At 38.4% G+C, this 425867-nt stretch overlaps 3 protein-coding genes, 1 long non-coding RNA gene and 1 pseudogene across 10 annotated transcripts; 3 read left to right on the top strand and 2 right to left on the bottom strand.

The window, feature by feature from the left end:
* Positions 1 to 9555: 9555 nt before the first annotated feature.
* LOC132099008 (neuron navigator 3-like) lies at positions 9556 to 343071 on the bottom strand. Of its 6 annotated transcripts, XM_059505367.1 has the most exons (43): positions 342818 to 343071; positions 274995 to 275424; positions 133942 to 134059; positions 133273 to 133325; positions 121277 to 121349; positions 109098 to 109281; positions 100294 to 100362; positions 96182 to 96330; positions 89469 to 90492; positions 82657 to 82769; positions 69630 to 69738; positions 62225 to 62593; positions 60804 to 60935; positions 40085 to 40205; positions 39509 to 39776; positions 38326 to 39055; positions 34286 to 34720; positions 34045 to 34086; positions 32573 to 32724; positions 32260 to 32448; positions 32069 to 32121; positions 31455 to 31475; positions 31076 to 31099; positions 30485 to 30508; positions 30188 to 30265; positions 26408 to 26491; positions 25469 to 25580; positions 24672 to 24793; positions 21729 to 21749; positions 20732 to 20755; positions 19745 to 19920; positions 18353 to 18506; positions 17219 to 17405; positions 15563 to 15660; positions 15358 to 15453; positions 15102 to 15270; positions 14787 to 15022; positions 14400 to 14554; positions 13732 to 13803; positions 13308 to 13504; positions 13105 to 13223; positions 12803 to 13006; positions 9556 to 9783 (listed from the first exon to the last, which is right to left on the bottom strand). In XM_059505367.1, the coding sequence occupies exons 2-43, from the start codon at positions 275064 to 275066 to the stop codon at positions 9664 to 9666; spliced, it is 6948 nt and encodes a 2315-aa protein (XP_059361350.1). In that variant the 5' UTR covers positions 275067 to 275424; positions 342818 to 343071; the 3' UTR covers positions 9556 to 9663. The 6 variants fall into 6 exon arrangements, with proteins under 6 accessions (XP_059361350.1, XP_059361346.1, XP_059361351.1 ...); XM_059505363.1 differs by lacking the exons at positions 274995 to 275424; positions 342818 to 343071 and adding an exon at positions 177208 to 177782; XM_059505368.1 differs by lacking the exons at positions 274995 to 275424; positions 342818 to 343071 and adding an exon at positions 138414 to 138527.
* On the top strand, positions 194131 to 194191 carry LOC132099307 (U5 spliceosomal RNA; annotated as a pseudogene).
* Positions 343072 to 349301: 6230 nt separating the features above from the next.
* On the bottom strand, positions 349302 to 357851 carry LOC132099012 (sialic acid-binding Ig-like lectin 13). Of its 2 annotated transcripts, XM_059505373.1 has the most exons (8): positions 357755 to 357851; positions 356894 to 357262; positions 356555 to 356628; positions 351693 to 351954; positions 351325 to 351612; positions 350777 to 350861; positions 349944 to 350013; positions 349302 to 349748 (listed from the first exon to the last, which is right to left on the bottom strand). In XM_059505373.1, the coding sequence occupies exons 1-8, from the start codon at positions 357798 to 357800 to the stop codon at positions 349395 to 349397; spliced, it is 1548 nt and encodes a 515-aa protein (XP_059361356.1). In that variant the 5' UTR covers positions 357801 to 357851; the 3' UTR covers positions 349302 to 349394. The 2 variants fall into 2 exon arrangements, with proteins under 2 accessions (XP_059361356.1, XP_059361357.1); XM_059505374.1 differs by lacking the exons at positions 349302 to 349748; positions 349944 to 350013; positions 350777 to 350861; positions 351325 to 351612; positions 351693 to 351954 and adding exons at positions 354265 to 354705; positions 354791 to 354809; positions 355573 to 355696; positions 355934 to 356221 and having other exon boundaries at positions 356302 to 356628.
* A 3836-nt stretch (positions 357852 to 361687) lies between these two features.
* On the top strand, positions 361688 to 363002 carry LOC132098395 (uncharacterized). Its single transcript, XR_009422905.1, has 4 exons — positions 361688 to 361820; positions 361964 to 362048; positions 362616 to 362743; positions 362864 to 363002. It is a non-coding gene; the product is annotated as an uncharacterized LOC132098395 (long non-coding RNA).
* An 8280-nt stretch (positions 363003 to 371282) lies between these two features.
* Positions 371283 to 372123, top strand: LOC132098579 (uncharacterized). Its single transcript, XM_059504644.1, has 2 exons — positions 371283 to 371865; positions 371958 to 372123. The coding sequence occupies exons 1-2, from the start codon at positions 371423 to 371425 to the stop codon at positions 372121 to 372123; spliced, it is 609 nt and encodes a 202-aa protein (XP_059360627.1). The 5' UTR covers positions 371283 to 371422.
* The last annotated feature ends 53744 nt before the right edge of the window (positions 372124 to 425867 follow it).

The raw sequence follows: 425867 nt of genomic DNA, 5'->3' as shown, positions 1-425867 counted from the left end.
ATGCAGTTTATTGCATATTGATGGAGTTGCAATTTTTTTACATTTTATACTTTTGACATATTTCTTCACACACTCTTCATAGTGCTGTTGATACACTGGACAGTTGTGGCAATGAGTATAATTACATTTGTTTATTTCTTAATTGTATTTATTTATTCAGCCTCATGTTATCTGACACCTGCTAAAGGGTTAATTCACCCAAAAATGAAAATTATGTAATTAATAACTTAATAACCCTCATGTCGTTCCAAACCCGTAAGACCTCCGTTCATCTTCGGAACACAGTTTAAGATATTTTAGATTTAGTCTGAGAGCTCTCAGTCCCTCCATTGAAGCTGTGTGTACGGTATACTGTCCATGTCCAGAAAGGTAATAAAGAAATCTTCAAAGTACTCCATGTGACATCAGAGGGTCAGTTAGAATTTTTTGAAGCATCGGAAATACATTTTGGTCCAAAAATAGCAAAAACTACGACTTTATTTAGCATTGTCTTCTCTTCCATGTCTGTTGTAAAATAAACGGAGGTCTTACGGGTTTGAACAACATGAAGGTAAGTTATTAATGACATAATTTTGCAAATTGGGTGAACTAACCCTTTAATGGCTGAGGAGACAAATATAATGTGGGCAACTAAAACTAGACACTGAGAACATTCACTAAGAACAGACACTGCAAATTGCAAATCGACACATTTTAAATGCAACTTGTCCAGTTACTTGAAAAAGATGGGGCAAGAGTCACGTTTAAATGGACAGATAATAATAATAATATTATGTAGCTACAAATTTCCATGAACTGTTTAATTTTCTCATTTTACACATCACATGGGATCCTCATCACAAAAGTATTGTACTTTTAGTTGACATCCCTATTAGGTGTCAACAACCTCTTAAGATGACTTTGGTTTTTGTCAAATTTAAACTTGCAATGAAATGTAAGGGGTATCATTTCTCATGTATTACAAAACGGAAGTATCTTTTTCTTACGTCAGAATGAAATGGACTATTGAATTTTGAGCGGCCCCAGAAGTCAAAGCTGGTCTGCATAGATAGACCCTGAAAGAATAGTTTTGAATTTAAGAATGCAGTACATGCCTGACATGTTCAGTATGATTATTCGAAACCTACTGACACATTCACACATCAGTGACACTTACTGGGTCTATTTAGTAATGCTGAGGCAGAAATATCAATAAAGATAGATGCCATTATTCCTAATAACCCCAGAAAAGCTAAAGGGTATAAGTGAAAAGCAGTTCCTGGATGTGTGCAATACCTAACTCTCTGCATATCCGTCTAAAGGATCCCGGCATTAGTAATGAGTGGCTTAACAAGACCCCTGATTACCTATGAGCAGAAAAAAGCACTGCTGAATCATTTCAAATGCGAAGGGTAATTTTATAAAAGCAAAGCACCAAAAATGGCTTATTACTCCTTAGGGTCAGACAAAAAATGGTCAGTAAAAACTAAATTATTCTTGCCACAAAAACCTTGATGAGATTTATATAAGGAGCACTCAATGTAAAAATATGATTCTTCTAAACAAAAGCTAATGTAATATTTATGAGAAAGACAGAGTAGAAAGGTCAAGAAAATTCAGTGGTCAATAACTCTTTTCCCAAATGCTAGCATTTTGTGAAATCTTCTCACTGCTGTGAACTACCATATTTCCTACCTCTTATTCTTATTTCAATGCTAATTATTATAAAATGAATGAATGTATAAATAAAATCTCTTATAAATAAATGCTAACAAACACTGAGCCTACCAAACAAGATGTATTTCTGTTCAGCTGTTCAGATAAGCCTCAGGTGGTTGGATACCTCTGATTTTGACTATAATTGAGTGTCATTCAGTCTGGCACCTCCAGGTGCCCACAGAAGAGACAAGAATTGTATTTAAAAAGGTGCCTGAGTCATGACTAATGCATTTACATGCATAAAGCCTTAAAAGGCAACAAAAGAAAGACAGGGAGAAAAATGGAAGATGAAAACATGGTCAAGTAAAACTAATGTATGACTGTTTTTGCCGCAATAAACCTTGACTAACTTAATGGCCCATTCAAGCACTTTGCAGGTCATGGAGATTTTTCATGTACAGAGACATGCCACTGCATTTACACTGGCCTGGGTGCAATTATTTCAAATGATGATTACATGACATGAATTCCTCTGTGATTTTCTCTTGGTTGCTGATTTCTTCAGGATGTGTGATTGGAGAGCAAACTATGCCAAATCCTCCTTAAGCTGCCTGTGTTTTTCTACCCAAGTGATAAAAGCACTGTTTAAGGTGACCTTTAGGCTGTGTGATATTACATCACATTCCCAGAAGCACTGTATTAACATGGCAGATGTCAAATATAGTAATAAACTTTATGGCACTATGTGAGAAATAAAAATGCCTTTTTTATGTAAATTTGCGTAAATGCAGAAATCTGAAATGCTGATCTTATGGACAACATGGAGCTGATGCCACTTCAGCACTCTCACCCCGAGATTTCTGTTGCAGATGGGCCCAGGTGACTCTCATCCCCTTCAATCTATGAAGGTGACCTGAGCCAGACCTCCAGTCGTTCCTCTCTCTGCACACACTTAAACTTGCTAATTCTTCTTCCTTGTCAGCACTGCACCCTGTGTAGGTTCTAGGCTCTAATAGTTTCTTTTGTGCATTGGAAATGGATCTCAGGCTCAGGCAGATAAGTATGGGGTGGGAGGCCATTCGGTTCATCTCTACAGCACATCTCATTGGCTGAAAATGGAGGCGAGATGATAGCTAAGACACTGGCTTACAGGCAAGAGAGCATGATGGATATAGAGAAACCGTTAAGCCTTTAGTCAATAAGGCTACAAGGTATTGCGTGGCGATTCCCATGGGTTGGTTTGGAAATGGGTGCTTATAGCTAGGAGGATTCAAAAGTATGTGGGACTCACTGGTTATGTTTGATTTCTAACTGGCATATGTGATAAAGCACTAACATTCAGATATAATGGGATGTCATGTCAAATGTTGATGAATATTACCTTTAAAAGTTACCTGCAAACTGTAAGTGCAGACAAATTTGTTAATTATAATGAGAGCAAATAAGTGTTGCAATCCAAAGCTGTATATATATATGTGTTTTTTTTTTTTTTTTGCAGTTTAACACCCACTCTGAATCAACCACTAAGAAAAAAAAAAGTGTCAAATTATTTTCAATTGTTGGTCCACATAAAGTGCTAAAAATACACATTGGTCACGTGAATTTGCTCAATTAATGCACATTTTTGAAAGATATGACAACAGATAGCCTATTCTGAAATGACTAAGATGATGCAAGGCAATTTAAAGCAAGTGGTACCAAGTTAAACTAACTTTAACTGTAAAAGTATAGTGTAAATATTGAAAAATATAAAAGCATACAGCAACATAACATGTTTGCTTATTCGTGACACATTTATAGCGAATTTTTCCTTTAAAAAAGGCCCACAGGTGCTAATGTACAGTTACATTGTATTGTGACTGTAGAGGTCAAACGGTAACGATGACACTTTTATTTATACTAACAATTATTTCTATAATCCTGCACTATAAAATGTATGGGACTCGGGTAACTTACTTCGAAGAATACCATGATATTACCATGGCACAAGTAATGTCAAGGTAGCTAACTTTTTGGCATTTTACAGGTTTTAACGTATACTTGTTTACCTGAGGTCGTTCATAAGCTGCAGGTGCAGGTGTTGAACTTCATAAACGCCTTTTTCATCGCCAACAAACGACATGATGCTTTTCCATGTTGGGTTTCGAAAGATTCTAGTTGAATTTCCACTTTATCAATCACGTTTCGTGTTTTTTGTCTTTTAAAGTCGTTCTTTAACGTGTAAATTAGGCTACTTAGAGAACCCGTTGAAAAGATAAAACGCCCAAGTGAACTGTCAGAATGATTCAAACTGAATCGCGAACTGATTCAGACTCGTTCGACCGATTTATTAAAAAGAATTGACACAACAGAGTCATTCGTGAATCGTTCTGATTAAAAACCAACCAACCAAACAAACAAACAAAAAAACAACAACACCAGGGGTTCCCTTGCTCTCAAATATTATTTATTTTTAGTTTCGTTTTTGATTTTGGCCAGCGGTTATGAAAACATCAATGATCACATGTCGTAGTCTTGGGGCTTATTGCTTTAGTTGATTTCCAGGTAAAAAAATAATACAAAGAAAATAACCCCTTTTTTATGTCCGTTAACCATTGTTATTTGTAAGTTACTGTATAAGATTACAATTGTCATGAATGTGAATTTGTATGTTTATGTGAGATCTCTTTTTCTGCCTCTGCCGTATCTTTCCATCCAGATTCTCACCCATCTTTTATCTCTCTCTTAAGCTTGGAGCTCCTCTGAGACCATCAGAAGGTATACTAGAGGAAAGTCAGAGATCACTTGCAGCCTAAGCATGGAGAGCTGGATTTGCCTGTTTGAGGCCTGTTCACCACTCTAGTGTATGTACTTTGCACTCTCAAAGTATTGTTGGAAGAAGAAATGACACCTTTACCTTAGCCTAAGATCGTAGAAATAGTCATATGATTTTTTTTTAGTTAAATAATTAGAAATGATGGGCCTGAAATAGAGACTCTTTAGTGTAGAAAAGCATCCCTCAACTCAGGATGGGACTACAGATCCCGAACTTCTGAAGTCAGCTGTTTTCCCTGAAAAGTTTTAACACTGTACTAAATTTCCATTGAAACATTGAAGTCACTAAGCAGGATTCTCAGACACCCACTTGATAAAAGCTTGACTGATGTGAAGCTGATATAATTGATGTGGGTGTTCAAGAGCAACTCACACAAATGACTGACACCCTGTAATTTTCGCCAACTGCTCAAGCTATAATTTACCTCATTATGCCACACAAAGGCACTTTTTATTATTTCTGAAAAGTATATATATATATATATATATGTATATATATATATATATATATATATATATATATATATATATATATATATATGTGTGTGTGTGTGTGTGTGTGTGTAATGGGGAAGGCCTGGTCAACCACTGCAATTCTGCATGGCGTTTTTCATTTTAGATTATCTCATGGGTCTTTGTAGATTATAATTATGAGCAACTGACCTCTATGGCTCACAGCCCACTGAAAATGAGGGATTTCAAATGTTCTTGATTTATTTTGAATTGATATGCTCAACACACAGGAAAGTCGTGATCATGAACATTTTTCTTTTATTATTATTATTATTATTTGTAGGCTCGGCACTGCCCCCAAAGTTCTGTAGATCACTGATTCACTGGGACTGAAAACTTTCTGCAAATAATTTTTAAAAGAACATGTCCACAAATATCGGAGATGATCACTAGTATCAACTATGTATGCATTTTTAAGCTAACCTTATTACTATGTCCTGATGTCCTGAAATAAAAGGTTAATTTTATTTCAGTTATGTAATGGATTACAAATACACTCTTTTATCAAGTTTCATGGTTGTGTTCTTACTTTTGTCAACATTATCAGTCTTCATACTGAAGGTTTCCTTTCCATATTTCTTTTTTTTTTCATTATTTAAAATTATTTATTATATTGTAATCACATTTAATACATGCATGATATTATTATAACATATGGTAATTTTATCAGCACTGCAGTTTTTTTTTTCTTTTTTGTTTGTATGGCTGCGGTGAAAGTTCAATCGTTTATAAAAAAAACTGTAATTTTTGTATCTGATGGTTTGTTATTCCCTTGATGCATACATTTTCTTTCTTAAGCTTATTTTGATCTAGTACCACACAGAAATTACTTTACCAAAAACAGGTGTTTTGTGTTTAGCTGATGGGAATTGCTCTTCAGCGCACTGTGTAGCCTATTTGAGGTAAGCAGGTAAAATCTTGACACTAATCAAATCACTTCATCATCAACATAGCAAGAGTTTGAATCTACTGCAAATTCTTCATCTGCCGGAGGGCACGAATCTACTGACGTCTTTTGTGAACCAGAGAGAATGATTCAGTGTGAGGTTGTCTCTTTTCTTAGCACTCAACACACAATGTTCCAGCCTCCTTTCAATTACACTGCCAGCTCATGCAGATCAATAATTAGCTATTATGGAATTAGACACCGATAAGCCATTTATTTATCTGACAAGTGGAAGCCCAGAGAGAGACTGAAGCTAAGCATCACATCACTTGCTCACCAATGGTTCTTCTACAGTGAATGGGTGCCGTCATCATGAGAGTCCAAACAGCTGATTAAAACCTCCACAGGACTCCAGTAAATCAATTTACATCTCGGGAAGTGAAAAGCTGTGAAATAATGAATCTTAATGATTTACATTACAAGCTATCAAAATCATCTTACGGTTTGGTCATATGAAGAAACAGCTGCACCAGACTGCATCTGTTTGGTGCTCTAATGTGTGTGAGCTACATATTCCCATTATATTATTCATAAAAGGCTATTTTATCTAATATGATACAAACCATAAAACACATATTCAGTCTTATTTGATCAAAATGTTGGTTCAGTTAACCAATTTGTGGCTATTTCTACATTGCACAGAAGCTGCATTTAAGCTGTAAATATACAGTGACTCTTAAATGGGCTATATACATGTCATAGTTTAGTTTTATAAGGCCATTTTTCACTCCTCCTTGACCATGAGACATTATCATTACAATTTATGACTGATTTGTTTTTGCAGCTTAATTTTACCACAGGTGTGACACTATACTTCCAGAACCACAAGAGGGCACACTCAGGAGTGAATCATTTATTGGTAAAACTGAACTGAACTGCACTTTGCAAGACAAAATATGACACAGATAAAACATAAAAAAAGACAAAAAATAATTCTAAAATCATTTTCATAGATATATAAATAACGAATCAACGCTCAATGCTCAGGTGACACCAAATACCATTTATTAGGGCTTTACAAAGACTACAAAATCCCCCAGATGAATTAAATTGTGGTCTCTTTCTATTTACATGATATGCTACTTACAAATGTACAAAATATAAAACATCTACCACCAAATGTTCCACCTGAAAAGAAACGTTTTCAAAATCGTCCGATGTTATGCGAGAGATGTGTTTGCAGTGAAGAAAACGAAAAGAAGATTTCTGATGTACCATGGGCAATCACTATTTGTGTTTGAGGTTAAGGGACCATTAGACAGTTTGAAACCTTTACTGCACTTCTTATAAATGTTTCTCTTAAGTAGTCCTACACTGAACAATGGTTGACAAGCAAAGGATCAGGCACAGAGTCACAGAGTTTGGAGGTTAATACGTAGCACCGCTGTAGTGCCGAAGAATTATAAAGAAGCAGTTTCCTGAATCAACAAAAAGGTAGATTGGAAAGACCCAAAGGTTAAAGCCTGTAAAAATGAGTTACTTTGTGACAAGCAGTTTGAATCAGAAGGTGAAGATGGATGTGAATACTGTAAGACAGAGATCTTTTCAATGATTCACCTATAGCACCTTGTATGAAACACCTTGTATCTCTTGACCATGTGCATCAAACAAACAGAGATTCATTCACTGTAAACATGTGCAAACTCTTAAAATATAATCCAATGAAAAGTCTTTCACAGTTAATTGGGTAATAATCTGTTTAAAAGTTTTGCTAAACCGTAAGTGATTTACAGTGGCCCTAAGAAGTACTCAGGCACACTTTAGTCAAACTTGAATATCATTGTATTACATAGCAAAACACCAAACCAAGTTGCATTTCATAAATAATATTACACCTTCAACTAACTTTTTTGCAATAAATTTTGCCTCATGTTAATTTTGTAGTGGAGTCCCAAAAAAGTCCTAGCAAAGTAACCACTTGTGTAGTTTATTTGCAATCAGAAAGTGACCTCATATAATTTTTGTCTTCATTTTGAAAACTGTAATGTTTCATTGTTTAAAAATGTAACTAAAATATATGCCACTCTTTAATTTTTTATCATCTAAGGCAACGATACTCATGAATAAAAAATAAAAATAAATAAATAAATGTAAATAGTTTTGTGGCTTTTTGTCTTTCATAAACATTTGAATCAGACAAAAACAGACTTATCCTGCATTTAAGGGTGAATATACATTTTTGTCCAATCAAATGCTCTTTAGAATGGCTATTTTCGGCAGTCAGGTTCTACATTAACTTGCGGTTGTCAGAAAACATTCATGGGGTCTTTAGGTGTAGCTTACATCCAAAGGGACCAGTGTTTCTGAAAGCTGCAGGACAGGAAGTTTAACAGTGTGATGCAAGTTAGAGATGGTTGGGCTCTGATGCATTGCGAAGATTAAAAAGTGAATCGTTTTGAATGATTTTACGCCCTTGAACAGTAAACTGACACTAAAGTTTTTTGAAATTGAAAAACACTTCACCCTTCACTGTACAGTTTAGAGCTCTGTATAATAACCAGTCATTACAAGACATATACGGTTTGGACAGGTTGCTGGTTTGCTTTTTTTTCTCTGTAAATCACAAGAGCGTAATGCTAAACTAGAAGAACAGAAACGCATACCGACCGGGCAGAGTGCATCTTTAAGAGGCTGTGCAAGACTTGGATATTTACGATCACCTTATCAACTGTGCAAAACCCACATAGCAAATAAAAGAAAGGATGAATGAACTTCGACTACAAGAGCACTGGCACACAGTAGTGAAAAAACTTTTCCGCGTGCACGTACACACATATAGCAAAGTAAAAACAGCATGCTAGCGAAGCGACACGTCGGATTTGTGCTCTCGATTCAAGTGATCCCAGCTCAGCTGGGATTACATAAAAATCTTTTTTACTTTTATACATTTGGACCGTTTATAATGGCACACACACATCAATTGTAACAAAAATAAAATATATGGACGTGGCATCTTTAAAATGTTTGATCAGTTTTGGTTCTGTCCTACGCCATCATTTCTGCGAAAAAGGACAGTGGCAACACTTTTAAATGTCTTCAGAGTTCAGCACATTTAAGGCAGCAAGAAAGCACCATTTTCTGGTCTTTTTCACAAAGCTGTTACACTCTCCTACATGCAGTTGACTTGTGCCTGTTGAGAAGAGAAAGAACTACGCACACGGCCGTGGGGTCCAACGAAAGACTACTGCATGGAACGGTGTGTAAGCTGCAGTCAGTGGTGCAGGGATGCAGTAGGTCACTATACGCTTGGCAGTGGAACAAGTGGAGTGATTTGCGAATTTGCGTATGATTTCACAGTAGCGGTAATGACACATTGCACATTTGTGCTTGTTGGCTAGACGTGTTTCCTGAATGGTGCTGGCAAGATGAGTGTAAACCACATGTTGGTTTTGGCACCACGGCAGCACCAGTTTATTAACTGAGGTCAGAATTCAGAATGTTGCCCTTTATGTTTTTACACCTCAGTGAATTTAAAAGAAACTCTCGCCTCTGTAAACATTTTTAACTAATGTATCGCCTCCAACAAATTGAAATTCCAGTTGTTTCTTTTTATTATGTGGGCACACATGCTTTATCGCCAGTGTCGTGTGCGCCACCAGTACCTTTTCATTCAACATATCCTGGACTCTGCTTCATTTTCCCACCCGAGGCGTCAGGCGTTTCATAAGCCTGTTTCATAAGCACAAGTCCTCTGGGCCCTTTGCTCTGTTTTTAAACCAATCAGAAGGTTTCTTCTTCTAATGGGGCGGGGCTTAGAGGGCAGACTCCAATGAGGAGTCCAGCAGGTCGTCGTGGTGACTGGCGCTGTCGCTGTCACAGCTCTGGGCGCTGGAGTAGTTAGCAGCTTCCTGAAGCCTCATCAGCATATTCATCTAATGGACAGAGAAGGAAAAATATGTGTTTGCAATGTGGAAGATGTTACTCAACAGAGCATGCTGAGGTAACAGTCAGTGTCAGGGTTACAAGTAACAAATAGTTGCCGACTATTTAAGAAAGAAATAATAGCCAAGACTTGTTCTGTTGTTCTGGAAAAAAAAAACAGTCAGTCAGTGACGGTGAAAATAAACAGAAACACATTTAGCCAAAATGTTTAGAAGTAGTCACACTGCAATGTAATAAGTTACTTTGAAATGTAACATTCCCCCACGCTAGTCTGTGCTAAACAAACAACACACTACTTCAATAGTACAGCACATGAACTCACACAAACACACTAGTGATGTTCAAAAACACTCACAAAGCTTGAAACTAATGGTGTTTACAAAAAAACTCATTCACAAATTCACATCAATGGCCATTTAAACACTGTAGTTTAACACACAGACAAAGACAGACCAAACACACAAACATGGATCAAACACAAACAGACAAAATGTTTGTACCTTAGCGCTCACACAAAGAGACAATAGACAGAAACAATACGACATTCAAATCCTTTAATCTATAAACACAAGCGCTATGAGACTAAACTAGAACAAAGTAATCGCTGATATTTAAACAAACAACAGCAGTTCTGTCACCTTATAATCTCTGAACGTCTGTTCTCAGAAAAAAAAGAAATGAGAGGAGATAGCAAGATGAGACAGCGCAATAATATTTGTTTAAAAGCCTGTTGGCAAAGCACACCATTGACCTCAGGGAGCCAAAGTCATTATTAAGATATTACTCTAATGAAATGAGCACTAAAATATATTTGTACAACAACAAAAAAATAAAATAAAATGTGTTAAAAATTTATTTTTGACACTGGGCCTTATTCATGAAAAGCTAGCAGAACACATTTCTGTGTAAAAGTCTATTCTCACGTAAACTGTTCAATTTCACTTAATACAACAAGTTACACACAAATGGTTTTCTGTATGATTTAAGACATTTGTTCTGCGTTAGTGTCATGATTCATAAATCCCACTTCTTGTGCTAAATCTATATTTAATATCTAAGTGGTGCCACCTAGAGGACATTGATATCATAGCATTCATATTCTGATTCTTATGTTACAGTGATGTCCAGTGATGTAGGAGAGGGAGGGCTGAATCTGTTTTGACTCTCTCTTTCTCTCTCTCTCTCTCTCTCTCTCACACACACACACACACACACACACACGCACACACACACACACACACACACACACGCACACGCACACGCACACACACACGCACACGCACACGCACACACACACGCACACACACACGCACACAGACACACACACTTTTTAATTCCCCATATCCTGGACTCTGCATCCTATCACCACTGGAGGCGTCAGGCGAATCATAAGCCTGTTTCATAAGCACAAGTCCTGTGGGCCCTTTGCTCCGTTTTTAAACTATTCGGAAGTTTTCTTCGGTAACACTTTCAATGAAGCCCGTATTGATAATACATTATAATGGTATTCTTAAGGCATTATAATAAATGCATAATGCATTATAAAAATCCTTATAATTTGTTGTATTCTCTCATGAATATTCATAAGAACAGTTAACCAAATATATTGGTTAATGGTTATAGCTTTTAAGAATATGTTGATGTAAAACACAATGAACACATTGCATACACTTTTACAATGGATTATACTTCTTATAGTTATAATGTATTATACGTCTCATATATTGCCATTTTTCATATGCTACTTTACTTAAAGCAAAGACCACTTATAAGTAGTAGTAGTAATAATAATAATTATAATAAATCTCTCAAACAGCCATAAGATCAGATATCAGATGACTTTGTAATATGACATATTTACTTTGAACTATTTTTTATTGTTATATCAGTTTGATTATTTTAATGGTACCCTTTAGACAGCTGTTGATAAGTAACCCTGAAACTACATGTCAACTAGCGGTCATTTGGCGTATTAGTATGTCTGCTACTGTAAATATATGCTAAAACTCTATATTGATGGTCAACCATCAGATAAACTGACTATAAGTATCATTGCAACTTATTCTACCATTCTAGATTCTACCATTCTTGAACATACTAATACTCTAATGAGAGTTAGTTGTCATGTTCTTGCAAAGTTGCTTATAGTCGATTGATTAAAGCGACCATCTTAATAAAATGTAACCATATAAAACATTGAATTTTTTTTCAGTTGGAGTATTAAACTCACATCAATTAATTAACATTAGCTCCACAGGAAACACTCAAATAACAACTCAACATCTTAACCACTCACAAGCTGTAGTAAGATACCGTGCAGATCTTAAATAATCAATGTCAAGATATGATACTGTCCATTATACTGTAAATGAAGTATATTTAATATGGTGTTCAATGTGTGTTATAAATAATCATACTCTTAAACGTATAACCACAAATGCATAAGTATTATGATGTATTATAATTGTTGTTATGATTATTTATGAGTTGATACAACATATTATACAGTACGTTTTTTTTATAATGCATCATTCATTTATTAAAATGCCTCAAGAATACCCTTATAATGCATTATAAATACAGGCTTCATAGAAACTGTTACCGTATAAACTATTTCTGCCCTCTAGTTTTAGTCTATTTAGAAAAAGAGTTAGCATTTAGCAAGACTTTATCTCTTGGCATATTATAACGTACAGTACAGTATACACTACCATTGAAAGATTGGGGTAAGAAATCAGTGCTTTTATTTACCAAGGACACATTTAATGTATCAAACGTAATAGTAAAGACATTGTATAATATTACACATTTTCAATTTTTGTTTTAATACTTAACATAATAATACATGTTTTCTGAGACGAAAATCAGCATATTGAAATGATTTCTGAAGGATCATGTGACACTGAAGACTGCAGTGATGGAGTAATATTTCACAATATTGCTATTTCCCAAATTTTTGAACGGTAGTGTATTACCTTAATGAACTAAGTTTTATGAAGCTATGTTTACCAGTGGGTCTCCCTCAGTGTCGCTCTGAGACACTTGTTTGGAGGCGGCTCCGTCTTTAGAGGAGCTGTAGCCATCATAGCCCACATCCTCCGGCCGCAGCTGCAGCAGTGACTGGCCTTCATGCTGCAGGGAGGCGGAGCTCCAGGGGTAGGTGTCAATCACCCACTTGGACGGGTCCTCCCATGCTGCCCGCTTTCCATACAGCTGGAACAATGAGTCAAGTAGATAGCAAAAAGTTTTAGCTACAAACTGTGAGAAAAAACAAAAACATAATACATGATTGTGTGTGATTGCATGTATACCTGCAGTCCTTCTCGTACTGCTTCCAGCAGATATGGCACTACAGAATAGTTCCACAGGTCGGTAAACCACACACGTGAACCGTCTGCATCCATCGGACAGGACAAGAACAGCCGAGGACCTAGAAGTGACAGGAACAAATAACTCACCTCTGTTCTGTGCAGAAAAACCATATCAAATGTGGCTTGTGTGTTGTGTGTATTACCGATAGTGACGTCTGAGGAGCTGTGAGCCTCTAGGAAGGAATTGAGGTGTTGCCAGGTTTTAGGGATCCAGTCGATGATTTTGATGAGGTCGTTACTGCGCATGTTTTTATCGATCTCAGTTTCAATCAGCTTCCTTCTCAGGAATCGGCCCAGGAAGCCCTTCACTGGCTCAGTATGATTAGCACAGAGCACCCACCTGAAGGGATGATGGTCTGATATTACACTGGAGAACATCACTGGAAAGTTCAGTGTGTGTTTGTTTTTGTACTGTGCATGTATGTATGCTTGTTAAGTGACAAATGTAAAATATGATCACTTATGGCCCCCATGTGGCGAGAGGCTGTAATAACAATCATCACATGCTGTTTTGTCTTGTTCACAACCATGTGCTACATCCACATGTAAAATATCTGACTAAAGTACCTGAAGTTATGATGCAACTCCAAGTTTGGAGAAGAGGAAACACCCTGGTTCATAGTTCCTATGACGTACGGGCTGTGGAAGGGACAGTTGCACAGAATCAGATGTAATTTATGTATAATCAATCAGTTTGATACACAAGAAAAATCAACAAAACTGGATGGCATACTGTGGTTCCAGTATTGGATGCTGAATGGTCAATAAAGCTTAAATACATGGTTAAAACAAGCTATGATGCAATGCAGTTCTCGTATATGACAAATTAAGCTAAAACTAATAAAATAATCTTTTTTCATTTCAAATCAATTTTAAATTGTTAAAAATGCGTGTCCATTTTATTTTTATAAGGTAGTAGCTGTTGTCTAAAACCTTGCTATATGCTAATATGAATGTTAATTTGGTGCTTTAGAAACATTTAGATAATTATCAATGTTGCAAACAGTTGTAATGCTTAATATTTTTGTGGAAACCATGCTACATTTCAAACAGTTCAAAACAGCAGCATTTATTTGAAATAGAAATCTCTTATCTTTCGAAACATTATAAATGTCTTCTTAAAATGTTTTATTTAAATTGACCACAGAGTTTTGAATGTTGACAATACAGCAGGTCCCTCGTACCTGATTGAATTAAGCCAAATAAAAAAAAGTTCTCAAAATTGGCATAATCACCATTTGTGATATTTGCAGTTGAGGAATCCATTAAAGATGTCACTAAGGGAGCCAATATGATGGAGATTATCCAGAATAACTACAGAGGGCAGCTCGATCTCACACTCTTCTGTGTTGCATTGCTCAGCCAGGCTTGAGAGGTATTGCCGAAGATCCTGCTTACAGCAAACACAAAGCACATGAAGTGTTACACATCTACTGAAGACCTACTTAATTCCTATTAAATAACTAACATATCAGCAACATTGATCGATTGTGTTAGTTTGAGGTGGGATTATATGTTGGTTCAACCAATGGCAGATAAGGGAAATGTATAGAAAACCTTCATTAAAGCAGCACACCTTAAAATTATTTATTTAGACCCCTCCCCGGACTTGAAATATGTACCTTGCTGGATTTCTGGTCCACATTGAAGCGAGCCAGGTTAGTGTCTGTCACTACTTGACCAGTCTTGGAGATGATGTAGTAAGCTAGTTTAGTGGCTAGGTAGGATTTACCGGTTCCACTAGGACCAGACAAGATAATTCTACGGTGCTCCATCAGCAGGTTTAAGTAGCGTTGAATGATGGGTTTAGGAATCAGTGTGTCAAACACCAAGTCATCAATGCTACCCTCCTTCACACCTTCATAAACAAAAAGACATTTTCAAATCTTTGCCGCACATTTGACCTCTGTTATGGACTCTACAAAAACCTTCCTCACCTTTGAGACTGACTGTGATGACATTGTTGTCACCCACCAAATACCCACAAGGCAACAGTTCAGGAACCTCGGAGGCATGAGATCGGACCACATCCCCCATCCTATAGCACACTATACTATCCGAATTCAGGCCCAAACTGGTCAATGGGTCCACCCGGAACACATACTCCTAAATGCAAGCAAAAATGAATCTGTTAGACCATGAAATATGGCAACTGAAACATGCGTCTTATTTTGCAAGAGGCTAAACTGGCACCTTTAACAAGCGTCTTATTACACCGTCCAACACATCCCACTTAGTCTTGCCGCTGACGCCAATGGAGCCAATCAGATACGCCTTCTTCTGCACAGCCTAAGATGATGAGAAGATATGATATGATGCATGTAAGGTACTGTTTACTAGTAGTTTCACTTCAAAACAGCTGATGGAATTCAAAAGACTAGTTAAAATCTCTGTATACCTTGGTTTTGTTGGAGTCGCTGTTGATGGTGACCACTATACGGACACTCCTGCCCTCTTTGCGTAGATTGCCCTCATAGCCATCATCGAGCAGAATATCTGTGCACACAAACGCAAACTTCAAACTCACTTCGTGACAAAAAATATCAAAGCCTGAACAACTCAAAAGACTTATCGCCAAACGAGTCATTAACTGTGGGGGAGCAGAACTTTTTCAGCGCTGACAAATTCGGTATGCGACAACACTAATGTTCAGCTTTGACTGTAGTTAAACACAAAATGCTTTAAGCTTTGCTTTCTGTGGGGCTGAGCTGTTTGGTTGTAACAAGGCTTTGAATACAGGAAGAAGACTGTGAGTGGAGGAGTGCGGCTTTGATGGGCCGAGTGCGAAAGGGTTGGTGAATGGGCGGGAGGGAGGCATTTTGTATTCGTCTGGCACGCTGTTCTGCAGAGGGGTGATAACGTCCTTCCACTGCACGTCCGTCCACACTCTAGTGCTCCTCCACACATCTCTCCATCAATTAAGCAGCCCAAAGTCCTGAGAGAGCACAAAAGTCACTATTTTTAATTAGTCGGAGCGCAAGCGAGTATTCGCCAACGCATCCCGAGACGTGGCCATAGGCTCGGCGTTCAAATCCTCGCTTACAGAAAAGAGGCCATTTCACTCTTCGCTGCGTTCATTCTCTTCCTGCACAGCTGTGTAATGGTCTTCCACATGCCAGGGGGTTTTCATCATCGCCACACTAGAATCATCAATAATACAGCCATATGCAAATCTACACTGCACACTGGTGGAAAACTAAATCATCAGTTCAAAAAATATCTACACGGACAGTCACAACGAGAAGATTATATATATGAGGTTTGCATGTAATGCTTTTAAATGTGACCTTATATGCCAAATAGAAGCATGTCTCACAAGAGAACACTAATGCAGCACTCTTTTATCATGTATCACCAAAACGCTGAGGCATAAAAAACAGCCCATTTATAGTAATAAAGTCTAATCTGGCTTCTACACTAGATTTTGACAGTTTTTTAAATACGAGTTGTACTTGCACTTATAAAAAGTCACTGCCTTGATGCTGCCTTGGGAGTGGCAGATGGTTGTGATGCCATTGCTATGTGTTTTCTAAAGTATTCTGGTTGAATTTATGTTTTTTTTTGTTTAAGCACTGCTATGCGGTTATAGGGTGTTTTTGAAGGTTGAAAGGTGGTTGCTTGCTAGCCAAAGTGCAAAGAGTCCATCCCTAAGTCTCTATAATATTTTGATTCCTAGATATGGCTCCATTAATGTGACCCATTTGGATTCTGTCAACGATTTTATCATCCACTACTAATAATACGATTAGTGTCAATCTGAAACCTGTTATATCGTACTTTTGTTGCATTATATGAGGTATATTAGCTTGTATACTGTAAATATCCATGTTGGATAATGTATATACTTTTATATTTGACCATGCTAAGTATAAAACTAATGTAATTGTTGCTATCATACTGGCATTCTCGTTACTTTCATAACAGAATAACATTAAAAGGACATCCAAAGGCTTTACAGAATCATCCAAAACAAGGCTAGAACGAAACTTCGATGGTGCATACACATTGTTAGACCTAAATAGCGCCACACTGAAATCACGAAGCAAATTCTGACCTGACATAATGGTGTCTGTGATGTTGAGGTTGTTCAGCGACAGCCCCAGAGATTGCCGTGAGGATGAGGAGGACGTGCTGGAGGTTTCTGAAGGGGGACGGGCTGTTTTAACAGGCGTGGCAGCGGGTGTGGTGTTGCCGCTAGACTTCAGTCTGTCGTTCTCTGCCTTCAGCAGCTCAATTTCATTCTGCATGTAAAAACAAAACAAAACCGATAACACTACAATGATGGTTTTGACCAATTTATGTACATTGGCCTTACTGAACAGAAACACTCATGCAATTCACACACAATATTGTGACTAAAATTCACAAATCCACATCTGGTAAGGTTAAGAAGGGTAATAAGTACAAAAAAACAACTAATTTCCCTTTTCAAAACTGAGTGAAACACGCTTCTGTGAAATGGTAAGTAGATTAAGACTTGGTGTCTGTTGTCGAAGTTTCTAAACGATTTTTCAGTAAACTGATGCAAAGGAGAAGCTCAGACACATACTTCAAGAATATGAACAACTCCGTCTTGGAATTAGAGCAATTTAGCCCTTTTATCAACCATTTCTCTGATCTTAGTCATTCAAACACTCTGTTACCGCTTTAATTTATGTACATATTGTAACATAAGTGTTCCCCAGCAAACAGTTTCTTAAACAAATCAACTCTCTCTGGCTCTTTCAAAAAAGTATGCAGGACACCACAAACTTCTTAACAATCTCTGCTACTGTTTGACTGTTTTGTGTGGATCCCAAGAGTATACTTTTCCAGAATATATATATATATATATATATATATATATATATATATATATTTTTTTTTTTTTTTTATATACACTACTGTTCAATCTCTTGAGGTCAGTAAGATTTTTGTTAAAGAAACTAATACCTTTATTCAGCAATGACACATTAAATATATCTATCATTTTATCAAGATATATATATATATATATTTTTTTTTTACTTTCTATTTGTGAAAGAATCCTTCTTTTAAAAACATTACAAAATCTCACTCAGATTTTTATAGATCACTGCATTGCACAAAAACACTGTATAAGAATTCATAAGGCATGTATATTATGTTGCAGCACTCTGGAGTGAGTCAGCATGTATACGTGTGTGTGTGCGTGTGTGTGTGTGCGTACCTGCATGCGGTTCATGGCTTCTCGTATCTGGTCAAGGTGGTGGGCGGAGCTTAACGCCTCCAGTCTGATATCAGTCAGCTTCAGCTCCTTCTCTCTCAGCTCGTTCTTCAGCTGGAGGATAATCTCTGCCTCGGCCTCTGTACATTCACACAATCTGCACAAACACACACCATACAGGGAGGAGGGAGTCACAACACTGTTACATTTCCAAGAGAGCTACAAAACTCAGGCGGGTTTAATACACAACAAACTCCTGGAGAATTAGACGTGGTCAGAATATTTACATAAACACTTGATGCACATATATTCACACTCTAGGCTTTATATATTTATGGGGAGTGTTTACTGCATTCCATTCAATGTTGGACAGATTTTTGTTCTTGATATCTCTGAAACATGGTTGTATGTTTGAAAAATGATTTATAAGTAAGAACATGCTTAAAAGTAAATTTGTAGCATTATCTTTCTAAATCTCTTTGGGTGTCAGCATGTTCGACTGACATCATACATCTTCACACTTTGATGGAATAAGAGTTGTGAATTTCTGCATTTTTGCAATCTAGACTTTTACAGGTTGGAAATTCCAATATTTTGAGTTGAATGGAATCTAGCTTTAGAAATCACGCACATGGCACAGGCAAATTATGAAGTTAAAGCAACATATATGTAAAATAATAATAATAATAATGTATTAACTTTTCAAACACAGGCAATCTTGGATTTTAGTTCTAAAATATTACACCTGAGTTTGACTATATTTATTTAGTTTTTACAAAAATGTTTTTAACAAAAGTTCCATTATTTAGTACTCCCACTACAATTAGTTTGTGTTCTAAAATGCTCATGTGAAATGTGACTGAAATATGGTGGAGGGGACATCTTTTGTTAACTAGCTTTGGTGGTTTTAGTCACTCCACACTCTCAACCCTTCCCAGCATGCCACACTGTGCCTGTTACCGAGATCTGTGCTTGTAGACCACATGACCGTTTGACTTTTTCTTTGGCATCCAAATAGGGGAGGACTTGCTATCGCAAAAACACTTTCTAAAGACACATGGATTTGAGGAACAGGGACATAATACAGATATGATTAAGAGAAAGGATGAAATATAAAAAGGATTGTCAAAAAAAGAAAGAAAGCAAAAGATCATGTAAAAAAGAAAAAGAAAAAAGAATCTTAACAAAATATTCAATAGATTCACTAAACAATACAGTAAGTGGAAGTTACTGATGAAAAATAATGATTTATTTTTTGGATGTTTTGTGGTCCATTATGAGGTTTGTGATTGAAATAAAAACAGAGTATATAAAAACATAAGTATGCAAATGTTTATGCATGTCCCTCATTTCATAGAGGTGTCTAATACTGTATATATGCGTCTCTTTACTCACTCTGTGGAGGACGGTGATGTGCGCGGTGGTTGGGTGGTGCTGGTCTGTCTGTCGGTGTGTTGTAGTTTGGGTGAAGAAGGGAGAGAGGAGTCAGTCATCTCTTCAAACTCATCATGAGGTGATTGGGGCTTGTTGGTCTTTTTCTTGCTGAAGGCCTGCTTAAAGGAGCTCCGCAACTGTAAGTAAACAACACAAATCAATATAATTAATATAGCCAGACAACAATCATTTCAAATTATTCTGTGGTCAGGCAGAAGAAATGGATTAATAAGATTCATAGCCTGGGAGAATTATGTATTTGTACTAACTCCAGATATTCCAGTAACAATTATAACAAATTTCATTAATTTCTGTTTAAATTCTATCAATTACCACAGAAAATAATTTACCTTCCAAGGAAAAAGTACAAGGTAAAATCAAGGAAAAAAAGTGTGTACAGAAATGCACTTACAATGACAGTCTATACAATATACAACAAGATTTCCAAGGTAAGGGCATTTCTGTCACCATTTATTTTTTCACAAACTTTTCAGGATAAGTTATCTTCTGCGGTAACCAATTACATGTTTTATGTAGCCCGAAATATTCCTTATGTCATTTCCTTTTGTGTATATATATATATATATATATATATATATATATATATATATACACACAGAATCCATACAATCCAGAATTAAATACTAAATTATATTAAATAGTGACAGTTTTATAAAGTGTTATTATTTAGATAAAGACGCCATATGGATGATTTTTGGTAAGCTAAAGATAAAGGTTAAAAATATGGTTGATTGTAAAATTTTGGGAGGCTTGCTCGTATAATTGCGAAGCAGAAATAATTAAGCAGCAGAAACATACTGTCAGTCAGAGTGACTTGGGGTGTGTTGGTGGCATGCAAACGTTTCTATGGAAATGCTTCGGATTTAAGGGGGAAGAGGGGTTGAAGTTATGGGGGTAAGGTTATCAGAGGCAAAAGGCCACACTGACCTGGGCGGGGATGGAATCAGCCACCTATGGACAAAACACACTTACTGTTACCATTGACTGAAACGTATACCGCTGGACCAGAATATTCAGACACAGCGGCATCATTTATTCATTGTTCATTTTATTAGCTCTGAATGATTCATGGAGGCTGTGTCTGTCAGTATGGAACTAGATAATTCCACATAACAGGAAGTCTATGTTTATGTCTATGCCTACTTCATTCGAGATCAGTGTGCTCAAAAATAAGGGTTTTTGATTTAATTTTTTAGCTCTGACTCTTGTAGCTAATATCACTATATCATATATATATATATATTTCATAGGATAACTCTCTCATGATGTATCCTTATTGTTAAGCCCTGCTATGAATATATTGTTTCACAACCTTGTCTCACTCACTTTCTTTTTTAGTTTGCTTTCTCACTGTCTTTCATCTTTAAGCTGCATTTTCAGACTGCTTGGATCTAGAGACCACACTGCCTCAATTATGCAGATGAATAATTAATGGGCGCATAAATAAAGAGGTGATTTGTATTTATGAATACTCTCATTACAAGAGTCCAGGGCAGCTCGAGGAAAAGTAGCCATAACTGCTGCACAAAATACCAGTGTTATTTTTCAAACAGCTGTTTACCTCAAGTGCTCTTGACTTAACGCACACCCTAAATGAGAATAAACAACAGCCCGCTAGTGTTAGGAGGTAATAAATCTGTAAAATAACTGTGAACTAGAACAGCTGACTAAGAGTAAAACATGCACAATTGCATCTTTATAACATGAATACATCACCAGTAATGACTGCAACTTGAGCAAAAAGATGTTCTTAATTTGTGTGCATCCTCAAAAGAAGATATAAAGATTTGTTTTCTAAAGGGTAAGCACCAAAGGATGAGGAAGTTTAGGGTTTCAAAGGGCCACCGATGGGAAAAAAGTGGGACAAGCATGTCGGATCCTCCATAAGGACATGCAGGAGAGTTTGAGGGTGTGTTATAGTCACCTTGTATTCTTTATCCTTGCCCTGGAGGTGTGGTGAGGAAGTGAGAGACAGAAAAAGTGTGAGAGAGGGTGTAAAAGAGGGAGAGACAGCTGGAGGGGTGAAATGACAGAAATGTTTGTGCTACGTGTACTTAATGTTCCCAAAGTCGAAACTGAGTGAGAGCAGATGCCACTACTAGAATGATGACTGAATTAACATCACTTCATAGTAAAAAAAAAAAAACATGACAAAAGCTTTAAACTATGTGATAAAGACTCTTTTGTTTCATCAATGTGAGTCAGGATTTCAAAAACAGTTGCTAAATACCTAAAATGCATTAGTATGTAGACGTAGGTCACAACATCATAACTGTGATGGTTTTTCATCAATTTGGTCTGGGTGGGGCCATTTATGGAGTATTTGCCCTAAAAAGTATTTGGTTACTTAAGTCACACTTAAAAAAAGCATGAACATCATTACATAATACCAAAATATATGAATGATTACATAAATATATATTTAAAAATAGTGATTATTTTACAGGTAAGAAAATTACATCTCACCTTTATGTAAAACAACTCACAAAAGTGTGTCAGAAAATATTTGTATAATAAATTATATTTAATATTTAAGGCAAAAACACTGCGGTGTGATGATTCAATATAAATCATTAAAGGGATAGCTCACCTAAAATAGAAAATAAGCCCATGATTTACTCACCCTCAATACATCCTAGATGTTTGTGAATTTCTTTTTTCAGACGGATCCATTCGGAGTAATATAAAAAAATTGTTCTGGCTCTCCAAAGCTTTATAATGGCAGTGGGTCCTAACGTCATCTGCCAGGAACAGTTTCCGCGTTCAACAGTTAGCGCAAGCTATAGAAAAGTGGTTATAATGTTTTAAATATGGATATGTTTCTTACAAGAACGCAAAGATTCGCAACATGAGGCCTTTATTCACCCCCCAGAGGCACTTTTTTTTTATTATGGATGGATGCACTTTATTGGACTTCTTTTGAACTGTTGAAAAGAAACACCCAGTCACTGCAATTATAAGGCTTGAAAGAGCCAGGCCAATAAACTGGACCCGTCTGAAAGAAGAATGTCATATACAGAGGTGGGTAGAGTACCCAAAAACTGTACTCAAGTAAAAGTACTTCTAGAAATATTTACTCAAGTAAAAGTAAAAGTACTAGTCTTGAATAGTTACTTGAGTAAGAGTAAAAGAGTATCGGATAAAAAATCTACTCAAGTAGTTAGTTACTAGTTACTTTGGGTCATATATACTGAGCCTATTTTTATTTAGATATATAGATAAAATGTATGTAATGTATGTGTGCGTGTATAAATGTATATATTTCATCAGCCTTTACTCCAATTTATGTAATTTATTATAAAACCCTGTCTGTTTACTTAAGTAACAGATATAGGTGTCATGCCATAACATATTTTTAATACGACTGACTTTATATTAAATGTGAATTTAACATTGAAAGTTAATGTGATATAAATATTGCTACTAATCTTTCATTGTTCAGAAAGAGAGCAAATAACATTTACATTATTAAAGATAATTTTCACAGACAGTCTAGATTTCAATCACTCTCAGAAACTCCCATTAAAATCACTGAAACTGTTAACACTGTGAAATCAATATCTTAATTAACGATTCGTACACACATCTGCACTTTGTTGTTTCTGACGAAAGAATTTGCCAGAAAGAGGTATTCAGTCAGTGAGCGAGTGAAGGAAGAACCGGAATTTTAGCAATGACTCATCGGAACACCTCTGATTGGCCAATGCTTTAATAAGCTCAAAAGAATCATGTGTGATTGGTTATAATGCGCAGCGCTGTATAAACGCATCTATCTCTGGCTCAGCGCCAGCAAGCGATCACGGATCTGAATTTAGCAGCTGATTATATGACTTGCTGAACGTACTCACGCCGGTGTGATTGTATTAAAATTAATAAAATCTTAATCGGCTATTTTTTGTCTTTTGGAAGCTGCATTCAACTTGACTCCCCTCTGTTATAAGCCACACACGTACAACAAACTAATGTCAGTGGTATCGTGTACTGTAATCGAATGTAGCCCAAGTTATTACCTGTTAAACAGTAGACAGCACACGCGGTGTTCATCTAATAAAGGATCTCCATCGCTAGCAAATAATAGCCTTTGCAGATTTCAATTCAGTGCAGTTCCAGCCACGTTTTCAACGCTCTTTCTGTTCTTAAACGTTACAACTCCGAGTGAACCACTTCAGACGCTCAGCGCGTGCGGCAGGGAACTGAACGACTCATTCAAACTGATTCATGAACCAATTCACTCGTTTGCCAATTGGTTAGATCAAGCCTTTGAACAGAATTGACTCAAAAGAATGAATCATTCGCGAAAGGGCATCGCTCATTGCCCAGAGAAAAGTAGACGGCGCGTTTGGAATAAACTGAAGCACCTAACATTTATTGCATTAAGATAAAGTAACGAGAGGAGCGTCGCCCAAAGTAACGAAGTAAAAGTACAGATTTTCCCCCAAAAATTTACTCAAGTAAGAGTATAAAGTACCCATCTTTAAATATACTCCGAAAAGTATTAGTTACCCCAAAAAATTACTCAAGTAAATGTAACGAAGTAAATGTAACTCGTTACTACCCACCTCTGGTCATATACACCTAGGATGCCTTGAGGGTGAGTAAATTATGGGCCAATTTTCATTTTTGGGTGAACTATCCTTATCTGTGCAAAATTAATTTATAATTTCTGCTTATAAAACCTTAAGGTAACGAAAATAACCTTGACATCAGTTCATTGCAAAAATGATGCTGGAAATTTAGTTTTGAGTAAAGATCTAGCAAAATTTGAATGCAGATGTTACTAAGCTTAATATTCATCACAGTTGCAGTCATCATTCTAAATGTGGATGAGCCTTGTGGTGTGAAGATGAAGCTTTGTGCAGTGACTCACCCAGCTTTTCTTCTTTTTCTTCTTGTCGTCTACATCTTTAGCGCTACCCATACTGGAGTGGCTGGCTGCACTGTTAATACTGGACATACTTTCTGACGAGTGCTGTCGACGGAGCCTCAGTTCTGCTACACACACACACACACACACACACACACACACACACACACACACACACACACACACACACACACTGATCAATTACAGAGTTACAGTAAAGCACTTGCAATGAAAGTGAATTTTAAGAGCATAAAAGAAGATTATAATTTTACAAAAGCACTTACTGTAGATTTATTCTTTTGCTAAAACTTGTATTATTGTATTATTTATCTGTGAAGTTTAAATTGTCTATTTTATAGTTGTTTTTTTTAGTTATTTTACAGGGCTTCATGCGTTACTACTGTATGTCATGGAAACAAAGAAAAATTGATAATTTACCATTACACAGAAAATATTATTAAGTAATTTTACATCACATTTAATTTAAGTGGTCATTAATATTATACCACAAGTGTTGCCGAATGGTGTGGTCAGACTGAATAAATTTTGTGGGTAAAAAAGGTTCATTATCTATTCAATAGTGTAGCGATGTATGAAGCATAGCTAAAACAATCACAAGTCACTTTCAAGCTAAGCAGCTATATAGCAAAATCTGAGTGGGAAGATCCACATGAAATGTCTGGACTTTGCTAAAATTCACTGAACAGCAGTAAATGTGACCACACCTTAACTTGCAGTGAATCCAAAATATTCATTTAATAATTGTAAAACATACAAATTGTTATGGACACAAGCAGCACCTTTATGAACGTGATCGGGGCCATTGAGGGCAACTTGAATGGCTGTCTGAGCATCTGTATTTTGAGTTTTCAATGCCTCGATGGTCTCTCTTAACTCTGCAAGCTCGGACTCCTACAACACAATCACACAAACAGTTCTATAAAAAAAAGAAAAAAAAAACACAAACCACTTCCCTTAATTGCTTAGAAAAGAAAAGGCATGCCTCACTCCATCAAGCCACATGATTATGATTAATGTATGGTACTGAAATGGTGCAAGGCGAGTTGTGCACAGAACTTGAACGCTTATGGTAAGCAGTTTGTTCAAATCCCAAACTGTAAGTATGCACAATAATATTTGTGATGCTAGCAAACATTTCAAATTAAAATTTCACATCAGCCTTACTTCAGAATCACTAGAGATGAAGTGAGCCACATGGCACTTTCAGTTTTTAACCATACACATACTCATTTGTATACAAAACGCACACTCCCCCTTGTACCACCAGCTGTCTTATTCCTCTATCAGATGTTTCCTGCCAAAAAAGCACATGTGGAGATAAACGCCCTGCTGATCTGAGGATCTGTGCATGTGTTGGGGGATCTCAACCATCCTATTTCACAGCCACACGGTCTCTGTACATGCAGAGCTCAGGATTGTAGAGCTTGCGAAAGGGTTTCTGCTTAAATTGAAAGTCAGGCTGCCTTGACAAAGATGTCCCTCTGTTATCTCTGATGGTTTATTCAAGAGGGATTAACATCAGCAGGAACTCATTCAGTCGATGAGGGTGCTTTGTGTAAATTAAGGGAGCAGTTTGACATTTTAACCTGAAGGTTACATTTGGGTGCTTGGAAGAACTGCTTGGACTTAATATCATCTGATTGGTAGAATACTATATGTGCTGAACACAGAAAACATTTAAATGTTTAAGTTATTTGTGTGTGTGGGACCATTCCTACCTTTTGCTCTGCTGTCATGGTTAGACTCTGCAGTCGACAGGTCATGTTTGCCAGACTTTTCTCAAACGCCGCCACCAGGTGTGCCTGTCAAAACACACACACACACACACACACACACACACACACACACACACACACACACACACACACACACACACACACACACACACACTGTAGTGAAACTTGCAACTAGGTTCAAGTTCATCAAGGTTCAGTCACTGATTATCTAGAGGTTGTTGAAAAATGATTGTTGTGTTGATTTGGAGTTTGGAGTACGGTAAGATTTTTTTTCCATAGGTTTTGAAAGAATTCTCTCATAATCAGAAATGCTAAAAGTCTATTTGATGCAGTTAAAAAAGTAAATCCTGTTACAGTTTAAAATAAGTGTTTTCTTTTGCAATACATTTTAAAATGTAATTTATTACTGTTTTGGCAAATATATATATATATATATACTATATATAAAGGTTTGCCTATACATAAACTAAAAAAAATACACACTATACGAATGCTTCACATAAAAACTGTACATGTGCAAAGAGAAACATCATATGTCAAGTAAGTTTCTAATATATCTCAGTGATCCTAAACCTTAAAGAGTTTGAAATTGTATGTTTGCAAAGTATATCTGTCTGACCTTCTACATACTCTTGACTTGACATTTCATTTCTAGCATTATGTATAAAACTAGAATGAAAATTTTACATTATAAAACTTTATCTCCTTCTTGACTGATTATCTGACAAAACTGTCCATAATTAAGACATTTCTACACAAAACAGAATAACATTTTTTACAGTTGTCAATATTTGCTGATTTAAATGACTTACATTGCATGCTGCAGTTTCAAATATGAATCACCAGATAATGAAATCTGTTTCCAACATAATATATTTTAAATAGTATGCAGTATACAGTTTATGATGAGCAGTATGCTTGTATTTCATTCCAAACATAGCAATCAACTCACATTGCCTGCTTTCCTTTCAGCTATACAAACTGATGACGCCAGTGGTGTGAATGCAGTGGGTGTAAAACAAGTACACAGTGAGACCCACATTATAGATCCACAGGTCTATTAAGTTTACTTCCTTGTATAAAAACTTGAAGCCCACTCTGGGCATCTGAGCACAAAAAAGTATTATGTATCTTTGTATACACCTAGTCTGAGCCTCCAGAGAGTTCCTCCTGGGTAATTCAGATCTATACTGCACCAGCTAGCTGAATAGTGCTGTGAACTACTCAACAGTCGCCATGGGCTTTGAAGCATGTTTCAGATTTAAGCTACTAAGATGGAGTTCAAAAGATCCACAATGTCTAAGGCTTGTCTGAACATAAGGCCCCAGGGCTTTGATGGAGGAGACGTCTCTAAAGCTACACTGAAAAGACTTCTGATGTCAGTGAATGCAAAGGAGAACATACGAATATTCACATAACGAAATATAACAGTCTTAGATTTAATACATCAAGAAAAAAAACACACACAAAAAAAACATTTTCAGCAATAGAAATTACCCAGGTTATCATCTGACCTTTGACTCTGAACAAAACAAAACAAAACAACAAAAACAAACAAAACTGACTTTGTTAACAATGCATACCATAGTCAGAGTTGGCGTAAAACTAGCAATAAAATAAAATAAAACAAAAGTACATGCATGTTTGAACATATGTTGTCCTTCTCGATTATTTCTTGTTATATCTACTACTATACTATAAAAATGACACTATAATCAAAGGTATAAAGTACAACACAACTTACAGTAACACAAAAAAAAGTTCAAAAAAAGTCTAAATTTTAAATGAAACATCACTGTGTTTTATTATATTTTAGCAGTAGGCAGAGCTGTATTCAAAAGGTTCTTGGTAAATACTATTTAAAATGCCTGCCAGGAAGTGAAGGCAAGTGAACACTGAGAGGCACAATGCCAAATGCTTGAGTGACTCTAATGGGAGAGTGCTTCTATAAACACACTTTTACGTCGTGCCCTGCCCTGACCTGTTTGTACATCCATTTATATTCCCTCAACTATCTGTCCACACTGAGGCTCTCAGCCCAGTCAATCACACCTGAAACAAACAGCATTTCCAAAATCTTTACACAAAGGTGCCTGACGCATGAATCCCACTAAACAAACTCACCTGTCTACAATTTCAAGGTGGACATTTTGAAATTAAAGTTATTTTCAAATATGATATTCAACAAAAATGAAAGCTACATATTAAGAATATGACACAGCAACATAAAACTGCATCTCTTCTTGTCACCCTACCTACTTGGTGTGTTGTGATGAAATCCAGATGTTTTGGAGCCATAATGATAACGTCTGAACAAACTGATCTGGGCTCTCTTTGCCTGGATAATGTTTCAGCTGTGGCCAACATGGTGAAGTAACTAAAGCACTACCACTGTTAGCCACAGCAATCCTTAAGCTCTCTCACACCTTAAAACACTATAGAACTGCACAGACTCTCTGTCACAAATGGGATTATCCAAGGGGTGGACACAAACTTATGGATGGAAGAAATCGAGAACCCTAACTTGGACACTTAACATACACTTAAAAGCAAATAATGGACCTTTTGAATTTGTAGGTGACTTTTAGTGAAAGTTTCCCTTAAGTTCAAACAGAAAAATGTGCTTATGCTAATTTTAAAATTAACATTTTTTTTATATATTGGTTTGATATCTAATAGAATGGCAATCAGGCATGTTTAACTGTGTTATTAGTGTACAAATAATGATTTTGTCCAAATGTAACAACATTTTTTATTTATTTTTTTAGAAAGTGCAATATAATCTTCATACGATGTGTTTCTGTGTTGTTCATTCATCATTTATTTTATACACCATCTTGCTATGGAACATTAGGATTCAACAGAAAGAAACAAATATGCTCTTTTGAATCCCTGAACACTGAACACCAACTTTCAGAAGTTGTTCTGACACTGAGAAGTTCAAAAAAAATCTGGCAGGAGAGCAGACATATCAATCCACTCAACTACTGTACAACTTGAGGAGATGTAATTCAGAGCTGTTCTCCCTTACACGAATCCTGTCAAACACAAATCACAGAGGAGGTCGAGCGGAGAGACAGTAGCTGTCTCATGCTCTGACACACTTCTCACTAAACTGTCAGAGAGCAAAGCCCTGAATCACACTTGTCTTCATCACTCCAGAGACAGGAAAGTGAATTCGAGCACAGTCCAGTCCAAACTTTGCTCTCTTCTTGCAATGCATTCACATAGAAATGTAATAAGACGCTGGGAAACACTGTGTCCTACTTTGACAATGTAGGGAAACAAAGTAATACTACAGTCTAAAATTAAATATTTGAGAATTCAAATTCCCAAACATACTGACTATGAACAGTTTATCTTTTAAAGTCACCACAGTGCATTTAAAATAAAAGATTTTTCTTCTATAACCTTTAGTATTATATATCATATTATATTATATTATAATTTTCTTTTCCCATTTCAAAATATTCATTATTATTATTGTTATTATAGCACATTTCTAATTTGTTTGCACCTGAAAGTGATTTATTTTAATTTTTTTTTTTTGTATATATTTTTTAATATATTAAAATCTATTATTTCAAAGTAAATATTATTCATTCTTCTGGGATTTTGGAATTACGGAGAATTTTACCACAGAACAGGCATGTATTATGTGTTCTAAATAATAATAAAAATAAAAAATAAACACTAGACAAAGGGTTTTTGTATGACTTTTGACTGCTTTTCTTAGATTTTTTTTTTTTCCATCAAACTCACATTGGCCGCCAGCTGAGAGGTCAGGGTCGCCACTTTCTCCTGAGAAGCGTCCAGCTCTCTTCGCAGTTTTCTGATTTGCTGTAGGAAAAGAAATGGTTTCTCATTACAATGCTCTATGAGCTGTGCACTCAAGCAATGGAGAATAAACTGCTTTCATTTTCTTTGCTCAGCAGTAACAAAATAACCTAGATATCAATCAGTGGCCTCTGGTAAACACTCTAGCAAGACTCTGAAACACTTTCCAATGCTTTCTTTTGTATTATACTATAAGAGAGTGTATGTAAAATGGGAAATTACCGTTGTATTTTGGACTGTTTGGCCCTTGATTGAGAAAAGAAAAGAACAATTAACTCTATGTTGCATGTTCGTACAAAATGCAGGTTTAACCATGAAATAAGAATACATTAGTTTTTTAGCACTTCTAGGGAAAAGTTAGCTGTTCGTTGCATGTGAAGCATTATATGACAGCATATGCAAAAGTCTTGGACAAATGTTAGCAGGAGAGAGAACAGTAATGGCACACAAACATGAAAGGAAGTGAAATCAAAGGAAAATCAGTGATCAAATGAAGAGTCCAAATCAAAGTGAACCCGGGAAATTATGGATGTTAGTGTTAAAGATGTTTGTCCATGACTGTATGTGTGCCAGTGAAAAAGTGAATAAAAGATATTGATAGCATAAGAGTGTCTCATAAAATAATGCAACATAGGTTTGCATTTTAAATTTTGAAAAATCTTAAATATATTGGTTTGTTTGTCCGATTCATTCAACCACCTTTGGTTGAATGTTGGACTTCGTGAAAGTGCATCACTGATGGACCTTTTATTGCTTTTACATATTTGATTCTACCAAAATCACAAATATAAGTAGGAAACAAGATATTCTTACCTCAGAGTGGGCCTTCTCCTCAGTCTGTGGAAGAAAACAACAGTTAAAGGACATGAAAATGACTCAAATACAATATTACCAACATTTACCAATATTTTTTTTTTATCCACACATAACCTTAAAATCACTTTCTAAATAGATCCAATAAGAAGAAAGAATTAAAAAGCCAAAATCCACACCAGCTTTTTCCAAACAATTAAAGGTAAGTCACAAAGCCATACAAAATAACCAATGATCAGAATTTTGCCATTTGGATCAGACTTTTGGTTATCCGTTAGTAGTAGCTGATTTAAAGCCAAAAGTTAGACTGTTAGGGTTTGCATGTAATTAAAAATGGAAAGGTGAAAACAAGCAGGCTTTCTGCATGACAAATTATTACCTTGTCTAAAAATGCCAGCACCTGAAAGTGAGAAAATGTGTGTTCAAACAGTGGCAAAGTCACAATACTGAGCCACCATGAGCCATCTTTCTAAATCTCTTCACAAGTCTTTATTCATAGCCTTGAGGTATAGTGAATATAACAGGAAGTGTTCAACTTGCCTTCTCAAATAAATGACTCCGTAAAGTTATTCGTTTTTCAAGCTCAGGCAAATCGAAACAGCATGTAAGCACAAATGAGTTTAAGTCTCTCTCAAAATAATATTAATGATCATCATTTGTTTTAATAAAAACATTAAATATTAGATAAATGTAATGCAGAATTGACTTTGCATTGCTGTAGCATGCATAGTGAAACATGGATGTTAAGAAAACTTATTTTTTTTTCCATCTAGTGGTTAAGGGGAAACTATCCTAGATATTTTTGAAAATTCCTGTTGATTTATTTATGTGAACTTTTAAATTAGTAAACAAGAGGTAACATGATTATTCACAGATATATAAAATCCCAAAGAAAGCTACAGCCAAGACTTCCTATTTCTTTCGCAAAATGTAATTTTGACAGATTAGTCAGTCTATGGCAACCTCTTATAAGAACACTGTAAGGTCACTCACCGCAGAATACAAAGATGATGTACTCGAGACCAAAGATAGAGAAGAACCATGAACTGCAGACAGAACAGAACAACACAAGAGTGCAAAAATATTTCAGGAAACACACAGTTGCACAAACAGAAATGTTACAGTTGTACATGCACAGATGTAAATAAATAAATTCTTCTAGAGGAAGTAACTGCAATGCTAACCTTCATCTGTGCTGTCCCGGAAGGAGCCGGACCGACTTATCCCACGTGGCCGTTCCTCCAGCGAGGTGGCACTGCCACCTAAATTGTTTCCCTCCCCATACAGCTCGAACGAGTCCTGTGCTGGAATACTGTTGGAGCGGCTCATACTAGTGCTGGGAAGATTGTACTGCGACATACTGGTGGGGCTCACTGCAGCACAAATGTCAGGATAAATGTCATTTATTTCTCCATAGAATAATGCGAAATCAAGATATTTCTTGGGCTCTATTATTAAAAAGCAATCAGTAATCAGATACGATACATGGCAACATACGCAGGTTTGAGTAGTGGTATTTGCCAGTGCTTATACTGGTTGTGCCCGGTGGTGAAAGTGGACTTCCTGTGTCCTGCAGTCCTCCAGTGGAGTGAGAACGCAACCACTCCTTTCCTTCCTCATGTGATGTCTGTCTGGAGGACGGAGGGTACCTGATTGAGGGCAAACAGACTATTTTAGTCATTCCATGAGGGAATATTTCCCCAAAATGCTTTTTCAATTAGTTTTTTTTTTTAAATACAATCTGTTTCAAATGTTTGGATAGGGTGTAAAAATGATTTATGCAGTAAAGTTTGATGATAATAACTGCCCACACATTCTCACATCCATTGTTCTGCAGTAATAGCTTAAGGTATTGGGCAGTCTTAACAGCATGCTTGAAAGACAGTTTCCATAAAACTAATGGAGATCACATGGATCTTCCTGACTGGACACATCACTGCTGACCTGAGCTGAGCCTTTAGTATTAATATACCATATTGTGACCTAACATACTATAACTGATTTGCTCACATTGCGATTTACCTGCACATGGAAGCTCACACACATGCAGCATTAAGGCAGTTTATCTTTCATCATGACTGCAGATTGATGGCTCATTGATATTGGTTTTAACACAATAGTCGGATTTTATTCAGATGCTGTGCTTATCTTTATGAACACTTAATTGCTTCTTAAAAACATGTGATGTTTTCCTGCTGTGGTTTCTGTGGTCGACTCTTGCTAAAAGCATTAATAAATGGAAGACTGGTGAGTCACACAGTTTGACAATCACTGTGGATACAGTATGCAAAACATTTCGCCAACACTGCCAGCTTTGTGATTCATTGTCATAATGTTGCTATGCAGTTACTAAGGTGTTCTAAGTGGTTGTTTGGTAGAGAATTAATTAATAATCAAAAGAGATCATCCCCAAGTCTCTTGATATTCTAGTCTATAGACATTTTAAAAAAAAAGTCTCTTTCTGCATAAATCGTCTTCAGGTGTGTATTTTTTTTTTTATGGAAGCATTTTTTTCCCCAGGATTCTTTGATTAATATGATTAACAGCATTTATTTGAAATATAAATCTTTTGTTACACTGCACATGTCTTGAATGTCACTTTAATGCGTCCATGCTGAATAAAAGTATATTTCTTTTCACCAATTTTACCATCCACCAGGTGAAAAAAAAGTAGGCTTATTCACTTTGAAAAGTAATAACACAAGTCCCCTCAAAAAGTCTCAGGATTCGGGGTAGTTGGTATAGGTTGAGGTGCAAAAGTTTAGTATTAAGGGTTAGGGGTTTGTTCAAATCACTAACTTGGTATAATAATAGTGATGCTTACTTTAGCAAACACCACTAATGCATAAAAAAACACATGTAGTGGGTAAGTGACACAAAAGCCAATACTAATGCTAGGTACTTGATAAAGGTGAGAACATAAAACATACGTATAAAGACAATTTAATATATAGTGGTTATATTAGTACCTTAATCCCTTTTTGGGAAGAGTGTTTCTGTCAAGAGGCATGCTATTAAAACAGAAGAAAAACAGTAGTGTTATCTACGACAAACAGGCAGTTTGACAGTTTAATCATGAATAATATATTTTAACATCAAACTAATGCTCCTTTATTTTATTAGCATATGTAATATGCCTTTTTTATGAAGTAATATATTATGTCATCTAATCATTCAACGAGTACCATTTGCTGGATATACTCCACTTACCCCTCAGAGAGGGTGGACTTGACGCTGCCCGTGCGGGTGACTTTTGGCCCATGGTGGTGTGGGAGCAGCAGGTCTATGGACTCTGAGCTTGTGTGTAAACTGGTCATACTTTGGCAGCTGAGTGTATCTTTACTGCCCGCAGATGAACTGCTGAGGTTTGGTGGCCAAGGCCGGGTGTTAGAGGGCAGAGAGAGGCCTGACGCCGGACTAGAAGCCGGGGAGTCAATACACAGATCGGGTGTTTTGCCATATAGAGGGCTGCTGCCTCCGCTCTGCCCACCCATGCTGCCCAGACTACCTGTTCCTGAGGAGGGTGAATCCAGGCTGGCCTGCCGTGCCATTGTCCCATGGGGGCTGCCCAGTGCTGCCGGGCATTTACCAGAGTCAGGGGTGCCAGGGGAACTGGGTTTACTGCTGGCTTTACTGCCAAACAACCTGGGCAAAGTGATAAGACAAACAATTGCTCATCAAATCATGCTCATGTACACTGTTGCATTGAATTGAGTTGATGAAAATGTGTTCATTCATGACAAAATGTACATTTAACCATGCAATTTCACTTAAAAACAAACTCAGTAGCCTGCATAATTTAATTGGCCAGCTTTCACTCCTTGCAAATGATCAAATCAGCTTTCAGTGGTAGATCTGCCCATGGTTATCTCTGTAAGGCTCCAGCAATAACAGTTAACAGCCTGAGGTGAGGCAAGCAAATCTAGTTATACACTTCAGCTTCACAGAGCAGTGCAGAGCTCCACATAGACCTGTGTTTAAATGGACACAACTAATAATACAGAAATCAGTGCACTTGAAACACGCTTACACGTCTACTTTAATCAGCCCTGAACTGAGTCTGTTCTGAATGGCAAATCACGGTCCCTGAGGAGTGTTTCTATATATGCACTTATACACTATAACCACCAGGTGGCAATCTGCCCCTCCACCTTATTGTGTGCAACTGTCCTCTGATGTGGGAGAGAGGCGCTGAGAAAGACTGCTAAAGCTGCAGTGTGATTAAGATTCTTAGGTTGCAGGTCTAATATGAGAGTCACAGATAGCCGAGGCACAGACTACAGGGAGATACAATGCTAATTGCATAAAATATATAATAAAATTAAAAATGCATAATTGTGTAAAGTAAACAATTTTAACTTTTTGAAGGCATCTTGGGAGAGTGGGGTGATTTGTGCCAGGGGGGAAGTAGTTCCACCCCTTGTTTCTGGAAAACCATTGAAGAAATTGGTCACGTGACCACATAATTTTAAAAAGCCATCCATTTTACTCATCCTCCAAAGAAGAGAGACACATGGCATGAGAGGTAATCACATTTTAGCTAAAAAAAATGTTTTTTTTCCTTTAAAAGTAAAATTTCTATTATCAAGGTTTTTTGATTGTAGCGTCTGATCAATTCTAGAAAAGTTTGAAAACATTTCACACATGTTTTAGTGCTTTACCAGGCTACACAATGAGTCAGTTAGCATGATGTTAGCTCTTAACTGCTGGATCATGCTAGTTTTTCAAATTTGTGGGTATGGGGTGATTTGTGCCAAAGGGCCAGTGGCACAACTCACCCCCGCTTATGATTATTTTCAACACATTATTAATTTGTAATTGTACATGGCACTATTGCATTTTAGCACTTAAACTATGTGGCATTCTTAATTTTAGACAAAAACCCATTATGCCACGCACTTATAAACGGAAGACCGACAGGGCATCAACTGCTCTTGTGGAGTTGGACACAGCAGTGAAAGAGATGCAACAGGGAAAAACCATACGTCAGGTGGCAAGGGAGATGAATATCTGCAGGATGACCTTGAAAAGATTCAGGGAGAAGAAAAAGGGTTGCCATGATTTTGCCAAGTAAGACATGTTCCTGGATCAACATCTTCTGATGATCCTGGATCAACATTATTGTCCAAAAATATAGACTTAACCCAATCCCTACCCCTAAACCTAACCCTACCCATAATTTAGTCCTAAAAATAGGGGAAATGATCGCTGTGAGTAGAATCTCCTAATCCTGATTGTAAGCCTAAAACAGATATTTCTTGAAAAGTTATATCTCACTTCTGATTGGTTGATTGGAATGTTGTTCCTGGATCAACAAGGATGTTGATCCAGTAACATGTTTTACTTGGTGAAATCATGCTCGCCAAGAAAAAGATAGGAGATGTAACAAAGAAAGGGTATAAGAGAACATCTCTAAAGTGATGGACAGGTAATCATCAATCATAGGATAACATATTCTCTCTCTCTCTCTCTTTCTTTCTCTCTCTCTCTCTCTCTCTCTCGCACACACACACACACACACACACACACACACACACACACACACACACACACACACACACACACACACATATTTAAAGAAAATAATGAAGGGGTTATCCCTGAAGGTGATGTGCTCAAGAAACTACCCACACCCCAGTTTATATTCCCCTGAAGCATTGACAAGTGGGATGTTAAGTAGTATGCCAAATCCAGACCACCTAGACCTGCGTACCGATGGGATAATCTGTAGAAGTGAGGAGATGGCCATGCCTCATCAGTGTTTGACTTACCTGCCATTTGTTTAATTTAGCTAACACTGATTTTAGTTTTGAGTTTGCACTATGTTATTAAAGAGAAGTTTTATTCAGTTTTTAAGTCGCCTAAGTCACAATAGGATTTAAAAAAATTAGCCTACTAACTTTATTCTTATATGTCACATAATTGACCGACAGCGTTCTATGTATGTCAGGCATATATTACCAAAGCCTTTTTGCCTGAAATGATTCACAAATATCATATATTGTGTATTTAAACTACAAAACTACAAAATGTCTTATTCCAACAGTTTAATAGGATGACAATGTCTGAATAAACCTTAAATTTGTAATTTTGTATTGAATTTGTCTTGCTTTCATATAGCATTACAGTTCATAACATTAAAATGTTATGTTTTACTTCAGAAGTCACTGGCACTATTTACCCCAACGTATTCCAACGAGACCACTTTTTTCCTAAAAGCTATATTTTTGAAACAATTTATTTCAGATCCAAAGTTATTGTTCTCAGGGATGGACCACATCCTGAAATATATGTACATTCTAAAGTGAAAGAGATAACTGTCATGGCCTCACTTTAAAGTCACTTTGAGTAAAAACTGGCACAACTCACCCCACTTTCCCCTATTGATATGAAGGCTGCGTTCAATCAAACTTCACAGTGTTTTGGCACAAAATCATTTTCGAAGTAGAAGCTAACCAAGTTAGCTGGTCAACATGGACAAGTTGCATAACAAGACCTCATTCTCAAAAACAATGAACAAAACTACAAAAAATAAAAGAAAATGAGCAAGACTACGTGCAGAGGATGGACATGGTTTGTTCTGACCACAATTTTGTTTTGTGCAGTAAATCACCGCCTGTCATGAAACAATCAATATTAGAAACCCAAATTCCCATTTTTTCTATTTAGCTTATGTCATGGATAAGAAATCTGCATATGGCTAGGCCTATCTCAGCCCTATCTTTATTATCTACACTTCTGATACTGCACTGGGTTATCCCTTAATGTAGACAGGGAAATCTGATCCTGAAGATAAACCAGTTAAGAACCACATTACTTCCTGGTCTATTCATCAGAGCTTTTGTGGGCTGCTTACAAGATTTGAGACAGTGAGACTTAAGACTATAGACATGACTAAAACAATGAGCTCTGTAATTCATCACAACATTTCCTGGATTTCCAAGGTAAGCCTTAACTCATTGGAGAACCAATTACAGTAGTACAGCGCAGCCTGAGGCAGCTCACACACATGCTGGAACGCTTCCTCAGCTCTGGCCAAGAGGTCACAACATCACAGGAGTGAGCCAAACCACAAAAAGCAATTGTTCTTTCTTACTGTCTGCTTGTGTCCATTTGTCTCAAGCTAACTGCCTACTTTGCTGTCATATTTTAGTCTTATCTCTGCTTATGTCTGCCTCGTGTCATCTTTGTCTAACTTTTCTTGTCCTCCCATTACCCCAGTAATTTTATTTAGAAAGAAAGTCAGTTACCTGCGGAATGTGGGGGATGCAATGTCTGGGTATTTGGAGCCTGGCTGTCTGAGTCCAGATTGGGTGGAAGTGGGACTGGATTTTGGCGAGGTGGACAACCCTGTTCCCTCCTGATCTGACCCTGCCACTTTCTCCTTATCCGTCTGGTTGATGGTGACTGGACTTGAGCATCCTGATCCTACTTTCCCAGGGTCTCTTCTCTTTGTGCTGGTTGGGGTTCCTACCACTCCTCCACTCCCTCCTGTAGACTTTCCGCTGACATTCGAATCAATGCTGCTAGAGCTAGAACGATGGCCACTCCGGCCCACCACGCTGCTTCCCCCACTAGATGACTTTGCCGGTCTAGGTAGGGAGCGATACTGGAGTGGAACCTTTGAGCCTCCACAACCTAACAAAACAGCGTCGTCCTGGTGTTGAGCACCATCAAGACTTGTTTTCCGCCCATTACCAATTCCTGTGCCCTTCCCGATGCCTGCAGACTTGGGTACCTTGCCTAGAGTAGCGGAACCACTGGCCAGAGTGGCTCCACTGGCTGTGACGAGGGCCCCGGCAGGACCCGGAATCTTCTTAAAGCCAAAAGAGCTTGTTGTAGGTGGCCGACCAATGCCTGAGGGTGGCTTCTTCCCTTCATCTCCGCTACTCTTGCCCGCATCTGATGGTGAGCGCTGGATACTGGGGCTCTTAGATGGGGCCTTGCCTTTCTCAGATGCCTTTGCATCATCTGTTTTACCTGTCAGCACAAATATGTTTGTTATGGCACTGGTTCCTCCTGCTTAATCATGGCCATTTTTTTCAACATTTTTGCAAATAATTTCACAACAAAAATATACAAACACCCAACAGTCCCTTAATGTTACCAAAAAGCCTCTTCTCTTTTGATTTCACCTTCTCTGTGAAGCTACAGTAAGCAATTTTCTGGAATACCATGCATAAAAGGTCCACTACTGACAGATATCATTGAAATTGTACAGCCTTTAGTTTTGTAACAAGCTAAAAGGAATAATTTTCTTTCATGCTTCCTTGCAGAAACTTGTGGATTCCATTTTAAAAAGTTCTTCAGAGAACTGACATTTTGAAAGGGTACCTAAAGGTTTTCTAAAGTTCCAATGTGTCACTCTGAGGAACTATTGCTTCAAGTATCTTTTAATTTTTTACATCACACAACTGTATGAGAGTTTGATACCTGGTGTTTTGAGAGAGGTTGACGTGCCTTTGGTCCGTGATGGTGTGATGCCAACCTGGGCACTCATGCCCCTCCTCCAGGAGCCTGTTTGAGACATGGACAAACCTGTCTTCTGGCCAACATCCTCACCCTGACAAGAGGATGAAGGGGATGAAGTCTTCCACTTGTCCATTCCTGGCTCCATCTCTTCATCAACCGTCTTCAGATCCTCAGCACCAGCCCAGCTGCTAGCATCCGGCTCGGTATGCCTGTGTGTATCTTTATTTGACTGTGAATCACACAGACACACAGAATATAGTTCACACACACACACACACACACACACACACACACACACACACACACACAAACACACAAACACACACACACACACACACACACACACATACACACACATAGAGAAATTTCACTTTGGCAATCCATCTGACAGATGGCCTAACTTTTCTTAGTAGCCAAAGCAAAATGTTTAAAACTCTCAAACAGTTCAATCTGCTGTTGCCCACTAACAGATTGTTGATCCAAAGCTAACTATAAAAATGAGGAGAAAGAATACATAAGACTAGAGTGTATGCACACCTGTGCTGCTTTGCTTTTGCGAGATGGGATGCCAGAATACGTGGGTGGATTCAGGTCGTCAGTGCCGATGTTATCTATAGTATCACTCAAACCACTGCTGACTGAACTACTGTCATCCCAACTGTAAAGACAAAAAGAGAAAAGTGTTAAAAAATAAAACCTTATGAGCAGAAACAAAAACAGCCAAAATTCTTATTCTTATCCACATCCCAAAAGTATCACTAAATTCGTACTCAATTTAAGCTGATAGACCAACATACATTCGTTGACAAACTATGATTATGTCAAATCATTCAGCACTATTGCTTTTACTGTATAAATAATTATTATTAAAGAAAATTACTCATTAATATCAAGAAATATGAATGCACATTTTCTATTAGGACATTATTTGTCTGATTTCTTAGCATTTTTCCCCCTTTTGGACATGTCCCATTCATTCCTTTTTTTTTTTTTTTAAGGGTTTTATCTGCTGGAAACCCACAAGGGTTGTCTTCGATTAGAACTTTACAATTGAACATTTCTGGACTGAAAATATGATTCCAATGCATGTTCATTCATATTTCAAAGCCCACTATTGTTGACTCACTGTCACCATCTCATTCATATTCATTTGCTTAATTAGACCACTCTGAGGCTTCGCCACTTCAATTCTCATTAACAGTTGACAATATTTTTTCTTCCCCTCAGTCTTTACGTTCTCATTCCTCCTAATTTACCAGACCGTGTCTAATTAATGAAGAATATCAAACAGTAGCTTTGACATCCTTGATTTTGTTGACCCAGTTGAAAATCCCATAGTAAAAGCTGGGTGTGAATACATATGAAGTTATTACTAATCCCAAAGTGGAATTGTGCAGACTTGCGTAACATGTCCCAGTCAATTGCAAGTTGCTAAGAGAACTCCGTTTAATCATGTGTGTCCACACGTATGTCCTCACATTTAATGAATCTGATCATAGAGATATTGTGTTAAATTCTCTGATGACTGTTTGCTGCCCGGATCTACAAACAAAACTGATAGCTATACCGACATGAAATCCATTTAGACAAGACAAAGAGAAACATCCTGGCATTTACTGACATCTTCTGACATAAAAAGATATCTCTGAAATATTCAAACCACTTTCCTGATGTCAGTATAGTTTAATTATTCATATCGATTCTAGGATTCTGAGTAATTCTTACAGAACAATTTTGGCATTGAAAATTCAATATATGTACGTCTACCCAGGATGTTTTGTCTTCTTCTTGAAATGTTTGATGAGCTAGTAAAGATTCTCTCAACTTTTATAATATATGCAGGACAAGAGCAAGCAAGAAAGAAAAGTCTGAGAGGCTGAAAGCGACTGGATAATAATTGTGAGAGACCTCGCAGGGCTCTAAACACCAGAGTGTGGGTGTTTCTGAAGACTCCAGCATTAGAAAGAGGCTCGGTGGGAGTGAGTATGTGCGCAATCACTCTAAAAATATCATTATTGATTTTTCAACATCCTTGTTTCTCCCTTATTTAACTCCAGGAGCACTTGACACATTTAGCTTGAGATCTGATACCGTTACACAATAACGAAAATTAAAGATTAGAAATGCCAAATATTAAAGACTATTATACAACAGACCGGTTTCTTAAATCTGATTAGATGGACATTTGAAGCCAAGCTGATATATGCATACATCTGACTGCAGAAATTCTACATAAATGGAACATGCTGCTACAAACCATTAAACAGTCTACAGTTAAATAAATTAACTATATTACTTGGCAGATAGCCTTATTTGTGATCCTCCCCATCAATTGGGATTTAAAGCATAAGCTGCATTAAAAATCAACGATGATTGTGCCTAAAACTAGTGTCTAAACTATGCATTAGTTGGAACTTTTCAAGAGTGAAATGACATCAGTATCTAGTGGCTTGACACACATTAGCAGCTAATGCTTTAACACCTGGGTTGAGTTACTGACTTGTTGGTGCTATGTTGTGCTGGCAGACCTGAGTTCAGATGAATGTTAAATCAAGCTTAATACTGCAAGTGGAAGTGCAAAGTGTTGCAGGTAAGCACCCACACAAATCAATAACCACCAAATGCTCCACTCCGGTTGGCAATTTCCTAATAGGCACTCTGCTGAAAGCTTACCCTGCCTGAGAGATTTCGAGGGCTTTCTGCCGTTTCTTCATTTGCCCTCCCTCTATGCAACAGTAAACATCTAAAACTGTGGTACTCAAGCTTAGGTGGACATCCTTTGCCAGCCGGACACTTTTTGGCAAGGGCTCACTGGTTAAGGTCACCTTGACAGTCTTGTTTCCACACACCCTTGTCCCCGCTGAGTGTGCCCACTGCTTCGAGAGAATGACATCAGCAGGAAAGGAGCACAGTCACTGTTATGCAGCCAGAATGGTGACTTAAGCACTACTTTAAAAACTCGACTTCACAGGAAGCTGCAAGTAGGAAACAGATTATCTCATTTTGGGTGTTCATGTTAAAAATGTCTTTCTTGGTTTGACTGTTTCATATTATTTCATAATATATTAATTTTTGGAAACTAATACTTATGGCCATGGGTAACATTTCAAATATATGTTCCTGGTAATTGAACATGAGAAATGCACTGTGACAAATGTTAAATATTGAAGCACATTGTCAATGAAGGCCAAATGAGCTGCAAATGAGTTCCCTATAGTGCAGTTTAAGATAACAATACATGGCTCTCCATTAAGCACATGACTAGGATTTGAACAGTTTGACTGTATAAAAGTATTAGCAATTTTTTCTTTCTTTTCTTTTTTTTTTTTTTTTTACACATAGCAATTGCTTCCTTCTTATGCTAATTCAGCAAAATATAATAGTTTGTTCTCCTGAACACATTGACATTATCTTAAATATCAATTAATCAATTAATGTTTTAATGAAATAAGTGATTAATTAGTAAATAATTATCTCAGCTTTTGGCTACTTAGACTAAAATTTGTCACAGGAAATTCAGCAGAACAACTGTGTCTTGGCAACTCTCAGTGAATATCTCTAGGGTATATTATTTTTGAGAAATTAGATGCCCTACAGACAGCAATATATGATAAGAAGTCTGTTAGGGTGGCAACGTTCTATGAGATGGCAGGAAGCTCTGTCACCACATACAGTGAGACAAACAGCCCATATTTGGGTTATCCGCTGCCGTTTTACAGGAACATGCATGCTGTCTGTTCCAGTCATTCTTAATTAAAATGAATTGTGATGTAGCAGATATGTTTTTTCGAGCCTTGCCACAAACATTCCTTCACTATCTACTCTCACTAATTGAAGGCTGCTATGCATAAAATTGCCCATGAAAAAATGCTTTAAATGCTAAAAGGCAACACATATCAAGTTAATACAATCTAAGCACTAAGCTGTGGAAGTAGCAGCTGACTACCACAATCTGGTATGCTTTACTGGGACTATACAACCTGATCTCACTGTGATTCAGTTTTTTCAGAAAGTTTTTTTTAACAACAGTCAGACCTAATGCTGCTAGCGAGATAAAGACCTTAGAGAGCTGCCATAGAAGCTTGCCTATATGAGTTGAATATTTTATTCTTTCATGTGCTGTTGTATTTATGACAGGACTGACAGTCACCGGTCCATTCATGACAGCAATTCCAGCCTGAGAAAACACACTCAAACTGCCTGCAATGTTTGCCTCCACTTGTGTCTTATTAAAGATGTTTTGTATAGTTAAAATCCATCCATAATTCAGCCACATCAGCCAAGTTGCCAAAAATGTGTTTCTGACTGTTTTTGACCCATGCACCTGTGTTTGGTTGGATGAATATTTTCCACAGATTGTTTTTTATTATTATTTAAATGCCCCACAGTATGAATGTCGGCATTCACTTTACTTTCGTTGAGTGTAAGGTGCAAATGTCCATTCATGCATGCAGTAATACTCTCATGCAATATTCAGTGATGAAAGAACCATTAAACTCAGCAACAATAAAACTCAATAAACCTTGATTTGCATCCTATGTGGTTTAAAACAAATCAATTTCTCGATCACTAGCTGTGTCCATTGGTCTATAAAATATGTTTCATGCAGCAGCATAATTATGGCAAAGGAACATATTTCAGATGAAATTAACTATTGTCTGTATGGTTGCATAACAGTCTATCTATCTATCTATCTATCTATCTATCTATCTATCTATCTATCTATCTATCTATCTATCTATCTATCTATCTATCTATCTATCTATCTATGTGTGTGTGTGTAAAGAACAAATGCTGTATTTTAAGTGCATGCAGCCATCAGCCAGTAATTTTCACTTATATAAATCAAATTGAATCAAGATAAAAAACAAGGTGCGCTGTCTGCAGCCTTTGTCTGCGCTGATCTTCTTTTACAAACACGTCATTTAAATGAACTGTAACTCCGTGAATACTCAACGAAAATACATGAGAGAGATATCTATAGAAAGCTTGACATGTCTATTTTTAAACTAAACAAGTGCCGCCGAAAACAGATATTCTGTGATAAAGTAATCCATATGAAAACAACGCGATGTCTGTTTTTCATGTCTCCCTTCATTATATCTAATGTGACCACGCCCCCGCGCCGAACGCGCTATTCAGATTGAAACTGAAGCGCGTGGCTTGAATACGCCCATAACAGAAGAAAAAGCAGCGAGACTGTTCAAGGTTTTTTTTATTTTAGTGTTTGCTTCGCGATGAGAGGAATAACACATAATTGACCCCAAAAAGATGTGATGTGGTTGAGGATTTGAGAAATGGATTTCCTCAGAAAAAAAGAATGAAGCACTTTATTCAGCAGAGATCATAAACATGAGTAAGTCTCTTTTTATTTATTTATATACTTGTACTAGTTTTCACATAACGTGTAAACGTTTTACTAGTTAGACTTTTTCCAAATTATAATTCCTGACTAAATGTATAATCAAGTGAAACATTATGAAGTTTCAATAACAATATACAACACTATACCCTTCGAAAGCTTGATGTAAATAATATAAATGTAACAAATAGATAACTGTAACAAATGTAAAAACAATGCTTTTCTTTCCATTTATTCCCCCTAAAAACCCAGAAAAATATTCTCAGCTCTTTTCAACATTAATAATAATGATGATAATAATAACAACAAACGTTTTTTTTTTTTTTTTAGAAAATAAGATTGTTAAAAGGATTTCTGAAGGATTGTGTAACTGGAGTAAGCATGCCAAACAATTTGTTTGAAAGTCAGCTTTGATTGTTTCTAATAAACTGTTTAACTGCTCCCCCAAGTGGATATTAAATTATGTTGTGGGATAATTAAATATATATTCTTAATAAACTACAAACATAAAATTATATAGATTTATTTTGTTCTCACATTCTCTCTTGTAACTCCTCACTCACAGTGGCACAGATGACTGAATGGCTCATTATGCAGCTCATTATGCGGCCCTTTGTCTTCTCAGGTGTAAATCACAATGATATTCATGGTAGTTGACGCCTACTCGCATATGACTTTTACCAACAAAAAGTGTCTTAGAAAATTTAAATCAATATATTGTTTTCTGTGAGTGAGTAAACAAGATGATTTTCACATCATTTAGAAAGAAAAATTCTAGGCTACAAGCTCCAGTTCTCAAAAATCCCGGGAACCAATGTTCTTTATGTGTTTTTTTGCCTTATTCAAGCGTTTTAACATTTTTAGTTTTTCACTAACCACGCATAATATTTTTTTTCTCAAAAACACAATCATGTACATACATGCATTTCACATATTATTACAGCCCAGTTTGTGCTGATTACAGTGAGATGAGTCTTTAACCATTTAGATATTTATAAGAAACTGAAAAAAGCACAAATGTCAAGGCATGACAAAACTTCTCCAGGCCCCAAAAATACCCTTAGACTCCAGAGGGTTAAACAAGACATACAAGAATTCAAAGAAATTCAAAGTCTTAAGGACATAATGCCATGTTAATTATTTTTAATTCTTCACGATAACATGGAAATTCATTTCAAAGAAACTCATTTACAGAAACAATTTCTGCTATCAAATGATCCCCAAAGGGAAAATGTACAACATTTAGCAGTCTTTCAATGTTGACGCTGATATACAGTAACGAAACACTAAATATTCTTTTCAAATGTGCAACACAAAATATAATCTAATTTAACAGAGTAAATATTGTCAATATAAATCAAAACGAAAACAAAGTATTTCATGCTAGACTGAAACTACATTAAACCAAACAGTGACAGGCCTGTTAGAGTCACCAACATACCAAACTATGTCTCAAAACCAGTGACCACTACTGAGTGAGGCAAACGGGTGAACACTAACTCACCGCCCTGCGATTGATGCTGTCTAGCTGTCTGCAAGCCACCCATGTCATGCTGTAGCTCCAGGGGAGGAGAAATCAAGAGAATAGAAGCTAAGGAGAGGGAAAAAAGGATGGGAAGAAGATAGAGGAAGAATTCAACCCACCTGCTTGGCTGCAAAACACGGGCTGGAGGGAAGAGAGCAACTCGCCACTTCTTACAGCTCCACTCCGCCCCCCACACCTCACCCCTCCCCTGGGCCCATCATGCACTCTGAGAAATGCTTCAGACATCCCCAACCAACTGGGGCGTTGCCAGAAGAGACAGACTCCAAATCAAAGTCAGAGTCAGGGTCAAACTTGAAGTTGAATGCTGGGTAACACAAGGGAAAGGATGCGCAATGACCTTTAGCCACTGAAACTTTGGGAACTGGAAAAATCCATCTCTTATTTATAAATTCTTAATGGTCCTGATTAAATAAATGCATACTTGCCTTAAAAAGATGCGTCATTCGAAGTAAAAAAAAAGAAGTGAAATGTTCTTCGGCAGTTGTATTTGTACAGCTTAATCAAATCAGTTTGAATGAAATGACCTTGTGGAGGCAGAGTATGACAATGTCTTTTATGAAATCAGGGACAGTCAAAAGTCACTCCACTGGCTTGAGTGAAAAATTTACTTGACTTCTGCATTGCAGAGGAAAACGACAACCAGCCACCACCGAAACACTAAATCTGCAGACCTGAGCTTCAGATACACTGCATTACTTCTGCAAATCAATACACTGGCACCACTCAGGGATGTAGAAGCTCTAGTTTTCAAACAGACAAACCTCTAATCACAGAACCAGGGAACTGCATTTTAGATTAGTGATTGTATTTCATGAAACTCTGTCCCATTTGTTTCTGCTGAAGAAAAGGCAGTTCAGGGCCATTTAAATGGGCTCTGGACCACACTCTTAATCATGAAGTCCTGGAATCATAGCTATTTATTTCACACTACTTAAAACTTGTATTTACTTTAGTTATCATGCATTTGGCGTGATGTTCTGATGAAGTCGGAAGGTAAAGGGGTGATTAAGTTACGTAATTTAATTACAAAATTATTGTAACTGTAATTAGTTACAGTTACTAAGAAAAAATGAGTAATTAAATTACAGTTACTTATGAATTTTTTTACGATTACAAAGGGGATTACATTTGAATATTTACACACATCCACATACAGATTTAACTGATTTCTTTCCCAAATTGCACTGACTATTCTGAGACATACAGCCCTAATAATTTCCGGGATGCGGAAATACAGTCTGGTTCGTAGAATCCAGTCATAAAAACGGAATGCCTAACACGTACGGAATATGCCACATTTTGGATGACTAAATCAAAAGTAGGTCAGTACACTTGAATCAAAACATGACATCGACTAGTGTCTGTGAATATAAAGCCCCAAAAATGCAATATATGACTTGCACATTCTGCGTGTCTGTGGAAATCAGGCAAGGACTGGACACCGGGAGAACCGGGACAATTCCCAGTGGCCTGGCAGCCGATTTTGCCCCATTATTTAATATCATTATTGTATAATTGCCTGCAGAATGTACTAAAGCGATCATTTGCGAATCCGCCATTTGATAATTAAATCTCTAATAAGTCATGAATTGTTCATGACTCGCGCGCTCTCCGTGCCTTCGCCAAACGGTTTGGATCAGACTCAGAGTAATCAATGCGAGAGAGAGAGAGAATAGAGTGCACTGCTGGAGCAGAGAAGCAGAACTACTGTTCAGGGTTTTAGGTCAGTTTCATCTGTAAAGATGCTTTTTTGTAGGGGTGCACCGAAATTTCGGCTGCCGAAAATTTTCAGCCGAAATGGCATTATCGGTTTCGGGCCGAAATAAAAAAAACAGCCGAAAACGTAAACCGAAAATGAATGTCACCCGCCCCTCCCATCTAAACCTAACCTAAGCAAGCCCTTAGGTTTCACTCACGGTCGAGCTGTTATCACGCGTCTGCCTATCAAAGATTAAGCATGTCAAAGGGCTGTCACAATCAAAAAAAGCTTGTCACAAAAGCTGCACAATCGATCGGACCAAACAACACAGGTTTCGAAAACGAAAACAGGGAATCGATTTTAACGGCCTTCTCTCGGAGCGCGTCCAGCTCGTCACTATACGCTCGCAGCGAACGCGCGTCACACAGCAACTGCAGGTTCTGACACACACACACACAGAGCCTATTAGTGCATAATATCAATGTAGCCTTCAGTAATGTTTTTCATTGATGTTATGGCAGTCCACATTGCTGACTTGTGCGCGTCTCAAGCGCCCTCTTTACATTCGCCCTAATGCCTGTTTAGTTGTCGGTGGATTTGCCTATATTTTGCGTTGAAAAACGGATCAACGCCAAATAAAGGCAATTTACTAACGACTCAATGAACACTTTGCCTATGTCTCAAAAATCGAACAGGATTTTTTTTTCACAAAAGTGACAGCCCTATATGAGAGACACCAAAGTTGCAATATGTAACATTTGTTCTGCAAAAATCTCCAAAATTGTGGATTTTTTTTGCACAATTTTTTAAAAACTATTTTATTTGATGGAACATAAAACTTGAAGAATAATTATTATTTATATTTATTGTAAAAAATATTTTATGTTTTGTTATGTAACTGTTAATAAAAGTTTGATTATTATATTGTGATTTTTCAATTCAGATCCATTAAATCCAAGCAATATATATATACGTTTTTAAAAGAAGCCATTTTCGGCTTCAGTTTCGGTTTTCGGCCAAGTGCATCCTAAATTTTTGGTTTCGGTTTCGGCGCAGAATTTTCATTTCGGTGCATCACTACTTTTTTGTCTTTGTTTTTTTATTTATTTAATCAAGCAGCAGCACGTTGCTCATCAGTCATCACTCAAAATACTATATAAAGGACATCATTATTATCAGTTGTAATGTTACAGAAGTAATTTAGCTGAATTTTTTTTTTTTTTTTTTATAGGTTTAGGGGGAGCTATGACAGACAACAACACAACCCTTACGAAAATTAACATTTTAACTATAAATCCAGAGAAAATGGTTACTATTGTTTAACTGTGATAACAAAAAATGTAAAATTATTTTTCAAATGTATTTATTTAAAAATAAAAACAAATCCATTTGCAAAAAAAAAAGGTTATTTTACTTTTATATAGGCTAATAAAAGCATGGTTAATTTTTGTAAGGGAAAAACATGACTCGTGTACAGTATTAGGATTTTTCTATAAACATTGTAGTATTGTAGAGTATTGTATTGTAAAGTATAGTTTTGTTCAATCTTGAGTATTAAAGTCATGAGAGAGATGGATAACAGGGCAAAATAAAGAGACTGAAGAGAAAAATGGAAGTGAAGGTGCAGTTCAGGAGAGAACTTTTAATTATTTTGCATGTCCCCAAATTAAAGATTTAAACCTTTTTTATGTCAGGTCCATACAAAAAATAGTTTTGTCCATGAATTTGTTTGTATGAGTTTGAATTTTCCAGTGCGAATTTTTTTCCCAGTCCGCCCCTCCTGTAAATTAATGGCAAAGACATGGTTTCATTTACTACACAGAGGCCTACTGAAGCTCGCAGTGTTTTCAACCTCTGCCATCTCAATATAGGAGTAAACGAGCACATAAACAAAATTTCTAGAACTGCTCTGTGTCACTTCATGTGCATTTTACTTATTTTGAGAAAACTATCATCATATACAGAGACAGCAGTTTCAAAAAAACACCAATGTTTCAGGAGTTTATTACACAGAATACGTCACATGCTTATTAGATAAATGTATTTAAGTTGATGTATATGCTTTTATTTATTATTCTTTTATTTTCACAAATTTAGAAAAGTAATCAAAAAGTACTCAAAAGTAAATAGTTACATTACTTTAATAAAGTAATTGAAAAAGTTACACTACTATTACATTTTAAACAGGGTAAGTTGGAATCTGTAACCTATTACATTTCCAAAGTAAACTTCCCAACACTGCCTAAGAGAAGATACATTTTATAAAATATTAAGAACATTTATATATATATAGTAATTTACTTCTTTTAATGAGTCAAAAATGCATAGCTAACATTATACTTTAGAAATTAATTTCTTTGCAAGGGGGTTCTTATTTTGAGGTCTTCGGGATTAAAACGTTTGAAAACCTATTATATAGTAGTAATGTATGCCAGGTTTTTCTGTCTGGGCACTAATGAAACCTGTTGTTTGTTTATGTGGACAGTGTTTCTGTTTACATCCTCAGGGCAATGATCAATCCAAATGTTCTATTACTTACTGACTTTAAACAGTGTTTGCCACTAGCAGAGTATCCCCATTTAATCCATTATCTAAACAGATGCACACTGTCTGCGTGAAAAATTGAGTATGAATCCCAAAACCAGACAGTGCAAGCAGAGAAAGAACTTGATTTTTGTATCATACATTCTAGAAAAATTTGCCAAAAGCTGTGACATAGAGAAATATTGGCTCAATCATGGCCCTTTATTGATCAGGACCAGAACACCAGAACACCATTGCTGTTAGCATGTTTGCTAAGCTAATGACACAATGCACTAAGCAGCAATAAATAAGTAAATAATACTGTGACGAGTGGGGCGGGGCCGAGAGCCGTGGGAACAGGAGCGAGGCCGGTGGAGTGATTGGAGATGAACGACACCTGTTCGACCCACCGGTCTCGAGTCCCACGGAGGAGATGGAAGGATATAAAACAGGAGCGACGACAGTGAAGGACGAGAGAGGACCAGGCCTGGGTTTTAGTTTGTGTTTTGCTTTTTATTTGTGCGCGTCAGTCGTCCGCGAGGGGCTGACGCGCTGTTTTGTATTTATTTTCTCATTATTAAATATCAGTTGATTGTCCACCGGTTCCCGCCTCCTTCTTCCCAATGAATATGAAGTTTTTATTATTACAGTGGTGCCGAAGCCTGGGAGAAGGAGGGACGTGCTGCTGAAGATCCCTCGCCGCTGTGGTGAATCCGCGGTGCCATCGAGCAGGCGAGGGAGTGTGCCGCCATGGACGCTCGAGGCGGTGGGCTGGAGTGAGTTGCCGGGGACGGGCGAGCTCGCTACCAGCAGGCCGCGATGTGGAGGGGCGGCTGCCGTCCGTGAGGGAGCGGAGGAGTCGGAGCCGTTCGCCAGGGGGCCGGAGCCTGCTGCCTCCGTGAAGGAATCCGGAGGAGCAGGGAACGGGGGACTCCTGCCGGCTGCCCAAAACCGGAGGAGCCATCGCCGTCCACCGGGCGGCGGAGGAGTGTCGTGCCGTCCGCCGAGGGCCGTCCAGTGCCACCGCCAGGCACCGCGGAGGAGATCACCCAGCTGGTGGAGGGCCGAGCAGCAGTGCATCTTGAACCGGAATTTCTTTTTTTCTCCTCTCTCCCCTCTGTCGCTCCTCCTTCCATCTCCTTTTCTCTCGCCTCGTCTGTCCTACCCCCAGGTTCCCGCAGGTCCCCGTGAGTGGTCCACCCGGAGGGAGGGGTGGGGTGGGGTGGGAGTAGAGCGCAGTCTCGGGAGTACCCCCCGGCCTGCGAAGGGCGATGGGGGTATGTGACGAGTGGGCGGGGCCGAGAGCCATGGGAACAGGAGCGAGGCCGGTGGAGTGATTGGAGATGGACGACACCTGTTTGACCCACCGGTCTCGAGTCCCACGGAAGGAGATGTAAGGATATAAAACAGGAGCGACGACAGTGAAGGACGAGAGAGGACCAGGCCTGGGTTTTAGTTTGTGTTTTGCTTTTTATTTGTGCGCGTCAGTCGTCCGCGAGGGGCTGACGCGCTGTTTTGTATTTATTTTCTCATTATTAAATATCAGTTGATTGTCCACCGGTTCCCGCCTCCTTCTTCCCGATGAATATGAAGTTTTTATCATTACAAATACACAGCATGCACAAATATTGGGCAAAATAGTCATTTTGCAAAAACAATGAACTATTTTTATCGTCACATTTCAGTACTCCGTAAGTTTTTTTGTAATCAGCATTGGATTACAAATTTTTGAATGCAGCATAATTATGTTGCCTATAATTATTCTGTTGTTCTGTAAATTCTGTAAAAAGTGCTGACCAACAACATTCTGAGTAGCTTTCTCTATTTAGTTACTACTTTACATCCTGAGGGAGTTAGAATAGATTTACACTGACATACCAACAAAGTTTGTATACTGAAAATGAGGAGGAATTATGTAGAAAAGGCTCAAGAGAAAAGAAAATGTTATTAACATGAAACTGTTTACAGTGTGGGTTGACCTTAAACTGTCTAGAGCCAGGCTCAGGTTGATTTGTTGTTTGATGGATGGTCTTGAATGCAAAAGGAAGGAAACACAAACCAAGAGGCTGGCAGGGGGTCTCAGGATCGGGAGTCATGGGAAACATGGTCAGATATAAAGTAAAATACAGAGAAAACATAGTCCTTGAAATATGGTGTCAAAAGCACCTCTCAACGTTGTAATCAACAATTTATCTCTCAGAAATTTCTGTGCACTTTATCTAGCTTATGTATTGTGTAAATAAACTGACATTGTATCATACATATCCTGATTGTGAAATACATAACATTTTGGAGACAAAACAATAGAAGTAAAAAAATCTATATATTCATGACTGTTTTAAAATATAAACTATTTGAAGTACTTTGGGGAGCAGAGTAAGAAGATTCATTCATTTATGAAGCGGGCACATGAATCTCAATTAGTGAGTTATTTCCTGCACCAAATGAGATGGTACGGTGACCATCTATAACCTGAAAGAACTCCGTGACTCCATTTCAATGTGATGAATGAAGTTGCAGGAATCATTTTCAGTTTAGAACAATTATTCATCCTGTCAGACTGGTGCATAAAAATCCTGAATCCATCACAAAACCACATTGGTCTAATAGGAATCTTTGTCAATGACTGTAAAATCACATCACTACAAAATCCTCCTGCTGTTTACCACAGAATAACAAAACCACGGCTCATTTTAACATCAGTCCTTCAAACACAAACTAACTCTCATATCTTCATTCGCTCTCACTCCCTTCTCAGGAATAAACACAAACCAATCCCATAAGCTTTCCTTTCAAGTACAAAAATGCCGAGCAAGCTGTCATAAGCAGCCAACCTCTTTATCTGCATCTGAAAGCGAAGGGTTTTACTTATTCATGTCGGCGTGCTGTCATAAGGGTCCTGCTTTCTCAGACTCAGAGCTGCCGCTAGCCATGCCTCATCTATGTTGCATGATGGGAGTATTTATAGCTAAAGTCTTTCAGCCATCATTGGTCTAATCTTATGGTAACTGATTTCCAGACATCATCACAATGATGCATATATAACTTTTTTATCAGACAGACACTGAATTCCCATTACGTTCAGTCTGAAATGGCTTCATCGCAGTAAAATGACCTGTTTCATGCAAGTCAACACTGTCTTTTTAATAAATATTATTACAGGATTACTAAAAACAACACTGTGAGATTACAGTAAGATTAACAAGCAGCAGTCCAGTTTTGCACTTTTGGCCAGATTTCTACGAGGCAAAATTATTGCCATTATACGGGAGACGTGTTGTTGTTGGCCAGGCCTCATTTCTGCTTATTCAGCAGTCAAGAGTTTTAAAAGGGCAACAGCAGATTGAAATAATCTAATTTCCCCCAGCCTGAGGGATTCAAACTGAGCTGCACACCACAGCAGGAGAGAAAGGGAGTAAGCTTTGTTTAAATGCCCAAATCTCAGCAGTCACACTCTTTGAGGTTCTTCATACAGATGGCCACTCAAAGCATATGACAGCCACAATTACACTACTACACACTGCCAATATGCAAACACACTACTGACTGGCTTTCTGATTCAAACAGATAAAAGTTAGCCAGACTCCAGCATGTTGAGCAATGATAAGAGTTGCTAACATCAGCCGCGTGTGTCGACAGTTCAACCTTTGCCTTGATGCTCATGTAGGCAATGCTAGTTTGAGTCTGGCTCACATTATTTACTGATTCTCTCTCACTGTTGCCTATGCTCTCAATATTGTAAAATAAGAACAAAAACACATTTGGTGGAAATGTAACTTTTGAAATCATAAACTTTAAAATTCATTGTCTAATATCAATGAGATTTTAAATAATTAACACATAATAATTAGAAAATAACATACATTATAACAATATTACATATAACAATAGTATATATAAATGTATTATATTATATATATTAAACAATATTATCTAACATAAAAACGTAGGCATCTGTTTAAATCCCTTTAACCCTTAAGCTTTAGTATAAACACTACAATATATTGAGTAAATTAACAATTTAATATAATATAATATAATATAATATAATATAATATAATACAATATAATATAATATAATATAATATAATATAATATAATATAATATAATATAATATAATATAATATAATATAATATAATATAATATAATATAATATAATAGCATATTATGACATAGCTTAGTAAAGTTTTATTAATTTACAGTATTATTCAGATTTCTGCAGCAGAGCCAAAGTGATGACTTCAGCTGTAGATTATAAGTGCATTGCAGGAAAGAGTCAGAATCGGATTTGGAACAGCATTAAGCAGCGACTGTAATGAGTCCCTGTGGAACCTTCTGCTTTTTCCACCCTAACATCACATCGCACAGAGAACAAATGCACAGGGATCATGTTTATCTCGCCAATTAGAGCAGGCGATTGGTCAGGGAGTCAGAGATTAGTGAAATGTTAACCATAAAATACACAGGTTCGGACTACTAAACATTCCGTAATCATTTATAGAAATATGAGAGAAAGCTATCAGAATTGGAGAGAAAGAGAGAGAAAAATTTCTCAATCCCAATCTAAAGTCGCAGGGGATGTGAGCTGACAGTTTTCCTCAATCACATCCCCTCTGGACAGGTAGGGTTTATTAGTCTAGGGACTGAGGTTCAGTCTGGGGATTTTCAGCACAGCTGATCCTTATCCACAGAAATACTGTTACCGGAGGCAAGACCAAAATACATTTCTCCCCTAGGCTCGCGATTCTGCCAGTTTACTGGATTTTTGATTGTGAAAAACACTTGACACCGATGGGAAATGGAAACAGCTTGAAACCCAAGAATCCCAAATGAAGAAGCAGGTAGTCCAAAGACAGAACTGCCTAATGCAAACTGTACACAGAAATGGCTAGTGTTGTCAAAATCATAAGCTCCAGGATTTATCATTGCATCAGCATGCACTTCAATGAAATGGGCTACATGGATCATATCATATTAATACCGTAGTAGTAACAATAATAATAATAATAGTTGGTTTTGTTATGATCAGGGTTATTATTAGTTTAGTTCCCTTTCGAAAGGGAACTCCACCCTGCGTCCTCTAGAGGGTCCTTTGGGAATGCTGTCAGCATAACCGGGGCCTGAAGCATGAATGAAATAACGACAATGAACTTGACACTGGCAGGCGGAAGCTTATGACGTAAGCAAATGAGCGACTGCGGATATAAAAGGGCACTTGTAGAACACATCATCCTCTTTTTTGTCTTGAAGCCTTGTGTATGAAGCTCATATGAGTTTGACTCACGAGAGAGTAGGATGCGCTCACTGTGGAACTCGCGGAACTAGAGGTCTGTACTCCAGTTTGTGCCAGCGTTTGCACGAACGTGTTCGCCTCTCGGGGGAGTTGAACAAAATTGCCACGCTGCGAGATGTGATTCCATTGAGAATGCCTGATTCTTTTTGGAGAATTTAGCACCTCTCACCCATGTTTCGGGTGTCGCGGCTGCCGACGCAGTTAATCAGGCTGATCACGGGGATTGTAGGCAGGGCATGGAAGGAATCTGACGAGGAATGCATTTTCTTCCATAATTCCTTATATATATATATATATATATATATATATATATATATATATATATATATATATATATATATATATATATATATATATATATAGCATAGGAACTGTGTATAATGTGGGTTATCTACATTATTGGTGAAGGAGGCTCCTGACTTGCTGAAAAAAAAAAAAAAAAGTTGTTAGGCACTTGTTTGAGCCTCCTCATTCTCTCAGCCCAGGTTGTGAGGCTCTCTGTCAGCCTCCCTGATCAGTTGTCCTGGGGGATTGCTAGGCTGAGATCACAGTTCCAGGTGCTCTCAACAAAGCTCTGTGGAGCTGCTTAGACAGAACTATTAGTATGGAGGAGATTCACTACTGTGTCTAGCGTTTAGTAGTCAGGTCTCCTCTCATTTTAGAGAGACGTTATGTTGAGACATCCACTCTTAACTTGATTGACAGCCTGTATGTTGAGTCGGTTTGGCCTCCTCTCACTTGAGAGAGTCATTCTGCTGAGGCCTCCATTCATCAGAGCTAGTTAGATAGCGTTAGCAAGTGTTCGGCCTTTCGAGGCTGCATTGATAAACCGCTACAAGGCTTCCTCTTATTAAGAGGGTTTTCTGGTGAAGCCTCCACTCCACAGAGCTCCACCTAGGCAGTAGAAGGAGTGTAGGCTCTTTTATTTGAGCCTCGCTAACTGCCTCTGGCATTAAATGTAGCTAGGTCTCCTCTCAGTTTAGAGAGTCATTATGCTGAGACCTCCACTCTTAGAGCTCCAGACTTTGGCGGGTGAGTTAGTCTATGATGTTTGGAGCTTGAGCCTGCCGTAAAGCCTAGCGGTTTTGCTGGTAGGGATGCTGTTCCTCAAGTCCTGCCTTGGGGAAACAGTAACCTAGGCACTTATCCCTCAGCATGGCGGCGTTGGTATACCGTTCCCAAAGCGCCCTCTAGAGGACGCAGCGTGGGGTTCCATATTCTCAGGGAACCATGGTTACATGCGTAACCTGAGACGTTTTTAGTTTAGTTAAAGGCAGGGTAGGTAAAAAAAAAAATGTATAAAAAACTTTTTTTCCAAATTTGTTTAAACTTTATTTATATACCAATACATAATTAAAATGTAAGTACTCTGAAAAAGAAAGTATAAAAATCGAGTGTCTGTAGACCTCTCACGACTGTTTTAAAGACAGCTCATTATTTCGATTCACTCCACCCCCTCCCTTCTGGGCTCCTTCCAAAGCTTCTACTACGGCTCGCTAAGTAATGTTATGTTAGCTATATTACGCAGCTACGTGTGCTAATGACACATGCTTCATGAAAAAAATATGTATGATCAAAATACAAAAAGAAAGATTTACCTGTCCAGAAGAAAAAAAGCCATCAAGGAGTCACTTTTCAGCCCCTTGAGTTCCCTCAGTTCTCGCCATCGCTGGAAAGCCACGCCGATATTAACTCACGTTTTATTTATTTGTTTATCCAAAGACTTTTTGTTCATTGCCTTTTCTTGTACTGTTACGGTCTTCCTTTTTTTGCCTGGTTTGCCTTCACTAACTGCATAGGCTGGTACTGTGAATTTTGCTTGCTGTTTCTCTGCCATTGTTTTGGTATTCCTAGGATCCGTGCCTGTTGAATTCCTCAAATCAAACGTGCACGCGCAAGTGGGCAGGTCATGTGTGGCAAAAGGGTGGTTGCCATGGTTGCGAGAGAGTGACAGTCGCCTAAGCCAATCCTATGTTTCGTCCCGAAATGGAAATAATGAGCTGCATTTAATACAGATTAAACGGATTAGAGTCACTCGATTTTTATACTCTTTTTATCAGAGTACTTACATTTTAATTATGCATTGATATATATATAGAAAGTTTAAACAAATTTGGAAGAAAGTTGTTTATACATGTATTACCTACCCTGCCTTTAAATTTTTTTTTTTTTTTTTTTATAAATGTTAACTAAATTCAATGACTTGCCAATGTCAATCATGTTGCTATGGGACATTTCTGAATTTTATTTAGATTTATGTACTAACTAAAACTGTAATAAAAATGTATGAAAATAGACATTAAGTGTATAGACAAACATAAAATAACTACTAAAAATGAATATATATTACAAATACTTTAACTAAAATACATACAATTATAAACAAGACCTATATTTCATTTAGTTCTCAGAATTACATCAAATATTATATGTACAACCCTTAACGTCTTGTAAACACTGTTGGTTGGTCACTATGGATGTGAGCAGGGCCGGATTAACCATAAGGGCAACTGGGCAATTGCCCAGGGGCCCAAGACCTCTAAGGGCCCAGGGCAGCAAGGGCACGAGCAAAATACTGTATCTGGTAATCTCCCGCTTTATATTAAACAAACTGTCAACACGGGCTTTTGCGCTGCACAGAGAGATGCTGCGCTGCCTATGACTTTGAACGTGAGTTGAGAGCGGTTGAGAGTCAGTCTCATGCGGAATGACCAATGAAGAGAGGGCCTCAAGTTAAGACCCTCTCCTCATTGGTCAGTCCGCATGAGGTGTGTCAAATGTTACGCCGAGCGGGTTACGTCAGGCGTTGCTACCACAGATAAAAATCTGACATGGAGAAGCTAAGTGGGAGCGCGAAGCGGAAATTAAAAAAGGAAAAGGACATCAGAAACGCAGAAAATTTTAAGTATATACCTAAAATAGGTCATTTCTTCACTCCTGTTAATGTTGCCGAGAGTTCTGTTAAGTCAGCTTCCGTCAACGACGAGGACAACTCAGCTAGCCAGGACTTTTCTTCAAGATGCCAAATGAAAGCAAACATGCACTCCCTAATTATTTAGGATTAAAATTGTGTGTTTTGCCAGGTTTTGAAGTATTTATTTTTATCTTTCTATTTTAGCTATTGGACATGAACTTGTTAGTGGCCTTGATTTGGAAGATGTTATACACCAGTTTGCACAGTCAAAGTCCAGAAAAAAGCAATTGTAAGATGTGTTTGCCAAATGAAGGCATTTCAAATTCAAACATGCACTTCCTCATTATTTAGGACTAAAATTGTGTGTTTTGCCAGATTATGTAGCATTTATTTCTGTCTTGTCCTCTTCAGAGAAATTGACAGATTTCTAAATGTTTATGTAGCACTACAATGTTTAACTGGTTAATTGTGCTGTGATATGTTGTTGTTCTATTTTAAAACAAGTTAAAATGAGCTTAGGATAAAAATGTTTATGAGCAGATAATAGTGATACTGCATTTTATTTATTTATTTTTTTCGATGAGGTGTCAGCTTTATTAAAATGCTGTATATTGTTGTGGAGGGAAAACTGGCAGATTTCAAATTGTTTGTGTTGGACTAATAACTTGATTGCCTTGTTGAATTCTGAGGAGACAGGGTCACCCTGTCAGGGTGATTTCTGCTTAAAATGAGCTGAGGACCAATATTTTCCTTGATGTGTTGTCTGTGGTCTTCTGTTATAGCTCTATCAATTCAATACATTTATATTGGGAATAAATGTTGTTAAATAAACAATGGTTTGAAAGTGGTTGCTTATTTATTCATTTTTGTGAAAATGGAGGATATTTCCCTCCCTCTCAATGTAGTGGGTCAATTTTACCAGATTATACAGATGCTGATGTGTTTTGTTTTCATAGCATTATATGTGAGTGAATGTCTTTGATAGGGGACATAGTAGTGCATTTGTAGTTCTATGAGCATTTAAATATTTGTAAATCAAAATACACCTGATGACAGTTAGAACTTGAAGTATTGAGTATATTTACTGTATATTACAGTAATATATTCTGTATATGACCATATTATGGTGATCCTGGGGTCGTGATGATGGGGCCCTTGAATATTGTTGCCCAGGGTACAACAAAGTGTTAATCTGGCCCTGGATGTGAGTCAAAAGGCTTGATATATAACTGAGTAGTTCCTTGTCCAGTTAACCTCTAAAGTGAACCAGACATTATGCTAAACTGCAACACTTATGTGAAACTAACCAATAGGTGAAACCTGTCAAAATATGCTTTGCATTTGAGTCTCAAAATATAAGATTTGTTTATATACAGATACTAAAAAGACGTTCTTATCTTCTAGTTTGACAGTAGACAAGATGCAGGTTACATGTAACTGACAGGCTGCTATGATACCGTCTGGACCTCATCAGTTACAGTCACATCCCAGTCATTAATCTCTGCTCTCAAACAGCACAGACAAAAGCAGGAAGAAACTGATCACAGAATGGTGATATAAGGTCCTTAAAACGCTGAATCTCATTCATCACCTGATCTGAACTCTGTTAAAGCCCTCAAAGTGGTGTCAGAAATGGTGTCACATTGATATAAATCACTTGGATTAGAGTTTCTGCTAAAAAATTCATGGTTCCCATAATCAAATGACACAGTGAAGGAGACCAGCAATGAAATGAGCTTCATTTTCTAACATTTTGCCAATATCCCAGAGTTATGGAAAATGTCACATATTCATTTAAATCTTGTCAGAGCTTCTTACTTTCTTAAATGAGATTTTCTCTCAACCTGTCAACACTTGGCTGTTTCATAGCCTGCCAGAGACCTAAAATGAGTGGAAATCCATGACAGGAAGTCTTACCTGTCTTCCCCTTGCATCTCTTTGACCCCTTTCTGAATGACCTCTCGTGCAGGTGTCATCTCTGGTGGGCGTCCAACATTTCGAGAGTAGAGGTCGACATTCCGAGAGTAAAGACCCCCATCTGTGTGGTACCTTAAAGATTAAATAACAAATTTTATAGTGAACTATTATCTGGGAGAATTTATATAAGTGTGGTTAAAAAAATGAGGTTACATATGCATAAATATAATACTATATATGTATTGAAAACAAAGTTCACAATATTTTTTCATCATTTACTCAAATTTGTTTCCAGTTTTGACAATGTTTGTCAATGTTGGCAAATGCTATTGGTTCTTACAGTACATGTGTTGTAAGTTCATTCAGAAGCATAAATGATTTTTGAGAGCTATGACAATTCAGTCTGTTTCACACAAAAAATTTGTTGTACGATAAAAAATAAAATAAAATAAAATAAACTTTGAATGTCGTACATGAGCTTTCCACAGAAATATAAATGTAATTCCAATTTTTAATGGCAAGAGGGTGAAGAAATTCATTTATTTATGTAATAATTTAAATAAATTAATAAATTAATTAATTATCATTGTGTCCGCATTCTTATTGTAATAAAACGAAAACTATTCAAATTATTATTATTATTATTATTTTTAACCGATATAAAGCTGAAATATAAATAAAAGATAAAAAAATGTTTTAAACAACTGACAAAATAAGTTTTAGTATTAAAATTACTAGAACTGAAATTAAAAAATAAAGCTAAAAAGAAATATTAAACTAATAACAAAACTTAAACTAAAATTAAAATAAAAACCTCAAAATATAAAAATAAAAGTTAATACAAAATATAAACATGATACTAAAACAACACTGCTTTATGTGTATATATGAGAATAATTTTTAACTTACAGATGAGAGAGCACCAAAAACACAAATGTTCTGATAATTAGCATCTTACATCAGCTAATCGCTGTTTTAATCAGATGTACTGCCTGCAGGAGCTTTATTGTATTCATTAACATTCTCAAATCCATCACTTTCATGCAAGTTTCTTCAGGTTCAAGTATCAATACTTCTGTTCCCGTGTGAGTCAGTCTTTCATAGACTTCATTTCTAGTGCCATTTTTCTTTCTCTGTCAATTCATCAGCGTAGAGACGGCAAGTGCAGAAGCAATAGTGCATCAAACACTGATGTATATGTGACCCTGAGCTATTCCTCCAAACACAGACACATGACGGCGTATGATTGTTTCTCACCCACATATGGATACTGTTATTAATCAATCATCATTTTTTTTCAAAAAGCCAACAGAAAAAAAAGTGCTTGATAATTCGATTGACATGCTTAAACTAACTTATTTTAGTGTAGTTTCTTTATGGTTTGTTAACCAACGTGGTTTTGTAATTTCATAGTTTCTTACCCACTGATATCATCTGTGTGTACATTCTTGAGGAGTATGTCACCATCGCTACCGTATCCGGTCACGTCCACCTCTGGCCCCGCCTCCGAAATCCCACCTTTCTCTCCCGGCTCTGACCCTCGAGCCCCTGAGGCGGCCGCTCTCCTCAGGGGGGCAGTGTATAACAACCTTGAGGGGTCACAATAGCGACCAGTGGTGCCGGCACTGGATCTGGGAGGTGTGTAGCTAGGAGCATCGCCGGCCTGAAGACGGGGGTTCGGCGCTTGGTTGAGACGCCAAGACATTGGGGAGGAGCGGCTCGAGAGGGCAGGGAGGCCACGACCATTCACTTCTGTAGTTACAGTGGTGTCGAATGTCGTCTCAAGGGTACTACAAAGAAAAAAAAAGAGGAAGAGGAAATTAGAGGAGAGAATTTGGCGGATTTAGGTTATTAGATCAATATTCTGCTTCCGAAAGAGCCGACTTGCGATTTAAAGTAATATATATCCAACACCTGTGCCAAGGTGTGGAGTTTGCTCGACAGTTTTGAGGACCATTCTGTACCCTGCAATGCAGAACTGTTTTTAAAGTAAAGTTTAGAGTTTAAAATATCCACCTACTGGCTTGAATATTTGTGCTGACTTATATGTTGAATACACAAATATAGTTGACAACTGAGTTGATTTGCTACAAAACAATTGTGCCCATGAGCAAAGAATTACTGTTCACTACTGTTCAAAAGTTTGGGGTCTGGACTTTTTAAATGCTTTAGAAATAAGTCTCTTATGTTCTCACAAGTTGCATTTATTTAGGCAAAAAAAAAAAAAATTATATATATATAAATATATAAATATTTATTTTAAATCTTAATTATATATATATATATATATATATATATATATATATATATATATATATATATATATAATTAAGATTTAAAATAAATATTTTCTATTTGAACATACTTTAAAATGTAATTTCTTCATGTTTTTTTTTCACTTGTAAATTGTAGTACATTGAAGAGCGAATGCGACTGACATAAATAGGAATGCTAATCGACACAATTATATTGTAATGTTTTCAAACTGTATAACCCACCTTTGACGGAACATATCACTAGATAATGCTACACATATCACTGGTATGAGACGGCCCTTAGAAATGTAAAGCAACTATTTAAATTACTTATTTTATATTTGTTAACTAAAATAAATAAAAGACGATTCTAATAAAAAAGACAAAGGAATAAAATGGTAAAGATACAAATAACCTAAAAAAAACACTCATATTTAAAACTATAATAACTATGCTTTTTGACTGATGCATACAGTAGCGTCTTTGCAAGATCCTGCCCACAACAGATCCTTGATATGTCCATATTAGACCGAGTCTCGCTCCACAGCAGGTCTTCTATCTGTAGGTTGTGAATGTTTAGCGTGGTGTGAAGGACCCAGCTGAAGCAGAAAGGTTGCCAATGTGCCTGTGTTTGATTGCTTCTCTCCGTAAAATGGAAGCTATTCTCATCGTGTCATGTCTAATACACTTCAACTAGCAGCAGCCCATCAACAAGCATGTTAGCACGGGCACCACTTCAGTTTAACCTCCTGACCTTTGTTAAGTGCTGACCTTTGACTGCGTGACTATAAATGTGTGAACTGATATGTGCATAGGTGTCTCCACACATCACAAACTTGTTGATGCATGAACGTGTGAGAAAACAGCATACAGACAGATGCTTAATAATGACACATCCAAGATGACTGTCCAGCAACAGCTCTCTCTAGTGGTGAGATTACAAGGTCACATTACAAGGATATTTTTAATGAGTAGGCTTCATTTTGAATATTCAGCATTAAATATACTGTACAAATTCATAAATTTGAAATAGTCTGTTTAAACAATATCTACAAGCATAAAAAAGTCCCTATGACAGTCAGTTATTTTCATGAATATTATTGTCACTTAACAAATAAGTCATCAGCACCAAGGCAATGTTGTCATATATTGATATCTTCACCATCAAAGTCCATTCAGAATGAATCTCATTAGTGGTTTGCTAGCATGTAAGCTGGTTAACAAGGTCCTATGGAAGAAATACATTATCAAATACTGTGAAAATGTGAGCTACAGCAGTTGTAGACAAAAAATACATGTAATGAATTGTACTGAACGATCCAAGGGTCTCATTTACAGAAACAGCTTTCGTGCCTATTGTTATTCTGCTGCGCTAGGTATATTTGAAAGGGTGGCCACCAGTGCTAAGTGTGGCTATTAAAGCTTGTTCTGTTAGTGTATGAATGCTCCTATTATGAAATACACCAGAGACTTGTGACTCAGCTGCAGTGGAGGTTGAATAACAACCCAGTAATGGTCGCACACATGGCTGACCAGTGTTTTTGTATAGATAGGCCACAAACACAAATATCTAAGCAGTAATGTTGAATTTTGCAGTCTGAACACAACACAGTTTATTTTTGGAATTTGAGTTATTTATTAAATGGTGCCAATATGTAGACAAGACAAATAAGAATGAAAAGCATGCATGCATATACGATTAAACAAAAGAAAAGAAGAAGGGGGCTTTGGTTGCACTGTAAAAAAAAAATATATATTTTGCATGATTTGTAAATAAAAATTTATGTAGTATGTTTTAAGAAAACACTCTCAGTTTTTCAACGGTTTGCAAAAATTAATTGTTATTTCAACGTCAACGCACTTCATACGTTTCAAAGGCTTTTATCGACAATTACATGACATTTATGCAAAGAGTCAGTATTTGCAGTGTTGGCCCTTCTTTTTCAGGACCTCTGCAATTCGACTGGGCATGCTCTCAATCAACTTCTGGGCCAAATCCTGACTGATAGTGACAAAAAAAAGTGACGTGACATTCAGCCAAGTATGGTGACCCATACTCAGAATTCATGCTCTGCATTTAACCCATCCAAAGTGCACACACACAGAGCAGTGAACACACACACACACACACACACACTGTGAACATACACCCGGAGCAGTGGGCAGCCATTTATGCTGCGGTGCCCGGGGAGCAGTTGGGGGTTCGATGCCTTGCTCAAGGGCACCTAAGTCGTGGTATTAAGGGTGGAGAGAGAACTGTACATGCACTCTCCCCACCTACAATTCCTGCCGGCCCGAGACTCGAACTCACAACCTTTCGATTTCGATTGACTCTCTAACCATTAGGCCACGACTTCCACAAATCGACTTACACAAGACTAGCAACCCATTCTTTCATAATCACTTCTTGGAGTTTGTCAGAATTAGTGGGTTTTTGTTTGTCCACCCGCCTCTTGAGGATTGACCACAAGTTCTTAATGGGATTAAGATCTGGGGAGTTTCCAGGCCATGAACCCAAAATGTCAACATTCTGGTCCCCGAGCCACTTAGTTATCACTTTTGCCTTATGGCACGGTGCTCCTTCGTGCTGGAAAATGCATTGTTCTTCACCAAACTGTTGTTGGATTGTTGGAAGAAGTTGCTGTTGAAGGGTGTTTTGGTACCATTCTTTATTCATGGCTGTGTTTTTGGGCAGAATTGTGAGTGAGCCCACTCCCTTGGATGAGAAGCAACCCCACACATGAATGGTGTCAGGATGCTTTACTGTTACTGACAAGCCTTTTTCCAGATGCCCCCAACAATCGGAAAGGGGCTTCATCGGAGAATATGACTTTGCCCCAGTCCTCAGCAGTCCATTCACTATACTTTCTGCAGAAGATCAATCTGTCCCTGATGTTTTTTTTTGGAGAGAAGTGGCTTCTTTGCTGCCCTTCTTGACACCAAGACATCTTCCAAAAGTCTTGGACTCACTGTGCGTGCAGATGCGCTCACACCTGCCTGCTGCCATTCCTGAGCAAGCTCTGCACTGGTGGCACTCCGATCCCGCAGCTGAATCCTCTTTAAGAGAGGATTCTGGCGCTTGCTGGACTTTCTTGGACACCCTGAAGCCTTCTTTACAAGAATTGAACCTCTTGCCTTGAAGTTCTTGATGATCCTATAAATTGTTGATTTAGGTGCAATCTTAGTAGCCACAATATCCTTGCCTGTGAAGCCATTTTTATGCAACGCAATGATGGCTGCACGCGTTTCTTTGCAGGTCACCATGGTTAACAATGGAAGAACAATGATTTCAAGCATCACCCTCCTTTTAACATGTCAAGTCTGCCATTCTAACCCAATCAGCCTGACATAATGATCTCCAGCCTTGTGCTCGTCAACATTCTCACCTGAGTTAACAAGACGATTACTGAAATGATCTCAGCAGGTCCTTTAATGACAGCAATGAAATGCAGTGTAAAGGTTTTTTTGGGATTAAGTTAATTTTCATGGCAAAGAAGGACTATGCAATTCATCTGATCACTCTTCATAACATTCTGGAGTATATGCAAATTGCTATTATAAAAACTTAAGCAGCAACTTTTCCAATTTCCAATATTTATGTAATTCTCAAAACTTTTGGCCTCGACTGTACTTACAATTTCTGACAAAACTTTTTTTTTGTGTAGTACAGACAGAAATGGATTTAATGGATTCATGCAAGAAGATGAATAAAGTTTGTACAGTAATACATCTTTAACATTAACTTATGCATTAAATATCATGCATTAATGCATTATGCATTAAATATCATGAACTTACAATTAATATTTTTTTACAGCACTATTCTGGGCCATTATTTATTCATAAATATACTATTGTTTGTTGTACAGTAAATTCATGTTCATTCAAAATACATCATATAGTGTTGTAATCATTAACTTAAATGAAAACTTGCTAATTAATAAAATAAAATATGATTATAGGAAAAAACAAAAAAAAAAATATAGATATATAAAACATAAATTTCAAAACTAGTCTTGGCTACTAACTGAAAGTGTAAATGTAAGTACTTAAAATAACAATCTAAAACAAACAACAAAAAACTTAATAGACATGTTAAAAAATAATACAAATCATCAAAGCATATGTAATCACTTAAACTAAAATTACAACTGAAAATATTAAAAAGCTAATTCTAAATATTAATAAATGCTATCATAGTACATAAATAATACTAGAAAGAACACTGATTTATAGAATTTGAAATATTATAAAATAAATTCATACATATTATCAAAGTACTTGTTAGTTCATCACACCTAAATAATGTTAATTTAAAATGCATTAAACTCAAGAAGCAAAATAATCACCAACATAATTAATAGGTGTGTATTAACAGGCCTTTGAACTGTGTGAATTGTATTTAGAAGCAAAAATTTGGTCAGGTTTAAAGTCACTGTATTCACTGCCCTCTGGTCACCCAGCATTTCCTAAAAGTGGCTCAGGAACTGTGTAATTCGAGCATACCTGCAGTACTATATTATATACTGCTCCCAGTAGTGTTGAACAAAGAACCCTGAACAACTAAGAAACAATGACTTCCCTTTTCATCTACAAATCAAAGTCAACAAGAAGCGTATGAGCTGAGGTTTATGGCTTGCTAATAAGATAAATCATGTATCTAGAGTTAGTTAACGTCACTGGATGCAGGACATTTGGGGTAAGTTGCTCTGACTAATCTATTGATCTCCCGGATCACCCTGTGGCCCAGTCACCAGTGTTTATCTCTCTCTCTAATGTCACTCCTCGTGACAGCTGACAGTTCCACTATATATATTCCTGATGTCTCGTCTTCTCGACAACACCCGTCTCTTAGCAACATGCTAGTGCTATTGGGAAATGGTATTTTTCTGAATCTGCCATCCTCCACTGCTATCCCTTGAATGGACACACAACAAGGAACACAACAGAACACTTACAGAAGCCACTGGTGGAAAAGAGCTAGAGCTTATTTCAACATCCTATTAGAAAGACCTTCTACAGGAAGTATTGCAGGAAGAAAGGGGGGTGCTGATTGGTACATATGTAATCAATTATGGCTTATGATAGTTTGTAATCTTCTACAGTATTTTTGAGATACACATGTACAGTACATATAATGGGACATGTAACAAGCTCTAGCTGGATAAATCTGCCAACATTTCAAACAGTTTGACTCACCCAATTTTATTATTATTATTATTATTTTTTTGTCAATTTATAGTGCATAAATATTTTAATGAATTTTGTAAAATAAGTGTTTAGTTAATTTTATCAATTTCATACACATCTTATTCGTCATCACTGGACTGCATTACAACGGATCTTTTTCTTTTAAATCTGGAAATAAATAAAAATATATTTTTGTTAAAGTCATGGGGTACAATAAAGAAGAAATGTATTTATAGTAGAGTGCTGGAGATAATATATTTTGGAATACAAATGAATAATAAGTATATTAATAATATGTATGATATTATTAATATAATATGATAATATGTAATTAATCAAAAAAATATAAAAAACGAAAAATATTTAACTTAAGCTGCCTTTATGGTAACTACTTTCATTGAGTCAACATTTGATAAATTCCCTTGACATTCTTGACTTTAATTCTAGAGGGATTTGTATTTTATTTGAGATGCTGTGTTGACCTTGAAGAATATATATATATATATATATTCTAACAATCAATACAAAATGTAATCTCTGAGAACCTTCAAAATATGAAAACAGACTCAGATCAATAGAGCTGTGTGGTGTTCCCAACACAGCACTGAATATGTGTGGGAAGAAGATTCTGAAAGGACACTTACACTCTATAATATTTCAGATAATATACAATATGGTATGTTTGGAGATGAATGGAAGTCAATTAAAAAAAAAAAGCCCAAGCATTAATTTCCAAAGAAGATGCTCCCCCTGAGGGAAAGAGAGAGAGAGAGAGGGCCGACACCATCTGTCATGTCAGAGCGCTGCCTCTGAACCACTATCCTGTGAAATTATGTTCACATTGTGAGTGAGATAAAGAGAGAGGTGCCGAAATAGGCCATTCCAGAGCTGGACAAATGTGGTTACGCTTATGTATTTTCTGCAGTAATTGGGTGTTTGGGAATTTGGGTTGATAAATTCAACAAAAATGAAAGCATTTTTCATTTCACAATTAGATTGGTGAGAGTCTTTGTTAGCAAAGATGTTGGCACAGTGAGGGTTTGCATTGTTTGTGAGTGCCAAACTGAGCTCTGTCTTTAAAAAAATTAAATTGGCAAAAGACACCAAATTTTTAGAAAGTGCAGCTGTCACTGTTTTGGAGCTAATTAACTTTCTTTTCATGATGTTTTACTCAACTACTATATATATATATGGATAAGACAATCCCAGAACACATTGCAACAACTCATTGCAAAAAGCTTCACAAGTAAGATCATGCTTCACTATCTAAATTTTGATGGTCCATCAGATAAACTAGAAATAAACCAGCTCTAACTTGCCTGGATATTTGTTTTTGCTGGGGTTTTTTTCCTTCTGTGCATTACAATGACCCAACACTCACCTGTGGCTAATCTGTGTCCCACGTAAACTAGACATGGTTTCTTCAAGATTCTGTCTCAGATCTGCAATGTTCTTCACTGTACGCATCCGTCTTGTTTCTGGATCCTCCCCTGATGGACAGAGAGAAGAAAACATAGGTTACTGACCCTGTTACAGGTGCCAAGTCACTTGCTAGTAAATAGTCTGGAAGACTGGGCATTTGATCCAGTCAAACATGCTGCGACCAGTGGTTATGGAGGGTGTCTGCTCTTTCATGTAAGCTCAGACGCTGAAGTTACAGCTTGCTGTGCAGCTGATGGGATAAAGCGACAGATTTCACAGTCATAATTTTTTCTGTGAAGCACAGAGTAATCCATGCGCTATGACACCACTTCCTAACCCCTAAGCCTGGCTCAAAGTTTGGCTGGAGCAAGATTTGCTCATAAAGCAGAAATATGTCAAATTTAAACAGACTTAATCTAATAGAGTTGTTTTCTAAACAAAAGCAGAGGTATGAACTCATATTATATTCATCAATATAATATTATTTGGATCTGTTCCCCCATAATATGGAAGCATATGGGTAGCAATATTCAATTTGGAATGTAATATGCAAAAGGACAATGCAATATGTAAAATGGCAATGCATTTCTGTATTTACATTTACATTTTCCAATACATTTGTGCAACGTTTGGTGCAAAATGAAAATGAAAATTAAACGACATAATTTTCATTTGCCATTTCATACACCAGTTTTAATATGTTAAATTAATACTAACTTTAACGCTTTATAAGTTGCAAAATGAAAATGAAAATGTATTACAGAAATGATTAGATATGTATAACATGTTCAAGCAAAAACTGTGGCAAAATTATCATTCAAATGCTATTTTTCTTAATTGCATTGACACTCACAGTCAAGACACTTTCATTCAATGTCCCGCAATGAATGTAGCTCCCTCCCGCCATTTCAATCACTGCGTGAACAAGGCGGGGCTTGCAGAAGGTTAAGAGACTCAATACTCAAGAGGATTCAAGTGAGAGAACATGGACAAGACATTTGGTCCGTGTACGTTTCGATCATTTCGGTTTATGGCTTCAATATTTCATTCGCACTTTTTTGGGCGGAGCTGAAACGCTGCTTTCATCTGATTGGTCGAATCGCTCCACCTTCAGCTCGGTCTTTTCATTCTTTCAGACAGAATAAGAGTCAGTGCGAGTGCAGCACTGTAATATCTGAAACCACCACTCACTGTTGATTAGCATAATATTTGAATCAGATGTAGCTGGGCACATAATTCGTGCTGCTGAGACCTGCAAATTATTTCTAGGTTGTAGTATTGTATGAATATTGTCCCACTGATAAATACAGTGCAAATAGTTATGTCTCTTTGGATAACAGTGAAGTGGAAATAAATATAGTTACATTTATGAAATAAAATTAAATAGGATTTTTTGGGAAGGTAAGTCTGGCCAGTTATACAACAATGCGAGTCAGATGAATCTGAAGATCTGAGCTGAATTTGGTGAAACATTAAATTTCTAGTCTCTGTCAATTACTCTCATAATAAATAATAATAATAATGTTACCAGTATTTTTCGGACTATAAGTCGCAGCTAAGTATAAGTCGCATCAGTCTAAAAATACGTCATGACGAGGAAAAAAACCTATATAAGTCGCACTGGACTAAGTCGCATTTATTCAGAACCAAGAGAAAACATTACCGTCTACAGCCGCGAGAGGGCGCTCTGGGGTAGGCTACAGGAGCACTGAGCAGCATAGAGCTAATTTTACTATTTTTATTTCAGAAATGTAACTATATTAATTTTTACAATTATTTATTAAAGGCAGGGTAGGTAAAAAAAATGTATAAAAAAAGTTTTTTCCAAATTTGTTTAAACTTTATTTATATATCAATACATAATTAAAATGTAAGTACTCTGAAAAAGAAAGTATAAAAATCGAGTGACTGTAGACCTCTCACGACTGTTTTAAAGACAGCTCATTATTTCCATTCACTCCACCCCCTCCCTTCTGGGCTCCTTCCAAAGCCTCTACTACGGCTCGCTAAGTAATGTTATGTTAGCTATATTACGCAGCTACGTGTGCTAATGACACATGCTTCATGAAAAAAATATGTATGATCAAAATACAAAAAGAAAGATTTACCTGTCCAGCAGAAATAAAGCCATCAAGGAGTCACTTTTCAGCCCCTTGAGTTCCCTCAGTTCTCGCCATCACTGGAAAGCCACGCAGATATAAACTCGCGTTTTATTTCTTTGTTTATCCAAAGACTTTTTGTTCATTGCCTTTTCTTGTACTGTTACTGTCTTCCTTTTTTGCCTGGTTTGCCTTCACTAACTGCGTAGGCTGGTACTGTGAAATTTGCTTGCTGTTTCTCTCCCATTGTTTTGGTAGTATTCCTAGGATCCGTGCCTGTTGAATTCCTCAAATCAAACGTGCACGCGCAAGTGGGCAGGTCATGTGTGGCAAAAGGGTGGTTGCCATGGTTGCGAGAGAGTGACAGTCGCCTAAGCCAATCCTATGTTTCGTCCCGAAATGGAAATAATGAGCTGTGTTTAATACAGAATAAACGGTCTAGAGTCACTCGATTTTTATACTCTTTTTATCAGAGTACTTACATTTTAATTATGCATTGATATATATAGAAAGTTTAAACAAATTTTGAAGAAAGTTATTTATACATGTATTGCCTACCCTGCCTTTAATGTCACACACACATACCTAGTGCCTTATGACTTAAAAGATGAGAGTGGTAAATGTTACAGACATGGAACTGTTCAGTCTATTATTGATTTTTATTTCCACTTCACTGTTATTCAAAGAGACTGAACTATTTGCACTGTATTTATCAGTGGGACAATATTCATACAATACTACAACCTAGAAATAGTTTGCAGGTCTCAGCAGCACGAATTATGTGCCCAGCTACATCTGATTCAAATATTATGCTAATTAACAGTGAGTGTAGTTTCATACATTACAGTGCTTCACTCGCACTGACTCTTATTCTGCCTGAAAGAATGAAAAGACCGAGCTGAAGGTGGAGCGATTCGACCAATCAGATGAAAGCAGCGTTTCAGCTCCGCCCATAAGTGCGAATGAAATATTGAAGCCATAAACCAAAATGATCAAAACGTACACGGGCCAACTGTCTTGTCCATGTTCTCTCACTTGAATCCTCTTCTTGAGAATTGAGTCTCTTGATCTTCTGCAAGCCCCGCCTTGTTCACGCAGTGATTGACATGGCAGGGGGGGGCAGACACGTGATTGGCTCGGAATGCATTTTCAATGTGCACATTGAATTTTGCTACATTCATTGCGGGACATTGAATGGAAATGCAATCGTAAGTGTCTTGACTGTGAGTGTTAATGCATTTAAGAAAAATTGCATTTAAATGATAATTTTGCCACAGTTTTTGCTTGAACATGTTATACATATCTAATCATTTCTGTAATACATTTTCATTTTAATTTTGCAACTTATAAAGTGTTAAAATTAGTATTCATTTTACAACCCGAATTCCGGAAAAGTTGGGACGTTTTTTACATTTTAATAAAATGAAAACTAAAAGACTTTCAAATCACATGAGCCAATATTTTATTCACAATAGAACATAGATAACGTAGCAAATGTTTAAACTGAGAAAGTTTACAATTTTATGCACAAAATGAGCTCATTTCAATTTTGATTTCTGCTACAGGTCTCAAAATAGTTGGGACGGGGCATGTTTACCATGGTGTAGCATCTCCTTTTCTTTTCAAAACAGTTTGAAGACGTCTGGGCATTGAGGCTATGAGTTGCTGGAGTTTTGCTGTTGGAATTTGGTCCCATTCTTGCCTTATATAGATTTCCAGCTGCTGAAGAGTTCGTGGTCGTCTTTGACGTATTTTTCGTTTAATGATGCGCCAAATGTTCTCTATAGGTGAAAGATCTGGTCTGCAGGCAGGCCAGGTTAGCACCCGGACTCTTCTACGACGAAGCCATGCTGTTGTTATAGCTGCAGTATGTGGTTTTGCATTGTCCTGCTGAAATAAACAAGGCCTTCCCTGAAATAGACGTTGTTTGGAGGGAAGCATATGTTGCTCTAAAACCTTTATATACCTTTCAGCATTCACAGAGCCTTCCAAAACATGCAAGCTGCCCATACCGTATGCACTTATGCACCCCCATACCATCAGAGATGCTGGCTTTTGAACTGAACGCTGATAACATGCTGGAAGGTCTCCCTCCTCTTTAGCCCGGAGGACACGGCGTCCGTGATTTCCAACAAGAATGTCAAATTTGGACTCGTCTGACCATAAAACACTATTCCACTTTGAAATAGTCCATTTTAAATGAGCCTTGGCCCACAGGACACGACGGCACACTGGACCATGTTCACATATTGCTTCCTTTTTGCATGATAGAGCTTTAGTTGGCATCTTCTGATGGCACGGCGGATTGTGTTTACCGACAGTGGTTTCTGAAAGTATTCCTGGGCCCATTTAGTAATGTCATTGACACAATCATGCCGATGAGTGATGCAGTGTCGTCTGAGAGCCCGAAGACCACGGGCATCCAATAAAGGTCTCCGGCCTTGTCCCTTACGCACAGAGATTTCTCCAGTTTCTCTGAATCTTTTGATGATGTTATGCACTGTAGATGATGAGATTTGCAAAGCCTTTGCAATTTGATGTTGAGGAACATTGTTTTTAAAGTTTTTCACAAATTGGAGAGCCTCTGCCCATCTTTACTTCTGAGAGACTCTGCTTCTCTAAGACAAAGCTTTTATAGCTAATCATGTTACAGACCTGATATCAATTAACTTAATTAATCACTAGATGTTCTCCCAGCTGAATCTTTTCAAAACTGCTTGCTTTTTTAGCCATTTGTTGCCCCCCGTGCCAACTTTTTTGAGACCTGTAGCAGGCATTAAATTTTAAATGAGCTAATTAAGTGGATAAAAGTGTAAAATTTCTCAGTTTAAACATTTGCTATGTTATCTATGTTCTATTGTGAATAAAATATTGGCTCATGTGATTTGAAAGTCTTTTAGTTTTCATTTTATTAAAATTTAAAAAACGTCCCAACTTTTCCGGAATTCGGGTTGTACATATTAAAACTGGTGTATGAAATGGCAAATGAAAATTATGTAATTTAATTTTCATTTTCATTTTGCACCATACGTTGCACAAATGTATTGGAAAATCTAAATGTAAATACAGAAATGCATTGCCATTTTACATACTGCATTGTCATTTTGCATATTACATCCCAAATTGAATATTGCTACCCATATGCTTCCATACCATAAAGATTACTTAAGAGAACCTTTTCTTCAGCATTATTGTTAGTGACTAATGAGCGCCTTTTTGTGTGAGACATTGAGTCATTAATTTAATTGATTCATTTAAACATCTACTTTGAGATGCAAAGTAGACACCAGAAATGCTGTTTCCCCACAAATGACAACAATATATATATATTTTTCTATAATTTATTTAAAAATAAATACAATCAATAAATAAATTAAAATAAATTGTAAAAACACCTTTACAAAGCCAAATAAATAAATAAATAATAATAATAATAACAAAATGATGTCAATAATGTGCTTTACAAAGCAAGAAACTTGATTTGAATATGATTTGTTCGCTTAAAAGAGTTGTTCATGAAAACAACACTAGAACACAGGCTCTAGATCTGCAGAGGTTCAGTAAAGTGCTTTCTTTACATTGAACTCAATGAATAAAGACACTCATAGAGACACTCATACAGGCTGATGATGGCAGTAGTGTGTGGTCTAACAGCAGGTTTGCAGGTTTCTCACATCCCATTAGAGACCTACTTATTTGATCCAATCATATCTGGTATTACAGACTCCCCCTTAATATATAACACCATGTTAATGGCATGGCCTATGATGTAAAACACTAATTATTAGTGTTTAATAGAAAATAGAAAAATTAATAGAAAAAAAATCTATCACGTAGTATATTTGTACACTGATCTTAAGTGTGTTGCAGTAAAGCTCTCATATGTGGCCATTAATTTCTTTGTATTTTTCTATGTACTTTTTTCATATTTACTTTCACAGTACACATTAATTTTAAAATACATTTTAAATGTGTCCTTTTTGAACATTTTAATGAAATAGATAGAAGGCTTCAGCAAAGAAAAAAGAAAAGAAAGAAAAAAAAGAGAAATATAATATATAAAAATATATAGGTGATTCCCATCTGAATCATGATGAATCACATTAAGCTTTACACCTAGAACTATTTCCAACAGCGCGTCTCACTTGTCAAATACTTCAAGGTCAAAGCTTATTTTTCTTTTGTGTAAGTAAACACTTCCTCATATTGAGTGATAGCATGTCTGTGCTGCTGCTGAAAGAACTGGACAAGTCAGAGTCAAATCAATGTTTTTATTTATTTATTTATTTTTTTTTTTTTAAAGAAAACTGTCTGACAAACAGAAGCAATTATGCAATTAAGCCTGTCTAAAGGCGTCTGAGTGGAAGATGTGTCTGAGAGTGCATAAGATTGATGAAGAGCACAATCAAGTGTGAGAGTGTCATGATGACTAACCACCAATCCAAGGCCAGAATGAGAGGGAGAAAAAAAGTTGAGAAATGTGTCTTGAGGCCGTTTTATATTCTTATCAGACACAATTTGCAATGGATGCATGATTATATCCAGTTTTAGATGGCTAAACTGCAATCTAAAGAAGTTCATGGTATAAAACAGTACACAATGTCTGTTTTCATATGTATATAGAGCATTATATTCCTCACAGCAGATGATTTAATTTGTTACAAAATTTGACTGCAGGAGGGAGTAACATAAACGACTTAGCAACATAAGATCTCAAAAATGACTTTTTCAGCTACCATGCCAAAATCCTCAAAATCAAAATCAAAATCTCAAAATCATACCGCATCAAATATTAAAGATGAAATGTCAACCTAACAGAAAAACAAAAACAAAAAACATTTAAACTCACAATTTAACTATTTGACCGTCCTGATCCCTACAGCACAGAATAGCACGACCCTGGAGCACAAACAAACACATATGGAGTCACTATGAATGTATCAGGGCCTCTGTTACCCAGAAGGCTTTGTTTTATAGGCTTATAATGGACCATTCAGCCAAACTGTGTAAGGCAAGTCATTTCTCTCCCCTAAATCTCACATATAGAGCTACAGAGCCATTTAAACATAGCAGGTGCATGGCTATTCTCACTGCATGTGAATGCTGGATACAAACAAAAAATACATTGAATGAATTGAAAATCAAGAGATCTCTGGGTATCATAATGTGCACTTTTTGCCCTCTGGGTGAGCAGACACATTTCTGCAAGCACCACTTGAGCCTGTCAACAGCAAAGGAGGGTGTGAGGACACACCGCTGGCTATGTCTGATCAGATGGTAGCTGAGAGTTTCCACTGATTTAACCTCATTGTGGCAGTGTGAAAACTAACCTCAGAGTCTACAGCTTCAAACCGGAATCTGTGTCGAATGCGTTGTGAAGTTAGTGTTTTGCACAATTCAGTGCTGTGTTGTACTGTATCACTCATTTCAAATGGAGATTCAAATGTGTGACACAGCAGGTTTGTGCGCCCTCATAGCAAAGAGCTTAGTCATTTACATAAAGTGTTAAAAGGTACAGTAGCAAAAACCTGCTTAATTCTAAGGGTTAGAGAGAGGGTGGAATATGGTCAAGCAAAAGTAAATAATGACTCATTTTGTGAGTCTTGAATTTTAATATAAGCTGAAAGAGAAAAAATGCTGTACAAAATTGACCGTTATCATGCTAGGATGCTCTAGTTGGTTGATAGGGTGGCTAGAGTTCTCAATATGTTATGAGTGGGTGTTAAAGTGTTGCTAAGTGGTAGTTAAGGTGCTCTGAGTGGTTCTTAGTGGTTATTTGCTATTCATATTCTGGTCACTATGATTGGTTTTTACCTCAATGTTTTGTAAATTGTTTGTCGCTATTTTTGATATTATCTTTTTTTATTTTATTTTTTATTTTTTTTTTTTTTTTTTTCGTTAAAATGCTGTGTGAAAATGCTGTGTGAAAGAATGCTGCTACAGGGAACTGAATTACTTCAATAAGATGAGGTGGTGGGCTTGTGAACAAATAGCCCCCTGGTTGACGGTTAACACTAGATGGACTGAGAATATAAGCATTGATCACACCGACGGGAGGGTAAATAGAGCTATTGATCAGAGCAGCAGACAGCATGGCAGCACCTCAATAGTCTGCAGGTGAATCTGGCTTCTAAATGTTCTCCTATAGCACAATTAGAGCACCATAATTCAACCAACACCCCCAGAAACCTTTCTAACGCAATTACACACACACTCGACCCAGAGTTCAAGAATAAAAATTATCACGACAATGGCAAGGCACAATCACAGACTCTTACAATAAGCTACTGATGCGTTGGAGTGACACTTACGGCCTGCCTGTGGGTTCAAAACCTGCTCCAGGTCTCCCAACATAGTGAGTATAACCTCTTTATCCAGCTGTGCCTGCTCCTCCCTGGCACTCTCAAGCTCCCAGTCTCCTCCAGTGCCCGCAGGACCTGCGCCGGGGTCCTCATCCAATTTTCTACAGCTGTCCGCTTTCTCCACCAGCTCGGGCCGCTGGTGCTGATGTGCAGGTGCCATCCGGTTGGACTTACAACCCCAGGGCAGAGGTATAAGGGAGTGTTCGGATTGGGAAAGCACCTTGGTGAGGGACAGCGAGAGTGACCGAGCTCGGGTGCTGCTGTCGGGATGTCTACGGGCGCTACCTCTGCCATGTTGGGGCGAGGGCGACGAAGACGATGTCCCGGAGGCTGACGAAGGTGGGCATGGTGGTTCATCCAAGTCAAAGGCATAAACCCTCTGCTCCCCATCGCTAAGCAGCACGAGATTGCCAAGAGAACGTTGCTTGCGGAGGTTTAAGTTGTCATGGAGAGGCAGTGGTGACTTGCAAGGCGGGTTACCGCCCTGGAACACAGAAAACTCGGCTCCTCGCTTCATATTTTCACACGTTCTTTAGGATCCCTCAACACTTTTTCTTCCTTACCTTGAAGCTAGTTCCTACTCACATGATCTGTGAGCTTCAGGTGGCTGCTGGCACACATGCTCAGTCGCAAAGCTGCCCCTTGCTCCAGGGAGCTTCAAATATCATCCTGCCCACACACATGCTCGCTCTGCGCAGCCAATAACCAGCATCCAGGTGAATGCACTGAGAGCATACTCCTCCTGTCTTCCTCCTCTCTTTCTCTTCTAACACTTCTTTCTTTCAGTTCAGCACGGAGGATCATGCGAAGCAGATCTGCACCAGATCACGATTATATTGTGCTACACGCCCTTCACATCATCTCCCCCTCTTCCTGTTTCTCTTTCAGCGACCGAAGACTCTTCACACACTCTGTCTATTAATTACCGGCTAAAGCAAGCGTATGTGGTTCGCTCCAAGGGACAGCAGCAGAGACTGAGTGTGTGTGTGTGCACTCTCAGACACAAGCTCAGGGTCCGCCTGCTCCTTTTAACATGCTGTCAGCTGCTTCATTCTCTTCATCTATTGCCCTCTTTCTTCTCTGTTTCTCTTTGCAGCAATGATGGCTAGTTTCCCGTTGCTGTTAGCTACCGATTCAGCACACACCTTGTGTGTGTGTGTGTGTGTATGAGAGAAAGAGAGAGAGAGAGAGAGAGAGAGAGAAAGAGAGAAAAAGAGAGAGAGGTGGTAATAATGTAAGACAAAACTGTCTGTGATCTCTTCTTTAGACTCTTCATACTGGAGAAAGGTGTTAAGATGATACATTTAAGTTATGCAAAAAAGCTAAATTATGATATATACTGTATTTTTCGGACTATAAGTCGCATCAGTCCAAAAATACATCATGATGAGGAAAAAAACATATATAAGTTGCACCGGACTATAAGTCGCATTTATTTAGACCCAAGAACCAAGAGAAAACATTACCGTCTACAGCCGCGAGAGGGCGCTGTATGCTGCTTAGTGTAGACTGCAGGAGCACTGAGCAACATAGAGCGCCCTCTCGCGGCTGTAGACAGTAATGTTTTCTGTTAGTTCATTTCTCTTGGTTCATGTCAAATTAATTTTGATAAATAAGTCGCACCTGACTATAAATCGCAGGACCAGCCAAACTATGAAAAAAAGTGCGACTTATAGTCCGGAAAATACGGTAATGTATAATAAGATATATCCCAAAATAAGTATTTTCAACCTTAAGCGATCAGGGGCCCTATTATACACCCGGCACAATGCGACGTAAGGCGTAGCGCAAGTGTGTTTGTTAGTTTCAGTCAGGCGCATTTTCCCATCCAGCGCCAGGTTGTTTAATTAGCAAATGCATTTGCTCTTATTTGTGCGTGCTGGTCTAAATAAGAGGTGTGTTCAGGCATTTGTTATTTTAAGGAGCTGAAAATAGACTGTGCCATAGACCAACTCAAACCTGGTCTAAAGTCTAAAGTCAATGGCGTAATATTTGTTTGTTATTTAAAGTACGCGTTGATAGAAAATACGTCTCTGGGCATGTCCACAGTGCGCGTTAACTTTGCTTATTACACACAGGGATGCGCATCACAAAAACATGCCAAATTTTAAAAACAAAAGGATTACAGTGTAAAATAATATTATTGTGTAGACTACATAAATAAAAAAAATTAATGATGGATAGTCATTGCGTGTATTATAATTAGGCTACCTATTTGCAATTCAGCCTATTACTACCTATAATGATGAATGAAATTGGCAAATTAATTAAACAATTGTGCCAATACACGCACACATATATATTAACAGACTTATTGTGTGGAGCTATTTGAAAGCCTGCATCCAACGCAGACGACTGGAAGATTGACTGGCCACTTAACAGGTAATTTCAGCAAAACATCACTCGCTGAACTCCTCAGTTTAATCAAGATGTTTAATAAGTCAGTGTATTTTATTATGTTACGTATTACATATTACAAGGACACAATCACTGCTACTTCATCCCACGCCTTCTTCACCTCGGGAAGCTTTGGTGGATTCCTGCTTGTCCCATAGATGATCTGCTCACGTGCTTTAACTTCGCGCACAAGCAGATCAGTTTCTTTGCTTGAGAAGCATTCAAGTTCCTTCATGTAAATAGTGATCCCCCATGGCGCGAGCAAATTTCGCTCTTAAAGGGAATGGGAGATGACACTCTGATTGGTTTATTGAACATTACGCCAATTACTTATTAAGAGAATAGGGACAACCCATTCCAAAAATGCGCTCCGGCCCTGAGTGCACCGTGCACTTTACAATGTGCGTTTAGATGGTTAAAATAGGGCCCCAGGATTTCAATCAAAACAAGGACCCCCAATATAAAAATCTAGATTTTAACATTTGAGACTTGAACAAATATTAGTATCATTACCTTATATTGCTGATAGACAGAAAGTCTATAATATAATATAATATAATATAATATAATATAATATAATATAATATAATATAATATAATATAATATAATATAATATAATATAATATAATATAATATAATATAATATAATATAATATAATATAATATATAATCTTTGTTTAAATATTGTATTTAATGTTATATATAATTATCTTGCATTTAAAAAAAAAGACACAAATGTCTATATTATATTATATTATATTATAAGGTTTTGTTTTTTGTCATTAAATGACTCCAGAGAAGCACCAAATTTATTGTGTAATATTTCAGAATTAAACAGATATTTTTCTGTTTTTGTAAAAATTCCAGCACTGAGCTAATAGGGTACACATAACAGAGATGCTTATCCAAACTAGATTCCAGACAATTCAGCAAATAAATGTCTAAATTTTAGGCAAAACTACCCCCACCAGCCAGCCTTCTAAATGTGCAAAAACAGAACAGGTGCATGCAGAGATTTGGTTTTTGTACTTGCTTGGAGTGGAACATATTTTACAACCGGGCGGACCCCACAATGCACTTCAACAGGAAGTGAGTTCTGAGGTTAACATCTATAAGCACTCCATATGAGTTTCCCTGACCGCATTACTGCCCAAACCACAGCATTTCAAACATGACCGGATGATCCCAAACTCTAAAAATGCAATGCAAAACACACAACAAATGTCTGACCATGAGTCATAATGTTATTGCTGTGTCTAGATCCACTTGCAGACAACAATGTCCCTCACCTTCAAAATGACCACAGCAGGGCTGCATTCTCATTGACGTGCAAACACTGACCACATTGTGTCTGCAGTTTATTCACTTTAATTTGACATTCCAGGCATTTTTGTGCAAGCTGGAACACTAATTTATATCTCATTAGAGAAGAGTTGGCTGGTTTGAGGAAAAATGCTTGTGTCAAATTTGTTTTTAGCTGTTTTAGATTGTTAATTATGAACAAAATGTATTAAAGTAACAAACAGGGAACCTCAGGGATACAACAAGATGATCAGATCCCAACCTGATTAAAACTAATATTAATGAATAAATGAAATAAACCAAGAGCATTTGCAGAGGGATATAACAAGAGTGTCTGTGCTGATAAATATGCACACAGGAAATGAACAACTAGGACTGCATGTCATAGTGCACCCTGCAATTACAGAAACTGCAGCACAGGTAAATGCAGTATTTGGGCACGATTTGCATTTATTTCTCACAGTTGCTCGCCGACTGGTTGTTAAGAGATGTGTGCAAGCAGAGCCTGATCCCCAGGCAACTATCTTCAGCTAATCAGCTGTCACATCACAGTCCCACACACAGAGAAATACACACAAGCACAAATAAACAACACATTCTGCAGCCTGGCCTCCCAAACAAGGTCAGCCTTTGTCCACCTGTCATATCTGACCTTTTCTTGCTGTGATAGCAACATGGAATTAGTGGCTTGCAGAGAGAATCTGTGCCTGTGTTTTGGCTTTTGTGTGTGTGTGTGTGTGTGTGTGTTAGGCTTTTGCCACTCTCTTATGTCTGACTGTGTGTAGGTGTACAAGTGTACATGTGGCAGTACTCATCCTACTGTACCTGAGATCTCCTCCAGGCACTGTTTGGCGGTCTTGCTGTAGACCAGGTCTTTTGTGGGACTGAGGCAAGGTTCAGGGGGGACCACAGTTGTGCAGTCGTTCTCTGAATATGTCCTGATCGAAGCAAAAGAAAAAATTACTCAGCATTTTACACAGAGTCAATTTTTTCTGCTTGCATACAGTCAACATTAATTTTGCATTAGATCAACCGAAGTTCCATTTATTTTAAAAGACAAAAAAATAAAGTATCTATGCACTTTTCATTTTAGTAACATTAATATACTATAGTAGATTTTGATTATAGTTTGAACTAGACTCTTTTTTATATTTTCTGTTTTCATTTTAAATTTTGTTAGTTTCATAATTTTGCTGTTTTTTTTGTTATTTCAATTAGATTTTTTTTAATATGCCTATACAGTTTATTTTAAGTATTTTTTTTGTTTATTTAGTTATGTTAATATTTCAATTTAAACAAAGCAACAACAACAAAAAAAGTATATATATATTATGGGTGCACAATAAATATCGGCCGATAATTAATGTGCATCTCGTCAGTAAATTCCATCAGGTGCATGATCTCACATAGAGCAGCTGTTACAACGTACACAGAGCCGTTGTTAACTGAGAAGCTATGCAAATCCACGCTGATAATGAACATGGATACTGGGAAAAACTGGGTATATGCATTACAACCACACCGACGAAAAAAAGCCATCCCAGGCAGTGGCGGATCTAGAAAATTTTGCATGGGGGGGCAAAGGGGTGGCAAGAGGTCTTGGCAGGGTGGCAGGGGTACATGGAATCCCTATATATGAATTGCTTTAAAAAAAAAACACAAAAACACTTTTAAACTACAGAAGTTATTGTTTAATCATGCCCTTACACACTACAACATTTTTTAATTCACAACACACACACCAGTTATGTTTAGACTACTTAATTCTATTGTATTTGTTATTTCCCCATTTGTAACCTGGTTTCATTGCTGTGATATCTGAGAGGAATTGGATTTAATAGGACTGCTTAGGCTTAGCTAATCAAATGATCGATCTCCTAACTGGCACTGTATTGTGTGTTGTAACGTAACAGCCCAAACTAAAATTGGGTATTTTTATTTAAAGTAATTAATTAATTATTAAAGCGATTTAAGGGAATAAAGAAAAAGAAAGGCTTGTTGTATTAGTGAAATAATTGTAACTATTTGCAACTAATATTTTATTTTTAATTTACATAAATGAATCAAGGAAATTATAGCATATTTTCAATTCAAAAAGGCAAAATTTAATAAATAGATAAAAAAAGTTGAACTTTTCTATTGTAAAACAGTCAAATACTAAATTATCTACTTACATTTTACCAGGCATTTGTTAACTTATTTAATAATTTTGACATTGATGAGCTAGACCGCTGAACTTTTAGTCTTCATAACAACAAACAGAGCGTTGCGTAATGTAGTGCATCAGAGCAGCATCAATAATAATATCAAGTGAATCTCTTATCTGCATCTTAAGTTTATTGGCAATAATAATGACAGGTTTGCGAACGTGAACTCGGTGAGCTCGCGCAAAACACATCTTCAGCACAGCGACTCATTTAAACGCCTCTGATTGGCCGATGTGATCAACAGACATGTCTATGATTGGCTACAATGCTCAACGTTGCAAAAGCACGTCAAAAGTACCTTTAATGCAAAGGGAAAAATATAAATAAAAATGTAATATGCACTGTTCATGATTAGTTAATCGCGGCCGCTGTAATCTTATTCACATTTGTTTTTCTGATGAATTGTTTTGCTCTGTGAGAAAGACAAGTTAACAAAATATTCGGGGCTTTACTAAAAACTTTCGGGGCTTAAGCCCCATTAGCCCAGCCCTAGCGCTGCCCCTCAATATTTTATATTTTTTATTAAGCTGTTCTTGTCTTTACTAAAATCAAAATCAGGCTAATCAAAGAGAAGAGTGCTCTTACAAATCACGAGGGAGCGATTTGACCGCTGATTTTGCCTAACGTAATAGACTCGCTGTTTTTGCTGATGCTGAATCGTCTTTAGCATACAATACATTCATTACAAATTTAACTTTAAGTTAAACGTGTGTTTAAACTACACCTGGGGAAACTCACTTCACCTTCAGAGGATCTGTCCGGGGCAGTTCAGTCTCTGGTTGCAGGGCCACCGCACCGAAGCAGACTCGCTGTGTGTATGAGCCAGACTGAGCGAACGCCGCTCTGCACGTTTGAATCAGGGACGTAACTAAGTATTTGAGGGGCAGGGGGAAGGGCGAATAATACATTTAAAATTAAAAATTAAATTGTTCACTTTTGGTAAATGTATTGGACATAGTGGTGGGTTGTTTTTGTAAGTACAGTTTTTGGATCATTAAAGTTAGGGGGGCAGCTGGGGGGGCAAGGCTCTAGAGTGGGGGGGCACCTGCCCCCCCTTGGCCCCCTGTAGATCCGCCCATGATCCCAGGACACCTGCACTCGACCAGATAAAATTCTCTCTTTCTCTCTCTCTCTCTCTCTCTCTCTCTCTCCCTCTCACTCTCACCTCTCAGATATTTCAGTGGCATGTCACACTGGTAGTTTCACCAAGTGTGACATTGCATTACCTGTGAAAACAAATACTCTCTCACACACTCATAATTCACACAAACTGCATGTAAATATGCAAATGATACAGAAAGGAAGAGGGCTTAAACTTTCAGGTAACTTCAGGGCTTGCTGAGCTGAATGAACTCATTAAGTGATGAAACTGCATAAAAGACTTATTCAAGAGAAGGTCAACTAAAACGATACGCTATGGGCAGCATTGTTTAGTCTTTTTAATATAATTTTCAAGCAACATCACTGAAGCTGAGAGTGCTGATGTGAGGAGGGGCAGTGGATGGGTGGTCAACCCACTGTTCTCCATGCCAGTGGAAGAAAAATACAAAAGTTCTCTTCCAAACCCACGTGAGCTAACCAACTAGACATCATTTTTTAGGAAACATCACTCCAAAAATAAAGGCTTAAACAGAAGCCTGCAAAATTAGACAGCAAGTAAATCCTAGAATTTATTGTGGACATTGAAAATATTAAAATGTTTAATGTATATAATATTTCATTTAACACAGAACAATACTGAATAACCTGATAAAGCTGTGTGCTGCTTTTTTGTGCACATTTAATTATATGCAATAAATAATACATAAAACTAATTTTTAAATAATGGCAGTGGCAAACACTACTATTGCAATTTATTTATCCATTTATTTGTATGTTTACTTTTATTCAGCAAAGACACATTAAATTGGTCAAAGCCAGTAAATACCTTTATAATATCACAAAAGATAAACTGCTGAAAGTTTGCCATCACATGAATAAATTAGATTTTAAAATATATTCAGATTGAAAATGGTTATTTTAAATTATAATAATAATATCACAATATTGTCATTTCTACTATATTTTTAATCAGATTTATGACCCTGGAGCACAAAACAAGTCTTAAGTTACTGGGGTTTATTTTTAGCAATAGCCAAAAACATTGTATAATAATAAAAATTCATTACATTTATATAGCGCTTTCTAGGTACTCAAAGCACTTTACATAGACAGGGGATATCTCCTCATCCACCACTAGTGTGCAGCATCCACCTGGATGATGCGACAGCAGCCATATTGCGCCAGAACGCCCACCACACACCAGCTTACTGGTGGAGAGGAGACAGAGTGATGAAGCCAATCAGCAGATATGGGGATTGTTAGGAGGCCATGATGGTCAGAGGCCAATGGGCGAATTTAGCCAGGATGCCGAGGTCACACCTCTACTCTTTTCGAAAGACATCCTGGGATTTTTAATGACCACAGAGGCTCAGGACCTCGGTTTAACGTCTCATCCGAAGGACGGTGCTTGTTGACAGTATAGTGTCCCCAACACTACACTGGGGCACTAGGACCCACACAGACCTCAGGGTGAGCACCCCCTGCTGGCCTCACTAGCACCTCTTCCAGCAGCAACCTAGTTTTCTCAGGAGGTCTCCCATCCAGGTACTGACCAGGCTCAGCCCTGCTTAGCTTCAGTGGGAAACCGGTCTTGGGCTCCAGGGTGATATGGCTGCCGGTATGGGTCAAAATTGTAATTTTTTCTTTTATGCCAAAAATCATTAGGATATTAAGTAAAGATCATGTTCCATTAAGATATTTTGTAAATTTCCTATTGTAAATATATCAAAACTTATTTTTTGATTAGTAATATGAACTTAAAAGGCGATTTGCTCAGTTTTGGTTGTTTTGCAGTCTTAAATTCCAGATTTTCAAATAGTTGTGTCTTAGCCAAATATTGTCCGATTCTAATAAACCATACAATAATGGAAAGCGTATTTACTCAGCTTTCAGATTATAAATCTAAATTTTGAAAAATTGACACATAAGACTGGTTTTGTGGTCCAGGGTCACATAGGTGCAGCCTTGATAAGAGACTTCTTTCGAAAACATAAAATAAATTTTCCCGACCCAAAACCTTTGAATAGTAGTGAATATATAATTAAAATGAAAAATTATACAGAAATACAGTTCTGAGGCTGGTAATGCAACATCCTCAACTCAACTGCCCTTGTCAAGCATGCCAAAAGATTTGACCCTAGGTGTAGTTCTAGGACCAAGATAACCATGTGGACTTGCAAAATGCTAGGGCTGCTCCGATCACGATCGGCTGATCGTAAATGCGCATCTCGTCAGTAAAGCCGGTTCTATAGTCAGCGGTAAATTCCATCAGGTGCGCGATTTCACATAGAGCAGCTACTACTACACAGAGCCATTGTTAACTGAGAAGATGCACAAATCCACGTTCATTTCAGCGTTTATTTGCGCATCTTCTCAGTTAACAACGGCTCTGTGTAGTAACAGCTGCTCTATGTGAAATCACGCACCTGAGGGAATTTACCGCTGATTAGAGAACCTTTACTGACGAGATGCGCATTAACGATCGGCCGATCGGATCGGAGCAGCCCTACAAAATGCAATGTATCATCTCTCAGCGGGCTGTCGCAGCCCTGTGGGTTTTACAGAGTCAAGCAAAGCTCTCGAGAGAAAGATCTGCACTAGTGGAGAGGAGTGTGATAAGAGCTCCAGTTTAAAATTCCATAAAGACTTAAGGTTATAATCCTTGTGAGACGGCATCGAGAATGCCAAACACAGCTTTAAGAAAACGCCATCTTCTTCCTGTGAATAATGAACCTGTGGCAGGCCGGTAAGGAGGTAAGTGTGTTTTTATGAGAACTGTTCAACTCTTAAGGTTCAGTTTGTGCAGGTATGTCAGAGGTAACTGGGTTTGAGAGCTCTATATTCAAGCAAAGGATTAAACCAGCTACTGAACGTACACAACCACTCAAGGACAAAACCCTTTGGCTCTCGTTTTCAACATTCTCATCTGTCTTTCATGTCATTATTTTTTTGTCTATCACAGGCCCATTAACACTCTCTTTCTCTTTAATAAGCTGACTCAAACTGTTATGAATGCCCTTTGCCAATCGATCACATATTCTCTTTTCCGTTCCAACCTTCTCTTCAACATATTCACCCTCATCAGTCTCTTTGTGAGGACTGAGAGAGACCATGCCCATTAAACGAGGCGGTCTGGCAAACAGCTCAGTGGTTCCCACTTGGGCTAATAATACCGTCAAGATGAAACATTTACCCGCTGCTTTTTTTTACAAAGCACTAGGTGATTGGATAGGTGATACAAGGGACAGATGATCAGTGGGTGGGTGTTTGTTCATCTAAAAGCTGGTTTGATAAACTATACATAGATTGCTAGTTAAACATATATTTGCCTGTAACTAAAGATGCTTTATGATGCTCTGTCAGCCTCTGTGTGTAAGCAGGGTCTCACTTTCCCTGGTCAAAAAAGGACTCTTGTCTAGACAGTATATACTGAAAAAAGATCAATTCTGTTAAAATCACCCCCCACACTCAGATTTAACAAGACATCCTCCAAATTTCTCACTCTGCCTTTAAAGTGACAGCAGAGTGAAGAAATGATTGACTGGAAAATGACTGAAAGCAGGGTTGCCTGCACAGAAACATCACTGTGGACTTCCCACCAGGCCACCACTAAACTTTCTAGATCTATCATGTATGAATGACTTTCCACTTTTCCAAAAGGTATATATATTTTTTTTTTTTCTGAATTTTCAACATTTTCTTGAATCTTATCATGAATTGTTACATTTGGTTACAGAGATTCTTTAAAATGTCTGCCTGGTTAGTGGTGTGCAAAATAAGTAAAAGATGAGGTAATTATTCTGGACCTCCTGGGGATGAGGATTTCATCTTTGCCTATCTATTGAGGGTATTTACAGAGACATGGTCCTGCTGTCTGATGGATAATGATAATGATTTTACAACCCAGAATAGAACTCAGGAACCCAGAACTGTCTGTTTGTCTGAGTCTTGCCCTTTTAAGTCTCTAAGGGTCATTGGATATCTAGACCCTAGTAGCACAGCTTAGGACTAGAAGTCAGCTGGGTCTATGATGAGGACATAATAAGGTTGAAGAATGACCAGCTGGAGGGATTTCTGTCCAACAACTTTAGCTCAGAAATAATTTTATCTAAAGGGACGACATCACAAGGAAAGCCCACCTGCCATTAATTATATTGCTAGGGTGCAATAATAAATTGTAAAGCAACAGAAGTGGTATCTTATATACTTTTCTGTGATTGAACATTACAGATCCAGATCTGTAATAATTAAACTGCCCCCCCCCCACAACTTAAGCAACCATCATTCACAATATGCAGGAATTATCATGTGCATTTAAGTATCACTCACCGATACATGAAGGGCGCGACAGTTGCCGTGTTGGGATGGTTGTGTTGTTGCTGCTGGGGAAGTTGTACTGTCCCATTACCTCCTAAAGCTCCTCCACCACCCAGCCCAGATGTGGCTGATCCAGAAAGTGCTGAGGTACTGGTTGATGACACCATGCTGGTCTTCCGATTCTCCAATCCTCCCAAGGATCTCTGCATATATATAGACTGACCACCTTTACTAAGTTTGGTTTTCTCACCACCTGTAGCAGGGACACTAGTTGCAGGCACACTGGATTGGCTTGCTGCAGGCTTGGCCGTTGCTGTTGGAGCCTTCAGACCAGGCTTGGGGATGCTGCTGGAGGAAGGGATTACACTTTCTTTCTTCACAGAGGCTGCAGAAGTTTTGCCTCCTTTGGGGATGAGGCTGGCAATCTTGGAGCCTTTCTTAGAGGGCTCCACTATCACTGGCTCCTCCTTGGGTGGCGTGCTTGCTTTGTTCTTGGTTTTGTTCTTGTCCTCTTTGTCTTTGGGCTGTGGCAAGGACTTGTTGTGGTTCTTGCAGTTGTTGGTCTTGTTTGGGGTTGCAAAGGAGGATGCAGGGGACTTCCCCTGCTGCTTTGAGATCCCGCAGGGTGGTGTAGGACTGCAGGTCCCCTCATCTCCAATCTCCGACAAGTCATCCTCCTCCTGGAGAGCCATTTCAGCCACTGAGGGTGATGTTCTGGATGCAGATCTAGGGTTGATGAGCCTGAATTTCTCCAACATGGAGCGCTGATTTCCGGGGGCTGATTTGGAGGAGTCTGTGATTGGGGGCCGGAGGTGATCGGATGACAAGGGAGGGGTTGGGGAAGCTGTTGGGCTGGGCGGCTTGGTGGCCAACATAGACGAGGTTGCACTGTGCTTCATGTTCATGGATTTGCTGCGCCAGGTCTTTCCAGAAGTTGGAGAGGGGATGGCAGAGGCCAGCTGCTGCCCACTGGTGCTGGAGGGCACCGAGCCACTGCCATTCATGCTGCCTGGCAGAGGAATGCCCTTCACCGACTCTGTCAAAGAAACAGACCAAACAGTGGACACATATGTTAGACTGATATAACTACACCCTAGAAGCTATACATACTTTGTCTTTGGCAAGGCGGAACATTATGACTACCACAATAATCAAATATTAGCATAAGTAGAAAGAGATCGTAAAAAGGCAAAGCTTCCCACAAACACATGAGGAATAGATGCTCCATCCAAATCTTTACTCTGCAATCCCAACGCATACTGAAATCCCAAGCAATGCGGTGAAGCATTCGGGCAGAAATTTGGATCCTAAATTGATTTTGTGGGATTTCAAATACTCTGTTGTTTCCATATACCCTCTTGTTCTTTGTAAATGCAGTAATATTTTGTGAGAAATCAACACGGCTCACAAGATAACATATATAAACATTAGGGGTGTAACGATACGCGTATTCGGTACGCGGTACGCATTATGGACCAAACGGTTCGTTGGACTAATTAATTATATTTGGACGCCCCTGACACCCCCGAAGAAGAAAAGAACACCAACTTATATGTTTATGTTAGGCTACTCAGTCAGGCGCTCGCTCACTCAGTAATACACACTGAAGGCTCGTTGCAAAATGGCCAATGCGTTTAACAGACCAGAAATAGAAGATCCTCCAATAACCAACAGGTCTGGTGTTTGGGTGCACTTTGGATTCCCTGTAAGCTATAATGGTGATGGCAAGAGAGTGGTGGATAAAAAAAACAACGATATGTCGCATCTAGGTTACACCAGCGGGAATACAAAAAAAAAAAAAAAAAAAAAAACCCACGGGAATACTTGAAACATGTCAACTCATTTACGCCGACATCACCTTAGTGTGTCAGTATCTGGGAAAAGACGGAAACATACACACAATAAACTATCCCCGCAGCATTTAGACAGACATTTCCAACGGATTCAAACAGGGCAAAAGACATCACCACGGCGATTGGTAGGCTGCATTTACGTTATAGCCGCGGATATGAGACCTTATTATTTACCATTCATTCTATCATCACCATTATAGCTGACAGGGAATCCAAAGTGCACCCAAACACCAGACCTGTTGGTTATTGGAGGATCTTCTATTTCTGGTCTGTTAAACGCATTAGCCATTTTGCAACGAGCCTTCAGCGCGTACTGAGTGAGCGAGCGCCTTACTCTGTAGTGGAAAACGTAGGTTTTAAGAACATGCTTAAATGTAATTGAGCCCCGTTACAATATTCCTTCACGAGCCCATTTCAGACAGACCGTAATTCCTGCTTTGTTCCAAAAAACATAAGCCCTATAGAGAACCAATTGAGTAAAAACACACTCAATATAAAGAGTTATAGAGTTCCATATAAAAAGTTACATCTTTGTATTTGTTCATAACTAATATAACATTTTCGTTTTTTTTATAAGGAGCTGTTTTTGTTTTATACATTATGCTGCTAAGAAAACACCAAGAAGATGGGTAAAGAATAGCTCCATCATTGTTCAATGTAAAAAAAAAACATACTTTGTTAGTTTTAATAAATAAAACATTTTTTAAAAATCAAGGAAATTTATCTGCCATTTTTTTCTTTTTGCTGTATCTAAACCGTACCGAACCGAACCGAACCGAACCGTGACACCAGTTTATTGTATCGAACCGAACCGTGAATTTTGTGAACCCTTACACCCCTAATAAACATACTTAATACTATATAAATAGATCATTTTAATGTGGGGGAAACAGATTTATCAAGCCATTGAGAGCATAACAATGCAGAAATGTAACATCCTTTAAATTTCAACTTGTCTGGGCCTTGACTATCAGTCCAGTGATGATTGCTACAGTGAATTGCTAAGCTTAGGGCCGAGACTCAAAATGCGTTACAATTTTAGTGTACATAAATTGAATTGCTTTGACTAGGTCTCAGTGGATTATACATTACTGTCAAAAAAGCTGTGTATAATATTGTTTTGAGTACCTTGTAAATACAATGCATATGAATACTGTAATCAAACAGTATTATGGTACATACCAAAAAAAACATGGTACTACTATCTAATTTCACCAATATACCATGGCACCAGTACTTCTTTGTAAGGGAAATGCTAATGCTCCGAACAGTTTAAGGGTGAATCTCATGCAAATAGCATAATCATTTATTTTTATTTAAAAAAAAATATATAAAAAAATAAACAAATTTGCAATGTGCCATTATATTGATGACAAAAATAATTTCTGCTCTAATTCTAAATACTATAATATATATATAAAATTGTTTATTGCGGTATTAAGTATTTAATGAGAATCCCAACTGAGAAATATGGAAATTCCAAAAAAATAAAACATTCAGACACAATAGAGCATCACAGTCCCGCCCACAGCCAGAGAGAGCTTTGGTGCCGGAAGTAAATTTCCCATTCATTTCTCCCATTGACTTTCGGAAAAATCCGTATCTAAAGAGTTTTACAGCATGTGTGAGGATAACCAGCTACGGCTGAACTCATAAGCATATAACATATCATTTTGAGTGAAAAAATTAAGAGAAAATACAAAAAAAGTCAAAGGTACAAGACTGTGTACATATTTTCATTTCGAGCGCAGGAACTACTCATCCCATAAACCACCGCGCCTCACTGAAGTCGACTGAAGCCACAACCGCGAACGAGCCTTTTGAGCGACTTCCAAATCTGATGACGGCCGCCCGCGCAAACTTTTTCCTCCAGTGAGTTTTATTTTATATAGTAAATGTGCAGTAATAGCAGTTCTTTCAGGATTAATCGTGTAAATAGTGTTTTATATAGGTATTGTGTATTGATGTTTATATTTATCATTGTGTATTTTATATTGTGTGTGAAAGTGGTTAACGATAACGTCAGCAACATGGTGGACAGACAGATAGATAGATAGATAGATAGATAGATAGATAGATAGATAGATAGATAGATAGATAGATAGATAGATAGATAGATAGATAGATAGATAGATAGATAGATAGATAGATAGATAGATAGATAAATCTTACAGCAATTCAGGCTGCCCATAACTTTGATTTGCACCCAGACATATCAAAGTTAAGCTGAAAAATTCTAAACACAAAGGAAGAAAGAAATAGATGGGATTTAATGGTTCCATTGAAAATCTAGTAGAGTGAACAGAGATTGGACTGTGAATGAGCACTGTGTGGATCGGTTTCAGTGCATGTGTCAGCTAAATTAACCCTGTCTTTGGAGATAACAGCAGCTTAAATAACAGCCACACACACACACACACACACACACACACACACACAAACACACACCAGACTATCGAAACACGGTTACCATAGCTACCCTTTTTTCCACACCACTTTATGTTGAAAGTGAAATACCACTTTGTTCTGGGAAGTCTGGAAAGGATGCCACACACATTTCAAAACAAACACATTGATAGATGTGATAACAGCAAGCATGGCATTGATGATTTTCCATCTTAATACACTCTTGTCTAATCATGAATTGACTGCAGGCATTAAGCATTTTCTTTGCCGCTGGCTCTCTGTTATCTCTGCTGCTCAGTTCTATATATTTACCATCTTCGTCACAGGTGCTACTATATTAAGTTATGCCAAAAGTTAAATGTACTAAACAACACTGATTTCCTTCAAACTAATCCAGGAACTGGACACAGTGCTTTTGAAAGCCTCCTGGACTGAGCTACTGCTAGCAAACATGATGATTCACTCCTGCAGCCGGTGTGAATTGTGAAATTAGCTTTGTTATACAAGACTATTTAACATGCAAGTGTTTGTGCCCAATACCTTGGCACAGGGCTTATAAACAGTATGAGATTTGCGTCCACAGAGAGGCTTTGTGCTGAAATACGTAGGTGATGGTAACGCAGGGTGTTGACCGATTTGAGGTTAAGGATTAAATCAGTTAAAGGTCAAACTCAGGATTATGAAATTTTTATTCAAGCCTGCCATGAAATTAAAGACTACATGCTAACTCTGTTCCAAAACCTAGTGAGATGCCTAGTGGGCTACAAAGGCAGCATCCTTACTGTCACGAAAGTCCAAAAGTGACTGAATCAAAAATCATATTATTGAAAATTGTCAGGATGATCCAGCTAATGCACGTTTTGTGGTGATTTGCTCTGCATGACGGGACTTCTGTTTCTACAGCTAACATTTTGAATGTTTAACTGTCTCTTTTAACTGTAAAGTGAAACAAAATTCACGATTTCGCCCATTAAAATATGTTCCAGACCATTTCTGAATGCATTTCAGAACTGCATTCTGGGATAGCCTCTCTTATGAATAATAAAGAACATGTGATACTGCATTCATTTGCAGTCACAATTTTTGTTGTTGTTCTTGTAGGCAAAACTGGTAGAAATCCACACAATTTCAGTTTTGAATGAGGGGGATGGATGTTCTTGAGCAGATTAGGTAATGGATTCAAGTTGGTCACACATTCTCCATGTTGACCATCAGGAAGATGATTGGTTTGAAAGCTACTGCTGTGTGAGTTTGCTTCATACATCGCTACTGACTTGTTTAGCCTGCAAAAGTTAACTGGGATCACACATTTACAATTTGGCTAAAACATTGCATCTCACACAAAATAATTTGTTCTGCCTACTGCTTGGAACAGCATTTGTGTCAACTGTAACACCTACGATGCCTTAAAATGCTAGGTAGGCAGCTCACTAGGTTTTGGAACAGAGCTCTATTCTCTCTCTACCAGCCCCTCCCATAGTTTCTCCAGTGCGGGAGACTTTTTGGACAGAGAAAAAAGGAAGATGAGGGAAAAAAAGGCAGATGGGAGTTTGCTTTTCTCATCTATGGAAGTACTAGTGCAGTAGCCCTGTAAATCAAGGTTTTGAGTAATGTTAGGCCTGATGGAAAAGGGCAGGAATAGGTTTCGAGAGAGAGACGTTGCCTATTAGGACTCTCTGATTCATCAAAGCTCCTGTCTGCCATGTAAGACCCTCTGTCTGGCTTTGTGTGTACTGTCTTGCCCTTTCCATAAATAGTGTCTGGGAACACCAGCCTCTGTGCTTAAGTCCGGTATAAATCTAACTGGGCAGTACAGCCAAAACAAAGAGTTTGGTCGGGAAATCAGTTACGTTTTGTTCAATGATCGCCTTGCAGTGAGGGGTGAACCAAGGGCGAAATACAGGTCACACGTCTGTGAACTCCCAACCCGGCTTCAATCGACACACTCCATCAGGTCTAGCGCAGATTTATGAAGTAACCAACTAGCCTGTGGAGATTTACACACTGGTGGCTAAATAGCCATGTGGTTTTATGAAGTCAACTTTGAATGATGGTTCGGCTCTGACAGGAAGATGAAATCTGAAGTGAACTCTGAATAGGCTGGTTATGTGGAAGAAGTAGAAATATTACATGAACGTCATCTCCAAATATATTGGAGGAGGACAGTGAATGCCAATGGCAGATCACCTTTTCAGATGTGAATAACACACCAGAGAAAACCACAGTGCAATATCATACTTTAATTTCCCAGGAAATTTTGTTTTTCCACAGATTTATATCATTATGAAAATATAACAATAAATGCATGAGGGAACCAACTCAAGGCAACCTGCCATGTGCCACAGCGCCATTGTTCATTGTGATAGTGGCACCATCTAGTGGATAACAAGATTTAGCTGTTGCTGTTTCATTTGAGTAATGTGCAGAAACCTTGATTTGAATATTAAGATTCTGTTCATTGCTCACCTCTGTCATTGCCACTAGCATATTGCAGTGGTTTGCTCTTGTCAATACTGTTGAAGCTCTGGCTCCTTCGGTTCAGGTTTGAGGATCCGTGGGCTTTACTACTGCTACTGCCGCTGCCTGCAGCGGGGACTTTGGAGGGACCTGGTAACCTGTAACACACATACTGTACTCATTAGTTTGGGTTTCAATCACAGGACTTTATTAAATAATGACTGTACAAGCTTACATTCTATTTCTGATAGCCATACATACAAACCACCTGGGTTATTATATTTAAATGAAGCTATGTCTAAACTATAACTCAAACTAAAACCGTAAAAATAATATATATTCAAATATCAAAAATTACATTGAGATATAAAAACCTAACAATAAAAATGACAAAACACAATACAATTACTAAAACTAAAAGAAAATATAAAAATAAAAACATTCAAAATATTATTAAAAAAAACTAGCATCTAAGCATTCATTCATTCATCCATTACTTCCTTCTGTGGACTCATTTGACCTTGCAGAAAGGATCAATGTATGTACTTATTGGAATTTATTCTTCATCAGCTGTAAAGACATAAAGTATTGTGAATATTTACTTAAAACATAGGGTAGTCATATATTCAGCTGCAAAAATTAGAGCTCTGCTAATGCCTCTCACTTGTTCGACAGTGTAACATACAAAACCAATAAATGAATAGCATTTAACGTAATAACTTGACTTGTGTCTTCTAAAACAGCTCATTTTTCAATATGACAACACAATAGACATCTCTTAATTGCTCTAAAATCTGCAATAAATATTGCATGGAGGGTGTGTGTGTGTGTGTGTGTGTTTCTTTGCATTGTCTCATGCTACATTCATAATATCGATGACTTACTCGCGAATAAAGCTTGTTAATGACTCACGAGTGCCAGTGTTTAATTGGGAAACACGACCCTGTGACACATCTGCCTAGCAACGGCTCATAAACATGTTGCAGGGTTACAAAACAGCAGCAAGATAACATTCTTTGACATTGACAGCTGTTTCACCTTACTTCAATCTGATTATGCCAATAGACAATTGATTTTAACAAACCAAACTGATGACCTAATAAAGACTTGGTTACAGTTTAATTTTAAAAACCAACTGAAACTCCCATCATCATTTGAAATTCTCATCACTGATCAAATGTTTTGAAAAGTCTTATCACACAGAATCAAAGCAAATAGCTTTCTTAGAAATGATGGACTGGAGAACGATGATTCAGGCAGTTCAGGTGCATGTCTCATCAAGCCTCTAATGACACTGCTTCATCACTTGCACATTTCCCATCAGGCACTTCTGCTTTTCCCCATTAACCTGTTGTGCAAACCACCATAATATGCAAGCTCTGATAAAGCATATCTCATGATATTTCTCAAACAGGTTATTTTGGTGAAAATTGGGACGGACATCAGTGTCTGAGTTGAGGTCTGAATGGAAGGCATTTAGAAGTTAGAAGTTTTAGCACACCCACACAGAATCTGTGTCCTTAGAGAGTGCAACAGAATCCTTCTGGGCTTTGTGTGTTTGTTTATTATACATTCTGACTAATTTCATCGTGCTTTTAACTATCAGTAAGACTGCGTTACTCTCAGCTGAACGTAACACATGTTATCATGTTAAAATCTGCAGAATTCTGCTGATTTTTCCGCTGAATTTACCGAGAAAAACATCAAAAGTGAGCAGATTCAGTTTGGCCTGATTCAAGGATGCAGGCAACATCTGACATCAGCATTTATTAGACATTTGGTTTTCTCCTTTGGTCTTGAAATGTTCCTTACGCAAAGATTTGCATAAATATGTATCATGCACACATTCACAAACACAAATATGCCTGTAGAGGATAAATTTAGTGCTTACCAGGCATCTCAAGACAGAGAACGATGCTAAAATAGACCTGAAATAAACCTGTGGTGTGTAATGTTTTTCTGTGCTAAAAGATTTTATTCTACCCAGACTTATATTCAGAGACAAGTATGACATTTATAGGTTGATTTTCCTGAAAAATCCATGACGCTTTCAATGCATTGCTTTTTTTGAGCATCCCAACCAAGCCAACACAGTGGCTTAACCAATTGCATGAGTTCGGGGTGGGACTATATGTTAGTTTGGCCAATGAAAGGGAAGCAGAAATATGTTGGTTTTTTTCTAACTGTTTGTTTGATGGCATTGGTGGCACAGACATATATATTCTGCTTTAAAGTCAGAATCTGAGGTGGTCAGCTGCAAGACCAGGTCTCTGGATCTGTTCTTGTTTATTTTAGGGTAAAAATTTACGCATCTCAACGTTTGAATAATCACTGAATTTTAATAACGCTTCACATCTTATCCAATCTCTATCCTGCATGCATAAAAGGGCCTTATGGAAGATAAAATCTTTTAAATTAAGCTTATTAAAATTTAGAGCAGGATGTTTAAGGATCAAATAAGAGTGCTTCTGTCATCTCCGTTGAATCTTAATACTATCTTTCCAATTGAAGTACACGGAATATAACTAAAAGTTTTGGATTCTAGAGGACAGCTAATATTATGCATTATTATCTATCCTGCTTTCCTTCCTTTAAGAAACAAGATTATAGGTTATTACAATGTTCTATATAACCCAAATTACTGCACAATAATAATGTGTTGAATTGAACAGACACAGAGTTTCATATGCATATCTCTGAAGAAACAAACAGGAGTGTGTATTTTTGTTTGTGTAAATGTATATGTGTATTAGTAACCTTTGAAGCCTCATGTCAATTCAGTTTAATGACATAAATACATGATATTGCTGAAATTAAATTAACACTAATAAAAAAAAAACTGATTTATTCATAAAGGATAAAACTGAATATAACACACTGCCTATCACTGGAATATATTAAATATTAATTAACTATAATTAAAAACGTGTCTCGAATTCATTAATTGGTGATCATTAATTTGTGAACCCACAGCCATGCAAGCATCAAAGCCATTACTCCGGTGTCACATGATCTTTCAGAAATCATTCCAATCTGCTGATTTGGTGCACAATAAACATTTACTTTTATTATTAATGTTGAAAACAGTTTTGCTGCCTTTTTTCAACAGAGCAAAAAAAAAAAAGAATTGTAATAGAAATCTTTTGAAACATTATAAATGTCTTTAATTTCACTTTCAGTCAATTTTATGCCTGCTTGCTGAATAAAAGTTTTAATTTCTGAACTGACCCCAACTTCTGAATGATAGTGTATAGTGATGTCATCTGGGAGAAACAAAATAAAAAAGCCTAAGAAATGCCATGAACATTTCATCCATTTTTACAGTTTACTCTTTGATTTTTGATATACGATCCATCTGTTTTCTGGTGACTCGAAACCCAGGCATTCTCACTTGCAATCACCATTAATCTAATTTCTGATCCAATTTAAAAAAAAAAAAAAAAAAAAAAAACTATGGCCAGTTGTGTAGTCCAATGATAATATTAGGTGTGAACGTCTCTCTGCATATTTATATACATTACATCTGAACTTCGGATTAGAGACCAGAGTCTAGTATGAAAAAACAAACCAAACATTGTTTATAATTGCTTTGAGAGAAGATACCAGATCTCAGATACTTCAAAGAAAACTGCAGGCACATGTTGTCTTTGAGCAAATAATGCCGTCAGTCGAACCCTACCCATCAGGCTGTCAGTTCAGAAAGCACCATATCATACAAGGTGTCCATCACATTTCTCAAATAGTTTGGCCAGGGGCTGCTTGAAATGCTTTGCCAGCACAAAGCTTCTCACCAGCTCTGAGATTGGAGCAAATGCTTTCAGGGCCAAACAACTGCTGCCGGAGACTGAAACGGCAAAAACCTCAGAAATAAACCGCATTCAAGATCTAGGGTACATCCAGCACTTTCTGCATCTGTTCATCTGGAATCAACCAAGCTATTCAGTTCAAAACCCTCAGAAAAGCTCCAGAAAGATTTTTTTTTTAATGATGAAAAAGCCAGACTAAAGTTGAGTTGAACTGCATAAGAAGATTGGCTTTCCCGGTCTCTAGCCTGAAGGTATGAGGAGAGTTTCAGGTGGCAGAACAGAGCAAGAGCAGGCAGATACAGATGAAGACTCTACCTTGTGTTTTTCTTCTGAGGGGCTGCTATTCCACTGTGACCAGGTGGACTTGTATATCGTGCGGTGAGACTGTAAAGAGGTAGTAGGAGAGAACGAGAGAAACGGGAGAAAGAAAGGGAGAGAGAGAGAGGAATGAAGTTAATGATTGGATTGATTTTTTTTTCAAACTGTGGCATCTTTCTCTCTAATGCAATAAGGGCGTCACTTAGCGAGGGCTTGGCGCACATGTGCAAACACAAACAGCATGGCCTCTGTCCGCACCTACTCAGATTCACATGACATGTCACTCGTCTCAAACCACAAGTATGTGTATTTCCTCCAACTGTCCTACTGTTCTTGTCGCTGTTGTATATTGTAGATCTGTACAAGTTCAAAGCCAAATCATAATCTTCATAAACCCATACTTTCAAATATGTGTTTGTGTGAATACAGTGAGAGCTTTATTCTCAATACTGGTGAATCACTGATCGGTTTAGATTGACCTCCACAACAACATATAACTCCGAGAAAGAAATCCCATTTGACAGAGAAGATATTCCTGAAGCTCCAGTCATAATATTTAAAAAATAGACTTATCCACACTTATCCACTCTCTTTCACACACACACACAAGCACACACCTCTTTTCATTTACTTGAAACTTGTATATACTGTGACCACTGTTTATACAGTTTTTTTTGTTTGTTTGTTATTTATGTAAAAATATGCACTGTTCAAAACTTTGGGTGAGTATGATTCTGCATATATATTATACATTTACTCAGCAAGGACACAGCAGAAACTATAGACCCTCTCTTTTCTAGCACTTCACAGAGGCTCCTTTATGCTTAAAGAAGATTAAAGAAAACAAGCGCATTTGCGTCCTAAAGAGAGCAGCTTGGAAAATGTAGCACAGCTGGAAGAAAACAAAAGTAGAGGTATTTCGTATTGCATGGAGGGAAATTATTCTACTTACAGAAAAGCTCTAAAAATGATGAGATCAGCTTACTTTTTCTCACTTAGAAGAAAACAAACACAACCCCCCAGGCATTTATTTAATACAGTGGCTAAATTAATGAAAAATAAGGCATCAACAGGCACATACATTTCCCAACATTACAACAGTATAGAAGTAATGCCTTCATGGACTTCTTTACTTCCAAGATCAATGCTATTAGGGAAAAAATTCTAGTCATGCAGCCGTCAGCTACAGTATTGCATCAATGCACTACAGATCCCCTGAAGAATAATTCCATTAATTCTCTGCTATAAGAGAGGAAATATTGTATAAACTTCTAAACCTACAACATGTATGTTAGACTCTATTCCATGTAAGCTACTAAAAGAGGTGCTTCCAGAAGTCATAGATCCTCTTCGGAATATTATTTATTCGTCATTGTTATTAGAATATGTCCCAAAATCCTTCAAAGACTGCACCAACTTGTCATTGGGACAAGATCATGGAAGCCAGACAAGTCCTCTGCACAATCTGACCTGTGTTGCAGCCTGGAATTAAACCACACCATGCAGATTTCGTCAGGCCAGAGGAGAACTGCACCTGGTTTCTCCCATTGTTTGTTTCTCCATTTCTGCCACCGATATAGTTTTGGTTCATTGCCCCTGTAACCTTTGGCTTGCTTAGTTGGGATGCTTATTTTCTGGTAATATTGTCACCTTGATTGCATAGAAGCTATTGGAAGGGAGATGAACTGATGACATCACTGATTCATCAATTGAATGACTTTAACTGAAAAAAAAAGACTTGCATTATTCACAAGCTATTTTCCTGTTTGACACTGTAAGGCTGCTTTGTAACACAATCTGTATTGTATAAAGCTCCATAACAATACAGGTGACTTGACAATATCAGCTATTTAATGGCTTCAAAAGTAGTTCAATCAGAAATTAGAGCTAAAAACACTTTCATACTTTATGTCATGAAAAACATGCACTGTATATGTTTTAAAGGTTTAACCTTTGAATATATAAGTAGCATGTGTAGAATACCTACAATTACTGTGAAAATACATACTGTAATGTACAAGGTATAAGACATATTCTGCCTTCAAGTGAAGTCTTCCTTATATGTTTGGTCATTAGTACCATATGTAACTGAGTTCATGTACAGCCTGGAGTTTGGAGTCACTTTCCTGCAACACTTGATACATTACTGTAATAAACTTCATCCAAAAATGTCTTTATAGCTGTTTAGGTTAAAAGGACTACATGTTTCTGAACCAATCTCTGTAAGAACAGAGATGACCCTTGCCTGAGGCTGGGAGGAATGAGTGCAATTTGTCAGATCGAAAATATGGTGGATGGAGGCCCTGCCAGTAGGACTTGTACTTACAACACACACACACACACACACACACACACACACACACACACACACACACACACACACACACACACACACACAGACACAGACACAGACACAGACACAGACACACACACACACAGACACACACACACACACACACACACACACACACACACACACACACACACACAGCACAAACACCACAGGCCAAAGCACAAAACACAGAACAGTTGGCTATCCAGGTCTCAAATCTCTTTATCTCAAGCCACTGATGGCTGATTGACACAGGCTTTGTTCGTTTTGGGTGTGCACTCGTGTTTGTCAATGTTTGGATATGCTGTGCTAAGCTGTAAATGTGCCTTGACAAGCTTTATAGCAGGTTTGTTAGCACTGCGTGATGGAACGAGAATGTCTGTGGATGGATGGAAGTTGATTAAAGTCAAAGTATGAGAGAGAATGAGAAAAAGGGGATGTCCAGTTTGCAATGGTTCAACAGTTACAATAGGAAGACTTACATATAAATTAAATCTAGGTGGTTTTACCTTCTGCCATGCTGAAAAAAAAAAAACATTTTTAGCTTAAGGTGATCAGTAATATTTGTTGCTAATCCAAAGTGGTTTACCACCAACAATCAGCCTGACCAAGATGGTTTACAAGGTCAAAACCAAGTCTAACAGCTGACAATCAAACTGATCAACCATCTACATTACTGTATCTGGGGCAGCTTAGACCAGCAGAAAACCATGGAACACTTGTTCAGTCATTTGATTTAAGTTTCTTTGGTGTTCCATGCTAGACAACCCCAACCACATTGAAATTCAAATCAATTCTGATTGGCTATGATTTTGTAATGTGACATCTAGTTAGGACATAAGATAAATAAAGCATCCATCTGTATTTCAACCAACAAGATTCTTCCAAAAATGTCCTTCCAAAAGCTTCCGATATTGAAATATAGGTGGGTGTGCATCCTCAGATGGAGATCATTATGACCACCATGAACGTTCACTTTAACAAGTAACTAGGAGCTGGCTTAAAATTACAGACTCCCTCAACAGAAAACCTGAGGTGCAACAAAGACTTCACCAGACTGGGAGAACGAGAGGGAAGACAGTAAAATAGGGAGGCAAGACAGCAGGTTAACAAGCATTGTAACCTAAGACAGCTCCAGTGAGACACTAACACTGTCTTTCACTCTCTCATTCTCTCTCTCTCTCTCTCTCTCATGAGAATGTGATCATGTCCACATGATTAACGAGGCCCATTGTTTCTCCTCCATTTTTTCTACAGTATGGTAGAAAAAAAACACTCCTAACTCTACAACTTTCTTTCATTTCCCCTTACAGTCTAGTAGCATAAATGTATGACAGTTGTAGGTCTTACAAACTCAAGAAAAAATTTTGCTTCAATGGGACATTTAGACACATTTCACAGTGAGAAATCACAGTAACTTTAAAGAATAATCATTTCAATCATAACCAGTAACTCTGCCAAGTCACTATTCAGAACATATTAAAATTCATCTAAACAATAAGGTTTAGTAAGGTTAGTTTGGGCAAGGGTGCCCAAACTAAGTCCTGGAGGGCCGGTGTCCAGCAGTTTAGCTTCAACCCCAATCAGACACACCTGAACCAGCTAATCAAGCTCTTACTAGGTATACTAAAAACGTCACAGCAGGTGTGTTGAGGCAAGTTGGATCTAAACTCTGCAGGACACCAGCCCTCCAGGACTGAATTTGGACACCCCTGCTTTAATGGAAATCAATAAATCTGAACATTACCCTACATGCTCAATCTAAAAACATCACAATGATAAAGAAAAGAAAAAAAAAACAGTTCACGGTCTCATGGGATGAATTTCCAGTCATTTAAACAACAGAGACCACTTTTTGTGTGTGGCTACAGTACATTCACAACAACAGATATCAGTATTAAATTCAAGACCACTGTCATATCAAACGGTAAACATAAGATGCATTACAAAAACAAATAATACAAATCAAATCTGTTAAAATTTACACAACAATGTAAACAACTGCATTTTTAACATTCGGACTACTCAGTGTCTGTTCTGAAAATACCTTAATTGCATTATAATATACAGTAAAGTACACTTGCTAATTATTCGTTTCTTATCTTTATCTAAGATTAAGTGTCATATGTGCTATGTATTGTGTACATGTGTATATACACACACGCACACACACACACACAAACAATCTTACCTTTAAAATAAAAATCTTTTCTTTAGCTGTACTTCACAAGTTCTGTTGAAATAATACTGTGATTCTGTATGACTTCCCACAGCAAAAGACAGCAAGCAAAAATGACCACCCTCCGAAGAAGTTTCAAAACTAAGAGAAGCTGAACAACCCATAAAATGAGTTTAAACTTACCTCCCGAGAGAGAAACATCTCATTTTCAAAGCAGAACAGACAACTTCCAAAAAAAGGAACTAAACACCTAAATATAAAATGTAACACTTTGGACAACTTTCTGGAGTGACACAATAGCCTCAATACACAGAAGAGCACAATCCAGAAACTTGTGCCATAAAGAAAAAAAAAAAAAAAAAAAACTAAACAATAACCATATGGTTTCCAGTCAAAGTTCCTGTTTAACCCAGATATGTAACACGGTCAATACTACTATACCTATAGCTGTCAGACTTTCTCTCATAGGACAATCGGCTCTTCCTGTCCCGTGAGTTGGGGGCAGGCAATCGTGAGCATGAGACCACCGAGTTGAGCCGTTCACCTCGGGACATGGTGCGCTGAGAGGATGATACTTCACCCCCCATATCTTTCCCAGACCTAAAGGCACCACAGTGTCCAGCTATCCCCCTCTCTCTCTTTCTCTCTCTCTGACCGTCACTCCAGCAGGTGTTGGCTATAGAAAGCTTGGATCTCTAAAACTGTAAATGGGAGCAGGGCCTATGGGTAAAACCAGCCAGTGTGTGTTATAAAAAGCTCACCCCTCATTCCCAGGGATCTCAGACGGTGTTGTATTATGGTATTTAGATCTTTAAAATGTAACAGATTCCCAGCTGACTGGGTGTCACAGTGCTAAAAGGGAATTTCTAATACCATGTTCTAAGTAGTGCTAAAGGTTATAGTAAATCTATGTATTTTCACTAATTGCAGCAGTCAAAGCAAAATAAATAAATAAATAGATAGAAATTGATGATAAAGACATTTACATTGTTACAAAATGATTTTTGTAACATCAGAATATTAGAATGATTTCTGAAGGATCATGTCACTGTACTGTATATACAGTATAAGTGTGGAATATCTTCTCTCTGGTTTTTGAATGGGATGTCAGAAAAACTGAAAAATTATTTAGCACCAGCAATTCGACATATTTTTCCAGAGTGCAGACCAAAGAAAGATTAAGTTTAACCCTAGTGACGCAAGTGAAACAAAATTAAAGCATGCTGAGATTGATTTAGATGGTAAAAGTATACAAATATGCCACAATTAAGCAGTCAGACCTTTTGACTCCATATATCTACACAAGTTGCGTTTATTGTAATATACACTGTCGTATATAAAAACACTAGATTGAACGATAAACAAGTGTTGTGTTGTGATATTTAATTTGAAAATAAAGGTATGTCTTTTATCTTATTTAACCATAATCATAATACTGTAACTGTTGTGTCTTGCTCACTTTCCCACGAACAACCGCACAAAAATCATTATTGGGACTAATGAAATTCAATAATTACGGTGGAGCCTCAACATCTTTTAACTCAGTTTATTTTAATAAATAAAAGCCAAAAACCAAAAGCCAAAAAGTCCAAAAGTCCAAAAGCCAAAACTAGCTATTTAGACTCATACTGCCCCATGCGTAATCGTGTTCACGCACTGTAGTCTGAAGACCATCAAAGATTTATATTTACAATTTGCTTTGCAGCGTTGTGCATTAGCCATTCGCACTGCAGCTGAAGTGAATGACAGCTTAGGAAATGCTTTTTGCTCGCTTTCTGTAGCCTATAACATTTTATCTTTAAAGCTTCTATAGCCTGACAAATGGCCATGTATACACTGCAGAGTTTAAGGAGAGAAAATGTAAAGGATTAAATTTAAATATGTTATTTTAATTTATTTCATAGTTTACAGAAAGGATGCATTTCATATATATATATATAGTTTCTGTTAATAAACCATGTTGCGCTGCTTTTCTAGGCTATTTTTCTCCAAAGCACACACTTAGAATGGCTAATGTTGGTTTGATTTCTTGTGCTACAGGAGAAAAAAAATAATTTAGTCTACCTGATGTAGTAGATTTGATGCAAGTGCGATTCGGGTTGTGGTCTTTATGTCAAACGGGTCGGGTACAGAATTAAATTAGTGCTGCTGTCAGATAATGGATCGAGTGGTCTGTTAAGTACTGTTGATGCAAGTTTACCAAACAGGCCCCGTGAAGGACCGTGCTTTGTGCCTCTCCGTCAGATAACCTCACATGCATGATGGGCCATTTACAGGGACCCATCACATGGCTCATATATTATTCCGCCATGGGGTGAGAAAGTAATGTTAATACGAATACGATTATTTATTTTTGATAATTATAATTATATTTCAGTTTGTTTTTCAATAACTGTTGTTCGTTTCATTTAGTTTTAGTTTTTCATTTATTTTGACCATTTTATTTCAGTTTCCAAGATTTTTTTCCGATCAATCATTTTCGTCTTAGCTTTCGTTTTCATTTACGAAAATAACCTTGCAAGCCAGTAAACATTTAAAGAAACACTTCCCAAATGCCATACAATAGCTTCCCTTTTACCCGACTGTCTGAAGCTGGACAGAGAACTGAGACTGTTATCTGAGAAGACTGTGTTTACTACATCCTCCAGGAGTGCGGCCAATCTACAGCCCTCCTGGCCCAATTCTGGTCGCTGATGTCATTTGGTGTGTGTGGAATGCTAAAGCGTGTGTGTGTCTGTTTCAAGCTGGCAGTTCAAGGCCCTCTGAACACCTGTTACTGCTGGATGTGAGTTGAGTGAGCTCCCACAGGCCCTGGACAAGAATGAGGGGCAGCTGTTGTCTTTCTCTCACTCTCTTTCTCTCTTTTCTTCGCACTTGTGAACGCTGACAGAACACAGAACTCAGCACTACAGAGCGTACACTCGTGCTTTTCTGCCTGTCCCACACACACACATGCGCAAATGCATTCTTGGTCAGGTAACGTGAGCCAGGCTGTGTTACGCCACTCATGTGTGGCATCTCCTCTTCAGAGCTGCTAAGAAAGATTACTCATCTATTTACATCATAGTCACGGCCTTCCTTTTTTTTTACCAACACACATACACACACTGTATACAGAGGCGTTTAGTGTTTAAATGAGAACGTTGCTGAGACTATCGTCTTATATAGAAATATTTATAAATACTGTAACCTAACCCTAACCCACACCCGAACAGAAAACTTTCTGCATTTATTTTTACAATTGAATGAATGAATGATTACTTTATTTTGATACCGTTATTACAAACAAGGGTGTGCCCAAATGGAAGTTTGTCCCAAATTTGTAAACAAACACAAACACTTTTATCTTGATCAAATCTAAAATTAATTAAATGCAATAGAATGACAAATGTTGTGTATAAAAAGTCCAGTGTGATAATGATAATTAAATACAGTAGTTATACAGTATGAATTGCACACTTATCTAGTATTAATAAATAAGCAATAATAATAATAAATTGTATTGCACACACACACACACACACACACACACACATATATATATATATACATACATATAATTAATTAATTTACTATATTAACTTTGTTTAGCTGATGAAAGAGAAAGCATGGACTATGACATGACATATGGCTTGGATGTTACAGTTTTTTAGGTGTTTTTTAGGTCCTCTTTTATTGTATATAGAATGATCATGCGATTCAAAAAACCTCAACACCTGAGTGTGGTTCCTAGATGGGAATCAGCTGTGATTTATATATTTGCATAACTGCAATAAGCTGTTTCTCATTAGCAATGGAATAAAGTACAGGGAATATATTTGTGTTTCAATTCACAATATGAACAGCTTTTCACTTTGACTTTAGCCTATAAGTTATGTTTAGAACATGATGTTATCTGTTTTGACATACAGTGTGAAAGCATTTGTAAATTTGACTGTAAAATTACATTTGTTTTGGTCTTGGTTGAGCTTGTGTGTAAAAGAAGTTCAAGCATTTTAAATTGGTGTTAACTGTATGCATTTTCTATTAAAGCAACAAGAAATGTTTTAATTGTATAGCCTACAAAGACGGATGTTGTGCTAACTGTGTTAAGAGTTTAGGAAACTTGTTAAAGGTATTGAAAAAACTGTCATAGCGATTGTAAAAAACTGTAAGACAATATGCTGCTTACAATGTCTTACAAAGTATTACAAGGTCTCTCTCTCTCTCTCTCTCACTCTCTTTTCATGATTAAAGATGCAGAAGTCAATGGAGAAGCAACAGCAATAGAGATTATAAGACATGTCCTACCTGGACTGCATGTCTTGTGTTTTGTGCTGGCTCGTTGGCACCGCCCCCGTGGTCTGATGCGTGACGTGCTGCTGAAGCTCCACTAACGACTGCAGGTACTGCTGCTGGTGCTGCTGTTGCTGTTTGTAGCGGGACAGGATGAAGAACAGGCCCAGGATGCTCTTCAGATTCCCATTACACACTTCTGAAGATCAAACACACCATATTTAAAGTACCACAGGAAGAGCACTTTAATCCTGCATTACTTTGATGCGCTAAACCTTCAGTACAGCATGTTTTTGGTACAGAATCAAGTGAGAAGAAACCGTTGTTATGACACATGGCAGTTAGCCTCATCATAGGGAAGTTCAAGTTTTGTTTACAAGAAGTTGAAAATATGGGGAAGATACGTTTGCTCTGAATGAGGAAGTGATATGCTGTATGACAATATGCGACTGTCTGGAGAATCCAAGTTTAGCACAGTCATTTGACTGTCTGGAGTCTTGTGCATCATAAATTAGATGTTAACATTTATAAATAGTCACTGAAACAACTGACTTCTAATTGAGATCTTTTAAAAGGATATGCCGATTCAATAAGTAAAACTCTGGAGTGACGGGTTGGAGTTTAGAAGCCCAAATGCTATTATCCTGATTCAGAGACGTGCAAATGAAGTGTCCTATGAGGAATGCTTTTCTGAAACTTTCTTCCAAAATTGCAGTTGTGAGTTTGAATAAGTGCCAACACATCGTTGCTCTGATCACGATTGGGGATGAAGGGAAAGGCATCGATTGTCTGCGCTCCGCCTGCCAGCGACGCTCTACTCTCTTGTGCCCATTTATGAAATGGCCTTCATTCATACTCACACACTGCTAATGGTTGGTGCTGAAAGCGACTGAAAGATGGGGGTAGTGAGGCAGCGCTTAAGAGAAGAATCTGGCTTCATACTGACAGACCGCCTGTTTGTTCTGCCCATCAGCAATCTTTGGGGTTATTAATCTCCCCCCGGTTCAGTTTGGGATCGTGCAGAGCTGTAATTTGTATTCTACATAATAAAGCAATCAGATGGTATGTATTTACAAATTAGCCTTCCAGAATAAACAGTTGAAAACATTATTGCGCCTTGCATTTTCCATATTGATCTAAAGTGCAATGACACCAAATATTGCCAGATTTCTGTTGCCTGACACAGAAAATATGTTCAGCTGAAACTATGTTTTGTATGTTTGCATTAATGGAAGGAATTTGTCTTTTTTTTCACAACTGCTCTGTGAAACAGCATACGGAGTGCATTTCTATTATGGCAAAGGCTATTTTGATTCACACTAATGGGATAATTTTATGTTTATCTGCTTATCCCCAGGATCCAAGATGTAGATTACTTTGTTTCTTCAGTAGAACACAAACAAAGATTTAGAACTCAAATCGTTGCAGTCTGTCAGTCATATATAATGCAAGTAGATGGGAATCGCGGCTTTGGGAGTCCAAAAACATACACAAACAAAACCAAATTAAATATTGCGGTTCGTGCAGCACAAAACCATCGTCTGTGCAAGAAACTGAACAGTATTTATAACATTTAATTTAATTTAATTTTCACCGCAATGTCCAAACTGTCTGTCCTGGGCATGTCTTCTTTTTCTTGCTTTACAGCAGATTGCAGACTTAAACGTGCATTACCGCCACCTATCTCTCAGGTGGACCATTCACACTCCTAACTGAGATTTTAGATAGCGTGTCAATAGTCCATTTGAGACATAGGTGGCGGTAATGCACTTATAAGCCCGGATCCGCCATAAAGCAAGAAGAAGAAGACGTGTCAGGCACCTGCTGTTGAAAAGAACACGCTCAGGACAGTTCGGAACTTGCTGTGAAAACAGATGTATAATTTATAAAACTATATAAATACTGTTCAGTTTCTTGCATAGAATGATGTTTTTGTTTCTTTACACATCAATGTATCGTCACGAGCCGTAGGGTTTAATTTGGTTTTGTTTGTCTATGTTTTTGGACTCCTAAAGCCGTGATTCCCATCAAAATCTTGTGAAATATTATTTAAATTGCAATAATATTTCACAATATTATTAATATAAATTATTAATAAATATAATAAGAAAGTGTTAAAAATAAATCTGTCAGTCTATCGACAGACAGACATAGTGAAAGTGAAATTCTATCACTTACATGAACCTGCAAATACTCTAGCTAACAGATCACGCCACATGTTTTGCAAACTAACACCTGAGCTAGGACTTAAATTGGAAACTTGAAGTAAAAGCTGTCAGCAAATCAACACACTTTTAACAGAAGTTTAAATGTGGAGTCTTTAGGCTTTGCTGTCACTAGCTGCAAAAGGTCAAAAGCGTATCTGTTCAGAAAGGCTCATGAAGGGAAGTGGGGACAGAGAGGTATGCATACATTATCTATTTACAGTGATGTGCCCTTGACCACTTCCACTGTATACTAGGGGTTGGATGACTTCTGATTTTTTAAAGTCGACTTTTATGTGATGAAAGTCGAGTCAAAGTCGACTAGCCACTGATGATGTCATTAATGAACATAAGCCTGGAGCTGTAAAAAAAGAAAACCTTGTGCACAGCTATAGAAACTGAGGAGAGCCAGAGCCCCGGCCCCCATCATGTACACCTTCTACAGAGGCACCATCGAGAGCATCCTGACAAGCTGCATCACTGTGTGGTATGGCGCATGCAATGCGTCCTGCCGAAAGACTCTGCAACGCATAGTGAGAGCAGCTGAGAAGATCATTGGTGTCTCTCTCCCCTCCCTCCAGGACATTTATGGAACACGTCTCACCCGCAAAGCCCTCTGCATCATAGGTGATCCCACCCACCCATCACACAGCTTCTTCAGCCTGCTGCCATCAGGGAGGAGACTGCGGAGTCTCCAGGCCAGGACCAGCAGACTGAAGGACAGCTTCATCCACCAGGCTGTCAGGAAGCTGAACTCACTCCCGAACTTGCCCCCCCCTCCCTCTTCTGCCCCAGGCACCACTATGAACGACTATGAACCCCCCCTCCCCCACACTAATTATATGATGGCATGCACTAGTCACTTTGTGCAGCATTAATCTGCTCACTACGTCATTCAGCATGGAACTGACGTCATTCCACTACCTCATCAGTCAGTTAAATAAAATAACTGCTCGAGCCCTTTGTCACTTGTCACTTTAATCAGACTTATTAAGATATTCTTAATAAGGGATTATTTTTGCACTAAAAATCTTTTATCTGCACTGTTGTTCACTTCATTGATTTGCACTCTATCTGTCATTTGCCTTGCGCTGCTTTATTTAACTTTATTTTAAATTTTATTATATGCCTTTTTTTACATTGCCTTATTGTATAGTTGTATCTACATTTTATATTTGATCTAGATTTTTTAGGCTTTAATGTTAATGTAATCTGTATGCACCGGGGTCTGAGAGTAACACAATTTCTATTCTCTGTATGTATGTACTGTACATGTGGAAATTGACAATAAAGCAGACTTGAACTTGAACTTGAACTATGGCATATGACACAGTGCTACCCACATGGTTATTGCTCCTATTAACAGCCATTTTTTTAATCAGTTCTTTTGTCTATGGGTCGTTATATTTCTCACAGATTTCTGCTCGTTCTAAATCAGATACAGATAAAGTAACATTGTATTTATGTATTTATTTGTAATTTTAACTGTTTGGAAACAGAGTGTAAATGTGGAAGTCTTTCAAAGATTTATTATCCTGTTGCACCCTCTATAGGACCAGTGACTAGTTGACGTCAAGCTTAAAGCGTCATGGCAGAACACTGAAGTCAACAAGATGACTACTCGATTAGTCGGTGTGTTACGACCTGTGGCTCCAAAAGGCCGTAACAAAGGAAAAGGGACACACAGAGCGGTTACTTTTAACACGAAATTTATTAACAACCAAAAGAACCGAAACTAAACCAAACAAGTGTAAAATGGCATCAGTCAGATCAGTAGTGTAAAGTACAATGTATGCATGAAATGGCATGGGACGTAATGCAATGTAAGCCAACGTGATGTATGTCTCCAGAAGTCACAACAACAAAACCAAAATAAACATGGAGCCCCGATGCACAAGCACGGGCTTCTTTTAAAGGACAGACTGATTAGAGCATCCAGGTGGAACCCCTCAGGAAATCAACGGGGCGTTTCATACTGGATCGTCACACCCCTCCCCTTAAGACAGGGATTCTGTCAAGATCCCTGTAAACAAAGAGCAAAACGATTAATCACCAACAGGGGCACGGGACAAAGCATCCGCCACCACATTTTCTACCCCTCGGATATGCCGGATGTCAAGACTGTATGACTGCAGAAACAACGACCACCGAATAAGCCTTTGATTCGGGCACTGGAGGGAGTTCAGAAAGGTCAACGGGTTATGATCCGTATAGACAACAATTGGTCTGCTTGAATTCAGATAGACAGCAAAATGGATCAAAGCCCAAACAAGTGCCAGGGCCTCCTTCTCCACCACAGAGTAGTTGAGTTGGTAAGTGGTAAATTTCCGCGAGAAATAACTAACAGGGTGTACCACACCTACCGAGTCAGACTGCTGTAAAACAGCTCCCGCCCCCACCTGACTAGCATCCACCTGCAGGGAAAACGGCTTGTCAAAGCCAGGTGCAGCCAGCACAGGTGAAGAACATAGCAAAGCTTTTACATTTTCAAATGCCGCAGCACAATGGGAAGACCAGACAAACTTTACCGGCCCTTTCAATAGGTTGGTAAGGGGAGCTACCACGGTAGAAAAATTACGACAAAAAGAGCGATAGTAGCCCATTAAACCCAAAAACCTCATCAATTCTTTTTTAGTGACAGGTACAGGAAACTTTTGAATGGCCTGAACTTTTGCTTGCACAGGTCGAACCTCCCCATTTCCTACCACTTTCCCAAGGTAGATCACGGTAGCCCGAGCAAACTCACATTTTGCCAGGTTAACAGTGAGCTTAGCCTCCGACAACCGCCTCAACACCGCACAAACTCGTTTAATATGAGTGTCCCAGCTATCACTAAAAACAACGAGATCATCCAAATAGACTGCACAACCCTCCAGTCCTGAAATTACCCGGTTCATAAGACGCTGAAACGTCGCAGGGGCATTTCTTAAACCAAAACTCATAACCTTGTAGGAGTATAAACCCGTGGGAGTAACGAATGAGGAAATATCCTGAGCCCGCTTACTTAAAGGCACCTGCCAGTAACCCTTAAGCAAGTCAAACTTGCTCACAAATCTGGCCGAGCCCACCTGATCCACACAGTCCTCAACCCGAGGAAGTGGAAAACAATCGGGTTTAGTCAAACTATTGACTTTCCGGAAATCCGTGCAAAACCTCACTGACCCATCAACTTTCCTAACAAGGAGAAAAGGGGATGCCCAATCTGAAAACGACTGTACCGCAATATCATTTTCCTGCATGTAGTTTATTTCTGCCTCCATAAGCTCTCGTTTATCTGGAGACACCCGATAAAAACGTTGCTTAATGGGTGTCGCCTCCCCAACGTCAATATCATGCTCTATCCAATCTGTACGTGAGGGGGTATCTCCAAACAAATCAGGAAAATTCTGCAATATTGAAACCAACTCTGCACGTTGAACCGGAGGTAAATGAGCAAGACCGGAGCTTAGTCTCTTCCAGGACTCAGAGTTATTTAACCGACCGCGCAACCTACCCTCATCAGGCTCAATATTCTCCTCACCCCCACCCACCAAGTTAGAGCTACCACGAAAAATTGATCCCACTGAAAGAATGGAATGAACCGGATCTACATCCACTACATGAGTCTCGCCAATTTGATTTTCATAAAAAGGTTTCAACAGATTAACATGACACAATTTAGTGGATTTCCTCCGCCCTGGGGTACCGATCACATAATTCTCTTCACTCACTTTCCGCTGCACCACGTACGGACCATCGAATTTGGCTTCAAACGGAGAGCACACCAAAGGACGCAGAACCAAAACTTGATCTCCAGGCTCAAAAACACGACGCTCAACGGTACGATCAAATAAGCGTTTCATAATTTTTTGTTGTTTTTCCAATCTCACTTTAGCCAACTCTCGCGCTTGAACCAATCGTTGTTTAAACCCGTAAACATAAGCCTCTAGATTTTTTGGAGAATCGGATATCTTAACCGGATTTTGGAGCACTGCCAAAAGTCCACGAACCTTATGACCAAACACAAGGTCATTGGGACTAAAGCCAGTGCTCTCCTGTACAACCTCTCGTGACGCCAGCATCAACCAGGGCAATCCCTCTTCCCAGTCTCGATCCAGCTGCACACAATACGCCCGAAGAAGAGACTTTAAAGTCTGATGGAACCTCTCCAGTGCGCCTTGGCTTTGAGCATGGTATGCAGTCGCAAGGTGATGTTTTACATGCAGCTGTTTTAAAACCTGCTGGAACAAATGGGAAGTAAGATTAGTTCCCTGATCACTCTGGATAACCCTAGGAACACCAAAGATAGACATAAACTGAGATAACGCCTTTACGATTGAGCGGGAAGTGATCGTACGCAGTGGGTAAGCAGCAGGAAAACGAGTATTCAAACACATTATAGTCAACAAGTATTTACTACCTGACTTGGAAGATGGCAACGGGCCCACACAGTCCACAATAAGATGCTCAAAAGGGTCACCCACTGCCAGAATAGGGTGTAATGGAGCCAGTTTTAGTTTCTGATTAGGTTTACCGATCAACTGGCAAGTGTGACACTGTTTTATATAAGATGAAATGTCGCTTTTTGCTCGAGGCCAAAAAAAATACTTCAACACACGATCATAGGTCTTTCGTACTCCAGAATGACCAGACAAATCATGCGCAACTTCCAACAATGCCCTTCGAAATTTTGTGGGAACCACTACTTGAATAATAGGGTCCCCAACAAAATCGTCCCCCTGAGGAACCCACTTCCGCAATAACATACCATCTTGTACGAAATAACCTCGAGCGATGTTAGACACATGATCGTCTCGAACAGCACTGTTAAATAGCTCAGCCAAGGATAAATCCGAACGTTGCTCTTCTCCCATCTCCTCTGCAGACACAGGAAAGGACACAGCAGATAAATCAGGCATAGACAGAGAACTACCCAGTTGATTCAACATCATTCTTGGACTATCCACTACTTCCTTCATCGTGCTTCGAGTCATTGCACGAGTTGTTACACCCACCGGATCTACATGTGAAGGGATCTGCGGAAACACATCATTGGATGAAACTATTGGTGACACAGGAGCATCCGGCCATACACGCCCCCCTGCTAACTCATTCCCCAAAATAAGATGAACGCCCTCAACCGGCAAAGCAGGACGCACTCCCAAAACAATATCACCATTCACCAAACTCGATGACAGTTTCACCCTATGAAGAGGAACGGTTAGTATACTCATACCCATCCCCCGGACTAACATGCTGTCACCCGTGTCAGACCGCGAAGAAAAAGGCAAAATAGACTCTAAAATGAATGAATCCATAGCTCCCGTGTCCCGCAAGATCTTGACCGGAACTTCCTCATTACTGCCCACAAGAGACACATAACCCTCTGTAAGGAAAGGAGAAAATACAGATAAACAGTCCGCATCCACTTTTTCCTTTACACACGTCTCAACGGTATTAGAAGCTAAAGCCACAAAAGCAGCTGGTTTAGGAACCTTAACTTCACGTTTAGCCTTCTCCTCCAGTAAAGGTCATTCAGCTTTCCAATGCCCTTTTTCACGACAATAATTACATGTCCTAAGCGGGTCAAATTTCCATGTAGGAAGGTAACTAGACCTAGGAGAAAAACTATTTAGAGATGTACTAGAACGAAGCATATTACCGTCTCCCCGCGAGCGCCCGTCAACAAAGCTACTTCTGTGAGAGAGTACATAATCGTCAGCCAACGCTGCCGCTTCCTCCGGTGAACTAACTTTACGCTCATTAATATAAGTGGCGATCATACCCGGGACAGACACTTTAAATTGTTCCAATATCATCAGTTGAACCAACTCATCAAAAGATGTAATATCAAGCGCAGTATACCAACGAGTAAAGTATTTTCTCAAATCCTGCACAAACTCCAAATGAGACTGCTTTTGTTCCCTCTTACATGTCCTGAACTGCTGACGATATGCTTCAGGCACACATTCATACGCCTTTAAGACCGCTGATTTAATTTGATCATAATCCTGACAATCTTCCTTACTCAACGCGGAAAAAACTAACTGTGCTTTTCCGGTCAACACACACTGCAACAATAACACTCGATTTTCCTCTGACCAGTCCTGTAGCTCAGCAATACGCTCAAAGAGAGTGAAAAATATATCAGGATCCTCCTCGTTGAATTTAGGAACAAGTTTCAAATTTGAATTCACTGCAAATGTAACTCGATCTTCCCTACCTTCCTTCAGAAGTCTTAACTTCATAACTTCAACCTCAATTTTCGCCTTCTCTAACTCCAACCTATCATGTTCAGAATGTTGTTTCAATCTTTCATGTTCCATTTGCAACAGCAACAATTCTTTTTGCTGCTCAAACGTCAATACAGATGGTGAATCGGACTGCATTTGTACCGACATAACTAAATCTTTATCCACACTCAGAATGTCCCTTTCACACAATTTTAACTTCAACTCAGCTTTAATACTTTCCTTGCGTTTTTTATCAACGACATCTATTTCATAATGGTCAGCAATTCTTAACAGCTGTTCCTTCGTACATTTTCCTAGCAATGTATACGAAGGAGATTCTAAAAATGCATTAATATCCGCCATCAGAAAAACAAACAGACCAATAAAAAGCCAGAAGTGCAATCAAATACTCGGAGTATTCCCCACTAACTTTCCTCAGCGCGAGAGAGAGAGGAGAGAAAAAAAAAACCTATCTATCCTTATCCCTGGTCTTCATGCGGTTACAGGCGGGGGGTATTTATGCACTTCAACCCAGTGGGTGAAAAATGCTACCGGTCAGACCAGCGACACCTTCAACACCCTGGATGTGCTCCCGAGTCAACTGCTACTACCCGCTTTCTCCGCAACACTACCAAAACAAAAAATAACCAACATGTCTCAAAGGAAACATGCTGCTATACCTCACCGGGGAAAACTCCAAACTAGAAGAACCATATTGCACTGTCAACTTACCAGTCGATGAGCTTCCACGCAACAACCAAACAATTCTCCACACGTGTGTCCCGTTCCGCGAAAATGACGTCACAAGTTCAAATGAGATTTCCTCTCCCAAACGCTAACCATTGATTACGCCAAATTCCGAAAGACGCTAGCACGAACAAATACCAAATGGACGAGCCCCCATTTGTTACGACCTGTGGCTCCAAAAGGCCGTAACAAAGGAAAAGGGACACACAGAGCGGTTACTTTTAACACGAAATTTATTAACAACCAAAAGAACCGAAACTAAACCAAACAAGTGTAAAATGGCATCAGTCAGATCAGTAGTGTAAAGTACAATGTATGCATGAAATGGCATGGGACGTAATGCAATGTAAGCCAACGTGATGTATGTCTCCAGAAGTCACAACAACAAAACCAAAATAAACATGGAGCCCCGATGCACAAGCACGGGCTTCTTTTAAAGGACAGACTGATTAGAGCATCCAGGTGGAACCCCTCAGGAAATCAACGGGGCGTTTCATACTGGATCGTCACACGGTGCAACCCCTACGGTATACAGTAGTGTTCTAGCATTCCCTGGCAAAAATAGGCAGTAAAAACTATCCTTTTAACATAGCTAAGATTAGGAGAAGTGATTTCTATGAAAACAGGCTTCCTGTAGTTTGTATATTAATGAGTGTCTTTCAATCTTAAAACCTCAGAAGGTCATGCTTGATCTCCTTCGATTTGTGAGGATTTTTATTTATTTTTTGAGCGAAAGGATTAAACAGCTCAGCAGCGGAAGTGCCTTTTCAGTTACGCTGAGTTAGCATGGACGACAGTTGCATGAGTATCTTCATACACGTGTGTGTTTCTTGTCCTGGTGGGTTTCATGGTCACATCACCGGAGAAGGTGCCCCCTTTTGACCCTGAAGTCTTTAAGACTGACCTGCTTTATAACAAACTGCACCTTTTCACCAGATCCTCACAGCCAGTGAGATCAAAGCTCACTCTGTGCAGAGTTCATGGTGTGCCCCGCACTTAAAAGCATTTAAAACCAGAGTCCCGCTGTGCATTCTGATACCCTACACACTGTGAACAGGGAGTCAAGGCCACCGCAGCAGGAAAAGGGATATTGAGAGTTTGCACCTATCTTTATTGGGGAAATAAGGCTAGGATAACACTCAGCAGGGGTCAAGAGCAAACTTTCCCGGAGGACGATTTTATTGCACAGATGATGTGCTTTTTTGTAGCGCAGGAGGTTAGGTTTCATTTAAGTATCAACTTTGTCTCAGATGTTTCTTAAAAATTCCTAGTAGAAATAGTATTAGAAACAAACAACTGTAAATATAAAGTAAGACTGTAAGCGTCATTCTACGAAACTAATGCGGTTTGGAAAAGTAATTTGTTTTAAAGTGCATTAAACATTCTAAGAATGGAATTAAGTGCTAATAAAATATGTCATTACTTACTCATTATCTGACATTTTTTTTATTTTATTTTTTATAATTACTTTTGAATTTATATATTTAAGCTTGTCTTATATTTCGATAACTTCTGAAGTTTATTCTGCTCTAAATTTAATAGGAGAAATCATTTCACAAGTTCAAAAATAAACAAATTCAACATTGACAGTAAAGAGAAAATTCTATATATGTGACATATTGTCTGTGGCTCAGACATCATTACTTTTATATTCCTTAGAAAACTCCTACACACTCAGGCACATCAAAAACAAAAAAAACTACTTCATTTATTAAGGCCTCGAGTCGGCATGCCTCATAAAAAATTAAACACAAGCGTATGCAAGCCTTCAAACCCCTAAAACTGAAACCCCAGCTAATTTAATTAAGACAGCTACTCACAGCTTTAGGAAAGATGCTCAACAAAAATACAAACACAGCTCTATGGAAGCAAAAGTGTGTGTGATAAAAGCTTTGAGAAACCAAATACACTGTACTGTATATTTATGGACAATGTGCACTCATGATGCTGAATTTAGCAAGAATACAGTATCCAAGCTGCTTTAGGTTAATGATATCATTCCAGACTGTATTTAGTACGCTTAAGCTCCTGCTTATGTTAAAAATAAAAATCAAGGATCTTTGCAGTTTGTCGATCTTTGCAGTTTGTCGATGCAGCATATCTAAGAAAAATGAAACGATCAGATTCAGATATCAACAGGTCTCCATGAGCTCAAATACTCTAATAACAATGATGTGATACTTATAAGTGTATGTATGGAATTGAATGAAAATGCTAAAATAATAATTATGCCCCCTTACCAGTACAATGCTAAGCCACTATAATGCGGTTTCTAACTTGTTCTGAGACGCTAATGTGTGGTTGCTTGGAAGTTTTGAATGGTTGCTATAGTGGTCCTAATTGGCTATTTATAAGCTTGAGTCAAAATAGTCGACCCCTCAAGTCTCTACAACATTACTTCTCACACTTTTGCCTCGAAGGGCCAATTCAACATTTGATATATTTCATTACAGCATTTCTGCTGTAATTATTATGTGTTTTTAAACTTTTTTATTAACAAAAACTGAGAATGGTAATATATTTAAGTAATTACATTTAATTTAATTAAACGATTTATTAAAAATTTGCTTCTATAACATTATTAGATTCTGATTATGTGTGTTTTTAAATAAAAAATAATGGTAACACTTAAGATTCCATTAGTAGTTTACTTAATGAAATAACTGCAATACTTAATAAGCAATACATTTATTACAGCATTCATTAATCTTTTTTAAATGTTAGTTAACAAAATGCACGTGTTCATTTTCAGTCCATCTTAGCTCAGGTCTGGTAAATAATATTAACATATACAACTTTTGATTTTAATAAATTACAAGTAACATTAACTAAGATATATAAGTGCTTTATATAAGTATTTTTTTTAGTTAATGTTAACTAGTGCACATTAGTTAATGTTAACAATTGGAACCTTATTGATACAGTATATACACAACCTTATGATGGTTTTGAAGTTAAAGTTGAACATGATAATACTGACACAAACACCATTGGTGTATATGAGGGCATTTAGCAGACAGAAGGGTCTTACCTTCAGCAGAGAGCCCTTGAACACCGACTCCTCTGGCCCCTAAGAAATTCAGACAAGCCTCCACATTCTCAATCTGAAAGAGAAAAACAAAAAAAAGATCAGCCATAGAGCAAAATTACCAGCACATGGTTTTGACAGTGAGGATGTGGACGGTGTGTGTGAGAGGGCAGTGATGTCAGAGAAGTGGCTACCTCCTGTCACATTCCTGTCAGCATTTAGAGTTCAACGGAGCCTTTGATGCAGAATGCAATGGTTTCTTCAGAAGATCGCCTTCAGCGTATTTCAGCATGTTTAACAACTCAACTGGTGGCTGACGCGCGCATGTCGACATTGTGTGTGGACACGTCCACGGCCTTATGCCCACAAAGGCTCTATTGTCATGAGTCAGATAGTGTCATGTCCCCTGGCTAACCTTTGTGGGTCAAACTCAGAGTGTGACACTGTGACGGCAGTGTGTCACACCAACACACAAGCTGACGGTCAGTCCAGGCATGACGTTGTGGCCCAATCGAGGGCTGTAATAATACAACACTTGGCTGAAAGTGTGGTAATATCCTGGCACTTCCACTCATGGGCACACAAAGAGACTTTAGCCATGTGATATTCATGGCTCACATATTTTGCATTAGTGTAGGGCAGAATGCTGGAGAAGTCGTACAGTAAGGTCAAGGCTGGTCAATGGGCCAGACCGCACTATATTATTATGCGACAAGCGCCGTACTGTGTGGAATGCTTTGTGCTGTGTGACAGAACCGAAGAGAGCTGACTCAGCTCATAAAGTACATGAGACCCTGAAGGACTGCTTCTGTGCACAATACTACACAGTATCACAAGGAAGATGTCTCTCTGGCCACAACTTCCAATGCTGTTTCAAAGGGTGATGTAAAGCCCCAGCTATCCCTTCAGATGATTGTGTAATATTAATATATAACATTCAGGTCACACTTTAGGTTGGGGGTCCAACTGTCCAATTCTATTAGCTAACTGTTAACTACAACTTTTGCATCAATGAACTCCTAATTTGCTGCTAAAAAATAGTAAGGTAGTTGTTAAGTTTAGGTATGGGTTAGGATTAAGCTATCTAAAATATTGTCATGCAGAATAATGCATTAATATGTGCATTATTAACATTATTCATATGTGCATAATATATGTAAACAGCTAATATGCTAGTAATATGTATGCCATGCTAATAAGCATGATTGGTTCTTAATATTATGTGTAAGCTTTATTCATATCTAATATAAACACAAAGTACAGCACAATAATATAGAATTTTATGTTTTATGTAATATTATTAGATTACCATTGGTGCATTTTTTTTTTTTGTAAAATCATATTCACTCAAAGCATCCTGAGTAAACAGCAAGTGAATAAACTTATCCATACAGTGCTTTCATTAAAAATATCTGATATTATAACACGGCTCTGTATTGTATAAAGTGCTCGAGAAATATAAGTGACTTGAATGTGACTCGAATACTTGATCCTGATTGGTCAGTCTTAGCTGTCAATAGTTTAAGACTGCTAAACTGTATAACTGATTGTATCAGTCACATAATTTCCTATGTTTGTAACCCATATCACTTCACATTATTTCCTGACATAAGGGATGATTTAAACTTATTTTAACAGGTTTAAACTAATTCTCACAGCTGTCCTAGTGCAGCACAAACATGTACAGTCTTCCAGACAACTCAATCTATCCAGTATCCTCTTGACCTCAGTGCCTTACAGCGTCCAGTATTAAGCCAGAAAGATCCACACAGATCACATACAGAATTAACTCCCACACACATTTGCAAACACACAGGATGACGAATGAATGAGCAATTGTTAAATGTGATCCATATCGACAGCATCTTGTTTCTTCTTACATCTGTCCCAACGACAAGTAGCTGCTTTTCAGATGACACACATCCCACATGCACAGAGCCTAATGCACTTTAAACATTTAATTTATCTTCTCTCATAAACCTCTTTTAAAGGCAACATGGTGCAGAACATGTGTGGTGCACCAGATATGGGCTGTTTTTCATTGCAGTCTCATTAGACGACAGCACCCGCGCAAATAGGCACCCGACAGCATGTCCCGACCAAAAACTGATTCAGACATTCTCAACGAAAATGAAATGTACTTCACACTAATGTGGTGGAACGCTAAACACTGGCCTGGCATTTCAACCGCATCATTTAATGCTTTTCTGGCGTGTTTAAGATATATGATAGCTGGTAATGTCTTGGCGATGGATTGAACATTTGTCGCCGAATCCAAAAGTGCGAGCAGACACTCTTGATTGTTGGACGTGTGCAAACAGAGGTAAGGATGGGCCTTGCGCTGTAAAAGCGAGATCATCATCATATTCGGTGTCCATACGGAGGGAAATTCCATCCTCGTTTTGATTAGCAGTCCCATCGCTCTGTTTATTTTTAGTCTGTCTCTCAGCCTACAGTGATGTACACAAACAAAATCTGAGAGTCTATATTCTAATGGTGAGCAGAGCTTGCTGAGCAGTTTTCTCAAACCATGTGGGATTTTAACAACACTCCGGGAAAGTCAGATCATCTGTTTTTTCGACATAAACTGACATTTTCCAGCACCAGATATGTCATTAAACAAAATTAGGGAGGAGAATGTTTTGATGAGGTATATTTTCACAAAATAATATTGAGAAATTTATAAGCGAGCAGTTTTCAGAGCTGACATGGATGCAAAAGGATGGAAAATTACCATGAGTTGGCTTATGTCCCTTCCTCCAAATGACAATGATGATGATGAATCGTTTAAGTTTACTGTCGCCGTGAGTGGCAAACATCATAAATATGTTTGTGTTTAATCTATACAAGACACTTATCAGAGCAAGGCTTTAATGCAGAGTAAATGTTTGTATTCGGGTCTGGCTGTGTGGATCCAGATGCTGAGAGGCCCAGCTAGTTGCACAGGGACTGGCTCCAAGCATATCGGATAACAGTACATTGAGCGCTGGATTTGGAAAGTGTTGCTGTTCCAACACTACTATGAAATACAAATGGTCTCAAGCCTCAATTATATGGGTTTCACTTAAAAACCACTCAGAGCTAAGAGAACAGATAAACGCTGTGTTTTCTCCAGTACTTTTGGTTTTACAGAGAGACAGCTGCAGTCATTTTTTGCAGCATTTCATTTCCTCTGACTGTAGTGACCACATGCACATGAATCTGATGAGCTGTCCATAAGTACACAGCAAAAACAGTCTGTACACACTGTCTAAAAGGCTAACGGTCACGCAGGGAAGTTTAAAAGGGTTATATCCAAATATTATAACTTTCATAATTTGAGTCAATTACCAAAAAAAATAAAATAAAAATAAGTTTTCTTATATATATATATATATATATATATATATATATATATATATATATATATATATATATATATATTATTAAAGAAAAAGTTAATATTTAGTTATAATTTAGGATAATTATATCATCCAAACTAACTTTTGCTTTTATAACCAACTGTCCAGTCTGTGCTGCCATCGCGGTTCCTGCGTCATTCTCCAACCTACCATCATCTCAAATATTATAATAAACTCTGTTAACTTGCTTTTGCCTCCTGTCCTTCATAATCCAGCGTCACACCAACATGCTTTGAGTTAAAAAGTTATTTTCCCCCTCAATTTTCTCATACCAGGTTTACTATTTCAATTATGGCATAACTATAACTATATATATATATATATATATATATATATATATATATATATATATATATATATAACTACTTTTTCATATATGCGATATAAAAAAATAAATAAAAATAATAATAATAATAATCCGACAACGTGTCCTTATAAGTGAATGTCCTTATAAGTAAATGTGTGTCATCTTTTTTATAGGGCAAAAATGTTGGAAATATTTAATACATATAATTTGCAAATACATACATGCATACATACATACATAAATTTGACTAGTAGCTGAAAAAAAATATTAAATGGAAAAGTAAAAAGTAGTCCCACTCCCTCTGCCTTTATTCAATTTATAATTTTTTTTTTTTTTTTACTGCAAAGTATGCTAAAGAATTGCCATTACACCTGTATAACAATACGTACAATCTAAATAAAAATAAAAATTGTGCATTTTGCTCTTCAGGACTTCTGTGATAAATTATTAATAACTTTTATTTATAGTTTCAATTCACAAATGCAACAAATAAAATTATTTCTGCCCTAATAGTGTTATAGTAATTCTTGGCAGTTCTCTTTGTTACAGCCATCCCAGTGCCAACTTCAGCATGCCATTCTATGTGCCCAGTGGGCACTGAGACAAACAACCGTAGCTGAGCCATTATAATGCCAGCCAATGATGACAGCTGTTAAATTCCTGTGGCCTCCTCTGTCTAATTAGCAACTAAATGGATCAGGCTGCAGCCGCTACCCAGCACAAGACTGGTGAAGGACCAATGGACGGCCTGCCTGCAACATGTGCTTTCAAGTGCCTGCTGTCTCAAAACACTTGAGAATGCCCAGATTCCATATTGCAGATCCACCATTTAGGATGAGGTAAAATGCCCACATTTTTTAAGAAAGCACTTACATTATTCCAAACCAGTATTATTATTATTTTTTTTTTGAAGTTTAAAAATGACCCAAAAGCACAACAAAATATCATAAAAGTGGCCCATGTAACTTTTGCATTACAATAACGTCCCTGATACAAGTATTTGGGTTAACCCAAGATCAATCTGATTTGTAACCAATGGTTATTAAGAGTCTTTTGTGAACCACATCACTGAAAAGACCTGACTCAAAGAATCTGATCTTTTACCCAAACAAACAACTACAGAAGATGGCAAGATCTACAGTAGATAATAACTTGGAAGATGGCACTTTTAAGTTTGCACAACTTTAATGATACAGTACTTGTAGAATGCTTTTGCAGGTTTTTTTTTTTTTTTTTGCTTACTATCTTTGGAAATGCATAGAAAGGAGTGACCAGCAGTCTTAAAATGTTCTCGTTTTTTTTGTGTTCCATGTAATGGATGTACAGGTTTGGAACTATATGAGGTTAAACCCATGGTGACAAATTTCATTTTGGGTTATACTATCCTTATAATGCCATCATCTCATAAATGAGGCTTGTGGATTTTTTAGTAATGTTCTGCGTGACAGATTTGCTCTTTTAGCCACATCACACATCTAGTTCTTCCATATTACCGTCTGAAACCATGACTCTATGCTGTGGATATCCTCGTCACTGTCTGTTTTATGGTTGGATCTTTGTAGATTTCTTAAAAGAAAAACAGAGTTGCTCTGGGATTTAACAGGCTCAGTTCTATAGTTTTCTCGGCGTGGTATTATTAAGCTTCTTATTGTTGCAGAGCAGAATTTGAATGAACCACAGAAAAGCATTCAAGTGAGATGTAATCAAAGGCTTAGACGTTCTGATTTTCACTCTGGGAGAGCGGATATTTGGAGCTCCATTAAAATGTCTGTCAAATATGTTTGTTGACGATATAATAAAGAAACATTTCCTTCATTGGTCTAACTGTAAAGATGTCTTCAAAGACAAGATTACAATAGGACACGGAAATTAGATTTTGAAAGCGTGTCAAACATGTCTAAGGAAAAAGACATCAGTACCTGCCAACTTCAAAGTAATTTCTAAAAGGATAGAAATCCCAACAATTACCAAAATGATTCCCTGTCAAAGAGGTGGAAGATGCATCAATGCAAAAACAGATCCTCCCACAGCAGAGGTCAAAGCACAATCACAGTCCAGTGAGAGTAAATATATCTGACAGGAAACAATCAGAACCATTTCTGTTATGTCTACAAGCCGAGATGGAAAGGTCACTGCTAATGTCAAACGCTGCTTGTCACAAATCAAATGTGAAAATGGGGCGTTAAACATACGAAAAGAAAAGGTGAGAAATGTCTCATGATTCTGTGCAAGACACACTTGGTTAATATCAAACTGCTCAACCCGTCTGAGAGAGCTGCGCACAAAAAGAAAGAAAGTGAGAGTTGAACTGAATGACTGATATTTAAGCTGACCACCACCTGCTCAAAAAAAAGAAGAATAATAATAAGTTGGAACAACAAAAGAGGGAAATTGGAGGCAAAAGTCTGCTAAAAAGTCCATCTCAAAAGAAAAAAAACAATTTCATGTAGGATACTTATAAATTATAAAAAAATATGTGCTTAATGATTAAATGTAAATGTGTTCTATTTAGAGAACACTTGTTAGTTATTTACAAAAAATCTAACTAACTCAGACAAGTCCAAAAAGTCATCCTTTTAATGATCTAACTCACTAAATAACCAAGCCAAGTCAATCAAGATGAAATGTCATGCTTCTTTGAAAGACTAGCTCACTAACCAAAATAACTAAATGAACGCCAAAAGCCCATCCTGTTGATAAACAAACTCATTAACTAACTAAACTAACTAAACTACTCCAACAAAGTTCCAAAGTTTATTCTCTTAAGAAACTAACACACTAAATAACCAGACCAACTCAATTATGAGCCATCATCACGTTTCTTGATGAAATATTATGCAAACTAACTAAATCAACACCAAAATCTACTAAATGACCATACTTACTCATTAATTTTTAATCTAATAACTCAATCGAACCAATGCAGTAACTAACCAAACAGACTCAATATAGACTCAAAGTCCATCAATTAAGTGCTGCATTGATCTTGAAATTATGTGGACCAGCTGATATGTAGCATCCTGTGGCCTATCCAACAGCTGGGTGAATGCTGTATTAATCACATGAAGGTAAATGCGGTTTGCCATCAGAGGGATATGCTGATGTCTGTAGATGAAGCAAGGAGCGTATCTCTCAGCTGTCAGGCTGTATGCTGCTAACAGATGGAGCCCAGATGATGCATCCACTTTACAAGCCCTAACACACTTAGCTGCACCGGTCCTCCCACATGACCTGGAGAGGTAGCTGATCAGTCAACCTCTCCTGACAGCAGTAGAAGACACTGAAAGCAAGTCATATGTCCTGTTTATAGACAGACTTGTGGTTGCAACCTGTAGAGTTTACAATACCCAGGTTTATGTGGTGTATTCTGGGAAGTGCAGTCCAATTATGTGCCTACACATCTGGAGCCTTTTAAAGTGCAAAGTGGTTTATTAATGAAAGTTTTAATTATATAGATTAGTATTCTGATGTTTTTGTTTCAGCCGAATGGATCTGTATGGCGCTATTTGGATTTCTTTCTGTCTTTTTCTGAGCTGGAGGGTGTCTGGTTGTGTTCAAAGGCACTCTCTGCATGCTCAGTTCCTGCAGTTTCCAGTTTTAGGGACGAGACAACACTGTCAGACTGAATTTGTCCAAACAATGTCTAATGAGAGAGGAAAGAGGTGCAAACAGAGATTTGTTGAAGCAGCCGTCAGCCACAAAACAACCACTAAGAAGCCAAAACACTCCTCAGTAACATCTTAATGTTAATACTATTAAAACTGCATATTAGATTGGCCAATTTTCCAATATGTCACCTCTGATGATCTTTGAGAGTTGTTTACACAAAATAATTTGTTTACACGCCTTGGGGACATCTCCAAATGTTGCAATCCCTGGATCTGCTAATCAAGGCAGGCCTATGGGATATGCTCATGTCCAGGGGAACTCCCATTCTGATGCATAACCTCTAGAAATAGCCGTCTCTCACTAACTAGGCCACAAATGGCAGCGAGGACTCATTTTGGTGGACCGACATGTTCAGAATTCCTGACTAATCATAATACCAGCCTTGCGATCATAGCCATTCCTTTTGGGAAAAATGGGTCCTACCTTTTTATCTTCTGGTGCAGTTGCGGTTCAAATGACAAACATTTCCATAAGAGTCAGTGAATGAACAGACAGCCTGTAGGCGGCGATTTATCTGCCTCTCTTCATGCCAGTTTAATTAAGCCCCGAGAGACCAATCAGAACAATGAGAGAGAGTTTATTACGCATGTAATTTAGCAACCATCTTCATTGCCTGGGAAATCACCCAACAGTACACTCATTTAACTGAAGCTGAGTCACTTTTAACAGGTGCTTTTAATGGACGTGAGCAAGCATTTCTTTGCTAATGCCAAAGTTGTAAATCTTTATTGGTTCACAGTGGAAAATGCATAGAGGACTATTTATTCTAAATCAATAAGGAATTTCCTTTCTGAAGGATATTTATAATTGATTATTCCTCAATGGCAGATTGCCGACTCTCTGCACAATGAGGCTTGATGTGATTTACTCTTTAATATTGACTGCCACACAGTAACAAATACAGGAAAAGGGGCACAATAGATTAGCTTCCTGACTTATTCCCGAAAATGTTAACCAAACTGTGGCCAGGATATTTCTTATCCTATCATTTAACACACATAAATGACAAAATCTTACACAAAACCCTCCAGAAAAGACCAGCTTAAAAAAGAATGAATTTGGATGGTGAACCAGCAAAAAATAAAAAATGCTGATTATTCAGCCCATTTTTTCGATGGGAGGTAGAGCTGGTTAAAGGACCCCTATGATTTTTTTATTCTGTGGAAGACACAACTAAATAATTGAGCAATGTTTCAGCTATTTTTGTCCATTCAGATGTAAGTCAATTGAGTCAAAAATATTAAAGCTCCAAAAAGGATATGTAAGTATCATAAACGTTATCCATACTGTTCCAGTCGTTTGATCCATGTCTTCTGTCATACTGACTTTCACTGCACGGACAAAGGCAACATTATCATTCTTGGCTGAACTATTTCTTTCAATCTACCCTGACCATCAGAATCCCATCTACCAACAAAGTCAATTTTCTCGTCTGGTTTATATCATTCTTTGAATCTTTTTCCTGTCATTTCTGTGTTCCTGTGGCTCAATGGTAGAGCATTGCATTAGCAAAACAAAAGGTTGTGGATTCAATTCCCAGGGAACACGTTAGGTAAAATATGTAAGCCTGTAAATCGCTTTAGATAAAAAGTGTGTGTGCTAAATGCATAAATTTAATCAAAAATTTAAATTGAATATGTCCAGGGCCGAATTTGAACCCCAGTCCAGCCCTGCCTGCATGCTGAAAAATCCTCTTGCAGCAAGTTTAATTCCCTTCCTAAACAATACAGCCAGTTTATAAAAGCATAAAATAAAACACAAAACATCAAATTAAGATGATTTTTAAAAAATCATTAAATTAAGATGTATCTCTAAAGCACTTTTCACAATGAATATAATTCCAAAGAAACATGTTGAAATTATAAAGAACTGTAATAATGTGTCGACAGATGGGCTGGATAAACCTGGAAGTCATGCTGTAGACTACTTGAAAAATAATCTGTTGATCAAACTTAGAGTGCACTGTACTGATATTGGCAGGGGGCGACTAGGTAATAGTAAACCACTTTTTTCTTTAGGACTACACCACTGATTCCTATTAATCAAATACTGACAAATATCTTAGCAATCACAGAGAAGTCCCCTGTGCTGATGTTATGACCGTGAAGTTGGCAGCGATACATTGTGTGTATGTCCTAAATATTCCTCCATAACCTCAAGTTCCCGTAAACAGTTCCTCATAAACAGACACACTTCCTCAGTGTAAAACCTCTACATATGTCTGCAAACTCATGCTGGCAAACAGGTGCAAGATCAATGGGCACTGAATGGAACAATGAAACCTCCCACGCCTCCCCCAAAACACACACACACACACACACACACCCACCATCTCACAGTTAGCCTTGAACTTAAGCTTTTACTGGGGTCTTTGTGCTCTTCCAATCTGAAAAGCATACCTACATGGGAGTTGTTAGTAGAAGCCCACAGCCAGTAACCCAGGATTCTCTGCTGTACTCATTGACATGCAGAGAGTTATAGCCCAGGACTCGACTGGGCCATTCTACTGCAGAAAAGACCTGTGGGTCCACTAAAGCCTTTACTCAATGTGCTACAGCAGAAACACAACGTAAGATCTTACCTACACATGTAACAGAAAATAATCTTCATTTTGCAGAACCATTAGCAAAAACGTCTTGATTTGGCAGATGAAAAGGAACAAAATATGTTTTCGTGATTTTCTGACAGGTGCATTTTTTATGAAAACACGTGAAACGTGGTGTTTATAGGAAATATGCTATAAAAAAGCTATATGATACTGTTGTGACATAAATAAAACTTACTGAAAAAAGTTTGCACATAAAACTTGTTTCATTACTATCAGTTTCAGTTAATTTAATTATTTTCATTTACTATATATGTAGACGCAATGTTATGTTTACAGTATTTTCGCCTTTTGATCAAAACATTTGTATCTGTAAGAACCATTTATAGCTGGCAGATGTGGTCAGAGGTGGGTAGTAACGAGTTACATTTACTTCGTTACATTTACTTGAGTAATTTTTTGGGGTAACGAATACTTTTCGGAGTATATTTAAAGATGGGTACTTTATACTCTTACTTGAGTAAATTTTTGGGGAAAAATCTGTACTTTTACTTCGTTACTGTGGGCGACGCTCCTCTCGTTACTTTATCTTAATGCAATAAATGCATCAGTTTATTCCAAACGCGCCGTCTACTTTTCTCTGGGCAATGAGCGATGCCCATTCGTGAATGATTCATTCTTTTGAGTCAATTCTGTTCAAAGGCTTGATCAAACCAATTGGCAAACGAGTGAATTGGTTCATGAATCAGTTTGAATGAGTCGTTCAGTTCCCTGCCGCACGCGCTGAGCGTCTGAAGTGGTTCACTCGGAGTTGTAACGTTTAAGAACAGAAAGAGCGTTGAAAACGTGGCTGGAACTGCACTGAATTGAAATCTGCAAAGGTTATTATTTGCTAGCGATGGAGATCCTTATTAGATGAACACCGCGTGTGCTGTCTACTGTTTAACAGGTAATAACTTGGGCTACATTCGATTACAGTACACGATACCACTGTGACATTAGTTTGTTGTACGTGTGTGGCTTATAACAGAGGGGAGTCAAGTTGAATGCAGCTTCCAAAAGACAAAAAATAGCCGATTAAGATTTTATTAATTTTAATACAATCACACTGGTGCAAGTACGTTCAGCGAGTCATATTATCAGCTGCTAAATTCAGATCTGTGATTGCTTGCTGGCGCTTAGCCAGAGATAGATGCGTTTATACAGCGCTGCGTATTATAACAAATCACACATGATTCTTTTGAGCTTATTAAAGCATTGGCCAATCAGAGGCGTTCAGATGAGTCATCGCTAAAATGCCGGTGCTTCCTTCACTCGCTCACAGACTGAATACCTCTTTCTGGCATTCACCTCGCAGGAACAACAAAGTGCAGATGTGTGTACGAATTTTTAATCAAGATATTGATTTCACAGTGTTAACAGTTTCAGTGATTTTAATGGGAGTTTCTGAGAGTGATTGAAATCTAGACTGTCAGTGAAAATTATCTTTAATAATGTAAATGTTATTTGCTCTCTTTCTGAACAATGAAAGATTAGTAGCAATATTTATATCACATTAACTTTCAATGTTAAACTCACATTTAATATAAAGTCAGTCGTATTAAAAATATGTTATGGCATGACACCTATATCTGTTACTTAAGTAAACAGACAGGGTTTTATAATAAATTACATAAATTGGAGTAAAGGCTGATGAAATATATACATTTATACATGCACACATACATTACATACATTTTATCTATATATCTAAATAAAAATAGGCTCAGTATATATGACCCAAAGTAACTAGTAACTACCTACTTGAGTAGATTTTTTATCCGATACTCTTTTACTCTTACTCAAGTAACTATTCAAGACTAGTACTTTTACTTTTACTTGAGTAAATATTTCTAGAAGTACTTTTACTTTTACTTGAGTACAGTTTTTGGGTACTCTACCCACCTCTGGATGTGGTAGAAAGTTAATATGTCAGGAAAAAATGAAAACATATAGAAAAGTAACAATAATAATGCAGAAAACAGACATTATGCTGTTAATGTATTACATGCATTATGAATAAAAAATTGAAACTTACCATTTGAGAGTGACTCTTGGGGCAGCTGTTAATGTCTTCTACCTTCTCATTAGCTGCAACAGAGATATTACTGGGTCAAAACTCTGCAGCATGCTTTACAAAACACAGAAGTGTAAAACAACCTCTGGCCTTTCCTTCCACGGGTTACCGTCATGAGGCAAGATAGTTTGTCTTTGCAGTTTTCGAGAGTTTGTGATTGAATGAGCATGTGTATATTTGCAGTGTGGAAGAAAACATTGAGAAAAATGAATGGCTGTTAATTCATCAGCTTCTGGTTGCAAGTATTTAGCATAAGATCTGCCATTGTACGCTGGAGGTTCATAATAACATTTCAGGACAGCCCAGAGGAGGGGAAAATGGGATGGGGGAAAGAAAGAAGGAAAATTAAAAAAGACAGACTGACACACATGCACACAAAGCAAACCACTCTGGGCTGTGTAAAGTGAACATATGGGAGACACATGCTTTAATTGTGCAGAAATTGCATTCAATTTTCATGTTGCTGATTTCCTAATCCAGTTAAACGTGAGCAAAATAACTTATATCTGAATCACAGTAAGTAGTTATGTTTTACACAAATAATTTTATCGCTGAAATGAGCTGTGAGGATTTATTAGCTTGCACTGTGTGTGTGTGTGTGTGTGTGTGTGTGTGTGTGTGTACCCTTACCTATTATCTGGATGATTTCTGCCAGCAGAACTCCATCGGGTATGTCATGAGTCAGGTCCTTAATAAGCCTCGGACACCCGGACTTGGCCAAATAATGGTTTGCCCAATCAGTGTAGATCTATGGGGAATAGGAGGGTAAAAAATCTGATAAGGAACAGAAGATAGATGATCCTAGAACAGGAAAACAGCCTCTAGACAGACAATACTGATTAATGAAGAATTGTGTCAAAGAGGACCTAAGCAGGCAAAAGATTTCAGTGGTTTGATTGACAAAAGATCAGAACCATGCAGAACCACTTAAGAAAATAAAAACTATGGATGAGAGAAAGAAAAAAACTAATACTGTTTAGCAAAAAAACCCAAAAAACTGAGTAATGAAGAATTGTGCCAAAGAAGACCTAAGCTGGCCAAAGGCTCTGTGGTTTGATTGACAAAAGATCAGAACCGGTACCACTTAAGAAAACAAAAACAACGAGAGTAAGAGAAAGAAAAAAATCTAACCATCAAAGCACCCGGCTTGAGTATGAGGTCAATTTAATCAAAACTATCAATAAGGCCTCTGCATTTGTAATAGATTACCTGGATTCTTTTTTACAGGATACAATGCAGCCCTTACATGATGTTTTGACACAGGTGATCCATTTAATCAGATGTGGATTATAAGGATAGTGCCAACTTACGAAAAATTTACTTTTCAAAAGGCTGATTCCTCTCTTAATGATGGTGTTATTGCACATTGAGCTTTTAAACCATTGTTAAAGTCCTGGTGCAGCTAAGTTTTTACAAAACTGTTTCAGAACAGCAAAAGTGTAACAAAAACACTGAAACAGCATGCAGGGAACACTAAATTAAATAAGTCATTATTTATTGCTTAATATACCAGGTCTGTACGAACAAATGCAACCCCCTGGTGTCCTTGGATAGGTGTTCCTCAGGGGTCTGTTCTAGGGCCCCTTAAAAACTCATGTCACAAATCTTAGAGCTCTTTCATTGTGATCTTAGGATCTCATTTCACATGAAGCAAACGGTTTTCCATTTCCCACTTAAGTGAGAGCACCCCAGTGGCAAGGGACACTCTCAGAGCTCACATCCTCTCACTAATAGAATTGCCTGTATGGGGCTTTTGTCTGTAACATTTCAAATCAGTGTGAGACTATACATTTTTCAGCTCATATTTTACTTTTTATTTGTTTTTTTAGGTACTGTACCATCCAATTCTGATCCTAACAGAAAACAGTCAACCATCCTAATATTGCTACAGCCTTCAATCGTTTTGTTCCAGCTTCTTCTATGCAGTTTCAGCCTTAAGTAGGGTGAACAGACCTCTCCAACCCCTCATAATCTGCACACTGCTTAATGTTAAAGTTATGAATGACGTGCAAAAATGTATTTAAAGTGGTAAACCTAATATACACCCACAAACCCAGTAAAATTTCAAAGGAATTTACATTTACGTAGCTAGTTTCATTTTAGACCATAATATAATGGCTCATAAAATTCAAAAAGATCAGCCATGCTCTCTCGCCACCTCAAACGCAGTGACCAATTAAACACATTTATGCCTTTGCCAGGCAAAAGGAAGCATTCCACTCAAAGATGCCACAGTTTAAATGTTTTCTTATGTTGTGGTTTCAGCATATGATGAGGAGTTGTTAACAAGAACAGGGTGATGAAGAGATCTTTAGTCATCCTCCCACTGAAACACAACACAATACAAAAGAGATCCAATAAAGGTCTCCGCTCACCACTCCAAATCACAGTCATCTCCAAGAGTTGAGTAAACAAACAGCTTCACTACCGCACATGCCAACACCTCCAGTCACAGCAGAGAAAACAGCAAAGAATTGACACATTTAAGAAGCATCTAGAAAACCAGGTGAATTCTGCTCTGGTTTGGCTATGATATTGATATTTTGGTTCATCCTGTGGCCCAGGTTGTAGAAGGAGCTTGTATTTCTGTGGCTTAACCTGAGTGAGTTGGCGAGGTAAACTGATGCAGTGGTTAAAAGGTCAGAAAAGGAAGTGGAGTATAAGACAGCGATTCTCTGCAGCACAACCCTGTTCTCCTTTTCCCTGCATGACGGAGGGCTGAGAGAATTAGAGGTGCCGCAGTGCCACAGTTGTTCATGTGCATGACAGTCAGAAAATGTCCATCTGGACCTATGAAAAGAAGGAAAGAGAAATCGCTTTGTCTTCCTCTTATTGCCTCCTGTGCCCGGAGATCAACAAAGAAAGCAAGTGAGACATGGGAAGAGAAAGTAAGATGAGAGAATGAAATGACAGAGAGAGAGAGAGAGAGAGAGAGAGAGAGAGAGAGAGAGAGAGAGAGAGAGTGAGAGCAAAGAACAACAGAAAAAGCAAAAGACTAGTGCACATTTTAACTTGTTAACCCAGCAGAAGCTATCTTGTTCTTGCTTTACTGTAGCTTACTACAATCATAGGTAGTCAGGATTTTCACACAGTTTATTTGTAAATGTTAATGTTAATGTTCATATTTGTATATTAATGGTTAATAATGTCAACTGGACAAATACAGCACACAGTGAGCAAAAAACCTGGAGAAATCTATGCATAGGCCAATCACCAAAGCCATTCATGCCATGTGACTAATGATCACTCTAGAGCTGTAGGAAAGTGACAGTGATGATGGCACCACAAGAAAGGACATAAAAATGTCTATTTCATGTTATTTTAAGTCAGACTACACAGCTTCTTTTGAATGGCTATCAATGGAAATGCTTTTGTAAATGCTTTTTGGTGTAGTTAAGTTAGGCCATCTACCAGCATGGGCCAGCTAGCAATTGGTTGTTCACTATTCAACCTTTTTTCAACCCCCTTAGACTATGAAACAAAAGAGTTTTTGGGAACATTAAAAATTCATGAATATTTAATGATTGCAATATTTTTTGATAAGTAATGTCCTACACTTCTATGTTTCACACTACAGTATATACTCTACTTTTGGGACTATAAAAGTTAGGCTTCATAAACTAGGGTTAAAAATGTTGCTAAGGTCTGTCAAAATTATACATGTGAAATGCTGCTTAAAAGCTGCCTTATTTCTGTGCTACCTGTTTTCAAACAGGTTTCCTAAACACTCCTACCACTGGCCAGACAAACAACTACTCCCCAAATGCTATTGGTTGAGCTAATGTTGAAAAAAGCAGGGCTGGTTGGGATGCCAAACAGAAAAAAGTGCTTTTTTTGAAAGCACCACAGAGCCAAAGCTTTTTACTTTTTAGGGAAAACTATTTCACTTAATGTTTTCTCTGCATATTAAGCTGGGATAAGATAAGGTATTTAAAGAAAAATTAGAAGCTTCAGCTTTAACTTGAGGTTTAAAAGATAAGCAAAAATGAAAATGAAAAATAAAAAGCTGACAGGTAGAGGAAGAGGAGATTCTCATTAAAATAAAGCTAAAGGAGTATCTCTGCATTCTGGTAATGAGGATAGTAGTGGATACAGATTAAATCTCCCTGAGAGAACCACAGTCAATTACTTTCCTAGAAACAGACTGGTTTATCTGAAAGCCACCATTACAATTTTTTATCAGCATAGGCAATGAACAGTATACCGAAGAGAAGTTCTGATACAAGCAAGCCGTCATCTCCAATGCACATATGACAACCAGCAGCACACTGTGAATGCTTTAATCAATGCTCCCATTAACACTCAGACACGAAGGAGGGTGAAATGGGACATTCTGCAGCTGTAAATAAGCGACTGTTATGGCAGAAGGAAGCTGGTTGTAAAGCAGTCTTTCAGTCCAATAAATTCATGGAGGGAAGTAGACAGAGCCAAGGTTAAACAGATTCCTGTCCCGTTGTTTCAGGGAATGAACTTGCTGGTGTTTCCCACTGTGAGACCGGCAGAAGCTCACACGAACGAGAACACATCTCAAAGTCAGTCCCAATGCTCCTTAGTCCCCAAATGTGTGCTGGATCCCATCTAAACTGCATTAATCTTATCATGCGTCACTGTTTCTTTTCCCGCGACCCATTATTTTCGATTCATCCCAACAGCTCTGACACTGTGGTTCACAGTGATGAGTCTCTATTAATGAGCAAGGGCTTGTTTGGCTAATGCATCACTTCACTGTAAAAACCCAACTATGCCACCCTCAGCGTTCACACAGCATTAAACGGACACACACACACACACACACACACAAACACACACACACACACACTCGGCTGTCATTCATGAGCGCTGCCTCCTCCCCTCGCAAGCAGGTTGCCAATGTACACATACATGCATCCACACACACACACGCACACACACACACGCACACACACACACACACACACACACACACACACACACACACACACACACACATACACACACACACACACACACACACATCCATCAAACAAAAACTCAAATCCCTTGGCTTTGTCCCCAACTCTAAGAAGCAGTTAACAGTTGCTGTTTCAGCCTGCTAGAGTTAAGCTCAAGTGAAGTGTGTGTACCTCTTATCAGTATCTGAGCCCAGGTTGTCCCCGTCTCCAGCGTCCCGCTGATAAACGCCAGCATTCGGCTCTCTCTACAGTCTGCTCTCTATTCAGTGCTTATGACTGCGCAGGTACTAGAAGACTGCAATTACAATTGTTAGCCAAAAGGGGGAGTCAGCTGCTGAGAAAAGCTGTCATGCATCAGCCAGAAGGGTCTGTGAGTTCATCGCCATGCGGACTGATCCAAAGACTGTATTTGGGGTTTATTTGAATGTTTTTAGATGAAGTTTAGATTATGAATCACATGACTGGGTGGGAAAGGGATGGAATTGTGTTGTTAATAAACAATGAGGCACTTCACAAGCATATGGAATACTTAACAGCCATGAAACACTTGAGGGCTGTTGCGTATTGCTGTAAATTGAGTTATTTTGTACTGTACGGAACTGTAAAAACATCTTATTAGCGGAATTTATGATAATTGAAAACAATACCAAGGCAAAAGGAAAGAGGTAAATAAAGCAGAAAGTTGTGGTGATGTTTGTTTTTGATGTGCAGTTGATATGAGTGTTTTAAAAAACCTTTTTATGTTTTTTTCTAAGGTGTTCTGGTTGGTTCAAAAGTTGTGGGTCAGTAAGTATATAAATATAGTAAAACTTTAATATTTTGAAATATTATTACAATTTAAAATAACCTGTTTTTAATGTGAATATATTTTACATTTTAATTCCTGTGATGCCAAAATTAAATTTCAGTCTTCAGTATCACATGATCCTTGAAAAAGCATTTTAATATGCTGATTTGGTTCTCAAGATTTTTTTTAAATCTTTATAAATTTACTTTACTGTCACTTCTGATCATTTTAATTCATCCTTAATTAATAAAAGTATTAATTTATGACCCCAAACCTTTGAATGCTAGCGTCAAATTTAATCGGCAAAAAGTGTCAGGTTTTGTCATCATTTACTTCTCCTCATGTTGTCCTTAACCTGTATGACTTTCTTTCTTCTGTGGAACACAAAAGAAGATATAAAGAATTTATTTTTTATCTTTTAATACAAAGTTAACAAGAAATGCTGCCCAAAACAACATTGCACCTCATTGACTTTCACTGTATATACAAAAAAAAGTTAAAAAAAAATCTTCTTTTGTGTTTTACAGAAAAAGTCATAGTTTAGAAAAACATGAGGGGGTAAGATGAGGCATTTTAATCATATACAAATAATCATATAAAGGTAGGCTGTGCTGCAGAGGGAGAGCATACAGAATGTGTTTGCCGTATTCAAGGACGGAGTGACACTTCAAGGAAAAGGAATCATCTTGTGACACTGTAACAGAGACGAACAAGACTTTGCTGAATCAGGGCTGAGACGGCAGCAAACGCAGCTCACCGCTGTTTACCCATAACACACCAGCTGTCAGTCTATGCAACACTGAGTTGAATGTAGTTTCTCCATTAATTTCATAATAGTTTTACATTCATACAGAGGCATACAGATGAGTGGGAGCACAGACAGCTGACATATGGCTGTGATTCTCTCATTTGGCTAGGGGAAGACTAGAAAAAGATGGGGTCTTGGGTTTTATTGCGTGTGTACGGTTGTGTATGTGTACTTCAAACATCACTCCCAGAGGAGACCCTCAACCGAGAAGGGCAAGAGTGTTTGTCGTTTCTGCAAGGACGAGACGCCACTGTGTGCTTTGACAGGAAGTGCAGGCAATTGGGCTGTCAGTACTAGTTTCCTGTGTGTGCGCTGGCCCTAGGCTGCCCCTCGTCCCATTGAAAGATTTGCCTCTCAAATGCACTCAAACTTGAACCCAGTGAGACCATGACAAATGTCCCTTCCTCTCACCTGGCATGACATTATCAGTGTTGACTTGGCATAAAGATGACATTTGTAGATGCACTTCATGTTGGGACCTCATATTTCCGGTGAAGGTGAAACTGATAGGATGCCAAACCCTACCCACTCTCTTAGACTGCATTCTCATTGGACCATTGATGATATTTTAAAATGTTACAAAATAAACTGGCAAAATCTCTCTCCTAATTGTATATCGGTTAAGTGGGAAGATAAGAGGTTTGCCATTTGCATACTCTTAACCGAAGACCCACACAACCGACCGCCAGATTCATTAAGTGACCTGAATAAATCAGTGTCAGTAGCTGCCAACGGAGTTAATGGTGTTTGTTTGAAGGTTGATTGTACATCTTCATAGAATATTCTCCAGAGTGATGAAGACCATAAAAATCAATGGATGATGATGCATGCAAAACAAGGTTAGATAATGGTAAAACAACTCTTGTATAAGTTTAGATATAATACTTGTTTGTGATAAACAGTGAAAGGTTCTCTGTTTGAGCCGTGGTTTAGTGGTGATTCATTGAGCCTGAGTGTTCATATGGGGAATGCATTTTCATGTCTGTGTTTAGTGAAGATACATATTTCAAACATTATTATGTAACTTGGTTATCTACGTTGACACCTTAAGAGATTTACAGCATGAACCACACTGGACACATCTGGAAGATATCACCATGCCAAACCTTTCTTCTCAAAGCATCTTTTAACTGCTCCTGGTTTTCCTCTTTCCAGCACAAACATCATTATCTTGTCCAAGGGAGCCAGTAGCCCTTCATCTCACTTAATGTTCCCAATAATAGCACCTTTCAGCCCCATGGTCACTTCATTAGGTGTCTACAAACACTCGCAGCAAAACTCTTCTCCTTTGTGCACCATACAAAAAAAAATAAAAAATAAATAAATCTCTCTTTAAGTGGAAAATAATGCAACATTGTAAAAGCAAACACATTTGTAACCTTGCCACTGGAACTTCTGCCAAGCAACAAATAAAATACCCTTTCTCATATGCAAATGGGTTATAGTTTGTCTATAAATCTTGAGGTGCGTCCGTTTCCCAACGCAAAACATGTCAAGGCTATATTTCACCAATAAATAAAATATAATACTTAAAAAAACATATACTGTATATTAGTTATATTATTGTACTATAGTAAAAACATTAAATTATACAAATTAACACTATGATTAAAATACAAGACACTCAGTCTTTAAACTTTTTCAAATACTTTTCTGAAGCCCAGAGGAGTGGGAAAGTTTTTCGATCTGTTACACAGACACATGCCAACAAAGCACACTTGTTTGATAAGATTTGAGACAGAGATGTGAAGGCGCTCACGGCAGGGGCGCCAGTGTCTTAAAATTCTCTTGTAGATGTCAATCAACAGACGTGGAGAGAGAGAAAGCAAGGAGGAGGGACAGAAAAATACAGAGATTAAGAATGCTAGGGACAGAAATGCAAAGAGGGAAGAATGTACATGAGCCGTTTTCTTGAAGTGACATTCAAGATTTATGGAAACTGAAGGCATTTTATAAAGGCTCCCTGCATTTCCACACAAACGGTGAAGGACACATTGTTCCTAGTCTCAGATGGGAAGATTTGGCATAAATGACCAAATCTGATTCGATCAGATCTGATTGGTTTTACACAACCTCAAAAGCGACAAAACTGTGGTAAACAAAACTCGAACCATGACTGGTTACTTTATATGTCCATCAAAAAGTCTCTTCCTGCCTAAGTGGGCAGAACTTGACCAGAATAAACTGCAATGAGGACCAGATTTATGTCGCACATCAAAAGTCTCCACGACAACACTGACTTTGACCTCGGTTTTTGAGTTTGATTGACAGCACGCCACCATCTAACTAGTTACCACAGAAAACATAATAAACACGGGGAGATTTTGTTTACTTTGACCTACGATGTGGTCACACTGACTCCCACTGTTGCAGAAAAAAGGAATCTCCCTTGGCCTGCCCCATTTCAGAAAATGCAATTACTAAAACAGGCAGTGCTTCCAAAGAAATATTTGTCATCTAATTAGTAAGCACATTTCATTCACCGGAAAGGAATAATGAGCGCTACGCTAGAAAATGAAAGTATATCCAGTGGGATCTAGTGTGAAATAGAGCTTAACCATCTAAATCCCTAAATAATTCTGCTGTCAAGGTGAATTGTATTACTGGGATGCAGCAAACACTGAAGCCTGTAGCTTATATATAATGCATTAAATGTATTTATAATGCATTACAGTGCACATTGTAATCGGGTTTATGCTGCCATGAATAATTGTAGCTGCAGTTAATACATTCTAATACTCGTCTTTACATATTCAACGAGCACAGTGCATTTTAACACTTGGTAATCTCAAAATGTGATGTTGATTGTGTGCTATAATGTCAAATAATTAATCACTAAGTATTAATATGTATCATTGCTGTGATTTGAAGTATACAAGTATATAGCTTATTATAAGGTGTGTCATTAGACATTATGTATCCATATAGAGTAAATGGCACATTAGCACTGTATTTATATACACTTCATGGGAAAAGTGTTACACCAAAATCCTTTAAATAATTGAAGATTTACTGAATAAACTGAATAAACGCACTACTTATCTGGATATGTGCACATAAAGCTTAGCTGGCTCTGGCTTAAGACATAGCATCTTAGCTCTACTAGCTAGTGTGCTTTGTCTCTTAGCGACACAAAGCTATTCCTGTCTCTTCGTATGCCTCTATAGTTAGCAGCAGACCTGTAAGAGCCACCTTCACTAAATAAATCACCCAGTTTAGAAAAGTAAATACCAAACATGTAATTAGCTTCCATCAACTCCACCACCAGTTTAGACTGCAACAAGTGACTGATGTGTGGGAGGATTGGGTTAGAGACATGTTCCAAAACCTAGTCAGCTGGCTACCTAGAAAGGATTTTAAGGCATCGTAGGAACACCAGAATAAATAAATATGCTACCAATAAAAAGTTTGAGGTCAAAATTAAATAAAATATTTATTTTATTCAGCAAGGATCAATTAGATAGATCAAAAGTACAAGTGAGGACATTTACATTACAAAATATTTATAATTCAAATATTTGTTGATTTTTAAAAGCTGATGAAAATCTACCTTTGACATCACAGAAATAAATTACATCTTACAATATATTGCTATAGAAAACAGTTATTTGAAATTGTAATAAAATTTCATGTTCATTTTTTCACCTGTAGTTTTAATCAAATGAATGCAGCCTAGATGAGAATAAAAGACTTGTCCAAAAGGAATAGCATAATAATTGTCCAAAGTAATCAAATTAATTACATTTTTATGCTTATTAGACCAACATTATATTAGTTTAGAAACATGCTTATGTCAAACTGTACTGGAAACAATTCTGAGTCAAGTCTTCTTGGACTTCACTTGAGTTTGTGAGGCCTGTGTCGAGCATTCCAAATCAGTCACTTATAAGGTCCCATTACTGTTGTGAACTTTGAAAGCTGCTGTCTATGTAGGTGACTCACTAGGGTTTAAAAGCTCTAGATTTGCATTCCATTATCATTATCTGACCTTAAAAAGATGTCAATAACATAATGAGGAGTAGTTTTTTCCTCTGTATTTCCCAATCAAGAAAAAACTGCACAAGTTGTCCTGTTAATACAGGATGTCTGGCTGGTATGGAGGAGGTAGATGTGGGGGTCCCGTTGAGTAACACTTCATCCCTGTATCAGTAGTCTGATTTAACATCCCATAAGAGGATATTAGTGAGCATGTATTGCATTTGGAAGAGCACCGATTGCAGAATTGCATTGCAGCGAGTCTGCTTCCTCTGGTTAATTAGTCACGCTTCCTGACAGTGTTCAATTAAGTCTGGCCTCACGCTCACCCGTGACTAGAAGGTGAGTCAAAGCCTGGAGAAAACCAGTGACACACCAAAATAACAGCACACTCAATGATAGCATGAACCTGGGACCTTCGGTATGGAAAACATATGCTTTTCATTTATTTGATATTTCCCCCCTCTATACACACACACACACACACACACACTCATGCTTGCAGTTAGGCAGAATGCAGAAACACGGAAAGGTTACTGATTAGATTTAATGCCCAAGTACTTTCATAAATGAAGTCTTCAAAAGTCAAATTATACTGCCAGCTAACTGAATTGCATCCCATCTGCCTTGATATCTTAAACCAATAATGTTTTGATGTGAGGAATTATGGGTGATGTAGTTACCATGAGTATCACTGTACCCAAAACCACCTGTTTTTCAAATAACCATGATGCAAGAGGGATGCCACATGATAAGTGTCAAACCCAGAGCTTATCTTTGGTTTTGACGTGGCACTAAACTAATATTTAATACCGATTGGCTTTTTTTCATCTGAAAGGAAATTGCTGCAGTCTGCCATTCCTGTCATACTGACGTAACTTTAATTGGTTTTATAATCAATAATTATGTGGGCTGGTCAGTCGAACACTTGATGCAAAAACGTCCTCATGTTCCATGGATACAGAGAGTAGGATTATGGTTACTTTGAACTCAGGAGACACATTCTCTCTATGTAAATCAATCTGTGCAACCTTCACAAATGTGATTTAACTCGCTGGCTTTCTCTAATGGTTTTTGATTTGCATCTTCACCCGGACTGTTTGGAGCCCGACTGTCTGCTGTCACTACCAGAAGCCCCCACTAGAGGGCATCAATTTCACTCAATATTGTGGTGTGTCTAACAGTGGGGGGAAAGCTTGGAATTTTACCCACACCAGAATCCAACAAGCAGGAAACCAAAATATACTGAGTCATTTACATCCACTTATTAGTCATTTGAGAGTGAAACCGAATGCAAAGAATAATGGCTACAATTTGATACAAAAGCCTTGTCATAAACCAGTGCTGTATATCTCTGCGCTTCGAACCTTATGAACCAATAAAAGGCCTACCACCTATCAGATCCATGGGGTCTGTCATCATTCTTACTGACAGCGAGAACAGGGTTGCTGAGTTTGGGTTTGGCCTGACCTCCACAATCCACACACACACACACACACACACTTTGTAATACAGCAGTTCAGTTTGTGGGTAAAAGTCTGTGGTTGAAGACACAATGAAATCAAAATTTGTTGACAAAACTAATTTCTAACACATTTAAAATTCACAGTTTTTCTCTTTCAGGACAAGATTAAAGATACTGATTGAATTTACTTTACACATATTTGGGTCCAATCAAATGGTGTTTAGTGAGGGGAAGTCGTGGCCTAATGGTTAGAGAGTCGGACTCCCAATCGAAAGGTTGTGAGTTCGAGTCCCGGGCCGGCAGGAATTGTGGGTGGGGGGAGTGCATGTACAGTTCTCTCTCCACCTTCAATACCACGACTTAGGTGCCCTTGAGCAAGGCATCGAACCCCCAACTGCTCCCCGGGCGCCGCAGCATAAATGGCTGCCCACTGCTCCGGGTGTGTGCTCACAGTGTGTGTGTGTGTTCACTGCTCTGTGTGTGTGCATTTTGGATGGGTTAAATGCAGAGCACAAATTCTGAGTATGGGTCACCATACTTGGCTGAATGTCACGTCACTTTTCACTTTAGAATGAGAATATCAATATGGCCTATCCACATTTCATGTTTCAACAGGAAACATATCCACACAGAAAAAAACAAACATATATATATATATATATATATATATATATATATATATATATATATATAAAAAGATAAAGTTTCTAGATCGTGTAACTTTCAACTTTAAAACTGTTTTACAGAGATTTTGTATACAGAAAGTTTTTCTTATTCAAAAAGACCTTTCATCAGCTGAGCAATCAGTGTGTTATTACTTCTATCCCACACAGCCGTGTTTTCATTCCTTAAAAAAATATATTATTATTATTATTATTATTATTTATGTATTTTTTTAAATAAGACTTGGTGCTACCCTGATAAGGTCTATTAAAGCCATTTTAAAGCCACGTTTTGAAACAATTTTGCTTAAAATGCAAGTTGCTGCATAAGAACTACAACTACCATCAAGTTGTCAGTTTATGTGCTTGATGAATCAGACAGCTGTTGTAGTCCTTATGTAGAGATTTCAATTGTAAAGCAAAAATCATTCTACATGCACTATTTTAAAAACCTATTAGAAATTCCTGAGGGAACCTATGGTGAATTAGCCTTCCAGGTTGGCCTAAAAACTGACGTCATGACCGAACACCTCTTTAAATAGTAGTCATCCAATACTCTCCGGGAGAAGAGGACAACATTAGTCATCATATAAAGGATAAAGCCAGACATTGTGTGTGTGTGTGTGTGGGTGGGGGTGGGTGTGTGTGTGTGTGTGTGTGTGTTGATGGATACCACGAGTCTGCACTAAGACACTTAACAAGTTAGTGGCTGGTAGACATTAAGTTTTAGTCAAACATGTCACATTAAATTACTTTATGTAATCCATAATGATGGCATTTACAGTAAAAGATTCTTTTCTGGATGTTTGAAACATCTGCCAGCAAATGAGTGTGTATTACTCATGTCTGACATTCTGTGAATCATCACTGGTAACTGACAGCTACTTATTTTTTTGTGTGTGTTTGCTTCATTTGAGCTTTTTTCTCTGCCTTTAATCAGTGCTGACTCATTCAGGTTCAACTGCATTTCCTGCTATCTGAGTCATGTGACTATCAGAGGTCAGAGGTCAAGAGCCCTGCAGTCGTTCAGGATTTCCCTGGGATGCTGTCTAAAAATGCCTGTCTGCCGCCTTGAACCGCTTTACCAGCTTTCCTGCATGACGTTTCCTCCTCCACTCGACTGAAAGCTTTTGCTCTAGTTGGCACACAGCTCAGCCTTCCACTCCTTCACTCAACACAGCTATAATAACAATATCAGTTCAGGAAAGGAGAGGGGAAACACACAGGCACACGAGTGCACACCTGTCAGGGGAACGGGAAGAGGGAAACCCAGTCTTATGATCCCTTTAGGATGTTTATGAATGCCAGCTTAGCTACTAGAGGGAAATTATGAATCTGAGTCATCTGAAAGGAATGTTCAAAATAAATTCTATCGACAGCTTCTGAATCATGCTATTGATACCACTAAAATAAAAAAGCATAAATAAATAGACATGAAAATATTATTATTATTATAGATAACCATATATTGCTTTTACAATTGCTATTACAATTCTTTCCCATTTTAATAATAATAATAATAATAATAATAATAATAATAATGTCCCCTTGACTTTTTGCTTGTTTGTAAAAACTGGGAGGTGGGAAACCCAAAAAATCCCTCTCCTTTTCCCTCTTTCTGCAGTTGGCAGGTGGGGAATCTGAGATGGAAACCCTTATGGCTGGGAAATCGAGTGACACAAATCACATCAGTTCTTTCAAAAGAACTCTTTAGGAGAGAGTCAACCCCTCTTGTTGCTTTTTTACTCACTCCCTCCATCCTAAATGTCTATTAACTTTCAAAATTATGATATTTCTTTCAGAGTGAACTGCAGTAGTGAAGCCCTGGGAGACAAACAAACCTAGAAGAGTTACAATAACCATGCCAGTAGTATCAGCTAAAGGCTGTTGCTAAAAAGCACACACATACACACACACACACACACACACACACACACACACACACACACACACACACACACACACACACACACACACACACACACACACACACACATCCTGAGCCCCCAACATTTGGAAGTGAGGACACTATATCCACTCTCAATCTCAGGCCTTCTATTTGCTGTCTGTTTTGACCCACAGTCAACTCTGCAGTCGCAGAGAAAGAAAAACTGAGATCTAAAATTACAACAGTAATGGCTTGTCAGTTCAGCTGGTTGAGTGTTGAGAACTTCTCAGTGGCCCTTAGTGGCCTTTGCACTCACCAAAAGCTCTCCTCCTGAGTTCAGTGCGTAAACTCTGAGAATCGTGGGCCGCCACAGCTAAATGAAAAGCTTAAATAATATTCCAGCTTTCCTGACCACGTGGCTGAAACTACAATGCACACATTTTTCTAATAAGTCCTGTTGAGTACATCGAACACACAAGCATTTTGATTACCTATTAGTCATTTTTTAGTTATGGGCTTGATTTATGACCCTTAACTTAATATATACATGAATGCTGAATACATTAAAGAGGGATGAAAAAAGACTGGATTTGAAAACTTCATGGCATTTGGGTCCAAATATCTCTCAGGACTTTAATTTGTCACTGCCAGTTCTACAGGAATGTGCATGAGTGGGAATATTTAATGAATGAATGAATGAATGGACAAGTGAACAAACTGATGGATGAATGAATGAACAGAGCTGAATGAAGAGAAATTGACTAATGGAATTCAATGAATTAACCAACAAGCACAATAAACATTGAATGAATAATAATAATAATAATAATAATGATAGAATGAATGAATGAATACAAATTTCAGTAGCATGCACATCTGGATTTTCACTATACGTACAAGCCCACTATACACAGAGAAAAACATCTGTCCTTCATGAAGAGCCAGCATGTCTTGACACTTTAGTAAACGTGTACCTGACCCGTATTTGAATAAGGATGCGGGACAATGGAAGGAGCTGAATGAAAGAATGACAGTGAGCAACAGAAAATGAGGCAGTGCAGCTCAACTGTCCTTAACCTCACAGCGCCGACATGCTGCATCACCATGGAAACAAAAGAGCCTTTTAAAAATACATGTGAACACCACGAAGCTATGCCTTGAAAAAATGAAAGAGAGAAATAGAGGTCTTAGAGCTCAGTATTATTACTTTACTGCATTCTGCTTTCTAAATATCCTATTCATAAAGACAGTTTCTCAAACCATTACTGAGAACTTTACAAACAAGAAAACACCTTCTGTTTGACTTTTCTTTGTGGGCAAAATCCAGACATTTTTTTATAGGAAGATAAAAAATATTTCCCCACAAAGATGTCATATAAGGTTCAGGTGGTAATGCGAATTGCCACATAAATCAACAGAATGAAATTGACATACATCACTATATTATCAACAATATATGGACCTTTTCTGCTTGCAAATATCTGCTGAAATTTCACACATAGAATGAGTCTTGGATCTGATATTGGATGCTGATTGGTCACTAGAACATAACTGTTTTATAAAAGTAATATGGCACTTGTTGCTGGGATAAATTATCAATATAGTCATGGCTAAATGGTTTGTAGACCACTAAAACCATCCTTTAGTTGTGACTATTCTCAATATACTAACATTCAAACATTGAGAATTGTATAGTTTACAAACTGTTCCCATTCACTTCCATTGTAAATGTCTCACAGTAATTATTAGTTTTTTTGCCTTGATTGAGAATCCAGAATTACCTTTAACTCAAAAAACCATATTGCCTTATTATAATGGTTTGTATACAATAAAAGTAAACTGTAAATGTCTTTATTTTCTATAGAAGTCTGGTGTGCTATTTAGGGCACTAGGCCAGTATGTGTACTTTCCCATCTAACAGAAAAAAAAAAAAATTAGGAATGAGGAGGGAAGGGGTTTGTCTGGTAAACTGATGAGAGAATCAGGTGCTGAGTCGCCTGGTGACATAATATGATATAAAAGCCGTCTCATCCCAGACTGCTTTCTCCCTTTCTCTCTCTCTCACTCCGATATGACTGGAAACGTGAGCAACTGTGACAATCGATTTTCCAGCCAGCCCTTCTTGGATTTGTTTCTCCCTTTCTTTGCAAAGAAAAAGAAGCTAAGCGTGTTTTTGATTTAGTATCTCAATATGTGGTGGCAGGGCACGAGCTATAGTGGGAGAGATCGCTTATTATTAAGTTCTCACATAGCGGCAGGCACAGACGCAGCAGGCGACCGGCCCATGTGATTTTGTATTATTACTTTATTACCAATTTGCTCCAGATGCACCACTAAATATCCTAGTGATATAACAGCACAGGCTTATGGCCTGTAAATGTCTGTTTGATATGAATGAAGCCGGAATGGATGGAGCGATGTTGCGGTGTATCCGTTGTGGCAAGTCTGACTGCACATCTATCCAATCCAAATACCCGTGGAAAGTGACGGTCACTCGTAATTTAAAATGCCGGGCATCACCGGAGCCATCAAGCAAAGGCTCTTGAAATACATCAATCAGTTCTGACAGAAGTCTACAGAGAATGTGTGTGTGTGAAAGAGACAGAGAAAGAAAGAGTGAAAAAGGAAAGGCAGTTTAGATGTGTAGTTTTCATGTGTCTGTCTGGATGCGCTGGACATTAAAATTAAATCCCACATGCAAATACAGGAAAAGACATTTGAAAAATTTAAAAGATGCTGTTGCAAAATGCAACATTTTAAATATTGCCCTTTCTTGGGGTTACTGAATAAAAAAAATCTAATAAAAAAATAAAAAATTAAATGATGCACTGAAATTTCAGGAACTGAAATTATTCGGCTGAAACAGCAAAAAATATTAGTGTTTTATTATCGCCTCTCTGATGACAAGTTTTAACTGTGTCACTGCCTATTTTGTGCAAATAACACGAATAAGAAGTATGGACACACTTCAGGGCTTCACCGAGACCAAAAAATATGCTAGAGTAGCATTATGTAAAATGTGTTAAATATGTAACATTTAACTTGGTTTGAGTTTAAGACTTTTGATTAAATTAAAAAAAAATGAATCAGTGTTTCTGTAAAAAAATAATCTGGAGCATCATTACTAATGCACTTTCCTGCAAAATCAGACTTTCACTTTTTACTTGGCAGAATAAAATATATATAAAAAAAATAATATAAATATAATAAAATAAAATTCCCACCGAAGGAGAGAAATCTAGAGACCAGACTATCTTTGACAATACTTGGAACATAACAACTTTTACAACCACGTAACCACACCCATAGAAACCATCCATAATAATGTAGCAACGTTAAACAAACAAGATGACTTTTGTTTGTTTGTCCTTCTCTTTTTCTTTTTTAGTTTCTTTATTTTCTCACACTTTTCTAATTTTTCTGCCCCAATTATTATTTTTTTTTCTGGGTCAAGTGGCGCTTTCAGGCAGCTCTGTTGGAGGTTTTTCTTGGTCGCCTTAAACTCATTCATCAAACTCTAATCTTGGTCTCTTTGAACGCAGAACAACAAATAAAAGAGACTTTTTGAGAGCGTGATGATTTTCTGAGAGAGAGAAACCACTAATCACCACAAAACCAAAAAAAAGTTCATCTCTGGCGATGTAAAACTGGCACAGACAAAAATAAAAAAATAAATAAACTCTGCACAACACACATTGACATTGGTTCTGTGAAAATCTGCTCTCTGGCCCAAATCATGAGTCATACTGACCGATAAAAATTCAGTCCTGGGGAATGCTTTGTAAATGATACAGCGTGCTCAGAAAAGGCCTTTAAATCTGCTGCCTGTAACTCAAACCCGACTCCTGGTTTCTGTGGTTCATGTCGGTAATTCTTCCCAATGGGCAGAAAAGTGATATTTTGCTGCCGTAGGGGGAATGCCCTTGTCACCACAAACCCATCTTACCCCTGAAATGCTCACATACACACTCACTCACACACACACAGCCTAGAGCTGAGAAAATGGTCTCTTTCATCTCTTTCAGATCACACATGGGCTAAGCGTTCAGTCATTCCCATCTACTTATCGGCACACCTGATGAAAGTGCTATAGCTCCATACAGACCAACAGTTCTCCCACAGGAACTTGATCCCTCAAACTTCTCGGCTCCCAGAAGCTCCAGCACCTGCTGCTTTGTTTCACATGTGCCCTGAATGCAGAAGTGGAGCCATGTCAAACATGCACTTTTGAGGGGAGCTGGGAAACTCTCTGTGAAAATCTGAACAAGCATCAGGCCTGATGTTCTCTGTGATCATGTGTGTATAAAAACAAAGGACAAAAAGCCCTGAAATAATATCCCTATCAAATTCCATTCAAGACGCAGCCTGTGGTGTTAGGAGAACCCATAAATTAAAGTGAACCAGTTTTGTGATGGGTTCTTTTTTCAGTGAGGACCAAAATGGTTTTAACCTCTTTAACTTAACTTCAAGTTCTACAAACAATATCTAGTTCTTTAGAAATGTATTTATTTTTTATTTTGTTTTCTAAATGGTATTTATATATACAAATATTATACTGTACACTGTAAAAGATAAATAAATATATATATATATATATATATATATATATATATATATATATATATATATATATATATATAACAAATATTACTGTAGTATGTTTTACAAAAAATTACTTTTTCAGTCTTTCTATTTCAAAATTTCAGACATTTCTTGACATTTCATAATTTTTTAATATTTGTGAAATTAACCATTTCTTAGTAAAAATGACATCCAGCCATATAACCAATTCAGGAACCATATATAATAAAAACTGGTTATGAAGAGGGATTTTGGTTTAACCTGAGGTGATAATTTGGTTCTTATTTTCCTGTCTGCCTTTCCCTTTCTGCAAATTAACAATTAAAACTGAACTGAAAATTCACAAAGATTGTATCTCATGAGAAAAACTACAGTTTATTCAGTTATTAAGTGCTCTAGACAGAGACTGCAAGTACTCCTCATAATGTTCATATCAGCAATAAAACTGACACACAACTTTGTGTCTTCGTGGAGCTCTGCTATATATCCCCTGTGCCTCTGAGGCAGTAATAATCTCCTGTCTCTTTTCCACATGGCCACAGATTCCCACACCCCCCACATGCCCTGTGAGGTCAGATGAGCAAAGCAGGTATGCAGCCTTGGGCTGGGCTATTATATGGGTAAATATTGGCCTTATCTCTTCTCTGTTTGACTTCTGCATCCATTCATCTCCCTCAGCGTCACTAGCTAAATACCTGCCATTTTGGTGAGCTGCACAAGTATCTCATGGGCAAAAAATGGTCCCAGCAGGCAGACATCTGTTAAACTTTCACTCACAGTCTCTCTTTAGAGGGATTAAGTCAGAAGATCTAAGAGCTTGTATCACAAACCTTCACTTGATTAATCAGCAGTTGTGGACAGCGAGGGGTGAACCACTATGTCTGTGCCCCCACATGCATATGATTTAACATAGGACGACCAGCTAAACTTTGCTCTAGCTTTTTATATATATATATATATAAACCATATAGACCAAATGAATAAATGAACAACTGAGCACTTTGCTATCTGCTTCTTTAATATACTGGGGAGACCTGATGAGAAAGTAAGAACTGATTTGTGACAGCTGGTGTTTGCATTTTGTTTTCATGAGGGGATGCAGCTCACTGTGGGGAAGAATGCAACGAAGAACAAATGTCACTGAATGAGCATGTGAAGACAATTAAACCACACAGAGTGATGTCAGAAGACATTAACATGGACAGGATATCAGTCTCCGGTTGGGGAAATTACATTAGACTACAACTGCTCCGATATATCAGGTTCATTTCCGCAACTAAAGGGCTTAACACAGAGTTTAATTAGTATAACCGGTCAAGATTTGCATTGAAACACAACAACACGGACATATTCCCTATTAAGACTCAATATCCATTGATGGCAATTGAATCTTAGAGTCTTATCAGTCACCTTGACTCGTAAACAGTATAACCAATGCAGTCTAAGACAGTGCTCATTCTTATCTTATTGCAGCAGCCTTGACTAATCGAATTCAGAGCAGCAGATACAATCAGCTCAGTGTGTCACTAGATTAATGGGGCTTTACACATGTGGTCACTACGGTAACGGAGGAGTGGGCTTCCTTCCTGATGAGCGCACAACATCAGTGTTGTGTATCAAGAGATAAAAGAGAGAGAAAGAGCCTTGAATTTGTTTATCAGGAGGAAATGAGTGAGTTGGAGTTGATGGGGATTTGTTCCTGATGAGCCGTGCATCAGGTGCTCCTCAGAGAGAACAGAGGTCTATTAATAAGATGCATGTGGAAGGATGTTTGATTGAGCCTTGTTGTTGTTTCTTAGACTGTCTTTTCGGTCGTTTCCTATTTCCTGTTTTATCTAATTGTAGAAAGATGTAAACACACAAAGGCTATATGTTCGGAAGGGAATATTAGCAGTCTGATCAAATACTGAGTCAGGAAAACAAAAAATCAAAAGTCAAGTCAAGCATGATGCATTGTGAGATACAGTATCCATTTTATTCTGTTCTACGTTAAATCCTGCATACTTAGTATGCACACACAATGTACATAAAATATACTGCAGAAATAAATTGAGTAGTAAGCTATTCCAAACACACACATACATAAGCAGAACACAAGCAAGAACATAGAGACACACATACAGTCATACCCATAGACTCTTCTCTAGAGCCTTAGTTTCAAAGTCATACTGCCTGCTGTTCCAAGTCGAGCGAGCGAGTGAATCAGTGGAGCAGAAGCAGAAACAACATGACCAGTCTGACAAGTCATGTTCCACTCAGGTAGATAGGCAGCAAGCTCATTGCTTACTAACATGCTCCGAACTTTCGAACCCACATTGCCTCATAATGCACAAGAACTGCCTGAGGAATATGTTTCCAAAAAGAATCCTCCTGGATACAGAAAGATCTTCTCTCTTCTAAGCTTTTCCGTTCACATGACCTCGGCCAGCTCCCTCAGCTGACCCCAAACTAACTACCCTTCCTCCCATTCCTCCTCCTTTGCCTCTCAGAAACACAACAAAACTGGAAACTCAAAGAAACAGAGCAAAAGAGAGAAATAAAAAAAAAACTAAACTAAAGAGAAATCCCCAAACAAATGTATAATGCATTATAAGCATGACTATCTCCAAATCCAAGAATATTTTCATATAATTTTGACAAATCAACCCCAAGCTTTGAGAAACAGGGCATGCAGGTGGTAGATCAGAGGAGAAATTACCACTACTACATACTTAAAAAGATAAAGGACAACACTAAGCAGTTTAAAGTTTCCGTCACACTCTCACTTTTCATCTTTCTGGACGACTTCCAGCAAGTGTAAACCTCTTACACAACATGAGAGACATGAAAGCAAAAACATCGGCGATCAAGGGAGTCAATGCCGGCCCCATCATAAACAAGGAATCATATCTCCAGGAAAACAATGATCTGGATCTGGTCCAAACAGGTGCTGATCATTTCCTCCCATCAGCAGCGACTGATCTAAAGGAAAGCACTTTTACGGCCTTATGGTTATGATTTCATTATGTCTTTTAAGGCTTTTTTAATCGGCTTCCAGCTTATCTCTGACTATCTAGAATGATGGAGATAAATAGAGATGCTCTTTTGTATCAGTTCCAGCTGAGGTGAAGAATATAAGACTTCAAACAAAAAAGTTGCACATGGGTTTTTGACAAAAAAAGTTGACAGGTATTGATGGCTTTTTTTGTAGTTCCTTAAGAGAGTACAGGTGGCTTTAGAAAAGGCCTCTCATATATTGAGGGAGATGTGTATGCTTTCAACTGGCATGAAATGTACAGTACATTTACCCTGTGGAAAATGCAATGAAACCCAGTTTAAGGTGGTAAGTGGTCAAAATGTATCATTCTGAGCCCAATTCAGTCCAGGTAGTTGATCAGTAAGTTGGTACACCTGGTTTCAACCTAGTACACCAACTTCATAAAGCTGATTTGAGCTGATAGACTAATTTGGACCAGAAACATTCTACCTATCTTGTTAAAAAACAATCTGGAACACCTTACACCGGTATGATCAGGTTTTTCAGTAAGTGGTGTGTTCCAGCAGTGCAACAAACAAAATATGACATGTTTATATATGATAACAATGCATTCTTTTTAAGAGGGCCCATGTAAAAAAACGTATAAGCTCATACATATGCAGGCCTGGAGACACTAGCACTGTTTTATCTTTCAGGTAATATTTTATGCTCTTAAGAAGACAAGAAAAGACTGGAAGACAGTTGTCTGGAAGCTGTGGGAAGATGAAGGTGGCATCAAAGTATCTCTCCCACAGTGTCAGATCACACAGCGCTCCGGATGACCCTGCCGTCTATCTGTAAGTGTACACCGGCAGATACCACTGAGAGAGACGAGAACACAAGTACACCCTGACACTCAACTGAAACAGCAGTTTGTATTTCATCAAAGCTGACACAGAGACTTTGAAGTCATATTTCATAAAAGCATAACACATATAGTGCAGTTTATGTGCAACTTATTCACTGGGAATGTGTGTTCTTGTTGAATGGGCCAATCGAGTTAAGCCAGTAGCAACATGAACCATCTTCAGTTTAGCAATAAAACATGATACTAAACACTTTACTGCAACGCTAATTCAAGAAAACAAATCTTTCTCACATTTGGATCTCGTGTTTCCTCTGAGACTTTGTGGAGATTCGTGGTTTCCTGTGAGACAGTGGGTTGTGGGAATGAGGACAGAGAAAGCATGGATGCAATCACAGCAGTTTTAAAGAAGAGTTTGCTAATAACTCCCCTACCCTCTCTCACACTCTCTCTGCCAGATGATATTGCATAAATACCATCAAACCAGTTATTGATGTGGGAATGTCAATGACTGTCCCAAAGAAGTGCTTGTTTTAAGCCAGCTGCATGAGTCTGTAGATTTGACTGTTTGTCTATGATTGTGAATTTAGGCATATGTGTATTTGTCCAGTCTTGAGCCATAGGATCAAAGCCTTCTATCTTATCATCAGCGAACTGAATGTATATGGTGTATTTTTATCGTTCACATGCCTATGACTAAACATAACCTGTGCTGCCATATGCACACTTTCTCACTTCCTGTTGGGCTTCAAGGTAGAGGTCTTCACGGGGCCACTTGGATTTGAAAACCCGAGTTACAACCTGAGACCCAAGCAGGTTTGCAGTTTATTTGGGTGGGTACAGATTTTAGGACTTGAGAAGACTTCTACTTCAAGGTGGCATAAGATGCTTTCAATATATTATGTCTAAAAATGCCAGATCAACTTTCACTATTCCATCCAGGGATTTCGAAAATTGCATAACTGCCAAAGGACCAACAGCCGGAGACTGATTTTAAGGGATGTCAGCAAATAAATTTGACACTTACAAATAAACTTAGCACAGTACAGCTTGTTATAGCTACTGAATTCAGTACTGCAGTGTTTATTAGTAGTTGTTAGTGCCCTGGATAATAACTATGCCATGCACAAGGAAGAAAAGACTTTCCACAGACACTTTGGCAGAGGTGCTGGTCTTAAACAAGCAAACTTGGCATTTGCATCTTGACCTTGGAAAGAGAACAGACATCATTACCACACACTGTCACCATATCACCTCCCTAATTAATAAACTCAAATGCAAAGCTCAATGAATATGTGAAGCCTCAAGCAAACGGTGTATCATGAGTAATTAACCACAAACTTTGAATATATCTACTCTGGCTTAGGGGTCAGTATTATGTGTGGGATACTTGTAAGAAACTACTTTCCACAATGCTCTCAAATTCCGAGAATCTGGTGGAAAAAACTGTTCCACAAATCCTATTAACCCCTATGATCTAGCCGAGCGTTTTTTAATGTCAGGACTCGGTAAAGTTCAGAACAGTGAGGTGATGACTGTAATTGTAGGTACAACTTCTCAAGGATGGGATAGATTCATCAGTCACAATTCTGACCAAGCCTCCACACACCCATACAGTAAAGGCTGTTCAATGTGGCATTTCTAATCATTTAATTACAGATTCAAAGAGCAAAAACAGCTCTCTTACTTTCTCAGGTGGAACAGGAGGAAGTGGAGACGGGGTCTCAAGTGAATAACCAGACTTACAGTAGGTCATGACATTAGGTTGAACTGCACCCAAACTCTAGGAGAGAGAAAAACTCCTTGGATTGACTTCCTTTTTTTCACTCTACAGAACAGGAATCAGACAAAAAAACTAATGAATGTCTCTGTCCCGTTTTCTGCCTCTTATTTCTCTCTCACACACATTAAAAGTTCTCACCTGATGGGCCCTGCGCTCAGAGAGTGTCCAAATAGGGCAGACATCTATGCGTATGTCTAAGGAAATGCTGCCAAGCACAACAGCATTAGGTTTCAGTAGTCAGGCTTAAGAAGCCATTCACTTTTTCTCAAACCAAACCAGCAGCAGCAACCTAAATGACCCTGCTTCACTGTTTAACCAACAAGGTCACTTTAAAGATGTTCTCTCCCTGATGTTTGTACAAGTACGAATCTAAATTTTATATGTATATCTATGTCAGTGTGTGCAGATTATTCCCTGTCGCTCTTCTCCAGACAGGAAGGGCCATGTTTGGAGTGAAAGCAGCGGTTGCAGAGGCAGACAGGGTCTCTGCATCACAGCCCAACAACGTTTGCTCACAGAGGATCCTGCTGGGCCAGCATGAGGCCAAGCCCCTTATCTGACTTGCTCCTGTCCTCTTGCAGCTGTGTAAATACAGACTATGACACATTCGCTTGAATGCACAAGGTACCAAGTGCTGCTCAGCTGGAAGACCACCAACACACACACACACACACACACAAAAAAAAAAAAAAAAAAACAGGTGGATTTTATCGTAATATCTGCATGCAAAATGTTGGGTTACAAACATTAGATAGATAGATAGATAGATAGATAGATAGATAGATAGATAGATAGATAGATAGATAGATAGATAGATAGAAAGAAAGATATGAGTCTGAAATGAAGGAAATACACAGGGATTCCTCCTCCATCTGTGTACAATCAGCCATGGCTCGATTTGAACACTCAAAGATTTGAAACCTTAAAGCCTTTTCTGAAGCCTCTTCATTATGGATCGCTATGGAGCTAAAGACTGCCTCAGTCATAGATAAACCAACGTCAATCAGCAGTTGACCTTTATAAAGACGGCGCTTAACTTCTGAAAAACTGGACAGCTTAGGAGTGGACCTTAAATGGTCATGTCATATAATCTATAGGCTTGAAGCCTGTGGAGGAGGAGGTTTACATTCCAAGCCAAAAAGCTGCAAAAAAAGACAGAGTCTCCGCTGACCAAGTGCGAAGGTGGTGAAGACATTGAATTTAAAGCAAAACTCAGAAACATATGTACTCATCAATTACTCGCAACCTCTGGGAGAGTACTTGTGCAATTTTCAGTGAGGACAAATAGATCCAAGGCCAAACTCTTCCTCCTGAGAGCCAGGCCCTTATAAACAAATGCCAGCCATAAGAGAGAGGCTAACATAATTCTTCATGTCACTGACCAACAACTACAACAAATAGTTGAACAAATTTTCCAAATTATAGTCTTTACAGTAGTGGAAATGGAGGTCCTGTTGGAGCTATCAGCAGGGGATCATGTTGGAGAGACCACAAATGCAATCCTGGCTGATAGCTGCCCGATAGCTTCACCAGTCGGTGCAAATCTTTTTTTTCTGCATAGTGTAAGTGGTGTACCCCTAAGTGTAGATGCAGTCCAATCCAAACATTCCTCACGGAGCTGTCTGAGAGGGTTAAGACATTTGGTCTCTCTCTATACCATCATCGGCCTTCTTAAGGTCTTGACAGAAGGCTTAGCTATTGGCAAATGGCTACCACTGTCCTTGGTTCAATGGGTTCTCTGATCACTATTACAGGGTACTGTTGAGTCACATCAAAGCCAGACCTCTATATTATAAATCATGCAATGGCTAACCGCAATAACAACCTTTTCTTTTTGTCCTCAATCAAGAGCATCACATAAACCAAAGACCAATCTGCTCTCCATTTTCTACAAGCAGAAGGAGATGAAAGATCAGGTGCACGTGGCATTCATGCTGCCTCTTGGCCAGATGTAAAAAAGTCCAGCTTTTGGCAAGCACACCTCCTCTTTCATCCCTTCTTCCCACCACCCAGACTCCTCCACTGGACCCCTTGTCTTATTTTAATCCATTCCTTTCAGGGTGCAACGGAAAGCTTATGGGCCCAATATTTATTAATTAAAGCCATCTGAATACATTGTCTTCTTTTAGTCAGTGAGTTCACGGTGTTCGTCACCCTGTGGTGTTGACTATGTTGGAATGAAGGAGGACTAAAACAGAGGTGGGTCTATTTCCCAAGCTCGTTTGCATTACCTACAGCTATCATAAAAGAGAGGCACTTTTTGGGCGGATTGTAAAATCAGTTAGTAAGACGGTGGTGGGCACGTTACAACGTTAACTTTACTGCTCAAAGCATACCTGCCAGCAAAGAGGCATACTCCGAAGTAGAGTGCATCCAGAGTGGGGCTGGAAAAGAGTAAACAACTGGCCTATTAAAGTGTAACTGCTTTCAGCCCGCAGCCAAGTGCTACTTCAGAATATAAACCTGAGAAAACAAGATCAGACCCACAAACACACTCACAACATGCGCATAAACAATGAAAAATCAGGCAAGCCTGGCACGCTTGTAGTTCTTCTGTCTGCCAGGCAAAAAATAAAAATAAAACTATGTAACCACAGAAAAATATTGGGCAAAATCGAATCTCCTCGGGTCCCAAGTTTTTAATGTTTGCCATCATACTCCTTTTCCATTTATGTGGGAACAATTTGATTGGACCACCAGGAAAACACATCCAACTGTATTCAATTAAATGGAATTCTGAGCAAGCTCTATGAAATTGGAACAAAATTTGACACCTCCCTTGCCCCTTCTATGTTTGTTTAGGTAATATATTTTGCTAATCTGATTAGAGTGCATTCGGCAACATAAACAACAACTTTTTTATTTTTTAACATATTTTCATCCCACAATCAATGTGGACATTAATATTTCTTTTAAAAATAATGCTGGTCTCAAAAATACAGTAAATATATATATTTTTTATTTCTTAGTTTTAATTATTTTTCATTTAACAGAGTCTCTCTCTCTCTCTCTCTCTCTATAGCAATGCACTTTATATTTGCTGGGGATATCCACATGTCTCATTAAATGATAACTTTTTTTCAATAAAATTATCAATTTCATTACAAGAAGAAAACTTACAACAAGCTGCAAATTATACAGCTATCATATAACTACCTAAGTTCATAAACACTGATGCTTTCAATATGATCACAAGTCATTTACATGACATAAAAAATGAATGATCTTTTCATTGGCAATGCAGCAAATACTTAAAAGTCTCACTCTCTCTCTCTGAGTTACTGTTGAGCCCTGTAAGTCATGCAACAAAGAGACCATGGGATAGGACTCTAATTTACACAAAGGGTACCTCTCTGTCAAGATGGTGCAAAATATCTTTTTTCTCACTTTCCCCATCTCCCTCCCTCTTGACTTTTCTCCCAGTCTTTCTTTCTGCACATCTTTAGGCACCAAGTGCAAGGATCATCCTTTGCCCAGAATATAAAAGGTGTCACAAGCTGCCACACCTATGAACAATTTAACAGAAAAGCAAAAACTGTTTGCAAGTAGTTCCAAGGCTGTTGCGGTTTTGAAGTACACACACAGAGATACATAGCACAGGAGGGGCTGATGTTTTCTCAATGCAGTGCTCTTTAGCCTGTAGCAATGTAACTTACTGTAGCCATCTTTCGGGTGACTAACAGCTCCTGTCAAACTGGGAAAATGAATATCAAAGCATGCCTTGGCTATACGCACTACTGGAATGGCCCATTTGGAGACTCTGTGCCAGTACTATGGGTGTATGTCTGGCATATGTGTGTATATGTATGAGATCAAAGGACACAAAGCATGGCACACTCCCTCCCTATACAATGTGCTTCTAATCTAAATCTGCCCTTTAAAACTTAATTAAACCGGATTTACTCCAGATTACTGCAATACTGGGTCAGTAGACTACATGGAAAGAAGGGCTGAGATCCATGAAAGCCAACCAGACCTCTTCATCCGCCTAGCTAACTCATCCCGTTTCCTTTCCTCACTTAGCAAGTCCTATTCGTCCTTCACCTTTTCCTCTTAGCTGTTCCTTTATGAAGTTACAATAAAGCATGAGTGAGAGAATGAGGAAACAGGCAGATGTGGGCTTTAAAAATCTGCAGTAGGTGCTTCCATCTGCTTCCAATGCAATAAGTCTTTCTTATGCACATCTTCTTTTAAGGTGAGCAGGGGTGTGAGCCAAACACACATTACCATTTCAGTGCACAGTGCCAATTCAACTGAACTAGCCTTGCTGAAAAGACCAGCTTAATGTGTTGCGTTTTAGATTTTGGTGTACTGGTACTGGTGCTTGGTAAAGATTTATGAAAATTCAGTTTTTCTTGCCCTCATGCTGTTCCAAACCTGTATTGTAAGTGCTAATTAAAACTAAAAACTAGTAAATATTGTTTTCAGTAATTGATATAAAGCTTAGATATAATAAAATTTTGCTGCAAAACATAAACTTAAACATAAATGGAAGTGCGTGCGAAGGTACACATGCTAATTGACACCGGGATAACAGCAGCAAAGGGGAAGAAACAATGAGATGGGGCTGGGTGATATGACGATTTTAAGGTATATTGATGATGTCTTGCAAGTATTGCAATGTCAATAATAAAAGTCAGTTATAATCGCCAATATCGAGGAAAAATAAAATACAAATATAATTAACATAGTTCCGTAGTTACCATGCACATATTTATTCACTTGAAGTAGCATGAGTGAAATATTTTGTAGCCTATGCTAGCAGCTAATTACGTAATTAAAAAATCTAATCTGGAATCACTTAATTTACTTATAAGGCCTAGAATCTGTCACAAACACGCCAGGTTCCTCCTCCACACAATCACGGCGCACACCCTCACCTGAATACTAATCATCACCACCTGATCCGCATCACCTATCATCCACCACAGCACCACAAAAGCCACACACACGCACCCAGTCATTGTCCGGTCACGTTCGCGACAAGATCATTCCTGCGCTAACTATTAGGACTAACTCCTCTTTACCTTCTCTCCAAGGATAACCTCCGAAGACTCTTCTTCCATCTTCTCTCCAAGGATTACCTCCAAGATCCTCCTAAAGACCCCATGGTGCGTGTGTGTGGTACCCTCCTTCCCGGCACGGATCCCAACACCCATCCACTCCTCACTTCCCGCTCCTCTGCTTGTGTCCATTCAATAAATAACATCTTTCATCTGTTACTCCTCTGTCTCCAAGTGATCCGTAACAGATGACCGGACCCAACACCGAGAGACACAAGCATGAGCCTCATGGATCCCTTCCAAGAATTAGTAGATGGACTCCTTCACCATGAGGACATTCATCTGCTGGTTCTGGAGGATTCCACCGCTGACGTCATCCTAGGGCGTCCGTGGTTGGAGCAGCATAACCCGGTGATCTCCTGGAAGACCGGAGAAATCCTGAAGTGGGGCGAAGCCTGCTTTCAATCATGTATCTCCGGCTGTCCAGTTCCCATGGAACGTCCCTCCGAATCACTACCAGTCTACACCACCTCTATTGAAAGCCCTGTCGTCAACCAGTCCATCTCCATACCCCAGTGCTACGCCCCCTTCAGTGTTGTCTTCTGCCCGAAGTGGGCCTCCAAGCTGCCTCCACACCGGCCATGGGACTGTGCCATAGCTATGCTATATTTGGGAAGTCGTGGCCTAATGGTTAGAGAGTCGGACTCCCAATCGAAAGGTTGTGAGTTCGAGTCCCGGGCCGGCAGGAATTGTGGGTGGGGGGAGTGCATGTACAGTTCTCTCTCCACCTTCAATACCACGACTTAGGTGCCCTTGAGCAAGGCATCGAACCCCCAACTGCTCCCTGGGCGCAGCAGCATAAATGGCTACCCACTGCTCCGGGTGTGTGCTCACAGTGTGTGTGTGTGTGTGTTCACTGCTCTGTGTGTGTGCACTTCGGATGGGTTAAATGCAGAGCACAAATTCTGAGTATGGGTCACCATACTTGGCTGAATGTCACTTCACTATAGATCTGCTGCCGGGTGAACCAGTGCCTAGGGGACGGATCTATCCCCTATCCGTTCCCGAGGAGAAGGCCATGGAGGATTACATCAGGGAGGCGCTGGCTCAAGGATACATCCGCCCATCTACCTCCCCTGCTGCTTCGAGTTTCTTCTTCGTGGCCAAGAAGGATGGAGGTTTGCGGCCATGTATCGACTACAGAGCCCTGAACAAGATAACTCAGAAGTTTCGCTATCCTCTTCCCCTCGTCCCAGCGGCCCTAGAACATCTCCGTGGTGCCACTGTATTCTCCAAGTTGGACCTCCGCAGCGCGTATAAACTCATCCGGATACGCGAGGGGGACGGGTGGAAGACCGCCTTCATCACCCCTACTGGCCACTACGAGTACTGCGTGATGCCGTATGGGCTAGTAAACGCCCCCTCCGTATTCCAGGTTTTCATGCATGAGGTGCTCCGGGATTTCCTCCATCAATTCGTCTTAGTGTATATCGATGACATCTTGATATATTCCCGGAGCCAGGCCGAACATCGACGCCACGTTGCGGAGGTCTTGCAATGCCTGAGGGACTTCCAGCTCTACCTAAAGGCAGAGAAGTGCTCATTCCATCAGCCCTCAGTGCAGTTCCTTGGCTATACCATCGACCGCAGTGGCATCGGATGGACGAGGGGAAGGTAAGCGCCGTCCGGGATTGGCCCATTCCTACCACCATCAAGGAACTACAGCGATTCCTTGGCTTCGCAAACTTCTACAGACGATTCATTCAGAACTTTAGTACCATCACCAGTCCTCTAACCAACCTCCTTCGTCAGAAGCCCAAGTCCCTGTCTTGGACTCCAGCCGCCACCGAAGCCTTCCAGGCCCTGAAGCTGGCCTTTACGACCGCCCCACTCCTCGTGCATCCTAACCCTGATTTACCATTCGTCGTGGAGGTAGACGCCTCTACCACCGGAGTGGGTGCGGTCCTGTCTCAGCAGCAGGGGACGCCCAGCCGCCTCCATCCATGTGCCTTCTTCTCCAAGAAGCTCAACCCGGCGGAGGTAAACTACGACATTGGCAACAAGGAGCTACTTGCCATCAAGCTTGCCCTGGAGGAGTGGAGACATTGGCTGGAGGGAGCCAAACACCCCTTTCAAGTTCTCACTGACCATAAAAACCTGGAATACCTTAGGGCAGCCAAGAGACTCAACCCCAGACAAGCCCGCTGGGCGCTATTCTTCTGATAATAACACATGTATTCTGATTGTTGTGGATAGATTTTCTAAAGCATGTCGTCTTCTTCCTCTGAAGGGTCTCCCCACTGCCATGGAAACGGCAGAACTGATGTTTAACCATGTCTTCAGGTACTTCGGCATTCCAGAGGACATAGTGTCGGATCGGGGCCCCCAATTCATCTCCCGGGTATGGAAAGCATTTCACTCACTCCTAGGTGTGGCCATCAGCCTGTCCTCCGGCTACCACCCGCAGTCCAACGGGCAGACGGAAAGGAAGGTCCAGGAGATCGGATGCTTCCTCCGTACATTCTGTCACGGCCACCAGAACTCCTGGAACCAATTCCTGGGGTGGGCCGAGTACGCACAGAACTCCCTCCGTCAACCCACCACCTGACTCACACCCTTCCAGTGCGTACTCTGCTACCAGCCACCCCTGTTTCCCTGGTCTGGAGAGCCCTCTGACGTTTCCGCGGTCGACTATTGGTTCCGGGAGAACCTGGCGAGACGGAAGCCCCCCCTCCTCTCCTCCTAGATGACGGCGCAGCCTACTCGATCAAGGACATCCTGGACTTCCCGGCGGTGTGGTGGGCAGCTGGAGTACCTAGTGGACTGGGAAGGATACGGTCCAGAGGAACACTCCTGGGTCCCACGCAACGACATCTTGGACCCCTCCTTGCTGGATACCTTCCACTCAAGACACCCCAACCGACCAGCTCCCAGGGGTAGAGGACGCCCACCACGATGTCGGGGTCCCCGGCCCTCAGGAGCGGGCCCTGGGGAGGGGGGTACTGTCACAAACACGCCAGGTTCCTCCTCCACACAATCACGGCGCACACCCTCACCTGAATACTAATCATCACCACCTGATCCGCATCACCTATCATCCACCACAGCACCACAAAAGCCACACACACGCACCCAGTCATTGTCCGGTCACGTTCGCGACAAGATCATTCCTGCGCTAACTTTTAGGACTAACTCCTCTTTACCTTCTCTCCAAGGATAACCTCCGAAGACTCTTCTTCCATCTTCTCTCCAAGAATTACCTCCAAGATCCTCCTAAAGACCCCACGGTGCGTGTGTGTGGTACCCTCCTTCCCGGCACGGATCCCAACACCCATACACTCCTCACTTCCCGCTCCTCTGCTTGTGTCCATTCAATAAATAACATTTGTTATTCTAACACATCTTTCATCTGTTACTCCTCTGTCTCCGAGTGATCCGTAACAGAATCGAACAGGCCTACTTTTTGTAAAATATATATATAAATAAATTATATATATATATATATATATATATATATATATATATATATATATATATATATATATATATATATATATATATATATATACTGTATGTATGTATATATATATATATATATGAAGAGTTCAGATGCAAAAGCCTCCAAGTGCCATCTGAAATTTTCATCTAAAATTAGGATTTTTATCAAGCTCCTGCAGGTCCTTTTCCAGGCTATTAAAGTGAAATAACTTAACATAAATATATGTTTTCTGTATATATCACTGTTTTCTGAGCTGCATACACATCTAAAGCACAGAATAAACTCATATAGCCGGTATAAAAGGAATAAATATGCAATTTATATATATATATATATATATATATTCACTTATTCACAAAATTAACAGATTAACAAAACTGCATGGCAAGTAGTAGCCTGTAGGCCTATGCTGCATTTCTATTTATTTTTACGCTTTCTCCTCACAAAGACGCTCAAGTAAAAGGGAACTTGAGATGGAAGAAAGCTGTACCTGTTTTCTTTATTTTTCAAAAACAGAATGTTTTGTTTTTATTTTTAGTTTACATAGATAAAGGCCACAACACCAAAAATGAAAGAGAAAGATCAGACCTTATGGAAAAATAGGCAAGACAAATTGCTATGTAACATCAACATGCATTTATCATTTTTACAATCAACACCAAAATGTCCACTTTCACAATGAACTCTGTTAAACTCTGTTCAATTCAACAGTTGTCTTCGTGAAACAAAATTAATTTCAAATACTGGATAATTAACAACACTAACATAACAACAAAGCAATTTTTTTATATTAAGCACAAAGAAAGTAAATAAAAAAACAACCCTTTAAATTAAGCTCACTAAATCACAGGCTACTGTCAAATAAAGCACAACCAAACCGATGTGTGTTTAAGGTGCGTGTCGGCTATGTTGTCTCCAGCAGGGGGCAGGGCACACGGGACGTGGTAGGGGAGAGGCTCGAATAGACTATATTATTGGATATCGCTATTTAAGGCAGTTATAGATAAAATATTTTTTTACATATCGCCCAGCCCTAGAATGAGCCTGCAACTGACTAGAGTCACCATCTGCAATGATGAGTGTGTTATCCAGTGTTGGGAAGGTTACTTTGGAAATGTAATAGGTTACAGATTACAAGTTACCCTGTTTAAAATGTAATAGTAGTGTAACTTTTTCAATTACTTTATTAAAGTAATGTAACTAATTACTTTTGAGTACTTTTTGATTACTTTCTAAATTTGTAAAAAATTAAAGAATAATAAATAAAAGCATATACATCAACTTAAATACAGTTATCTAATAAGCATGTGACGTATTCTGTGTAATAAACTCCTGAAACATTGGTGTTTTTTTTAAACTGCTGTTTCTGTATATGATGATAGTTTTCTCAAAATAAGTAAAATGCACATGAAGTGACACAGAGCAGTTCTAGAAATTATGTTTATGTGCTCGTGTACTCCTATACTGAGGCAGGCCTATGTGTAGTAAATGAAACCATGTCTTTGCCATTAATTTAAAAAAACTATTTTTTGTATGGACCTGACATAAAAAAGGTTTAAATCTTTAATTTGGGGACATGCAAAATAATTAAAAGTTCTCTCCCAAACTGCACCTTCACTTCCATTTTTCTCTTCAGTCTCTTTATTTTGCCCTGTTATCCATCTCTCTCATGACTTTAATACTCAAGATTGAACAAAACTATACTTTACAATACAATACTCTACAATACTACAATATCTTTATAGAGAAATCCTAATACTGTACACGAGTCATGTTTTCCCTTACAAAAAATTACCATGCTTTTATTAGCCTATATAAAAGTAAAATAACCTTGTTTTTTTGCAAATGGATTTGTATTTATTTTTAAATAAATACATTTGTAAAATAATTTTACATTTTTGGTTATCACAGTTAAACAATAGTAACCATTTTCTCTGGATTTATAGTTAAATATTAAAATGTTAATTTTCGTAAGGGTTGTGTTGTTGTCTGTCGTAGCTCCCCCTAAACCTATGAAAAAATCTGAATTTTTTCAGCTAAATTACTACTGTAACATTACAACAGATAATAATGATGTCCTTTATATAGTATTTTGAGTGATGACTGATGAGAAACGTGCTGCTGCTTGATTAAATAAATAAAAAAACAAAGACAAAAAAGCATCTTTACAGATGAAACCCAGAACAGGAGTTCTGCTTCTCTGCTCCAGTAGTCCACTCTAGTCAGTCTCTCTCTCTCTCTCTCTCTCTCTCTCTCTCTCTCTCTCTCTCTCTCTCTCTCTCATTGATTACTCTGAGTCTGATCCAAACCGTTTGGCGGAGGCGCGGAGAGGCGCGAGTCATGGCTAACAATTCATGACTTATTAGAGATTCAATTATCAAATGGCGGATTCGCAATTTAGTACATTCGGCAGGCAATTATACAATAATGATATTAAATAGTGGGGCAAAATCGGCTGCCAGGCCACCGGGAATTGTCCCGGTTCTCCCGGTGTCCAGTCCGCGCCTGATTTCCACAGACACGCAGAACGTGCAAGTCATATATTGCATTTTTGGGGCTTTATATTCACAGACACTAGTCAATGTCATGTTTTGATTCAAGTGTACTGACCTACTTTTGATTTAGTCATCCAAAATGTGGCATATTCCGTCCGCGTTAGGCATTTCGTTTTTATGACTGGATTCTACGAACCAGACTGTGTTTCCGCATCCCGGAAATTATTAGGGCGGTATGTCTCAGAATAGTCAGTGCAATTTGGGAAAGAAATCAGTTAAATCTGTATGTGGATGTGTGTAAATATTCAAATGTAATCCCCTTTGTAATCGTAAAAAATTTCATAAGTAACTGTAATTTAATTACTCATTTTTTCTTAGTAACTGTAACTAATTACAGTTACAATAATTTTGTAATTAAATTACGTAACGCCGTTACATGTAACTAGTTACTCCCCAACACTGGTGTTATCACATGGCTTCACTAAGACACAACTGACCCCTGTGCCACTGTCATAACCGCAGTAATGGAGTGTTCATTCAATGATAACCTCCCCCTGTCACTAGATCATTATGAGAGAACATTTGTTTGCATATATATATATGTATATTCAAGGCCCATCAAACATCAACCACTGCGTTAATGGCTGACCTAAACCATGCATGAACAATTTGGAGGACAACAGTTCCCACTCTCTCTCTCTCTCTCTCTCTCTCTCTCTCTCTCTCTCTCTATATATATATATATATATATAGACTCAGAACACAAGTAAAATTTAGAAGCATTATGCTATTAAGAAGATTACACCATAATTATGAGATTAGGAGGTTCTGGCATTCTTCAAGGAAGCACAGAGAGGAGTCTGTGCAGTGAGAGAGAAAAAGAGTTGAAGTTTGTGGTAAAAGCCAGACCCCATCATGTCTGGTTAACCTGGTCTTGACCTGCACAGTTTTGTTGTCCATAATGCTGCACTTTTAAACACCATTAATGAGGAGCTTAACACCTTTCCAAAATAATATTGTTTTGTTATATATTCATTAAACCCTTTAAATAATGGGAAATATTTAACATCTGGTCTGCAGGGGCAAGTTGTTGAGGCAAGATACGAAGATCAGTTTTCAGAAATGATTAAGGATTAAACTAACTACAAAGGTACATATAAAGCTTGAGTTTATTAAGGGTAAAGTAATTTGCCACCTGCTAAATTGAGAATTGCTAAAATAAAAACGAAAATATTTGTGCTGAGTAAATAAATCTGAACCATCTCTTTAAATTAAATCGCTTATCAGATCTAATTAGTTTCTGCTGGCACAGCTTTTTTTATTTTCTTGGATGTCGGCTGGTGTGGCAGGACACACACACACACACACACACACACACACACTGAGTTCAGAGTCTGTCTATGTACTTCACAGTTCATTTGTTGCGGTCATCTGGGCAAACACAGATTCAATCATTTAACCAAATGCAGTACTGGGGTGAACCACTGCAAATGTCACTAAAACTTTAAATCACAAAAAAATAAGCACCTCAAAGTGTTTCAGTGATTCTAAATATATTCTAAAATGTAAGTAACTCGCTTTGCAGTTCGGCATCAGTTCAACATTAGTTTGTGCCAATTCATTTAATGTAATGTACGCTACTGTTCAAAAGTTTGGCCTAGGAAAGATTTGTATAATGTTTTTTAAAGAAATATTTTATGCTCACCAACCTTTCATTTATTTAAGCAAAAATACAGTAGAAACAGTAATACTGTGACAGATCATTACAATTTAAAATAACTGTTTTCTATTTTTAGCAGCCATTACTCTAATTCCCAGTGTCACATGATCTTTTAGAAATGATCTAATATTCTGACTTTCTGCTCAAGTACATTTAATTTAATTTCATATTATCAATTTTGAAACAGATGTATAGCTTAATTTATAATATATATATATATATATATATATATATATATATATATATATATATATATATATATATATATATATAAATGTTGAATGTTTTAATGTTTTAAACATATTTATATATGTTTTTTAAGGATTCTTTGATGAATATAAAGTTCAGAAGAAAAGCATTTATGTTAAATAGAAATATTTTGTTACAATGTAAAAATCCTTACTGTTACCTGTGACCAATTTAATGCATCCTTGCTGAATAAAAGTATTTCTCCTTTCTAGGAACTTGTAATATTTGAAGACCCATGTGACATCTTTGACAAGAAAAGCAGTTAAACAGTAGCCAGCTAAAGTTCCCTTAAGTTAGCAATAACCTCTAAACATTCATGCATGTCAGTGCATAAACACTCCAATAAAACACTTTGGACTTTTGCCCATGGGCCAGGAAATCCCATGATTCTGTAGCAGGTCACAATGTAATCATGCAGTCTGTCTCACAGAGGGGCTAATTGAGATTGTTCTGTTTACCTCTCCTCTCCTCTCCTCTCCTCTCCTCTCCTCTCCTCTCCTCTCCTCTCCTCTCCTCTCCTCTCCTCTCTAGTAGTTTTAACTCACCCTAAGACAATGAGACTAATGAATGTAGACCAACTCGTCCAGTAGATGTTCAGACAACCTAATGACTAGTCGATCATGAAAATGCGTAGCTGTGTGCATCCCTACTCTCCTTTCCTTGTGTGTATTAACAACATGCTGGGATGTCCGCTCTGTCTCAGTCCCAGCTGATTGCTAATGAACCCCATGCTTTGGTTTCACAGATGTGTCTCCTTTGACCCGAGCCAAGAGGAAGAGAGTGTGTGCATGACCTCTGTGTGCAGCACTGGGCTCATGGTGTGTATCAGAGCCAGTTATACAGACAGTGCCAGGTGTGTGCACTGCCTTTATCCCTCAATCAGCACAACATCAGTGAGAGAGAGACAGAGACAGAGACAGAGCACAAACTGTGAGAATTAGTTAAAGAGAACAGAGGTCTGGAATGAAGTGAATGCTCCAGGAAAATGAGAGTAGATTATGTAACAAATGACAAATGCAGCTGATTAGAGCAATGACGGAAAGGGAGTGAAAGAAGAGAAAAATTAAACTAGAAGACTGGAAGTGAAAGGTAATAGACTAACCACTTGAATGTGCGTGTTCACGGGATTGCTTACCACACTTTGAGCTAAATTATCCCAATAAGTTAGATATTCTGACAAAACAATGTTTTCAGAGCTAGAATAATTCATAAATAAACCCAATTATTTTTATTGAAAATAAATTCATTTAAAATTAAGACTTTTTGTCCTTATATTTTTATTTACTGAATTATTTATTGGTTTATTCATTCATTCTTAAAATGCATTTTTCTTTTTGTTACAGACATTCCACTACAATATTCGATCCTTTTCAATACGTTTTCATTATTTACTTGACAAGGATTTTAAAAATATATATTTTATACACAATTTCTTATGCAAAAAAAAAAAAAAGAATTACAATAATAAAGATTTCGATTTTTAGTTGTTAAGCTAATTTTATTGCTTGCTTTGTCCAATTTAAAATCATTTTAATTGATCTTTAGGCCACCTTGGAAGTCTGCTGAGGCCCCCTAGTGGGTCCAGGCCCCCTGGTAGAGAACCACTGGTCTTTGATATGTCATTAGATAACTAGGTAAGTTTGCCTGCTGTAGTTGGTCTGTTATTTTTGTTCTTAACACACAAGTATCAACATGCAAGTCTCAGTGTATAGTTTGTCCAGAAACTCTTTTGCAGCTCTACCGTGCCGCATCAATAAGCATCATTCAAGAGTATCAGATATGGAAAGGCCACTTAATGAAACTGGCGATAAAGTCCTCAGCTGAACCGAGGGAAACAAAATGGCATCTGCCAGATCATTAAATGTTATTAGATGTATTTTTTTTCTTTCAAATTGAGCTGTATGCACAGAGTGCTCTTAGTCTCTGGACTGCACACCCCTGTAAAATAAACAGGATGCCTGGCAACTTTTAGTTTAGGTTGCACACTGTTTTCTCACCAATTTTTCTTCCTGTTTTAAATAAAGACTGATTCAGGTTCCAGAAAAGTTCAATATAAATTTGCATGGATGTTTTGTAAACAAACACTATAATGTGACCTCAAAACATTTTGGGTGGACTAATTCTTGTTAATCGGAGTCAGAATTAGCATTTTCATTAAATAAATGACTAAACCGCGTAAATTAATATCTCTGATTTTATCTGCAAAAACATCATCATCACTCAACCCTTGAGTAGGCACATTGGAAAAGAATATGTTAATGAATTAATAGAATATTTAGATGTGTACAAGTCACCCCTTTTAAGAGAGTTGTTATATAATATGTTTCCATTCAAGTTGAGCTGTCTAATTGTTCTGAGACTCCACTTCTGCTTGTCTAAGGGGCGGCATCATCACTTGTCTTCAGTGTCCTGCACTCTTCCAGATAAGGAGTGCAACATGCCAGACCACCCATGGCTGCATCATACACAGACAGAAGGACCTAAAGTCTCAGTGTTTTACCACCTACAGCACCTCTGCTGCTGGGAAACATTGGCACTGTCCCCTTGCACTCTCAGCATTCCCCTGCCTCCTCATACAAAACACTGTGAACCGTCAGTGGCCTGTTTACATTCCTTGACTTCCTAATCTCACACATACAAATCTTGAGTGGGACAAGTACAGAGCTCTGGGGAATCTCGCTATTGGACTGCACCACTAAGCTTACTAAGAAAGAAGATAATGAAGCAAAATGTGTGTGTCTGTGTGCATATGTAACAGGATACCCCAACAGCCTCAAGATATTTTTCATGAGACATAACTGTAAAAAGCAAACAAACAAAAAAGGGTTTGTGGACCCAAATATTTTGTCTAGGCTATATCATGAAAGTCAAAAGGGTCCAATGTTGTAGGGTCAAAAACAGGTGGAACATTCTAAAAAAGTATTTTCTTTTGTTTTCCACCGAAGACAAAAGTCATACAGGTTTTGAACTATCCCCCCTTGAAAAGTTATACTAAAAAACTAGCAACAGCAAGGTCTGAGTTTAAGAGAGGCTACCTTTCACTGGACAGTTAAACTGTCTAATCAGAGGTGTAAATACAGCAGCCGCATTGGATCCTGCTGTTGACAATCAAGTTTTGACAGTTAAGAGAGGGAGAGGGATTTAACATAACTTTATTACAAAAGACAATTCATAGAGCAAAGGAAACACCTTAAATAAATATGTAAGATGGCAAAAACAAACTGAAGATTTGAACACACGGAAGACACGTTTACATCTTAGAACAGGATTTTGCTGCCACTGGATGCTAAAATAGACAGACAAACCTCAGTTTCCACATGCAGCATAGAAGACTCCCCCACCCCATATGCATTCAAAGCCAAGCACTCAAAGGAGGATTTTCAAAAAGCTGTTGGGACAATAAATATGAGTAATAAAATCTAACAGATGGATTTATCTCAACAAAACATTTCTGGATCATTATTTTTGGATCTATATCAACAGCTGCTTTATTTGATGATCTAAAGACAAGAAAAAAAGTTCACTCTGCACAAGAAGATAATTCTTTATGTCCCAATTTTAGGCTTGTATAACAGAGAACAGCACCCTGTGGAGTCATTCCATTTTCAAGTCAGTTGTTAAGTCAAGTGAGCGGAATGCAGAGCAGTGGAAGCTGAATTAGACAACTGTTGTGATTTTTCATTTACTGTTCTACAGTAGTTCATAAAAGTAGGTTTAAATTAGAAAAGATTTCCTTATTCTTCATATTTGCCAGAAACAGAAGACAGTTAATTAAAATACGGTTGTTTCCTTCTTTTTGTTCTCTTTTTCTCATATTTTTACAAACCAAGCCTTCCACAGACACACATTCTCGAACACACCTTACTGCCCTTATTCTCAGGTGTATAAAGTGTACAGCATCAGCTAAAATCAGTACACCAACCAGACCAACCACATATTTCCTTTGTTTACCACGGGATACTGCACTTGCACAATCATCATTTTTACCCTCATCAACAATGTCATGAGATAAGGCCCTTGCAGGCTCCTTGGATGACTTCTCTTACAGGTGTCCAAAAGAGCTTTACAGCACATTTGCAGTCTGTCCACACATTAGCCGTTAAGTTGCTCCATGGGTTTACTTTAAATCTTGCTCTGTGGAGCTCTTGTTTGTTTGGAAACTTGATAAATAGCATTTGCAGATCACAGCACTGCCAGGCAAGAAGTATATTGATGTCCTCAAATGCAAAGTTTGTCATGAGTTTGCTGTCCCGGCACATGATTCAAATCAAATTGCAGTCAAATAAAGCCTGTGTCAACAATAAACAAGGTGAACATGCTACCCTCTGTGGGAATGACTACAAACATGGCCAAATAGACATGTCGGTATAAACAAATCCACATCTACTGAATGAATGTACTCATGACGTGCCACTGCATTATGATCTTAACTAGCCCCACCAAAACTAGACTTTCAGGAGAAAGTAAGTACTGCCTCAGGCTCTTCAGCCATTTCAAAGAGAGCTGAAAGACCTGAATGGACAAGCTCACATTAGTACTAAATGCTCCATTGTGACCAGTTAGGAGGTGACAGGTGGGACATTTCTTTATTTAAGGAGACACTAAAAGGTCAGTCACATTATGACATTGTTTAACAACATTCTAATATGTAGTGCTTGCTAAGTTGTGCTTTATGACCAGTCTTAACATTCCCACTGCGTTTTTAACAGCAAACTACAATGAAAAGACACATCTAATCTTTTTTCTCACTAATGACGCTTGAGTGAATACTGTCTTAGGTCACAGAGCACTGAGTTAATAATAAAACACACTTCCCCTCATTCTTGGCCCACTGCCCTGCAGCAACACTGAACATCCTTGTGACTGCAGCACCAGAAACACTGCACAGTCAACCATGACCCGGCTTTGAAGTTATTACACACTTTCTGCAGGTTAAAAAAAATCCATCCTTTCAAGATTTGAAAATGGAGGAGGAAAAACTAAGGAGGTCACAAATGATACAACGATCAGGATGAGCTTACTAAACAGGAAAGTCTTTTCCCTACAGTCTTTTTATTTTTTCCTCCAGTTTTGACAGGCAGTGTAGCAAAACCTCAAATGAATGTACTTGGCGGGATTTTTGAAAGATTCTCACTTCGTTCACTCCAAAGCACCCCGCCTTCCCTCTGTCTCCACTCTGGTTTCCAGCCAAATGTATGAAAATTGCTTTAAGAAACATTGGCATGCTTTTGTTTTGAATGGGAAAGAGTTCACGGCAATCTAAGTCTATCATTCGCTAGCAACTGTGCCTTTTTAATATAGTGATGCCTGAGAAAAGAGCAGTAGAGCAGGGGGAAGACATCAGCCATCTATCTGCAACAGAGCACCACACATGGGGGATAGGGAGTTAGTGTTCTTTACTGGTCTACTATACACAAGGGTTTCTCAGGTGGCCGAGTCTCCCCCGCAAACACCCCCCTAAAACTTCCCCCATGCTTCATTTCACAGATAGAGATCTTAATAGCCTCAGCAAAACTACTACAACAGCCCTCTCGTAAACTGGAAGTATCAACAACATGAATGACATGGTTTGTAATGATAAAATAGCCATGCTCAAACATTACATGACACAGCAGTGTGATTTTTCTCTTTAGAAATTAAAGGGATAGTTAGGTCAAAATGAAAATTCTGTCATCATTAATATACTCTCATGTTCTATGACGCTTTATTCTATTCTATTGTATTCTATTGTATTCTATTCTATATATATATATATATATATATATATATATATATAAATATATATATATATATATATATATATATATATATATATATATATATACATAATTATTTAATTTTTTTTTTCATTTGGAATGACATGATGGTGGGTAAATAACAACATTTTTTTTGAAAAAAAATCGATCAATCAATAAATAGTTTTAATGTAAAACATTCAAATTCATGCAAATGCACTACAGCTTAATGGCTACCAAATAGAATACTAATGTCTAGACATGACAGATCTATGGCACCTGCTAAAAAATTGCAGTGGTCCACCAGGCATATAGCTGGTCTATTTCCAAACATGCATGCAATCATAATTCCACACACATCAAACAAGAACCGTTACTAGCTTGAAGAAACATGAAAACCACTTGTAGGGCGAATCAGTACCTGCTCTAAAGACCAACCCAAACACATCACACGTTGAATGCCTGGATAAAATGCCATCATCAGTCTCACTGACCTTGCAGATCTTGCTCTCCTCTGCCTCTCTGCTGCTACGCGCCAAAGTTGTGGCTGGAGCTGGGACCAAGCTTGACCTCCTATCATGGATCTCCGTCTTGAGTGACAGCTGACAGGAGAGCATAGGCGTTTCTGTGACTCTGAGCTCCGAGCTCCTGGGTGTCAGTCCATGTGCCATTCTGCTTCTCCCAGGGTTGGGGATAGGTAGTGCAGTGTGGATGGGTTTGGACCCCACAGCTGGCTGCCGGAGTTTCGATGCAACGCCAACTACCGGCATAGTCCCTCAGAGTGCAAGTCACAGAGAAATAAGGAGGGGAAAAAAGTGGAGGAGTTGTCTCACGTGGCTTACTCCCACAAGAGAGAGAGGGAGAGAGAGAGAGAGATAAAGACAAGAGCCCTGTGTCTACTCTTGACGTCTGGCAAGGACTGTAAGAGGTGGGAGGGGGCGAATGTCTCTTAGAGAGTGCTGCTAGCGGGAGAGAGTGCGGACATGCTCATTCTGGTGCAGACAGCGTGTGCTGCTCTCAGTAACTGAGAAGGCTCCTCCACTACACATTCTCCCCTCCTTCTCTCTCTATTCCACTCCTCCTCTGACAGAGCACCACTACAAAACCAAACAGCTCTTGGGGGCGTGAACTTCCCTGGAAGGTAACCACCACTCTGCTCTCCTCACTAGAGTCTCTCTCTACACACACACAGACACATCTAACTCTCTGGTTCCTCCTCTGTCATTTGAAGAACATTCCACAGCAGCGTGTCACACTCTGACTGCAACTGTCAAAACAGTCGCTGGATAACCCAGCTCAGATTTGTGGACATAGACACCTCACACTGGCTGCAACTGGAACAACTGAATGCTGTGATGAAAGAACGATTGCAAAAAGAACACTCGAAAGACAGGGGAAACATTTGGGGTTGTCTAGAGTGAAAGTAAGTTTGTGTATATGTGATGGCCAACACAAACAGATGTTAGAGAATGTCTACTCTCTTTAATCCCGGAAACAATCCACACTAAAGTTGTTTGTCTAGTTCCCTGGATTTAGCTGTCAAACTCGAATTCACCGTCTCTAGCTTCCTTTTTTGTGCTGTTTACTTTCACTTCCATCTCATCTATCATCCCCACCCAGTTTATGGAAATGAAGAATCAGTGAAGAATCAGAAAGACAGGAAGGCTCGGAGACAGTGGACTGACAACAGATTTTGTGTTAGACATTTTGCATAGCATTTGAGTGGGTGAAGTGGAGAACATGACAGTGGCGCTGACAGCTCTGGCACTGATCTCCCTGCTAATTTATGTCAAACAAATAATCAGACCATTTTCTTGTGTTTAGCCCAGGAGATACAATTCATTTCCCATGAACAGAGGAATGATCACTGAACAGTCTGTCATTTAGTACCTGGCAACTGTGGTGTGAAACTGAGCAGCCCTTGATGTATTAAAGACTCTATTAAGTGGGCAAAATATGACATGTACCATGGTTTTTAACAGCCATTAGCCCGGTGTGAGACTTAAAAGGGAGTGAAAGTTTTATATGGAAAGAGCCCATCTGGTTCAGTTTAAAAGCAGGGATGTGTGGAGGCACAGCAAGGATTTCGACCATATCGGAACACTTTAACACTGCAACATCCAGTTCCTAAGCCTACTCTGAGCACTTACAGTTTATTTAATACCTCAAGGGATAGACTCATCACTCTCAATACTAAGCATAAATGCTTGTTTGTTTGGTATATGTAGAATCAAGCATATGTAATGAGAAGGTGAACATTGTTTTTTTTTTCATGTTCCTCCTTTACCATCATATTTTACAATCCAACGATACTGCAAGGCAATGAATGACACCTATACCTTCAATCTGAGAAAATTATATACAATTATGTATTACTCTTCAGGATTTCAGGTGCTCAGAGGATCAAATGTAACTGAATGCTCCAGGCAGGATTTCGGATTCAGGTGTAGTCCAAAATTAATTTTCATTGTCTCCCTTGCAGAGTTCATAAAGCCACTCTGGAAAAGCACTGCTGAATGACGTGCTTCCAGCTACCTGTGTTTTCTGAACTTACTGTGGTGATGCTGAGCTGAAAGTCTGCTGCTAAGCACCTTAGAGAAGCCAAAGTCAACAGGAGTAAAGCAACCTCCAGGTTCAGTTCCATCTGAGCATGGTAGGTCATGGCTAGTGCACAGTTCAGACACTCAACCACATTTCTCCACATCAGAGCCTGTACTCTAAGTGAGTTGATTAAGTGGGGACAAAGATCATAAAACATGATGAAGATGTTGATGGGAATGACAGCAATATTTTTGTTGATGCTGCAAGGCGATGATGGTAATCATAGAGTTTACTCCCTCGGGCTTGTCTAGTGAGGCACAGTTGAAAACTGTGGCCTGTACCTCTTTAGTACCATAATTTCAACAACAAACAATGTGTCTTATGAGATTGGGCATGGGCAATGCTCCTTGGAAGAGGTTAAGAGCCCTTACAAGAGCTAAATTTACAGCCTCAATCTCTATTTCTGAATCTGGGCTCAGCAGAGTTGCTCCATACTAGGTGGCCTCCAAAGCCACAGTGGAGTATCTTGTGGCAAGGAAAAGGGCATTCCAACAGGAACAGGGGAAGGGGTGGGCTGAGGGAGAAACCTCAAGATCTTCGGGTTGGGGGAGAATTATGGAAGACCCAAAAGCCACAGCCCAAGAGAAGAAATAGGAACTCAGCATCTCAAGACTCAAACCTCCTGGCCAAGCACCATAGCGTGTGATTAAGTCAACTTGCTGCATTCCACGAAAGAGCCTGGAAGGAAATCTGCTGCTCTGTTTGCTGAGACACTCTCTTTTCTCTCTGACTGATAAAAACAGGGGTTCAGCATTATACAATGAGCCCAAACATACGTTGGGAAATCTCCAGCTGACTTGCTCCCAGTTGCCACATTCATCCATGAATTGGAATATCGTGAGAGGCCTGAGACTTTGCTCTGACAAAAAAATCCCATCGGTTACATAAAAATAATACTAAGTAGAACCAAAGCAGTGGTTCCTGATTATATGGAACATCTCTACATGAACCATACATCAGAGAGTGGCCTGCGCTCCCTGTGAAAACAAGCAGAGAATGAGAGACAGGCAGAAAGAGACAGAAACTGAAAAGAGATCGAGAGAGGGGTTGACCCTCTTGCATCCCTTCTGGACCCTACCCTGTCAAAACAAATCCTTTGAGAGGCTGATAGTCACGCACCTGGTCCCCACCACAAGCACATGCTTATCTTGCCTCTGCATATAGGATGGCATGGAAAAGAAAACACACACACACACACAAGGGGAGCTACAGTCATGGATTCCTACTCCCCAGTCAACCTTTGATGCACTCCATGAGCTCTCACCCTCTGCCTGATGGGCTTCAGGCACCAGAGATAAGCATTATATGGCACTATGATGGTATTCATTTTTCATCATTAGCATCATAAGAGTGCTTCTTAAGATTCTCTTACCATGCTAATCCTCGTGAAGACTTCTAGTCTGGAGTGAATCATAGAATATCAAGACATGACAGGGGTTAGAGGAGATGGAAGAATGTCTGCACCGTGATGGAGACAAGTAGTGAAACAGATCGAAACAATTCATTTTAGAGGGAGCAATTGTGCTCAATGTCATATTCAAAGGAGTCGGAGCAAATGGAATGTGAACTATCCTTTTTCAATGGCCAAACTTATAAACACGCATTTAGCAAAAAAGTCAAAGAAATTCCAGCTGCACAGAGAACATGTTTGGAGCGGGTGGCTTGGCCACAACCCAAAAAGGAGTGGGTGGAAACAACACAACATTGAATCAAAGCCGCATCCTGCTTTCCAGCAGAAAATCTTCTACTTTCACCCAAAAACAGAGCTGCCACTTTCCTACTTAGTGGTCAACTTCATCTACAACAATCAAACCTCAAAACCTGCTAAGTGATCAAGGGTCAATGACATAACAATGTATGTGATAGAGAAAAATCTATTTAAAAAAAAAAATTAAAACACCTGTGCCAAAATCAATAAACTCGTTGCAATTATGTTCATTCCGTTTAGCTTGAAACTACCATATTAAATAAAATAATTTAAAAGAATAAAAAACAATTATAAGAAACCAAATTGGTGCAATTATTCATAGAATCATTCTTTTAACAAGGTTTCATTCTTCATGTTGATTTCATGACATCTTGTACCAAAATATATAAGTACCATGAAAAAACTCAAGCATCGAATCAATACCTTACCATCAAGAACAATAAGCAATATGTAGGGATGTACAGTAACTACTAAATATACCTATTGTGGCCTAGAAATAACATGAAAGGGAGGTCAGCCATTAATCCGAAAAAGAGGATGAGGCCACCACAACACTGGGCCCAGTCCCAACCAAACTTCCCAGCAGAATAATACTAACATGGACAAGCGCAATAGTAGATCAGTGAACACTCATCTGCCAAGGAGTCAGCAGTTATGTAGCCAAGGTCAGAATAACAGACACGGACAAACTGTTAAAGGTCCAGCCCTCTGTGAGACTGAATGAGGATTATTGGGTCCAGAAATGTGCACACCAGACATTGTGAAATATACAGGGAAATGAAAACTAGTGATTAAAGAAGGGGAAATAATCAACAGTGACAACACATATGTATTACAATGTTTAATCTTCATTATCATAACCAATATTCAGACAGTTCTTCAACTTAGAAAGGCCCTGATATACTATATAACTATATAATACAGTTATATATATATATATATATAACGAAATCAAAGAAACTTTGTTTTGTGTTCGTTTAGGTAGTTCGAAATGGCTTGCCAAAGTGATCTCTCCAGGAAAGCTCGCTCCAGCTGCAAACAACCTTTGTACTACCATTAGCCTGTGACGATAATGTAATAGCAGGTGTGCACTGAGACCCTGCCTTCTTTCTGTCAAGGTGAGATCTCCGTGGGTGAAAACATAAATAGACTGGAATGTGAAATTAGAAAATTAAATTGTGCTTCTGTTGAAGACACTGACACTGTTTTTTTATGTTTGATACTGTAAAGAAATTGCTTTTAAGCAATCTATTGAATAAAATGCCATAAATAACATGACATGACTTTACTGGAGTCCTACTTTGCAGAGATCATACTGTGGCTGGACCAGAATATTTGACTATTCAAATATTAATTTGGTGGGTTGGAATTTTGAGATTTTAATAATCTTTTTTTTTTTTTTTTTCTTTTTTTTACATCTGGCATCCCCCGCGAAACAGTTCTCATTCACTTGAATATGAATGTGAATGTCATGATTCACTTCATCTTGAATAGAAGACAAAAATGGCAGGTATTCAGCTATGCGGGAGCACTTTAAATTGAGTAGGGGCAAGACAAAGGCAGTGTGCCAAAAATACGATTTGAAACTGGCCAACCATAACAGCAGATCAACTTAGAAAAAAACCTTCTGTAAGTAGTAAGCCTATAGTATATTGTTGGTGTAATTTCACACATGATAAAAATGTGCCCTTAATTTGCTTGGAAAATACTTGTGAGTACGGTAGTCATAAAAAACGTACAGTAGTAGGCTACAAACTCATCTTCCTCACACACAACATGGAAAGTGTGTAAGTAGGTAGCTTCACTAGCTTGCAACCTGATTGTGATTTATTTGAAAGTTTGTAAAGAAATTGTTTGTTTATTGAAATGTGAGCTGTCTAACCACCCTAACGTTACCTTGTTCTATTTAGCCTATTACAGTTTGTTTTATTCTACACTGAACAAAATTATAAATGCAAAACTTTTGTTTTTGCCCCTATTTTTCATGAGCTGAACTCAGATCTAAGACTTTTTCTATGTACACAAATGGCCTATTTTCTCAAATATTGTTCACAAATCTGTCTAAATGTGTTAGTGTGCACTTCTCCTTTGCCGAGATAATCCATCCACCTCACAGGTGTGGCGTATCAAGATGCTGGTTAGACAGCATGATTATTGCACAGGTGTGCCTTAGCTTAGCCACAATAAAAGGCCACTCTAAAAAGTGCAGCACAATGCAACAAATGTTGCAAGTTTTGAGGGAGCGTCCAATTGGAATGCTCCAGAGCTTTTACCCGTGAATTGAATGTTCATTTCTCTACCATAAGCCATCTCCAAAGGCGTTTCAGAGAATTTGGCACTACATCCAACCAGCATAAGATTATGTGCTGTAATGCAGATGCTGAAAGCGCCGTCAGTTTTTTACTTTCACTTAAGCCCTGCCTACCTGAGGCGTGCTACTTCCGGCTCGCGCTGTTCTGTAGTTTAAGTTTAATAATTCTGAATGTGTAGCATGTCCATATTGCACCAAAATGTGACACTGCACTCCCTTGGGTTCGCAGTAGGGTTGGGTATCCATTGGTTTTTTTTACGATACCGGTGCCATATCGATACTTTTAAAATGGTACCGGTGCCTAAATCCATTGCAGTCACACGCTGCTTGGATGATTTTATTTCCCACACTTCCCTTACTCTAAGGTTAATAAATGTATTTCAAAATCTGGGTCATTATTTAATACAAAACCACACATAATGATTCCACTGGATCTCTGTCAATCACTCTGATATTTATTGTAAAATGAGTGCTGTGTGTAACCGTCTTTAATCAGTTATGTGAATGACTGTATGCTCATTCTTTATAAAGTAGCAGCAATGTCATTTTTAAAGTACAGTACTGTGCAAAAGTCTTAGGCACATTAGTATTTTCACCCGACAAAAAGGGTTTTAAGTCAGTTATTTATATATTTTGCTGTAGTATGTCAGTAGGTAATATCAGTTTAAATTTCCAAACATTCATTTTGTCATTAATTTTAAAAATATTCTAGTGAGATTATTAAAATTATCCAAAGATACAGTACTGTGAAAAGTTTTAGGCACTTGTGTAAATATGCTGTAAAGTAAGGATGAAAATATTGTCATAAATGGATTTTATTTATCAATTAACTTCTATTAACTAAATCAAATCAATATTTAGTGTAACCAACCTTTGCATTTAAAACAGCTTTTGTCCAGGTACACTTGAGCCTAATTGTTTTTCAGGTAGCTTTGCAGGAAAGTTTCTTCAAGCGTCTTGGAGATACGTCCACACATCTTCTTAATTAAGTTTGTCTCAGTTTCATCTGTTTCTTCATGTAATAACGGACAGATTTGATAATGGTGAGATCAGATCTCCATGTGGAGCTCAGGTTGTTGTCAGACTGCTTGTGCATTCAAAAAAAAAAAACACTGGATTATTATTAAAATTAATGTCAAAATGAATGTTTGAAAATGTAAACTGATATTTTAAACTGACACACTACACCAAAAGATATCCACTGTGCCAACACCACCCCGAAAATTAAATCAAATAAATAAATTAAATGCACTGCACACACAACACATTTAAATCACATTAATCACAATTACCTGGTGTTAAAAGCCAGAGTAAAAAGATGGGTTATAAGCAGAGATTTAAAATGAAACAGTGAGGAGACTTGTCTGATGTGTAGTGGCAATTCATTCCATAGTTTTGGAGCTGTAACAGCAAAAGCTTTTTCTCCTCTGAGTTTTTGCCTAATTCTAGGCACTGTCTGGAGCAGCTGGTCAGCTGACCTGAGAGAGCGGCTGGGAATGTAGGGGTACAGCAACTCGGTGAGATACGGTGGGGCAAGGCCATTCAAGGCTTTAAAAGCAAATAAGAGTAGTTTAAATTGAATCCTAAAATGAACAGGTGCCTAAGACTTTTGCACAGTAGTGTATGTATAAAGTAAGTATAATTAAATTAAGTATATTTAAATAAGTATAATTAAAATTATGCGTTGATATGTGTTAAGGGCTAGATTTTCGCTGGAGGAAACAGCTGTAGTGTGATGAGCGGTGAACGGAGCGATACTTTAAAGCAGATGGGAAACGGATTGCTCCCTCGCAACATTTTGTAAACTGTATTTATGACAAAGAACAACACAGATACAGATATTCTAACAATCTATCAATAAACACAAACCTTGTGTCCTCTGTTTGTGTTTGAGTCCGCTCGCGCTGCTCTGCTGCGGTCTGTGGATTAAAGAATGCGCTGAAAGACGGGGAGGAGACAGTTCTGTCACCGTTTTCATATGAAGTTTAAGGGGACTGACTCTGAGGGGATCACGGATTTGTGAACAGTTTATGGAGCTAAATGCTATAGCCCCGCTAAAAAAGCCTAGCGACGCCCATGCTTTTTGCGTACATTTCGGAGAACCAGGACAAATTTAAGAGGTACTGAAATGAGGCAACGAAATCTGCATTCTGATTCAGTTCGGTTCATACTGATTACATATTACGGATTTCGGTACCCAACCCTAGTCCGCAGTGACACACCCTCCACATGTGAAGTCAATTGGATGAACGTTTCTCAACATAATAAAAATGCAAATAGACAGACACACAGAGATTCTTGCCTTTATTACAGAGAAACATATGTTAAGCCATCTCTTTCTGAAGCTTCAATTATTCGGTGTTAGGCCCTAGATCATACTAACATACCCATGATCAGATGTTTTTCGTATGCTTTCTATAAAAAAAAAAAAAAAACCTTTTTGGATGTTCGCTAACATTATATGTATTTCAAACTTAATTTTACCCCTAAACGAAGAACGAAAAAGAATTCACTATGAGTATATTGGGGCCTTAATGGTCATTGGAAAATGCTCATTAACTTTTTAATTAGAAAGAAACATTACTTACATTATGTTTAGCAAGTCTAATGAAAACAAATAAAAATATATACAAAACTAAACTATACAAATACAAATACTTTGACTGTAGATTATTCAGAGAGACCAGACAGATTCCTGTACTGCTTCTCTGAGGCTCGATATCAAGCCCTAACAGATTGCATCCAAACACACAGCTAGCTCATCAGCAAATAGTCTTTTCACAACAACACTAACACACCAGCATACATTCCAAGGTGGCTTATCCTGGTTCCTCCAGGTAGGTATAACTGCAGACCGGAGATCTCCAAAATGGGGCGAGAATTGCAAAAGTGGACAGAACCTCCAAAATGGGGCGGGGTCTACATTCGCAACGACTTTCACCATTGGCTGTGGCTTCAGCCAATTGCTACTGACTTACATTTCGAAATAAAACTTTATCAATTAAACATTGTTTCTAGTTCATCTAAAATACAATATTCTATATAAATAAATATTCTCCATGAGAGCAGGGGCCATAGCTTGTGGCCAGTGGGGTTTGGACCCAAGTTTGAACATCTGCTTAATGATGTAAATGGGAATCATCCAGGAGCCATCCCAGTGGAGGGGAAAAATTTTACTCTATCGCTTTATTCCAAGCAACGGGGGCTTCCTGGGGCACAAAATTTGCAGGCTAGGAGTGTTTTAGTGATGCTGAATGTAACTAAAAAGTTGCCATTGTCCGATGAGTCTCATATCACATGATCTCCTGAACTGCAACTTTCTCTACCACGCTATTCAGCGCCAATCCCGCCATTCAGTCAATTTTACTGGTTAAGATAAGGTGTGGGGTAGATTTAGGGGTTAGCATTTTTTGTTGCATAGTGTAGGAAATCAACACTTTAACTGACGCAACCAATAAAAACTTCAGAATCCGCTGTGGGGCGGAGTTTGCACTGAAGTGGATTGGGGGGAAAATTGTGCATGCGTGTCATGCGCCTGTCTGTCAATGGAAGGAAGCCCTATTTTGGAGCTTCCACCCCGCTGTGGAGTTCCCGCCCCTATTTGGAGATCTCCAGGCTGCAGTTCTACCCTTCTCAGTTCCTTTAACAAACAGCATGGAGTCACAGCTATCCAATGCCTTACAGGGTAAAAGCATTCACCAAAGCCAAGGATGGGTGGCTGATGAACGACTGTCAAACCTAACCTCATATAGTAATAAAAAGGTGAGATCCTTCAGCACCAAGTCATTAAGAGTGTATTTTATATTTCAGTTTCAAAACATAAGTGGATATCACCCAAAAAGAAAAAAGGTCAGGTGGTCAATTTATCAACTATACAACAAAAACAACAAACAAACAATAAATAAATCAATCAATTTCTTTAAGTAACTAAAAATAAACCGCTTAAAAATTTAGAATACACGTCACAACTCATTAGAACATGAACATGACCACCCACATTTGCATAACTCCAATCTAGGCTATATAATACTTTTTATGGAAGTTTATGGAAACTTAAAGGTAAAGTAGCAAAAACAGCCTCTTTAATCAAAAACAGCCATTTGAAACTATAGTAAACTTATTAGTATGCTTTTTAGTATGCTTATTAGTATGCTATTCTACGAATAGAAAGGGGCTCTGATACATGACTATAAATTCTGGAGCCTCCAATTTGTGTTCCGAGCACATTCTCTCCCTATGTAAACAGACCTGTTGCATCTGTTCTTATTTTAAACATTCTTTTATACTAAACTGGATCTCCTCTCCCCCAGCTTCATTATAGTATTTGCTGTGGATATCAGCATGTGTGCTTTGTAAATAGCACTCAGTCTCATAGATTTTTCTTGCTAAAAGCACACAATGCTGTTACCTGTGGCTGTATCCCCTACTCATTACAGATCGCTCATAATACTGGAGCGGTGCTCCTTGAGAGAGAGATTCTGATTAAAGGCCTGGGATATGAGGCCATGCTCCTGTGGCACTCCGCTATCAGTTCCTTGCGCCAGCCTCAGTTCAGCAGCTCCAGATGTGGAGACACTGGGTCATTACTGGAGGCCTCTCATGTGGAGTGTGCTAACCGTCTTCCAGCTCATTACTCCAAACACTCGCTGCTCTGCGCTGGGGTGTTTGGCTCGTTTGGAGGATTCGTCTTGATGAGTTTGCGGTTTCTGAGTCCAGTGCACACTGACCGCTTCAGGCCTGCCAGAGGCTAGTCTAAGCATTAGCCAGCACACCCACAGATGTTTAAGAACCATGTGATGTGCACTCTGTTGAAAAAAGCCTTGAGAAGCTTGTTCCTGCCAGGCTTATTAACCAACTTATCCAACAAATTAAACATCAAAATGTACTGGTTATGTGCTGTGCAGCTAAATCTTGCTGGTGAACAGCGTGGCTTAAGGTTCAGGAACTAGACTACCAGCAAACCAACACTAACAGGTAGAAACAAGCTTTTCTTTGAGACACTTATCTTTCCTTATCTTGAGATGCACATCACCATACTCTCAGGTTTATATACAATTTCAGATTAGCATTTTTTTATTTTTTTTATTTATCAATGCAAATATCAGTTTTTATTAGAATGTTTTATTAAATATTTCAATATAACCATCTGCCAATCATTCAAATACTACATTTTTATGACTGTTTTAGTAATTTTGTTGCTTTGACATTTTATATATTTGACATTTTATAATATATTTTACATTTTTATTGAAGTATTAATATTATGTAAGCATATTATGTAAGCATTATTATTTTTTTTTAGTTTTAACTTAATAATTTTAGTACTTGAACCTAAGCTTATTTGACTTAGTTGTCAAGGCAACATTTCATTTTTTTAAGTTGTCATCTAATATCCATACACTTTCATCATTAGGGGACTATTTTACAGTCAATCAGATGGCCCGTTTCTGTCTAAATGTTTGTGGACAGATAAAAAAAAAAAAATGGAAATGGGTTGTTGAACACAGAGTTTATCCCTTGTGATAAACATATCACAAAGCTTCCTGTTTGACTTCAATGAGTTTGGGCAGGTGTTGTTCTACAGTGCAACAGAAACATCACACCGAAACGTCACCCCCATCAGCTGTGATACAAACAGTCTCAGGTTGGCACAGCCAGAAGACCAATTACATAAAATATGAGCATATAAAAGACTGTATAAATAATGGAAGTGCTGATATTCATCTGCAGTGAGTGAATTTTCCCTCTTTACCCCATCCATCATTAACAGATAGGTGTTGTTAAATGGGGGTAAGAGGCTGTGGAGTCAGCACTTTGGCCCATGTATGTGAGCATGCTGAAAGCTTAATGGGCCTTTGCCCACACCGCTGGTGCAGATCAGAGCCTCGCGTGTGTTTGAGCAGAGAGCACAACTCTTTCATCTGCAGCAGTGTGTTTACGATGGGCCTCTCTCTGCTCTGTGTAATCATCAGCTCTGAGAGACTCAATCCGCGCCTTCTTTGAAATACTTAAAATGCCCAAGTGGCTGCAATGTGAAAAGAAAGACCACTAATGGATTCTGACTCATTAGCAACGAGATACTTTATTTACATCATGTGCATTGTCCTCTATTACTAATCACCCATGGACACAGATCACAGCTTTGAAGAAATCTTCTCCACTAAAGCTATTCAAATGTCAGATTCACTAAGATTTTTCCGTTGAACTTTTTTGGAAAGATATTTTAGCATGGAGTCAGAGGGCAAACTTAACTTGGTGACTGATGTTAGAGAGAGAGAGCAACCATGTGCTACATAACAGGGTTGGGCAAAATTCTAAATCAAAGAACTGGCTCTATTTTAACTTATGAGTATGAATCTGAATTGAATTGACCACACTGAATAAGATCTCTAATGGGTACACACAAGTGCATTCTGGGTATTATACCTGCATATACAGTAAGACATGTAAACCTCCGGACTTAAAAAACATATTATTTATTTATTTAGATTTTGTCAAGTCAAGTCTGCATTCAGCATTTTGTTTTTACTTTCCTGGTTCAATACCTTTTTAATTGCATTTCCACACATTCAAATTCAAATTGCCATTCCGTTTGTGGCCTTAATTCAAATTAAATTACAACGAAGTGTTATTTTAGTGTTTTTTTATACACTATTAACAGTAGTTATTACTTTGAATTCATTTTTATTTGTACATCTTCAGTTTTCATTTAAATTTAGTTTGTTTTAATCAAATTTGTTAATTTATTTTGGTAATTTATACAGCTTCAACGTCTTTTCATTTCAGTTTTAAATTAAGTTTTAAATCGAAACATATATCAGTTCATTTTTAAGGAAGCAGTATTTTATGTCTAAGTTGTTTTCTCCTAATATTTAGGTTCCACTTCAGTATCATGATTTTTTAAATAGCCTAGTTTGTTTGAATTAACAATAACAGCACTGCCATTCTCACCTCAATTCTCAATGACACACAACCCTGCAAAACAAAACACAAACACATTAGTGAATGCTTGGCCTGTACATTGGAAGCGTAATCCCAATGCATATACAGAACTTTGGGGGGTGTTAGAGTTCCCCTCAAATGTCATTGAATTTGAAGTGTCATTATTCAGGTGGCTAGCTATAAGGCCAGCAGTTTAACTAACTTTACCCAACTTACTCCTCAAAATAAAATGATGCCATGACAGTACAGAAAAGACAGTTTTGAGATTTCCCCGCTAAAGCACTCCATGCTAATGTGATAAGAATGAAATGATGTGTGAAATCAAGCTTGTGTACTCTAGCTAACAGCAGTTGTCTTTGCAAAGGAAGTTTCAGGCCTTCCTCTCATTAAAGCCATCAGAAAAGTTGTTCATCATTATTTCTGACCATATAAATACATTTCGAATGGAATCCCATGGTAATTCAAGGACTAACATGAGTAATGGAGGACTTTTTTCAAACTAGTCCAACTTCAAACCAGTAAACCTGAATAAAATTACTTTTGGGATACAAAGTGGAACTCTGCTATCACAGAAGTACTGTAAGTATAAAAATCAATATCCAGGTCTACAGTATATTAATCTCACAGCCAATAACATCTGGCTTCTGCTTGCCAAATGCTCTGAATCTGATAGTTTAAGCAGACAGTTTCGGAGCCTGTTTGCTTAACTCTTGGAACCGTGTGGCCTCCAGGACATGATTACATGAGATGCTGTGTTTTCTAACACTGGATGTATTGTGTTTGGCCAGGAAGCAGGTCCGGCCCCTGGAAGAGCGTCCAGCACTGTGTTAGGTTTGGCACGACAGTCTCACCTCCGTCAACATATTCAGATTGTCTTGAGTTCCCACTCCCATTCTCCCCTTACACATGTACTCATACACTTGAACAAACTCTTTTGCCTGGGCTAGTCCAACACTCATGGGTGAGATTAACAGGATGTAAACTATTGTGACAAGCTTATCAGACCTTGACTTGCCTCAGAAAGGCAAGAACAACAGAGCATTTTGGATTAAGGGGTCAGCAGGTAATAAATCACAATCTGCTTAGACTTGTCAAACAGATAAGGCTATTAGAAGCAATAATACCCATAGCACCCAGTTTTAAGAACGTGCCTACCATGTTGTTGTTGTTACAGGGGCCCCGTAACAATTTCTAAGTCAGATTTGCCGCAGTCAAGCTGTGGCCTGGGAGACTCCGAGTTAAACTTCAGGGACCATGTGGCTAAGTAGTGTGGTGCTGAGAGGTGAAAGCACTCACTTCATTTCTCTTCATTATGGCCTGCTGACGGAAACCAAATGGGAAGCTGGAACCGGCAAGAAGCCAGAGCGTGTGGTGCCCAATTAAGGGCCTGAGTGGGGAATGGGGCATGGCATTGCCAGAGCATAAACAGCAGTGTTAATCTGTGCCATGTCTGCCTTATGAATGACCCGGCACTTCATCATTCATGGGTGGGCACTGGCGTGTGGGGAGAGGCCTATAAAAGGCCTGAGAGTACATGTGCAGCACGGCCCCTAGCGAGAAACTGGTGGGGACCCGTCACAGTTCAGTGGAACATAAGGACTGGAATTACAGTGAAAACATTTTATTCATCCCTATTCTTTAAAAATCAACCCAGTGGTGAGGCATTTATTGTGGAAGTGAATTGGGACAATTTTTGGAGGATTTAAAAGTAATTACATAAATAGTTCTTGTTAAAACTTTCTGTTAGAACTGTAAATTTGTCATCATCATTTTCAGAGTTACTATCATTTAACATTTTAGTAAAGTGAAATCAAGCTTTAATGATTTAAAATAAAACAAAAACGAATAAAAATTTCAAAAGCATATAACAAAGTTACAAAAAATTATAATAATAACTGATACTTAAATGATAAAACTTCCCAAATGTAAAAATAAAAACTTATTCAAAATTAATTAATAGAAAACTAGATATTAAAACAACACTGGCCATTTTTAAGATCAGTTTAGGTGTTACACTGTCATGGCACATTTGGATAAAATGAAATTAAATAAAATTATATTTTAAACAAAAACATTTTTTATATATATTTACTAAAATCATGTAAACACATTGCTTTTGTCTTGCGTGGCAGTATTTCTTTTAGTATTTTAATGTTTATGGATTGGCCCTGTTTGCTTCCACTGTAAATGCCAGTTTTTCAAGAGCCAATTAAAGTTTTTGTAGTTATCTCAACTTAATGCCAGAATTGCTTTCAACTGAGCTTAACTAGCACTGAAGTCGAAATATTCCTTTAACTGTGCGATTGTTTGGAATTATAAAATCCATTGATATGGAAGGAAAATGTTCTTCTACATTCAAAGAAAGCTTTCCGAAGGAGACTGAGTCATGCACATTGGGTTCACATCACATTTGTAAGTCTTGTTCCGTTTTTCCACACAACGACTAACATTTTCTAATTATGCAAAACTTTCCCTCTGTTTGTTTACATCAATGTGGTATGTGACACTGTGAGAGTTGATTGATACCAGAAAAGCTTGGCTGGAGAAGAACAATCAGTTTTGTCTGTGTCTTCAAAAGAACCTATGCATGCATTATCTCAACATCATAGAATACTCAGTCCGGCATGCAATTTGTAAAGTGCTTTCATCCAATGAGGAAAATTAGTCTGTCTGCAGGTCTAGACACAAGGTGATTGATCGAGCCATGATAATTTGCAACCATGTCACGGTGTTCCTGTGGATTCAGGGTTTTCTCTTCCTACATCGGCTCATCAACCTCCTTTAATTTTAAACAAAGCAGAATGTTCCCAGTTTCATTTTCTTGGCGTCAAAAAAAAAGCCTGTTAAGTAATTAGTCCCATTTTTAGGCTTTTCTTACTTATCTGGAAGGAATGTGGTAGAACTCACTTCACATGTTTGGCTTTACTGATAAGATGGCTCCAACAATACTGTCCACACAGCAAACCTGGCCAAATCAGTTGTGCCCCTTGTATTATGCCCATTTATTCAAACACAGAGACGTCATGCTTTGTTCTTGATAAAAAGGTAGACAAGATCCTTCATTATCCTTTGCATAGCCACACTGTCTTCTATTATGATTCACAGGCTCCGTCATAACGCTGTGAATCCATCATTGGACTCGGTCTGTGAAGCATAATGCCTCTGCTCTGCTGTGATATGATTTTCAACCCAAACAAATGCTGTCATGGCACATATCAAGCCAGCAGACACAAAATGCTACATACAAAGAGAAAGACAGCTTGCTCACAGTTCAGGCCAAAATTGAGCCAAAGCAGGACCTGCTGACTAAACGATGCTACAAGAATGAACTCACACAGTTGTTAAAATCACATTGTGAAGCTACATGCCTGTGCTGTGGTCTGAATTAACTAGCGAACTGTTAAATACAGATGTTTAAAAACTGACAAATAATGCTTCTTTGTAGATAATGCATTATGCATTACTATTCCTCATGAATAGGGATGCCCAATGTAACAGTATAATATCAGTTATTGGTGCAAATTAGATACATATTGGTCAGTATTGGTTATTTAGTTGTGCATTTTTGCCATTTATTTTGCCCAGATTTTTTAAATCTTGCATCTCTTGAGCAAATCATTCACCCTTTTTGATGTCTGTTTTTCTATCTATCTATCTATCTATCTATCTATCTATCTATCTATCTATCTATCTATCTATCTATCTATCTATCTATCTATCTATCTATCTATCTATCTATCTATCTATCTATCTATCTATCTATATCATAGGTCTGAAACCAAACTCTGTCTTCACTGAGTCACCACTGATCAAATATTTTGACTATATCAGCCTTATATATTATACTCAGATCGAGTTTTTCTTCATTGTTGCATAAATCTTTTGCCTTTTACTAAAGATTTCCGTGGAAAGGAACTTGTGCGAGTGACCTGTATTTACAAGGGGAAGTCGTGGCATAGTGGTTAGAGCGTTTGACTCCTAACCCTAGGGTTGTGAGTTCGAATCTCGGGCTGGCATTACCATGACTTAGGTGCCCTTGAGCAACCTTTGGATGGGTTAAATGCAGAGCATGATTTCTGAGTATGGGTCACCATACTTGGCTGGATGTCATGTCACTCCCTGTAGGATCTTTTGATTTGATTATAAAATGACCACATGTACAGTCTCCCTGGAGCAACCAGAGTTTAAGTGAATTGCTCAAGCATACAATATAGTGATAGCAGCATGAAACTAGCCCAGATGTTTAACCACAAATTAAATGTATACCCTAATACACTATGACAAATAAAGCAGTATATACAGTACATACTACAATATGCATCAACTATATACCCTCCATGGCAGGAGATATGTGAACACCCACTTCTAAATACTGGCTTTGGCTATTTCAGCTACACTGATGACTAACAGGTGCATAAAAACAAGTATAGAGCCAAAGATTTTTACCGAAATGAAGTATGTTTTCTGTTCCAGCATGACAGTGTCCCTGTACAATGTCCAATGGCGATGTCCATTAAGGTGTAGAAGAACTTGACATGACCCAACTAAAGACTTTTGGGGTGAATTGGTATGCAGACTCTCAATCCACTCTCAATGCATGATTTTTTGCTTCCAGTAATACATCTAACTATTCACTTCAGAAACATAGGGAATATGCTGTATTCAGGGTTCTTTTTGAATAATCTTTGTCAAACCTCTTGAGCCTCTGAACTGTAAGCAAGTAAGATAGTGCCTGGACTCACTGCAACTTGCGTCTGAAGAAAGGCTTACCTAGAAGCTGTAATAGCAGCAAACAGAAGACAAACTTAATACCAGTGGTACTGAAATTAAATATAAGAATGTCCACATAATTTTGGACGCATGGTGATTTTCAGCTTCTCTACAAAGCTTGCAGGGTAAATGTTCTTGAACAAGGACCAAGTCACACAGTGCTTGAGTTTGATCTTCAACAGCCAGTGAGATCTCAGATTCAAAGGCAGGAGGCTCTCTGGGAAACACTCTAATCGCTCAACTGTGAAATTGCCACAAAGTTTTCTCTTAATCTTAGAATGTTAATTTCAAACAAATTCTCCACTCTTAGATGGCAGCGTTACCATTTTGATAACTCCTTACTCAGCACACTTACATAAACAGATAAAAAAAGGAAAATTAAAAACGTAACATCAGCTTCATTCAGAAAAGGAATGTGGGGCTGCAAAAATAAACAACTGCACTGTATATAAAAAGCCATGTATTGGTGTACAGTTTAAGCATTTTTATACACGCAACACAGCCAGTTACAAATGACAGAAAAACACAAATACACTTACATGCACAAAAAACAAAAAGGACATGAACAAATGTATAAATCAGCTAAATATGTCTTGCAGAAAACCTCAAAAACAGTAAATGCAGGGTGAGAGAGAAGCCATTATTAGATCCACGTAATGATTTTCCTCAGTTGTTTGGAGTTTTCCTTCTTTTCATTTCTTTTAACCCAAAGCAACATTCTCTGCACCGCCACTTAAACAGGAGGTCAGTGGAGAGCTTGGGCTTGGCCAGGCCTCATCAGTGGGAAAGAGCATCTCTCAGCTTAATACCACTGGAGACAGTGATCGGGAGCATGGAGAAATACACTCGGCAGGCAGCTAATAGCAGAGTAGGGAAACCCTTTTGGAAAATGCTATAGAGATGCTTCGCTGATTGTTTGCTCAAATGGGATTGCACCTACTAATTATGGTAACAGAGTACACATAACGGCTGACGTATGGACAAACTGTTGTGGTGAGCTGGCATGGATGATAGACCGAGGTTGTGAGGTTCCAGGACCAAGCCAAGACTATGCAACCCTTCTGGTGGTAGACATTTTATAGGCCTTATGGCTGACGTGATGATCAATGAACCTGGGAATCTTACAAACAGTATAAAAAAAATAAAAAAAACTTAATAAATATTTCAAGAAAATTAAGCATATTTTAAAGATCAACATGATGCATTGTGAAGTCATTATTTATTATCATACAAATACAGTTACAGCTATGTATATCTGTCATACCACTTTTAAACTATGCTTGTTTAAAATAATACAATTAAATTAAAATTTAATTACATTGATATCTATCTTCTGGTATTTTCTGTTACGATAATTAATATTACATTGTCTGTTTCAAAATGCAACAGTGGATATAAAAAAGCAGGTGGTCAGTAAATCACCTAAAAAAAAAATAAAAAAAAAAAGATCAAAGAAAAAAGAAATGATTGAATAAATAAGCTTATATTTGATATTTTAAAATACAACTTTTATTATGATTTAGGGTTAAACTAGGACATGGCCTTGACAGGTTTCCCATATAGGAGCAGCAGACTGTAATGTCAACACATAAGGATAGTGTTCCACTGCAATCAAGGGTTATGTTATCAAGTCAAAGCGTGACGGATACACTGCTAATATGCTTGAATGATACTGCTATCCCTTCCATGGCGTGTCTCAGACTGCAGTATTCAGACAAATTCTAATCTAATCATTTTGGGGCTCTAAACACAGCTGGGTATCTGCAGAAGTACAGATAACAACTGTTCTAAACATGAAAGTCTGTGACTATTCCAGGCACTGAACTTAAAGGCATTATGTCTGTTTGTAAAACACTGCAGTGCAACACCAAGAACAAGACTGTCTGCGTTGGACTGTAGAGTACATCTAAAACTGGCACTGACATGCTCAGAGAAGAAGACCATTCCCCTGTGGACCTCCACTGATCCAGTATAAATGAACAGAGACTGTGTGGGCTATAGATCTGAAGGGAAGACTTCTATAGCAGCAAACCCAGTGGACTGCTTTTCTCACAGCAGCATTGAATAAGCCTGTCCCTTCACTCCCTCTGGTTGAAATCCCTTTAAATGCATAGGAATAATGAATAGAGAGACTGATTATAAATTATAAAAAGTCTATTAAAAGTTCTTATATGACCAAACATGTATCTGCATCTCTCACAGTCATCGAAAATTGAAATTTCTGTCATTTACTTACCCTTACATTATTTTAAAGCAGTAGGATGCTGTGTTTGGCCATGTGACATGGGAGAACCAATAGGTTTGGTGTCACTAATAACAAATATTATATTTTAGATGTTCAGGGAAAAAATGAAATAAAATAAAATCTGTAAATTGTAGTCAGAAGTTTCCACACAAAAAAACTGCTGCATTTCTTTAGAAGTCTTCAGGGGATTGAAACATTAAAAGCATTTATAATAGTTTTGTGGGGCTTTTTGAGCCTCAAATTATGAGAAATGACAGTCAATAGGAAAAGAGCAGCAGAACCATAATCACAATGTTTCCTGTAATGTTTTGTGTGAATTTGGAAAAACATGCTTGAGTAAATTATCAATTTTCATTTTGTCTGCACTATGCCTTCAAGAACATTAAAATTTAAGACTAAAAAAAGCTAAGCAGACATGCCAATAGGGAAGACAGCACACGCTGTGGGACAAAGCAATGAGTTTGAGCTGTTGATAGCCTGTCTAATTTCTCTGTGGGTGACCAATTAAGAAAGCTATGTGTTTTAACATATTCAAACTAAGATTGGAAAGAAAAAGGGATAGTTCACCCAAAAATGACAATTCTCCCATTATTTAATCTACTTCAAGAAGATATTTTGAAGAAATGTTGGTAATTAAACAGTTGACCATAGCCATTGACTTCAAGAGTATGAAGAAAAAAAAAAACTATGGAAGTCAATGGTTACTATCAACTGCTTGGTTACCAACATTCTTGAAAATATCTTCTTTTGTGCTCAACAGATGAAACTCTTACAGGTTTGAAACAATATGAGGGTGAGTAAATTTGAACTTTTGGGCAAATATACCTTTAAATAAAGTATAGTAATAAGTGTCTAGAAAGATAGAATTGTATAAATGCATGTCTGACAGCAAAAAAATGCCTAATGCATAACTGCTGATGGTCACTATGGATACCATATAATATCCACAGAAGTTTTCTGGACTGGTTTAATTTCTCTTTTCTTCAAAAATTTTTGCTCTACAGCTAATACTCTGTGAAAACAAAAAAAGCTGTCAGAACAAGGATTAAAACCACAATATTCTTTAACAATGACGCTTGAGTTTCACGCTGCCAAAATAATTACAAACACTTTCTCATATAACATAACCAGAGCATTTGTGGTGTGTAACAAAGCCTTCTTTCTGTACTCCCATTTGCAGAGATAAAAGACATCCAAATAAACATTCACATTCACAAACAGAGGTTGACAGCGACAGTACTGGCGGATGTCTATAGCAGGTGTGCCATGAACAGGAAGAGAGAATTGTGCAAATCTGTTTACTTCTGATAACTTATGTATGTATGTATTTGTTTGTTTGTATAAATTCATGTATGGCCTAAATTAATATAAAGTAATTAAAACGTGATACTGCTTCTGTTGTCATAATGATCCAGTAATTAAATGTATTTCTTTCTTTTTTGCTCATTTCATATATCTCTATATTTCAGAACATATTTAATTAATGTTATAGACTAAAGAAAAAAATACTCTATATTACCCCAAAAATCTTACTGTTAGTAAGAATTTATATACATATGATTTTTATAGAATTTCCAATTGCTGGCAAGATTTTTTTACATCAATAACCACTGCAACGACATTATTACCCAAATAATAGATGGTGGTAGAGTAGGATGGTGGGTTTTCATCTTTTTAAAATACATGCTGAGAGACCAGCCAACTGTGACCTTCAAGGAACCAGGCAATTTCATAATTTTCAATTAAATTCATGTATCTCCTTTAATTATAGCTGCTTTTCCTCTATCAACTTACAAACACGGTAATATAAATGTCTGTCATTCATCAATGTGTTTCCTATAATCTTACTGGACTATCTTCAACAAGACGCCTCATTCTATATTTCTGGACTACTGTAGCATGTAGCTCATTTGTCTATACGACAGTCAGGAAATGCCTGGCCTTAAGTAACCAATGCAGACATCTTTAAGCTGAACTGAAGCTACTTGATTGATGTGAGCACATATATATCCAGGCCTCAGACAAATTATTATATTTTGGCAGTGTATAGTTGTAAAATTCCACAGGATGTTAAAATATAGACTAAAATCAAAAGAAAAATGGAGGGAGTGAAGAGAGTTAGGAATGCCATCGAAACCTTGAAATATGTGGAATATCCCACTTGCTCTGACGGAGCCGTGAGTCAGATCTAGTCGTGCTGCTACACGGCAGCTATTGGTTCATGAAGTGCTTTTTAATGAGAGCCTTGTGTGTGCAGATTTCACTCTGATTATGGCCTTGGAAGGCGGCCTGAATTTTGTAAACCATGTTTAAATTCACTATCGAGAATCAAAGCTAGTTTTGAAGAACATTGGTACATCCAGGTTTGAGAGAGGACCCAGTTTTCCCAGTTCAGCTGGACATCTGTGCAACAGAGCCCACACCAAACCAGACCAGTTCATCTTGGGGTCAGTCTCGCACTCTGACTGGTCCACTTTTGGAAAACAGACTCAAGACCACTCAAACAAACCAGCCATGCTGGAAAAACTTGCACATAATCATCTTCAAACCCACATTTCTTTATTTAGCTGCACACTGGAGTGATTACACAAAACTTTCCCAAAGAACAAAGCATTGTGTAACATTCGCTTTTTCACAACTTCTTTTCCTTTCACTCTTTCTTCACTGTTTCCCAGCCTTGGAGGAGGCGTGAGATTTAGAGACCTCGGTGCAAGGCACTGTGGGATGGCTAATCTGGGATGTGCCAAATGGAGGATTACACGGAAACAGGGGAAGCGCAGAGCTGAAGACGAGAAGAGAGGGATGGAGAGCTTCCTTTCATTTGTTTCTTGGAAAAGATCATCACGAGGTTGCAGCAGCTGTGGAGTAGAGCTGCGATGAAAAAAGACAAAGAGGGGCCAGGAAATGGATCAGAAACGCAGCTGAATCCCAACAACCCACTGACACATGTGACAAAGCAGCTGCACATGCTGTAAGTCAGCATCCAGCATCATGCAAGAGAAAGAGATGGACATGGCAGAACCATCAAGATGTCAAACTGTGCCAGACTGATGAGGCTGGATGAAAAACTCCAGGAACCATGAAACTCCAGCAAGAATGACAAATCCAAGACTTCATAGAACATGACAATATGAAGTCTTCCAGTCATTGGACAGTATTGGACAGGTATTTTAGAGCTAATGCTTTTGCCTACATAAGCATCAAAGCCTTTTTTGTCTGCAAAGGGAGGTGGCTGAGGTCAAAGGTTAATGTTGCTAATAGCCCTCATTTATTTATAATAGATTCTGAAGAAGTGGAAGCTCATTGTGTGTGTTATAGGTTTGAACAGGCATTACATTGAAGCCTCAATTCAGCCTGTAAATGAGGCCCTGTGACTTAACCCGACCTGACCTGACTGGTACTGTCAAATTTAAGGACCCAAACCCCAAATTGCTCAAAATCTTTTATTTCCTCCTTGAGCAAATGGACCCAGAAGTATGGATTCTTATAGCCATAAAGGTTGAAAGAGTGTATTTGAATATAAAATGAACACATAAAATATATATTGCTGCAAATCAAAATGATCATATTTACGAGAAAAGCGCACATCCGCCACATAGTTATAATTACAGCTGCGACATTTCTTTAAGCTCACAGTTGGTGGTATCAATTAAAGACTAAAGAAGCAAATTGATAATTCAATTTGCTTTGAATGGTTACAATTTAAGTGGTAACTGACTGAAACCAACCCAAATCTAGATTGAAACAGCAAAAGCTAGCTGTTAGCATTTCCATTCATCTCAATGACATTGATCTCCCGTCTGGCTTGAGTCAGGCATACCTCCCATGTGTGCATATGTTAGCCGTCTTTTTCTAATGTACAGAGAGAGAGCAAACAAAAGAAAGATAGTGTCTGAAAAAGAGAAAGAGAAAAGAGAGTGGTTTATTTTTCTCCCTCTCTTCGTCGAGTGGCCCGTTAGCATTAGTTCAGGGTGATTTGGGTAATTATTTCAACAGCAGCTGAACGTGCTTGGACAAATAACTGTAGTGCCACCCAATCTCAAAGGTGCTGAGTGAGCAGGTCTTGTGCAACCAAAGCAGCACTTACCTTCTCTCCCGGTCTACAATGTGATCAAATGATCAAGAGGCATCAGTGACTGCAGTCATCCACTGCGATTCCTCTGCACTACAGTAAACAGCAATGTTTTATGTACGCTTTTCAGCATGGGAATATAATGACAGGATTTAAAGTAGCTTCTGACTCAGCATTTTCTCCCATGAATAAAGAAATGGAACAGAGCATTTTCTGGCAGCATTTAAACTGAATCTAGTGTTGTGGTTGACAGTGATGGACAAGTGTGGTAGTTACGGAGGAAAATAGAAAGGAGCGGTTGTTAAAAACTGGCTAGTATACTCATTCCTTCGAGGTTAGTGGGTAGAGGGAGAAATAATGAGTAAAAATGGACTGTGATAGGAATACAGATATTGGCACAGACAGTGCATCTTCACAGTTGATATAAAATAACTTGCATTTTCGTTTACTGGGAATTGAACCCATGACCTTTGTATTGCAAGTGCAATGCTCTACTTGTTTATATACAGTACAATAGACAAATCATCTTTCAGTGTTGTTGTCAAAAGGAGATCATTCAAATCTGGTTCCAGACCACGACTTTAATAGGATTGAATTAAAATTAAAGCAGAGACCAGAAGAGGATCAAGTCAAAACCAAGACGAGTAGAGGGCATAGTCTGAGTCAAGAAGAGTCCACATGCTCCCAAGTCCACATGCTCCCAAGTCCTTGGCAAGACCAAGACAATGAAGATTTTATCTTAGGCTCGTACTCAAATAAGCTGGTTTTCACTACAACATTGACATGTTTAGTTCCTTTACAAGACTTTAAAAGACCAAGAGCAAAAACTTCACTTCAATTTTTTCCTCCTCCTTTGGTTTTGCAAGCATTTTCTCTTGGGATATCATCCAATCATAATGAGTAATAACAGAATTAGTTTTTCCCCAAAAGTGGTTTTAAGACATCAAGGTGATTTGACGGTAAGAGGTCATAAATCATTGATTGTGTGTGCTGGTCCTGTGCTGAGTGGATTGTTGAACTGTCATTATCCGTCATTAGACTAATGCAGTCAGGCGCTAAGCCCTTGTCAGACCTCGAGTCAGTTCCTGCAGACCTCGTCTGCCGTCCTTGGGAGAACACAGTCATTTAACACTGGCTGATCTTCATTAGCCATGAGATTGTCCAAACATGGCACAAACCTCACCACCCACATATCTCAACAAACAAACTCAAATATTTGAATGTCCATATGTGAAGCCTAATTCGTATTCCTGTAACACAAGAAAAAAATCTGCTTTTTTTACACATCAGATGTCTTTCAGATGTGTTTGAAGCTGTGTTTTAAGGCTGCAAACAAAGTGGTTGAATATAAAAAAAAATTGTATATATATATATATATAAATATAAATGCATATCAATAATTGTATATTAATTATTGATACTATATATATATATATATATATATATAGTACAGACCAAAAGTTTGGAGACACCTTCTCATTCAAAGAGTTTTCTTTATTTTCATGACTATGAAAATTGTAGAGTCACACTGAAGGCATCAAGGGCTATTTGACCAAGAAGGAGAGTGATGGGGTGCTGTTCCAGATGACCTGGCCTCCACAGTCACCGGACCTGAACCCAATCGAGATGGTTTAGAATGAGCTGGACCGCAGACTGAAGGCAAAAGGGCCAACAAGTGCCAAGCATCTTTCGGGGAACTCCTTCAAGACTGTTGGCAGACCATTTCAGGTGACTACCTCTTGAAGCTCATCAAGAGAATGCCAAGAGTGTGCAAAGCAGTAATCAAAGGAAAAGGTGGCTACGTTGAAGAACCTACAATATGACTTATTTTCAGTTGTTTCACACTTTTTTGTTATGTATACAATTCCACATATAATTCCACATGTGTTAATTCATAGTTTTGATGCCTTCAGTGTGAATCTACAATCTTCATAGTCATGAAAATAAAGAAAATTCTTTGAATGAGAAGGTGTGTCCAAACTTTTAGTCTGTACTGTATATATATATATATATATATATATATTTTTTTTTTTTTTACAAAAATGTTACAATAAAATGGCTAGCCCTTGACAGAACAGGACATTAATAATAAACCAATTGTAAACACAAAATGAAAAGAAAATATATATAAAAATGTAATGTGTTAGCAGAAATAAGCTGAAATGTTAAGTATGACATTGAGGAAAAGGGTATTAACTTGACTGAGAATTTAAGGGTGCTTCTCAGAGATAAGCCTGGAAGCCATAAAGATATTATCATACAATAGCTGTGTCATCAACCAGCCAGCAGGACTTAATGCATTTGAAGCACGTTGTGAAATCCAGACAAAGCAAATCCAAACAGAGCACACATGAATAATACACATAAACATTCACATGCACACATATAGAGGGGCTTTATATTCTGTGCAAAATGAAGGTGATGCTTCATGGCTTAAGGTTGCTCAGCTGCTGCACATATGTTATCATATACTCAACCTTAATATCTTAATAAAACACAATCAATTGCAGAATGCATTGCATTTATGACTGCATGGGCTGATCATGAATATAATAATTTGCCACATTCTGAGCAGTTCAAAAATATTTACATATATTTACTTAAATTGTTATAATTTGTCAAATTAATTATGTCCCAAATAAAACACCATATGCGTCCAGAGCTTGGATCTTCGTTTCTATGCCTGATATTACCATTCAGGTCTCTTACCTGTTTGGCTGAGATGTCTTTCTTTGAGGGCATGTTCAGGCTGGAGGTGGGGGTCACTGGGGCACTGCATTCATCCCCTTTGAACAACGATCGTACTGTCTCTAACCACCTCATCTTGGAGAGGAACTTAGATTTCCAAGAAGTCTGGACTTCTCAAAGTAAGAGTATGCCTGAAGAGCTTGAAAGATCCTGTGAAAAAGTCCTGCTAGATGTGTCCAAAGGTATAGATGGAGAAGAGGCCAGATACCAAAGCAGATTACAGAGTGGACTGGTTATGATCTGCTTTACGGGTCCTATCATTCTCTGATCCCCCTCCTGCCTTTGCTCCACCAACAACCTTTGAAGTGACACTCAATCATTTTCCTGCTCTTCTCCTGCCACCATCTGTCGCATTCCCTTTCGCTCCCTCCTGATTCCTGTATCTGTCTCTCTCCCTCTCTGCCACCCCCTCCCACCATTTCTTGCCCTTCCAAAGACCCCATTTCTTCTTCTCAGCCTCTGACTGAGCACCGTCCCTTGGGGTGTCGCATGTCGCAATTTAGATCGAGTTGATTCAGTGGCATTCTGTCTGGTGCTCGGATTCCTGAACACAGAATTAGCCTTAAAAAAATACAATCACACTGTATGCACTAGGTAGCTTAGTGTTTGCATAACAAAGCATTGCAGGCATGCACTGGCACTGGAAACCAGAACAGACTGAAAGTAGTGGCTTAGAGTGTACTGGACAGAATGAACAATACTAAGCCGCAGATATGGGCACTCAGTAATGTACTAGACCCCCAACTGTTTCTGACACAGCCGGATCATTAGCTTTTCAGTGGCTAACAAATATCCCAGCATGCTGTCTGTTGTTCCAGGCATGTGTGCTTTTGTTTTTAAATGTCTTCAAATAATTATTGAGAGACAAACTGAAAGAATACAAAATGAAGTTAGGATATAGTTACGGTTCAGCTAAAAATTACAGCTCAGTTACATTTATCCATGCAGTGACAGTCAATGGGGTCCAATATTTTGGAACCCTTCAACTTTGATTGTATCTACTTAAAACAGCTGGAACATCTTCTGTGTCAAACAGAAGAAAGGCATAAATGTCTACACAACATGAGAGTGAGTAAATGATGAAAGCTTTAAAAAAAAAATTCTAACTCTTTAACTGACACTAAAGAGTAGCAATGTATGCATGGATACACTCAGTCTCAGCGGTATGTGTCTGATCTTAAGTTAAATGCTGTCCCGGAGCATCTAGTCAAACTCTCTTATGCTCTAAGTGCCTTCACAGTGTCTCTGTGCAGACATGAAGAGAGACACATTGGGAAACTTCTGACAAGGACAGGATAGCACACGAGACCAGACAAAGTCAATATTACAGACATAGCGCTCTATTTGAAAAAAAAAAGAAAAATAGAGATAATAGGTACGTAAACTGTTTAAGTGAGCTGATTACTCACTTAATTTACCGTCTACGAGGCAACTGTTTTTTATTTGCAAGCCAATGCTTTTGACTGCTGTTTTTTCACAATATTTATATATATATATGTAATGATAAAAACTCCATAATCGTCGGGAAGAAGGAGGCGGGAACCGGCGGACAATCAAAAGGACGCTTTAATAACAAAATAAATACAAAACAGCGCAACAGCCCCTCTCGGACGACTGTTGCGGACAAATAAAAAGCAAAACACAAACTAAAACCCAGGCCTGGTCCTCTCTCCTCCTTCACTGTCATCGCTGCAGTTTTCTATTCTTCCATCTCCTACGTGGGACTCGAGACCGGTGGTGGGTCGCAGGTGTAGCTCATCTCCAATCACTCCACCGGCCTCACTCCTTGTTCCCACGTCCCTCGTTTGAACACACCTTCTCATTCAAAGAATTTTCTTTATTTTCATGCCTATGTAAATTGTAGAGTCACACTGAAGGCATCAAGGGCTATTTGACCAAGAAGGAGAGTGATGGGGTGCTGCGCCAGATGACCTGGCCTCCACAGTCACCGGATCTGAACCCAATCCAGATGGTTTAGGGGTGAGCTGTACCGCAGACAGAAGGCAAAAGGGCCAACAAGTGCTAAGCATCTCTGGGAACTCCTTCAAGACTGTTGGAAGACCATTTCAGGTGACTACCTCTTGAAGCTCATCAAGAGAATGCCAAGAGTGTGCAAAGCAGTAATCAAAGCAAAAGGTGGCTACTTTGAAGAACCTACAATATGACATATTTTCAGTTGTTTCACACTTTTTTGTTATGTATATAATTCCATATATAATTCCACATGTGTTAATTCATAGTTTTGATGCCTTCGATGTGAATCTACAATTTTCATAGTCATGAAAATAAAGAAAACTCTTTGAATGAGAAGGTGTGTCCAAACTTTTGGTCTGTACTGTATATACACAATAACATGTTGCTAAGCTAATGAGCTTACAATGCAATGTTCCAATATTTTATTTTGAAGGGATATGTTTCGGTACTGAATAATGTAATTTTTTCTTTACTCATTCACCATATTGTATGTTTTCCTCTTTTTCCCACTAAGATTGTCTGATTCTGGGTTTGCGTTTTCTGTGAAGGATACATGCAATGCTGCCTTGATAATTTGGCTAAAACAGGTATCTTAGAAGCCAGGATAATTCTCCAGTGTACAAAAACTGGAAAATATGTATGGGGATATATCTATCAAATACATCTAAAGAAATAACAAAACCTGTAGAGAAAATAAAAAAGAAGGCAAAAACATGGTAATAATCTACATTTCAGTTACATCTTAAAGTGGATATATAAAATGTCCTGTTTTCAGTGGATACCTGAAATGTCCTGTTTTCAGTATGGGTGCCATAACGTTAAGAGGTGTTAAGAGGTGCATGTTAGACAGGGCCAGACACGCAGGCTGCACCATCTGTGGCCCACGGCTCTGACCCTACTGTCTGCGGAGCGCTGGATCCTACAAAGCAGAAATCATATGGAAAACTTTGGCTTAACTTTGCCTCGGTAATCTCTTTCATATACCACCACGACTTCACACTGAGAATGACGGTGCCAAACCGCATTTTACTTGTGCTTTTGGAAGGATGAACATGAGAACAGGGAGTGATATATTTTATGAGGCAAATAAGATGTGTCAAAATGTGGTTATTCACCAAAGAACAGAACAAATCTTGCAGAGGAGATGCAAATCATCTCCTGTGGGTTTAACTTCTTTCCCATTTTGCTGTGTGTTTAGCATCTAACCGTTGCAGACTGGTCACATGGGAATATGCATTTGTCATACGTAATGTGTTTTGTGTTTACATGCCAGCACGTAATAGACTTGCTCTGTATGTAAAATCATTCAGCTCCAGCCTCGTAACAATCCAATTAAGCTTTAAACGAAGCCAAACAGAACAATAACCCAGCTTAAATGGGCCCAGGGGGAGGGCAAAGAACAATGGATGGAGAAAGTATTCCTCAGCTGCTTAACTGGAATCTGTTTTAGATGTTATTATGTATATAAGTCACCCAAAGCCCCTGAAATGAATGGATTTGTTCTTGGCAGATTCAGATCATTCAGCTCAGGAAGACCCCATATCTGCTTTATTTGCAGCATCTGCTGAGCTAAAACAAGCGAAATAAGCCTGGCACAAGTGTAAAAATAAATCAATTGATTTGCTGGGCGGGCAAGTGAGCATTGTACAGTGAGAGGGTGTGTGTTAAGACTTCACACGTTGAGTGCTTTAAAACAGATGGTCTGAAGACTGGCTGGAATAGTTTCCAAACTGAACTTTCAGCAACGCAATTATGGGCTGAATCAGAAAAAAAAAGAAATGAAAAAAAAATCAACATATTTAGATGTGTGGTTAGATGAATTTAGAAATATCACAGTGTTTACAAAGCAAAAGACAAGCAGTTGTGCTCCATAAATCTCCCCACAATCTTGAGTTAGATTTCCAGTTATGCTACTACCAAATTACACCAGAAACATCCGTTGACCAAACAGTGATACTACTGACATCAAATAGAGCAAAATGGGAATGCAGTTTTCCCCATTACAGTAACTTCTCTTACAGACTTAAATTTCATTAAAAAAAACACACTTATGTACTTAAAAGCAGAATTTCTTTTTTCATTAAAAAAAAAAATATAAAACTAAATCTGTGCAAACTATTAAAGGGGTTATATGACGTTGTTAAAAAGAACATTATTTTGTGTATTTGGTGAAATGCTATGTGTTTTTATGCATTTAAGCTTAAAAAATTTTTTTTTTCCACATAATGTACATCGTTCTGAAAACCGAGGTGTGCTCTGATTGGCCAGCTATCCAGTGCATTATGATTGGCCGAAATCCTCAAATGCGTGATGGAAATGTTGTCCACTTAACAAACTGTGATGCAGAGTCCCAGCATGACAAGCCAAAACCATCAAAACCCATTATAAATAAGGCATTTGTAGAATCCAGTGGGCACATAAATACAGATTATAATGACTTATACTGTCTTTTTACATGTTGTGTATGGCGCTGCGTAAACACAAAACAATGTCTGCATTTGTGATTGGAGAAATGACAAACAACAAGCACTACTCTACACTGCTCAAAACTTGCGTTTGAATCATCAGTGCCAAATTCTTTAAGAATTGACAGTACTTAGAAACTTTATACGTAGAACAGCCTTCGTGCAGAGCCTTCCCAGGATCAAGAAACAGTCCTACATAAAATGTGCTGCAAGCATCTGGGTTGAACTGTTCTGGAACACTGTTGTAAATACAACTTAACCACTGATTTCTAGTTGTGTACTCTTTTGGAAGGCCAAACAAAGTAGTTCTGCTTTCACAAAAAAACACATAGCGTCTCCACAACATGGGAGCGGCAGCAACAATACTAAAACGATTATCAAAGTTACATCTTCTTTCATTGCATGAACATTTGGGTGGTGTTATGCAAATCTTCCCACATCGTGACATAGACATGTAGGGGCGTGTTAGAACGAGCCGTTTTAGGAGGGTGTGGTTGACTCTTAACTTTTATAAAGAATATCTCTTTGGATTTGAGACTTTACTCTTTGCAACTTTACAGAGCTTCTTTATGCACCAAGAGCTTGTAACACTCCAAAGAGAAAGGAAAAAATTTAAATGGCATCAGGGGCCTTGTTAAAAAATCCTCAAGTGCTCTTTCCTAACACTGCAATTCTTCAGAAGAATTTGCATAGCAGAAAGTGCTACATCATAGTCAGGAACAGCAGAAGGTTTGGCAAACATTCCCAAATATTATTGTATTATTTCACCATGACTGAGCAGTCCAGGTTTCTGATAACCTAATGCTTATCACTGACATGTAAAAGTGGGAGGTAGTTCTGATTCTCAAACTTATGGTTCCTCAAATCCAGTCCTGAAGAGCCATTCCCCTGTAGAGTTTATGTCAAAACTAGATATAAGCGAAGCTAATCAAGATCTTCGGAGTTACTAGAAAAATAACAGGTAGGTGAGTTTGATCTGTGTTTGAGCTAAACTCTGTAGATCAGTGAGCCTCCATGGCAGGATTAAGGGACCCTGCACAACTAAACCTCTGTGATGTCACAAAGTTACATATGTTTGGAACGTTATTGTATGTTTTCATAGTAAATCAAGTTATTTTATCTCAAAGGAAAATCTGATTGCTCATGATATGAACCTTTGAAACTAAGTGCAGGATGTAGAATATACTGCCATTACACTCTTTGACAGAAAAATAAACATTATCTTCGCCTAACCAACCAGGACTATGGCTGCTCCAACAACAGCAAATGGTGGTTAGGCCTTGGCTTCATTTCACAAGGGATCGAGCCAGGCTTCCTTCAGCCTCTGCAGACCCCAAGGTAAAGAGGGCCGGGTCTGGGGACATTGGTTTGGTTCCTCTCCTTGCACTCCAGCTATCCCACCGCTGCTTTTCAGCACTCACTCTATAGCGAGCGCCTGCCGGGGACGTGGTCTTTCATCCCAGGCCAGGCAGCTAGAAGGAAAATCAATAGGGCCGTAACCATCTCCCCATAAGAAAGCCATTAGCACAAAACCATGCAGCCCGATTCATGCACATGCAGAAAAAAATAGGGTCATTTCTTTTCAACTGCAGGGGTGAAAATGACAGACTTTTGTAAAATAAAGAGATTTATGTTATGTATTTTTAGTAGAAACACATGACTAAAAATGCATGGTTATAAATAAATAACTTAATTGCTAAAATTCAAATGCTTCGAATAACTAATATGTGTACACAAATATAAGAAAGCTCGACTTGTTTGAAAGTGCTATCCCTTGATATTGAAATTACACATTTCACCTTTACATTGTATGCTATTAGTTTAGAAATTGTAAGTGATACTATTATATTTTATTTCTGTATTGTTAAGAACCAAAACAAAAGAGAAAACAATCAGTATCAGAAATGCATGCACTAGCACACACAAAACCTGTCTTGGCACAATTTTAATGAGAAGTGGGCCTCTAACAACTTTTTGGCATGTGATCAGAGTCAGTAAACAGGTCCTTTTATTGGACTACAGGTCATGCGAAACTTGAGCAATCACTGAAGAGATGAAAGTTTCGAGTAATACTTAATATTCAAGGTTTTATATTGTAACCTTCCTTGATGGGGCCCCACGCATACTTCAAAACAGAACAACAAACTAAAATTGTTGTCCTAGTATTTGAAACAACTTTTAAAGCACAAAATTGCCTCAGCATCCCTTGCCTCAAAAGACTGTTCTCCCTTTACAATCTTCAATCCTGTAAATCCTATTAAACACCACACACTCTCAGACATTTCCATACATCAAATGGGCAGTGCTGTTGAGAAGTAAATGTTGCGGGTTGATTCTAGCCCGTGCTTCAGATGGTATATGATAAAAACAGCTCTTGTGTAATTCCATCTCAGAACCTGGAGTTAATATACAGCTTTTTGAGTTCCGAGTGGCAGGTTGTTTGCAAGCAAAAGCAATGCAGATCTGCTTAACTGAACGTCTAACAATGCACGAGACAGGACTTCTGATACCAAATTGCAAGGCTACAGATGTGATAAAGAAAATCATAAAGTGAAAAGCCTACAAAGCCTTATTGTTTCTCTTATCCTGTGCCAGCGCCTCCCAGAGACTTTCAACAACAATCCATTTTGTGACGACTGCTCATGGACACACACACACATGTAAACAATTACACAACCAAAGAAAAGCTGACATGACAATTGGAAATGGGCTTGAATTAGTGAGACCAAAGCCTCAATGTTTGTATTAATTGAGTCCTGCTGTTAATAACTGGTCGGTAACCTCAAATGTGTTTCCAGCCCAGAGTTTCTGGAAGAGCATGTCTAATACCTGCTGCTGAGAGGCCGCTCCAAAGAAAATAGAGGCCAGATAAACAACATAGATCGCTACATGGATTGCATCACTCAACAGAACTGTAAGGGAAGAATTCTCCAGTGTCAATGTAAAATGTTAGCTATATTACTGCTAATGATGTCTCATGGAAAGAAAGAGTCATGACAAGAACTAGATATAGCTGATGAATTAAAGTAAATTTTATGTATTTATTTATTCATTTGTTCGTCGTGCAAAGAGTAAAAACAAAGTAGAGTATTTGGTTTAAAAGGTGTATTAAACATACATATTTAAGTTGTTAAAGTTTTTTGTTATTATTATTATGCATTATCACTTTTTGTTTACTTTAATGATTACACCCCTTGACAGTTTAAGAAATAAAATCTAAATTATTACATTTTTCAAAAAGTGCATTCCTATGAACAATTACATTTGATGACTCACCGCTTTTTTTCTTTTCTTTTTTCTTTTAGATAAAGACATTTCTAAACTGTTCATAGCACACTTTCAAGAACATTTAAAAAAGCCCCATTCATCTCTTGTAGTGGGACTCTTTTACAACTTGTTGAAAATACTCTACAGAAGAATCCAAAAATAAGCTATGAATGCCTCTGTAATCTGAATTTTCTCCTCGCATAAGGCTTACAACACTGCCAGATCTAAAAATAAATGGGCAGAGCCTTTTTAAAAAACAAAACAAAACCAAACCTCAGTTACAAAACATGGGCACGGCAGCGGAGTGCAGGGCAGATCTGGGTGCAGCGTAATCTGTTTGTGTGTCTGCAGTAAAGGGCAGGCTTTATCGACAGCATCCATCATAGACAATAACCCATCTGGGTGTAGAAGCTGGGACAGCCTAGAGGGATGGGTGAATGAAAGCAGAAACACGGGCGGATTTGGTCTCCCGCACCACAGCTGGTGGAAATGGAGGTCCTGCCAAAATAAACTGCATCAAAACAACACAGTTGCTCTGCTGTACATACACAGGAAAAATTTGACAGACTAGCATTACCCCTAAAGCATATTCTCTGCACTTTAAAGATTTCAGCAGACTTCTGATTTATTTTATTGTATATATATATATATATATATATATATATATATATAATTATTTTTTTTTGTGTGTGTATTTTTTGCAGCACGATGAAGCTACAAAATAGCATGTCGTTTATGGTAGCTATTTGATCTGTGACGACATGCTGGTCTTGCTCATGAACGAGATCTTTCCATCACCAGACGGTGGAACCACACAATCCCACAGGACTCGGCTACAGACATTACACCCACATTAATCACCGCATTTCCTGACAATGCAATCATGTTAGTAAGACATGTTCCCTGTCTCACGGTTTTTCCTGCTCGCATGGCAGGTGCAGCTTGGGAAGAATGACACACCACAGTGTTTGTGCAGTACATCAAAGCCACAAAAGTGTGTGTTTCTCGTGTGTATGTGTGTGTCCGCTTAAGCTTGCGTGAGTGTGCGCACGCCAGGTATTTACTTATACCCTGCGCTGCTGGTGAAGTTTCCCTGAGAAAGTTGCTAATGTGATTTTAATGAGCATGTAAGGCACAAACAGCATTTAGGATCAGAGAGCTGTAATAATACCATTCAGAAGCAGAGCAAAGGGTCAGACGATACACCCCAAACCCCAAACCACACTTTACAGTAACTGGCAGTAAGGGAGTATAAACAAGCTCCCTGTGTCCTTCCCTTAACCTGGTGGGACCTGTAAGTGTTTTCACATCTTGAAAAAGCACAAAATGCAAGGTCTCACAATGCTGCAGGTGTGCAATCAAAGGTCTGCCCCACTCTTGGGTTTACTACTCAATACTACACTCAACATTGTTATCTTACTGTGTTTAATCTGTGCAATTAATACACTTATTCTTGCATTACCTTAATATCCTGCTTGAAAAATCAATTTTTTGGTGTGTTTAGGAGCATGGTACCTGATTTTACCTGTAGCTGGTTATTAGTTGGCCTAAGATGGTCTTAAGATGGTCTAGACTGCATTTTAACTGGTCTAAAATGGCCATTAACTGGTCTAAGAAAACATTAGTTGGTCTTAACTTGCCTAAGTTGAATAATAACTGGTCTAGATTGATAATCTAATCTTAACTGGTTGTCATTCATGGTAGCTAGTCTAAGCTGGTCCAAGTTGGTCATTTTGGAACACAACAACTGATTTTACTTTAACACTGGTCATTAGCTGGTCTAAGATGATCTTTAGCTAGCCTAAGCTGGTCATTAGATAGTCTAAGATGGTATTACCTGGGTCAAAGATGTTTGTTAGCTGGTCTTAGATAGACTAAGCTGCATAAAGTGAAGTAACGTGCAGCCAAGTATGGAGTCCCATACTCTCAATTTGTGCTCTGCATTTTACCCTTCTAAGTGCACACACAGCAGGGAGTAGTGAACACACACACACATACACACACCGTAAACATACCAGTGCAGTGAGCATGCATATATTTTTTGCTGCGGTGCCCAGGTTGGGTTACAAGTTTGACTCTCTAACCAATAGGCCATGACTTAAATGATCTTAGATGGTCATTGGCTCAGCTAAACTGGTAATTAACTGGTTTAAGTTAGTAATTATATAGTCTAAGCTGTTCTAAGATGGTTATCAGCCAGTTAAGGTCACTGGCTGATCTAAACTGGTTTTAGATGCTCATTAGCTCATCTACAATGGTCATTAGATCTGATCTTACTGTAGCTGACCTAGGCTACATATTAGATAGTCTAATATGGTCACTAGCTGATCTAAACTGGTAACTAGACTAAGATCAACATTAGCTGCTCTAAGCTGTCCCAAGAAGACCACATTTATTGGTCTTAGATGGTCAATGGCTTATCTAAACTTGTCAATAACTGGTCTAAAACAGTCATTAGCTATTATAATCTGGTCCAAGATGGTCATCAGCTGCTTAAAATAGTAAATGGTTTTATAAAAACTGTCAAATGTGGTTGTTAATTGGTCCAGGCTGTCATTAGCTGTCTGACCAGCTACTAATTTCCAAAATCCAGCTTGACCACCTTAAACTGATATAATCAGCTTGAAGTAGCTCTGCTGCTGGTTAAACACAGATCACCTAATTATAGCCTCGGACTTCTGAAGTTAATGTCCAGTTTAGATCAACAGAGAACCATGGTATATTTTCCAAAAAACACAGATACCAGGTTAAGCTGGATAATCAAGCAGGGAAGAACCTAATGAATCACATGCTTCTGCTAATGCTAACTTCTCAGCTGGGCTAAAAGACAGCTGCCAATCTCTAATGAGCAGCCAGAGTGGCCTGCGAGTGGCGCGTCTGTTGTGGTTTTGGCATGCATGGCAGAAATTGCCACAAAGAAAACTCTCATCCTTTTTAAAAACAATAAAAAGACCGCACTCTGCGCTGGAGAGAAAACAAGAAAAATGAAGGAAAACAAAAAACTGCTGGCTAAACATATTGTGGAATGGAAATGTCCATTTTCTGAGAAGTGTTGAAAAGGCGCCACAGAACTGATGTTCTATTAGTCAAGCATGGTTACAAGGCCACAAAGATTTCTAGGATGGAGATGAGTCAGCCAAGATATTGAATATGGTATAATATCTTGTCATCTGAGCCCTGTTAGTCATATGTGAATTATGCATGTGCAGTTGGAAACTGCAGGAACATTACTACTCCACTGATCGTGATCCATGGGTCATGCCTACAGCACACTCAACTCAAGCACAGGACCAGAAATAATCAGAGAGTACATGTCCAGGTTCATTCTTTCAAGCTATATTACTTTCTTTCTTCCATAAATTCATAAGTGATGAAAAGTTCAATTCTTTATTTGCATAAACTATTTCCTCTCCACCACACAGTGTGTCTCAAATGTCATACTTGCATGCAGTGCTATCTAGCACCAAATTGTGTTTAAATAACAGTGACATACAGCTTTATTAATTCTCATGCGTATTGCAAATGGCTCTGATATGATGCAATTGAACAAACTGCATATAAATATGAATTAAATTTACTTGGATGGTTCACTTTCATAATCTGGAAAACAGCAGTTTGAACATACTGATAAATATTTACTTTTGGGTTTGACCAAAGTTATTTTAGTATTATTTATTTGTGTTTATAGTTTTTCTGTTATGTTTTATATTTTAAGTTTTAATTTTAATCGTGCATTTATTTATTTATAATATTAAATATTACTATTTAGGTTTTAGTTTTTTTTTATTTTATTTAATTTTTTTTTTTTTTTACCAGTTTTAGTTAATGATAATAATCTTGGTTTAGGGATGTAAATGATCAAAAAAAATTTTTTTTTTTTTAAGCATAAAGCAGACAATACAATTAGGAAACTGAGAATGGGATCAGGACAGGCCGTCGGTTTGTGACAACTGCTCTAATGTGTCACAAGCACATGTACTCCCCACAATGCCATGGCTTTGACCTTCTCTCTTATTCCAAACCATGTTTTTTCCTTCTTTCTTTATTGTTTTCTACCCCTTTCTCCCTCATTGCTTTGTGGTGAAGTGAACTACCACAGGCGATTCCAAAATTGTGTAAAACCATTTCTGTTAGACATCAAAACAAACCAGAGTAAATGAGCTAATAGTGTCTGCCAACAGAAATATGAGAAAATATGAGAAAATATGATTGCGCTCATTCCCTCAGTGATGTAGTACAGCAGATCCAAAGAAGTTTGCCTTGCTTTGAGCCCTGTAAGGCTGGCTGCGGTTCCTGCATGCTGTGTTAGCGAACAACAGTCCTGTAGCAATCCTATTCCTTCCCTCACCGTCCCTCCACTCTGCTATGAAGAGATAACACACCACAATCCTGGCAAAACCACTAATGGTGCTGTAAAACTTTCTCTACCGACTGGCACTGACTCTCCGGTTCTGCAGGACACATGGAGAATTCCCCTATAATGATAATGCCAGTATAAGAGTGAATACCACGGCAAACAATGGGATACATTCAGCATGGACAGATACCACACAGATGCTGGTCCAGATTAAACACAGCCTCAACACATGGTGTGGGCAAGGACCTGCACTTTGTCGAAGTCTTTATGTATACGTGTTTTTGTATTTTACAGCTCTGTAAAGCAGATTCACATCAATGGACGAGAGAAAGAGGCTATAAAAGAAGAACTGGGAGACAGATATGATTGAAGGATGTCCAGCATTTTTACCAGCCCCAAATGCCCCAACTGTGTGGATTATTTCTAAATACCACAATACACATGCATCAAATTTAGAAAAAAAAAAAACAAAAAACAAAAAAAACATCTGTCCCATTTGGAGGTAAATAGCTAAAGCAGCTCTGCTGAAAACACCAGTTTTGCTTTTCTGGTGACCAAAGAAATCTTGCTAGTGAAAGGATTAGTTCACTGAAAAAAAAGAAAGAAAATTCGGACATTATTTACTCATTCTACTGATTTTCTCTTGCTTAAATGGGATACAAATAAAAAAATAAGGAAGAATTTTTGAAGAATAGCCACGCCACATGTTTTAATAAAATAAAAGTGAATGAAAACATTCCAGGTTATGTATGTAACCATGGTTCCCTGAAGAGAACGAGACGCTGCGTCCGAGAACGCTTTTTGGGAACTTCAGCGTGACCAGCACTGAATAATATGTGTAATCAGTTTTATGAATGGGCGTGACATCATAGGCGGTTGACGTAGTGACCAGGAAGTTATAAAAGCACGTGAGGTGGAACAAACGTCAGCTTCTAGGAATGAAGCGAACTCTAGCAGGGATGCTGGAAGTATGGTCTTGAGACGTAGTGTCTCGTTCCCTTCGGGGAACCATGGTTACATACGTAACCTGGGAAGTTCCCCTTCAGGAACTCGAGCTGCGTCCGAGAATGCTTTTTGGGAACGAGAATGCCCAAGCCACCAGACTTGTAAGTCCCTGCCTAGTGTGTATACAAGAAGCACAGCTAAGGCAAGATAATAGAAGAGCTGGGAGTGGCTCGCAGATCAAGACCATAAAATCTGACAAATGTGAGTGGACCATCCAGCTGCGTTGCAGATGTCCTGCATGGACACACCTGACAAGAAGGCCTTGGAGGCCGCCATACTGCGGTTTGAGTGAGCCTTGACTCCCAATGGTGAGGGGAGATCAGAGGACTCATAAGCAAGAGTAATTGCATCCACTATCTACCGACTGAGGGTCTGTTTTGTGGCTGGAAGACCCCTCTTAGGGGGACAATAGCATACTAGGAGTTGTTCCACCTTTCTCCACATGGCAGCTCTATGGATGTATGCGTCTAGTGCTCGCAATGGACACATACAGTTTAGCTTCTGCTGGTCTGGCTCCCTGAAGGGAGGGGGACTGAAGGCCTCCTTGGTGGTTGATGTAAGAGACCACCGCTGTGTTGTCCGTGCGCACCAGCACATGGTGACCTCTTACGCCTGGGAGAAAATAATTCAATGCTCGAAATACTGCTAACATCTCTAGACAGTTGATATGCCATTAGATGGTGACCACTCCACAGAATGTGGGCAGGGTGGCCACTCATGACCGCACCCCAACCGGTGAGGGACACGTCCATCGCTAGCGTTACACGGTGACAAGGAGCTCCCAGCACCGGGCCCTGAGACAAGAACCAAGGCTTCCTCCAGATGTCTAAGGCACATAGGCATAGCCGCGTGACCTTGATCATGCAAAGTGGGTTTCCCCTCGGGGAGAACCCTTTGGTCTTGAGCCACCACTGCAGGGGTCTCATGTAGAGCCGGCCAAAAGGTAAAACACTGGACGCAGCTTCCATTAACCCCAATAGTTTCTGAAACTGCTTGACAGTGAGTGACTGGCCTTCTCTGACTCTTGACTGACGTGAGGATCGACTCGATACGAGCAGGGGACAGACGTGCCTGCATCGCAGTTGAATCCCACACCACGCCCAGATAAGTGGTCCTCTGTAATGGAGAAAGCACACTTTTCTTGGCGTTTAATCTAACCCCAACTTTTTTATATGGGCGAGAACGACATCTCGATGCCGAACCACCATCTGCTCTGATTGAGCCAAAATCAACCAATCGTGGATATAATTTAGTATGCGGATGCCCTTGAGTCGCAGTGGAGCCAGCGCAGCATCCACACACTTCGTGAAAGTTCGGGGTGAGAGTGCTAGGCCAAAAGGAAGAATTCGATACTGGTAAGCTTCGCCCCTGAAAGCAAACCTTAGGAACTTCCTGTAATTGGGAAGGATGGAGATATGAAAATAAACATCTTTTAGATCATTCGTGACAAGCCAGTCCTCGGACCTGATCTGAGACACGACCTGCCTGATAGTAAGCATCTTGAACTTCAGTCGCATGACTGAGCGGTTTAACTGACGCAGATCTAAAATCGGACGCAACCCCCCATCGTTCTTTGGAACTATAAAGTATCGGCTGTAGAACCCGGACTCTCTGTCGTGAGGAGGGACCACCTTGATGGCCTCCTGCCTCAAGAGGTTATTTACTTCTTGTTCCAATATCAGAGCCTGCTCAAGGCCCACTAGTGTGGGAAAGACCCTGTTGAAAGGTGACGGCAGAGCGCCAAATTGAATTTGATAACCTTTTTCTACAGTCTGCAGGACCCAATGAGACACATTTGGCAGTAGCTTCCACGCTGCTAAATAGCCTACTAAGGGAACCAGTCTCTCGAGGCTGGACTCTGATGTACTTTGAGCTGCTAGCTCGGTGCCCTGAAGCGAAGGACCAGCAGGAAACAACTGAACTAGCTGCTGTTGAGGGCTCTGAGGAGAGACGGACACCGTATAATGCGGTGTGACCCCTCTTCCCCAGTAAGGGGTCACCCTCAGTGGTCCTGCTTTTTGATGTTGGTTATCAGGACCGCTTTGTCGAGGGCTTCCTGGACTGAAGCATGACCCTCAGATCGGGCCTCGTCTTAGAAGCCTCCTGCTTAGAGCACCACCGACCTCGATCCCCTTGCGGGGGAGCGCGAGAGGCGACACTCACTTTTTGCACCTCTCTGTATGAGGAGCTGGTACATAGCCGGGGCTGCTCCTGCCCCGCAGCCCCCTGAGCTAGAGAACAGTGGGGGAGGAACCACTGGAATGCCGCCGCCTGTTTACGAGCCTCCTGGTATTAACTCCTCTTTAACTTCCTCGCCTTCATCAAGCTCTTTTAGCAGATCAGCCTGTTATGCCTGTAACATAGACATCATATGCAGACATGAACCAGCCTGACCTGCTGCCGCGTACCCCTTGCCAACCAGCGCTGATGTAGTTCGCAGTGGCTTGGAAGGCAAGACCAGAGCCTTTAATGATGATGCTGCATCGGGAGACAGATAGCTCGCGAGTGTCTGTTCTACCCAGGGCATTGATTTATATCCATCCATAATCATCTAACTGTGCCACATTGCCATAATAATTAGAGGTGGGGACAAATATACGGGACGAGAATGGTTTCATCCACCATCTCAACACTTCGGTTTGGAGATCGGGGAAAAAAGGCAGGCTCCGGCGTGGAGGTGGTGGCCGAGATCGTAAAAACCGCTCATCTAATAAAATTTTCTGCAGTTCAGATTTTTTCTCGGCGGGCCAATCAATGTTTAACTTGGCTACCGTGCAAGTTATCACCTCCAACAAATCCACATACTGTGGTGACTGACAGGACGATTCATCGACCTCATCCACCTCCTCGGAGGCAGATAGGCGGAGCGTTGCGTCCGCTTCACAGGGGGAAGTAGCGCCGAAGCGCACTTCCGATCCCAGAGAGCGAACACTGGATCTGGCAGGTGAGGACGAAGATAGGGACTCACCCATCACGCTTGTTCCACCTCACCTGCTTTTATAACTTCCTGGTCGCTACGTCACCTGCCTATGACGTCACGCCCATTCATAAAACTGATTACACATATTATTCAGAGCTGGTCACGCTGAAGGGCATTCCCAAAATGCGTTCTCAGACGCAGCTCGAGTTCCTGAAGGGGAACTGGGGCTTTCAGGCTTCAGAAAGGAGGCAAAAGCACCATAAAATCATTATAAAAGTAGCCCATACACGTTCTACTCTAAATTTAAGACAGTTGATGTAATATAACTTTATGTTAGTAGCAAACCAAAATTTAAGTTGATATTCCCTGATTATCTTCTGATTCATGAAATATTACCAAGACCATTGAGTCAATAAATTGATCGAATGAGTCAAAAATGTGAATGAATCGTGACCTGTTTTGTTAGTTAATGCGTTAAAATTATCTCGAGATAAAAGTTTGTTCTCAAATCAGGAATGCTACTTATGAAAAAACTAGTTAGAGTTTAGATTTTAATACAGCTTAAATTTCTGTTCTTAAAGGACCCATGACATGAAAATTTCACTTTCTGAGGTTTTTTAAACATTAATATGACTTCCCCTAGCATGTAGATGGTCCCCAAGTTTCTAAAAATTTTAATCGGTGTAAATCGAGATTTTACTATCTTTCTCTGCCTTTGAAAAAATGGAAGCTCAAACGGTCTGATCTGGAATCTCCTCTTTGTGACGTTGTAAAGAGAATTGTTACCTCCCCTTTCTCTGCTTTGCCCGCCCAAATATTTACATATAATTCAGTCGCAATGTCAGGACAGGCGTTACAAACAGACTTTTATGATATGGATTCGACAGCACCGGCACAAACAGTGAGTAACAGTGTTCATTAATGCCTGATCTGTGATCAGTGATTTCTGATGTGTAGTTAATCATTCAAGTTCACACAGACTTTCTTTCTAAATCGTTTAATACTGTTTATGCATCAGTGAATCAAGCCAGTGACTAAACGATCAACTTCACGTTGTTTCTCTTAGTAGCATGAAACAAATCTGTTATTTAAATTGTGATTTAACTACAGAGAGCGATCAAAGAACACTCCCTTTTTTTTCGGAGCTCTCACACATCGCGAGTATATCTGCACACTTGCCTAAACTGCCGTTACAATGAATGACACTGTTATGCTGCACAACGGAGCTCTTACTGTATTCATGTGTTTGCTGTTAGTTGTGGTGAAAGCATTTTGTGAGAGAAAACGTTTTGCAATAATGACGAGATCACTTCATTCATGCGATAAACAGACTCTGTCTATTCAATACTCATCACTGCAGCCTTTCATGTGATGGGAAAAGATCGAAAAAATAATTATATAATCAACAAATCCACGATTCGTTAATCTCGACAGCTGTAGTGTATATATATATATATATATATATACATATATATATATATATATATATATATATATATATACATATATATATATATATATATATATATATATATATATATATATATATATATATATATATATATATATATATATATATATATATATATATATATATATATACATATATATATATATATATATTTTAGAGGGGTCCACATGTAATACGCATTTCAAATGCAAAGATGTCAGCCAATCACAACAGTTGTCGTTTACTCAGAGTCTCACAGCAGACACGCCCCTTCAAACAGAGTATTCAAGCCAGAGGGCTAATATCAGGATATAAAAAAATGCTTTTTATTTCTAAATTTTAAATGTAAAAATCATACTAACAATATAAGTACACCTAAGGAAACATTAAAAAGCATTTAAAGAAAAGGAAATAATCCATGTCATGGGACCTTTAACAAAGTGCTTCAGAGGAAATAGAGTGCAAGTCATCTGGTGCAATTTTATGTTCCATTCTGTACTTGTTATACCCTTTTTGTTATTTTCAAATTCATTGTAAAAAGCATCCAAAACTCAAAATGCTGGTGAAAATCAATCCTGGCTTGAGCAGGGCACTTCCTCCCTCTATTATCAGATCAGTGCTATTCATACATCTCAGGGTTATGGGTCACAGCATACAGGCCCTGCAGAATTCATTACACCAATCACTTTAATCAAACATAATTCCTTTGTCATGCTGTGGCAATTTAAACAATAAGCTTTCATTGAGGATTCAGCACCCAGAGTCATCTTGCCTTGACCTGACACGGATAAATAACCTCCCTGGTGTTTGGTTTCACACGCAATTTGCGTGGCATGGTGGCACAGAGTGCATTATCATCATCTAGAAATAGAAGCATAATTCTCTTTTTCCATGCAGGTGATGATTCAATCAACCACTGCTTGATGTTTTATTCATCATCCTTCCACAGTTGCCTGAAGATAGAAACACTGTCAGGATTGTGAAGGGTCAAACTGTGAGGCATTGTGTGGAATTACACAAAACATGAGTGCTTCTCCGTCACCATGTGCAGACTATAGATAGGTATTTAATTAAATGACAGCCTTGCACATGACCATCTTTTGGTTTGGATTTTATAATGAACTGTGTAGACCTAACTGTCAAACAGGGCTGGTTCTTCTCAACATAGAACAAAAAGTTCCTTTCAACTGCCCTACAACAAAAGCTGTAACAGGTACGTTCTGCATAAGCTCGGCACTGCCAACATACTCAAATCTCAAACCACAGATGGTGTTTTTAAGGTTGGAAAGTTTAAAACGCACAATATATATTTTTGTCTTGTAACTCTGCTATTCTTTAAATAATACAAGTTGTTGAGAATTATTCATTGGCATTTACAAAGGGGACTGTATACTACTGTAATTTCTCATCTATTACTCACGCAGACCACCTATGTGAGAGCAGACCCCAGAGCGATGAGTGTACGTTAACAGCGAGGACCACCAGTTCAGTCCATTGCGGGTGACATTTCCTTTCTCTGACCACAAAAATGCCCAGCATCTGAGAAACAGAGTGCATAACGGCTGCAGCCAAGCACTCATATTCATCAGCTCTTACTGTTTCAAGCTGTTTCAACTTCAATTCACACTCACTGTGTCAAAATCGTTTTTTTACAGAACATTCCATTTCAATACTCCATCAAATGTGCGATGTGTATCCATCAAATGTGCGATGTGAAAAATGGTGTGGATACTTAAGAAAAGGCTGTATTTGGCAGTTTGCACACTTGGTTTGTGGTTTGCTGCTGCACACCAGAGTTTGGAAAACTGCTTTTACACCGACTGAGCAAAACAAACCGCTCTAGTGTGAAAGCACTCTTTATCTGTCTCTGAATGCAGTACTCAGCCTGCATTTTAAAAACCTGCGCCACCACCACCAAAGCCAGGATGACTCAACACATAAGGCCGCTAGTCATTTTTACGGTCAAGTTTAATAGAAATGGGTAGTAGCAGCGGTTAAGAGTGGGCAGCAGATCCGACAGGCTCTTCTAATGGACCATCTGGTTCTACTGAGCATCCAAAGGGACCCAAAAAAAGGTCGGAAGCGTTAATGTTTGTGTACTTGGTCATGGTCTTCACTCCGGACACCTGGGGGAAATCACAAGCTGCCAAACACCACCCGGAAAAACAGCAAACAGCATGATTTATCTGATCTGGGGTCAGCTTCCCCTTCGCTCAACAAAACTAATGGCTGTTAGTCTTTTGTCGGCTGCTTGTTTCTGTTGTTTTGGAGGTTAGATGAGAGGAAACATGCTGCTCGGCATAAACACCCTGACATAAATAGGTCTTTTGTGTCAGATATAATCAACAGGACAACACTTCTTGAGGAACTCAAATAGATCCATCAAATACGGAAATAAGACATCCAGAGTAGTGGTTCTCCAAGCCTCTCTAGAACATCTGCCACAAATTCCCAATTTGCCCGCCTTGGTTTAGCTAGGTTACACAGTACTGATCAGCAGGGTAATTACAGCAATTGTGTGGCTGCACATACAAGGCTAAATGTCTTGGCCTGCCGCATCATTACATCAATTGGCTTTTGGGAATCTCTTCTGTGTAATTACATATTTAGGGCATTATAGTCATTTAAGACAACAATATGACGTGGAAAACAGAGGGTTAGTAAAGAAAACGACTCTGCTGTGTCTGAATAAGATAGAATTAGCATGATTTATACAGAGGCCTTTCAAAGTTATGGTATTACAGTGAAGAATTAGCCTTGTTTTGCTATATGCTGCTATTAGTTGCTCAATGAAATTATTTGCATATAATGAAAATCAGTTGTTGTGTAATATAAAAAATTGTTTTCACTGATTTGACCTCTATATATCACTAAATGATGATGTATCGAATCTGTAAATGATGGTTATTTATGATGTTTTGTGTGCTAATAATGTTAATGCAAAAATTATAACACTAATTTAAATCAAATGTAAAAACAAATGGAAACAATGTTCATAAGTGAATATAACTTCCATGTCTATTTAAAAACTGAAGCCATACAGTAATTATTAGTAGGGCAAATTAGGTTTTCCACAAATTATAACATAAATTTTAGTATGCACTTCATTTAAATTCTAATTAGTTATATAGACTATTACTACGATATATATCTATTTTTTTTCCTTTTGTTGTTTTTGTAGCTTGACAGTGTCCGCCCCAGCTGACATTTCACTGAATGAAAACATCAGAAGGGAGATTTTGCTAAACCTCTGCCTTTGTGCTGTACATAAGAAAGAGAATCAAACCGGTTTGGATCAACATGAGGATGAGGATGAGACAAGAGCAGGATAGACCTGAATGAAAGCTATTTTTGCCACAGAAGCAATCTTGTTGGAACCTGTAGCTTGATCTTTGTGAAAGATGGGTTGTGAAGAACTGGCTCGCCAGTTTTAAAAGACTGCCTGTCAAAAGATGGTGGAATAGTGAGAGACTTGCACTCCCACCTTGCATGCGAAGACACATACGTTCACTCATAAATACAGATAATACCCTGAAGGCAAACAACTCCCAAAACTGAACTGAGAGATTAAGTTATTCAATATTACACAGAAAGGCTGTTGGATGAACAGACAGTCTAAAAGAATATATACACTGATCATCCACAACTTTAAAATCACTTGCCTAGTATCATGTAAGTCCACTTCATGCTACCAAAACATCTCTGATATGTCAACTTAAGACCTCTGAAGTCTGTGGTAACTGGCACCAAGACATTAGCAGTAGATCCTTTAAGTCCTGCAAGTTGCAAGGTAGGGCCTCCATGGATCAAATTCATCGGTCCAGCACATCCCATATAGATGCTCAATTGGATTGAGATTTGGGAAATTTGCAGGCCAAGGCAACACCTTGAGCCCTTTGTTATGTCCGTTTATCTATTACATCTCAAAGTAACAACCACATGAATGGCAGGCCCCTAGGTTTCCAACCAGTACATTGCTCAGATCATAACACTGCCTCCACCGTCCTGCCTTCTTCCCATAGTGCATTTTTCTGCCATCTCTTCCCCAGTTAAACAATGGACACACACTCAGTCACCTAATCTAAAAGAATCAAACAGACAGACAGATAGACAGACAGACAGATTGACAGATAGACAGACAGATAGATAGATAGATAGATAGATAGATAGATAGATAGATAGATAGATAGATAGATAGATAGATAGATAGATAGATAGATAGATAGATAGATAGATAGATGCAGTCTACAGTCTGCAGTCAAACTTACTAGACCTTACATGATGGTACTATCTAAAAGTATAAGGAGCATGAAAGAGTTTTAGTGTGTGCCTGCAGCACTTTTTTTCCACTCGTTTTCTGTCAGCATAGGTGTATGCTCGTATGTTCAGAGAAATCACAGAAATATCAGTTTAACTTAGAATCACCCTTGCCTTCATTCATAAAACTGTCCATCAAGAGTGCAGACCTCAAATGAGCACACCGGTGCCTCGAAAACCAACTCAAGCAGAAATCACGCAAGCCTGTCGGGAATAAATAACACAAAAGTGACACAATATATGCCACAGGAAAATAAAAAGTGTAAATTACAAGCCCATAAAGGGCAGATCACCATCTCAATGAAGACAAGGCTTCTAGTGTTAACTGTGCAAGACATTACTTTCTGTTCTACAAGATAGCAAAGGCAGACAGACAGTTTAATTACTACTCTCAGAGCTGACTGGGTCCAGCAGAGAAATCAGGCCCTGGGCTACATGTCTCATGCTTAGCTCCTAAACCCTCATTTCCGTAGTCTTCATCACTGCACTTCCCGAAGCACACACTAACGGCCACTTAGGCAGAGATGGTTACGCAAATTCTGTTTCTGAAATAATGAGGTAAAAAAAATAATGACCATAAGATACAAAAGGAAACTGGGAAAAAAATGGAAAATTCCTAATTTTGTATGTATTATATTCAATTATATTATATATTATTACAAATTATCAGTATACCCCCCCCCCCCCATTCATTAACCCCTTCTTGCTCTCTCTCTACTGCCTTATCAACATAAAGCAGCACAATCTCAAAAAAAAAAAAAAAACTGTTCATGACTGTCAAACATCTAAAAAGGTTGCACTGTCTTCGTTAACAGAAGGAGTGACCAATGATGGTTGTAAAAATGATGTGTGAGTGCTTCGAATGGGGTGAGAACGGTTATTAAATCAAATGGATTGATTAATGCTCTACTGGAGAGAGAATATATTCTGTATCCCCACAGGACCAAATGTGCGCGTGGTCACACATTAAGGTCCAGTGCTAAGTCCATTTGCTAGAGCTCCCTCTTCTGGTCATAATGCAGAGAGATAAAAGTCAAACCAATACAGCATCCACACACATAAAAGATTTAAGTAACACTTTACAATAAGGTTCTATTTGTCAGCATTGGATAAAGCAGTCAATTAGGCAGTCATGCTAAACTAACAACTTTTCAGTGTTTCTGATTGGCTCTCTTTTTTTGCAGCTTGGGATTTCTCAGGACTTCTATTTCAGTGATATCTGTCAAACTGAAAGACCATTTTATGTGTGCAATATAAAAATCAATTGCAGCACCTTTAATCACGCCTCAATTGCCCTAAAAATGAATAAACAATTGCACCTCTTCTGCGTTCACCCAAAAATCCTCCTACCTGAAGTCTAACAAAACATATCATCAAGTATCACGGCCGATTCTCCAGCAAGAAATCATAAAGCATGCAAAAGCAGCAGGCCCGCTGGACTCTGACAAACAGATTCGCTCATGCAGACCCAAAAACTATCCGTCCAGATCCCAACATTCACCACACTATTTTTAATCTCTCCCTCTCTCTGCCTGATATGGTAATAATACACCATCTCCTCTCTCAGCCTACCCTTCTTCAATTCATTCAAATCCAATTAACTCTCTCACTAGCTTAACGAATGACTAATTCAATTTAGACAAAACAAATAAGGATTGGATGGCACCCTTATCATCGCTTCCACGACATTCTTTTTTCTCACCAATGAGTATCTAGCTCTGGAAATCTGTGGCGGCTGAGGTTTATTGATGTACCGTTATCTCGTTAAATCAAATCAGTGTGACATCCAATGTAAACACCAATCCGATAAGAATCAACACGCAGGAACATCGTCAACGTGCGCACATACACATGCGACCACACCGAAAACCTCTCACACTTCTTCAGGGCAAACAAGTCATGGCATTTAACAGCAAGGGTTTCTGTAGTATGAGTCACTGAGAGCGTAAAGCCTTGCAAAACTGCCAATCTGCTTTATTAGACACCTGCCATTATCATCGTAAAGTTGTTTACATACTCCTATTTCATACACGCCTCGGCCTTCAAGCCTATTTTCAGGCTACAATATGTCTAATTGATAGGCGTTTCTAGACTTTATTTATAGAGGCTATATAGTAGATGTATGATATCAGCTCCCACAGGTGTCCTAGCAGAGTAACCACCAGGTGTGCTTTATCATGTAATGCTCTTTTTTTTTTACCAACTGCAGTGTCGTTTTTCAAACTTGTTTTCTTTTTATGAAAAGGTTCTTTAAATGTAGTCAATATTTCATTGTCAAATTATTTTTTGTCAAATTATTAGTCTTTTTTTTACAAAAAATTTTTTTTTGAAAAAATAACAATATTCAATTAGCATTACATGAAATGTATACATACTAATTTATAATACAAATTTTTGTGTGTGTGTTGTGGTTAATACACACACACAAACACAGATTTTATATTTTCAGTTTACAAATTACTAAAATCGTACTAAAATTTCTAGATAAAAAAATCTACTTACTTCAATACATTAACTATCTGTAAGAGCCTTAAGTTAATTATATAGATGTAGATTTAATAGCTGTGAATAAAGTGTAATATAAGACACTATAATATCATTTAAAGATCGTTACATCACTTTCTGCAATAATCACTAATTAAAATATATATATATATATATAAGATTGTAAGATAAAATGTAAAAAATTCTGACTGTGTAACAAATTGTTTCCAGTTAATTTTTCATTTAACATTCTGCATTAGTTACGGTTACTAATAAACTGTTACTACAAAGTTATTAGAATACTGGATGTACATACCACAGAGGTACAAAAAATTGACGAATTGGACAGATCCAAACCTCTTTGTTAATTGCTTTGTCAGAAATGTTTTGCCTCAATCCTTTGAAATAAATGCTAACTGGCTCGGTATTATGAAACCAGGGGTGCCGGGAGTATGGCTCTGTGACGCAGCGTCTCGTTCCTTCGAGGAACTAGGGTTACATTCGTAACCTAGGGCTGCGTCGAGCTGCGTCGAGCGCTTTTGGGGAACGATGTGCCAACGCTGCCAGACTACCAAACGCCTGCCTAGTGTGTATCCAAAGAGCACAGCTAAGGCAAGAGGACAGAAGAGCCAGGAGCAGCTCGCATATCAAGATTGTAAAATCTGGCAAATGTAGAGGGCGTGGACCATCCCACAGCGTTGCAGATGTCCAAGAGGGACACACCTGCTAGAAAAGCCTTAGATGCAGCCATACCCCGCGTAGAGTGAGCCTTGGCTCCCAAAGGAAGGGGAAGACCAGAGGACTCATAGGAGACGTTGATAGCCTCAACTATCCAACGGCTAAGGGTCTGCTTAGAGGCAGGGGAACCCTTTTTAGGAGGACCGTAGCAAACAAGCAATTGGTCAGATTTTCTCCACAGGGCAGCTCTGTGGACAATTTAGCTTCTCCTGGTCTGGCTCCCAAAAGGGAGGAGGGCAGAAGGCCTGCAGTACAATAGGTTGTGGTATAACAGAGGGAACTTTAGGAACACAACCCACTCGAGGATATAAGAATGCTTTGGCCATACCAGGGGCAAAGTCTAAGTAGTTAGGGGCCACTGAGAGGGCCTGAAGGTCTCCAACTCTCTTTAGAGACGTAATCGCCAGTAACAGGGCAGTCTTAAGGGTCAGATGTCTATCTGAAATATCTTGAATTGGCTCGAATGGAGCTTTGCAGAGAGCCTCTAATACCACAACCAAATCCCACGGGGGAATACGGGACTGTACTGGAGGTCTCAGCCTCAGTGCACTGCGGAGGAAACGTGTAACTAGGGGGTGCCTACCCACTGACTGACCAGCGAAAGGAATGTGGTAAGCAGCTATGGCCGCCACGTACACCTTTAGGGTGGAGTGAGTTAACCCTGCAGAGAGCCTAGCTTGTAGAAACTCCAGAACTGTACCAACCGGGCAGTTAACAGGGTCAAGCTGGCGGTCTCTGCACCATGAGGTGAAGAGTTTCCACCTCAGGGCATACAGTTTCCTCGTAGAGGGAGCTCTGGATTGGAGGAGGGTCTCAACAACCTCAGTTGAGAGACCGGAAGCTATGAATTGTGCCCCCTCAGGGGCCACACCCAAAACTTCCACAGCTCCGGGCGAGGGTGTATTATTTTGCCCTGCGCCTGAGAGAGTAAATCTGTCCTGATCGGAATCTCCCATGGAGAGCCGTTGAGGAGAGAGATCAGATCTGCGAACCATACTCGGCCCGGCCAGAACGGGGCTACTAGTAACAGACGGACCCCGTCTCGGTGTACTCTCGCCAGAACTCCCGGGAGCAGAGCGATGGGGGGAAAGGCGTACAGACGAAGCCTCGGCCAAGTCTGTGTCATGGCATCTAGTCCCAGTGGAGCTGGGTGAACTAGAGAGAACCAGAGGGGACATTGCGATGTCTCTCGAGTCGCGAAGAGGTCCACCTGAGCTTTGCCAAATATCTGCCATATCTGCTTCACCACCTCGGGGTGAAGCATCCATTCCCCGGGCCTCGGCCCCTGTCTCGACAGCATGTCTGCTCCCACATTCAATCTCCGAGGAATATACACTGCTCTTAACGAGAGGAGTTTGCCCTGGGACCACAGGAGGATCTGGTGTACCAGCTTGTATAAGGGGCGTGAACGCAGACCTCCCTGGTGATTGATATAAGAGACCACCGATGTGTTGTCGGTGCACACTAACACATGACAGCCTCTCGGGTCTGGGAGGAAATATCTCAATGCTCGATATACTGCTAGCATCCCTAGGCAATTGATGTGCCATGTCAGATGGCGACCGCTCCACAGACCGCGGGCAGAGTGGCCACTCATGACCGCACCCCAACCGGTGAGGGACGCGTCTGTCGCTAGCGTTACACGGCGACCAAGACCCCTCATCATCGGGCCCTGATTCAAGGACCAAGGTTTCTTCCATATGTCTAAGGCACGAAGGCATCTCCGCGTGACCTTGATAGTTCGGAATGGATTTCCCCTCAGGGAAAACCCCTTGGTCTTGAGCCACCACTGTAGGGGCCTCATGTGCAGGAGGCCAAAAGGTATCACGTTGGACGCAGCTGCCATGAGCCCTAAGAGTCTCTGAGACTGCTTGACAGTGAGTGACTGGCCTTCTCTGACTCTCTTGACTGAGGAAAGGATTGACTCGATCCGAGCAGGAGACATACATGCCTGCTTCGTGGTCGAATCCCATACTACGCCTAGATAGGTGGTTCTCTGAACTGGCGAAAGTACACTCTTCTTGGCTGACGGAGCTAAAAACAACCAATCGTCAATATAATTCAGAATGCGGATGCCCTGCATACGGAGGGGTACCAGAGCCGGATCTACACATTTTGTGAACGTGCGGGGTGAGAGTGCAAGGCCAAAGGGAAGTACTCGATATTGGTAGGCTTTGCCCCCAAAAGCGTACCTCAGAAACTTCCTGTGTTGTGGAAGGATGGATATATGGAAGTATGCATCTTTGAGATCTATTGTGACAAACCAGTCCTCGGATCTGATTTGAGCTGCAACCTGTTTGACAGTGAGCATTTTGTACTTCAGTGACATTACTGAGAGGTTTAATTGACGTAAGTCTAAGATCGGACGCAACCCTCCATCCTTCTTTGGAACTATGAAATACCGACTGTAAAACCCGGATTCCCTGTCTAGAGGAGCGACCACCTCGATGGCCTCCTTCCTTAATAGGGTATTCACTTCTTGTTCCATCACCACAGCCTGCTGGGGGCCGACGACTGTCGGTGTAACCCCATTGAACCTCGGCGGTGGACGGCCGAACTGAATGCAATAGCCTCTTTCTACTGTGTACAGGACCCATTGAGATACATTTGGCAGTAGTTTCCACGCTGCTAAATAATGTAGTAAGGGAATCAGTCTCTCGAGACTGATCTCTGGTGTAAGAGGCCCCCGAAGGGGTGGCGAGTTTTCCAGCTCCGCTACGCTCGCGGGCGGACATAACTGGGAGTGACACTCGCGGGAGACCGCTGCGCCCTGAAACACTGGCAGGGTTGGCAGACCGGCCTCCAGAGGGCACTGGGGTGAGGCGGGCACCGTATAATGAGGTGGACACCGCTCTACCCCAGTAGGGGCTACCCTCATGGTCACTGTACCTGTGGCGTCAGGACCTCTTTGTCGAGGACTTCCTAGCTTCGATAATTGCACGAAGATCTGATTTTGCTTTGGAAGTCCCCAACTCAGAGCGACGCTTAGACCCACGGTCCCGGCGTGGGGGAGCACGAGTGGTGACGCTCTGCTTTTGAGCCTTGCGGTATGAGGAGCTCACTTGTGCCGTGGGTATCTCCCGCCCAGATAACCCACGAGAGTGACGAGGGAGGAAACTCTGGAACGCCGCCGCCTGTTTGCGTGCATCCTGGAACCTGTCGACGACGGTATTGACTGTGTCGCCGAACATGCCCGAGGCTTGAAGCGGGGCGTCCAGGAGGCAGACCCTGTCACGCTCTCTTATCTGAGACAGGGTCAGCCATAAATGCCTCTCCGCGGCCACCAAGGCTGCCATAGACCGCCCAATCGCGCAAAAGGTCTCTTTAGGGCGCGGAGGGAGAGATCAGTGGTCCGTCTAAGCTCTGCAATATCGTCGGACTTGATCCCCTCTCCCTCATCTACATCTCTCAGCAGGTCAGCCTGATATGCTTGGAGGATGGCCATAGTGTGAAGGCACGCTCCCCCGCCTGACCTGCTGCCACATAGCCCTTGCCCATTAACGTAGATGTTGTCTTTAACGGTTTTGTGGGCAAGGTCGGAGCCTTCAGAGACGACGCCGAACCGGGGGACAGATAGCTTGCAAGCGTCTGCTCAACCCGGGGCATCGCTCTGTACCCCCGTTCATCGAGCCCCGCGACATTGCCGTAATACTGAGAGTCGGGGCCGAAGAGAGGGGTCGAATAGGGGTGTTTCCACGACCTCGCTATTTCTTCATGGAGGTCGGGAAAAAAGGGAAGGCTCCGGGCTGGAGGTGGCTGTCTCAGCCACAGAAACCACTCATCTAATTTACTTTTCTGCGGTTCATATTTTTTCTCTGCAGGTCACTCGATTTTTGATTTATCAACTGCACGAGTAACCACCTCCAACAGCTCCTCATACTGGGGCAATAGGGGTGGCGAGTCCCTACTAACAGTCTCCACATCCACCTCATCAGATGAAGAGAGGTGGAGTGTCACCCCGCCTGTGACGTCACGCTCTTCCGTTGGACTGATTGCACACAATATTCAGAGTTGTTCTTGCCAAAGGCGTTCCCCAAAAGCGCTCGACGCAGCTCGAGTTCCTGAAGAGGAACTAGATGCATATTAATTCAATTTATTAAAAAAATTGACGTCAGTGAAGTAAAAATCAACACACGCAATTGCAAGAAATATTCCCCGGAGCCACATCAGTTCATCCCTCTGCCTGGATTGAAAACTCATAATTAACATTGTCTTTGGTACGAGGAGCAGGTCAGCCTGGCCTTTAGATTGGGATACGACTGATTGATAGCAGCCCTGCTTGCGTTGTCCAGGCTCTGATCAGATTTACTGTGTGTAATGGAAGGTTGGACTCAAGTACTTCATCTGACCGCGACAGAGAGGGTTTCCGCCACCAGGTCTCTTCAGAGCCAAAAGCAGTGAGTGATTTGTGAGGTGAACTTCCATTGCTCTGAACAGTGCCTTTACAATGAGTCGGCATAAGTGTATGAAGAAAATCCAAGAGTACAATGCTTTTACACATTGGAACAAAGTGGCTCATTCATACAGAAGCTCTCTTTCTTTCTGATGAGGTGAGCTCAAGAATTAAAGAGGGATGAGAGTGAAGGGAGGAAAAGCGGCCTCTCCGTTGAAAGGCAGCAATGGAATGGTGTTTGCTTTCCAGAGGAAGACAAGTACATACAGGAAATGCCCCACGGCTTGACATGTGTTTTCTTACAACTGCAAAGCCTAGGAAAACAAAGAGAAGAAAATGCCATAAAATAATACAAGACAATGGAAAGATTATTCCTGACACACGCCTGTCCTTCAGGTTACGTGATGGTCATGAAGGAAAACATTACAAGAAAGACAACAGTCGAAGCTATGAATGGCCTCTCTTTAAGTTCTTCCCACAATTCCTGCTGAATAAGTCAGCCTTGTCAAATATAAGATTAATAAAACGCAGACGGGCCTGCAACTCACATTGGAGAAAGTGGCGGTGGGATTTTTCCGACAGGTTGCTGTCTGCTTTGGTTTTGCTCTGATCTTCAGAAGCCGTTGGAAGCTGTTGGAATTTGTTGAGGTTTGACTCCGTCGGCTGGATCCTGAATCATCAGCTACAATCTCCTTTTATCCAGATCTGACCCCTAGTAAAAACTCCCTGCTGCTGGTTTACATGACCTAACTGTGTAGTTTCAAAATAAAAGATGGATAGTGTTATGCAACAAGTGTTGCAACAGAAGGAAAACATGGGTGGTCTGCATTCAGGCATAAATATCATATTCATGAAATGAACAATGGTTTGTTAATCTAACTGGTAACGCTCTGAGCTACAACCCGTGGTAGTATAATCACAGTGACTTTATTTGTAAAACACTTCAACCCTGCTGTTTAAATCAAGCTTCAGGCTGCATTAACTTATGAAGTATGTAAATAAGCCACATATACAATGGGACATCTCTAGTTGGAGAATAGAGAGACTGCTAAATTCAGGGGCCTCAAGTAAAAAAATATGTTCTTTGCAATAAAAAAGAGGCTAATCTCCTAAAAGTAGTTTAGGTATCATTAAACCTCTGTTGGATGATGCAGGGTTAATTATGCACTGAAATATATATTTATTCATGCAATAAGTATGAGCAATTGCAATAGTGATGGACAGAACAAGAGCAAAGAGAGACAGAACAAAGAGAGATGAAGACAGAGATGGACGTGCATTCCACAGCTCTATATATCATATCAAACATCATTCAAATGACATGAGAAAGACAGATGGAGGATGATATGAGAACAAACATATAGTGTGCAACTGATCCTTGCTATGGTGATAAGAGACATCATTTGCTGTAGTTGCTCTGAGGCATTTTCCAATAGATACCTGAACACAAACATAAGGCTTAAAGGGAAAGTTCACTTAAAATTTTAATTCTGAATGGTGAACCAAATACATAAGGGGCTGTTAACACAGAATATATTTCTGCATCCGACTAATGCTTTTTCTTTGTGTTTGTTTTTTACGTGTTTGATTGCTGCACTTGTGTCTTGCATCTTTGTTTTTTTTGTTTTAAAAATGCTGTGTACACGTTAAAAGCAGTTGAGCAACAACAACAACAAAAATACATCAGACTGTTTTATTGTCTCAGTTTTAAACTCAAAAACAGGTTCTGTGTGAATGGCTCTCCAGACTTCCTTTTTTTTGACAAACACAAAAGGTGAATGTGTGAAGAATATGCCGGCTATTCTTTAAAATATAATGAGAATGAATGAGGACTGGGCCGGACAAGTTCCAAAATGACAAAACAGCACAACAAATGTTTTATAAATATAATTCAAATGACTTCTGCACTATATTTTGTGAAGCCTTTTTGTGTGACAGATTCTCATGTCATATGTTTTCAACTAATCTTTTGATCCTGACCGCAAAACTGGTCTGAACGATTTGCTCTATTTTATAATTAAAGAATACATGGAATTGGAATACAGAGATCAAGTCGTAAGTACAGAAACTGCTTTTATGTAATACTCATTTAATACTCATTTCCCATTCATTGTAAATGCTGCAGACAATACATTCTGCCTAATATCTCCTTCTGTGTTCCTCAGAAGAAAGTTGTAAAGGTTTGAAATGACATGAGGGTGAGTAAATAAAGACTTTGAAGCACATTTAAGCAGAGTCTTCAAAAACTCTCCTATACACACACACACTCACACTATATTTATGCAATCAGTTCTCGTGACCTATTCCCAATGTGGAGACAGGTCTCATGATAAGCACCTGGCTGACAGAATGCGTGACCTTTTATTCTTAATAACGGAGCGGTTTGGTTGTGGTGCCGCCAGTCTTCAGAACTCCAGCGTCCACTTCCCAATAGCACGCTCAATTGACCTTCAGATAATCAGGGGAGTCATCCGAGCTTCCAGCAGCACAGCTTCACTGCGCTCATTACACAAACCAAAAGGGCTCCTGCTTTCCTGTTTCTTCTGGAAAAAGTATCCAACACTCAACTTCCATTTGACCGTCACGTTTGTGGGTTCATTCTGGTTGTGATGGAACTCTACAGAGAGGAGGGAATGCTAGACACTGACATAAAGGTAGAGAGAGGCCAATATGCTCCACTTGAACTCAGAAAAACCTGTAACACCACGTATGACCAATAGATGACAGTGTTAAGTCTGTTCAGTATTTTACAGGGTAACATGATGTGGTGAATCCTTCTAGACACTTCAGATTGTGGTTTGTTGAGACACAGCTACAAAGGAAAAGTGAGTTTTTTGAAGGGAATCATCCAAACAGAGATCTTTCCACAGTCTATAAAATTATGAAACTTTTTTCATGTCGGCTGAAGCAAACTGCTTTGCACACTCTTAATGGCATATATTTTTAATGTGAACCTTTCTAATTCTAAATACATTTTTTATATATACATCCACTGTTTCATATATCCATCCACTGCTCCCACTAAAATAAATAAAAATAATTCTCCCCAGTTGTATATTTAAGATCATGTGCTTGATGCACTGAGCTTAAAACATCCTCCCTTCACTCATAAGCATAAGCAGATCTGCATTTTCCACATGGGAAAATCTTCAGTCAGGAGTGACTGAGCATATTTTCCTGTAAGTGTGCCTCACTGAAGAAGTCAGAAACATAGTAATCTCTTTTACCTTACTGAATTTCCCCTGAGGGATCAATAAAGTCCATCTATATGTCTATCCACATTACAGCAGCTGTATGCGGCTACAAGACGTCTGGTGTCTCCCAGGGATCTGATCACATATACACAAATAAAAGCTTTATGGTGAATAAAAAGCACTGCTGCTGACAAAGGTATTTTGAGAAATCAGTGCACTTTTAGTGGTTAAATAAAGAAGATGACGTAAATTTTATGGATCAATCTCATGGAAACACACCCAGGTTGCATCTTACCCATTAATAACAATGATAATAATAATAATAATAATGATAATAATAATAATTTTGCATTGTGACATTTTCATAACAACTAAAATATAATTTTAAGAACCATTAAGATTAAAACTATAATACATTTTTAAATAAATTTCTTTATTTCTTTGGGTTGTAAAGTGACTGGGACAAGTTTTGTGTGATTCACCCATATGTCAATTTAATAAGAATGCTTTCACTAAGAACATAATGGTAAATTTAATTGAACAGGCCAGGTTTGTCTCATGTCTCCAACAGGAGTTTTAATAGGCTGAGGGGCTGAGTGAAGGTCATGAACAGTTTGCCCTTTAACAGAGCCACACATACATACTCTAAATTATATATTAGGGCTCTAGATATCTCTCAGGATGCAATCTTTACATCCTTTTAAAAAATCCTTTCTGTCTGATAGACATGTTTGTTCAGCATTTTTTCTCTCTGTGCATACAAGACTTATTATAGATTGTGCCTTATTCAAAGTAAACACTGTTGCAAAAAAAAAAAAAAGACAAAAGAACAAAACAGCAGAAAAAATGACAAAACAGCATAAAGCAAAGCAAAACAAAACACACCCTCATGACCTTTCAGAATCCCAAGCACAGCTCTGCAGAGGCAGCCGTCTGAGCGCTTCTTTGCTGCAGGTGTAATGAAGAGGTCGAGAGAGGGAGAGTGGAGGTAATGAAGTGGCTTTGAGCAGTGCACAGAACCCGACCTCTGCTCATCAAGTAGATCACTAGTCCTGGGTCATTACAGATACATTAGACCAAAAGTGGCTGATCGGAAATGGGAAAAATCTCATAGTATATTAGAACAGTATTTCTGATGTTTCCAGGTCTTATTTAGGAAGTGTTCAACAAGACTTTGTGTATAATCTCAGTCATTGAAGAATTTACATTCATGCATTTACACAAAATCTCCCTAAAGCTTCTTAATCAGGAGTGTAAAAGGTACAAACATGAACTAAATTCTGCTTTTATCATTATAAATTAAAATTTTTCATCCCTAAGAGAACTTCAAGATACGCATAAAATTTGGGATTATTCTGGGTTTTTATTTCATATTCTATTCATATTGTATTTCATATATGTTATTTTATTTAATATTTACATTTTAAGGCTTGACCTCATAATAATGATGCAGTGACTGCTAGTGCTCAATTCATGTCCACGATACATGACAGGAAGAAATATGACATAAATAGCAGAATCTTCTCAACTAATTGTTAACTTGCATTTTTAGCTTCAAGCTCAATCCGTCTCAAAGCTTTTATATTCGTTTAGCTTATGTCTGGTGCCGAGGTCTCACTTTTGGTGGAGCTTCCTCCATGTCAGTTTGATTGGCACCCTGCACTTAAGCTGTCAGTATTATATGATAGTACAACATTGAATTAGATGCTAGAATCTGCAACGAAACTGTAATTTGATAAGTGTTGGTGAAGGAAAATAAAACGCCCTACTTTCTCGAAAACCCATTTGCTTCGCATGAAAACCTCAAGCAGTGCTTGGAGATTTTCTCTGGTTTGTCAAGCCGGGTCATTATTTGGGAGCGGAGGTGCGGAAAGGCCTGTACTGGTTTGGCTGAGGTTGGCGGGCACCCCGCAGAAATCGCCGTCCAAACGGCAGAGCCCACAACACTTCATTCCGCTCCACTTTACCAAACGACATGTGAGGTTTCCCGCTAGTCACTGTAAAAAAGCATTTGTAGAATTCAAAAGCCGTATTTCTGGTGATTCTAAATATTCACCCATTTTGTTTGCATTATGGGGTGGATCCCAACGTGTGTATGGCTCTCAAGCTTGATCTGACGCCACAATGTTGGTACTCCCACTGCAGTGGAGCTGGTACATGGTGTGGGAGCGACAGACTGCCGCCCGGCGTGGTGCCTCACACTTCAGCTGCTGCAGTCTGGGATATATGGCATAATTCAACCAGGAAAAGGACCTGATAGAGAGCTGAAAACGGGCATTAGCCCATCCTAACACAAAGTTACAGTTTGTTAAGCCATTCATTGAAATGTCACTGTAGGTTAGAAAAATGCTAACACGCAAGCAGTGAGGAAATCTCTAACAAGTAGTCTTGGACTCCGTTCCACAGTTCAAACATGATTCTCTGGCTCCAAGTGGATATACAAATTTTTATAAGGTTTTTATGAGGTGTCAGTCTGACACATGGATAAGTAGGTGGCTCTAAACTGCAAAATGTACCAGATTTTATGCTCATTGTCAAAAGTCTGGTTATGTGAGAATTATTATCTCTGATATAATCCGATATGACAAACAAAAGGAAGATTCTGACTGGTGTAACAGATGACTATATCTCTCTTCCTGCTCAATTCTGGTTCTAGAAGGTCATTGGAGCAACCTGTTAGAAGAGCCAAGAGAACAGATGTGCTCAGTCAAAGGTGAGAGCTTAACAGACCCTCAGAGATGCACTGTAGAGTCCATCACAATAAAATGATCTGGCCTATTGCCAAACAGACAAAATCAGGGCTGAGGAAATGCATTTTGCACTGTGCCAGGAGTTTGCCTCGGCTTACACTTTCCAAACCCATCAGCTGTCCAGACAGCATGACCGTAATACAATTAGGAATGTGTCGAGAAGCAGGTAGACTACGGATAGAAAGAGTTTCTGAGATTAGACACGCCTGCATATATTTAAAGTGCCATCCACTGATATAGCTTGGTATTGCTTACAGTTGCAGAACCAGAAATCCTCTACAACAAGAATCTGCAAGTGCCAAAGACCTCCACATATGAAAATATTCTTGCGAGAAAACCCCTTCCAAAAATATAATGTAGCTACGGTATATTGCCTCACTAAGAAGTGAGATATCCTAAAGACATTCAATCAAATTAACATTGAGGCCACTTTTTGAGACAAAGAGAGAGACACTACTATTCAGAAGTTTGGAGTTGGTAAGAATTGTTTCGTTTTATTTATTTATTGGTATTTTTTTTTTTTTTATAATCGTGCTCAGTATTTGATAAAAAAATACAACAGAATTGTGAAATATTATTACAATTTCAAATGATGTAATGACATGAAAATGATGTCTTTAGTCTTCAGTGTCAGATGATCATTCAGAAAGCATTCTAATTTTGTGTATTTTGCACCATTGAAAATGTCTGTACTATGACTTGATATGAGATCTGAATTAAAAAAAATTAACTAAGTTGTATTTATGAGAAAGTTACAGCTGACCCTTTTTCCTAATCCAAGTTGAAAACAGGCTTACACAGATATATCTTTCTGTGTATCTATGTAATTCTATAAGAGAAATCATTTATTTCTTAATCTAAAAATAATGTAGAAATAGATTGCAATCGCTCTTGCAGCAACCTAAAGGTTGTCCAGTTTAAAAACCCTCTATTAAATTCCATGAGTGGCGCAATGTCTGAAATTTGCGGTCAAACGTTCTTGCAGGTTTCTTTTTTCGAAATCCTACGAAACATGAACATTCTAAAACAGTCCATTTTCTTCACCAGCAAATCAAATCATGCAATGCATCGAGCATGAAGAAGCCAAACACAACCTTGACCGCCTATGTGCTTCAAAAGACTCTAAATATTTAAATAGAAAACCGATGCAGTGTCACCGGGAGACAAGTTATCACATTTCTAAGGCCGAGACCTGACAGGGGCCTGTGTTAAATCTTGGGGAGAACTCGGGTTCAATGGTTCAGAATGAGAGTGACACTGTGCGAGTAGTGGAGGAGGACGATGAGGTACGACTGCTCGTTTTACACTTCAGAGGAGAAACAAGCCTCCCAGGGTTCCAGGAGAACGAATTGGAAAAGGTAAGGCTAGTATAAGGCCCATGCTTTGATTTATACCTCCCTCCTTCCTACAAGGCTATTAAGGGTAAGACAACATTTTCATATTGTTTTATTAAACAACATGTGGGTTTATTTATTACCCCAGTCCCTAGACGGTCATAGCCGAGGCTGCAGTCATTTACAGTGGTCGTGCCCTACTGAAAAGGCACATTGAGGACCCATTAGGAGGGAAAAGAGAGATCTAAATGGATATACTGCATTAGAATGGCCTGGATAATACTGGCTTATGGGTAATGTGAGTGATTGTGTATTTTCTTCTTTTTTTCACGTCATCAAAAGATTCCCACTTTGTCCATCATTACTGACGTACAATGGGCTTTGAATAAGCTTTTTTATTTAGTAAGTCAGCGCGGTTTTCTTTGAGTTAGAGCCCAAATTGACATTAACAGTAAAACATACGTCAACAACAACTTAATTTTTTTTTTAACAAATAGGGAGGAACTATAAATCTTACATTGCATTATACAACAGACTTGAAGAATTGTTTGAGGCTTTTAAAAGCAACTGATCTTTCCACTGCATATAAATACAATAACTGTGACGGCTGATAATCCAGAATCAACAACTATGAGTGTCAATTAGTTCCTATTCTTAGGAGAGAGTATAATAAAAGCATGAACTCTAATAAATCCCTCTCACCTCTCTATTATACACTCACCCACACAAAGATCTATGCCAATTTATTTTAATTATTTATAAGGAATTTGAATGCTGGCAATTAGCACTTTCTGAATCATTCATGCTCTGTGCCGTAAAACAATCTCGCTGTCATTCCAGTATGCTTATTCATCCTGATTGTTATTTTATGTCTGCAGTACAGACATCTGAATATCCCCATGTGTAGTCAAATCTTAAATGAGCACAATAGCTCACTTGCAGTGTCTACTGGTTGCGAAATACACAATCTTCTGTGATCCAAACCTCCACCTGTCAGATCTATCACCAGTCCTTGTTCTGGGACCTCATAATTTACAAATTAAGCACATAACATATTGTATACTGCAGGTTTTAATGAGGTAATGTGGCACAAAACACAGCTAGAGGCTTATTGAGCAAAGAAAGTAGGTGAGAAAGAAAATCCACAGTGAGAAAGAGAAAAGGAGAGGGGGATGGATGGGGGATGGATGGAGGAGGGTCTTCACGGCGAGACAAAATGAAGAGCATCCTCCTCTGGTCCTGTTCTCCGCAACAAACGATCGAGCCGCCCCGCTGACAGCCAGAGCAACACTCCTGTCAAAACAACTCAACACCTTGTTTCTCTGCAGATAACAATCCATTGACAATCAAAATCCATCCCTCACAAACCTCCAAGACACGAATGCTATCTAACCCTGTCAACAACCACGCAAATCTCTATTTTTCCAGCGTCTTTTACGGGGCATCGTTTAATGAACTAATAGGCATTATTCTGCGAGACCGGAGCTACAGACAGGTGAGTGAAAAAGATGAAAAGGAGAAGAAGGTCCAGCTGACTGCATGTTAAGACACTGGCAGGCTTGTCATATTTCCTATTGTACTGAGAGAACAGGTGGTGCAGAGCAAGCTCCTCCATTCATGGGGCCAGAGAAAAACAGCTGCCACTGTTCTGCAGATGAGCTCTGTCAGTCACCGGTGCCTGCTGCCTGTCATTGTCAACACTACATCTGCAACAGTCACAAGGTGACAGTCAACAAATATATGAACATGTATGTCTGCCAGTGTGTATATGACATTTTTCCTTGAAATATTGGGAGGGAAGAAAGTTTTGACGCATCAATGCAATGTAGGTATGTAGGCAGGCTGCTTTAAGATATAAAAAACTTAAAACTGCATTTTTTTATTTTTTTTATTGTAATTGTAATTGTAATACAATGTGAAGCATCTGATGACTGATTCATTTGTTAGGAATAAATTAATACAAATATATTTTGGTGTGCACGCAGCAAGTTCCACTAACTAGTCAACTAAATAAGGTTAAAAAAAGTAATCAAATACTTAAATATTGAAATAAAAAATACAAAAGAATAAATAAAAATTCTGAGTAAAAAAAAAAAGACAAAAAAAAAGACAAACCAAATTACAAAAATTTGTACTTTAATTAAATTGAAAATGGAACATATACTAATAAAAACTGTACAAATTTAAATAAAAAAATATATATTTTTAAAAACTATAATAATATCAGAATGATACTAAAAAAACACTGATGTGAGGATATCTTATAAATGCTTCATCCAATGGCCAAAAAAAAAAGAGTCAGTCAAACCCGCCTGGCCTGTGTCATGTCCTGACCCTATTCCTCCTCCTGTACCCAATAGTTTGCTGTCTTTCTGTGCTTTCTAATTTAATAAAAACAAATATCGAATAAATAAAGAAAATTAGTCTCTGTAAGGTAATAAAATAACAGGGATAACTTCAAACCAGTGTGATCTGATCCTCCGCACAGATGAACACCACCCACCGCATGCTGATGAACTATGTCTCCGTAATCCTCGACTGGAAAACAAACAAGTGTTCAGTGTAGATTTTCTAAGTAAGTGACATGCTAATTAGGATGCTAAGCTATTTAGCCTTGATACCATTCCTATTGCTAATGAACAGCGCAAGCAAACCTCTCCTCACCACATTACGACTAATTCAGAAAACTCCAGAAAACATTCCCTCTCTACAATATTAAACTGCTCTCTGAAAGTATGAGGGCATGATGATGTAGAACTAAAGCAAGAAAAAAAGCCCTGAAAAACGAAAGCACTAGAGCAAATGAACTCAGAGGAAGATGGGCCAGGTTGGTTTTATGGGTATTGATTTTGTTCAGTTCAGCTACAGGTCACCCCGACACTCATGAGAGGCGGATCAGATAAGAGTAAAACTGCTACTCGTAGCACGGAAAGTGCTGCCCTGCACTACTAATGAGGGCACGGACTTTGAACTTGTTCCAATCTGAATGCATATTCTGAAGTGCTCAAGAGTGTGGATTCTCCTGTACTATGTTTTGCCAGTTTGTTGAAAAGAAAAGCATGATTTTCCATATTGGTAATGCTAGTATACGTTGGTTATTGCTAGTTTTGTGCTGAGGTTGCTGGTCAACAAGTGTAACCATTCTGGGATCTGTTTCCTGTAACACAACATAGCTCACTGCTAACTATCATCCAGTAGTACGATGTGTCAATGGAGAACTTACTAGCTAGCTCACAAACTTTTCCCGAAACTGTAAAAACTGTCAGTAATGATGCCACACAGGTGCTGGAGTAATAACTTCTGCTAATTAATCAGTTTGAGATCTCATCTCTAGAGCAGTGGTTCTCAACTCTGGCCAACGAGATCCATTTTCCTGCAGAGTTAAGCTCCAACCATGATCAATTATGATTCTAACCACAGGTCGAGAGTTGAAGTTCCAACCACACAACTTTCCGATGCTGTTTGTGCATGTTTCTTGGAAAACGTTTCAGGAAAAAGTCAAGTCAAGTCACATTTTCTTATATATCACTTTATATGATATGTATATATTTTAAAGAAGCTTCACAGTAATAAACATGAAAATACATTTTCAGTTATGAAACTAATTCAATTTGGCTATAAAGCATCTCTGCAGAAAACAATAGCACCATTATTTAGCCCAATTTAGTTAAATGGTGATAGAATTCAGTTCAGTGTTGCAAAGTTCATCAATTATGAAACAAAAGCCCAGCTCCATTCAGTTCAAGTTATTCTCATCAGGGAAACACTGAATCGATGAACTATATTGGTAACAACATGCGACCATAGCTGGCTAACAAAAATGCACCCTTGTTCAGCAAAACTTGTTTATGCTTGCTTATGCTGATGAAGGTAATTGCCCAAGGAAGTCTTGCTAGAACATGCTAGAGACCAGCATTCCAAATGGGTGGGAAAAGACTGAAATGACACACTTCCAGGGAGTCCCGTGGCATCCAGGTAACTGCCATTGAGATGAATGGGAATGTTAGATAGATATCTCCAGGTATTACAGATCTCCTTAGGGTGAACCAGTATCCACCACCATGATCAGACATTGGTTATTTGCTAACTTTGTAACTGCCACCAGAAAAGAGAGCTTCTAGGAAGACATGTATGTAGATGCATTTTAATGAAAGCAAAAAGCATAGTTTAAACTTTTAAAGAGGTGGAGGTGTCTCCCACAGCAGGAGAGGTGATTCATGGAGCTGTACAAGATTGGTCAGGAGATGTGTCTTCCTGCCTAGTTGACAAAGTACAGGCCAGCGGCTGCATTGTAGAAGGTTAGTCATGGCAAATTTGAAATGACTTGACCTCTCCATCCTCGCTAACATGTAGAACATTCCCTGTGGCTTGTCATCTCTTCACTGAGTCAGAAACAATTGAAGCATTGTGACAAAAGCATGATGGAAAATGAAAATACATTATTACCTCTGTTTAGTTTCATTAATCTTGGTAATCTGCTCAGTATCAGCATGAATACAAACAACAGCTTCAAGTCCGTATTAATATTTATGTAGGAGTTGATTTAATTAGTTTTTATTCCTACTATTTTATGAAAAATAGTCTCAATAGTCCAAGTCACCCAGTCCAGTTCAGTGACCTTACACAAGCTAATTTATCTTCAAAGTTTAATTCCAGATTTCTGAATGAAAGACAAAGCTAGAAAATTATTTTGTCAAAGCACAAGTCCAATCATCTTTTTAGTCAATCACAAGTTGTACCGTCACCATCTTTTGTCCAACAGAATGGCTGTGGTCAAACCTCCAACATGTGGTGCAGCCCAAAACAGAGAAATTACATCGATGGGATTCTTTAGTGTAGGGAAAGCCATACTTTAACTTAGATTTTTGACATGCCAACACAAGGCAAAAAGGGTGGCAATGTGACCTTGCAGCTCTGGCTTCATAAATTTCCCCACCCTTTGATCAAACAAGTTTAAGAAACAGCCTAGAGAGCTGATACGGCAAAGAGCCATCCCCATCTGTACCCATTTATAATGACAGCTAGAGGAACTTAATCTTGAGGTTCATTCACGTCTATAGTAGTGCAAGGTCATAAATCTGAACTGAAGTTTACAAACTTAAACTTTATTGTATCAGGAAAACTAATATGAGAAATCATCAGCATGCATTATTAAAGAGCTCATCAAGTCCATCCAGTGGTTCCCTTGAGTATCTTAATTACAGTGCATTTAGAATGATTTCTGGGATAATGGAGATCAAAGATACAGGGTCAAAACTGAGGCCTTGGGGGGGGGGGGGTGGGGGGTCAGGGGTCGGGGGGTTTTTCATTGACATAAATTGACATTAAATTGCTGGAGTTGGTAGTTAGAAAGCGTTCTTATTTGACTATATTATCCAACTTTGCTGAATAGCATGGCACATTGCTACACTCCAACTGGCCACTGGATCTTGTTACAGTTCAATCATTTTCTATAAAGGTTGTTGCCATCGGTTTCTGTCACTCATGAAATCAACAGTAAAAATGTATTATCATTTACAATCCAATAAAATATCAAAAGAGATACATTTTAAACTAACCAGTAATGTTTTGCCATGCATTCCACCATTTTTATGCAAAAATGTTTATGAATTGATTTAAGTTTCCTGTTTACATTTCCAGCTATTATTGCAAATTGTTTACTGGTCCAACTGGGCAACACTGCAGTACTGCAGTGCAACCCCATTTAACTTTGTAAAATCATGTCTTTTCAAATTGCTGTTGTTGTTGCAAATTGCCAAAATAAAATAATTTGTCACAAAACTGAATTAGAAAACTAAAATGAAAACTAAACTATGAAATACTTAAACTAAACTAAAATGAACCTCTAATTGTGCAAACCTCTATAATAATTTCATTCATCCAGTGTTAGACCCCATGGGGAAGTCTGGCCAAGTCAGAAAACATTATCAAACTGAGGAGCAAATCTAGCAGTCGGAGACACTGTTCTTTGCCTTATTTTCTGTCATGCAGCTCTTCTTTCAGGCTCTCCCGAGAAATATCATTATGAGAAGGAACAGTATCGTGAGAGATGGAGAGACAAACACACTGATTTTCCATTCCCTCTGTCTCCCTGTGGGTCTCCACATGGTTGTCTAGCCAGAAAGCCGCCACATTGTCCATGCGAAGTGAGAGTATGAAGATGACTGGAAAGGTCGGATGAAGCAGTGCATGTCATCCCGAGAGAAAAACACAGTCGGCGAAAAGTACTCTGCAACACTGCAAATAGTCTGTTTGGCATTTTGCAATTAGCGCCAATGTAGCTAACAGCCCAATGTAACCTTGTGAACTGATATGACTGAGAAGAGACTCAGCTGAGCCAATAAACATAATAAGCATCACAGTCTATAATATTGTATATTTTATTGTATAAGTATATTCTGAATGGCATACTACATTTTTTAATTATTAAGTATGCCAAACGGATAATGTATAACAGGCACAGCACGCAAGATTTTCCAGACCTATATCATTTCCTAAAATATGCATTTTACAACCACAGCACACAAAGCAGTATACTGTATCCCATGATGCAATGTGATTGATTTGACCTTTCATTTTCAGTGTGACAAATGGAAGCAATATCAATTGATGTTTTTAAATGTATCTTACTTGTTTGTAAACTAAATTAATCACAAAACTGGATTAGAAGTATAATTATTATAATTATCATATAAATGCTAAATAAAAGTTTGTCACAAATCTGAATTAGAAATATAATAATCATCATCGACATCATCAAATTTACATAAAATAACAATAAATAAAATAAATGAGAATAACATGCCACATACTTTCTGAAGCATGCTGCATACTACCTCACGATATATTTTAAGCATTTGCAAGTGTACAGTGTATAGCTGAGAGTATGCAGTAAGGATACAGTACTTACAGCTGTGCTTGGAAAAAAATATGAAAAGCCACTGAAATATTCATATACTCCTGATTACGAAGCGCATTAATTGTATTTTCATGCATATTTGTAAATCCCAACTGAATTGCCTTCTGCACTGCAGCATTTTTACAAGAGCAAGTACATGAATATAAACAGTGCATGTTCAAATATCTAAAGCCATATGATAAATCAGAGGGAAACTTCAGAGAATGTGTTCTTCTTGTAAACTTTTGATCTTTCCCCTTATGACAGCCAATAAATCAGGGGCCTGATCTTGCCTGAGACTTTCCTTTTGTAGCTGAGCGGAGGTGTTGATTGCTTTCATGGATATTTGTTTTTCAAAACACTCTACTCTTACCTGTACTGTTCAATCCTGTGCTACATTTGTCTGGTAGAGACAGTTCAATGCTAACCACAGCCAATACAAACATGGCTACCTTATACCTTACATGGCTACCTTATTGTTCCCCAGCTTTGGCGCAATCGGCTATGGACAAAAGAAGCTTTTGGGGAAGTCGTGGCCTAGTGGTTAGAGAGTTTGACTCCTAACCCTAGGGTTGTGGGTTCAAATCTTGGGCTGGCAGAACCACGTCTTAGGTACAATTGAGCAAGGCACCAAACCCCCAACTGCTCCCCGGGCGCCACAGCATAATATGGCTTCCCACTGCTCTGGTTGTGTGTTCACTGCTGTGTGTGAGCACTTTGGATGGATTAAATGCAGAGTGACTACAGATGACATGGCACCGCAAACTATCACTGACTGTGGAAACTTGACACTGGATCTCAAGCAACGTGAATTGGGTGCCTCTCTTCCTCCAGACTCTGGGATCCTGATATCCAAAGGAAATGCTAAATTTACTTTCATCAGATAACATAACTTTGGACCACTCAGCAGCAGTCCAGTCCTTTTTGAAGCGAGATGCTTCTGACGCTGTCTGTTGTTCAAGAGTGGCTTGACACAAGGAATGCGACAGCTGAAACCCATGTCTTGGATACGTCTGTGCGTAGTGGTTCTTGAAGCACTGACTCCAGCTGCAGTCCACTCTTTGTGAATCTCCCCCACATTTTTGAATGGGTTTTGTTTCACAATCCTCTCCAGGGTGCGGTTATCCCTATTGCTTGTACACTTTTTTCTACCACATCTTCTCCTTCCCTTCGCCTCTCTATTAATGTGCTTAGACACAGAGCTCTGTGAACAGCCAGCCTCTTTTGCAATGACGTTTTGTGTCTTGCCCTCCTTGTGCAAGGTGTCAATGTTTTTTGGACAACTGTCAAGTCAGCAGTCTTCCCCATGATTGTGTAGCCTACAGAACTAGACTGTAGGCTGCACAATCATGGGGAAGACTGCTTCCCCATGATTGACCATTTAAAGGCTTTTCAGGTGTTTTGAGTTAATTAGCTGATAAGAGTGTGGCACCAGGTGTCTTCAATATTGAACCTTTTCACAATATTCTAATTTTCTGAGAGAATGAATTTGGGATTTTCCTTAGTTGTCAGTTATAAACATCAAAATTAAAAGAAATAAACATTTAAAATATATAAATCTGTGTGTAATGAATGAATATAATATACAAGTTTCACTTTTTGAATGGAATTAGTGAAATAAATCAACTTTTTGATGATATTCTAATTATATGACCAGCACCTGTAGGTTTGGAAAGCACAGCAAATCTTCATCTATACAAATTGAAACTTACAACTCTCACAATAGTAACGTCATTTTGCATAACGTTAATTTATTTACTTTATAGGGCACTATATTAAACAAATTATTAAAGGATAGTTTATGCAAAAGAAGATAGTGATGTTCATCCAAATGAAATAGCTTAATGATAAGAAAAAAAGGCAGGGACTTGGTTCTATCCATCAGTTGTTGATTGGATGAAGAATGAAGTTGACTGAAAGAAAGAGGTGGGGTTTAATCTGACTAAATGTTTGGAGAAGTCTGGCATATGTCAGCATAGAGAAATCTGACTTTTAATTGGAAAATCAACATTTTGATAAAAAAAAAATGCACAGATAAATCACTCAAAATAAGATATTTCATTTAATATCAAGTAAAAAAAAAAAAAATTCCATGCCATGAAAGTCAACAATACATTCCAGTCTCACAGGTTTGGAACAACATAAAGAAATTGAGGAATCTAAAAATTTGCCACAAAAACAACAATCTACTGCATCCACAGGACCCATTCTTTAGGTTTTAGCAATTGTGGACATTTAACTCAGATGATTGGCACCTAATTTCTCTATACATAGACTATTCACTGCAGAAAAGTGAAGGAATTTAGAGGAAGAATGCAACTGGTACATACTGCAGGCCAGATTCAAACCTGCATCCCACAATTTTTGTTATGTGTTAAGCACATTATTCATACATCCTGAAATTATAACTTGCATCCAGAGCTATACAATAGCCGTAATCGAACAGCCTCCCTCCTTGCTCTCTCTCTCTCTCTGTGTCTACAGTGACAACCCTTATTTCAGTGCTCGCGAGCTCTAAAGTCTCTTTAATTAAATTTCTTTAATTAAAATTGACTATGGCAGGTGGGCTAGAAATTTCCTCTCTTGCCAAGGTGAAACAATACAATGCTGTGGGGGCGCATTTTCATGATGCACTGCAAGTGGCATATGGACGTATTAAAAGAGGCCGCGGATGCCGGCTGTACAACAAACACTACAGCGAAATGACTGCAGGAGAGATAACAGGTCCCAGTGCCTCCGCTGAGAAGGAGTCTAGGCCAGTTGATGTTAATTGGATGGAAAAATGAGCACGTGTGTCTTTGGGAACTGGGGAAAAGCGTCACATTTATCATCTCTACAGGAAGTGGAGCTGGTACTGAATGATTGAAGCTGAATATGAGTTAAAATCTAATTTCTACACATGGCAGGAGGAATAGGCAGTAAATTACAGCAAAAAATTGCATGGCTGATTGTTCATAAATTAACCTGGCAGTAAATTAAAGGACGGCCACATAAAGGAATGCAGATTAGCTGACTTGGCTTGATATGGTTAGGATGTTGAGTAGGACGTAATCAGTACACTGTGATTGGACCACAGGGCAAGACAACACTTGGTCATTACTCTCAATGTTTATATGTTTATTAGCTCATATTAAAGTCATTAGAAGTAATCTCAGAGGGCCCTGACTTCCTTCTCTGCAGGCAAACGAGAAGCTGTTATATTAATAGCAATAATCTTACAATGAACATCATCTCTGTGAAAAAAAAGTGCATTTTGAGTAGGTTTTCCAGCTTTTGGAATTTTAAAAGAATGTAAATGCTACAAATCCGAATCCAAAAAGAAGTAATGAAATATTTATTTATAGTATGGGTTTTTTTCAGGATGTGCCAATTTGCATATTGAATATTTGATATCACACTGTGTTTACTGATTCATATTATCTTATTTCCCCAGGTTCTAGGTCTTCAGTTAAAGTGATTCAGTGCCATGAAATACACTGTCTGCATAACTAAACAACAGGCCAAGCTTTAGAATGCTTTTTGCATTACACTGGTGCAGAGTAGATTTTAGAGAAGCACCCGAAGACATGAGGGTGTTTGCCAATGCCCTGAGCTATCATGTATGAATTAAATAAATTTTCAACAGATGGACAAGGGAATCCACAATGCCTTGAGAAATTACAAGTCAGAGCTTTGATTTTAATTTAATATTAAAAACAAGCTAGATAACCCTTTATTTTTTGGATATATATATATATTTTTTTGTTATTGTTGCCTAAAGGTGTATTCAATGTTCTGCAAAAAAAAAAAAAGAAAAATCATATAAGGAAATAATTAGTATTTTAATTGAATAATTGAGAAACAATTAAAATGATGTACAGATGAAGACTCGAGTCCGTAATGTAAAAATGGTGCTAACAAAACATGAAAACCAAACAATATGACATGGATGAAAATAATCCATGAAAATGTGATTGAATCCAAAAATGTGGATTTCTGGAGGTGTCTATTATACAGGCTGAAATCAGATGCTCTCTGAGAAGGTACTTCTTTTGACATAAATACTAATCAACCATTAATATAGTATGTTATAGTATATATCTATATAGTATAAATGTGTGTAGTATGAATGTAATCTGCACATTCATCATGTTATATATTGAAAGTGACGTGACATGGAGCCAATTATGGTAATGCCACAATTCTCAATATAACATTGAACCACACAATTTTTTTTTTTAATAATTTTTCATGCGTTATATTTCTCTCCAAATTGGCTCTGTTTCTGTGTGGACGTGAGTCTATGTAGTGAGATGAGGATCACACTGCCCTTCCACATGTACATACACACAGTTTGCCATTAGTTGCCAGAAAATGAAAGCGATATCTATGTGGTAGTATCCTTTCACAGTTTAAGGGGATTTTCCACAAGTGGCTGTTTAATGCATTGAAACAACTCCATTGATTTCTGTGAAGTGAAACATCAGCTTCAGCTTTATCCAGGTAACATAATACAAAAATTAACAATATCAAAAAAAAAAAATTCATATATCGCCCAGTCCTAGGTGAGTATAAAAGTGTATGACCTTCAGACATAAGTCTTTGATTCTTTACCCCTCATTCTATTTGCCAGGCCCACAGAGCATATATCCATCCTATAAATGACGGATACAACTAAGATGTGTTTCCAAAATAAAATGCGATGTGTAGCAATATCCAGTTCCAAGAGTGTCTCAAAAAGCAGCAAATTTTCAAACCTGTCTTCCAAGAGCTCTGCAGTCCTGACACACATGGTGTCTCTTAATGCACAGGCATTGTGACAGAGACTGCATCTCTGGATATGTGTGGCATCTCATGTTTACATAAGATAATCTTTTGAGTTTGACAGTATGTTTGACTGCTTCCACCACCATGAAGACACCCCCCACCACTCCCCGCAAACCTCCCAGGCACAAATATGTCATGGCAAGACCGTACGAGGTGACAAGAGATGAGCAAGATTATTATTCTCGTTCGCTTTCTCCTCATCCCTCTAGCAGAAGTGAGAGAGGAAGATGTTCGGATGTTTAATCCACAATTAGTCGCGCTGCAAATTGATTGCTGAGGGAAAGGGAAAGAAAAAAGCCTGGGATGAGCTTAAAAAATTTACATCATTATCACATTCCTCCAAGAAAGAAAAGACAATCATAATAAATTCCTTTTGTGCCTTTGTTGAGAACTGATATTCCCCTTTGAGGGACTATGATGAGGACAAGATGAACCAGAGATCTGAAGATATTGTAAAGAAACTGCAAAGAGGTTTGATCATTATATAATTACAAGATCTGTATTAAAATGAAGAAAGACAATGACATGGAACATTAAAGACCTATAATAAGTAGCAGAATTGTGCCCTCAGATTGCTGACAGAATCAAACCTCTGAGGTTTCTACCCGCATTTTCCACCAACTTCCGATTCTTCTTGTCATGCATGAACTCCTTAATTTGGAGTTAAAGTGACATTTAAAGGCCATGTAAGGGACACAGGGATCCTAAGCTGATACAAGACTTGGCGAGGCACCACAGAAAAAAAAAAAAAAAAAAAAAAAGTATCAGACCCAGTTTTAGATCCAGGGACAATTCAGTCGCCTTATATATGTATCCCATCTTCTGAACGTTACGTAATGAGTCTTGTGGATGTGTAGCAGTGCAGAAGGCCACAGCGGGTTAGCTGTTGTTGGAAAAGTTTACTATGATGTTATGAACATCATAGAACTTCAAGTAAAACAAGTGGAAATCAGCTCCCTGGCGCGAGTGTGTCAAGAAACAAGCAAAGCCCCACGGTTGAGTGACACTCTATCCCTCCAAGGTTCACTTCCTGCTGTTTGTTGCTCTCTCACTGGTCTTGTTAGAAGGTTGAGACACATTTCTGTTTAAAGTGCACTGTACTGCTTGTACTACACTTACTGACAACCAGATGAAACGCATTTATTCAAAATTCAAATGAGATTTTACTATTTATTAGGGGTGTAACGGTACGCAAAAATCATGGTTCGGTACGTACCTCGGTTTTAAAGTCACGGTTCGGTTCATTTTTCGGTACAGTAAGGGAAAGAAATGCAAACATTAAACTGCAGGTTGTTTATTACTATAAACTTTTATTTTTATTTTTAATAAAATATATATAAAATAAAAAAAGAATAAGAAATAAAATACTTCTGCAAAGTTCTCCACTAAATAAAACACTCTCAGTCTCAAACCAATATCATATAATAAAATATAATGAAAAATATAAATAAATAACTATGATTACAGTGCAGCATTACCAATCACAGCTTGTAGGCCTGCTCATATTTAAAAAAATATAACTTTTCCAAAGTGTAAAGTGCAGCATCAACAGTTTCAGTTTTTAGACCTGCTCAGATTTCGTTATTGCATTGGACTGATCGGAATTAAGAGCAAAGGTCTGTTTAAATGCCGACGGGAGCTGCTTTTGAATTACAATAATTTTTTTCCTAGTTGTAGTGATGTTCACACTCTCGTGATGCCTTTTGAAAACCTTAGGCCGGTGACACACTAGCATATTGCACCTGTCAAACATAGTCTATTTTGCCGCCAATACTGTTGATGGTGTCCTTTATCAGTAGGCTTTATATTTATGCTCAACATGAAGTATAGATATTGTTGTCGTGAAGACAAGATCCTGGTCTGTCAGCGCCTCGGCGGCCTCCCTCTATGTCACCTACAGTAGCAGCAGCGCGCCAGCGCCGCGTCAGGCACGATTATAGTGTGTAAAAACCACTGATCTATAATATAGAATTGGATTGCTCATGACGTCATGAAAGTGAAGCCGCCGCGCCGCCATATTGGTAATCCCTAGTGTGCGTAAACGTTCTATTGAAATTGTATGATTTTAATGAGAAAACATCACCTAACAAGTCAGCGTTTATAAATCTGAAGTATTTCTGTACATTATTACAATGCAAACACCCTAGGCATGTAAACGGTTATTTTTTAAAATGTTGCGAATTTCCCCTACTTATTAAAAAGCTACGTTCATAGTGAGCATCATGAACACGATAAACATCAGACGGACATGACCTCAACACATATAACAAACTACAAACTGCTCATTCTGAAATCTGAATTTATTCAAAGAAATAACTGACTATATACAGTACGGATTTAAAGACATAAAGCTTTATTTCCCAGATAGTAAGTTAAGCTTTTCATTTATAGAGCAAAATTAACAACATAATTGTATTATTCATTGTAATATATTCAAATCCATTTCTGATACTAATACGTTCATGTTTAATAATTCCTGAATAATTATGTTTATAAAGAAATAAGCCATTTTTTTGTTTGATCAGTTCCCTGTGTCGTCAGTGTGCAGCAGACACACCCACCATAACGGTTTAAATGTATTGCTTATTCTGCCACAAAAGACCTTAAACACTGCAAATACTGTAACATCTGAAGTAAACTTTAATTTACATACACATAACATAAAAAAAGCCCGTTTGACTGATTTGCTTCAAATCGAGTTCTTTTAGGACAGCGATTTGAATGTAACTCGATGGTGCTCTTCACTGTCTGTTGGCTGTTTAGAACGCGATGAGCAATCCAGTTATATATAGATCAGTGGTAAAGACATAGAAAACGCGAAGCAGCCGTAACGCAACTGACACGCAGCAGAAACGCCACGCTCACGCCACGCAGCCAGTGTGTCACCGGCCTTAGAATCAGCTGCAGGGCGGGATTGTTCCGCCACTTAATATGTTCGTTTGGAAACATGAAAATGTACCTATGTTCTGCACACAAAATATTGCATTCGGTCATTCGGTACACACGTACACCGTACCGAAAGCCCTATACCGAAACGGTCCGGTACGAATACACGTACCGTTACACCCCTAATATATATATATATATATATATATATATATATATATATATATAATAATTTATGAATGAATGATCAATAGTCCCCATCTTCTACTAAATGCCAGTAGTTTACTTTCCACCCAAAAAGGTCTTCTCCAGTCTTCATGGTCCACAAATTATGACTGCTTTACTGCTGCTCACAAGACAGGGCAGAGGTTTCCACAGCAACAGAGAAGTCAGGGATGGACGCACAGCTCCTATCCACAGATTTAAAATTGAACTTTCACCAAAATAGACTTCTTTCATGCTTGAGCTCCAGGGACGAGTCGGGAAGAGGTGTTGGTGGAACTTTTTTTAAGCAAGCCTCAGATATCCTGCAGGCCCGCCTTGCTTCATTGCTAACTTTAGTTGCATACATCAGATTCAAAGCAAGTAAAACCCATTTCCCATTTGAGATCAAGCTTTACTTGATTTCACAGACCTCAGAGGAGAAGAGTTTCACCATGCAAAATTAAAACGTTGGGGGAAACAGCTGATTTTGCAGCAGATTAGAGTGAAGACCTTCAACACAATTCTTGGTTTGAGTAGTTTGGGCCTGAAGGTCAGTAGTGAAGAAACATCTGGTCATCTGAGCACAGAGCCTCTTTCTTTTCTTCCATAACTCTGTATAAACGGAGGAGACCTTCACAGTATGTGTTTATCTCTGAAACTAAATTAATTTTCATGTAGACCACATGACCTTTCAATGCAGCACCCACTCTGTGTTCACTATAGCGTAACAACAGGCCCAAAGGCTCATGAGGCAATGGAACTAATCATATATATACTGAATTCACTTATCAGAATTCTAAATTAATTTTAGTTAATTTTTAACTAGAAACAATTCAAATGTTGCAATCAATAATATATTAAGACTAATTGTGATGATGGATTCATGTAAATAAAATCATGTAAATGCTTTCAAACAGCATTTAATCAGCAGACATAATTAAAATATAACCATGTCATGTGCAGGTTGGTGAGGGAAGTTACTGCATGTCGCTGTAATGAAGTGTCTGCTAATTGTGGTGGATTAAAGGGGGGATTAGTCCACCACAGCTGTTTTCTGATGAGGAACAGTGCAGGTGTGCTAAAACTATACTGGGGTCTCTATTCATTCTCCCACTCTCACACCCGCTCACAGTTTCCCAGTGGTTCAGTCCACAAGGCTTGTCTGTCTTCAAGATGCTAACGTGGCATACCTCTGCAGAGAGCAAACTAATGAGGGGGATGACAGCTGGAGACGCTGTCTAAGAGTATGACTAAGAGTCTGTGAGAATGCGGAACATGTACTGAGTAAGAGAACTGAGGTAAAGTTATATCATATTTTTCAGCACTAGCTGTAAGATTTCCAAGTTCCAGGATTACTGTATGGTGCAGTCAAAGATATTTTTGTCCAATATTTGTTTTCTTTTTGATCTACTGACTACATTTTGTCACACTAAACTAAATGTAGTGTTAAAAAAAAAAAAAAAAAAAAAAATACCATATTTTTTTGACATGGTACAAATATGATGGCTGATACTTGGAGTCAAATATTAAGTTGAGATTTAAACATGGTAATTATGGGTAGGTGAAAAGATGAAGAATAGTATTTAACACTACGAGTATTTTAATATCATGGCAGCAGCATATGCTCTATAATGATAACATTTTAATAACTAATCACTTTTGGATAATCCAGTGAATTAAATACATTACAAATAAAAGGTTTTACATTTGATTATTTTCTCTTTTCATTTCAGATAATATTGAATAATCTTATTTAAGATGAAATAAGATGATGCAGCCTCATATTGTTTATTTTAATTAGTTAAAAACAAATTATTCAAAACAGCAAAACTAATATAAAATATATAGCTTTAAATTCTGATTTTAAATGATTAATTGAAAAAAAAAAGAAACAACAAATGTCTTTATGTGTGTATTAAATATATTACTGCGTTTATTTAATTAATCCTGGCCCTGGCCAATGTCTAACTTCTTAACTAATACTATTACAAAACATATAATTCAGACTCAAAATTCTGAATGGATAAGCCACATTCAAAGACATAAAGTACCCCCCCAAAAAATATATATATATATGTATACCATAATATTACAATCTGACCATTTTGGAAGAACAGCTAGTTCAAGAAACCACCCAGACAACTGCAATCCTTAACCTTCATAATTGCTAAGAAAAAGCTAAATCAATCTTGCTAAGAAATCATTTTTTATCTATTGTATAATACTAACTTATCCATTGAACACATGATGGTATAACTATGTGAGGACATTGTGAAGACTATAATGGCAAGACTGCAATCCGTTTAAGTAAAAGCTTTTATCCACAGATTAATCTTTCCTTCATCACAGTTTTCAAGTGTTGACACACAAATCGAAAAGCTCACTTTTTATGAATCGCTACAATAAAAGTAGAAGTGATCAATAAACAGAAGCCATTTGTTTGAGTAACAGTCTAAATGGGAGTTTTAGATTTCCCCTCACTTTGAGTCAATGTAGCCATGATGTATTGTTACAGACACTGGGAACTAGCAATCAGGGCAATTTCGCCCCAATTCAAATATATTCCACCTGATCGATTTCCCTCTGAGGGGAAAAAGAGCAAATGGCAGAGGGGGCAGCACTAATGTCTTCTTTGATACCAAACAAACACTATTTTGACATAATGCATTATCATTAACCCATCGCCAGTCTAGAAACCTGCAGCGTTTATATGATATCTTGCCTGGAGCAAATTCTTAGGAAGATTTTGTAGAATCCGTGCCAGTCATCCAAATGTTCCCCCTCTCTTTATAAGGAAAGCTATTGAAAAAGATTATATGTTATTCTCCCCTGGCTGCACGCTTTCCATCGGTGGAAAAATCCAAAGTATGCTATGGCACCTGACTAACAGAGAAGGACCGGAATATTCTTTTAAGTATCTGCACTGTTGTGGGCCAGATTCAGACTGGAATAACACTGGAACACAGATGTTTCCCATAGTGCTACAACTCTCTATAAGCATAGAAAGTTGTCATTCCCATTAAAAAAAAAATCGATTTACACATAAAAATTATATAAAAACATATATAATTGAGAAATGAATTAATTAAAAATGTGTAGTTTACAAAATTGTTCCATACATTATATCCTATTTGTATTTATATATATATAGGAAATAGGAAATAATTTGCACATCCTCATGTTTTTAAGCCTTACCGCTTGTTGATTTAGCACAAATGAATAAAAATAAACGAACATACAAATTAAACAATTTCAAACAGGGCCGTCTGGTACAACCTTCACTGGGGCCCCGCTGACCCCAGCTACGGCCCTGCTCTCGCCTGTTTCACACATACTCCGTCTGCGTATCTGGTGCAGCACGGACTCGATGTGCTTTCACACAGGACGCGTTTGCAGTTTGCTACTCGGTATGTAAACGATCGCTGCACTGCTGCAGACGCAACGCTCCTGGATGCAACTGGAATCCGTTAACATGGGTGCGGAAAAAATATGCAACGCATACGCACTGCAGACGGAGTATGTGTGAAACAGGCGTAAGGTTGTTTGCACCTTGTGCAATGTGGAATTAGTTGACATTTTTCAAGCACTTTGTGATGCATTTTGGAAACAGGAAACAGCCCCTGGTCTAATGCACCACCTAGCTTGATAAACCCCTTCTCAAAGACTTACTGTTTGTCAATTTTATTTGGGTAACACACATATTCTGAATGCCTTCGGCAGAATTCGAATGAGCCATTTTAATCTCGATTAGTGAGATTAATCTAGATTTAAAAACATAATCTATGCCCACCACTAATATATATATATATATATATATATATATATATATATACTGTTGGATTCTCCACTGCATTGGGATTCACTTTATTATTACTCTCTTCCTGACTCTGATCACATCCGCCGCACAGCACATCAGGCTCCGACAGAGTGCAAAACTCTTGTTAGAGGGCAATTACAGTACAGCCAGATGCTGAAGTGCCTGAGTTGTACCTCTAACTTAATAGAAGCAAAAAAATTCAAAATGGATGAGGGCAGAGCGGTGATGAGGAATATGGGCAACCTTTCCAATCAAACCCTGTTGAAAACGCCAGCACGGTTTAAGCTGGTTTGATGTTGGCATAGCTGTTGTTACCCAACAAAAGACATCCGACACACAAGCCACATCTCTATCGCTCGACCTTAACCATTTTATAGGAGTGCATCCACTATTATTAAAAATAAATTGTGACCTACATAAGCAGAGCTGCTCTTCTCGGCAGAGACCTGCAATACTTGCCCTCTGTTGATATAGTAATTGGCTTGTTGTTTTGGGTGATGTAATGGTTCAACAGATGCAGCTCACACTATAAAAAAAAAATAATAATAAAATAAACAAACCATTTGACCTTTCACATGTGGCGCATGTGAATGTCAAAAAGAGATTAAGCCGAGCATGAGGTGCTGCAGTAATGAAGTCTGTGCTGTGGACGACAAAATTAATTAGCAGTAATATGGCACTATTTGGTTGTCTAGGAGTGTTCTAAAGCTACCCATTACTTTTATGTTGTGCAATGCATGTGTTGTTGTGGCAACTGCAAGAAATTGTCCTTGTTTGGAGCACACAACTAAACACTAAGAGCCTGAAGACAAGATATGTGACAACCAACCCAGTTCTCTGCTTTGTAACCAGTCTTTGTTAAATCTATCAGCCATTGAGGTAGCAAGAGTGAGAGATAGTGCTTGTTGGGTCTTTTAGGAAATAAACCACCAAAGCAGTCATCTCATCTTATGATCTGTGCACAGAAAAACAAAGGTGGTGAGGAAACCTTTGCTGGTGTATCTGTGCCCTGGAATTAGAAGGATGTTTCAAAAAGTATATGATCTGTGTAAAGAAAAAAAACAATCCAAGATAAGAGAGATGTTGATTAAATGTTGATTATGGTTTTAACTAAATTCTGAAATGCATATGTGTGTACAATATTTGGGTTTTCAATGCATATTTAGTGCGTTGTGCTCAGTCGTAAATGTTAGAAGCGTTGGTTCAATTCTTTTTTTTTACACAGTACTGTAATACAATCTTCCACAGACATGTTTAAACACAATAAATATAAGCAATGCATTATTCAATGCTTTTTTTACTTTTGCATTTACTATACATATATATTATAATGTTCCTGTAGCTCAATTGGTAGAGCATTGCCTTATCAAGCGTAGGGTTGGGGGTTCGATTCCCCGGGAACACATGATTGATAAAAAGTGATAGCCTGAATTCACTGTAAGTCGCTTTGGATAAAAGCGTCTGCTAGATGCATAAATTTAATTTAATATATATATTAAGTTGCTCAAGCAAGTGGCAAAACATTTAAACTACTTCTCTTACGTTATCACAAATGTACCATTGACAGAAATAGTCAGCTCTGCTTTATTACAAGCAATCCTGTGGTTTATAAAAAGAGCTTTGTTTTTATACCTTATTTAAATTCAGAGGATCATTGCATGCAACGCTATGCGCAGCAATAGACTCCGCTTCTGAATGCACTGCTTGACCACAACCGTGTGCAGTGAACACTTTAATCCGTTAACATGAGCACAGAAAAAATACACACCACATATGCACTGCAAACGGAGTAATGTGAACCTGGCGTTATGTGTGTGCGGATGAGTGTACGGTCTCCAGAAGAGCGTGTGCGAGCGCTGAATGATTAAACACTGCCAATAATTAAAAAGAAATACAATTTATAAACTTAAGTGACGATGTGACTAGGGCTGTGCGATATGGACAAAAAAACCTATCACAATTTTTTGATAAATTTTGCAATTTCGATTTTAATCACGATTTTGACAAACACAGACATGCTTTACAGTCATAAATGCATTCAGTATAAATTTGAAACATATTTCCAAAAGAAAACCTTAGAGAGCTTTATCAAAAAGTTGTAACATGTCTCTAGAACAGACATAAGTCAAAATAATCACTAAGTAAAGATGTCAAACAAAATGTCTATAAGGCAAAAAATAAAAATAATAATAAAATAAAATAAAACCCGTCTCCAGGGATTTTTTTTTTCTTTTTTGCCATGCATTGGTCAAAGAGCTCATTGTAGCGGTGCCCCAGGTGATGAAATCGATTTGTTATACATTATACAGGTTCACACGTAATCCGTCTGCAGTGCGTATACAGTAAGTTATGTGTACGCGGTTCAGAAGCAACAGCGAGAGCGTGTTATTGTAATGTGAAAGCACATTAAAATAATGCACGAGCGTGAATCTATCCGCTTGCACGCAGATTTCCTTTGCTCTGTATACAAAACCAGATGCCCGTGCTGAGATCATAGACTGTATAAGGCTCAGATACACGCTGCCTTAAAACGTGTCTCCTCTCGCTCAACCGGTGTCCTGTGCACTCACAACTCTCTCTGTACTCATCCACAAGATATTAAATCTTTTCGCACCTTTCTATTTATAACCTTTTCTGTTCTCATCTTTTACCGCGTGCAGTGTGAAAGTTCTGATCCATTAACTGGGCATATGCCCAGTCTGTGCTGTTCTCGCGCTGTATCCTGATTGGTTCGGATAGCATACTGCGGAGGTCGGGGCTGTGGAAAACCGTGCAATAAAGCGATTTAGAAATCCTACATGCTCAAATCGCGATTTTATTAAGATTTTGATTAATCGCGCAGCCCTAGATGTGACACTGCCTCGACTGTGCAAGTGACAATTCCTGTGTAAACTGTGCAGCTTGCAGCTCGCTTATGGACAGATGCAATGTGTGGTGATTTGTAGCCATTTGCGTATTTTGAGAAAGAAAGAGAGAGAGCGCGCACGTCTCACACAAGGTTTTCAAATTACTTTATACATTTTTTTATGAATAAATATGCATTATAATTATTTCACCCACGCAGGTCAGAGACTGAGACAGTAATGCTGCATGTCAAACCTCTCATGGCAGCGTCATCAGCTTGAGATAGTTTAATAAATCTGCAATTTTTAGAGACCGCCGATCAATCATCCCAATCAATCGGAGCACCCCTAGAGGATAGTTAAATTAAAAAAATATATATACTATCATAAATAGTTAAAAGCTATGGAAAAAATATTCTAAAGTTGTGCCATGGAGCTAGGACTTGAGTGCACAAGAGCTACTTTCTCATCATTCCAACCTTCTATAATTTTCTGTTTGACAAATTAAATCCAGTTTTAATTGAAAAACGATATTTGTCAGCTGGGATCAGCCAGCCTTACGTAAATCATGAGCTCAGGGATGACAGGTCAATGTCACGGACACTAAAACAAGACTGCTTTGCTTCAGAGCTTGAAAACCATTTGGAGATATTATGGAGGAAATGGATATTGTGTGGCTTTACCCCGAAGTTGTTAGTGTTGACCTTGAAGGATCTTCCCACAAACCCAAAGTGTGCAGTTACCGCAAGCTAAGAGAAACTCTGTCTTATTTCGCAGGGCCATTTGTTTTCCACAACTCAGCTACTTCCAAACCCAGTGCTGCCTTATTAAGATGATCTCTCTATTTCTCTCACTAATGGTTTCAAAAGTCACTGAAATGTCATGACAAAAATGTATTTTCCTTTTATGAAAGCCAACCAAGAAAAACAGTTATGAAACGGCTTGGCTTCAGGACATATATGACTAAGTTCACATTTAGCAAACCTCCATATAAGATAAGTAAGTATGTTTATAGGGACAAAACATCCCACAACAGATAAATGTAACTGATGACATTTTGTGTTTTTCTGTTTTTACCACAGTTCAAGATGTTTTGCACTCTAAGGCTGGTATGAGTAAGTAAAAACATCTTGAACTGGAAAGGTCTACGAGCTGCGACTCGAACTCGGGACACCTGAAGTTCAACAGCGCTTCGTCAGTGTGTTGCCCACAAGGCTATCAGCACTGACATAACTGAATATTTTAAGGCCATGTCCACACGTATATGGGTAGTCTTTCCTTCTTCCGTTTAGAAAAAAATCTCAGTCCACATGAAAACACAAATGCATGCAATGATGCTCTGTCAAGAGCATGCTAAACCAACACGTGGAAATCTTTTGAATATCTTTACCCTGGCAGGTGATTTCAAAAATGTTCGGTTTCTGTGACCTGGTACTGCATTTGCGTGTGGTCGAATGGCCAAACCGCGTAGAAAAATCTGCGTTTTTAAAAATAACCGCGTTCGTGTGGACAGGGCCTAAGGCTAACAATACTTTCTGTGTTCTCGTTTTTAACTTCACATTTCACTTAGGGTTTTGTGTAATAATTACATCCTGTTATGGTCATTAAAACAGAATTTCAATTTTGTTGAGCACACCCCGAACGTAATCCAATCTCAGCAAAATTTGGTTTATTTTCATTTCCCTATAATGTACACACATCTTTCCTCCACCGCGAGAATAGAAGAGAAAGATAGAGTGTGCCTAGAGTAAAACCTTGACAGCTTTGTGCTCTGCCTATGAGACGGACAGCTATAGTGACATTCACAGCAACTAAAGACGATTTGCCCCTAAATCAGCCGCTACGGTTCTGTTGTGATCCCAGGCACAAGCACTTACTCCATTGTAGCGTGGGATGGTTATGAGCAGGAGTGAAAAACCGTGATTCCGTGCCTGTCAAAAGGGGCGATGAGAGTAATGGATACTTGTCTGCGGCAGCTCAGTTCTGCGATTAATAACTGCTTATGTGACGCCGGTAAATGCATCTAAAGACTGATGGAAATGGAATGATATTCAGAGAGATGCCAAGATTACATTTTCTAAATGACATTCTTCAAACAGAATTGAATGAAAGTTTAAACACATGACTTTCTTTTTGGGATGAGATGTTACAGAGCTGACACTGAAGCTGAAAGATCATTTTGGGTCTTGTGACTAGACTTTTCAAACATTGTGTACTTTAATGTTTATCGCTTAAGGTCTTGCTATAATATTAGTGTCATCTGACGATGGTTAAGTGCTTCTGAAGGCACAATACACCAGTCATGGTGCGTTTTGCAGGTTAGAACCCTGCAATAGTGACCAATTATGGCAGCCGCAGTGAATCTGAGGCTCATGTAAATTCAGGACTGCATTTCTTTGCCAGTTAGTGCCATAATGACACACACAAATATCCCTCCAGCTCATCTAGCTTTGTATCCCATGGTGTAAAGTGCCCCCACATCTCATGAGTCACCTGTGACAGATGTAACCGTGGCTATCCACAAGCACACTAACCCTCACTGCACAATCCCCTGTGACCAGGGCTTCTGACCATAACAGATGGGAAGATATCAAACCATGAAACTGTGTTTCTACATTCTAGATTTGAAATGATTATAAAAGTTTATAAATCTCTCTCCTTGTGATAAGGAAAATACATTATTTAAAAGACATTACATTACAGATGCAGATTAAACTAAATCCAATTAAACCAAGATAATTTAATCCGTTTTGTTTTTCTTCAAAATATCAATAACAGTATCAATTCAAATTTTGCAGTCAACCATGACTTTATTTCACTTATATTTTCACATATAAATATTACCATTCAAAAGTATCTGAAAGAATTATCTTGTGCTCACCAAGGCAGCATTTATTTGGTCAAATATTGTGTAATATTGTGACATATTAGTACAGTTTAAAACAACAGTTTCTATTATAATATATTTTAGAATAAAATGTATTCCTTTGATACCAAATCTGAATTTTCAGCAGCCATTATGCCATTAGAATCACATGTACCTTCAGAAATCATTCTAATTTTCAGATTTGATGCTCAAAAAACATTTTTTTATTATTATTATCAATGTTGAAAAGAGTGCCACTTAATATTTTTGTGGAAATCATGAAACTTTTTTCTCAGGATTCTGATGAATGGAAAGTTTAGAAGAACAGCATGTATTTAAAAACTTGTGTAACATAATTGTCTCTTCTGTCACTTTTAATTAATTAAATGCATTGCAATGATTATTTTTTATATATATATATAAATAATAATAATTACAAACCCCAGTGTTTGAACAGAACTGTATGTTATTATTTTTCCTTCCTGTTTTAAAGGCTTGTTTCAAATTGTGAAGAGGTTGTTGTTAAAAAAAATGATAAGACAATAAAAAATATGTTGCTCAATAAACAAACACTTGCTCTTAGCGAGTAACGTGAAACCTCAACACAACTCACAACTCACATTTGGCTGAGATTACTAGTCAAAAATTAAGTTTTGATATATTTACAGTAGGAAATTTACTATGTACAGTACAGACCAAAAGTTTGGAAACGTTACTATTTTTAATGTTTTTGAAAGAAGTTTCTTCTGCTCATCAAGCCTGCATTTATTTGATCAAAAATACAGAATTTTTTTTAATATTGTGATATATTATTACAATTTAAATTTGTTTTTAAATGTATTATACTCTAAATTATCATTTATTTCTGTGATGCAAAGCTGAATTTTTAGGATCATTATCACATGATCCTTTAGAAATCATTCTAATATGATGATTCATTATCAAAGCTGGAAACAGTTCTGCTGCTTAATATTTTTTCAGAATATGTGATACTTTTTTAGGATACTTTGATGAATAAAAAGTAAAAAAAAAAAAAGAAGCTATGTTTTTAAAATATAAATATTTTGTAATAACAATATACACTACTGGTCAGTATTTTTTTTTTTCTTTTTAAATAAAATCAATACTTTTATTCAGCAAGGATGTGTTAAATTGATAAAAAGTGATAGTAAAGAAAATATATTATTAGAATATATTTTATTAGAATTTTTTTTTTTTTTGAATAAATGCAGTTCTTTTTAACCTGTTATTCATCAAATATATTAGCTGAACTGAAGCTGAACAAATATGGAAGCAGAACTGTTTCCAACACTCATAATAAATCAGAATATTAGAATGATTTCTAAATGATCATGTGATAGACTGGATGTTATATGTGACACTGAAGGCTGGAGTAATGATGCTGAAAATTCAGCTTTGCATCACAGGAATAAATTATTTTTTTAAAGTATATTCAAATAGAAAACTATTATTTTAAGTTGTAATAATATTTCACAATATTATTGTTTTTTCTGTATTTTTGATCAAATAAATGCAGGCTTGATGAGCAGAAGAAACTTCTTTCAAAAACATAAAAAATAGTAATGCTTCCAAACTTTTGGTATGTACTTTATATATCTTCATGGAACGTTATCTTTACTTAATATCCTAATGATTTTTGTCATAAAAAGATAATTTTGACTCATAAAATGTTTTTTTGGCTATTAATAAACCCGAGCGACTTAAGGTTTTGTGGTCCAGTGTCACGTTATATGAAATCACAGCTGCACCACTTTTGCAAGTGGTATATTTGATCATGGAAAATCAACCCACAATTCAATTAAACCAGGGACTAAATGTGCAAAAATAGAACAGGAAGTAAGTTAGTAGTTTTAAAATGTGTTGGAAACTTCCCCAAAATTATTTGCAAACTATGTTGATTAGACAACTATTGGAAAACTGATGTATCAGCAATTTGAGTAATTTTTATTTTTAGTAATTTATATATATATATATATATATATATATATACTTTTCATGATGCTTTTATAATGACTCTCATCCTCTGTAAGTTAAGCAAATGATTACCAGTACAGTATGTGCAAAGGCATGTTTGTTTAAATCTCAATGCAGTGTAAGAGCTGTCAGAGCAAATATATTTATAACTAAACAGACATCCACTCATTCCAGAAGGGAAAATGAGGGATGAAAATGAGTGACTGGTGAACTGGTAAAAGGCTTGAGTGGAATATCTGGTTACCCAATACAATCTTTGTTTGATGTGAATCAAACATTACGGCATTAACACAACCAGCCTCAAGTTATTTTGAAAGTTGATTTATGTTATTTTTGATTGCACCTATATCGGTGTGTGAAAAGAAACAAACTTTCATCCAAGTACCTCTGTGATTTTTTTTTTATGTTTCTAACATAACACATATGAGGTTGTGTGGTTGGGCATGTACAATTACTTGAATTCTACAGGTATTAATTGCAATTGTCGTAATCGTTTAACTCTGCAGAGGCATTTTTTTCCCCAGTACCTTCAATTTGGGAAGAATTTTTGTTCATTTTAGTAGCATTTACACCTCAAGTCACCATACTTCCCCTGATCTGATCTCATGTTGGCCTCACTGTAATCAAAATGACAGAATGATGGGAACTTTGTCTACATAAATAAATACATGATAATATATTTCATATACATGTATATATATATATATATACATATATATATATATATATATATATATATATATATATATATATATATATATATATATATATATATATATATATATATACATACATACATACACACATATAAACAATTCAATATTTTAGTTGATTAACCCTCTGAGTTCAACATAATTGAACTTTATATGAGTGACAGTTTATATGAATGCAAATTCATGCACTGAAATAAATAAATGAATAATTCCATACAGATGAAGTGGGTTATTTCATTATGTAATATACTACATATTTTATATGAAATAAATAAATGCAATTCAGTTTTTTTGGTCAACTGCAATATATTGAAGGATTATTCAATTAAACATGAATGCAAATTTACAAAAGAATGCGGCTTGATGATCGTAACTAAATGAAAAATCATCAGCCGAGCATATACGGAGGTCTGAAATCAAACCACCCGACTCTTAGGCACTCAGCACCAGCATAATACGCTCTAATAAAGAGGCATACAATGAGTCACAGTGTTCAGAGTTTAAACCTGTGTACAGGTCACTGAACCTTGAGTTTTGCTGAATTAGTGCCCGACTTTAATTACCACTATACTGTCCGCTCTGATTTCTGATAGGGTATCCTGAAACTAGATTTAGAGCCGTGTGTTTCCAGGCTTTTTGATTACCATGAGACAGCGCATGTCTGAAGCCCCAAAATGATGACCATTTATATTGGTATTTATAACAGGCACAGCGTTGCTGTATCTCTGCACAGGCACAATCAATGATGGATATTCGATCAGGAGGAGAAAACTATCTCATCTCCTCACCACAGTGAAACCAATAACCCAAAAGACTGTCATCATGGGTAAAGCAGGAACAAGGATTTTTGGAGCTTTAGGGACACTATTTGAATTATTTGGTTAGATAGGGCTGCAGGGGATGTATTCTACAAGCTGTGAGTAAAAACCACCAAGATCTGAAACTCAATGAGCCATTCAGGCAGAATTTCAATCCAGAAATGATCTATGTGTACCAACATAGTGTTAAAATGACTTTAGTGTCAAAGCAAATAAGACTAGGTTAATGTCATGACATTAAGCTTTGCTTAGGAAACAAATAAAAAGCAAAAATCTAGACAAGATACATTTTATGAAGGAAATGCTAGGGTGTTTTGGGTGGCTGCCACTGTATTTCTATACTGATGCTAAAGTGTTCTGAATGGTTGTTTGCATGTTGCTATGTGGTTGCTATAGTTTCAGACTTGTTGCTAAGTGGGGCCCAAGTCAAAGAACTCAAAGAAGTGCACAATATTTTGATGCCATGTCAATATAGGGATACATTACTTTTTAATGTTATTTTATCAGTCTAAAAGAATAAACAGGCCAATAAATTTAAGACAATGAAGTATAGTTAAATGATCAATAGAAATCTAAATCTAATGTAAAAAAATGGATATAACCTGTAATTTACATTAATACTGTAAAATAATAACTTCTGACGCACAACAGATGTGAAGCCACTGACACCTCATTCTCTTTCCCAACACTCAACAAACTGCCAAGGTTAAGAAATGAGAAGGAGAGAAAGACAGACAAAGAGTGACACGGCAAACTGATTACAGCAAGCTGACGTGTGCGTGCAAAAGTTATGTTTCTTTTGAAAGTCGACACTGAGTGACAAATTTCCTTTCTTGCTGGAAAAGAGCCAATGTTGTATTTCTCCATTTTCACAGTTTCCTGTAAGCTGTCGGTTATATTTTTATGGTGTCTCGGTTATATTGTGACACCCAGATAGACTCTTCGGCACGGTGCCACCAGCACTTGTGTGCCCAGCTAATTCCCCAGCAGCTAAGACCCAGACAAGCATCAGTCTTCCATCCCAAGGGGGAGTAGGGCAAAGTGGGCTTCTTTTGAATAAGCGTGCTAGTGCTCCAATGTAGGGAAGCATTGCTCCTGCCAGCAGCAATCGGCCAGAGGTCAGGTGGGTTCATTGCTTCAATGCCGCCCTTCAGACTGTGTGCCAGCAAACGATAAGAAGATTAGAGACCCAAAACGCATCCCACACCTGCCTCTGACTGCAGGTCCTTCATGTTACACAGTGCCAAATAACTATTTAACCCAAGATAAAACATGCTTGTCATGCAGTGAACCAGGAAACAGGTTTATAGCTGAATTAAACTGAATGAAAAGGGAAGATTATGATTTACATGCTAACTTTGAAGAAGAAAAAAACGGGCTTGTTAAAAGGAGTAGAACAAATTAAAAGCGACAAGCTGGTGGAATAGTTTTTCAAGTTGTTAGAAAGGAAAACAACATCCTGTTTCAGCGTGGTTACAGCAATGTTACGAGAAGCACTGTATTTTTGCGACTGTGAAACACTAAAACTAGACTCTTCAATTATTCATCTGACATCTACTAAAGATCCAGTTTATTAATGCTAAGAGCATACATTTGCCAACGATGAGGGTATGGCAGCTCACAGACACAGCAAAAGACCTCCGCAGTGATTGGACGTCACTCAATGGTCATCCAAAATGGAATGCTAACACACTGGTTACTACACAGTACATGATTTATAATACCTACAATTTGTACAAAATCTCCTTCCAATTGGCCACAGAACTCAGGGTGGCCTTGATAATTGCGTGCTACTCCCTGCCAAGCTGAACTAAAGGAGAGCAGGTGTGAGCAGAAACAGAACGTGGACCGCTGCCTCTCAACTCCAATATGCAAAAATACCCACCTATCAGATCCTCCCAGCATGCAGGAATGGGCAGAATGAAGGTGGGCTACGCTAAAGAATCTACCTTCCTCCAGACAAGACAAATGGGAGCAATTAACCGTATCATATACTCACACTGCCTCAGACTCTATACATAATGTAATATAAATCGCTCATTGTAGCCAGCACATCCCAAAAGGGGCCACAAGAATTAGTGCTCCGAAAGGGCTGATAAGAGTAAAGTGGGTGAAAGGACCACAGACGGCTTTAATAATCGGAGCAGGCGACACAGCAACCTCTGTATGCTGTGTTTAAGTGATTGTGCATTTATCTAGCAGTTTACAATAAAGCACACCGCATTCTGTAGAGTTGGGCACTCTGCTGGGAACACAGCCCTGCAGAGCAGCCAAACACAGCAGTTTCCTCCATTCAGCCCGGCAGTTTGCTGTAGGCAAAAGAAAAATGAGAACTTGGTTTCCCTTTGGTCCAATTTGAAAGGCGAATATGCATCTGGTCAAATGTGGCTTGAGTGCTGCGCATGAGCAGATTGTGCAGATATGCAAAGCTGTGGGGTGTTTTGGTTAATTAATGCATTGGTGAATTTTAGAATCATTCATAACATTGCATCATTCAGAATGGCACAAACCCTGAAACAAAAGCAGTTAAAACTGAGCAATATAGCAAAAAAAAAAAAATTATAAATAAAGTGTAAATTTTAAGGGGCAGATTTACTCACACTTTGAGCCCGTGCAAACCCTCTTTTGATGTTAAAAAATACTGTCAGGAATTACCTTAAGGCACACTGTGAAAGATTAGTAAGGAAACTTGTGGACACAGTTATTTTAGATTTTAAAGGAGAGTATTTAAATAAATCGTGCAAGGAGGTTTACTAAGTTTTGCAGTAGTCGATTTGCTGGTATTTGCACTATTAGTTTATTGCCCAGAAAAGCATGTCTTAACCCATTTTGCGCTTGACTTGGCTGTGATAGTTGCTGCTAGGAGGAAGCACCACAGAGAACCGAATTTATTTGGAATGCCAGAGGAAGACGTTATCTAAAAATATCAGTTGGTAAGCCACATTATCTTTAATTTGCTCTCCTCTTGGTAGATTGTGTTGGTTGCTATGAAAATGCACTGGCTGTGTCTGTGTTCTCTGATATCTTCATTAGATTACCCACAGAACTTCACACTCCCACCACCACTTTAAAGGGGTTGCACTCGCAAGCTAATTTTCCCTGATTAGTAAGTCTGGCCCTTATTGGTTTTTCTTTAAATGTTTCCTAATTTTTTTTTTTTATATATAAAAAAAAAAAACATTTCCATATCATGTTGCCAATAATGACATAGCCAGAAGCAGTTATCTCAGATCACTGGAGATGGTTTCCCATCTTAAAGATGCAAGGAAAGCCAGTGAGAATGATATTTTTGATGCTGACATTAGTGTTAAAATGTGCCATCTAAATTCATGAGACATAAGTCATGCATTATTATAGATGCACATCCTTTTCCCATTGATGCTATCCCATTGAATTGACTGGGTCAAGTGACTTTTCCTTGGATCTGTCATGTTTTACTTACAGTATGTCTTTACATGGTATGCAAAAGTAATGTTATGCAAAATATATTTTTCCTTATTCACTCAGTTTAAAATCACTGTATGGGAAAAGAGCGGTATTAACATTCCTCAAAATTTCTCCTCGTGTTCAATGAAAGAAAAAAAATGTCTTTTTAGTTCAGAACAACTTGAGAGTAAATGGTGAAAGTATTTAAATTTTTGGATAAAATGTATGTTGCTGTGATAACCAAAAAACTACAGTACAGTTTATTTATTTATTTATTTATTTTTTTACTAAATTAACTCAAATCTAAGCACTTGACTAGAGAATCTGATGTAAATTCAAATGGGAAAAACTGTAGCTCAATGTACCTACAAGTCCAAATGTAATCCAACATTAAAACCATATTCTGAAGTACTTCTGAAATAAATAATTAAAAATATATCAGAGCTGGTAAACTCAATATTGCTTCAAGAACTCAAGCTTGTGCAGCCAAACATCTCTGGTATGAACATAATGCCTGTATTTTCTCCTCACGTACACCTCTTGAAACTGTCAGTAAATCTCTAGTGCCACACTTGATGGTCAGTCTCTCTCATGAATATTCAACAGCACTTCCTGTCCATTAGCATGCAGTGTTTGAGATCGAACACCTCTGGCCATCTCTATCTCAAACTCAATTGAACCGAGTGGACATCTCTTCATCAATACTTCACTAGTCTAATTCAAGTGAGCTCTCAATGTTTACATTGTATTTTGACCTGCTTCTTTCCATCAATGTAAAAGTGCATGATTATGATGATTGAGGAGGACACGGTGTACTCCGCAACTGATGATCAAAGCCATCTGTCTGCACAAAGCTTTTATTTACTACAAAGAGACCATGAAAGTAAAGAAGCTGCTTCTTCAGTTTCTTCTTCTCTTTCACTTACATCAGTGTTTTGTGAAAGCCAGAAGGCCTCTGGGTCTAAATCATCACTAAACCACACAGAGAAGGAAAGGTCATAATATCAATATATTGGCGTTAAATTACACAGTAGTACATAATCTCCATGGATTTCTATTATGCTGTGTTGAAGTGGATTTTTGACCAATGAGATTTCAGTGGGTAGACTGAAGAAAACAAAGTAATCTAAGTAATGTATCGCTTGTTGGTGGTTATGGCTGGTTAGATTTGCACTGAATTCCCAACAGTCATTGCTTTATTACGTCAAATCTGAAATCGCACATGATAGCGCGCCATTTATACATTCCAAGAACTTCCACAACTGATTTAGGCTACATCCACACGATGCACGAGCTTTCCCTATACAATCATATTTTTTCCTTGTCTCAAGAAATATCTGCATCTACACGATCAAAAAACCGACACAAGACGATGTAGTGCCAGACCAGCATGAGGTGCTGTAATTCTGCCACAGAGATACATAAAAAATGGAGAAAAAGACTTGGACTATCCGCATAAACCTTGTGCGCAGTATACAAATGAACATGGAACAATCCATTTATTAATAGATATGTTCATGTTAGTTAATAAAAAGAGATTCGTTCAGTGTTTGTTCATGTTTTTGTTTCTGTCACATCACATAGCGGTGTCTGACTAGGGGCGAGATTTGGGCTGATGACTTCATTGCTTCAGAAAATATATGGATTCGCTGTCCACATGAAAATGCAAGGCTGAAGTTCTCAGATTTATCCACTCTGGGACCTGGTTCCAAAAAATATCTGTTTCACCATGTGGATACAGAATGTATGTGTATACAACAAAACACTTCCATGTGGACAGGGCTTAGTGTCTTTGAAAATGCATTTTAAAAAGTTGTATAAAACTCAAGAAATAAACTAAAGGAGATAACTGGCTCTAATTACTGTATAAAAAAAATCCAGTTTTTTCGAAAACGTAAGCAGAAGCTTGCACCTGCAACACACATACACATCCATCTTTCTTTGCCCGTACTCTCCACTTGTATCGTTAAAGAGCTAATATGGGACCTCCCGGTAGACGTTAGGCCTAAAACAGAAATAAAACCCCCAATAAAGTCTGGTTCCTAACTTCATCAACTCCTAATGATTTTGCAGGTGTCAGGCCTGATAGATTATTGGGTGTCTTCTACACTCTCGGGAAGAAGATGGCTTATCATAGGTATCTCATTAGCCAGAATCAGGTCAGCGGGACTCCATCCAGATCAAACAGAGCACACACTTCTCTCATGTCCATAGGCAAAGTGTTAAAAACTAATCACACTTAAGAGCAGGAGCTCCACTCTCACCTGCAGTGTGAGCGACAGAAGGACAGTGTCCTAGATGTAGAATATAGAGCAGGCCTGAGGCGCTAAACAACTTCCCAGTGCTTCAAAAAAAATTCTAGCTATGTGTACTTCGCTGGACTACCTGAGACTTGTCATGGCACTTGTATACTGTTGCTGTTCTCTTGTTGGTCTGATTGCTTCTATTGTTCTCATTTGTATGTCGCTTTGGATAAAAGGATCTGCTAAATGATTAATTGTAAAAGTCTAAATCTGAATGAAGTGTTTCAGTTCTTCTAACCAGTGCAAACACCAGTATATTCCATATATAAAGCATATAGTAACTTTAACCTAACTTTCCTCCCCTCCTCTCATGCTTAAGATATTAAATGTGGCCAACCATATTAGGTTTATTCCATAGGAATGATTTCTTGACCTACTGAATATTAATTACATGATAACAGTTAATATTAATTGGCTTGATAATAACTGTGTTATAATTGTGTTCCCTCCACTTCACAGATCATTCCTACACCTCTGCAGAACTACCTGAATCTCTGCTTATAAATAACCAACAGGACATACAAAACCCAAGAGCAGCATCTTTTAGTACAACAAGAAAACCGGCATGGATAATCTCATCCATTCTGCACTGCTGATGGTCTTGAAACTTTCAGCCCTGGGAAAGACAGCGAAAGTGGTAGGAATGAGCCACATGTCTTACCTTTTTCTGATCCTCCAGCTTTTGACTTGTGGACTTCTTTACATGCTTGCTGGTTTCAGGCGGTACATCCATCCCCGTTGAGAGTGGTTATATCTCCAAGAGAGACCAAGTGAGAGAGAGAAAGACAGAGAGAAAGGAGCTACGAGCCAAACGTGTGGGAGAAAGGGAGGGGGCTACAGGCAGATTATTCCTTTCCCTGGGTCACATCTTCTCTCAGGCTGAGGTGGGCCTTTCTGAAAGAACAGGAGATGGAAAATGACAAGGAATGGAGACAACCCGAAACTACTGAGATTACGTCAGAAGGACGAAGAGACCAGTATCTTCTTCACACGTGAAAACATCCATTCAGAAGTTTGTAATTTCCAACCAGTAGATCCCAATGTGTGTATTCTGGTAGTCCAGCTCAGTGATGCATCCTTGGTCATCAAATCTGGAAAGCAGATGCATCTTATCAGACTAACAAATATAAAGAAGTCATAATAAAAAAAAAAGTCAATGTCAGCCTTAGGAAGTGCTATCAGTTGATCAATATGCATTTATTATATCCAGTTGCGTATTTTGTAAATGTTGAAATCCCTTGCATGCAATAATAATTCTTCAACATGATTTATTTAGTTATGAGCTGAATGGGAGGCCAAACTGCAATAACTGGATAGAGCATTCATGTGACCCACTATCAACACTAAGTGCATCACGACCTGCTGATGTGCAGCATAGATCAATTTTCAGTGGGTCACACATAGCCTACGGTTTGTTCTGCTGGTTACTTAGTTTTCAGGACAATATTTGATACAAATAAGTCAACATTATCAGTGCAATTCCACACACAACCCAGCAATTTCACATGACAGTGAATCCCAAAAATACATAACTAAGATAAAGTTGCACTCAAGTGATCAATACACAACTTATAAATGACAACACCAGTTTAGATAATGTAGCAAACAGTAAAAATAATAAAACAGTACATATTAAGTCATTTGTGAGATTATTTCATACTATTAGAAACTGAATACTGTATATGGTGCAGTGATTATAGGGTCAGTGACATAAGAGTTTCCGGGATAATCTTAAGAATAAACCAAAAATTTGCTTTTTGTCTTGCCTGCTTTTTTTTGTCTAGCATTTTGTTATGATTTTTTTTTTTTTTCTGTATGTTGGTTGCTGGAGTTTTATTCAAGAATTCAAAATCTGTTTACCATAAAATAAGTCATTGTGTGCAAGAGCTGCCTTTTCATTGTCCGTTTGCAAAGTATCATTTAAATGTCCTTAATAAGAAATGTAAAAGCAGAATATTGTTTGTAGAAAATGCTGCCCCCTTCCGTAGAGCATCTTTTGCAGTCCCAGCATCCCAAATGTGAAGTCGCTTCACCAAGACAGCTAGCGCTAGTCAATATCCCTTGAGATGTTTTGTGCAACGTGTAAAGGGAGGCAGTACATCTGCATATCAAAGTGAGTTTTGCTACTTGTGTTCTTCTCTATATATGAGTAAACACGCGTTTGTTTTTGGCATGTGATTGTTTTCTCCCTGCTTCTCAAAAAGCCGCTAAAGATAGGAAGCTGATAGGATGCTGAGGTTCTAAGAGGCATTCTGGGAAAAGACCAAGTTCTGAGCAGTTACCACAGGATTGATGGCTGGCCTTGTCTGCTCTTTTGGCAGACTTCAAAACATTGGCCTGTCGAAGGGAGTTTGACTTGCAACTTGCAAGATGTTAGAGGTTCATGGACACCACTAGAAAAATGACAAGGAGAGACACTTTGGCTTGTGAGTCCCAATTTTCATCTTTAGGATGGAGATATACTAGGTTTTGGATTTCATTAATAATAGTTCTTAAATCTCAGAATGCAGTGACTTGTGGCTATTTGTGTAAAAGTGTCAATTTAACAGTCCCCCCAAGCCAAACGTTTTGTTTTCTATTGTTTAGTTGTCTTGCATCTGATTCTTGCCAACTTGTAACTTTTTATGTACCATACTTTTTATTTTTACTTCAAATTGACCTCCTGCCACTACATCAAGAGTAACACCCAGAAAACTAAACTGGTCAATCCAGGGTAAATATCCACAATTCTGTGAATTCATCTGTGCAATGGGCTCAGCTGAATCAGTGAATAACATTTTTGAACTAGTTCATTTAAAATTAACCGGTTTACTTCCCCAGTGAATTTCAGCTACAGTCATCTTGTTTTCTTTTAAACAAAAGTGTAACATGCAGCATGTGGTTTTGATTTTTGTCAAAACTGGAATACAAAAAGGTAATTAAGAAGTCATTTTTTGTCAGCTACGACTGTCCTGAATCCAGATGGAAAGAACCATCTTGAGGAATTCATAGTGGGATAGTATTTTTATGTTACTATTATTTGTCAGAGAACAATTCAAAGAAAATAGACCCAGGGTCTCACAGGATTTGCAAAACAATAGTTTGACTTGAATCAACAAATGCACATAAATCTACATCCAAATCTACAGCATCACTCGAAGGCTCCTATAAAGAGCACAACTGAGTTCTACCATCTCCTGTATTATTCAGTAGTTATAGTTTTCCTTATTTTCATAAAAAGAAACATTCACATATTCCTGCAAAGGACTGACACACTTTAATCCACATATCTTCATGGTTTTTATAATTTATACTTGATTTGGCTGTTTATTTTACAGCAGTAAGAGCAGTAAAACATTTTTTTAAATACACATGTGATGTTAGAAATGAAACCAGGCTGTCAAAACGAACAGGTAAAAGCACTCATGATGATGGAAATACTCCTCTTTGTCTATCAGCTAAATTGTTGTCATTTTGAGGTGAAGAACAATTTCTATTATTTCAAGAGCAATACTTTGCATATTCCACAGCTAACTGACAAATTCAGAGAGAGAGAGAGAGAGAGAAACAACTGCTGAATTCAGAATATAATAAAAATGGTAAGAGTAGTAAGAGTAGTATGCAGTTCCAAATTCATGTCTGACGCCGGAGGCATAAATAAGAATCCAAGCACAGTAATTATAAAGAATTTTGTAGACCAAAAAATTGTGATTAGAAAAAGAGGCAGAAATCTAAAGCAAATGAAGTGGGTGTATGTGGGTTATCTCACTGCTGCTAATATACATCCGCTACTCTTGAGAACAGAAGCTGTTATTACTCCAATCGAGTGGAAAGAATCACATTTGCTATCTGAATATGTTTGATTTAATTGTGCCATTATTATATTATTATTATTTATTTATTTATTTTTTTTGTATTGTGAGTTCATTGTGAGATATCCAGAGTAACTGAGTATTGAAGAATTTAAGTCTTTTTCTCTGTTCTTTTACTGACATTTAGTATTCAATGAGCATCCATAGTCAGTGTGCTAGACTATATCCAATAAAATATGATTCATTGACTTGGCCTCTGTGCTGCCACTTTAATTTGATATAAAGATGTGAATGTCTATGGTGGACTTCCACTGACTTCCTCTGGGAAAATGATAACAGCATGGAAATGTCCCCTGTACTGTCTCATAACAGATCAGAGGTCAGTGACATTGAAAACACCTAACTGATCATAGAGGCCTCTGAGGGCATCCTATAATACATCAGGCAGATTTGCCCTCGAATCTGCTTTGAAATTGACCAGCAGTTAAATGCTTGGTAATTGCAGCGATGTGGAGATGCTGGAGTGGTAAAGCATTTGAGCTTTACACCCACAATCACAAATACACATAAATAGTCCACCCTACCCGGCATGTGTATATCAGGGAAACCTCAGAGAGACGATGATTAAAACATAATAAACGTGTAATTACCAGCCGAGCTTTCGTGCTTGTCCTCCCTGCACTTGCAAAGACAAAAGATGAGTTTTATTTCGAAAGCAATAAATTGATTTCACTGCTTTCCCGAGAGTGATTTATTCCCCGTTCCTGGTTTATTGAGGGAAATCTGCAGAGAGAGCGTGTGTGAACCAAGCACATTTCAGAGACAAACGGAAGGAGCTTTGATATCACTCTAAATGCATGCCAAACAACATGCTTTAAATAAAACTGGACGGGCTATTGAAACCCCCACAAGACATAAACATGTCAGACTTCCTTGTGTCTGTGCCAACTGCTTGCCTCAGCATTACAGAGAACAAATGCAGCAATCTCAAATTCATTCATTCATTTGTTCAGTCCTTTCATATGATTTGAGTATTGATTTAAAGTGCACTGGCTGATGCTTTAAAAAAATTATAAATATAAACATATTGATGTGGCATGAAGTTATGTCACTTCTCTCTGTGACTTCAATGTAAATGTATGAATCTTCAATGTATGATGTCATCCAAAATCGTATGACTTTGTGAGACTAATATAACAAGCAATTCATGTGGACCATTTTTTGTCAGCTTTTGAAGGCTTGACAGTCCACATCTCATCAGGGTTATCTAAAAAAAATCTAAAAAGTCACATTTGTAATATAAATAAAATATAATAAATAAAATACAATAAAAAGAAGTAGTGCAGAGGTTAAAACAATGTTGTATTTGCTTGGTACACATGTGTACAGGACCAAAAGTCCCATACCACATACATGTACTGCTATACCTCTAGTATATAGATAATACTGCATCCTATTTATCTCTTCAAACATCTTCTTTATTCTTCCATGGGAGAAAGAAAGTACGGTTTTGAAACAACATGACAATGAAGAAAACAAAGCTTTCGTTTTCAGGTGAACTAAACCTTTAAATTGTACATAAGTGAGTGCAAGGTTATTTGAGATTTATATGTACAAAACATTACACATTTGGTAAAAGCTAAATTTAGATCACAGTACCACTGAATACATTTTGTGGAGTCGTTTAATTGGACAACAGATGTCATTACAGTCTCTATGTGAGTCTGTGCCCCATTTACTATAAAAGTTTCTCAGCAGCCTGAGTCCCAGCTGAATTTACAATTCTGTTTACCAAGCTCTGAGCCCTCAAGCAAGCATGTCTTAATCTTTAGCCCATATACCTGCATGGGCATCCTACTTAAACAAAAATACAGGATGGAACATACAAAAGGGATCATGAAACACACAGTCATCCGTTCGTGGACACTCTGGGAAACGATCTGCTCAGTGGCAGCTTCTGTGGTTGCATAGTAACACTGCTGTTCGAATCATTCATAGTGTAAAAGCATGCCTCGTCCGATACAGTTCAGTGGAGTTCTGAACGCAGTCTATACGTTTTGTCATTGTCTGACGGGGTAGATTGGTTTTCTGCTGTCGGAATGACCCTGGCTTTCCTGTCGCCACGGTAACAGGAGATACAGTTACCGAGCGTCTCTCTTTCTCTTTGAGACCTTGTACTGATCTTAACAAATCTGTATATCTCCAGGAGCTTTTAAAATATCACAAACCAGAAACTGCAGAAACATGCAATACCTTTTACCCCTACAAAAAAGCTCATAATATGGTAATAAACATATGTATATATCATGGTATTTTGGGATAACATGTAATACTTCAATAAAGATACACCTGGTATGGTATTACTATCATGGTATTACTACAGTGCCACTTCTTAAAAGCATGTTAATGCATTTTATAAGAGTTGAAAAGCAAATTCTCAAATGTCTCAGTATATTATTTTATTATTCAATGTACATTCAATCTGATTTGGAAAAATATGGCCAGTGGAAAGCTCTATAAAAATAACACTTATTTGAATCAAGTGCTTTAGATCTTCAATATTTTGTCAAAACAGTCTAACTTGTCATTTATGAAGGTTACACCATATGAGATTTTTGAAATAATATGTGCACTGTTCTTCTTCTTATTCTGCATTCTCGAGCGAAAACATGAAGCCAGCACTCGTTTCTTTGTATTCTCCACCATTCAGTGGCACTCCCTTTCTCATTCAGAGAACAGAAGCAAGGGATATTTTATTTGAGCAACAGTCCCTGCCTCATTATTCAAGGCAGAGCAAGCACAGCTAGACATAAAACACCTTTATTCACTCATTCATTTCAATGGATTTCGAATTAGAAGCCAATTATACTAAGATTACACTAATACCAAACCACACAACTGCCTTCTCCATTCAGTTCCTTAGCTGCTAATCTGGAGAACAGAGTGATCTAGTGAGATTACGGAGGGATTATGGTAAAATCCCATTACGGCAAACTGGTAGAACCACATAATAAGTCAACAAATCATTACATGAAATCTCAGTTTTGAGCACATAGTGTTAAAATGTAAAATCCCATGATCAAATCACATAGAGGGCTTTCTTGTGTTCTCTCTTGCCTGTTTTCCAACATCAGGGTGTCGAGGCCATGTTGCACAGTGGCTCCGGCCACTATTTTTCCTTTTAATGTAAAATTTATAAACACTACTGGTTAAAATCTTTGAATAATTAAGAATTACTAATATTTTTAAATTAATTATAATTTTTGAAAGGGGTCTCTTATGCTCACCAACTCTTTACTTATAAGATTAAAAATACTGTAAAAACTATAATATTGTGAAATATTATTACAATATACATTGTTTTCTATTTTAATATATTTTCAAATTATTTAATTCTGTCACAAAAAAAATTTCAGTAGCCATTATTCCAGCATATTTAAATATGTGTATATTTTTGCATGTATGTGTATATTTCTATATTACAATGATCATTGTTAGTTGTACTGTCACTCAACTCTCAAGCTACAAAAACCAGCACCACTTGAACAAAGCGGAGCTACCAGGCAGTGAGGTCAAAGTTGAGACGGCTCAGTGGAGATTTCCATCCTTATATCTTCTTCACCATTTGCATCTCTTATTCATGCACTCTGTCTGCATAAAACTGCTTTTATTACATGGCAAAGCACTGAGGTGTAATTGCTGGCATGATAAACAGCCTCCCTCTGTGCTTAGCTCAATTTTTGTTGCATTTTAGATGCTCTTCGTTTCCATGGTTTTCTTAATAAAACAACCTCTTCCGTCCAATAATGGGGTCCAAATCTCGTTTCTGCTCACATCCTTCGCCCCAGGGTTATATACAGTATGAAACAGCCTGTGACCAGAGCGCACACACACACACACACACACACATGCCCGTTCTTTCCATCAACCCCCCACCGTTTGCTCCTGGTCATGGGTATATATTGAACAGTGTGAGCCTTACCAGATCACATGAATGCATCAAAATGACAGATAATTGGTGGGCGGGAAATACAGGCATGTTACGTGTGCAGATTGCAGAAGCCATCTTCTTATTTTACTCATCAGACTTGAAGGCGAGCCACCAAGCTGGAGGTGCTTGCTAAACCACAAATACCTGAGAATGTAATAGAAGGGAAAATTGCAACACGTAATGCAATCAAAGCGGGATGAGAGCGATGTGCATGTGATGATTACAATGTAACACGCTGAGAATATTCAATGAGTTCGGAAAATCCATCTACAGCAGAGTAAACAAACTCGATCTCTTTACACGACTTTACACACTCAACGGTAAAAGGAGATCACTTAAAGTGTCTTGAGCCGTGAAAGCTTTGCCGCACACATCCGAGACTTTAGTTTCATTTAATTAAAAGGGCAGCTGGGTAATCTGTGAAGCTGAGTGGATAAGACACATTAGTCATTATCAAGATGGAAGTCATAAGTACATTAAATGAATATGAAGGCAGCCACTGGAGCAACAGCAGTCGTGGGGGCGGAGTTTGTTTTCATCAAGCCTGTTATTGACTATTAATCATCCTCAACCTCAGATTCAATCCACAGCAAAGCCATTGACCCATAAAAGGCAAAGGGCTGCCGGCATTGGTGGATTAGTAGCATTCTTGTGTGATCTGAGCTGGGGATGCAGGTAGAATATTAGGTGAGCGCGGATCTGTCAACTCTGCAGAATTCTATTATCCCAACAATGATATACTGCAACCAGTGGGACCCCTCCTTTCCTCCCTCTCTCTCTCTCTCTCTATCCCCCCATCTTCAGAGGTGATCCATCAAGCAATGGTGCTAATCCAGTGTCCCACGCAGGTGGATTACCCAGTGATCATGGTCAGCTCAACCACATGCTCCAAAATACAGCAAGCCATTACTGACCTGAGAGATATTCATCAGCTGCTTACTGCCACCACAATAAAATGAGAGTAGCAGAAAGACAGAGACGAAAGAGCGTCTAGGTAAGACATTGGAAACAAAGCAGCGTATGCAAAGGGAGTGGCAGATTTCAGGCAGCTGTGCATTCTGACTATCTCAGAAGGTTCTCTAAGGAGACAAAGTGGCATGACATGTACAGTACAAAGCACAATGCACACCTTATGTCGTGAGCAATATGTTCATGAAGAGCAGGAGATCTCTGCTTTACTGTTATATCCTCATTTATCAACATAAGGCACAAGAATACAAAAAAATGCATCATAAATCTGTTGTGACTGAGGATGTGTAATTTAGGTAAAAAAAAAAGATGTTTATGTATTTTTTCTCTGAAATGGCACAGGAAACCAACATTTCACTTAAATTCTTGACAAACAGATTTCAAATATTCAATGCAAGAATTAAAACACGAAGACCAATCAAGACATTTTCAAAATTGAATACGAGTAAAAATTGTATTTATTTATATTAATATAGTCTACATTAATGTAATACATTTACCTTCATTAAGTACACATTACACGTTTTTATAATATACAAATATTATTATTTTATATTCACAAACATTTTTATTAATAAGCAAATTAATCTTGAGTTTAGAATTATTTTAATTAACAGTTTGACTGATTTGTGAAAATGAATCCAATTTACAAACTCTAAAGTCATTTATTTATATTAATATAGTCTGCATTAACATGAGAGATTTACCTTCATACAGTGCATGTTACATATTTTTATAATATACACATATTATAATTCTATATACACAAACTATAAAGGCATTTTTTGTGACTGAAGTTTAAACTACAGGCACTTATAAAAAGTCAGCATGAAAGTCTTAAAGCCGGCATAAAATTAAAATTCATACTATCTATTTTTTAAAAGCATGTTATTCATTCCACTCTTCCATGCATATGTTAATTATTTATGTATTTTACCATGTAATTTTTTATCAAAATATCATAACTCGACCTTCTGGTTGTCGACCTCTCTGGTGATTTATACAGGTCTTGTCCAATCATTTTGTCTGCTTAAACCCCACCACTTTTTTACAGTTGATCTCAAGCTCGCATTGATATCTGCCTCAATCCAATCATTAACTGATGGATAGAATCAAGCCTCTGCCCTACAATTTACTGTTAATCTGTTAAACTTTGATGTGCCACAAAACAGAAGAAAAGATCTGTCGCTACTTCCTTTTCAATGTGACTTTAACACTCTCATACTCAAGCATTGACAAAGAAAAACCACAAAAAAAAAAAAAAATTTAGTCTTTAGAAATTGTTATAGAAAAAAAATATTAACAGTGCATTGCAATTTGCTTAAATTCAATGTTATAATTAAAATATATATGCAAGAATTTAATTTTACACTGAATATTCAATATCACCCAGTCCTAGCTGGGAATTCACATGCAGAGAGACCAACAGGTAGAGTTTTATGTAGAAACACCAGACACCTATCTTACCTTCCCATCCCCCAGTGTGTCTAAAGCATCCCTCCTTTGAGGGGGTGGGCAAGGCCCACATGACGAGCCAGGTAGTACTACAACAAATGCCATAGTGCCTATATGTATGGAAAATCCACTTGGTTCTCGTTGGTCCCACTCTAAGAACAGACAGCTCACTCTGCACACAAAAAGGGACACTCGATCACTTCCATTACAATCCAAGGGTGTGTGCAGCCCTCCATGTTTCCAACCAATCCAGGAGTCAGAGAGAAAAAGAGAGAGAGAGAGATGCTTAGCCTCCCCTTTCCCAACCCCCTTCCCCATCCCAGCTACACTCTGGTCTCAGTGCTGAAGAAGAGATTGCGTTGCAGTGATGAAATTTTAATGATTCTTTTAAGAAGAATAATGAACAGGCTAATCCCATGGGGTCAAGATCTCTGTATTAAACAAACGTACATTTAAGCGCACATAGATTAACGTGCACAGCCGAATGCACAGGTGGACATCTGACACAAAGACTTACAATGCAAGAACGCCTCAAAACAAACACATTCTAACACACATACACACAGGCTCACAATTCCAACCAACAAACACTCCTTACGACAGCTTCCCCTCTCCCTACTCAGCAGTGTCGGGAGTGCGGCACCAAACACGGATCCACCCTCGATCAAATGCTCTCCAGACACGCTTGTACGCACACATGCGGAGTGGAACAAAGAGAAGGAGTTCAGCGTTGATACTCTCAGTCATGTCAAAGTGGATAGCTGCTTTGATAAGGAATCCACAGTCTATTTCTCTCCAGATGACTTTTCTTTCCCACTGTTTATCACTTTCTCCCCCTCTTTCTGGCATAAATAAATAAAGAAATGTCAAACCGAGGGAGACAACATGGAACCCCATCAGCCATCTGCAGCCACCGCCGATCGCAGCTACATTGATTGACTCATGAATCAAAATAAGCCGGTGATGGGTTATTTACCATGTGCATACATTAGGAGAAAATTATTTCCTCTGGCTCTGGCACAAATACGTACATTGTCTCGCATCAAAAATAAACTTTCATCCATATTTTCAGCTCATTTATGATGGTTTCCAGGCTTTGCCTGCTTTGACAAATACAAGGCTTTTAAGGGATCTAAAGATTATTTGTTTACCTTTAATACAATATCCGGGCCCTGAAGCTGATAAGCTAATGCTTGAGAATATTGACCTACTGTACGACTGAAAAGGTGCTTGGAATAGAAGGTCCAATGCAATAGTGGTTTTGTTAGCCATCTTATTAAGTGGCTTTTGTTAGCCATCTAAAGCCACTTCCACTAGACTTAGCTACTGAATTAAGGTGAATTTCACATCAAGAATGATAACTTTAAAGATAGCTACCTTGAGACCTATATTAGGATCCACACTATCGCACAATAACATTCTGTTTATAATAAACATGCACCACAGTTGTGTCCGCTGTCTCAAGTTATTTAAAGCAGGATGGATTATTTGTGCGTGTTTTTATCATTCATCACCTGGAAAAAAATCATTTTAAAATTAAAACCATTCCAACACTTTAATCACATGGGTCCCTTTTAAAATCCTTCCCTCTAAAGATATGTCAGTCAAACCAAGTACTGTACACAAAATGACTGAAAGAAACAGCACTTGTTTAAATTAAATTAAATTAAATAAACGATTAACTATTGTATTATACATTAAATTGTACAATAAGTATGTAAATAAATCTAGGTTTAAATAAAAAATGAGAAATGGATGAGTAAAGTAAGGAGCCCCTCCACATGACACGCAAGAAAAAATATAAGGCTAAATCATGCACGATTTACTAATTTGTTCCCTAAATGTACGTGCACACGATTACTATAGCGTTCACTCGATTTATTAATTGTGCGCACAATTTACTAATTCGTTCCCTCAAATCGAGCGAACGCAATAGTAAATTGAGGGAACGCAATAGTAATCATGTGCAAGTTTTAGTAAATTGAGGGAACGAATTAGTAAATCGTGCGCACAATTTCTTTATTTTTTCTTGCATGTCATGTGCGGGGCTCCTTAGTAAAGTGTAATGTTTTTATTTTTTATTTTTACTAATAGTTTTCAAATGTATTGTTATTGTGTGTATGTGTGTGTGTGTGTGTGTGTGTGTGTGTGTGTGTGTCTGAGCTCAGATTTTTTTAATTGTTACAAAGCCTAGAGCTGTCATAGAGAAAAGTCGCCAGTTATAGTGATAGCTGTCAGGCAGTTAGATTAGAAAAATGATCCAATGAAATTTCTATGAGCGCCGTACACAAATACAGACAGTTGAAACTATTGCAAGGAATCAACAAAAGCCTGGCCTTGCTGAAAAAGAACGATTTAAGAGCAAAAACAAAACAAACAAACAAAAAAATGAGTCGTTATGAAGTTATCATTAGTCTGCGGTGTGGAGAACTTGTCACTGATGGTTTGTGTCTTATTTGTCAAGAAAAGTCATCGGCTGTAAGAGTCGATGAAGGAGGAGGGGGAGGAGGACAAAGAAGAGAAGAGAAAGAATTTACTTCAAATTCCATTGATAAAATATTTTTTGTCAAACTTAATTAAACAGCAGTGTCTCTATCGTTGTTATAACAGTATATATTCGTTTTTAACAGGTAGTGCAAATATTTTTCCCTTTCTTTATTTTAACTTAAATAACAAAAGAAAAAGAAAAAAAAATTGCACCCAACTAACAACATTGCACTGAACAGATGCAAACACTGAATACATTTGTACACTATTCTATTTCTTGCCAGACACCTGGCAGCGCTTCTGCTCACAATAACTGAGCCAAGTTTGTCCTGATGGAGGTCACAGTACAGCTTCAAGATCACTAAGCCTGGACCTGTACTTGCATTTTTTGAAGTTCATAGTTGAGAAAAGTTTCTCAAAGATATGTGCTTCCAAAAAGGCACTTTAACTGACTGAGCACTTTGGGTAGCATGGAGGTAATTCTCTCAAAAACGGTCCAGTCTTGTCTGCTGGTCCCTGTGCCTCTTTTAATTTAGTTTTTAGCTCACTTTTGCACTGCAAGTCAATAAGTTCCATTTGCAACAAACTTGGGACACTCTCCACATCAGCAGAGAAGGGGTCTGCAAACAGCTGGAAAGTGTCACGATGTGCCTTGAAGTCAGCAAAATGATGATCAAATTCCTGCAGTAGGTTTTCAATAGCTGAGGCATATTCATCACCACTGAATGCGGTGCCCTCCTCCCCGAGAGATCTGCATATTGGGAAATGACTGAGGTTTTTTGCAGAAAGCTGAGTTTTCCACAATCAAAGTTTTGTGGAGATGCCTTTCACACTCTCATAGGCTGCTGTGATGAGTTGACCTAGGCCCTGGAGCTTCAGGTTAAGGACGTTCAGCTCCTGTGTTATGTCAACTAAGAATGCAAGGTCCATCAAAGAATCTCTTTAGGACATTCCCCCTGTCGAGCCAGCGCATCTCAGTAAAATAAAGAACTTCATCATATGTTGACTCAATTTCTTCTAAAAAAGGCCCAAAACTGGTGGTGCTGTAAATTCCTAGATCTGATGTAATTGTGCATTTCAGGACAACAGACATGACATGTTCATATTTCAAGTATTAGTTGCACAGTGCCTGTTGGTGAATAATGCAGTGCAGAACAACTGCTGCATCTGCATTTTCCTCTTCTTTCTTCCTAGTGCTACCAGTCCATTTTTTTCCCTGTCATAGATGGGGTGCCATCAGCGGTAATGCCAACCAGCCTATTTCACAGCAAACCAGTGATCTCAATTGATGGAACACTGCTGCTGATATATATCTTTGGCTGTGGTACGGCCTTGCATTGGACACAAACTCGGCAACTCTTCTGTCACTTCAAATTGGTCATTAATACCCCTCATGAAAATTGCTAGCTGAGCACTGTCGGTTATGTCTGTGCTTTCGTCAAGCGACAGAGTATGCAGTGAAAACTTTAGATTTGCTGCATAACTGATCATAAATGTCACTCGATAACTCACTGATCCGCTCTGCCACTGTGTTTGCCGACAAAGATAGATTGTTGAACAAGTTTTACAAGGAATATCAGCGACTTTCTGCATGCAATCCTTTGTAAACTGCCCTTCTGTGAATATCTTTCCTGCTTAAGCGATCAACTCACTCACCACATGACCTGCTTCAACTGCAGCATCAGCATCCTTTTTGGCTTTATGGAAAAGGTTTTGCTGGGACATTAGCCCTCTCTGCAACTGTGTGGTTTGTATTTTTCTCTCGTCTTCCTGGTGCCTCTCATACTGTTCTCCATGTTTAGTCAAGTAATGATGCTTGAGATTATATTCCTTTAAACTCCACAAAAATACTGCAACATCTTTCTTGAAACTATCTGTGATCCTCATTCACATTCCTTTTCAGTTTGGAAATGGCCAGAGGACCAGCAGTTTGAGACCCCTGAGTTAGAGGGTAGTTTGAAGAAAGAGTTTTTATATTTCAAACAATTTCACAAAGCATTTTTTAATGTTTAATTTGTTAAAAGCATATTTTCTTATGTATTATTTTCCCATCACTAATATTTCCACTAGGATGGACTCAGGAGCACTGTGGAGCCTATAGGCAATTTCAACCCCAAAAATCTATTACCTGCAGCACTGAAAATTCTTTCCCTCCCTTGCTGAGAACAGACAAGGATCTTAATTTAAATATATGAGAGGAGACAAACAGTCTTTTCCTCCCTTATCCCCATCCCATCCTCTCTTACAGGTGGGTCTCAGGTGGGCATATGGATGACTATCGCTGACTAAATCCACAACAACACAACTCCAATCCAATAGAATTCCCCCTGGCCCTCGAGGCATCGACGCAACATGGAAAAACAGCTGAACTTACAGCGCTGAGGAGACACAGAGGCATTTAGATTGAATGGCAAAGTTGTGCTTGTTGAGTTCAGATGATTCCTCCTCATGTCACCAGAAGATCAGTACTAAAGAATGTTGTTTGTAGATAGCAAAGACAAAGGAAGACTGCTGCACATGTAAAGAACAGCCTAGAGGTGCGTTAAAGCTTTTTAAGAGTTATTGATGAGGAGTGTTTTCTTGCTCTTATTCAATCAGAGAGCATCATAGAGACACTGCTGAACTTCTGTGAGATCTCTCTTTTGTATTCCACCCCTCAACAGTCTCTGCTTTAGCAAATTATGTTTTCCTTAAATGCTGGGGTGAATTAGAAGATAAGAGCTCAATAGCTTAGAGGAGTGTGTGAGAAGAGAAACTCTGATTACCAGCCTGTCTGTGAAAATGCATTTTTAAGGCCACATAAATAAAGAAACATGGACTAAATGTCTCAAAACAAATGGAAAAAGAATTTTATAGAAGCAAATCACTAACAAACTCAATGTCTTTGCTGAAACAATCAACAATTTTGGACCCTGGCAAGTGTTGTATTGTGCACACGGGTCTTCGACACTGGACATTTTTACATTTATGCATTTACACTGTACAAAATTATAAACACAACACTTTTGTTTTTGCCCCCATTTTTCATAAGCTGAATTCAAAGATCTGAGACTTATTCTATGTACACAAAAGGCCTATTTCTCTCATATACTGTTCACAAATCTGTCCAAATCTGTGTTAGTGAGCACTTTGCCGAGATATTCCATCCACCTCACAGGTGTTTCATAAGAATTTTTTTAAAGTAATAATAAAAAAGTATATTTTTCTCATCTTGCCGAGTAATACTTAATTTAAATATCTACTCTCCTAAGTTCCAATGAAAAGCTTTATAATTTTCCTTCACAGTTTCAGTTAATGCAAACAAAAATTTAACACAATAAACTCATTTTAAAGATCCTGGTGGATAATCCTTTTAAATAGCACATGGGTTTGGACTGACATAAGAAGAATAATGTCAGAAATGTCTTTTTTTTTTGCCAATTTAAAATAAAGTGTTTTACATAAATAAACAGGCATCATATCCAACTTCTTATGTACACAGCACGAGTTCTAAATACCAGGGTTTCCTGTTACGCCTACTGATATTAATTAGACATCATTAGCCATCTTCCCTGTAGGCTATAATCAAACAGACGTTTGCCATTTGATAGACAACCTGCTCACTGAGTGTCTCCCTGAATCCCTGCCTTGGGTTTCAAACTGGAAGATGTCACCACTGGCATCAGAAACCCACCACTACTCATTGCAGGACTCATATTTTGAAACGCAAGTGCCGATGCATAGATGAATGGATCAAGAGATGAAGATGGAGCAGGAATGAGATTGGACCCGAGTCAGACGACTGCATGACTGCTAACATTTCAGTGCTTTTTCATACTGACAGGCTTTCGACTCTGGCTAACTCATGGCATCATTATTGAATTAACGTGTCGTATGAGAGGTTTTAAATCTGGGAATAATGATATGCAGACATCTTCTTCGCTTGGGTACTAGCAGGGTTAACAGATTTCCTTAAAGCGCATTTACGCTCTCGCGCCTCGCTTAAGTGAATGTTCAGCTGTACGTGAGGCTCTCAGCAAAATTGGGTGGACAGGGAACGGGGAGGCCAATGGGGAGTTTATTTCTTTTGCACTGGCTGGACGAAGCTGGAGAAGCAGTAATTAATGGCATAATGTTATACGAGTATCAAATATGCATGAGAGACATGCAAAGGACAAGGACTTTCAACACTCATGCCTTTCTGGACGAGACACAAGCCTCTAGAGACAACAATGCCCCTTTTTTATACATGATCATTATTCCCACCTGGGAATTAGGGAAGTCTCTTGATGAATAAATGCATGGGATGTTGGAGGGGAATAGCTCTCCTACTGTGAGTGACACTGGATGACTAGGTGACACACATCTTTATCGAATCTGGCGTTGAAAAAGCTGGAAATAGGGATCCAAATGATTTGTCTCTTTTAGTTAATGTAAGGGAAAATAGAAATGGCAGTGCAGTATGGAGACTTCCACGCCTAGATGGTAGCAACAGTGGGCTGGATCCATTTACCAGTTTCCAGTAAATGCATCGCGGCAAGAGCTACATTAATTAGCTACATAATGCTGTAACAAGGAATTTGCATAACATAAATTTTAAGCCGTCATTTCATTTGATGTCTTGTTCCTTAAAGGAGTAAAAGAGGCACTGAAAAGAAACCATGGATTTATATTGTGCAAAACTCTCCCTTGTAAAACACATTAAAGAATGCTACATATAATAAGCTAATAGATGTCACATCAAAAGAATTTACTCATTATGAATAATTTAGAATCCCTCTGAAATACCTTCCGGAGGAAAAAGCACTTGCCTTGCTCATTTCCCCCCACAAACCGAGCTCGTTTTGCTCATTCTCTTAATAAACAACACCATTAGACCTTTGGCATGATGTGATGATTCCAATTACCATCAGTGTAAAAGAATGTTAAAGGGATAGTTCTCACAAAAATGAAAATGTTGTGATCATTTACTTATCCTAATGTGATTCCAAATCAGTCAGACTTTATGTGGAACACAAATGAACATCATTTGTAGAATGCTGGTGATCAAACGTGTTTTTTTTTCTGACCACTGACTTCTAAATTCATCCTTTGGGAAGTCTGAGAATCTACAGGCTAATACATGACTGAGCAAGAAGGTTGTTGCCAATCGATCAGACTTCATTGTGAAAAATCAACAAAGCAAGAAAATTACAGAAAACATTTTTTAACATAACAAGGAAATCATTTTAGTATGATGTGGATAAAACTGAATGAGTCCTTAAATTTAAACAAACCCCCATTCCACAAGGTCAAACAGCCTTTTCACATGTCAATAATAAATAGCCCCTATATAGGGAATTCATGCACCAGCCTCAATGAGTGGGGGGTGGGGTTGGATTTGAGAAGGAGGGGTAGTGCATTGAGACATAGGGGTCCCCTGGGTGTATTTGATCCACTGACTACAAGCAACAAGAGTATAATTACAGGGTGAAAACGTGAGAGGATGCATGCCGTTGTCACATGAAATGACACATTTTGATGTATTCCATATGGCATAACCTTGGCAATCTGGAAATATCAATTCTCAGCAAACTGGGAATCTGATTTGGCTAGTTCCCCAAGGATCACAAACTAAATGTAGCTGCGTATAAACTCGACCAGAGCTGTTTAATTAATTGAGGGTGACTGAAACACCTAATAGATACAAGGTCAATGTCCTTGCATGGCCTAGTCAGAGCCCAGACTTAAACCCATTGAAATCTGTGGAATGACATGAAGACTGCAATCCACAAACAGTCACCAAAAATTTTACTGAACTTGCAATTCTGTAAAGAAGAGTGGGCAGATATCGCAAAGTGTAGATGTGCAAAGTAAGTAGAGACATATGCCAACAAACTAAAGGCTGTAATTAAAGGAGTCATGACCCACAATTTTCCCTTTTCCACGAGAATCAATGTATGTTATGATTGCCTAACGATTATACACTGGCCGGGAAGCCGATATTTAAAAGTGAAGCGTTTGTTTACCTCAGGGTTTGTAAAATAGCCCACGTGCACGCGCACTCAAATACGAGATTTTGATTTCTTCCTCGTCTTGACGTCAAGACGAGGCAGGATATACCATATATGGACACCGCAGCAGGAAGCTCGCCCTTCCCCTCTCCCCCTCATATTCAGTCGAGAAAGAGTTGCTCTGTGGTTGACTGCCAGAATCAACATGTAAATGATCAAGATTGCGTAGGTTGATGTGTTCGGGGAATTTGCCAGTTAATAGTAACATTTAAAGACCCTTAAATGAACGAAATGACTCGGAAAAAAGATCGAACAAGAGAGTCAGACACACTATCGTTCAATGAACGCGTCCAGGCACAACTCTGGCGGGAGTATTAGCTTCGAGGTATGGGGAATGGCTGCTAACGTACTTTGCACAAAACAAATGACTGAGATCATCATGAATTCGGTTATTGTTTATTTATTGCCTAATGCTTATGAGGTGCCGTCTAGTTTGTGTGTGTGCTCACGTCTTATATTTGTGTGTGTGTGCTGTGCTCACGTCTCATATGAGTAACTTTATGTGCGTGGATAGTTCATATACATGTATGTGTGACTAGTACTTAGTATATATGCAAGCGTGTTTCATATGTGTGCGTGAATGAAGTTTGATTTAAGCCCTAATCGGCGCCTCATACTTATACACTGGCCGGGAAGCCGGTTGCGTTCATTCACAACTTGCGCCATGATGTCAGTTTGTAATGATATGCTAAAGCGTTACCTGCGTTGTCAACCCCCCCCCCCCCCTTCCTGCAACCAATCAACGCGCCCCTCATTTGCATTATTATAATGACCGTCCACGACAGCCAAAATATCGCATCAGATCTCGCGAGACAATAATGCCTTCAGAAATAAGGGTCTGAGGAGTTCTGTGCTTATTTTTTCCACTTTTCTTTTTTAGAAGGGCCTGAAAGACTATAATACAGCAGTAGATATCCAAGGTAATACGATGTTATGACTCCTTTAAAGCAAAAGATGGTTCAATAAAACATTGACACAAGGGAGTGATCCTTTTTCCAACTCTATTTTATTTATTTTTCTCCCTGACATGTTGGTGTTATATAGTATCTTTCACTTGGATGTTATAAGTTACATGTAAGAGTAAATACAGCTGGATAAAAAAAACTGTGTTCATCTTCATTTTAGGCGGAAAAGAATCTATAACATCACATTTCTAATTATTTTTGAAAATGTTTTTGTGGCGAGTGGGGCGGGGCCGAGAGCCGTGGGAATGGAGCGAGGCCGGTGGAGTGATTGGAAATGAGCGACACCTGCTCGACCCACCGGTCTGGAGTCCCATGGAGGAGATGGAAGGATATAAAACAGGAGCGACAACAGTGAAGGACGAGAGAGGACCAAGCCTGTGTTTTATTTTATGTTTTGGTTTTGTTTGTGCGCGGCAGTCGTCCATGAGGGGCTGTCGCGCTGTTTTGTGTATATTTTATTATTAAAGTATTTTGATTGTCTGCCGGTTCCCGCCTCCTTCTTCCCACCAAAGAACTCTTGTTAAAGTTTTTAAGATAATTTTTATCCATATGATTTTTAGAAAACGTAACAGTAATCACAGGTGTAGTTCAACACATTAACTATGCACTTTTTCCATTAAACTTTGACTACTCTAAACCATTTACTTTGTCAGACTTCTGCAAATGTTTTGCTTGACAAGTGTGCTTGTGCAATGACATTCATACATTAAGTTTGTCTTCAGTGTGCTAGAGCACTTTACTCAATGAAAGCAAATAACCGTTCACCTGCCAAATGTAGGTAATTTTTATAAAGCCGAATGCATACTGTGCGTCATTCTAAAATACAAGTGAGATATTGAGTAAAAGCCAAGGCAGACTGTGCCACATCAACAGTCTTTTATGTCAGACAACACAAGATAAACCTCATGATAGACAGCTCTGATTGGGCATTTTCATTTACCAGTCTATATCCATTCTGACATTTACACTGAAATAGATTTTATTAATTTTTTTAATCATAGCAAAAAATCATACAGTATGCCCCTGATTTTAAGTATCCAAATGCTTTCTGGGGCAACTATGTAGAGGTCTATGAGAGTAAGTTGAAGAGTTTTTATATGCCAGCAGGTTCTCCTGCTGTTCCAGTCTTGGGTTGGGTTGCAAATGTGCCAGTGTCAGTGAGCATCTGCTAATGAGGAGCAGCCTGTGCAAAAGCTGTTGAAGCCACAAAAAGGACCGTAGCATTCAGGAGCCCGTGCATTACAAATCACATTCGCACACTCATACACAGTCAACACTGAGAAAAGTGACATTATGTGGGTGGTTAGCTTTCCTAGCAGAGCTGCAATCTGAAATCAGTTGGAAATTGACTACTATATCATCTCAAAATACGGTCATATGAATGGAAGCTGATCTGTGATCAGATCACGCCTCTTTGAGCTATTTATTCTGCAACTGCTGGTTTTTTGCACTGAGGCATTTGGCAGGTTGTGAACAGATAACTGGAGATATATTTTGGTCTTCTTAGGAGCACATCATTATCGGTACTGTCAAGGTATTAATGCATCCTCTTTTATATACGCTGACATGTGCATTAATATTGATTATTATTTCCACATGGAAACACATTGGCTGCTGATGATATCACCCTCCCTGTACACTGGATGTGAACAACGCACAGAGATTAGTTTGACCTTGATGTACAGAAAACTAACTTTTGTTCTGTTTATTTAGGGGAAGGAAATTGCAATAAAATACAAAGTTGCAGATATAACCCTAAACCAAGAAAGTAGATAAGTTAACTTTTAATACAGTACACTTCGTACATTCTACATTGTTCTACAACCAACAAAGCATATTGATTTAGAAAGATGTCCTACTTGCTAAGTCTTCAACTATTCCATCACAATATTTTGTGGTTCATATCAGATCATGTCAGAACCTTGGGTGCATTTCAGTTTGACAAGCAATTTACCGCTAGACTGAACACGCATCTCACAACCATCTTATTAAAAAAACAACAACAACAATAAAAACAAAAGCATGAAGCTTCTGCATTGCTCCCTCCCTTTGTTTTGCTTTTTAAACTTCAATAAGTCAAGGGAGGCATTTAATGTCCAGCTGGGTGAGTCGTGGTTTTTCCATGGACATGAAAGCTTTAGCATAATAACCTAATTAAAGTGAACTAAAGATGATTGGTCAGTGTTTTTATGCATTCGCCAAGGAAAAGGGCAATGTTCATAAGTTCATCGTATACCCACAAGCCAAAGTTACTATAGTCCGTTTAGTTTCCATAGGTGGGAAATACATGCCTTATTTATTTTTTTTTCTTTGGTTCTAACACCTTTTTATGAATCAAAACTTTTCTAGAGCAGAGGAGCTCTTCATTATAGAACATATGATTATTCCCTCACAATGAATGGCCACTGTGAGCGAAGTGGCCTGTGTTAAACACCTACTTAACATTTATGGAATACATACTTTATTTTTCAAACTCATAGATCTGCCGATGTCTTGGGGGGTGATGGAAGCAGCTGTTTGTGCAGAGCTGATACACAAAGCATGAGCTCATCTCTAAGAATAGAAGAATAACATCATCGGCAGAGTCTCTCAGGACATGTGGAGTAGAGCAGATGCTCTCTGATGACCCTAACAAAGACAATCCCTCCCTCCTCTAGGCACAAGAGGTAGAAGCCCACACATGCAAATACAGACAAGAGAGCAAATCTGCATGAAAGTAGGTGGAACTTGGCACCCCTTGATTGAAAGTTCCAGAGAATCTCAATAATGCATATACAGTATGTTTAATTTAGTACATAGTCTCTTGAAATCTATGGCATATACCCTGCTATAAAATCCAACTTAAGCTTTGGCTCATGGTAACTGGTCTAGAGCTGGTCATTAGCTTGGTAAACATTTTGGACAAGCACAAAACCACTAACACTACCAGCAGGTAATATTAGTTTAAGATGGTCAACCTGACTGGTTAACTAGCTTAGACAAGCTAATGGCCAGCTTTGACTAACATTAAATAAAAATAATTAATGAGCAGGTTTGACCAATTAATGACTAGCTTTGACTAGCTAATGACTAACATAAAAAAACTATTGACTATTCTGTCATGATCCGGGTTCCTCCTTTCTCTGTCCCCCTCTTGTGGTCATCCTACACACTCTTTCTCTACACCATCACTTTAACTTCATTAGTCCCAGCTGGTCCCACTTACCCAATCCACCTGTTTCCCTTTTTCCCTAATTCCTCCTGCTATTTCTACCTCCGCTTTCTCTAACCCTTTTGTCAGTTTATTCCTAGCTATCAATGCTAAAGGCACATCTCTTACCTGCTGTGTCAAGTGTTGTCCTGTCTTGTCCTGCGCGGTTTGTCTGGAAGCCTTTCTCCTTCACGCTCCTTACTGTGCTCTACCAGCTTGGACGCTATGGTCCTGAACAGACGCGGTATCCAGCCTACGGTACCCACTCTCTCTCAGCAGGCTTCGCCTCTTGCCGCACCCTCTCTCCGAATCTCCCACTGCACCTGGCTCGGCTGTCGCTCATCCCGAATCCCAGTAACCTGTTTACTTTTTTTTAAAGCTCAGGGTTTACGAGCGAAGATTTCTGTTTGACTGATACCTCTGTCTCCGGAGTGGATTTATGTTTCCCATTTCTTTGACTGTCTCATTTACATTAAAAGCCCGTGATTGAGAGTCTCGCCTTTTGGTCCTCTTTCGCTTCCATAACAGAATAAACTGACCAAAACTGAATAAACTGAATAAACTGACCAGTTATGACCAGTTATGGACCAAGCGAGCAACAATCCCTTTCAAGTGGCGCTCAAGCTCCAGGGTATCATGTTGGGCAGACACGAGCAGGAGATATCCACCGCTCGCCAGGCTGTCGACTCCCTTGCCAACCAGATGGCTGACCTCTCTCATCAGGTGTGTCAGATTCGTTACGAGCCACCCACCACTGAGATCCGTGAGGTGTCTGAACCGCGAATCAACAATCCCCCTGTCTACTCCGGTGAGCCAACTCAATGCCGCTCCTTTCTCACTCAGTGCGAGGTCGTCTTCTCGCTACAGCCCGCTACTTACACTCAGGACCGGACCAAGGTGGCCTACCTTATCTCCCTCCTCGCGGGACGAGCTCGGGAACGGGGAGCGGCAAACTGGGAGGTGGAGAGTGGTTGCGTCTTTGACCGGTGGGCCCACGGAGAAGAGGCTTCATGACTCCTTTCTTCCCTTCGCCAGGGTAGGCGCTCTATTACTGACTTCTCCATAGAGTTTCGCACCCTGTCCACATCCTGTGGGTGGAATGAACCGGCTCTGGTTGCACGTTTCTTAGAGGCATTGAATCTAAGAACTTCTTCTCAACTTATTCTACTGGTACAGCCCCTCAATCCTCTGTCACGGACCCGGAATACATGCAGCTCGGTGGACTCCGTATTTCTGCCAAGGAACGCGAGCAACGCATCCTCAATCACATGTACAAACAATGTATGTACTGTGCTTCAGCAAACCATTTCGTCTCCAACTGTCCGGTAAAAGCCAGAGCTCGTCAGTAGGCGGAGGGTTACTGGCGAGCGCGATGTCTAAGACTTCTCCATCCAAGTCCTGTACTACCCTTCCTGCTCTTCTTCGGTGGCCCGTCTCGTCTGTCTCCTGCAAGGCTCTGGTCGATTCGTGGGCAGAGGGTAATTTCATCGATGAGTTGTGGGCTCGAAAGCAAGGTATTCCCCTCTTAGATTTAAAAGACTCCACCCCTCTCTTTGCCTTAGATGGTAGCGCCCTTCCTAGGATTAAGCAAAAGACTGTGCCCCTGATGCTTACCATTTCAGGAAATCATAAAGAGACAATTTATTTTTTTATTTTTCATTCCCCATTTACTCCTGTGGTTCTTGGTCACCCTTGGCTAGTACAACACAACCCCCAGATTAACTGGTCAGATGGTACCATTTTGTCTTGGAAATTGTCCTGTCATGTTGAGTGTTTAACCTCTGCTGTTCCACCTGTCTCTGTTTTTCAGGAGGAACCCGGTGATTTGTCTGGAGTTCCGGAGGTCTATCACAATCTGCGGGAGGTCTTTAGTTGAGCCCGTACGATTGTAGTATCGACCTCCTCCCAGGGACGATGCCCCCGTGCGGCAGGTTATATTCCCTGTCGGCTCCCGAACGGGAGGCACTGGCGAATTACCTGTCCGATTCCCTCAATGCCGGTACGATTGCGCCTTCCTCGTCACCCGCCGGAGCAGGGGTTTTTTTTGTCAAAAAGAAAGACGGTTCGTTGCGTCCTTGTATCGATTACCGTGGGCTGAACGAGATCACTTTCAAGAATCGTTATCCCTTGCCTTTAATGTCATCGGTCTTCGAGGTCCTACAGGGGGCTAGGATTTTCACCAAACTCGATCTTCGTAACGCCTATCATTTAGCCCGTATCAAGGAAGGTGATGAGTGGAAAACCACCTTTAACACGCCCCTCAGTCACTTTGAATATAGGGTCCTCCCCTTCGGTTTAGTCAACGCCCCCGCCGTTTTCCAGGCCCTTATTAACGACGTCCTACGAGATATGCTTAATATTTTTGTTTTTGTCTATCTCGATGACATTCTTATTTTCTCTCCCTCACTCCAAGTTCATGTCCAACACGTTCGGCGTGTCCTCCAACGTTTGTTGGAGAATCGTCATTTTTTGTCAAGGCTGAGAAATGCTCGTTTCATGTACCGTCAGTCACATTTTTGGGCTCAGTCATTTCAGCAGAGGGAGTCAGTATGGATCCGGCAAAGGTGCGAGTCATCACCGAGTGGCCCGTTCCTGACTCGCGAGTTGCGCTCCAACGCTTTCTTGGTTTTGCAAACTTTTACCGTCGGTTAATACGTAACTTTAGCCAAGTCGCCGCACCTCTTACTGCTCTTACTTCTGTGAAGTCGCGCTTCAGATGGTCAGAGGCGACCCAGGCGGCTTTTGACCAGCTAAAGATGCTTTTTACCTCCGCTCCTATCTTACACTCTCCCGACATCTCGAAACAATTTATCGTCGAGGTCGACGCTTCGGAGGTTGGGGTCGGGGCCGTTCTTTCCCAGCACTCCTTCTCGGACGGGAAAGTACATCCCTGCGCCTTTTATTCTCATCGTCTTACGCCCGCTGAACGTACTTACGATATAGGCAACCGTGAACTACTCGCCGTCAGGTTGGCACTCGGCAAGTGGAGACATTGGTTGGAGGGCTCCTCTGCTCCTTTCGTCATATGGACCGACCATCGTAATCTCGAGTATATAAGTTCAGCTAAGAGACTCAATGCTCGCCAAGCCCGCTGGGCTCTATTTTTTACGCGTTTCGACTTCTCCATTTCCTATTGTCTGGGTTCTAAGAATGCCAAGGCTGATGCCCTTTCTCGCCTCTATGACCCCCCCTCTGCAGATGAGATCCCAGAGGTTATTATTCCTCCCGGTCGAGTTGTGGGGACTGCAGTATGGAGAGTCGAGAAATCTCAGGTTTCAGCACCCAGTAACTGTCTAGAGGGACTCCTTTTTGTCCCTGTGGCTGCTCGTCGCACTGTCCTCCAGTGGGGGCACTCGTCTAAATTGTCTGCCCATCCCGGTTTACGGGGCTCTCTTGCGTGCATTCATCAAAGTTTTTGGTGGCCTACTATGAAGCGTGATACGCGCCGTTTCAACGCCTCCTGTGTAACCTGCGCGCAGACTAAGACCGGTAACTCTCCTCCGGCGGGTTAACTTCGTCCTCTCCCCGTACCGTCTCGACCCTGGTCTATTATTGCTCTTGATTTTATTATGGGGCTTCCTTCGTCGTGTGGCAATACGGTAATCCTTACGGTTGTCGATCGCTTCTCGAAATCAGCTCGTTTCATCCCGCTCAGTAAACTTCCTTCTGCCAGAGAGCCCAGATTATGGTAGTTCATTTCTTTAAGATACATGGTCTACCCACTGACTTGTTTCAGATAGGGGTCCGCAATTCTCCGCATTTTTTTGGAAGGAATTTTGTCATCTCATTGGGGCAACGGCCAGCCTCTCGTCAGGGTTTCACCCGCAAACCAACGGGCAGGCCTAGCGCGCCAATCAAGTTGTCGCTCGTATGCTCCGCAGCCTTGCTCATCATTGTCCCACGTCATGGTCTGAGCAGCTGGCCTGGGCAGAGTATGCGCACAATTCCCTCCTATCCTCTGCTACAGGTCTTTTGCCTTTCCATTGTTGCCTCGGCAATCAACCTCCTTTATTCTCGTCTCAGGAGGCAGTGTCCAATTCACCGTCTGTTCAAGCCTATATCGATCGTTGTAGGCGCACTTGGAGGAGGGTGAGAACTGCACTTCTTCGCTCTAATGCCGGCATGCGCATCACTGCCAATAGGCGCCGAATTAAGAGTCCACGTTACGTTCGTGGCCAGCGAGTGTGGCTTTCCACCGCTAACTTACCATTACAGTCCGAGTCCCGTAAGCTGGTGCCCCGTTTTATCGGGCCTTTTCGTATTATTAAGATCATTAATCCTGTTGCGGTACGGCTTCGCCTTCCATCCCATCTCCGTCGTGTTCATCCAGTTTTCCATGTTTCATATATTAAGCCCGTCATTCGCATCTCGTCCGGTCTGACCTCCTGTTCAAATTAATGATTCCCCTGTCTACAGGGTTCGTCGCATCCTTGACACACTTCGCCGGGGTCGTGGTCACCAGTACTTAGTCGATTGGGAGGGGTATGGGCCGGAGGAGAGAAGCTGGGTCCCCTCCCGGGACATCTTGGACCCTTCGTTCATTGATGATTTCCTTCGGTCTCCCCTGTCCTCCTCCTCGGGAGCGCCAGGAGGCGCTCGTTGAGGGAGGGGGTACTGTCATGATCCGGGTTCCTCCTTTCTCTGTTCCCCTCTTGTGGTCATCCTACACACTCTTTCTCTACACCATCACTTTAACTTCATTAGTCCCAGCTGGTCCCACTTACCCAATCCTTTCACCTGTTTCCCCTTTTCCCTAATTCCTCCTGCTATTTCTACCTCGCTATCAATGCTGAAGGCACATCTCTTACCTGCTGTGTCAAGTGTTGTCCTGTCTTGTCCTGTGCGGTTTGTCTGGAAGCCTTTCTCCTTCACGCTCCTTACTGTGCTCTACCAACTCGGGTGGTCCCGAACAGACGCGGTATCCAGCCTACGGTACCCAGTCTCTCTCAGCAGGCTTCGCCTCTCGCCGCACCCTCTGTCGGAATCTCCCACTTCACCTGGCTCGGCTGTCGCTCATCCCGAATCCCAGTAACCTGTTTACTTTTGTTAAAGCTCAGGGTTTACGAGCGAAGATTTCTGTTTGACTGATACCTCTGTATCCGGAGTGGATATATGTTTCCCATTTCTTTGACTGTCTCATTTACATTAAAAGCCCATGATTGAGAGTCTTGACTTTTGGTCCTCTTTTTCTTCCATAACATATTCGAGCCAAGAGTTCATTTGACTATTACAAGCCAAAGTCCAGCTAAATGAGGAGCTTGGAACATCTTGGACTAAACAGTCAAATATCAGCTTGAACTAGCTAAGCTAACAGTTTGGACTAACTAAGCTTGGACTAACTTATCAACTTGGACCAGCTAATTACCATCTAATGACTAGCTTAGACAAGCAGTCTAACATTTTTCAGCAGGATAAATTAGCTTTAGTCTGATTTTGCTTAATGTTTTTGGCAAAGATAGTTGTAGAACATTCTCTGACTTACTTCTACAAATGGGTAAAAGTCTTAACAAAGAACTGCACAACTACAACAAACTGAAGGGAGAACCACCCCAAAAACAAGCAACTCTATATGTAATGATCTGTAATTATTGTAATTATATACTAGAGGCTTGCTCTTCTAAAGTCTGGTACTTATATTGCTTACCCGTGCTTGTTTTGATTAAGTTAGCATATTTGATTTTGGTTGCGGCGATGTAAGGTGGGGTTCGGTGTCACATGGGCCGCCGAGCACTCATTATCTCCTGCTGTAATGATCCAATTACATTGCCTCAGCATCTTTTAAATTAGCTAAATTACAGTGCTGACCTTTGATTCAGAAATTAAACTCTTCCATTAAAGATCCTGCTTTGTAATTCAAAAGAGTGAAATCAAGCTGTACTCCACCCTATGTTGATTTTGTACTCTCCCTACTCTCTACATTTCACACTCTCTAACCTTGATTTCAACAGCATACTACCATACTCATAGTATACTATTTTTGCATTATATAATACACATATACTATGCATAAAGTATGCATAGATATTTTATGTAAAACATGGAATACACTTCACAAAACACTTGCCACAACGGAATGTTCTTAACTTAATAATCTAGTGGGTACTAGTGTGACGAAGAAAACATAACAAGTCACACTTTTACATTTTAACTCATTATTTGCAGCATTGATATTAAGTAAAACAAAAACTATTAAAATGTTTTTTGTTCACTAAAAAAGCTGAAATAAATGAAAATATAAGTATTAGACAAACAAATAAAACTATTAGCCCTAAAACTCAAATAAATATGAAGTTAAATAGAAATATATATATATATATAAATGAAAATAATATGAAATAACTATTTTCATCTAAAAATAAAAGCTACTTCAAAATATTAACAACTACTATAACAGTACATAAATAATACTAAAATGAAATGAACTGATTGACCTGCCAAAGCATGAACCTAAAACTGTGCTAAATAACAAATATATTAAATAATATTATATATTTTTTATATTAGTCACCTGTTTTAAATGTTTATTTATGCACATTTCAAATACTATTAAAACAAGCATGTAGGATTTTGTGTAAACCGTGCAATATGCATGTAACCTAATATTTATGTAATGGATTTAAATATAATAAAATGTGTTAACCGTAAGAGTACTACACTCTTACTGATAGTCCATACAGTCATACATCTGCCAAAATATTTCAAAAATAAACATGAAAGGGGTTGGCCATGTGTTGAACTTTGTGAATAATACAGATTAAGTGAGGAAATCCGTGATGGAAAACAAGCCAGAGCATAATCTATATGTTTATAACATTCTTTCTCTGACAGCCCAGGAGGCAAAACACTAGAACAATGTGAAAGGTGCATTATTTCATGTGCCAATTCTAGCGCAGCCATTAATGAGACCATGCATTAACATTTTGCTGACTTGGTGTTCCTTCCTCAACTTTTCTTCATCCTATTCAGTCGCTCTCTATCCATCAGAGGAGCAGCAGCAAAGTACTGGCATGGTTCACGCATTACGCTCAGAATATAGTCTGACAGTATAGTGCCTGAAGCCCTGTACGCTGTACCCTCTGTAATGTCCAGCCATCAAAGGCATGTCTCGGTTTCTCAGTCTCCAAAAACACCCCCAAACAAGTATGCCTATGCGTGTCTGAAAGCAGCCAATCATGGCCAGCATACACCTACCTTTAAATATGCATGACACCAACACATCTCACAACTGCTGATAGGCTCCTACGTGATTGTGCCTGAATTTTTACAGGCCCTTAAATTTGAGCTTCACTAGATTAAACATAAAATCTTATATTCATGTGATCTGTGAGCTAAGGTTTATTCATGTAAGGATGTTTCTCTGGGCACTTTTATGCTCAGGGACTACTTTTTTGTGTTATATTACTTGTGTTTTATTACTTACTAGATTTATTTGAGTTATAAATATGATACACTATTTACCTATAATATTCTAATTTGTAAACAAAGAGTGAAATAAACAAACCATTTCACTACCTTTTGTCTGATTTAACTGGTTTACCTACCCTAGAGGCTTTCCATTAATATAATCTACAGTTCAAACAGTGAGTAATATCTGAAGACAAATATGGAAACAAATCTGAAATGTCAGTATGGCCATTATTGTTGTCAGCCCATTTTCTATTTGAATTGTCAACATGCACACAAAGACAAAAGAAATCAATTTCTCCCTGCAGTCTGGCTTTGCTTTAATTAGATGGACAGGCATGCAAGAGCACATGAGAGCTCACTGCTTGCTTTGTCACATCCCGCTAATGTTAATTAGCTTCCAATGAACATTTTAAAAGGTGAGATTATCAAGATATGTATAATCTTTGATCTAACACAAATACTTACTCAAATTTGCGTTACAAACACACGAATCAACGGGTCAACATTCTAAATTTATTCATCCACTCAATAAATAGTTGTGTAAAAAAAATTGGAAGTTTTAATCTATACAACCATAAATGACAGTTAGATAAACACAAGCAATAAACACAATCCAGAAAGCACACTCATTTCCTCAGGTGGCCGGCAGCTCTGGGAATGAAAGATGCAAACATATCCATTTATGATCATTTGGCTCCACTAAAAATAATGCATCTGTCGCAGCAAATAAGTGCAGCGGTGAGGTAATTCCACCTCCCATGCATACTGATGACTCCATTTACACAGCTACCAATGTAAAATCCCTCGAACGTCAAAAAAAAAGAGCAATGCTTATTTCATGACCCTACATGTGAACACCTACAACGCAGCCATTACAACTCAGAAAATTAATTAACCACAAACTCCTACTACCGTCACACATACATAAATATCCATTAACATGTGCAACGATCCTAAATGTTCTATCCCATTTACTACATGAGATAACTAGATTGACAGCTGGATTATGGGATGTGTGTTAGACACATGGTAGTGTTAATTTCGTCAGACGAGACGAGACGAAATATGTTCGTCAACAACCTTTTTTTTCATGACTAAGACGAGACGATGACAAGACTTCACCACTGTCCAAAAACGCTGACTAAGACTAAATTAACATGCATTATTGTTGACGAAAAAAGACGAGACGAAAATGTTTTGCATAAAATAAAAACTGAGATAAAATCTCTCTTCATTTTCGTCTACAATCGTCTCTGCTTTTTCATCAACTGTTACGCCTTTAAAAATTCAGAACGAGTTTGCGGCTTCGCGCTGTTGCTCAAGTTACAGGTCTCATACTCCTGTTGCTGCCAGCCTGTGGCTGCAACACGAAACTGCTGAACACACAACACCTGATGCGAACAAGAGTGACGAGCGCCGACGACATGCTATGTCGAAGGAAGAGGCTCGATATTTGTGTGTTATAGTTAGCAGCGGTCTGTTATCAAGAAATAAAATAGTGTGTGCGTAAAATAAATTTGTCCACACGCCGCTAAAAAAATACAAAATAAAAAAAAATTCATGAGCGCAAGTCCACCGTCTAGGCAGGCTTTTTGTGTTAAATTATATTTCCTGTTGCTGCGCAGGCTCTTTTATTGTATATGACAGCTTATGTCCCGATGACCGGTCTTTGCATTACGATTAAAAGCAGTATCAATAAAGTAAAAAATTGTGATCAGATTAATCATTTGTGAATGTGTATCCTAAATCAGAATTTGAAAACCAGACACATTTAACATTTGCATCCAACAAAAATCATTCAACAAGTGTATTTTGTCAGGTAGTTATGACATTTAACCAATGTTTGAGATATGTGAAACACTTTTTTTACTGAAATGTTTATCAGTAATAATGTGTTATTTTAAAAAAACACTAAAAATCTTTGACTAAAACTAGACTAAAATTAAAAGACTTTTAGTCGACTAAGATACCTTGAGTTTTCTTTTGACTAAAACTAGATTAAAATGACGAGACTTTTAGTCGACTAAAACTTGACTGACAAAAAAAGATATCTGAATGACTAAATATGACTAAAACTAACAAGGACATTTGGCACAAGACTAAGACTAAATTAAAAATAGGTGACGAAATTAACACTAACACATGGTGAGTATAGAACCTCTTATTTTACCATCTCTATCATGGTTTCTGAATACATCTGGAACTTAGTTGTTAAAACGTTATTTTCAAGAACACTGAGCAGATGGTTAATGGACTGTAATGGTAAAAATGGATAATATTCAGACTGCTGGTAATATTCATGTCTATGGTCTATGTTAAAAACTTACTTTGATATTATTTGATGAAGAAAAAAAGTGTATGTACGTGAATAAATGTACTTTGATGCACTTTTTTTTTATCAGTATAGTGCTTTCATGGGTTTAAAAGCAAGACTTTGGAGTTCCTTTTACTATGCTTGACCAGTTGTGATACATGAACATATGTTATTTAATAAGGTAACAGCATGTGATCAATTCATTACCCACATCATGAATCTCATTAGCAGTGAGAGGGTGTCTATTTGAGTTTAAGTGTAGAATATAAGTTGTAATTTTATATTTTTTAGACCCTCAATAAGTCACATACATACATGACCGACTCCCCCAGAACATGAATTTAAATTACAGTCCATATTCGAGTTTTTATGTATGCTTGGGGCAAAAAAAAAAATCACAAATCAGTCATAGACTCTCATTTGCATTTTTTCCTCCAGTGAAATCTCATTCCTCCCGTTGTCAGCAAGACATTTACAAGAAAGTTGCTGCACATAAAATGTGTGTATAGTTTTTATACTGTGCATTTTATTAGACAGCTAGCTATCTTTCAGTTATCTAGTCTGGTAAAACACAGTCTATCACAGGGGTAATATTACCATCTCTTCAAGTTCTATATGTCTGAAAAATAAAGTGTGGGCATGACTGGACACATAATATATCAGAATATCAATAACAAGACCAAAAATAAAAATTTAAATGATGCCAAGACTTTTTTGGCAGTTGCTCAGACTAAAAATGCTCTACATAGCCAAATTTCAATTTATTTAACTGCTTAATAACAGGTCCTGACAGAGTCACTTCATGATGAAATATGAAAGAGGACATTTTAATTCCCACAAGGCCTTCTCAGGTAAAATTAAGTTTAATGAAGTAGAATGGTAGGAGAACTAGGCTGAATGGAGATTAAAGCAAGGCATTTCAGCAGGGGGGAAAACATGTGAGAAAAGGTAATTCCTGACAAAACTTCCTCAAACCTTTGTGGGGTTAAAATAATTTACTGCACTATCAAGTTTAATGTCATGCTGGGTCTGCACAGTCATCAAGATGTGGGAATGAGAAAATGTAAATAAAAAATACAAGAAAGGCAGGTGAAAGAGAAGAAAACAACATAACAGTGATTTCTCAATCAGCTTTTCTATGTGATGATAATGTGCATCTGTCTGTGAGTGAGAAGGATACGAGAAGTGAAAGGCAAGTCAGGGGAGAGATGAAGAAACAGATTTATAGAGAAACCAAGAGAGACATTGAGACAGAGATTGAGAGCGAGATTCCTTCAGCATCTGCCCTGCTCTCTCCAGGGTAATGTACTGTGATTGAGGATAAACGTGCTTAGGTTAAACACATTGATTCTCAAAGTCTTCCTTTCTCTCTAAATCTGTTCACTGTCTCGCACTGAGCTCTTTCTTGAATGCCCTCTAATATACTGATCTGCCAGGCAAAAACATCTTCAGCTTCTTCATCATCTTATCCATTTTAAATGTTTAATATCACAAACAAACATGAAAATAATTGCACCTAATGAAATATAGAATATTAGGGTTGTGCACCTTTCAGAATCGAGCTGAGATCAACTGAACTGAGCTCATTTAAAAGTAGAAAAGAGGACGCAGCATCCACATGCAGTAATGGTGTGTTTCTAGAAATATTAATGGCAATAATAAATATTTAAAAACACAAGTAAAATCTATTTTAAGCATATAATCAAATCAATAACATTTTTATAAAATATCGACTCAATGTATGTTGAAAACAATTATGCAGCTTGATATTATTGCAGAAACCGTGATACTTTTTTCAGGGTTTTTTGATAAGTAGGAAGTTCAGCATTTAATTGAAACAAGATTTTTCAGTTACAATGTTTAAGTCTTTTCCACTGTCCCTTCTAATTAATTTAATAAATCCTTGCTCTGTAAAAGTATTTATTTCTTTAAAAAAACTGACCCCAAATGGTAGTGTTTATATAGAATAATGCAAATTTATGTAATTAATCTTTTAATTTAGTTTAACTTTCAATTTAATGGAACATGGAGGAAGAATGTTGAGTTCCACCAGAACACTGCATTACCCGCTCTGCTGTATTATCTCTGTTAGTAACACCAAACTCTGCTATGAATGCTCAACAAACGCTCGACCTTTGAACTTCACATAGCAGGCCATCCAGAGAGAAATCGATGCTAGCCTAGATGTTGATAAATCCCATCAGGTCAGTGGATCGAAAACAGCCAGACCACTACAGCTCTTGTGTTGATATCAGGACCCATCAAATACGTTTACCCTACTGAAAAAAATATCATGTCTCCGTGACATATGAGACAATCTCTGTTATTACCAAACAAAACAGCCCAACAAGTGATTACAGTGTTTTATTGTGTCCTAATCATCCCAAAATAAGATGTTAACCATAGTGAAGAAAAAAGGGAATGTTGGATACACTGACAACATTATATTCACCCAAAGCCAAATATTCCTCCAGTGTCCTTGTTCTTCACGACTAAAAAAGACCTCATATAGAAACACAAAGCCTCAGAAAGCTAAAGAGGGACACAGTCATTGATAATTTACAGCAATATTGACAATAGAGACAATAATGTAATTCAACTGTCCTTCAAACAATTACTTTTAATACCCTTTTGTGTTATGTGTATGCAGGTGCAATTGATTCATTCCAATAGCTCAAAAAGTTCTGGAAACCTTGAGAGATTTTAGAGCCCCGTTGATTCCCACCCAGCAACGGACACCATTAAAAATCCTAGCATCCATAATCCAAAATTGAAATGGTTGTGGAATTTGTAAATGGCATATTAAAATACTTGAGCACTTCTCTAAGACTTAATCAACAGTTTGGACAAATGTAGCAGAAGCCAAGCCTTGTTCTTCACTTGGATTAGTTTCTTAATAATACCGCATTTGGCTTAATTGTAGCAGTAGCAGGGGGCTGTATTTTTAAGATCATCATTTTAAGATGCAAAAAAAAAAAAACTAAGGGCTCTGGAGATTGCAGAAATGAGGAGAGCGCTCAATGTAATTGGTAGAGTGCTTTGGCCTTGGTTCAGGGTGTATAATGTGAAATATATGATGCAAAATGCCGTTTGTTTTTTCCAGGATGCTTCTATAAACACAAATGTCATTGTTGTTTGACAAGGGCAGCAAACAAATGAAATTAGTGTACTGTAGATTAAGACCAACTCAGCTCAAAATGACAAGCAACCCAAGGATGGCAGGGGAGAACATGATGTTTGTGGGGCTTCATAAGTCCAGACTTGCATGGTGCCATAGGCAAGATTAGGCATGAGGCGACCCCACACCTTGGGAAAAAATAAATAAAAACACAACACAGTACTTATATGCTGTACATCCAAGTATGCCGTAAACATAAAATATTACAATTAAATCATCACAAAACAATTATTAATATGCTTATTGTCATGGGAGAAGCCCGGGGCGGAGTCCGGCGGCCGCATCCTGCTCATTGGCCACGGCGCTTGCAGGGGATGGACGGCCCGGCATCCTGGCCTGTTGGCCGTGTAAACGGGTGCGGTTCTCGTCCAGACCAGCACCCCTCCTCTCTCACACACCCACTCCTGTCAGGAGCCTGGCGATGGGCGGCGATTTAGGACGGGGTGCCTATGATAACCAGGGAGGAGGCAGCTTACTCGTCACATTATGTATACCCATGTATTTAAAAAAAAAATAGTTTTTCTTTAATTTAATTAACTTTAATAAACTAAATCAGGCATGAATCAACCCCAGACCTCAGAACTAATAAAAATGAAACACAACATAATTACTTATGTTCTGTGTACTTATATGCTGTGAAACTAAACTAGATTAAATCAGGCATGAAGGAACGATTATTAATGTGCTGTATTAGCCCAAAAACACAACAACATTTATGCTGTGTACCTATGTAGTCTTGGAAAATAAACACAAAAGTAAAGCCCAAAAAACACATAACCAAACTTAACTGAAAGTAATATTTAAATAATAGAGGTTTTGAGATTTAATATTGGAGGATTGTTCCTTTTTTAATAACACACATAAAATGTAGGCCACCTTTTATATTGTAATTGGACTAATTTGACCTAAATTGGATTATAGCAGGTAAAAAAAAGATAGATAGACAGATAGATAAGTGGACTGAATGTCTGATGGCAAAAAAATAAAAAAATAAAATAAAATGACATAAGAAAAGGATAGATATGCACCGTTTGAATAGAGGTAAGCAGCAAACTCAAACCTGCCAGAAGTAGAGCCAAGAGAAAGTCAGCGTTAATGAGACCGTTCCATCCCTGTCGTCAAGACAGTCAGCCATGCTCAGAGGAAAGGAAGGTTGCACTGGAGGCTGGACCATAAGGTCATGCCTACAAAATCCAAACTTGGATAGGCAGAGTGGAGATAAAGGCAGCTGTGGGATCGGCCAGGTTTTCCGCAGCATGAGAAGATGACCCGCTATAATTGGAATGCCACTGTGGTGAGATTTGATTACAAGGGTGCGCCATTAATCAGCCACAATCACCTCCATCTTGAAAAATTACTTCAGGGCTTGCTTTGCTAAAGCACTGCTGGGAGTTTGACAGAGAGAGAAAGCATAAAAGTGGCTACGACTGTAGGGAATTGCAGGATGATTTCATTACCTTTGCCTCTATGATTATATCCCATTGTCTTGCGTGTGTGCATGCACAGCCTTGATCGAGCATTCATGCTCTATGAAGCAGGGGGAAGGGGATGTAGACACACACATACACACACACTCACGTACACACTCTGGATGAGAGATGGCTGGCTTTGACGTGCCGCCAGACAGTCAAGCAGGGATGGGCAGCGCTTGTTGCCCAGGGTAACAGGGAGATAGTGGTACATTAAGGCACAGGTTGGCGAGCATGGTGAAGGGAACTGGCACAAAAGCACCAGTGTGTGGTGACATCAGAGCATGGATAAGAGATGACGGACAACCGTTTGGCCAAAATGGCCCCTCTTTAATAAGATTTTGGTGGTATGAACAAAATAATATCACTGTATGAGAATGTTATATCCTGGAATCAATATATATCAGAATATAGGAATTTTTTTTATGTTTTATATATTCCATAACCATGTATTATTTTAACCTTAAGTTCTTTCTGTAGTTTGAGGTCAGTATGATTTTTTTTTTCTTTTATAGAAAGAAATGAATACTTGTATTCATCTTTATTATCATAATACATTTTATATCAGCTTTTATTCAGATGCACTGAATTGAAAAAAAGTGAAGTAAAGACATTTATAATAATAATATAATAACAATAAGTTCTTTTGAACTTTTTATTAATCAAAGAATCTTGAACATTTCATCAGCGACAATAGTAAGAAATCCTGAGCACCAAATCTGCCTATGGCTGCTGAAAAATCAGCTGCCACCACATTAATAAATTACTTTTTAAATTATACTAAAAATAAAATCCTTTAAATTGTAAAGGAGTTCCTGTCGCTCAATTGGTAGAGCATTGCGTTATCAAGCACAAGGTTGGGGGTTCGATTCCCCAGGAACACATGATAGGTAAACATTGATAGCCTGAATGCACTGTAAGTCGCTTTGGATAAAAGCGTCTGCTAAATGCATAAATTTAAATTTAATTTATATATATATATATATACCATTTTTTTTTTTTTTTGCATAAAACCTAGTTTACAACTAATCAATATTTGGGAGATGCCTAGCAGCACTACTGTGGATTTGAAAGGGATCATGGATCCCCTGTTAAAGACCTTGGTATACATTGTAGAAACAAAATAAACAGCCTTTTACTTGAGATGATAATGTCTCTCACTTATTTCAAATTTTACATCTCAATTCCTAGAAAAAAAAGTACCTAAAAATCATTCCCTAAATATACTCCTGCCTCTGTTACAAAATAAAATGATTCCTCACGGGACATGATTTGACATTTCAACTGGCAGCGCTGCGCAAAGAGTCAAAATCCCAATCTCCAATCTTGGTCTGAATCTGGGCAGTCAGAGTGGTCCTACAGGCACTTAACATGACCACAGTGCTGGTAGATGACAATCCTCATGATAAAAAAAAAAGGTCAAACATGAACTTTCAGCCTCTTTATTCCACCAGGATCTTTATTCCATCAAAAAGATGCAGACTGAAGATGAAACATACAAATGCAAAACCTAACTGCTTTGAAAGCCAAAGCAATTAATCAATATAAACACAAGAGATGGACTGTTTTATGGAAAGGTCATGAAAAAAAAAAAAAAACTCTAAAGAATTGGCTTGTTGTGGTATTTGAACGCTATCATTATTTTGTGCTGCATTTGGCAGTGGTGTTACTTCATTAACTGTATTTGTTCGAACTCTCATTTACTGTGATTGAACGCAGTGTGAAAGCTTCATGAATAAATATGCTCTGTGGTTTTTCACAACACTTAATTTGTATGATTTCCATCTGGTGAAATTATTTATTGTTTGGGTAGATGAGACAACAAGGTTATAAAGAAAAAAATCATAAAGAAGAGGAGAAAGAGAAAGCATGAAAAGGTAACAGGCCCTCATCTGAAGATGCGTATCACAGCACCAGATTTCTCCAGAAGGTATCCTGCAACGTCCGATGCATGAGGCTCTCAAATTTCCTAGAGACAAAACAATCCATAATACCAGCAATGAATGCTGGGCAAAGACTCGCTGGCATCCAATTACATCACTGCTGTAGTGGCAAAGTTGTACAGATCAGAGCAACAGACACTGGGGAACGTCTGACTCCATGCAGTCAACCAACCTGATATTAGCAACATGGGCTGCAATCTCAGGGCAGTGATGTGGTGCTGTGTTAATGCTTTGTTTGCACACAGTGGAATTGTTGCATGGTGCTTGTTGCACAGCGAACAATAGTGGCTATTATCAGATAAAAATCACCTCTAGCTGTGACTGACACACTGCTTGTGTAGATGAAACTGCCATCTCATTACACATTTGGACATTATTGAGAGTTTTACATACAGACATGGGCAGTAGGTTTTTTTTTTATTTAAACTAGTTTATGAAACTGGGTTTCATTAGTGGAGCTCATGTGGGCAATATGAGTTTGCATCTGCCTTGTGATGCTTCCTGATTTCAAAAAGACCAGCATAATTTTCCATGAACCATCTGAAAGACAGCTAAAAAATAAAACAAAAAAGTGCATGGTCTTTCTGAAGCTTGTTGGCCAAGGGAGGTTTGCTGGTCAAGGTAGGAAAGAAGTCTATCTGGCGACACCACCAACATCACAACATATGTTGGTAACTAGCAATTCTTGTCACTGTCTACCAGAAGACCTGTATAAATCCTGGAAAAATTAGTTAAGTGACAATGCAGTTGCTGAAACGTGCCATAACTGGGTTATATGGAGCTGAGCAGAAGAGGATCAAACGTGACCTCTCGCTTCTCATGTACCTTTAATGATGAGCTGGGCTAATGGGCCAACATCATAGCATCTGAGACGAACAGTGATGCTCCGAAATCTTTCACTGTGAATTTCTGAGCTGCTTTATGAGATCTGTAGCTGGAGGCTTGTTTCCATGAATTCATATCTCAGTGTCCAGTGCTGCATTTGTTAATCTGTATTCAAAAACATCAATTTCCTTTGGCTTTCTTCCTCAATGTCCAGCACCCGTGTATTTTTTTATGTTTCCACAAAAATGGTATGCAAACACAAAAAAAGAAGAAACCTTTCTGTCCTTCCTGTGAAACCCTTTCTATACTGCCCACAGCACAACATCTAGACACATCAACCCACAGCAAATGAATAACTGTGTGCTGCCATTCAACACAGTCACTTTATTGTAATTCCCTTTTTTTTTTGGAGCAGGAAATAATAAATTATCATTGTCCAGTGAAACAACAATATATTGCAGCCTAGTGTCCAACATGTTTGGACTGAAGTGTATTGTCAGTATCCCACAACATCTCATAGGAAACAATAATCACCAAATATTCAAAAACATCTTTTTAAATCTAAATCCTAAGTGGAGAGCAAAATTAGACTTTTTCAGAAACCCTTTTCTTTAGATGTTCATCCTTAAATGAACTTAAAATGTCTCTGCAATATTCATGTTTGCAAAGATACCAAATTTGCAATAAAATAATTTGATATTTTGAGATTTTGATATTCAAACATTTCAAGATTAAACTGCCTGAGCTATTTTAATTTTTTTTTCTCTCGCCAAAAGCAGTTTCATATGTTTTGATTTATAGGAGAAACACCTTAAGAAAAAAATTAATTAAATGAAACTGAAAATCTATTTAACTATGAAATTGTTGACTGAATACCAAGAAGTAGTCCAACATACAGTATAGAAACTCAAGGAAGTAGTGTGCTTCAAAACAGGAACTATTAAAAGTGAGTTTCTGCTTATTTCCGCTCAGTAGAAAAAACACAAGGAACTTTGCAGCCCAAGAAACGTCTTTACAAAATGAGAAAAGGGTGAGTACTATGGAAGGATTTTCAGGACTATTTTCAAATGGAATTTTCATTTGTATTTTCGCGAACACACAGTGAGTGCCAAATTTCAAATGAAAAAGCAAAGTCCATTTGCAAATGCATTTCCCATGCCTTATGAGCTATGAGCCTGTCATATTTAAATAGCAATATTAATTACCACATTTGCTTTTTCACTCTCTCTGCACAGCGCATGTAAACTGCCAAAACTCAAATGGAATTGCAATTCCTTTTGCATTTGAATTTCCGACGTCTACACGGAAACCTGTCAATCAAGTGACAGGGGTGGGGCCATTTTATTGAGCGTGTTTGCATTGGGATGTGACATCACTCACAGTCGATGGTACTGTATTTCTCGGACTATAAGTCACACCTGAGCATAAGTTGCATCAGTCCAAAAATACATCATGACGAGGAAAAAAACATATATAAGTCGCACCGGACTATAAGTCGCATTTATTTAGACCCAAGAACCAAGAGAAAACATTACCGTCTACAGCCACGAGAGGGCGCTATATGCTGCTTAATGTAGACTACACGAGCAATGAGGAGCATCTCTGGCAGCATAGAGCGCCCTCTTGCGGCTGTAGACGGTAATGTTTTCTGTTAGTTCATTTCTCTCGGTTCATGTCAAATTAATTTTGATAAATAAGTCGCACCTGACTATAAGTCGCAGGACCAGCCGAACTATGAAAAAAAGTGCGAGTTATAGTCCGGAAAATACGGTAATAAACAATTATTAATAGACGATTTTGCGGAATGTATAGAAAAATGGAAGTAATCTGTGAAATTGTGGAGGACAATTTGGCACTCGCAGTGACACGACAGTTCATACGGTACAGATTTCCTTTTACTCAGAAGAGTAAAGGGAGACTACTTAAAAGCCATTGCTGAAATTAATTCTCATCCCTTATAGCTGAACAATGATTAAAAGCTACACTAACTAACTTACTATAAATAAATGTGTTTTTTGATAAACTAATTGTTCAACATCTATAAGCATTCACAATTTGATGCCTGCAAAAAAAATTAATGTTGCACAAATTAAATTAAAAACCAATTAAATGTCAGAAGTAACTTCAAATCTAAAATTCACTCGTCTTCAAGTCCCTGAGGGGACATTTAGTACAAAACAGTAGCAACCTCAAACACAGACAGCACACAAACAGTGTGACCCATATACAAACTAGAAAAAAGGGAAAACAGGAGACCCAAATACAAAGCAGGTAAGTGATGAATGACTTTAGCATGTGGAGACAGGCCACACACTAACAGCATCCACAACAAGAAGAGAAAAACCCACAGAAATAAACACCACCTGACAAAATAACACACATAAAGAATAGATGGAGCAGGAAAGAGAGCAAATTGTCTCCTGCCAGCTTCCCTCAACAACTTTACACAGCTTTGTAGGAAACTCCACTGCATGCCTAGAGACTAGGATTTCTGGTTAACGTGCATGAAAAAAAAACACTCAACGATTTCTCTCACTACAACATTGAATTGCAATAAAAGAAAGGGAAGACATTGATTTGTTTCTTGTGAGTTTGCTTCATTTGTCCTGTTTTGCACACTAGCTGAGCCCTGCTAAAACCTAACCATCCTAATGCAAACAGTCCAAAAACATTTCAGGCCCTACACTTTTACTATTGCCAAAGTCAGTTTCAATCAGTGACACTGGGCCAACAGCCAATGACGTTCCTCCTTGGTGGACAAATGACAAAGGTGTACCGTGCAAAGACACAGCACTTTCTGAGCAAACAGTGAGCCACTAAACTTGAACCTTGAGATGTTCAATATGTCTTCAGCAAATCACTACATATAATTTGCAATGGTGACAGGTAAGGTCTCTCAGAAAGCAAGTCAAATATCCATACTGACTTTAGGTCAGTCTACCATTAATCAGATATAAAGAGCAATGTATGAAAATAGGCAAGATATGCGATGCATCAGCGTTGCAATGTAAAAAAATTCTTGATTGACAGATTGCTTCCTTCATGTGTATACAAACATGTCCTTGCAAATAAAGTAAACATGTCAACTGTCTTGTTCAAAGTGGTTATATAGTTTGTACTATTTGAAATGCTTGTAAATCATTCAAATCATGTTTTGCTATGAGGGTCAGGTTTAGGGGTAAGGTATAGTTATTAATATCAATATATTGGTATGAAAACCATTGCATCTATTAGAGATCATTTCTAATATGTTACCTAAGGAATAGTATATGCCAGTTGGTAATAATTCCATACAAGTACAATAAGCATTCAATATGTAAAGATTTAAGCCATTTTATTAATTGTACTACAATCAGACATTAATATAAACTAATATGAGGAGATATAATCATACATTAATTCTGACATCTTTGCATGTCTGTCTTTGTAGTACTTGCCAGAGCTGGAGTAGAAAGAGCAAAACCTAAAATATCTTTAATAAATAGTCTAAAGAAACACAACTCATGATAGCTAGATAGATAGATAGATAGACAGACAGACAGACAGACAGACAGACAGACAGACAGACAGACAGACAGACAGACAGACAGACAGACAGACAGACAGACAGATAGATAGATAGATAGATAGATAGATAGATAGATAGATAGATAGATAGATAGACAGACAGACAGACAGACAGACAGACAGACAGACAGACAGAAAGACAGACAGACAGACAGACAGACAGATAGATAGATAGATAGATAGATAGATAGATAGATAGATAGATAGATAGATAGATAGATAGATAGATAGATAGATAGACAGACAGACAGACAGACAGATAGATAGATACCAGAGAGTTCAAACAGTGGCTTAAATCGTGCCAAAGTTGTTCCCATGTGTAAATTGTGCCGTGTTTTGTTTAACAATGTGTTTTTTTCTATTGTAAAAGCCCCTATGGACAGGTGTTGAAAATAAGCAAATGTGCTATAACACTTTAAACAATGCATCTGGTTTGTCCAATGTTACTGCTATGTCCATATTAAATAATTAAATAAATAAAACAAACAAATAAATAAATTAAGGGCAATGAGACTGAAAATTAACAAAAAAAGAAAACAATATATGTGCCAAGAAAAATATTTGCATTGGTTTAGTAATACGTTTTGGTTTCACATGGTTTAGAAAAAAAAATGTAATGACTTAAATACATGTGATCTTAAGAATTATTTTTAAAAAGGTTTTTAAAACATATATTTCAAGGTAAAAATATGATTGCATTTTTGGGGCGAGTCTTACCACATTAAATTTACAATCAGAGCTAACAAATTGAGATAAGACTAAAGAAATAAAACTTTTTTGATATTCTAAATCAAAGTGCACTTCTAAAAGTGCAGTCACATTTCTGAATTTCTGTAAACTTAAAAAAAAAATAAAAGCTCCATTATGTAGCACTGTATGAAGAACAGCTCACAGAAGTCATTTTTTTAAACCAATCAGCTTTCTGGTCAATGCAGCGAATCTGTGTGACCAATCGTTCATGCTGAGAAAATTTTTCCTCCGTGTTTCTGCAGGAGTAAGTATTTTAACTTTGAAAAGTGAAGTGAAGTGAAGTGAAGTGAAGTGAAGTGAAGTGAAGTGAAGTGAAGTGACATACAGTCAAGTATGGTGAACCATACTCAGAGTTCGTGCTCTGCATTTAACCCATTCAAAGTGCACACACACAGCAGTGAACACACACACACACACACACACACTGTGAACACACACCCGGAGCAGTGGGTAATAACAAAAAAATAACAATTATCCTAATCATCTAGTATAAGGATCCACGGTGGCCAAACGTCCCAGTCAGCAAATTTTATGAAAGTGGCCGTAGCTTATCAAAGTCATGCTTGACTATGACACTCCATAATAAACCTCTGCAGGGACTGGCTGTGCTTCCTCAGTGACTCCCTGTGCTAGTCACAGTCTCCTTGTCTCTCATCAGAGAGCTGGTGTACTACATTAGGTCTTAGAGGTTTGATTAATAGGATTATTATGCTATCAAAGACTTCTGAGATATGGATCAAAGGCTCTGAGCAGGTTCATGCATTGAAAAATGTGCTAAAGCGAAACTCATATTGGACCCAAGCTTCATATAGTCCAACTTATCTGGCAAAACAAATGTCATTTAAGCACACGAAGGACCATCCAGTTCCATCCAGTGAGTTAATGGACAGTGTCTCTGACGGTCATTTTTCTTGACTTCACCCTCTGCTAGAAATTAAGGTGTCGAGTAGGTCTCAAATCACCTATAAAAAAATAAAAATAAATAAGAAACACACTGGCATATCTAACTTGGTAGGGGGAGATGTGAGAGACTCATCCAGTGAGCACTGTATTGATCCAGAATGGTGAAGAGTCTACTGTTGTTTAACCTTTCATTTTATCCTCCATGGACAAGATTAGGAATAAGCCAAGACTGGCCTAATGGAAAACACTTTGGCAAATTTACCTGGAGGAGTGTTATAAAAGGATGCTGATTTGAAGTGGGGGGGGGGGGGGGCGCGAGCCAAGCAGGGCTGTCATGTGACATGTAAAAGCTTTCTCTCACCAGCTCCAACTATTCCCAGATGTAAACATGCTAAAATCCAATTAGCAGTATATTTTAGTAATGGAAGGCATGTCCACGCAGTTTTCTGCCCGACTTGGAGCTATAAAAATTCAATGCGATGTCAGTTTCTTCATTTATTAGAATTAACAGTCCTTGTGACATGTTTTGTGTGGCCATATGTCACCATTAGATGTATGTATTGGGGTTACACCTCTAGACCAGTTAATAACCTGAAATTCTGTACAGAAGCAAACGACTGATTCTCACGCAATCTCTTCGCAATTTCTGTTGGGTTCTCAGACAATACCCAAAGACACATTTACTTTATGGCCATGACCACAGTAATACGTTTTCTTTGAAAATGCATCTTTTCCTCTCTGTTATGGCCTTCCGTCCACATTGAGATGGCGTTTTTAAATGTAGAACAAAGTTCAGGAGGAGCACGATCAGATAATCATCCAATTTGGCACAGGTGCATCTCGTTTAGCTAATCATCTTAACTAGCACACAAGCGTGTATATATATCCAGTCTTCCTACCTCCTGTCCCACGACAGTTTTTCGGCATCCCTCCTCCACCCCAACTCCTCACTTCTAATCTATTTATCCCAAATTAGGGATAGGGGGAGTTATTTGAGTTCGGGCTATGTTCCGGGACCGGACCCCTCCCCCAGGACAGCACGCCAAAATATGCCTATATAAAAAATATATATATAATATATATTTGAATATGCTTATATTCAAAATATGAATATAAACGAAATTTTTTAAAATGAAAATGCGTTTTTCAAATGTATCCGGAATAATGTAGACATAGCCTATGTTAAGCATAAAGACACCCTTGACATGGCAACACTTGTGATACTGGTCAATGTTTTTTTTTTTTTAAACAGTCTATAGCTATTTGTGTTCTTGCACTGTATTGGGGTAATTGTAATCAGATAAAAAGATGGATTGATCGTAGTGCAAGTGCTATATTGACCTACATGGCCTGCACTATAGCAGAAACACTGATGCTGAGATATCAAGATAAACACAGACACCATGACATCCCTGACTTCACACAAGGATGCAACAATCTATAGCACTGAAAGGGCACAAAAACCTAATTCTAAATTGTGGTTTAAATGGTTAATACTATTCCACAACACTAAAGCAGTACAGAATATTTGGTCTGTTTATTTACAGGAATCCAATTTCTGTTGTATTTGCAAGGCAGAGTCATTGACCTTACTCAGAGGACCAAGAGCTGATTCTCCTCCAAATCCCCAAATGAACAATTGATTCACGGGGTAGAAACCTAAAATAGGACATGACATTACCTTGCTCTGTCCATTCCATTTTCCTTTATCCTAATCTTTCTCTTGCTGTCTTGCTCTCTCTCATTCCTTCTCTTCATCTATCCAAATGTAGATCTTTTCTTTGCAAGTAATCTTAAATTTCTTAACCCTCTGAGGTCTGAGGTCTGAGGTTATTTTTGGGGCCTGGATAAGTTTTGGCATGCCCTGACATTTGTGCTTTTTTCAGTTTCTTATAAACATCTAAATGGCTTAAGTCTAATATCACTGTAATCAGCACAAACCGGGCTATAATAATATGTGAGCAGCATGTATGTACATGATTGTGTTTTAGAGGAAAAATAATGCTTGGTTAGTGAAAAACTAAAAATGTTAAATCACTTGAATGAGGCCATAAAACACATAAAGAACAAGGGTTCCCGGGATTTTTGAGAACTGGAGCTTGTAGCCTAGATTTTTTCTTTCTACATTATGTGAAAATCATCTTGTTTACTCACTTACAGAAAACAATATATTGATTTAAATTTTCTAAGACACTTTTTGTTTGTAAAAGTCATATGCGAGTAGGCGTCAACTATCATGAATATCATTGTGATTTACACCTGAGAAGACAAAGGCCTGCATAATGAGCTGCATAATGAGCTGCATAATGAGCCTTTCAGACAGCTGTGTCACTGAGAGGGAGGAGGTACAAGAAAGAATGTGAGGACAAAATAAATGTATATATTTTTATGTTTGTAGTTTATTTAGAATATATTTAATTATCCCACAAAATAATGTAATATTCACTTGCGAGTGCAGTTAAACAGTTTATTAGGAACAATAAAAGCTGACTATCAAAGCTGAATTTTTTAGCATCATTACTCCAGTCAAACAATCCTTCAGAAATCCTTTTAACAATCTGATTTTCTAAAAAAAAAAAAAAAAAAAAAAAAAAATATATATATATATATATATATATATACATATATATATATATATATATATATATATATATATATATATATATATATATATATATATATATATATATATATATTGTTGTTATTATTATTATTATTATTATTGAAAATAGCTGAGAATATTTTTCAGTTTTTTTTTGGGGGGGGGGGGGGTACATTGAAAGAACAACATCATTTGTTACATTTACATTTATTTGTTACATTTATATTATTTACATCTTTTGAATGGTATAGTATTGTATATTGTTATTGAAACTTCATAATGTTTCACTTGATTATACATTTAGTCAGGAATTATAGTTAGGAAAAAGTCTAACTAGTAAATTGTTTACACGTTATGTGAAATCTAGTACAAGTATATAAATAAATAAAAGATACTTACTCATGTTTATGATCTCTACTGAATAAAGCACTTAATTTTCTTTCTGAGGAAATCCAAATCTCAAATCTTGAGGTAATCCACATCACATTTTTTTGGGGTGAATTATGTCTTATTCCTCTCATCGCGAAGCAAACAGTAAAAAAAAAAAAACTTGAACAGTCTCGCTGCTTTGTTTTCTGTTGTATGGGAGTATTCAAGCCGTGTGCTTCAGTGGAACATTATAATCTCAAAAGCGCGTTCAGCATGTGGGCGTGGTCGAATTATATATAATGAAGTGAGACATGAAAGTCTGGACATTGTATTGTTTTCATATGGATTATTTTATCACAGAATATTTGTTTTTGGTAGCACTTGCTTAGTTTAAAAGTAGACATGTCAAGCTTTCTATAGATATCGCTCTCATGTCTCTTCGTTGAGTATTCACTGAGTTACAGTTCATTTTAATGACGCGTTTGTAAATGAAGATCACCACAGACAAAGGCTGCAGACAGCACACCTTGTTTTGTTGTTATTATGTCTGCATACAAAAAAGTAGACCCTTTACAGATTTGATTGATGTATTGCTCTTATCTGTACGATCAAATCTGAAAGTATAATTTAAGTTATTTTCGGGGTTATCAGGAGAAAATGCCTCATAACGCGTATACGCGTTAATCGACTCCAAAGGGTTAAACCGGGTTATATGACATTGCTAAAAAGAACATTATTTTGTGTATTTGGTTTAATGTGTTTACGCAGTTAAAGGTAAAAAACACATTATTTTCCACATACCGTACATTATTGTTGTTCCTCTATGCCCCGCCTTTCTGAAACGTGTCAAATTTTACAAAGCTCATCATTCTGTAAAGCGCGGTGTGATCTGATTGGCCAGCTATATAGTGAATTGTGATGGGCAAATACCTCAAGTGTGTAACAGAAATGTTATGCCCCTTGCCAGGTTCAGGAAACTTTCCTCCATAATTAAACTTAACCACTCAATTTCTAGTTGTGTCCTCATTTGGAAGGCAAAGTAGTTAGTCAAAGTAGTGTGAAAGCCAAAGTAGTCTGGCATTCACAAATAAACACACATCATCTCCACAATATGGTGGCGACAGCAACAATACTACAGCAAGAATAAAAGTTAAGCCTTCTTTCTTTGTGTATACATTTGGATGGTTATGCAAATCTTCCCACACAATGAGGTAGATATGTGAGGGCATGTTTGAATTTTAGGATGGAGGCATTTTAGGATGGTGTGGATGAGCGTTCACTTTTATAAAAAATATCTCTTTGGGTCTGAGACTTTAATCTTTGCAACTTTACAGATCTTCTGTATGCACGGACAGCTTTTTAAACTCCAAAGACAAAGGAAAACATAGATCGTAAACATAGAAAACATAGACATCATATGACCCCTATCACAAACCTAATATTGTTCTATGTATTGAGCATACAAGTTGCTAAGCAAAAAATAAATAAATAGTGACCACAGGTCCAGCATCAGCAGTGAACTTACTACACAAAGTGTAAATTACAAAAAATATCACTGACTTTGCTGAATAGTTAAATGTCTGGTGCATATCTGATAAACAATCAGAATGTTGATAGTCACTAGAAACATTAAAGTACAGTTTCATGAGTCAGAGATGTATCTATCACTAAACCATGCAACTGCATTTGCTCACAATCATTTCAATACCAATCCCAACATTTGACATTTTCAACATGATATGGGTACAACCAGGGAGAGCTACTGATTCCCTGGGAAAGTAATGTTCCAGATCCTAATCTCCCAGCCTTGCACTCTCCTAATGCTTCCCTGTCCAATCCAAACACGAAATCCTGGTGACCTGGCACCAAGCTGGGGAGAGTGATTTCTTTATCAGCCAATCTGAACATCTTTCTTCATCTCCCCCATACCATCAGGAGACACCTGATGTGGCATATGACACTTGCGAGAGCTCAGCCCCAGTCATCACTTCTGCATGTTGCACTTTGCAGTAATTTGCCCATCCATCTACACCATCCCATCGCTGCATAAATCAGTGGCTACAGTAGATCGGCAGCAGATATAAGAAAGTCATGTATGTTGTCGCCATGGCAGTCAGCCTAGACCCTCATCCCTAACCCATCCCCCAACTGAAGACTCCTCATTGTGATTTATTGCAAGATGCATGTTGTATCCCTCTTCCCTATTCACACCGTTAGGTCGGGCAGAGATGTTTGACCCCGGGGTCCAATAGAAGGGTGTTTGGACTCGCTCCACCCAATACTAAAGTGATTAAAGTGTACAAGAATGAATTTGATTGTGTAGTGCTGTCCTTTCAACCATGGCCTTTGTCTAGGCAGACTACATTCAGTCTGACTCTTGGAGTAACTCAAAAAGGTCTTAACAAATTTGTCCTGACAATTATTGCAGCAAGGTGCAGTTCCAGATTGGCTTAATGGTTTTTCAAAAGACTTTGATTGTAAGCTTCGTTGTAGTCAGGGTCAAAAACAGAGATTTGTTTGGTGAAATCAAAGTGTAAAGACATACATTTTGTTTGTGTGTGTGTATGTGTGTGTGTATGTGTGTGTTGTGGGTAACATGCGCAGTCTTTACTCTATTTCAACAGCCAAGGAAAAAAACATTTTGATTTGTGCCACAGGAAAAATGGGATCCTCAACATGTCCTGTCACTCCCTGGCAACAATTTTAATCTTGACTATATGGGTGACTGGGTTTTTTTAATGAATCTTGAGCAACAGGGCCTTTTCAATGCAGCAATGCCCTTAAAAATCTAAACCACAAGATAAACTACTGCTCCAATTTCATGGAGCATAGTAAAAAGGGCTTAAAGACAAATAATGGCTTGGGAAATAAATTACAGAAGAAAGTATGAGGCACTGTTAGGTTCACTTCCATAATTGTCCTAATTCCACATCCAAAAGGTCTCAGACTGGGCAAAAACAATAACATAACAATAAGACATGCAATGTATGTAAGATCCACAAACATTAGTCAGAAGTCCCCAGAGGCATCTATTGGTGAGACATGTATGGTGTTTTACAGCTTGTTTTTACACTCAATGGACTTTGTTCTCCATTGGCATGTTTACCAATCTCTCATGGGTAAACACAACCATATATAGGCTTGTACATCCAGATATGGGTCTGAATTAGAAGTGTGGGATGAGAGAGTGGTGGTAAGAATCCTTGTGGAGTAAATTTTTCAGGTTTCAAAGAGCCTAAACTTCCTGAATACAAGGCCTGATGTGTAGCGGTGGGCATAATTTATGAAATATACACAAATGAAACACAAACTTATTCCTTAAATTATAATTATAATTCAATATAATTCCAATCCAATCTCTAAATTAATTTATCTCTAAAATAATGCAACTATAATCTACATAGCCTATTTTACTGTTTTTAATAACCGTTCATATTAAATTTTCTCTTAAATAATTAGAAGAGTAACAGTGAAACTAATCCAATCAATGCTTTGCTTTTGAAACCCCTTTATATAATCCTGCCAAAAGAGCCTATGATTAGCTCTAAGTATTAGAGAGAAAATACAGGCTCTCTGCAGTGAAATTCAAAACACCTCTCACCCCACTATGGCAGGGATGCTTTAGACGTTTCATGTTATCTGTGGTGCTCTGTGAGCGTCTCTCTGAGGGGCACCTTGTTACCATTGGCCTACATTCCCTATGACAGAATCAACGGCATTCAGACCTAAACTTTGAAGTGAATGCTGTATGCGAGTTTATTTGTGCTGGGGTGAATCAACAAGGGCCTTCTTTTTGGGAGGTTTGGGGTGAATAAAAGCATCACAGATTATGAGGATCTATGAAGATGCTCTTAAAGGAACAGTGACGTAGCTACCTGTGCAACTCAACCAGAGGATTCAAGGAGACACTGAAGAGGGGGATGAGCTAGTCTGTAGGTGATGTAATTGACTGGAACAAATATGACATTCGAGCAACAGTTTCACAGAGAGCCTCTCAAGGTCTTACATCAGAGACCAGCAAATCATATATTATGGTTACAGTGCGATGACAAGACCAAAGCAAATCTGCAGGCGTATGCCCCGTAGTCAGGTCATCCTTGGGGAGTAATTGTAATACAATGGGCTGCAGATGTTGTATAAAAGAAAACCATGAGGAGAGAGATGACATGAGCAGGAAATAAATGGAAGCACACCAGAAGATAATAACAAACCATGTGGCTTTGGCTTACTGACGTCTCTTTTTCCGAGTCCTGACATGGTACTGTTTTTATGCCACTCTAAAGTAGCGGTATCAGGATTGATGGTCAAAGAAAATGTTATTCACTGGAAACTCACAGAAAGGCATGACCACTTCCCATTTTGATAACTTTACAGAAGATTACTCTCTTGAAATAAAGTGAGGAAACATATGGCGTGAGGTCTAAAGAAGACTTGTGCATTATTAACATTCCATAAATATATTTTTTTAAAGGATCTAATGACCACATCAACAATGTGGGATATTTTTTATCTACCTCATAAATAGGGTTGGGAACCGAGAACTGGTTCTGTTTTATTAAAAGAACCGGAACCATGAGCAATTTCTATGTTTCGGTTCCGAAAAGAGTTCTGGTGCGACACGTGACCAACTGCTGTGAGCAGCCTTGCACCGGTGTTCTGATGATTCAGATGAGGCCACAAACCGAATAACAGAAACGCCACCCTGCCTCTTTAATTACTGAACACATTGTTTCCAATGATATGCACTCCACAGACATAGTGTCTTTAACTGGAGAACACTTGGTACAACTGGAGAATGTACCAGCAGCTTGCAGCACCTGCCACCAATAAATTACATTATATTTGTCCCATATTGTCATTAATATACATACTGACTTCAACTTGGTGCACTAAATTAATAGACTGCTATTGTTAAGTATGAGGGATAGATTATTTAGTGTACAGGTCATTTCAAGAGTGATAAACAAAGTAATAGAACATATTTATTTTCATGCATTTTAAATGTTTAAAAGTGTGGAAACCACTCATTGCATCACACCATCTCCTGAATGCATTATTATTTGTAAAATAGGGGCTTTATGGGGAGTGTGCACATGGTTATAAGTACAACAGTTTATATTTCATTAATTCAGGGAAATTAACAAGTGTCTCAGTCCTCAAGGGACTAATTGGCTCATTCCAGCTTGAAAAGCAACATTTTATTGATAGTGTAAAAAACATCAACTTTGAAGCACACGCTGATTGATGGACTATCATTACTCAACATCACTCACGACCTTCCAGAAACACTACATTCATTGAAGGTAAAATAGTAAAAAACATAATAATAGTTCATTTAAATGGAACCGGAATTGGAACCAGAAAATTTGTATACTGTAATATATGTTACATTTTGACATTGCTGACCTTTAAATTAAGTTGACAGTAGGTAATAAACAGTATTGAGAATTGAGTAGTGGAGTATTGTGCATTTTTCCTTACCACTATTTTTTTAATAGTTGTTTAATGATTTTAATGGAAACCGGAGTGAAACCGGAAAATTTAGAACGATTCCCAACCTTACTCATAAAGAACATTTTAGGTTACCTGACACAATTTCTTAACAGAATAATCATGTAGTATTTGGGAAATGTTTAACTACCTCTGTAGGGCTTATACAACATGCAATAAACTACTTCAGCTCAAAGACATCTAATGAAATAATGCACAACCTACTAAAAATGTTCAGATCATTGCAAACTGTTGTGAACACACAAGAGATATTCAAACACTGTAGTTATTAATATTTTAACTTTAATAACATCATTTCCTCCCAATAACACAGTTTGTAGTCAAATCCATTGTATCCTGCCATATGGGCTGACATATTAACATCAAGAACTGCCATCTGTGTGTTATCTAGCACAGACAGTGTCAAAATCAGGAATGTCTTGATGGTTCATATTTGCAAGTATCAAGTTTTAACATGAAGAGGAATGTAATGAATTACTAGATTTCAGGAAATTCAGCACAGCTACACAATGATTAATATATTCAATATATCTTAAATAAATATTTGTGTGTGTGTGTGTGTGTGTGTGTGTGTGTGTGTGTGTGTGTGTGTGCGCTCTTGTTTTTGTAACATATCAGGACACAACTCTGTATAATGACATGGGTATGACAGGTATTACAAGGAGAGGGTGACTTTCAAAACGCTTATAAGTCATACAGAATGAGTTTTTTAAAAACGTTTACTTTTTAAATGCACAAAGGTTGGTGTAGGGCGATAGAATATACAGTTTGTACAGTATAAAAACCATTACGCCTATGGGATGTCCCCACTTTCCACAAAAACAAACATGCTTGAGAGAGTTCAGCTAAGCTCAGCCTTTCATTTAGCACCTCTTATTTTCTCCTACATGCCTACAGTAGTGTATAAACTGCCATTACCATGAACATATAGAACATTTACCCTGATATGTCACACAATCACAGAAGCATAAACTACTTTAATGCTCTCAAACCCCGAACAAAAACAACCAGTAGTGAGTGTACTCTTGTCCTTTATCAGTGTACCACAAGGGTCTGAAACCCATGCATAAACACACATCCAAATGATAATTGGCGCCTTGCAGTCACCATTACACTCATCCTATCCCAGATTGGGCCTGCCACTACTCCGCCAACAGCAACTGCGTCTGAGCAAACATGACAAAAGTCGGGACAAATTGCTTGGCTGTTTTTCGGTACCAGATTAAAGCTATGGATCACTCATACACAGGGAGAAAAAAAACAGGGGCGAGGGAAAGAGTGACAGGAGGCAGAAAATGATTTTCAGAGTCATCGCTGCCTTCCTGCAGTAGGCAAATTAGGCACAGAGGAAAACTCCACCATTCCCGGAACAAACTAATTAGAGATGTGTTGGATGATGCATGACTTAAGCGTCTTCCTGTTTCTGGCAGCATTTCCAGTTTTAAAAAGCTGATAGGCCCCAACAGTAATTGTAAACCATGATTCCCACTGTGGAACACAATATCCAATGAGGCTCAAATGTCACAGTTCACATGAAAAACTGGGGTTCAAAATCTAATTTAAATAGAAACAAACAAACTGTTAAACTTTGAAACATTCAAAACAAAACCAATTTCACAAAGTTTGATGAATATTTAAAGCGGATTTTTAATTTTATTTCATGCATTCTGACTTATTTCCACTGCTATCTTCTGAATGAGTTTACAACCTCCCAAACAAAAAAACACATGAACAGGACGGAGAAACGATCTCTTATGTAAACAGATGCATATGATAAATAATACGATCATCAGCAATAGACAGCGTATAAATGAAAACTGCATAATGTTACAGAGTAAAATGTTGATCCAGGAAGTGGTATATGTCTGTGCAAGCTTTGGAGGTGTTGATGGAAGTGATTTACTAGATTTATTATTTGATAAATAAATAAATAAATAAATCATACTAAATGTTATCCAGTTAGTTTTTTATATAAAAACAAATTCTCACCTTTTTGCAAAAAATTATGATTTTTTTTATGAAACCTACCTATATTCAAGTGTTGATAAAAAAATAATGCTTTTAGCTAGAATAAAACAGATTTTTTTTCTTTGTTTAAAAGTATTAAAGTAGAGGCTCTGATCTGTATTTTGTTGTACTGCATATTAAAATATTCATACAGCAAAATATACTGGAGGCCATTACATTTTAATGGAAATCATCAAAATAGGTTACTTTGGTACTTTAAAAAAAATGCTGGCAGGAAAAGAGTTAACATGACCAAAGTCTCATAAAACGAGTTGGACGTATGATGGAGTATTTCTGTGCCAAATATACTCCCTCAGGGTTTGTATAAGTGTCTGAACCTTATTTGTTTTTTGTTTTGTAAACATTTTTTTTTTAATCAAGTTTGGCCTGTATGATGTCATAAAGGGCAGAATTCCTTAAATGGGCACTTTTACAGGAAGAGAGTGCACACACATCAACCAGAACCAGAGCAAGAGCATCCACGTGCTTCATTCGGATTACGTAAGTCATCAGCAGCCCTGCACAGGACTTGCTCTAGGAGGATTTAACATTTTGTTTTTGACAGTACAATCAACAATGTCAAGAAGGGTGTTTTTGGTTGTGAGAGAAAGATAAACTTGTTCAGCTTCCCAAAGAAGGGAATTAGCGTTAAGGGAATTATTTATGTCGATGTGACAGCTTGCAGATGATCGTTATGCAAAAGCTTTGTGTGCTCTTGACTCTTTAGCTACGCCCTGCATGCCTCCAGGAGCTCTACAGTTTTCGGAGAGAAGCGGTACAGGTCTATCTGTCTTTTATGATTCTGATAAAACAAAAGACTCCTTAGAGATATGAAGGATGAAATAATACTCTAGGAACTCATGAAATTGGCAGAAACTGTGAGTGTTATGTACCCTTTAATATATGTGAGATCATGTTGATTCCTATTGAAATTACTGGATTTCACACATGACAATTCAGTGAACAATGACCGAACCTTCATGCATGCATACCTAGGCATGATAAAAAAACATGTTCTAACCCTCTGGCACCTCTTAGCATGTGACAACCATAGAGCACTAAAGGAACTTTCTCTCAAATATAACAGCTTCTGGCAGTACAACTTCCTTGAGTCCAGATATCAACCCAAAAGTCCTGTAGATCACCCTGGCAGATATAAACACACTCAAACCACATTGTACCATTAGGGAATAGCCCAGAGGTCACTGTAAACACCAAAGCATTAACCCTGTTAAAGTCTGGGTTTGTGCAAAGTTTGAACTTTATCCAACTGTCATGTGTTCCAAGAGCTTTAAGCCTGTGACAGGATGTTTGCCTTCCTCCTTTCCTTTGGCAAATTCACACTCTCACCTTTTTTTCCCCACCTCCTGCAATAATCTGCACGCCTGCCATGCTGGTATAAATAAATGCCCTCTCATGAATTCTGCATGCCTGCAGCTCACAGAAAGCTAATGAAATCCATTACACCACACTTGGTCTGACAGGCTGTGTGTTTGCAAGTGTGTAGGAGGACGATGTAAAATGTTTTCGGATTCACAATGAATTGAGTGTTAAATACTACAAAGCAGTCAGGCGATGTCTGCACTGTTAAGTCAATGGTCTGACCAATCGTGCATGTTCCAGTGTGTTCTTATCATCCAGCGGGTGAATTTCTTGCATTTTACACAAAAGGGGAACCAAAAATCTGCAGTGCATCAAATTTGTGGTGAGAAGACTGCAATGGAAACCATTGCTTTCAACCGCCCAAATTAAGTAAAAAACATGCAGGCATGTCAGTCCCCAACCATGGAAGGAGGAACCACGGAGCAGCAGATGAGACTGACTGTGAGAACAAGCATTGCGTGAGCTGGTAGCCCATGGGATAACAGGAGTGGATGGATGAAAAGACATGAAAGAAAGCAAAAGATGAGAGTGGAACATTACTAAACAGGGGAGGTCCTCCATTACTGTTTGTTAGTGTAATTGGCCAGTAAATGCTCCAGTAAGTTGTAGCTTTGAGGCTTCTGAAGGGCTGGCCATATTGGCAGAAACCCATTAAGCAAGAAAAAGAGTGAGAGATTGCGGTGCATGGCATCTTTAGTCACAGCATCTTTGCCTGCCATGGTTTGCGTGGAATTTCCCTTGAGTTTTGAAATAGTACATAACTTAATTAGGTCTTGTTAAGGATCATTATGGCAGATAATTCCATTAATTCAGAGACATCAGAGTTTGCAAACTACTGTGGTGGACAAATAGACCTTAAAATTTATAAGGTTTAAACAAGCATTGGACAGAAACTCATGCAGGTGAAAATAAGTAATTTCATTGCATTTCACAAAGTATTGTACATTTGCTACATTTCAAAAGTTTGGGGTTCATAAGATATTTTTTATGTTTCTTTTTAAAGTCTAATTTTACTGTATTTAGACGAAATAAAGTCAAATTATTAATACTGAGAAATGTAAACTATTTATTACAATTTAAATATTTTTTTTCACTTGAATATATTCTAAAATGTAAATTATTCCTGTGATGCAAAGCTGAATTTTCGCCAGCCAGTGTTTAGTGTCAAATGATCCTTCAGAATCATTCTTATATGCTGATTTTCTGTTTAAGAATCAATTCATATTATTATGTTGATTGTTATGTTGAAAATGACTGTCATGCTTAATATTTTTGTGGAAACTGTAAAACATTTTTCAGGATTCTTTGTTGAAATTAAGTTCTTATAGTTCAAGTTTTTGTAACAATTTTAAAGTAATTACTGTCACTTTTGATCAATTAATTGTGTCCTTGCTAAATAAAAGTATTAATTTCGTAAAAAAAAAAAACATTCTGACGCCAATTATATTGGCTAAAAACAGTATGTGAAAATATTGTCCGAATTCACAGTATTGATTTAACAGAAGGTTTTAATTCTGATATGTGCATCCAATGGACACTTTATTATCCCATGAGGCCACAGAAGAATTGTGAATCTAATAAAGCAACATAGCTGACATAGGTCTGTATACTGTAGTATGTCTAAATTACACTCATACAAAGAAATCCATCAAACTAGAAATCCATTTTCCATAAACTGTATTGGATTCTAAATTCAGCCTTTGTAATTATGTTGTATTAGCTGCTATGGTAATAATATGTAAAAAGCATAATGGGGCACTGAAATTACTTAATATCTTCAATTTTCCCCTAAGGCCAGGACACACCAAGCTGACGATCGGTGAGCGTGATGTGTCAGGCTAGATGTTTGGTGTGTTCTACACGTCGGTGGCAATCGGCATCGGGGCCATTGGGGCCATCGGCAACCGTGAAAACTCTGATTGGATGTTTAGTTTAGCGAATGTGCCAAAGAATTCAAGTGAAAGTGTTACTCACTGTTACTTGCTTTAATGGCGGATGAATGTCTCCACTCTGTGCAGCTCGAGCTCGAGGCCGTGGGAAAGCAGATTCGCGACCTGGAGGTGAGGCAGGCCCAGCTGAGAGAGCGGAGAACCGCGCTGGAATCATCCCGGGCTGAAGCTCACAAGTCCGGGGTAAGTATACAGCGATCTGTTAACAGTCCCACCACGTCTACTCCGTGTGTTTCTCTGCACAGGCCCGGTGCACCCAGGACGCGATCTTCCCAGATGTCCTTCACTGCGACGCCGGGACACCACGGACCCTGGGTGCATCCACAGCGGAGGACGCGAGCCGGGTCCCGGGCGACGACTTCTCCCCCTCCTGCCTTCGACATCTCCATCCGGAACCGCTTCGCTCCCCTCCGCGAGACAGGACGCGACGCTGTGATCATCGGAGACTCCATCGTCCGACACGTAAGTGCTACGTTAGCCGAAGGTAAAGTGCACACTCATTGTTTCCCTGGTGCTCGTGTTCTCGATGTTTCTGCGCAGATACCCGCGATCCTGAAGGTCGACGAGAGCCCCAGAGCGGTCGTGCTTCACGCCGGGGTTAACGACACCACGCTGCGGCAGACGGAGACGCTGAAGAGGGACTTCAGCAGCCTGATCGAGACGGTTCGCAGCACGACGCCCGCGGCGACGATCGTCGTGTCAGGACCACTGCCCACGTATCGACGAGGACACGAAAGGTTCAGTAGACTTTTTGCTTTAAATGAATGGTTGTTGTCATGGTGTAAAGAACAGAAACTGCTATTTGTTAATAACTGGAATCTTTTCTGGGAGCGTCCTAGGCTGTTTCGCGCTGATGGATTACACCCCAGCAGAATCGGAGCGGAGCGGCTCTCTGACAACATCTCCAGGACACTTCGCTCCATGTGACTAGTAAGACAATTCTCTAATAACTATTATGATGAGTTTTGTTCCACCCGCTTAAATGATAAAAGTACTTGTGCTGTAAAAACTATTAAGACTGTGTCTGTTCCCCGAATAGTGAGGTCAAAATATACTAATGTAGGATCTAGAAAAAATCTTATCGTAATTAAACCAGAAAAATGTAAAGTAAATGAACAAAAACAATTTTTAAAGTTTGGGCTCATAAATATTAGATCACTCACACCCAAAGCAGTTATTGTAAATGAAATGATCACAGAAAATAGTTTTGATGTACTCTGCTTGACTGAAACCTGGCTAAAACCAAATGATTATTTTGGTCTAAATGAGTCTACTCCACCAAACTACTGTTATAAGCATGAGCCCCGTCAGACTGGTCGTGGAGGAGGTGTTGCAACAATATATAGTGATATTCTCAATGTTACCCAGAAAACAGGATACAGGTTTAACTCTTTTGAAATACTTCTGCTAAATGTTACACTGTCAGACATGCAAAAGAAATCTAATGTATCTCTTGCTCTGGCTACTGTGTATAGACCACCAGGGCCGTATACAGAATTCCTAAAAGAATTTGCAGATTTCCTCTCAGACCTTCTAGTTACAGTTGATAAGGCGCTAATCATGGGAGATTTTAATATTCACGTTGATAATGCAAATGATACATTAGGACTTGCGTTTACTGACCTAATAAACTCCTTTGGAGTCAAGCAAAATGTCACCGGGCCCACTCATCGTTTTAATCATACACTAGATCTAATTATATCGCATGGAATCGATCTTACTGCTATAGATATTGTACCCCAATGTGATGATATTACAGACCATTTCCTTGTATCGTGCATGCTGCGTATAACTGATATTAACTATATGTCTCAGCGTTACCGTCTGGGCAGAACTATTGTTCCAGCCACCAAAGACAGATTCGCAAATAACCTGCCTGATCTATCTCAACTGCTATTTGTACCCAAAAATACACATGAATTAGACGAAATTACTGACAACATGGGCACTATTTTCTCTAATACATTAGAAGCTGTTGCCCCCATCAAATTGAAAAAGGTTAGAGAAAAACGTACTGTGCCATGGTATAACAGTAATACTCACTCTCTCAAGAAAGTAACTCGTAGTCTTGAACGCAAATGGAGAAAAACTAACTTGGAAGTTTTTAAAATTGCATGGAAAAACAGTATGTCCAGCTATAGACAGGCTCTAAAAACTGCTAGGGCAGAGCATATCCACAAACTCATTGAAAATAACCAAAACAATCCAAGGTTTTTATTTAGCACAGTGGCTAAATTAACAAATTACCAGACGCCACCTGATTCAAATATTCCACCAACGTTAAATAGTAATGACTTTATGAATTTCTTCACTGATAAAATAGATAACATTAGAAATACAATAGCGAATGTAGATTCTACAGCGTCTAACACTTCAGTTTCATCCATCGCACCCAAAGATAAACTGCAGTGCTTTACAAATATAGGACAGGAAGAGCTAAATAAACTTATCACTGTATCTAAACCAACAACATGTTTATTAGATCCTGTACCCACTAAATTACTAAAAGAGCTGTTACCTGTAGCCGAAGAACCGCTTCTCAATATCATTAACTCGTCGTTATCTTTAGGTCACGTCCCAAAACCATTCAAGCTGGCGGTTATCAAGCCTCTTATTAAGAAACCAAAACTAGATCCTAGTGTACTGGCAAATTATAGGCCTATTTCAAATCTTCCATTTATGTCTAAAATTTTAGAAAAAGTTGTGTCTGCTCAATTGAGCACCTTCCTGCATAAAAATGATCTGTATGAAGAATTTCAGTCAGGTTTTAGGCCCCACCATAGCACAGAAACTGCACTTGTTAAAATTACAAATGACCTGCTTCTTGCGTCAGATCAAGGCTGCATCTCATTTCTAGTCTTACTTGATCTTAGTGCTGCGTTCGACACCATAGATCATGACATACTCATAGATCGATTACAAAACTATACAGGTATTCAAGGGCAGGCTCTAAGATGGTTTAGATCCTACCTGTCCGATCGCTACCATTTTGTTTACTTAAATGGGGTGTCATCTCATTTATCATCAGTAAAATATGGAGTGCCACAAGGATCCGTCCTAGGTCCCCTTCTATTTTCAATATACATGTTGCCCCTTGGTAATATTATTAGAAAATACGGAATTAGCTTCCACTGTTATGCTGATGATACTCAGCTATATATTTCAACGAGACCAGATGAAACTTCCCAATTATCTAAGCTAACAGAGTGTGTTAAAAATGTAAAAGATTGGATGACAAATAATTTTCTCCAATTAAATTCGGATAAGACAGAGATATTAATTATTGGACCAAAAAACACTACACAGAATCTTGTAGATTACAATCTGCAACTAGACGAATGTACTGTTACTTCCTCTACAGTCAGAAATCTGGGTGTTATATTAGACAGCAATTTGTCTTTTGAAAATCATATTTCCAATGTTACAAAAACCACATTCTTCCATCTTAGAAACATTGCCAAGCTACGAAACATGTTATCTGTTTATAATGCAGAAAAGCTAGTTCATGCATTCATGACCTCTAGACTGGACTATTGTAATGCACTTCTAGGTGGTTGTCCTGCTTCGTCAATAAACAAGCTACAGGTAGTCCAAAATGCAGCAGCTAGAGTCCTTACCAGGTCAAGAAAATATGATCATATTACCCCAATTTTACAGTCTCTGCACTGGCTACCTATTAAGTTCCGTATCTGTTACAAATTATCATTACTTACCTATAAGGCCCTAAATGGTTTAGCTCCTGCGTACCTAACTAGCCTTCTACCACGCTACAACCCATCACGCACCCTAAGGTCACAAAACGCTGGACTTTTGGTAGTTCCTAGGATAGCAAAGTCCACTAAAGGAGGTAGAGCTTTTTCACATTTGGCTCCCAAACTCTGGAATAGCCTTCCTGATAATGTTCGGGGTTCAGACACACTCTCTCTGTTTAAATCTAGATTAAAAACGCATCTCTTTCGCCAAGCATTCGAATAATGTATCTCTTAAATTGTGAGTGTAGTTGCATCTGCATTTTTATTCTTTAGCTTGGGTTAAACTAATTTTACTTTGTTGGATCAGCAGCTATGCTAATGATGTCTCTATCTTGTTTCTATGTTTTGCCACAGGATGTAACTAGGATTTACACAAGCTCCAGTCTGGATCCAGAACACCTGAGAAGAGATGATGTTGACCCTCAGAGGACCCCAGATGATGCTAACCTTGAATCAACAAACAGAACTAACAATTATTGCTACATGTGTGACTGCATCCTATAATTACTATTAATTAATAATATTGATAGTTCATCATCTAGCTGACTACGTCTTGTATTATTATTATTATTTTTATTTTTCTAAAATCCTGTCAAACGTGCACAAACTACTAGCTACTACTAAATATTGTAGAAACATAATTTTCTGTAAAGTTGCTTTGTAATGATTTGTATTGTAAAAAGCGCTATACAAATAAACTTGAATTGAATTGAATTGAAAGTGATGAAAATGAACCAGAAATTGAAGGCAGCACAGACAAAAGTTAGGTGATCTTACCAAAGCATCCCAATGTCCAAATATTTTCACAACATGAGACACTTAAAATGAAGAAAGTTATATTCAAAATGGTAAACATGCTTTGATTTGTTTACATATCATATACATTATGATGGTAGACAGAAGCAAATCAAAAGAACAAATGTAGACAGTGATCAGGAGGGAGTCAGAGGGGAGAAGATGCTGTTTTTGGCCTGCTGGGATAATCCTCAATGCTAAAATCCATTCACTGATTTATGCTTGATAAAAACCCATGACTTCAACTACCATCGCCACTGAATGCAGGATAATTTGAAATGAATTAAGTTTAATCCATTTGAAACAAATGATCCAAAACCAGATTTGAGTAGTCTAACTTCTCTGCTGCTATGACAACAACACAAAAGCTAGTTAAAAATTCATTGCTATCATGAATTTAAGCCAGAAAAGTATGGGTCTCGTTGTAAATAGAGTATTCAAACCACTGAGTAAATGAACCCAGTGACAGAGAAACCCACAAAAACAGCCATTACACACAATATTCCTCTTTTGCATGCAGCATTTTATGATACAATGAATGCCACAATGATTGTTGTAGGGAAGGAAAGAAATTCTTCCTCTGCATTTCTTGGACTCGGTCCGCACCAGTTCCCATTCACACACACACAAGCAAAAATAACAATCAGTGTGGCTCCCTAGACTCAGCACTGTGAGGTGGAAAAAGCCCAAGTCTAATTCTCTCTTAATAGCACACGAACAAAAACACACATGCGAGGAACAATCTTGATATCACAAAACACACACACCCTCAAACTAATGCCTAAACTGAGGAGATTGGATTCTAGGTTATTTGGCATTTGGTTAATTAATCCCTTTCAGTGTTAAAAATATACAGGACGCCAAGCTCTAATTGAACTGAAACTGGATTTTAAAGATCTTACATGATAAACATAAAAACCTCAGCAATTTATGACTGACATATTTAATGAAATGTTAAATGTATGAGTGGGGACCGGTTCTAAATTCACCAGCAAGATCTGTTACTGATATTTTGAAGACAACATCTGTGGTGAGGAAGTTAAAATGAAAAATAATAATAAATAACATTCCTTTTTGATTAATCAGATTTGACTGTCACGTCTTTCCCAGTGTTTCTGCTTCAGCTGTAGCCTGACGAGTTCATTAAAACAGATAAATCTCATGACGTTAAATCATGTTTAGCCTCCGTTTCCCTGTTGACAGGGCTTTGATGCAATGTATTTTGTTTAAAGTGCTATATAAATAAAGGTGACTTGACTTGACTTTACAGAAATGAGGGAGAGGTATGGAATCATGGGGCGTCTTCCTAATCTGCTTCTCTGTTTATTCACTGCAACATTAAATTCGAAAGGAAGTAGAGAATCAGTAAACAGCACTGTACAGTCATGTGTTGTCATAACTGCGGTGCATTGTTATTAGTCTGAAGCTCTGTGATATCCTTTGCCTTCCACACTCATGACCTGCTGGAATTGATGAGCGCTACACATACAGTAAGGAGGGCAAATATGGACTATTGTGGTTATTCACTACTCTCAAGTTAATTTAAACAGCTAAGATATGCTGAGCAGAATATGAATACCTTATTACATGAATATAATATAATATGTAAATCTATAAAACACCTCATTGAGCCATGATGATTATGTGAGAAAAGCAAGTTTGAGTAGCTCACATCATTTCCAGATCCTCTTCTCCCCATCATATCCCGTAGTCAGTATCAATAGTAAAAAAAAAATGAAATAAATAAATAAATAATTAAAAAACTGATGTCTATTATTCATTGCAAAAACTTTTGTTTATATTCAGTTAATACTAAATATATATATATATATATATATATATATATATATACATACATACACACACACACACACACACAAAAGTTAGTTTTTTTTTTTAAGCTGTACGTTGCTATTTAAAATTTTAGTTTTCTACTATAACATATTAAACCTACTATAAATGAGATTTATACTATTGCTGTGATAGCAAAGCTAAACGTTTAGCTGCCATCACTCCAGTCTTCAGTGATCCTTCAGAATTCATTATTATACTCGTTTTCTGCTCATTTGCTGCTCAAGAAACGTTTCTTATTAATTATCATCAATGAAAACAGTTTTGCTGCTTAATGTTGTTGTGGAAACCATGAAACATTTTTTTTCAGGATTAAAACTTCAAAATAACAGCATATAGTCACTTAAAATCATATTCTCAGCTCATAATGCATATAATCTGAATGTAAACTCAAGATAATACACTATTGAAGAGTCTCCAGAAATGTCTAAAACCAGACTAACAACTCAAAATACTACAGTTGTAGAGATGGATTGAGGCTGCAGAGCAGAAATAACAAGAAAGGATGTAATTACCAACACCTTTTCATCTTTTTTTTCCATTATTTCCTCTATTTCTCCCACTCAGAGGCAGTGTTGGCTGCAGTCACAGACAAGTGCATGAAAGAATGCCTATTTGTCATGACAACCTAATTCACAGGCATTTGAGAGTCGCTTCACAAGCCATCAGTGTCAGAATGTGTTCTGCCTTTAACGGATCCAAGTGACAAATCATTTAGACCTTTCTTGTTCTCTCTTCTCATCCCTTTCTCCTTCTCTCCATCTCACAATCTCTTCTGTATCTCCCTCCTCAACTTCTGTACCAATGCCCATGAAGCATTTCTCAAGCAACAAGGCATTGGTTCTTGCCTGCTGTTTCTTTTTGTTTTTAATTGCCCTGGAAAATCTAATTCTAAATAATGAATAATGCAATAGAAAGCGAAAGCTGATATACACATTTAAAACATACATTCTTTCTTTTCTGCAAAAATAGATTTATGACTCATGTTGCACTACACAATTTTTTGTCCAATCAAATGCTTTGAACCAAATAGGAAATAAAAATCATGTCCCATATTCGAATAAACTAACTTCACTACAATGAAATGTGCAAATGTGCATCCTTAGTTGGACGCAATACAGCTGACTTCATAAGTCAAATGAAAGTGACGTGACGTATGGCCAAGTATGGTGTCCCATACTCAGAATTTGTGCTCCAAGTGCACACATACAGCAGTGAGTAGTGAACACACACACACCTTGAACACACACCTGGAGCAGTGAGCATTCATCACAAAAAAAGGAAAAATGTAGCATCACTTGCTCACCAATGGACCTTCTGCAGTGAATGGGTGCCATCAGAATAACAGTCCAAACTACTGATAATGACTATTTATAAGCAAAAACAGTCCAAACCAGTTCTAAACAAATATGTTGCAGGATTCTCATCTGAGAAAACAATAAAGGATGGGCTTTTTCACTGAAGGAATCTGGATTGTGGAATGTGGATTACATGAGGATTATTGTGAGGTTTGATCAGATCTCTCATTCTTATGGCACCCATTAACTGCAGAGGGTCCATTGGTGAGCAAGTGATGTAAATTTAAAAAAAGAATTGTAAAACTTTTCCTAATTTGTTCAGATGAAGTAACAAACTCTACTACATCCAGGATGGCATGAGGGTGAGCAAATTTTCATTTTTTAACTGAAATGTTCCTTTAAGATCAAAGCTTGCTGAGGTAGAATATGTCAAATTAAGTGTAAACAATGGCCAGAAGAAACACAGAATGTGAAAAAGAAGAACTGCAGATGGAGATGGAAGGAGATTGAGGGATGATCTGTGAGTGGAGAAGAGGAGAAGCGAAGAGTCCTTCAGGGTCCACTGCACAGCTAGTGAAAGTAGCCACCAGCTCAAATTAGAAACCATGTGGTGACAAGTGTGAGAAAATCTCATTAACCCTCCATCCGCCCAGAGCACTGATTCATCTGTCTTTACATGGTGCCTTTCAGCAAGCCTGGATTACAGCGATTCTCCCATGTGCCATTCAGCACTCGTGTTCATTTACTGTAGAGCAGGATTCAGGATGCTTTGGGAAGAGGAACTGGATTGGGACCAAACATGAGTGTAAATAACACAATCATGTAGAGAGACATCAAGTGTCTTGTCTTTCATGACCATGAAATCAGGAGACGATTAAGAAATGAGCAAAAGGCAGTTAGCAGAAATGCGTGTAATTTGCTATAGCATTCACTACATGGATGATATCTGTCAAAAATAAGTCCCTTTAATCGTAATCCATTCATAAGGATCATTCATTATTATGCCCAAGGCTTTTTTTAGCACCCAAAATCATCAAACAAGAATGCAGGATTTGGTCACTATGGTGTTTGTTTGTGCTAAATTGTAATTAGGTAAATTACATGACATGTCAAGCAATGTGTTCTAATATGACATACTCCATCAACAGCTATTTCAATGGCATTCCTATCATTTTTGTATAAAATGGAGGCTTTGTGATGTTTAATTAAATATAATGCAAATAAAAGTAGGCTACTTCAGAGAACTGAAATCAAACAATTATGCACTTAGACACACTTTAACATTAAATCGTACATGCAGTGATTACTTGGCTTTGAAAAATATTAACGTTTCTGCATGCATTTGATGTTAAACATGCAGCACATTATACAAAATCTAACTGGTGAGACTATATGCTTTTTGCATGTTCCGCTGGAGCCTCAGAGCATGTTTTGTTGCATGATTTGCATCCCTCAGCATCCTTCATGCGCGTGGGTAACAATTATGAGCAACACTTTATCAACAGTAAGCAATTTAACCATTTAAGCAAACACACCAGTAAGAGTTCCCTAAATATTTAACACCTTTAAATCCAAGTCTATCCACCTTTTATTCAGTTGTAATGCCTGGTGAAGGCTCGTGCCTCGCTGCAACAGTTGAAATACTATTTTCGCCTTAAAGTAGGCTATCTATTCACTTCGGTGCACTTCATCTCAAAGATAAGTTTATAAGATGAGAGGAGCAGTACGTACCTTTCCGGGGATTTACATTCTGTCCGCAAGTCTGCAATTCCAGTTATTTGGCATCGTCACCTTTCAGACAGGCAGCGAATTCCACAAAAGCAGCCTCACCTGCTCCAGAAGCAGCTCTAGGCAACGGAGGATGAACTCAAAGCGGGGATGCTGTGAAGAGAGTCGAGCTGCGTGAGGCCACTCTCCGGGAGGTGGTAGTCCGCCCAGGGATCCGGGAGCGGCTGTCACTCCTGCCTGTCCCTCTCGCGGACCTGTCAGCTCGAGCCACCCGCTCTCACGAGCCAAACCTCGGAAACACACAAACGCGCCTCGCCGCTGTAACGGCTTCCGTGACCACCGCGTGGCGCTGTTGTCTCAAGACAGCTTTTACTTTATTCAATATTCGTATTCATTATGTTTACAAAAAAATTCGGAATAATATATCTGCCAGGGGGGAAAAAAAATAAAGTAAGATGTTTTTTGGGGGGGGACCACAGCATCTCCAGGTGACTCTCTCCACAATGATTACTTGGCTGACGCCGCGCAAAAACTGACGTCATCGCAGCACTTCCACCGCAGCATATATATATATATATATATATATATATATATTAAAATCCAAGAATATATGTATATATATATATATATATATATATATATATATATATATATATATATATATATATATATATATGTATATATATATATATATATGTATATATATATATATATATATATATATATATATATATATATATATATATATATATATATATATATGTAGGCTATATATATATATATATATATATATATATATATATATATGTACATATATATATATATATATATATATATATATATATATATATATATATATATATATATATATACTCTTGGATTTTAATATATAGGCTATTATATGTTTTATTTCTTACGTTTATGCCTACGTCTAATTTGAGTTTATTAAATCATTTTAAAAGTCACGCAGCTCATCTTGACTAAAATCTAAACACTTAAAAACACCACATTTGACAATTCAGCTTAATAAATGTAACACTGCTTAAATGGGTGTTCGTTGTTGACTATTCACACATGCACATACTCAAGCTCAAAAGATAACACGTTCAAAATAAATAATATATTTCTACCTTTCTAACTAGAAAGATGTTAGAAAGATAGAAGGTGTTAATTATGTATCACCACAGAGCTGCGCTGTTTTTCTGTTAAATTCATCCAGCCGCGTTGCCGTGTTGCCATGGTGACTTTACCATTAGTTTTTGTGTACTGACAGTCAGTGATTGATTGAATTTCTCCCTTCAGCTGGTTTGCTCTATTAAGTGCCATCAATGTAGCATTTCTGTGGTATTGCATACACACAAACATATGATTGTGGTGTGCACACTTGTCATTAAAAACAGTTTCTCTCATGAAACCCACACAGGAAAACAGAAATACACCATGAAACTTTGCTTATAGAGATCCCAGAGTAATTTAAACGGATCCTCATGTCATTCCCAACACTCCACATCTTAAGTAAATCCATGCACAGTTTGGTGTACAGGTCTTTATAATGAGCTGCCTCAGTCTGAGCTCTGATCAGAGCCTTTGCACACAGAGTTTCAAGTAAATAGCAACTTCCCACCTTTATTTTGTGCGTGTGACTGCAGTGCATCTCTTACATGGAGATTTGATTGATTGACTGGCAACCATGTATGTCAGCTTCAGCTGCATTGCTCATCCAATCACAAAGCACTGTGTTTCATTAACACCTAACGGGCATAAAAAGCTTGGATAAGTAGCTTAAAAGTATAAAAAGTAGCTTGGTTCACTGCAAAAAAAAAAATGCTTTTCAAGCTTAGATTGTTTGTCTTGTTTCCAGCCAAAATATCTAAAAGTTCCTAAATCAAGAAAGATTTTCTTGTTTTCAGGAAAAAAAAAAAAGAATCAAAATTAAGTGAGTTTTTGCTTGAAACAAGCTAAATAATCTGCTAAGGGCGTTAGCAGAATAATTTTGTTTTCTGTTTGAAATAACACCACCCTCTTGTTTTTTTTTTTTTTTTTTTTTTTTTTTTTTTTTTAACACCACCTTCTTGTAGCCAATCAAATGAGGCTTTCACTGACACTCCATTTACTCTCATTTGATTGGTTCAATAAACGCATCATATGCCAAGACATTTATCTTTATTTAGTTCAGGATTGTTTTTGCAACCGGAATGGTAATTTTAACGTAAAAAAAAAAAAAAAAAAAAACTTAAATATAACAACATTTAAATATTTGAACCAACAGTAATATTTTAATTTTAACATGTTGTAATTTAAAGGGATTTTACAAAATATTACTAGAATATTTATTAAAATATTACTCTGTAACTTATTCAGCATTTAGCCTATCATATAATACTATCATGTAACCACTAGATGGATGTTTAGCTCTCTATATAAACATAAACATGACTGTACTGTAACTTGTTTTTCTATAAAAAAACTATAATTTCTATAAAACTTTTTATGTCCTGGTAGTGACAAATAGCTTGTTTTATATTCAATTGAATTACATTAATGTTATAAGCAGAGATTTAACTGCTACTATGTAAATGGAAAACATTATTAATTAGCATTATTAATTTTGTGCATAACAATACAAATATTTGCGATTTTGTGTTGCCCAGCACTAATATATATATATATATATATATATATATATATATATATATATATATATATATGTGTGTGTCTGTGTGTGTGTGTGTGTGTGTGTGTGTGTGTGTGTGTGACTCTGGACCTTGTCTTGTCCTGGTCTTGAGTGTACATTTTTCGAAATGTAGATTTATAAATCTGAAATCTGAATAAATAAGCTTCCCATTGATGTATGGTTATTAGGATCAGACAATATTTGGCCGATATACAACCATTGGAAAATCTGGAATCTGAGGGTGCAAAAAAGTCATATTGAGAAAATCGCATATGAGATTATCCAAATGAATTCTTAGCAATTTATATTACTAATCAAAAAATGCGTTTTGATATATTTATGGTTGAAAATTTACAACATATCTAAAATTATTGGAAAATCAATAATTTTGACCCATACAAGGTTTTTTTTTTTCTTTTTTTTTTTTTTTTTGGCTATTGCTAAAAATATACCCCAATGACTTAAGACTGGTTTTGTGGTCCAGGGTCACATATAATATTGTGCTAATTGATTTGATTATCTAAATGTGCTCCTCTATGACTTTTTTTATTATTATTATTTTTATTCTTACAATGGGAGGAGAAATGCAGAGAAGAAACAGAAGGGTTGTTTGTGTGTGTGTGACTGTGATCTGAAAGAGTATATCATCGGATTAAATACAAATAATGAAAACAAGTAGCATTTACAAACATTTTATGGTTTTCTCATATCTAACTTCTTTATTCTTTGTAATGACTTTTAACCAAATGATGTCAAGTTGGTTTGATTTGTCTATTTGTGTTGTGAATGTAAAGTTGGTTACCATCAAGTTCACATGAGTGTACAGTAGAAGAGTAAGCACAGCTTTGTTCCTCACAGTAACACATGATAACTGCACACTTTGTGTTCAGTTTGACAAGTATATTTATAAAAAATAAATGCCATTTGATTTGAAAGTTTGTTTTATATTCCAACAGCATTCAAACATTTTTGAATGTGACCTAAGGGTCTGTCACATGATTATTTTTTATCCATAACTCTTAATTATTTAAAAAAAAAAAAAATTCAACGACTTAAACAGACCTCTTCTAAGACAAGATTATCTTTTCCTTGAAAAACAAACATTTAAAGATAAAATATTGTATAATTATAAACAAATAAATGAACAAAAATGAAATAAAATAAAACACAAACACATGGTTGCCACACATACACAGGTTGTTATTAATAATCCATAGATTCTTTGTTGCCACACTTTTAGCCTCTAAAGTGCCAAATTAAAATCTTAGACTGATTTTGACACTCATTCATTCAGAAGTGATTTTACTCCAGAATATCTGTTGCTATGAAAGCAGTATTACAAAAATAAAAACATTAACCTAACCCTAATGCATTTAAAATAACAAAACATCAAAGAGTGGAAAAATACAGGGAATATTTATATAATAAAAAATACATTCTTAAATACTGTAAAGGTTTTTACTTTGCACTTTTCATCCGTCTCTAACAGTCATCATTTTGCTTGTTTGTTTTTTAACCAACACATTTCACAACCCATCAGTAACCTCTAAAGCTATGTGGTGCATCTGCAATAATGGGGCTGTGCATTTTCTTTTGTTTTCTTTTGTTTCTTTTGTCTAAAAATAATAGGGGGGAAAAACTAATAGAGGGATAGCAAACACTCAAGTTAAAGGGTTAGTTCAGCGAAAAATGAAAACTGAGCCATAAATTACTCACACTGAAGTCATCATAGGTGTATATGACTTTTTTTCTTTCAGACGAATTCAGTTGGAGTTATTTGAAAAAATTGTCTTTGTTCTTTCAAGCTGTTGGATGGAACTCAGCGGGTGTTGCACTCCATCGGTCCATGAGAAGTTTAATAAAAAGCTCATCCATTAAAAAAGTGTCTCACACAGCCAGAGGTGGGTAGAGTACCCAAAAACTGTACTCAAGTAAAAGTAAAAGTACTTCTAGAAATATTTACTCAAGTAAAAGTAAAAGTACTAGTCTTGAATAGTTACTTGAGTAAGAGTAAAAGAGTATTGGATAAAAAATCTACTCAAGTAGTTAGTTACTAGTTACTTTGGGTCATATATACTGAGCCTATTTTTATTTAGATATATAGATAAAATGTATGTAATGTATGTGTGCGTGTATAAATGTATATATTTCATCAGCCTTTACTCCAATTTATGTAATTTATTATAAAACCCTGTCTGTTTACTTAAGTAACAGATATAGGTGTCATGCCATAACATATTTTTAATACGACTGACTTTATATTAAATGTGAATTTTACATTGAAAGTTAATGTGATATAAATATTGCTATTAATCTTTCATTGTTCAGAAAGAGAGCAAATAACATTTACATTATTAAAGATAATTTTCACTGACAGTCTAGATTTCAATCACTCTCAGAAACTCCCATTAAAATCACTGAAACTGTTAACACTGTGAAATCAATATCTTAATTAAAAATTCGTACACACATCTGCACTTTGTTGTTTCTGACGAGAGAATTCGCCAGAAAGAGGTATTCAGTCAGTGAGCGAATGAAGGAAGCACCGGCATTTTAGCGATGACTCATCTGAACGCCTCTGATTGGCCAATGCTTTAATAAGCTCAAAAGAATCTTGTGTGATTGGTTATAATGCGCAGTGCTGTAAAAACACATCTATTTCTGGCTCAGCGCCAGCAACAGCAAGCAATCACAGATCTGAATTCAGCAGCTGATGATATGACTTGCTGAACGTACTCGCACCGGTGTGATTGTATTAAAATTAATAAAATCTTAATCGGCTATTTTTTGTCTTTTGGAAGCTGCATTCAACTTGACTCCCCTCTGTTATAAGCCACACACGTACAACAAACTAATGTCACAGTGGTATCGTGTACTGTAATCGAATGTAGCCCAAGTTATTACCTGTTAAACAGTAGACAGCACACGCGGTGTTCATCTAATAAGGATCTCCATCGCAAGCAAATAATAGCCTTTGCACATGAACCAATTCACTCGTTTGCCAATTGGTTTGATCAAGCCTTTGAACAGAATTGACTCAAAAGAATGAATCATTTGCGAATGGGCATCGCTCATTGCCCAGAGAAAAGTAGACGGCGCGTTTGGAATAAACTGAAGCATTTATAACATTTATTGGATTAAGATAAAGTAACGAGAGGAGCGTCGCCCGCAGTAACGAAGTAAAAGTACAGATTTTTCCCCAAAAATTTACTCAAGTAAGAGTATAAAGTACCCATCTTTAAATATACTCCGAAAAGTATTAGTTACCCCCAAAAATTACTCAAGTAAATGTAACGAAGTAAATGTAACTCGTTACTACCCACCTCTGCACACAGCTCCGGGGGGTGAACGCATGCCGTCTGTAGCGAATCAATGCGTTTTTGTAAGAAAAATATCCATATTCAAAATGTTATAATCACTTTAATCTAGCTTCCGCTTACAGTTGTAAACGAAGCAGTTTCGGGAATGACAAATGAAGTCTGACATATGAAGTGACGCACGCAGAAATGCAGCGGAGAGATCAAAACAAAACAACAGTCACTAATTAGAAGTACAAACGAGGATTTGTAAAGAAGAATGATGGAGGATTTTGATATAAGCCAAGAGGAGGGAGGAAGAGTAAGGAAACTTTCCTTCCTTTGCTCCTGCTAACAAACGTTTGTTTTCAGGAGACTCACCAGCGCATGTGCAATGCTGAACTCATATTGTACGTTATTCCCCCGGAACTGCTGCCATTTTACAACGGTGAGCGCAAGCTAGATTAAAGTGGTTATTATGTTTTGAATATGGATTTTTTTAAAATAACTCTGACTGGATTCATATGAAAGAAGAGAGTCATATATACCTAGGATGACTTAAAGGTGAGTAATTTATGTACTAATTTTGATTTCTGGGTGAACTAAACCTTTAAGGGTTACGACGTTTAACCTTTGCATAAAGCTCAGAGGAGTCTACAAACAGCTCTTCCTCTGAGTTCTTTGACTCTGTTTGTTTAGTAAGCATATCTGCACTCACAATCACCTGTGCTTCTCTAGCTCTTAAAGACTCTCCCATTGAGCTGTCAGTCTTTGCCAGCCCTCCAGAACAATCCTGGACCATACTGTAGATAGCATGAAGTGAGGAGACGCTCCCGACCTCTCGTGGTTTAATGTTTCTGAAGTCAATGGAGGAATAAATGATGGATTCTTGGTTTGCTGTGACGGTTCCAGCAGATGACATCGTGACATAAACAGAGTCGTCTTGATCTTCCTGTGGAACGACCTGAAGGATTGACAGGACTGAATCAGTGCTGGAAAGCTCAGGTGTGTCTGTTTAAAGTATTTAGCAGTGTACTAGTTGTGTAGTTGTGTACTAGTTAATTTTTTTTAAGTGTATTTATTTACTTTACATTTTTGTGAATGTGTAGTTTTTATGAATTAATGAATTTTGGGTTTTTCTATGTCTGTTGTTACTCACTTCATTGGTAGTTTCATCACTTCTCTTAGGGCCTTCTTGTGCAGTATGTGAAAGTTTCCCATTTTCTTTTCTAAAACAAACAAACAAACAAAAACGTTTAAATAATTTATATTCTAAATGAGCTTCACAGTTAGCAAAATCAATAAATCAGACAGGATTGGCGTTTAAGTCACATATATGAATATCATTGCATTAGATACAAATGATCAAAACAACTGGCATCTACAAACTTTTTACTGTATGCTCAAGGGTATCTCAGATCTAACTTCTCTATTCTTCGCAATGACACAAAATGGTTTCAAGATGGTTATTAATAGTGTGAATGTGAAGTTGTACAGTAGAATGTACAGTAGAAGAAAAAAAACGCAGCAGTGTTCATCACATGAAAACCACGTGTGAATTTTTTATTTTTTTATTTGTTCAGTTTGAAAAGTATATCTACTGTACGAAACCACACAAGTCTGTATTTGGAAAATATAAATTTGTAAATCTGCTTGTACTATTATATTATATAAACAAGCTTGTACGATTATACGATTATACAATATGGTACTATACTATACTTGCTTAAAATAAATGTCACTTTGTTTAAAAGCATTTTTAGATGTGACTTAATGGTACATTAAATTATAATAATTTTTTATCTACTGATTTTTCAAAAAACATGTACAGTGAATAGAATAAAACCCTTTTATGATGAAATTGTGTTCCCTTAACAAATATACATTTAAAACTGTATCAAAAATTTGTTAATGTACAATGTTTATTACTGGTTTCAAAGTGCTGTTCTATTATGCATCATTCTTGATACCTCATGTGTGTTTTGCACCTACCGTACACAGAAACATGTAATGGTGCACAACAACACGACAACCAAACCCACAATAACTCCAGTCAGCAGAGAGAAAAGATTAGAACCTAAAAAATAAAAAATAAATAAATGTTTGGAAAACCACTGATGATTCACTGATTCAGTTAGTCAAGTGCTAAAGAGTTATAGTGTAATCTTTAATGTTATATACATTCCATAAGAGATTAGCATTAGCATTCATACTTATGTTAATATTTGTTTCCCAAAGCTCAGACAGCTGACCTGTTCCCTTATAACAAAACTAACGATATTAAAATATTCTGCAATTAGCTTAAAATTGATCTTTTACCTGGGAACAGTTGGGTGAAGACTTAAACATTTGTGAGGGAACCAGGATACACATGTGCTACTTTTAAAAATTGATCAGATGAAGGAATCTCAGGAGACAGTAAGTGAAGCTAACACTGGATTCAGACGTACCTTGATGCCTTCCTTTCGATTTATATGTTTTCATTTAAAAATTATTGACAGATGTTCTTCTATTGGATGAATCACAGAACTGAAACTCACGTGCAACAGATGAAGGCAGTTGAAAGAGTTGACTTGCATTTCCATGAATGTTTCTGCTGACACACTGCAGAGTGGATGTGTTTGTGAGAGACTGATGAAGAGTGATGGAGCTCCTCAAGCCTGTTCTGCTCAATCGCTCTTCACTGATGAACGTGTTTGAAGAGTTAGTGACAGGACGTCCAGACAGATGCCACTCCAGTTCAGGAGAGGGATTCCCATCAGCCTCACAGAAACACACAGTTACATCAGTCCTGGTACAGCTGGAGGAAGGAGAGATTTTAGGAAAATCTGAAAAAGAGAAAGTGAGAATGAAGTGATACATGGAAATCTTATGGAGGATAAAAGAACTAATGCCACAAACATCTTACACTGAAGATGTACTTTGATGCTGTCCTGTGCTGTTTTGTTCTGGTCCTGTAGCTGGTAGGTTATAGTGCAGGTGAAAGTGACTCTGTGCTGACGGTGAGTAGCAGTGAAGTTCAGATCAGAGATGAGCTCCTCTCGTCTGCTGCTCTCTCTGAGGGGGATTCTGGGAGTGGAGCTCCATGTGAGAGTTGGTGGAGGAGAGGAGCAGAGAGTCTCAGCAGAGCAGCGCAGACTCACAGAGCTCCCCTCCAACACCTCCAACACCTCCTTCTGATCCTTCACCTCCTTCTGCTCCACATACAGATGCACTGTGGGTTTGGGAGAGTCTGAAACAAACACACATTTATATTGCATATATGAATATGCTTATTATGAAGTGACATTTTGGAGGAAGACTTTTTTCCTCAAAGATAAATAAAAAAAAAATCTATATTGATCATGGAAACTCTGGCATGGATTAAAATGTTGTTGTCCTTTAGTGATTGTGAAAAAGATTTCATTGTACTGTACTAGATCACAATTTACAGTTTATAATATTTTTCAGTCATAAAGTCACTCACCAATCACATGAATTGAAACACTTGTTTTTGTATAGGTATATTTCAGTCCACCTTCACCCTCAATCCTGAAGTAATATTGACCACTGTGATTTGTTCTGAGGTCGTGAAAAACAGTGGTACAGTCCTTGTCTTTTAATTTTCCAGTTATTTTCCCTTTCATGAAGGATTTCTGGCTTGATGTGCTTGAGTTAAACACTAAATTGTTGTTCACATCAATCCCATCTTTGAGCCACTGTCCTGTAGCACTTTCAGTGAGATTTTTGTCATATTGTTCCTGAATCTCAAATCTGCACTTTATGATCACGCAGGATCCACTGAGAGCGTTGATCTTCTCTGGCAGACTGATGTTGAACTCTCTACAGAAAACAGCTACAGTAACAACACACACACGATGAAAAGCATTTAAACACAAGCAGAAATAAACACTGTAGCATTCAGACACACATTTCTGATTTGTTATAAACAAAATTTATGTTTTTAATTCTTACATTTAATTATATTAAAACATAATTTTATAAAAGGTGAACATAAGCAGAACAACAGCAACAGAGACCTCAAACGTACTATTAATTTATTTAATAATAACTGTAAAATTGTGTATAGTGAATGAGATCCCAAATTTCAGAAAATATTTTATGTATCAATCTTAATTAAAAGTTTCAGTATTTTCATGTATGTAGACTAAATGTAGTTAATTACTTAAATTTAAGTTACTAGTTAATTTACATTCTCAGTCATGAAGAAGAAGAAGAAGAAGAAGAAAAAGATGATGATGATGATGATGAAGAAAGGAATGAAAATCAAACCTTGAAATAGAAAACAGAAAAGAATGATTTTCTCTGCAGTGTCCATCTCTTCATTAACAGATGCTCTCTCCCTGAGGGGAAAACCCATTTAACTATTTAAATGCATAAATAGCTAAAAAAAAAGGATTCATGAGAATCACATATTAAGCTCTACAAATAATGCAAATTAAAATTTTGGACATATACAAAATTAAGCTAACAAAAAATGTTTCCAACAATGACACATCTAAAGAAAAAGAAGAATTTAAGACTTACCAGAAACAAGAAAACGGTCTGAACTGCTGCTGATTTGAGACTGAGTGGAAGTGTGTGAATCAGAAGCACAAAATACTGACTAAACTTCCTGTGTCAGCATCAGCTTGCATGTTTAACTTGTAAACGAGAAAGAGCTTCTTTAATAACTTGTACATGCATGAACTTTTAGCATTTTAAGCACTTATAACAAACTTTCACTTTTTTGTAGTGTTTTATGTTCTGAACTCCCCTTCTTTCTCTTGTGGAATGATAGAAAAGATTGAGAGAGTTGATTTAGTGCTGAAAATTTTCTTGCAGCATGTCAGCTCTGTGGAAGTTTTCTCATTTATTTTCTGAAAAGTATATGTTTATCTTATTCTTCTTTATTTTGTGCTTTATTTTTGTCAGGCCAACCTGGGTCAGAGTGCATTTTAGTGGCTGTGAAGTCAGTTCCTCGAAAGAACAAAAACCCAGCAGAGGAAACATGATGTTCAACACATCACTTCTCGAATACTTCTCAAAATACTTTTTGTTTTCATTTTAAATTGTATATTTTGTTTTTATTTACCATCAATTATTAAAATAACATTTCAATTATTAATTTAATACAGTGCATGTTTTTGTAGATAGCTACGTGTATTTACATTGTGAATCACTCTAACTGGGTAAATCACTTTTATCTCCACCATACCAGAAAAGCCAGTGAACTCATGTTTTACACACATTTTATACAACATTTGCCATTTTACAGATTACATTTGGCTTCGTCAAATGGGATTTAAACTGATTTTTAGATTTGTTTAGAATATACTGGTTCATATGAGAATATGCTAAAAAGCAGTGATATTTCTCTTTATATCAACAGCTAGATTTATTTATGGTTATCATCTTTAACAGCAGAAAGCAAAAAACAAACAGTATGAGTTTTAAATGGAAAAAGCATTATTCTTTTATTTTAATTTCTTTACCTATTTTAGAAGTCAAAGAAAAAAAAGAGTATTTATTAGCAATTTACATAACAGTTCATAAAACAGTTATATTATATTAAACAATAACTAGAATGCATGCACATACAAAAAGTTTTAAAATCAATTCAAATATACATATAATCAAATTTGCAAAGTATTTACATTTATAAATTGCTGCCAGTATTTCCTAATCTCCATGCCTGTATAACATATTAAGACATAACATACACATTAAAGATTTGTTTTGTTTTTATGAGTCTTTCATGTGGAAATATAAGTATTATAGAAATCTTGAAAGTACAGCTGACTGAAGAAGACAAAGGAGGAAATCAGACGTTTATTTGTTGATTATTGTGTGTCACTTCTCTTAATGTTCAAAGTCTCATATTCAGAGGGTGGAGCAGAGAGCTGAAGAGACGCATATGTGCCTGCTTCCTCATTCTGAGCCTGAAAACAGAAACACTCTTCAACAACATCATCATCATCATCATCATGCTGCATTAACATATCCACTATGAAATAAAAGACTCACCTTTTGCTTAGTGGACAATCTGGGGGACAAAAATATAAAAGTTAGGTATATTAATCAATTATTTATATTTTGCAACAATCTTGTCAAAGTTATTATTATTATTTATTTGTTTTGCAAATAGATACAGTACATCATGCAAACAGATTAACAACAGTTTTGTTCATCACAACAACTAATGTTTGGCAAGCCTTCTTGGACTTGATAGGCATGCTAGTCCTAGTAATAAATGTGACTTGGTTTGACAACTAATGCTAGAATATTCATACATTTTTAGCATTCAAGCACTTTTTAGGGCCACTGTATGAGACTAAAGCATGTTCTTGGTTTTTATAGGTAATGACTTTTCGTGAATGCTGAAATTAACTAGAGCATTTTGAACTGATTTGCCATCTGAACGAGTCGATGCTAGTAGCTGAAGTTCAGTAGCAGTCTGCAGATTTGGGTTCTCCCAGTCATTGCAGTTTGTAGATTTCACAGAAAATCAAGTCATGCATGATGGACACAGAATCTTCAAATAAGTTTGCTTTCTGTTCACACTGATGACATTTCACCACAAGTGCTTTATTATGAAATCCAGCTTTGTATAAATATTTTTCTTACTATAACTGTGTACATCACTTTTATTGGGAATATACAGTATGTCAATACACTATAGAAATACACCAAGTCATTTTAATATGCTAAATCTATTCTGTGATAATTATGTTCTTTTTAGTCACTTAGTTACAATTGTTATTTTACTTTAAATCATTCTTAATTCTTAATATGTGTCATGCACCTACCGCACACATGTATATATGATGACACACATCATTATGACCACCAAAGCCACAACAACAACAGCTCCAATCAGCACAGAGAGCTGATTCAAACCTAAAGAAGAATAAATGAGTGTTTGGAAAACAACTGAAGATTAACTGATTCAGTAAAACAAGTGCAAGCAAGTCACATCATAATCTTTAAACAACAAAATAACAATAAGGGCAAGGAAAGAGGAATAATCTGACAAGTTAGAGATTATCTTAGCATTCCCCCTGAAGTCAAGGACTGTAACTCAGCCGATGAATGAAAAATGTACACATTTTGACAATAACAGATGTTCAATTTATCTTTTATTTGACGAATCACAGAACTGAAACTTACAATTAACAGAAAAAGGCAGTTGAAAGAGTTGACTTGCAGTGCCATGAGTGTTTCTGCTGACACACTGCAGAGTGGATGTGTTTGTGAGAGACTGATGAAGAGTGATGGAGCTCCTCAAGCCTGTGCTGCTTAATCGCTCTTCACTGATGAACGTGTTTGAAGAGTTAGTAACAGGACGTCCAGACAGATGCCACTCCAGTTCAGGAGAGGGATTCCCATCAGCCTCACAGAAACACACAGTTACATCAGTCCTGGTACAGCTGGAGGATGGAGAGATTTTAGGAAAATCTGAAAAAGAGAAAGTGAGAATGAAGTGATACATGGACATCTTATGGAGGAGAAAAATCTGATGCCACAAAAAAACTTACACTGAAGATGTACTTTGATGCTGTCCTGTGCTGTTTTGTTCTGGTCCTGTAGCTGGTAGGTTATAGTGCAGGTGAAAGTGACTCTGTGCTGACGGTGAGTAGCAGTGAAGTTCAGATCAGAGATGAGCTCCTCTCGTCTGCTGCTCTCTCTGAGGGGGATTCTGGGAGTGGAGCTCCATGTGAGAGTTGGTGGAGGAGAGGAGCAGAGAGTCTCAGCAGAGCAGCGCAGACTCACAGAGCTCCCCTCCAACACCTCCAACACCTCCTCCTGATCCTGCACCTCCTTCTGATCCACATACAGATGCACTGTGGGTTTGGGGGGAGAGTCTGAAAACAAACACACATTTATGTTGTATATATGAATATGCTGATTATAAAGTAACATTTTGGAGGAAGACTTTTTTTCCTCAAAGATAAATAAAAAAAGTATATATTGATCATGGAAACTCTGGCATGGATTGAAATTTTGTTGTCGTTTAGACTTCTGTAATAAAATGTTCATTTCAGATAGGGATTGTGAAAGAGATTTCATTGTACTGTACTGGATCACAATTTACAGTTTATAATATTTTCTAGTCATGAAGTCACTCACCAATCACATGAATTAAAACACTTGTTTTTTTATAGGTAAATTTCAGTCCACCTTCACCCTCAATCCTGAAGTAATATTGACCACTGTGATTTGTTCTGAGGTCATGAAAAACAGTGGTACAGTCCTTGTCTTTTAATTTTCCAGTTATTTTCCCTTTCATGAAGGATTTCTGGCTTGATGTGCTTGAGTTAAACACTAAATTGTTGTTCAGACTGGTCCCATCTTTGAGCCACTGTCCTGTAGCACTTTCAGTGAGGTCTTTGTCATAGTGTTCCTGAATCTCAAATCTGCACTTTATGATCACGCAGGATCCACTGAGAGCGTTGATCTTCTCTGGCAGACTGATGCTAAAATCTCTACAGCAAACAGCTACAGTAACAACACACACATGATGAAAAGCATTTAAACACAAGCAGAAATAAACACTAAAGCATTCAGACACACCAACACATTTCTGATCTGATATAAACAAAATTAATGTTTTTATTTTTTATCTTACATTTAATTGTAATAAAGCATAATTTTATAAAGGGTTAACATCAGCAAAACAACAGAAACAGTGCAAACCTCTAACGTGCTATTAATGTATTTAATAATAACTGCAATATTGTGTAAATCCCAAACTTCAGAAAACATTTTGTGTATCAGTCACTATTTGAATTAAAAGTTTCAGTATAGTTTCATAAATGTAGTTATGCACTTAAATTTGTAACTTTACTAGTTAATTTAGCACTTAAACTAGTTAATCTAGTTAATTTACATTCTCAGTCACACTGAACAAGTCACTCTTTGCTAGAAGAAGAAGAAGAAGGAGGAGGAGGAGGAGGAGGAGGAGGAGGAGAAGCAGAAGTCAAATCAAACCTTGAAAGAGAAAAGAGAAAAGAAGGATTTTCTCTACAGTGTCCATCTCTTCATCAACAGATTCTCAGTTCCTGAGGGGAAAACACACTTGTAAATCTGTACAAATTACAAAATTAAACTCAAGGAAATTATTAATTTTAGCCCTATGAATAAATGAACATTGATCAACATTTTACATGTAGAGCCCTGAACAAATATTTGGATTTCTGAATTTAGAGGGGTGTTTAAAAGTCAGATTAGTATTTGTTTATTACATATTAATTTACATATTTTAAATATGACATCCTATGAGATCAAAGATTTTTGCGTACATATAGGTGTCAGGACTCGGGTATGATCTGTCCTTTTTCTTCCTTATTTTTACTTTGTTTTTTTTATTTATTTTTTTTTTCGTTTCGACTCATTTTTCCACACTTGTATTCGTTTTGTTTTCATTTTTTCTCTGGTTTTTCTTCCCTTCGCCCTAGCACCAGAAGATCTCGCTCGGCAATCTAGGCGGCGGCTTGTCTGACGCACCTGTTCCCTCTATCTCGTTCAACCTGGTCTCACAGAATTCCGTGAAATGTCCACGGGCCCTTAACTCAAAATCCGTGAAATCATCACGGAATTGCCCCAAATTCCGTGACGCGGCCACGGATATATCTCCAACGCAAGTCAATGACACTGACCTTCCGTGGTCCACACACGGATACCCGTTTCAATGACGGAGTACAGAACTTGCTCAACGGACGTGCTTTCTCATTTGGAAACGCAACATTTGAAGTATTTGTTTCTTTTCCAATGCCATAATGACGTTAACCAGACAGTTATTGTAGTTATTGCATTGTCCTGCCATCATAAAAATTCACTTTAATTCTGTTAGCCTAACTAAAATCTGTGATACGAGCACGGAGTCTGTGCTGAGATCACGGATAACTCTAACGCAAGTCAATGACACTCATCTTCCGTGGTCCACACACGGATGCAGTCTCACGGCAGTTCGTGATTTGGGCACGTAATTTAATCTATTTATTCGTGGCATGGACACGTTTATTTCGTTATTTTCGTGATTGCAGCACGTTTTTTTTAAACTAATGCATTTCAATTGGAGGCATCTTTCGTGCATCAGCACGATACTTTCTGATTAATTAATTTTTTTCCCCCACAGGACAACAGAAGAAACTTACTGAAACTTTTTTTTTTAAAAATCGGAGCTTAACTTACTGTAACAAAACTGAGCAACATACTGTATTGCTGGTGACAAAAACACACATTAAAACTTTTTTTGCTGTAAAATGCACAATGGTTCTTTTTTTACTTTTTTTTATTGATTTTTATTTTTTTCATAGGCCTAGATTTTTTTTTAATTACAGATATCAATATCAAGTCCTTGACACATAACTGTAACACATTTTCACATTTAGAAACAATATAGTTTAAATAAAAAGAAAAAAAAAATAAATAAATAAATAAATAATCTAGCAGAGATCTTTTTTTTTTTTTTTTTTTTTACTTTAGACTCTAAAGTTTAAAGTTTTTATTAAGGTTATTGTAAAGGCTGCTTAAAAATGCTGTTGCTGATGAGCCGCTGATCGCTGTCAGATTCTGCGATATGAATGTCCGCGTTGGATTGTGGCTAATGGGCTTAGAATGAGCCCCGCTCGGCCCGTGTTCTGGCTTACTGTAATATTTCACCGGTAATAAGACCGAAATAATATAATTAAAATAAAGAAATGAATGAATACAATGATAACATCTAAATAAATGTTGATAGATGTAGCCTTATAGTTTTAAAAATATCAATAAACAGCAAATCAACACAGCTTCGAAATAATAACCGAAAGAGACCTAAATAATAATAATACATAATTAATATACTACAGCGCCGCCACTCCCACCACGCGCATCACGCGCTTTGCGTCAACCCATTCACTCCCAAAGCGTCAAAAACTGAAGGCTGGTCAAGCGCCTCTAGCGTCACTGACATGAGATGTTTATCGCTATGAAATCACGTTCAAGAAGTCTCATTCAGCACACATCGCGATACTTGCCATCAGTTTACAAGAGCCGCAGGTGGGGTGAGTAGTAGTAAATATGCTCTTTTAATGCCTGTTATAAAATGTATTCTGTCTTCTTTATTAATCAGATGAGCGCCTTATGTTTACTCTCTGTATTATATCGGTCATCCGAGGCTGTCTTTGAGTTTCATTGTGTTTAACTAAATGAACACAGCTGCTAACTGGGGTGATTAAACTCTGTCACGTGACGTGCCATAGACCTGGGATCCGTTTTATATTCATTTCAGGTTAAAAGATGGAAGTTGTATTTGTAGTAAAATCATGGTAACCATGACACCTACAATAGTAGCTCAAACCCAGTAAACAAGACATTTACCATGTTTTTTACCACAGTAACTGTAGTTTTACTATGGTTTCGTGATAGCACAATAATCACCAAAATAACTATAGTTGTACCACTGTAATGATAGTGTTTAAATGTGCTTTTATATGACATATTTCACAGTAATCACATTTACTGTACCATGCTTGTAATACCTTTCTAATGTAAATAAAAAAAAAAAACATTTTTCCCATCTTGCAGTTCATTCATATTAGTTTATATCTTAAATATTTTGCTCACAGATCACTATTAACATTCTGTATATAATTATTTTTTATTTTCTCTCCCCTTGTATTTATTTTTTAGCTGAAAAGATGTAAAGGAAGCAGTCAGCCCAGTCGTGTTTGTGGAGAGGTATTCCTTCAGAAATGGAGAAGACAGAAAGCTGCAGAGGCAGGTTGGTCTGTGACTGTGATAGTTTGTTCCTTTTATCAAACATTCCTGCTGTTATCATTTGCACAGCATTTGTTGTTTCTTAAACTGTTGTACGGTCCAAATACCCACACTTGCCATCTTTGCACATTTCCTTTATTTTGGCCCAAGTGAGCATGAAGATCCCAAGTGTGTGTCGATCTTAACATGACAAAGTTCGTTTCAACTTTGCATTTTAAAATAAACTTCTAAATGTTTTTCCAATAGTCCCTATTAAAGATGACAATTTAATTTGTGGTGCTTCTAATTAAGTGATAAAAAGAAGTTACAAATGATGTACAAAATAAATATACTTTTCTGTGCACCAAGAAAACGTGCAACACTTTGTTTTACTACTAAATTATTCTCAATATCTAATTATTATTATTATTAATATTTCACATACATTGGAAAGGTTTGCGTGACCTCCTGTGAGATCTCTGCAAAAAGTCTCACGATTAATTCCAAAACATGATGCATGATGGGATACACTAAGCGTTGTAAAGCGCTCCGGAGCAGTATTGGAGAGGTTTAGTTTGTGTTAAGGATGCTGCGCTTTGGCATTATTAAGACCGGGGACAGTATTGTGCATGCACTGTCACGTACACACACTCTCAAGGGACCTCAAGTGTGGGTATTTGGAAAGGGGAAAAGTCTTTAAAATGATCCCTAAATACAGTCGCACATCAAAGTCTTAATAATTCACTAATTCAATTTAACACTTGTATGATATTGTACAAGCCCCTGGACAATCTTATCTGACACTGTCACAATATTGGAAAATCACACAGTCAGAAAGTTTATATTGTTCATTGGCTTCTCATTAAATTACTTCAAATAAGCCCCATCAGTTCATGTTCCCACTATACGTGATCTCCACGAGTAGAAATGCTAGTTTAATGTGTCACGTGATATATATTAAATCTTTGATTAATTTGTCAGAACCAGATCAATTACACTACTGATAACAGCCCTATTAGCATGTATTAATTTTTAAACCAACTCATATGAATATAGCTTGCTATTAATGACTTATACAGCAATTAATTATACAGCATCTTTGCAGAGGATGCTTTCATGGTCTAAAAGATAATGTATAAGTAATGAATAAGTTGCATGTAATGAAATAATATTTCTGTCTTACAGGATTGTTTGCAGATAATGCTGCTCTTCTTTTTCAGAAGTTTTTGGTGAGCCAACCCTCACACACCTTCCTAAAAACTAAAAGAGCTATTACTGAGTCTCAGTGAATCTTGCCATGATCAGCTCTTCCCAGGTACCTTTTTTTTTAATATTTTTGAATTAACATTTACTCATCAAATGCTCTGGTCTGAATCTTACTTTAAATTAACTTAATTATATGTTTAATGAGCAATATTAATTACACACAGAGTAAGTAGAGATTATCTTGTTTCACAGAAGAGAAGGAAGACCAAGGAAATGATTTGCTCAGGATGAGGAATGAAGACGGCCATCTTGTGCTCAAACAAACAGAAGTCCACTGGTATGTGTGTGTTGAAGCAATGCTGTGTTATGTGTTACAGCACTTTATGATGATCTCTCACAGGTCTGGTCATGTCAGCCGTGATTATTCTTTCCAATGTTTTTATTGTTATGTTATTTTATTTGATACAGCTATTATAATTATAGCATGTTAGCAAAGTGTGACTGAAACATTTTTAATCTTAAGTTTTTAAAAAACACTACCTGTTTTTCTTAAAAGCATACAAGTGCCATAAAAGTGGTTTAATTGATATAAACACCAATTGACATTATCTCATTGTTTTGTAAATGTTGTGTTATAAATTGTGGATTGATATTTGATTGGTTTGAAGCAAGGCCTTACACTCCACAGACTAAAACACATTTGTGAGAGAAGTCAGGAACTTTGGAGAAAGATTCTAGAGGAAGAAAACACATTTACTGCAACATTAGATCTATTCTAGAGTCTCTGAGAACTACACATGCTAATGGAGTCTCATGAGCAAGACCTTTGCCTCTGTAATTTTTTCTTAATTCTTGCAGAATTAAATTGTTTATTGCAATACTTTAACAATTTCACTTTGCACAGATGATCTCATCAGCCAAATGAGGGGTTTTGATCAAGTGATGCTCTTGAAAGGAGTGAAAGAAGAGGATGTGGTAAATTGTCTTCAGAGAAAAGGCTTCTCAAAAGGTCTTAAAACAGCTTGAAGAATGGTAAGTGTACAGTACTACAAGGGTCATAGTTGCTCACCCTGCTAAAATCACACAGAACATAAGCTGAGCTCTCTGTCCATTAAACAACTTCATCTGGATTGTTTGTTACACTTTGACCAGGTCTGGGATCTTAGGACTGAGAGATCCTCTGGCTGAGAACATGCTACACCACATCGGTGCTGGATATCAACCACAAACTGTTTCCAGACACGAGAGAAGAAGATCACGATGGGGAGATGAAACCAGTTTAGATGTGATGATAAGGAATCATTATTTTTTGGAACAGTATCACATGTCTTATATGTACTGTATCGCATGATCTGAATCACAGTTGACTGGATGGGATTGTGTGACTTTTAAGGACATTTCATCACTCATCTGTGTGAACTGATTAATATATGAGGTTAATGTATTTTTGATGATAAATAATTATTTTCCTTGAATCTTATTTGTCTTGATGCTACTTTTATCATCTTTATATTCTATGCTTCAATAAAATGAAAATGGTGAATATTGTGTTCTGAAGATTCTTGGTAAATACATCATTTTACTAGGTAGGCTCATATGTGTTTATTTTAGACTTGGAAAAACTACTTATTATTAATTATCGGGATTATTTTTTACTTAAGACATAAAAATATTTGATCAGATTAATGACATCTGGGACATCAATACACCAGAAAGTTATTATTGTTTATATTTAGTAACAAATGCCAATTGTTTTGTGAAAGAAAGGGAGTTACGAGATTAATTATTTTGCATTACAAGATGTTGCCATGGGCTTTATTGTTACAAACACTTGAGGGATAACTGAGAATGTAGCAGGAATGATCAATGTTTATCTTGAACTGCATTAAAACCAAGAGCATGCACATTACTGATGTCCAGTACCTGAGGAGCAAGATAAGGGGGTGAGGAGGACATTTTTACACAGATTTTTTCTAATTAGTTTTTCCATGTTTCATCAGATGGCCTCACCATGTCCTGTCAAAAGCTTTACTAGCCATGATGTTAAGATTAGAAAAGTGTGGACTGTGAAAACTGTCAGATATAAATGTGACTCAGCTCAGTTTGTTGTCCATGATGAGGAGAATACATATATGTAGGATTTACTGCCCTTCTACCCCCAGGGGCCCAGTAGCACCTCCTGGAAGAGCCCAAAACTGTACATTTCAAATGGCTGTAAATCAGAGTCAAATTAACATATCAAAGAGAAAATCAGCAGGATTACTACTTATGCTATGCTGATAAAATAATTTTGGGCACAGTTTTCAGAAATAAATGGAAAGGTGGCATAAAGGCATTTTAAATATTGCTCACTCTAAAATACTAAATTTCATCATGCCTCTCAAATATATCATAGATGTTTACACAGTGAACATATTTATATGTCCAGTTTACCATTAAATATATTATTTATTTCATTTCGTTAATAAAACGTTTTAAACTACATTACCCATAAGCCTCCGTCGTTCTATCTATGGAAAGGCAAAACTAGGCGCTGTTTTTTGTAGTTCATTGAAGTTATTCTTAGGGATAGGGTTAGGATCTCACTAAAAAGGTGATTTTTCTCAACATAGAAACACTTCATTGTTGACTTAATATATTTACTAATGTGATAATAGCAGCAAAACATACTTTTGTAACATGATGCGCTGTTTAATATGGGTTAAAAGATAGTCCAACCACAGACAGTCCTGCGGTGACAAGGAACATTCACAGCCAATGGCATCAAAGCTGAGCAGCGTCATCACACTTCCTTAACCATTTATGGTCATTCATGAGCGCTGTCTTCCGTTTTTCGGCTAAAGGGATAGATTGGTTAACAATAAATTAAATTTGCCACCTATTAGATAGTGTTTTATTGACGTCTACACCTTCTTCCAACAATAATGCAAATACAGAAATTATTGTTATTCAGCTTGACAAAAATTAGGCAATATTGATGTGCACATGTGTATTTACAACTACACATGTGATGAGAACTGCACAGTCACAGTTGTATCTTATCTAACCAATAGATTCATTTCATTCAATTTAAAAGATACATTTTTTTCCTGACCAAAGACAAGTGCATTTACTAATAAAAAGTAAAGAGTGAAATTATTAAGTTATTAAATTATTCACATTTGTTTCTGTGATTTGCCTTGCTTTACCAATTGATCTCTAGGAATAAAAACTGAAATAAAGCATAATGAACATACATAATTTTGTAAGAATTTTCCAGTATTTATTACAGTATTATTATTATGTCAAACTCATTTAAAGACAAAGAGCGCATATTACTGCACTGTCACCAAGCTCGTTTTTGAAGAATAAAATTATGAAGAATAAAAAGGCAGTTATGTTGTAAACGTTAACAATTTTCAGTATGCAAATACTTTTATTAAAAAACAAAACAGTATAAATACGGTATATGTCTTTCAGAGAACACCGGAAAAAGATACATTCTCTTTAAAAATTCTATTGACCAAAAAGTGATACAACACAATGTAAATGTTTCAAACTCACAAAATAACATCATGAAGTCATGCATGTCAAGTGTGCAATATCATCTATAAAACTCTATCAGCACATCATCAAATAAACACTGATTGTCCGAACAATGGAAGAAAGATAAAGTGTTCAGGAAAACAAACACCTGCTACATAAAAATGCAGAAATATAACTTTAACAATAACATCATTCACTTCATGACTGGAACTAGGGGATGGCTGTGTATGAATATGTCCTTTACTAAAACTCCCGATGAGAACTGATGCTTTTTTTATGATAAAAGCACCAGAAGTAAAGTTTACTGTATGACGCTTGAAAAAGAGAACACAATGCTTTATCAATATGATAAATACTATTTTTAACTATTGTTATCATCACTGGTTCTGTATACAGTACAGTATATGGGTTGCTGGAAGGTCACAATGTATTCATTATAAGCTTAATTAAAACAAAGTTACATCTTCTGCAAAAATCAAACCACTGCAAAGTCTTAAGTCACTGATCCAGGAACCATTTCTGTGTGTGGGGGGGGGGGGGGGGGGGGGGGATAAAGAGTTGAAGAGGTGAGTCCTTGTGCATGATGGAGAACTACAGTGTTATCTGCAAACAACCCTGGAAGACAGAAAGGAAGGAAATATTATTTCTTTACATGCAACTTTACTGTGTTTTTTTAGACCATGAAAGCATCCTCTGCAAAGATGCTGTATAATTAATTGTTAAATGCATCCATTTTATAAAAGCAAGTCATTAATAGCAATTTCTAATCATGGAGATCACGTATAGTGGGAACATGAACTGATGGGGCTTATTTGAAGTAATTTAATGAGAAGCCAATGAACAATATAAACTTTCTGACTGTGTGATTTTCCAATATTGTGACAGTGTCAGATAAGATTGTCCAGGGGCTTGTACAATATCATACAAGTGTTAAATTGAATTAGTGAATTATTAAGACTTTGATGTGCGACTGTATTTAGGGATCATTTTAAAGACTTTTCCCCTTTCCAAATACCCACACTTGAGGTCCCTTGAGAGTGTGTGTACGTGACAGTGCATGCACAATACTGTCCCCGGTCTTAATAATGCCAAAGCGCAGCATCCTTAACACAAACTAAACCTCTCCAATACTGCTCCGGAGCGCTTTACAACGCTTAGTGTATCCCATCATGCATCATGTTTTGGAATTAATCGTGAGACTTTTTGCAGAGATCTCACAGGAGGTCACGCAAACCTTTCCAATGTATGTGAAATATTAATAATAATAATTAGATATTGAGAATAATTTAGAAGTAAAACAAAGTGTTGCACGTTTTCTTGGTGCACAGAAAAGTATATTTATTTTGTACATCATTTGTAACTTCTTTTTATCACTTAATTAGAAGCACCACAAATTAAATTGTCATCTTTAATAGGGACTATTGGAAAAACATTTAGAAGTTTATTTTAAAATGCAAAGTTGAAACGAACTTTGTCATGTTAAGATCGACACACACTTGGGATCTTCATGCTCACTTGGGCCAAATAAAGGAAATGTGCAAAGATGGCAAGTGTGGGTATTTGGACCGTACAACAGTTTAAGAAACAACAAATGCTGTGCAAATGATAACAGCAGGAATGTTTGATAAAAGGAACAAACTATCACAGTCACAGACCAACCTGCCTCTGCAGCTTTCTGTCTTCTCCATTTCTGAAGGAATACCTCTCCACAAACACGACTGGGCTGACTGCTTCCTTTACATCTTTTCAGCTAAAAAATAAATACAAGGGGAGAGAAAATAAAAAATAATTATATACAGAATGTTAATAGTGATCTGTGAGCAAAATATTTAAGATATAAACTAATATGAATGAACTGCAAGATGGGAAAAATTTGGTTTTTTTTTTATTTACATTAGAAAGGTATTACAAGCATGGTACAGTAAATGTGATTACTGTGAAATTTCATATAAAAGCACATTTAAACACTATCATTACAGTGGTACAACTATAATTATTTTGGTGATTATTGTGCTATCACGAAACCATAGTAAAACTACAGTTACTGTGGTAAAAAACATGGTAAATGTCTTGTTTACTGGGTTTGAGCTACTATTGTAGGTGTCATGGTTACCATGATTTTACTACAAATACAACTTCCATCTTTGAACCTGAAATGAATATAAAACGGATCCCAGGTCTATGGCACGTCACACGACAGATAGAGTTTAATCACCCCAGTTAGCAGCTGTGTTCATTTAGTTAAACACAATGAAACTCAAAGACAGCCTCGGATGACCGATATAATACAGAGAGTAAACATAAGGCGCTCATCTGATTAATAAAGAAGACAGAATACATTTTATAACAGGCATTAAAAGAGCATATTTACTACTACTCACCCCACCTGCGGCTCTTGTAAACTGATGGCAAGTATCGCGATGTGTGCTGAATGAGACTTCTTGAACGTGATTTCATAGCGATAAACATCTCATGTCAGTGACGCTAGAGGCGCTTGACCAGCCTTCAGTTTTTGACGCTTTGGGAGTGAATGGGTTGACGCAAAGCGCGTGATGCGCGTGGTGGGAGTGGCGGCGCTGTAGTATATTAATTATGTATTATTATTATTTAGGTCTCTTTCGGTTATTATTTCGAAGCTGTGTTGATTTGCTGTTTATTGATATTTTTAAAACTATAAGGCTACATATATCAACATTTATTTAGATGTTATCATTGTATTCATTCATTTCTTTATTTTAATTATATTATTTCGGTCTTGTTACCGGTGAAATATTACAGTAAGCCAGAACACGGGCCGAGCGGGGCTCATTCTAAGCCCATTAGCCACAATCCAACGCGGACATTCATATCGCAGAATCTGACAGCGATCAGCGGCTCATCAGCAACAGCATTTTTAAGCAGCCTTTACAATAACCTTAATAAAAACTTTAAACTTTAGAGTCTAAAGTAAAAAAAAAAAAAAAAAAAAAGATCTCTGCTAGTTTATTTATTTATTCTTTTTATTTAAACTATATTGTTTCTAAATGTGAAAATGTGTTACAGTTATGTGTCAAGGACTTGATATTGAATTCTGTAATTTAAAAAAACCTAGGCCTATGAAAAAAATAAAAATCAATAAAAAAAAAGTAAAAAAGAACCATTGCGCATTTTACAGCCAAAAAAGTTTTAATGTGTGTTTTTGTCACCAGCAATACAGTATGTTGCTCAGTTTTGTTACAGTAAGTTAAGCTCCGATTTAAAAAAAAAAAAGTTTCAGTAAGTTTCTTCTGTTGTCCTGTGGGGGGAAAAAATTAATTAATCAGAAAGTATCGTGCTGATGCACGAAAGATGCCTCCAATTGAAATGCATTAGTTTAAAAAAACGTGCTGCAATCACGAAAATAACGAAATAAACGTGTCCATGCCACGAATAAATAGATTAAATTACGTGCCCAAATCACGAACTGCCGTGAGACTGCATCCGTGTGTGGACCACGGAAGATGAGTGTCATTGACTTGCGTTAGAGTTATCCGTGATCTCAGCACAGACTCCGTGCTCGTATCACAGATTTTAGTTAGGCTAACAGAATCAAAGTGATTTTTTATGATGGCAGGACAATGCAATAACTACAATAACTGTCTGGTTAACGTCATTATGGCATTGGAAAAGAAACAAATACTTCAAATGTTGCGTTTCCAAATGAGAAAGCACGTCCGTTGAGCAAGTTCTGTACTCCGTCATTGAAACGGGTATCCGTGTGTGGACCACGGAAGGTCAGTGTCATTGACTTGCGTTGGAGATATATCCGTGGCCGCGTCACGGAATTTGGGGCAATTCCGTGATGATTTCACGGATTTTGAGTTAAGGGCCCGTGGACATTTCACGGAATTCTGTGAGACCAGGTTGATCTCGTTAGTACTCACCCTATTTATTCTGTTTGATTTTCACCCCTCTTTGTCAGTGTGTTCTGTGACGTTTTGGCGTTTGACCTCGATCCTGTCCTGTTCCTCCTTTCTGGTCTGTACGCTCGTTGGTTTGTCTGCCCAGTTGGTGTAACGTGTACTTTGCCCTCAGAGGATTTCGGACTGCCCTTCTGGTACTCGACCTGGACTGGTTTTGACCCTGGTACTGCCTGCCGTTCTCAGCCCTGTCTGCACCTCGCTTGACCCCTTGTCTGTTCGACCATTCTCCTGCTTACTGTTTTTGGATTTGTTACCCCCCTCTCTCCTGGTGCGCTCGGGGGCTGAGCGCACGACCTGCCCACTGTGCGGTTGGAAGATAAGAACCCCGAGGGGTTCTTGTTTTGTTTTTTGACGCCAAGATGTTCCATTTAATAAAGAACTATTTTTCAGCCTCGTTCCGCTCTTGGGTCCTCATCTGTCCTGACAACAGGTGCATGTTAGATGTTGATGGACTTTGGTTTCTATATTTTCATTTAAGACATTTCTAAAACAGTTTCACATATTTATGTGTCGAAGAAAAGTCATACAAGGACTTCAGTTTAGTATTATTTTCTGAGAATGTCACTTTGACCAATGAGAACCATGGATTTTGGAAAAACGCAGCATCTTTCAATATTATCCATCTGCAATACCAGAGGCCACAATTTCAGGAACACAGTTGAAAGACTTTCTAGGACACTAGTTTTTTGTTACAGTGCCACCTACCTAGTCGGAGAACAGCATTCCCAGTAGAGTAATTATTGGGTCTAAGTATCATAATATAATAACTCATCAATAAAATAAACAAGTAATCTTGGTATTGTCTTTTCATTTTCATGGGGTTTTATTAACAAAGTTTGGGAGGAGCATGGTCAGATAATCATCCAATTTGGCATAGATGCATCTCGTTTAGCTAACCATCTTAACTAGCATAACAAATGTTTCAGCATTATAGGTGACGAGCACATAGACGTGAAAAAAAGATTTAGCATTGTAAAGTGGCGCTCAAAGTTCAATTGTATGTCATTGTCAACACATTGTTTTAATCATATTGAATCCGTGTTTTAAACTTATAATGAAGGGTCTAATAATGACTCTTTCATAAAAAGTCTCTTGCCGCGACCCACTGCTTCAGCGTTACCTAGGTGACGAGCACATAGACCGTAAAAAAAAAAAAGATTTAGCATTGTAAAGTGGCGCTCAAAGTTAAATTTTAATGTTATTGTCAACAAATTGTTTAATTCATTTTGAATCCGTGTTTTATGCTTATAATAAACAGTCTAATAGTGACTCTTTAATAAAAACAGTCTCTTGCCGCGACCCACTTGCGTAACAGTGTAACTGCACTGATTGCCTGTCTAGATTGCGCATGTGTCAGTGCTAAATGCTGATAACTTTTGAAATAATAGTAGGGTACTTTTGGAAAGCTTTCTTGTCCAGTCAGATTTTTTTAAATGTAAAAAAAATATTTAAAAACATATTATAATTAAAAAACCCAACAAGCTTATTTCTGTTGCATCATAATTCATTAATAATAATAATAATAATAATAGACCATTTTTATAACTTGATTCCCATAAAAATTATATGAAGAAATGATATGAAGTAATATAATTTCCTTTGTATACTTCCTTTATCTTTTCAGAGGAAACATCCATCAAAGATTGATCAGTACGATGACATTGTGACAGCAGCAGCACGTAGTCAACGTAAGACCACAGCCACACCAAACAAGCTCTCATCAAGTAAGCAAGCCAAGTTACCAGATGTGATGTTAGCAGCTGCAAGCAAACGTGTCCCTCAAACAACTGTTGACAAGCTAATCATCAATTTTATATGTTAAAGTGTACAGCCATTTACAGTGGTAGAACAGCCAGCTTTCAAAGAATTAATTACCAGACTGCAACCTCAAGCCAAAGTCATCTCCAGATCCACCGTCCGTACCAGAATCTGTGATGCTGCTGACGACATGAAGAAGACTTTGATTGCAGAATTGGGTAAAGCCAAATTCGTTGCAACCACCACAGATTGTTGGTCAGCTCATCAGAAAAGTTACCTTGGTGTAACTTGCCACTGGAATAATGAGGAGACCTTAGAAAGAAGATCTGCAGCACTAGCATGCAAAAGATTAAGGGGGTCTCACACATTTGACGTGATTGCTGGTGCTCTTGATGATGTCCATTGTCAATACAAGATTAGAGATAAAGTAGTAAGGACCACAACCGATAGTGGATCCAACTTCCTCAAAGCGTTCCATGTGTTTGGAATGCAGAAAGATGCAGAGGTAGATGACGATGAAGAAGACATGGATGCTCTTGACGCAAGTGACCATATTGAGTATCATGATGCAAGTACAATCCTTAATGAAGACTCTGGTATGGAATATCAACTACCCCCTCATCAACGATGTGCATGTCACTTGCTAAATCTTGTGGCAACAACTGATGCTTCCCTTGCAGAGGCCATGAATGACACCTACAAGAGGCTTTTTCGTGCAAAATTTGCAAAATGCCAGGACATTTGGAACAAAACTGGGCGATCTCATTTGGCTAGTGAAATGGTAGAGGACAAGTGTGGGCTACAGATCATTCGCCCCAATGCAACACGTTGGAATTCCACCTGTCTTGCCACTGAAAGAATTATACGCATCATTGATGAGAAAGGTGAAGATTCCATTAGGGGTGTATGTGACGAACTCAAGGTGAAAATGTGAGTAATATTAGTAGTTACCATGTATGCAGTCTTTCCCTATAGTCATGATTTGGCTTAGTTGTTTGTTATAAACATGTTTTATCTTCCAGGTTGAGTCCTGCAGAAGTTGCATTCCTCCGGGAGTATAGCATCACCATGAAGCCACTGATGAAAGCTTCAAACATCCTCCAGTCCGAGTCCAGTGTTTACATGGCCTACCTGAAATTATATAAATATAAAAAGCATACAGAAGGATTTTTGCCGTCTACAATTTAGAATGCTTGGAACACATCAGACTGATTCGTCAAACCTGCTTTCCTGCAGTCTGTGTTCTTCTGACTATTTTGTAGTAAGTAACTTATATACTTAGGGGAAATGTATCTGTGTTGCCCTTTAAGAAATTTAAGTCTCAAATATCAGCTTGAATTATTTTTGATAAATATTCTCAAGTGAAAATGTAAAGTTCATAATTTTTCTTTGTCTAACTCATTTGTAAAAATTATATTTTTTGTTTCATGTGATGAAGTCACTTCCTATTATTCACTTCCTGTTAGTTAGTTCTGCATGAAAAACAATGAGACAGACATGGTGTGCTCTCTATGATAATCCATTGCATCCGCTTAAAAATTGTTGTTTACCATTGTGTACAAGCTCTCAGCAATGTTATAGCCATTGTAATCGCTGCTACAAAAAGAACAGTAGTTTATGCTTATGTTAAAGTCACTTATAATGCTGTTAGTCAAGACACTAGACACTTAATATTGCTGTATTGTTTTATTACAGTTTTCACCACAAATGTTAATGAGGAATAGTGACAGTAAATGATCAACCTTACTACGACTCTGTCTTTATTGGCTACGGTTTAACTTGGTGTTTAGTCAGAGTTTCAACACACTGCACGAGGACACTACAGTGAAAAGGCATCAATTGATGGTTAAGTGGTTAAGATGGCTACAAGCAGCAAGTCATCTGTGTGCAGTGCAAGAAGTGGCAAGTCATCTGCATCATTGGCAAGTGCAGCCTGTGCCCGGGCCAGAGCTGAAGATACCAAAGTGAGAGCATCATATGCCAGCAAAGAGGCTAAACTGAAAATGGAAAAGACCACAAGGGAAGCTCAAAATCAGCTGGAAACCATAAGAATAGACACTGAGTTGGAAGTGTTAACGCTACAACGAGATGCTGAATTAGCAATGCATGCTGCAGTTGAAAGAGGAGGACCTGAATCAGAGACAGTTAAAATTGAACGTACCAGTGCATTTGTCAATTCTCAAATTAACCTACAGGATCATGCTCCCCCTCCACTCTTATCAGCCTTACCCGTCGCTTACTATTCATGCCGTCGCTCCTCCATTTCATGCCATTTCATGCTGAATCACATACCTGCTTCGTAACATGGAGTCCAGCTGCAAAAGACACTTCACAAGCACAGTCTATCAAAAATGAGCCAAAGTCTGAAAAATGTGAGATGCACATACCTGCAACAAACCTATCTGATCTGTCTTCATGTGTTATTAAATCAGAAGTTGGGAGGACCACCCCCATCAAGAATACACCTGTTAAGCCTTACTTTGCTCAATACATTCCTCCAGCTAGCACACCACCTCAGGCAGAGGAATCTGGCGAAACGGTGAAGCTGATCCACTCAATGCATGTCAGTAACCCCAATTTTGCTTTACACAAAGCATGGGAAAGACTATGTGAGTGCTATGCTGCACCGGAAATCATTGAAAGGTCACTGTTTCAGCAATTGAACCATTTCCCTAGGATTTCAGCTAAAGACCACATCAAATTACGTGAACTCTGGGATTTGCTTATGGAAATCCAAGGAGCTAAAGAAGATGGTTATCTAACCGGTTTGTCATACCTTGACACTTCATGTGGAATCGCACTAATTGTAGATAAGCTTCCATATGGGCTTCAGGACAAGTGGGTGACTTCTGGGTCATGGTACAAGGAAGAAAATCATGGTCGCTTTCCTCCCTTTGAGTATTTGAGTATTAACCAGAAGCAGAAATACTTTTGCTACTCGGAAGAGATGTCATCAGGGCACACAAAGTTAGGTAGCAGGTTAATGAACCAAACAACGCCCCCTTTGCCCAACGACTAGACCTGGGCTGGGTAGTAATAGGAGAGGTGAGCCTGGGTAATGTACATAGGTCAATGGTCAACACATTCAATATCAATGTGCTGGAAAGAGGCCGGCATTCAATTTTTCAACCCTGTAAGAGCTTTATACATGTCAAGGAGATGCAGCAAAGTGGTAGCACGTCTACCAAAGCAACTGAAAAGACGATTGGACAGACAGTGTTCAGTAGAACTGAACATGACAACTAACCTGGTCCATCCATGGAAGACACAGCTTTCCTAAAAATAATGGACACTAACGTCTACAGAAACTATGCTAAAAGCTGGGTAGCTCCTTTATCGTTCAGAGAATAACAATAAGGAGCAAGTTGTTAATTGTTCCACATGCCTGCAACGGACCCTGAAGAGAAAACCTGAGATGCAGCAACAGTATGTGGCATTTATGGAAAAGATATTTACCAATGGACATGCCGAGGTAGCGCCACCACTGAGAGAAGTGGATGAATGTTGGTATCTTCCTACATTTGGGGTCTACCATCCCCAAAAACCCAATCAGATCAGGGTTGTCTTTGATTCCAGTGCTCGATACTCTGGCATCTCTCTCAACGATTTGCTTCTCACAGGCCCCGACCTCAATAACTCACTTGTCAGTGTCCTGCTACGCTTTCGGAAAGAGAACTGGCACACCTGTCTGAACCTACAATCCCAAGGCTTGAACTTTGTGCTGCTGTCTTAGCAGTAGAGATGGCAGATCTCATTAAGGGTGAGCTAGATCTAATGTTGAATGCCATTAAGTTATTTACGGACAGCAAAGTGGTGCTCGGCTACATTTATAACGAGTCACAATAGAGTCCAATGCATCCGTCAGTCCTCGAGACCTGAGCAGTGGCACTATGTACGTACGGAAGAAAACCCTGCAGATCATGCGTTGCGATGTTTGCCTGCATCCTGCCTAGTGCAGACTTCTTGGTCTACCGGTCCCTCCTTCCTGCGTCAGCCACCTGCAGAAAAAAATCAAACAACTGAGACGTTTGAACTAATTGAACCTGAAAATGACTCAGAAATCCGATCACAAGTACAAACATGTGCTACTAACCTGGAAGAACCTGAGCTTACCTCTAACTGATTCCAAACGTGCTCCACCTTCACCTCCCTCGTAAGAGGAGTAGCATTCCTAGTTCACATTGCGAAATCCTTCAAGCACACAAACCCAAACGGCAAATGCAAAGGTTGGCATAAATGTGACTTACCTCGTACTCTTGATGAAATGGACCAAACAAGGAATGTTATCCTTAAAGCAACCCAAAAGGCTGCATTTGCAAAAGAACTTTCAGCCCTCCAAGCTAACAAAGCTTTATCCAAAAGTAGCTGCTTACAGAGACTCAGTCCAATCGTGGAGGACAATTTAATTTGTGTTGGTAGATGACTGAAGTTCTCTGAGGTTGCAACTGCAGAAAAGAATCCTATAATTCTCCCCAAAGATAGCCACATATCCCTACTGCTCATTCGACATCACCATGAGCAAGTGAAACATCAGGGCCGCCACTTGACGGAAGGAGCAATCAGGGCAGCAGGATTGTGGATCTTGGGAGGCAAGTCACTTATCAATTCAGTACTCCATAAATGCATAACCTGTTGCAAGTTTCGTGGAAAGCTTGAAGAACAACCTACCATCTGAACGTCTGAATCTGTCCTCCCTTTACATATGTGGCTCTCGATGTATTTGGACCCTGGTCTGTCACAAGCAGATGCACCAGAGGAGGACAGGCAGAGAGCAAGCGGTGGGCCATCATGTTCTACTATATGAGTTCAAGAACTGTGCACGTCGAGGTCATTGAGTCGATGGATGCATCAAGTTGCATAAATGCTCTCAGACGCTTCTTTGCACTTAGAGGCCCTGCAAAACAGCTCCGTTCCGATTGCGGTACCAATTTCATCAGAGCGTGCAAGGAGCTTGGAATGGACAAAATGGTACAGAATTACCTCAGTGAGCAAGGATGCAGCTGGGAATTTAACCCACCACACATTTCTCACATGGGAGGCTCACAGGAGCACCACAAGTTCAGGCTCTTGCAAACCAGTTCTGGACCCGCTGGAGCCATGGATATTTACCTGGCTTGCAACACAGACAAAAGTGGACAGTACCTCGCAGGAACCTTCAAGTAGGAGATCTAGTTCTGCTCAGGGACAAGCAGATAGCATGCAAATGTTGGCCTATGGCCAGAATCTCTTGCCACACTTCCTGGAAAGGATGGCCACGTAAGAAAGGTTGAGGTCACAACAACTGACCAAGACAATATAAAAACATTTCTAAGGCCAATTGCAGAAGTTGTTTTACTTCTACCAAAATACTGATATAAAAACTAAGGTTTAGCCCATTCACAAGTTCATAGTGACCTCACATAGGTCAGGGGGGAGTGTGTTGTCCTTTAAGAAATTTAAGTCTCAAATATCAGCATTAATTATTTTTGGTAAATATTATCAAGTGAAAATGTGAAGTTCATAATTTTTCTTTGTCTAACTCATTTGTAAAAATTATATTTTTTTGTTTCATGTGATGAAGTCACTTCCTGTTTAGTCACTTCCTGTTAGTTAGTTCTGCATGAAAAACAATGAGACAGACATGGTGTGCTCTCTCTCTGATAATCCATTGCATCCACTTAAAAGCATCGAGGCAATGCTGTAAGTTCATTTATATGACACTAGATATGTTAAAGAACACATATCAGTGATGATTTTGATAAAAAGACGATGTTTTGATAAGTTACTAAAAATTGTTGTTTACCATTGTGTACAAGCTCTCAGCAATGTTATAGCCATTGTAATCGCTGCTACAAAGAGAACAGTAGTTTATGTTAAAGTCATTTATAATGCTATGTTAGTCAAGACACTGGACACTGAATATTGCTGTATTGTTTTATTACAGTTTTCACCACAAATGTTAATGAGGAAGAGTGACAGTAAATTATCAACCTTACTATGACTGTCTTCTTTGGCTACGGTTTAACTTGTTGTTTAGTCAGAGTTTCAACACTGCACGAGAACACTACAGTATCGGAATAAAAGTATACATTTTAATTAGGAATTGTAGTGGAGTAAAAGTAAAAGTTGGCTGAAATATAAAAACTTAAGTAAAGTACAGATACTCCCAAAAAATAGTATTTTTACTTTGTTACATTACACCACTGGATTCATCTGTCCTGTTCGAAATAATTTGTTTCACTCAATGTCATCGCGGGGAGGTGTCACGAAGGCTGTGCTTTTCATATCATTGTGCATTGAGGATCAGTGATTATTATTCTGCAAGTGAAATCTTGTTTCTCCTGGATTCGTTTTTTTTCCTTTTCATCGAAAGAGCTCAAACTACCGCGCCAATTGTGTACTGCAAATCCCAGCTGGGTATAACATTGAGGTGAAATCTGAGTAAAACCAGAGTATTACATTGACATTGGGTTTATTATTATTATTATTATTATTATTATTTTCATTTCTTTTTGAATATGATGTTTATTGTGATTAATAATGTTGAGACTGTGTGAATTGAATCATTTAGTCACTCACGTAACACACAAAAGAGAAAAGACAGAAAAAAAAAGAAAAAAACACACAAGAGGAGTTCCTGGAAATAAGAAATCCACATTTATTTATCATTTATCGTTACGTGTGTTTTCCTGTGGAAATTCTAATGACTTGTATTCTCAAGTTTAAAAGTAACACAGTTTTACAGTAGGTACTTTAATCCCCAAATAAGAAACATCAATCTGACACAACCAAGTGAAAATCTGAGACCTGGAGTATATACTGTAAATACTATAATGAAAGAGAAATGTTTCTTTACTGGGGTAGTGGTGGAAATCTCTTCTAGACAGATTGTTATTGTGTGAGCCATAAGATATTTACCTGGCAGGAGAGCTACATACAGAATACTGAACAAACAGTATTAGCAAGCATCTTACAGCTCAACAAACTAAACACTACTTCGGACAACTAAACAACTAAAGAACAAGAAGAGTTTAAGACTTACCAGAAACAAGACAAGGCTATATCCAGTGTGCAGCAGTGTGATATGTTTCCTAAATGCAGAAAGACTGAGTGAACCTGTGCTGTGGGAACATACATTAATATACTGACTGACAGAACAAATTCCTGTTTCAGCATCAACATAATGTTCACGGACACCATACAGACACAGTTATGTTGAATTAATATCAACCTAAGCCTCTTATTATTATTTTTTTCCCCATCATGGTAAATATTCACCTTTCCTTGTTCAGACTCCATAAAAGGAAAGACCATTTAATTGAGTAAACTAATTTTACTTCAAGTGATCTTTAAGACATATTCAGTCACTATCATACCTAATATTAAAAATAAATGTCAGTTCCACCACTGTCCTGCTCAGCTTTTATGCATTGAAAAGAGCTTTTCAAACCCTTTCTGTCAATATATTTTTTTTCTTTAGACCAAAAGCATATGCCTATTGCCTAAAAAAAAAAAAAACCTGCAAAAAAGAGAACATAGTCAATTTGACAGCACCCGTTGCAAATTCTCACACCACAACCACATGCAGAAACGTGCTGCAGATTCTCACAACACAAACAAAGAAACGCTCATTAAACATTTCTGATGTGGTCTGTGCATATTATTAATTATTTTATTTTTTTTGCAGCGCATTTCTTTGGTTGTGTTATGAGAATTTGAACCACGGGTGTTGTCAGAATAATTAAGATTTTTTCCTAATTTGTAATCTCTCTCAAATATGTTATCAGTTCCTTCTCATCCCCTTCCTTACACATCCTCCCTGCACTTGGTTTCACTCAGATTGGTCAATAATATAATGTTCTACATTAATGCAACTGATATTTACTGTCATGTTTGGTGTCATTTGAATTGTCTCAGGGCGACTGGTATACAAAAGTAGACTAAAAGATAATACAGATCCTAAGAGTTAAGGGATATTTTGATTACTGTAATGGGAGTGCCCTTATCCCAGGGTCATCCATGTAAATTACCTTCTGTTCCCTTTGAGGTGTAAACTACCCTGTTCTGGGACCTGACTTAATGCAAATTCTGATGCATAAACAGACATATATTGCACACGTGCATGAGGAAATGACATAATGACACAATCAATCACTGACTGTTAATACAACACCAAGCAGTAACGCTGACTGGATGATTTTAACAGAAAAACAGCACTGTCTTGTGGTGATACATAATTTAACACCTTCTTGCTATACTATATATCTGTTAAGTCCTGTAACTGTAGCATCTCTGTAGTACTGTGTGCAGATATACAAGTGCTGGTCAAATAATTAGAATATAATCAAAAAGTTTATTTCACTAATTCCATTCAAAAAGTGAAACTTGTTTATTATATTCATTCATTACACAGAGACTGATATATTTCAAATGTTTATTTCTTTTAATTTTGATGTTTATAACTGACAACTAAGGGAAATCCCAAATTCAGTATTTCAGAAAATTAGAATATTGTGAAAAGTTTCAATATTGAAGACACCTGGTGCCACACTCAGCTAATCAACTCAAAACACCTACAAAGGCCTTTAAATGGTCTCTCAGTCTAGTTCTGTAGGCAGAGACGTCGTGCCCATTCAAAGTGAGGGGGCACGTGCCCCCTCAGATTTCTGAGCCAAGTGGATTTTAAATGCAGCTTCCAAACGAAAAAAAAAAAGAAATTGCAGAATAATATTTTTTATATATTTGATACAATCACAGCGGTGTGATTAGATCGTTCAGTGCACAGCATCAGCTGCTAAATTCAAATCTGCGTTCGCTGGCTGGCGCTGAGCCAGAGACATGATAACCAATCAGAAACTATTCTGTTGCGCTTATGGATGCAATGGCCAATGAGAGACGTCCAGAAGAGTCATCACTGACTCAAGTTTTGTTCACTTGCTCGCTGACTGAATTATTTAGCGAATTCTCTCATCAGAAACAACAAAAAGTGCAGATGTGCGTACAAATGTAAGTAAGATATTCGTTTCATAATGTAAAGTGCTTCAGTGATTTTAATGGGAGTTTTTCAGAGTGCCTGAACTCTGGCTAGACTGAATGAAAATGTTTTTTGATAATGTAAATGTTCTTTACTCTCTGTAAAATGAAAGTGTTAAAATAAGTATCTTACAATATTGTTATTAAAATTTACATTAAATGCAAATTCAGTCGTATTAAAAATATTTTATGGCATGATATGGCACTTAAGTAAAAAGTCAGGTCTTTATGTGTAGTTAATAGATTACACTACATTTCCATATATTGATCAAATAAAAATCTATAAAGGTGCAAAACGCGTTTACCTATACACATATTTGAGAAACGAGATATTTCCTGATATATTAAGCATGTTTGGAATTGTTTTGAATAAAAAGGAAAAAAAATAATAAAAAAAATAAGCCTATATCAGTTATACAGTGCTTTCGTAGAATGACTTATACTCCCGACCCCCCCAAATGTGCCCCCTCAAAAATCATGAATGCATGACGCCCCTGTCTGTAGGCTACACAATCATGGGGAAGACTGCTGACTTGACAGTTGTCCAAAAGACGACCATTGACACCTTGCAAAAGGTCTTTGCAAAAGAGGCTTATGGTTCACAGAGTTCTGTGTCCAAGCACAGTAATAGAGTGTCGAGGGGAAGGAAAAAATGTGGTAGAAAAAAAGTGTACAAGCAATAGGGATAACTGCACCCTGGAGAGGATTGTGAAACAAAATCCATTAAAAAATTTGGCGGAGATTCAGAAAGAGTGGACTGCAGCTGGAGTCAGTGCTTCAAGAACCACTACGCACAGACGTATGCAAGACATAGGTTTCAGCTGTCGCATTCCTTATGTCAAGCCACTCTTGAACAACAGACAGCATCAGAAGCATCTCACCTGGGCTAAAGACAAAAAGGACTGGACTGCTGCTGAGTTCATGAAACGAACACAGGAATACAGAAATACACCATGAAACTTTGCTTATAGAGATCCCAGAGTAATTTAATGGATCCCCATGCCATTCCCATCACTCCACATCTTAAGTAAATCCATAGTCTTTATAATGAGCTGCCTCAATCTGAGCTCGGATCAAAGCCTTTACACACAGAGTTTCAAGTAATTAGCAACTTCCCACCTTAAGTATGTGAGTGTGACTGCTGTGCATCTCTTACCCGGAGATGTGATTAACTGACTATTTAATTTAACCATTTATGTCAGCTTTAGCTGCATTGCTCATCCAATCACAAAGCACTGTGTTTCATTAACACCTAACGGGCATAAAAAGCTTTAATTAGCTTGGTTCACTGCAAAAAATGCTATTCAAGCTTAGATTGTTTGTCTTGTTTCCAGCCAAAATATCTAAAAATTCTTAAATCAAGAAGGATTTTTTTTTGTTTTCAGAAATAAAAATAAAAAAAAATAAAAAACTAATCAAAATTAAGTAAGTTTTTGCTTGAAACAAGCTAAATAATCTGCCAATGGCATTAGCAGAATAATCTTGTTTTCTGTTTGAAATAACACCACCCTCTTGTTTTTTTTTGTTTTTTTTTAACACCAACTTCTTGTAGCCAATCAAATGAGGTTTTCGCTGACTCTCCATTTACTCTTATTTGATTGGTTTTAATAAAGACATCATATGCCAAGACATTTATCTTCATTTAGTTCAGGATTGTTTTAGCTACCGTAATTTTAATTTTAACGTAAACTTAAAAATAACAACTTAATAAAAAGAACAAAATAATTTTAGAAATTGTGTACCATTAGGTTATGTGTTCATACTGAATTTCGAGCTGTGTTTCCTTCTTCTCAAAAGGTAATATGATATATTAGTTTATTGTAATATTATATTGTAATTTTGATGATACTTAAAGAAGGTCTAATATCTGCACTAGCCTAATACATGCATAAATTCATTTGTCTACTGATCCATTTTTTAAACACAAATTTGGTTAAATAATATTTGAACCAACAGTAATATTTTTATTTTGTTTAGCATGTTGTAATTTAAAGGGATGTTACCAAATATTACTAGAATATTTATTCAAATATTAATCTGTAATTTAATCGGCATTTAGCCTATCATATGTAGTACTATCATGTAACCACTAGATGGCTGACATAAACATGACTGTACTGTAACTTGTTTTTCTATAACAAACTATAAGATAATTTCTATAAAAACGTTAATGTCCTGGCAGTGACAAATAGCTTGTTTTATATTTAATTTAATTACATTAATGTTATAAGCTGAGATTAAGGCTACAATAAATATTTTAACTGCTACCTATGTAAATGGAACACAACACAACAGCGCCATTTTTTTTTTAAGAGAAGGCCCACTTTTAAATGAAAAAAAGTGCACAATGCACTACTTTTGAATGCATTATCAGTTTTGTGCTTAACAATACAATTATTTGTGATTTTGCGTTGCCCAACACACACATGCATATATGCATATATATATATATATATATATATATATATATATATATATATATATATATATATATATATATATATATATATATAAATCAATTTTGACCCATACAAGGTTTCTTTTTTTTTTGGCTATTGCTGAAAATATACCCCAGCGACTTAAGACTGGTTTTGTGGTCCAGGGTCACATATTGTGCTAAATGAATTGATTATCTGAATGTGTTCCTCTATAGCTATGTGGTGCATCAGCAATAATGGGGCTAAATAGTAGCATATTCTTTTTTTTCTTGTTTTCTTTTGTTTTGTTTCTTTTGCATAAAAATAATAGGGGAAAAAACTAATAGAGGGATCCCAAAGACTCAAGTTAAAGGGTTAGTTCAGACAAAAATTAAAACTGAGCCATAAATTAATCACCCTAAGGTCATCCTAGGTGTATATGACTTTTTTCTTTCAGGCGAATTCAGTTGGAGTTATTTAAAAAATTGTCTTTGTTCTTTCAAGCTGTTGGATGGAACTCAGCAGGTGTTGCACTCCATCGGTCCATGAGAAGTTTAATAAAAAGCTCATCCATTAAAAAAAAGTGTCTAACATGGCTCTGGGGAGTGAACATGCCGTTTGTAGTGAATCAATGCATTTTTGTAAGAAAAATATCCATATTCAAAATGTTATAATCACTTTAATCTAGATTGCTCTTACAGTTGTAAATGAAGCAGTTCCGGGAATGACCTCATGTCTGCTTTGTGCATGCACCGCTCAGAAGTGACGCTTGCAGAAACGCAACTGGGAGATCAAAACAAATCAACAGTCACTAATTAGAGGTACAAAAAAGGATTTGTAAGGAAGAATGTCTGAGAATGTTGATAAAAGCCAAGAGGAGGGAGGAAGAGTAAGGAAACTTTCCTTCCTTTGCTCCTGCTAACAAACGTTTGTTTTCAGGAGACTCACCGAGTCGGGGTTCAATCTTCAACTGGCTGGCAGGAGCCGCCACTGGCATGTCACGTGACCTGTCAGTGGGTGGCTGGCAGCTGCCAGTCTGATGCTGGCATGTCACGTGACCTGTCAGTGGCTGGCTAGTTGTCTGCCAGTCTGCCTTTGGCAAGTTTTAGAAACCATTGATTTTTGGCTGTTTTTGTGTTTTGTGTTCCACCCTCTCTAGCTCATTTATTATGCATCTGTTGATATGTTTTTGTTCTTTTGCATGATTGGTGTTTTAGACAATTTATCCCAATTGAAACAGTAAAATGGCCGTGATCAGACTGTCAGCTTAATGACGCTTTGCTGGACGGTCTATTCAGTCAGCCGCGGCTGAACTGCGGTTATAACGCGTTGCCTTACACTCTCGCTGCAATGAAATACACTGTTTTCTTATTATGAATGTAATCTCAGGCATCTCTTCTTTAGTATGATTGGTGTTTTGGGGACGATTATCCCGATTAAAACAGTAAAATGGCCGTGATCAGACTGTCAGCTTAATGACGCTTTGCTGGACGGTCTATTCAGTCAGCCGCGGCTGAACTGCGGTTATAACGCGTTGCCTTACACTCTCGCTGCAATGAAATACACTGTTTTCTTATTATGAATGTAATCTCAGGCATCTCTTCTTTAGTATGATTGGTGTTTTGGGGACGATTATCCCGATTAAAACAGTAAAATGGCCGTGATCAGACTGTCAGCTTACTGACGCTTTGCTGGACGGTCTATTCAGTCAGCCGCGGCTGAACTGCGGTCATAACGCGTTGCCTGACACTCTCGCTGCAATGAAATACACTGTTTTCATATTATGAATGTAATCTCAGGCATCTCTTCTTTAGTATGATTGTTTTTTGGGGGACTATTATCCCAAATAATCCAGTAAAATGGCCGTGATCAGACTGTCAGTTTACTGACGCTTTGCTGGACGGTCTATTCAGTCAGCCGCGACTGAACTGCGGTCATAACGCGTTGCCTGACACTCTCGCTGCAATGAAATACACTGTTTTCTTATTATGAATGTAATCTCAGGCATTTCTTCTTTAGTATGATTGTTTTTTGGGGGACTATTATCCCAAATAATCCAGTAAAATGGCCGTGATCAGACTGTCAGCTTACTGACGCTTTGCTGGACGGTCTATTCAGTCAGCCGCGACTGAACTGCGGTTATAACGCGTTGCCTGACACTCTCGCTGCAATGAAATACACTGTTTTCTTATTATGAATGTAATCTCAGGCATCTCTTCTTTAGTATGATTTGTGTTTTGGGGACGATTATCCCGATTAAACCAGTAAAATGGCCGTGATCAGACTGTCAGCTTACTGACGCTTTGCTGGACGTAGGCTATAGGCTATACATCTATTCACAGTAGGCATAACGTGAATCTTTCTCTATTGTTCCCTAATGGCTAAACAATTTCACTAATTATATGATATACTAATATTGCGAACTACATATATTTTTAACTAATTAATTGAACTAAATATTTAGATAAACTTGTTTGTAACGTTACATGACGTGTGTGCCGGGATCTGACTGTTTTAATAGCCATACCCACCCGAGAAGCAAAGCGTCAGTAAGCTGACAGTCTGATCACGGCCATTAACTGGTTTAATTGGGATAACCGTCCCCAAAACATCAATCATACTAAATAACAGATGCATGAGATTACATTCATAAAAAGAAAACCGTGTTGTTAAAATATGTTCATTATGTCCTCAGTTGTATCAGAGAATGTCTAATGTTGTATGTAATGCTGTATATGTTTATGCCACAGGAGGGCACTAAAGTGTCAGCTATTAGAGGACCCATTTGCGTCATTAAGTTTGTCTCAGTTGAGTTGCCGTAGGCAATAGAGAAAAAATAATAACACTGAAGGCTAGCTGTCCGACCGTGAGACTGATGTGTCGGCAGCTAGAAAAATAAATATGCCAAGAACGGCTAAAGATTATCCATCTCTATCGTCCAGTCTTTTCCTCCAAATGCAACGCTAGCTGCAACTCAACTAGTGAATTTCCTTGCAGCGAGAGAGTCGGGCAACGACTCGACTGGATAGACCGTCCAGCAAAGCGTCAGTAAGCTGACAGTCTGATCACGGCCATTTTACTGGTTTAATCGGGATAATCGTCCCCAAAACACTAATCATACTAAAGAAGAGATGCCTGAGATTACATTCATAATAAGAAAACAGTGTATTTCATTGCAGCGAGAGTGTAAGGCAACGCGTTATGACCGCAGTTCAGCCGCGGCTGACTGAATAGACCGTCCATTAAAGCGTCAGTAAGCTGACAGTCTGATCACGGCCATTTTACTGTTTTAATCGGGATAATCGTCCCCAAAACACCAATCATACTAAAGAAGAGATGCCTGAGATTACATTCATAATAAGAAAACAGTGTATTTCATTGCAGCGAGAGTGTAAGGCAACGCGTTATAACCGCAGTTCAGCCGCGGCTGACTGAATAGACCGTCCAGCAAAGCGTCAGTAAGCTGACAGTCTGATCACGGCCATTTTACTGTTTTAATCGGGATAATCGTCCCCAAAACACCAATCATACTAAAGAAGAGATGCCTGAGATTACATTCATAATAAGAAAACAGTGTATTTCATTGCAGCGAGAGTGTAAGGCAACGCGTTATAACCGCAGTTCAGCCGCGGCTGACTGAATAGACCGTCCAGCAAAGCGTCAGTAAGCTGACAGTCTGATCACGGCCATTTTACTGTTTTAATCGGGATAATCGTCCCCAAAACACCAATCATACTAAAGAAGAGATGCCTGAGATTACATTCATAATAAGAAAACAGTGTATTTCATTGCAGCGAGAGTGTAAGGCAACGCGTTATAACCGCAGTTCAGCCGCGGCTGACTGAATAGACCGTCCAGCAAAGCGTCATTAAGCTGACAGTCTGATCACGGCCATTTTACTGTTTCAATTGGGATAAATTGTCTAAAACACCAATCATGCAAAAGAACAAAAACATATCAACAGATGCATAATAAATGAGCTAGAGAGGGTGGAACACAAAACACAAAAACAGCCAAAAATCAATGGTTTCTAAAACTTGCCAAAGGCAGACTGGCAGACAACTAGCCAGCCACTGACAGGTCACGTGACATGCCAGCATCAGACTGGCAGCTGCCAGCCACCCACTGACAGGTCACGTGACATGCCAGTGGCGGCTCCTGCCAGCCAGTTGAAGATTGAACCCCTACTGGACTCACCAGCGCATGTGCAATGCTGAACTCATATTGTACGTTATTCCCCCGGAACTGCTGCCATTTTACAACGGTGAGCGCAAGCTAGATTAAAGTGGTTATTACATTGTGAATATGGATTTTTTAAAATAACTCTGAAAAGTTCTCAAAAGTTAAGAATGTTATTGATGATATTGCTCCAATAATAGTCAGTAAGAAAACAAACAGACAGAAATCAGTTTGGAGAAGATCAACAGCAGTTCAGACTATGAAAAGACAATGCAGAAAAGCAGAGTGGATGTGGAAACTTGAAATTCACTATAGCCTCTATAAAGACAGCCTTCATGCTTTTAATGTGAAACTAGCCACAGCTAGACAGAATTTCCTCTCAAACCTTATAAACAGTAACTTAAATAACACTCGTACTCTTTTTGCCACTGTTGAGAGACTGACCCCCCCCCCCCCCCAAGTCAGATTCCCAGTGAAATGCTCTCAGACAGCAAATGCAATGAGTTTGCATCCTTCTTTTCTGAGAAGATAAATAATATCAGGAAGGCGATTAGCACATCCTCAAGTAATGCAGAGGTCAGACAGATTAGGCCACAATATCAAAAAGATACTATGTCTATTTTTGAAGCAATTGATAGCAAAATTCTGGAAGACATAGTCCAGCACCTAAAATCGTCAATCTGCTATCTTGACACACTTCCCACCTCTTTTTTCAAAAGTATGCTTAACTGCTTAGAAGCAGATCTTTTAGAAGTGGTGAACGCCTCACTTCTCTCTGGGACATTTTCAAACTCCTTAAAAACTTAAGTTGTTAAGCCCCTCCTGAAAAAGAGCAATCTTGATAACACCATTTTGAGCAATTTTAGACCAATATCTAATCTTCCTTTTATAGGGAAAATTGAAAAGTTCGTTTTTAATCAGCTGAACAAATACTTAAACTCAAATGCATATGGTCCGTGTATCTTTTGGTCATTTGATTTTCCATTTTAAAAGAAATAAAGATAAATAAGAAACAGTTTGATTTTTGTTTTTTCGTTTTGTTTAAGAAACGGAAAACGAAAATGTTGCTGGATGTTTCGTATTTTTGTTTATGGGTCAAAAATCAGATTATGCCTTAATACTTGTTTGAATGTGTGGGCGGCACTGAAACGCCCCTTTCATCCTTCTGTTCTGCACCAACAAGCAGCAACGAGAGCTCAGTTCATCTTCAACAGGAGAGAAGCGGCAGACAGCAGAGCTTATTAATCCTGCCGATTCTTTGCTAGTGTAGTCTAGTGCAGTCTGCTGCACTTCTCCACACTCTCCATCCTGATAACAGAGGAAAGAGCTTCAGCTCCGTCAGTTTTGGTCATAAGACACCCTAAATAACATGAAAACCTTACAAAACTCAACACGATGTGCTTTCTGCCATCTCAGTCTACATGAACTTCTTTCTGAAACGTCAGAAATTAACCATGTTTATGCATCAGACGAACCATGTCTAGCTGGACATGTCTACTTTTAAAATAAGCCATTTAAATAGAAAAGAAATAATAATAATTTTATGTTTAGGCCTATGTAATTCATATGAAACCAAGAGAGGTGCAGTGTTTCCCGTCTGAACTCATTATGTGTAATGATGTCACACCATCACTGGTGTCACACCATCACTGTCATCTACGGAATTCGTGAATTCAGTTCATAATTCTAAGTAGGGCTATAGCCTATTTAAAGCATACTAATAATGGGGAAAACTTAACTTATTTTATTATAAATTTTATTGTAAATGTGGGTTGGATTTTTCCCATTATTTTTTTTTTCTGAATGGCCTAGAATAAATTAAGTAGGCCAAAAATTTGTCGTATATTTTATTCCATGTCGTTGTAGATCACAGTCTAAAGTAAAATTCAAATGGCGTTTTATGAATAAAGTTGTCAAGTCTGCTTTGTCAATAACATGCAGCAGCCTGAAAATATAATATTATTTATTATTATTATTATTATTATTATTATTATTATTATTATTATTATTATTATTATTATTATTTTATCTTGCAAGCACCACTAGCAAAGAATCGGCAGGATTAATAAGCTCTGCTGTCTGCCGCTTCTCTGCTGTTGAAGACGAACTGAGCTCGCAGAATACAGAAGAGTTGAAAGGGGCGTTTCAGCTCCGCCCACACATTGAAACAAATATTAAAGCATAATCTCATTTTATACCCATACACAAAAATACGAAAAATCCAGCTAAATTTTCATTTTCCGTTTTTTAAACAAAACAGAAAAACTAAAATCAATCCGTTTCTCATTTATCTTTATTTCTTTTTAAGTAGAAAGTCAATTGACCAAAAGATGCACGGACCGTATACCTAGACAATTTTCAATCTGGTTTTCGACCACATCACAGCACAGAGACAGCACTCATTAAGATAATAAATGATATTCGCTTAAATTGTGACTCTGACAAAATATCGGTGCTGGTATTGCTAGATCTCAGTGCTGCTTTTTTTTAAAAATCATATTCACCTTTCCTTGTCTCCATAAACTTAAAAGACCATTAATTTAGTAAACTAATTGTACTTCAAGTGATCTTGTTATGGCCCTTAGGCTGTGTGTGTGTGTGGCCCTGTCCACACGGACACGGGTATTTTTATAACCGTGACTTTTTTTACACGGTTCGGCCTTTCGTCCACACGAAAACGCAGTTTCAGGGCACCGAAACCGAACATTTTTGAAACCTACGGCCAGGGTGAGCATTTTCAGAAACGCCGGTTGCAGTGTTGTCGTGTGGACAGTATAACCGGGGTTTTTGTCTTGCGACGTCAGAGTGTGCGCCTTTATCCGCTGTGTTTGATGTCAGATTGTGCGCCGCTGACTGCTTCTGATTGGCCAAGGTGACTTTACAATTTGGGTTATATCGCCGCATGCTGTAACATTCGTAACAGATCTTTAAGACATTTTTAGTCACTATCATACCTAACATTAAAAATAAATGTCAGTTCTACCACCGTCCTGCTCAGCTTTCATGCACTTTTTCTTTAGACCAAAATATCTGATACCCCTAATGCCTAACGTGCTGCAAATGAAAAAAAAAGAAAAACCACAACACAACCAAATGCAGAAACGTGCTGCAAATTCTCCCAACACAAAGAAATGCTCCTTAAACATTTCCAATGTTATCATGTTTACATTCCAAAAAGAGGCCGCCTTATTGGTCGTGCTTCCCACAAGTGACGCGAAGCCTAATCACTCATGATCAAATATGTGTGTGTGTGATGTGATGTGTGTTTTCATTTGCTGAGCTTCCTCGGCCACCATACCAATGTTCAAAATACTTCTACCTTTCTAACTAGCTGTAAGTTATATTTGACCCTTGGTCTGTTTCTGAGAGTGGCCACAAATTGCCTTTTATGTCATGAATCAAGAAGGTGATAAATTATGTATCACCACAAGATAGCGCTGTTTTTCTGTTAATTTCATCCAGCCGGCTTACTGCATTGGTGTTGATTCAAGATTTTTCTTTGTCACATAGGCTACATGGTTATATATGTAGAGCATTTGACCAGCAGTGAAATGTAAGTCAGGTCCGCTCCATGGACAGTGCAATTACTAAAGAATACAAACACAAGAAAATTATAAAAAAGACATGAAAAAACAACCACAACAAAGAATAGCAAATAAAAAGCGTATAAAATAAAATGTGCTGGGCAGTTTACTGTAGACTTCCTGTAGCAGGAATGTACAAGAGGAGAATGTGCAAACAGATTGTACAGGGTATTTACATAGCAATCACTGACTGTTGTACTAACAGTCAGTAGTTGATTGATGCCATTTCCTCTTGCATGTGTGCAATATGTCGGAGGATGTTTACAATTTCTCACTTCATTATATATATATTACATGAAGATGTGATTGACTGACTGGCAAACACTTATGTTATCTCCAGCTGCATCACTCATCCAAATACAAAGCACTGTGTTTCATTAACCCCTAATGGGCACAATTTGTTATGGTAGTTTGATTGCAGTTTTTTTTTTTTTACTTATACTAAACATAAATATAAAAAAAATAATTTATGTAAAATATATATTGTTATGTTATTATTATTACAATTTTTCTATCAAATGTGTATATATATATATATATATATATATATATATGATTATTTAAATAAGTATCATTTGTAGGCCTCACTCATGATTTTTTATTTATTTATATATTTACTTATTATTGAACATGCAGGGTATTTTCATTCTTAGAAGTGTGTTAAATGAAAATAAATGGAATGAAGAAAATAATACATCTACATAATAAAAAAGGTATACCTAAAACGTTTAAATATAACCTCATTACTAGTATGAATTTCAACATCATGATGGAATCATAAGCTACTAGTCATAAAATGTATTACGGTCCTTGACCAATTAGAATTAAATGCATCCAAACTAGATAAAGGGGACTCAATAATTTTGCCCCTTACAAGACATAATGTCATAAAAGGGAGAAAAAGATGATGTACATCAATTAATCCCATGTGTTAGTTCGTTATCGTTCCAATCTTAGTTAACCAAAGTTAGTAAACTGCTGCCGTTACTTGAAAACTGTAAATCCCCCCCCCCCCCCCCCATGACAAAAACAGACATGGAAGAGGGGCTCTCATCTCCTCTCATCTCCTCCTTTTGACAGAATTATTCCCTATCAAATTAAGGTCTACTGTACAGTATAAATGTCAGTTAAATGGTTAAGTTATGTTTTAGGTGGGATATTATGAAAGGAAAAAGCACTAAACAAGACCAATAACCTTGATTTATTAACCTGTTAACACAGTATACACCATTTCCCCATGATATGCACTTACAAGTTATTTGCCCACCGGCAACTATAGTTGCTGCTTGGACTTTTAACTAAGTTTACAAAAAACTATAGATATCCTGGAAGATTTGTTTTGTTTGGATGATTCTAGAGAAAAACAAAGCCCACACACAAAAAAATATATATTTAAAACTCAGTATTTTAGTATTTCATATTATTACCAAATATTTGATTCTACCTCAGTTTTTCTGAGATGCATAAGCTTGAGTTAACTTTTTGACTCAAAACTCAATCAGTCTTTTTTTTATTTTTATTGTATTTTTACCAGGAACACCAGATTAGGCAAATGATTTTCAACAAAACACAAGAGCAAATAAATAAATAAATAAGAAGAATAATTAAGAAATTATAAAGAAGTTGATTATGTAGCACTTTATAGACCTTTACAATAAATTATAAAATGTATTTGTTCAACAGCAAAGAAATTAAATAGAGAGAAAATTAATTTTTGTTTATAATGATAGTTGAGTTCCTCTACTGAACGTTTAAATGCATCTCCTGATTTATCCATCACTTAAGATAACATACAGCCTCCTCAGATCAAAAGTCACATGCTTGTGGCCATTGGGACAGATGACCATATTTGTCCAACTTGATCCAGGGGGATTCGATATATTGACACCAACTCTAAAATACACAACAACACTTACTTTGAATTAGCTTGAAGCCCTCTATCCGCAAACTTGAAGACATTGTTAATAGGTGGCTAAAGAGAAGTAGGATGCACAGACAAACTTTCATTAAATCTGGAGCTTAAATACCAATGCTAACACCAACATTACATTACAATAATTATATATTATTAAATTAAGCTAACCTTCTCCTGTGTCAGTGGATTCAGCTATCAATGTGATTCTCCTGTTCTTACACTACAGGTGCTGCCACAAAGTTTGGAGACACTGATGCATGACAGTTAGCTTATATAGCTGCACTTTGTTTCTTGATTTGGTAATGTATACCATTCACAGGAATGGTTAGTGGTTTTAGGGGAATTAAGCTAGTCTTTGGTATTTTAGTTTACATTGGGTTGAATTCTTCTCTCATCACAGGACTTTTTTTTTTTTTGACATCAAGTGACATGAAAACTTCTGTTTATTGCCGAAATAGATTTAACAGCAGTGCAGTTGTGTTGCTCCTTTTTGCTTGAAAAGTTAAGAATATCTGTATCTAGGTCACTGTGTGGAACTGATAATCACTGTGTTAAATGCATTACATGCAGCTAAACACAAAAATATAATAAAATTAAGAAAAGTATCAGTACAAATAAAAATAAATAGCTTATTAAAAAAGATTATATACTATGATGTAAGAGGCACTTTGTTCGCATGTACTCTATATTAACAGGGCGGCAGCAGGGCCATAACCAGGGTCTGAAAACTGGTGTCAGGTGGGGTGTTAATAATTGTACCATAATTATACATAAAAACTACAAAAAAAATCAGTGCATCATCAATGTATCAGTCCCCGCCCACTGTATTTTTTCAGCAGGCTTGTTTCTGTTTGTCCAATTATTTTTTTCTAGTTAGTTTCAGTAGTTACATATTTCCTCCCATCAGTATCCTTCTCCTGTGTATACTCTAAATGTTTATTAAAGTATCGTTTTTTGTAATTGTCATGCATCTCTTTACAGACACCATATACACAAATGTAGTACTTCAGCTAATTGAAAATTATATAATTCAATGTAAAAACTATTTTTAACTCCAAACTCACCCCTGTCGTTTCACAGGTGCTGGTCATATAATTAGAATAACATCAAAAAGTTGATTTTATACTGAATTTGGGATTTTGCTTAGTTGTAAGTTATAAACATCAAAATTAAAAGAAATAAACATTTGAAATATATCAGTCTATGTGTAATGAATGCATATAATATACAAGTTTCACTTTTTTAATGGAATTAACTTTTTGATGATATTCTAATTATATGACTAGCACCTGTAGATATTCCAATATGGCAGATGGCTTACGTATTGCAGCCCATAGAATTTGAAAATTTAAGTTAAATCAAATCAAATATATTTATTTCTAAAACTACTTTTTGTAATATCTAATTGACATTTAACACAACATTGGCTTTAAATGATTTTTTGGTTTGGATTTGGATTTTCACATTGTGTAATTAATTCGATTGAAAATGTTAATCGACTGACAGTTGCAGAGACACCAGTTCTAAAATGCAAATGGAAATTGCTGGCATATTTTACATTTGTTCAAATTTGACAGATTTCGTAAAACAAGCTCTCAATGCAATTTTATTTTTATTTCTTACCTCTGAAGCTGCCATCAGTCACTTCTTCAACCATGGATATACTTCCAGAAAGGACATCAAAAACACTTGACCCTCCACAGGAAGCACCAAATACAGATTGTACAACAAAACAAGATACAGAAAACCCACCCTGATCAAATCTGTTTTAAATTCCTTTACTGTAAAAAGCCAGGATTTAAAGCTGCCTAGAAACTAGAAGTTACATATTTCAGTGATGTACTTCACAAGATCCTTAATCCTTAGTGGTACACTTACCCCTTCTGATGACAATATTCCCTGCCGCGTTCACTCCCCAACAGCTGTAGTACTTCAACTTTACTGGAAGTTGTGTCTGAGGAAAATTGCTGTATGACCCGATGTTGTTAGCATCCTTATTTAAGCGGAAGACGTCATCTAGCAGAGTAACACCTACAAATAATCTGGTCATCTCTGACATCTACCTGTTCACAAGTGACTGACATTAAAATACATAGAATGAATGAAAAAAGAATAACATTTATCTTTAATATTTAATACTTATTTATATACTTGCTTGCTTAACTGGAATGGGGCTGACTTGACTACTCTGAAACTTAAATACTGTGTTTGATAAATTGTGGTGTTTGCTTTTAATCTTGCTTTTCCTTATTTTCTGTTGTTTAAGGATGGGGAGTGATTGCTTGTTTAGTTACCACAGACTACTTAGAAAGTATAGGTATGTGAGCTGACCCGGAAGACTTTTACTGTGCTAGATTTCTTCCTCGGGAGATAGAAAGTTTTCTTTACTCTTGAGTTAGTGGTAGTTTAAATTAGTTAGCTCACTAGTTCTTATTTAGGATTTGTTTGATTAAAACACTTTTTGCTGTTTTCCTATTTTTTATTATATTAATTTACCTGTATAATAAAACTTTAACTTTTTGCCTTGGCCACTGTGGTGTTTGTTGCCTTTAGAATGGCTTTCTTATGTTAGTCCCTAAACCGGGTCGTATAACATAAACTGGAGGCTCGTCCAGTATGGGGTGCCGTTTGTAAAGCTGCTCATGCTGAAAATAACAGCAACATTTTGTCACATTTAGCTTCAAACTATGTTTAAAAAACTGGTATGAATTTTTGACGATCACTTTTTAGCACATTTACAACAATATTTGTCAACTTAGAGATATTTTAAATGGTTAAATATAAATATTAAATGTTACACCTAAATGTTAAATGTTACATCTAAATGCTAAATCTAAATCTAAATGTTAAATCTAAATCTAAATATTAAATCTAAATGTTAAATCTAAATCTAAATGTAAATATAAAATCTAAATGTTAAATCTAAATCTAAATATTAAATCTAAATGTTAAATCTAAATCTAAATGTAAATATAAAATCTAAATGTTAAATCTAAATTTTAAATATAAATGTAAATATAAATGTTAAATCTAAATCTAAATGTTAAACTAAATGTTAAATCTAAATCTAAATGTTAAATCTAAATGTTCAATCTAAATCTAAATGTTCAATCTAAATGTTAAATCTAAATGTTCAATCTAAATGTTAAATCTAAATGTTCAATCTAAATGTTCAATCTAAATGTTAAATCTAAATCTAAATCTAAATGTTAAATCTAAATGTTAAATCTAAATCTAAATGTAAAACCTAAATGTTAAATCTAAATCTAAATATAAAATCTAAATGTTAAATCTAAATCTAAAAGTTGAATCTAAATGTTTCGGTTGAAACTTAATATTTAGCTAATATGCAAATTCTAAATGCCGGAAGTGCCAAAATAAAAGCTCGATGAGGTCAGTGTGTGTTTATATCATCATGTTAAATACGGAACGAATAAAAATCATCTCATCCGAGGAAATTGACTCTTGGACAAGGATTATCTTGATGATGACTACCTAAAATAATAAACACGTTTGGAGAAACTGTATTTGAAGAGTACACTACTGTATGTAGATATTAATGTTAGGGAACAATGTGAGTGATGTGTACGTTTAGTAGGAAAACATATTATCTGATCCACACTCCGGAACAGAAGAGGGCGGTATTGCACCAATAAGCTGGATGCCAACCGCCGTTAAACTGGGAAGAAGACGAATATGACGGCTTGCTGTGAGTTACAATGGTGAGTATATATTTTTTTCACGAAATAATTATTTAAATTTAACCTCTTAAGGCCCAATCTGTTTTTTTACATGCATTTTTTTTTCTCTTTGCTGTTTGGGCTTATTGGAACCTAATTAGAATAAAAACTAAGTATCATCTTTTGATATGATGTACTTTTAGAGAAAAATGATGTCCACAAACGTGTACTCATGGTCCGAACTTCCATAAAACACAATAAAGTCACATTTGTGTAATAGAATGAAAAACTCTTTATTTCTGCCTTGAACACAGCAGTTTTTTAATATGGAGGAATCATGGAACATGAACTATGACGACAAATCAATGCCAATAATAACCGAGCGCACAACTGATGTTGGCGCGCGCGCTAAATCGCTCCCGCGAGAGGAAAACTGAATCGGACGCGAGGAAACGGGAGCCCGCGAGCTCATTTCAAACTCGCGCGCGTGTGACATGTATTCTGCGCGCAATACAAGCCCTCGCGCGCAATAAAAGCCCTCGCGCACGCATGGTCATTCCCCATATCCTCGCGCTCGATCATCTCACTTCTGCTCGCGTGAACAATTTTATTTTTGTCAGTCGTGGGGCGGGGCTTGCTGTTTTAGTTGTTATCACAAATGTCATTGGTTATTCCCCTTTTCCTGAAGTCAGTATCGGAATCCTGTTAGAAAATGATTAATAATTAACTTGACTTGTCCCATGACTTCATCAGTGGACCAGATACATGTGAGTTGTCATTTCATTTGCTTGTTTAATTTGTTTTTGTCTTTAATGTAATTTAATGCATTGTTTTATAGAGTAGATCTTTTGTAGATACTTGATTAACTGCAATTCTTCTGATTGCTAGTGATTGCAGTCTTGTAATAAGAGATACACATATTTTACAGACTGTAATGATGCACACACACACACACACACACACACACACACACATATATATATATATATATATATATATATATATATATATATATAAAGCTAAATGAATGACAGTGAAGTGTTTAAAAAAGTGTTTTATCTTTAATCTTTTAAACAGATACATCGTAATATTTGAAGGTTAGTTTAGTCTGTGTTCCTATAAAACACAGCTTTCATCATGATTGGATTTGATTTACAGTGTTACTAGTCATCTACTATCAAGATCAGTCCATTCACTATGATGTTTGTGAAAAAAGATTCCTGTTTATTGAAAAGAAACTTGTAATACATTCAATCCCAATGTATTTACTTATGTTCTTTTTGTTGCATTATTTGTTTTCCTTTGTAATTGCAGGTTGTGTATGAATGCAGCAAATAACTGGGCCTTGACATCTTACCAATTAATCTCAGAAGCAGTCCAGAAATTTGGTATACTGTCAAGGCAAGTACAGTAAAGAAAAAAGCATTTACATTTTCTTTAAACCAGGGTCAAGGGAGTCCAAGGACTGGAGGATGTACAGATCGCCAGGTTCATGTTTTCTTCAAGAGGCACAGACCAACATAGTTTCATATCTGGTAAAAGTGTCCATAATCAAAGGTGAATAGATATGAGGTACGGTGACCATCTTTTAGTTACCCTTACAGCACACTGCTGTTTATGTGTTAATCTAAGTGGATTTTTAATTATGTATTTAACTGCTAAACCTTCAGGACATCAAAGAGCCATATCTAGAATGGGTCTGTAACGATAAAACCTTTCATATTCATCCGGAAGAAGGAGGCGGGAACCGGCGGACAATCAAATAACATTTAATTATTCAAAATAAACACAAAACAGCGCACCAGCCCCTCACGGACGACTGGTGCGCACAAAATAAAAACCAAAACACAACTAAAAGCCCAGGCCTGGTCCTCTCTCGTCCTTCACTGTCGTCGCTCCAGTTTTATATCCTTCCATCTCCTCCGTGGGCCTCGAGTCCGGTGGGTCGAACAGGTGTAGCTCATCTCCAATCACTCCACCGGCCTCGCTCCCATGTCCCTCGGCCCCGCCCCACTCGTCACATACCCCCATCGCCCCTGGCAGGCCGGGGGGTACTCCCGAGACTGCGCTCTACACCCACCCCCCCCCTCCCTCCGGGGGGGACCGCTCACGGGGACCTGCGGGAACCTGGGGGTAGGACAGGCGAAGCGAGTGAAAAGGAGATGGAAGGAGGAGCGACAGAGACGAGAGAGGGGAGAGAGGAGAAAAAAAAATAAAAAATCCGGTTCCCAGACGCACCGCTGCTCGGCCCTCCACCAGCTGGGCGATCTCCTCCACGGTGCCTGGCGGTGGCACTGGACGGCCCTCGGCGGACGGCACGACACTCCTCCGCCGCCCAGTGGACGGCGACGGCTCCTCCGGTTTTGGGCAGCCGGCAGGAGTCCCCCGTTCCCTGCTCCTCCCCGTTCCGGCGGATGGCAGCAGGCTCCGGCCACCTGGCGAACGGCGCCGACTCCTCCGCTCCCTCACGGACGGCAGCCATCTCTCCACATCGTGGGCGGCCGGTAGCGAGCTCGCCCGTCCCCGGCAACTCGCTCCAGCCCACCGCCTCGGGCGTCCATGGCGGCACACTCCTCGCCTGCTCGTTGGCACCGCGGATTCACCACAGCAGCGAGGGATCTTCAGCAGCGCGTCCCTCCTTCTCCTGGGCTTCGGCACCACTGTAATGATAAAACCTTTCATATTCATCCGGAAGAAGGAGGCGGGAACCGGTGGACAATCAAAACAACATTTTAATAAAGCAAAATAAACACAAAACAGCGCACCAGCCCCTCACGGACGACTGGTGAGCGCAAATAAAAACCAAAACACAACTAAAAGCCCAGGCCTGGTCCTCTCTCGTCCTTCACTGTCGTCGCTCCAGTTTTATATCCTTCCATCTCCTCCGTGGGCCTCGAGTCCGGTGGGTCGAACAGGTGTAGCTCATCTCCAATCACTCCACCGGCCTCGCTCCCATGTCCCTCGGCCCCGCCCCACTCGTCACATACCCCCATCGCCCCTGGCAGGCCGGGGGGTTACTCCCGAGACTGCGCTCTACTCCCCCCCCCCCCCCTCCCTCCGGGGGGGACCGCTCACGGGGACCTGCGGGAACCTGGGTGTAGGACAGGCGAGGCGAGAGAAAAGGAGATGGAAGGAGGAGCGACAGAGACGAGAGAGGGGAGAGAGGAGAAAAAAAAAAAAAAAATCCGGTTCCCAGACGCACCGCTGCTCGGCCCTCCACCAGCTGGGCGATCTCCTCCACGGTGCCTGGCGGTGGCACCGGACGGCACGACACTCCTCCGCCGCCCGGTGGACGGCGACGGCTCCTCCGGTTTTGGGCAGCCGGCAGGAGTCCCCCGTTCCCTGCTCCTCCCCGTTCCGGCGGATGGCAGCAGGCTCCGGCCACCTGGCGAACGGCGCCGACTCCTCCGCTCCCTCACGGACGGCAGCCATCTCTCCACATCGTGGGCGGCCGGTAGCGAGCTCGCCCGTCCCCGGCAACTCGCTCCAGCCCACCGCCTCGAGCGTCCATGGCGGCACACTCCTCGCCTGCTCGTTGGCACCGCGGATTCACCACAGCGGCGAGGGATCTTCAGCAGCGCGTCCCTCCTTCTCCCGGGCTTCGGCACCACTGTAATGATAAAACCTTTCATATTCATCCGGAAGAAGGAGGCGGGAACCGGCGGACAATCAAAACAACATTTTAATAAAGCAAAATAAACACAAAACAGCGCACCAGCCCCTCACGGACGACTGGTGCGCGCAAATAAAAACCAAAACACAACTAAAAGCCCAGGCCTGGTCCTCTCTCGTCCTTCACTGTCGTCGCTCCAGTTTTATATCCTTCCATCTCCTCCGTGGGCCTCGAGACCGGTGGGTCGAACAGGTGTAGCTCATCTCCAATCACTCCACAGGCCTCGCTCCCATGTCCCTCGGCCCCGCCCCACTCGTCACAGGGTCATAGCTGTGATTTATTTTTTTAATTTACATTTTTTATTACCCCATATTTGTAGAAAAAAACCTGACAAAGCAAATCCAGTTATTTGACAGGAAAATTAGCACCAGTTGAATTCAGCAGGTGTTTGAGTCCTCAACCCATCCAAACTCCTAGAGAATTAACATTCTTGAACAACTGCTCTGATGACAAAATGCATAAAGGCCTCTAACACTAGCTTGCTCTACTCTTTTTCTATTCTAGCTGTTTTCTTTTTATTATTATATATATAAACTTGCTATGTGCAATGCATCAACCTAACTGTGACTTGTTATAGCACTTATGTATTATTGCTCTATTGTTGATTTTAATTTCTTCCATTGTCCTTATCTGTAAGCCACTTTGGATAAGTGTCTGCTAAATAACTAAATGGAAATATACATCTTCACATGCTGCTATGTCAACATCTAAATTTAGCTCTTCAATATCTTAATGATTTAGCAGTTAAATACATAGTTATTCACTTGGACATATGCATTACCAGCAGTGTGGAGACAGAGTAAAGAAAGCAGGGTCTCCATACCTCATATCTCTCAGATTAGTACATTTTGTGTGTATCAGTGTACCAATGTGCCACAGCTGCTCTGAGCTTCGACTGCCTTCTGAGGAGAGTGCATGAAGAGTCCAGGCTTCTGCAAATGTGTCCAAGTCTGCCTGGATGCTTGAGAGAAAAGTGTACTGTACACTAAACAGGTCCTCAATAAGTCAGCATGTCTGAGTCCTTGATTCTGACATCACACCAAATGCATTCATGTACTTGCCTTGACAGTATACCAAATTTCTGGACTGCTTCTGAGAATAATTGGTAAGATGTCAAGGCCCAGTTATTTGCTGCATTCATGTACACAACCTGCAAAAGGGGGGAAAATAATGCAACAAAAAGAATATAAGTAAATACATTGGGATTGAATGTATTACAAGTTTCTTTTCAATAAACAGGAATCTTTTTTAACAAACATCATAGTGAATGGACTGATCTTGATAGTAGATGACTAGTAACACTGTAAATAAAATGCAATCATGATGAAAGCTGTGTTTTATAGGAACGCAGACTAAACTAACCTTCAAATATTACGATGTATCTGTTTAAAAGATTAAAGATAAAACACTTTTTAAACGCTTCACTGTCATTCATTTAGCTTTATATATATATATATATATATATATATATATATATATATATATATATATATATATATATATATATATATATATATATATATATATGTGTGTGTGCACCATTACAGTCTGTAAAATATGTGTATCTCTTATTACAAGACTGCAATCACTAGCAATCAGAAGAATTGCAGTTAATCAAGTACCTACAAAAGATCTACTCCATAAAACAATGCATTAAATTACATTAAAGACAAAAACTAATTAAACAAGCAAATGAAATAACTCACATTTATCTGGTCCACTGATGAAGTCATGGGACAAGTCAAGTGAATTATTAATCATTTTCTAACAGGATTCCGATACTGACTTCAGGAAAAGGGGAATAACCAATGACATTTGAGATAACAACTAAAACAGCAAGCCCCGCCCCACGACTGACAAAAATAAAATTGTTCGCGCGAGCAGAGGTGAGATGATCGAGCGCGAGGATATGGGGAATGACCATGCGCGCGCGAGGGCTTGTATTTGCGCGCAGAGTACATGTCACGCGCGCGCGAGAGTTTGAAATGAGCTCGCGGGCTCCCGTTTCCTCATGTCCGATTTAGTTTTCCTCTCGCGGAAGCGATTTAGCGCGCGCGCCAGCATCACGCCTGGTTCACACCGGACGCCGAAGCGACGCAGAAGCGGTGCGGAATGGAAAATCACGCGCGGTCCGGCGCCTGTCTGTTCACACCAGACGCGTATTCTCCGCCGCGGTCGACAAGCGCTTCTGCTCAGTTGTTGTTTATTCCGAGCACAGTAAATAACCCCCACCCCTCCCACCCGCCCTGTAGTCCGCCCACTCCCGTTGCTCTGTGCGTGCATGTGTGTGTTGTGTTTTTGTTTTTTTTCTCATTTTTCTAGTCTGTTTAGATACACAAATATGATCGCATTTGTGTTTGTGTGTGTGAGTGAGTGAGTGTGTGTGAGAGAGAGACAGAGAGAGTGAGTGAGTGTGTGTGTGTGTGAGAGAGAGAGAGAGTGTGTGTGTGTGTGTGAGTGAGTGTGCGTGTGTGTGTGTGTGTGTGTGTGTGTGTGTGTGTGAGAGAGAGAGTGTCCTCCTCCTCTCCTTGGCCTCATGCTTCCTCTGAGTCTCCTCAAACTACAGGAACAACAGAACATCATCTGAGTGTGTGTGTGTGAGTGTGTGTGTGAGAGACTGAGTGAGAGTGAGTGAGTGAGTGTGTGTGTGAGCGTGTGTGTGTGTGTGTGTGTGTGTGTGTGTGAGTGAAACACCTTGTGAATCACTGCCATCACTTATGAGTGAAAGGCTGAGTAACAGTTGCGCTCTGTTTGCAAGCACAAGAACACTTTGCAGGTCATACAACGCACTCGGGTTCTTCCAGTGCAGCCTAGTTGTCTGCAGCGCATTGCATTTTTCAGGCCGGTCATCTCTGGGAGGTGGGCATTAGCCCTCCTGCGGACCGAGACATGGGGCAACTCTGTCACATGACGTTTCACTCCCTGGTTTGAATCTTCTTCTTCCTCTGACTGTGTCGTAAGGTCTGCATCTGCACCATGCTGGGTCAAGAGGCTCGTAGCTACTTCCATGCGGAACTGAAGGAACTGGATGGGTCTTGTCTTTGGTCCAGCACATATTGCATGGTCTTTTCGGTAGAGTAGCCAGCTGTTGGCTAAAGCCAGATCCGTGAAGTGCATTACCATCCGCATTGTCCACTTCTTAGTATGGGTGCTCATGCGATAGTAACTTATCATTCTATCCATCAAATCAACTCCTCCCATCTTGATGTTGTACTCACGGATAATGCTTGGTCGCGAGACAGTGACATATTGTTTAATTTTCTTGTCCCAGCGCTGGCAGGTGTCTTCTGGCTGTGTACCATGAACAACAGAAATCAACAATACTCGTTTGTTGTCGTACCACTTCACTACACACAACTTTCCATCTTCAGCGGAAACTTCTGATGAGGTACCTCTTCCAGCGTTTTTCATGGCTTTGTCACTGGGTAACTTATGCTTCGCTTCAGCGAGTCGGTTCTTCATTATTGTACCAGTCATGTACAGCTCTTTCTCCATCATTCTTTGCACACCTTTGATGGTGGTGAAGAACCGGTCACAATACACCTTTGTGCCACGATGCAGAGTTTGGCACAGACGCTCGATGACTAAGCTTCCCAAACTCAGGCCCTCTGGTTCTTCGACCTTCTCAATCAGTGAACCTGTGCCTTGATACAGCTCAAAGTCAAGCACAATGCCATCTGCTGTAGCACAGACAAAGTTCTTTATGCCAACTGGGTTTGGCTTCATTGGCAGATACTGTCTGCACGGACAGGCTCCTGTGAAAGGAATCATCTGCTCATCAATAGATGCGCAATCAGGTCGATTCAGAGACAAGCAGCCTTGCAGAATCCGATCCAGAAAAGGCCTCACCTTCCAGAATTTGTCCGACATTCTCAGGTCTTCTGGCACATCATGATTAATAACCACTTTTATTGCTCCCCTCAGTTTGAAGAATCTCGCACGTGTGAATTTGTCAGTGATGGCAGTGATTTTCAAGGCTCTGGACCAGTACATCCTTATGGTTGGGTATCGGATGCAGGACATCAAAATACAGGCACCAAAAAAGTGGTAAACCTCATCTACTGTAATGTTAAGTGGCTCCCCACTCTTAGACAGTGACATAATATTAGAGCATTCTGCAATCGTCATAATCAAATCACTGTCTATGTACTGTTCAAAATAGTCCAGTGGGGTCCAGCCATGTCTGTCTAGATCAGTTTTGTCCTGATGCTGATACTCTGCCAGGTTTGGCGTCAATGGAGTAGCCTTCCAGTGTAGTCCACGTCCTGCACATCCAGAATCAGAATAAAACAGTATTTTTATTACTGTAGGAACTTTATTGTAGGAAGTTACATTTGTATTGGTGCATAAAATACTTGAATCTGTGTGGAAGTTTATATGAAATTTGAAGGCCAAAAATAATAACAAGTACCTTGTTCAGAGTCTCCCTTTTTCTTTTGTTTTGTTTGGCTTGGTCTTGGCTCTTCCAAGTCATCTTCTGAGCTATCAGCCTCAATCTCTTGACTTTGACAGCGACGTCTGAAAGTGCGTGATGAACCTGTGCCTGTACAGTACAAGTTATTTTCATACAGTGGTATTGATTTTGGAGTTAATAATCTATTAAATCTAAGGTGTAAAGTCAGCAACATATAAGCAAAAGGTGTAAAGACGCTATCCTCCGGTTTCACAGGCAAGACTAATTGAGCCATGGCCTGATCCTGGCTTAATCTAAACCCTGTTTGTTACTTACATAATATAGCATATTTGTGATTGTGCTGTAAAAACACGTTTTATAATGAATAACTAACAGGGGAGCTCCATTAAGTACACGACTCAAAAGTGGATTTACATAAACCATATATACATCTTGAAGACTATTACTAAATGTCTATCATCTGACAGGATAGTCTTTGATAAGTATTGCAGGTGAGCACATTTAACAGACATGAAACAGGCATCTGAGTTCACTCATTGTTGTCAACACTGCTTTAGATGAGTGTAAGTCATGTAATCAAACAAATCTACATACAGTAACTAAACACAGGTTATCTATTTTATTTGTCCATTTGCAATATTGATAATTTTAGGAACATTTGTTTTGGATAAAAAGCAAGTTACATCATTTACTAACTCAACATGCAGATACAGTACATCACAGATAAATCACAGAGGAGACTGACTCTTGTCTGGATGTTACAGGAACAGATGAGACACATGTGTGTTTATCTGCTGTAGAGTGACTGATGAAGGAATGCTGCCATCAAAGGATTTGTGTAAGTACACAACAAAAATAAATGAAACATTTTAATTAGTGTATTTCAAAGAGTTATGACAGCACTTTTCTTATTGTTGATTTCTGTGCATTTGCTGCAGATCTTTTGTGGTGCATCATCAAAAAATGTGATGGAGCTTTTATCTGAAGTCATTGACAGTGCTCTTATAACAGGGGCATACAATCCTCTGATCCACCTGGAGAAAAGAGCCGTGCTCACAGACATACTGGTGGTTTTGAACCAGTTCAGTGGTTTAGCCCACTACAAAAATAATAAATTAATGCATGTACTTGTAAACTATGTGTAAATGTTTTAAAGGTAGTGGTGCTCGTGGAGAGCAGGCACACGATTGTTTGGAGCAGACACAGCAGCAGTCAGATTGTCCTGCACGTGTTCTTCTGCTCTCGCTTCAAGGTTGTGTGGTTGAGAGAGCCGACATCATGGTCTTCCTCATCCTGTTGCTCAACGACATCCCCGTTGAGAAGAGTGAGACTGTGAAGCACAGCGCAGCAGCAGAATTGGCGCAGCTGTGTTGAGATGATAGTAAGATGTGGGGTTCACCATCTGTAAATACATGATTGTTAGAACAGTAAGTTTGAATGAAGCTTTGTTTCATGTGTTGTTGACTTGTACATGTATGCATTTATTGTGATGCTAACATTTATACATTCTTTTAATCATTTAAACATGTTTCTTGTTGTCAGTAAATAAAATATAAATATTTTATCTATTCGTGAATTAATTGATTGACTGAAAACTGATGCATTCACATCAACTGCATTAGTGTATATTCATGTATAGCTATGTCATGACAGAAAATACATTTGCTTCTTTTAATAAAATGTAATTTTAAGGAAAAAAATGTATATAATTATTGGTTGGCATTTATCATTATTATTGCATGTAAGTGTTGGGGTGGGCAAAGGATGCAGTTCATTATGGGGTAATCTTCATTTTTGAGTAGTAATACTTACATTTTTAGAGTCTTCTCCAAAGGTGAGATCTTCGAGCAGCTATTTGACGTGTGCAGACATTGCAGAGTTGCTGAGAGAAACTGTACTGGACTGTGGAGTTAGTGATGCTGTGAAGTGGTAGTGCACCTGTACCTCTTTTTATTATTATTGCCAAACATATAACATAAAAGATCAGGGTAAGACGGTTGTATTTAACAATAACAATCATAACGCCATAAAACTGTAAATAAATGTTCATCATATGAGATCCTATACAAGAAAAAAAAAATCACATAAAATAATATAAAAAATATTATAGAGATAACGATTTGGGGTTTTCTAATTCTATATATATATATAAAACAATCACATTAGTGGAGTTAAAAATATTAAAACTACAGGAGCATTGAGCAGCAAAGAGCGCCCTCTCGTGGCTGTAGACGGTCATGTTTTCTCTTGGTTCATGTCAAATTAATTTTGATAAGTCGCAGGACCAGCCAAACTATGAAAAAAGTGCGACTTATAGTCCGGAAAATACGGTAGTCATTATCACGGTAATCCATGTCCAATAGTCAATTTCCTCGGATGAGATGATTTTTATTCGTTCCTTATTCAACACGATGCTATAAACACACACTGACCTCATCAATCTTTTATTTTGGCACTTCCGGCATTTTGAATTTGCATATTAGCTAAATATTTAGTTTCAACCGAAACATTTAGATTCAACTTTTAGATTTAGATTTAACATTTAGATTTTACATTTAGATTTAACATTTAGATTTAGATTTAACATTTAGATTTAGATTTAATATTTAGATTTAACATTTAGATTTAGATTTAGATTTAACATTTAGATTTAACATTTGGATTTAGATTTAACATTTAGATTTAGATTTAACATTTATATTTATATTTAACATTTAGATTTAACATTTATATTTAACATTTAGATTTATATTTAACATTTAGATTTTATATTTAGATTTAGATTTAACATTTAGATTTAACATTTAGATTTAGATTTAACATTTAGATTTAGCATTTAGATTTAACATTTAGGTTTAACATTTAATGTTTATATTTAACTATTTAAAATATCTCTAAGTTGACAAATATTGTTGTAAATGTGCTAAAAAGTGACCGTCAAAAAATTCATACCATTTTTTTTTACATTGTTTGAAGCTAAATGTGACAAAATGTTGCTGCTATTTTCAGCATGAGTAGCTTTACAAACGGCGCCCGATAGTCCAGGATATGAATCACCTTTTGTTTGAAGAACTACTTTTTTTCGTAGTATCTTTAATATATATATATATATATATATATATATATATATATATATATATATATATATATAAACTTGGCTTTCTTTATCTTGAATCCCCCCTTGTCTAGTTTGTACTAATCTTCACAATGTCTGAAACTTCCTGTTTGTTTGCCTCTTTATGATGAATCACTTGTATTCCTTTGTCGAAAAGTTGCTTTGGATTAAAAGCATCTGCTAATTGAATAAAAGTGTATATATATATATACAACCCGAATTCCGGAAAAGTTGGGACGTTTTTTAAATTTTAATAAAATGAAAACTAAAAGACTTTCAAATCACATGAGCCAATATTTTATTCACAATAGAACATAGATAACATAGCAAATGTTTAAACTGAGAAAGTTTACAATTTTATGCACAAAATGAGCTCATTTCAATTTTGATTTCTGCTACAGGTCTCAAAATAGTTGGGATGGGGCATGTTTACCATGGTGTAGCATCTCCTTTTCTTTTCAAAACAGTTTGAAGACGTCTGGGCATTGAGGCTATGAGTTGCTGGAGTTTTGCTGTTGGAATTTGGTCCCATTCTTGCCTTATATAGATTTCCAGCTGCTGAAGAGTTCGTGGTCGTCTTTGACGTATTTTTCATTTAATGATGCGCCAAATGTTCTCTATAGGTGAAAGATCTGGACTGCAGGCAGGCCAGGTTAGCACCCGGACTCTTCTACGACGAAGCCATGCTGTTGTTATAGCTGCAGTATGTGGTTTTGCATTGTCCTGCTGAAATAAACAAGGCCTTCCCTGAAATAGACGTTGTTTGGAGGGAAGCATATGTTGCTCTAAAACCTTTATATACCTTTCAGCATTCACAGAGCCTTCCAAAACATGCAAGCTACCCATACCGTATGCACTTATGCACCCCCATATCATCAGAGATGCTGGCTTTTGAACTGAACGCTGATAACATGCTGGAAGGCCTCCCTCCTCTTTAGCCCGGAGGACACGGCGTCCGTGATTTCCAACAAGAATGTCAAATTTGGACTCGTCTGACCATAAAACACTATTCCACTTTGAAATAGTCCATTTTAAATGAGCCTTGGCCCACAGGACACGACGGCGCTTCTGGACCATGTTCACATATGGCTTCCTTTTTGCATGATAGAGCTTTAGTTGGCATCTGCTGATGGCACGGCGGATTGTGTTTACCGACAGTGGTTTCTGAAAGTATTCCTGGGCCCATTTAGTAATGTCATTGACACAATCATGCCGATGAGTGATGCAGTGTCTTCTGAGAGCCCGAAGACCACGGGGATCCAATAAAGTTCTCCGGCCTTGTCCCTTACGCACAGAGATTTCTCCAGTTTCTCTGAATCTTTTAATGATGTTATGCACTGTAGATGATGAGATTTGCAAAGCCTTTGCAATTTGACGTTGAGGAACATTGTTTTTAAAGTTTTCCACAATTTTTTTACGCAGTCTTTCACAGATTGGAGAGCCTCTGCCCATCTTTACTTCTGAGAGACTCTGCTTCTCTAAGACAAAGCTTTTATAGCTAATCATGTTACAGACCTGATATCAATTAACTAGATGTTCTCCCAGCTGAATCTTTTCAAAACTGCTTGCTTTTTTAGCCATTTGTTGCCCCCGTGCCAACTTTTTTGAGACCTGTAGCAGGCATTAAATTTTAAATGAGCTAATTAAGTGGATAAAAGTGTAAAATTTCTCAGTTTAAACATTTGCTACGTTATCTATGTTCTATTGTGAATAAAATATTGGCTCATGTGATTTGAAATTCCTTTAGTTTTCATTTTATTAAAATTAAAAAAACGTCCCAACTTTTCCGGAATTCGGGTTGTATATATATATATATATATATATATATATATATATAAAATAAACTTTTGTACAGTATGTGGGTTTGATTAAAAAGTGCGATCGCAAAACACAGTCATTTTTGCTTTCAATTTCTCCTGAATTTGTCAGCATCACCATATTTTCAGGCTTCATGTATTGAACTACGGTCCCAAAGCTGAATTGCAATCCCCACACATTTTTTATTTGGGAGAATGACAGACAGTTCGATTTAAAGCAAACAAACAAACAAACAAAACTCACTCTGCCTCGTTGCAGTCTGGTGAGGGGGAGACACCAGCAGAGAGGGGTTTTTAACTTCATTCTCACCACGTCGGTGGCCCAAGATTAATCTAAACCAATCAGTCATTTCATCTTTCAAGAACGTGATAACCATTTTCTGTTTGATACCCAAAACCAGTTAGCAATGCATTTTGTTTGGTATCCAAAACTGTTCTCTGACGGCCAAAGAGGAAGACAGAGGAGCAGTGAAATAGCAGAAATGAGGAAACAAAGTAATCCTTGATAAAAAGCATGGTTTAATGAATAATCGTCCATATGTGTCAAAGCAAAGTTATTTCATTTCTGTTTCGCATATTATAAAACAGTTTTATATTGAAACAACATTCATACATTTTAAACTGTGACCTGAACTCTTAATTTTTCAAAAACAAATACAATGACTTAAATACACCTCTTCTAAGACACAATTTTTTCTCTTGAAAAACGTACATTTAAATATTCAAAATTTGTATCATTCTTAACAAATAAATGAACAAAACTGAAAGAAAATAAAACAACACAAATATATGGTTGACATGTTGCTATTAAGAACCCTTCGTTTCTTAGTGTCGTTTTAGTCTCAGAAGGACCAAATGAAAATCTAAGGGCTCGTACACTTGTAGTATGGTTCTCTTGAAAATGAATGAAAATGAAAATGATAAATCTGATTGATCAGTGCATGACATCAAAGTAACTATTCACAGATCACAAGTCGAACACACCTAATGCGCCTGCTGGATTAAGCGCGCTAATTTCTGCTTGTACTTATGATTTTATTTTAACCACCTGCGAACTCACGAAGAGCTCATAAAAAGACACCTTAACTCTTCTTTGCTCTACGTTTGCCCTCCGCTTATTTTGTTTTGGATACACAGAATAGTCAAATCATGTCGCATAGCGTCGCATTTTGTCATTGCTTCCTCCATCCATCCATCATCTTCCACTTATCCGGGGCCGGGTCGCGGGGGCAACCGTCTAAGCAGAGACACCCAGACTTCCCTCTCCCTAGCCACTTCTTCCAGCTCTTCCGGGGGGACCCCGAGGCGTTCCCAGGCCAGCCGGCAGACATAGTCCCTCCAGCGTGTCCTAGTCCTTCCCCGGGGCCTCCTCCCGGTGAGACGTGCCTGGAACACCTCCCTGGGAAGGCGTCCAGGAGGCATCCGAAATAGATGCCTGAGCCACCTCAGCTGGCTCCTCTCGATGTGGAGGAGCAATGGCTCTACTCTGAGCTCCGCCCGAGTGACCGGGCTTCTCACCCTATCTCTAAGGGAGCACCCAGCCACCCGGCGGAGAAAGCTCATTTCGGCCGCCTGTATCCGGGATCTTGTCCTTTCGATCATGACCCACAGCTCATGACCATAGGTGAGAGTAGGAACGTAGATTGACCGGTAAATCGAGAGCTTTGCCTTACAGCTCAGCTCCTTCTTCACAATGACAGACCGGTACATCGACCACATTACTGCAGAAGCTGCACCGATCCGTCTGTCAATCTCACGTTCCATCCTTCCCTCACTCGTGAACAAGACCCCAAGATACCTGAACTCCTCCACTTGAGGCAGGAACTCTCCACCAACCTGAAGTGGGCAATCCACCCTTTTCCGACTGAGAACCATGGCCTCGGACTTGGAGGTGCTGATTCTCATCCCAGCCGCTTCACACTCGGCTGCAAACCGTCCCAGTGCACGCTGAAGGTCCTGGTCTGAGGAGGCCAACACGACAACATCATCTGCAAAAAGCAGCGACGAAATCGTATGGTCCCCAAACCGGACACTCTCCGGCCCTTGGCTCCACCTAGAGATTCTGTCCATAAAAATTATAAACAGAACCGGTGACAAAGGGCAGCCCTGCCGGAGTCCAAGATGCACCGGGTACAGGTCTGACTTACTGCTGGCAATGCGAACCAAGCTCTTGCTCCGGTCGCACAGGGACCGAACAGCCCTAAGCAGGGGGCCGCCGACCCCATACTCCCAGAGCACCCTCCACAGGATGTCACGAGGAACACGGTCGAATGCCTTCTCCAAATCCACAAAACACATGTGGACTGGTTGGGCAAACTCCCATGAACCCTCCAGCACCCTGGAAAGGGTATAGAGCTGGTCCAGTGTTCCACGACCGGGACGAAAACCACACTGTTCCTCCTGAATTATATATAACCCTCCTGAATCCGAGGTTCCACTATCGGCCGAATTCTCCTCTCCAGTACCCTGGCATAGACTTTCCCGGGGAGGCTGAGAAGTGTGATCCCCCTATAGTTGGAACACACTCTTTGGTCCCCCTTCTTGAAAAGAGGGACCACCACCCCGGTCTGCCAGTCCAGAGGTACTGTCCCCAACCGCCATGCAATGTTGCAGAGGCGTGTCAGCCAAGACAGCCCCACAACATCCAGAGACTTGAGGTACTCAGGGCGGATCTCATCCACCCCCGGTGCCTTGCTACCAAGGAGCTTTTTAACTACCTCGATGACTTCAGCCCGGGTGATGGACGAGTCCTCCTCCGAGTCCCCAGCCACTGCTTCCTCAACGGAACACAAGTCGGTGGGATTGAGGAGATCCTCGAAGTATTCCTTCCACCGCCCGACGATGTCCCCAGTTGCTCATCTCCACTGTAAACAGTGTTGGTATAACACAGTTTGCCAGAATCTCTTCGAGGCCAACCGATAGTCTTTCTCCATGGCCTCACTGAACTCCTCCCAGGCCCGATTTTTTGCCTCCAGGACTACCCGGGCTCCAGTCCGCTTGGCTTGCCGGTACCTGTCAGCTGCCTCCGGAGTCCCACAAGTCATCCAGGCCCGATAGGACTCTTCAGCTTGACGGCATCCCTTACTTCCGGTGTCCACCACCGGGTCCGGGGATGGCCGCCTCGACAGGCACCGGAGACCTTACGGCCACAGCTCCGAGCAGCCGCAGCGACAATGGAGGTGGAGAACATGGTCCACTCAGATTCAATATCTCCAGACTCCCTAGGGATCCGGTCGAAGCTCTGCCGGAGGTGGAAGTTGAAGATCTCTCTGACAGGGGGCTCGGCCAAACGTTCCCAACAGACCCTCACAGTATGTTTGGGTCTGCCGAGTCTATCCAGCTTCCTCCCCCGCCATCGGATCCAGCTCACCACCAGGTGGTGATCAGTTGACACCTCCGCCCCTCTCTTCACCCGAGTGTCCAAGACATATGGCCGAAGGTCTGATGACACGACCACAAAGTAGATCATCGACCTCCGGCCTAGGGTCTCCTGGTGCCACGTGCACTGATGGACACCCTTATGCTTGAACATGGTGTTCGTTATGGACAAACCGTGGTTAGCACAGAAATCCAATGACAGAACACTGCTCGGGTTCAGGTCAAGGGGGCCGTTCCTCCCAATCACGCCCCTCCAGGTGTCACTGTCACTGCCCACGTGAGCATTGAAGTCCCCCAGTGGAACGACGGAGTCTCCAGTCGGAGCATTTTCCAGCACCCCTCCCAGAGACTCCAAGAGGGCCGGGTAGTCCGTACTGCCGTTCGGCCCTTAGGCAGAAACGACAGTGAGAGACCTATCCCCGACTCGAAGGCGCAGGGAAGCGACCCTCTCGTTCACCGGGGTAAACTCCAACACATGGCGGCTGAGCTGGGGGGCTATAAGCAAACCCACTCCAGCCCTCTGCCTCTCACCATGGGCAACTCCAGAGTGGTAGAGAGTCCAGCCTCTCTCAAGAAGTGTGGTTCTAGAGCCCAAGCTGTGCGTCGAGGTGAGCCCGACTATCTCTAGTCGGTACCTCTCGACCTCCCGCACAAGCTCAGGCTCCTTCCCCGCCAACAAGGTGACATTCCACGTCCCTAAAGCCAGATTCCGTGTCCAGAGATCGGGTTGTCGGGGGTCTCGCCTTCGACTGTCACCCGATCCACTATGCCCCTTACGCTCCCTCCTCCAGGTGGTGAGCCCACAGGAGGTCATTGCTTCCTATTTTTGGTTAATCTATAAGTAAGTTGGTCCGTGTTGCATTCACATTTCATCCAAATTGCACTAGAGTTAATTTGAAAGTAAATCGAGACCCATCTTTTTAGCGGTTTCAGTCCGCTTGTTTGGTGCACACCAGGGTTCGGATGGCAGCGTTCACACTTACTCAAACAAGGCTCACTAAAAGAGCAATCGCACCAGGGTTCGTTTTAATCAAACCAAACATGACGTGTTGTGTGAACACACCCTCAGAATAATTTTGATACTCATTCAATCAGAAGTGCTATTACTCTAGAATATGTGTTGCTCTGAAAGCAGTACTATAGATAAACTACTGTAGAGCATACCATGTTCCAATTTTCATGGCAACCCAAGGCATTTCAGACAATACCAAAACATTAAAGAATGAAAAATTCTGGGAAAACTAATATAGTACACAATAAAACTTAAATACTGTAAATACAAACCAAATGTGTTAATTGTAAGAACTACTCCAAGTTTTTACAGTGGACTATTCATCCTTGTGCTCTTCACTGTCTGTAACAGTCATAATTTTACATGCTTGTTTTTTAAACAACACACTTCACAACAAATCATTAACCTCTAAAACTATGTGGTGCATCAGCAATAATGGGGCTAAATGTGAACATTTTCTTTCTTTTAAAAATAGGCAAAAAAAAAAACTAATAGAGGTATGGCAAAGACTCAAGCTATGGGCTACGATGAATAAAGCTCAGAGGAGTCTGCAAACAGCTCTTCCTCTGGTTGCTTTTACTCTGTTTGTTTAATAAGCACATCTGCACTCACAATCACCTGTGCTTCTCTTGCTCTAGAAGACTATCCCATTGAGCTCTCAGTCTTTGCCAGCCCTCCAGAACAATCCTGGACCATACTGTAGATAGCATGAAGAGGGGAGACGTTCCATATCACGGAACCAATCAAGAGCACTATAAATACACTCACCTGTTCCCTTTCAAGCCTCCAACAGGAAAGATCCTCGCAGTTGTCTCCCAGCTCCTTAAAGTCAGAAGTAACGTATACTCACCTCAGTGTTACGCTAACCTGTGTTCTTGTTCTGCTGTTCCCAGGACTGTGGATCACCGTGCGATGCCATGTGATTCTATGGTCGCTGTATTCTCCCATGATCATTCCGAGTAAATACTGTCTTTGGCTTGTGAAAAGGAAGCAAAGAATAGTGAGCGATCTATAACTGTGGCTGTGACATCTGAGATCCACACTCTCGCACCTGTGCGATTCCCCCATTCCACTAACTATACTACATGCACTGGAGAAACGGAACTTCACTGTGCAACGAGCACTGACAATACACTGCACACTTGAACTCTTAATAATAAACAGCATTCTGAATTCACCTTTACCTCTGTGTCCCGAGTCATACCCGACAGAAGGCTTGACCGAAACCTAAACAAGGATGAATTCAGTGCAACCCGAAGACAGGCCTTCTGCTAATCCTACTCCCACGTTGGTGTACATGGCAAGCTCGATATCCCGGCCAGCACCCTTCTCCGGTAGAGAGGAAGATTGCTGTGGGTTTCTACTACAGTTTTCACTCGCAATGGAACAGCACGTGCACCAGTACGCTACAGAAAAATCTAAGATTTCATTTATTATACAGCAATTGTCTGGACCAGCACTGAGATGGGCCGAAGCATTACGGTTTCAAGAATCTACTATCACCTCATCCTTACAGAATTTCATCGGCCATTTCAAAGAGGTGTTTGGACGTCCTGTGGGAGATTCCTCGGTCAGTGATCAGCTCTTAAATTTAAATTTAAAGAACTGTTTCTGAATACTCCCTTGAGTTTTGCACTTTGGCCGCAGCAAGCGGATGGAATGAAAAGGCCCTACTAACTGTATAAACAGACTAAAAACACACTGGAAAAGGAGATCAGAGTGGCAAAGAGGAATTTTTCTGGAAAAATAAGGACCCATTTCACTTCCAATGACTCAGCATCAGTGTGGAAAGTCTGAAAGAGATTACCAACTACAAGACACCACCCCCCAGCACTGTGGAGAATCAACGACTGGCAGACGATCTGAAAGAGTTTTACTGCAGGTTTGAAAGAACACCCATCACCTGCCCTGAACGCATCCCCACACAACCATTCACACCATTCACAACTCCTGCAACCCATCCTGAACACCTCTCCGAACAACAGTTCACACCATTAACAACTCCTGCAACCCGCCCTGAACATCTTTCCAATCAAGCGCTCTCACCATTCACACCTCCTGCATCCCCCCACACCTGCAATTCAGATAAGTGAGGATGCGGTGCACCAGGTCTTCCGGAAGCAGAAAAGGAAAAAAGCACCAGGCCCAGATTGTGTTACACCAGCCTGTCTGAAATCCTGTGCTGACCAGCTGGCCCCCATCTTCACACAGATCTTCAACAGATCGCTGGAGCGAAGTCCCTTCCTGCTTCAAACGCTCCACCATCATCCCCATCCCAAATAAACTCAAAATTACGGGACTAAATGACTACAGGCCTGTGGCTTTAACATCCGTAGTCATGAAGTCATTTGAAAAACTGGTGCTGGCCCACCTGAAGGACATCACTGGACCCTTGCTGGATCCTCTTCAGTTTGCCTACAGAGCAAACAGGTCTGTGGACGATGCAGTAAACATTGGACTGCATTATGTTCTGCAACACCTAGACAAACTTATGGGGACTTATGTGAGGATCCTGTTTGTGGACTTCAGCTCGGCCTTTAACACGATCATCCCAAACCTCCTCGTGCCCAAACTAACTCAGCTCTCCGTGCCCACCTCCATCTGGCAGTGGATCAATAGCTTCCTGACAGACAGGCAGCAGCTAGTGAGGCTGGTAAAATACACATCCAGTACCCGTACAATCAGCACTGGCGCTCCTCAGGGCTGCGTTCTCTCCCCACTGCTCTTCTCCCTGTACACTAATGATTGCACGTCTAAGGACCCCTCTGTCAAGCTCCTGAAGTTTGCAGATGACACCACACTCATCGGCCTCATTCAGGATGGTGACGAGTCTGCTTACAGACAGGAGGTTAACGAGCTGGCTGTCCGGTGCACTCTCAACAACCTGGAGCTTAACATGTTCAAAACAGTAGAGATGATCGTGGACTTCAGGAGAAACCCCCTGCACTCCCCCCACTCACCATCATAAACAGCACTGTGACTGCAGTGGAGTCATTCAGGTTCCTGGGCACCACTATCTCTCAGGACCTGAAGTGGGACATTCACATTGACTCCATTGTGAAAAAGGCCTAGCAGAGGTTGTACTTCCTTCGTCAGCTGCAGAAGTTTAACCTGCCACGGGAGCTGCTGAAACAGTTCTACTCCACCATCATTGAATCCATCCTCTGCACTTCAGTTACTGTTACTGTACGGACCTCAGAAGACTACAGAGGGTAGTCCGAATTGCTGAGCGAATCATCGGTACAACTCTCCCTTCTATTCAAGAACTGTACTTATCCAAAAGTGAACAAAAGGGCTGGCAAAATCACTCTGGACCCCTCACATCCAGCACACTCCTTCTTTGAACTGTTGCCATCTGGTCGAAGCTACAGAGCACTGAGCACCAGAACGACCAGACACAAGAACAGTTTCTTCCCTCAGGCAATCCATCTAAAGAACAATTGATAAAAACTGGAAAAACTACACACACACAGACATATATATATATATATATATATATATATATATATATATATATATATATATATATATATATATATATATATATATATACACTTATTTATCTAACACACGTACTTAGTGTACACTTAATGTTTACACATAATATACCTGTACATAAATAACTGCTTTTTGTATTATACCTGCCTACAATTGTCAATTTGTTTAGTCATTCCTTACCTACTTATTTGTATTTTTTTTTGTATTTTTTTATTCTTTTATTATTTGTTTTATGTTCTGTTGCTGTCATTCTGTTGTACTGCGGAGCTTCTATCACGAAAACAAACTCCTTGTATGTGTAAACATACCTGGCAATGAAGCTCATTCTGATTCTGATTCTGATACCAACGAGGACTAAATCCCGCTCTCCGACTCCAACTCGCCATATACGATGACAATCTGCGATTGGAAAAATTAATGCAGCAAGCTCAACGTGTGCATCTACAGTCACAGTCCTGCTATCGAGAAACAAACCAAGTGAGCAATTCTCTTCGCCCAAGCATGCCTGAAAAACCTCCTGAGCCACCGCCCGAAAAAATGCAAGTCGACTCCCAGCGACTATCTCTTGAAGAACGAAATCATCATAGAGAACAGTGGTTATGCCTGTACTGTGGGGGAGGGGACCATTTCATACGTACCTGTCCATCTCATCCTCCACGGTTAGTGGTGAGTTCGGTCCTTCCTCAATCTTCTGTGTCGACACTATAACCATCTCTGTGAATTTGAAGTTTAGAGGCCTCGATGTCGAGGCTACCGCCATTTTTGATTCCGGATCAGCTGGAAATTTTGTTTCAGGGAAGTTCGTCAAGACCCACCGTCTCCAAAGGACACAAACTCCAACTCCCTACTCCATCTACGCAGTCACAGGAGAAGTTATAAATAAAGGGTGCGTAACCTCTCAAATTACTCCAATCATTCTTATTGTGGAACCTGACCATCAGGAATCATTCTCCCCATTAATATAAAAAAAATAGTCGTGCAGAACTAATACTGGGCCGACCATGACTGATCCAACACCAGCCCTTTATTGACTGGAAGACTGGGAAGATACTTAAATGGGGTTGTAAATGTCAAAAAACCCACGTAAGTCACCCTATGTCAAAAGTTGAAAGTCAGCCTGTCATCCTACCTGTTCACTCCACCTCCTTTGAAAGCCCCAAGGAAAACCAGACTGTTAATATCCCTCCTTGTTATGCCTCATTTGCAGATGTTTAACCCCTTAGCAGCCTCCAAGCTTCCGCCGCATCGCCCACGGGATTGTGCAATCAATCTGGTTCCAGGAGAGAGCATTCCTAAGGGGTGAATTTACTCACTCTCCATCCCTGAACAGGAAGCTATGAAGGAATATGTGGAGGAACCCCTCAGACAAGGATACATCCGGCCATCCACTTCCCCAGCAGCAGCTAGTTTCTTCTTTGTTCCTAAAAAGGATGGAGGGTTGAGACCATGTATTGACTACAGAGCCTTGAATAAAATAACGGTAAAGTTCAGATATCCTCTTCCACTAATCCCATCTTCCCTTAAACAGCTCAAGGATGCCCCTATCTTCACGAAGCTGGATATATAAAGCGCATACAATTTGATCAGAATCAGAGAAGGAGATGAGTGGAAGACTGTTTTCATAATGCCGTATGGCCTTGTTAACGCTCCATCTGTCTTCCAGAGTTTCATGGACAAAGTCCTACGTGAGCACCTGAACCAGTTTGCTCTTGTATACATTGATGACATTCTCATATATTCCCCGAATGAAAAGGATCACCAGTGCCATGTGGCCAAAGTTCTTCAACGACTCAGAGACTTCTCCTTATTTGTAAAAGCAGAAAAGTGTGTCTTCCATCAGCAGTCCATTGAGTTCTTCTGCTACACGATAAACAAAGAGGGGGTAAAGATGGACAACAAGAAGACCCAAGGCATTACCTTATGGCCTACTCCAAAGACCATCAAGGAACTGCAAAGGTTTTTGGGTTTCGCTAATTTCTTCCGCAGATATATTAACCAGTATAGCATGATTACTGCCCCACTTACCTCTCTCTTAAAGGGTAAACACAAGGTACTCAACTGGACCCCCGAGGCTGAGCAAGCTTTCCAGATGCTGAAAGAGGCGTTTACCACAGCTCCCTTGTTACAACACCCAGATCCTGAAAAAAGATTTATAGCTGAAGTGGACGCCTCCACGAAAGGCGTCGGGGCCATTCTCTCCCAGTATTCTGAAAACGCCACTAAACCCATGCCTTGTGCCTTCTTCTCTAAAAAGTTGTCTCCTGCAAAGAGGAACTATGACATCGGCAACCGAGAACTTGCAGTGAACCTGGTGCTGGAAGAACGGAGACACAGGCTGGAAGGGGCCCGGCAACCGTTTCTTGTGCTGACCGATCACAAAAACCTGCAATATCTGAAAGAAGCCAAGAGACTTAACCCTCGCCAGGCCAGGTGGGCTCTTTTCTTCACTCGGTTTCATTTTCAGATCGCTTATCGCCCTGGATCCAAGAACACCCAAGCGGATACCATGTCACGACTGTACGCCATGGAGGAGAATCCAGAGGAGCCAGAGCCTACCTTACCCACAAAGTTGTTCGTAAATCCTATTCAATGGGACTTAGATGAAATGCTCAGAGAACAAGGTCAACAGCAACCCGTGCCACTCGCATGCCCGCCGGGAAGGATGTTTGTACCCGAGGATCATCGCAAGGCTCTGATCTCCCAGGTACATTCCTCAGTGGGGACAGGCCACCCAGGGGTAACAAAAACTCTTGCTTCTTTGCAGCACAAATATTGGTGGCTAGGAATGCAGGAGGACGTGCAGGAATTCATCAGAGGATGTGTGCTGTGTGCCATAACCAAGGTCCCATGACATCTACCCACAGGAAAGCTGGTACCCTTACCTGTTCCCCATCGCCCATGGTCTCACATTGGGGTAGATGTCGTCACAGATCTCCCAGTTTCTGATGACAAGACATGCATTCTAGTAGCCATTGACAGATTTTCCAAGGCATGCAAACTAATCCCTTTACAGGCTCTTCCCACAGCCTTTGAGACTGCAGAATTATTGTTCGAACACGTGTTCCGGAACTTTGGGATCCCAGAAGACATTGTCTCCAATCGGGGACCGCAATTTATTTCGAGGGTATGGAGGGCCTTCTTTTCTCTGTTAAATGTAACTGTCAGTCTCACTTTCGGTTATCATCCCCAGGCCAACGGATAAACAGAACTCAAAATCCAAGACATCAGTTGCTTCCTAAGGACATTTCCCCACCAGAACCAGAACCTGTGGAACCGTTACCTCATCTGGGCTGAGTATGCACAAAACTCACTCCGTCAATCATCCACTAACCTCACTCCATTTCAGTGTATTTTAGGCTATCAACCCCCACTCTTTCCCTGGTCAGGTGAACCTTCAGAAGACCCAGAAGTCAATACCTGATTCCAAAACAGTGAGAGGGTTTGGCACCAGCATCTCCAACAGGCATTGAACTGGCAGCAACGCTTTGCTGATCTCCATCGAAGAGCAAATCCCACGTACCAACCTGGTTAGCTAGTATGGCTCTCTAGCTGAGATATCCGCTTAAGACAACCCTGTAAAAAGCTCAGGCCCAAGTATATTGGACCCTTCTCCATCGAATGCCAAGTTAACCCTGTTACGTACCATTTACGATTACCTACACAATATAGGATACACCCCACCTTTCATGTGTCCTTGCTAAAACCCCATCACGCTCCTGTCTCTGTTCCCTCCACAGACCCAGTCCCTGACGCCAAACCCCCATTGCCACCCATTGACGCAGATCCTATCTACACAGTACGAGAGATACTGGACTCCTGACGTCGTGGTGGGCGACTGGAATATCTGGTAGACTGGGAGGACTATGGACCAGAGGAGAGATGTTGGGTACCACGTCAAGATATCCTAGACCCCAACCTGCTCATGGACTTTCAAAACCAGAATCCCAAAAAGCCCGCTCCATTACCCAGAGGTAGACGCCCACGACGTCGGAGAGTTAGGTCCGCTGGCGTGGACCCTGAAGGGGGGGGGGGGGGGTAGTGTCAGGGATCTGGCAAGCCCGGGCCCTGCCAATCACCAACGCTCTCAATCACCTGACTATTAACCAGCCGCACCTGCCACGTATCACGGAACCAATCAAGAGCACTATAAATACACTCACTCGCACCTCAGTTCCCTGTCAAGCCTCCAACAGGAAAGATCCTCGCAGTTGTCTCCCAGCGCCTTCAAGTCAGACGTAAAGTATACTCACCTCAGTGTTACGCTAACCTGTGTTCTTGTTCTGCTGTTCCCAGGACTGTGGATCACCGTGCGATGCCATGTGATTCTATGGTCGCTGTATTCTCCCATGAACATTCCGAGTGGATACTGTCTTTGGCTTGTGAGAAGGAAGCAAAGAATAGTGAGCGATCTATAACTGTGACATCTGAGATCCAAACTCTCACACCTGTGCAATTTCCCCCCGTTCCACGAACTATACTACATGCACTGGAGAAACGGAACTTCACTGTGCAACGAGCACCAATCATACAGTGCGCACTTGAACTCTTAATAATAAACACCATTCTGAATTCATTTTTACCTCTGTGTCCTGAGTCATACCTGACAATTGTGTAGTTTCATAGTTTTTTTAAGTATATTTATTTACTTTACATTTTTATGGATGTGTACTTAATGAATTGTGGGTTATCATGTGTCTGTTGTTACTCACTTCATTGGTAGTTTGATCACTTCTCTTAGCACCTTCTTCTGTAGTCTGTGACAGTTTCCCGTTTTCTTTTCTAAAAAACAAAAAACAATTTTTTTTTAAATAATTTATATTCTAAATGAGCTTCACAGTTAGCAAAATCAATAAATCAGACAGGATTGGCATTTAAGTCACATATATGAATATAATTGCATTAGATACAAATGATCAAAACAACTGACATCTACAAACTTTATATGTTTAAGAGTTTCTCAGATCTATCTACTCTATTCTTTGCAACTATTCAAAACGGTGTGAAGGTGGTTATTATTAGTGGTGTTAATGTGAAGTTTGTTCCCCTCAAGTTCATAAAAATGTAAGAGAAAACATATGTTTATCACAGTAATACATGACAACCACATGTGTCCAATTCTTTTTGTGTTCAATTTGAAAAGCATATCTATAGTATAAAACCACACACGCCTGTATTTGGAAAGTATAACTTTGTAAATCTGCTTGTACTATTATGTTATATATATAAGCTTGTACGATTGCACTTTACAAAATTGTACTCTGCTATTATACTTTCTTAAAATAAATGCAACTTGGTTTAAAAGTATGTTAGTGTTGCAACAACACTGATACATTTTTAGATGCGTCCATTATATTATACTTAATTTTTATCAACAGATTTTTCATAAACATGTACAGTACAGTGACTAAAGTAAACCTATTTCATTATGAGAATGTGTTCTCTTGATTAGAAATTGCTTAGTGTACAAAAAAATTCATCAGATCAAATATGCTGAATCTGTTTTTCTTACTGGTTTCACAGTGCTCTTCTATTAATCCATCATTCTTGATTCCTCATATGTTTCTTTCACCAACCGTACACAGAAACATGTAATGGTGCACAACAACACAACCACCAAACCCACAACAACTCCAATCAGCACAGAGGAAAGACTTGAACCTAAAAAAATAAATAAATGAGTGTTTGAAAAACCACTGATGACTCACTAATTTTATAAAGCAAGTGCTATAGAGTTACAGTGTAATCTTAAACATAAATATATACGTTATGTATATCGTAAACATCAAAATAACCATGATGGCAGGGGAATGAGAATCTAAAAGAAGATTAGCATCAGCATTCATACTAATTTTAACATTTGCTTCCAAAAGCTCAGACATCTGACCTATTCAATTTTAACAAAACTAAATATATTAAAATATTTTAAAATATTCTTATTCTTATTGATTAAATATTCTTATCAATTAGCTTAAAATGGAACTTAAGTATATCTTAAAGAGCACTTAGCATAGTTAAAGTTGTTCCAAAATAACACATTTATTATGCTCTTAGTATAGTATAATACAAATATAAGTTCAACGATATTAGTACAACTAAGTGTCTTTCTTTTTACAAGGGAACAGTTGGGTGAAAACCTTAACATTGTACATTTAAACAGAATTTAGCCCTCATATTATTTATTATTGGAGCGAAACAGGATACACCTGTGCTGCCTTTAAAAATTTATCAGATGTAGGAATCTCAGGAGACAGTAAGTGAAGCTGACATTGGATTCAGGTGTACCTTGATGCCTTCCTATCGATTTACATGCTTTTCATTTATAAATTATTTACAGATGTTCTTCTGTCGGAAGAATCACAGAACTGAAACTCACATGGAACAGATGAAGGCAGTTGAAAGAGTTGACTTGCAGTGCCATGAATGTTTCTGCTGACACACTGCAGAGTGGATGTGTGTGTGAGAGACTGATGAAGAGTGATGGAGCTCCTCAAGCCTGTGCTGCTCAATCGCTCTTCACTGATGAACGTGTTTTAAGAGTTAGTAACAGGACGTCCAGACAGATGCCACTCCAGTTCAGGAGAGGGATTCCCATCAGCCTCACAGAAACACACAGTTACATCAGTCCTGTTACAGCTGGAGGATGGAGAGATTTTTAGGTGCAACAGCAACAGTGACCTCAAACGTAATATTAATATATTTAATAATAACTGTAAAATTGTGTATAGTGAATGAGATCCCAAACTTTAGAAAATATTTTGTGTATCAGTCACTATCTGAATTAAAAATTTCAGTATAGTTTCATGTATGTAGACTAAATTTAGTTAAGCACTTACATTTGTTAATTTACTATAGTTTACATTCTTAGTCATGGATAATAATAATAATAATAATAATAAGAAGAAGAAGAAGAAGAAGAAGAAGAATGATTTTCTCTGCACATATTAGTATTTACATGCATACATAACTAAAAAAGGATTCATGAGAATCACATATTAAGCTCCACAAATAATGCAAATTAATAGTTTGGAAATAAACAAAATTAAGCCTTTAACAACAAAAAGTTTACAACAATGAAACATCTAAAAAAAAAGAAGAATTTAAGACTTACCAGAAACAAGAAAACAGTCTGCTGCTGATTTGAGACTGAGTGGAAGTGTGTGAATCACAAGCACAAAATACTGACTGAACTTCCTGTGTCAGCATCAACTTACATGTTTAACTTGTAAACGAGAAAGTGCTTCTTTAATAACTTGTAAATGCATGAAATTTTAGCATTTTAAGCACTTCTCTTGTGGAATGATAGAAAAGATTGACAGAGTTGATTTAGTGCTGAAAAATTTCTTGCAGCATCTCAACTCTGTGGAAGTTTTCTAATTTATTTTCTGAAAAGCATGTGTTCCTGTTCTACTTCTTTATTTTGTGTTTTATTTTTATCAGGCCAACCTGGGTCAGAGAGCATTTTAGTGGCTGTGAAGTCAGTTCCTCACAAGAACAAAAAACCCAGCAGAGGAAACATGATATTCACATCACTTCTCAAATACTTGTCAAAATACTTTTTGTGTTTATTTTAAATTGTATATTTTGTTTTTATTTACCATCAATTATTAAAATAACATTTAAATTATTCATTTAATACAGTGCAATTTTTTTAGCTAGCTACATGTAAACTGGGTAAATCACCTTTATCTGCACCATACTGTATGTCAATAAAGCCTGTGAACTCATGATTAACCCTTTTTTATATACAACATTTGCCATTTTTAATTTACAGATTATATTTGGCATCGTCAAATGGGATTCAAAATGATTGTTATATATGTTTAGAATACACTGGTTCATATGTGAATATGCTAAAGAGCTGTGACATTTCTCTTTATATCAGTAGCTACATTTATTTATGGTTATCATCTTTAACAGTAGAAAGTTAAAAATAAACTGTATGAGTTATTAAATGAAAAAAAAAGTATTTAAAATTGATTAAACTAGGTAAATCACTTTTTCTGCACCATACTGTATGTCAGAAAAGTCTGTGAACTTATGATTTACACTCATTTTATACAACATTTGCAATTTTTAATTTACAGATTATATTTGGCATCATCAAATGGGATTCAAAATGATTTTTAGATATGTTTAGAATATACTGGTTCATATGAGAATATGCTAAAGAGCAGTGATATTTCTCTTTATATCAGCAGCTACATTTATTTATGGTTATCATATTTTGTCAACAGCAGAAAGTTTAAAATGAACTGTATGAGTTATTAAATGGAAAAAAAAGCATTTAAAATTTATTAAAAATTATTTTAGAAGGCAAAGAAAAAAAGTACTGTATTTGTTATCAGTTTAACAGTCCATACAACAGTTATATTGTATTAAACAATAACTAGAATGCATACACATACAACAAAGTCCACTAACATATATATTTCCAAAGTAATTACATTCATAAACTGCTGCTAGTATTTCTTGGTCTTCATGCTCACACAGCATACTAAAACATACAGTCTTTCATGTGAAAATATAAGTATTATAGAAATCTTGAAAGTACAGCTGACTGAAGAAGACAAAGGAGGAAATCAGACGTTTATTTGTTGATTATTATGTGTCTCTTCTCTTAATGTTCAAAGTCTCATATTCAGAGGGTGGGGCAGAAAGCTGAAGAGACGCATATGTGCCTGCTTCCTCATTCTGAGCCTGAAAACAGAAACACTCTTCAATTCATCATCATCATCATCATCATGCTGCATTAACATATCCACTATGAAATAAAAGACTCACCTTTTGCTTAGTGGACAATCTGGGGGAAAAATATACAAGTTAAAAATAATAATAGGTATGTTAATAAATTATATATACTTTGCAACAACCTTGTCAAAGTTATTATTACTAGTATTATTATTATTTATTTGTTTAGCAAATAGATGCATCATGCAAACAGATTAACCACAGTTTCATCACACCAACTAATGTTTGGCCAGTCTTCTTGGCCTTGATAGGCATGCTAGTCCTAGTAATAAATGTGACTTGGTTTGACAACTAATGCTAGAATATTCATAAATTTTTAGTATCCAAGTGCTTTTTAGGGCCACTGTATAAGACTAACGCATGTTCTTGTTTTTTATAAGTATTAACTTTGCTTGAAGGCTATAATAAACTACAGCACTATTGCACTGATTTGCCATCTAACAACCTGCATCTAAACGAGTCGATGCTAGTAGCCGAAGTTCAGTAGCAG

Source organism: Carassius carassius, chromosome 22, assembly GCF_963082965.1.
Source record: "Carassius carassius chromosome 22, fCarCar2.1, whole genome shotgun sequence".
Classification (NCBI taxonomy): Eukaryota; Metazoa; Chordata; class Actinopteri; order Cypriniformes; family Cyprinidae; genus Carassius; species Carassius carassius.
This window is presented reverse-complemented; position numbering and strand designations above follow the sequence as displayed.

Bases quoted from the DNA above. Each gene is read 5' to 3' on its own strand.
- LOC132099008 (XM_059505363.1), bottom strand. From the start codon at position 177,483: ATGCCGGTAGTTGGCGTTGCATCGAAACTCCGGCAGCCAGCTGTGGGG. The intron at 62,594-69,629 runs GTGAGTGTTGGG...TTTTCTTTGTAG, and splicing joins GGGACACAGATTAGCCACAG to TACCCTTGAGACGACATTCG. The intron at 60,936-62,224 runs GTAAGAAACTAT...TTAATCTTTAAG, and splicing joins CACACAGATGATATCAGTGG to GTACCACACAGATGGGGGTC.
- LOC132099012 (XM_059505373.1), bottom strand. From the start codon at position 357,800: ATGGACACTGTAGAGAAAATCCTTCTTTTCTCTTTTCTCTTTCAAG. The intron at 357,263-357,754 runs GTTTGATTTGAC...TTGTTACTGTAG, and splicing joins TTTCTCTTTTCTCTTTCAAG to CTGTTTGCTGTAGAGATTTT. The intron at 351,955-356,554 runs GTGTTGGAGGGG...GATCAGAAGGAG, and splicing joins ATCAGGAGGAGGTGTTGGAG to GTGTTGGAGGTGTTGGAGGG.
- LOC132098579 (XM_059504644.1), top strand. From the start codon at position 371,423: ATGCAGAAAGATGCAGAGGTAGATGACGATGAAGAAGACATGGATGCT. The intron at 371,866-371,957 runs GTGAGTAATATT...TTTATCTTCCAG, and splicing joins GACGAACTCAAGGTGAAAAT to GTTGAGTCCTGCAGAAGTTG.